This window comes from Oncorhynchus clarkii, chromosome 4 (assembly GCF_045791955.1).
Source record: "Oncorhynchus clarkii lewisi isolate Uvic-CL-2024 chromosome 4, UVic_Ocla_1.0, whole genome shotgun sequence".
Taxonomy (NCBI): domain Eukaryota; kingdom Metazoa; phylum Chordata; class Actinopteri; order Salmoniformes; family Salmonidae; genus Oncorhynchus; species Oncorhynchus clarkii.
This window is the reverse complement of record NC_092150.1, coordinates 30089814-30666529: the sequence shown is the minus strand read 5'-3', so window position 1 is coordinate 30666529 and position 576716 is coordinate 30089814. Positions and strand designations below refer to the sequence as shown.

General features: G+C 41.8%; 9 protein-coding genes and 1 long non-coding RNA gene across 17 annotated transcripts; 8 read left to right on the top strand and 2 right to left on the bottom strand.

Annotated features, from left to right (window-relative positions):
- The first annotated feature begins 15099 nt into the window (after positions 1 to 15099).
- LOC139407665 (regulator of G-protein signaling 8-like) lies at positions 15100 to 34634 on the top strand. Of its 3 annotated transcripts, none has more exons than XM_071151509.1 (5): positions 15100 to 15204; positions 28466 to 28570; positions 30417 to 30478; positions 32949 to 33115; positions 33954 to 34634. In XM_071151509.1, exons 2-5 carry the CDS (start codon positions 28470 to 28472, stop codon positions 34146 to 34148), a joined length of 525 nt encoding a protein of 174 aa, XP_071007610.1. In that variant the 5' UTR covers positions 15100 to 15204; positions 28466 to 28469; the 3' UTR covers positions 34149 to 34634. The 3 variants fall into 3 exon arrangements, with proteins under 3 accessions (XP_071007610.1, XP_071007608.1, XP_071007607.1); XM_071151507.1 differs by lacking the exon at positions 15100 to 15204 and adding an exon at positions 20963 to 21049; XM_071151506.1 differs by lacking the exon at positions 15100 to 15204 and having other exon boundaries at positions 28458 to 28570.
- Positions 34635 to 76554: 41920 nt separating this feature from the next.
- On the top strand, positions 76555 to 79324 carry LOC139407664 (regulator of G-protein signaling 16-like). Its single transcript, XM_071151505.1, has 4 exons — positions 76555 to 76687; positions 76946 to 77091; positions 77638 to 77804; positions 77980 to 79324. The coding sequence occupies exons 1-4, from the start codon at positions 76647 to 76649 to the stop codon at positions 78178 to 78180; spliced, it is 555 nt and encodes a 184-aa protein (XP_071007606.1). The 5' UTR covers positions 76555 to 76646; the 3' UTR covers positions 78181 to 79324.
- Positions 79325 to 98415: 19091 nt separating this feature from the next.
- LOC139406722 (regulator of G-protein signaling 5-like) lies at positions 98416 to 115526 on the top strand. The gene is made up of 5 exons (XM_071149679.1): positions 98416 to 98564; positions 102759 to 102872; positions 109114 to 109175; positions 111848 to 112014; positions 112168 to 115526. Exons 1-5 carry the CDS (start codon positions 98521 to 98523, stop codon positions 112327 to 112329), a joined length of 549 nt encoding a protein of 182 aa, XP_071005780.1. The 5' UTR covers positions 98416 to 98520; the 3' UTR covers positions 112330 to 115526.
- Positions 115527 to 142225: 26699 nt separating this feature from the next.
- LOC139406720 (regulator of G-protein signaling 4-like) lies at positions 142226 to 148785 on the bottom strand. The gene is made up of 5 exons (XM_071149678.1): positions 148615 to 148785; positions 148248 to 148346; positions 145156 to 145217; positions 144039 to 144202; positions 142226 to 143630 (listed from the first exon to the last, which is right to left on the bottom strand). The coding sequence occupies exons 1-5, from the start codon at positions 148656 to 148658 to the stop codon at positions 143391 to 143393; spliced, it is 609 nt and encodes a 202-aa protein (XP_071005779.1). The 5' UTR covers positions 148659 to 148785; the 3' UTR covers positions 142226 to 143390.
- Positions 148786 to 188617: 39832 nt separating this feature from the next.
- Positions 188618 to 446349, top strand: LOC139407969 (dystrophin-like protein 1). Its single transcript, XM_071151829.1, has 16 exons — positions 188618 to 189085; positions 218983 to 219054; positions 300286 to 300378; positions 303833 to 303891; positions 320737 to 320845; positions 332565 to 332709; positions 347700 to 347884; positions 363618 to 363762; positions 376161 to 376287; positions 377263 to 377455; positions 378750 to 378941; positions 419457 to 419618; positions 430625 to 430790; positions 431338 to 431532; positions 444269 to 444614; positions 445731 to 446349. Exons 1-16 carry the CDS (start codon positions 188981 to 188983, stop codon positions 446347 to 446349), a joined length of 2913 nt encoding a protein of 970 aa, XP_071007930.1. The 5' UTR covers positions 188618 to 188980.
- On the top strand, positions 189181 to 192072 carry LOC139406719 (uncharacterized). Its single transcript, XR_011634017.1, has 5 exons — positions 189181 to 190238; positions 190929 to 190959; positions 191075 to 191160; positions 191251 to 191302; positions 192025 to 192072. It is a non-coding gene; the product is annotated as an uncharacterized lncRNA (long non-coding RNA).
- An 18832-nt stretch (positions 446350 to 465181) lies between the features above and the next one.
- Positions 465182 to 482401, bottom strand: LOC139406718 (serine/threonine-protein kinase Kist-like). The gene is made up of 8 exons (XM_071149677.1): positions 481607 to 482401; positions 474267 to 474601; positions 473648 to 473845; positions 472249 to 472343; positions 471973 to 472049; positions 471667 to 471765; positions 466642 to 466730; positions 465182 to 466495 (listed from the first exon to the last, which is right to left on the bottom strand). Exons 1-8 carry the CDS (start codon positions 481908 to 481910, stop codon positions 466349 to 466351), a joined length of 1344 nt encoding a protein of 447 aa, XP_071005778.1. The 5' UTR covers positions 481911 to 482401; the 3' UTR covers positions 465182 to 466348.
- Positions 482402 to 482714: 313 nt separating this feature from the next.
- Positions 482715 to 504772, top strand: LOC139406717 (UDP-N-acetylhexosamine pyrophosphorylase-like). 2 transcript variants are annotated; one of them, XM_071149675.1, is made up of 11 exons: positions 482715 to 482883; positions 483906 to 484247; positions 487416 to 487620; positions 492803 to 492978; positions 493071 to 493243; positions 499437 to 499630; positions 500125 to 500265; positions 501077 to 501265; positions 501435 to 501476; positions 502701 to 502767; positions 502908 to 503798. In XM_071149675.1, the coding sequence occupies exons 2-11, from the start codon at positions 483965 to 483967 to the stop codon at positions 502998 to 503000; spliced, it is 1563 nt and encodes a 520-aa protein (XP_071005776.1). In that variant the 5' UTR covers positions 482715 to 482883; positions 483906 to 483964; the 3' UTR covers positions 503001 to 503798. The 2 variants fall into 2 exon arrangements, with proteins under 2 accessions (XP_071005776.1, XP_071005777.1); XM_071149676.1 differs by lacking the exon at positions 501435 to 501476 and having other exon boundaries at positions 502908 to 504772.
- Positions 504773 to 505159: 387 nt separating this feature from the next.
- On the top strand, positions 505160 to 553292 carry LOC139406716 (discoidin domain-containing receptor 2-like). 4 transcript variants are annotated; one of them, XM_071149670.1, is made up of 17 exons: positions 505160 to 505300; positions 528148 to 528409; positions 538299 to 538401; positions 539533 to 539764; positions 539978 to 540125; positions 540475 to 540577; positions 541585 to 541768; positions 541997 to 542237; positions 542376 to 542447; positions 543233 to 543369; positions 543574 to 543802; positions 543973 to 544217; positions 544467 to 544594; positions 544813 to 545010; positions 548038 to 548272; positions 548571 to 548720; positions 548828 to 553292. In XM_071149670.1, exons 2-17 carry the CDS (start codon positions 528328 to 528330, stop codon positions 548957 to 548959), a joined length of 2619 nt encoding a protein of 872 aa, XP_071005771.1. In that variant the 5' UTR covers positions 505160 to 505300; positions 528148 to 528327; the 3' UTR covers positions 548960 to 553292. The 4 variants fall into 4 exon arrangements, with proteins under 4 accessions (XP_071005771.1, XP_071005775.1, XP_071005773.1 ...); XM_071149674.1 differs by lacking the exon at positions 505160 to 505300 and having other exon boundaries at positions 528244 to 528409; positions 543257 to 543369; positions 543625 to 543802; positions 548828 to 553047; XM_071149672.1 differs by lacking the exon at positions 505160 to 505300 and having other exon boundaries at positions 528244 to 528409; positions 543257 to 543369; positions 548828 to 553047.
- Positions 553293 to 562770: 9478 nt separating this feature from the next.
- On the top strand, positions 562771 to 571316 carry LOC139406715 (SERPINE1 mRNA-binding protein 1-like). 2 transcript variants are annotated; one of them, XM_071149669.1, is made up of 9 exons: positions 562771 to 563137; positions 564626 to 564821; positions 565968 to 566117; positions 567413 to 567481; positions 567799 to 567873; positions 568047 to 568218; positions 568314 to 568373; positions 568493 to 568738; positions 569793 to 571316. In XM_071149669.1, exons 1-9 carry the CDS (start codon positions 562882 to 562884, stop codon positions 569850 to 569852), a joined length of 1284 nt encoding a protein of 427 aa, XP_071005770.1. In that variant the 5' UTR covers positions 562771 to 562881; the 3' UTR covers positions 569853 to 571316. The 2 variants fall into 2 exon arrangements, with proteins under 2 accessions (XP_071005770.1, XP_071005769.1); XM_071149668.1 differs by having other exon boundaries at positions 562777 to 563137; positions 567410 to 567481.
- The last annotated feature ends 5400 nt before the right edge of the window (positions 571317 to 576716 follow it).

The window sequence follows — 576716 nt, the reverse complement described above, 5'->3', positions numbered from 1 at the left end:
CATGTTCCTGCACAGAGTATCGTAGGAAGTAAAGGACAAGCTTGCAGCCCGGGAATTACCGACACATCTCAACTCACTCATCGCCTTGACTATTCAGATTGATGGGTGACTACGGGAACAAAGGAAGGAGAGTAGGTTCGATTTCACTCGACCGCCCAAGGCTTCCACCTCGTCTCCGAGACATCCCAGAAGTCCCCAATGGTTCCGTTGCCGAGTGAACCCGAGGCTACCCAAGTTCCCCCGAGAGTCTCAGAAGTCTGCCAATTCATCTCTTCCCAAGCCGATGTCACTAGGCAGAGCTAGGCTGTCCCCAGCCGAATGGCTATAAAGGCTTCACATGAAGTGTTGCCTTTATTATGGGACTACTGGTTATTTCCACTAAAATACCAGGCTCACTGGTAGGAGAAAGTACTCTCCCCTTACCCGCACCCCTTTTCATGCCATCTTGCTGTGGGGGAACCAGTCGAAATCTCTCTGGGTACTCATCGACTCTGGTGCTGATTAGAGCTTTAGGGACGCTACCCTGGCATCCGAGCTGGGCATCCCCACTCAGCCCCTCTCCATTCCCATGAACTTTAGGGCACTGGACGGGAGCTCTATAGGCCGGGTCACACACAATATCACCCTATCAACCTACGTGTGTAAGAGAACCACAGTGGGACAATCCAATTCCTGCTTATTAAGTCTCCTCAGGTTCCCGTGGTATTGGGATTCTCTTGGCTCCAGCAACACAATCCCGTTATTGATTGATCTGCTGGAGCCATCATGAGCTGGAGCCCGTTCTGCCACGCTCATTGCCTGAAGTCAGCGCAGCCTGCCCCGGGACATCTTCCTGGGGTCTCGGAAGTTGCCCCGGACTTCTCCGCCATTCCTGCGAGGTACCAGGACCTCCGTGAGGTGTTCAGTAAGACGTGGGCCACTTCGCTTCTGCAGTACCAACCCTATGACTGCGGGATCAACCTTTTCAAATCAAAATCGAATCAAATCACATTTTATTGGTCACATACACATTAGCAGATGTTATCGTGAGTGTAGCGAAATGCTTGTGCTTCTAGTTCTGACAGCTCAGCAATGTCTTACATGTAATCTAACAATTCCACAACAACTACCTAATACACACAAATCTAAAGGGATGGATAAGAATATGTACATTTAAAAATATGGATGAATGATGACCAAGCAGCATAAGCAAGATGCAATAGATGGTATAAGAATAAGTATATACATATGAGATTAGAAATGTAAGATTTGTAAACATTATAAAAAAAAAAACATTATCGAAAACCCTGCACCCATGCATCGACTACCGGGGCCTCAACGACATCACGGTAAAGAACCGCTACCTGCTACCACTCATCTCCTCGGCCTTCAAGACGCTCCAGGGGGCCACCATGTTCTCTAAGATGGACCTACAGAACGCCTACCACCTCAGTGCAGATACGGGAAGGGGACAAGTGGAAGACTGCCTTCAACACGGCAAGTGGTCACTACCAGTATCTGGTCATGCCATTTGGCCTTACCAATGCCCCTGCTGTGTTGCAGGCTCTGGTGAATGTTGTTCTCCGCAACATGTTGAACCGGTTCGTCTTTGTCTACCTCGATGACATCCTTGTTTTCTCCCGCTCTGCCCAAGAGCATATGCTCCACGGCCGACAGGTCCTCCAGCATCTCCTGGAGAACCATCTTTTTGTGAAAGAGGAAAAGTGCGAATTCCATCACTCCACCATCCCCTTCCTGGGTTTCATCATCGCTGCAGGGAGTGTACAGATGGATCCCGGGAAGGTGAGAGTGGTGGTGGATTCGCCCAAGCCTACGTCCAGAGTGCAACTACAAAGTTTTTTGGGGATTCGCTAACTTTTATCGCTGCTTTATCCGGGGTTACGGCATCCTGGCTTCCCCTGTCTGCACACACCTCTCCCAAGGTTCCGTTCACATGGTCACTGCAAGGAACATCCTGGACCCAGACCTCATCGTTGATTTCCAACACAGGCACCCCAGTCAACCAGGTATACGCCCAGGTAGGAGGCCAGTTGGCACCCCTAGGGGGGTGGCTGCTGTCACACCCTGATCCGTTTCATCTGTCTTTATGCTTGTCTCCACCCCCCTCCAGGTGTTGCCCATCTTCCCCATTATCTCCAGTGTATTTATACCTGTGTTCTGTTTGTCTGTTGCCAGTTCGTTTTGTTCGTCAAACCTACCAGCATTTTCCCCCTTGCTCCTGTCTTTTTCTAGTTTTCCCAGTTTTAACCATTCTGCCTGCCCTGACCCTGAGCCTGCCTGCCGTTCTGTACCTTGTCACACCGCCCTGGATTATTGACCTCTGCCTGCCCTGACCCCGAGACTGCCTGCCATTCTGTACTTTATGGACTCTGATCTGGATTACTGACCTCTGCCTGCCTTTGACCTGTTGTTTTGCCTGCACAGTTCTAGTAATAAACTTGTGTTTCTTCGACACTGTCTGCATCTGGGTCCTCTCCTGAAATGTGATAGCATGGAGATTTTTTTAATGACTACCTCATCTCTTTACCCCACACATACAATTATCTCTAAGGTCCCTGAGTCGATCAGTGAATTTCAAACACAGATTCAACCACAAAGCCTGGGGAGGTTTTCCAGTGCCTCGCAAAGAAGGGCATCTATTGGCAGATGGGTAAAAAAACATTGAATAGACCTTTTAGCATGGTGAAGTTATTAATTAGACTTTGGATGGTGTATCAATACACCCAGTCATTACAAAGATACAGGTGTCCTTCCTAGGTTGCCAGAGAGGAAGGCAACCCGCTCAGGGATTTCACCAAGAGGCCAATGATGACTTTAAAATAGTTACAGTTTAATGGCTGTGATAGGAAAAAACTGAGGATGAATCGACAACATTGTAATTTCTCCACAATACTAACCTAATTGACAGAGTGAAACGAAGGAAGCCTGTACATAATATCTAAAAATATCCAAAACATGCATCCTGTTTGCAACAAAGTACTAAAGTAATACTGCAGAAAATGTTGCAAATCATTCAACTTTTTGTCCTGAATACAACGTGCTATATTTGTGGCAAATTCAATACAACACATTACTTAGTACCACTCTCCATATTTTGCAGACTGATGTAAATGGACAAGTGTTGGAGGAACTACTGGATGAGAAAGGGATTGTGAGTCTAAATGACTGCCGGGGAACCAGGATTGACTTAGTAACTGGAAGTGAATCTGCTCTGTATTTTAAACTGATCTTAAGGTCAATGGCAGGCAGATGTAGTTGTGAGGTTTTTGATGAATCTACAGGGGTTGTGATCACTATCCTATCATGTGTACAGTAGGAATGAGGGTGGAAGATTCAGTAGGAAATGGATTGAGGTGGATATTTGGGAAAGTGGGGTCAGTTTCAGGAGTTGAGTGAACCTGAGCTGTCTCAGGTTGATCTCAATTCAGATATAGAAAAGTGAATGATGGAGCAATAGTAGGGGCCGCAAGGCAGGTGATTCCTATGGGTACAGTGGAGATAAAGAGTAAAGCAGTTCCCTGGTGGACTGAAGAGTGTAAGCTGTGAAGAGTAGGAACAGGGCTTTCAGAATGTTGAAAAGGTCCCATAATTACCAGCGCCTGATTCAGCATAAACAAACACAATCAGTAGTAAGGAGGATCATTAGGACAGCTAAGAGGGAGTGTTGGCACTGGTTCTGTGGAAACATAGGCAGGACCACTCCTGTGGGAGAGGTATGGGGGATGGCTAAGAGAATGAGTGGGGTCAGACGAGATTGGGATCTTCCTGTGCTGAAAAGTGGGGAGATTGTTGCAGTAGGCAATTTGGAAAAGGCAGAGATGTTAGCCCAGACATTTGTGAAGGTGCACAGCTCAAATAATCTGACAGAAAAGCGACAGCATGGGGGAGAGAGGGTCTGTGGAGAACATCCGGGGATACTGGATCAGAGAGAGATGGTGGGGGACGAATTGAATGCCCCTTTTACGTTGGCTAAGATGAAGAGAGAATTAGCTAAAGCTGGGGTAGCATTATAATGGAGACACAGTAGGGAAATTTGGGACAGTTTGTACATAACTGCATGTCAATGCAACAGGTCAAAAAGATTAAGATTACAAGAGAATTGTTTACTTTAGAATGTGCTTAGTTCAGCTTTACGGGATACCGTATCATATGATGTGTTTGAAGTATAAGTGGGTCTGAAGTATAATTCTGTATACTCATGGGTTTATTAAGACTTCCTGCCCAAGATGGAGTGAACTCGATTATGTTTATTTTCTTTCTTCCAGGACTGATGGAATGTCCGCTACCAAGTTTTTTTTCATGTTAATCAATGATTCTGTATCTCTCCCTTTGAAAGGCTCCCTGAGGCAGGTGCCTTGGGAGAGCAGTTAAAAGTGCCCGGATCCAGCTGTTTAGGGACCTCCCAAATTAAGCAAGACCTAGCCATTTTGTTTGTGTTTACCCTACGATTTTTGCCACACACACCCCAGCACCCACACACAACCCACCTGTTAATACACTGTTGGATTTAGACGTCGGGTAATTGTATTTGGTATCAGTGGGTTTTTAACAGGTTAGAAAAAATGCTGAAAACAAATGAAAGTTTATATTTGAGAGTTTTGTTTGCACACGTCAATTCTCTACATCTGCATTGCTTGCTGTTTGGGGTTTTTGGCTGGGTTTCTGTATAGCACTTTGTGACATCGACTGATGTAAAAAAGGTCTTTATAAATACATTTTATTGATTAGAAGAAATGTACTTAAAAAAAACAATATCTTTAAATAATGTCTGAGGTACAGGAAAAACAAACACTCACTTAATGGGGCTGACTGACCTCTGACCTCTGTTGTCACGTTCTGACCATAGTTTTTTTGTGTTTTCCTTGTTTTAGTATTGGTCAGGATGTGAGCTGGGTGGTCATTCTATGTTGTGTGTCTAGTTTGTCTATTTCTATGTTTGGCCTGATATGGTTCTCAGTCAGAGGCAGGTGTTCGTCATTGTCTCTGATTGGGAACCATATTTAGGTAGCCTGTTTTGTGTTGGGATTTGTGGGTGGTTGTTTCCTGTCTTAGTGTTTTCTGCACCAGTTAGGACTGTTTTGGGTTTTGCCACGTTTATTGTTTTGTAGTGTGTTCATGTTTGAGTTTCTCTTATTAACAAACCATGGACACTTACCACGCTGCGCATTGGTCCTCAGATCCTTCTCCTCCTCAGACGAAGAGGAGGAAAACCCTTACAACATGTATGTTTTGTTTGATAAAGTTCATATTTATATCCAAAAACATCAGTTTACATTGGTGCGTTATGGTCAGAAATGCATTGTCTCAAACAAACATCCGGTGAAAGAGCAGAGAGTCACATCAAATTACAGAAATACTCATCATAAACATTGATAAACGATACAAGTGTTAAACATACGAATAGAACTTCTCCTTAATGCAACCGCTATGTCAGATTTCAAAATGGCTTTACGGAGAAAGCACACTTTGCGATTATGTTAGGGCTGCACCTAGCCACAGAAACCCATACAGCCATTTTCCAGCCAAGGAGAGTGTCACAAAAATCAGAAATAGCATTACAATTAATCACTTACCTTTGATGATCTTCATCTGGTGGCACTTCCAGGCCTCCGTGTTAGACAAATGTTTGATGAATGGAAAATTCAAACTGGCCACTGATTGAAAGTGTTGTATCTCCCTCATTTTTCAGAGGAAAAGCCTGGAACAATGCCTAAAGACTGGCCACATGTAGAGGAAGCCACAGAGCTCATGTAACTGGGTCCTAAGTCTTTGTATGGTGAATAGGCTTTCAATGGAAAACAGCCTTTCAAAATAATAGTACTTCCTGGTAGGATTTTCCTCGGGTTTTCACCTGCCATATCAGTTCTGTTATACTCACAGACATTGTTTTAACAGTTTTGGAAAATGTAGAGTGTTTTCTATCCAAATCTATGAATTATATGCATATCCTATCTTCTGGGCCTGACTAGCAGGCAGTTTAATTTGGGCTCGCTTTTAATCTAAAATTCCGAATGCTGCCCCCTACCCTAGTGAAGTTAACTAGCTTCTTACATATGATGAGCACTTGTTGGCTGCTTTCCTGAACTCTGCGGTCCAACTCATCTCAAACCATCTCAATTGGGTTGAGGTCGGGTGATTGTGGAGGCCAGGTCATCTTATGCAGAACTTCATCACTCTACTTTTTGGTCAAATAGCCCTTACACTGCCTGGAGGTGTGTTGGGTCATTGTCCTATTGAAAAACAAATTATCGTCATATTAAGCGCAAACAAGATGGAATGGCGTTTTGCTGCAGAATGCTGTTGTCATGCTGGTTAAGTGTGCCTTGAATTCTAAATAAATCACATATATTGTCCCCAGCAAAGCACCCCAAAACCACACCTCCTCCATGCTTCACGATGGGAACTACACATGCGGAGATCATGCATTCACCTACTCTGGGACTCAAAGACACGGCGGTTGGAACCAACAATCTCAAGATTTGGAATCATCAGAACAGAGGACAGATTTCCACCGGTATAATGTCCATTGCTCATGTTTCTTGGCCCAAGCAAATCTCTTCTTCTTATTGGTGTCCTTTAGTAGTGGTTTCTTTGGAGAAATTTGACCATGAGGCCTAATTCACGCAGTTTAATTTGAACAGTTGATGTTGAGATGTCTGTTACTTGAAGTCTGTGAAGCATTTATTTGGGCAGCAATCTGAGGTGCAGTTAATTGCTGATTTCTGAGGCTGGTAACTCTAACAAACTTATCCTCTGCAGCAGTGGTAACTCTAGGTCTTCCTTTCCTGTGGCGGTCCTCATGAGAGCCAGTTTCATCATAGCGTTTGATGGTTTTTGCAACTGCAATGGATGGTTTTTGCGATCGCACCAGCGCTTCATCGGACTCACCTGGACTCTATCGCGTCATTGAATGCCTCCCCTATATATGTCACTTCCTTAGTTTCGTTCCCGTGTCTGCATTGATGCTGTTTTGTTTATCTTTTCCAGACGTTGGTCTTGTTAAGTTTCATGTCCCAGCATCTGTAGTTACGGAACCGTTACACTTGGTATTTTACAAAATAGGGCTATCCTCTGTATACCACCCCTACCTTGTCACAACACAACAAATTAAGAAGGAAAGAAATTCCACAAATTAACTTTTAACAAGGCACACCTGTGAATTGAAATGCATTCCAGGGGACTACCTCATGAAGCTGGTTGAGAGAATGGCAAGAGTGTGCAAAGTTGTCAAGGCAAATGATGGCTTTTTTGAAGAATCTCAAATATAAAATGATTCCACTTGTGTTATTTTATTCTACAATGTAGAAAATAGTTAACATAAAGAAAAACCCTGGAATGAGTAGGTGTGTCCAAACTTATGACTGGTACTCTTTGTTCATTTATGGAATTCCTTTGTTGTTCTCCATTATGATTGACGGTGTATTCTCCCAGGTGAGACCTGCTATTGGGAGGTCACTGTTTGCGGATGACGGGGCACTGTGGAGGAGAGGAAGAAATATTACCCATACAGCCAGGAGAGTTCAAGAAGCAATCAGTAAAGTTGAGCAGTGGTCCCTCAGGAGGGGATTCAAGTTTTCAGTTCAGAAAACACAGACTGTTTTCTTTCTAGAAGAAAGGGTGGGGAGGAAATATACTTGAAGTTGTTGTGGAAGGCATCTAGAGGGTGAGACTGTTTAGGTTCCAATCAATTGAATTTACCACAGGTGGACTCCAATCAAGATGTAGAAACATCTCAAGGTTGATCAATGGATGCACCTGAGCTCAATTTCGAGTCTCATAGCAAAGGGTCTGAATACTTATGTAAATAAGGTATTTCTGTATTTATTTACTTTTTAATTCTCTAATAACATGAGTGGTGCCTACTGGGGATTCGGAAAGTATTCAGACCCGTTGACTTTTTCCACATTTTGTTACGTTACAGCCTTATATTAAATTGATTACATTATTTGTTTCCCCTCATCAATCGACACACAGTACCACACAATGACAAAGCGAAAACATATTTTTAAATATTTTTGCAAATTAAAAAGTAAATAAATACAGAAATACCTTTATTTACATAATTATTCAGACAGTGGAAAGGCACACAACAGTCTATATAATGTCTCACAGTTGACAGTGCATATCAGAGCAAAGAATAAGCCATGAGGTTGAAGGAATTGTCCGTAGAGCTCTGAGACAGGATTGTGTCGAGGCACAGATCTGGGGAAGGGTACCAAAAAGTTTATGCAGCATTGAAGGTCCCCAAAAACACAGTGGCCTCCATCATTTTTAAATGGAAGAAGTCTGGAACCACCGAGCTGACAGCCCCGCCAAACTGAGCAATTGGGGTTGAAGGGCCTTGGTCAGGAAGCTGACTAAGAACCCGATGATCACACTGACAGCTCCAGAGTTCCTTTGTGGACATGGGAAAACCTTCCAGAAGGACAACCACATCTGCAGCACTCCTCCAATCAGATCTTTACGGTAGAGCGGCCAGACGGAAGCCACTAATCAGTAAAAGGCACATGCCAGCCTGCTTGGAGCTTTCCAAAAGACAGCTAAAGACTCTCAGACCATGAGAAACAAGATTCTCTGGTCTGATTAAACCAAGATTGAACTCTTTGACCTGAATACCAAGTGTCACAACTGGAGTAAACCTGGCACCATCCCTACTGTGAAGCACAGTGGTTGCAGCATCATGCTGTGGGTATGTTTTTCAGCGGCAGGTACTGGGAGACTAGTCAGGTTTGAGGGAAAGATAAACGAAGCAAAGTACAGAGAGATTCTTGATGAAAACCTGCTCCAGAGCACTCAGGACCACAGACTGGTGTCATGACGTGACTGTTATTTTATAAAATCAATGAACTATTATTAAGTGATTAAATGAATCATTTAACAATCAACTAATTAGTAACTTGGGGCACCATGGAAAAAGTTTGTTTATTGAGTTACCATTTCCCGAATTAACTCAAGAATTTATCAGAATATATCGTTATCATACCAGTCATCCATTAATCATTATTACCTCATATCAGTCTCATTCTGATGTCATTGACCTCATTAATCTGCACGAACCCTAGTCTAAATGATGATTCAGCGACACACACATTGGCTTATTTATTTACTAACTAACTAAACAATGACACAGAAATACATAAACACACACAGTATAGGTTGAATTGATTACTAACATAATACAATGAAAAGTCCCTAGTGGACTAACCTGATATGACGTCTTGTTACACAATGGAGAGGGGTGGGGACAGATAAAGAGTGGGAAAGACATTGTACATACAGTTGGAAAACTATGCTCATGGGAATGTGAATACTTTGCACATGAATGGCTGTTCAATCTAACAAAATTGCAATGTATATTTTTACACTTGTACAGTGGTTTCTCCTTTAAAAGTTGCGAGCTTACCATGCGGGACTTAGAGGTACCCACCATTGCTCCAGACCACCGCAATGGAGGGTTAGAGCACTCATTATGCATTTGGGTCCCAAGGTTTTTATATGACCAATCATATCGAGTGGTTTCAATGACGAATTTGATGCGAGCCACCCGTCCGTCGCTGGTTACTTTTTTCAGCAAAGATGGCTGACAAAACATTATGGTGGAAGCAAATTTAAGTAATAAAAGTAATTAACGTCATAACGAGTCAAACAAAAAAATGACAATTGAGAGGAATAAGTTAGTTAATGTAGAGACAAACGATTGTGCATATTTTTTGTCATATATACAGAAAAAAACATTACACTATGCTTCCTGTGCATATCTAACTCTCTTCATCTGCATTAATCTGAGGACACAGTATAGGTGTAGTATTTCAATGAGATACTTAATTTCAACCAGTGGAGCGTTGATGCCCTCATCACTGATTTTGTACATGTTTTATTTTACCTTTATTTAACTAGGCAAGTCAGTTAAGAAAAAGTTATCATTTACAATGACGGCCTGGAAAATTCCATGTAAGAAAGATTAATGTATGGTCATGTCTGATCTTTAATGGCTAATTATTGTAACAAACTTGTTAAGATTCTGCGGAAGTTATGGAACTAACATTTTAGATTAAGAGTTTTGTTTAGCAGTTCTAGTGTAGACTGATTCACGTTGTTTGTGATAGGATGAGATAAGGTGGGTGATTGCTATGTCCATATTTAGGAGACTTTACACATAATTCTAACGTCCAATTAGATTTCCATGTTTATTTAGCAGTTAACAGATTAGAATTTTAAGTTTGTTCTTGTTGATGTATGTAAGCAAGGAGTTTACACTGTTGTATGATGATGACATATTGCTGAGTTTAAAGTCTACCACAGGCATTCACAGGGAGGGCTGAGTGACGGTAGGACACTGTTGTTCTCATAAAGCCAGTATAAGCAGGAGCAGAAGCTTTGTCTCTTATCAGCCCCTCAGCTCCAATGGAAACTATGTACACATCCTATTATATTGCATAGTATCTCTATCATCATACTTCCTCTGGCGATAAAACTAAATGACAACCTTAAATTTGCATGTCACAAAGACAGTTCTATGTGTGTCTGACTTCCTTCTCCACTCCCTCCTATCTATTTTGCGCTCTCGGTTTTTGAAAATACCAAATACCTGATAACATTAAAAAAATGTATGTACAGTATAGTTTAGTGTGTTGCCATGTCACATCTATCCCAAACAAGGAATGGCATTTAGGCGTTTAAATATAACATGACATAAAACAGACTAAAACATGTATTATCTGCCCCCCCCATCCCCCGTCAGTACGAATTCAATATTTAGGAAGTAAATCACCCATACTCACTGTCAGTATAATGTAATAATTTAGGAAGTAGACAACCCATATTAGGAAATCCCTGTGTGTGTGACTTCTCGTCTTCGCTATCCCCACTGAACTAACAGTGTGTGGGTGGGCGTTCATTCAGAATGGTATTTTCCACCCACCCACCGGTCGCCGAGCCACAGTGCATCACTCTGACGCATGCAAGGTCTTCACTCGCCTCCCCACATAAATGCGTGGCATTACCTCCAGATGAAGCCACGGCCCGCCACTGACTACCATTGATCTAACCAGAGATGCTACACCCATCAGTGCTAAAATGTCTTTAAATGTCACAGGGCACGTAATTGGGAAGAAAGAGGAAACAGTTTGAAGCAGTCAGAGCCTGTTATCAGTCTAATTACAGCAGGAGGAGAGTCATGATGGTAGGTAAGGAACAAGATCTGAGAGAATTAAACTACGTAAAATTAGCTACAGTGTAGCGACTTCATGTTTCCCGTGCTTTGTTTTACCTATGACAGAACAGATGAAACCTCTTTCGCTCTCTCTCTGTCTCTTTCAATTCAATTCAAAAGGGCTTTACTGGCATGGGAAACTTATTTTTACATTGCAAGTGAAAAAAACTATCACAAATTAATAGTTAACATTAAACTCACAAAATAAAAATATGTTTGAAATATTATATTACTAATTATGTGTAGTGTTGTTACAATGTGCAAATGGTAAAAGTACAAATGGCAAGGGCAAATAAAAAAACAGATAAATATAGTTTAATTTACTTTGGTGTTTGTGCTCCACTGGTTGCCCTTTTCTTATCGCAACAGGTGACACATTTGCTCTGATGATTACACAATGCGGTATTTCACTTAACAGCTAACATATACAGCAACTTATCAATATTTGTTTATTGTTCAAATCATTTGGGGGTCCTTGTAATCCCAGGGAAATATGTCTCTTTCTCTCTCGCTCTCCCTCTCGCCCTCGTTCTCCTTCCTGTTTGTACAGGTGAGATCTGTTTTGTTGTTCCTCTCCTCCACCTGTTGTCAGTTATTATTATGTTGTCTCATAAAATACCTCGATGAGAGACATCTTCCATCTTAGTTGTTGTTCACACAAAGAGGTATGAAGGAGTGTCAATATCGGACAACTGATTGCAATATTTAGAAGTATACAACATCGAGATGACTTTGTCTGAATATAAAAGTGTACAGTGGCTTGCAAAAGAATTCACCCCTTTGGCATTTTTCCTATTTTGTTGCCTTACAACCTGGAATTAAAATATATTTATTTGAGGGGTTTGTATCATTTGATTTACCCAACATGCCTACCAATTTGAATATGCAAAATATTTTTTATTGTGAAAAAAACAAGAAATAAGACAAAAAAACTGAAAACTTGAGCGTGCCAAACTATTCACCCCCCCAAAGTCAATACTTTCTAGAGCCACCTTTTGCAACAATTACAGCCTCAAGTATCTTGGGGTATGTCTCTATAAGCTTGGTACATCTAGCCACTGGGATTCTGTCCATTCTTCAAGGCAAAACTGCTCCAGCTCCTTCAAGTTGGATGGGTTCTGCTGGTGTAGAGCAATCTTTAAAATCATACCACAGATTCTCAATTGAATTGAGGTCTGGGCTTCAACTAGGCCATTCCAATACATCCACCCTTAAACCACTCAAGTGTTGCTTTAGCAGTATGCTTAGGGTCATTGTCCTGCTAGACTGTGAACATCTGTCCCTGTCTCAAATCTCTGGAAGACTGAAACAGGATTCCATCAAGAATTCCCCTGTATTTAGCGCCATCCATCATTCCTTCAATTCTGACCAGTTTCCCAGTCCCTGCCGATGAAAACATCCCCACAGCATGATGTTGCCACCACCATGCTTCACTGTGGGGATATTGTTGTCGGGCTGATGAGAGGTGTTGGGTTTGCGCCAGATATAGCGTTTTCCTTGATGGCCAAAAAGCTAAATTTAGTCTCATCTTACCAGAGTACCTTCTTCCATATGTTTGGAGAGTCTCCCACGTGCCTTTTGGCAAACACCAAACGTGTTTGAATATTTTTTCTTTAAGCCAGTACATGTCCAAGCCCGTCTGAAGTTTGCTAGAGAGCATTTGGATGATCCAGAAGAAGATTGGGAGAATGTCATATGGTCAGATGAAACCAAAATATAACTTTTTGGTAAAAACTTTGTGTTTGGAAGACAAAGAATGCTGAGTTGCATCCAAAGAACATCATACCTACTGTGAAGCATGGGGGTGGAAACATCATGTTTTGGGGCTGTTTTTCTGCAAAGGGACCAGGACGACTGATCCGTGTAAAGGAAAGAATGAATGGGGCCATGTATCGTGAGATTTTGAGTGAAAACCTCCTTCCATCAGCAAGGGCTTTGAAGATGAAACGTGGCTGGGTATTTCAGCATGACAATGATCCCAAACACACCGCCCGGGCAACGAAGGAGTGGCTTCGTAAGAAGCATTTCAATATCCTGGAGTGGCCTAGCCAGTCTCCAGATCTCAACCCCATAGAAAATCTTTGGAGGGAGTTGAAAGTCCGTGTTGCCCAGCAACAGCCCCAAAACATCACTGCTCTAGAGGAGATCTGCATGGAGGAATGGGCCAAAATACCAGCAACAGTGTGTGAAAACCTTGTGAAGACTTACAGAAAACGTTTGACTTCTGTCATTGCAAACAAAGGGTATATAACAAATTATTGAGATAAACTTTTGTAATTGACCAAGTACTTATTTTCCACAAAAATAGAACTGTTCAGCCATAATGACTATTGTTATGTTTTGAGGAAAAAGGGGGAGGCTTGCAAGCCAAAGAACACCATCCCAACCGTGAAGCACGAGGGTGGCAGCATCATGTTGTGGGGGGTGCTTTGCTGCAGGAGGGACTAGTGCACTTCACAAAATAGATTAAATTATGTGGATGTAGTGAAACAACATCTCAAGACATCAGTCAGTTAAAGCTTGGTCGCAAATGGGTCTTCCAAATGCACAATGACCCCAAGCATACTTCCAAAATTGTGGCAAAATGGCTTAAGGACAACAAAGTCAAGGTATTGGAGTGGCCATCACAAAGCCCTGACCTCAATCCCATACAAAATTTCTGGTCAGAACTGAAAAAGCATGTGCGAGCAAGGAGGCCTACAAACCTGACTCAGTTACACCAGCTCTGTCAGGAGGAATGTGTCAACATTAACCCAACTTATGTGTGGGAAGCCTTTTGAACCATTTGAAGGCAATGCTACCAAATACTAATTGAGTGTATGTAAACTTCTGACCCATTGGGAATGTGATGACAGAAATAAAAGCTGAAATAAATGATTCTCTCTACTATTATTCTGATATTTAACATTCTTAAAATAAAGTGGTGATCCTAACTGACCTAAAACAGGGAATTTTTACTAGGATTAAATGTCAGGAATTATGAAAAACTGAGGTTAAATGTATTTGGCTAAGGTGTATGTGAACATCCGACTTCAACTGTATACAGTATGTCACTCCCCTTGGTTCCTTTGCCAGGCGTCATTGTTTCAGTTTCATGTCAGTGCGTTTTTCGAGTTTCTTGTTTTGGATTATGTTGCGTTTTTCATTACAAACGCTCACTTCCTGAACTTGCTTCCCGACTCTCAGCGCACAACCTTACAGCTTAATTCCATCTTCCAGCATCATTATTATCTTCTATCAGCTGAACAATGTTTCTGTCCCACCTTTTATCCCTACAGTGCCTAGAACAGTATATTATTTTTTATAAAGATCCAGTCTAGAACTGTTTTTATATAGCCTCTGTCCAGAAAAGTATATTTCTATTTAGCCACTGTATATTTATAGCCATACATCATCTAAACAACCACTCTGCTAGAGCTTGGCTTGTCTTCAGAGAATTCCCTTACCGCAAAAACACATGCATTTCACTTGATCAGATATGAATTGTTCCAAAAACATGTTTTCACACGTTTTCATGTGAAGTTAATGTGACAACATGTAAATCAATATATGATTACATGAAACTAAACATATGAAAACGTGATTTCAAGTGAAGGGTTCCAAAAATAAGTTTTCACATGATTTCACGTGAATGTTCACGTGAAATCATGTGGATTTTCTGTATGGGTTCTCTGTGCATTAACAATGTTCTCTGCCTTTCCCTCCTTCTCTGTTTCTCCCTCTTCCTAACCCCTTCGCCCCGTTTCCTTTCCCCCCTACCACGTTTTCACACTGATGAGCATGCTGCGTGGCTCCTAGCCTCCTACTTACGGCAATTGTAATAGTAACAGCAGATATAATCGCCACACAAAGAGGAGTGCCATCACAGACAAACACACACTCACGCACACACCGACGTGGATAAATAGCGGCTTGTTCCTCTCAAACGTACGCTGGGGAGGAAAAGAGAGAAAGTGTCCACCTGCGCTGATCAAATACACAAGAGGGCTAAGGTAAAACATCATCCATATTCATCTTACTAGTAGATCGCTACATTACTTAAGTCCACTATGGATAAAGGATGGGAAGCAGACTGTCGTTATGTACATCTGCTGTCAATGTGTCTGATCACCAAAATAGAAAAGATGGAGACGGTTCGTTTACAGGACAGATAACTGTCATCATCTGGAAACACACTGTTAGAGACATGAGAAGATCGTTTATTTACTGCTCCAAATATAGTTTGGTTTTGGTTATTGCTTATTTACATCAGCAGTGCATTGTTCACACATTTAGAAATTGTAGTATGTGTGCGTGTATGTCAGGGGCGGGGGCAGGGTAGCCTAGTGGTTAGAGCGTTGGACTAGTAACTGGAAGGTTGCGAGTTCAAACCCCCGAGCTGACAAGGTACAAATCTGTCGTTCTGCCCCTGAACAGGCAGTTAACCCACTGTTCCCAGGCCGTCATTGAAAATAAGAATTTGTTCTTAACTGACTTGCCTGGTTAAATAAAGGTAAAAAAAAAAAAAAAAATGTCAGACAGTGGAGGAGCTACAGACAGAGGGGATTTGAAGCACCCACAAATCCCACCTACAGGTTTAACAACTCTCTCTCACTCTCTTCTATCTCAATCATTATCTCACCTCTTTATCATTTATCACACAAGGGTAATCCAACAAATATTTATCATCCTTGGGTACAGAAATAATCAATTTCGTTCCTCCCTCCCTCTCATCTCTCCACTCCTCCCTTGTCCCTTACATCTCAGTACTCCTCCCACCCTTTTCAGCATATATTACCCAAAAACCTGCCCCTAATCAAACAGAGATTCTGCCTGGCCACTCTCAACTCAGAAACATTATATGAACATCTACATCCAAAAAGTGTGCATTTGAAAGAGAAAACCGCTATAGCTACCTAAATCTAGATGCAGCTACAGTATTTTTAAGCCAAATGACCCTACAAAGGGTTAGTAACTGTGAAAGCTTTCAACAGAATGAGCTGTCAAGCTTATTCAGTCTGGATAGAGTGGTTTGCAAACCTAATCCCCCAAATACATTGATTACATAAAAACCTAAAGTCAGGATTAAGAGCATAATTTCTGACTCAGCAGAAAATACCATTTAAAAAAATAACAAAAGAAGGGCAAAGTTCAAACTTGTAATCATCTACTTCATAATCATCTGCCCAGTGGTTATTATCCAATAAGATCTCACATATTCACTGCATAATTAGATGTTGATCCACGTTCTTTAAATGTCAAATTTCATAGTTGCTCCAAACATAATATTTCTACGTGTTTTTGTTGCTCCTGTTGCTCTGTATCGTTCCATTTCACCAAACGTCAAATTTCGAAGTTAAGGATTAGGTTTTGGCTGTCATTCTGAATGGTTAAGGTTTGGGATATGGTTCATCCTTAAGAGTCCATCGATGCACAGGTGCATCAATCTCAGTAACACAGTAAAAAAATCCTCATCAAAATCCGTCAGTTTAAGATAGAGAAATCTGCATGGGCTGTGTCTCAATCCACCTCATCCGCCCATGTCGCCCTTCCGCATCTGCAGTCGAAGGTAGCCAAGCTACAGCGGTGTTAGTCAGACCATGAGACATCCCGAAAATTGGTCTTCTCAATTAAAGGTCTGTAGCGTCCGAACGGTTTAGCATACAAACTATTATGATCTATGGAAAGGGGAGACTTGCACGAACGCAATGGTGTCACGAGACTCGTCTGAAGGTAACCCATGCAAACGAATGGAAGTACGGAGGAAGATTTGTGTTAAATATGTGCCAAAAAATATTTCCTTCACTTTCTTACATCTCCTAGACACGTAAAAACCTTATTCCTTATGATTTTATTTTTGATAGTCTTTTTTTGCCATTTAGAACTGTGTTATTCAATGCGTTTGTAGGGGCTATGGTAGTAAAGGCCAAATTAAATATTTTATCAAAAACAAATTCAACCTAATTTTTATACCAAAAGGGGTCCTCGAATTCTTAATCAAATAGCCCAATGATCCATGATATGACCATCTTTAAAAAATTCCATATGTTAGCTTAGTACCCCCCCAACCCCCCCCAACGTCTTAGACTTTCAGAGGTTAAAACCAAAAATTTAAATTAAAAATAAATTAAACAGTGTCCGAGACTGGAATCGAACACACAACCTTCTGATCCAGAGTCCACCACCTCCATCCACCTCAGCCCACAATGCTGTAGTACAACCCACGCTTTGAAGCCATTTTCCATCATCCTTAGGACATGGATAGATGTTTAATTTCAACATCAGTCTTGAACGACCTGGCTGTATTATCACCTTTCCATGATTCCAGAGCAAATGAACAAATAAATGTAGTTTTGTTGTGCTAAGGTTGAATAACGAAGCCCATGTCTGTGCTCGTTGTAAACCGTACAATGATTCTGAAACAGAGATGAAAACGAAAGCCTAAAATGTAATTATAAATTGCATGCTGTGATGCTCCGCACAATGTTATTTTTAGCCAATATTACATCCAAATGTCCCCATTAACATGGTCACTCTGTGCATATATTTAGTTGAAATAGAACTGTTCTCATCACTCAGGGCTGGATGGGTATATGGCCTTACTCAGGGTCCTTACTGCCCTTGTGACATATGCCTCAGTCCCCAACTTCCACCTCCAGGGGGCAGTGAATGTGTGTGTGTGTTTGCGTGGGTGTGCATGCGAGTGTGTCTTAATTTTTCTTATTTGAAATGGTAATGAGTGCATTAGATTCAATTGTAGCCTACTGGGCAGCAGCACACATGAAAATCAACCTCTCTGTAGAACAAAAGTGACATTAATATGATCGTACATCACTGTGCCTGAAGAGAGCTAGGGTAAAAATAGATAGACAGTGTCAGTTTGATGAAATGAGACTGGCTTTACCCCATGCCTGTCGAGGTGCGCCATGCATCGGGGCTGATGTGTTTATCAGGATCAGGTCTACTCTATGAGAGTGTATAGAGATAGCCTACACTCAGTTGTGTACACTGCAAAGCTGGCATAACAAGGCAAGGACATCAGTGAGACAGCAAGCTGCAGCCTGCAGAACAGACAACAGGGCTAATTTTAGAGTTAGATTACCTGAGGGGGTAAGGTCAATGCCTCTGTGTATAAAAGCATGATAGCTGGGGGTCCACATAACAATGTTCATGAAGGGTAACCGTTGGCAGTGGCAACACATACACAAATAGGGATGTGAGAGATATAGGTAGGGATGGAAAGAGGGTAGAGAGAAGAATGGAATCAGTTCAAACAGATTCAAGTTTGCCCCTCGGAGACAAACTGGACATCAGACAGATAGACGGATAGACAGAGCAGGGCAGGGACAGGCAGACAACCCCAGCCTTAAACAAAGACAGCAGAGCAGCATAGGTCTGTAAGGCCAGAAATAGCCCATAAACAGCCTGGTAAGGTTTCAGCACTGGCACTCATCTTTCGGACAGGGACACAGACGGTATCCAAATGTGTGCATGCGCATACCCTTATGCAAAAGTGGACACACATACAGATACACACAATAAATATAAAGGACACCGAATTATTCAGTGTTCCCATGATGTTTAACTCACACAGGAAATAAGTGATTGCAGCAATTGCTTCTCTCCATACCTAATGCAACGTTTAGATAATACTGTACTTTAGCAACAAAGAGAAACTCTGCATGGTGGGAAACTGCTTGCACCAAGTCAACAGGGTGGTTATTCCAACCTGGACTCAGAGCATTTTGTATTATTCTGTACATAAATCAGAAACACTTGATTTAGTATGATATGTGAAACTAGGCATATGTCGCGCGTCAATACTTCACAGGAAAGTCATTTGAACGTAAACTTTTCTTTATCATATGTGTTTTTGGGCAAAAATGTCTTCGGGAATATGTGAACTTTCATGTGCCTTAATATCAAATGTGTATGCCATCTGTAAATACGAATACAATTGTTAAGTTACAGGGCAAATTGGTTTAGCCACAGAAAAAGGAACCAACCTTCCTGCTAGCCATGATTAGCGGCGATAATGAGTGGGCTGGGCATGCCGAGAGATGAGTTTGCATTGGTCTGCCATGTAGCGCACTTCTGTCTATAATATGAGCTGGTCAGTATGTGTAGGTAATCCTTTCTAACGCAGCTTTTTTGAAAGATATCACATAGTACAAGTGCATAAGTGTTGCGCTCCACTTTCTGGAGGACCGAGTTTTGAAATCAGTGGAATTAGAGTTTGATATCTAAGGAGTTGGATAAAATATGCAGACGGAGTCGAAAAGAGATCACACAGAAGGCTGTTGTATAAAACACCTCTCGCAGGATTCAAACTAAGGGCAACCATGGCATCTGTGATAGAGAGGGAGAAGTGTCCATCCATGTATATGGGTAAAGATAGTCTATCTACCGACATTTTCAGATATTGCACGTTTCTAATTTTGTCAGAAATACTTTTTCATTTCAAGTGTACTGTTAGCTAGCTTAAGTTAGCTGGCTGGCTCGCTAGCTAACGTTATGTGTATGATATGTGTATTTACAGTGCCTTGCGAAAGTATTCGGCCCCCTTGAACTTTGCGACCTTTTGCCACATTTCAGGCTTCAAACATAAAGATATAAAACTGTATTTTTTTGTGAAGAATCAACAACAAGTGGGACACAATCATGAAGTGGAACGACAATTATTGGATATTTCAAACGTTTTTAACAAATCAAAAACTGAAGAATTGGGCGTGCAAAATTATTCACCCCCCTTAAGTTAATACTTTGTAGCGCCACCTTTTGCTGCGATTACAGCTGTAAGTCGCTTGGGGTAAGTCTCTATCAGTTTTGCACATCGAGAGACTGACATTTTTTTCCCATTCCTCCTTGCAAAACAGCTCGAGCTCAGTGAGGTTGGATGGAGAGCATTTGTGAACAGCAGTTTTCAGTTCTTTCCACAGATTCTCGATTGGATTCAGGTCTGGACTGACTTGGCCATTCTAATATCCAGAGCGCAGAATAACAGAATAACGATGTAAGACACTTGTATTTTCATTAATGTTTAATACTATAATTTTTTATTTAGAATTTGGCGCGCTCTGAATTCACCGGATGTTGTCGAATTTGATCCCGGGAAGCAGGATTTCCGCACTAAGATTATTAAGGAAAAAATGTAAGTTGGGTGCTTGGTCATGGTGGATGGTTCGGTGTAAAACGCAAACATCTAGTAGCCCAAAAATTCCGGTCAAATCTCAACAACTGCTTGCTACTTTGTAACTACTCCGCATGTAAGCTAAACCTTTCCTTAACATTTACCCTTCCCTTGACCCTGCAACCTAACTCTTAAACTTAACCCCTAGCCTATTGTACATTTGGAAGTTTGTAACATATAACACGTTTAGCAAATTCTTAACCTGTTGTATGTTTTGCAAATTCCTAACATATTGTATGTTTTTCTAATTTGTAACATACTGTACCATTTGAAAATTTGTATGATATACCACTTTTAACAAATTTGTAGCATATTGTACGTTTTGCATATTCATAACATATATTACAAATTAATTCGTAAGATATCAAATGAAATTGGTGATGGACATTCACAAATTAATACATACCATGATATGTAACATATCATATAAGTACAGAATACTATGAAATGCTCTGAGACCAGGTTGGTTATTCATGCAGTGTTTTATACCCTGCAGTGGTATTCCAACAAACAATACACTGATTTGAACCGATACATGTTCATGGCCAAATGTCAAGGCCAATGATGTTTCCTTGACAGATGGACATACCAGGATCTGCTCTCCAACTACATTCTCCACACTAAGAACAAGAAAACCATGGCACAGGAAAAAGTCAAAATACCGTAAGGTACCAAAACAACATCAAAGGGAATTTTTAGACCCAGTACTTTCAGGATCCCTTTTCAGCAACCAGGCATCTTTTTAAAGGAATTGCGAATGTTGTTCTATAAAAAATGAATGAGGAAACTGACATGTTCAAATTTGGAATTCTTTTTATAGCAGCCCCTCCAGAAGTCTGTGCCTGCTGCATGGCTGAATAGAACATTAAGTGGCTTACCCCTGACTACACAGATTTGTCACAGAACTTTATAAATAGCTCTGCAGGCAGGCAGACGGGCACGTGTTCCCACCCAATGTAGGTGAAGAGATTCAGCTCACTACAGAGCAGAGAAAACGTGAAAACACAGTTCTGCTTTCCACTGCAGAGATTGATTGATTTAATACTTTATTGTCCCTCTAGGGGAAAGTCATCTGGCAACATACAGCAGTTCCTGGCAAACATACACAAAATCAAAGCACAGGACATACAACACTCCATTTACAGACAACACATATCACAAGACGTACTTCAAACTTATGGATGAAGACTGAAAGTTTGGAGTTATGTCAGTGCATAACTCCTGACCAATTCTGCTATTTTTTGTGCTTTTTTTCGCTGATCGTAACTTGTCTTTACATAATGTTTCTGCCATCCTATGACCAAAAACAGCTTCTGGACATCAGAACAGCGATCACTAACCTCAATTTGGATGAAGATTTCTGAAAAGTCTGCGCAGGTACAAAAATATTGAGATTTATAAACTAGGCGCACCCTTTACAGTACATAAGCATGTTTCCCATTATAAATCAGATCTGTCGTAAAGCTGATCTGTCGTAAATGAGCATAGAAATTCCACCTGGAAAACGCCTCCATTCACATTTTATTGTGACGATAATGCTGTATGTGCTGTATAATTTGGAGCTATTGGTATTAGGCCACGGCATGCAAAAATACTTATTGTTGTTCAGTATTTTGTTTTTCAACAACTGGGTTTATATGTTCTGTCTCTGTATAAACTCTGAGATGAAATAGGCAATTATGTCGCGCTCCTATCGCACAGCAATACTGTATCATTCCCATACTCCTCCATAGGGAATGAAAAGCGTTGAGCTAGACACAGACAGCTCATTTGGGGGCTCAAATGAACCACAGAGACTGAGTGTGGGATAATAGCGTGGTCGTGTTGAACCTTGCTTGTTTTCTCGACTTCTCTACCAACAACTAATTGCATACAGAGCTCATAACCTGTATAACTAGACACCTCATAGGGACTAGTGAGCTACTAGCAGGAATCAGTAATACATACACACATTAATTACCAAGAGAGTTTTCATCTATACTTTTCATCTATATTTCTCATAGCTGTCTATTTACCACCGCATTCAGAAAGTATTCATACCCCTTGACATTTTCCACATTTTGCCTTATTCTGAAATTGATTCAATTGTTTTTTTTCCTCATCAATTTCAACACCCCATAATGACGAAGCAAAAGCAAGTTTTTAGAGTCTTCTTGGGTATGACGCTGCAAGCTTGGCACACCTATAATTGGGGTGTTCCTCCCATTCTCCTCTGCCCAGTCTGTAATACCTAAATGTTTCAAGCAGACTACCACAGTACCTTTGCCAAATATGCCAAGGTTACCTATCTAAATTCCTATAGCCCCAACGCACTCACATCTGTAGCCATGAAATGCTTTGAAAGGCTGGTCGTGGCTCACATCAACATTATTATCCTAGACACCCTGGACCCACTCCAATTCGCATACCGCCCCAACAGTTCTATTTTTGTTTCATCAGACCAGAGGACATTTGTCCAAAAAGTACGATCTTTGTCCCCATTTGCAGTTCCAAACCGTAGTCTGGCTTTTTTTATGGCGGTTTTGGAGCAGTGGCTTCTTCCTTGCAGAGTGGCCTTTCAGGTTATGTCGAAAATAGGACTTGTTTTACTGTGGATATAGGTACTTTTGTACCTGTTTCCTCCAGCATCTTCACAAGGTCCTTTGGGATTGATTTGCACTTTTCGCACAAAAGTACATTCATCTCTAGGAGACAGAACGTGTGTCCTTCCTGAGCGGTATGACGGCTGCATGGTCCCATGGTGTTTATACTTGCGTACTATTGTTTGTACAAATGAACGTGGTACCTTCAGGCGTTTGGAAATTGCTTCCAAGGATGAACCAGACTTGTGGAAGTCTATAATTTTTCTGAGGTCTTGAAATACATCCACAGGTACACCTCCAATTAACTAAAAGTATGTCAATTAGCCTATCAGAAGCTTCTAAAGCCAGGACATAATTTTCTGGAATTTTCCAAGCTGTTTAATAAAGGCACAGTCAACTTAGTGTACAGTATATAAACTTCTAAACCACTGGAATTGTGATACAGTGACTTATAAGTGAAATAATCAGTCTGTAAACAATTGTTGGAAAAATGACTTGTGTCATGCACACAGTAGATGTCCTAACCGACTTACCAAAACTATAGTTTGTTAACAAGACATTTGTGGAGTGGTTGAAAAAACGTGTTTTAATGACTCCAACCTAGTTGTATGTTAACTTCCAACTTCAACTTGATCTACTGTATCTCAATGACCTCGTACTTCGGCACATCTACTCTGAACTGGTAACCTGTGTATATAGCTAAGTTATCGTTACTCATTGTGTATTTATTCCTTGTGTTATTATTTGGTTTTTATTTTTCTCTCTGCATTGTTGGGAAGGGCCCGTAAGTGAGCATTTCACTGTTAGTCTACACCTATTCTTTACAAACCATGTGACAAATAAAATGTTATTTGTTTTGAAAATGTATGTGTTCAGGAATCTGTTTTTGTTTGGAATAGAGTGGGATTTTGAGTCTTTGGCCGGACTGTAATGTTTGTAATGTACTGGTTGTACAGCAGGTGTGTGATGTCTTTATTGATGTGTCTGGCTTTGTAGATGGTTCTGGTTTTATCATGATATGCTTTGGCACTTGACACAGCAGACTTTGCTTGAGATGTTGACAGTTTTGCGAATTGTGTGGGTGTTTGTTATTGAGAGTGAACTATACCAGTCAAGGAAACAGAAGGTGAGAATGCTTTAGATGAATGCCTTATAGAAGAGATGGAGTATTGTGTTCTAAACATTGAATTTTACTGAGGAAGTGCAGTCTTTGTTGTCCTTTTTTGAATATTGCTTTTGGGTTAGAATTCCAGGTTAGTGTAGAGTCGAGGATTGTTCCCAGGGAGTGGTATGCTTTTACAGTGTCGATATTTTCTGTGTTGATTTTGACCAGTTCCAGATCCTCAGCTTTTGTTTGGAAGTTGGAGATATAAATATATATATTTTTGGACGTCTAGCTGTAGTGAGTGATTGTTGCTCCATTCTGTGAATGTGTGTATTTCTTGTCTGTAGTTGTGTTCTTGAATGCCTAACATTATTCCGACCATGGCTGTGCCATCTGCAAATTTGATGGTGTGGCAGAGCATGGCTTTGCGTAATTTGTAAACAATATGAAGAGAACTGGTGAAATGACACTTCCTTGGGGACAACTGTGTTGCTGGGTATGGAATGGGAAAGGGCAGAGTTCACCCTCATTGTTTGAGGGAGGTTATTCAGGACGCTGTCAACCCATCTGATGATGTAGCTGTTGTCCATACGTTTTTGCAGAAGGAGATGTGGTTGAATGGTGTTGAATGCTGAAGAGAAGACCAGGATCAGAATCAAGGCATATGATTTTGGTGTATCCAAGTGCTGGTGCAGGATGTGCATGAAGAATAACAGAGTGTCCTCTGTAATCCGTGCTGCTTTGTAGGTGAATTGGATGGAGTCCAACAGCTGTTCTGTTATTATCTCTATTGACGTGAGGGCAACAGGTCTATAATCGTTGAGGACTTTCAGTTTAGGGATCTTAGAGAATTATCACAGCTGATACTGATCTGTATATAGTCAAGGGACATTTCGAGAGCTTGGGACTATAAGGTTATATCTGCAATTTTGTCCAAATTGAGTTATTTACACAGTCTTGTTCTGTTCAATGTTCTCTACCTACAATGCCTTCAGAAAGTATTCACACCCCTTGACTTTTTCCACATTCTGTTGTGTTACAGCCTGAATTTAACACACACACAACACACACAAACACACACACACAAAGTGTTCTAATAAACCTGCTCTGCCTAGATGGAATCTATGAGTGGCATCTTAAGAGTGCATGATGAGAAGGCCTATTAAAGTGATTTTTGCATGCAATTTGACCAATTACAGCAGACGCCAAAACAATCCTCCATGACGCCTCCTCCAACACCCACCAATGTTTCTCTGTAGAGGAAGTGTTAGTTTAGATAGATGCTGAAATACAATAGTAATATAATACATTTTAGCAGACAATTTTATCCAAGGTGCCCTAGAATTAACTCATATATTCTGTATGTATGGTAGCACATTCATGAATCAAACCAACAACCTCAGTGTTTCTAGCAGCACCATGTTCCATCCAACTAAACCATCTTAACCAACAATATATATTGTTTTGCAATATAGTGGCCTGTAGGAATCAAGCTTATTGAAAAAGGAAAAGCTTTTGTGATACAAGCAGTTTGTTGATATTGTAGTGGGACTACCGGGGGCATCTGGCTTTAGGGTAATGATCACCAAAGGAAGTAATACTTACACTAACTACCCTGTTGTTCATAAGTATAAAAAGACCAGACAACCCCTCTCTCTTTATTCGCCAGCAGAGAAATACTGCAAACACCAGTTATTTAAAAGAGGAGTCCTTGGATTACAGAAGCTTGACTGACCATTCCAATAACACCAAGAGGCAAAGCAACACTGAGTACTCTAACAATTTACCCACCAATGGGATGGAGATCATGTCACTGATCATGTCACTGATGTAACTAACTACAGATGGGGGAACTCATTCCTCTCATTCCATTTTGGCATATTGAGCACTCAGCAGTGTTTGGTGTGCGTGTTATCAGGGGAAATAGGTGCATGGTAGAGAGGCTTGTGGCTCACTATCCAGATTGGATGTTCTCTGGTAGCTAGCTGATGGGTATTCATGTTGGCTTCTCCATATGGAGCTACACCTGCTTTCTATGTCTATCTGGTGTGTCTCTTTAGAGCAATGACTCTAATCAGATCCATCAATATGTCTGTCTGTCTGATCTGTCTAATCCTACAGCAGCTGGACAATAGGTGATGATATGAAACGTTACTGTTTGATAAGTCAGGTAGGACATTTACTGGCCATTTCATTCATTTGATGATTACATCAACAACCGGTGTCCATGATACACCATAGAAAAAACATTGAACAGATTGATTGTGTGATATGTAGTGTGAGTGAGTAAGTAGAAATATGTCGAAGGCAAATTACTATGTGTCAACAGGTCGGTGCATATTAAACAAATGTGAAGTGATGTGTAAGTAAACTTCATGAGGCACATCCTGAAACTGTGCTCTCCCACTTCCAACATCTGAACACCTGGATGCAAACATTTAATAATGTAGTCATTGGATGGATCAATACACTGATCCACAGGCCATGGCCTTGCTCATGACTGACCCATCAGCATAGTGACTACAGGCAGGAGGTTTAGATCTGAGCACTTTCCTAGAAGACTATGTTTAGAGCTGTAGGTGTACATGTTCCCTGTACTTGCCCTCTTCAAAGGGGGGGACACTCTTGACCCAAACTGCTACAGACCTATATCTATCCTACCCTGCCTTTCTAAGGTCTTCGAAAGCCAAGTCAACAAACAGGTTACCGACTATTTCGAATCTCACCATACCTTCTCTGCTATGCAATCTGGTTTCAGAGCTGGTCATGGGTGCACCTCAGCCACGCTCAAGGTCCTAAACGATATCTTAACCGCCATCGATAAGAAACATTACTGTGCAGCCGTATTCATTGATCTGGCCAAGGCTTTCAACACTGTCAATCACCACATCCTCATCGGCAGACTCGATAGCCTTGGTTTCTCAAATGATTGCCTCGCCTGGTTCACCAAATACTACTCTGATAGAGTTCAGTGTGTCAAATCTGAGTCTCTGATCCACCTCTATGCAGACGACACCATTCTGTATACTTCTGGCCCTTCTTTGGACATTGTGTTAACAACCCTCCAGGCAACCTTCAATGCCATACAACTCTCCTTCGGTGGCCTCCAATTGCTCTTAAATACAAGTAAAACTAAATGCATGCTCTTCAACCGATCGCTGCCTGCACCTGCCCGCCTGTCCAACATCACTACTCTGGACGGCTCTGACTTAGAATACGTGGACAACTACAAATACCTAGGTGTCTGGTTAGACTGTAAACTCTCCTTCCAGACCCACATCAAACATCTCCAATCCAAAGTTAAATCTAGAATTGGCTTCCTATTTCGCAACAAAGCATCCTTCACTCATGCTGCCAAACATCCCCTTGTAAAACTGACCATCCTACCAATCCTCGACTTCGGCGATGTCATTTACAAAATAGCCTCTAATACCCTACTCAACAAATTGGATGCAGTCTATCACAGTGCAATCCGTTTTGTCACCAAAGCCCCATATACTACCCACCATTGCGACCTGTACGCTCTCATTGGCTGGCCCTCGCTTCATACTTGTCGCCAAACCCACTGGCTCCATGTCATCTACAAGACCCTGCTAGGTAAAGTCCCCCCTTATCTCAGCTCGCTGGTCACCATAGCATCACCCACCCGTAGCACGCGCTCCAGCAGGTATATCTCTCTGGTCACCCCCAAAACCAATTCTTTCTTTGGCCGCCTCTCCTTCCAGTTCTCTGTTGCCAATGACTGGAACGAACTACAAAAATCTCTGAAACTGGAAACACTTATCTCCCTCACTAGCTTTAAGCACCAACTGTCAGAGCAGCTCACAGATTACTGCACCTGTACATAGCCCACCTATAATTTAGACCAAACAACTAACTCTTTCCCTACTGTATTTATTTTATTTATTTATTTTGCTCCTTTGCACCCCATTATTTTTATTTCTACTTTGCACATTCTTCCACTGCAAATCTACCAATCCAGTGTTTTACTTGATATATTGTATTTACTTTGCCACCATGGCCTTTTTTTGCCTTTACCTCCCTTCTCACCTCATTTGCTCACATCGTATATAGACTTGTTTATACTGTATTATTGACTGTATGTTTGTTTTACTCCATGTGTAACTCTGTGTCGTTGTATGTGTCGAACTGCTTTGCTTTATCTTGGCCAGGTCGCAATTGTAAATGAGTACTTGTTCTCAACTTGCCTACCTGGTTAAATAAAGGTGAAATAAATAAATAAAATGTTGGTTAGCTAAAAATAACCTGTGAAGATGGATTTCTACATCAGAGGACAGTCCAAATTTGATATCATAGGTTTTCATGTCATGTGAATGGTAATCAGGAGAGGTACTTTCTTGTGTGCTTCTATTCCATTCTCCCATTCATATGAGTAGAACCATGAAGACCAGACTAGGCTGCCTGTCCAATAAGTCTGACTCATACCCCGACTTCACTGAGTTCCTGCCCCCTTCCCAGGACAGGGCCACCAGATGCCGAAAGTAAGTAGATATTTTCATCAGATGACATTGTTCCAGTCCCTCCCATTGATATAGAATGTAGGTATTATTACTCGCAATGCCAGAAAAATGTCATACAGTTGAAGTCGGAAGTTTACATGAACTTATGTTTTTCAACCACTCCACAAATGTCTTGTTAAACAAGTCAGTTAGGACATCTACTTTGTGGATGGCGCAAGTCATTTTTCCAACAATTGTTTACACACAGATTATTTCACTTATAATTCACTGTATCACAATTCCAGTGGGTCAGAAGTTTACATACACTAAGTTGATTGTGTCTTTAAACAGCTTGGAAAATTCCAGAAAACTTTGTCATGGTTTTAGAAGCTTCTGGTAGGCTAATTGACATCATTTGATTCAATTGAAGGTGTACCTGTGGATGTCTTTCAATGCCTACCTTCAAACTCAGTGCATCTTTGCTTGACATCATAGGAAAATCAAAAGAAATCAGCCAAGACCTCAGAAAAAAATGGTAGGTTTCCACAAGTCTGGTTCATCCTTGGGAGCAATTTCCAAACGCCTGACGGTACCACGCTCATCTGTACAAACATTAGTATGCAGTCTAATCATCATGGGACCACGCAGCCGTCACACCGTTCAGGAAGGATACACGTTCTGTCTCCTAGAGATTAATATACTTTGGTGCAAAAAGTGCAAATCAATCCCAGAAAAACAGCACAGGACCTTGTGAAGATGCTGGAGGAAACAGGTACAAAAGTATCTATATCCACAGTAAAATGAGTCCTATAATCGACATAACCTGAAAGGCCGCTCAGCAAGGAAGAAGCCACTGCTCCAAAACCGCCATAAAAAAGTCAGACTATGGTTTGCAACTGCACATGGGGACAAATATTGTACTTTTTGGAGGAATGTCCTCTGGTCTGATGAAACCAAAATAGAACTGTTTGGCCATAATGACCATCGTTATGTTTGGAGGAAAAGGGGGGAGGCTTGCAAGCCAAAGAACACCATCCCAACCGTGAAGCACGGGGGTGGCAGCATCATGTTGTGGGGGTGCTTTGCTGAAGAAGGGACTGGTGCACTTCACAAAATAGATGTCATCATGAGGGTGGAAAATTATGTGGATATATTGAAGCAACATCTCAAGACATTAGTCAGGAAGTTAAAGCTTGGTTGCAAATGGGTCTTCCAAATGGACAATGACCCCAAGCATATTTCCAAAATTGTGGCAAAATCGCTTAAGGACAACAAAGTCAAGATATTGGAGTGGCCATCTCAAAGCCCTGACCTCAATCCCATAGAAAATGTGTGGTCAGAACTGAAATAGTGTGTGTGAGCAAGGAGGCCTACAAACCTGACTCAGTTACGCCAGCTCTGTCAGGAGGAATGGGAAAAAATTCACCCAACTTATTGTGGGAAGTTTGTGGAAGGCTACCCAAAACATTTGATCTAAGTTAAACAATTTGAAGCAATGCTTCCAAATACTAATTGAGTGTATGTAGACTTCTGACCCACTGGGAATTTAATTAAAGAAATAATAGCTGAAATAAATCATTCTCTCTATTATTATTCTGACATCTCACATTCTTAAAATAAAATGGTGATACTAACTGACCTAAAACAGGGAATGTTTACTCAGATTAAATGTCAGGAATTGTGAAAAACTCAGTTTATATGTATTTGGCTAAGGTGTATATAAACTTCGGACTTCAGCTGTATGTAATAAAACTATGCGATAGATGGTGTAGACTCTTTTTGAGCAACCTCTTAAACTATGAATGTGTGTGTGTTGAATTGCCTTTATCTGCATGGTTGCATACACATTTGAAAACATGTCACTGTATCTTTCTGTCTTTTTTTCAAGGCTGTCAAAAGATGAAGTCGTTCTGTGGGCAGATTCCTTCGATGTTCTTCTTTCGAACAAGTGTAAGTTCCTTTTTATTGACAAGTATCAGTCAATCCTTCTCCTTAGAGTTAGATATGAGAAATTGAACCAAAATAAGGAGGAAACAATATTTTATTTTTTTATCAACCAACCCCTCCAAAAAACTGTCCGTGCCATTGTTAGCGAAGCGAACCACGCAACTGTACGGATTACATTTTTTTCCTCAGTCCCATTCTATACCCCTTCTGTTCCCTTTGAAAACATGATTGTCTTTCTGTTTCCTATCTGAGGATCGCTCCCCACATCAGTCCATTTCTTTCCCCCTAAACCCTTCTTATGTAAGATCCGCTGTCTGTCTGGCTATTGATGTGTGACTCATTGTGTTACTCCTCAACACACAATGAGTCACACGCTTGGTTGTGACCTTCTCTGTGGATTACACAATAACACACATGTTCATGTGCAAATACACACATGCAAACACACACACAGACTCACAAGCACACACATAGCGTTCACGTGCAGGCACACACACACACGTGACAGGTTAAGTGTGTTCATAATAACAGGCCATCTGAAGAGACTGTCAGTGTTCTCTCTCTCTCTCTCTCACTAGCACATACACTCTCACTAGATAACCTGACAAAAAGGACAGAAAAGGGAGTGATAGCTGTAGGCTCTCCACAGGGAGCGGAAAACTAGACTGCACAGTAGGAAGACAGACGACCGACCTTGACTTTAGTTCAATTTTATTTTATTTTTCAGTGCGTCAATGAACAACAACTTGCTGTTTTTTAATATTACAATAATATTTTGTCCAAACTAGAGATATACTCATAACTCAAGTCATATGGTAATGTTATCTTAATGGTCATTTGTAATGTAATGTGTGAATGTTTCAAATTAGCATTTGTCTCTTATTGAGTTAATCAAGCAGTACTGTAAACCCTTCTACTAACTCTTTAACAGGTGGTGCTGTTGTATAACATAGACAAATTGGTGTAAACTTCAATAATGGTTTGACGTCACATCCACACGTAACCTCTTATGACCCTAGCTGCATGAAAGTCTAGGCTCTCAGTCTGCTTGTTCCTGGAATTGACAAATATTATCCTCAGACAGAAGGGGACAAAGGGAAACACTTCTGTAACCGGTTTCACCGAACACAATTTGTACAATTATTTCACCTTTATTTAACCAGGTAGGCCAGTTGAGAAGTTCTCATTTACAACTGCGACCTAGCAATGAGTAAAGAGACCTTGATGCTGAACTAAATCTATTTTTTTCAATATTAAATTATAATCTTTATATGTACATTAGCTCTCTCTGTGTAGTGTATTTCTGCATTCTGTAAGGAAAATCGAATGAGAGTGAGAAATGAACACTGACCTACAGTACATTCAGACATTGGAAGGCCTTTGCTTGACTACCAGATAATAGCCTATTCCTAAAGAGGCTAATTAATTAAAACCTATAAAAATACAAGCTAATATATGGAATTGTTTTAAGATGGTCATACCATGGATAATTGAGCTAATTGATTTAGAATTTTAGCACCCCTTTAGGTAAAAAAAAAAAGTGTAAATTAAATATAATTTGATAGAATATTGAATTTGGTCTTTATAACTACAGCCCATACAAACACATTGAATAACACATTCAATGAAAAAGACAGTCATAGGGAATAAGGTTTTGAAGTGTCTGTCCTATATCTAGGAGAAATAAGAAAGCTCAAGATTTTTGTATATTTTTTGGGACACATATTTAAGAATAAAGCAGGGCGAGAGAATCTTCCTCCAAGCTAAGTTCAATGCTTTTTTATTTTGAACACTGTGTGTTGACAAGGCTGCGTGCAGTCACAGTGTCCCTGGTGATTTTCCTATAGCCAGTGTGTAGTGAGAGTGTGTGAGTAATGTTGGTGATAGGGCCTGATGGACTACTCTACTGCTGCTGCTGGGAAAATGTTAAGCAAATAAATGCAAGAGAAAAGAGGGAGGGAGGGAGTGAAGGAGGGATAGAAAGTCTGGAGAAAACATGTTAACATGACATGGCTGATTGCAAAATATGACCTCCTGTGTTTTCATTGATGTCAGACAAATTGATCACTTATCTTTGATTGATGAAGACAAAAAGCTCATTGAAGGTTTGTGGGCCATATGTTTATGTTCTAATAACAGAGCTCTTCCCTGTGCTGAGAACAAGAGCACACTCTGCATCTGAGACAATATCAACACATGATAAACAACCCTGTTAGTATCTACAGCTGCTCTCTGTGAAGAAAAAAAACATCAGTTCCAAAGAAACTGGCCCATGTTCAGAAATAGGTGCTGGGATACAATATCGATCTTTGTAAATAAGTAAATAAGTAAAGACAGACAGACAGACAGACAGACAGACAGACAGACAGACAGACAGACAGACAGACAGACAGACAGACAGACAGACAGACCGACCGACCGACCGACCTTCTATCTATCTATCTGTCTATCTGATGGATGTTTTGTGTCTTAGGTGGCCTGGCTGCCTTCCAGGCTTTTCTCCAGACGGAGTTCAGCGACGAGAACATTGAGTTCTGGATGGCCTGCGAGGAATATAAAAAAATCAAGACTCCCGCTAAACTGATGACCAAAATTAACAAGATCTACAATGAGTTTATCGATGTCAAGGCTCCCAGAGAGGTTTGTGTTTGATCAAATGACTAATGATGCAAAATATTCACTTTGTCTCTTTTAAGGCCAGGCACCACACCCTAATAGGGTATTTTCCCCCTTAATCATATCACAATCTTTTACCAGTTGAAAGTGTACAGAAATCGAATAGTTTTTTGTATTAAATATGAAAATTAGGTGTTCTAATTAAATATGTGTATATTTGCATATCACACAAATACATTTTTTTCTGGACGCTGAATGAAGAAAGACTAAATATTCGTGTTTCATTTTGTTAAGACACTCCATGACTGGACTTAAACATAGATTGTTTTTTAAAGTATTTATTCACACATCTATCTGTAAATACTAAAGAAAGATAGGTAAAATGCCGTTTTGGCACATTTTTCAGAAGAAAATGTCATCTAGAAAAGAAAAAAAATCAAAGTAAATTAACATGTAACATTCTCTATGAAATGGGCTTATAAATGATGTGTGATTAAATTAGCTTTGAAATTATTTGTAAAATACTTTTTGATGAGTAAGAATAAGATAAAATATAGAAAATATTAATGGACCAAAGTACTGTATATGCAAAAATATATTTTCAACCTGTGGTGCCTGGCCTTAAATAACAATGCAAAAGGCTATGATTCATTTTAATTTGGGGTTACTATGTGTCAGATAAACATTTTAATCCACAACCTCCCAATATTACCGCTAGATACACATGAATACTCTTTGCATACTTTGATTATAAGGATTAATAATCATGTTTATGCTGTCCACAAACAAGTGTTTCATAGGAAATTCACACTAAGATGATTTGGATATCTACATTTTCATTTCTCTTCCTTGGTCTCTGTAGGTAAACATAGACTTCCGTACGCGGGAAGTGATGAGGCAGAGCCTTGCGGAGCCCACCCCCTCCAGTCTGAATGAGGTTCAGGCCAGGGTCCACAGCCTCATGGAGAAAGACTCTTACCCACGCTTTCTCCACTCCAAGATCTACCAGGACTTACTCGACATGCAGTACACACACTGCCATCGGAACTCTGTCTGAAGAACACACACACGTGCCGTCGCAGATACACACACACACACACACACACACAGTTGTGTTTTTCTTCAGTAGCTAGAACCCAAGGAACCATTATTCCTCAAGTTCTAACTTGAGATCTCAATGCGTAACTCAATAACTCACGATGACATGTTGAATCATGTGAACGTTTTTGAGTTATCCATACAAATATCAAGTTAGGATTCTCCTCTCACAGAGAGATTCTTAGTATTTAGACATATTGTGATATTGTATCATCCCTCTTAGAACTGTGTCAACATATAGTTTACACTTACAAAATACCACAAGACATTGTACTGTGTATCCTTTTATTACTCCTAATAGAAAATTTGTTGTTGTTGATGATATTTATTTCTCCCATCACTATAGATTTATCGTGGTGTAGAAATATGTCTGGCAATTTTATTAAAGTTTTGCAGCATGTCATCTGATATATACACTATATGTGGGCGGTTGTCCAGAAGTGGTGCAAATTGTGGGTTGGAAAAAAAGTCTAATCAATATCATGTTTTTCCAAAACTTTAAGCACCCATCTTACAACAGATACAATGGGTATTCGCCCCGTCCACTCAACTCAGTTCCATTTGAAGGTGATTGTGTTTGTTTCCGTCTCACAACTTCCGTCAACGCTAGTGAATTACCTCAGCGATGGCTAGCTAATACTAACAAACGAGCATCATTAACACATCATAACATTAAAACCTACCCTAACCAGAAATCGTAATAGATGGTAGCATTCGTGCAAAACTGAAAGCGCTTACCACCGCATTTAAACATAGCAAGGCGACTGGGAATATGCCAGAATACAAACAGGGCAGTCAAGGAAATCAAACAAGCAAAATGTCAGTATAGAGACAAAGTGGAGTCGTAATTCAACGGCTCAGACACGAGACGTATGTGGCGGTGTCTACAGACAATCAAGGACTAGAAAAGGAAAACCAAGCATGTCACGGACACCGACGTCTTGCTTCCAAACAACACCTTCTTGGCCCACTTTGAGGATAATACAGTGCCACCGACCTGGCCCGCTACCAAAGACTGTGGGCTCTCCTTCTCCGTGACCGACTTGTGTAAGACATTTAAACATGTTAACCCTCACAAGGCTGCAAGCCCAGGCGGCATCCCTAGCCAAGTCCTCAGAGCATGCGCAGACCAGCTGGCTGATGTGTTTACGAACATATTCAATCTCTCCCTATCCCAGTCTGCTGTCCCCACATGCTTCAAGATGGCCTCCATTGTTCCTGTACTCAAGAATGCAAAGGTAACTGAACTAAATGACTATCGCCCCTTAGCACTCACTTCTGTCATCATGAAGTACTTTGAGAGACTAGTCAAGGATCATATCATCTCCATTACCTGTCATTCTAGACCCACTTCAATTTGCTTACTGCTCCAAAAGGTCCACAGACGATGCAATCGCCATCACACTGCACACTGCCCTATCCTATGTAGACAAGAGGAATACCTATGTATGAATGCAGTTTATTGACTATAGCTCAGCATTCAACACCATAGTGACCTCCAAGCTCATCATTAAGCTTGAGGCCCTGGGTCTCAACCCCCACCCTGTGCAATTGAGTCCTCAACTTCCTGACGGGCCTGCCCCTGGGTGGTGAAGGTAGGAAACAACATCTCCACTTCGCTAATCCTCAACACTGGGACCCCACAAGGGTGCGTGCTCAGCCGTCTCCTGTACTCCCTGTTCACCCATGACTATGTGGCCATGCACGCCTCCAACTCAATCATCAAGTTTGCAAACGACACAACAGTAGTAGGCTTGATTACCAACAACGACGAGACAGACCACAGGGAGGAGGTGAGGGCTCTCGGAGTGTGGGTCAGGAAAATAACCTCTCACTCAACTTCAACAAAGCAAAGGAGATGATCTTGGACTTCAGGAAACAGCAGAGGGAGCACCCCCCCATCCACATCGACGGGACAGCAGTGGAGGAGGTGGAAAGTTTTAAGTTCCTCGGCGTACATATCACTGACAAACTGAAATGGTCCACCCACATTCTACCCATGCACCTCTTCAACCTCAGGAGGCTGAAGAAATTAGGCTTGGCACCTAAAACCCGTTATAGATTCACAATTGAGAGCATCCTGTCAGGCTGTATCACCGCCTGGTACTGCAACTGCACCGCCCACAATCACAGAGCTCTCCAGAGGGAGGTGCGGTCTGCCAATGCATCACCGGTTCAAACTACCTGCCCTCCAGGACAACAAGAGCACCCAATGTCACAGGAAGGCCAAAAAGATAATCAAGGACAACAACCACCCAAGCCACTGCCTGTTCGCCCTGCTACCATGCAGAAGGCAAGGTCAGTACAGGTGCATCAAAGCTGGTACCGAGAAGCTGTTTTTCAGTCTATCTCAAGACCGTCAGACTGTTAAACAACCATCACTAGCACAGAGAGGCTGTTGTCTACATACAGACTTGAAATCATTGGCCACTTTAATAAATGGAACACCAGTCACTTTAATAATGCCACTCTAATAACGTTTCCATATCTTGCATTACTAATCTCCTATGTATTCTACACTATATTGCATCCTATGCTGCTCTGATATTGCTCATCCATATATTTATATTTATATATTCTTATTCCATTCCTTACTTAGATTTGTATGTATTAGGTATTGTTAGATATTACTTGTTAGATATTGCTGCACTGTCGGAACTAGAAGCGCAATCATTTCGCCAACGTTTTGCTAACATCTGCTAACCATGTGTATGTGACCAATAACCTGTATTTTTTTAAACAAATAAACAAACAAAACAACATGTCTCACATTTGGGAATGGACACAAATGGCTCTTTGGAGGTCAGATGGTATGACATGATAAAATCTCCTGAAATTATGTATGGGGAATTTTTGTATTACTTTGTGCTCTCCTTGGGAGTGGATGGTTCCACTGTGAAAAATGACAAGAGTACAGAGGCCTGTCAGTACCTCCACAATGGAAGGTGGGCCAAGTTCTACTACACCAGGGGGAGGGAAAAGGATTGTTATTTTTGAAGGCCGATGTTCAGTCCAGCCAATCAAGCAGCGTTTACCACTCTGCTTGGGGACTTGTGTATCCAACAACGGATCAGAAGAGACGGCTTTCGAACAAATCATGCATTTATAGTGGACCTGGGATTCCTAGGACTGCATTCTGATGAAGTTCATCAAAGGTAAGGAAACATTTATCATGTATTTTCTGGTTTCTGTTGACTCCAACATGGTGGCTAATTTGGCTACTGTTCTGAGCTCCGTCTCAGATTATTGCATGGGTTGCTTTTTCCGTAAACTTTTTAAAAATCTGACACAGCGGTTGCATTAAGGAGAGGTATATCTATAATTCCATGTGTATAACTTGTATTATTATCTACATTTATGATGAGTATTTCTGTTGAAACGATATGGCTATGCAAAATCACTTAATGTTTTTGGAACTAGTGAATCTAATACGCCAATGTAATCTCTGATTTTTTTATATAAATATGAACGTTATCAAACAAAACATGCATGTATTGTGTAACATGAAGTCCTATGAGTGTCATCTGATTGTAACGTTCGTCGTTGGGAGAAAGAGATGAGGACCAAGGTGCAGCGTGGTAAGTATTCGAATTCTCTTTTAATGAAAACGAATACTTGAACAAAAACCACAAAACACGAGAACGAAACGAAAACAGTCCTGAACGGTGAAATACAAACACAGAACAGAAAATAAACACTCACGATACACAAGTGGGAAAAGGCTACCTAAATATGATTCTCAATCAGAGACAACTAACAACACCTGCCTCTGATTGAGAACCATACCAGGCCAAACGCAAAACACAACATAGAAAATGGAACATAGACAAACCCACCCAACTCACGCCCTGACCATACTAAAACAAAGACCAAGGTCAGAACATGACACTGATGAAGATAGTTCAAGGTTAGTGATTCATTTTATCTCTATTTCGGCTTTTTTTGAATGCTATATTTCGCTGGAAAATGGCTGTGCTTATTGTGGTTTGGTGGAGACCTAACATAATCGTTTGTAGTGTTTTCACTGAAAAGCCTATTTTAAATCGGACACTTTGGTGGGATTAACAACAAGATTAACTTTAAAATTATATAAAACACATGTATGTTTTAGCAATTGTAATTATGAGATTTCTGTGGTTTGAATTTAGCGCCCTCTATTTTCACTGGTAGTTGTCATATCGATCCCTTTACCGGGATTGCAGCCATAACAAGTTAAACTAATCATGCAAACATGAATTAACCAGGGAGTCGGGACACCACGGTACATTTTGAGATTTACAGTTATAATTTTCTGAATATAACTCTTCAGATATTTTAATATCTGATCAATTAGTCTTCTATTAATTCATTATTATTACCTCATCAGTTCTCATTACTGAACGTCGCAAACCATTGGATATCTGCACGAACCCTAGCCTAAATCATGAATCAACGATATACAAATTGGCTTAAATATTTATTTAGTAACTATCTAAATAATCACCCCAAAATACATAACAAACAAACAGTAGATATATGGGTTACTACATGATACAAAGAAAAAGTCCCTAGCGGATGAAGCCGATATGACGGTTTTGGTAGACAAGGGAAAGGGTTGGGACCTGAGATTCTGTGAATGTCTGAACATTGCATCCAAAAATAAACTGCTCACATTCTGGACCACTTTGTAAGGACTGTGTTTGTGCAAAATGTTTCTGAAAAAACAGTGTGGCCAGCTCAAAAGCTGATACTTGCGTCATTCGAAACTGGCCATTCTAAATAAGCACTCAAAATAAGCGTTCTAATCACACCGGTTTGATTGTATGCTACAGGGACCACTGTAGAATGATCACACCCGTGTGTTGGTACATGTGAAAAAGTTAAAAACGGTATTATCTTATGTTTCACCGAGTCGTGGCTAAACGACTACATTAATAACACACAGCTGGCGGGTTATACACTCTATCGGCAAGATAGAAGAGCAGCTTTTTCTAAGAGACATGTATATTTGTAAACAACAGCTGGTGCACGATATCTAAGGAAGTCTATAGGTTATCTCTTGATAAGCTGTAGACCATACTATCTACCTAGAGAGTTTTCATCTGTATTTTTCTTAGCTGTCTACATACCACCACAGACCGATGCTGCCACTAAAACCACACTCAATGAGCTGTATACCGCCATAAGCAAACAGGAAAATGCTCATCCCGCTCCTAGTGGCCGGGGACTTTAATGCAGGGAAACTTAAATCGGTTTTACCTAATTTTTATCAACATGTAAAATGTGCAACCAGAGGGGTAAAAAAACTCTAGACCGCCTTTACTCTACACACAGAGACGCGTACAAAGCTCTCCCTCGCCTTCTGTTTGTCAAATCTGACCATAATTCTATCCTCCTGATTCCTGCTTACAAGCAAAAACTAAAGCAGGAAGCACCAGTGACATGGTCAATAAAAAAGTGGTCAGATGAAGCAGATGCTACAGGACTGTTTTGCCAGCACAGACTGGAATATGTTCCGGGGCTCGATAACATTGAGGAGTACACCACATCAGTCACTGGCTTCATCAATTAGTGCATAGACGATGTCGTCCCCATAGTAACTGTACGTACATGCCCCAACCAGAAGCAACATCCGCACTGAGCTAAAGGGTAGAGGTTCCACTTTCAAGGAGCAGGACTTTAACCCGGAAGCTTATAAGAAATCCCGCTATGCCCTCCAACGAACCATCAAACAGGCAAAGCGTCAATACAGGACTAAGATTGAATCATACTACACCGGCTCCAACGTTCGTCGGATGAAGCAGGGCTAGAAAACTATTACAGACTACAAAGGGAAGCACAGCCGAGAGCTGCCCAGTGACATGTGCCTACCAGGTGAGCTAAATAATTTCAATGCTCGCTTCGAGGCAAGTAACAATGAAACATGCATGAGAGCATCAGCTGTTCCAGACAACTGTGTGAGTAAGATAATTATAAGATAATTAATAAGGTGTTTGGTGTTCATGGTATGTTCAAAATTTATAAATGATTAAAAAGAAACTGATAATGTACTTATAAACCAGTTATAAAGCAGTTATTGTCAACTCATAAGATTATTTTGTTAATGGCTGATTAATGGTTTGACTCAAGATTTATATACATATTTATAAATATATGTATGTCATGAATGGGATACATCTATATGAACACAACTGTCACTTCATTAAAGCTGTTATAGCGCAATGCACTATTACAGTCGACAGTTAAAGTACTCATCACTGCATTCTTTACCAAAACGTAGGTTGGCCCTCTTTGATGTCATGTAGGTTGATACATTGCTATGTTTTCATTTATAGAGCCCTTTTACAAAAGCTCCTAATGTGCCTAACATCATTAATAAACTTGAGACATAAGAATTACAAAACCCGGTCTCAGGGATGGCTAACTCTGGAAATTCCTTTGGTCTCTACTGGTCTCTTTTAGTTTTCTTTCACCTTATTTGTGGAACAATCTTCTAAATGTTCTTGAATTTGATGTTTTGGTGCCTTTAGTGTAATTCAGAAAGATGACTGAGGACCTTATTATTGGTTAATGTGTTTATTTTTTATAACTGTGATTTCTTTCTTTTCGATTGCATTTTTTATTTTGATGTGTGAATTTTCAGTCATTTCTGTAATTTAGGTGTAATGATGACGCTGGGAGTCAGGAAGCAGGTGTAGGTGGAGTTGAATAATAATACTGAACATAGAGCGATACAAAACAAGAGAAGTGTCTGGACATGAATACAGAACCAATACTTCCTGAAGAGCGATGCTAGGGAGTGCTAGATAAAGGGGGAGTATTCAGGGTAGTGATGGAGTCCACGTGTGCCTCATGATGGGGCGCAGGTGTGCGTAATGAGGATTGCCAGGTGTGTGTAATGATGGGTTGCCAGGACCGGTGGTTAGTAAACCGGCAACGTCGAGCGCCAGAGCGGGTAGCGGGAGTAGATGTGACATCAGGACATCTCAGTATGAATCCCTGGTAAAAATAAAGGTTAAATAGAATATATATTAATTGTTAATGAGTGCATCCACATACTAACACCTCAGTTGATGATTAATGTAGATAAACCATTTATGAATTACTAATAAACAATTTTGCAGCCCCTAATCTGAAATGTGTACTATATGGTGGTAAGGGTAGGTTACAACACATCTGCCACGCTGATCTCAACACGGGGGCCCCTCGGGGGTGCGTGCTCAGTCCCCTCCTTTACTCCCTGTTCGCCCAAGCACAACTCCAACACTATCATTAAGTTTTCCGATGACACGACAGTGGTAGGCCTGATCACCGACAATGATGAGACAGCCTATAGGGAGGAGGTCAGAGACCTGGCAGTGTGGTGCCAGGATAGCAACCTCTCCCTCAACGTGATTAAGACATAGAATATGATCGTGGACTACAGGAAAAGGAGGACCGAGCACGCCCCCATTCTCATTGACGGGGCTGTAGTGTAGCAGGTTGAGAGCTTCAAGTTCCTTGGTGTCTACATCACCAATGAATTGTCATGGTCCAAACACACCCAGACAGTGGTGAAAAGGGGACAACAAAGCCTATTCCCCGTCAGGAGACTAAAAAGATTTGGCATGGGTCCTCAGATCCTCAAAAAGTTTCTACAGCTGCACCACCGAGAGCATCCTGACTGGTTGTATCACCGCCTGGTTTGGTAACTGCTCGACCTCTGACCGCAATGCACTACAGTGGGTAGTGCGTACGGCCCACTACACCACTGGGGCTAAGCATCCTGCCATCCAGGACCTCTATACCAGGCAGTGTCAGAGGAAATTCTCCAGCTACCCTAGTCATAGACTGTTCTCCCTGCTACCGTGCAGTAAGCGGTACTGGAGCGACAAGCCTAGGTCCAAAAGGCTTCTTAACAGCTTCTACCTCCATGCCATAAGACTCCTGAACAGCTAATCAAATGGCTACCCGTAATTGTTGCATTGACGCGCCAGCTTTGCACCATTATTGTTTGTTGTTATATTATTTCTTGCAATATTTCTTCAGAACATTACTTGCATTATTACATTTCCTACAGCCTAAAATAACTTTCACCAGCATTTCGACCAGAAATTTGACTTTCCTGAATTGGACCCTTTGTTTGAACTCCCTGGGGCAATTCCATTCATCCCTCCAGCTGCTCCAAGACGCCGTCGCTGGAAAAATGTGATGCTCCTAGTCAGACTCAGGAGGCGTGCATACAATCACCGCTTCCAAGTATATTGCTCTCTAATGTTCTGTCTCTGGACAATAAAGTAGACAAGCTCAAGGCGTGGATCTGCTTGCAGAGTGACAGCAAGGACCGTAACATACTCTGTTTTACAGAATCATTGGATATATGGCATCATTCACACAAAAATGAAAGCGCAAACCACTTCATTTAGCCATGGCAAGACAATTAATGAGGCAAAACGACAGTACAGGCATAAAGTGGAGTCGCAATTCGGTGGATCAGACACAAGACGTATGTGGCAGGGACTCTAAAAAAGAAAAGCACGGATTATTAAGGGAATGCCAGCCATGTCGCAGATACCGAAGCCATGCTCCCGGACAAGCTAAACACCTTCTTTGCCCGCTTCAAGGAAAACACCTAGCCTCCGACGTGGACCACTGTCGCTCACGAAGACTGTAAGCTCTCATTCACCATGGCCAACGTGACTAAGACATTTAAGGGTGTTAGACTGACAGATTTTAAATGTGATTTTTGTAGACCGACACACCAGTGCGTAAATCGACTCTGGAGGGTTAACCCTTGCAAGGCTGCCGGCCCAGACGGCATCCCAAGCCGCGTCCTCAGAGCATGTGCAGACCAGCTAGCTGGAGTGTTTATGGACATATTCAATCTCTCCCTATCCCAGTCAGTTGTCACCACTTGCATCAACATATCCAACATTGTTCCTGTATCCAAGAAAGCAAAGGTACTGCAACTAAACTAAATGACTATCGCCCCTTAGCACTCACTTCTATCATCATGATGTGCTTTGAGAGGCTAGTTAAAGATATCACCTCCTCACCGTAGACCCCTACAATTTGCTTGCTAATCCCACTCCTGTACTCCCTGTTCACCCATGACTGCATGGCCAAGCACGTCTCCAACTCAATCATAAGGTTTGCTGATAACACAACAGTGGTAGGCCTGATTACCAACAACGACAAGACAGCCTTTCGGGAGGAGGTGAGGGCCCTGGCGGAGTGGTACGAGGAAAATACAAAACGAAGTAGCTGATCGTGGACTTCAGAATACAGCAGAGAGAGCACGCCCCATCCACATTAACGGGTCTCTGCTGTAGTCCACAATCAGGTACATCTCCCACCCTCTCCCCTTTAACTATTCCCCAGGTTGTTGTTGTTGTAACTGAAAATGTGTTCTCAGTCAATTTACCTGGTAAAATACATTTGAAATGGTCCATCCACACAGACAGTGTGGTGAAGAGGGCGCAACAGCACCTCTTTAACCACAGGAGGCTGAAGAAATTAATCTTGGCCCCTAAGAACCTTACAAACTTCTACAGATGTATCAAGAGTGCCTGTTTTGTGTGGACCCCAGTAAGAGTAGCGGCTGCTTTGGCAACAGCTAATGTAGATCCTAATAAAATGCCAATACCAATACCATTGAGAGCATCCTATCGGGCTGTATCACTGCTTGGTGCAACAATTGCACTGTCAGCAAACGCATGGCTCTGCGTTGGGTACTGCGGTCATCCCTATGCATCACCAGGGGCAAACTGCCTGCCTTCCAGGACATCACCCTGTGTCACAGGAAGGCCAGGAACATCATCAAGCACCTCAGCCACAAAAATCTCCCTGGTCTTTGTGGTTGAACCTCCCCGGTCTTTGTGGTTGACTGAGGGACCTTTCATATAATAGTATGTGTGGGGTACAGCGATGAGGCAGTTGTACAAAAATCATGTTAAACATTATTATTGCACACAGAGTGAATCCATGCCACTTATTATGTGACTTATTAAGCAAATGTGTACTTTTGAACTTATTTAAGCTTGCCATAACAAAGGGGTTGAATACTTATTGACTCAAGACATTTGAGCTGTTGAAGTTTAATTCATTTTCAAAAATGTTGAAAAACATAATTCCACTTTGACATTATGGGTTATTGTGTGTAGGCCAGTGACCAAAACATCTCAATTAATCTATGCAGGCTGTAACAAAAGAAAATGTTAAAAAGTCAAGCAGTGTGAATACTTTCTGAAGGCACTATATGTATAGCGAACTTCAATGGCATGACAAAAATCATAGAGTAGGAGTTGGCAAGACAGCATAAACAGCACCAGGCTAGCCAAATGTTGATTTTCTACCAGTTGATGTTCACCTGCATGTCCTGTGTCCTGCGTGTGTGTTTTTAAACATTTACTTGATATGAGAATGTGCTCTCTTCCTCTCAACCTTTAGACCATAGAGACACACATCTGCTGGTGGTTGTAATATTGCATTGCAAGCTGGAAAGTAAGTGAAAGTGAAAAGCTTATTCATAAAAACTAAAAACAGGAAAACATATTAAGAAGAACGCAACCATTTGCCGTTAGTGAGAAGAGTGAAAAACGATGCTTTATTTTTTAGAATCTAAAATAATTAGACATAATAATCTTGTAATTAGACATACACTATATATGCAAAGTATGTGGACACCCCTTTAAATTAGTGGATTTGGCTATTTCAGCCACACCAGTTGCTGACAGTTGTATAAAATTGAGCACACAGCCGTGCAATCTCCATAGAAAAACATTGGCAGTAGAATGGCTTTACTGAAGAGCTCAGTGACTTTCAAAGTGGCACCGTCATAGGATGCCACCTTTTCAACAAAGGTCAACTGTAAGTGCTGGTCAACTGTAAGTGCTGTTATTGTGAAGTGGAAACGTCTAAGTGAAACAATGGTTTAGCTGCCAAAGGTGTATCAACAAAGTACTGAGTAAAGGGTCTAAATACTTAAGTAAATGTGATATGAGTTTTTTTATTTTTAATACATTTGCAAAAAAAAATGTACCTGTTATTTTATTTGTCAATATGAGGTAGCTCACAGAACGGGACCACCGAGTGCTGAAGTGGGTAGTGCATACAGATTGTTTGTCCTAGGTTGCAACACTCACTACCTACTTCCAAACTGCCTCTGGAAGCAACGTCAGCACAATAACTGTTTATCGGGAGCTTCATGAAATGGGTGTCCAAGGCCGAGCAGCTGCACACAAGCCTAAGATCACCATGTGCAAAGGCCAAGCGTCAGCTGGAGTGGTGTAAAGCTTGCTGCCATTGGACTCTGGAGCAGTGGATATGAGTTCTCTTGAGTAATGAATCATACTTCATCATCTGGCAGTCCTATGGACGAGGTTTAGATTTGACAGTTGCCAGGAGAACACTACTTACCCCAATTTATAGGGCTGTAAAATGTAAAGTTTGGTGGAGGAGGAATAATGGTCTGGGGCTGTTTTTCATGGTTCGGGCTAGGCCCCTTAGTTCCAGTGAAGGGAAATCTTAACACTAAAGCATGGGTGACATTCTAGATGATTCTGTGCTTCCAACCTCATGGCAACAGTTCAGAGAAGGCCCTTTCCTGTTTCAGCATGACAATGCCCCCATGCACAAAGCGAGGTCCATAAAGAAATGGTTTGTCAAAATCGGTGTTGAACAACATGATAGGCCTGCACAGGGCCCTGACCTCAACCCCAATCGAACACCTTTGGGATGAATTGGAACGCTGACTGCGAGCCAGGCCTAATTGGCCAACATCGGTGCCCGACCTCAGTAATGCTCTTGTGGCTGAATGGAAGCAAGAATGGCAGCAATGTTCCAACATCTACTTTTGGCCATGTCGTGTAAGAAAGATCAGGAAGCTATTATATATATTTTTTAGATGTATTTAACCACTTATTTCAGGCACTAAATTATCTCCATACAGTGCATTTGGAAAGCAAAAAACATGTTTTTAGACATTTTTGCTAAGTTATATATATATATATTTTAAATACCTTATGTACATAAGTATTCAGACCCTTTGAAATGAGACTCGAAATTGAGCTCAGGTGCATCCTGTTTCCATTGATCATCCTTGAGATGTTCCTACAACTTGATTGGAGTCCACCTGTGGTAAATTCAATTGATTGGACATGATTTGGAAAGTTACACACCTGTCAATATAATTTCCCACAGTGGACAGTGCATGTCAGAGCAAAATCCAAGCCATGAGTTCGAAGGAATTGTCTGTAGAGCTCTGAGACAGGATTGTGTCGATGCACAGATCTGGTGAAGGGTACCAAAACATGTCTGCAGCATTGAAGGTCCCCAATAGCATAGTGGCCTCCATCATTCTTAAATTAAGGAAGTTTGGAGCCACCAAGACTTTTCCTAGAGCTGGCCACCCGGCCAAACTGAGCAATTGCGGGAGAAGGACCTTGGTCAGGGAGGTAACCAGGAACCCGATGGTCACTCTGGTAGAGCTCCAAAGTTCCTCTGTGGAGATGGGAGAACCTTCTAGAAGCACAACCATCTCTGCAGCACTCCACCAATCAGGCCTTTATGGTAAAATGGCCAGACAGACGCCACTCCTCAGTAAAAGGCACATGACAGCCCGCTTGGAGTTTGCCAAAAGGCACCTAAAGGGCACTTAGACCATGAGAAACAAGATTCTCTGGTCTGATGAAACCAAGATTGAACACTTAGGCCTGAATGCTAGGCGTCACATCCAAAAGGACAACAACCCTAAGCACACAGTCAAGACAAAGCAGGAGTGGCTTCAGGACAAGTCTCTGAATATCCTTAAGTAGCCCAGCCAGAGCCCAGACTTGAACCTGATCGAACATCTTTGGAGAGACCTGAAAACAGCTGTGAAGCGACGCTCCCCATCCAACCTGAGAGAGCTTGAATCTCCCCAATTACAGGCATGCCAAGCTTATAGCGTCATACCCAAGAAGGCTCAAGGCTGTAATCACTGCCAAAGGTGCTTCAACAAAGTACTAAGTAAAGGGTCTAAATGAGTTTTTTATTTTTAATACATTTGCAAAAAAAAATGTTACCTGTTATTTTATTTGTCAATATGAGGTATTATGTGTAGATCGATGAGGGGGGAAAAATAGTCAAGGGGTCTGAATACTTTCCAAATGTACTGTATATATTTCCAATTTTTTTTGTACTTGTACCCGGCTACCACAAGCATTTCGCTACACTCGCATTAACATCTGCTAACCAAGTGTATGTGACAAATAAAATTTGATTTGATTTTGATTTACCACTTTAGACTAGTCTTTTCAGGCTTGTGGGCATCCTAATGTGACCCTCCTTTCCATAGAGGAGTCACATTAGTTTATAGGCCTAACTGTTAGGATGCTACCGATCAGCTGTAGCAACTTCAGACGAGTTCAATTAGCATAATAAAAAATACCCCTAAAAATCAGTCAGTTTAAGCTAGAAATATACAGGTTGTTTTACGTGGGCTGTGTCTCAATCCACCACATCCGTGTATGTCAGAAGTCTTCACTTGTGGTGGAAGGTGGCTGAACTACAGCAGTGTTTGTTAGACCATTAGACAGCCAGAAAATTGATCTTCTCACGAAAACTAACGGTTTGGCCGACAAACTATTGCACTCTTTGGAAAGAGGAGACTCTCAGTAACACAATGGTGTTTTCCGCTTTGATCAGCGTCCCCCACAAGTTTCACAGGACCCGTCTGAAGGTAACTCATACAAATGAATGGAATTATGGAGGTAGATTTGTGGCAACAAAAATCAGGGGTTAAATATGTTTAAAAAAAACAAAAATATTTCCTGAGCTCTCTTACAGCTCCTAGAAATAGGACAGTCACTTCAAAACCGTATTCCTTCTGATTTATTTTTGGACTATCTTTTTATGAAGACTTATATGAAGAGTTAGACTCTAATTAAAAAAATATATAAATTATTAATTTCCCTCCCTCTTGCTCTTTTGATTTCAACTTATTTGGCATTTTATTGGGATCCCCATTAGCTGTTGCAAAAGTAGCAGCTACTCTTCCTGGGGCCCACACAATACATAAACATGACATAATGCAGTACAGTTGTCACATCTGCTCCTGCAATGCCCTCTACTGCGTCTCTTTGAGCTGCCACCTCCCCCAGTGCTCTTTCCCCCTCTCTGTGTCTGTGTGTGATTGTGTGAGCGGAGACAGGTGTGCTGGAGTCAGAGCAGATCCCCCCCAACTGCAACCCATTCCATAATCAAGACCTCTACATCTCTACTCAGTCAGTGTACGCATCTCACTATTTGTTACTATTGAGATCCTGTTACCCAGCTGTGCCTGTTTCTCTGCCTGATGCTGTTTTCCTCTCCACTACAGTTCTGCCCGCTCTGACTCTGGTCCCTGTCTCCTGTCCCACGTCTCGTCATCCTGCTACTCTGTTCTGGATTTCCCACCCTACAATTCCCTTGGATTCCTCCCCAGACCTACTTACCCTGTCTCAACCCCTCTCGCTCCAGCCTCAGCCTCTGCACCTGGTCTCCAGTAACCCGCCCAAGCTTCCCCTGACCTGCACTCCATCTTCCCCCTGTGTCCCAAAAAATTCCTTGGTTACTTCATCACCATCACCTTGTCTGAGTCTGCTCTTGGGTTCACCTGTTCCGCTCCGCCTAACAGTACGATCTGGCCCGAGAGATGAACCCAGCAGACTCTGCTACTCTACACCGAACCGTCGTCGGCCAAGGCACCCTTCTTGAGCAACATAACCAGGCCCCGAAGACCCTTTGGAGCACATCAAGATGTTTTCACAGAGCCTGTCTGACTTACGGGACCGACGTCTCGCTCAGAGCTCACAACCAGTTCCTAGTCCTTCTCCTCTGCTCCTGGAGCCGTTTGTTCCGACTCCCGAGCATTACGATGCCATCCTCAGAGCTTGCAGAGCCTTTTTGGTACTATGTTCACTAGTATTTGAGCAACAGCACTACTCTTCTGCTTGCGACTGGGCCAATATTTATTTTCTTATTGGTTGCCTCCGTGGAGCAGTGCTTTCCTGGGCCATGGCAGTGTGGGAGAGACAGTCCCCCATCTGCTTCTCCTACTCCAGATTCACAGAGATGAAGAAACTCTTTGACGGTCTGCGGTAAGGATGCCGCTAAATGACTCCCCCTCATTGTGTTGCTGAGATGGCATGTGAGTTTCACACCCTCACAGCTGGAATGATGAGGCTCTTCAGGGAGCATTCCGGAATGCTCTCACTGAGATCCTCAAGTACAAGTTGGTGTCCAGGGATGAGCCTGATGGACTTGATGAAGTCATCTCTCTCGCTATCCGCATCAACAACCGTCTCCGTGAGCATCGGAGGGAGAGGGTAGATAGTCTTGCATGTCCCATAACGTCTCCTTCAGTGCCTTGCCCCCCTTCTCCGACTGCATCCCATCCCCAGACATGTCCAGATCCTGAACCCATGCAGCTCAGCCAGGCCCGTCGCTCTCCAGAGGAGAGGCAACAACGAATCGGTGCTAGGAGCTGCCTATACTATGGCCAGGTTGGTCACGTTGTCTCCACTTGTTCCCAACTTCCAGCAAAAGAGAGGGCTCGGCAGTAGTGGGGGATATACTGTTGAGCCAAACCGCCTGCTCTACCCAGTAGCAGGTTGTTTAACCTCTCGTCCCGAACAAGAGGCTATGGAGAGGTACATCCAGGATTCTCTGGCTACAAGCCATCTTCCTCCCCGGTAGGTGCTGGGTTTTTCTTTGTGAAGAAGGATGGGTCACTGAGGCCGTGCATAGACTTCCTTGGGTTGAATAATATTACTGTTAACAACAAGTACCCCTTGCCACTCATCAGCTCCGCTTTTGCCCCGCTCCACGGTGCCGGAATACCTACCACCTTGTCCGCATAAGAGAGGGAGACGAGTGTAAGACTGCGTTCAGCACACCACTGAGTATTTGGTCATGCCTTTTGGTCTCACTAACGCCCCTGCGGTTTTCCATAACCTAGTAAATGACGAGCTGAGGGATGTGATAGGACGCTCTGTTTTTGTCTAATTAGGTGGCATCCTGTTTTTTTTTTCCAAGGACCCTGAGGCTCATCTTCAACAGCTGTTGGAGAATACGATTTTTGATAAAGCTGAAAAATGTGAGTTCCATGCTGCCAGTGTCTTTCCTGTGTTATATTAGTGCACAGGGACAGTTTCGTATGGACCCTGCCAAGGTCATAGCAGTCAGTGGCCTGTGCCCTCCAACCTGAAGCAGCTACAGTGTTTCCTGGGGTTTGCAAATATTTACAGACGTTTCATCTGCAGCTATAGCCATCTAGCAGCACCTCTCACCTCCGTTCCACTGGACTCCTGAGGCAGAGGCAGCTTTCCTGGAACTGAAGCGTCACTTCATCCCCGGTCCTTACACAGCCCGACCCAGAACTCCAGTTCATCGTGGCACCGGGGTAGGTGCTGTTATGTCTCAACGTTCCCCCTCTGATCAGAAGGTCCATCCATGTGCATTCTTTTCCCGTAAGCTCTCACATGCAGAGGAATTTTGACATCGGAAACCCGGAACTCCTGCCAGTTAAGCTAGCTCTGGAGGAATGGCGTCACTGGCTGGAGGGCTCTGTAACCCCCTTCATCGTGTTGACTGACCATAAAAACCTGTCCTACATCCAGACTGCCAAACATCTGAACTCCCGGCAAGCCAGGTGGGCCTTCTTCGGTAGATAACATTTCAATGACCCAGGTAATGGTCCTAGTAATACTCTGTTTGTTACAGATTGTACTCATTCTGATCTTCAGTCAGGCCATTCTACCCACCTTACCTGTCACCCTGGTATGAACAGGACCCTCGCCTTCCTGCATCAGCACTTTTGGTGGCCCACCATGGCAAGAGATGTCTGGGAGTTTGTCTCAGCCTGTTCGGTTTGTGCCCGGAACAAAACCTCCACAAAACCCACTTCCGGTCTGCTCGTCTCTCTTCCCATACCCAGTCGCCCCTGTTCTCTCAACTATGGACTCCATCACTGGCCTCAGCCCCAGTCTACACCCCGGGGCAAAAGGTATGGCTATCATCGATGGACCTGACATTGAAGGTGGCATCGAAGAAACTTTCCCCCCGATTCATTGGCCCCTTTGAAATTGATCATGTTTTCAACCTCTCGATGGTGCACCCTGGGGGGTACTACTGTCACATCTGCTCCTGCACCGCCATCTAATGCTCATCCTTTCTCTCTTTGACCTGCCACCTCCCCCAGTGCTCTTTCCCTGTGTGTGGGCGGAGACAGGTGTGCTGGAATCAGAGCAGATCCCCACCAGCTGCAACCCATTCCATAATCAAGACCTCTGCAAAATACTCAGTCCTGCCACTTCCACACTGCCAGATCGTAATCTCTGCTAAGTCAGTCTACGCTTCTAGCTATTTGTTACTGTTCAGATTCTGCTGTGCCTGTTTCCCTGCCTGATGTTTTCCTCTCCGCTATAGTTCTACCCGCTCTGACTCTGGTCCCTGTCTCTTGTCCCACGTCTCGTCATTCTGCTACTCTGTCCTGGACTCCCCACTCTACCACTCCCTTGGATTCATCTGTCAGCTCTTGGGTTTACCCATTCCGCTCCGCCTAACAACATTAATAGACAAGAACAGCTCAAGGACAGAACTACATACATTTAAAAAACTACATACATTTAAAAAAAGGCACATGTAGCTTATACACTGCTCAAAAAAATAAAGGGAACACTTAAACAACACATTGTAACTCCAAGTCAATCATACTTCTGTGAAATCAAACTGTCCACTTAGGAAGCAACACTGATTGACAATACATTTCACATGCTGTTGTGCAAATGGAATAGACAACAGGTGGGCATAGGCAATTAGCAAGAAACCCCCAATAAAGGAGTGGTTCTGCAGGTGGTGACCAGACCACTTCTCAGTTCCTATGCTTCCTGACTGATGTTTTGGATGCTTTTGAATGCTGGTAGCATTCTAGTGGTAGCATGAGACGGAGTCTACAACCCACACAAGTGGCTCAGGTAGTGCAGCTCATCCAGGATGGCACATCAATGCGAGCTGTGGCAAGAAGATTTGCTGTGTCTGTCAGCGTAGTGTCCAGAGCATGGAGGCGCTACCAGGAGACAGGCCAGTACATCAGGAGACGTGGAGGAGGCCGTAGGAGGGCAACAACCCTGCAGCAGGACCGCTACCTTTGCCTTTGTGCAAGGAGGAGCAGGAGGAGCACTGCCAGAGCCCTGCAAAATGACCTCCAGCAGGCCACAAATGTGCATGTGTCTGCTCAAACGGTCAGAAACAGACTCCATGAAGGTGGTATGAGGGCCCGACGTCCACAGGTGGGGGTTGTGCTTACAGCCCAACACCGTGCAGGACGTTTGGCATTTGCCAGAGAACACCAAGATTGGCAAATTCGCCACTGGCGCCCTGTGCTCTTCACAGATGAAAGTAGGTTCACACTGAGCACATGTGACAGACGTGACAGTCTGGAGATGCCGTGGAGAACGTTCTGCTGCCTGCAACATCCTCCAGCATGACCGGTTTGGCGGTGGGTCAGTCATGGTGTGGGGTGGCATTTCTTTGTGCTTGCCAGAGGTAGCCTGACTGCCATTAGGTACCGAGATGAGATCCTCAGACCCCTTGTGAGACCATATGCTGGTGCGGTTGGCACTGGGTTCCTACTAATGCAAGACAATGCTAGACCTCATGTGGCTGGAGTGTGTCAGCAGTTCCTGCAAGAGGAAGGTATTGATGCTATGGATGCCGTTCCCCAGACCTGAATCCAATTGAGCACATCTGGGACATCATGTCTCGCTCCATCCACCAACTCCACGTTGCACCACAGACTGTCCAGGAGTTGGCGGATGCTTAGTCCAGGTCTGGGAGGAGATCCCTCAGGAGACCATCCGTCACCTCATCAGGAGCATGCCCAGGCGTTGTAGGGAGGTCATACAGGCACGTGGAGGCCACACACACTACGGAGCCTCATTTTGACTTGTTTTAAGGACATTACATCAAAGTTGGAGTGTGCCTGTAGTGTGGTTTTCCACTTTAATTTTGAGTGTGTCTCCAAATCCAGACCTCCATGGGTTGATAAATTTGATTTCAATTGATAATTTTTGTGTGATTTCTTGTCAGCACATTCAACTATGTAAAGAAAAAAGTATTTATTCAGATCTAGGATGTGTTATTTTAGTGTTCCCTTTATTTTTTTGAGCAGTGTATATCAATGCATACACACAACGTATCTAGGTCAAATAGGGGAGAGGTGTTGTATCTGTTGTTTTGGGGGGGTTGGGGGGGGTTAAACTAGGTTTGCTGTTTATTTGCGCAATACGAGATGGAATGAAGTTCCATGCAATAATGGCTCTATATAATACTGTAAAAAAAAATCTGAATTTGGCAACTATCAGAAGACCCCTGGTGGCATGTCTGGTGGGATAAGTGTGTGTCAGAATTGTGTGTAAGTTGACAATGCAAACAATTTGGGATTTTCAACACATGAATGTTTCTTGAAGTGATGCAGTCAGTCTCTCCTCAACTCTTAGCCAAGAGAGACTAGCATGCATAGTTTTTATATCAGCCCTCTTATTGCAATGAAGAGCAAGATGTGCCGCTCTGCTCTGGCCCAGCTGCAGCTTAACTGAGTCTTTCCTTGCAGCACTGGACCACAACTGGACAATAATCAAGATTAGACAAAACTAGCCTGCAGAACCTGCTTTTTGGAGTGCCGTGTCTCTTTATTACTGACAGACCTCTCCGCATCTTTACAACAATTGAATCTATATGTTTTGACCATGACAGTTTACAATCTAAGGTAAAGGTAATTTAGTCTCCTCAACTTGTTCAACAGCCACACCATTAATTGCCAGATTCAACTGAGGTCTAGAACATTTTGTACCAAATACAAAGATTAGTTTTAGAGATGTTTAGGACCAGTTTTTTACCACCTAGTAATAAACTTGAAATCAGTATGAGTACTTGAGAAAACAGTGTTGCATTTCTTTTTCTGTTTTGGTGTCCTGTATCAAAATTCAACACTTTGAAATGTAGCTGACTACCTTATGCAGGTTGTCCTCTATCCAGTGATGTAAAAAATATTTCCAGTTTCCATGTGTTTTTTTTTGTTTCACCAGCTGGTGTTCCCCCAAGTCAATATGAGTGAATTATTGCCGCTTTCTGGTGTGTGCAGTTAAGGTATTTGTATTAAAAAAATAATAATAATTTTAAGTATTTGATTATTGTTGCACATGTATGTCAAGATAGTACATTTTATTGGTAGGTTTTAAATATTGATTTGGACACTAAAAATGTATTTTGACATTGGGTTTTTTATCATAATGTCTTGTCAACAGAAAGCAGCGACAGCATAATTTTCAACTTAAGATTTAGGACTAAAAATTGAACTTTCAACATTAATTTCCAATGATATTGTAAAAACTACTGACTGAGTCCAAAAATGTGCTCTGATTTCTTTATTTTGACACCAGAAATCAACAAATCATGGCAAATAGAATGAATATAATGAACGACCAGCGTTTGGCTAGCAACTTCAGAATCTGAGAACTAAAAATGGGCTTTCCCCCAGTCTATATTGTCTGGTGGAAGGATGACATAAAACATGTTTACTAAGTAAAATACATTTTTTATCTTTTTTTAATATGTTGGTAACCATTTTATAATAGCACTAAGGCACTCGAACCCGGGAATTAGCGTTTAATTATTGGCTTCGCCTCGGGCCTAACAGCCCTTAGTCGGGAGCCATCACACTGTAACGGCCGGTGGTGGAAGAAGGTGAGGGCCAAAGCGCAGCATGGTACGTGTTCGTCATTTATTAATTAAATAGAACTGAACACTAAATACAAAGTACCAAAAAGAACAACCGAAACAGCTCCGTCAGGTACAAAACAGAAAGCAACTCTCCACAAAACCCATGTGGGCAAGAGCTACAGAGACAACGATAGACAGCTGTCCCTGATTGAGAACCATACCCGGCCAAAAACAAAGAAATACAAAAACATAGAAAAAGGAACATAGAATGCCCACCCTAGTCACACCCTGGCCTAACCAAAATAGAGAATAAAAGCCTCTCTATGGCCAGGGCGTGACACACACAATAATTCCTTGGTTCTCATGCCTTATTGTTTAAACATACAATAAGTATCATGATGTAAGCAGACATTTACAACACTTCTGTAGAATTACCCATATACTGTGAGTTTATTTTCATTTTATGAATATTTGTATTATTATTATTATTATTATGACGAAGATATAATATAGAGTATATTTGAATTATTCATGATATACAAATGTTTTAATATTTGATTTACACTTACGAACCTGCATTAGTAAAATGTGAATTTTGCAACAAGTCATTGCCAATGGTTTGCTCATAGTCGTACATACCTTGAATGCAATGTCCTCTGAGATTTTAACATATAAAAAATGTATTACCTGGTGTCGAGCTGAATTTTCTGAGACACAGACATGATGCACACAGATACACAACATACCACTGAATAGATAACCCCTCTGGAGAGAGGGCAAGAGAGAGAGAGAGAGAGAGAGAGAGAGGGGCAAGATAGGGTGAGAGAGGGTAAGAGAGAGATGGAGAATGAATGGGAGAAATAGAGAGAAAGAGAGAAGAAGAAGAGGGGGACGTTAAGTAAAATACAAAAACAAGTGCAGGCGTAAAAAATGTATGTTTGTGGTGCCAATTACAAGGGATCTGCACCCGTTGAATATGTAGACCAGGTGCCCAGTGGTCTCGCCCACTGCACCACTTAGTTTCGCCTGCTGTGTATCTGTGAGTTGTTGAGTCACTGTTGGGAAGAGGAACAGGGGAAATGTAGGCAAATTTTATCATCTGTCACGTAGAGTAGGCCAGAAGGCTATACTGGAAAACCTAACCTCTATCAAAATAAAAAGATGGCGGAGCCGCAAAAGTTATTCTGTGCAAGGGTGTTTATTTACAAAGTGATTCCGGAACAAAAACAGTAATGCCATCAAACTTATACCTTATGGGACAGCTAAAAACAATGCTGCCCCATTGACAGCTCAATCCAAAATGCTTCTCCATGAACTGAAAGAGAGGCTCCTTTTGTAGGAATAGCCCCTCCCCTCAGAACAATTAATTAAGCAATTACCTCGTCAAACCTACATTTCCCATTAACTAAACATACTAAAGTATACACATTGCAACATGTTTATGAAACAATATCACAACATAACATTTACAAAATTACATCACTACTGAGTGTCTTTCAATATGCACATTTACATTAATGAGCCATTCGGGACAGGCACTACAAAGTCAGCCCAATTCCCTTAGATCGGGTCCTTATCCAGCATACTCGGAAGCTACAGAGATAGAGAGGAACAGAACAAGCAAACACCGCGCTCAACATCGATAAGTAAAAAACATATTGCTTGTATTAAATAGGAACATTGACATAAGTGTGAAATGTATGTACTAAGACAGAGAAGTTAACTTGTGACATTGTGACATTGACCCACATTGTTAACTTATCATGCGTTAAAGAATCAAATGCTACTCGCGGCCAGTGACGGACTTCTACGTCACATCATCCATAGACACACGGCAGCATACGGGCAGCACTTGGGCTGATGTAGGTCAATAGACAATCAACACACCCACCATGCTACCTTGGATATTATTGATGGTGATGATGGTTATGTAATTATGATGATGATAGATAATGTTATGATGACCTAAATGATTATAATAATCTGAATGGTGATGATTACATAGCAGTAGTGGTACTCCTTTCTTACATAAAATAATCTTCAACATAATGTTTTTGGGTGATCCTTTTTTGAATGTTATTCCCACTACTGTCTGTATTTATTTGCAGTAAAGCCAAACAAATGTCAGACTCCAGCTGCACAAATTTCCAAAGCAAACTGTCGGCATGGCAACGTGTTCTAATTCACTAAGGAGAAATCTTACAAATGTGCCAGCCTCTCTCCTCTCTCTCTCTCTCTCTCTCTCTCTCTCTCTCTCTCTCTCTCTCTCTCTCTCTCTCTCTCTCTCTAGCTTCCTAATTAATAACAAACACAATCACCTGCCCAGAGCCTGCTGCTGTTATGATTGCTAGCTTCCCACTCATCACATTTACAGAGCGTCCCAGAGAGTAGAAACACATCACCTTCCATCCCAAAGGTGGTCACTTTACATATGTCATTTTCATGTTATGTTTACAGGTATGTTTACAGGTCAAGTGATCAACATGTTATTTCCCAGGCTTCCCATTGTGTTGTGAAAGATTAACTATTTATGCTAGAGTTAATCAGCTACCAGTCTATGTTGATCATATGGCCAACAGTCGAGACACCACTATGCAGTCGGTAAACCCAGTCAAACACTGGGCAGCATGTGGTCAAAACCTCCGGTGGTAGTGGTCAATAGACTGGAACCTAGTCAAACTCAGTCCCTCCTCTGAGGCTGAGGAGCTGTGAAATAGTTTATCACAGGACAATAAAACAGACAAAACAATCATCACATTACAGGACAATGCAGTCACAGAGATACTGTCTCAGCCCAGTCAGTATGCTATGAAAGGATCCTGCGACACAAATGGAACTTGCATAGCAACATGTCCTGTCGGAGACAAGCATTAGGGACATTGGGGCCACTATCTCTGATTGATTGCGATATTAAAGTCTGTAGTATTCACGTGATGTCAATGGAATATTGACTTTTTCAGAGTGTGTATGATGGGAATGCAGCTTATTGGGCTCCCAAGTGGCGAAGCAGTCTAAGGCACTGCATCTCAGTGCTTGAGGTGTCACTATGACACCCTGGTTCGAATCCAGACTGTGTCACAACTAGACATGATTCGGAGTCCCATAGGGCAGAGCACAATTGACCCAGCGTCCTCTGGGTTTTGCCGGTGTAGGCTGTCATTGTAAATAAGAATTTGTTCTTAACTGACTTGCCTAGTTAAATAAAAATACATACAATAAATGCATTATTGCAGGTCTGGGATGGCTCTCAGGGCCCTATATGGCAATCAAACCTACCGCAGACAAACCTTACTAGTCTATATTCATATGGACATTCATGCCTTGCTCACACAGCTTCTTTTGAATGCTGTAAGCGTACATGGTGTGTCACCCTAGTGATTTCCCAGCACTCCGTAACATTACATCATATATTACATATGCCACTTCCAGTACATAGCAAAGTGTGTTTGATTGAAGTTGTCCTTCAGTTGATGGTGAGACAGAGGTTGTATTGCCTGTCCCGGTGGAGTAGTACAGTGTGTAACGAGGCCTAGGCAGCATCTGTTGGTTCCTCCACCTCTTCCCTTCCGCTCTTCCCCTTTTCCCTGGGAACTGTCAGGCAGATGGTCAACCTGAGGCTCCCAAACTCATCACCTTGAGCCATGTTGCCACTACAGATGGAGGGGAATATTCTGGTACAAAAAGATTAATCATTACAAAAAATGTGTCATTTCACACGATACTCATCGCATGGCATTTTATTGAAAATGAGTTTGGAATTAAAGTGAGTTGTGATTTCACTGTATTAATATAGTTACTTTATTAACACTACAACCGCTGAGACCTGAAGCATAAAGAAGCATACGCATTCCAATGACGCCTTTCATATCTTCACATTTTAAACCTGCAAAGATAATGTTTGTCTACTCATAGATGTTGCAGAAACAGAGGTTTTGAACTGACAATATGGACACCAGAGCCATAGAGCATACCAGGCATCTATAGCAACATGTACAGTAGCTGAACACACTCCAATAACTCTGGATTCATAGGGGTGCAATTTCCCATGTGTCCCAAGGATTCCTTCAGCTGGCTGTGTATATCAATTAGTTTGAGAATTGCAATTAAAGCTATCCAGGGAAACATTTTCCTATTATCATTCTGCATCAACGATGTTAACCAACCCATCCCTTACTTTGCTGTTGACTCACCACGCGAAGGCCTTGAAAAACTGACAAACAAGTACTGCCGGGAATCATTGCGGGCCTTTCCGGTGGCATTGAACTCAAGCAAACCGTTTTCCAGGACACTCACACAAACATACACATGAACAAACACACGCACGCAAACACACTGCTAATTTACCGGATTTCACAGGCATTATGGTCCATGCTGCTGCTCAACATTCACCACACCACTGGGCTTTTCACACAAGTTGCTAGGGCAACCGTGTCCTCTCAGGATACATAGATAGAGACCGACTTATATTAAATTATGCCTGTGGATTTGATTACATCCGTGTTAATTAAGACGGAAACAATAAACTGTTTCTGTTGACAGGTCAGGTGAATAACAGTTATGAAAAAAACAGTGCGATGACAGAAAGTACACTCAATAGAAAGTAACCAGAAAGTACACTTTCTGATCAATGCTGATTGGTTTACATCAATAATAATTTGTTTACATTAATGCAATTATTGATGTTTGTGTAGTAGAAGTACAGGATATTGCACCTTTGGAAGTACAAACTGCAGAATATTTGTTCCAAGGGAGAGAGAGTTATACTCTTCTCTTTTGCTAGCCACTTTGAACACTTTCTGTTGAATAAAGGTTGACTTTAACAAAAACAAGTGCATTAGAACTCATGAAAGCACTCTTCATTTTTGTAAAAAAAAATATATACAAAAATTGAAGCCTTCATCATTTTTTCTTGACCCAACACATGATTGATGATCCAGCCTCATCTTTACCTGTGACCCAGAATGAACTAGCAGTGACCCAACAATTGGTCATGGCCACCCATTTAGAAAACATTGTCCAAGACGGATCTCCTGTTTCCTGAGAGCAGTGGAAAGCAGAGCATCTTCAAAGAATCAGCTGAATCCATCATCGCTGAGTATCTAATACCCAATACATAATGCATTCCTCCCAGTATGATCCAAATGGAGCTGCAATCCATAGCATAGTGAGAGATCTGGGGAAGGATAAAATTAGATACAAGGAGTAGGGGCAAGTAGACCGATAATACCTTGGGGCTAGGTAAAGTATAATTATGATATGTGGTGGCTAAGTAAGGTAGAGTGAGACCTCATTTCTACCATCATGTCACATGTGCAACCAGAGGAAAGAAAACTCTAGACCACCTTTACTCCACACACAGAGACATGTGCAAATCTCTCCCTCGCCCTCCATTTGGCATATCTGACCATAATTCTATCCTCCTGATTCCTGCTTAAAGGAAAAGAAAAGGAAAGTACCAGTGACTCGCTCAATACAGAACTGGTCAGATGAAGTGGATGCTAAGCTAAGGACTGTTTTGTTAGCACAGACTGGAACATGTCCCGGGATTCATTCGATGGCATTGAGGAGTATGCAACATCAGTCACCGGCTTCATCAATAAATGCATCAATGAAGTCGTCCCCACAGTGACTGTACGTACATATCCTAACCAGAAGCCATGGATTAGAGGCAACATCCGCACTGAGCTAAAGGCTACAGCTGCTGCTTTCACAAACCTTTAAACAGTCAAACCGTCAATACAGGACTAAGATTGAATCCTACTACACTGGCCCTGATGCTCGATGGATGTGGCAGGGATTGCAAACTATTATTACAAAGGGAAACCCAGCCTTGAGCTGCCCAGTGATGCAAGCCTACCAGACAAGCTAAATGCTTCAATGCTCGCTTTAAGCAATGAACCACTTAACCATGCATGAGAGTACCAGCTGTTCCTGACAACTGTGTGATCACGGTCTCCATAGCGGATGTGAATTAGACATTACCTAAGTTTGCTAAAATAATTAACGAAAAGTTAAATGAACTAAAGTAAAAAACAAAACAAAACAAAATAAAATAGCAATAACGAGGCAATATATAAGTGGTACCGGTACCGAGTCAATGTGTGGGGGTACAGGCTAGTCGAGGTAATTTAGTAAATATGTACAGTACATGGAGGTAGATGTAAAGTGACTATGCATAGATAATAAACAGCAGCATAAAAGTAGCACCAGCGTAAAAAACGGCGTCAATGCAAATAGTCCGGGTAGCCATTTCATTAACTGTTCAGCAGTCTTATGGCTTGGGGGTAGAAGTTGTTAAACTTCTTATGACTGCAGGGGCAGTATTGAGTAGCTTGGATGAAAGGTGCCCAGAGGTGCCCAGAGTAAACGGCCTGCCCCTCAGTCTCAGTTGCTAATATACGCATATTATTAGTAGTATTGGATAGAAAACACTCAGAAGTTTCTAAAACTGTTTGAATGACGTCTGTGAGTATAACAGAACTCATATGGCAGGCAAAAACCTGAGAAGAAATCCAAACAGGAATTGAGAAATCTGAGATTGGTCGATTTTCAACCGAGGCCCTATTGAATTCAAATTGGGATATGAATGGAGTTGCACTTCCTAGGGTTTCCACTAGATGTCAACCGTCTTTAGAAACTTGAATGAGGCTTCTACTGTGTTGTGGAACAAGAGCTGAATGAGTCAGGTTACTGGCAGAGAGACATTTCCTGGTCATGCGCATTCCACATGATATCAACTTGCGTTCCGTTGCTCCTCTAAACACAAAGGAATTTTCCGGTTGGAACTTTGTTGAGGATTTATAATAAAAACTTCCTAATGATTGATTCTATACTTAGTTTGAAATGTTTCTTCGACCTGTAATATAACTTTTTGAAGTTTTTGTCCGAAGTAATGCTCAACCTGAACGAGCGTTTGGATTTGTATACCTAACGCGCTAACAAAAGTAGCTACTTGGACATAAATAACGAACAAATCAAGCATTTATTGTGGAACTAGGATTCCTGGGAGTGCATTCTGATGAAGATCATCAAAGGTAAGGGAATATTTATCATGTAATTTGTGATTTCTGTTGACTCCAACATTGCGGCTAATTTGATTATTTTTCTGAGCGCCGTCTCAGATTATTGCATGGTTTGCTTTTTCCGTAAAGTTTTTTTGAAATCTGACACAGAGGTTGCATGTGTATTATCATCTACATTTATGATGAGTATTTCTGTTGAATCGATGTGGCTATGCAAAATCACTGGATGTTTTTGGAACTAGTGAACGTAACGTGCCACTGTAAACTCCGATTTTTTTATATAAATATGAACTTTATCAAACAAAACATACATGTATTGTGTAACATGAACTCCTATGAGTGTCATCTGATGAAGATCATCAAAGGTTAGTGATTAATCTAATCTCTATTTGTGCTTTTTGTGACTCCTATCTTTGTCTAGAAAAATGGCTGTGTTTATTCTGTGATTTTGTGGAGACCTAACATAATAGTTTGTGGTGCTTTCGCTGTAAAGCATATTTGAAATCGGACACTGTGGTGGGATTAACAACAAGATTAACTTTAAAACGGTATAAAATACATGTATGTTTGAGGAATTTTAATTATGAGATTTCTGTTGTTTTGAATTTGGCGCCCTGCACTTTCACTGGCTGTTGTCATATCATCCCGTTAACAGGATTGCAGCCATAAGAAGTTTTAAACAGGTCAACATTCACAAAGCCGCAGGACCAGACAGATTACCAAGACTTCTACTCAGAGCATGTGCGGACACTGGCAAGTGTCTTCACTGACATTTTCAACCTCACCCTGACTGAGTCTGTAATACCTTTATGTATCAAGCAGACCACCATAGCCCACGTGCCCAAGAACACATCTCCGTAGACTGTAACCATGAAGTGCTTTGAAAGGCTGGTCATGGCTCATATCAACACCATCATCCCAGAAACCTTAGACCCACTCTAAATCGCATACCGCCTCAACAGATCCACAGATGACGCAATCTCTATTGCTCTCCACACTGCCCTTTCCCACCTGGACAAAAGGATCACCTACGTGAGAATGCTGTTCATTGACTACAGCTCAGTGTTCAACACCATAGTGCCCTCAAAGCTCATCACTAAAAAAAGACCCTGGGACTGAACACCTCCCGCTGCAACTGGATTTTGGACTTCCTGACGGGCTGCCGCCAGGTGGTAAGGCTATGCAACAACACATCTGCCACACTGATCCTCAACATATGGGCCTCTCAGGGGCAAATGCTTAGTCTCCTCCTGTACTACCTCTTCACCCATGACTGAGTGGCCATGCATGACTACAACACCATCATTAAGATGGTAAGAGTCTAAAAGTATTTGATTTTAAATATACTTAAGTATCAAAGTAAAAATACAATGTACTGAAGGCCAGGGGCAAACTGCAAAACAGACATAATTTACAAAGGAGTCTGACAGGGCAGTGGGGATGACCAGGCATGTTCTCTTGATAAGTGTAGGAATTGGACCATCTTCCTGCCCTGCTAAGCATTCAAAATGTAATTAGTACTTTTGGGTGTCAGGGAAAATGTATGGAGTAAAAAAGTACATTAGTTTCATTAGCAATGTAGTGAAGTAAAAGTTGTTCAAATATAAATAGTAATGTAGAGTACAGATACTTAAGTAGTACTTTACACAACTGCTGACTGGTTGCATCACAGGGGGGATGGCAACTGCTCGGCATTCGACTGCAAGGCACTACAAAGGATAACGCGTACGGCCCAGTACATAACTGGGGCCAAGCTTCCTTCCATCCAGGACAACTAGACTAGGCAGTGTCAGAGGAAGGCCCTAAAAATTGTCAAAAACTCCAGCCACTCAAGTCATAGACTGTTCTCTCCATTACTGCATGGCAAGCGGTACCAGAGTGCTAAGGCTAGGTCCCAAAGGCTCCTTAACCAACAATGCATTTTTTTTATGGCTTGTAAGTAAGCATTTCACGGTAATTTCTACACCTGTTGTATTCAGCACATGTGACAAGTAAATTGGATTTCAACAGATAGTTAGATAATTAGATAAACAGATGGCTATTCGGTGCAGAATAACACCCTTAGTGCTGCTACACAGCACCACTACAAAGCGCCAGCAAACCGGTTCAGAGAGTCTATGTCGGGAGACAATCAAGCACATTCCATGAATGACCAGAACGGAATTAATAAAATAATAGAGATGCTTCTAATTAATATTTCCATGTGAAATTATGTGTGAATGGATATATCTTTGGTTGATACTGTATCTTATCTGCTTGTGTGCAGGGTATACCAAGAATAGGTCCGTGTCAGGGGATCTTATCTGTATGATTGTGTTATATAAAGCATCTAACAGTGACAGAGAATCAACTGTTTTGTGAAATTTTCAGAATCCCAAATGAAGACCAAAAGGCTACTGGGAACTGCTACTAGACCTGGGCAAAACATCCCTTATATGATTTGCCTTTCTATAGCTGAATTTCACGGCCATATAGAATCCATAATTTTAACATAAATCATTACTTATTTTTGTATACAAAATATTCAGAACACCTGCTCTTTCCTTGACATATCAGATGGCTTATTCATCACAAAACCATTTCATGTTGCCAATTATTTTAAGGATTATTTAATTGGCAAAATGGCCAAATTTAGGCAGGAAATGCCCACGACAAACAGTGATGAATTATATTCACGCAAAAAATAATAATAATAATGAAAGAAAAGCAGTGCTTTTGTAAAGTTAGTGTGGGAGAGGTGGAAAAATTATTGTTAACGATCAATAATGATAAACCTCCTGGCATTGACAACTTCTATGGAAAGCTATTGAGGATGGTATCATATTTTTAATCTGAGCCTAGAGGCCTGGAGGGAAGTCAAAGTAATTCCACTACCCAAGAGTGGTGAAGCGGCCTTTACTGGTTCTAACAGCAGACCTATAAGCTTGCTGCCAGGTCTTAGCAAACTGTTGAAAATAATTGGGTTTGACCAAATTCAATGCTATTTCTCTGTAAACAAATTACTAACAGACTTTCAGCATGCTTTTAGAGAAGGGCACTAAACTTGTTCTGCACTGACACAAATGACTGATGATTGGTTGAAAGAAATTGATAATAATAAGATTGTGGGAGCTGTCCAGTTAGATTTCAGTGCAGCCTTTGATATTATTGACCATAACTTGGCTTTTCAACCTCTGCCATATCATGGATTCAGAGCTATTTATCTAATAGAACTCAAAGGGTTTTCTTTCATTGAAGCTTCTCTAATGTCAAACATGTGAAGTGTGGTGTACCGCAGGGCAGCTCTCTAGGCCCTCTACTCTTTTCTATTTTTACCAATGACCAGCCACTGACATTAAACAAAGCATGTGTGTCCATGTATGCTGATGATTCAACCATATACGCATCGGCAACCACAGCTATTGAAGTCACTGAAACCCTTAACAAAGAGTTGCAGTCTGTTTTGGAATGGGTGGCCAGTAATAAACTTGTCCTGAACATTTCTAAAACTAAGAGCGTTGTATTTGGTACAAATCATTCCTTAAGTGCTAGACCTCTTAAGTGCTAGACCGCTGAATCTGCTAATGAATTTTGTGGCTGTTGAACAAGTTGAGGGGACAAAAATATTTGCCGTTACCTTAGATTGTAAACTGTCATGGTCAAAACATATAGATTCAATGGTTGCAAAGATAGGGAGAGGTCTAGCCGTAAAAAAGAGATGCTCTGCTTTTTTGACACCACACTCCAAAAAGCAAGTTCTGCAGGCGCTACTTTTGTCTAATCTTGATTATTGTCCTGTTTTGTGGTCCAGTGCTGCAAGGAAAGATCTAGTTAAGCTGCAGCTGGCCCAGAACAGAGCGGCATGTTTTGCTCTTAATTGATATGAACACTATGCATGCCAGTCTCTCTTGGCTAAGAGTTGAAGAGAGACTGACTGCACCACTTCTTCTTTTTGTAAGAATCATTCATGTGTTGAAAATCCCAAATTGTTTGCATAGTCAATTTACACTCAGCTCTGACACACACTTATCCCACCAGACATGCCACCAGTGGTCTTTTCATAGTCCCCAAATCCAGAACCAATTCAAGAAAATATACAGTATTATTCCATCTCATATTGCTCAAATAAACACCAAGCCTGGGCTCAAAAAACAGATAAAGCAACACCTCACGGCACAACGCCGCTCCCCTTTTTGACCTAGATAGTTTGTGTGTATGCATTTGTATGTTGGCTACGTGTGCCTTTTAAAAATATATGTAGTTCTGTCCTTGAGCTGTTCTTGTCTAATGATGTTCTGTATTATGTCATTCTGTTTTATGTTTCATGTTTTGTGTAGACCCCAGGAAGAGTAGCTGCTGCTTTTGCAACAGCTAATGGGGATCCTAGTAAAATACCAAATAGACTGACCAGGTGAATCCAAGTGAATGCTACGACTCTTCGATATCACTTGTTAAATCCACTTCAATTAGTGTAGATGAAGGGGAGGAGACAGTTTAAAACCTCTTAAGGATTGTACCCTTTTTTTCCAGTTTTCGCCTAAAATTAGTCAACTCAGCTGGGGGGGGCTCGAAAAGACTCAACGAGAGACAGAGAGAGACAGATTCTTCACAGCTTCTGGAGAACTTGTTTTGTGCTTCATCTTACACAACAAACACATTATTTTCTTCCTTGTACAGACTCTTCCTCCCTCTCTTCCTAACAGATTGATCGAGGAACAAACAGACCTTAGTGTGTGATGACAGTAGTGTGATGACTATGTGTCTGTATGTGTGGGTGGGTTCCCCCAGGCCTTTCTAGGGACCAGAGAGACCTTTTATACGCTCGTATTAAATCCTAATCGAATGTTCTTTTGCATCGTGGTTAAGACACTGTGTTTTGGAGCCAGAGGCATCATGTCCATAGGGGGCACAAAAACCAATGCCCTCAGATAAAAAAAAAAAACGTAATTTCTAAACTCATATTTTATCATAATTATTCATGAAAAGATCTGTCAGTGGTATTTTGTGGAGGGGGCACACTGTCCAGCCCCCCTTCCCCCTATTCTCCCTAGTAAGTGGTTCCTTCCCAGGTGCACGGAGCAAAGATATGCTAGGAAAGATGCTAGATAATAGTGTGTGCAGTATCATCAGTGGAAGAGGAGAGAGAGTGCAGACTGACACATACAGTGTTTGATTTGATTTTAGCTGACGGTGATAGGGAGGACTCACAAGTAGGTATGCTTGTAAATTAATTTGATCAAGCTATATAGCCTATTGATTCCTTCTTGATGAATAATAAAATGAAAATGTTTAGTTGTTTCTTTGTAATACTAGCCACCTAGAAATTGTATGAAATTGGCTTTAGCTAGACAGCTAGATAGGATCCCAATCTCCCAACCTCATAAATAGCTACCAAGCCATTTCAGACCATCAGTCAAATTAAAGTAACTTGTCTTAGCTGGCATGCCTGCTTGCAAGGTTGTTAAACTTTAGAAAAACATGCAATAACTAGTATTTTATTAGCATCCACATTAGCTGATGCTAAAGCAAGAGCTACTGTTCCTTGGGTCCACACAAAACATAAAACATTACATAATACATAACATTAACATAAATAGACAGAATGACATCAATCTTTGTTAAAGTCTACACATTTTCATACATTTATGTCTTCATAATCATGTGATACATGCAGTTGTTCCTCCTTTAAAAGTTGTGAGCTTACACCGCGGACTTAGAGGTACCCAGTGTCACGGCTTCATTGCTCCAGACCACCTCCAAGGGGAGTTAGAGCACTCATTTTTAGCATTTGGGTCCCAAGGTTTTTATATGACCAATCATATCGAGTGGTTCCAATTCCGAATTTGACGCGAGCCACCCGTCCCTGGTGACTTTCTTTAGCAAAGATGGCTGAAAAAACATTATGTTGGAAGCAAATTTAAGTAATTATAACGTCATAACGAGTCAAGCAAAACAATTACAATTGAGAGGAATATGTTAGTTAATGTAGAGACAAACGATAGTGCATATTCTTTTGTCAAAAAGTACATTTACGAAAATCGCTATTTTGCAAGTTTTTCTTCAGTCATATCCAATACCAGGTGTATCAAACTCCCTTCTTTGAATTATGTGGTACAATTATACACTTCAACAGTGTTTACCACTCCTGTTCCTGGGACATCAATGATTACACATTGTAACTATGCAATAGACTAGAAACATGATTTAAGTAAAGGCTGATTTGTAATTCATATATACATAATAAAAAACAGTACATCCTGCCAGCACACCCACAAGTGAGCCACTCAGGTGGAGAATGACTGCGAGGAACGAGATGGGAATAACAATCCAGCCTGTTTGCTCTGAGACAGGCATAATAATGCAATGAAACATGCAGGGAGCAGGTTTTGAACCCTCAACATTATAGCCCAAAGTCCAGCGCACTATTGACTGTGCCCAAATTTATTAATTGGGGTTGGGGCTGATTGTGGCTAAAAACACTTTATCAATTGGAATCTTTAACGTGGAAAGGGGAAAAGTATTATTATTAGTTTTTCACAAGCATAGAAGGTTGGGCTATTAGCCGAACAATTCAACCTTTACTATAGAATTGTCTAATAGCTGAGCTAGGTGTGAAACTAACTTTGTAATTTGTATCTATCTTTCCACATCTACCTACACACATATCTCCAACACGCGGTTAATGTTCTGAAAAAAAAGAAAGAAAAAAAAAGAAAAAAAATATATATAATATATATATATATATATATATATATATATATATATATATATATATATATATATAAAATATATATATATATATAAAATATATATATATATATATATAAAATATATATATTTTATATATATATATATATATATATATATATATATATATATACACATATATAAAATATATATATATACATATATATTTTATATATATATATATATAATATATATATATATATATTTTATATATATATATATATATATATATATATATATATATATATATATAATATATATATATATATATATATATATATATATATATATATATATATATATATATATATATATATATATATTATATATATATAATATTATATATATATATAAAATATATATATATATATATATATATATAATATATATATATATATATATATATATATATATATATATAATATATATATATATATATATATATATATATATATATATATATATAATATATATATATATATATATATATTTTATATAAAATATATATATATATATATATATTTTATATAAAATATATATATATATATATATAAATATATATATATATATATATATATATATATATATATATATATATATACATACACATATATATATATATATATTCGCCATGGCTCCCAAGTGGCACAGCAGTCTTAGGCACTGCATCTCGGTTCATGAGGCTTTACTACAGTCCCTGGTTTGAATTCAGGCTGTATCACATCCGACCAAGATTGGGAGTGCCATAGGGCGGCGCACAATTGGCCCAGCGTCATCCGGGTTTGGCCGGGGTAGGCCATCATTGTAAATAAGAATTTGTTCTTACCTGACTTGCCTAGTTAAATAAGGGTTCACGTTTTTTTTTTTTTTTAACAACTGGCGGCAACCACAGCGCAATCAATAGTAGGTGAACAGTGGCTGGTGCTTAAAATATAGCTAACTTTTTATGCAAATGTTGCACACCAACAGATGGAGAAAACTTACACCAGTCGAGCAATTCATTTCAACAATGATCTTCATTTTAATTTGACTTCACAAACAACAAAAGGGCTTAATTGAAGTCTATATCTTGGACCCCAGACCTATATAAAATAACTTAACTGGCTGAGGTAGGCTATGAGGCTTAACAGCCTAATAGAAGTAGGATTTTTTTATTAGGCTTACTTACAATTGCAACTGGTCAAAAATGTAGCATCCTACATGAAACAGTAATTTAAAGAAACAAGTCTGCACGTTCAAACAAACAATGTAACTAATAATGAAAGCACACATTTGTAAATCTCAAACTCTAAAAGTAAATAGAAAGGTAGATACAAATGATGTGTGAAATTGTTGTTACAATAAAGAATGTAGCATCATGCAATTGTTTCCTATTAGCTGGTCAACAGCCCAGCTACTGTTGTGAAAACCCCTCATCTTGGAATGTATTCGATACTTAACTACTCTGAAGTGATACATTTCTAACTCAAAACAGCATTTCTTCATCAACATCTTTAAGCGTTCGTTAATCTTCTTTATCTTCTTCCTTTTTTTCTGTAGCAATTTTGATCAAATTGTTCAAGGACCACGGTTGATTCGTCTGTGAAGATGATGTTATTGAATGTCTCACCGGCTTTGATCCATGCCTGGGCCTGCAGGACGCAAAGTTCTTTGTTTGTCAGACGGATCATTGGGTTGAAACTACAGAACAGTACAAAACATGGTTAATGTTATGATAATTAAAATATATATATATATATATAAAAAAAAAATTCTAACCAAGCCTTTCCATAAGTCCACACAAGTTTCTTCAACTGTCTTCTGACTGTGTTTAGAGCGATGTTGATGTTGTGCCGTGATGCCCGCAGATTACAGATTGCCTTTGCCGATCGCTCATCATCTTCATTCATCAGTGAGTCAATGGCTTTAATATTCATTGACTCACTCACGCGTTGAAAAGGGCAAGGAACGAGATGGAGTCACAATCCATGCCAGGCACACCTGTGAGCTCTGGAACTCCACCTCCGACAGGCAGAGTTAACATACGTGACAGGTTCGTCAGGTCTTTGGTTCACCCTGACATTTCCATTCCTCTTCTGACAACAGAACTTGACCAACTGCTCACCAGGCACAGCAGGGGCCACCCGGACCATTATGCTGTTCTGCTATTCCATGGATGTGTACCCGAATAGAGATACCACGAGTGGGCACAGAATACATAGCCTTCCCGCTGTGGACGTCGATTTCAGCATTGTTTCGCGCTGCTCTGGACAGGCATGGAGAAACAAAAATGTTTAAATATTCCATGATATTCTTAAGATATGTGTTGACTGAATAAGTGATGTCTGCTAAATAATCAGGTTAGGTTTCTTCAGAAATAAATACATCTAAATAACAAACTGGCTTTATTTACAAATGAGTGAGAATGTCTCACCCCATGTTCAAGAATTGCCTTTTTCTTGCATACTCTAGGCTAAAGGTAAACGAAATCTCCAAAATGTTGTTAATTTTTAAACAAAGCGATTATTATTTTTAATTAATTTAGAATTATATAAAAGCCCCTTAGATATTCTCACCGATCCTAATGGACAATGCCCCGTAGATATTAATATAGAGTATACATGTAATTATTGGAGGAGAGTCACATCATTGAAAAAATATATTTTTCGATATACTGTAGGCCTACCATAGGTGAATGAGTCTCACTAGTATTGAGTAATGTGCTGTTAAAAATGGTGTAGGTCTTATTTATTTAAAGAGCATATTGAAGTTAGAAGCAAAAGCCTACAACTATTTTAGCACCGTTTTGCGCTGCTCTGAGGCAAGCATGGGGACTGGTCTTAATAAATCAATAAGATTTTTATTTTCACTTAATCTCCGTTTGGGTATTGGTTAGACTAGAATTAGAAAATTAGGGTGCAGAAATGTTATGCTCTTAAGTGTAACCTTTATTTAACTAGGCAAGTCAATTAAGAACAAATTATTATTTACAAGAACAGCCTACTCCTTCCTCCCATGGTACAGCGTAATATTTTCCATTCCCATCCTTATGGAAACCCTGATGTTTTGTTTTTTTCTCTGAATAGAAACACCATAATATTAACAAAATTAATTAAGACAAATTTCTTCATATCAATCCCATATACTTTCTTATTACAAAAAGGTTTTATATTCTCTGGTAATGCCAATATGGAAGACTATCAAATGCTTCTCAAAGATCACCTCTGGTGGTCAAACTAGCAATAACTTGCATTAACAGAAAAATGGCTGACAAATAGATAACGTGCCACAAAATGCTGCAGCAGCCCGCAAGGTGTGCCGCAGTATGACGTAACTTTTGAAGGAGGAACCACTGTTAATGCCACTGAATGCAAGTGCATCACGCAAATAAAAAAAAGAGAACTGCAATAACAAGGAGGTCCACTGCAAATAGGCTGAAACTTTTCGCTAAATTCCCTTTACGTGAACATAGCAACTTTGTTTGGTTAAATTCCTCCAACGTGAATAAAGCTACCTTGTTGGTATATTTTCCACCCGTAATGGGTATCCTGGGGTAAAGTATAAACTTTTTACAGTTACCTCCTGCCATGGGTTTCCTGGGGTACTAAATGTAATAAATAAAACACATTCCTTTCCATCTTTTACCCAGATTTGAGCAGACATGTAGAGAAAAAAAATATATATATATTTTTTAAGAACCACCAATCAGGAGGATATAGACAGCTCGAGGGATGCTTAGATATGCAGAAAATAATGATGATGCCATGTGCCTGTATTGATTGTGTGTTATGGTCCCATGTACTCCATTGTAATTTGGATGTCCTGTAATATCCTAGGCATGTTAGTGTAGTACATTAAGATGTGTAATTTACAGCATTCAGAGTGACACCCTCAATGGCTTTTGACCAAGTAAAGAGGTATGAATAGTTATTCAACGGGTGGTTCTAATCCTAAATGCTGATTTGTTAAAAACGCATTCCAGCCGGTGTCTATTTCACAAGTTACCACCGGCTAAATCTATGACGTTGAAATGCCTATTTACTCTGTTCCATTTCACTGCGCAATCCACAGTCTCATAAACTTGCCAGTAAATGTATAAACTTGATCTCCACTAAAAAAGCATCTAGACATTATCTCACATTTCTTTTAGAATTGCATTCATTTTCAACAGCAGAGATTTGTATAAACCTTGCTGTCTGTCTCTCCAACCTTTTCAATATTGAATTGGGATCTCCACCGTCCCATATAAAGTGAATGTGTCCGAACGACACTGACAGCAAATTGAGCTGGTTGTCATAGCAACATACAGAACTTTTTTCAGTTGACTGGCTAAATCGATACTTCTGCGAAAACTAAAATGGATGAGTGGAACATTTCTTTTGATCTTTTTGGCAGCATGACTATGGATGAATGGGAAAAAGAGATGGCAATAATACCCAGGCATGTATATTTGGAGGATACTGCATTGAATGACGTAGAGAAAAGCCGCAACAAAAATAACACAGTCAAGAACAATATTAGAATACAAACTGAGCTGTGTGTTGCTTCGGGGGCTGGCTAGAAAGAGAAGAAAAAAGTTGTTGACTTCAAAACTGTCACTAAGGATGAGTTTAACATCCTTCTCCGACATTTTTATGGAAATATACGAAATGGGAAGGGGGAGCAGTACCGCATGTGTACTGGCACTCTGGAGTGGGCTCAACCAGTTTCTAAATGACCCACCCATCGGTCGCAGCTGGTGCCTTATGAAGGATACTGAATTTACCACTTTGTGTCATGTATTTCTGGCCGATTTCAAACAGCTAAGAAGGCAAGGAAAAGATATCACAAACAGCCACCCTCCCATCACCAATAAAGATGTGGCCCAGCTCCAAAACTCCCAGGCTCTGAGTCCCGGTACACCAAGAGTTCTGGTCCAGAAAGTGTGGTTCGACCGCCAGTTACATCTGGGTCGAAAAGGAAAAGAGGGGAACAGACCATTAGAGTTCAACTCATTCCTTGTAAAAACATACGAGAATGGTCTAAGGTATGTTGTTCATAGCCTGTTTGTGTTATTTCTAAATTGCATTCATAATTAGGCTACTCGAAAACAATATTATAACAATGTATTCTTTCTCTCAGATACACCACTCTCGCATATAACAAGGCCACAAAGAATCAGCTGGACCCAAGGGAGACACCCGTGTCAATATATCCAACAAACTGTCACGCCCTGACCATAGAGAGCCTTTTATTCTCTATGTTGGTTAGGTCGGGGTGTGACTAGGGTGGGTAATCTAGGTTGTTTTATTTCTATGTTGGCCTGGTATGGTTCCCAATCAGAGGCAGCTGTTTATCGTTGTCTCTGATTGGGAATCATATTTAGGCAGCCATTTCCCCACTGTGTTTTGTGGGATCTTGTTTATGTGTAGTTGCCTGTGAGCACTCCATAGCTTCACGTATTGTTCATGCTTTATTGTTTTTTTGTGCGGTTCACTTATAATAAAAAATGTTGAACCGATTTCACGCTGCGCTTTGGACCGAATGTTCTTACGACGATCGTGACACAAACACTGGCTTCTCGGGCATTATCACTGAAGTCAGCTGTCATGGATAACAAAGGGAATGTATGGTTTCATTTGTTAAAATCAGCTCAAATGAACATCATGGATTGTGTTTCTTTTGTCTGAACAGTGTCCTGACAAGAGAGCACATGTTTTCTGCCAGGCAAAGTCACGCATCATAAGCGCATTGCTATGTATGTACCCAAATACATCTTACCTAGAAATCTGATTAAACAAATGCAGTTACTTTGTTATTCTGGCTTTTGAGGTGACAGTAAATTAGCCATAGTTGGCTAGCTAGCAGGCAAGGGATTAGAACGTTGCCAGTCAGTATGGCAATGGAACATTTAGAACGAACGACTGGGTCGCGCCCATAGATACAGAACAAAAATAACGATCGACTAGGTCTCGTCTCTAGCAACCCTAGATTTGTGTCGGGATTATATATTGTGGAAGGATGAATTAGTACAAATAAATTAATTTTAAAAAATGTTTTATGAAAATATGTCGATCATTATTTGGTGATCATTATCCGTTTTTTCATGGATATATTGGCACAATTTGCCAGCACTCGACTTCGTCTCGGGCCTAACAACACCTGTGCCAATATAGCCAACAAACACCGGCTTCTCGGTCATTATCACTTATATAACCTATGCAGAAAAATGCACATATTGTTTACATCGAATTAGCCAAAATGATTATGGTTCTAGATTGCAGGAAAAAGCTGTTTCAAGTGTTTGAAAAATGCTAAATTCTCCAACTTTCCCCTTCTACATCCTGCGTAATTCGTGCCCCCTCTAAAATAATTGGTCTATGATGCCCCTGTGTGGAGCGTTAGGTAACCCAAATGGTCCCTAGGGTCTATTCTATGAATCATACACTGATGATGCAGGTTGATTCATCCTCATCATCGCCAACTACGCTTTATTCATGCTCTGAGTCATTATGTTTGTGTACTGCACAGTCATATGTTTTTTTTCTCTAGGGTCATGTAAGAAGGATGGGCAATAAAAATGATGCATCTGTCTCTGATGACATTATGATGATATACTGTACATGCAACTATGAAGGCAGAGCTGTTGTGTAGAGAGAGTTTATTGAAAAAGGGCTCAAAACAATGGGTGTGGTGATGGGAGTTTCTGTTTCATTGTAGTGTGTGTTTGTGTTATTACATCTGTTTTTATTGTACTTCCCAAATTAATATTTGTCCTGTTTTTTCTCCTGAATGTGAGGTGCAGGTACAATATTATTTATCTTAAGTGGTTCCTGGTTCCAGTAAACTTTAAAATATACAGTATATGTGGCGCCACTGGAATGGGGTGTTTATCTGAGTCATTGTAGATCCTTGATATTCCTAAAAAAAGGAAAGGTGATAGCATCTCCAGTCATTTACCGGAGATGCTATCAACCTTTCCATTTCTGGAATATCAAGGAGGTGTGTATATCCAATCAAATGTTATAATGATCATTGAACATGACTAAATAATCAAACCACATTTCCTTCCCTGAAACAAGCTTCATTTATCAATATTGCGTAGTTATTCTGAAATACTACTTACAAATTCAATTTAAAACGCATAGAAAAAGTGTGATTTATAAAACTTTTACACGTGCCTCTAATTGAACAAATTACTGTACTTAATATCGATTATTACTGTAAGAAATGTGTGCCTGTGCATGATTGATAAATGAGGCCCCTGGACTTCTTGTATCTACAGTATGAGATCATCTTTGTTAAGGGGTTATTACTGTATTCTCATTTTATCTCCCCTGTTGTCTCCTGTGTGTGTGTGTGTGTGTGTGTGTGGTTGTCCAAGCAGTGATCATTAACAACAGGCAAAGGAAGAACATCCTTGCATGTGGTGGATATAACATTGAACATGTTGACACCGCTTCCTTATGGTTAGTAAACACTGCCACACATACACGCACAAACATATGCATACAAACACATCCATGCATGCACACACACACCGACATGGACACACACACACACACAAACACCCGCTGGCCCATGTAAGTGGGAGATTCATTTTGTCCAATCAGACAATAACATCTTTTCAGAGAGCAGAAACAAACAAACAACACAAAAGACTTGTTTGATATCAGGGATGTTGAAAAGTAATTTCCCAGCTTCGCCCTCCATCTCTCACTCTCCTATATTTCCCTCTCTCTTTCTCTCTCTCACACCCTCCCTCCCTTCCTATTTTTCGTGCTCCTTCCCCATCTCTCTCTCTGTATCACCCTCTCTCACACACATGCGTGCGCATACACACACACACACACACACACACACACACACACACACAGTCTCGAGGCCATGTCATTGGCTGAGTAGGCTGATGACAAGCCTCAGGCTGGAGGATAAAAGCTCTCTGCTCCCTCACTGCAGACACACTCTGTTGATATCAGTCCAACTACACGCCTCAACTCAAAGGATTTACTTACCTACACTACGTACCGCTCTCTGCATCCACATCAACTATGTGCAAAGGACTAGCTCTGTCTTCCACCTGCCTAGAAAGGTACATACAACTCTTCACTGTCGCTGTCTCTGGCATTTGGATTAAAGGATTAAAGGGGATTATTATTTGGCTTTCCAGCTTCTGTGATGATGAAAGTGAAGGCGGTTTTAGTGGATTCTAAATTTAGACCTTGCAGCGATGAGACATGTCTCGATTTGTTAATGACTAGTTAGTATCAAAATATTGTACTGAACAAGGACTCAATTCAAGGACTTGTGCATTATTTATCTTACCTATGATATTATTCTCTCTTCTTAGGGCTAAGGAACTGAAATCAAGAATGGTCAACTTTCTGCAAAAATCTAACTGGAGTCTATCAAGCTGCAAAATAGGCAAAACTAGACCTACTCTGGAAGAATGCATGAGATGGAAAGAGTCTTTCGAAAAGCTGCTGTCCAATAAACGTAAGTAAACCTTACTCTTCACTGCACACACACATATACACACACACACAATTAGTTCTGCAGAGATGCGACGAAAATAAACCTTTAATTCTGCACTTAGGTTAGAGTAGGATATTTTGTCCCATTTAAAAATGTTATATATATATATATATATATATATATATATAAATATATATATATATATATATATATAAATATATATGTTGTTCCATTTTAGCCCCAGGTGCTTATAGAGTATTACTGGGAGCTTGCTAATTACGAAGATAAGAGATTTGATCCTCACAACATAGCACAGCCGCTGCTGTAGAATACACATGCTGGCACAGTGCTGGGGGTTATTCCACAAGATACAGACAAATGCATACACTTGTACACACATGTAGAGACACACACACACACATGTACACACACACTAATGTACACACACATACCCACACAGTAGGTAATGCAAGGACACAGATGCTAGGATGGCCTACTACATAGCATCATTGTTATTGAACTGTACCAATATTAATCTCTCTCTCACTTTCTCTCTCTCTTCATCAGATGGACTGATAGCCTTCACAGATTTCCTGGTGTCAGAGTTCAGTGAGGAAAACATTGCGTTCTACTTTGCCTGTGAGGACTTCAGGAGCACTAAGTCTGCTGCCAAGCTGGCCGCCAAAGCTCAGAGAATCTATGATGAGTTCATCTGCACCGACGCCCCCCGAGAGGTATGCATCCCTCAAAAGCCTGCTTTAATCTCCCTCACCAATGACATTTTTATGGCATCCCAATTTCAATCATCTTTATTACAACTATAATTTACAACTATAAATAAAAAATAACACATCTTCATTCAGACTGCAACAGCTGACTAAACTCTCTCTCTCCATTCTCTATCTCCAGGTGAACATTGACCACGAGACTCGTGACATCACCAGGGCCAACCTGAAAGATCCATCTACGTCCTGTTTCGACATGGCCCAGCACAGGATCTATCTTCTCATGGCAAAGGACTGCTACCCTCGCTTCCTCCGTTCCCCAGCTTACAAAGACCATATCAGCCAGCTCTGTGCCAAGTGCACATCCACCTCCAAGAAGGCGTGAACTAGTAGCAGCGGACCTAGTGTGGTCATCTAAAGTTTGAACAGGAAAGGAACTTATCGCCGTTGAACGTTGACCAGTCGTGAAGCCTTAAGATGGGAATGTCTACAGATGGAGATGGACAGATGTCTCGTCATGAACGGACAAGAGATGGGGAAATTCTGATGCCAGCTATTTTGAAAGATGAAGACTGTCAATCACCATAGAGCTCTGGAGGAGAGAAAGAGAAAAGACAGACGGGGTGATACCCCATATGGACAGAAGTTGGGACAAGAACTGAGATGGCAATATCCCCACATGATGTGGACTATCATTAGTGAATGTACGGAGATACAGAGTGGGCTGAAGGAAGTGTGCAAAATTATGCATTGACAATGAGTTGGAATTTAACAATTAAAGGTACACTGATATAGTGTCTCATTCTATTGCATCAATGTCTAACTGTGTTCGTAACTAGACATGTTTTCAAGGCTGGGTATGTTACTTTGTAAATGTAATCCATTACAGTTACTTGTCCAAAATTATAATCACTAAAGTAACTTTTGGAATACATTTAGATGACTTTCCCCTTAAGAGGCTTTAGAAGAAGATAAAAAGGATCCATCAAACGCATTTGGTGTGTCATCATAGTGGTCTCTGACTTGTGGTCAGACTCACTAAGGTGGAACAATTAAACTTGAGCCTTTTTTCAATGCTGAATTGATTGTCATTGAGAAAACAGAAAGGTGTAAATGTATTTTTCCTCAAACATCCTTGCTGAATTGAAAAGTAATCTGTGAAGTAATCATCGAGTTCTTACAAAGTACCTGTAATCTGATTCGAATATTTTAGCTGGTATCGTACTGTAACTGATTACAGTTGTAGTTTGTTTTTTGTAATCAGATTACATGTAATTGATTGCATGTAATCAGTTACTCCCGAACTCTGAATGTTTTCTACATGCAAATGAGTATTTATACTATTTATTAATTTCTACTCGGTTCTGTTGTCTCTTGTTAAATTATGTATTAAATTATGTTTAACAAGACAAAGAGAGGAAGAAAAAACTGCAATATATTTATACTGTTGTCTGATACTGTTGTTGTTTTTACATGACAGAAAGAATATGCTAAGTTATTTGAATAAAAAACAAATATTTGAATATTGACACTGTGTCTGTGTCTTACTTTTGATTATACCACTTCCATATGCAAATGGGTGATATGAGTCAGTGACGGTCAGAGTTTGAGAAGATTTGCAGACACCCAATATTGATAAGGTAAATGAATAGCAAAGTCGAGATACATGATTTTGACAGTGTAGTACAACACTGTTTAAAAAAAATACTAACATTCTCACTGCATGATTAATATGAAGCATACACAGAATTATCCATTGATTTTAAACTTTTTATCCTCGGATACTAAACAGAGCCTATCCTTAAGAAGCTAGGCAGCATCCATCTCAATGCGATAGGATATCCGACTTCATTTAATAACACTGCTTCCTCTCTCCGGATGATGATAGAACATGTTTACTCATACTCTATCATTACTATGATTACTATGAGCCTGTGATTATTTTTATTAAGCCCACTCTACAGTGAGATGAACTAGCAGGTGTCACGCCATACACTGATTGGGTCACCAAGGCAACTGTTCGGCCTGTATTACAAAGCATCAGGAACACTAAATGTTCTTGTCAGCTAACGGACAATGCTTTTGTCTCATTGTGCGTTGTATGTGCATTGTGTTGACTATGTGAGCTTTCGTTTCACTTGGTGTGAAATGGAAGTTAGTTCTTGGAAACAGGAAATAAAAGGGAGATAGTGTGAGAGCATCTACGTAATAGAGAGTCATAAAGCCTTGTTAGTCATAATTGTTTGGACAAGTCATCGATCTTTGACAATAAAGGACATAAATCAAGCTAGCGTTGTGACAGGGCTGCTACAACCACACCAGCCATCTAACATATCCACATTGGTTTAATACTCCTGCTGAGATTATGTAAAACCGTTTTTATAACTTAGTTAATGTTGAGGCCACAGTATTATCGCTATTACATGTCAGCATAGCCAAAAATAATTTGGGTACTTGTTTAGATTGTTATAGCAATCCTCACATAAAAACGTAATTGGAAGGAACAACGTTTAACATGCTTTTTACATGGATCACAAAAGAAAATCATGATGAAAGTGGCCAATTTAGGCCCTTTTTAGAGCTAATCATGCCTCCTGTAAGACCCTATCACCGGTGAACCATACATGGTACAGACAACATCTTGGTGTCAATATAGTCCTTATAGTGTGCTCTAAAATATGGAGTATTGCTACATTATGGATAAACATTCAACATTAAAAAATAAAATTATTAATATCTCAAAAGTATTTAGTTATTTAGTTATTTATTTATTTTAGTTATTTTAGTTATTAGTTATTTAGTTATTTTTAGACATATTGTTTGGAACAATATACTCTTAAAGCACATCAAACTGCCAGAGTGAGCTCCCTGCACTTCTCAATCAATTATCGATTTTTTACATAGAAATGTACATTATAGGTTCTTAGCCAATCACAGCCCTCCAATATAATTTAATATTCAGCAAATTACCAGCAGAGGGAGTTCCCTTTGAATCAATTTTCCCATTGACTGTGTTGGTGGTGCTCATAAAATGTACCATCATTTTAAAAGTAGCAGAGAGCTCACTCTGGAAATTGTAAGTACTTATGTATGTATAAAAATTAACAACATGAAAAAGGGTACTTTTGAGATATTCATAGTTTTAATGTTGAATGAATTAATGTGTCAAATTATATTTCATAATGTAGTGATACGCCTATTAGGAGTATAATGACATCAGGGTGTTGTCTGGTTCATAGGGGGAGGCATGTATAAGTCTAAAACATTGACTAAAATGGCTACTATCATCATGATTTTCTCAAAAATGATTTGTGTTGCAAATGTAAAAAGCATTTCAAACATACTTCATCACAATTAAATTTCTAAGTGAGAACTGCCACACGATCTGAGATACAAAAACATATTTTCGGTATTTGCTGGCATGGAATCGCTCAATTACTCGGTACAAGTAAGTGCAATGTAATGACTATGTTGGTAGCCTACACAGTATTGCAAAGTACCTACTGCTAATGTGATAAGGATAGTTATCGGATTTTGACAATGGAAATTTTAAGTTTTCTTTTATTCAGCCAATATCTTAATGACAAGTGTCCTAGTCACTGATACAATTTTTGTTATTTAAATGTTATCCGTGAGGAGTGGATCTAGTGCAGGTGGAACTCAGAGCTGCTGAATTTTATCTCAGTTACATCTGATCTTCTTGGGAAAAAAATTTCCATTCATCTCAGCCGATGAGTGTCGATAAAGCTGGTTTTGTAAGCATATGCTGTTTGCCGAGAACTGTTCAGTGCAGTTGGGACTCTGAAGAGGGGTACTCAGGACTATTTTGATGAAGCCACTTCAGCATCAACTCATTGTTGAAAATTCCCTTTAGTGGAGCAATGTTCTGACTGGGAAAGCAAGCTTGCAAACCAGAGATAACGGTTGTTTGACCTTGAAGGCAAATGCAACAAATAAAAAAATGAAGCTTGAAACCTGGGTTGAGAAGAGACCTAAATAGCATTTTTGCACCTGTGCAAAGTTTCCAAAAATGTCAATCTGTAGTGAGATAGCTTACTTTGTATCTGGCCCTTATGTGTGTAGATGAGTTAGAGCATACTAGTTTGTAGTGCTAACAGGTGGTGAGGGATGAATGTGGAGTGTCCCCAGTTAATTAGGTACTCAAAACTTGTTGGAAATAGTATACTGGAGTAGCACATTCCAGGTGAGATAGTTTGCCCTGGTTTTGGATAGCTGAATCACCAAGCAACTGTGGTTCACTTTTAGCTCAGCAAAAGAGAGGCATAACATATACACTTGCTAAATGTGTTGACTCTGATACTGAAATGAATATGTCAATGGACATTTCCAATCATATTACACCATTTAAATACCTTGTAATGCTATTATGTGTTTGGAGAGAATACAACATAATTATGATATTTTTCTCTAACAACCCTGAAACACCGCTTTTCTTTTCTTTCTCTTCCCTATTACCTTATCCTGTCCACCATCTCATACAGTAAGCTGTGGAGGAGGAGGTGGACTGTTACGCAAAGCACACTTCATCTGTCTGCATGGTATTTATCTGCATGATAGTGGAGAGAGAGAGTGGTGCAGACCTCTGCGTCATCAACTTCCTGACACGACTGCCTGAAGTTCTCTCAGTAATTTCATGAAAGAAAAATGCTAAAATACTCTGGAATTCATCACCTGCTGTCTTTATAAAAATCGAAATTGTAGAAACAAGAACAGAAAGGTACAATTCATCAAGTTTATAGATATTTACAGTGTGGGGTTTAAATACATTTTACCTTGCACCATTGTAATTCTCTATAGCTTCATCGTGTAACAACAAATGTACTGAGAAAAATATACTTTAAGTTGATATACATAATAGGCTACCTTCTGTACATCAGTGGAGGCTGGTGTGATGAGCAATAGGAGGACGGGCTCATTGTCATGGCTGGAAAGGAATAAATCGAACGGTATCAAACACATCAAACATAGGGAAACCACATGTTTGACTCCATTCCATTTATTCCATTCTAGCCCCTACAATGAGCCTGTTCTATAGCTTCTCCCACCAGCCTCCACTTTTGTACATGTGATTTCTCAATGCCAAACATCATATTGCTAACACGTCAGCAGCTAAGCTATAAAACCTCCTAGAAACTGCATAAGTCTGACCACTGGGAGAACATTTATAGGAGAGTACTGCCACCATTTGGGGATTAACTGATACAGCATGTCCTTTCACCGACTCAAGGGCTGGAGTCGCCAACCTTCCTCCTAGACATGTACAGTGTCTTGCAAAAGAATTCATCCCCCTTGGCATTTTTTCTATTTTTTTGCATTACAACCTGTAATTTAAAATTATTTTATTTGGATTTCATGTAAAGGACATACACAAAATAGTCCAAATTGGTGTGAAATGAGCACAAAAAAATACAAATTACAACGGAAAACTAGTGTGTGCATATGTATTCACCCCCGTTGCTATGAAGCCCTTAAATAAGGTCTGGTGCAACCAATTACCTTCAGAAGTCACATAATTAGTAAAATAAAGTCCACCAGTGTGCAATCTAAGTGTCACATTATCTGTCACATGATCTCAGTATACATACACTTGTTCTGAAAGCCCCCTGAGTCTGCAACACCACTAAGCAAGGGGCACCACCAAGCAAGCGGCACCATGAAGACCATGAAGGAGCTCTCCAAACAGGTCAGGGACAAAGTTGTGGAGAAGAACAGATCAGGATTGGGTTCTAAAAAAATATCAGAAACTTTGAACATTCCACGGAGCACCATTAAATCTATTATTAAAAAATGGAAAGAATATGGCACCACAACAAACCTGCCAAGAGAGGTCGGCTGACCAAAACTCACAGACCAGGTAAGGAGGGCATTAATCAGAGAGGCAACAAAGAGACCAGAGATAACCCTGAAGTAGCTGCAAAACTGCACAGCGGAGATGGGAGTAGCTGTCCATAGGACCACTTTACACCGTACACTCCACAAAGCTGGGCTTTACGGAAGAGTGGCCAGAAAAAATCCATTGCTTAAGGAAAACAATAAGCAAACATGTTTGGTGTTCGCCAAATGGCATGTGGGAGACTCCCCAGACACATGGAAGAAGGTGCTCTGGTCAGATGGGACTAAAATTGTGCTTTTTGGCCATCAAGGGAAATGCTATGTCTGGCGCAAACGCAAAACCTCCCATTACCCTGAGAACACCATCCCCACAGTGAAGCATGGTGGTGGCAACATCATGCTGTGGGGATGTTTTTCATTGGCAGGGACTGGGAAACTTGTTAGAATTGAAGGAATGATGGATGGCGCTAAATACAGGGAAATTCTTGATGGAAACCTGTTTCAGTCTTCCAGAGATTTGAGACTGGGACGGAGGTTCACCTTCAAGCAGGACAAAGACCCTAATCATACTGCTAAAGCAACACTTGAGTGGTTTAACCTCTCTGCGCCCCAAACCCGTTAGCGGGATGAAATTTCGACAACATACGGCGATCGCTACATAAAAAGTAATATCAAACATTCATGAAAATACAAGTGTCTCACATGTTTCGAAAGCCTAGAATCTTGCTAATCCAACTGCGTTGTCAGATTTAAAAAATTATTTATTGCGAAAGAATATGATGCGATTATGAGGATAGAGCCCCCCCCCCAAAAAACACTATTTCAACCAGCACAGGCGTAACAAAATCACAAATTGCAATAAAATAAATAGTTTAGCTTTGACGATCTTCCTCTGTTTGCAATCCCAATGCTCATTGTTACACAATGAATGGTCTTTTGTTTGATAAAATCCATTTTTATAGCCTAACACGAAACATTTTGTGAACCGCTTGTGTCGTGAATTCCGTCTCATTCTATTTTCGACTACACATTCGATGTAAATACACACACTAAACATGTCTTTTCCAGTCATGTTTGGTTTCATTGCAATCAACTGGTTTGTTTGTAACACAGCCAAACTTAATGGGTCATTTCGTGGGACGTATTGACTGAAAGAAACCGATTTGAAGGCAACAAGTAATGACATCATTGTGCACCAATGATATGACCGCTGTGTATTTTAACCCAATGACCACTGATCGTCTTGAAATCTAGATGGGTAGATAGCCAATGAGCTGAGGTAAACGACAATATGTAATGTTTATGTGTTGGAAGACCAATCCATGTAGTAAACTCCGGCGTAAAGAGGGTCATTCGCCATTGAAGTTTCATACCGGAAGGAGCAACGCATGTTACGCACAGCGTTGTTTTGGTAAAGCGCATCTTCAGCTGTTTATATATCAATCAGTATGGCGACTAAGTCAGGGAAAGCTAAATCTAAGTCTAGATATACAGATGTATACACAATTTTAGAAGAAATTGATCGGGAAAGTGAGACAGAGATTGTTGGAGGACGATTAATTTAGCGATTCCCAAATGGAGGAATATTTTTTGAACGGAGAGGACATCATTTTGGACTGGTAAGTTCTTCTCATGCTAATGCCGTTGTTTGAAATTAATAATATAAAATATTATTTGTGATTTTTTTTTATTTTAGTAGCAATATAAAAAATGTAATGTAATGAAATGTGAGATGCGTGTCTGCCGCCCCACCCCACCCCCACATTAAATAGCCTATTTGAGGCTGTTGAGGGGAGGGAAGGCCCACAACAATGGCCAAAGTGAAATGGAGACAGTAGATACAGCTGGTCTGTTGTAATATAATAAAGACAGTAGATCTAGCTGGTCTGTCATAATATAAATGAGACAGTAGATCTAGCAGGTCTATAATAATATATTCAACCTTATGTTCCCTGTACTCTATATAGATATATATATATATATATATATATATATATATATATATATAATCTGTTTATTATACCTGTTGAGACAGGGCTCATATGTGAAACTATTCTAACTGAACATTTTCTTTCACAGTGACACTCCGAATGGGAGCCCCCAGTGCCAAGGTGTCCATCCCCCGCTGAAGCTGGTTAATCCAGCTCCTGCCACAAGTGGTGTTAATCTGCCCAAATGTATTTCTGCAGGCATGGATGTGCCTCAGGCCCAAAAGGGCACAGCATGGAGGCATCGCTGTGTTCTTTGCAAAATGAAATCCCCCATCACCTGCACCACATGCTTGGTGACCCTCTGCTTTACAGCAGAAAGAGACTGCTATGGCACCTGGCATCAGCAGCACAATATTGTGCACAAGTACTGTTGCCCTCTTATGTTTTTCACTGAAATTGTCCCCATCATCCTATCTGAATGTTTGTTTTGTCTTGTTCATTTTAAAGATGATGATACAACAATGAAAATGAAAATGTTTTATGTTTTTTCATTGTATTATCTAAACCAGATCCATTGTGTTATATTCTCCTACATTCAATTCACATTTACACAAACTTGAGAGTGTTTTCTTTCAAATGAAATCAAGAATACGCATATCCTTGGTTCTGAGCCTGAGCTACAGGCAGTTAGATTTGGGTATGTCTTCAGGCAGAAATTGCAAAAAGTAGGGGGGTAGCTGTAAGAGGTTTAACGGAAAACATTTAAATGTATTGGAATAGCCTAGTCAAAGCCCAGATCTCAATCCAATTGAGAATGTCTGGTATGACTTAAAGATTGCTGTACACCAGCGGAACCCATCCAACTTGAAGGAGCTGGAGCTGTCAATCCCAGTGGCTAGATGTACCAAGTTAATAGAGACGTACCCAAAGAGACTTGCAGCTGTAATTTCTGCAAAAGGTGGCTCTACAAAGTATTGACTTTGGGGATGAATAGTTATGCACTCTCAAGTTTTCTGTTTTTTTTGTCTTATTTTTTGTTTGTTTCACAATAAAAGATATTTGGATCTTCAACGTGGTAGGCATTTTGTGTAAATGAAATTATTCAAACCCCCCGAAAATACATTTTCATTCCAGGTTGTAAGGCAACAAAATAGGAAAAATGCCAAGGGGGTGAATACTTTCGCAAGCTACTGTACTGGGTGTGCAGACTTAAGGGGTAGTTATGTGAGGGAACCACCAGTGGGCATGCTAGGCTTTTAAATAAAACAGAAGCCTTCTTAAACCCAATTATTTGTCTCCCCTTCTCCTCGAAGTGTCCATTGTCCATTTCACACCAAAGTAGAGGGAAGATTCAACACTTGGAGGACAATGGAATTAAATCAACATATTTCACTACAGACAAAATTTGTATGTGTTTATTTAATTCCATTGTCCTGAATGAACCATACGTGTAAATTACATTATTACTTACAATTATATGTGGTTCGTTGAGAATTACAGTACCAGGTAGAAAGAAAAAACAGGACTACTTCAGCTTGAGAACCAGTAAATGAATAAGCCTTGTTTTCAGACAAAACTAAGGTTGTCCTCATCCTCTGTAGCCTTGGTTGAACTGAGTGCGTATAGGATAGATGCTCACTCTCAGTACAGTCTGTCTGTTAGAGAAAGGCCAATTAAAACTACTGAGGTTTAATGTAGATTCAATTTGGTTACAAAATCTAACCTCAACTAGGAAGGGAGAAAAAGAGAGAGGCAACTGCATGTTACACTCAAAGCGTGGGAAATGTCTTGTTGCGTGTCCCTAGCGAAAAGGGAAAACTGTGCTATCCCCTGACCTTGGTCTCCATGGGGTTTAGATGCTTTATCCTCTGTGGATCACAGAGATACCCAGAGAGACCAACTCATACGTTATATCTCTGTTAGGTCATTCAACTCATCATCAGGCACAAAAATACAAAAATATCCTCAAATATGTTTTTATGACGTCTTACCCCATGCTTGTTTGTCACAGATACAGTATGTTCCATACACGCCTACTCATACAATCTGAGACGCAAGAACCTTCTACAACAGTCAAATCAAGAACCTTTGTATTTATTATACAAAAATATTTTTACAAATTTATACAAATTCCTATATTAACTTGAACCTGTTAGATAACCCTATCTCAATCCCCTGGCTCAGTGTTAGATTAAGAGCAGCAGGAGCCTGGACTGCTGTGACCTCAGCAAAGCTTTGACTTGGCAACTCCTCTCTAAGATCAACTAACACTCTGATTGAGCCTCCACTTTCATGTTCTCTGCTATTCATCTATTCATCCCCTCCTCTCAACTCTGTACCAGCTTGTGAAATCAATTATGCGCTCCCCTCAGTGCATTCTGTTCCTTCTCTGAAACGAGGACACACTCTTGATGAGGAACACAGTGATGAATATTAAGTCAGAAACATACAGATGCTATATGGGAGATTGCACAAAACCAGCGGCAGGTTATGTGTTGTTGTTCACCTATTCAACATCAATCTCAAAGTTTTTACCATGTCGCTCCATGTTTGAACTTAACTCATTTAGAACTTAGAAATAGAACTGTCTGGACTAATCAGTACCAAAAACATATTGATCCAGGGAATGAGGTCTTGGTAAAAAAAAGGCCATATGTATGTGGAGAGGAAAATAAGGCTTTCTGTCTTCGCTAGCTACAGTACTGTACATCTCTATAATAGGGCTGATAACGAGAGACTACAGTACCTGAAGTGTTTTCAGGTCTCGCAGCCCAAAGTGTGAAAATAGTATTTTGCAATATGGTCTAGTAATGTGCCAAATTCTGGCACACAGTTTATTTAGTTAAATATCTGTTAGATGTGTTCCTCTGTGTGAACTCCCTCCTTCTCCCAGTCAGGCAGCCAAACACTATAGATTACAATGAGGTCCATAATCTACAGGGAATTTATAATTTTCACTGAGTGGCTGTTACACAAGCATCACTCAGCCTTCCATTCACCTTTCCATCTCCAAGACCACAAAAGTGGTCACCTCAGACTGAGCTATTTTCCATAATTGACTCAGGGTCATGTTTGGTTTGCTTATTTTTTAGGGTCTTAGGGTACACAGTGTTGTGACTTTACTTTCATTAACCTGATGACTGTTATTTATCGAATCAACTAACCATGTTTAATTGTTACCCGATTAAATTAATCATGTAACAATTAACTCATTAGGAATTTGGGGCACCACGAGAGCGGTTGTTTAAAGAGTTACCATTTCCCGAATGAAACTCTAGAAGGTCCTTACCTATCGCATCCTTAAAACAGTCAATTTATTAAATCATAACCGCTTATCATATCATAACTCTGAACAGTCGTAATCTAACGCATCTGCAAAAAAACAGCGGGGTGGGGGAACGAGAGAGAGAGTCTTCTCTGAACGGTTGATTTTGAGATGTGTCTGTTACTTGAACTCTGTGAAGCATTTATTTGGGCTGAAATTTCTGAGGCTGGTAACTCCAATGAACTTATCCTCTGCAGCAGAGGTAACTGAACTTCCTTTCATGTGGCGATCTTCATGAGAGCCAGTTTCGTGATGGCGCTTGATGGTTTTTGCAACTGCACTTTAAGAAACTTTCATCGTTTTTGAAATTTTTCCCCATTGACTGACCTTCATGTCTTAAAGTAATGATGGACTGTCATTTCTCTTTGCTTATTTGAGCTGTTCTTGCCATAATATGGACTTGGTCTTTTACCAAATAGGGCTATCTTCTGTATACCACCCCTACCTTGTCACAACCCAACTGATTGGCTCAAAGCAGCATACCACCCTGTATACCACTGCTGGCTTGCTTCTGAAGCTAAGCAGGGTTGGTCCTGGTTAGTCCCTGGATGGGAGACCAGATCCTGCTGGAAGTGATGTTGGAGGGCCATTAGGATGCACTCTTTCCTCTGGCCTAAAAAAATATACCAATGCCCCAGGGCAGTGATTGGGGACACTGCCCTGTGTAGGGTACTGTCTTTCGGATGGGACGTTAAAAGTCTCTCTGAGGTCATTAAAGATCCCATGGCACTTATTGTAAGAGTAGGGGTGTTAACCCCAATGTTCTGGCTAAATTCCCAATCTGGCCCTAAAACCATCACAGTCACCTAATAATCCCTAGTTTACAATTGGCTCATTCATCCCCCTCCTCTCCCCTGTAACTGTTCCCCAGGTCGTTGCTGTAAATGAGAATGTGTTCTCAGTCAACGTACCTGGTAACATAACGGGGGAAAAAATTAATTTAAAAAAGGCATTAAGAGGGAAAGAAATTCCACAAATTCACTTTTAAGAAGGCACACCTGTTAATTGAAGTGCATTCCAGGTGACTACCTCATGAAGCTGGTTAAGAGTGTGCAAAGCTGTCATCAAGGCAAAGGGTGGCTAATTTGAAGAATCAAATATAAAATATATTTAGATTTGTTTAACACTTTTTTGGTTACTACATTATTCCATATGTGCTATTTCATAGTTTTGCTCTCTTCACTATTATTGTAGAAAATAGTAAAAATTAAGAAAATCCTTGAATGAGTATGTGTGTCCAAACTTTTGACTGGTACTGAACACACATTATATCTATGGAACAATGTCGATATAAATCTTACTGACAAATTGATCAAAGGTACAAATCAATCAGTGCCTAATGGCATCTATAAAATACTATAATAGAAAGGCTTTTATAATAGACCCACTTATAATTCTTTAGACTGGTGATGTCATTTCATGTGTGGTGGAAACTAATTTCTCTCAATGAGGATTCATTTATTTCTCTAAGGAGAGGAATGATAACTAATATATATATTTATACCCTGGCTTGTATATAGCTCCGGCTATAGTTGCATAATGGAAAAGAGAAATAGGCATTGTAATTCAAAAGCAAATCATTTCTGCAATTATTTTCTTCCACTTAAAGCAGGCAAGTTCTCCAGAAAAGCCTTTGCAAATAAACCTCCTTTATGTAAGCAATTAGTGGTGCTGTGGGAAAATACATTTAATTTCCACTCTCTTCTGGCCTGTGATAGTGTTCTGGAGAAACAGGACAACTTCATAAGAATCCATCGAGGCCTGTTCTGTCTATCCCGTGTCCTGGGTCAAGTCCAGTCCAGTTTGGAACAGTTTAGAAGTGTGGATATGGCATTGGAGATAACAGTCTTGGCAATCCATTGGGTTTCATTACTATAGTCTCCATGATGACGCTTGTTCTGGGGCAACTTCATCTTGCTCTGCTTTATCAGCCTCTCCTATAGTTGACCTTTGCTCAGTAGGAAGTGAAACGTTAGAGGGCCAGTCTAAGAGCCACACCAAGTAAACCAATGAGTCATAACAAAGCACTGAGATTACATAAGAATTGGTGTTCTGTGTTATTTTTGGAGAAATGTCAACGTGAGATTAAACTCGCCTTCCTGTTTGGCCAAACACTCTGGTACAGAAGTCCTGTTGTTTTACATTTTGGGGAAACCCGTAAGACCTAATAAAGTTGATATATTGTTAAAGGCCAGGCACAACAGGCTAAAATTACATTTTTGCATCTTATATATTTTGAGATTTATTGGTATTTTGGTCCATCTACAACTTGATGAATATGTATATTTAATGTATCATACTACTGTCATCAAAATGGCATGAATTATAACCACTTTTAAATGGACATATATCCATAATTTCAAAGCTCATTTCATAGAGATTGTTACAAACTGGACTACATGTAGTAAATTACTTTGACGAGATGGTGATTGGGGGGTCAAAATAGGCATTTGGCGATTGGTAAGCTAAATTCAGTGTAACTGTCTTTAACTGCCATTTCCCTAAAGTCAGACTCTTTCCAAACGGCACCTCATGGGATATGCAAAAAAAAGGGAAAAGGGTCTCGCTTTAGAGCAATTATAGCTGGGCAACTTGTTCATTCTTCAGAGCTCTGGGAAGTGAGGTGATTTTCTAAATAGTTATATAGTTCTATAAATATACACGCAGATGTTCTGCCTGCTCTTTGTTGTGTGATTGCGATTGGACCAAGATTTAAGTCACATTTCAACCAAACTACAATCAGTAAAGCTGTAATAAAACATATGATGACCTCATTCACATGATGTAACCAATGTTTAGATCCACTGCCGATACTAAAGTTATTGAATCTTCACCTTCATTTAAACTAAAGTAAAAATTTAATAAAAAGTAACACAATAAAATAACAACAATGAGGCTATTTACAGGTGGTGGGGATACAGGTTAGTTGAGATAATTTGTACATGCAGGTAGGGGTGAAGTGACAATGCATAGATAATAAATAACAAGTACCAGCAGTGTACTAAACAAATGGGGGGGGTCAATGTAATAGTCCGATGGCAATTTTGATTAATTGTTCAACAGTTATATGGCTTGGGGGTAGAAGCTGTTATTAAGGAGCCTTTTGGTCCTAGACTTGGTGCTCCGGTACCGCTTGCCGTGCGGTAGCAAAGAAAACAGTCTATGACTTGGGTGACTGGAGCAGTTGCCATACCAGACGCTGATGCAACTGGTCAGGATACTCTCGATGGTGCAGCTGTAGAACATTTTGAGGATCTGGGGACCCATGCCAAATCTTTTCAGACTCCTGAAGGGGAAAAGGCATTGTTGTGCCCTTTTCATGACTTTCTAGGTGTGTTTGGACCATGATAGTTTGTTGGTGATGAGGAAACCAAGGAACTTGAATCTCTCGACCTGCTCCATTGATGTTAATGAGGGCCTGTTCGGCCCGCCTTTTCCTGTAGTCCAGGATCCAGTTGCAGAGGGAGGTGTTTAGTCCCAGGGTCCTTAGCTTAGTGATAAGCTTTGTGGGCACAATGGTGTTGAACGATGAGCTGTAGTCAATGAATAGCATTATCACATAGGTGTTTCTTTTGTCCAGGTGGGAAAGGGCAATGTGGAGTGTGATTGAGATTGCATCATCTGTGGATTTGTTGGGGCCGTATGCGAATTGGAGTGGATCTAGGGTTTCCTTTCAATGCACTTCATGGCTACCGACGTGAGTGCTACGGGGCGGTAGTCATTTAAGCAGGTTACCTTCGCTTTCTTGGGCACAGGGATTTAGCTTTTCTGGTAGGCTCGCGTCACTGGGCAGGCCTTGTGCAAGCCCTGCCACACCCGATGAACGTCAGAGCCGGTGTATTAGATTTCAATAATCCTGTATTGACGCTTTGCCTGTTTGATGGTTCATCTGAGGTCATAGCGGGATTTCTTATAAGTCACCAGATTAGTGTCCCGCTCCTTGAAAGCGGCAGCTCTGGCCTTTAGCTTGATGCGGATGTTGCCTCTAATCCATTGCTTCTGGTTGGGATATGCACGTACTTTCACTGTGGGGACAATGTCGTCAATGCACTTATTGATGAAGCTGGTGACTGAGGTGGTATTCTCCTCAATGCCATTGGATGAATCCCGGAACATATTCCAGTCTGTTCTAGCAAAACAGTCCTATAGTGTAGCATACACGTCATCTGACTACTTCTGTATTGAGCGAGTCACTGGTACTTCCTGCTATAGTTTTTTGTTGGTAATCACAAATCAGGAGGATAGATTTATGGTCAGATTTGCCAAATGGAAGGCGAGGGAGAGCTTTGTATACATTTTGTGCGTGTGTAGTAAAAGTGGTCTAGAGTTATTTTTCCTCTGGTTGCACATGTGACATGCTGGTAAAGATTAGGTCAAACGGATTTAAGTTTGCCTGCATTAAAGTTCTGATCTTGGTTTGTCTGGGACAGGAACGGGCACCTTCTTCCTCCTATCCAGTGTACAGGCCTCTGTTTTCTGTGTGCTTTTATTTTTATTTCACCTTTATTTAACCAGGTAGGCAAGTTGAGAACAAGTTCTCATTTACAATTGCGACCTGTGCTTTCCAAATATCCATCCCTGTCAAGCAGCCTAGTCTGTATAGTATCGCTGTAAATCACGTTCCATCACCCAGAGAATGAGATTGTTCTACACAAAAAAAGGTTCCAAAAGGGTTCTTCGGCTGTCTCCATAAGAGAACACTTTTTGGTTCCTGGTAAAAAAAAAATTGGTTCCAGGTAAAAATCATTTGGGGTTCCATGTAGAAAAGGTTCTACATGGAACCCAAATTGGTTCTATTTCGAACCAACAAGGATTCTTCAAAGGGTTCTCCTATGGGGTCAGCACCTTTTTTTTCTAAGAGTGTAGTTCCAGGCTTGGATTCTATTCAGAGATGCTCTTTAGTTTCCGGCAAACAGACAAATGAAGTGTATTCAAATATATATATATCTTCTTCACACAGTAGAAGGATCAGACTGAACGTAATGGAACATTTTCATGAGTGTCATGTGTGTAATTGCAGTTTTCCATGCTTGTTCACCATTTTGTTCCGGAACTTTCTTTACGAAACGTAATGTTCTTCTGAGAGGACTCCTCACATTAGGAGATTTGAGAGGATTGTTCCTTTTTGGTGTACTTTACACATACAGATCATAAATGTCATGGTTCGTAAATGGTACTGATTTACTGAATTATTTAAAAAATGTCAATGCAACTAGAAGTTAAGATACAGTACCAGTCAAAAGTGTTGACACACCTACTCATTCAAGGTTTTTCTTTGTGTTTTACTATTTTCTATGTTGTTGAGAGAATGCCAATAGTGTGCAAAGCTGTCATCAAGGCAAAGGGTGGCTACTTTGAAGAATCTCAAATACATTTCATTTGTTCAAAAAAAATTGGTTACTACATGATTCCATATATTGACTACAACTACAGTATACTGAATATTGGCAACTAAACCTGTCAAATGCCAGCACCATTCTGTCTCCTAGAGATGAACGTACTTTGGTGCGAAAAGTGCAAATCAATCCCAGAAAAACAGCAAAGGACCTTGTGAAGATGCTGGAGGAAACATTTACAAAAGTATCTATATCCACAGTAAAACAAGTCCTATTTCGACATGACCTGAAAGGCCGCTAAGCAAAGGAAGAAGTCACTGTTCCAAAACTGCTATAAAAAAAGCAAGACTACAGTTTGCAACTGCACATGGGGAAAAAGATTACACTTTTTGGAGAAATGTCCTCTGGTCTGATGAAACAAAAATAGAACTGTTTGACCATAATGACCATCGTTATTTTGGGACGAAAAAGGGGGAGGCTTGCAAGCCAAAGGACTGGTGCACTTCACAAAATAGATGGCATCATGAGGATAGAAAACGATGTGGATATATTGAAGCAATGTCACGGTCGTCATAAAGAGGAGACCAAGGCGCAGCGTGGTAAGCGAACATAACTCTTTAGTTCGGTTCAGTGTTCTCTCTTTAATTAAACAAAACTAACCGTGAAGCAATATGGCTAGTGCAGAACAGGCAACTAAACATAGTTTGTGGGTTGTTATTCTATCCAAGGAATATGGCTACCTAAATATGGTCCCCAAGCAGAGACAATGATAAACAGCTGCCTCTGATTGGTCTCAATCTAGGCAACCATAGACATATAAACACCTAGACTACATCAAATCCATAAACATACAAAACCCCCTAGACAATACAAAAACTACACAAACCACCATTGTCACACCCTGACCTAACCAAATAATAAAGAAAACAAAGATAACTAAGGTCAGGGTGTGACAAGCAACATCTCAAGACATCAGTCAAGAAGTTAAAGCTTGGTCGCAAATGGGTCTTCCAAATGGACAATGACCCCAAGCATACTTCCAAAGTTGTGGCAAAATGGCTTAAGAACAACAAAGTCAAGGTATTGGAGTGGCCATCACAAAGCCCTGACCTCAGTCCTATAGAACATTTGTGAACAATGAGGCATACACACCTGACTCAGTTACACCAGCTCTGTCAGGAGGAATGGGATAAAATTCTCACAATTTATTGTGGGAAGCTTCTGGAAGGCTACCAGAAATGTTTGACCCAAGTTAACCTTTCTAGCGCAGGGGTTCCGCTAGCAGAACACCTCGACAACATTCCGCTGAAAAGGCAGTACGCAAAATTCAATTTTTTTTTTTAGAAATATGTAACTTTCACAAATTAACAAGTCCAATACAGCAAATGAAAGATAAACATCTTGTTAATCTACCCACCATGTCCGATTTCAAAAATGCTTTACAGCTAAAGCACAACATAAGATTATGTTAGATCACCGGCAACTCGAAAAAACATGCAGCCATTTTTCCAGCCACAGATAGGAGTCACAAAAAGCAGAAATATAGATCAAATGAATCACTAACCTTTGATGATCTTCATCAGATGACACTCATAGGACATCATGTTACACAATACATGTATGTTTTGTTCGATAATGTGATTTATATGCAAAAATCTTCCAAAACATCCGGTGATTTTGCAGAAATACTTATAATAAATATTGAGAAAAGATACTAGTGTTATTCACCGAATTAAAGATAGACTTCTCCTTAATGCAACCGCTGTGTCAGATTTTCTTTTTAAATTACGGAAAAGGCATAATCTGAGAACGGCGCTAAGAACCCAAAACACCCAGAGGAATAGCCGCCATTTTGGAATCAACAAAGTTAGAAACAACACCATAAATATTCACATACCTTTGATGATCTTCATCAGAAGGCACTCCCAGGAATCCCAGTTCGGCAATAAATGACTGATTTGTTCAATACAGTTCCATCATTTATGTCCAAATAGCCACTTGTTGTTAGCGTGTTCAGCCCAGTAATCCATCTTCATGAGGCGCGAACATTTCATCCAGACAAAAACTCAAAGTTCCGTTAGTCCTTTAGAAACATGTCAAATGATGTATGGAATCAATCGTTAGGATGTTTTTAACATAAAACATCAATAATGTTCCAACCGGAGAATTCCTTTGTCTTCAGAAAGGCACTGGAACGAGAGGTAACTCTGTTGGGAGCGCGCGTCATGAGACCAAGGCTCTCTGCCAGACCACTGACTCAAACAGGTCTCATGAGCCCCTCCTTTAGAGTAGAATCCTCATTCAAGTTTCAAAATACGGTTGACATCTAGTGGAAGCCCTAGGAAGTACAGCCTCATCCATATCTCAATGTGTACTCGGTAGGCCAAGCTTTGAAAAACTACAAACCTCAGATGTCCCACTTCCTGGTTGGAATTTTCTCAGGTTTCGCCTGCCATATGAGTTCTGTTCATTCAAACAGTTTTAGAAACTTCAGAGTGTTTTCTATCCAATACTAATAATGATATGCATATATTAGCATCTGGGACAGAGTAGGAGGCATTTCACTCTGGGCACGCTATTCATCCAAAAGTGAAAATGATGCTACCTATCCCAAAAAGGTTTTAAACTATTTTAATGCAATGCTACCAAATACCAATTGAGTGTATGTAAACTTCTGACCCACTGGGAATGTGATGAAAGAAATAAAAGCTGAAATAACTAATTCTCTCTACTATTATTCTGACATTTCACATTCTTAAAATAAAGTGGTGATCCTAACTGACATAAAACAGGGAATTATTTCTAAGGAATAAATGTCAGGAATTATGAAAAACTGAATTTAAATGAATTTGGCTAAGGTGTATGTAAACTTCTGACTTCAACTGTAATTGTGTGAGATGTTGTCACAAGTTACATTGCATTAGCTTCATCAGTCCAGTGTTTTTAGATGAATGATTACATCACTGAGAATATACACCGTTTATTAAATGCAGGCTTGTTTCACAATCTATCCAAGATAAATGGGAAATACCTCAACTCTCAGACAAGCACGTTTTTGAGAAGTCCCACTGTTATCATTGTTATGATTTTGCTTTATAATGATTGATATACAGCAAGTATTACACTGTACCACCATTAGCGAGTAGACCTTATTTAGTGTTGTTGGTGTAGCTCCATTCTTTACCAGTGTGGTGAACTTTCACATGACAATCAGCTTGAGTTGGCATGGGTATGTGAGCCAGTCTTTTTCGTGTTACTGTACATTAGTAACCAATGTTATCAGCTATATAGGAATGGTAACTTCACATCCCATTGTTCAGGGTTCAAGTCCAAACCTCAGTCTACTGAGACTTGCTAGTGCCAAAGAAAGTTGGAGAGCGTGGGTGTGCACTCTATGTCTATGCATACCATTACTCGTCAATGGGGAAATGCAATCATTGTTCACCATTCTTGATTACAGCATGGTCAGATACATTTGTCACTCTGACTAATCAACACAATGTGGAAAACAATTCAACATGAAACTACTTTAATAGCAACTTTTAACATGAGGTCCGGATCTCTCTTGTAAGGAGATAAGTGTTGGTCTTTTTGGATAAACATGAATGGCTCCAACTACCATATAAATGACCAGGTTTGGTCTTTCATTTTTTTCCCTCAACAGCTGTAGACAGGATATCTGTGACTGAACCTTTCCTATTTATAGCTAATGATGTTTGCTTTGTGTGATGGTTGAAAAAGCCATGCATGCATTGCTCACATAGATAATGTTTATCGGAAACATGTTTTTCCAGCTCCGCTGGAGTTCATGCCAGTACTAGGACCCCCTACTTGCAGTCTATACCTCAAGTTGAATTCACTTCCATGTTTTGCTAATTGAGAAAGATAATCGAAAGTAATCTTGATTTGAGTGTTAATAGGCTGTTAAAAGCCTGCTTAATTACTTGACACATTGCTCTTCACCACCTGATCAATGGTTCAGTTCAGTGCAACTTTTTTTTACCTTTGTAAATTTAAGCATCTGGTCCCAGATTTGTGGTTAGGGACTAACCTCTACTTCCAGCCATCCCAGTTCTACCAGACCACTTCTCATCCAGCTGACCCTGACTTTTCTTCCTGCAGTTGCAGGCCTCCATTTCATTGGCTTATGCTCTTGGCACTGAGCCAATAGGCACTATGTATATAAACTCCTCAAGAGTGCTGGAAGACAAAGTCAAAAAGAAAAAGGGAATCTTACGGTGGTGGACTCACTCAACAACACATCAAAAGAAAAACAGAAAATGTGTCGAGGATTAGCTGCATTACCCCAATCATGTCTGGAAAGGTGAGATACCAAAAGCAATATGCGCTTCTGCTCTCTGAAAGGGTAATCGCTCCTACTGTAGCTTGCCTGAAATAACCCCAGAGATATCACATCACAAGTTTCTGAGGCTGATTTCTTAGTCGGAAAATGTTTGGTCTGTAATTAAAATCAGATTTCTTTATTCATAGTTAATTTTTCATGCTGAAGTCATTGACATATGCTGTATGGTAATGAAGTTAATTGTGAATATAGTTCTTCATTAAATCATTTTTCTACTTTTTGCAAAACATGTACGATAAATGGAAACTTGATTAAATACTCTTCCAAAATCTTTCAACTGTCTAAAAAGTTGAAAGGTTCCAGTTGCAGAGATAGGTATTGAGATAGGTATTGTTCCATGATCTGATAAGATCTTAATGGCTTAATGTTAGCATCTTGCTGACTGTATTCCACTACTGCAGTCCAGACTCAGCTATTTCTTCCACCTGCAAGACAGGAAGATTTTGCCAAACTTAAAAGCAAAAAAGAGGTACAGTTTGTGCTCTTTGTCATCCTCTGGTGATTAACTTATTAAGAAGCAGATTAGACCAAAAAAGCTAAGAGAAATCAGTATGATATACTGCACTGCCCTGTTTCTGGCAAAAGGGAGGATTGATACATACCAGTATCATGCATACATGATTTATAACTTATATATTGAGTTATGCATATTAATTTATTAAATCAAACTATTACTCGGAGCAGTATTTTTTGATAAAGGATGTTCATAAATAATTGGCAAATATAGCAATAGAACTCATTGGCTGTTTTTCCAATATGCATTCGCTGAAAACTGCTCATCACTCAAAGCAATTAGACAACAGCTACCAGTTGATCAAAAATCCTGGATTTAAGATACATGACCAAAATGGCTTTTGTCAACTTGAGGTAGGTAGCTAGCAAACATTTGCCAGCTATCTAGCTAGGCTAGCTAAGGAAACATGCAGTAATTCAACATTGGCTAGCAATTTTATTTTATTTAAACTTTATTTAACCAGGAAGGACTCATTGAGATTTAAAATCTCTTTTTCAAGAGCGTCCTGCCCAAGATAGGCAGCACCAAGTCATTACAAATATTACAGACAAACAACATGAAAAACTACAAGTAATCTAGTAAAAACCATAGAATTCACAAGAATATAACAATATCAAAACAGCCAATTATGGAAGCTGTGTCATTCAGAAAAAAACATTGTTTTTAAACGCTGCGTCATTTTTTTAAATTAAAAAAGTCGACGATAAACTTTAACAAAACACTTCGAAATACTTTTGTAATCCAACTTTAGGTATTAGTAAACGTTTATAATCTATCAAAATGATTACAGGGCGATGTATATTCAATAGCTCCTCGTCTGCAAATCAATGGCTGCCAATGTCCACATTGAAAACATCCTGGTGGAGACCGGAAGAAACGGAATCCAGATAGTTGGATTTTCCAACAAAAAATTCCATTGAAAATGACGACAATGGCGACATCGTGTGGAATTTGTATGAATTGCATGCAGGTCGATATTACATTTTGTCCCCTTTTAACAACCCATGAAAGTGACTTATGGAAATTATTTTTAGCTTTCAGAGAGCAGTTTTTCTTGCGTTTTTCAATGAAACACACGATCTGTTATAGTCACAGCCGTGATTTAACCAGTTTTAGAAACTTCAGAGTGTTTTCTATCCACACATACTAATCATATGCATATACTATATTCCTGACATGAGTAGCAGGACGCTGAAAAGTTGCGCGATTTTTAACAGAATGTTCGAAAAAGGAGGGGGTAGAAGTAAGAGGTTTTAATGCCCTTATTTGTTTATAAATCTGCTTATAGACAAGGCAAGGTACCTACCCAGCAGCATCTGAAAATATTATTCCACTTCACAGCTGCTTCAAGATTATATTTATTAAAAACCCTGAGCTTCATGTCTCACCCATCAGCATGAAGATGGCACCTGAAATGAATCATTTGAATCTACAGTAGGCATAAGCTATTACTGTAAAAAAAAAAAAAAAAAAGTACAATATATTAGAGTACTTTTTACAGGAGGCTCCCTAATTACAGTTAATAACAGTATTATTCAGCATTTTACCCATAATGCAGTGCAATCTATGCTGTAGAACACATTTACGGTATACTGTGCATCTTACAGTGTTTTACTGTTGAAATGACAGAAAAGTCTTACAGTGTACTGTAGGTCTTCTGCTCTGTTGCTGATTGCTTTTCAACTTCACGAACTTCACTGATTGGTTATAGCTATCTGTGCTCACTTGGTTTTCCTGACTACAATCTGCATTAGCCAAAGCCATTACTATGGTCGTTATACTGTTCTAACTCAAATCAAATCAAATCAAATGTATTTATATAGCCCTTTGTACATCAGCTGATATCTCAAAGTGCTGTACAGAAACCCAGCCTAAAACCCCAAACAGCAAGCAATGCAGGTGTAGAAGCACGGTGGCTAGGAAAAACTCCCTAGAAAGGCCAAAACCTAGGAAGAAACCTAGAGAGGAACCAGGCTATGTGGGGTGGCCAGTCCTCTTCTGGCTGTGCCGGGTGGAGATTATAACAGAACATGGCCAAGATGTTCAAATGTTCATAAATGACCAGCATGGTCGAATAATAGTAAGGCAGAACAGTTGAAACTGGAGCAGCAGCACGGTCAGGTGGACTGGGGACAGCAAGGAGTCATCATGTCAGGTAGTCCTGGGGCATGGTCCTAGGGCTCAGGTCCTCTGAGAGAGAGAAAGAAAGAGAGAAGGAGAGAATTAGAGAACGCACACTTAGATTCACACAGGACACCGAATAGGACAGGATAAGTACTCCAGATATAACAAACTGACCCTAGCCCCCCCCGACACATAAACTACTGCAGCATAAACACTGGAGGCTGAGACAGGAGGGGTCAGGAGACACTGTGGCCCCATCCGAGGACACCCCCGGACAGGGCCAAACAGGAAGGATATAACCCCACCCACTTTGCCAAAGCACAGCCCCCACACCACTAGAGGGATATCTTCAACCACCAACTTACCATCCTGAGACAAGGCTGAGTATAGCCCACAAAGACCTCCGCCACGGCACAACCCAAGGGGGGGCGCCAACCCAGACAGGATGACCACATCAGTGAATCAACCCACTCAGGTGACGCACCCCCTCCAGGGACGGCATGAGAGAGCCCCAGTAAGCCAGTGACTAAGCCCCTGTAATAGGGTTAGAGGCAGAGAATCCCAGTGGAAAGAGGGGAACCGGCCAGGCAGAGACAGCAAGGGCGGTTCGTTGCTCCAGAGCCTTTCCGTTCACCTTCCCACTCCTGGGCCAGACTACACTCAATCATATGACCCACTGAAGAGATGAGTCTTCAGTAAAGACTTAAAGGTTGAGACCGAGTTTGCGTCTCTGACATAGGCAGACCGTTCCATAAAAATTGAGCTCTATAGGAGAAAGCCCTGCCTCCAGCTGTTTGCTTAGAAATTCTAGGGACAATTAGGAGGCCTGCGTCTTGTGACCGTAGCGTACGTGTAGGTATGTACGGCAGGACGAAATCAGAGAGATAGGTAGGAGCAAGCCCATGTAATGCTTTGTAGGTTAGCAGTAAAACCTTGAAATCAGCCCTTGCTTTGACAGGAAGCCAGTCTAGAGAGGCTAGCACTGGAGTAATATGATCAATTTTTTTGATTCTAGTCAGGATTCTAGCAGCCGTATTTAGCACTAACTGAAGTTTATTTAGTGCTTTATCCGGGTAGCCGGAAAGTAGAGCATTGCAGTAGTCTAACCTAGAAGTTACAAAAGCATAGATTCATTTTTCTGCATCATTTTTGGACAGAAAGTTTCTGATTTTTGCAATGTTACGTAGATGGAAAAAAGCTGTCCTTGAAATGGTCTTGATATGTTCTTCAAAAGAGAGATCAGGGTCCAGAGTAACGCCGAGGTCCTTCACAGTTTTATTTGAGACGACTCTACAACCATTAAGATTAATTGTCAGATTCAACAGAAGATCTCTTTGTTTCTTGGGACCTAGAACAAGCATCTCTGTTTTGTCCGAGTTTAAAAGTAGAAAGTTTGCAGCCATCCACTTCCTTATGTCTGAAACACATGCTTCTAGCAAGGGCAATTTCCTGAATGTGTGTCATTAAAAAAATTACAGCATCATCCTTAATGCCCTTCCTTATGTTTTCTTTCTCAGGGCTAAAGAGATCAAGTCTAAGTTGGGGGTTCTCCTCCTGAAGCCTGAGAATGGCATTGACCTGATTATCCCCTACCCCGAGAAACCAGAGAAGAAGCCAGAGAAGCTTCAGAAGTGAGTAGTGTAACTTTCTCCTTCCCTCAGACAGCCCTCACATACACAAACATTAACACATACTCTCTCTCTCGCACACACTCCCACACACACTCCCGCAAACACCTTAGAACAGCATGGCTACAGAGTGCATCAGTTACATCTCTGTGCTCCTCAAAGGAAGGAAACATATAGAAACTTCTCTACTGCCAACCTTGTCAATTGACATTGGTAAATGTGACTTCTGAAGGTAATTGTGGGTGAATACCTATGCACGCACAACTTTTCTGTTTTCTAATTCTTATTTATTTTTTGAAACAAGTTATTTGTTTCATTTCACCAATTTGGACTATTTTGTGTGTGTCCATCATATGAAATCCAAATAAAAATCTATTTAATTTACAGTTTGTAATGCAACAAAATAGAAAAATACAAAGGGGATGAATACTTTTTCAAGGCACTGTATGTAAATATCATTATTAAAGTGCCATTAATAAAGTGACTAGTGATCCATTCATTAGAGTGGCCAATGATTTGAAGTCTGTATGTAAGCAGCAGCCTCTCTGTGTTAGTGATGGCTGTTTAACGGTCTGATGGCCTTGAGATGGAAGCTATTTTTCAGTCTCTCGTTCCCAGCTTTAATCCACCTGTACTGACCTCGCCTTCTGGATGGTAGCAGGGTGAACAGGCAGTGCCTCGGGTGGTTGTTGTCGTTGATGATCTTTTTGGCCTTCCTGTGACATCGGGCATTGCAGGTGTCCTAGAGGGCAGGTAATTTGCCTCCGGTGGGGCGTTGTGCAGACCGCACAACCCTTTGGAGAACCGTGCAGTTGCGGACAGTGCAATTGCAATACCAGGCGGTGGTACAGCCTGACAAGATGCTGTCAATTGTGCATCTGTAAAATTTTGTGAGGGTTTTAGGTGCCAAGCCAAATTTCTTCAGCCTCCTTCACTACACTGTCTGTGTGGGTTGACCATTTCAGTTTGTCAGTGATGTGTACGCCGAGGAACTTAAAACTTTCCACCTTATCCACTGCTGTCCTTCGATAGGAGGGTACTCCCCCTGCTGTTTCCTGAAGTCCACGATCATCTCCTTTGTTTTGTTGATGTTGAGTGAGAGTTTGCTATTCTGACACCACACTCTGAGTGACCTCACCTCCTCCCTATAGGCTGTCTCATCGTTGTTGGTGATCAAGCCTACTACTGTTGTGTCATCTGCAAACTTGATGATCGAGTTGGAGGTGTGCATGGCCATGCAGTCATGGGTAAACAAGAAGTACAGGGGGGGGGGCTGAGCACGCACCGTTGTGGAGTGTTGAGGATCAGCAAAGTGGAGATGTTGTATCCTACCTTCACCACCGGGGGCGGCGCGTCAAATAAAATACAATTTTATTTGTCACATACACATGGTTAGCAGATGTTAATGCGAGAGTAGCGAAATGCTTGTGGTTCTAGTTCCGACAATGCAGTAATAACCAACGACTAATCTAACCTAACAATTTCACAACAACTACCTTATACACACAAGTGTAAAGGAATGAAGAATATGTACATAAAAATATATGAATGAGTGATGGTACAGAACGGCGTAGGCAAGATGCAGTAGATGGTATCGGGTACAGTATATACATATGAGATGAGTAATGTAAGGTATGTAAACATTATATGAAGTGGCATTGTTTAAAGTGGCTAGTGATACATTTTTCATCAACTTTTACAATATTAAAGTGGCTGGAGTTGAGTCAGTATGTTGGCAGCAGCCGCTCAATGTTAGTGGTGGCTGTTTAACAGTCTGATGGCCTTGAGATAGAAGCTGTTTTTCAGTCTCTCGGTCCCTGCTTTGATGCGCCTGTACTGACCTCGCCTTCTGGATGATAACGGGGTGAACAGGCAGTCGCTCGGGTGGTTGTTGTCCTTGATGATCTTTATGGCCTTCCTGTGACATTGGGTGGTGTAGGTGTCCTGGAGGGCAGGTAGTTTGCCCCCGGTGATGCGTTGTGCAGACCTTACTACCCTCTGGAGAGTCGTACGGTTTTGGGCGGAGCAGTTGCCGTACCAGGCGGTGATACAGCCCGACAGGATGCTCTCGATTGCGCATCTGTAAAAGTTTGTGAGTGCTTTTGGTGACAAGCCAAATTTCTTCATCCTCCTGAGGTTGAAGAGGCGCTGCTGCGCCTTCTTCACCACGCTGTCTGTGTCGGTGGACCAATTCAGTTTGTCCGTGATGTGTACGCTGAGGAACTTAAAACATACTACCCTCTCCACTACTGTCCCGTCGATGTGGATAGGGGGGTGCTCCCTCTGCTGTTTCCTGAAATCCACGATCATCTCCTTTGTTTTGTTGACGTTGAGTGTGAAGTTATTATCCTGACACCACACTCCGAGGGCCCTCATCTCCTCCATTTAGGCCGTCTTGTCCTTGTTGGGAATCAAGCATACCACTGTAGTGTCGTCTGCAAACTTGATGATTGAGTTGGAAGCGTGCATGGCCATGCAGTCGTGGGTGAACAGGGAGTACAGGAGAGGGCTCAGAACGCACCCTTGTGGGGCCCCAGTGTTGAGGATCAGCGGGGTGGAGATGTTGTTACCTACCGTCACCACCTGGGGGCGGCCAGTCAGGAAGTACCCAGTTGCACAGGGCGGGGTCGAGACCCAGGATCTTGAGCTTGATGACAAGTTTGGAGGGTACAATGGTGTTAAATGCTGAGCTGTAGTCTGTCTGGGAGCAAGACATCCTGGTCCGCGACGGGGCTGGTTTTCTTTTAGTTATCCGTGATTGACTGTAGACCCTGCCACATACCTCTTGTGTCTGAGCCGTTGAATTGCGACTCTACTTTGTCTCTATACTGACGCTTAGGTTGTTTGATTGCCTTGTGGAAGGAATAGCTACACTGTTTGTATTCAGTCATGTTTCCGGTCACCTTGCTATGATTAAAAGCAGTGGTTTGTGCTTTCAGTTTCGCACGAATGCTGCTGGTTTGGAAATGTTTTAATAGTTGCTGTGGGTACGACATCGCCGATGCACTTGCTAATAAACTTGCTCACCGAATCAGTGTATTCGTCATGTTGTTGTTTGACGCAATACGGAACATATCCAAGTCCACGTGATCGAAGCAATCTTGAAGTGTGGAATCAGATTGGTCGGACCAGCGTTGAACAGACCTGAGCGTGGGAGATTCCTGTTTTAGTTTCTGTCTATAGGCTGGAAGCAACAAAATGGAGTCGTGATCAGCTTTTCCGAAAGAAGGGCGGGGTAGAGCCTTATATGCATCGCGGAAGTTAGAATAACAATGATCCAGGGTTTTACAAGCCCTGGTTGCACAATCGATATGCTGATAGAAATTAGGGAGTCTTGTTTTCAGATTAGCCTTGTTAAAATACCCAGCTACAATGAATGCAGCCTCGGGATATGTGTTTCCAATTTACATAGTCAAATGAAGTTCGTTCAGGGCCATCGATGTGTCTGCTTGGGGGGGAATATATGTGGTTGTGATTATAATCGAAGAGAATTATCTTGGTAGATAATGCGGTCAACATTTGATTGTGAGGAATACCAAGTCAGGTGGACAGAAGAACTTGAGTTCCTGTATGATGTTATGATCACACCACGTCTCGTTAATCATAAGGCATACCCCCCTCCCCGTCCTTCTTCTTATCAGAAAGATGCTTATTTCTGTCGGTGCGATGCGTGAAGAAAGCAGCTGGCTGTACCGACTCCGATAGCGTGTCTCGAGTGAGCCATGTTTCTGTGAAGCAAATAACGTTACAGTCTCTTATGTCTCTCTGGAATGCTACCCGTGCTCAGATTTCATCTACCTTGTTGTCAAGAGACTGGACATTGGCGAGTAGTATGCTCGGAAGCGGTGCGTGATATGCCCGTCTCCGGAGCCTGACCAGAAGATCGCTTCGTCTGCCCCTTTTACGGCGTCTTTGTTTTGGTTTGCCGGCTGGGATCCAATCCATTGTCCTGGGTGGTGGGCAAAACAGAGGATCCGCTTCGGGAAAGTCGTATTCCTGATCGTAATGATGGTGAGTTGACGTTGCTCTTATATCCAATAGTTCCTCCTAAGTCCAGGTCCCAATTGCATGGGGTTGGGTTGAGACCCAGGGCCTCAAGCTTAAGATGAGCTTGGAGAGTACTATGGTTTTGACTGCTGAGCTGTAGTCAATGAACAGCTTTCTTCCATAGGTATTCCTCTTGTCCAGATGGAATAGGGCAGTGTGCAGTGTTATGGCGATTGCATCGTCTGTGGACTTATTGTGGCGGTATGCAAATTGCAGTGGGTCTAGGGTGACAGGTAAGGTGCAGGTGATATGATCCTTGTTTAGTCTCTCAATGCACTTCATGATGATAGAAGTGAGTGCTACAGGGCGATAGTCATTTAGTTCAGTTAACTTTGCCTTCTTGGGTACAAGAACAATGGTGGCCATCCTGAAGCATGTGGGGACAGCAGACTGAGATAGGGAGAGATTGAATATGTTCGTAAACACACCAGCCAACTGGTCTGCGCGTGCTCTGAGGACGCGGCAAGGGTTAACACGTTTAAATGTCTTACTCACGTCAGCCACGGAGAAGGAGAGCCCACAGTCCTTGGTAGCGGACCACTTTGGTGGCACTGTATTATCCTCAAAGCAGGCAAACAAGGTGTTTAGACGTCGGTGTCTGTAACATGGCTGGTTTTCATTTTTTAGTACATGATTGTTTGTAGACCCTGCCACATACGTCTTGTGTGCGAGCCGTTGAATTGCGACTCCACATTGTCTCTATATTGACGTTTCGCTTGTTTGATTGCCTGGCGGAGGGAATGACTACACTGTTTGTATTCGGCCATATACCAGTAACTGAAACGTCAGCTCAGGGATTCAAACCAGCTACAAGGTGAAAAATCTTTTGATGTTCCCTTGAGCAAGGCACTTAACCCTAATTGCACCTGTAATTCACTCTGGATAAAATATAATGAGAACGAGAGAGATCATCCACTTACTTGTGGAACCTCTTACATAATTACTATTTTCCCTACTAGCTCAGTAGTACAGCCATCAATTATGGTTAGATGCTGCAAGGCTCTCTCTCGCACTAGTTGATGCAATGGCAGGTATCATGCTGATGGGAAACTATTATCACCATGCTGAGCTACCATCAATAGCTTAACATCTCTGGCTGTGTGTTTGCTTGTACTATACGTGTTAGTAGTTATTGTAGGATGGCTTCTGTGAAACTTTAATCCTCATCTCGTTGATTTATGGGGGGGGGGCTTCCGCCTATGATTTAAAAATCACACCCAGGTGTGACTTCACACCAGGATGTTAATATCACACCCACGTGTTGTATGTAAATATCAACCCCATTGTTCTGGGTGGCCAGGGCTTCACAAAGTGGAGATGAATATGACACCCTTGTGTTTTTTTGTTTTTTTACCACGTGTTGTATGTAAACATCACACCCCACTGTTCTGATTACAGTATTGCGGATGTTAGAAGGGGTCCTAGTGTCTGTGTGCAGATATGTTGTGAAAGGTGTTGGTGGGGTGAAAGAGACTATTGTGTTGGTAAAGGGGGTATTGTATTGGGGACTATGGTGACACGTGGGGGTTGGTATGATGGGTTAGTTAGGATGGGGGTTCCATGTCTGGGTAATACACATTGTCCAATGTTTGAAGTTGTGATGGGTTAGTCAGGAGGGAGGTTTGTGTGATTGTGTGTATTGGTGGGGAGGGGCTGGTGATGTGGGTCTGGACAGTTTGGCAATGCTTAGTTTCCAAAATGCTTAGCGGCAAAATCTTGTGATTTATGAGGGGGCGGGACTTCACAACCTGGGTATAAATATCACACCCATATGACTTCACGTGACTTCAAATGATGTAGGGTTTGTTCTGTCAAACTGTATTTCACAGCTTATGGTTATTGAGAGGGGTTTGGCAGGAGCAAATAAAATATGGTTATTAAATTAGATAACGACGTGGTCACCACGTTTTGTATGTACACAACTTTGATCTGATTACTTTGTTATGAATGGCTTTGATGTAGGTTTTGCTGCAGGGTGTGTGTGTGTGTGTGTGTGTGTGTGTGTGTGTGTGTGTGTGTGTGTGTGTGTGTGTATGTGTGTGTGTGTGTGTGTGTATTAGGGGGAGAACAATCGAGGACCTCTAAACCTCAATGACCTTACAGGGTGCTGTATTAATAGGCTGTGGGTCACAAACTGTTTAATCAAGGGTAAGGTGTGTGTTGTTTAACTGTTATATTGTGTTTGTGTGTTGAACAGGCCCGTTCCTGAAGAGGCTGCTCAGTGGCGTGAGTCCCTGGACCATGTGCTGACCAACAGCTGTAAGTACGCCCAGAAATACACACACACACACACACCAAATAAGTCCTTGTGAAAAGCCATGAGGTCTTCTAGAAAACCATATGTTTCTTAACTCAATCATATGATACTTTACACGAAATACTGAGCAGACCGACTAGAATTAACATTAAGTCTGATGGTATTCATTATCGTTATGCAGAGAGATCTCCTGGGAGAACTAACATTTTATAATCCATCTGTGAACCTAAAGTCTGTATTAAGTAAGTAAGCCTTGAAAACACATTTGCTGTTTCATATTAAATCCAAATTTTAGATGCTACCACCCTCCTCCAAATCAAAACCAAACATGAATTTCATATTGTGTTCTCATTTTCTGCGCTCGCCTGTGTTTCACACCTGTTTGTCCTAGCTAATCAGCGTCGCAATACAGGCACCATGCTGCCAGACAGGAAGTAAAACGGAGCATGTGCGAGCAAACATTGACATCTACAGTATGTTTTGATTTGGAGGTGGGTGTGGTAGCATCTAACAATTGCATTAAATGTTTTCCTGGGAACTGCTCCATGCTGCAAAAAAAAAACACTTTTCAATCAGAACCGTCTATTGAATACAGATACACTACTTGACCAAAAGTATATGGACACCTGCTCGTTGAACATCACATTCCAAAATCATGGGAAGTAATGGGGAGTTGGTCCCCCCTTTCCTGCTATAATAATGTCCTTTCTTCTGGGAAGGCTTGCCACTAGATGTTGGAACATTGCTGCGGAGACTTGCTTCCATTCAGCCACAAGAGCATTAGTGAGGACGGGCACTGAGGTTGGGCGATTAGGCCTGGCTTTCAGTCTGTGTTCCAAATCATCCCAAATGTGTTTGATGGGGTTGAGGTCAGAGCTCTGTGCTGGCCAGTCAAGTTCTTCCACACGATCTCAACAAAACATTTCTGTATAGACCTCGCTTTGTGCACAGGGGCATTGTCATGCCGAAACAGGAAAGGGCCTTCCCCAAAATGTTGCTACAAAGTTGAAAGCACAGAATCGTCTAGAATGTCATTGTATGCTGTAGCGTTAAGATTCTCTTCACTGGAACTAAGGGGCCTAGCCCAAACCATGAAAAACAGCCCCAGACCATTATTCCTCATCCACCAAACTTTACAGTTTGCACTATGCATTCAAGTAGGTAGCGTTCACCTGCCTTCCGCCAAACCCAGATTCATCCGTCGGACTGCCAGATGGTGAATCGTGATTCATCACTCCTCAGAACACATTTCCACTGCTCCAGAGTCCAATGGCAGCTTGCTTTACACCACACCAGCTGGCGCTTGGCATTGCGCATGGTGATCTTAGGCTTGTATGAGGCTGCTTCGCCATTTCATGAAGCTCCCAATGAACAGTTATTGTGCTGACATTGCTTCCAGAGGCATTTTGGAACTCGGTAGTGAGTGTTGCAACCGAGGACAGATGATTTTTACACTCTATGCGCTTCAGCTCTCTGCAATCCCACTATAGTAGAGTCCCTGGATAGATGAAAGCAAAGAGATTTTTCCAAAAAGAGGTCAGGTGTTTTTTCTTATTTCTGAGTCAAGGGAAGTTGCTGGATCAGGGTTCTGGTCATTTATTTATACTAAACAAAAATATAAAAGCAACATGCAACAATTTCAACAAATGTACTGAGTCACAGTTCATATAAGGAAATCAGTTAATTGAAAACAATGTATTAGGCCCTAATTTATGAATTTCACATGACTGGGCAAGGGCGCAGCCATAGGTGGGCCTGGGAGGGCATAGGCCAAGGAGGTTTTCCCTACAAAAAGAGCTTTATAATGGACAGAAGTACTCCTCACTTTCATCAGCCGTCCAGGTGGCTGGTCTCAGACAACCCCGCAGGTGAAGAAGCCGGATGTGGAGGTCCTGGGCTGGCGTGGTTACATGGTAGAGAAATGAACATTAAATTCTCTGGCAACAGCTCTGGTGGACATTCCTGCAGTCAGCATGCCAAATGCACGCTCCCTCAAAACTTGAAACATCTGTGGCATTGTGTTGTGTGACAAACTGCACATCTTAAAGTGTCCTTTAATTGTCCCCAGCACAAGGTACACATATGTATGATCATGTGGTTTAATCAGCTTCTTGATATGCCACACCTGTCAGGAGAAATGGCAAAGGTGAAATGCTCACTAACAGGGATTTATTCACATTTGTAAACAACATTTGAGAGAAATAAGCTTTCTGTGCTTATGGAACATTTCTGGGATCTTTTATTATACCTTATGAAACATGAGACCAACACTTTACATGTTGTCTTATATGTTTGATCAGTATACTGTATATACAGTCAGGCCCATTGTGTTTTCACTTCAGCAACACATATTGAGGATTAGCGGGCCATGTAAGAATCCAACCCCCAACTCTGATATTGTAAACACTCAGCCATTGGAGCTTATCATCATCCTATCATAACAGAGGCACAGTGGCAGCATGTCTCTGGAATTCAGGACTCAGGGGAGATGTTGGAGGATTGGCCAAATGCCCTCTGTGTTAAAATATGGGAACAACTCACTGTCTCTCTATTTCACTCTGTCTCTACTTTCTCTCTCTTTGCTCTTTGCTCTCTGCTCTTTTTCCCTCTTCCCCCACTCACTCTCTCTCTGATCATTTAATATTCCCATCTCCTCTATCTCTCCGTCTCCCAGATGGCCTGGCCATGTTCCGTGGCTTCCTGCGCTCTGAGTTCAGTGAGGAGAACATTGAGTTCTGGGTGGCCTGTGAGAACTTCAAAAAGACCAAGTCTCCCATGAAGATGACTGTGAAAGCCAGAAAGATCTATGAGGACTTCATCCAGACCGAGGGACCCAGAGAGGTGACAGAAAACGTGGCAAGCAAATGTGTACTATTGTTGTATTTGTTGTGGAAGCCCAGACTTACCTTATCCTTCCTGTCTCCGTCTCTCTCTCTCTCTCTGACTGTCTGACTCTCTCCTCCCTCCCATACTTCTCACTTTTCCTCCCTTAAGGTGAACATTGATCATTACACCAAGGATGTGACCCTGAGGAACCTGGTTGACCTTTCCTCCACAACCTTTGACCTGGCCCAGAAGAGAATTTATGCTCTGATGGAGAAGGACTCCTTCGGCCGCTTCCTGAGATCCGAGAAGTACCAGGAGCTGGTTAATTAAGAAGATGATTGCAAAGTAAGGGTAAATTCCAAACCAATTGGTTATCATTTGAAGTGGAATTAGGCCTTTAAAATTATTTGATGGAACTGACTTAAGCAAGACTGCAGGTTTGATAACTAAGGACAAACATAAAGATAGACCTCATTCTAAACCACATTGACTCCATATTTCAAATCACTAATTACTACTATATTTGTCTTATATAGCTGTAGCCAATCAACATTTTACAAGTCAATTAAAAAAGTAATGAGTGTGGAAACACAATATGACAATATGACATTATTTGTTAAATGTTTACTCCAACTGAGAGACAAACAAACCACCAATCAATTAAACAGTGATTTAAACAAATACATTTGAACATCACCATTTCTTAGAAAGATAAACCAAAGGTCATAATTATTGCAGACAAAGTAATCTTTAATGATTTTGTCCCGTAGTCTAAATAAAAAGTGTAAATAAATAGTCTAAATAAAAAGATCATAGACAGACAGACAGATAGACAGACCATATCTGTACAACAACTTTCTCTGGAATAAAAGACCATTGGCTTTCAGAGTTTCTGGGGAGGAGAATATGACCTCTGCCTTGAGACTCTTAGTGACACATCCAGTACCCATCCAGTGTTCTAAATGGGGGAGAAAGGGTGAGGGACTTCTTGGAACCGGACACTCTAGTGTTCCCACAGCCAAGTAGTAAACAGTCTAAGAAGAAAAGACATACAGTAGAAACCAGGTGCCTTGAGAAGCTGTGAGAATGTGTCCCCAACCATGCTCTCATGCAATCCTTGGGACAAGTGGTAGGCAGTTTGTTCAGTGGTTTACAGACCACTGTATTGTACGTTGATAAGATGGGAATACCGAGTAAGAGTGGATCTCATAAAATAATAGAACTCAGTATTTTTTTTCTCCAAATATTTTTTTTTTGGGGGGGGGGGGGGGGGTGAACTAATTGAAAATCAGTCATTTCACCTAAAGATAGCAATGAAGCATAGGAGATGAGTAAAGGACACATACCCAATACATCAACATCATAAAGTTTTGTGACTTTTCTAGCATAACAAAATATAAATATATGCACTCCATTATGAATGAACTAATCTTATCAAGTATTTCTATACAGCTTTGAGCATTTCTGTTTATCACTCACCATTCACTATCATAACTAGTCTTCACACCTTTCATGGTCTGAAAAGTAGAGGTGTATCGGTATGAAAAGGCTCTTGTAGTACGCTATCTCAGTCTAGTGTAGCAATGATATAAATACCTTACATTATGTTTCTATTCTGCACTTGCATGTTTTTATATATTTTAAGGGTGCAGCTGTCATAGCCACAACATTGGAGTGTTATTACACAGCAACTCAGTACCTATACAAGTCCATATTGTTGCCCAATACACACAATTCAACTTACTGCAACACTGCAGGTCAGGAGTTGACAATATGGTCATTGTAATTCATTGATTGTCCAATAGAAAATGTCACTTGAAGCTAAAATGTTCGATCACATACTTTGCAATCACTTGGCACGGTACACTAATAGAGTTTATTAACGATAAGGCAATTCCACTTTGACAGAATGATGCTGAGACTTTTCACTTTAAAACGCATGCCAAACAAAAACAATGACTGCAAAGTTCAACCATACAACTCTATGTTCAAGGACTACTTTAAACCATTTCCACTGACTCATTTACTTGAAGAACAGCAGATGCAAAGTTTGGTAACAGAATAACGGTTTGTCCTGTTTGTGCCATCCTTCTTTTACTAAACTTTGCATCTGCAGTGTTCTTCAAGCAAATGTGTTTTTGAAACGTTTCAGTGTTTTTGAAATGTTTTCAGTGGAAATTGTTAAACATCGTCCTAATACAACGATAGTTGCATCGTTGTATTCTCTTACTGTGGAATGTCCCAATACTAACACAAAACAATATGTTTCTGATGTGGCATTGATAAGTGTATCTGGTTGCATAGATTGGCCAATCTACTGCTATTGCTCAAGATGTTGTGCCTTCAGTGAAAACACTTATGGACCTATGACTTATGGAGCTAATATCTGACACATGTATTATTTGTAGTCAACCACATGAAAGACATCAATACATTCAATTCCTGAAGATGTAGTTATTTTTCTATGTAAATATCTACCAGTATTTAGTAGTATTTGTGTTGATTAAGTTGACTACCCCACTGGACTGAATGGGAGTTGTGGCCAAGAGAGGACTGATTGAAGAGTATCCAGGAGAGAACCATGCATTTTAACTCTCATAAAAGAGAAAACATCTGACTATCTGTTTTATTATGCAATACCCATGTATTTTTTACTCTTTTTGTGATCACAAGTTTATCGTTTACTAAAGAAATCTCTCAACATAAGGGATCAATATTACACAGATACATAAGGGAGAGTGGGGTAAGTTGAGCCAAAGGGGTAAGTTGAGCCATCCTTGTTTCTAGGAAACCATAAAGTCCTCCCATAAATAACAATTTTGTGAACTAACACTCGCACTTGACTTTTTCCCCCCTTTACTAGCTCTGACTTCACTTACAGCTACTTTATTTAAAACATTGACTTACTGTGACTGTGATATGTGGTTGTCCCACCTACAGTAGCTATGAATGCACAAACTGTAAGTCACACTGGATAAGAGCTTGTGCTAAATTAATAAAATGAAAATGTAAAAATGTTGACCATATATTTAAAAAGAGTTCATCATTTTATGGAGTTTGTGAAGGAAGAAACCACATGGGAAAAGTGGTAAGCAAGTTTGGTCCAAAAAACGGATTTTCACCAAGTCATATTAATTTACTGTGTTAGAGGTATCATGATGCTTGTATCTAAACCAAAGTAGATAATTTTCAGATTGTTCTATAAATCAGTTGGGGGTCTTTATAAGCTTGAATATGAGGTCCTAAACCTAGCATGAAAGTGCATCCTTGTAGCTGTTTGGGCTATAGACAAAATATTTGCCTTGGGTTAAGTTGAGCCAATAGTCATGGGGTACATTGAGCCAATGGTTGAGCCAATGGCAAATTGAAGTGTTTTTTTCCAAGGCATAATGCAAGGGATTATCACTGGGATACAAGGTCAAAAACAGGGCCTGGCCTATATTAAAAGTGTTTAAAAAAAAATACAGTGTTTGTTAGGTGTTAAGGCTGTGTTAATGCTTAAAATAATAAAAATACAAAAAAATCAATTGTGATTGTGTTGAATTGTGCTTGAAAAATGATGATAAAAGTAGTGGTAATTTTTCAATCAGCACAGAAATGCGTGTCGGTTTAACATATGCAGTCCTGCGGCTCAATTTACATGAATTCTGATTATTTCCAGGGATACACAACATCTTGAAATATATGTAAATATCTTTGTTAGAAAAAAATACTATATTTCCCTTGCGGGAGTAATGCTGAATGGAAAAAATGCCTCAACTCACAACTCTCCCCTACATACAGTACACAAAATGAATAACCAATTTAAGACAGAGGGGAGATGATGATAAATCCCATCTAAAATACACACCCGCTATGATATTGTATATTAATAAACACACAGCTTCCTGAGGCAGAGTTAGCTAACCTCCAGACTCACGACTACTCACATGAAGAGAGAAGTTGTTTTTCTTCGAATTAACATAGTGCGTACATTGTACCCAGGAGGAGAGCATAATTTTCCCGCGAGTGAATGAAAACGTCAGAGTAGCGAGTGGAAAACAAAGAGGAAGCTGATGCACAAACAGTGTCACAGCCTAAAATGTAGGCTTCGCACTCCTTATTTCTGTCATGTGTTCTTAGAATCACATGGAGGGTTGTGATGTCCCCTTGTGGTCATCTGTGAACCTGACAAAACGTCTCGTTGGTTTTCTATCTTCCCTTTTGCATGCGTTCACTTCACACACTTGCAGGTTCTGTCATATGTGTTGAGATTTACACAACCCAAATGGGCAAAAACTGGTTGAACCAATGTTGTTTCCACTTCATTTCAATCCCCAAAAATCTGTGATGACGTTGAATCAACGTGGAAAACAAATTGGATTTGCAAAAAGTCATCAACATAAGGTTATTTCCAATTGTTTTCACACAACTTTTAACCTAAATTCAATAACATGGTGACATTTGTTGTTGATTTCACATTGAATTCAGTTTAGTTGACAACTCAACCAAATTAAAATCGAAACATGATGTTAAACTGACATCTGTGTCCAGTGGGAGGGCTGTGTCATTGGAACTGGATAACGATTATCAGTCATCCTGGTAAATCTTTATAATATACATTTTATGAACAAATACTGTTAAAAGCCAGACCAGACAGACAACATGACTTCATAATGTTAAAAAATATCCTACATCTCTTTTTACTCTCTGGCCAATCAACACCATTACCACTCCATGAACCATATCGTCCCCAACCATGTGTCCAATAATATACCATGAGAGTACACACAACACTGGGCTGGAGATAAAACCCCACACACTGTGGAGATGGTCAGATAACACCTCAATTCTTCTGTCATCATGAAGAGATGGAGGATTACGATGAAAGCTAGGATTACAGAAACATCAAGGTTGCTTTTATAAAAAAGGGCTTCACCTTCTCTCCTCATATGAACTTTTCACTTCAACTGCTCCTCGTCTCTTAGTCCGTAGAAGCACAAGCTGTCTCATCCTACAGCATACAGTGAGGAAGCTTCTCAGGTGAATTTGCTCATCTGTCATGGAATATCGCCATCAAGACTTGGGGAAAGAAAACAAAATAGTACTCCCTAAGGTCTCTAAGTTTAGATCCCATTGATGGATAGTGGCCATAAACCTCCATGTAATTAATGTTTACAGTAGCTTCATAAAAGGCAGAGGGCTTACGGACTGAAGAGTCTTTCTGAAACCATTGTGAGCTGGGCATTTCCATGAGCACCAACGTGAAATTTAAAGGAGCATGTCAAAATGGGTGTCAAATGAAAGCTAAGAGTCTATATTTTTAGACATTAAGGGAAATATACATTTTTACAATTTTCCATCCCACAAATTTGGAATAAGCAAAGGCTTTGACTTTTGGTCAAACAGATGGAAAATGGATCTTAGACAACATCTACCAGAAACAAATCTTAAAAGGTATAAGAAATACATCAAAACACAAAAATGCTGAAGTAAAGTAACAAGTTAAGGTAGCTCTACCAATTAGTTTGTGTTTTTATTGATATCAAGTTTGTTTATGAAATACGGGCAGGCAGGTAGCCTAACAGATAAGAGCATTGTGTCCTTAACCGAAAGATTGCTGGTTCAAAGCCTGAGTCCCCTAGGTGAAAAGGCGCTCTGGATCGACCATCTGCTTAATATGAAAAATAGTAAAGTAAATCAGTAAAGGAATTACTAAAAAATCCTGGAACAGATTTATTCTAATTCAATTGGCTACATAGTTGTCACCTGCTACTGTCCTCCCTTCTGCTGGCATACGGTTATGTTCAGCTGATATCTATTTTATTTCTCTTGTTGTACTGAACACTGTGCTCCTGATGGAGTACAGTGCTCCTGGTGGAGTAGTTTATTTACGTTAGTTTATAAGCCCATTCATTGTGTAACAATTCTAAATGCAATCCCCTCTGTTTTGGTGCATGATTAAAAATAGCTACTATTTCTATTTTTCAACTTATAATTGAAGCATGCCTCCCATTCACCATTCAAGTTCAGTCAACAGGCTATCTGCGCATTACCCACCACTTAACAATGTGAGCTGGTGGCAGTGTGCATTTTGAAAACATGCTTAATAGTTTGAAACATATTATTATGAGGCATGTCTTACCTTGCTTCAAAGTAGCCTATAGGCAAAATCCAACCATGGAAAAATGGAGGCAATTTATTTATAAAAACTTCATAGATGGCGCGTGAGTTTCAAGTTTGGGGAAGCTTACAATTATCCTACCATTTCTACCATTCTGCGTGCCAGTTATGGTTTTCATATGCTCATTTTCATGGAACAGTTTTATTTCTATGATAATGTTTTCATTTCTCAAAATCATTGTCATGTGATTAATCCTAAAATCTGAATTAAAATAACAAAAAACTGAAAGTTAAAAGTAAACTAATGCGAGATCACCAGTGTCTGACATATGGACACGTTGATACACCGTGATCCATTGGTGGCTACAGAAATGAGTACATGGAACATCTAGCTTATAGGCCAATGCAGCAGTAGGCCTATAACTTCCAGTGCTCTTTCACACTGTTGCGGTGGAGAACAGGGTTTTTTATGTACCAGATTCCAGGCCAAGAGTTTACCTTTCTGTATTTGACAACCCCCTTTCAAGCCTATCACAAGACAAATCAACTGCTCCCTTTACGACTCTAAATGGACTGAGGGGGACAAGAGACAAAGAACAGGACGTCTTTTACGACTCACATGTGATAAGACTGTTGGGTTATTAGAGATCTTAGGGCGCCAGAGCCAAATTTCTCCTCCCACTCTATGTAAGGAAGATAAAATGGAGCTAAGAGGGCTAAAATTATATTTAAAAACGTTTTCTTCACTGTATTGGAACTGTTGGACTCAAGATGTTGATATACAGTGCCTTCGGAAAGGATTCAAACTCCTTGACTTTATTCACACGTGATCCGATTCAGGAAACTAGGCTAATGTCACAAGTCACGAATTCACAGGAGAGCTGTTTTTTAGCAAAATGTGTTTTTTTGGCAGAAATGCCTTCTCGGACATGTGAACTTCGTGTACCTTAATATCAAACTTGTATGCCATCTGTAAATACAAATAAAATAGTTAAATTACGAGCCCATTTGGTTTAGCCACTGAAAAAGAGGGCAACCTTCCCGCTAGCCATGATTGCCTGAGATTATGAGTGGGCTGGACAAGCCGAGAGATGAGTTTGGATTTGTCTGCCATATAGCAGGCGTCTGTCTATTGGAGCTTGGCTAACTTGGCTTTTTTTAAATGTATTGTGTAGTAAAACTGCATAAACCTAATGTCAAGGTAAAGTGTACGGTTAGCTATCTAACGTTGGCTGGCTGGCTCGCTAGCTAACGTTATGTGTATGCTCTCCATTTTCTGGAGCACCAAGTTTTGAAATCAGTGGAATTCGAGTGTGATAGCTAAAGAGCTGGAGAAAACACGTCTGGATTACATCGTGCATCAGACAAGAGACGCATCCAACCATGATGTATACTGGTAAAATAGTCTTGCTAGCTACATTTTCAGATATTACACATTTCTAATTTTGACAGAAAGTGGTTTAATTTCAAGTGTACTGTTAGCTAACGTTAGCTGGCTGGCTCGCTAACTAATGTTATGTCATGCATTGTGGATTCATTGTTTACCTAGCTAGCTATCTAGCTACATTTCTTAACAAAATATTATCGTCTTAGTGTGCCAGAGCGCAGAATAACTGATGCAATTTTGAACGCTCAACACCCATACCTCCGGTGTCAGTAAACGTCGGCAACAAAGATTAATTCAAATGTTGCCAGCAGCAGTGTTACAGTCACCGATGCTGGGGTCTGAACACGAAACGCTCTGCATTTACGAAAGGACAATCTGACAGCACAGTTGCAGTCACCAACGCTCTGGATAACATACTGTAACAGCCTAACTAGCTCTGCTAGGATGAGTAATGTTCAGTGAGCTGTTCTCTCTCTCTCTTAGATGTCGGCAGCTCTGTCAGTGTGACCATCGGGTTCTTGGTCACCTCTCTGACCAAGAACCCGATGGTCACACTGACAGAGCTCCAAAGTTCCTCTGTGGAGATGGGAGAACCTTCAAGAAGGACAACCATCTCTGCAGCACTCCACCAATCAGGCCTTAATGGTAGAGTGGCATCATGCTGTGGCTGTGTTTGAGACTGGGAGACTAGTCAGGATCATGGCAAAGATGAACAGAGAAAAGTACAGAGAGATCCTTGATGAAAACCTGCTCCAGAGCGCTAAGGACCTCAGACTGGGGGCGAAGGTTCACCTTCAAAAAGAACAACGGCCCGAAGCACACAGCCAAGACAATGCAAGAGTGGCTTCAGGACAAGTCTCTGAATGTCCTTGAGTGGCCCAGCCAGAGCCCGGACTTGAACCCGATTGCTCAGTTTGGCCGGGCGGCCAGCTCTAGGATAAGTCTTGGCGGTTCCAAACTTCTTCCATTTAACAATGATGGAGGTCACTGTGTTCTTGGGGGACCTTCAATGCTGCAAACAGTTTTGGGTACCCTTCCCCAGATCTGAAACCTCAACACAATCCTGTCTCGGAGCTCTACGGATAATTCCTTCGACCTCATGGCTTGGTTTTTGATCTGACATGCACTGTCAACTGTGGGACCTGATATACACAGGTGTGTGCCTTTCCAAATCATGTCCAATCAATTGAATTTACCACAGGTGAACTCTAAATCAAGTTGTTGAAACATCTCAAGGATGATCACTGGAAACAGGATTTACCTGAGCACAATTTCGAGTCTCATAGCAAAGGGTCTGAATACTTATGTAAATAAGGTATTTCATTTTTTTTTATTTTAATACATTTGCAAAACATTCTAAACCTGTTTTTTCTTGGTCATTATTGGGTGTTGTGTGTAGATTACTGAGGATGTTTTGTTATTTAATCAACTTTAGAATAAGGCTGTAGCGTAACAAAATGTGGAAAAAGTCAAGGGGTCTTAATACTTTCTAAAGGCACCGTAACGTGAGTATGCATTGTGTTACTTTTCTTCTCTTTTTCTATGTTATTAAAAGAGTAATAGGTCTTTCACTGTAACATAAAATGTATGGATGTTATCATAGTCATATTTGCACTCTACAGACTACATATTTCCTTTTTCAAAACACATTTTAACATTCTACGAACACTTGTGAGACAATTTCAGGTTTTGTCCCAATATTGGCATGCCCAATATTGAGACTCGTGAGACTCGTACTCCAAACAATGAGATCAGGTACAGCGGGCGAGGCCAGGCCAATGGCCAGAGTGATCTATCTCCTTGGAAACCAAAATGTCTCTGTGAGAAACCTACACAATGTTGACTTGCACCATCCTACTCAAACAGAAGAATCACTTGAGAATCTCTGCTCAGTCACAACGAACTGCTGAGTTTTATCACTCCCAAAAGGGGACCCGAACCAGCATTATATTGCACCCTGTGCCTTAATTAACAGGCTTTATCTCTTTGGACTGAACAAATTGAGAACTGAACCGAGAAAGAACGACGACCCTATGTGTGAGCCCCGACAAGGGAGTTGATTCCTTCAACCATAAGCTCCAACGCCTGGGCCTGGAACCCTAGACCTTTCTCTGTCTACCACTCCGTCCGTCACGCCCTGACCTTAGAGATCCCTGTTTATTTTCTATATTTTGGTTAGGTCAGGGTGTGATTAGGGTGGGTACTCTAGTTTTTGTATGTCTATGTTTTCTTTTTCTTTGTTGGCCTAGTATGGTTCCCAATCAGAGGCAGCTGTCTATCGTTGTCTCTGATTGGGGATCATACTTAGGCAGCCCTTTTTCCCACCTTCTGTTGTGGGATCTTGTCTTTATTTGGTTGCATGTATTTTGCATGACAAAGCTTTTTTGTTCGTTGTTTATTGTTTTGTTTGCTGGTTCAGATTTAAATAAAGTATGATGAACCAACATCACGCTGCGCCTAGTCTACCCGTAATGACCAACTTTACACCGTCATCACGAAAACTCAACTGAACCAGACAACACTTAGATTCACGTAAATACCTTGTTGCATTGAATTTCCCATTTCTGTGATACTGTTTCTGTGTAATAATGGTGGCAGTAACTTATTATTGTACGGATGTTTGTCCTTGTTACATATCATGTTTAATACTGTCATTGCATTGTCTACATTCTGATGTGAATGGATAGCCTAGCCACTGGATGAGCCTAGAGTTTCACGGCTGTAAAAACGTACTGATGTAGCCTTTGCTTCACTCCTCCTGTTTCCACAAATAAGAATTTCGAACTCTTCAAAGTCCTGTTGTCATATCTGCCGATGAAACCTTTGTTGCATTGAAGTTCTTAATTGAGCGATTGGATTCTTGAAGTCTGAGACCTCGACAACCTTTCAGAATGAGAATAGAGGAAATTGACTATTGATTGAGACTACTGATGATATACAGTATGTATTAATGGTATAGGGACCAAATTAACGGCACATTTACTACTGGTGACATATGAAATGGGGAATTGATTAAAAAAAAAATCAAAGGGCAAACAATTCACACAATAATACGATGAATGCACAAGAATTGGCAGGATACAGCTGAGCCATTCTGGAGAGAGACTCACCTATATCTTTGCCACATACCCCTCCCCTTCTTCTTGTCTCAACATTTTAAATTATACACAAAACACATTATTTTCACACATATAGATAGATGCTCTCCACTGACAGCCACAGCTCAATTGTCACGTCTACTCCCGCTCCTCCTCTCTGGCGCTCGTTGTCGCCAGTTGACTCATTATTACATCTGTCACCATCGTAATGTGCACCTACACCTCATGAGACTCACCTGGACTCCATCACCTTCCTGATGACCTCCCCTATATCTGTCACTCCCTTTGGTTCTTTCCTCAGGCGTTATTGTTTCTGTTTATATGTTTCATGTCTGTATGCTACTCGTGTTTCTTGTTTTGTCTATGTTGGTTTATTTATTAAATTCACTCCCTGTAATTGCTTCCCGATTATTAATGTACACGTTACATCAATAAACCACTAGACCTATTGGCACACACGCTGCCCAAATTGCGGGCTGCCCAAATAGGCATAGACCTACGAGCTTGTGATTTGAAACAATCCACAGCAAAACATTTTAAAGAAGCTAATGATCCTGGATTCTTCAGTGGCTAAGTCATGCTTTCTGGTGAAGAATTTTGAATTATTTTATTTTGCTATAGATGGAAGTAATTATATAATTTTGGCAAATTGATTTCCATTTACTTCCTTATTGGACCTACCACTATGACATTTCTCTCCTGTTCCATTGGTTTTTATAACAACTTTCTTTCATTTTCCAGAAGCCAAAGGCACAAGCCTAGTCAAATTACAGTAGCAACCCATTCTAGTTGTTGCATCTTTAGAATCCCCCTCTTTCCATCTCTGTCACATATGAGACCGCTATCAGGTCAGCTGTTAAGAATGGTGTTTTCCCACAAATGGCATTTTGGCAATAGTTTTAAAATTACGTTTTATTGGCTGCTTCATTACATGAGTTGCATGTCCGGTTAAGATGCATTACCATAGCTTTCTGACATTCTGAGCAACTTGGGTGAACACCCTTGTAATGGTCTGGGTGTAGCTGGTGCAGAGAAGTCAGGCGCAGGACAGCAGAGATGAGTAACACAAGTAACTTTACACAAATATTCCAATAACATGTCGGAAATACCGAGCCCACAATAACGGGACGAACATACATAAAACAATCACGCACAAAAACCATGGGGAAAACAGAGGGTTAAATAATGAACATGTGATTGGGGAATTGAAACCAGGTGTGTAAGACAAAACAAATGGAAAAGAAAAGTGGACCGGCGATGGCTAGAAGGCCGGTGACGTCGACCGCCGAAAGCCACCCGAACAAGGAGAGGGACCGACTTCGGCGGAAGTCATGATAACCCTAATGGTTATGCACCCAATGCATATGAGTCTGGTAAAATTCTCAAATGGCCGGTAAGTTTAAGTCTTCCCAGTCACAATGTAAGGAGCCACATTTTCCTAATGGAAATCCTGGTCCGGACCAACCAAATATTGTCTTGTTTGGGAGCGGAGCTCATTTAGTAAAAGTCCATTTGTATGTGATGTATGGATATTGTATGGATATTATTCTACATCACAATTAAGAGAATAATATTAATATCAATAATTATGCATTTCTGTATAGTACATATCAGAGACCCATGATATAATTCTGTTACCATAATTCTGTTACCGGATGTAAATCCACTACACTTACTGTAGTTCAATAACCAAAATATATTTGTTTAAAGTCAAGGTGTCATGTCATAGGTAGAATTCTGTTACCAAACTTTGCATCCGCACAGTTCTTCCAGTAAATGTGTTTCTGTTAATTGTTCTCAGTGGAAATAAAAAATAATTTTGCATAGAGTATGGCTTGTTAAACTTCTGAGTCTCTGTTACTGTGGAATTACCCAGATTTTTACTCCCTTGGCTCCTGGAATATTCTGTCCCTGTCACAGACATAGGCTGTAACACACACACACACAAACATGCACATGAAGGTTAATTAATTAATACCAGATAACGCTGTGACTCTAGAACTTTCTCATGAATGCTCAGAAAAAAAGTTTTAGTTTAAACACTGACAGTAAAAATAAATAATTTGTGACAGATGAAATGACAGAACAAACAGTACATTTGAACTTCATACCGGTTTGTTCAGATCCATATTGGCAAGAACTACACTTCCGCCTGTCCACACAAAACACAACAAAAAACAATCATATACATATGAAGCACAAATGCTTCCCAATCAAATTGTGTAAACTTTATTATAATAGTCATCTGAAACACAATCAGTATGAGATGTTTCAATGGAACTGCAGTTCCTCTCCTCCCAGAGCAGGGATCCAGAGCTGCAGGCCTCCAGAGCTCCAGAGATGCAGGGCTACAGCCTAGGGGACTGAGTGTGATGACATTAGTAACATTACTCCTTAATGACCAGGCCTGCATGGCTCCTGTCCTGCCTGCAGCTGCAAAGACACAGAGAGGAGAGGAATCAGGGGGATAGAGAGAAAGTGAACAGAGGAGCAGAAGGAGAGAGAGGATACATAAGGGATAAAAACAGGTTATAGAGATTATCCATGCATCCAAAGCCCCACAAAGCACTCTGCTACTCTGTCACATCCTCATTATTGATGCATCCACTAACAAATATCACAAACACATATAAACACCCCATCCATCCACTAAAAACAAACATCGCCAGCAATGGTGAAATGATCCTAATGATTTAAGACAAATATATTCTCCAGCATTGAAATGGTCTGTTTTTGTTCTCTTCCAATGAGAGGAAGAGTTCGGTACCAGAGATGTCATCCCCATGTTTTTATTTTTTCAGATGTTAAATTATTTACTAAACTTAGTTTTTAAGCCCACGTTTTATCATAATTATTTATAAAAAGTATTTTGCGGAAAGGGCACACTGACTGGACCAGGCAAAGAGTAGTCCCCCACCCCATTATCCCTAGTAAGTGATTCCTTCCAAGGTGCACCACGGAGCAAAGATATGCTAGGCATGATGCTAGATACTCTAGTAGTGCGTACAGATAGTATCGTCAATGGTGGAGGAGAGAGAGTGTAGAGTGACAGTGTATGATTTGATTACAGCTGTCGGTGATGGGCAGGACTCACAAGAGGTATGTTTGTAAATTAATTTGACCCAGCTATGTAGCCTATTGATTACTTATTGATTAATACATAAAACAAAAGTGTTTTGTTGTTTCCCTGTAATACTAGCCACCTAGTAATTTTATGAAATTGACTTTAGCTAGCCAGCTGTAGGTCCCTCTCTCAACCTCATAACTACTGTAGCTACCAAGCCATTTCAGGCTATCAATCCATTTACAGTAGCTTGTCTAACTATCTTAGCTAGCATGTCTGCTGGCAAGGTCGCTAGACTTTAGAAAAACAAGCAATTACTAAATGTACTGAATAAGACTCACATTCCTTTCAAACTTTTACACAGATTTATTTTGTTAAGAACCATCAGTCAGGAAGATACAGACAGCTCAAGAGGTATGCTTAGATATGCAGAAAAGTAGTTGGTTTAAATGTAATCTGGCACCTTATAATTATGCCATGATATGTGCAAATTATGATTTTTTTTGTGGGTTAGAGAGTCTGTGTGGGCTTGGTGATGCGTCAGAGACTTGTTATAGTGTGTTAGTGTGCTAATGTTGAGGTTACAGTATCTGGATCAATGAATGCAGACCTGATAGGCAGGTAGGCACACAGCTAGAATGGTTAACAGGGTTGACAGGACAAGGGTTGAATCTTTTCTGTTCAGATCTGGTGACCAATGAATGTGTGTGTGGATCATAATCATAATCTCCTGTGGAAACCAGACCTCTCCAATCAACTGCTTTTCTCCCTAATCAGATTCAGTCCATCCAGACCATGAGTCACCCGAGTGGTTTCTAAATGGAGTCTGCCTCTTTGACATCAGAAACACAGATACTGTCAGAGCACCAACTAACCCGTTTTCACTATGATCGTGTTCCAGAGACATGATCAGGAATGTAACAGGAGGCGCTTTGTATTTTATGTATACATAGCAATTACACATTACCATATCTATCCTTTTCACTGTCTGACAAACTAAACGGGTACAACTAGCAGGCCAATAAATGTCTACAGCCTGGAATACATTTTGTGGTCTCATGGTAAGGGAACTAGCCGGCTACCACCCCGTTACTCAACCCTGCTGCCCTATGTAATAGACATGGAATCACTGGTCACATTAATAATGCAACATTAGTCACTTTAATACATGTTTACATACTGCTTTACTCATGTCATATACTGTATTCTATTTTAGTCAATGCCACGCAGACATTGCTCATCCTAATATTTGTATTTCTTAATTCCATTATTTTACCTTTAGATGTGTGTATTGTTAGATACTACTGTACTGTTGGAGCTAGGAACACAAGCATTTCTGTAATGATGGGGCGGTGAGTCGGAAGCAGGTGTAAAACCAAGAACATGACACTAATATAAGGCAGTACGCCGATACACAAGAACAATACCAAATGGTGAGTGAACATGGGAGAGTGACATTAAGGGGAGGAAATATGAAGGTAATGGAGTCCACGTGTGAATCATGATTCACAGTTGTGCATAATGATGAATCCCAGGACCGGTGGTTAGTACTCTGGCGACGTTATACGCGAGGAGCAGGAGCAGCCATGACAGTGCGGCTTCAGCCATAGGACAACGCTGACCAGGGGGACAACCCCGAGGAGCGGGTCAGTCCGGGCAAAGGTGGAAATCACAAATGATGTTGGGGTCCAGATTGTCCTCCACCGGAACCCAACACCAGTCCTCTGGGCCATACCCCGCCGAGTCCCCCACATACTGGAGCCGACCCCTACGACGTCTGGAGTCCAGTAGGGATCTGACAGCTTACACTGGGCTCCCCTCGACGTCCGAGGGGAGGAGGGGGGGGGGGGGGGGGGCGTCATGGGGGACAGCATCAGCTAGGGGACCAGGAACCACCGGCCTGAGCTGAGAAGGGAGTGAGATACGGTAGTGACTGGGTAATTGTAACCTGCATGTCATGTCATCAAACCCTTGGTTTGAGCATACACGGAACACGAGTTGACATACCGCATAACATCCTGCACCAAGGCGGGCCACCAGTATTTTTCAGTGATGGAATTGATGGTGCGAGAATTACCTGGATGTCCAGTGACAACAGCTGTGTGTGCCCAGGTCAGTAGCCCATCCCTTATCCCTGTGGGAATGTAGATGCGTGCGGGAGGACAATTCCGGGGTGTGGACTACCTCTCCAGAGCCTGGCAGATGTCCACATCTACGTCCCAAACCACTGGACCCATGACTCGGGATTATGGTTGCCTTCTGGATAGGAGCCTCTCCAGAATCATAGATACGGGACAGGGCATAGGCCATGTTCTTAGAACCTGGCCGATAGATCAGTGTGAAGTCGAACCTGGTGAAGAGGGCCCACCTGGCTTGGCGCGGATTTAATCTCCTCACTGGCCGTAGGTACTCAAGGTTCCGATGGTCGGTGAGGGTGACGAATGGTTCCTTGGCACCGTCCAGCCAGTGTCTCCACTCATTCCAACTTCACCGCCAAGAGCTCCTGATCGCAGACGTAATTCCTATCTGCAGGGGACCGTTTCTTGGAGAAGAAAGCACAAGGATACAATTTTAGTGGGTCCCCATCTTTGTGACAACCGCTCCCACACCCACCACCAATGCGTCTACCTCAACCACAAAAGGTAGCGTGGGATCTGGGTGTTTTAGCAAGAGGTCGGAGGTGAAACGCCCCTTGAGGAGCCCTCGTCGGCTACTGGAGACCAAACCAACCTACGAGGCCCACCCTTCAGGGGGGAAGTGAGAGGGGCGGCGACGGCGCGGAAGTTCCTGATGAAGCGGTGGTAAAAGTTGGCAAACCCCCAAAAACGTTGTAACCCCTTGATGATGGTTGGAACTGGCCATGACCTTACCGCATTTACCTTCTTGTCCTCCATTCTCACTCCATGCGGGCTGATTTGGAAATCCCAAGAAGGAGACAGCCCTCTGGTGGAATTGGCACTTCTCCACCTTGACGAATAGATGGTTAGCCAAGAGGCATTCCAGGACTTCTCGAACGTGAGTGATGTCATCTTCCAGGTTGGTCGAGAATATCCGGGTTTCATCGATGCACACAATCACCTGACATCCGAGCATGTCCCTGAACACTTTGTTGACGAATGCCTGGAACACTGATGGAGCATTGGCTATGCCAAAGGGAATAACCAAGTATTCGTAGTGATTAGACATGATGCTGAACGTCATCTTGCACTCATCCGCCTCCCGGATGTAAATGAGATTGTAGGCACTCAGTTTGGTGAGGAACCGTGCCCCTCAGAGCTGCTCGATGGCTGATGGCACAAGCGGGAGAGGGTACCGATACTTTGTGGTGATGTCATTGAGTCCCTGGTAATCGACACAAGGGCGTAATCCTCCCTCCTTATTGGCCACGAAGAAGAAACCAGCCGACGCAGGGAATGTGGACCTGCAGACAAAACCCTGTTGGGGCGTCTCTTGAATGTACTCCTCCATGGCCTGGGTCTCAGCCACCGACAGATGGTAGAGGCGTCTGCACGGAGGTGTAGCACCGGAAAACAGGTCAATGGCACAGTCCCAGGGGTGATGAGGGAGACGGGTAGCGCCTCCCTTAGATCATGATATTCCTCCGGGACGTTGGGCTGGAGGGCAACCACAGGACTCTCAACCGACATGGAACCACAGGGGACAGGAAAGCAGGTCTTCCGGCATTCAGGTGACCAGTTGGTGATTCTCATCCTCGACCATAAGATGGTAGGGTTGTGGCACTGAAGCCACGGTAGGCCGAGGATGATCTTGTGAACTGGTGCACTGATGAAGGGGATGTTGTCCTCCACGATGACGGTGAGTGGTTGGGTGATGTGTGTGATGGTTCCGGATCCTAGAGGATGACAGTCGAGACCTTGAACCAGAAAAGGAGAGGAGAGCAGGTAGGTAGTAATATTGAGAGAGTAGGCAAGGATCTGATCCAGAAAGTTCCCCGCGGTGCCGGAATCCACTAAAGCTGTAGACACAGGGCATGAGGGACAGTCAGCCAGAGTGATGATACTAAAAAGAGTCTAACAGGCAGAGCAGTAGATGGAATACTCACTCCTAGTCCAGGGGATGTAACATCACATGACCACCCCTCTGCTCTAGGAGATCCCAGATTCTGAAGTAACGGACACCGCTGGCGCTTGTGCCCTCCCGTCTGATTCTCCTGCTGGAGCTGAAGCAGACACTCACCTCCCTCTCTGCCCTCCACGGGATGATCGAAAATACATTTAAAACAAAGCCATGAACCCCTCATAAGACTCGAGCACCTCTTCTCTCGCCGATGGCAATAGCCCATTCCAATGCTCGCCCAGTCAGCAGAAATAACCATGGCAACATTAGTCCTCTCGGTGGTGATAGTTCCCAGCTGATGTGTGAAATAGAGGGAGCACTGAAGGAGAAAGCCAAGGCATTTGGCTGGTGTCCCATCATATTTCTCCGGGAGGGATAGACGGGCATCGCAGACCTGAGCGGGTTGCTGAATGGACTGGTGTGCTGACTCATTGGGTACACTGGCTCTAGAATATCCTCCGCTGTTGAGACATTGTAGACTGAGGAGAACATCTTCCATGGCCGTCCCCAGTTGAGCCAGCAGATCACAGTGTTGACGAAGATTGCCACCTTGTTCATTGATTGTCTGGGAGAAGTCTGGTTGTCCTTTCTGCTTTCATATTTTGAGTTGGTATTCTGTAATGATGGGGTGGTGAGTCGGAAGCAGGTGAAACATTTTAATAAGACAAGAAAATGATACTAACATAAGGCAATACGCCAATACACAAGAACAATACCAACTTGTGAGTGAACATGGGAGAGTGACAAATAAAGGTGAGGAAATTATGAAGGTAATGGAGTCCAGTTGTGAATCATAATGATTCACAGGTGTGTGTAATGATGAATCCCAGGACCGGTGCTTAGTACTCTGGCGACCTCATATGCTGGAGGAAAGGAGTAGGAGCAGACGTGACACTTTCGCTACACCTGCAATAACATATGCTAAATATGTGTATGTGACCAATAAAATTTTATATGATTTGACTAAATGTCAGAATTAGGTTTTTAAAACTGAGAAATGGGGTTCTGATCCTCCATATAGGGACAAGGATCCTTTAATCAAGGATTGTAGGTACTTTTTCAAAACTGGATTTAGAAAGGTGAAAAGCACTATAACCAAGAAATTGTTAATAAGGTGAGGAGGTTTAACCTCTCTGGGATATGTGGGACGGTAGCGTCCCACCTCGCCAACAGCCAGTGACAGTGCAGGGCGCCAAATTCAAAACAACAAGAATCTCATAATTAAAATTCCTCAAGCATACAAGGATTTTACACCATTTTAAAGACAAAGTTCTCGTTAATCCAGCCACAGTGTCTGATTTCGAAAATGCTTTACAGCGAAAGCACCACAAACGATTATGTTAGATCACCACCACCTCACAGAAAAACAGAGCCATTTTTCCAGCCAAAGAGAGGAGTCACAAAAAGCACAAATAGAGATCAAATTAATCACAAGCCTTTGATGATCGTCATCAGATGACACTCATAGGACTTCATGATACACAATACATGTATGTTTTGTTCGCTAAAGTGCATACTTATATCAAAAAATCTAATTTTACATTGGCGCGTTACTTTCAGTAGTTCTAAAACATACGGTGATTGTGGAGAGAGCCGCATCAATTTACAGAAATAGTCATTATAAATGTTGATGAAAATACAAGTATTATACATGGAATTAGAGATATACAGTGGGGCAAAAAAGTATTTAGTCAGCCACCAATTGTGCAAGTTCTCCCACTTAAAAAGATGAGAGGCCTGTAATTTTCATCATATGTACACTTCAACTATGACAGACAAAATTAGAGAAAAAAAATCCAGAAATCACATTCTAGGATTTTTTATGAATTTATTTGCAAATTATGGTGCCTTTGATGATCTTCATCAGAATGCACTCCCAGGAATCCCAGTTCCACAATAAATGTTTGATTTGTTCGATAATGTCCATCATTTATATCCAAATAGCTTCTTTTGTTAGAAGGTTTGGTAATCAAATCCAAACGCGCGTTCAGGTCCAGCCGAACTTCGGACGAAAAGTTCAAAACGTTATATTACAGCCCGTAGGAACTTGTCAAACTAAGTGTAGAATCAATCTTTTAGGATGTTTTTATTATAAATGTTCAATAATGTTCCAACCGGAGAATTCCTGTAGAAAAGCAATGGAATGAGAGCTAACTCTCTCGTGACCGCACCTCAGATCCTGTGGCACTCTGCCAGACACCTGGCTCAATCAGCTCTCATTCGCCCCCACTTCACAGTAGAAGCCTGAAACAACATTCTAAAGACTGTTGACATCTAGTGGAAGCCTTAGGAAGTGCAATATGACTCCATGTACACTGTATATTGGAATGGCAAAGAGTTGAGAGACTACAAACCTCTGATTTCCCACTTCCTGGTTGGATTTTTCTCAGGTTTTCACCTGCCATATGAGTTCTGTTATACTCACGGACATCAATCAAACAGTTTTAGAAACATCAGAGTGTTTTCTATCCAAGACTACTAATAATATGCATATATTAGCATCTGGGACCGAGTAACAGGTAGTTTACTGTGGACACCTTATTCATCCAAGCTACTCTTGTCACCAAGAAGTTAATTAAGAAAACGTTCTTTCAGATGAAGTGGGAAGTTTACATACACTTCGGTTTTAGTCATTAAAACTTGCTTTTCAACAACTCCACAAATGTCTTGTTACAAACTATAGTTTTGGCAAGTCGGTTAGGACATCTACTTTGTGCATGACACAAAATATTTTTTTCCAACAATTGTTTACAGACATATTATTTTACTTAACTCACTGTATCACAATTCCAGTGGGTCAAAAGTTTACATACACTAAGTTGACTGTGCCTTTAAACAGCTTGGAAAATTCCAGAAAATTATGTCATGGCTTCAGAAGCTTCTGATAGGCTAATTGACATCATTTGAGTCAATTGGAGGTGTACCTGTAGATGTATTTCAAGGCCTGCCTTCAAACTCAGTGCCTCTTTGCTTGACATCATGGGAAAATCAAAAGAAATCAGCCAAGACCTCAGAAAAAAATTGTAGACCTGATTTCTGGTTCATCCTTGGGAGCAATTGAGCCTCAAGTCAGCCTCAAGTCTTCTTGGGCATGATGCTACAAGCCTGGCACACCTATATTTGGGGAATTTCTCCCATTCTTCTCTGCAGATCCTCTCAAACTCTGTCCGATTGGATGGGGAGCGTAGCTGCACAGCTATTTTCAGGTATCTCCAGAGATGTTCGATCAGGTTCAAGTCCGGGCTCTGGTTAGGCTACTCAAGGATGTTCAGAGACTGGTCACCGAAGCCACTTCTGCATTGTCTTGGCTGTGTGCTTCGGGTCGTTGTCTTGTTGAAAGGTGAGCCTTTGCATCAGTCTGGGATCCTGAGTGCTCTGAAGCAGGCTTTCACCAAGCATCTCTCTGTACTTTGCTCCGTTCATCTTTTCCTCGATCCTGACTAGTGCCCCAGTCCCTGCCGCTGATACACATCCCCAAAGTATGATGCTGCCAGCACAATGCTTCAACGTAGGGATGGTACCAGGTTACCTCCAGACGTGACTCTTGGCATTCAGGCCAAAGAACTCAAACCTGGTTTCATCAGACCAGAGAATCTTGTTTCTCATGGTCTGAGATTCCTTTAGGTGCCCTTTGGCAAACTCCAAGCGGGCTGTCATGTGCCTTTTACTGAGGAGTGGTTTTAGTCTGGCCACTTTACCTTAAAAATACCTGATTGTTGGAGTGCTGCAGAGATTGTTGTAATTCTGTAAGGTTATCCCATCCCCACAGAGGAACTCTGGAGCTCTGTCAGCCTCCCTGGCCAAGCCCCTTCTCCTCCGATTGCTCAGTTTGACCGGGCGGACAGCTCTAGGAATCAATTTCATTTCAAGCCCCCTCTTGAGGTTTGGGTAAAGGCATTGGAATCTGTATCAGAGGCACAGTTTATTCTAGTTCAGAGAATTATGAAGAGCCGTGCATATTGCCGCTATAAAGTGCAGTTTGCCAGGACTACAGAGACTAACTGTGGTAGCACCAGTTTCAAGCAGGGCTGATTTTTAGGCATTAGGCTACTTGCAGGTGAAACTTTGTGAAATCAAGGGGCTGAGCATTTGGAAATTGAGAGCAAAGCTATTGTTTTCTTAAATTGTATAGGTAAAAAACTTTCGATTGTTCATTATTTATGCTTATTTTATAATGTGTATCATACTTTGTTTGTTTTATTATCTGTTTTTATATTGAACTTTGCATTGTACTGTGAAACTGCTTTAGGTGTTAAAATCCCATTTGTCAACCAGCCTTTTTAGCTTGGCCTTTAATCAGTGACGCCTTTGTCTTTGATGTTCTTTGATGTCTTTTATTGCCAAATCTTTTATTTTAGGGGCTCCCGAGTGGCACAGGGTCTAAGTGGCACAGCATCTCAGTGCAAGAGGCGTCACTACAGTCCCTGGTTTGAATCCATGCTGTATCACATCTGGCCATGATTGTGAGTCACATAGGGCGGTGCACAATTGGCCCAGCATGATCTAGGTTTGGTGGGGGAAGACTGTCATTGTAAATAAGAATTTGTTCTTAACTGACGTACCTAGTTAAAAAAATTGCCTTGCTGTTTTTCATGTTATTGTTTTAAGCGTGTTGCTATTTTAAAAGCACTTAAAATACAGTTTTATTTGTTATTGTTGTAATGAACACGGGGGGAGACAGACAGCTGGTTTCAAGCGCAGGGCACAGCAGGTGTTTATTATAAAGGACCACAGGAGGAGGCAGGTAACTGTGTCCAGGGGCAGGTAGAAGGTCATACACAGGGGTTCCAAAATGGCAACAGTATAGGCAGGGAAAAGGCTAGCAACATAGTCCGGAAGATCAGGCAATCGGTAGTTAACAGGACATTCGATAGGCTAAAGTACAGGCAAGGAATAGGCAAAAGGCGTCGTTGGTGAGGCAGGCAAAAACAATCATACACGGGAGGAGTAAATCACGGGAAAATCACAAAACAAACAATATCTCACAGTGATTGTGTGCAAAAAGTGAACTAAATAGTGTGTAATAGTGACATACAGGTGTGTGAACAGGTGATTAGAATTTAGGTGATTGGGATCTGGAGAGTGAGCTGCGTTAAGGGGATCTAAGTGTTTAAGAGTGAGAGCTGGAAAGTGGGCTGGAAAGTGAGCTGCTTTCAGGGGATCTACGTGTTTGAGTTGGAAGGTGACATTACAGAACACTCCTTCTCTGAGATGTTTTATGAATCCGGGCACAGGGGATTTTACAGGAGGTCGACCTGACTGAAATGAATCATGGAAATGTTAATAGTGTTAAATGCTTTTCATGATTTGTCCCATAACGAGCTTGCTCCGAGTTCGCAATCCTAGATGAAGTAGATTCGAACAGCCAAAGTTCTCTGATAAATAACCATATATTTACTGCGGCTCTGAACTAACAAGCTTTTATGATCCAAAACATTTGCATGACTGTTATTGGCACCCATGAGAGTTGTGCAAAAGGGAACCTTCAACATACTTGTCCACTCACTGTGCTTTCAGTGACACACAAACAACCTTTTAATCGAGGTAATCTGCATCAGGCAGGCCACTGATGTAAAACCATATCTTCCTAATGATGGCTTGTGATAACACGGGTTAGTGACCACAGATATGAGAAGCTAACAGCGAGCAAACATGTTATTTTTCTCTACACTTGCTTCTTCTATTTTTGTATTACTCATATGCCAAGCTGTACGTATGCAAATACTGTCTTTCCACATTAAAGCTACAGTCTGTGGTAATAAACTAGTAAAAATATTGTGTACTCTTCTGTCACTAGCACTGTGACCTCTACAGTGGGAGGTAAGGGCAATATTTATACTGAGATCAATCCATAGTTAGAAGCCTAAATAAGTTCAGGAGTAAAAATGTGCTTAACAAGTCACATAATAAATTGCATGTACTCACTCTGTGTGCAATAATAGTTTTTCAACATGATTTTTAAATGTCTACCTCATCTCTGTAACCCACGCATAAAGATAATCCCTCAGTCCCTCATTCGACCAGTGTATTTTAAACACTGATTCAACCACAAATACCGGGGGGAGAAGAAGGGCACCTATTGGTAGATGGGTGAAGTTATTAATTACACTTTGCATAAAGCCGGTCACTACAAAGGATTTCACCATGAGTCCAATGGTGGCCTTAAAACAGTTAGAGATGAATGGCTGTGAAAGGAGAGAACCTAATTTACAGAGTAAAAAGAGTAAGCCTGTACAGAATAAAAATATTCCAAAACATGCACACTGTTTGCAACAAGGTATTAAAGTAAAACGGCATAAAATGTGGCAAAAAAAATGAACATTATGTCCTGAATACAAAGTGTGACATTTGCAGTAAATGCAACACATCACTATGAGTACCACTCTTCATATTTTCAAGCATGGTGGTGGCTTCATCATGTTTGGGGTAAATTTATTTGACTAGGCAAGTCAGTTAAGAACAAAGTCTTATTTACAATGACAGTCTACCCCAGACAACACTGGCCCAATTGTGTGTTGCCCTATGGGACCATTTCTTGCACTGAGATGCAGTGCCTTAGACCACTGCACCACTGAGGAGCTCGGTATGCTTGTTATCGGCAAGGACTAGGGAGTTTTTTAGGTTAAAAAGAAACGTAATAGAGCTAAGCACAGCCAAAATCCTGGAGGAAGATCTGGTTCAGTCTGCTTTCCAACAGAAACTGAGATATGAATTCACCTTTCAGCAGGACAATAACCTAAAACACAAGTCCGAAAATACACCGGAGTTAATAACCAAGATTACATAGAATGTTGCTGAGGGGCAAACTTACAGTTTTGACTTAAATCGTCTTGAAAATGTATGGCAAGACTTGAAAATGGCTGTCTAGCAACGATCAACAACCAACTTGACAGAGCTTGAAGAATTTCAAAAGAATAATGTTCAAATATTGTACAATCCAGGTGTTCAAAGCTCTTATAGACTTACCCAGAAAGACTCACAGCTTTAATCGCTGCCAAAGGTGTTTCTAACATGTATTGATTCCGGGGTGTGAATGCTTAAATACACTGCTCAAAAAAATAATGCAATACAACCCACACAAGTGGCTCAGGTAGTGCAGCTCATCCAGGATGGCACATCAATGCGAGCTGTGGCAAGACGGTTTGCTGTGTCTGTCAGCGTAGTGTCCAGTGCATGGAGGCGCTACCAGGAGACAGGCCAGTACATCAGGAGACGTGGAGGAGGCCGTAGGAGGGCAACAACTCAGCAGCAGGACCGCTACCTCCGCCTTTGTGCAAGGAGGAGCAGGAGGAGCACTGCCAGAGCCCTGCAAAATGACCTCCAGCAGGCCACAAATGTGCATGTGTCTGCTCAAACGGTCAGCAACAGACTCCATGAGGGTGGTATGAGGGCTCGACATCCACAGGTGGGGGTTGTGCTTACAGCCCAACACCGTGCAGGCCGTTTGGCATTTGCAAGAGAACATCAAGATTGGAAAATTTGCCACTGGCGCCCTGTGCTCTTCATAGATGAACGCAGGTTCACACTGAGCACATGTGACAGACGTGACAGTCTGGCGACGCCGTGGAGAACGCTCTGCTGCCTGCAACATCCTCCAGCATGACCGGTTTGGCGGTGGGTCAGTCATGGTGTGGGGTGGCATTTCTTTGGGGGGCCGCACAGCCCTCCATGTGCTCGCCAGAGGTAGCCTGACTGCCATTAGGTACCGAGATGAGATCCTCAGACCCCTTGTGAGACCATATGCTGTTGCGGTTGGCCCTGGGTTCCTCCTAATGCAAGACAATGCTAGACCTCATGTGGCTGGAGTGTGTCAGCAGTTCCTGCAAGAGGAAAGCATTGATGCTATGGACTGGCCCGCCCGTTCCCCAGACCTGAATCCAATTGAGCACATCTGGGACATCATGTCTCGCTCCATCCACCAACGCCATGTACACCACAGACTGTCCTTGAGTTGGCAGATGCTTTAGTCCAGGTCTGGGAGGAGATCCCTCAGGAGACCATCCGCCACCTCATCAGGAGCATGCCCAGGCATTCTAGGGAGGTCATACAGGCACGTGGAGGCCACACACACTACTGAGCCTCTTTTTGACTTGTTTTAAGGACATTACATCAAAGTTGGATCAGCCTGTAGTGTGGTTTTTCACTTTAATTTAGAGTGTGACTCCAAATCCAGACCTCCATGGGTTGATAAATTAGATTTCCATTGATCATTTTTGAGTGATTTTGTTGTCAGCAAATTCAACTATGTAAAGAAAAAAGTATTTAATAAGAATATTTCATTCATTCAGATCTAGGATGTGTTATTTTAGTGTTCCCTTTATTTTTTTGAGCAGTGTATATACGTATTCCTGTATTTCATTTTCAATAAATCTGAAAATAAATCTGAAAACATGTTTTCACTTTGTCATTATAGGGTATTGTAGATGGGTGGATTTAATCCATTTTGAAATTGAGGCTGTAACACAACAAAATGGCAGTGCATTCGGAAGGTATCCAGACCCCTTCACTTTTTCCAAATTTTGTTACGTTACAGCCTTACTCTAAAAATGTTTTAAATTAAAATGTTCCCCAACAATATACACACAATACCCCATAATGACAAAGAAAATACAGGTTTTTAGAAATGCTTGCAAAATTACTAAAGATAAAAAACAGATACCTTATTTACATAAGTATTCAGAACTTTTGCTATGAGACTCGAAATTGAGCACAGATGCATTCTGTTTCCATTGATCATCCTTGAGATGACTTGTAGAGTCACTTGATTGGATTCCACCTGTGGTAAATTATATTGATTGGACATGATTTGGAAAGGCACACACCTGTCAGTAAAAGGTACATGACAGCCCACTTGGAGTTTAACAAAAGGCACCTAAAGGACTCTCTTTGGCCTAAATGCCAAGTGTCACATCTGGAGGAAGCATCATGCTGTGGGGGTGTTTTTCAGTGGCAGGGACTGGGAGACTAATCAGGAATGAGGGAAAGATGAACGGAGCAAAGTACAGAGAGATCCTTGATGAAAACCTGCTCCAGAGTGCTCAGACCCTCAAACTGGGGCAAAGATTCACCTTCCAACAGGACAACGACCCTAAGCACACAGCCAAGACAACGCATGAGTGGCTTCAGGACAAGTCTCTGAATGTTCTTGAGTGGCACAGCCAGAGCCCAGACTTGAACCTGATCAAACATCTCTGGAGAGACCTGAAAATAGCTGTGCAGCGAGGCTCCCCATCCAACCTGACAGAGTTTGAGAGGATCTGTAGAGAAGAATGGGAGAAACTCCCCAAATACAGGTGTGCCACGCTAGTAGCATCTTACCCATGAAGATTCAAGGCTGTAAACGCTGCCAAAGGCCCTTCAACACAGTACTGAATAAAGGTTCTGAATAATTATATAAATATGATATTTCAGTTTTGTTAAATATATTTGCAAAATAAATTGAAAAGCTGTTATTGCTTTGTCATTATGGGGTATTGTGTGTAGATTGATGAGGGGGAAATCATATTTAATCAATTTTAGAAGATGCTATAATGTAATAAAATGGTGAAAAAGTATAGGGGTCTGAATACTTTCCAAATGTACTGTAAGTCAAGGGGTATGAATACTTTCAGAAGTCATGGTATGTTTTTAGAATCTGGTAAGTATTACAATAGCAGCCTTTCGTTCATTTTTGGAAGTTTGAAAGTAAGTGACTAAACAGAAAAAACAACTCGGTGAAATAGTTTTGTATTTACAAATACATTATAAATAATTGTGTCAAGAATAGAAGCATAAAATAAATATAGAAATTATTATTACAATGAATATCTAGCTATTTATCATAATTGGAGTGGAGTAGGAGTAATGTGTAATCAAAACTCACAGAACCATATACTTTATTTATTTAACCTTTATTTTAACTAGGCAAGTCATTTAAGAACAAATTATTATTTTCAATGACAGCCTAGGAAGAATGGGTTAACTGCCTGTTCAGGGGTAGAACAACAGATTTGTACCTTGTCAGCTTGGGGGTTTGAACTGACCAAGAACCCAATGGTATCCAGACCCCTTGTTACTAGTCCAACGCTCTAACCACTAGGCTACCCTGCCGCCAATTGATATAATGATATACTGTCATTATGTCAATTGTATTAGCAATAGTATCAATATCAATGATATATGAGAGCCTAATAAGACACGTTCATCTGCCCTACTTGTCCATCGCCAATAACTTTACAACATAAATCATTCACAATAAGTAATACAGATAGATGTTATCAAAATACAATACCAACAAAGCTATAATTGGAACAGTTTTCATAGAATGAACACAAAGCTTACAGCCATGGATATTTAAGCTAAATGTTAATGGTTGAATAAGAAGAGTGACATAAAGTAGACCAATACATTGAAGTAGACCATTCAAATGTATTAAAAGCTATGGAAGAAGTTGCTCAGCACTGCAAGTTATGTTGTGATTATATCATTCTGTATGGGAGTTGCTACCTTCATGCAGTGGAACAAAGCTGAGGGACAACATCGAAATTGTTCTGATGATGTCCATACAGAGGCCTGGCTGTCTGTGGGTTAACTTTATTTATTTGTTTATTTGGATCCCCATTAGCTTTTGTAAAAGCAGCAGCTTCTCTTCCTGGGGTCCACAAAAAACACAAAACATGACAAGTAACAAAACACTGATACATTGATAGACAAGAAAAGTCATGCAAATTAAAAATATTATAATATACAAACAATGCAAATTAAAAATAATACAAACAATACAACAAAGACATACAACAACAAAAATGTGTGTGTGTTCCTCATAGTTGTGTTGTTTGCTTGAGTAATTGGAGATGGAAGGGAGTTCCATGCGATCATGGCTCTGTATAAAACTGACTACTGCCATGAACTCATGTGGACTTGGGGACTGTAAATAAATCACTGGTGGCATGTCTTGTGTGATATGTATGGGTGTCTGAGCTGAATCTTATTTTATTATGCAGGTAATCTGGAATTTTCATCACAGTAATATCTATCATAAAAACTACAAGAGAAGCAGTTCTTCTCTCGTCAATCCTCAACCAAGAAAAACTAGCATGCGTGTTGTTGATGTTAGTTCTGTATGTGCAGTTAAGGGCAAGGAACCAGGTCTTCTTCTAGGATTTTTTCCTGTGCTTAGCTCCAGCCCTTTACAATTACAAGCATACCCATAACATGATGCAGCCACCACAATGCTTGAAAATATGGAGACTGGTACTCAGTAATGTGTTATATTGGATTTTCCCCAAACATCACACTTTGTATCCAGGACACTTTGTATCAAGGACAAAAATGTTATTGGTTTGCCATATTTTTGCAGTTCTACTGTAGTGCCTTGTTGAAAACAAGATGCATGTTTTGGAATATGTTTTATTCTGTACAGGCTTCCTTATTTTCCCTCTGTCAATTAAGTTAATATTGTGTAGTAACTACATGTTATTGATCCATCCTCAGTTTCTTCTATCACTGCCATTAAACTCTGTAACTGTTTTAAAGTCACCATTGGCCTCATGGTGAAATCCCTGAGCAGTTTCCTTCCTCTCCGGCAACTGAGTTAGGAAGGACGTCTGTATCTTTGTAGTGACTGGGTGTATTGATACACCATCCAAAGTGTAATTCATAACTTCACCCTGCTCAAACGGATATTTAATGACTGTTTTTTGGCCAATAGGAGCCTTTCTTTGCGAGGCATTGGACAAACTTCCTGGTCTTTGTGGTTGAATCTGTGTTTAAAATTCACTGCTCGACTGAGGGACCTTACAGATAATTGTGTGGGGTACAGAGATGAGGTAGTCTTAACAAAATCATGTTAAACACTATTATTGCACACAGAGTGAGTCCATGCAACTTATTACATGACTTGTTAAGCACATTTTTACTCCTGAACTTATTTAGGCTTGCCATAACAAAGGGGTTGAATACTTACTGACTCAAGACATTTCAGCTTTTCATTTTTAATTAGATTTCTTTGTTGAAAAACATAATTCCACTTTGACATTATGGAGTATTGTGTGTAGGTCAATGACAAAAAATCTAAATGTTATCCACTTTAAATTCAGGCTATAACACAACAAAATGTGGAAAATGTCAAAGGGTGTGAATATTTTCTGAAGGCACTGTAGCAAATAGCAGTGGCAATACAGTCTGCTACCATTCTCAATAGTTTCCCATCAAGGTTGTCTATCCCCAGTGTTTTTTTGATTACAGATTGATAACCATAGTTTTTCCACCTCTCCCACACTAAATTGACCATTAAAAACAGCAATCCTTCTCTTTCATTATTAGATATTTTATACAAAAATATGATGTTTCTCTGTTAATTGTTGTCATTTCACTTCAGAGTTTTTCCACTTAACTAGTGAAATAGTCATTGAAATGACTGGCAATATCGAAAGGTTTTCTGCCCACGACATCAATTAAGGTACTTCAAAGTATTTTTCCATTGTGTTTTATGTCATTTATCTTTTTTTGGTAATATAATTTCTTCTTTTTGTTAAGTTTACAGTATGTCAACCAATCAGCTGAGCAGCCTGACTTGTTTGCCACCTCTTTTGCATTATTTATTTGAACATCATCAATCCATTGGGCTCTAACAGTTCTCACAGTTCGTTTCTTAACTGGTGCATGCTTGTCAACAATTGGAATTAACAATTAATAAATGACTTTAGGCCCAACCTTTGGCTTTCCTTGTCATTGCCTCAATGTTATGGTCACTACAGCCAAAGGAAACTGATATTGCCTTAGAGCAAAGCTCTGCAGCATTAGTGAAGATATGACCAATACAAATGGATGTTACAGATCCAACACTATTAGTATGCACTCTAGTTGGTTTAGTGACAACCTGAGTCATATTACAGGCACAGTCACAAGCTTCCTCTTGAGAAGACAGCTAGTTGCTAACCAGTCAATGTTCAGGTCACCCAGAAAGTGGGATAGGGATGGATAGAGAGGTAGTTCCTCATTGTTTTTCCCTGTGTTTTGAATCAAAACATCACCTGGTCATGACTTCATCGGCAGGTTAACAGAGGGCAAGTGAGCTACACCTCAGCAGTGCACAAACTAGCCTAAGGTAAAGCAATGATAGAAAAACATAAACACCATTCATGTGAAAGGAGCTTTTAACACCAATCCAGACATAGTTATCTCCATTCATAAACTATAATCTAATTTAACACTCAGTTTGAGGAAAAGCATTTTCAAGCCGGAAAGCATTATTGGCGTACATGCATGACTTAGCTTTGAGCCCTTGATGAAAGCCAGACAGGGGGGAAACAGGGAGCTGACCAGAGTGAAATGCCTAAATGCCTGTTTGAATCATTTGACTCTTGTTAGAGCTCAGGAATATATTACATGGAAAGAAAGTAGACCTTCACAAAACAATGGAAAATCAGGAGAAAGAGGATGATATTTCGTCCTGAAAATCACATCTCTGATCATTTTCTTCTCTCCCTCTCCAAGCATACCCTAGTCTGAAAGACAAGCAATTTGTGATACTTGTTGAAATAGTTCTCTTGAACAACGGACAGAAAAAAATCTAAATCCACCCACTCATAACAATGTTTTCTCTTCAAGACAACCTACTCTTTCCCTCACAGATTATGACAGAGTGCTTTAATTGTCAATGTTTCTCTCTTTCCATCTCTGTCTATGCACCACCGCTCTCAGAACAGCCTCTCATCCCTCCCCTTTTCTCCAGAGCACTGAGTTGGGTGGTGGTGGTGGGCAACGGGGACAGATCCTGGATCAGTTTGGAATAGAGGAACCTTCTGTATGAGTCTTTCTCCATCAAAGTGAAGATTTTCTGCTGGGCGTTGTCGAAACAGAATGGGCCGGCATTAGACAGGTTCTGTCTGGTCTCCTCTCGCGTTGCTGAGTCCAAGTTCACCTGAGAAGGGGAGGGAAAAGGAGATATATAAGTAATGAAATACAACATGGATACTGTATCAATAAAAGGTGTCATAAAAAGCCCTATAAAAATCCAAACGGCAATCATAAAGGAACAACCACAGGTGCTTTTAGAAAGGGAGGAATCGTTAGAGGAAAAAGAGGATACATCAACAGGATGTATGAAGTGTTTTCAGAATCCATGTCAAAGGCACTCATGCAGGATATATTAAAAGCTTTTATATTAATGGAGAAAACTGATGTATAGAAAGAGCCAGGTCATTACTCATAAGTGTACTATGACTCCAACAGGTCTAAGTAACACAGAATACTGCCTTTGAATGAAACCATGTTTGGATAGCAGAGATTACCAAGAGAAAGTTTAAGCCAATTTTTATTTCCATTTTACCTCGTTAAGAGCGTCTGCCGCGATGTACTGGTCATAGATCTGTTTGGCTTTACCTGCCATATTTTTGGGGGCTGACATTTTGTATTTCTCACAAGCTTTCCAGAACTCCATGTTCTCCTGGCTGAACTCTGCCTTCAGGAAGGTAGTGAACACCGTACGGCCAGCTGATAGACAGACAAAGAGAGAGAGAGAAAGAGGATACATTAGTCAGGTGCTGGGTTTTACGATTTATATGAAGCTACACACTATTATGCTCCTAATGAAATGCTCCTAAAGAGAGAAACAGAGAGCATCCCTCTGAAGGGAGTCATGGAGGAAGCTATGGAATGTTGGAGGTCAAGGCCAGGATGGTTCTCAGGAGGCCGTTGCTCCTACTCCGTGTCCCCACAGAAAGCCTGACACCACAGGGACCATCAGCTAGCTAGCTAGCTAACACTCACACTAGAGCAGCAAGCCCTCAGGGGCCACCCAGCATTGCCTCCAGACACGTAGCACATGACCAGAGCATGAGAACACAGCTGAAGAGCCATGTAAAGTCCCCAACAACCCACAGCCAGCCAAGTACCCTACAGCCCACACAGGCGTCATGGTAGTCTCTTAAACAGAGAGACAGGGGGTCAGAGAGACAAGGGAGAGAGAGATATGAATGTCACTCAAGTTAGAGTGTTTGAAAACATGTAGTCCTGTATTGTGGTGTAACACTAGTGTTGTGGGTTGGTAATAGGTAGTGGCAGAGTTTTGACAAATATTTAGGAGTTCTATACAAGGGGCAGCAGAGAGCTTAATTCAAATGTTTTTTTTACAAATTCTTAATTAATAAAACCACCATCCCATTATCGAAGGTGTTTTCACATTTGAGCGCATTTGAGCAAGATAGACTCCCCGATTCTGTATTAGTAGGGCAGCAGGTAGTTTAGTGGTTAAGAACATTGGGCCAGTACCCAAAAGGTCGCTGGTTCGAATTCCGGAAATGACTAGGTGAAAAATCTGTCAATGTACCCTTGAGCACTTAACCTTAATTCCTCCTGTACGTCGCTCTGGATAAAGGTGTCTTCGACATTACTCAAATGTTAATGTATGTCCATAAGATGTCTCCTTTGATTTGTGACAAACTCACCTTCACTATTCATCAGGTTGTTGAAGGACAGTTTCCATTTCTCCACATCAGCAGGTGAAACTCTAAAACCAGAGAAAGGGCATAATGAGTATATTGGGATTAACAATAATATTTTAAAAATTTCGGGCCTCCCGAGTGGTGCAATAATCTAAGGCACTGCATCACAGTGCTAGCTGCGTCACTACAGATCCTGGTTCAATCCCAGGCTGTGTCGCAGCCGGCCGTGACCAGGAGACCCATGAGGCGTCGCACAATTGGCCCAGCGTCATCTGGGAGGGTTTTGCCAGCCGGGTTGTCCCATCGTGCTCTAGCAACTCCTGTGGCGGACGCTGACACGGTGACCAGGTATACTGTGTTTCCTCCGACACATTGGTGCTGCTGGCTTCCCGGGTTAAGTGAGCATTGTGTCAAGAAGCAGTGCGGCTTGGCGGGGTCGTGTTTCGGAGGATGCACGACTCTCGACCTTCGCCTCACCTGAGTCCGTACGGGAGTTGATGGGACAAGACTAACTACCAATTGGATATCACGAAATGAATGGGTTTTGTTGTAAAACGCTATATATTGATTGTTTAGCTGGAATGAAATGTTTATATTCTGTATTTGACGGTGATATGTGGATGTCTCACCTAGCTATCTTAAGATGAATGCACTAACTGTAAGTCACTCTGGAAAAGAGCATCTGCTAAAATACTAAAATCTCAAATGTAAATATTTTCAGATAGATCTCATAAAATGGAATTGATTCATTTAAAAAAAAGTTGTAATAATGATGTCACAAATGTATCATTTGTACAGTTCTTTATAAAAAATAAAGTTCTTCATTACATTTGACTGTGTAAAACCTAGCAGTACTACTTATTCCTCCTGAGAGTGAGGCGGATATATAGAATTTTGCAACAAAACATTATTATTTGTCTCTCTGAAATGAAACTATCAAGTGATAGATTTCAAACAAATACATGTCTGTCATTGAACAACGAATCTCATAATTAAATGGTGAAATAACACACCAATCTCTTTTATAAGTTCTTTAAAGAATAAAAGCTAATTTACCAACATTTCTGAAAATGTAATGAAACTCTTTAATTACTTTCACATACATTTCGAAGTAAGTATTCAGATATGATCTATCTTTAAAGACAATTAGTTGAATACTGGAATGTATTTGGAAATACACTTGGAAATTACTGTCATGTATTTTAAAATACTAAAATACAAACTGCCATACTTTTGAACCAGGTATTTGAAAATAGTATTTGGAATAAGAATTTGAAAGTAGGCTACTTAGAGGAAATTAATGGAAAATACTTTCAAATACTTCCAATATAATTAGTTGATTCTGGCCACATTATTGAAAATAAGCAAATACACAGAAAATTATTATTTAAAAACACATAATGAAATACACATGTATTTGAACCCAGGTCGGATTTCAATACATCCATTGTGTGTTGATATCCCACAGTTGTTGACCTGCAAATTGCTAACGGACTATATTTTAATGATACAAGCAGATGTCATATCTATCATCTTACATAATGCTCTTTACAACAGAACATAAGCCACTGTGTTTTCCATGAGCATCAACCATACCGTATACACCTCTTTGAGTTAATGAGTAACCAAGCACACTAAAACATGTCAATTAAGTATTAAAAGTACAATTTACAGTTTTTGTCCTTAAGTACATTATTTCACACTAGCTGCAATCAGATTATCAAAGTTTATTAACATTACTGCAGTGGTGGAAAAAGTACCCAATTGTCATACTTGAGTAAAAGTATAGATACCTTAAAGTATAGATACCTTAATAGAAAGTTACCCAAGTAAAAGTGAAAGTCACCCATTAAAATATTATTTCAGGAAAAGTCTAAAAGTATTTGGTTCTAAATATACTTAAGTATCAAAAGTACATTTAATTGCTCAAATAAACTTAAGTATCAAAAATAAAAGTAAAACTATAAATCATTTCAAATTCCTTATATTAAGCAAAGCAGACGGCAACATTTTCTTAAATAAATTTACGAACGATGCATTTGTATTTAGTGAGTCTGCCAGATCAGAGGCAGTAGGGATGACCACGTGTTATCTTCATAAGTGCATGAATTGGAGAATTGTCCTGTCCTGCTAAGCATTCATCATGTAACGAGTACTTTTGGGTGTAAATGTATGGAATAAAACATTTATGGAATAAAAAGTACATTATTTTATTTAGGAATGTAGTGAAGTAAAAGTAAGTTCAAAAAAAAATGGTAAAGTACAGAAACCCCCCCAAAACACCTTAAGTAATACTAAATAATAAACTATTTTTACTTAGTACTTTACACCACTGCATTACTGTAAATTGTGAAGATAGTTAAGGGGTTGCATTTATTTGTTTTCACTCCAAGCACACAAATTAGGTTAGTCCTAATGAAAGGAAAGGTCAGGCTGGATATATATATAACTAGTTTAGGAACAGCAGATGTTCCCTAGGGGGAGGACTCCAACACAGCAAATCAACCTGCATTAAAGTTCTTTACCTACGTGCACACTGGTTATTGCCTTGAGAGTATCATTCCCCATGGTGTGATACATTCATTTAATAGAACCTGAATGCTTTTTTTATCTATGATATCTGGTATGTTGTTCAATATTATGTATGATGATTAGAATTAAGTGTTTGTTTGCTGCTCTCATACAACAGGTCTCCCTTGTCTCAATGTCCTTTATAAATAAATGATATATCAATCAACACATTCAAGGTTAAAAGGTTTCAGTATTCACAGTATCCACTGTGATTATTATTATTATCTGACCCTGCTGGTCATCTATGAACGTTTGAACATCTTGGCCATGTTCTGTTATAATCTCCACCCGGCACAGCCAGAAGAGGACTGGCCACCCCTCTGAGTCTGGTTCCTCTCTAGGTTTCTTCCTAGGTTCTGGCCTTTCTAGGTAGTTTTTTTCCTAGCCACCGTGCTCCTACATCTGCATTGCTTGCTGTTTGTGGTTTTAGGCTGGGTTTCTGTATAGCACTTTCTGACATCGGCTGATGTAAAAAGGGCATTATAAATACATTTGATTGATTGATTATTCTCCTGTACACTCACCTCTTGGCAATGTTGGTCTTCTCTTTTATCTGTTCCTTGTCTGGTGGAACCTCAGGCTTATGGAGCAGAAATCCAATCTTGTGCTTGATGTCTTTGGCACTAAGGGAGGAGAAGTAGAGTGGGTAGTGTTAGGCTACAGAATGTATAAATATCAAATTAAGACAACAAAGTGTGTCCTATTATTATAGCAGAACCAAGATGCCTGACATGCAAGACTTGTATTCAACATACACTACTGTCTGAAAATGTCCCATTACAGTACAGATACATCATTTATTTGTTAGGATTTCACATGTATTACATGTCTGTTACTAGTGATCTAAAACAACATAATAACAACCTCAATCAACTAAAATACCCATCTTACCTTTTCATACAGGTTGCAGGCAGTGTTGCTAATCCCTTACACATGTTGCCTCTTTGCTAAATCCAAATCAAGGAGAATGATTTGCAGTGGTTTTGAGCGCAGAGGAAAAGGTTGTAATATTATGACTGGTAGTCCTCTCAGTAAGTCAGTAGTACGCTCTGTCTTAGTGAAGCCTCCTCCCACAGTTGGGGTTTTATACAGCTACAGTGCTTAAACGCTGACGAAGAGCCAATCACAGCCCTCACTGGGCTAAGTATGCTCTCTTAATTTTCTCAGAGGAGAAAAGATATTAGCAGGTAGAAGAGCACAGAAGTGGGTAACAAAACTCAGCTTCCTTTGATATACATGCAGGTTAATCAGAAACACACAGGTACTTCTGTGTAAATGTTTAGCCGGCATATGTAGACATTTAACCTCTGCAAGACTGCCCAGAACAGAGCAGCCTGTGCAGGAAATGTAATGCAGTACAAATAGTATGTGGCTGATTGTTGTACATTTTTGTCTGATGGCATCAGTCAGAATTGAGAGAACTGTTTGCTTGTGTTGGTTAAAGTTACTCCTCAGGTTGAAATACTCAGACCTGTGCAATCAAATTGTGAGTGTGTGTAAAAGTGTGTGTGTGTGGTATTTCAAAATCACCCCATGGCAATGTACAACAATGTATAACAATCAGTCACATACCATTTTCATTGAATTTAAATTTCCTGCGCAGACTGCTCTACTCTGGGCAGCCATCCAGAGGTTAAATGCCTACATATGCCGGCTAAACATGTACTCAGAAGTATGTGTGTGTTTCTGCTAACCTGCATGTAGATCAAAGGAAGCTGAGTTTGGGAGCTTGATGACAGGAGAGGGTGAGGGAACATTCTGGGAATATGGAGTTTGAGATGGGAGGAGTTGACGATGATGTCAATGCCATTTTAAAAGACCACTAAGTAACAGAGGTGGTTTGATGAACCACGCTCGTATGAGGATTAACCTTGCCTGAGACCTGAAGAGATGCACTATCTCCCCGAAGTACATGACAGACAAGAGCTTTGAGGAAGCGTTCAAACTGATTTTCACACCTACAGACCGAGGACACTGATAATAACATAATCTCTCATACACACACATAGAAACACACAGAAACTCCTTTTGATTATATTTTGGTTAGAGGTCTAAGGAGTGCTGTTGACAAAGCACAACGTTATCCCAAGCTGCATTCATTCTGTTTACTCTCTCTGTCTTTGTTATGAACAAAACAAAAGTGAGTAATATCCTAAAGAGAGAAAGAGAGAGAGATAAATGGTGGTTGGTGTGTGTGCGGACAATATTATGGTGCTATGCTACTAAACCTTATTTTGTACTCCAGGAGTGACTCTGCAAATTGTTTATGTTAGATGAGAGAAATAAAGGTTGTGTCTGTGGATGATTAGTGATTTAGAGAAGCAGAGACAGCGATCGTAAAACATCTACGCTACCCTGTTCTGCATCCTACATACAGGTGCGATTCCGTGGGAAAGTCAACCTGAGCATGCAGAAAGAAAGTTTGTCATTTCCAACTAAAGCCATGTTCATAATTATCCTTAAAGTCTATAATATAAAATTCATGCAATGTCCTACAGTACTTGAGTGATTCCTCAGGCAATACCACGACTTTGGGGATAACAAAAATTTGACATTTGTATCTAAAAGCATAATTGTGTAACGGCTTTCTTCCTGGGAAGGAAAGGACCAAAGCGCAGCGTGGTAAGTGTCCATGGTTATTTAATGACAGAAACTCAACATGAACACACTACAAAACAATAACCGTGGCAAAACCCGAAACAGTCCTATCTGGTGCCGCGAACACAAAGACAGGAAACAACCACCCACAAACCCCAACACAAAACAGGCTACCTAAATATGGTTCCCAATAAGAGACAATGACCAACACCTGCCTCTGATTAAAAACTATATCAGGCCAAACATAGAAATAGACAAACTAGACACACAACATAGAATGCCCACCCAGCTCACGTCCTGACCAACACTAAAACAAGAAAAACACACAAGAACTATGGTCAGAACGTGACAAATTGAGAAATAATAATTCAAAGTTGTGACATTTTGACCTTATACAGGCCTCCTTTAAGCCTCCCTGATGTTTCATTGGGATGTGCTAAAAAGCTCAACTTGGTGTCATATGAAGCTTTACTGCTTGCTGTGTAATATGAGTAGTAAATATAAATATATACACTTTTTTTTTTATTACATACATTTCTGAATATTGGAAAATGTAAAATTGCCATTTTAGATTTTGCAAATATTTCTAGATATTCTTAAACATAATATACTCTATGGGCATATCAAAGTTAGAGTCCATTTCATACAGATAATCAGCATTGTATGCAATGTAACCAAACACAGCAATCATTTTACTTGTATCATTGCATATCCTGCAAATCACCAGCTGAGGGCAAAAATGTATTATAAATGTTCACATTCACTCTGTTGGCAATGCTTACCAATTGGATCATAACTCTAAAAGTAGCAGAAATCACTCTCTGGAACTGTGAAATACCCATAGAGTATATTATGTTCAACAATATATTGAAAAATTAGAGAAATCAAACATCTATATTTACAAAGTTATTGAAATCAAAACACTACTCTCGTTACAGACAAGCGATAAAACTTCAGATGACAACAATGTTTGCTTTGTAGCACCTACAGATGAAATAATATGGAGTCTTAACTAAAGGAGGCCTGGTTAAAGCCAAAATGTCATAAATATGCCAACTTTAATAAATCATTTCTCAACTATGCTTTTAGATACAAATTTCAAATATATGTCAACAATCCTTCCTTCAAAGGACTATTCTATGGATTACGTTTCGTGAAAATCCCCCAAATCATGGTCTTTCTATGTCTGAGTTTTGTGAGGAATCACTCGCTTTAACTTTTCAAATAAAGCCTGAGCTCCAACATATATCAACATCTATTGTATATGTTCAACCCAGTACCAGTTCATGAGCATCAGTCTATGATTATTTTCCAAAAATATAGACATCACAAGACATGATGCCTATGATATTCATCATGTACAGTATACTGACGCTTAAGTCAATGCTTCAACACATGATATACAAAGAGCTTTGAGGAAATTGACCTTGTGTTACTTTCCAACAGACTGTCTGACGATAACAGATTTCTCTCTCTCTCACACACACACACACTCATTTTCCAGAGGTTTGAGGCTCTTTTGTCCTTATAAAGCCAGGTGGTGATGACACATCCCTCTAGTCCTGAACACACACCTGTTCCTCATGTAGACACAGGCAGACTGGTCCACCTGGCTATCAGCAGCCTCTTTCAATCAGGGCTATGCATAACAAACTCCAATTGTATTCTGTCTGCATGAGACTGATGGAGGAATAGGTACAATGCTGTGAATGGCTCTTCTCACAGTCTGAAATCTATTTGGGGTTGTTTTGTCTAATTTGTTAGTGAAACAAAACCCCACATTCTGGAAGTGCAAAGATAATATCTTGTTCTCCGCTGAAACCTGTCAATCAAATTTGATTGAACATATCCTTCTGTTCCCTGATAAACAGTGTTCAGAACTCACAGACCAGAACAAGAGGACAATCCTGACCTGAATTCACATGATACACAAGGATTATTCCATTAATTTACATGGAATCATGTTATTCTATGTTGGTCAGAGATCTAAGGGGTGCTGTTGACAAAGCACAACGTCATCACTACTGCATACGGTTCTGTGTGTCTTAGTTATTGCCAAAACAATAGTGAGTAATATCCTGAGCAGAATTTCTAGTTGATGCAATGGCAGGTATCATGCTGATGGGAAACTATTATCACCATGCTGAGCTCCCATCAATAGCTTAACATCTCTGACTGTGTGTTTGCTTGTACTATACGTGTTAGTAGTTATTGTAGGATGGCTTCTGTGAAACTTTAATCCTCATCTCGTTGATTTATGGGGGGGGACTTCCGCCTAGGATTTAAAAATCACACCCAGGTGTGACTTCACACCAGGATGTTAATATCACACCCACGTGTTGTATGTAAATATCAACCCCATTGTTCTGACTGGGCAGGGCTTCACAAAGTGGAGATGAATATGACACCCTTGTGTTTTTTTTTTACCACGTGTTGTATGTAAACATCACACCCCACTGTTCTGATTATAGTATTGTGGATGTTAGAAGGGGTCCTAGTGTCTGTGTGCAGATATGTTGTGAAAGGTGTTGGTGGGGTGAAAGAGACTATTGTGTTGGTAAAGGGGGTATTGTATTGGGGACTATGGTGACACGTGGGGGTTGGTATGATGGGTTAGTTAGGATGGGGGTTCCATGTCTGGGTAAGACACATTGTCCAATTTTCTTAACCAGTGAACAGGTTTGAAGTGGTGATGGGTTAGTCAGGAGGGAGGTTTGTGTGATTGTGTGTATAGGTAAGGAGGGGCTGGTGATGTGGGTCTGGACAGTTTGGCAATGCTTAGTTTCCAAAATGCTTAGCGGCAAAATCTTGTGATTTATAAGGGGGCGGGACTTCACAACCTGGGTATAAATATCACACCCATATGACTTCACGTGACTTCAAATGATGTAGGGTTTGTTCTGTCAAACTGTATTTCACAGCTTATGATTATTGAGAGGGGTTTGGCAGGAGCCAATAAAATATGGTTATTAAATTAGATAACGACGTGGTCACCACGTTTTGTATGTACACAACTTTGATCTGATTACTTTGTTATGGATGGCTTTGATGTAGGTTTTGCTGCAGGGTGTGTGTGTGTGTGTGTGTGTGTGTGTGTGTGTGTGTGTGTGTGTGTGTGTGTGTGTGTGTGTGTGTGCAAAAGACGGTGCTTTTGGTCAATTTTGGGGAAAAGATGTGTTATGCCCTTGATCAGTGGTAGTGTATTAGGCTATAGCCAAAGGTCTATTGGGACTTTTGATCAAGTTTGTGGGTGGAGAGGAGGAGGGTTTGGTTAAGCATGTTGAAACAGTTTTGGTGTTGAGGGTAGGGTTTTGGGGTGTGTTTTGGGGGTCTGGGTTGAAATCCAAACATTGTAATCAAACTGGTTGGGGGTAGGCTTAAGGCTGCTGCATGCTTCCCAACCGAAACAGTTTGGAACAGTTTGTGCATATACTGTATGATGATGACATTTTGTGACATTTTTGTTTGTTTTAATGTTCGGGCACATACATTTTTTTTCTCAAGGCCAGCCAATGTTCAGGAGACAAAGTCTACACCCCTTCGTCCGTGATTGGTCAACTGTAGGGGTGACGTAAGTTTCTTCCTGTTGACTCAGCCCGAAACGGAGTGTGGATTCAATATGGCGAACGACAACTTTGAGCATCGATTGCAAGAGGAGGTACAGAAGTACCATCACCACTACAATTCTAGCCATACTTTATAGAAAGACCAACATGTAAAGGCAAATTCATAGAGGGAGATTGCGGAGATGCTGAGGTCCGACCCAACCACTTCTTGGAAAAAGTGGGGTAAGGTTCGCAACAAGTTTGTCAAGGCAAAGAAAAGAAACAAGGGTCACGGTGGAGATGCCAGTGGAAAGGCAACTCCAGACATTTTGCTTGCTTGTTCAGAACGTGAAGCATGGGAAGACTGAAAGCAATATGCCATCTTCACCAAAGGATGAGGTATAAGGTTATATTTTCTATTGTAATTGACAAAAGAGTAGCCATATTTTGCTAACAATAGACAGCCAGCTAGCTAACTACTTGGCTGACTAGTGGCTAGATAGCCTTGCAGCATATTCATGCAGAGAAAGCAAGCTAACCAACTAAATTAAAGATCTTTTCAACTTTTGATCAAACATAATTTTGTCAAAGAAAGAAAATCATAAGCCTCCCGCATTGGTAACATCAAAGTCAACGTTTGGTAGAAAGGTCCAGCTTGTTAAAGTGTTGCAAACGTTTGAGCAGAGTTGAGTAGCTAGGCCAGAACTACTCAACTCTGCTGTCACGTGTGCTCCCTCTCCGGCCTCTAGGTCACCAGGTTGCTCGTTATGGAGCACACCTGTCACCGGTGTTATGCGCACCTACACGTCATCAGACTCACCTGGACTCCATCACTACCCTGATTACCTTCGCTATATACAGTTGAAGTCTGAAGTTTGCATACACTTAGGTTGGAATCATTAAAACTTGTTTTTCAACCACTCCTCAAATGTCTTGTTAACAAACTATAGTTTTGGCAAGTCAGTTAGGACATCTTTGTGCATGAAAAGTAATTTTTCCAACAACTGTTTACAGACAGATTATTTCAATTACAAGTGGGTCAGAAGTTTACATACAATAAGTTGACTGTGCCTTTAAACAGCTTGGAAAATTCCAGAAAACGATGTCATGGCTTTAGAAGCTTCTGATCATCATATGAGTCAATCGTGGATGTATTTCAAGGCCTACCTTCAAACGCCTCACCTAAGGGAAGCGTCAGGGAGTGTTTTTGTTTTTGTATATTTTTTGGGGGGGTGGGAATGACGTCTGGTCTTGGAGCTGCTACAAGCTCTCATGTCTCAGACAGATCGCCAGGTTCCCGTGCTCCGCATAACAGCAGGGGTGAGCGGTCCGCTCCTGATCCCCGGGATCGTCCCTTTTGTTAGCGTCCTGCAGCTGGAGCTGAACTCACCGGGGACAGGGTACCGTCATGTATGCTTTCTCAGGCGCTCTAGGTCACCATGCTCCCGCACCTCAGCCAGACTGACAGGTGTCCCACCTCCGCTCCTGATCCCCGGGATCGTCTTTTTGATCGGCGTCCTGTGGCTGGAGCCGTGCGTACGGTCACGTGTTCTCCCTCTCCGGCCTCTAGATTACCTTCCCTATATATGTCACTCCTTTTGACGCCTGGGGAAGGAACCATTGTTTCTGTTTCAGTTTCATGTCTGTTTGTTGTTCGAGTTTCTTGTTTTATATTATGTTCCGTTGTTTTTATTAAAACACTCACTCCCTGAACTTGCTTCACGACTCTCAGCACACATCGTTACAACTGCTCAAACTTCTGTAACATTATATAGTCTACTGCAGGTATTCCCAAACTGGGTTACGCGTACCGCCAGGGTTACACGCAATACCGTCGGGGGGTACGCCAAATCAAAATGTGATTCAATCTTTTTTTATTACATTTGAAAAAACATAACATTATTATTTTTCTTCACATTTTCAAACAGTCCATTTGTATTTTCCAACGTGGCTATACATTTGTGGAAGCAAAACAGCTTCTGTCGACAGGTGCAGGTGTAGTACCGCTACTACCAGCAGTACTGCACCTGCACCTGTCGACACAAGTTGTTCTGCTTCCACGAGCACATCCAACGCTAGCATCAGTAATTCTATATTTGTTGTTAGCCCAGCTAGCATGGACACTGACAGTTGTGAATCTGATACAGCCGAAGAGCTTCTGTCCCTTTACCTGGGAAAGCACCATCGAAGAGGCACAAATATGATGAGAACTACATTGATTTGGGGTTCACTTATATTGGGAGTAGTGCCTTTCCTCAGCCACACTGTGTTATATGTGCAAAAGTACTCTCTCTCTCTCTCGATGAAACCTTCACTCTTGCGCAGACATTTTAGAAACAAAACATGACAATTTGGAAAATAAGCCACAGTAGTTTTTTAGCGAGAATTAGGATGACTTTCGAGTAGTAAGAAAGGTATAAAAGCAACAGATACCAAGAAGGGGCTAGAAGTATCTTATATGGTGAGCTACCGAGTGGCTAGGAGAGGAAAGCCCCATACTATTGTTAAGGACTTAATTATTCCTGCTGCCTTGGATATGGCTGAGACAATGCTGGGGGAAAAGGACAAAAAAACTATACAGACAATGTCTTCATCAAACAACACTGTTTCACGACGCATCAGTGACATGGCAGGAGATGTTTTGAAACAATTACTGCTTCACATACAAGTCAGTAAATTCTATGCTTTACAGCTGGATGAGTCAACAGACGCACAGGGCACAGCTCCTCATACACAGTGCCTTGCGAAAGTAATCGGCCCCCTTGAACTTTGCGACCTTTTGCCACATTTCAGGCTTCAAACATAAAGATATAAAACTGTATTTTGTTGTGAAGAATCAACAACAAGTGGGGCACAATCATGAAGTGGAACGACATTTATTGGATATTTCAAACTTTTTTAACAAATCAAAAACTGAAAAATTGGGCGTGCAAAATTATTCAGCCCCTTTACTTTCAGTGCAGCAAACTCTCTCCAGAAGTTCAGTGAGGATCTCTGAATGATCCAATGTTGACCTAAATGACTAATGATGATAAATACAATCCACCTGTGTGTAATCAAGTCTCCGTATAAATGCACCTGCACTGTGATAGTCTCAGAGGTCCGTTAAAAGCGCAGAGAGCATCATGAAGAACAAGGAACACACCAGGCAGGTCCAAGATACTGTTGTGAAGAAGTTTAAAGCCGGATTTGGATACAAAAAGATTTCCCAAGCTTTAAACATCCCAAGGAGCACTGTGCAAGCGATAATATTGAAATGGAAGGAGTATCAGACCACTGCAAATCTACCAAGACCTGGCCGTCCCTCTAAACTTTCAGCTCATACAAGGAGAAGACTGATCAGAGATGCAGCCAAGAGGCCCATGATCACTCTGGATGAACTGCAGAGATCTACAGCTGAGGTGGGAGACTCTGTCCATAGGAAAACAATCAGTCGTATATTGCACAAATCTGGCCTTTATGGAAGAGTTGCAAGAAGAAAGCCATTTCTTAAAGATATCCATAAAAAGTGTAATTTAAAGTTTGCCACAAGCCACCTGGGAGACACACCAAACATGTGGAAGAAGGTGCTCTGGTCAGATGAAACCAAAATTGAACTTTTTGGCAACAATGCAAAATATAATGTTTGGCGCAAAAGCAACACAGCTGAACACACCATCCCCACTGTCAAACATGGTGGTGGCAGCAGCATTATGGTTTGGGCCTGCTTTTCTTCAGCAGGGACAGGGAAGATGGTTAAAATTGATGGGAAGATGGATGGAGCCAAATACAGTACCATTCTGGAAGAAAACCTGATGGAGTCTGCAAAAGACCTGAGACTGGGACGGAGATTTGTCTTCCAACAAGACAATGATCCAAAACATAAAGCAAAATCTACAATGGAATGGTTAAAAAATAAACATATCCAGGTGTTAGAATGGCCAAGTCAAAGTCCAGACCTGAATCCAATCGAGAATCTGTGGAAAGAACTGAAAACTGCTGTTCACAAATGCTCTCCATCCAACCTCACTGAGCTCGAGCTGTTTTGCAAGGAGGAATGGGAAAAAATGTCAGTCTCTTGATGTGAAAAACTGATAGAGACATACCCCAAGCGACTTACAGCTGTAATCACAGCAAAAGGTGGCGCTACAAAGTATTAACTTAAGGGGGCTGAATAATTTTGCACGGCCAATTTTTCAGTTTTTGATTTGTTAAAAAAGTTTGAAATATCCAATAAATGTCGTTCCACTTCATGATTGTGTCCCACTTGTTGTTGATTCTTCACAAAAAAATACAGTTTTATATCTTTATGTTTGAAGCCTGAAATGTGGCAAAAGTTCGCAAAGTTCAAGGGGGCCGAATACTTTCGCAAGGCACTGTATGTCCATTACGTTTATGGAGGGTCAATTAAGGAAGACATCCTCTTCTGCAAACCACTGGAAACCAGGACAACAGGAGAGGATATTTTGAAAGTACTGGACAGCTTTGTGACATCAAATGTACTTTGGTGGTCAAGATTTGTTGGTATCTGTACTGATAGCGCAAAAGCCATGACACGCCACTTAGGTACACTGCAGCATCCACTTGGCTCTTGCTGCCAAGGGAATGCCTGACAGCTTGAAATACGTTTTGGACACTACAGTGAAAATTGTTAACTTTGTTAAAATTAAAGCAAGGCCCCTGAACTCTTGTGTATTTTCTGCACCATGCAATGCTTTTACAACTAATGCTTTTACAACATACAGAATTGCTGGTTTTCAAGGGGCAAAGTATTGACACGTTTTTTTTAAATGAGAGACGAGCTTAAAGTTTTCTTTACTGACCATAATTTTCACTTGTCTGAACACTTGCATGATGATGAGTTTCTCATACTGTAATGCTCCGGGTGTCGTGGGTGTGGAGTCAAATGCAGGAGACAGAGAGTTCAATGCTGCGCGTCTTTTAATCGCACCAATGCACCACAGGGTGCTCACAAAAACGTTACGTTCCCAAAACACAGGGAATCAAAATGTACAAATGGGAAACAACGTGCCTATACCACAGAGCCGAAGGTTTACATAGAAATAATCCCGCACAACAACCAGGCGGGCCGGCTGTCTAATAAAGACAAACTAATTAAACATTCACAGGTGCTACCACTCAACATACAAGGAGGGGAAGGAAAAACAATCAGTGGCAGCTAATAGGCCGGTGACGACGACCGCCGAGCGCCACCTGCCCGGGAAAGGGAAACACCCTCGGTCGGACTCGTGACACATACGACTGGCCTATCTGGGTGATGTTTTTTTCTCTCGCCTGAACGATCTGAATCTAGGATTACAGGGACTCTCCGCAACTATATTCAATGTGTGGGACAAAATTGAGGCTATGATTAAGAAGTTTGAGTTCTTCTCTGTCTGCATAAACAAGGACAACACACAGGTCTTTTCATCATTGTATGAATTGTTGTGTGCAAAATCGCGCTGTTAAGACACTGATGCCCTTTGCAACCACGTACCTATGTGAGAGTGGATTCTCGGCCCTCGCTAGCATGAAAACTAAATATAGGCACAGACTGTGTGGAAAATTATTTAAGACAGACTCTCTCCAATACAACCCAACATTGCAGAGTTATGTGCATCCTTTCAAGCACACCCATCTCATTAACCTGTGGTGAGTTATTCACAATTTGCGATTAACAAATAAGGTTTTATATGTAAGCTGGTTAAATAAAGAGCAAAATTATTGATTATTGTTATATTATTATTTGTGCCTTGGTCCTATAAGAGCTCTTTGTCACTTCCCACGATTCGAGTTGTGACAAAAACTCACACTCATTCTTATGTTTAATAAATGTATCGTATTTTCTGTGTATGTCAGGCTTGCAATGATGGCAAAAAACAACATTTGAAAGTACGCTGACCCTGATGCTAGAGGGGGTACGCAACTAGAGGTTGAATGTCTGAAGGGATACGGGACTATAAAAAGTTTGGGAACCACTGTTCTATTGTAATCTTGGTTAATTATATTTAATTACTCTGACTCTCCGACAACGAGAGTGGCGGTAGTTCCAGGTACGGCCAAGTTTGAGACGGACACCTGTGAATAAGAGGTAACAAGAGAATGTCAGATACAGTGACTTGTGAAAGTATTCGGCCCCCTTGAACTTTGCGACCTTTTGCCACATTTCAGGCTTCAAACATAAGGATATAAAACTGTATTTTTTTGTGAAGAATCAACAACAAGTGGGACACAATCATGAAGTGGAACAACATTTATTGGATATTTCAAACTTTCTTAACAAATCAAAAACTGAAAAATTGGGAGTGCAAAATTATTCAGCCCCCTTAAGTTAATACTTTGTAGCGCCACCTTTTGCTGCGATTACAGCTGTAAGTCGCTTGGGGTATGTCTCTATCAGTTTTGCACATCGAGAGACTGAATTTTTTTCCCATTCCTCCTTGCAAAACAGCTCGAGCTCAGTGAGGTTGGATGGAGAGCATTTGTGAACAGCAGTTTTCAGTTTTTTCCACAGATTCTCGATTGGATTCAGGTCTGGACTTTGACTTGGCCATTCTAACACCTGGATATGATTATTTTTTGAACCATTCCATTGTAGATTTTGCTTTATGTTTTGGATCATTGTCTTGTTGGAAGACAAATCTCTGTCCCAGTCTCAGGTCTTTTGCAGACTCCATCAGGTATTCTTCCAGAATGGTCCTGTATTTGGCTCCATCCATCTTCCCATCAATTTTAACCATCTTCCCTGTCCCTGCTGAAGAAAAGCAGGCCCAAACCATGATGCTGCCACCACCATGTTTGACAGTGGCGATGGTGTGTTCAGCTGTGTTGCTTTTACGCCAAACATAACGTTTTGCATTGTTGCCAAAAAGTTCAATTTTGGTTTCATCTGACCAGAGCACCTTCTTCCACATGTTTGGTGTGTCTCCCAGGTGGCTTGTGGCAAACTTTAAACGACACTTTTTATGGATATCTTTAAGAAATGGCTTTCTTCTTGCCACTCTTCCATAAAGGACAGATTTGTGCAATATACGACTGATTGTTGTCAGCTGTAGATCTCTGCAGTTCATCCAGAGTGATCATGGGCCTCTTGGCTGCATCTCTGATCAGTCTTCTCCTTGTATGAGCTGAAAGTTTAGAGGGACGACCAGGTCTTGGTAGATTTGCAGTGGTCTGATACTCCTTCCATTTCAATATTATCGCTTGCACAGTGCTCCTTGGGATGTTTAAAGCTTGGGAAATCTTTTTGTATCCAAATCCGGCTTTAAACTTCTTCACAACAGTATCTCGGACCTGCCTGGTGTGTTCCTTGTTCTTCATGATGCTCTCTGCGCTTTTAACGGACCTCTGAGACTATCACAGTGCAGGTGCATTTATACAGAGACTTGATTACACACAGGTGGATTGTATTTATCATCATTAGTCATTTAGGTCAACATTGGATCATTCAGAGATCCTCACTGAACTTCTGGAGAGAGTTTGCTGCACTGAAAGTAAAGGGGCTGAATAATTTTGCACGCTCAATTTTTCAGTTTTTGATTTGTTAAACAAGTTTGAAATATCCAATAAATGTCATTCCACTTCATGATTGTGTCCCACTTGTTGTTGATTCTTCACAAAAAAATACAGTTTTATATCTTTATGTTTGAAGCCTGAAATGTGGCAAAAGGTCGCAAAGTTCAAGGGGGCCGAATACTTTCGCAAGGCACTGTATATTTCAAGATTAAAATATTTTTAAAAGTTCAAAAGTTATGCCTACAAGTAGTAAAAAAGTAAAACACACAAAGGATTAGCCTATTTCTGTCCTGCCCTCACGGCCTTTTCTTTGTAAAAGTCCTGATCAAAAATATGTTTGCTTGGTGGTGTCCAGTCCAGATGATGCTTGCACAGTTCTGTGAGGAAGGATGTTACCATTGCAAAGCAGCTGAAATCTGATTATATCTGACTGAAAAGTCCTTAGCCACTACAACACCAGACACCAGACAATTGAACCGGTAAAAGAGGAAAGCAGACAACAATAGACAATACATCGAAACCTTGCAATTACATTCACTGACCCCCAAGTTCAAGCAATAAGCTCATAAAGTACAAAGACCAAATACCTGAATTCATCTCCTTGTACTGGTGGAGGAGAGCAGGTTCTTCTTATGCTGAAAAACAAATTCCATAAAATAGGTTAGAGTCAAAACATGAATTAATTTATGTCCTATAGCTAATTATTGCCTGTTGACTGCTACAGCTCTACTATAATTATTGTGTGGTTTTAATTCTTACTTTTATTTTATATATATTTTTATCCCATTGTTGAGAAAGAGCTCCCAAGGTAAGAATTTTGCTGTCCTGTTTAAACTTGACACTAAAAAACAAGCCCTGTATTCAACCTGTTTTCAGCCAAACAATGGCAATGCTAACACAACTTGATTTGGCAAACATTTAACTTCATAATTACCAGCTAGCTAGATGTAAATTATGTTCCTCTAGGCAGCCAATTAGTTAAAAATCAAAATCTATTATCCAATCTAGATACCTATTTAGCCATAATTTCATCATGGTAATCTAGCTAGCCAATCTAGTGTGTGTCGCCTAGCTAACATGGGTTATTATTTGAACCACAGTGGATATTTTTGGTGGTGAAACATGACAAACTGACAAACATGACAAAGATTATCATCATGTCATGCATGGCTTAGCACATTAGCAATAAATATTAACCAATCTAAAGTTAGCGCACCAGCGAGAGCTCTGTCCAGCTAACCTTAACTAGCTGGCTAGCTACTGTAGCAGGCAAGCTAGCAGGCTACCTGTATGCAACTGTTTAGCCCAGTAATCGTCAAAAGGACCCTAACGTTACTCCTTATAGTTGAATGCATTCAGTTATACAACTGACTAGGTATCCCCCTTTTCCCTTTCCAAGGGCCTTACATGTTTTGTTTAGAGTTAAATTGGCTCTGGCAGCTAAAACAGACAAATATTCCATTTAAACATGAATTGATACTCAATTGCGGTACGGTTCGAGAAACATAAAGCTCTCTACGTTCATATCAAAACAATTTCACAAATGCAAAATATACACTTACTGTAATGTTTTAACCGGTTTTACCCCGTTTTCGGGGACAACATATTTGTGGCGTCCATTTTCCATTTACATACAGTTGTTCGGAGATGCAGCTAGCTAATTAGCATAGGTATGACTCTGTCTGTTTTCCGTAAACAAGCACTATAACATGAAAATATGGCCGGATGGGAACCCTTACCCTAACCCTAACCATATCAAGGTGTGTAATAATTTTACCTTGTGTTTTTTGAAAAAAATATTTAGCTGATATCAAAAGATCCTTATGTTCCTTATGGTTCCAAAACCGTACCACAAGCGATATGTTTTAATGTTCAGAACAAGCGTCAGGACTCTCAATTAACAAAACTCCTCTGACCAGAAGATACTATCGTCAATAGGCACCAAGGGTAATTAGCATCTATGAATGGGTTGGCAACTGTTTAGCTACACAGCCATAGATAGCAATGAAAACGGCTTTATGATACTGTGTTGAATGCAGTTGAATGCATTCAGTTGTACAACTGACAAGATTTTTTCCCTATTTTTCTTTCCCTATTTATACTGAACAAAAATATACAGTGCATTCGGAAAGTATTCAGACCCCTTGACTTTTTCCACACGTTGTTACGTTACAGCCTTATTTTAAAATTGATTAAACATTTTTCCCCCAGCAATCTACACACAATACCACATAATGACGAAGCCAAAACACATTTTTAGATTATTTTGCTAATTTATTAAACATAAAAAACATAAATACCTTATTTACTAAGTATTCAGACCTTTTGCTATGAGACTCTAAATTGAGCTAAGGTGCATCCTGTTTCCATTGATCATCCTTGAGATGTTTCTACAAGTTGATTGGAGTCCACCTGTGGTAAATTCAATTGATTGGACATGATTTGGAAAGTTACACACTGGTCTATATCAGGTCCCACAGTTGACAATGCATGTCAGATCAAAAACCAAGCCATGAGGTCAAAGAAATTGTCCGTAGAGCTCTGAGACAGGGTTGTCTCGAGGCACGGATCTTGGGAAGGGTACCAAAAAGCTTCTGCAGCATTGAAGGTCCCCAAGAACATATTGGCCTCCATCATTCTTAAATGGAAGAAGTTTGGAACCACCAAGACTTTTCCTGGAGCTGGCTGCCCGGCCAAACTGAGCAATCAGGGGAGAAGGGCCTTGGTCAGGGAGGTGAACAAGACCCCGATGGTCACTCTGACAGCGCTCCAGAGTTCCTCCGTGGAGATGGGAGAACCTTCCAGAAGGACAACCATCTCTGCAGCACTCCACCAATCAGGCCTTAATGGTAGAGTGGCTAGACGGAAGTCACTTCTCAGTAAAAGGCACATTATAGCCCGCTTGGAGTTTGCCAAGATTGAACTATTTGGCCTGAATACCAAGCGACACATCTGGAGGAAATCTGCCACCATCCCTACAGTGAGGCATGGTGGTGGCAGCAACATGCTTTGGGAATGTTTTTCAGTGGCAGCTACTGGGAGACTAGTCAGGATCGAGGGAAAGATGAATGGAGCATAGTACAGAGAGATCCTTGATGAAAACCTGCTCCAGAGCTCTCAAGACATCAGACTGGGGCGAAGGTTCACCTTCCAACAGGACAACGCATGAGTGGCTTTGTGACAAGTCTCTGAATTTCCTTGAGTGGCTCAGCCAGAGCCCGGACTTGAACACGATTGAACATCTCTGGAGAAACCTGAAAATAGCTGTACAGCAATGCTCTCCATCCAACCTGACAGAACTTGAGAGGATCTGCAGAGAAGAATGGGAGAAGCTCTCCAAATACAGGTGTGCCAAGCTTGTAGAATCGTACCCAAGAAGACTCAAGGCTGTAATCACTACCAAAAGTACTTCAACAAAGTACTGAGTAGTGTCTAAATACTTTAGTAAATGTGATATTTCAGTTTAGTTTTTTTTTCATTATACGGTATTGTGTGTGGATTTATGAGGGGGGGGAAACGATTTATTCAATATTAGAATAAGGTTGTATTTTAACAAAATATAGAAAAATCAAGGGGTCTGAATAGTTTCAAAATGCACTGTAAACACAATATGCAACAATTTCAAAGATTTTACTGAGTTACAGCTCATATAAGGAAATCAGTCAGTTGAAATTCATTCATCTATGGATTTTAAATGACTGGGAATACAGATATGCATCTGTTGGTCACAGATACCTTAAAAAAATAGGGGTTTGGATCAGAAAACCAGTCAGTATTTGGTGTGACCACCATTTGCCTCCTTCGCATAGAGTTGATCATGCTGGTGATTGTGGCCTGTGGAATGTTGCCAGGTGAGTATGCAGGCCATGGAAGAACTGGGAAATGTTCAGCTTCCAGGAATTGTGTAGATCCTTGCGACATGGGGCCGTGCAACATCATGCTGAAACCTGTTACATGAATGACAGAAAATGCCCACATCAATGTAAATACAAAATGAAAGCAGAAAGAACAACATGGTCATAAAAAACAAACACTTTCATCACTATTAAGGTCCTCAATCAGCCTTGACTTGCCCTAAAGGCACAAAAAACATCACATTTAAGAGCATTTTAAAGATTGTTCCACAAATAAGGTGCAAGAAAAGCTCAATTACTTAACTCAGTAGAAACCAAAGTAATTATCAGAGTTAACCATCCCTGAGACCGTGTGTGGTAACTCGTATGTCTAAAGTTAATCCAGAGATTTTACCTTTGCCTGGACTCAGCAGTCTCGTTTAATCATCATGGCCCTGGTGAGTTACGTGACGCTTGCAGCAGGCATGTGTAGTTCTGTATGATAGTCACATTAGCGGCTAATAGCATTAATCACAAATTTCAATAAAGGGTGAATATATTGATAAACGTCACCTTCTCCAGGAGAGATTCACAACCTTTTTCAATGTGGTTCCGTCCCATGTAGCTCAGTTGGTAGAGCATGGCACTTGCAATTCCAGGGTTGTGGGCTCGATTCCCACGGGGGACCTATATGAAAATAGTATGAAAGTGGATGCACTCACTACAGTGAGTTGCTCTGGATAAGACTGTCTGCTACATGACTAAAATGTCAAACATAAAATCTGCTTTGGTGAAAAAAACAATTGGAACCATTTTTGTGTTTGACTGCTAGGTTTCATGGGAATTATGACTCACACAGTGGTACTCTGTATGTCTGGGTTTGAAGACTACTGTACATCGAAAGCAAGGGAATGTAAGATACGTTTCAGGAGTTTAGCTAATCACTAATTATTCAATAAACAATATAATCATTATGATGGATTATAACAATATTGTTTGTCTGGGCTTACTATGAATGAATCCTTGACATCCTCAACACACTCACGTTTTATGTGGGCCTAGGCCTACTCTGTTTATTTTTGTTTCTGAACTCGTCGTTCTGAATTTTGATATGAATTTCAGTTATCCTTGGGATGTTTTAAGATTGTAGTGAAATCAAATGTATTATATTAATTTTAACATAGTTATACAGAATAGAGACGATTAATGCTGTTAATAAAAGTGTTATTTTGACTAAATCATTCAACTGAATGGTGAGGTCAGAAGTATAGTGGTTCTTAAGTGTCACGTTCCTCTGCTTGTCTCCTTTCTTTCACCTGCACTGATGTGAGAGAACTGGACAGGCAAAAGCTAAATTGAAGAAAATATTATGAAGAACTCTAGTGACACCGTGTGGCTAGCCGAAAACACACAGAATCGGGTGCTTTTATTACTTTCAAGTACCTTCTACCCACTAAGGATGCACTGCACCATGCAGTATCATGACAAAGTTATTAAGTCATATTCTCTCCATGACTCACCACATGAAAACAACCACTCCACGATGTTAATGAATCACTTTGTTGCTTAACACCCTGACGACTCAGAACTTTCAGTCTGCAAACATATTTTCAGACATCTAGCTATGCCTTCAGACGAAGGTCTACCAGTTTATAACGCACTATAGCACCTAACATTCACAAAGGCTCAACTAAACACATTGTGCACTCTTTTTATTTATCTGTTATTTTACCAGGTAAGTTGACTTAGAACACATTCTCATTTGCAGCAACGACCTGGGGAATAGTTACAGGGGAGAGGAGGGGATGAATGAGCCAATTGTAAACTGGGGATTATTAGGTGACTGTGATTTTTTTAGGGCCAGATTGGGAATTTAGCCAGGACACTGGGGTTAACACCCCTACTTACAATAAGTGCCATGGGATCTTTAATGCCCGCAGAGAGTCAGGACACCCATTTAACGTCCCATCCGAAAGACGGCATCCCCAATCACTGCCCTGGGGAATTGGGATATTTTTTAGACCAGAGGAAAGAGTGCCTCCTACTGGCACTCCAACACCACTTCCAGCAGCATCTGGTGTCCCATCCAGGGACTGACCAGGACCAACCCTGCTTAGCTTCAGAAGCAAGCCAGTTGTGGTATGCAGGGTGGTATGCTGCTGGCAAATTGCAAAACGTTGTCTTCATGAACAATCCAATTTAAAGTGAAACACTTTCCATTTTTAACTTAAAGACATTCTAAGTTGAAGGTCTGTTAGTCTAGTGGGGCGGCAGATAGCCTAGTGGTTAGAGTGTTGGACTTGAAACAGAAAGGTTGCAAGATCAAATCCTCAAGCTGACATGTTAAAAATCTGATGTTCTGCCCCTGAACAAGGCAGTTTTCCCACTGTTCCTAGACTCTCTGAAAATAAGAATTTGTTCTTAACTGACTTGCCTAGTTAAATAAAGTTCAGTTCAACTCCCTTTTAAAATGTAATGATTAACCTTGACTCTATGTATGTGCAGAAGCAGGTCCCTTTAATGCCTCTGAGTCAGATGAATACTGATGCACTGCCTGATGTAAGGTAAAGATAGCTTGCAGACAAAGCTTTGAGAGTGGTTAGAGAATAGATTAAAGGCAATTAAAAACTGTAGTCAGGGAAAGCAAGAGACCCATTAGTCGTTAGTGCTTTGAGTAGATGGTTGTCTATTGTGCGAGCTAAAGTATGCAAATTATCGTCAATCAGAGCATCCCTTTCTTTCACCTGTCCCTCTCTATTCTTCAATTTGCTTACCGCCCCAACAGATCCATCTGGACCAGATTTGTAAGATTTGTAAGAATGCTGTTCATTGACTATAGCTCAGCATTCAACACCATAGTACCCTCCAGGCTCATCATTAAGCTTGAAGCTCTGGGTCTGAACCCCGCCCTGTGCAACTGGGTCCTGGACTTTGACGGGCCACCCCCAGGTGGTGAAGGTAGGAAACAACACCTCCACTTCGCTGATCCTCAACACTGGGGCCCCACAAGGATGCATGTTCAGCCCCCTCCTGTACTCCCTGTTCAACCATGACTGCGTGGCAATACACGCCTACAACTCAATCATCAAGTTTGCAGATGACACAACAGCAGTAGGCCTGATTACCAACAATGACGAGACAGCCTACAGGGAGGAGGTGAGGGCCCTGGGAGTGTGGTGCCAGGAAAATAACCTCTCACCCAACTTCAACAAAACAAAGGAGCTGATTGTGGACTTCAGGAAACAGCAGACGGAGCACCCCCCATCCACATCGACGGGACCGCAGTAGAGAAGGTGAAAAGCCTCAAGTTCCTCGGCGTACACATCACTGACAAACTGAAATGGTCCACCCACACAGACAGTGTGGTGAAGAAGGCGCTACAGCGCCTCTTCAACCTCAGGAGGTTTGGCACCTAAAACCCTCAACATTTTTACAGATGCACAATCACCATCTGGTGTGGCAACTGCACCGCCCACAACTGCAGGGCTGTCCAGAGGGTGGTGCGGTCTGCCCAACACATCATTGGGGGCAAACTACCTGCCCTCCAGGACACCTACAGCACCCAATGTCACAGGATGGCCATCATAAGTTTTCCAACAAATGTTTACAGACAGATTATTTCACTTATAATTCACTGTATCACAATTCCAGTGGGTCAGAGGTTTACATACACCAAAGTTGACTGTGCCTTTAAACAGCTTGGAAAATGCCTGAATATTATGTCATAGCTTTAGAAGCTTCTGATAGGCTAATTGACATTTTAAGTCAATTGGAGGTGTACCTGTGGATGTATTTCAAGGCCTACCTTCAAACTCATTGCCTCTTTGCTTGACAACATGGGAAAATCAAAAGAAATCAGCCAAGACCTCAGACACAAAAAATGTAGACCTCCACAAGTCTGGTTCATCCTTGGGAGCAATTTCTGAAGGCAAATGCCTGAAGGTACCACGTTCATCTGTACAAACAATAGAACGCAAGTACAGACACCATGGGACCACATAGCCGTCATACTGCTCAGGAAGGAGACGTGTTCTATCTCCTAAAGACAAACCTACTTTGGTGCAAAAAGTGCAAATCAGTCCAAGAACAACAGCAAAGGACCTTGTGAAGATGCTGGAGGAAACAGGTACAAAAGTATCTATATCCACAGTAAAAAGAGTCCTATATTGACATAACCTGAAAGGCCGCTCAGCAAGAAAGAAGCCACTGCTCAAAAACCGCCATAAAAAAGCCAGACTAGGGTTTGCAACTGCACACGGCGACAAAGATCGTACTTTTTGGAGAAATGTCCTCTGGTCTGATGAATCAAAAATAGAACTACTTGGCCGTAATGACCATCGTTATATTTGGAGGAAAAGGGGGAGGCTTGCAAGCCGAAGACACCATCCCAACAGTGAATCACGGGGGTGGCAGCATTATGTTGTGGGGTGCTTTGCTGCAGGAGAGACTGGTGCACTTCACAAAATAGTTGGCATCATGAGGATGGAAAATGATGGAGATATATTGAAGCAACATCTCAAGACCTCAGTTAAAGCTTGGTTGCAAATGGGTCTTCCAAATGGACAATGACCCCAAGCACACTTCCAAAGTTGTGGCAAAATGGCTTAAGGACAACAAAGTCAAGGTATTGGAGTGGCCATCACAAAGCCCTGACCTCAATCCTATTGAAAATGTGTGGGCGGAACTGAAAAAGTCTGTGCGAGCAAGGAGGCCTACAAACTTGTGGGAAGCTTGTGGAAGGCTACCCGAAATGTTTGACCCAAGTTAAACAAATTAAAGGCAATGTTACCTTATACTAATTAAGTGTATGAAAACTTCTGACCCACTGGGAATGTGATGAAAGAAATAAAAGCTGAAATAAGTAGTTGTCTGTACTATTATTCTGACATTTCACATTCTTAAATAAAGTGGTCATCCTAACTGACCTACGACAGTAATTTTTTACTAGGATTATATGTTAGGAATTGTGAAAAACTGAGTTTAAATGTATTTGGCTAAGGTGTACGTATGTCACCAAGATGGCAAAGCAGTCAGACGTCTTTTGTCCTCGTCTTGTCATGTCCCGTATATATATATATATATATATATATATATATATATATATTTACAACTTTCTTCGCATACCTTTTTATATATTTTTTTTCTTTTCCATAAACTCATCTTCAAAACACTCTCCTGCAACCCGCCTCACCAATTTATATTTTAAAAAGTAAGTATTATTTACCTCTGTAATCCTCCATAGAAGCTAACCAGAAGCTAGACAGAAGCTAACCAGAAGCTAGCCAGAAGCTAGCCAGAAGCTAGACAGAAGCTAGCCAGAAGCTAACCAGAAGCTAACCAGAAGCTAGCCTGAAGCTAACCAGAAGCTAATCAGAAGCTAGCCAGAAGCTAGTTAGCTTCTTTACTGGCTAATCGTTAGTATTCAGCTAACCACGGTTTGTGGTCATCAGCTATCCTTTAGCTCGAAAATCTATCGCCAGTTTTGTACGGTGCAGCTCGGACCGGAACATACCGGCCCTTTTTTTCTCTCCATGTCCCCGAATTTCAACCGCAAGCTCTGGACATTTATACCTGGATCTCGCAGCTAGCTAGCTGCTATCCGTGTGACTATCGGCTTAAGTCGATTCCGGGGGAAACATCAATTATTCCGGAGCTAGCCAGCTGAAGAGTTCCATCAGTAACTCCTGGGCTACAATTACCTATCCGGACCCGTTTTACTGCCAACGCGGAGCCCCACCGGGCCGTCACAACTGGACTACCGATGTTACCTGCCCGAGGGAGTTATCCAGCTGGCTCCTCCATCGCGACGTTACCTGAACGCCCATCTGCGGTCAGCTAATCGTTAGCTGTCTTATCGGCTGCTATCTGAATAGACCCATCAGACAATTTTTTTCTTTTTTCTTGGGCCTCTATAACTATATCTATTTTTTTTTTGCGAATTGGATTGATCCCCTCTACCACACGAAACCCCACTAATCCTACAGACGGAAACGCACGAGGTGGCTAAAAACAGACCTCCATCCTATGCTAGCTTGCTACCAATGGCCAGGCTAGCTGTCTGAATCGCCGTGACCCCGACCAACCTCACTACTCACTGGACCCTTTTGATCACTTGACTAAGCATGCCTCTCCTTAATGTCAATATGCCTTGTCCATTGCTGTTCTGGTTAGTGTTTATTGGCTTATTTCACTGTAGAGCCTCTAGTCCTGCTCACTATACCTTATCCAACCTATTAGTTCCACCACCCACACATGCGATGACATCTCCTGGTTTCAATGATGTTTCTAGAGACAATATCTCTCTCATCATCACTCAATACCTAGGTTTACCTCAACTGTATTCACATCCTACCATACCTTATACCATACCTTTGTCTGTACATTATACCTTGAAGCTATTTTATCGCCCCCAGAAACCTCCTTTTACTCTCTGTTCCAGACGTTCTAGACGACAAATTCTCATTGCTTTTAGCTGTACCCTTATCCTACTCCTCCTCTTTTCCTCTAGTGATGTAGAGGTGAAGCCAGGCCCTGCAGTGCCTAACTCCACTCCTATTCCCCAGGCGCTCTCTTTTGATGACTTCTGTAACTGTAATAGCCTTGGTTTCATGCATGTTAACATTAGAAGCCTCCTCCCTAAGTTTGGTTTATTCACTGCTTTAGCACACTCTGCCAACCTGGATGTTCTAGCTGTGTCTGAATCCTGGATTAGGAAGACCACCAAAAATTCGGAAATTTTAATCACATACTACAACATTTTCAGACAAGATAGAACTGCCAAAGGGAGCAGTGTTGCAATCTACTGCAAAGATAGCCTGCAGAGTTCTGTCCTACTATCCAGGTCTGTACCCAAACAATTTGAACTTCTACTTTTAAAAGTCCACCTCTCTAAAAACAAGTCTCTCACCGTTGCCGCCTGCTATAGACCACCCTCTGCCCCCAAGCTGTGCTCTGGACACCATATGTGAACTGATTGCCCCCCATCTATCTTCAGAGCTCGTGCTGCTAGGCGACCTAAACTGGGACATGCTTAACACCCCAGCCATCCTACAATCTAAGCTTGATGCCCTCAATCTCACACAAATTATCAATGAACCTAACAGGTACCTCCCCAAAGCCGTAAACAGGGGCACCCTCATAGATATCATCCTAACCAACTTGCCCTCTAAATACACCTCTGCTGTCTTCAACCAAGATCTCAGCGATCACTGCCTCATTGCCTGCATCCGTAATGGGTCAAACGACCTCCACTCATCACTGTCAACCGCTCCCTGAAATACTTCAGCGAGCAGGCCTTTCTAATCGACCTGGCCGGGGTATCCTGGAAGGATATTGATCTCATCCCGTCAGTAGAGGATGCCTGGTTATGTTTTTTAAATGCCTTCCTAACCATCTTAAATAAGCATGCCCCATTCAAGAAATTTAGAACCAGGAACAGATATTGCCCTTGGTTCTCCTCAGACCTGACTGCCCTTAACCAACAAAAAAACATCCTATGGCATTCTGCATTAGCATTGAACAGCACCCGTGATATGCAGCTTTTCAGGGAAGCTAGAAACCATTATACACAGGCAGTTAGAAAAGCCAAGGCTAACTTTTTCAAGCAGAAATTTGCTTCCTGCAACACTAACTCAAAAAAGTTCTGGGACACTGTAAAGTCACCTCCTCCCAGCTGCCCACTGCACTGAAGATAGGAAACACTGTCACAACTGATAAATCCACTATAATTGAGAATTTCAATAAGAATTTTTCTACGGCTGGCCAGGCTTTCCACCTGGCTACCCCTACCCCGGTCAACAGCACTGCACCCCCCACAGCAACTCGCCCAAGCCTTCCCCATTTCTCAGCCGATGTTCTGAAAGAGCTGCAAAATCTGGACCCCTACAAATCAGCCGGGCTAGACAATCTGGACCCTTTCTTTCTAAAATTATCTGCCGAAATTGTTGCCACCCCTATTACTAGCCTGTTCAACCTCTCTTTCGTGTCGTCTGAGATTCCCAAAGATTGGAAAGCAGCTGCGGTCATCCCCCTCTTCAAAGGGGGGGACACTCTTGACCCAAACTGCTACAGACCTATATCTATCCTACCCTGCCGTTCTAAGGTCTTCGAAAGCCAAGTCAACAAACAGATTACCGACCATTTTGAATCTCACCATACCCTCTCTGCTATGCAATCTGGTTTCAGAGCTGGTCATGGGTGCACCTCAGCCACGCTCAAGGTCCTAAACGATATCTTAACCGCCATCGATAAGAAACATTACTGTGCAGCCGTATTCATTGATCTGGCCAAGGCTTTCGACTCTGTCAATCACCACATCCTCATCGGCAGACTCGACAGCCTTGGTTTCTCAAATGATTACCTTGCCTAGTTCACCAACTACTTCTCTGATAGAGTTCAGTGCGTCAAATCGGAGGGTCTGCTGTCCGGACCTCTGGCAGTCTCTATGGGGGTGCCACAGGGTTAAATTATTGGACCGACTCTCTTCTCTGTATACATCAATGATGTCGCTCTTGCTGCTGGTGAGTCTCTGATCCACCTCTACGCAGACGACACCATCCTGTATACTTCTGGCCCTTCTTTGGACACTGTGTTAACAACCCTCCGGGAAAGCTTCAATGCCATACAACTCTCCTTCCGTGGCCTCCAATTGCTCTTAAATACAAGTAAAACTAAATGCATGCTCTTCAACCGACCGCTGACTGAACCTGCCCGCCTGTCCAACATCACTACTCTGGACGGCTCTGACTTAGAATACGTGGACAACTACAAATACCTAGGTGTCTGGTTAGACTGTAAACTCTCCTTCCAGACCCACATCAAAAGTTAAATCTAGAATTGGATTCCTATTTCGCAACAAAGCATCCTTCACTCATGCTGCCAAACATACCCTTGTAAAACTGACCATCCTACCAATCTTCGACTTCGGCGATGTCATTTACAAAATAGCCTCCAATACCCTACTCAACAAATTGGATGCAGTCTATCACAGTGCCATCCGTTTTGTCACCAAAGCCCCATATACTACCCACCATTGTGATCTGTACGCTCTCGTTGGCTGACCCTCGCTTCATACTCATCGCCAAACCCACTGGCTCCATGTCATCTACAAGACCCTGCTAGGTAAAGTCCCCCCTTATCTCAGCTCGCTGGTCACCGTAGCATCACCCACCTGTAGCACTCGCTCCAGCAGGTATATCTCTCTGGTCACCCCCAAAACCAAGTCTTTCTTTGGCCGCCTCTCCTTCCAGTTCTCTGCTGCCAATGACTGAAACGGACTACAAAAATCTCTGAAACTGCAAACACTTATCTCCCTCCCTAGCTTTAAGCACCAGCTGTCAGAGCAGCTCACAGATTACTGCATCTGTACATAGCCCATCTATAATTTTGCCCAAACAACTACCTCTTTCCCTACTGTATTTATTTTATTTATTTATTTATTTTGCTCCTTTGCACCCCATTCTTTTTATTTCTACTTTGCACATTCTTCCACTGCAAATCTGCCATTCCAGTGTTTTACTTGCTACATTGTATTTACTTTGCCACCATGGCCTTTTTTGCCTTTACCTCCCTTATCTCACCTCATTTGCTCACATCGTATATGGACTTGTTTCTACTGTATTATTGATTGTATGTTTGTTTTACTCCATGTGTAACTCTGTGGTTAAATAAAGGTACAATACAATAAAAAAATACAATAAAAAAATACAATAAAAAAATGTAAACTTCCGATTTCAAATCCGGACTTGAAATCACTGGCTACTTTAATAATTGGAACACTAGTCACTTTAATAATGTTTACATATTTTGCATTTCTCATCTCATATGTATATACTGTATTCTTTCCTATTCTACTGTATTGTAGTCTATGCCACTGACATTGCTCGTCCAAATATTTATATATTTTTAATTCCATTCCTATAGTTTAGATTGTGTGTATTGTTAGATATTACTTGAATATTACTGCAATCTTGGAGCTAGAAACACAAGCATTTCGCTACACCCACAATAACATCTGCTAAACACGTGTATGTGACAAATACCATTTGATTTGATTTGAACCTTAAACAACTAAACACAACTCTACAACCAAAAAATACTTCTGGGTCAATTTCTTTACTTATATCGCTCAAAATCACTTTTTTTTAATTTCTCGGCAAAACATGGTCAAATTGGGCTGTTTTTCAGGGAGGTCATTCTCCACATTAGTAATATGCTGACTTCACTACATCCTTCTAGCTTCTGTGTTATCTGAGAAAATGGGTGTTACTTTTGCCCCGTGTTACTTTCACCCCGTGTTACTTTGGTCCCAGGGGAAAAAAGTAAAGTGCGAGTGTTAGTTCACGAAAGGCATGAGGATGGGGTGGGGAGGGGGGTGCTGTGGGATTATTTAAGATACTTTGAAAAGGTAGGGTTTCAGATGTTTTCAGAAAATGGGCAGGGACTCTGCTGTCCTAGCTTCAGGGGGAAGATGGATCCACCATTGGGGCTCCAGGACAGAGAATAGCTTGGACTAGGCTGAGCGTAAGCTGCCCTGCCTTAGGGGTGGGAGGGCTAAGAGACCAGAGGTGGCAGAATGGAGTGTTCAAATTGGGGTGTAGGGTTTGAGCATAATCTGAAGGTAGGGGGCAGTATCTCTTGCTGCTCTGTAGGCAAGTACAATGGTCTTGTAGTGGATGTGAGCTTTGACTGGAAGCCAGTGGAGTGAGCGGAGGAGTGGGTTGACATGGGAGAACTTAGGAAGGTTTAACACCAGGCAGGCAGGCTACAGTGTTCTGGATAAGTTGCAGGGGTTTGATGGCACAAGCGGTTCATGTAATTATGTAAAATCTCCCTCTGGTTTTTAATGCAACAACGTTTTCTAAAAACTTAAATATATGCTCCGAATTAAGATTCAAAGATGTCTGCAGAAAGAATGGGGTGTCAGCTATGACATGCCACCTTGAGTTAGTTATTGAACTACATTAAGTGAAGTAGATTTACACTGGGTAACGGAATTACATCATCATAATTTGTAATACGCAGAAATCCATAATTATGGATATGAATGTCATTCCTATGTTTTACAAGTTTGGACATCACAGTGCAGCAGAGCACAGTAAAGTACAGTGCAGTACAAAAATGCACCTTTATAATTAAGCATTCCATGGATCATCGCAGTTGCAGATTTATGTAAGAGAGCCTACTATTCGTAATGTGATGATATCGATTGGATAGTCATCATTTAGGCTAATAATAGGCCTAACTATAGACTATATCAGATCCGTTTCTTCTTTGTATGGGAAAAATTTCATGCAATTGTACTACACTTTATGTGATTGGAGACATTACCAGAATACATTTTAATACAATCAATTACATGGTAGACTACTCTGCTGACACTGGAAGTCGGGCTGGACACAGACAAAAAAAAGGAAAAAAAGGATTGTCCATATAATAGGCCTATGAGAAGGAGCCTCAAATACACGTCAATCTAAACTGGAGGAGGAAATTATTGTCCAAAAATATACTTTTAAGTGGCACTAACCTAACAATGAAAAATAGTGAATATGAGCATTGTGCACTCACCAGGGATATGGTGAATGCGCTCCACTGGTGCCCGTAAGATTCGCCTACTGTTGTTCGTTAAACTAAAATATAGATTATTATTTTCATTGTCTTCCCTTTACAGCAATGGCCATTGACTTTCGAAATATTGCGATATGCCTGGCTGGTCCTCTCTACTTTTCACTGACAGTCGCAACTCAATAATGATCTATTTGATATTTGCAGTGCATGCTGTCCAAATTGACTTTCCTTCTGACTGTAGGCAATGCGATTTAAAACAATCAACAATGTATTTATTTTTTAAGGCTAGGGGAAGCTAATGATCCTCTGTGGCCAAATCATTCTTTAGTAGCCTATTTTGAATTACTTTATTTACTTCTGTATAGACAGGAGTAGGCTAATTAGGCTAATTAATTTTGGCAATTTAATTATATTTGCTAGCCCCTAGCCTAATGGACATGTTGCCTATGTCCGTCTACAATCCCCCATAGTAGAAAGGTTTACCTAATCGGTCAGCTTGTCAAGAAACAAAGAGATGTAATGGGTTCACACTCATTATTTCATGTTTTTAACTTTTTTACTGCCTCAGGGATATTTACACAGACGTTTCGGCTTTACAGCCTTCTTCAGTGTGTAGGTAAAATGTTATTTAATTCAAAACAGCGTTTGTAAAGAACATCAGATGAGCAGCAGGTGCTTCTAATCAGGGATGTGGCTTTTCTGGTCTACCTGTACACAAATTAGTGACAAAGAGATTCGGAATTATAGGGTATGGATGCGGGCCCAACGGGCAACTCCCAAATCTATTGCCACAGGTGTCCACTCGCCTAAATACATCACATCAATTCATGAGATAGCCCACCAAACTCTGGGACAATAAATCCCAAATGCATACAACTAGTAGCCCTAGGCTACATAAAACATTTGTTTTAAAGGCAAAGAATATCATGCAACAGACCAGAACGTTTAGCTTAAAATGTTGATTAACTATTATTTCTTAACATTAGCTCAGCAATGCGCACAAGGCAGTAGGCTACACGCGAATGTGCATTTGGCTTCCTGACAGTGAAAGACAGTTGAAAACCAGTAGAACATGAGAGAAATAGGCTACTGGTTTCAATGGCATATGGTAGTCTGTATAAAATAGTTGCCTCCACAATATGGTAGGCTTCTTTGAAGCAAGGTAAAATATGCCTCATAATATGTAGTAAAACGTTCAGGATTCAAACCATATAAGTAGTTATGTTTTCAAATTGCATACTTCCTCCATCTCATTGCAAAGTGGTGTGTGACGTGCTGATTAAGCCTCAATTCCAGAAATTGCCTATGCATTTCTATGGCAAGTGGGAAGCATGCTTCAATTACCAGTTGAGAAATACAAATATGAACTGTACTGAACAAAAATATAAACGCAACAATTTCAATGATTTTACTGAGTTACAGTCCATAAAGAAATCAGTCAAGTTAAATAAATTCATTAGGCCCTCATCTATGGATTTCACATGACAGGGCAGGGGCACAGTCTTGGGTGGGGAGCCAGGCCCAGCCAATCAGAATGAGTTTTTCTCCACGAAAGGCTTTATTACAGACAGAAATACTCCTCGGTTTCATCAGCTGTCGGGGTTGGCTGGTCTCAGACGATGTCGGATGTGGATGTCCTGGGCTGGCCTGTTTACTCATGGTCTGCAGTTGTGAGACCAGTTGGACGTATTTCCAAATTATCTAAAACAACGTTGGTAGAGAAATTAACATTAAATTCGCAACAACTCTGGTTGACATTCTTACAGCAAGCATTCCAATTGCACCCTCCCTCAAAACTTGAGGCATTGTGTTTGTGTGACAAAACTGCACATTTTAGAGTGGGCTTATAAAAGTGCAAACTGACATATTTTCCACTAAAAGGGTCTCTATCTGTATGCAATAAATAAGGAATATACACACATGCCAATTTAATTCCACAAAATTATGTTAATTAACCCATCGATCGATAAGCATTACTGGTCAAATGTATTTCCATCAACTGGTATTCCCATAAATAAATAGGATAGAGAGCATTATTGCACAATGGGATTTTTTTTATTTTCCCAGGACAATTGGCCGGTGCCACTTCCATTTTTTCAGATAAAAAAAAAACATGCAATGGCCAAAAGCTGACTATTACGGCTAATGGAAACTCTGCTCTAATCACTGTACTGTACTCTACAGTTCTCTATCACTGTACAGTAATGTACTGTGCTCTACTCCCTGTACTGGACTCTACTGTGCTCTACTTACTGTACTGCACTGTACTATCCAAACTTGTGAAACAAACGTCTATGGTAGGTTCAGATTTGGTCCAGTCCGGTCCGTCTGTGGACATTAACATCAAGGCCAGAGTGGACTGACAAAATGTAAATGTCCATGGACGTCCGGTGTCGGTAGGTGAGGATGCTGATTACAGTAAATGGAAAGAGAGGAGGCTCATGGGTAGGTGTTAGTGAGACCTGGGAAAGGTGACATTAACTGGAGAGTGAGAGGGAGAGTGAGAGTGAGAGTGAGAGTGAGAGTGAGAGTGAGAGTGAGAGGGAGAGGGGGGGGGGTTGTCCAGACTGTTTAACACTCTTGGTTTGACAAACAGAAAGACAAAGAAAACCATTATGAGCTGAACATAACACTATGCCAGTGGAAGGGAGGACAGTAGAAGGAGACCCAACTGTGGTTTGTGACTATTATGATTTCCCATTGTTGCCAATTCAGTTACAGTAATATTCCATTACGTATTTTTTGGTAATTCCTTGACCAATTCGATAACGGAATTACGAGTTTTAATCACTTAATAATTGAAAAAATAATTAACAAAATTGATATGTGTAAAATCACTAACTAATTGGTAGGTTTATCATTAATTGTTACTTCTGTGAACTTTCTTCACCCCCCCTCCTCATGAGGGAGAGAAATTAGAAAATATCTTAAAGATATGTGGGTTTTTGGTAACAGAATTATAGAAGGTAAAGAATTTATCCAAAACTAAATATACTGTGTTTATTAGTTGGCAGCAGGGGTCTTTATGTCATCATTATTTTGTTTTGATGTTTCTGATACCTTTTAAAACTTCTTCAGGATCGGTGTCCCTTCCATGGCACGGTTGAGCTAACGTAGGCTAATGCGATTAGCATGAGGTTGTAAGTAACAAGAAAATTTCCCAGGACATAGATATATCTGATATTGGCAGAAAGCTTAAAATATTCTTAATCTGACTGCACTGTCCAATTTACAGTAGCTATTACTGTGAAAGAATACCATGCTATTGTTTGAGGAGAGTGCACAATTTTGAACATGAAAAGTTATTAATAAACAAATTAGGCACATTTGGGAAGTCTTGATACAATGCAATGGCTCATTGGATCAGTCAAAAACGTTGCACATACACTGATGTCATCTGGTGGCCAAAATCTAAATTGCACATGGGCTGGAATAATACATTATGGCCTTTCTTTTGCATTTAAAATACAAAATAACTGTTTTTTTGTCTTTGTATCATCTTTTACCAGATCTATTGTGTTATATTCTACTACATTCTTTTCACATTTCCACAAACTTAAAAGTGTTTCCTTTCAAATGTTACCAAGAACATGCATATCCTTGCTTCAGGGCCTGAACTACAGGCAGTTAGATTTGGGTATGTCATTTTTGTTGATTTTAAAAAAAAAAAGGTGCTATCCACATAATTATTAATTAATACTTTTTCTGGTAGATGTTTTATCCAGATGTTTATCCAGAAATAAAAACCTTTACTTACACCTAATATTTGAGATGGAAAATTGTCTTAATTTCCCAAAAATACAGAATCTTAGCTTTCATTTCATACCCAATTTGATATGCTGCTATGAACTACACATGTTGGTGCTCATGGGTCCTTTCTGATGAAAATGCCCAGCATGAAAGGCCCCTGACCTTTAATGTTTATCAGAGGATAGCAGAGCCATGGAGTGCTTTTCATGTTGAAACAAATGTGAGCATTGCTTTGTGCTCTCAGCTAGGAATAAACCCTATGTAGACCTCCTGAGGAGCCACGCATGCATACTGAGAACACCTATTCATACCCCAATGACCCCTCTTTCTCTGTGTAGCTCCAAGTGCAACAGAGGAGAAAAGGATAAGTGGTTTTCTGATTTTTCTACTGCACATGTTTTTGAATCCTCCTGCTACTCAGACAGAGTACCTGTATTGGTGTGGTAGACATGCAGAGAGAGAGAGACGGAGTTGTTTATGTTCTCTTGAGGCATAAATGATGTGCTTTTAGTCTTAGTAATATATTTCTTCTTGTCCAATTGGTGCAGCGTCTAAGGCACTGCATCTCAGTGCTAGTGGCGTCACTACAGACCCTGGTTCGATTCCAGGCTGTATCACAACCGGCCGAGATTGGGAGTCCCATAGGGCGGCGCACAATTGCCCCAGCGTCATTCGGGTTAGGGTTTGGCCAGGCTAGGCCGTCATTGTAAATAAGAATTTGTTCTTAACTGACTTGGCTAGTTAAATAAAGGCTACATATTTTTTTTACAAAATCAGTCTCTCTCTAGGACTGATTGTTGTCTAGTACTAATCTGTGCAGTTCTGGCTCCCCCTATGGGAGCACTGCAAGTATTATTACACCTACAATGTGGAGTTTGAACAGGAGCCTCTCAAAATCACTCCAGGTTAATCATCTGCAGGAGCAGAGTCATGCAGTGTAGATGATGCAAATAGTCTGGCTTGGGGTAAAAGCTGTTTAGAACCCTCTTGGACCTAGACTTGGCGCTCCAGTACCACTTGCCGTAGTAGAGAGAACAGTCTATGACAAGGGTGGCTGGAGTCTTTGATAATTTTTAGATCCTTCCTCTGACACTGCCTGGTATAGAGGTCCTGGATGGCAGGACGTTTGGCCCCAGTGATGTACTGGGCCGTACGCACTACCCTCTGTAGTGCCTTGCGGTCGGAGGCCGAGCAGTTGCCTTGCCAGGCAGTGATGCAACCAGTCAGGTAGTTCTCGATGGTGAAGCTGTAAAACCTTTTGAGGATCTCAGGACCATGCCAAATCTTTTCAGTTGCCTGAGGGGTAATAGGTTTTGTTGTGCCCTCTTCACGACTGTCTTGGTGTGCTTGGACCAGTTTGTTGGTGATGTGGAGACAAATGAAGTTGAAGCTCTCGACCTGTTCCACTACAGGCCCGTCGATGAGAATGTGGGCATGCTCAGTCCTCCTTTTCCTGTAGTCCACAATCATCTCCTTTGTCTTGATCACGTTGAGGGAGAGGTTGCTGTCCTGGCACCACACGGCCAGGTCTCTGACCGCCTCCCTATAGGCTGTCTCATCGTTGTTGATGATCAGACCTACCACTGTTTTGTCATCGGCAAACTTAATGATAGTGTTGGTTCAAGAAGGGACTGAGCACACACCCCTGGGGAGCTCCAGTGTTGAGGATCAGCGTGGCAGATGTGTTGCTACCTAGCCTCGCCACCTGGGGCCGGCCTGTCAGGAAGTCCAGGATCCAGTTGCAGAGAGAGGTGTTTAGTCCCAGAATCCTTAGCTTGGTGTTGAGCTTTGAGGGTACTATGGTGTTGAACGCTGAGCTGTAGTCAATGAACAGCATTCTCACATAGGTGTTCCTTTTGTCCAGGTGGGAAAGGGCAGTGTGGAGTGCAATAGAGATTTCATCATCTGTGGATCTGTTTGGGCGGTATGCAAATTGAAGTGGGTCTAGGGTTTCTGGGATAATGGTGTTGATGTGAGCCATTACCAGCCTTTCAAAGCATTTCATGGCTACGGACGTGAGTGCTACGGGTCTGTAGTCATTTAGGCAGGTTGCCTTTGTGTTCTTCGGCACAGGGACTATGGTGGTCTGCTTGAAGCATGTTGGCATTACGGACTCAATCAGGGACATGTTGAAAATGTCAGTGAAGACACCTGCCAGTGGTGTTTCCTGCTTTAATTTTTGTTTGTAAACCGGAATCAGGAGGATGGAATTATGGTCAGAATTGCCAAATGGAGGGCAAGGGAGAGCTTTGTACGCATCTCTGTGTGTGGAGTAAAGGTGGTCTAGAGTTTCTTCCTCTCTGGTTGCACATTTAACATGTTGGTAGAAATTAGATCAAACGGATTTGAGTTTTCCTGCATTAAAGTCCCCGGCATCTAAGAGCGCCGCCTCTGGGTGAGTGTTTTCCTGTTTACTTATGGCCCTATACAGCTCATTGAGTGTGGTCTTAGTGCCAGCATCGGTTTGTGGTGGTATGTAGACAGCTCCGAAAAATACAGATAAAACTCTCTTGGGAATTAGTGTGGTCTTCAGCTTAACATGACATACTCAACCTCAGGCGAGCCAAACCTTGAGACTTCCTTAGATTTCATGTACCAGCTGCTGTTTACAAATATACATAGACTGCCACCCCTTGTCCTACCAGAGGCCGCTGATCTATCCTGCCGAAAAAGCTTAAAACGCGCCAGCTATACGTTATTCATGTCGTCGTTCAGCCACGACTCTGTGAAACATAAGATATTACAGTTTTTAATGTCCCGTTCGTAGAATATACGTGATCGTAGTAAAGGTAGATTACCCTCTCAGCGACGGATACTAAAAAGACACCCGGATCTTAGTTCACGATACCTGTGTCTCTTTCTTCTGCGAATTACGGGGATTAGGGTCTTGTTGGGCGTCTGAAGTAAATCCTTCCCGCCCGACTCGTGTCCTTGGGTTCTGGAAAGCAGCAAATTAAATGTATCGTGTAAATTGTCCATGGGAAATGGCCTCGGCCTAAGCAGGGAACCTGGCAACAGAACAGCATGAGTCTCCTCTGCTGTGACTGACTGACCCTTATCTGACTCTACAGCAGCACAAGTAACGACATCCCCAGCCTGCTCAGCTAAACACTTATTAACACACAACGGTTATCACAGCATATTAATATTAAATGCTGTACATTTTTACAGGATTATTACTTCATAATTGTATTTGATAGCGCTAGAAGATGAGTTAATACTAACTGCTGTATAATCAGTAGCAGTGGTAAGTAGTAGTAGTAGTAGTAGTAGTAGTATTTTATAAAGTAAGAGCTATATTAGAAATGGTCAGAGATGGCAGAATCAGAGAACCCTCTTCTAAAGAACCAGGCTGCATAACGACTGATCCCAAAAATCAACTTACTGCTGAAAGCATATGTAGGTAGCCCAGTGGTTAGAGAGGCGAGCCGGCCACTGGAGGGTTGTAAATTTGAATCCGGGATCTGATGGGAAAAATCTGTTGGGATTATAATTGTTTTTCCTTCAAGCAAGGCACTTACAGTAACCCCCCAAAAACAGCTACCCGGGCACCCAGTATGGAAGCCCCACGCACCTCTCCAAAACCTGTGTGTGTGTGTATTTTAGAGAGGTTGGGTTAAAAGCGGAAGTCCAATTTCAGTTGGACCTTGTGTGCAATTGACCAATGAAGTAATCTTAATCTTAAAGCCAGCACAGTATTGAGTACACAGAAAGAAATGGAGAGAGAGCTAGAGAGAGTGAGACTTGGGCAGTGTCCCAATAGTCTAAAGATGCTCATCCACACTAATCTGAAAGCACGGGATAGGTGGTATCAGATGCCCAAAGGCAGCCCTACATTATCCATATGAGTTTCACCCATATGGATAAGGCAGCTAGGAGAGGAAGTGACATAATACTGTTGGGATCAACCCTTCAACTGCAATCATTCATATCACTGCCTGGATAAACATAATGATGGTTAATGAGAAGAGAGATGAGGAGAGGAAGGAAAGTACAACTATTGAGATGCACCCTTAGGCTAGTTAGTCAGTCAATGCAGCTACATCCTTTAGCCTCTGCCAGTGTTGTAAATTGGTGCTGCTCCAATTGCCCACACATCTGAGACACCTTGGCGAGCAGAGCGCTGCTTCTTACCATAAGTTACAGACAGGTGACACAGATGGACTGCATTATACAACACCAAGCTACATTCATCATGCACATCTTGTACAGAACATTGCCTGCATGGCATACTGAGTACCTTACTACAGTCATTAGCCTAGGTGACCACTAGTAGGTAGTCTTGCTCTTTCGAAGTTTCAAGCCACTGTCTATCCATTGATATCTCCCTATATTTTATAAACAAATCAAATCAAATTTTATTTGTCGCATACACATGGTTAGCAGATGTTAATGTGAGTGTAGCGAAATGCTTGTGCTTCTAGTTCTGACAATGCAGTAATAACCAACGAGTAATCTAACCTAACAATTCCACAACTACTACCTTATACACACAAGTGTAAAGGGATAAAGAATATGTACATAAAGATATATGAATGAGTGATGGTACAGAATGGCATAGGCAGGATGCAGTAGATGGTATGGAGTACAGTATATACATATGAGATGAGTAATGTAGGGTATATAAACATAAAGTGGCATAGGTTAAAGTGGCTAGTAATACATGTATTACATAAAGATGGCAAGATGCAGTAGATGATATAGAGTACAGTATATACATATACAAATGAGATGAGTAATGTAGGGTATGTAAACATTATATTAAGTGGCATTGTTTAAAGTGGCTAGTGATACATTTTTACATCAATTTCCATCAATTTCCATTATTAAAGTGGCTGGAGTTGAGTCAGTATGCTGGCAGCAGCAACTCAACATCACAATTCTACATAATCATAATAATTTAAAGAGATTATCCGGTACTTTTGTTTACTTTTTATCCAGTAGTTCTGAAAGTAGCCTTACGAGCCAAAGTGGTTTATGAAAATTGCGTACTACTACTATATGTGCAGATACAGTGAGGGGGAAAAGTATTTAATCCCCTGCTGATTTCGTACGTTTGCCCACTGACAAAGAAATTATCAGTCTATAATTTAAATGGTAGGTTTATTTGAACAGTGAGAGACAGAATAACAACAAAAAAATCCAGAAAAACGCATTTCAAAAATGTTATAAATTGATTTGCAATTTAAATGAGGGAAATAAGTATTTGACCCCTCTCAATCAGAAAGATTTCTGCCTACCAGGTGTCTTTTATACAGGTAACGAGCTGAGATTAGGAGCACACTCTTAAAGGGAGTGCTCCTAATCTCAGTTTGTTACCTGTTATACAAGACACCTGTCCACAGAAGCAATCAATCAATCAGATTCCAAACTCTCCACCATGGCCAAGACCAAAGAGCTCTCCAATGATGTCAGAGACAAGATTGTAGACCTACACAAGGCTGGAATGGGCTACAAGACCATCACCAAGCAGCTTGGTGAGAAGGTGACAACAGTTGGTGTGATTATTCGCAAATGGAATAAACACAAAATAACTGTCAATCTCCCTCGGCCTGGGCTCCATGCAAGATCTCACCTTGCAATGATCATGAGAACGGTGCGGAATCAGCCCAGAACTACACGGGAGGATCTTGTCAATGATCTCAAGGCAGCTGGGACCATAGTCACCAAGAAAACAATTGGTAACACATTACACCGTGAAGGACTGAAATCCTGCAGCGCCCGCAAGGTCCCCCTGCTCAAGAAAGCACATATACATGCCAGTCTGAAGTTTGCCAGTGAACATCTGAATGATTCAGAGGACAACTAGGTGAAAGTGTTGTGGTCAGATGACCCCAAAATTGAGCTTTTTGGCATCAACTCAACTCGCCGTGTTTGGAGGAGGAAGAATGCTGCCTATGACCCCAAGAACACCATCCCCACCGTCAAACATGGAGGGGGAAACATTATGCTTTGGGGGTGTTTTTCTGCTAAGGGGACAGGACAACTTCACCGCATCAAAGGGACGATGGACGGGGCCATGTACCGTCAAATCTTGGGTGAGAACCTCCTTCCATCAGGCAGGGCATTGAAAATGGGTTGTGGATGGGTATTGCAGCATGACAATGACCCAAAACACATGGCCAAGGCAACAAATGAGTGGCTCAAGAAGAAGCACATTAAGGTCCTGGAGTGGCCTAGCCAGTCTCCAGACCTTAATCCCATAGAAAATCTGTGGAGGGAGCTGAAGGCTCGAGTTGCCAAACGTCAGCCTCAAACCCTTAATGACTTGGAGAAGATCTGCAAAGAGGAGTGGGACAAAATCCCTCCTGAGATATGTGCAAACCAAAACAAATTCTTATTTACAATGATTGGCTACCCTGGCGACGCTGGGCCAATTGTGCACCACTCTATCATGGCTAGATGTGATACAACCTGGATTTGAACCAGGAACTGTAGTGACACCTCTTGCACTGAGATACAGTGCCTTAGACCGCTACGCCACTCAGGAGCCCATCTTCTAATGAAGATAACTGATCCAAAAGGTGCATTTACACACACTTAGTTTGAGTTGGTATAGGAATCCAAAACATAAACATAAGTGTCTCATAAGAAATGTAAATGGCAAGGCAGCAGTTGAAACAATAACAACGTGTAATCGTGTTACTGTTTCGGTAAAAGGCTGAGGGATGGGGCCTGAGAAATCGAATCACTCTCAAATTCATAGACAGAGCTATGGATGCAAGGACTGATGCGCCAAAATTATAGTTTTAACCATGTTTTTAGGCTATACAGTGCTCATTTACATGTACTTTGTTTACAAACATTGGCGTAAAACAAGCTTATATTTTGGGGTTCTGATGGGGTATGACAGTAAAACTAAGCTCATGAGGAATTTATAAGCGATATTCTTCATCAATCAATGGGTACATATCATTTATCATTTATAAGTAAAAAAATTGATGGAGCAACTGCTGATTGCCCCTTCAAGTGTTACTTGTAATTGATTTAACTAGGCAAGTCAGTTAAGAACACATTCTTGTTTACAATGATGGCCTACCAAAAGGCAAAATACCTCCTGTGGGGACGGGATTAAATAATAATAACAACATTTAAGACAAAACACACATAACGACAAGAGAGACCTAAGACAACAACATAGCAAGGCAGCAACACATGACAACAACATGGTAGCAGCACAACAAACATTAGTGGGCACAGACAACAGCACAAAGGGCAAGAAGGTAGAGACATCACGCAAATCAGCCACAACTGTCAGTAAGTGTGTCCATGATTGAGTCTTTGAATGAAGAGCTGCTAGCTGCAGCGAACTGAAAAGATGAGCACAGAGATGTGTGTGCTTTGGGGACCATTAACAGAATGTGACTGGCAGAACTGGTGTTGTATTTGGAGGATGAGGGCTGCAATAGATATCTCAGATAGACGGGAGTGAGGCCTAAGAGGGTTTTTATAAATAAGCATCAACCTGTGGGTCTTGCGACGGGTATACAGATATGACCAGTATTACAGAGGAGTATAGAGTGCAGTGATGTGTCCTATAATGAGCATTGGTGGCAAATCTGATGGCCGAATGGTAAAGAACATATAGCCGCTCAAGAGCACCCTTACCTGCTGATCTATAAATTATGTCTCCATAATCTATCATGGGTAGGATGGTCATCTGAATCAGGGTTGGTTTGGTAGCTGGGGTGATAGAGGAAACCAAGTCTAGATTTAACTTTAACACAGTGATAAGTAGGCATACTGTACACCTGCACTGCAATAAGGTATACACTGTATGTAAACACTAGCCTACCATCATGTCACTACATAGTCTTTACGTTGAACAGAAATACTTTCTTTTTTTTCCCTGTGCTGCTAGGGTGACACTGGGAAACGTCGTTTTGCATGGCCCCGTACCCCGCGTAGGCGGAGTTGTTAAATTGTAGACTGTTCCATTGGTCTTTAAGAGAACTCACACTCAGGGCACCGGGCCGTGCAAAACAAACTCGCCCTCCTATTATACCATGAATTACTATGTTCCAATGAAAACAGGAGGAATTCCCAGATTCCTCCAATCCCGATCTGCCTGGCGAATCCATGCATGGGGAGAGTGAGGGGCGGCTGGTCATGGCATTTTACTAGTTGAAAAACGTCAGGACCAGGAAAACAACATTTTTGACTGTTGGGGTAGTTTTGGTGATTTTACGTCACTGAAAGTAACCTTGGGCTACTTATTTAGGAAGCGAATTGATTTTCTGGAGAGACACGATTGTTATTGTATCAGAACTGAAAGCTAGCCTACTTGCTTGAGCAATAGATACAAAGTTACATCTCCCAGTCCACTGGATAATTGTGTGACACGCGGATCTGGGACGACTACTCGCTGTAATGGACCACTGGATTTAAGGAATTTGGGACGCGTTTTTGGTTCTGGATTAACAATTAGTTTCGTCCCCTTCCGTCTGGTGTCAAAACGGATAGTCGGCAGTCATGCCAGCGAAAACAAAGTACAATCTTGTTGATGATGGCCATGATTTGAGAATTCCAATGCATAACGAGGAAGCATTCCAACATGGGATCAACTTCGAAGCAAAAGTGAGTTATTTTTATATGCTACTGTATTGAGATTATTTGCAAAACTATCTCCCAATCACTATTTTTCCTCATTAATGGAGTTAATGTAAGTTTTGCCAAAATGTGTTTAGCCTATTGTATATTACGGTGGTATATTGCTGCCACTCGGAAAAATATTTTTTTATCATTATGATATAACATCACATTATTACGAAATAAATCAATAACGAAAATAACACATGTTGTCGTTATTATAATACAGATAACGTTATAATGAGACAGATCTTGTTATTACGAGAAATATAATGTTGTAATGAGAAATATGTAGTTATTATGAAATAGCCCGGTTGCACGCTATTATGAAAAATAGTCTATGCCTTAGGCTACTTGGCATATTTGGCTTCCTCTCATGCACAGGTTGACATTCTGGCTGGTTTGCTTGAGTTGGTCAATTACATTTTTTCTTCGGTTTGAGGCATTGATAGATATTAGAGAAATGTCATTGAGGAATAAAGGTGGTGTTGTCATTAGTTTACGGACATTGTGGAGTTCTCTAAAGGCTCTATAAACGAAAAAAAAAACGATCGGACTTCCTTGAAATAGCTTTATTCTTTCTTGATCAACTGGGCCGTTATGGGAAGTTACGTGGATACCAACTAATGCATCTAAACGGAATATGTGGTAATCCAAAACACAGTCAGGCATTTACTTCATGCTCTAGACCCCCATGAAGTGCACATTTTGGGCAGAAGTCTCTGAGAACGAGTTTAACTGGCTTGCTACTTTACCTTCACAACCAAGAGGATAGTCATCGAGGAACAGTTTAGGTAACTCAGCTAGCACAGAACGTTCCGCAAAGGGTCTCCTTTGGAAAAATAACTTTCACAGAACGTTCTGGGAACATTGTGGGAAAGTAATTTTTCTAAGAACCAAAGGATACCCTTTCGGGAGCGTTGCTATTTTGGTAAGGTAGAAACACATTGTTTGAAAACATTAAAATAACCTCATAAAATAATGTTCTTTTTTGGTGAATTACAACTTTTACATAACATTCCCCTGTGGTTCCCGTTTGGTTGTTGGGAGAAAAATAGTTCTGGGAACGTTCTGGAAACATTGCATATCTAAGGCCGTATTGGATCAAACTGCTGAAAGAGAAGATAAAGTGTGTGTGGAGGTGAGTGCACATAATTTTGTAAATAGCTAACTATTTTTTTTATTCCCCCCAAAAAAACATGTTTTGAACTCTCCTTTACAATTTATTTACAAGACAAAGGGTCATGTGGCACCATCGTCACCATAGCAACGGTTGACAGTTAAAGACATGGCTGCCAGCCAGTTTAGCTTGTTTCAAGTACTGCTAATATTACTATTTTTACTGGTAGAGTCAGAGAAACATACTAAAACTACAACCCGTGTTTATATGAACATGTTATGGGGTAGCATAGTTATTTTTCTACCGTTTTGTGTTTGCAGAATAAAATGTTTTGAGTAAATTAGCTAGTTTAGCTAGCATGTTCTCCAGCTGCATTGGCTACTAGCTAGGTCTGACCATAAAAACATATTTTTTGGGAGAGTGACAGATGAGGTCTGATAAACCTTTTGCTATGTGATACTTTTTTTACTATTTTGAAAAGGATGGCGATAGATTTGATTTGTTGAATGACTAGACTACTTGGCTAGTACCTGACAATGGTATCCAGGTCACATGACCTGTCATGTAAATAAAGAACTGATTGAAATTTAAAAAATTCAATAGGATATCCACTGAAATACATTAGTAATTCATTAAATGGGTCACAACTGAATAAAATACTTAATTAATAGAAATTGATTATTTTAACATAACTTTCTGTTTTACTTTTAGCTTGCTTGGACAGTTTCCCCACCTGCACCATGTGAGTTATCTTCTACAGTAGTTTAGCAGAAGGCCACCACAGAGTTGATAAGTGAATGAGAAACAATACATTTGCTAAGTGATTTAATCGGTGTCTGATTCTTTCTCATTTGCAGCTCCATTTTGTCCAGAAGTCTACTCGTAAAAGGTGACTTTAGGTTACTTTATTACTACAATGAACACTCACCGGACGGTTTATTAGGTACAGGACCGCGTTCATGAAAATCCATTGTTTCTACAGCTATTAGTCTGCTTATCTAGTCTCTTATCTACCATTTCTCCTTTTTTACAGATGGTGCAATTGTGGGACACCACCACTTGTGAACACCTACTCAACCTCTAAGGTAACTTGATAGCATTGAAGCATTCACATTGAAACAATGGACCTTATTTTGTTGCTAATCCCAAATGGACCCCTATACTCTATGCACATGTGTTGATCTGAGATGATTTGATGGTTTTAAACAATATGATTAAACTTCCACCTAGCCTATCAGAGGGCTAATTGGAATAATGACAAATTTGCTCACATAAGTCAAATCCTCTCAGATCTCCTCAAGTGCATAAGGAGTAGGGTCTAAGGCAGGGTTATTCAACTCCTACCCTACGAGGGTTGGAGCCTGCTGGTTTTCTGCTCTACCTGATAATTAATTGTACACACCTTGTTTCCCAGGTCTAAATCAGTCAGTCCCTGATTAGAGGAAAACATATATTTTTTAATTTAGTGGAACTTGCTTCAAGGTTCAGAGTTGAGTTTGAGGGGTCTAGGGGTTGATTTAGGATTGGGCCATACTTTTGTAATCAGAACTTTCAATTGATGTGTGACATACATTAGATGTATGTTATGGTTAACATGTGATTCAGTTTGTCTCACAGAAGTTTCTCTAAGCTCAACTGGAAGTGTCACAGAGTAGAGGTACAGTAATTGGCTTGATACTATTTAAAAACATTGAAGCATTCACATCGAAACAGTGGACCTTATTTTGTATTGTCACATTTTAGAGCCTGAACTTTCAAATGAACTCAGATGTCTGTTAATGTTAACATGTGATTCATTTTGTCTCAGACATCACTCTACCCAACTGTAAACAATGGACCTCAGAAGACAGCAGATGTATGGCTTACAGTAACTTAATATATTTAAAAACATTGAATCATTCACATCAACACAATATACCTTATTTTGTGGCGTCAACAATGAAGTGTGACATACAGTACATTAGGCTTCTGTTAACAGACATCTCTCCACCCAACCGTACTGCAACAGTCCCAGTCTCTCCACTCGTCCCGCAGTCTCCCCAACCAGAAGAGGGGGACCTGCCCTCTGTGAGAGTAAGTAAACACTGAAACATACAAATTTAGTAAAAAAATATAATGTTCCTTGTTAAAGCTAGAATCCTTAATAGAAACAATAAAAAAGCGGTCTCCCTGCCTCCATTTGGCAAAAAGCTGAGGGATGGGCCTTTTCTGTGACATTTCTCTAATTTGTTGCTACTATCCTGTCTCTATAACTCCCCTTATGTATGCTGTTACTATAGAAGTGAGCTAACTTAACTTAAAACAGTGAATACACTAGCTGTGCCACTAGAGATTCTGGGTTCGAGAGACAAGTCACGTTGCCGGGTGGTCAGGGCTCCACATTGCAAACATTTCACTCTCATTTGTGAATAAAAAGTCAAGTATGATCACATTAATAGCAAAATAAATACTGCAGTAGCTGTTTTCAATGTATTTCTGCCTTGAGCTGCAACACTGCATGGCTGCATTTCTCTAATTTGTTGCTACTATCCTGTCTCTATAACTCCCCTTATGTATGCTGTTACTATAGAAGTGAGCTAACTTAACTTAAATACACTAGCTGTGCCACTAGAGATTCTGGGTTCGAGAGACATCTAATTTGGAGACAGATCATCTCCAAAAAAATAAAACCCTCACTTTCGAGACTGAAAGTCATGGTAATTACTGGTAATCTTTATAACTAGCAGTTAACATTACAGTACCCTAGTAGGCCACGTTTAATTTGCGTGTTGCCATTGCATTGATTGTATGGAACGTACAGTCACGACCAAAAGTTTTGAGAATGACACAAATATTAATTTTCACAAAGTTTGCTGCTTCAGTGTCTTTAGATATTTTTGTCATATGTTACTATGGAATACTGAAGTATAATTACAAGCATTTCATATGTGTCAAAGGCTTTCATTGACAATTACATGAAGTTGATGCAAAGAGTCAATATTTGCACTGAGAGTCAATAGATGCTTTTTTTTCAAGACCCCTGCAATCCGCCCTGGCATGCTGTCAATTCACTTCTGGGCCACATCCTGACTGATGGCAGCCCATTCTTGCATAATCAATGCTTGGAGTTTGTCAGAATTTGTGGGTTTTTGTTTGTCCACCCGCCTCTTGAGGATTGACCACAAGTTCTCAATGGGATTAAGGTCTGAGGAGTTTCCTGGCCATGGACCCAAAATATCAATATTCTTTCCCCGAGCCACTTAGTTATCACTTTTGCCTTATGGCAAGGTGCTCCATCATGCTGGAAAAGGCATTGTTCGTCACCAAACTGTTCCTGGATGGTTGGGAGAAGTTGCTCTCGGATGATTTGTTGGTACCATTCTTTATTCATGGCTGTGTTCTTAGGCAAAATTGTGAGTGAGCCCACTCCATTGGCTGAGAAGCAACCCCACACATTAATAGTCTCAGGATGCTTTACTGTTGGCATGACACAGGACTGATGTTAGCATTTTTTGGGGATTCAGTTAATTTGCAATGCAAAGAGGGACTTTGCAATTAATTGCAATTCATCTGATCACTCTTCATAACATTCTGGAGTATATGCAAATTGCCATCATACAAACTGAGGCAGCAGACTTTGTGAAAATTAATATTTGTGTCATTCTTAAAACGTATGGCCATGACTGTACAGGTGCTTCGGTCAAAATGGCGAAGAGGCAGAGCAGAAAAAGGAGAGTTAAAGTAGTTAAAGTAATCACAGTTGTAGTTTCTTGATCTACAGTATACTGAATCACACCTGTTTTGTTCAATTGTTGTGTGGTCATTGAAAAAACTATACATATTTAATTATCACTTTTATTTAAATGTATAATACATATTTATTAAACAGATTTTTTTAACATTCAGTTCGCAAAATGACGATGTCTGCTGCACCAGAGGTACACAATAGTGATGCTAAATTAGGAACTTTCAAAAGAAACTTGAAAATACATTTCAATACCTCTAACTAATAACTTGTGTTATTTTGTTTTACAGCTGTCTCTCCGCTGTCCAATTATGGTAAAAAGCTCAACTTACAACTATTTCAAAACACATATTTGATTTTCACTTTTATTTAGATATATGTTGTACCCAGGGCCTAAAATGAACACCCACCAAATACGGGTAGATTTTGGCATTGGCGGGTATGATTTCTATTTCATCAGTCACGTTGCCGGGTGGTCAGGGCTCCACATTGCAAACATTTCACTCTCATTTGTGAATAAAAAGTCAAGTATGATCACATTAATAGCAAAATAAATACTGCAGTAGCTGTTTTCAGTGTATTTCTGCCTTGAGCTGCAACACTGCATGGCTGGGGGCTGTGTGCACTTGAAGAGCTGAGTGACAGATACATTTCTAGAAGCGCTGCACACAGGCATAAAAATGGGTCTAATTTACTTCAAATGAAGTGAGACTTTGTCCTTGTGTTTCTTGGCTATTGACATACTTTTGTTCACAAGCTAGGATGTTTTTCAATGTTTGAGTTTAAGCTGCTAGGGTAGAGAAGCAACGGGATACTAGTCAGACTCAATCTCACAAGCACAAACATGACTCCAGTCGTGTTACCAGGGTAACCTCCCCGACCTTAAAAGGGCAGATGAACATTTGTGTTTCATCTGGGATATTTTGGTTAACATGAAATCAAATAATATACCACATCACTTCTTACTAGTAATACATTTGTTTTTAGAAACATTACAAAGCATGGTCATCTGTTTTTTTGTGTTTTGTTGGTGTAATTTTAGTGGGAAAAAAATATTTTGGCTGCTAGAATTTTAAATATACCTGCCACAGTGGCTGGTAGACCAAAAAGTAAATTTTAGGCCCTGGTTGTACCCATCTTTTTGTGGTGCTAATTTAGGAAGTTCAAATTAAATGTAGCATACATTAGACGTCTGTTATTGTTAACGTGATTAATTTTGTCTCAGAAGTTTCTCCACCAAGCTCACCTGGAAGACTGTCCCCCAACAGATGATGTTATGGTGATATTATTGTTCTCTAAGCACTGAAAAATATTTAAATTAATTTAAATATTAACTGTACCCTTGTACTTGACTTAACTATTGCAGGATTCCAAATAATCGTGCTGATGAATCTGGAAACAATTATTGAAAACCAGTTGGAATTCCTAGCAATTCAGCGACAGCTGCTAGCCGCTGGAGCACAAGATCTGCCAGACGAAGTCCTGCCTAGACCTTGTACAACCAAGGAGGATTTGGGGGACCTCTGCAAGAGTCTGGAGGAGGCCACCACATAACGGAAAGAGATGGTAAGCATCTTAATCTTTGAAAATGTTCCGAAAACTTCCAACAACAATCTGTTGTAAATCACAGTATTCAAGATGATTACTTCTGTTCCCTAGGGGGAAGGGACCTCAACACCATGGTGCGCAAGGTCCTCTGCACAATTGCTACCAATTATGTTTTCAAACACTACAGTTTGAGAGGGAAGACCTGGGCCTAGATTCACATAACCTTCTTAAGAATAATTGTATTCTTATTTGCCATTTTTTGCTTAACTATAGACTTAAGAAAGTTAAGCAAAGTTGCTATTCCTCGAAGGTTCTTGGAAATGTTTTCTCCTTAAGCAAAACGTTAAGAAGAAATTGATTCTTGAAAATAAATATTTGTTCTTAATTCCAAGATAGCTAAACCCTTGTCCTAAACTCTGGGCATTTAGAGAATAAGCTCATGAAAGCATTTGAACATGTTTCATTCACTCAAACTTCATCTGAAAGTTTCAGTATTAATTATTTTAAACCCAAGAACATGTTTTAGAACAGTAATCTCAGTACGAAATGTGCTAACATGATATATAGATAGCTAGCTAAATTGGTTATCTAGCAACAAACATCTTAAGAAGATTAACAAGACGATGTTTAAAATAATAATAATAATAATAAAATCAGAAGATCTTAAGATTTAGTTGAGGAATTGCACTTACCAACTATCTTATAATTAATTAACAATTTTTTACGTTTTTAAATGTTTGCGTAATAAGTGTTTTTTTGTGAATCTGGGCCCAGGTGATTTGCAGGTTAATAGCCAGGAGGTTCAATACTAACCTACACTGAGTGTACAAAACTTTAAGAACACCTAATATTGAGTTGCACCCCCTCTATTTGTCCTCGACAAGGACTCTACAAGGTGTCAAAAGCGTTTCACACAGATGCTGGCCCATGTTGACTCCAATGCTTCCCACTGTTGTGTCAAGTTGGCTGGATATCCTTTGGGTGGTGGACTATTTTTGATACACACGAGAAATTGTTGAGCATAAAAACCCCAGCAGTGTTTCAGTTCTTGACACAAACCGGTGCACGTGGCACCTACTACCATACCCTGTTCAAAGACACTAAAATATTTTGTTTTGCCCATTCACCCTATGAATGGCACACATACACAATTCATGTCTCAAGGCTCCTCCCCTTCATCTAGACTGATTTGAAGTGGATTTAACAAGTGATATCAATAAGAGACCATAGCTTTCTCCTGGATTCACCTGGTCAGTCTATGTCATGGAAAGAGCAGGTGTTCATCATTTTTTTATACACTCAGTGTAAAGTTGAAGTCGGAAGTTTACATACACTTAGGTTGGAGTCATTAAAACTCGTTTTTCAACCACTTCACAAATGTCTTGTTAACACTATAGTTTTGCCAAGTCTGTTAGGACATTTACTTTGTGCATGGCACAAGTTATTTTTCCAACAATTGTTTACAGACAGATTATTTCACTTATAATTCACTGTATCATAATTCCAATGGGTCAGGAGTTTACATACACTAAGTTGACTGTGCCTTTAAACATCTTGGAAAATTCCAGGAAATGATGTCATGGCTTTAGAAGCTTCTGATAGTCTAATTGACATCATATGAGTCAATTGGAGGTGTACCTGTGGATGTATTTCAAGGCCTACCTTCAAACTCAGTGCCTCTTTGCTTCAGCCAAGACCTCAGGAAAAAAAAATCAGCCAAGACCTCAGAAAAGTCTGGTTCATCCTTGGAAGCAATTTCCAAACGCCTGATGGTACCACGTTCACCTGTACAAACAATAGTAAGCAAGTATAAACACCATGGGACCACGCAGCCGTCATTCCGCTCAGGAAGGAGACGCGTTCTGCAAATTAATCCCAGAACAACAGCAAAGGACCTTTTGAAGATGCTGGAGGAAATAGGTACACAAGTATCTATATTCACTGTAAAACGAGTCCTATTTTGACATAACCTGAATAGCCACTCAGCAAGGAAGAAGCCACAGCTCTAAAATCGCCATAAAAAAGCCAGACTATGGTTTGCAACTGCACATGAGGACAAAGAACGTACTTTTTGGAGAAATGTCCTCTGGTCTGATGAAACAAAAATAGAACTGTTTGACCATAATGACCATTGTTATGTTTGGAAGGAAATGGGGGAGGCTTGCAAGCCAAAGAACACCATCCCAACTGTGAAGCACGGGGGTGGCAGCATCATGTTGTGGGGGTGCTTTGCTGCAGGAGCGACTGGTACACTTCACAAAATAGATGGCTTCATGAGGATGGAAAATTATGTGGATATATTGAAGCAACATCTCAAGACATCAGTCAGGAAGTTAAAGCTTGGTCACAAATGGGTCTTCCAAATGGACAATGACCCCAAGCATACTTCCAAATTTGTAACAAAATGGCTTAAGGAAAACAAAGTCAAGGTATTGGAGTGGCCATCACAAAGCCCTGACCTCAATCCTATAGAACATTTTTGGAAGGAACTGAAAAAGTGTGTGCGAGCAAGGAGGCCTACAAACCTGACTCAGTTACACCAGCTCTGTCAGGAGGAATGGGCCAAAATTCACCAACTTATTGTGGGAAGCTTGTGGAAGGCTACCTGAAACGTTTGACCCAAGTTAAACAATTTAAAGGCAATGCTACCAAATACTAATTGAGTGTATGTCAACTTCTGATCCACTTGGAATATGATGAAAGAAAGAAAAGCTGAAATCTGTTCTCTCTCTACTATTATTCAGGCATTTCACATTCTAAAATAAAGTGGTGATCCTAACTGACCTAAGACAGGGAATTTTTACTCTGATTAAATGTTAGGAATTTTGAAAAACTGAGTTTAAATGTATTTGGCTAAGGTGCATGTAAACCTTCGACTTCAACTGTATATATATAAAAATATATATATTTTATAAACTCATATTTAACCCCTTTTTTACTTTCATAATTCCATTAGTTATTTTTCAACCGTTACTGGTTACCTTCAGACGAGTCCTGTTACACTTGTGGGGGTTGTAGAGCAAAACAGAGAACACCATCATGTTCGTGAGAATCTCCCCTTTCGACAATTCGCTTGTTAGATTTTTTTTGTTATGTAACTTAGATTGACGCAAATCAACTCTAGGTGGTTATTCTGCTGTTCTAGCAAATGGTTTAACTTGTTCAGATAAAAATGAAAGGACCAGCACTCACTTGATATGATTTGCAGTGAAAGTTTTGTTTATTTTCTTAATTTTACAGTAGCAACATTTCTTAATTACACTACATGGACATATTTCAGCTTGCGCCTTCCTCAGTACATGTGTCCAGTTCTTACAATTGCTTCCTGGCCCCATATGACCAGATGTTTGATGGTTAGCAAGTGCTATTGGTTTGGTTGAGTAGCAGGCAGCAGGGTTCCTATGAGCAGCCCTCTTCCTGTAGAAAGGTGATCTTCTCCTTGTGCATTTCCATTATTTTCTACAAAGCTACACTGAGTGACCATCTTCATAGATCAAACTAGATACATGGGGTGTATTTTCAGTTAGCATTAGGCAAGTTTGACTTATGGGGTCTAACATGCTGACTGGACAGGCACGCACACGCGTGTGTCCCGCCATTGTGCGCATGTTGATTTTGTCCATCCACACCAGGCACGATCAGGACACGTACGTTGAAATATCAAAATTAACTCTTAACCAACTGTATTCATTTGTGGACAGGTTGTAGCATTCATGGACTTTTAGCTAGCTAGCTTGATGTTGCTAGCAAATTTCTCCTTGGATATAAACATTGGGTTGTTATTTTACCTGAAATGCACAAGGTCCTTTTTTCTGGATCTTTGTAGAATGTTCTCTACTCTGTCAATTAATCCACAGATAAAAGGAGAAATCTAGTTAGTTTCTAGTAATCTCTTGTCGTGACGTTGTATTAGTTAATGTGACGACTGTTGCTCATCTAATTATTAAAGGTTTCTAATTGCGTGATTAACTGAATCAAACAATTATTAACTTATTAACCTGGGGCACCATGGGAAAATTAGTTTTATTGAGTTTCTATTTCCCAAATGAACTCAAAGAATATCAGGTTATCGATTTTACAACAGCCGCTAATTAACCAGTTGCCTCTACCAATCTCGTTCTGAACATCGTATAGCCCGTGAATCTGCATGGACCAGGGTCCCAACAATGAATTTGTATCACACCAATCTTAGTTGAATATTTATTTACTAAAAAGCTAAAATTATGATAAAAGATACACATAGACAAAACACATTATAGGCTATTGATTAGAACTTAGTATAACGGGCCAACACACTATGGCGCGTGTTACCCACGATGGGGATTTCAATAGAGAGAGAAAACAAAGTATGCAAGAGAAATATACATTTGGGTGAATTTGTCAGCTATGCTATTCTAACCCTAGCCTTGCCCCAAACTGCCGCTCTTATGGGTCAGAATATAATGATGTAATTACGTGGGGATGATCTCCGAGGATTCTCTGCGTAGGCCTTCAGCTGTTCGATGACGCGCTACTCCGGTGCACCTCTCTGAGAGTCCTCCCAATGTCAGTCCTTTTTGGCTTAGGAGTCTGTTCCCTCACCCTTTGCTCTGGAAGGGGTCTTCTGAGGCCAGACAGCTCTGTAGCTCAGAGCTCACAGCATAGGAATGAAACCCTTTAGATACCATGATTCGATGGGAGATGGAGGCTAGGTGGTTCGACTTGAATTCACCCGCTTAGACACAGCTAATCATCCGTAGCTTGGGTAGAAAAGGATTTCTTTGTCCTCAAACTTGCGTTGCATTCTGGGTTCGTTGACTTTTTAGACCTTGCTGCAGCTGGGGTCACATAGTCCTCCTGTAAATTCTATACTCAGGTTTTATACTCTTGGGTCAGAAGTAGGCGTAACCGCCTTTAGGGCAATTATCTGGGCGTACCAAGTTAATGAGGCAAGGTCTAGATTTTATTCAAATCCAATTTTAGACAACTAACTTAACATTTCATCTTCCCCCCCAAAATTGTCTTTGATTTGGATATTTTCCATACGACGTACAATGTATTAACATCAAACATACACTAGGAACACTCTTCACATTACAATGTTTTCGTAATAACTTCATCTATTAACCTTTAATAACAAAACAAAAATGACATACATATCGTCATGACCCCCATTGTGGCTGACGGAAACAATCGTTCCAAAGTCCCTTTATTTTATGTTTAATGTTCTGAGGCTGGTTCTCCATAGTAACAGGACAAAGGAATTTGTCTGTGGCCTGAGATTTACCAGAGGCGTGAGGGGTCATAAAACCCCCCACATCTTCAGACCACTAGAGCCCTCCTCCTCTGTTGTGGTTGAGAGATAATCTGTAGGGTTGTGGTCTCCTGTAACCTGACCTGATCAGGACAGTCATGACACTCTCCTCCTTCAGTCTTCTTCTTCTGTGGACGCTCCTAAAAACCAATGAGGAGATGGGAGAGGCAGGACTTGCAGCGCATCAAGTGTAAAAAATATAACCAAGTTCTATTTTAGAGCCTGGCTACGCGGACGATCGTGAGCAGTTTGGATGAAATTATTGGATAACATAATGTGTAATTTTTTTTTGCAACATCCCTGTCTTAGTCATTGTGAGTGCAGAGACTTTTGATGATGCAGAATAAAGGCTCCCCTCCTTGATCCTTTCATTGCAGAATTTGATACACTGCCATTACAACCACTTTCACTGCTACACAGAAAGTAATCATCCTCAGTGCGCTTTCTGCGCTGTGCAGTTTTTTAAAAATTCTGAACACAAACTGGCAAAATGGCTCTTACGAAGTACAATAGGGCTATCCCCGACAAAATTAATTATTGGTCGACAAAAAGTCATCTGTTTGATTGGTCGAAACTTTAAAACATGTATTTTTACATATACAGTATAGACACACCCAGTGTGTTTTTAATAAAATCAACTATATGCATTGAGCTTGTCTGATGCTTACGGTTTGATGAAATAAGACAAATGCCTCGAGAGGGCGCCAGAAAACTTAACCTGACCCAACTATTCTCCTCCTGCTGTTCAGTCAGACCCAAGTTAATAGTTGATACAATGTTTCATTGCAGACAGGCCATGTGTAACCAATGTGATTTTATAGGATGTTTGTTTTTATCAGGATATGTTCTACCTGCAAGCTGCAATGTTTTTATTTGTTGGCTTTGTGTAGGCAATTTTTTACATAGTTGGCAATGGCAAGTTACTTTTCAGGACTAACCACATGACAATGACTGAAATATGAAGATACATTTCAAATGAAACAGTTTCATGAAAATGTGCATATGAAAACCATAACTGGCACGCAGATCGGTAGAAATGGTAAGATAAATTGGCATTCCACATGCGAAAGGTTGCCGACTCCTCGTGTAACCTATTACTGGCAACTTCAGGAGGGTAATGGCAGAATCCTGAAGCTTGCACTAGCAAACTTGCAACACTGTATAAAATATTCTGAGCCCTCAGTTTCCCACGCCAGTTATCTCGGGACAGACACAGCTGTAGGGATAAGAAGCAGTGCTTGACTTGGGCAGGAGCTCACTGGAGCTGAGTACCTGCACCTCAAATTTTCTACTGCTTGAACTCCTATTACTCTTATTGAATATTAGCTCAAAAGTATTGTGGAGCTCCTGCACCTACATTTAAACAGTATCAGCAAATCAAATCAAATTAATTTATATAGCCCTTCGTACATCAGCTGATATCTCAAAGTGCTGTACAGAAACCCAGCCTAAAACCCCAAACAGCAAACAATGCAGGTGTAGAAGCACGGTGGCTAGGAAAAACTCCCTAGAAAGGCCAAATCCTAGGAAGAAACCTAGAGAGGAACCAGGCTATGTGGGGTGGCCAGTCCTCTTCTGGCTGTGCCGGGTGGAGATTATAACAGAACATGGCCAAGATGTTCAAATGTTCATAAATGACCAGCATGGTCGAGTAATAGTAAGGCAGAACAGTTGAAACTGGAGCAGCAGCACGGTCAGGTGGACTGGGGACAGCAAGGAGTCATCATGTCAGGTAGTCCTGGGGCATGGTCCTAGGGCTCAGGTCCTCCGAGAGAGAGAAAGAAAGAGAGAAGGAGAGAATTAGAGAACGCACACTTAGATTCACACAGGACACCGAATCGGACAGGAGAAGTACTCCAGATATAACAAACTGACCCTAGCCCCCCCGACACATAAACTACTGCAGCATAAATACTGGAGGCTGAGACAGGAGGGGTCAGGAGACACTGTGGCCCCATCCGAGGACACCCCCGGACAGGGCCAAACAGGAAGGATATAACCCCACCCGCTTTGCCAAAGCACAGCCCCCACACCACTAGAGGGATATCTTCACCCACCAATCAGCACCCACAATGAGTACTGGAACATATTTCAGTCCAAGTCAAGCACTGATAAGGTATGCCTATTTTATGACGTTTCCATTGAATGACATTTTTCCCTTTCACGCTGAGTGGTTATCGAAAGGGAGAGAGATATTTCAAATACATTGAGGAACTATTGTAATTCTCAATGGATGTAAAAACAGACTTCGGGTTAGGTGTAGAACATTACTTTGTGTAGCTCCACGGATCATTAGTGGTGGTGCATCAGATCCCCAAATGGGCACATTTATATGCCTACATTTGCGCGCAGGCCAGGTAGCCTATAGGCCTACTTCTATGCTTGCGCATCCCTACTCAAAATTGACAGGAGCGCTCCAAACAAAAGACAATGACTAAATTGTTAACTCGTTTCTCACAAGTGTAGCATACGTTGTGCACTCTGCAAACAATGTGTCCACTCCGATAATGAGAATGTGAAGACTGGAATAATAATATTGAATGCGTTAAAATAAATTACCATAATCAAAGTAACAAACATTGTAGATTAGAATTTATAGGAATTAACAGTAAATATACTACTGGTGATATGTGGAATTGATATACACTAACAATCAAATGCAAAAAAAATTCACACAATGAAGTTATAAAACAATGAATGTGCACAAATTGGCGGGAGAGAGCGCATTCTAGAGAGAGAAGTGCATCTGGGCGCATGGTCAATCCGTCTTCTGCATTGGCCATGTAGCATTTATGGTGATATGGCCTCAGCAGAAGTCAGGGCATTCATACTTATTGTACTTCGCAGAGCAGTGCAGAGCCTAGTGGTTAGAGCATTGGGTCAGTAACCAAAAGGTTGCTGGATCGCATCCCTGAGCTGACAAGGTAAAAATCTGTCGTTCTGCCCCCGAGCAAGGCTGATGTGGATGTCGATTATGGCAGCCCCCCGCACCCCTCTGATTCAGAGGTTAAATGTGGAAAATGCATTCAGTTGTACTATTGACTAGGTATCCCCCTTTCCCTGTTATCAAGGAAGAGAGTTTGTGTTAATACAGGATGTACCAACCGTCAACAAATCATGTCAATGCGGAGCTATACAGAGCCCTCCCCATTGTTAAAACATTTTGGTGGAGCATGGCAATAAGCTCGATTTGGCCTCTGCATGCCTCTGGAGGCACTGCAATTGCATCACACCCTCCAGTCTAAGGCCTCCGCAATGGATTCGTTCACTGAGATGGGCGCAAATATATAATATTTGTTACTGCTCAACTAAAACAATCTCGGTCGACTAACAGCCTAACGACCAAACAATCGACCAGTCGACTAATTGAGGTCAGCCCTAAAGTACACCAACAGTCAGTGACTCCCGGTAAGAGTTCTGCTGAGGTCCTGCTCCCAGTCTGCTTGCTTTCTGGCCAATACATCATTATTTCTCTCATCACCTTTGTGTGTGTATGTGACATGATTTGTGTTATGTCCCGATTCTCTACCTCGGGCTCAGCTCGAGGCCCAAATTAGGAATGAACTGTCCTCCAACAACCAAAATTAGGAATAAATAGTATTATATGTGATTAGAAATGTATTAACTTGTGACCCACCTCTGACATAACCAGGTCACACTTTGGGTCCTGAAACCCTGCTCTACCTCCCTAAGTGTGCACCCCCCCCCCCCCCCCATTAAAGCATTGGATTGAGTCATGTTTTATTTTTCCATTCTGGTTTGGATTTAAAACTCAGCTAATGCATATGATTTCAGACTTTTTCTGGTCAAAGCACAGATAAAAAAAAAACATGTTTTATACTTAAGTTAAAATACCTATGAACTACAAAAGCACAATGCTGAACTTTTAGGAAGGACACAATATCCTTAAGAACCCCAATAATAGTATTTAACTATTTAAGAACTCTTTGTTTTACAGATTGCAGAGAGGGTTGAAGAGGAGGTTGTGGAGGAGTGAGCCCTTGACTCCCCTGTACCATAGACGGTGGTCAGACAAGACAATTGTGTAATCCGTGTGTGTGTGTGCCAATCAGATTACAGATGTCTGAATTGTTAGCAAAAATTATAAATGTGTTAACTGTTAATATATTTTATTTTGTAAGATTTTATTACTTTTTTCAAACAATACAAAACATGCATATACCAACAACAGCATACAGACGCACACAAACATCAATGACATAACACCTGGCCAGACCCACCTGCTCACACCCCATCTCTCCTGCATCACTCTCCGCAACATGGCCTCAAACTGTACCATTTTGTTTTACTCTGTCACCAACGCATAGTATTGGACTTTTCCATTGTGTTAGTGATGGAGGATTAGTTGATTTCCAGTTAAGTGTGCATTTTTTTTCAAGATGATTGATGAAAAGCATCATTCAACCCATCGGGTATCTCACTGCTCACTTAAATGCCATGTCTTGAAATATGCAGACAGATGGATTAAAATGAATTTACATTGTGATACTTCTGACAGACAACTTTCTATCTCTGCCCCTAACATTTGGACTTCATAGCATCCGCAGAAGGCATGGATTATTGTTAGTTTTACGCTTAAGACATGACTCTGCCGTTGTGCTGACGTATGTGATTTTTCTCTTTGTATAATACATTCTATACATTAGTTTATACTGGATTAAGTGTACATTTTTGTTATTGGTGTACCTATACTGGGAGGTTGAGATAATGTATGATAATGTAATTAGCATGACATTGTAAGAAAACAGCAAACTTTCCAGGACATAGACATGTCTTATATGGGCAGAAAGCATAAATTCTTGTTAATCAAACTGCGCTGTCCAATTTACAGTAACTATTACAGTGAAAAAATAGCATGCTATTGTTTGAGGAGAGTGCAACAACAACAAAACTTTTATCACGGAACTGGTTTGATGCATTCCCCTCTGAAGGTAAATAATGTACTTATATTCAGTAGTCTTGCTCTGATTTGTCATCCTGAGGGTCACAGAGATAAAATGTAGCATAGTTTTGTTTGATAAAATCTATTTTTATATTCAAATGTTGGAACTGGGTTCTACAGTTTGAACCCCTGCTGTCTCTGGCTCCACACCCACCCCACCTGGCCAACTAGATGTGTGAAAGTTAGTGCATAGGCTAATGATCCATCATGTATGAAATTCCTGGGAGTGTATAAACTTTAGATTTTGCATTATCATATCATTTTTGTATGTTCTCTATAGTTATGTATTTGAAAATGTATCAATTTACCAATTCGGCACATTTGGGCATACTTGCAATGCTTCACTGGATCAATCTGAAACTTTGCAAACACACTACTGTGTGTATAGAAAATGCATGTTTTTTTTGTTTGTATTATCTTACCAGATCTAATGTGTTATTCTCCTACATTTAATTTCACATTTCCACAAACTTCAAAGTGTTTTCTTTCAAATGGTATTAAGAATATGCAGTCCCCAAGAACAAATTCAAGAAAGCGTACAGTATTATATAGAGCCCTTATTGCATGGAACTTCCTTCCATCTCATATTGCTCAAATAAAGAGCAAACCTGGATTCAAAAAGCAGAGAAAGCAACACCTCATGGCACAACGCCTCTAGTTGACCTAAATAGTTTGTGTGTGTGCATTGATATGTAGGCTACGTGTGCCTTTAACATTTCTTTATGTAGTTCAGTCCTTGTGCTGTTCTTGTCTATTGATGTTCTGTATTATGTCATTCTGTATTATGTTTTGTGTGGACCCCAGGAAGAGTAGCTGCTGCTTTTGCAACAGCAAATGGGGATCCTAATAAAATACCAAAAAATGCCAAATATCCTTGCTTCAGGTCCTGAGCTACAGGCAGTTAGATTTGGGTATGTCATTTTAGGCGAAAATTGAAAAAATGTCCGATCCTTCGTTATTGATGTTCCAACATTCCCTCCATCATGTGCCAATATCACTTATTTTTAAGTCTTGGAGAGCTTAAAATGTTCCATTTGATTCTGAGTTGTATTTGCCCATATGAAGTCAGTTAGTTATGACTGAGTATACTGTACTTAAAAAAATGTCTTCAGTGGGGTAATTGGTTTTACTGAGAATAAATATAAGAACTAATTGTTCATATTTAATTGTGCCAGCCAGTGTGTGTGCTAATCTGATTGCAGATTTCTCCGACCCCATTTTATAAAAGAAATTGATAACATAAATCATAATTGTGTTATCCTGTGTGTGTTTCCAACTTTGTTACCTTCAGAGAATGTTCCCAACTTTGTAACCTTCAGAGATCGTTCCCCGCTACCTTTATACAACCAAAAGAGAATGTTCAAAGAGCATGAAGAAAACCGCCCATTTCAACCTTTGGGAAACATTGGTGCAACATTATTGGAACGCACAACCTTCAGGGAACATTCCCAGAACCAACATTTGTTATCTGGGAAGTGTCCTTTTTGTCTTGTAATTTCACATTTGGAAGGTGCATTGAAACAATTAGCTAGCATCTGATTTTATAATTTCTAGAACAGCCAGCTAGCTAACAAGCTAAATAAATAATGCACTGAAATTAGCTTCTCTCGAGGGGATCACTATGGTAGCTAGCTATGGCTATTCTCAAGAACAAGCAAGCCACTATCTGAGAAGCATGTCTGACTGATCGAGCATTTTACTCAATGCATTGTTAATGAGCGATGATTTAATCAAAAGTGCATTACAGTGGCTGGAAATACAAGTACATTGCAAAAGGAGGTAAACACTTAGTAGGAAAAGCTTTTATCATAATTTTTGTCACCAGATTGATGTTAGATGTAGTATAATGTTAGCTAGCTATCTAGCTAAGATTGAGGGGAGACCACCGGACTTTAGATCGCTAATGTTAGCATTGCTACATCGTTTTGACAAACTTTGCTAACTAATGACAACATTGCCATCCGTTTGACGACAAGAAAATGACGGCAAAGTTGTTTCCTACTAAACATTTGTTTACTTTAACAATGTCCTCATATTTCCAGGCCACTATAATGTTATTTAGATGAAACAGTCGTTAGCCTTCATCTAGCCTCTCCCGAGTCTCCAAAAACCTGATGATCAGGGTTTCAGGGGAAATGGAAAGACAGCCTGTGACTCGACATCTGGTTTTGAATGTTAGCAAGGCGACACTTCATCTTAACTTCTCCACATTTGCTGGATTGGTTGAACACTGCAGAAAGAGAACCACCCCCGACCAGTTTATTTTCCTTCTCGTCAAGACCAATATGTACAGGGTATCTACAGTACATACGAATTGACCGTACTAATCATATTTCATTCATGTACAGGGTCTACTTTGACACAAGAAAACAATCCAGACTAAGAATTTGCTGAAGGTAACCTCATAATGAATACTAAACTCAGCAAAAAAAAAAAAAGTCCTCTCACTGTCAACTGTGTGTATTTTCAGCAAACTTATTGTGTAAATATATGTATGAGCATAACAAGATTCAACAACTGAGACATACACTGAACAAGTTCCACAGACATGTGACTAACAGAAATTTAATAATGTGTCCCTGAACAAAGGGGGTCAAAATCAAAAGTAACAGTGTGGTCATCTGGTGTGGCCACCAGCTGCATTAAGTACTGCAGTGCATCCCATCCTCATTGACTGCACCAGATTTGCCAGTTCGTGCTGTGAGATGTTACCCTACTCTTCCACCAGGGCACCTGCAAGTTCCCTGACATTTCTGGGGGGAATGGCCCTAGCCCTCACTCTCCGATCCAACAGGTCCCAGACGTGATCAATGGGATTAAGATCCGGGCTCTTTGCTGGCCATGGCAGAACACTTACATTCCTGTCTTGCAGAAAATCTTGCACAGAATGAGCAGTATGGCTGGTGGCATTGAAATGCTGGAGGGTCATGTCAGGACGAGCGTGCAGGAAGGGTACCACATGAGGGAGGAGGATGTCTTACCTGTAACGCACAGCTTTGAGATTGCCTGCAATGACGACAAGCTCAGTCCGATGATGCTGTGACACACCGCCCCAGACCATGAAGGAACCTCCACCTCCAAATCGATCCCGCTCCAGAGTACAGGCCTTGGTGTAACGCTCATTCCCTCGACGACAAACACGAATCCGACCATCACCCCTGGTGAGACAAAACCGCGACTCGTCAGTGAAGAGCACTTTTTGCCAGTCCTGTCTGGTCCAACAACGGTGGGTTTGTGCCCATAGGCGACGTTGTTGCCGGTGATGTCTGGTGACGACCTGCCTTACTACAACAGGTCTACAAGCCCTCAGTCCAGCCTCTCTCAGCCTATTGTGGACAGTCTAAGAACTGATGGCGGGATTGTGCGTTCCTGGTGTAACTCAGGTAGTTGTTGTTGCCATCCTGTGCCTGTCCCACAGGTGTGATGTTCGGATCGACCAATCCTGTGCATGTGTTTTTACACATGGTCTGCCACTTCGAGGACGATCAGCTGTCCGTCCTGTCTCCCTGTAGCGCTGTCTTAGGAGTCTCACAGTACGGACATTGCAATTTATTGCCCTGGCCACATCTGCAGTCCTCATGCCTCCTTGCAGCATGCCTAAGGCACGTTCACGCAGATGAGCAGAGACCATGGGCATCTTTCTTTTGGTGTTTTTCAGAGTCAGTAGAAAGGCCTCTTTTAGGGTCCTAAGTTTTCACGACTGTGACCTTAATTGCCTACCGTCTGTAAGCTGTTCGTGTCTTAACGACCGTTCCACAGTTGCATTTTCATTAATTGTTTATGGTTCATTGAACAAGCATGGGAAACAGTGTTTAATAGACTGCTAAATGTGTTTTTGTTTTCTCTTGCTTTGTTTGTTATTTTCCATATTATGTCTGAGAAGCTTCCCAGGAAAGAGCTAAACATAGCCCATGTTAATATATGAATCCTTAGAAACAAGAATCATGAAATCAGTAACTTGCTAACGTCAGATAACATTAATATATTAGCATTTCTGAGATTCACTTAGCTAGTTCCTTTGATACAATAGTAGCAATACAAGGATATACCATATATAGAAGAGACAGGAATGCTTATGGGGGAGGTGTTGCTGTATATATTAATAGTCAAATCCCAGTAATGCTTAGAGAAGTGTTATTGAAGAAATATGGCTGCAGATTCACCTGCCTCATCTAAAGCCTATTATTTTGGGGTGTTGCTATAAGCCACCAAGCGCTAACAGTCAGTATCTAAAATAATGTGTGTGAAATGCTTGATAGTGTACAGTCGAAGTCGGTTTTTAACATACATCTTAGCCAAATACATTTAAACTCAGTTTTTCACAATTCCTGACATTTAATCCCTGTTTTAGGTCAGTTAGGATCACCACTTTTATTTTTAGAATGTGAAATGCCTTAATGATAGTAGAGAGAAAGATTTATTTCAGCATTTTATTTATTTCATCACATTCCAAGTGGGTCAGAAGTTTACATACACTCAATTAGTATTTGGTAGCATTGCCTTTAAATTGTTTAACTTGGGTCAAACATTTCGGGGAGCCTTCCACAAGCTTCCCACAAAAAAGTTGGGTGAATTTTGTCCCATTTCTCCTGACAGAGCTGGTGTAACTGAGTCAGGTTTATAGGCCTCCTTGCACGCACACGCTTTTTCAGTTCTGCCCACAAATTTTCTATGGGATTGAGGTCAGGGCTTTGTGATGGCCACTCCAATACCTTGACTTTGTTGTCCTTAAGCCATTTTGCCACATCTTTGGACGTATGCTTGGGGTCATTGTCCATTTGGAAGACCCATTTGTGACCAAGCTTTAGCTTCCTGACTGATGTCTTGAGATGTTGCTTCAATATATCCACATCATTTTCCATCCACATGATGCCATCTATTTTGTGAAGTGCACTAGTCGCTCCTGCAGCAGAGCACCCCCACAGCATGATGCTGCTACCCCCGTGCTTCACGGTTGGGATGGTGTTCTTCGGCTTGCCAGCCTCCCCTTTATTCCTCCAAACATAACGATGGTCATTATGGCAAATAGTTATATTTTTGTTTCATCAGTCCAGAGGACATTTCTCCAAAAAGCACGATCTTTGTCCCCATGTGCAGTTGCAAACCATAGTCTGGCTTTTTTATGGCGGTTTTTGAGCAGTGGGTACTTCCTTGCTCAGCGGCCTTTCAGGTTATGTCGATATAGGACTCGTTTTACTGTGGATATCGATATTTTTGTACCTGTTTCCTCTAGCATCTTCACAAGGTCCTTTGCTGTTGTTCTGGGATTGATTTGCACTTTTTGGTGTTTATACTTGCGTACTATTGTTTGTACAGATGAACGTGGTACCTTCAGGCGTTTGAAATTGCTTCCAAGGATGAACCAAACTTGTGGATATCTACAATTTTTTTTTCTGTGGTCTTGGCTGATTTCTTTTGATTTTCCCATGATGTCAAGCAAAGAGGCACTGAGTTTGAAGGTAGGCCTTGAAATACACCCACAGGTACACCTCCAATTGACTCAAATTAAGTCAATTAGCCTATCAGAAGCTTCTAATGTCATGACATCATTTTCTGGACTTTTCCATGCTGTTTAAAGGCACAGTCAACTTAGTGTATGTAAACTCCTGACCCACTGGAATTGTGATACAGTGAATTATAAATTAGATAATCTGTCTGTAAACAATTGTTGGAAAAATTACTTGTGTCATGCACAAAATATATGTCCTAACCAACTTACCAGTGCCTGTTTTCTGGTTCAGGTTATTAACTAACTTACCAGGGCGGTTACAAATACTACAGGAATAAGATCATCCACATGTATTAATCACATTTTTACTAATACTGTAGAACTCTGTTCTAAAGCTGTATCCGTACCCATTGGACGCAGTGATCACAATATAGTGGCTATATCTAGGAGAATCAAGGTTCCCGAAAGGTCAAACCCGGGTATATAGTGACGCTTCTAGCACCGATGCACCAGTCGGGAGGCCCTAATGTTACCAATTGTTTTAATGATTACTTAATTGGCAAAGTGGGCAAACTTAAGCAGGAAATGCTAACAACAAACTGAGCCATCGTATTCATGCATTAAAAAAAATGGTAATGAAGGAAATGCATTGGAAATTTGAATTTGGTCAAATTTGTGTTATCGATCAATAATGACAAACCTCCTGGCATTGACAACTTAGATGGAAGGCTACTGAGGATGGAAGCTGACTCTTTGGCCACTTCTATCTGTCATATCTTTAATCTGAGTCTAGAGGAAGGAGTTTGTCCTCAGGCTTGGAGGGAAGCCAAAGTCACTCCACTACCCAAGAGTGGAAAAGCAGCCTTTTCTGGTTCTAACAGCAGACCAATCAGCTTGCTGCCAGCTCTTAGCAAACTGAAAACAACAGACTTTCAGCATGCTCATAGAGAAGGGCACTCAATATGTACTGCACTGACACAAATGACTGATAATTGGTTAAAATAAATTGATAATTAGAAGATTGTGTGATCTGTACTGGTAGATTTCAGTCCAGCCTTTGATATTATTGACCATAGCCAAAAACGTACAGTAACAGTCAAAAGTTTGGACACAAACCTATTCTAGGGTTTTTCTTTATTTTTATTACTTTCTACATTGTAGAATAATAGTGAAGACATCAAAACTATGAAATAACACACATGCAACCACCCTTTGCCTTGATGACAGCTTTGCACACTCTTGGCCTTCTCTCAACCAGCTTTCATGAGGTAGTCACCTGGAATGCATTTCAATTAACAGGTGAGCCTTGTTTGAAAGTTAATTTGTTGAATTTATTTCCTTCTTAATGTGTTTGAGCCAATCAGTTGTGTTGTAACGAGGTGGTATACAGAAGATAGCCCTATTTCTTAAATGATCAGGTCTATGTTATGTCAAGAACAGCTCAAATAAGCAAAGAGAAATGACAGTCCATCATTACTTTAAGACATGAAGGTCAGTCAATCTGAAACATTCAAAACCATCAAGAGCTATGATGAAACTGGCTCACATGAGGACCGCCACAGGAAAGGAAAACCCAAAATTACCTCTGCTGCAGAGGACAAGTGCATTAGAGTTGCAGCCCAAATAAATGCTTCACAGACTTCAAGTAACAGACACTTCTCAACATCAACTGTTCAGAGGAGACTGCGTGAAATCAAGCCTTCATGGTCGAAATGCTGCAAAGAAACCACTGCTAAAGGATACCAAGGCTACTTGCTTGGGCCAAGTAACATGAGCAATGGACATTAGATCGGTGGAAATCTGTCCTTTGGTCTGAGGAGTCCAAATTTGAGGTTTTTGGTTCCAACCACCGTGTCTTTGTGAGACAGAGTAGGTGAACGGATGCTCTCCGTATGTGTGGTTCCCACCGTGAAGGATGGAGGAGGTGTGGGGGTGTTTTGCTGGTGAAACTGTCTGTGAGGCTGTGTAAGGGCAATTTGACCAAGAAGGAGAGTGATTGAGTGCTACATCAGATGACCTGGCCACCACAATCACCCGACCTCAACCCAATTGAGATGGTTTGGGATGAGTTGGACCGCAGAGTGAAGGAAAAGCAGCCACCAAGTACTCAGCATGTGTGGGAATAAGCATTCCAGGTGAAGCTGGTTGAGAGAATGCCAAGAGTGTGCAAAGCTGTCATCAAGGCAAAGGGTGGCTGCTTCAAAGAAGCTCAAATATAAAATATATTTTAATTTGTTTAACACTTTTGGCTACACATGATTCCATGTGTTATTTCATAGTGTTGATGTCTTCACTATTATTCTACAATGTATAAAATAGTAAAAATAACAAAAAACCCTTGAACGGGTAGGTGTGTCAAACTTTTGACTGGTACTGTATGTTTTATGGCTTTTCAATCTCAGCCATATTGTGGATTAGAGCTATTGTCGCTTGCGAAAGTATTCACCCCCTTGGCATTTTTCCTATTTTGTTGCCTTACAACCTGGAATTAAAATGTATTTTTGGGGGGTTTGTATAATTTGATTTACACAACATGCCTACCACTTTGAGGATGCAAAATATGTTTTATTGTGTAACAAAAGGCAAAAAACAGAAAACTTGAGCATGCATAACAATTATCCCCCCCCCCCCCCCCCTTTGCTACTTTAATATATTTCAGATTCTCGATGACAGGAAAACATGCTGTGCCTTAAACAGTCTTGTCTGTAGTTGTCAGTTTAATGCACTAAGATCTTCAGGAGTAAATTTAAACTTTTCAGAAAACGAGGCACGACTCAGGCAACTTTCAGCCATTTTGTTGCCACAACAGCTCATCCTTTCCATGGGAGAGCATCCTCACCTGGCTGATAGTGGACCGTTTCAGCAGGATCTAAAAGACAGTAGGTCTGCTGAAGCACCTAGAGGAGCTGCTGCTCACCACACACAGCAATGGTTTTTGGTCAGGTGGCCCATTACCCTTCTCATGGTTTCCTGAGGGTTGGAAAACAAAATAGAATAGTTGAAAGGCACACTGTCAGGTTGGGATTTGATGAACCCTAAACTAATATAGAAAATAATGTATTAAAAAATAACTTCTGTAAACTTCTAATCAGGCAAGAGCCCCCCTCTCTGGTACTGTCCCTTGAGCTGATATAATCGTTCACTATTGTAAGTAATCTGACCATAATAACATTTAATTTAGAAAGTAATATCAGCACCTGAAGAAGAATGTGAAGTGGGTGGAAGCAAAGGGGATTGTAACTGCATGGCAATGAACTTGGCTCCTACTTTGGCTGGCAGACATCTTCCTGGCCTCAGTAATGGTCAGCAGACTGCACCGAGTGGTGAAGGACAACAGGCCAATGGAGGCTGCTAAGAGGAGGACAGCTCATAGTAATGGCTGGAACGGAGAAAACACAGGGAAACTATGTGTTTGATGTATTTGATACCATTCCACCAATTCTGCTCCAGCCATTACCATAAGCCCTGGGTGTGTCTTTGTCTGTCTGTCTGTCTATCTGCCTGCCAGCCAGTCTGTCTGTCTTGGAGTCCCAGAGCCCGTCCTCACCAATTAAGGTGCCACCAACCTCCTGTGATGGGGGCCAATTACTTTTTTGTTGCCTGGAAATACACTGCTCAAAAACATTAAGGGAACACTAAAATAACACATCCTAGATCTGAATGAATGAAATATTCTTATTAAATACTTTTTGCTTTACATAGTTGAATGTGCTGACAACAAAATCACACAAAAATTATCAATGGAAATCAAATTTATCAACCCATGGAGGTCTGGATTTGGAGTCACACTCAAAATTAAAGTGGAAAACCACACTGCAGGCTGATCCAACTTTGATGTAATGTCCTTAAAACATGTCAAAATGAGGCTCAGTAGTTTGTGTGGCCTCCACGTGCCTGTATGACCTCCCTACAATGCCTGGGCATGCTCCTGATGAGGTGGCGGATGGTCTCCTGAGGGATCTCCTCCCAGACCTGGACTAAAGCATCTGCCAACTCCTGGACAGTCTATGGTGCAACGTGGTGTTGGTGGATGGAGCAAGACATGATGTCCCAAATGTGCTCAATTGGATTCAGGTCTGGGGAATGTGTGGGCCAGTCCATAGCATCAATGCCTTCCTCTTGCAGGAACTGCTGACACACTCCAGCCACATGAGGTCTAGCATTGTCTTGCATTAGGAGGAACCCAGGGCCAACCGCACCAGCATATGGTCTCACAAGGGGTCTGAGGATCTCATCTCGGTACCTAATGGCAGTCAGGCTACCTCTGGCGAGCACATGGAGGGCTGTGCGGCCCCCCAAAGAAATGCCACCCCACACCATGACTGACCCACCGCCAAACCAGTCATGCTGGAGGATGTTGCAGGCAGCAGAACGTTCTCCACAGCGTCTCCAGACTCTGTCACGTCTGTCACATGTGCTCAGTGTGAACCTGCTTTCATCTGTGAAGAGCACAGGGCGCCAGTGGCGAATTTGCCAATCTTGGTGTTCTCTGGCAAATGCCAAACGTCCTGCACGGTGTTGGGCTGTGAGCACAACCCCCACCTGTTGACGTCAGGCCCTCATACCACCCTCATGGAGTCTGTTTCTGACCGTTTGAGCAGACACATGCACATTTGTGGCCTGCTGGAGGTAATTTTGCAGGACTCTGGCAGTGCTCCACCTACTCCTCCTTGCACAAAGGCGGAGGTAGCGGTCCTGCTGCTGGGTTGTTGCCCTCCTACGGCCTCCTCCATGTCTCCTGATGTACTGGCCTGTCTCCTGGTAGCGCCTCCATGCTCTGGACACTACGCTGACAGACACAGCAAACCTTCTTGCCACAGCTCGCATTGATGTGCCATCCTGGATGAGCTGCACTACCTGAGCCACTTGTGTGGGTTGTAGACTCCGTCTCATGCTACTACTAGAGTGAAAGCACCGCCAGCATTCAAAAGTGACCAAAACATCAGCCAGGAAGCATAGGAACTGAGAAGTGGTCTGGTCACCACCTGCAGAACCACTCCTTTATTGGGGGTGTCTTGCTAATTGCCTATAATTTCCACCTGTTGTCTATTCCATTTGCACAACAGCATGTGAAATTTATTGTCAATCAGTGTTACTTCCTAAGTGGACAGTTTGATTTCACAGAAGTGTGATTGACTTGGAGTTACATTGTGTTGTTTAACTTCTTGCGTCGAGCCATCCCGGATCCGGGATCGTGACTACAGACTCAAGCCCATTACCATAACGCAACGTTAACTATTCATGAAAATCGCAAATGAAATTAAATCAATATGCTAGCTCTCAAGCTTAGCCTTTTGTTAAGAACACTGTCATCTCAGATTTTCAAAATATGCTTCTCAACCATAGCAAAACAAGCATTTGTGTAACAGTATTGATAGCTAGCGTAGCATTTAGCGTTAGCATTCAGCAGGCAACATTTTCACAAAAACCAGAAAAGCATTCAAATAAAATCATTTACCTTTGAAGAACTTCGGATGTTTTCAATGAGGAGACTCTCAGTTAGATAGCAAATGTTCAGTTTTTCCTGAAAGATTATTTGTTCAGGACAAATCGCTCCGTTTTCTGCGTCACGTTTAGCTACTAAAAAAACCTGTATCCAGGATTGTGTAAATCTATCTGCAAGCTCATTAGCATAACGCAACGTTAACTATTCATGAAAATCGCAAATGAAATGAAATAAATCTATTTGCTCTCAAGCTTAGCCTTTTGTTAACAACACTGTCATCTCAGATTTTCAAAATATGCTTTTGAACCATAGCTAAACAAGCATTTGTGTAACAGTATTGATAGTCTAGCATAGGATTATCCCTGGCATTCAGCATGCAACATTTTCACAAAAACCAGAAAAGCATTCAAATAAAATAATTTACCTTTGAAGAACTTCAGATGTTTTCAATGAGGAGACTCTCAGTTAGATAGCAAATGTTCAGTTTTTGTGTTGACAAATCGCTCCGTTTTCTTCATCACGTTTGGGTAGAATTTTTTTTTAGAAAAAATCATTAAAACGCGAACTTTTTTCCAAATTAACTCCATAATATCGACAGAAACATGGCAAACAATGTTTAGAATCAATCCTCAAGGTGTTTTTCACATATCTATCGATGATAAATCCTTCGTGGCAGTTGACTTTCTCTTCTGAAGAAATGGAATGCGCATGGACATAGAGATTATGCAATAATTTCGACACAGGACACCGGGCGGACACCTGGTAAATGTAGTCTCTTATGGTCAATCTTCCAATGATATGCCTACAAATACGTCACAATGCTGCAGACACCTTGGAGAAAGGACAGAAAGGGCAGGCTCATTCCTGGCGTATTCACAGCCATATAAGGAGACACAGCGCCTTCAGAATCTGGGGCATTTCCTGTATGAAACTTCATCTTGGTTTCGCCTGTAGCATTAGTTCTGGGGCACTCACAGATAATATCTTTGCAGTTTTGGAAACGTCAGAGCTTTTTCTTTCCAAAGCTGTCAATTACATGCATAGTCGAGCATCTTTTCGTGACAAAATATCTTGTTTAAAACAGGAACGTTTTTTATCAAAAAATTAAAAGAGCGCCCCCTATCTCGAAGAAGTTAAGTGTTCCCTTTATTTTTTTGAGCAGTGTATGATGGCATTGCAAAAGTAGGCAAAAGTTTAATAGGAAACAACTATGCCATCATTATCATGTCGTCAAATGGATGGTGATGTTGTCATTAGCTAGCAAATTTAGTCAAAAATAGCTAGCAATGGTAATGTTAGCTAGCGAAATTCCGGTGGTCTCCACTCAATCTTAGCTAACGTTTTACTGAATCTAAAGTCAATCTGGCAGAATCAAAATTATGACAAAAGCTTTTCCTACAAATGATTTGCCTCCTTTTGCAATCTTTGTATATCCAAGCCACTGTAATGCACTTTTGATTAAATCAGCGCTCATTGAGAATGCGTTGAGTAGAACGCTCAATCAGTTGGACATGCTTCTCAGATACAAGCTTGCTTGTTCTTGAGAGTAGCCATAGCTAGCTACCATAGTAATCCCTCGAGAGTAGCTAATTTCAATGCATCATTCATTTAGCTTGCTAGCTAGCTAGTTGACTGTGCTAGAGGTAATATAATGCTAGCTAATTGTTTCAATGCACCTCCCAATGTAAAATTACAAGACAAAAAGGACACTTACCTAAGCTGTTCCTCTATGTCCCCTTGGTTGTGAAGGTTAGGCAGCATGCTAGCTAATCTCGTTCCCAGATACTTCCACCAAAAGGCGCACTCCATCGGGTCTAGAATATGAAGTAAATGCTTGACTGTGTTTTAGGTCACCACATATCGTTCTTGGATGCATTTAACATGTATTTGTTTGTGTTCATGAAGCTTCCCATGTCGGCCCAGTTGATCAAGAAGAAATAAAGCTATATCAAGGAGGTTCAGTAGTTTTTTCCATTAGTAGAGTCTTAGAGAACTCAGTATTCTTCGCAATGGATGTAAACTAATGACAACACCATCTATATTGCTCATTACACTAACACTGTATCTCCCAATGCCTCAAACCGAGGTGAAAATAAAAGTCGATTAACTCAAGCAAACCGGACATAATGTCAACCTGTGCATGAGAGGAAGCCAAGCTTAACGTTTAAGCATAATAAAGGCTGATTATTTCATTATAGTTTCTTTAATTATTTTGTAATAGTGTGATATTATCTTGTAATAATTATATACCCCCAAAAATTATGCCACAGTATAATATATCACAATGGTCAAATAAATATGGTAACATTTCTGTCGTTGCTTTCTGTTTTGTTCCTAACCAGTACATCGGCAGTCTGGACGTGGCTCGGCCGAACAGCAGAGTGGAGATTGTGGCTGCTATGAGGAGAATACGGGTTAGTTGTCCCCTTCATCTAAACAAACTAGTCACCTACCTCACCTCAGCTACTGTTGTCCCGTTGTCGAACCTGCCACATAATGCCCCATTGGCATGTAGGCCATGGGGTAAATCTAGCTAGATATGTGTTGGGGCTAGAACATAAAGGGCGACAGGCGAAAGGACGACCGAAAGGTTGCAAGATCAAATCCCCGAGCTGACAAGGTAAATAAATCTGTAATTCTGCCCCTGAACAAGGCAGTTAACCCACTGTTCCTAGGCCGTCATTGAAAATAAGAATGTGTTCTTAACTGACTTGCCTAGTTAAATAAAGGTAAAAACATTTTTTTTTTAAATTGGCAAACTCGGCGCCCAAAAATATTGATTTCCAATTGTTATGAAAACTTGAAATCGGCCCTAATTAATCGGCCATTCCGATTAATCGGTCGACCTCTACTTTGAACAAGAATGGTCCACCACCCAAAGGACATCCAGCCAACTGGTAGGTGGGGGGGATAGGCTAACGAGTAGCCTTCAGAATGTATCCTATTGGAATATAATCAAATAACAAGAGGCCTATTGCAACCAAAACAACAAGCAGGACCCACAGGGAAACCCACCCATTGGTCATTCCCCACCCAGAACCATTATGGAAGGTCAAGATTCGTTTTGCCTGGTGGATGAAGCCGCATCTCAGGTTTAGCTTGCGTGGCTGGGATCTCACCTTGTTGTAGGTCGCCCTCTGTTTCAGCAGTTCGGCACTCAGATCTGGGTAGATGCTGATCCTATTCTCCGCATAGGTCAGATCCCCCGATTCCGCTGCGAGGCAAACAATTTACGCTGTGACTTCAAAACTGTGGATTCGTATAATCATACACCCTGAGATCCGTTCAAATTAAATCACATTTTATTTGTCACATACACATGGTTAGCAGATGTTAATGCGAGTGTAGCTTCTAGTTGTGCTTCTAGTTGCACCTTTCCTACAACAGCCAAAGATGTAACATGCTTTTCCCAAAACGCCACGCAGAGAGAACTGTCGCTAAGTGCGTCTTTGGAGCGTCGCTAAGTGCGTCTTTTGGATACTGATGGAACGAAAAAAAGGGGAGCGCTGCTATCAGATCAGCTTTCTCCATTCAAATCTTTCCTTAAAATGTTCATTATTTCACTATACTGACGACGGATCAGCTCCTAGGGAGATATCATCACCTACGGCTGCAAATATTGAGGTGGATTATTCTAATGCTTACTCAATAAAATGTATTCAATCACTGATTTGGCACATCATTGCGCACATGTTCGGCTACACATCATAAAAGATATTGGGACAAATTACAGATAGTACCCTACAAGTATCAAAATAGAACTCAATTGATTGAACATGAAAGGCATTTCAATATGATTGAAATAGTCCTATAGCCTACTGTTTATATTTTATTGCAGTCATCTCGGTTTTTTTTTGAAGCATCTTTTTATACATCGCTTGTTGTGTCAATTGCAAAGACAAGTTATCGGCAGTCACAGATATATGGATAAGCCATGTGATTCTATGTTTAGCGGAGATCTTCTGTGTATAAAGTGATGCGGGAGGGCAAAGAACAACGCACTTAGCTGTTCGACGAGTGGTCTGAGGCAGGCATTATATTACAAGCTTATTTAAGTGCAACGTTAATGAGGGTTTTGGGAAACAGCTCTGAGATTTAAAGATGCTCCTACAAAGGTTCGATGAACTAACGATTAACTTAGCCTCAACATGCTTTTGGGAAACCGGGCCCTGTACAGTGAGCGTCCCACACCTTAATGTCAGTTATTTGGAAATAAGCCTGTTTCTTCAAATATATTTTGCAAAAGAAAGCCACAAGAAAGCCACACATTTCAATGCATGCCACTGGAACTGGAGTCATTTTTGAACAGACTAAGGCCATTTTTACAAGCATTCCGTACAATAGAAATAAAGTATTTCATTGTTTACCATGGCAAATCCACTGTGGCAATTTATCAGACAATTTGAATGAATGGAAACTAATTTTGGTTGAGCTATTGTTTTATTATCCCCCACATGGAGAGAAAGAGAACTGCTCTTTTTCAGGGACTCACGGGGCTCATTTGAATTTCCTGATGCACCAGGAAAATTCTCCGCAACAAAAGAGTGATATGGTTCAGATCCGACATCTGTAGGCCTACTTCCAAAGTTTTTCATTTTTCTTCTTAGCTCAGCCTCTGAATGTCATAGAGATTAACCAAAGACCATTAACCCCCATATGCATCAGAGGCGTGTCTTTCTTGTGCCTTGTTTTTAGCCCAAGGCATCGTCGTTATAGATCACTTTCTATATTCAGAATCCATTTTAGTTTCTTCATAATCTTAAACTAGCAAAAATTAGGCTATGGCATACACTCACGTAGGCCTACCCCCTCAATTCAAACACTGGTATTAGCTTAACACACCAAGCCCTTCACAGCACAGAGGTATTTAAGTAGTGGTGACACTACTGGAGGAACTGGCTGACAAATCTATGGATGGCCTATAATGTAGTATGTCAAACACGTAGGCCTACCTCTTGTTTCTTAAATAGGAAGAAATAGGCTCCAACACAAAGCCCTCTTGTTAGTTAATTCAAATGAAAATGAATACTTAGCCTAATTTCAGCACCACGTGCTGGCCACCTCCCGATTGATTTCTCCGCGGCTGCCGCTTCTCCGCGGCTGCCGCTTTTCAGCACCACAAGACTGTCATGGAAGTTACTTGAGTCTAGCTTATTGTGAGATCAATAACTCTGATAAAAAAGACAAATCATGGGCAACAAAACATGTTGTTTCGTGGCCTTTGGAGAGGCAAATATCAGAGGAGTGCGACAAATAGGAACCCAGAGCCAACGGCGGCAACCCATGTCAGTACTGTGCATAGCTAACTTATAGGGAAAGTACCAAAATCCCTTGATGTAAACCGTGGATAAAACGCACTACCCTCCCCTGGGTGGCCCTTCTACCGCCTCCAGTACAATTTGACCTCACCACCAGAAAGTGTGACAAATCAACAAATGATTCGCCTTGCAGGACTAAATCGGCATAGATAAGCAACACTGGAACAGACAGAATTTATTACTCAGGTTTTTAGGCTTTTGTAAAGTCTATGGTGCCGCTTTTTCATGTTCTCGTGTGAGAGTGTAGTAGGGCTGTAGTGCAGATGGTCGGACGGTGATCAGGGATGGTGATCTTTGAAGTGAGGCAGTGGGGTGGACATACTTAATAATAGAAACTGCTTTTGGAAGTTTCTCTCTTTTTCTTTGTCCGTCTTAAAATGTAGCCTCTGAACTCAATATTCACCACCATCCTGTGTTTCTTGTCTTATGACCATTTACTTTTTCTATGTCCTGTTGATTCCTACACTGCATGATAATGTTGGCTGTTTGGTAAAAGTAGGCTATGTCATCACTGTTTTAACAGTACATACAAAGGTTATAAGGTTATCGTTCGCTCCTGGTCCTAGCTTACAAAGTCCTGTAAGTGCATGTGAAGTTAGATTTCTATCTCAAAAGAGATTCCTGTGGAACATCACGTCTCCTCAGGAGAAAGTTTTCATCTTTAGTTTTTTTCAAATATGTTCAATTCTCCCATACACCCACCACACCACATGGCTTGCTATCAGTCATTGTTTGTTATTTTTAGACGTTGTTACTTAAGAGGTTCCCGTAAAGGTGCAAACTGCTTGAGAGCCGAGGATCGCTGCCCAGAGCGCGTAACGCTGCTGGGGGATAACAGCAGCTGCTGTTGTTGGCAGGAGAACAGGTTATATGTGAAAATTGTTAAATCAGGCCTTGTTACATTTTTACATTACAGTGTCCTTATTACTGTGTAATTATTCCAGTAAGTACAATATAGTCCTAATAAATATTGTAATTTGTTCATGTTGAACATTGTGGTATTAGCTTGTTTGTACTCATACTGAATGACTGAACTGATAGAATCATAGGGGTCAACTACTGGTTGTATAGCGCCTGCAAATGTAAATATGCCCTTTGCCTAGCTCCCTCTTTACTGTATGTGCCGGCATACAGGGTATAGGTCTGGGTATAGGGCATTGGTATGGGTTTGAGTGTGGGTATGGATATGGTGCACATGGATATGTATGGGTATGGGTGTGAGTATAGGCATGGTGGTGACTGCTCCTCCAGCCCTTGTGTCTCCCACGCCACATCATCTACAGTTCTCCATTAAATCCTTTTGTCTCAAATTAACTACAGAGGTTTCATTTAAACAGCATTACAGCCTTGTTAGAGAGCGATAGAAAAGAGAGGGAGAGAGGGGTACAGACAAATACAGAAAGAGAGAGAGTGCTAGACAGAAAGACGGGTAGAGAGAACAGAGAGAAAGACAGACAGAGAGACAGAGAAGAGAAAGACAAGCAGAGGCATTGTGTTTCAGTGATTCACTCTCAGCATCTAATTTATTTGGCTCTTCAATTATCCTGCTGCCTGGTGTTTACCTGTGTCTATGTGATTGACAGTAATGAGATGGGATCCAGGCGCCTGTCAAATTAAACAACCTCTACTCCATTAATGTCCTGTCCTGTTCTCTGAAGTGGGAGGGATGCTGCTGGGTGTTAAAGTCTTAATGTGATGCTACTGCTGCTCTCTGAGGATATAGCAAGCCTACATCAGGGATCATCATCTACATATAACACTGGTCATGGAAAACTGCACGGTGTGCAGGCTTTTGTATGACATTTTAGAATGTTTTTCCAGAGCGACTTACAGTAGTGAGTGCATACATCTTTTCCATACCAGTCCCCTGTGGAAATCAAACCCACAATTCTGGTGTTGCAAGCGCCATGCTCTACCAAATGAGTCCAGCACTAACAGACAACTAACACACCACTGCTTACCCATATCCTTCTTATGTGTAATGTCTGGCTTCCCCACAGGGAGACTGGGTTGGCAGATAGTAGGTCTGTGTAAATAGCTCAGTGGCTTTAATATAAGCTTTCAGCAGTGTGGCTGTACTGTAGGGCCTTAGGGAGTAGTGCTGTGGGAAGGAGTGATAGCTAGCTAGCCTAGTGTTGTACCAGATGCTTGACTCACACAGAGGTCTAGATCAGTGATGGGCAACTCAAGTCCTCGGGAGCTGGAGTGGTGTCACACTTTTCCCCCATCCCTAGCAAACATAGCTGATTAAACTAATTGCCTTCTTAAACTTAAAATCATGATTAGTTGATTGGAGTCAGAATATGTTGGCTGGGGCTGGGGAAAAAGTGGTCGTGTCTACACTTGACGTACACAGTGGGCAACATCATCAGCACTCCTCCCACAGGTCTACAGAAAAGTTGTGTTTTGGGACCGAGAGGCACCTTTTCATTATAACGTTGAGGGATGTTTTGTTTGGCTAGAGTTATGCTAACTCATTTGCAATCTCTTTAGCGCTGCTTGCTAGCTTGCTGGCTAGCTACAGAGGCTAGCTGGCTACCTAGCTAAAGTAGTTAGCTACAGCCATCAGTTGTTGTTGTGTTATTATAATATTTTGGCTATTCCACAGTTTGTAGCATACGGCATTTGAATATAGCGTGGGAACAGACACAATGTGGACATGGTGGACACATTTAAATGTAAATGTAGACACATGACGTGTTCGGAATTCCATGATCAGAACTCCATTATCAGAATACAAAAGCTTCATTAAGTTAAGTTTAGACACGGTCAGTGTGACACCAAACAGGCCCTAGAGGACTGGAGTTACCCATCCCTGGTCTAGATTATCTGTGGGGCTATATAGTCATTTGTGTGGAGCAGTAAGATATGCAGAAGGCTCAGCATAGATGAGGATTCCTCTCCCATCTATCCTCTCTGGCTGTCAGTGGGACTCATTCTGGAGTTCCTGCCCTCTCTATCCTCCCTGAAGAGCAGCTCACACACTCAAAGACCCAGTGTGTACGTGTGTGTGTGTGTGTGTGTGTGTGTGTGTGTGTGTGTGTGTGTGTGTGTGTGTGTGTGTGTGTGTGTGTGTGTGTGTGTGTGTGTGTGTGTGTGTGTGTGTGTGTGTGTGTGTGTGTGTGTGTGTGTACACCCTCTCTCGACAGCAGCAATGTGCCGTCAACAGCACTGACCCAGAGTGTGGAAACAGAGCCAAGACATAGTCGGACGCCTTCCTTCGTTTCCCAGAGAGACTGACCACTCTAAATCAAACCTTACCCTCCTCTCCTTTTTTCCCTTCCTCCCTTTCTCTCTCTCCCACTCCCTCCTTTTCTCCCTTCGTCTCTCTCTCTCTCTACTTTGCTCCCTGACTCTCACTCTCTCACCTTTCCTTCTTCCCTCCTCGATGTCCTTTGCTAAGCAATACATTAAGTGAGTCATTTCATTCTCCCTTCATTAAATGGAGGCTTGAAACTTTGGCTGATTCACCGGTTCTCTTCTGAGAAGCAGCACAGACTTTTGTCAGGCCCTGCTGTAACTAATGGAGATGCTGCTCTAATTTCAGACCCCTTTTTAATTAAGTTCCACAGCTCAAGACCAAAAATGTAAAAGTAGGCTACAAAAAAGTTTACTAAAATTATTCCAATCCTGATTAAAATGCAATGGCTGTTTAGCATATTGGTAGGCTGGCTTTAGGACCATGCAGAGCATCTCTCACGAGAGAAGCTGCCAGCCTGCACAGCCTTTCTCTCAGCATACAGTGCTAGACAGTTTGCTTTTATTTTCAGCCGTTTAGGTAGTGCGCCGATTTTTTTGAATTTGATGTTGGCATTTGAAGTTGACCTTGTAAGCTTCGTGGCCAGCTGTTTTATGCACCGGTTACACATTGATGTTGGCATAGGCGGCACGTCCATTAGGCTAGGGGAAGATAAGCTTCCCCTAAAGTAAATTAAATTACAGAAATAAATAAAATCATTCAAAATACTACACCAGAGGGCATGATTTGGCCACAAATTATCATTACATTTTTTGAGCTAATGAGCTGTGAATTGTTTTAAGCATGTCATTTGGGCAGCGCATTTGGCAAATAGCCTACCAAAAAGTTGATTGTTGACTTGCAGTGGTCAGTGAAAAGCAGTGTAAGAATAGATAGCATAAACTTAACCATATGTAACATATGGATTTGCATTATAATACGCATCAAAAGTCCCAATGCAAAGTTATACCTCACTTTTCTATTTTTCTAGATATTGCATAAAACTTCTGAAGAATGCCAAAGTCATTCCAGAAAAAATATTTGCGGGGTGTGACTTAGTATGGAGGTCCCGGCAAGCCAGCCTATTCCCTATGTTGTAAACTCCAACATAAATAAATTAAAATGTATAACTTAATATTAAACCAAATAGTTTGCACTCATGACTACTGATTTCAATTAAATGTTCAGCTAACTTACTTTATGAATATATAGTTACAAATCAGCTTGCAAAGATGCTAGTCAACTAGCCTGTTAACAGTAGTCCTACTAGCTAGCTAACGGTAGTCCTACTAGCTAGCTAACATTAGCCCTACCAGCCTGCTAACATTACGTTAGCATTTGATGAGTCAGCCAGTTGCTATCAACAACTAGTTTACAGCTACATTAAAGTAAACCAAAGTTTTTGAAATACATAACCACATCTAACCAGTTATCAAAGAATGTTATATGCAATTAACGTTATCTTAGCCAGCTACCTAGCCAGCCAGTTAACGTTAGATATTTTAGCCAGCTAGCTGGCCTAGCCAGCTAACGTTACAACAAGGGAAGATCAGCAAGCACAGGCAGTAACCCATAAAACATAACTAAAACGAAACCCTCCGGCAGATAAAAAAAAGCTAAGAGAGAGCAGAGACTTACATATTGACATCTGGGGCCCATCATGGTAAGGACTGTAGGCTGAGTTAACTATCAAACAAAGCAAGAGCTAGTGAGAGCAGCACTTCCGATGTAAGAATCCTAGCTAGCTATTTTAGCCAGCTAACTAGACTTGCCAGCTAGCATTTGACTGCAGAGGAAACTTCCTCCAGAAATAAATGGTTAAAATGGGATCACTTTCCCGTTTCTGAGAGTGCACTGGTGCTTAACTTGTAATGTAGGATGTGGCTCCACATGTTGGCAATGTTGATTGTTAATATTGCTAGCTACTTTGCTTCTGAGAATACACCCTATAATGTCACCTCCTTCATAACTACGGCTGAACCACATAAAAATAGCGTGTTGTAGGTGCTCGTGCAGCAAGGATATTCCCATGCCGATAACCATCGGGCCTGCGCTGTCAGGAAAACTTTCAGACAATGTCCACGATGACAGAGAAAGGAGTGGGCTGTATGACGCAACATTCTGGCTTCTCCACGGTCTGCCTGGATGTCAATATAGAAATAGAATCCCCACTAATCTAATTCAATAATGAACTCAAATAATGTTCCACCACTCCCCCTACCACTAGTAGTGCACTTTTTAGAAAGTTCAGAACCGTTGCCTACAGGCAGTTTATCACCTGGAATTGGGGCTATCTGGGGCAGTGCCAATTCCAGCGTGTGCAATGGAACAAGAAATAGAGTCTCAAATGAGGAGAACATGCTCTACACAGGCTTCAAGTTCAAGAATAATTCAAACACGTTGTTACCTTTTTATTAATATATGTTATGCCAATACTGGTACAACACTTTCATCATGGGTCTTTTTTTTAATCTGTCAACATTCCACTTTGTGGACACAGTCCCTATAATAATGAAAGTTATTATAGGGACAAAATACATAACTAGTTCAATACAAAATACATAGCTAGTTCAATTTACCCGGCTTATCTCGATCACTGCTGACACTCGAGAGGTAAAGTTACCGGTAGGAAACAGAGGTTGCAGGCTTCACCTTCACACTCGGCAAAGCTCCTGGTTTCAGTCGCATTCCGAATCATGCCTTCCGCTGGTTATAGCCATCGAAATCCTCTGGGGTTAAATGAGCACCGCATACAGTAGTGCCTGCGGTTCCCTTACTCCAATCCAATCGCTTCATCCTGACAAACTAGCTTCTCGTTTTTAGGCCACAAATGAGTCGTAATGAATGTTGGGTCTGAAATTAAAACTAACACTGGCTGCTTGCTACAACTAAATGACTAAGTCTTTGACCACATTGTGTTGTTGCTTCGGTGAGTAAAAACGAATGATTCCTACCTATTAAATAAGCCTAGGCCCATCACAATACTTCAAAAAAGCAAATGGTTATTGCTAAAAAGAGATGACAAAGAAAATAATCTAATCTGTTTCTAGTTATCAAAATTATCATCTCCCAATTGAGTGAACAGTAACCTATGTTATTGGCACCAGCAGAGAGCATCATATACCCGGTAAGTGTGCGCATATTCACTGTCTTTATCATTGGATCAGATGATAGCGCCGACAGAGATGGTCGCCTCGCTTCAGGTCCCAAAAGCATTTCACTACACTCACATTAATATCTGCTAACCATATGTATGTGACCAATAAAATTTGATTTGAAAATCACTGGAAAGTTGTTTTGGGGGGGACAACAATTCCCTCCTCCAGGCAAGATGGACGTCATATTGTAAAATTTGTGTCTCCCATTTTCGTAGGCCTAGATTAGATGGTTGCATTCAAGAGAAGAGTGTTTTTACTGATCTGTTTGTCAGTGTCAGCAGAGTAGGCTACTAATTTGTTGTATTAAAAAATATGTTGCTTATGTCTTCAGTCATATAAGGAGAATTGAATGAAATGTTTTTATAAGGGCCTCCCTAGTGGCGCAGCGGTCTAAGGCACTGCATCACTGTGCTAGAGGCATCATTAGAGACCCGGGTTCGATCCCGTGCTGTATCAAAAACATCCGTGATCAGGATTCCCATAGGGCGGTGCACAATTGGCCCAGCGTCATCTGGGTTAGGTGAGGGTTTGGCCAGGTGGGTTTTACTTGGCTCATCGTGCTGTAGCGACTCCTTTTGGCGGGCCGGGCGCCCCCTGCGTCACAATGAGATTCTATAAACGAATATAGTCCGTTGCTATATCAACGGTGTGATGATGATTAAAATTAATGATATAATGATTAAATGATTAAAATTTGAGATCATTACACCCTAAAGTATGTTCTTTTCATCATCGCTATGCAAACAAGGCTGATTTCCGCAACAATTTCACAGTTTAAATAAGTTTTGTTTAGCTAATCAAATGGAAACATTTCTTCAAACTACTTTTAGGTACCTTGCTAACATTACAACATGAAATCCATGTCTTAACTTCTTGGTGACGGGGGTAGTATTGAGTAGCTTGGATGAATAAGGTGCCATATTATTATTAGTATTGGATACAAATCCAACCAGGAAGTGGGAAATCTGAGGTTTGTAGATTCATCTAAGTGATTGCCTATCCAGTATGCTGTGTCTATGGGGCCAGATTGCACATCCTAAGGCTTCCACTAGATGTCACAAGTCTTTAGAACCTTGTTTGATGATTCTACTGTGAAGGAGGGGGGAATGGGAGCTGAATGAGTCAGAGGTCTGCCAGAGTGTCATGAGCTGACCACGCGCGTTTATGTGAGAGTTAGCTTGCGTTCCATTGCATTTCTACAGACAAAGGAATTCTCCGGTTGAAACATTATTGAAGATTTATGATAAAAACATCCTAAAGATGGATTCTATACATCGTTTGACATGTTTCTATGGACTGTAACGGAACTTTTTGACTTTTCGTCTGCTCGTACCTCATGAATTTGGATTACTGGGCTAAACGCGCAAACAAATAGGAGGTATTTGGACATAAAGGATTTTATCGAACAAATCAAACATTTATTGTGGAACTGGGATTCCTGGGAGTGCATTCTGATGAAGATCACCAAAGGTAAGTGAATATTTATAATGCTATTTCTGACTTTTTTGACTCCACAACACTGTGGGTATCTATATGGCTTGTTTTGGTCTCTGAGCGCTGTACTCAGATTATTGCATGGTGTGCTTTTTCGGTAAAGCTTTTTTTTAAATCTGACACAGCGGTTGCATTAAGGAGAAGTGGATCTAAAATTCCATGCATAACACTTGTATCTTTTAGCAATGTTTATTATGAGTATTTCTGTAAATTGATGTGGATCTCATGTGGCTCTCTGTTTATAACTCTATGGTTGCCTCGATTGGTTCTCAAACAGAGGCAGCTGTTTATCGTTGTCTGATTGGGGACCATATTTAGGAAGCCATATTCCTTGGATAGTTTGTGGGTTGGTATGTCTATGTGCATGTCAGCACTCATGTTATATAGCTTCACGTTTGTTATGTTATTTTGTTTAGTGCTCTTCGTTTAATAAAGAATAATGTATTCTTATCATGCTGCGCCTTGGTCTCCTCGTTATGACGAACGTGACAGAACAACCCACCAAAATAGGACCAAGCAGCGTGCTAAAAAGGAGTGGACATCTTGGACCAGGGAGAAAGAGGAGTGGAGGACATCCTGGACCTGGGAGGAGGTAATGGCAGGGGACAAGACCCTGCCATGGAAGCAGGTGGAGATAGCACAAGAGGAACGGCGTCGATATGAGGGTACATGGCTGGCAGGAAGCCCGAGAGGCAGCCCCAAGATTTTTTTGTGGGGGGACACACGAGGAGATTGCATGAGTCAGGTCGGAAACCTGAGCCAACTCCTCATGCTTACTGTGGGGAGCGTGTTACTGGTCAGGCACCGTGTTATGCGGTGGAGCGCACGGTGTCTCCAGTGAGCTATTCTAGCCCGGTGCGCTCTATTCCAGCTCCTCGCATTGGCCGGGCTAGAATGGGCATCCAGCCAGGAAGGAGGGTGCCGGCTCAGCGCTCCTGGTCTCCAGTGTACCTCCTTGGACCAGGATATCCTGCGCCGGCTTTGCGTACTGTGTCTCCGGTGAGTCTACACAGCCCAGTACGTCCTGTGCCAGCGCCGTGCGAAAATTAACATCCAGCCAGGACGGGTTCTGTCAGCTCTACACTCCAGACCTCCAGTACGCCTCCACAGTCCAGTATGTCCTGTTCCTCCTCCCCACACTCGCCCTGAGGTGTGTGTCACCAGCCCAGTACCACCAGTGCCGACACCATGCACCATGCACCAGGCTTCCAGTGCGGCTCCAGACTCCAGTACGTCCTGTTCCTCCTCCCCGCACTTGCCCTAAGGTGCGTGTCCTCAGCCCGGTACCACCAGTTCCGGCACCACGCACCAGGCCTCCAGTGCACCTCCAGGGTCCAGTACGCCCTGTTCCTGCTCCTCGCACTTGCCCTGAGGTGCGTGTCCCCAGCCCGGTACCACCAGTTCCGGCACCACGCACCAGGCCTACAGTGTGCCTCGCCAGTACAGAGCGTCCGGCGACAGTACCCAGTCCAGAGCGTCCGGCGACAGTACCCAGTCCAGAGTTTCTGGTGACAGTTCACAGACCGGAACCTCCAATGACGGGCCACAGTCCGGAACCTCCAACGACGGGCCACAGTCTGGAACCTCCAATAACGGACCCCAGCCCGGGGTCTCCAGCGACGGTCCCCAGCCCGGGGTCTCCAGCGATGGTCCCCAGCACGGGGTCTCCAGCGCCGGTCTCCAGCGACGGTCCCCAGTCCAGAACATCCGGCAATGATCCACGCAGCAAGGGTCCCCAGCACGGGGCCTACGGCGAGGATCCGCAGTCCAGAGCCTCCGGCAACGATCCACGACTCAGTACTAGAAGAGCGGACTCAGTGTAAAGAAGGGGGGCCGTGTCCAGAACCAAAGCCGCCACCAAGGTTAGATGCCCACCCAGACCCTCCCATATAGGTTTAGGTTTGCGTCTGGGAGTCCACACATTTGCCCTGACCTTTGTTTTCTTTATTATTTGGTTAGGTCAGGGTGTGACAAGGGTGGTTTGTGTATTTGTGTAGTTTTTGTATTGTCTAGGTTTTTTTGTATGTTTATGGGTTTTTTTCTAGTCTAGGCGTTTATGTTTATATATAGATTGGTTCTCAATCAGAGGCAGCTGTTTATCGTTTTTTCTGATTGGGGACAATATTTAGGTAGCCATATTCCTTGGATAGTTTGTGGGTTGGTATGTATGTGTAGTTGCATGTCAGCACTCGTGTTATATAGCTTCACGTTTGTTTTGTTAGTTTGTTTAGTGTTCTTCATTTAATAAAGAAGAATGTATTCTTATCACGCTGCGCCTTGATCTCTTCTTTATGACAAACGTGACAATCAAAGGGTAACTTACAATAATGAACACACCTTGTGAAACATCTGTGATAACCGACCTGGCAATATTCAAGATTTTAGTTTCACATTTTTTTTGTACACTCACATGGCAAAGCCTCCAATACCCTACTCAATAAATTGGATGCAGTCTATCACAGTGCCATCCGTTTTGTCACCAAAACCCCATATACTACCCACCAATGCGACCTGTATGCTCTCGTTGGCTGGCCCTCACTTCATACTCGTCGCCAAACCCACTGGCTCCAGTTCATCTACAAGATCCTGCTAGGTAAAGTCCCCCCTTATCTCAGCTCACTGGTCACCATAGCAGCACCCACCTGTAGCACGCGCTCCAGCAGGTATATCTCTCGGGTCACCGCCAAAAAAAAGCATGCTGAAATGGCAAAGTCGACATCCACGTTTATAAACACAGGGTCGCTACAGTTAGTTATTTTTGGTCATAAACATTATTTTCAGTTAATTCTATGAGGGGGGTGGTGTTCAGTTCATTTTACAGTACAAGGGGAGGGTCATGTGAAAATATGTTTAATGCTGGGGAGGAGGGTAAATTTTTTAAGTTAAGTTGGACCAGCCCCTGCCCCCCAGTACATTTCGATCTGTCCCTTACCACTTTTAAATCTCATACTTGTGTTTTTAATTGCTATATTGTATTTACTTCATCACCGTGGCCCTTTTATTGCCTTTACCTCCCTTATCTCACCTCATTTGCTCACATCGTATATAGACTTGTTTATACTGTATTATTGATTGTATGTTTGTTTTACTCCATGTGTAACTCTGTGTCGAATGTGTCGAACTGCTTTGCTTTATCTTGGCCAGGTCGCAGTTGTAAATGAGAACTTGTTCTCAACTTGCCTACCTGGTTAAACAAAGGTAAAATAAAAAATATAAACATTTTCATAATTGGATTTCCCTTACGAAAAATGTATCAACCCCGATAGAAATGCCCATTAATATGTTAAGGATATGTTTTACTGCTTGTTGGCAGATCTCTCAGGGGAATTACTCATTCAGGAGGCACGGTCTTAGCTTAGTGCACTGTACATTAATAAAGATATCAGCAGAGATTCCCCTGGTGCCTCTTTAGAAGATGACAAACTCATCTAGCAGCCTTAGTGTGTTGTCAGCAGACTGAGGTGTGTTTCCTTCCCTCCACACACACACAGCCCTCGGAGCCCAACAACACTCTTCATCTTGTCACAGGGTAATGTAGCCCAGAGACTGCAGCTGCTGCTGCTACTTCATTTAGACATGAAGCTCCCTGGTATTAGAGGCCAGGTAGAAAAGGTGGCTTCTGTATTGGAGAGGTAATGGCTTTTCCTTAGCAAAATGTCAAATGAGAAATCCCCCTAGCTCTACTGTTCAGCCTGGCTGCTAGTGCTAGGCTCTGAGAATTAATGTAGGCATATTAAATTGGCTACCCTACACACATACGCACTCACACACACATATGCATTCACACACCCACGCACACAGCAACACCATGGAAATCTTGAGGGTAGTCCTAATCTGGAGAGCTGTGATCCACTATGGAAATTGTTTGCTGGTGAATCACTGTCATGTTCATAAACCAATGGCCTCCTCCACAAAGAGATAGAGACAGCTGTGATCTATGCATTTCACTGTAACTGATGCAAATCAGTGTTAGTGATAGTGTTATTCTTCAACTGATAGTGTACTCTTATAATCTCCACATGGCACAGCCAGAAGAGGACTGGCCACCCCTCCGAGCCTGGTTCCTCTCTAGTTCTCTTCCTAGTTTCCAGCCTTCCTAGGGAGTTTTTCCTATCCACCATGCTTCTACATCTGCATTGCTTGCTCTCTGGGGTTTTAGGCTCGGTTTCTGTATAAGCACTTTGTGACAACTGCTGATGTAAAAAGGGCTTTATAGATACATATGATTGAAATTGAATTACTGCTACCTTGAGAACATAATGGATTCTGCTTGAGCGCTTCGAAATCAAAGTGCGGTTTCCACGCCAGAGGGAGATATTTTTGGTATCTCAAATTATGGCAATTCTCAAAATTTAACTTAATTAGGAGGAAGGATGTTTAACATGCTTTTTACCTTTATATCACAAACCATTTTTGAGAAATTCATGATGAATTTTAGGCCCACATTTTAGAGCACACCATAACGAGTATTTTTTATTTACCTTTTTTTAACTAGGCAAGTCAGTTAAGAACAAATTATTATGTTCAATGACAGCTTAGGAACAGTGCCTTGTTCAGGGGCAGAATGACATTTTTAACTTGTCTTGCAACCTTTACGGTTACTAGTCCAACGCTCTAACCACCAGGTTACCTGCCGCCCCAAAGTATAATGACACCAATATGTTGTCTGTATCATTTACAGTTCACAGGTCATAGGGTCTTACAGGAGGCATGTATAGGTCTAAAAAGGGCCTAGAATGGCCACTTTCATCATGATTTTTTTTTACTCCCGCTGGCATGGAATCGACCCATACTTTTCTCTGTCTTTCTTCAAATGCTCAACCTTTCTTCAGGTAAAGTGTATTTTAAGAGAAACCTCTGCCTCCAGCAATGTCATGACAGTATTACAACCACAGACCAGACCACACACTATCACCCACTCCATGCCAAACCAGCACAATGGGGAACACCTCAAGACACATCTTTAAGACACGTGTCAGCATTTTCTTTGAGCTGTTAATGGAGGTGTCAAAAAAAATCTATTCAATAGTTTGTAGTCTATTTACCACTATGGGGAAGTTATTGGAGAGAGTCACAGAGATATGAGGCTAACCAATGGCCTACTATCAACTGAAGGATCATCAGCAGAGATTGGCTGGCTCATTGGACCGTGTCCTGCATAGTTAGCATACTTAGCATACCTCTGCAATCAGTAAATGCTAATAGTCCACAGAGAGCTGTTTGTTTACAGTGTGTCAACATTAACATTAGCAGGAAGTTCCTCTAAGCTCCTGGGTACTTAGTGTCACATTACCTCATCCTCTATGTTTGGTCAGTGTTTACGCCAGAATGAATGGCTTACATCAGTGGTCACCAATCTCCAAGCCATTCCTAGTTGATCACCAAACATTTCTGTAAAAAAACAATGATAAAGCCTTGTGTTCCTATTTGTTTCATTCATTCATTTTGCGCTGTTGGCAGTAGGTGCACATGATTCAGCAGCCCTAGTGCCGGGAAAGCAAAGTATTCCCATTTTGAGCCATTCATGTGTCTGATGCACAGGAGGTTGGTGGCACCTTAATTGGGGAGGACGGGCTCATGGTAATGGCTGCAGAGGAATTAGTGGAATGCTATCAAATACATCAAACACATGATTTTCATGTGTTCGATGTCGTTCCACTTGCTCAATTTCAGCCATTAGTATGAGCTGTTGTCCCCTCAGCACCCTCCACTGGTCTGAAGGTAGAACTCCGCCTTCCCAGCAGGCCCAGAGAGCGAATCAAGTGCACCTATAGGCCTACCCCTGGCCAATCAGATAGCTCAGATCAACGTGTCTGCACAGTTTCCTCAAGCCATAGACTGTAAAATCAAGCCTCGAACACACAGCAAAGTTGATAATGTGAGACTTTTAAACCTTTAAAACCATGACAAGGGAGAGACTCAACGAATACAGCTAAGAACTGCTGTTTATATGAGTAAATTCATATTTAATTTGTTATGCCTTGATCTGTTTCACCTGTCCTTCTGCTTGTCTCCACCCCCTCCAGGTGTCGCCCATCTTCCCCATTATCCTCTGTGTATTTATTGCCAGTTCATCTTGTTTGTCAAGTCAACCAGCGTTTTGTTTCTCAGCGCCTTCTTTTCCCCAGTCTCTCTTTTCTTGCCTTCCTGGTTTTGATCATTGCCTGTCCTGACTCTGAGCCCACCTGCCTGACCACTCTGTCTGCCCCTGAGCCTGCCTGCCGTCCGGTGCCGTTGCCCCTACTCTGGATTACCAACCCCTGCCTGCCTTGACCTGTCATTTGCCTGCCCCTGTTGTTGTAATAAACATTGTTACTTCAACACAGTCTGCACTTGGGTCTTACCTGAAACGTGATATATTCAGCACTGTCAACATTTTGTTCAACAGTTTTATAAGCCATAAAATGTGCATTCTCCCTACTTCCACTCACACTACAAACAGCACTGCAGCTGCAATGAATGAATATAGCAAAGTGTTTCACTTTCTCTGGTCATAGGAGGAGAGGCGGCCTCACCCCTGCTCCATCTCTCCCCTCAGACTGACCATCAGATGCAGGTCATCAGTCCAGTAAAAAAAAGCAAATTATTATGCTCACTCAGGTGTGCTTCACAAGTAATACAACAAATGATCTATTACCAATGTGATCATATACCTACATTTTTAAATATATTTTCACAATGGTCTGTTTTGTTTTTCCAAGTTTCTGTTTCTCCCAGTTTTTTTCAGGTTTCGTTCTCAAAATCCCCAAAATGTTCAATTAATCAGTAGACCACTTTTGAGGTCTGGTAAAAAGCTAAGAAATGTATATTTTTGGGTGTAGTTACCCTTTAATTAAAGTGCACACCAGCATAATCCCATTGTTTGGTTAGGATGTTTTTGTAGCGCTCATGTGATTGCAGAGTTTGGAAAACAAATGGAAACTGGATTGATTCAAATAATCATGAAATCATTCTGCCAGGTAGGCAGAGGCTACTTTGTAGTTTTTGGGAAAGCCTTTCCATCTCTACCAGAAGAAGGTTTATCATTAGCATCATCGCTAATGGCTACATAAAGTGTAGTAGACATACACGTGCACTTCGCACACACACAGACACAGACTGCGGCATTCCTATGCTGTTTCAGAAAGTTGCAGGAAATACGAATCATTGATGCATTTTGTTCATGTCTTATGATTTAACTTGGGCAAATGAATGAACTTTCTAATAAGTTCAACACATTCAGTTGATTTCTACTCATTTCAGTAAAAGTTTGAATATTGTTGAATTCTGTTTTAATGTCTGGATTCCGTGATTCCATCCGCGTTCTCAGCAAAGCAGATTTTGCCTGACTCGAATAGAGCCGATCAATCATCTGGGGTAATACCTCACTTCTCTCTCTCGCTTGCTCTTTCTCTCACTCGCTCGCTTGCTCTAACACCCACACACACCTCTCTCACCTCAACACCTCCTTCTCTTTCTCACACACACACACACACACACACACACACACACACACACACACACACACACACACACACACACACACACACACACACACACACACACACACACACACACACACCTCCCCTCTTACTCCCCTCTTACTCACTCCTCTCTTTCCTCTCACTCCTCACCTCTCCCCCATTTGCAGGTGTTTTTACATGGTGATGTTCAGTCTGGAGTCAGGCCGGCCTGGCAGAGAGTGAGGCAGTGAGGGGCCTTCTGTCAGCTTAATGATTTACTGCCAGTTCTGCATTATAAAAACATTGTGACCTCTTAGAGCGTATGTCCACTTCCAGCTGATTTATAGACTGGCCTTTTCAAGTCCGCATCCTCTGTGTTGTCAACATAGCTGTGTGGAGCCAACACTGCAGCTGGGATGATGAAAGTGCATTTTGATCCATAACTATCCGTACCCACCACACTCTTTGGGTTTTGCTTATATGCAAATGTCCTGAAGAGAAGTCAGTGGAGCTGTGGAATTATGGGAGATGTGAAACAGATCTGAGCAGCCAGCCATAAAGGCCAGTCCAGACACACAGACTGCACAGCATTTTAATTCCAGGAAATCATTTCATTAGCATGCCTCTTATTGGACACACAAATGGCTGAATATCATATGGTGATTCGACATATCCAATTAACTGGTCCCATTCTGTTTTCTACAGCCGCTATTTACCTCTCTCTGTTGGACACCAGCGTTGTGTTTATTAGCCCACATTAATGGTCTGAAACATACATGGTGAGGCTCTTTTCTTAACATAATGAAATTAAGCCATAATAGCAGGCTTAGGCAGGAAAGCACAGCAGTGATTGTATTCCCCGATGAAGCATTTGCAGTTTTATAGGCTACTGTACAACAGTATAAAACGTAACAATGTTCAATGATAGATTGAATCACCTCAATAAAAAGTCCTGAAAGTATTTACCCGAAAAGGTTATCCCAAAATGCAAGAGGCAACTACACTGAGTTTACAAAACATTAAGAACACCGACATAGACTGACCAGGTATTATTCCTTATTGATGTCACTTGTTACATCCATATAGATGCCACTTGTTAAATCCGTGTAGATGAAGGGGAGGAGACAGATTAAAGGAGCATTTTTAAGCCTTGAGACAATTGAGATATGGATTGTGTGTGTGTGCCATTCAGAGGGTGAATGGGCAAGACAAAAGATTATGCCTTTGAACTGGGTATGGTAGTAGGTGCCATGCGCACCAGTTTGAGTGTGTCAAAAACTGCAACGCTGCTGGGTTTTTCACGGTAAACAGTTTCCCTTGTGTGTCAAGAATGGTCCATCACCCAAAGCACATCCAGCCAACTTGACACAACTGTGGGAAGCATTGGCGTTAACATGGGCCAGCATCCCTGTGGAACACTTGTAGAGTCCATCCCTTGATGAATTAAGGCTTCTCTGAAAGCAAAACTGGGTGCAAATCAATGTTAGGAAGTTGTTCCTAATGTTTTGTACACTCAGTGTACGTCTCCCTGTTGAAATGTTCTTCCAAATAGGTTTCATTTTGACTGAGTTATTGGGATTAATAACATGTTTTTCTTCACCAGGTGCTGTCTCTCTACTTTCACACACAGGTTTAGAATGTAGTGGGCATGTATGAACCTTGCGAGGCCATACTGCGAACATTAGAAAAAGTACAAATCTAACCTGGACGTCTGTCTCAAAATGCACATCGGCCAATTAAAATTGTTAATTTACTTGCACGTGGTAGAACGTTACATTGTAGCTGGTCCCATACGATAACCTGGCACATGTTAGCCATTTGCTAACCTCACCAGGTGGCAGTGATTCTTTTCTGTAACAAATTTGGTGTCACCCTATCTGCACAAACCAATAGCATTTCTTAAGTGGAGTGGCTACGGTTTTGTATTTTCATATGAAGCATAGTACATGTAAGTGTAGGCCTACACGTCTGTGTAATATACCCTATAGTGGCGACGATTATTTATGTAGCAGTGCGAGTAGCATATGTGTCGGTCTGTAAGAGGGATTCCAATAAGAAGCTCAGCATTAAATTCATTTGTCATCTTAATTGACAAGGTTTTGGCTGCACTTCTCTTGACAACATGTTAACAGAATAAATGGAATCATACATTTGAAAGGAAAAAACAACATCTCAACTGTAATTCGAATTTTCCGCAAATGACGAAAATCATCAGGAGCCAGGCTCGCAAAACACTGTGAGCTAATCGTCCAGTTAAAAAACGGTGCGTGTTTTCGGAACTTTGATTAGCAGATGGTGCTGTTGGGAACAGCTAGCATGTAGGCTTTGATCATGTGCAACTATGTCAACAATTGTAATTGGCTGATATGCTTAAAATTGAACTAAAATGCAAACAACTTTTTCTAATGTTTGCAATTACAGCCCCAGCACGTTTGCAAGCTGTCCGACTTGGCTCACAGAAAGAGTCATTCATTCGTAACTTAACATTTTAAGGCAATGGCAACTTTTTAAATTGATACAACTAAAATAACTAAAAGTTGAAACAACTAAAACATTTGACAGTGTGCAGGTTGGCATGCGTAGCCTACATGCTGTATCATTAGAGGCCAGTGATCGTGTGGGACTGCCTGCTGGCTAGCAGCATCAAACAACATGCCTAACATTATAACTATAACTACTACTACGTTATAACATCGACTAACACATGATCAATCACTTAGGGCTGTGTAACAGTGTGTGTGTGTGCGTGTGCGCGCACGTGTGTGTCTGTGTGTGTGTACGTCTTCCTCTGATCTGCTGTGGCTTTGTTTAGGCTAGTTTTGATTGGCTAGTTGTCTGAGGGCGAGAAAGAGGAAGAAACCTCAAACACAAACAACAAAATAACACCACTGTGTTTTAGACTCAGTTCCTTAAGCCTCACAAGGACGTTGTGTGGCAGGACAGGAGATGTCTGTGGTTGTCTGGGCTCAGGGTAGAAAAGTATCAAAGCACAGCTCTAGAATCAGCTTATTATTGTGTAATGACCATTTTACCACATAATTTGTCCAGCTGTCTTTGAGAATATACATGTCGTTAATACTGTGTGTGCCTTGGTAGACGATGAGAAAACACAACTCTGCACTGGTCTGAGAATATGTGAATGTAAATACCAGCATGCACAGATAGAGATCAGTGTGTGCCCTGGCCTTTAGTATAGCCACTGTGTTGATATGTTCATAACAAGTTCCCTAAGGGAGAGCCTCACACACACACCATGGGCTGAGAAGGGTGTGTGTGGGATGGGGTAGACCTTGGAGGCTGGGGATGTGAAATGTCAACAGACCCTCTCCACCATCACCCCCTTCTGTCGCTCCATGTCTGCGGCATTCTGGAGCCTATGTTATTGTGTGCATGTGCGTGTGCGCGTGTGTGTGTGTGTGAGAGAGAGAGAGAGCCAAGCTCAGGAAGGTGTTTCATGTATGGGGAAATTGGAGAACATGTTCTGTATCCAGTTTTACAGAGGGTATGGGCATTTCTGCTTTATCACAACTCGGTTAATGAGTCAGTCATTCACACACACTCAAAGACACACACTCAGGGAAAGTAACACATTTAATGAATCATACAGACCAGGGCCAAAGGAAGGTGAGGGATGAAGGACTGTATGACTTTGTCCTCCAAAGAAACCCCTACAAGATTGCTTGTTATGCAAACGTATAACTTTACTGTTGCATGCATTGAATGGAGACATTTTCTTGAAAAAAGTTCAGGTATGTTCCGGAACTTTCCCCTTAGAGCTCCCTCATGCTACAGATTGCCCCTCCCTGTCCATTGAAGTCTGCTTAATCTGCCATCTTAGTAGTAATTAGTCTCAATGAGGATCACCTTCCAGCCACTAGACATTAATGTCATACAGACAAGCTGCTTGGCTATGACAAGGCAATGGGAAGTAAATATCTCGCTCTGTCTCTCTCTCTGTTTTCCTCTCTGTCTCTCCTTCTCACCGAGTCTTTCATCTCTCCCTCCCTCCCTCCCTCTCTCACTCCCTCCCTCCCTCCCTCCCTCGCTCAAAAAGTTTAGTTATTGTAACTTGGCGATGAACCAACACATTACGGCTGAACCGGGTACAGAACATTAGAAAGAAATGCCCTCAGAAATACCCTCAAATTAAACCTGAAGGTCTGCTGACAGTCTGCAACTTAAAGCTGATGGTCTACACTTGAGCTTTCAAATCCGAAGTGTTGGAGTACAGAGCCAAGACAACAAAAAATGTGCCACTGTCCCAGTACTTTTGGTGCTCACTGTATATCAATAGTGTGTGGGCAGCACTTTCTCCTCAAGTTAAGTTTGAGAGCACATCCAGATTTTGACAATTAGCTACTAAGGGCCAACAAAGCTTGCATGTTGTTATGCCTCATCTCTCACTGTTTGTCCACTTAATGTCCCTCCCCCCACCAAACATCCTCCACTTTTCCAATGCTTTTGTATGAGAGACCAGGATCAGTAAGCCCTGAATCTACCACATATTGTTTTGTTTTACTGTTTTCCTCTCTTATTGTAGCTGAAGAGCAGTACTCTTTTCGGACACTTTCCTACTCCTATACCCTATTCAAAGAGAACCTTGTCAACTATGTTACCTCCAAGTCTCCAAACCCTACTACACCTCCACCAGTACCTCATAACCATATCCAGCGCCGACAGAGATGGCCAGTTTCTCAGGAAACTATGCAGTATTTTTTTTTATGTATTATTTCTTACATTGATACCCCAGGAAATCTTAAGTTTTATCACATACGACCAGGAATACGACTTTCCCGAAGAGGATCCTCTGTTTGGACCACCACCCAGGACAATGGATCGGATCCCAGCCGGCGAGCCAAAACAACGACGCCGCAGGAGGGGCAGAAGAAGCGGTCTTCTGGTCAGACTCCATAGACGGGCACATCGCGCACCACTCCTGTGTTTACTACTCGCCAACATTCAGTCTCTTGACAACAAGGTAGATGAAATCTGAGCAAGGGTTGCCTTCCAGAGAGACATCAGAGATCGTAACGTTCTTTGTTTTGTGGCTCACTCGAGATACACTATCGGAGTCGGTACAGCCACCTGGTTTCTTCACGCAAACAAACATCTCTCTGGTAAGAAGAAGGACGGGGGGGTATGCCTTATGATTAACAAGACTTGTTGTGATCATAACAACATACAGGAAGTCCTTTTGCTCACCTGACCTAGAATTCCTTGCAATCAAATGTTGACCGCATTATCTACCAAGAGAATTCTCTTCGATTATAATCATAACCGTATATATCCCCCCCCAAGCAGACACATCGATGGCCCTCAATTAACTTAATTGGATTGTAAACTGGAAACCACATATCCTGAGGCTGCATTCATTGTAGCTGGGGATTTTAACAAGGCTAATCTGAAAACAAGACTCCCTAAATTTTATCAGCATATCGAATGTGCTACCTGGATGGAGAAAATCCTGCACCATTGTTACTCTAACTTCCGCGACGCATACAAAGTCCTGCCCTGCCCTGCCCTGCTTTCCGAAAATCTTACCACAACTCCATTTTGTTGCTCCCAGGCTATAGACAGAGACTAAAACAGGAAACGAGCATGCTCAGGTCTGTTTAATGCTGGTCCGACCAATCTGATTCCACGCATCAAGATTGCTTTGATCACGTCGACTGGGATATGTTCCGCATAGTGTCAAACAACAACATTGATGAATACGCTGATTCGGGAAGCGAGTTTATTAGCAAGTGCATTGGTGATGTTGTACCCACAGCAACTATTAAAACTTTCCCCAAAACAAGCTAGGCGTCAGTATAGAGACGAAGTAGAGTCGCATTTCAACGGCTCAGATACGAGAGGTATGTGGCAGGGTCTACAGTCAATCACGGACTACAAAAAGAAAACCAGCCCCATCGCGGACCATGATGTCCTGCTCCCAGACAAACTAAATAACTTCTTTGCTCGCTTTGAGGTCAATACAGTGCCAACAACACGTCCCGCTACTAAAACCTGCAGGCTCTCCTTCACCTCAGCCAACGTGAGCAAAGCATTTAAACGTGTTAACCCTCGCAAGGCTGCCGGCCCAGACGGCATCCCTAGCCATGTCCTCAGAGTGTGCGTAGACCAGCTGGCTGGTGTGTTTACGGACATATTCAATCAATCCTTATCCCAGTCTGCTGTTCCCACATGCTTCAAGAGGGCCACCATTGTTCCAGTTCCCAAGAAAGCTAAGGTAACTGAGCTAAATGACTATCGCCCCGTAGCACTCACCTCCGTCTTCATGACGTTCTTTGAGAGACTAGTCAAGGATCATATCACCTCCACCCTACCTGACACCCTAGACCCACTCCAATTTGCTTACCACCCCAATAGGTCCACAGACGACGCAATCACAATCACACTGCCCTAACCCACCTGGACAAGAGCAATACCTATGTAAGAATGCTGTTCATTGACTACAGCTCAGCATTTAACACCATTGTACCCTCCAAACTCGTCATTAAGATCCTGGGTCTCCACCCCGCCCTGTGCAACTGGTTTCTGGACTTCCTGACGGGCCGCCCCCAGGTGGTAAGGGTAGGAAACAACATCTCCACCCGGCTGATCCTTAACACTGGGGCCCCACGAGGGGTTCGTTCTCAGCCCTCTCCTGTACTCCCTGTTCACCCATGACTGCGTGGCAATGCATGCCTCCAACTCAATCATCAAGTTTGCAGACGACACTACAGTGGTAGGCTTGATTACCAACAACGATGAGACGGCCTAAAGGGGGGAGGTGAGGGCCCTCGGAGTGTGGTGTCAGGAAAATAACCTCACACTCAACATCAACAAAACATAGGAGATGATCGTGGACTTTAGGAAACAGCAGAGTGTGCACCCTCCTATCCACATCGACGGGACAGTAGTGGAGAAGGTGGAAAGTTCCTCTCCGTACACATCACGGATAAACTGAAATGGTCCACCAACACAGACAGCGTGGTGAAGAAGGCGCAGCAGCACCTCTTCAACCTCAGGAGGCTGAAGAAATTTGGCTTGTCACCAAAAACACTCAAACTTTTACAGATGCACAATCGAGAGCATCCTGTCGGGCTGTATCACCACCTGGTATGGCAACTGCTCGACCCACAACCGTAAGGTTCTCCAGAGGGTAGTGAGGTCTGCACAACTCATCACCGGGGGCAAACTTTTATTTTTTTTATTTTTATTTCACCTTTATTTAACCAGGTAGGCTAGTTGAGAACAAGTTCTCATTTGCAACTGCGACCTGGCCAAGATAAGGCATAGCAGTGTGAACAGACAACACAGAGTTACACATGGAGTAAACAATTAACAAGTCAATAACACAGTAGAAAAAAGGGGAGTCTATATATACATTGTGTGCAAAAGGCATGAGAAGGTAGGCAAATAATTACAATTATGCAGATTAACACTGGAGTGATAAATGATCAGATGGTTATGTAAAGGTAGAGATATTGGTGTGCAAAAGAGCAGAAAAATAAATAAATAAAAACAGTATGGGGATGAGGTAGGTGAAAATGGGTGGGCTATTTACCAATAGACTATGTACAGCTGCAGCGATCGGTTAGCTGCTCAGATAGCAGATGTTTGAAGTTGGTGAGGGAGATAAAAGTCTCCAACTTCAGTGATTTTTGCAATTCGTTCCAATCACAGGCAGCAGAGAACTGGAACGAAAGGCGGCCAAATGAGGTGTTGGCTTTAGGGATGATCAGTGAGATACACCTGCTGGAGCGCGTGCTACGGATGGGTGTTGCCATCGTAACCAGTGAACTGAGATAAGGCGGAGCTTTACCTAGCATGGACTTGTAGATGAGCTGGAGCCAGTGGGTCTGGCGACGAATATGTAGCGAGGGCCAGCCGATTAGAGCATACAAGTCGCAGTGGTGGGTGGTATAAGGTGCTTTAGTGACAAAACGGATGGCACTGTGATAAACTGCATCCAGTTTGCTGAGTAGAGTGTTGGAAGCAATTTTGTAGATGACATCGCCGAAGTCGAGGATCGGTAGGATAGTCAGTTTTACTAGGGTAAGTTTGGCGGCGTGAGTGAAGGAGGCTTTGTTGCGGAATAGAAAGCCGACTCTTGATTTGATTTTCGATTGGAGATGTTTGATATGGGTCTGGAAGGAGAGTTTAGAGTCTAGCCAGACACCTAGGTACTTATAGATGTCCACATATTCAAGGTCGGAACCATCCAGGGTGGTGATGCTGGTCAGGCGTGCGGGTGCAGGCAGCGAACGGTTGAAAAGCATGCATTTGGTTTTACTAGCGTTTAAGAGCAGTTGGAGGCCACGGAAGGAGTGCTGTATGGCATTGAAGCTCGTTTGGAGGTTAGATAGCACAGTGTCCAAGGACGGGCCGGAAGTATATAGAATGGTGTCGTCTGCGTAGAGGTGGATCAGGGAATCGCCCGCAGCATGAGAAACATCATTGATATATACAGAGAAAAGAGTCGGCCCGAGAATTGAACCCTGTGGCACCCCCACAGAGACTGCCAGAGGACCGGACAGCATGCCCTCCGATTTGACACACTGAACTCTGTCTGCAAAGTAATTGGTGAACCAGGCAAGGCAGTCATCCGAAAAACCGAGGCTACTGAGTCTGCCAATAAGAATACGGTGATTGACAGAGTCGAAAGCCTTGGCAAGGTCTATGAAGACGGCTGCACAGTACTGTCTTTTATCGATGGCGGTTATGATATCGTTTAGCACCTTGAGCGTGGCTGAGGTACACCCGTGACCAGCTCGGAAACCAGATTGCACAGCGGAGAAGGTACGGTGGGATTCAAGATGGTCAGTGATCTGTTTGTTGACTTGGCTTTCGAAGACCTTAGATAGGCAGGGCAGGATGGATATTGGTCTGTAACAGTTTGGGTCCAGGGTGTCGCCCCCTTTGAAGAGGGGGATGACTGCGGCAGCTTTCCAATCCTTGGGGATCTCAGACGATATGAAAGAGAGGTTGAACAGGCTGGTAATAGGGGTTGCGACAATGGCGGCGGATAGTTTCAGGAATAGAGGGTCCAGATTGTCAAGCCCAGCTGATTTGTACGGGTCCAGGTTTTGCAGCTCTTTCAGAACATCTGCTATCTGGATTTGGGTAAAGGAGAACCTGGAGAGGCTTGGGCGAGTAGCTGCGGGGGGGGGGGGGAGCTGTTGGACGAGGTTGGAGTAGCCAGGCGGAAGGCATGGCCAGCCGTTGAGAAATGCTTGTTGAAGTTTTCGATAATCATGGATTTATCGGTGGTGACCGTGTTACCTAGCCTCAGTGCAGTGGGCAGCTGGGAGGAGGTGCTCTTGTTCTCCATGGACTTCACAGTGTCCCAGAACTTTTTGGAGTTGGAGCTACAGGATGCAAACTTCTGCCTGAAGAAGTTGGCTTTAGCTTTCCTGACTGACTGTGTGTATTGGTTCCTGACTTCCCTGAACAGTTGCATATCGCGGGGACTGTTCGATGTTAGTGCAGTCCGCCACAGGATGTTTTTGTGCTGGTCGAGGGCAGTCAGGTCTGGAGTGAACCAGGGGCTATATCTGTTCTTAGTTCTGCATTTTTTGAACGGAGCATGCTTATCTAAAATGGTGAGGAAGTTACTTTTAAAGAAAGACCAGGCATCCTCAACTGACGGGATGAGGTCAATGTCCTTCCAGGATACCCGGGCCAGGTCGATTAGAAAGGCTACCTGCTCTCCAGGACACTTACACCACCCGATGTCACAGGAAGGCCAAAAAGATCATCAAGGACAACAACCACCCGAGCTACTGCCTGTTCACCTCGCTATCATCCTGAAGGTGAGGTCAGTACAGGTGCATCAAAGCTGGGACTGAGAGACTGAAAAACAGCTTTTATCTCATCACACTTTAAACAGCCATCACTAATATTGAGTGGCTGCTGCCAACATACAAACTCAATCTTTAGCCACTTTAATAATTCAAAATTGGATGTAATAAATGTATCACTAGTCACTTTAAACTATTCCACTTTATATAATGTTTACATACCCTACACTACTCATCTGAAATGTTTATACTGTACTCTATACCCTCTTCTGCATCTTGCCAATGCCGTTCGGCCATCGCTCGTCCATATATATTTTTATGTACATATTCTTACTCATTCCTTTACATTGTGTGTATAAGTTGGTTGTGAAATTACTTGTTAGATATTACTGCATGGTCGGAACTAGAAGCACAAGCATTTCGCTACACTCGCATTAACATGTGTATGTGACAAATACAATTTGATTTGATTTGAGTATGCCGTCCAGGACCATTAGTCACCTCATATAGGAAGGGTTTAACGAGGCAGCTCACACAATGGTGTGAAACTGGCACCGATTGTCACGACTTCCGCCGAAGTTGGCTCCCCTGCCTGTTCGGGCGGTGCTCGGAGGTCGTCGTCACCGGCCTACTAGCCGCCACCGATCCCTTTTCCTTTTTCTGTTTGTTTTGTCTTATTATTTGCACCTGTGTCTAATTGTGTTTTCCTGATGTGCTTCCTTATTTAAGGCTAGTAAACCCGCCCTTGTTTTGTGCGGGATTGATTTTGTGTTACGTGTTGTTGTCGTTGGGGGTGTTCGTGCTCCAGACCATGTACCCTGTGTTTTGGGTTGGTCAGTATTTTTCGCGCCCTGTGTTTTGGGCATTGTATTTTGGTGCCATATTAAAGTGCACTTTTCCCTTTGGAACTCTCTGCTCTCTGCGCCTGATTCTTACCTCACACACCCAGTCCCTCGTGACACCGATACTGAAACACATGAACAGTTTTAGTAAACTGTCAAAGTCCAACAGCCCCTTATTCCTTCCGGAGTCGCTGCAGATCCGACTTTTCTGGACCTCTCTTCCTAATGGCCAAAGGTCCCAATGCTTCTGCGCATGTGCGGAATTCTCTACGCACAGTCTCTGTTCTACTCGTAGAGAACAGGCTACTCTGGTGAATGTTGCTTGTTTAATGAAGTCAGATCAAAGCTGAATCAATGTCTGCAAGATGACATGATGATAGTATTGTACATAACAGAACCGAATAGAATAGCATAGTATAACATTACTGTAAGACAAAAAACACGACCTCATTTTTGTGCAAATGGGCGCATTTTCCTCTCATGCAGCCACAACTCAACAGCGTGTCTCTAGGCAAAACATGTGCTTTGATTTAAACAAAACACAGGTAGGTTATAGTTTTGTTCACACCATCTGTTCTAAATCCGTTCACTATAGCCAACATAATAAAAAAACAACACTGTACAGAAGATCTAAATGTATATTCCCATGAAACTGATTGTGATCAAGTGGTTGGCATGCAGATGCTACATGGACGTTTCACTGGTAAAACGTAAAGAATTATCCACGATTGACAGTGAGCAATGTAAAGGGAGGATGACCACAAAAACGTGTGCAAAACATGATACAGATCTTTCCCAGGGGGGCAGGACGGGGGCGGAACGGGATAGTTACCAACTGATCTGCAGCCTCTGCCTGTTCCTTTATTTCCTTTCCCTTCTCCACTCCCAATCCCCATTGTTCATGCAGTAATGGATCATGGATTGGCAGTAGCAGTAGAGTCGACAACAGTAGTCAAGCACAGAAAGAGGAGGGAGTACGTGTGTATGTGTGTGTATTCGATCATTGTGGGTGGAGGGAAGCTTAGGCCTATTGTATTGCTCCACCAGTAACATGGTATTCCCATTAAACTGTGACTGTTATCCACCACAATGAAATTGGGGAAGGGAATGTGGATTAGTCTCTGTCCATCCATCTGTTCGTTTGTATTTTAGTCATATTTTAGAAAGCACTGGCCTGATTTTGACTAAACTTGAGTGAATGATGTGTCGTGCCATAGCGAACCTGCATTTATGGTTGAAGTCTGAAGCTTACATACACCTTAGCCAAATACATTTAAACTCAGTTTTTCACAATTCCTGACATTTAATCCTTGTAAAAATTCCCTGTCTGATCTGGCATACTCACTAACCACAAATGCTTCGTTTGTAAATTATGTCTGACTGTTGAAGTGGGCCCCTGGCTATCCGTAAATGAAAAAACAAGAAAATTGTGCCGTCTGGGCTGCTTAATATAAGGAATCTGAAATTATTTATACTTTTACTTTTGAGTTACACCCAGTAAGTACAGTATATTTAAAACAAAATCATGTTTGACTTTTACTTACTGTTAAAGTCGGAAGTTTACAAACACCTTAGCCAAATACATTTAAACTCAGTTTTTCACAATTCATGACATTTAATCCTAGCCAGAATTCCCTGTTTTTAGGTCAATTAGGATCACCACTTTATTTTAAGAATGTGAAATGTCAGAATATTAGTAGAGAGAAAGATTTATTTCATGTTTAATTTCTTTCATCACATTCCCAGGGGGTCATAAGTTTACATACACTCAATTAGTATTTGGTAGCATTGCCTTTAAATTGTTTAACTTTGGTCAAACGTTTCAGGTAGCCTTCCACAAGCTTCCCACAATAAGTTGGGTGAATTTTGGCCCATTCCTCCTGACAGAGCTGGTGTAACTGAGTCAGGTTTGTAGGCTTCCTTGCTCGCACACACTTGTTCAGTTCTGCCCACAAATGTTCTATAGGATTGAGGTCAGGGCTTTGTGATTGCCACTCCAATACCTTGACTTTGGTGTCCTTAAGCCATTTTGCCACAACTTTGGAAGTATGCTTGGGGTCATTGTTCATTTGGAAGACCTATTTAAGACCAAGCTTTCACTTCCTGACTGATGTCTTGAGATGTTGCTTCAATATATCCACATAATTTCCTACCTCATGATGCTATCTATTTTGTGAAGTGCACCAGTCCCTCCTGCAACAAAGCACCCCAAAACATGATGCTGCCACCCCCTTGCTTCACGGTTGGGATGGTGTTCTTCGGCTTGCAAGCCTCCCCCCTTTTCCTCCAAACATAACGATGGTCATTATGGCCAAACAGTTCTATTTTGGTTTCATCAGACCAGAGGACATTTCTCCAAAAAGTATGATCTATGTCCCCATGTGCAGTTGCAAACCGTAGTCTGGCTTTTTTATGGCGTTTTTTTTGAGCATTGGCTTCTTCCTTGCTGAGAGGCCTTTCAGGTTATGTCAATATAGGACCCGTTTTACTTTGGATATAGATACTTTTGTACTTGTTTCCTCCAGCATCTTCACACGGTCCTTTGCTGTTGTTCTGGGATTGAGTTGCACTTTTCACACCAAACTACATTAATCTCTAGGAGACAGAACGCGTTTTCTTCCTTCGCGGTATGACGGCTGCGTGGTCCCACACTTGCGGCTGCGTGGTCCCGTACTTGTGGCTGCGTGGTGTTTATACTTGCGTACTATTATTTGTACAGATGAACGTGGTACCTTCAGGCATTTGGAAATTGCTCCCAAGGATGAACCAGACTTGTGGAGGCCAACAATTTTTCTTCTGAGGTCTTGGCTGATTTCTTTTGATTTTCCATGATGTCAAGCAAAGAGTCACTGAGTTTGTAGGTAGGCCTTGAAGTACATCCACTTTTACACCTCCAATTGACTCAAATTATGTCAATTAGCCTATCAGAAGCTTCTAAAGCCATGACATCGTTTTCTGGAATTTTCCAAGCTATTTAAAGGCACAGTCAACTAAGTGTATGTAAATGTCTACCCACTGGAATTATGATACAGTGAATTATCTGTCTGTAAACAATTGTTTGAAAAATGACTTGTGTCATGCACAAAGTAGATGTCCTAACCGACTTGCCAAAACTATAGTTTGTTAAGAAATTTGTGGAGTGGTTGGAAAATGAGTTTTATTGGACTCCAACATAAGTGTACGTAAACTTCCAACTTAAACTGTACAAGATTACACAAAGGCGGGAGCTATAGTAATGAACTGAAATTTGTGAGTCACACCAGAGAGGAAGAGGTGAAGCGAGAGGGATAACTGGGACCAAATCTGCCTTCTCCAGCAGGTGGCTTTTTTATTTGAATGTTTTTGCTCAGCCAGCCAGGAGTTTTTGTATGAGAGTGTGGAATTTGGATAAAAAAATGTAAAGGCTTATTTGCTACGTGTGGCTTTTTTGATTGAATATACATTTCGTAGTGCTTAGGTTGTTACGAGTGTACTGATAAGTAAGACACGTGACATCCCGTTATTCTTGCCCTCTCATTGGCTAGAATGGTCCCACCTGAATGGTCCCACCTAGAATGGTCTCCTCCCGACTGCCTTCTAGTATGAGTACTAGTCTCTTTAGCTAACATTCCATTCCTTGCCACCCCGGATTTACAGCTGGGGTTTTCTTAGGTTGTTGGAAATAACATTCATAGTATTCAAATTTATAACAAAGTCAAAAACAAACATTTCGCTATTAGCTAGGAAAGTTGTATTTTGAGGCTTAAAATCAAAACTAAGATTGCAGTATTTGCTTAGCAATGTTGATATTTGAAGATGGCAGAAAGGCCAGTCTCTTTGGCACATGACATGGAGTACAGGAAGTAGATTAGCTAAAGAGACTGGTACCCAGGTGTCGTGACGTTGTATTGATCAATGTTACCACTGCTGTTCATCGAATGATTAACTGTTTATAATTACGTTATTATTGACTCAGTAACCTGGGGCACCATGGGAAAGTTTGGTTTTATTGAGTCTCTATTTCCCAAATGAACTCAAAGAATATCGATTTTACAGCAGTCGCTAATTCATTATTTTCTTCTACAGTCTCATCCTCTATGGGGCGGCAGGTTGCCTAGTGGGTAGAGCATTTGTAACCGAGAGGTTACAAGATCGAATCCCCGAGCTGACATGGTAAAAATCTGTCCTTCTGCCCCCTGAATACTGTTCCTAGGCCGTCATTGAAAATAAGAATTTGTTCTTAACTGACTTGCCTAGTTAAATAAAGGTAACAAAAATATATAAATAAATCCTGAATGTCGCATAATCTGGGAATCTGCATAAACCCAAGTCCCACTAAATAAGTCCGTACCACACCAATTGAGTTGATTACTCAATTGTGCTTAGTTTAGCCCTAACCTTGCCCCGAACTGCCGCTCTTATGGGTCAGAATATAATGACGTAATTACATGTCGAAGGTCTCCGACGGGGTATCTCCTCGTGGACCGAGTTCCTCCTTTTCCTCTGATAGCAGCACCTTTGTTGTTACTGGGTGTAACTCTCTGATTGTCCACATGATGTGAGTGTCCTTTCTCTTAGTGGTCTGTTTCCTCGCCCTTGTTCTGAAAGGGGATCTTCTGAGTATGGTCAGCCGTGTAGCCCAGGGCTCCAGCATAGGAATGAAAGCAGTGTAGACACACGATTCCTTGGAGAGTGGTAACCAGGTGGTCCTGCTTGAGTTCACCTTCTTAGACACAGCTACTCATCCAAAGCATAGATTGTTAAAAGGTTCCTTTGTCTTCTTCGACCTCGGACCTTGGCTGCAGCTCGTGGTCACCTAGTCTGATATGTTAATTCTTAACTCACATGTTTTATACCCTCGGGTCAGAAACGGGCGTTTCCGTCCAAGTTCTCTGGGCATCGCTAGTTATGAGGCAAGGTCTTGATTTTACTCAGATCCAATTTTAGACAACTAACTTCACATTTCATCTTTACAAAAACATTCTCTTTGATCAGGACATTTTCCACACAACGTACAGTATGCAAATATCAGGTACATATTGTGAAAACTCTTCAAGTTACAATGTTTTCGTTATAACGCCGCCTATAAACCTTTTATAACATAACAAAAACGACATTCCTTTTCATGTTCCATCTATCTACCACCATTTTGGCTGACGAAACATATTGTCCCAAAGTCCATTTATTGAATGTTACTGTTCTGAAGTAGGTTCTCCATAGGCCCATCATACATTCCATTCCTCAGTGAGAGGACAAAGGGATTTTTCTGCTGCCTTGAGATTTACAATGGGCGTGAGGTGTCATAAAACCCCTCACCTCCATACCTCTCGATCTCTCCCCCTCTGGTGGGTGTGAGAGAGGACTCTGTATGAGTGTGGTCCCCGGTAACCTGACCCGAACAGGTCAGTCATGACACAGGCTAACTTCCTTCCATTTTTTAAGATTTAGTTTGAATTTTGTTAGTCACACATGATATCCCAACTGGCCCAAGGGGGAGTGCTGCATAATTTGTGGGGGATGGCATGTATACTGTTGCCTTGTTCTCGAATAGAAGGGGATGGACCTGTGACCGGTGATTCCGTGGAACCCCCGCTAACCAGAGTGAGAACATTCTCTCTGATTGGATATGACCAAGGAATTAGAATCAAGGGGGAAGTGGGCTGGCGGCCATGTTGGGTGTACCATTTGGAAAGTTGAATGAACTTGTTCTCTTCTCTCCCGAGAGTGAAGCATTGCTAATGTCCTTCATAGAAACTAGAGTTGTCGTTTTCAGCCCGAATCTGACAGTTCTCAGGCTAAACTTTTTTTAAAATACTTTTCGGGATGGAAAAATGTTTTCAGTGTGAACTTAAATGACTAAAACCAGATTGAAAAAATATAGAAAACATAATGGACATATATTTTTAAATAAGATTTGAGAACCAACAATCACCAAAATAAAATCTAGACAGTCATGGAATTCCAAAAATTATGCATTCAGGAGTATCCCCACAGATTTTCTTATCATGTTTGATCATATGAACACAGATTTAGCCATGGCAAAATGTGTAGAATTGTAGGAAATTAGCATTAAAACAGCTAAATGTGCTCTCCCCTGCCAGGATGGGTGCATCTAAAATATTATTGTCCAGGGCCCGGGCTGAATTCAGCCGCTCCCATTGCCACACCCCTGATCCATCAACCACCTAAGCCACTTTTTAATGCAGAAAAAACTCTGGATTGATTGAGATATATTGAAGTAAATTATGTTAAGACAGCTCAATGGTGGATAGATTATATAAATCTACTATAGCCTATACAAGAGTCAAGAGCAAAACAATGCTAAATATGCATGCTAAATATTTCTGATCAGTGATAAATGAGCTACCACCTCCACTTATCAGTCCAGCCAAAGATCAATTAACCAAATATACAGACAGAGATTCAGTGAAACAAAACCACATTGATTGATTTTCAGACAAGTCACAGGCTTTTGGTTGGGAGTAGGTTACTACGCAATTGAATAGAAAAATCTACTTGTTAAGCTACATAACATGCTACGTAAATGTTCTGATCAGTGCTAATATATGATCAAACTAGAATAAAGATGATAAAAAAGGAAAATACAGTACCAGTCAAAAGTTTGGACATCTACTCATTCAAGGGGTTTTCTTTTCTACATTGTAGAATAATAGTGAAGACATCAAAACTTTGAAATAACATATGGAATCATGTAGTAACCAAAAAAGTGTTAAACAAATCAAAATATATTTTATATTTGAGATTCTTCAAAGTAGCCACCCTTTGCCTTGATGACAGCTTTGCACACTCTTGGAATTCTCTCTCCCAGCTTCACCTGGAATACTTTTCCAACAGTCTTGAAGGAGTTCCCACATATGCTGAGCACTTGTTCGCTGCTTTTCCTTCACTCTGCGGTCCAACTCATCCCAAACCATCTCAATTGGGTTGAGGTCAGGTGATTGTGGAGGCCAGGTCATCTTATGCAGCACTTCATCACTCTCCTTCTTGGTAAAATAGCCCTTACACAGCCTGGAGGTGTGTTGGGTCATTGTCCTGTTGAAAAATAAACGATAGTCCTACTAAGCGCAAATCGGAGGGGATGGTGTATCGCTGCAGAATGCTGTGGAAGCCATGCTGGTTGAGTGTGCCTTGAATTCTAAATAAATCACAATAAATCACAAACAGTGGCACCAGCAAAGCACCCCCACATCATCCTACCTCCTCCATGCTTCACGGTGGGAACCACACATTCAGAGATAATGCGTTCACCTCCTCTGCGTCTCACAAAGACACGGCGTTTGGAAACAAAAATCTCACATCACACCAAAGGACAGATTTCCACTGGTCACATGTCCATTGCTTGTGTTTCTTGGCCCAAGCAAGTCTCTTCTTATTATTGGTGTCCTTTAATAGTGGTTTCTTTGCAGCAATTCGACCATGAAGGGATGATTCACATAGTCTCATCTGAACAGTTGATGTTGAGATGTGTCTGTTACTTAAACTCTGTGAAGCATTTATTTGGGCTGCAATTAAGAAGGAAAGAAATTTGACAAATTAACTTTTAACAAGGCACACCTGTTAATTGAAATGCATTCCAGGTGACTACCTCATGAAGCTGGTTGAGAGAATGACAAAGCTGTCATCAAGGCAAAGGGTGGCTACTTTGAAGAAATATATTTTGATTTGTTTAACACTTTTTTGGTTACTACATAATTCCATATGTGTTATTTCATAGTTTTGATGTCTTCACTATTATTCTACAATGTAGAAAATAGTAAAAATAAAGAATAACCCTTGCATGATTAGGTGTTCTAAAACTTTTGACCGGTAGTGTATGTAAATTAGATATTTCTGTATTTCAAAAAAATGTAAAAACATGTTTTCACTTTGTCATTATGGGGTATTGTGTGTAGATGTGTGAGACAAAATATATATAATCAATTTTGAATTCAGGCTGTAACACAACAACATGTGGAATAAGTCAAAGGGTATGAATACTTTTTGAAGGCAATGTACATTTGCCTGTCTTTACAGCCAACTCTGTTGAAAGTTTGATGTTGCCCCTAGATGCTGATCTAAGGTACATTTTGAGGTTATGCTCCTTATACCACAGAATTATTGAATACTCATTTTTGGTTGGCTTAAATGGCATTCATCCCCTACTTACCTGTTTTGGGTAAGCTGATCCTAGATCTCTGCAAATGACCAACGTCTACCCAGTGCTAAATCAGCCAGCTGATAATCAGGTTGGCGCCATGCATCTTGGGACTCTGTACTATAGATCAGAGGTGCACAATTGGGGGACCTCTGTCCGGGTCCGGACCGATTGAAGGTTCTATCTGGACCTCGGCACATTTCTCATAAATAATTGTTAAATTAAATACTGATGAAACAACCCTTTTTTTCGATGTACACATACTGGGAAGGTCCCAGACAGCGCCCCATACTACTGTGTGTTGTCCAATCACGTGTGTTATTTAAATCACTTCACGAAACTCAAAGCGAATGTTTACAATGCATGTTAGGCTCTAATAAAAAGTGCCAATGTGAAGCACCACTACAAGACAAAGCAAACATATCCACAGCAGTCTGAGGTGAGGACACGCAAAATGAACAAACTCAAAGCCCAGTACGATCGGTCCACCAGAGTCTTCTCCAATGCGTTCACTGTCCAACAACATGCAAACGAATGTTCACTAAAATTAGCTTGGATTTTTGGTCAACACCAAAAGCCATTTACTGACAGGGAAGTGGTGATGTAGTGCATGAATGCTGTTGCTGAAACTTTACTTGACGGTAAACAAAAAGACGAGCTGTGTGAAAAGATCAAGCAAATCCCAATGTCACGTACAACAACAGCAAGAAAGAGTGACATACTAACAGAGGATGTTTTAACACAGCTTGATGAAGCTATTCGGAGTGCACCATGCAGAGCATTAGCTGTTGATGAACCTACTGATGTGAGTGATACTGCCCAGCTTCTAGTTTATGTTAAATTTTACCACACAGAGAAGAAGGAATTCTGTGAAGACCTGTTAGGTGTAACACCACTTGAGACACATACAAGAAGAAAGGACATACACATGGCCATAAAGGAGATGCTGAGAAGAGAGAATAGATCTAAAAACAAGTGGTCTCTATCACCTCAGACAGCCATGATAGGAAGAGAGAGAGAGGAGCTGTGGCACGGCTAAAAGAGGACAACCCTGATCTCACAGTTTACCACTGCATCATTCATCAGTCTGTCCTGTGCGCCAATCTGTCAGAGTATGCTGAAGTGATGAATACAATGATGAGACTCATCAACTTCCTCAGGGCATCCTCATCTCATCAACATCGCCTGCTGAGAGAATTCCTGAATGAAGTTGAGGCAAATGCAAATGACCTACTGCTGCACAACAACGTAAGATGGCTCAGTAAAGGCAAGGCGTTGGAACGCTTTGGGTCCATTCGAAAGGAAATAACAGCTTTCCTAGTACAGCTCAAGAGTCAGAAGGCAAGACGAGAGCATATTTATTTTACCTCATGTTTAATGTGTCTGCATTGAAAATGTGCAATAAATATTGTTGAAATGTTTTTGAAATGTAGTACTTTATTAGGTGTACATATACAAGAACTACATATGCCCCCAAATCATAGCGCGCATTAGACATTTTAATGGTTTGGACCTTTGGGGGGAGAACATGTTAGTCACTGGACCTCTTTGAATTCTAATTGTGCACCCCTGCTATAGATCTATTAATCCAGTCGCTTTGATCTGGCTTCCTCTTCTCCTGCCTGCCAGTTCTTTGAAACTCTCCTTTCAGAGGATTACAACTGGATAATTATTTCACAGCAAAGCCAGTCAGTGGAGTGAAGTTACTAGCTCAGATAAAAGTGTAATCTATTGTGTCTCTTCAGAATTAGGGCCTCAGTAGAGTGCCTGCTTTCATCCTATTTTACAGAATCCGAATCAGTGCTTTCAGAATCCCCAGGCTATAGATATGGATAGAACTGCATGAAAAGATACCAAGTTCATCCAAGGATCTCCAATATTGCAGTTGTACAGTCATGACTATGAAATGGATGCACAATTGTTCAACATGGTTTTGAATTAAGGGCTGGCTGACACTTAGTGAGAAGAGACTATTATAAACGCAAGGTATAGTCATCTTCATCATCAATGTCCCTTTGTCCAGCATTTCCCTCAGTTATGAACTGTATAATGATGTATTGTGGCCAGTGTTGTTGTTGCATAATACAGTCAGTACATTTGATACTGTGTCCCGTTGTGGTCCACCAGCTGGGTAATGACATGGCTGGGCTATAACATGTCTAGTCAGGCACTCCAAACAATTCACCATCAACCCATTTAGCTACACACAACATGATGGAATCTCACAATTATTGTACAGTGCTATAATTGGATGATGACAACAGCGTTTAATCATGCTCTGTGCCCAGCGAAATACTGGCTGTTTTAACCTAGCTCCGTGGTCAGAGCACATAATGGCTGCAGTTAAAGAAGCATATCTGACGGACTGAGAGCTCTAGTATTTGAAGGTGTTGATTGAAGGTGATGGTACGTCAGAGTGGATCAAAAGTGAGGAATGTACAGACATAAGCTACAAAAGAGCTCTCTCTCTCTCTCTCTCTCACACACACACACACACACACACACACACACACACACACACACACACACACACACACACACACACACACACACACACACACCATCTATCTCTATCTCTCTGGCTTGCTCTCTCCATTGTAGAAGGGCTGTGAAACAAGGGTGCATCACTCACAGAGACGTGTTTAGAACTGTGTTGAACTACACTCACGTATAGATAAAGATGAACAGAACTGTTAGTAGAACTACAGAGCAGAACATGAACATCTCTCGCCCACAAGAGGTAGATAAGAGGAATAAAGCAGAGCTGGTGTCTGAGAAGACCAAGTTAGACCTGGGTGCTTCTCTTTTACCACGGCCAGGGGTAAAAGAGAGGTGTATTGTATGAGTGGAGTTTATTGAAGTAACAACACTAAAAGGGTTGTGGTGTCCAGTAATTAGTCAGTGTGTGCTGCATATAAAGCGCTCAGACATCATATCAGTTTGGTGGTTATTCATGTATCCTTTGTGTAGAGTGTGTTAAGTAGACTAGGCCCTATGTTATTGTCGAGATGTCAGCCACTGAAATGTGTGCCACTGAAATGGTTTCCCCTCATGTTTTTGTATTCAGTTGTTGTGTTGGCCTGAATACCGCCCATCTGGCCTGTGTGCCTTGTTACATGGATTGCTAAATGCATTTCTCCTCTCACTGTAATGGCTGGAAGAGGCTGTCCTCTGAGACAATCAGCCTGCAGTTACCTCTACATGGGCCTAAATGAAATCCAATAAGAGGAATGGTGATATGAAGAGACCATGCAGCATGGGATCTATCCTCTCAGGAATTGGTGTGTGTGTGTGTGTGTGCTTGTGTGTGTGTGTGTGTGTGTGTGTGTGTGTGTGTGTGTGTGTGTGTGTGTGTGTGTGTGTGTGTGTGTGTGTGTGTGTGTGTGTGTGTGTGTGTGTGTGTGTGTGTGTGTGTGTGCAAGTCCCGTTCTTACAGGGTCAGAAAACCAATTTACAGGGTAAGAAAACAAATTTGTCAGTTTGTAAATTGGGTCAACTATCCTTTTAACATGGGGCTGGGACTCTTTATAAAAATAATCACCTAATAGATGGGTTAGCTGACAACGTCACAAAAATTATGCGCACGCTTCAATTGGTCCGTGAGTTGTTGTGATTCTGGATGGCCAGATAGCTACCAACATATGCAAGCAACTGCCATGTAGGGAATCTTAAGTGACTTGTTTCAGCATGTTTTATCTTGATACCATGTCTTGTTTTGAGGTGTTTTGGCTAATTTCATGTCAATGCTAATATGGCAAAATTTCACTAGCTAACCAACAACTGTAACAATGTATTTGAGAGACAACAAGTGCTCATTGTGCAAATGTATTCATGTTTTCAATAAACATTCGAGACAAAATATAGTTTACATGTTGTCAACAATCTAAGCCAACACTGGTTGTTTTGCCCCAGAGTTGTGCACGTGTTGGTTTTGTTGCTAAACAACCAACCCATTTATAGCAGGAACCACACCATCTAGAGGCCAGATGGATGGACTTGAAGCCCATTGAAAACCTGTGGTTTGAATTGAAGAGGGTAGTCCATAAGCGCAGACAAAGGATATCAAGGATCTGGGGAAGGATTCTGTATGGAGGAATGGTGTAAGATCCCTCATAAAGTGTATTCAAATTCATAACACATTTTAGAAAAAGGCTCAGTGCTGTTACCCTCGCAGGTTATTAAAAACAGGTGTCAATTATTTTGACCCATACCTTACTTGTTAAGCAAGATATTACTTGTTAATCAAAATATTTTTCTCAGAGCAATTGTATTAGTATAAAGTAGAATTTCCCAGTTTGAGAACACAATATAACTCAGAATTTTAATTATTTATTTTATACAGTCATTTTTCCTCAGCTAAATTAAGGGTGTCAATAATTACGGATCCCACTGTAGCTCTTTCCACTACTAATGTGTAGCTAGCAGACAGATTGAAATGTGTCAGTCTCCTCTCCTTTAGAAAACAATATACTGTACGTAAGTGGCCTTAACTGAAATATCTGTTTTTTCCATCCTAGCCAATATTTATTCAGTTAAATTGTGTTGTATTGAGATGTGACTAAGCATGTAGGATTTGGGACTGGACAGGACACCACTGGTAACTGTAATCTTCTTTATCTGTCACGCCGGCAGAGCAGAGGTTTCTCTCTTCTGTCCTATCTGTCAGACAGAAAGACAACATGTTCCACATTGTTCTCTACAAAACACACATTTGCTTGTCTCTCTTCTCTCCCTTAGTGGAAGTTATACAGAGTGTTTGTTGCCAACAACAGGCTCCAATAGACATTAATCTGTGCTGGAAGAAACTCACAGAGGACAAAATAGCCATATTTATGAGTGCTGGCCATCTGTAGTTGATATAGTTGGATCACTCCAGGCTTACAGAACCCAAAGACGCACATCTACCCTACGCGTTCCTGTTTAAACTTTCCACATTTTTCCAATCACAGCTGCCAGATTTTTCAATCACATTCGGGAACATCCCCCTCGCCTGTCACCCTTGCGATTCCCTGCTATTTTTCATATTATGCAAATTGAGATCAGAGTTTCCGAGAGGTTCATGCGAAGATGACAATGGAAACAGCAGGTTTGTTACCGGTGTGGCAAATAAGTGTAGGGTAACAGCCTGGAGATACAGGAAGAGTATGGAGAGAGAGAGTGGCCTTGTCCAAAATCGGTCTTGCCTACTTTTAAGGACCCTTTTAGGTATAATATACAGTGCCTTCGGAAAGAGTTCAGACCCTTGACGTTTTCCATATTTTGTTACGTAACAACCTTATTCTAAAATGGATTAAATAACTAAAGATGCTCAGCAATCGACACACAATACCCCATAATGATGAAGCGAAAACTGTTTTTTTGATTTTTTTTGCAAATATAGTAAAAATGTTAAAAACGTATTTACATATGTATTCAAAGCCTTTGCTAAGAGTCTCAAAATTGAGCCCAGGTGCATCCTGTTTCCATTGATCATGATTGAGATGTTTCTACATCTTGATTGGAGTCCACCTGTGGTAAAGTCAATTGATTGGACATGATTTGGAAAGGCAGACACCTGTCTATATAAGGTCCCACAGTTGACAGTCCATGTCAGAGCAAAAACCAAGTCATGAGGTCGAAGGAATTGTCCGTAGAGCTGCAGCATTGAAGGTCCCCAAAAAATTCTGCAGCATTGAAGGTCCCCAAAAACACATTGGCGTCCATCATTCTTAAATGGAAGAAGAATGGAACCACTAAGACTCTTCCAAAGCTGGCCGTCCGGCCAAACTGAGCAATTGGGGGAGAAGGGCTTTAGTCAGGGAGGTGACCAAAAACCTGATGGTCACTCTGACAGAGCTCTGGAGTTCCTCTGTGGAGATGGGAGAAACTTCCAGACGGACGACCATCTCTGCAGCCCTCCACCAATCAGGCCTTTATGGTAGAGTGGCCAGACGGAAGCCACTCTTCTGTAAAAGGCACATGAGAGCCCACCTGGAGTTTGCCAAAAGGCACCTAAAGACTCTCAGACCATGAGAAACAAGATTCTCTGTTCTGATGAAACTAAGATTGAACTCTTTGGCCTGAATGCCAAGCGTCAAGTCTGGAGGTAACCTGGCACCATCCCTACGGTGAAGCATAGTGGTGGCAGCATCATGCTATTGGGATGTTTTTCAGCGGCAGGGACTAGTCAGGATCGAGGCAAAGATGAACGGCACAAAGTACAGAGTGATCCTTGATGAAAACCTGCTCCGGAGCGTTCAGGGCCTCAGACTGAGGCAAAGGTTCACCTTCCAACATGACAACGACCCTAACCACACAGCCAAGACAATGCAGGAGTGGCTTCGGGACAAATCTATGAATGTCCTTGAGTTGCCCAGCCAGAGCACGGGAACCCGATCGAACATCTGTGTAAAGACATGAAAATAGCTGTGCAGCAACGCTCCCATTCCAACCTGACAGAGCTTGAGAGGATCTGCTGAGAAGAATGGGTTAAACTCCCCAAATACAGCTGTGCCAAGCTTGTAGTGTCATACCCAAGAAGACTTAATGCTGTAGTTGCTGTCAGAAGTGCTTCAACAAAGTATTGAATAAAGGGTCTGAATACTTATGCAAATGTGATATTTCCGTTTTTATTTGTAATAAATGTGCAAACATTTCTAAACACCTGTTTTTGATTTGTAATTATGGGGTAGTGTGTGTAGTTTGCAGGAAGAACAACAACAATGTAACACATGTTAGAATAAGGCTGTAATGTAACAACAAATGTGGAGGGCACCAGGGGTCTGAATACTTCTGAATACTTTCCAAAGGCACTGTATATATTTTTTATTATTGGCATACAATATTGAATTTGCCCTTTACCACTAAAGCCCATAGAAATGCTTTGAACAACACATTCATAAGTGAAAGAAAAGACAGTCAAAAAATACATCAAAAGGAATAAGGTTTTGAAGTGTTTGGCCTATATCTAGGAGAGAAGAAAGCTCAGGAAATATATATACACTACCGTTCAAAAGTTTGGGGTCACTTACAAATGTCCTTGTTTTTTTTAAAGAAAAGCACATTTTTTGTCCATTAAAATAACATCAAATTGATCCGAAATACAGTGGAGATTTTGTTAATGTTGTAAAGGACTATTGTAGCTGGAAACTGCTGATTTTGAATGGAATATCTACATAGGCATACAGAGGCCCATTATCAGCAACCATCACTCCTGTGTTCCAATGGCATGTTGTGTTAGCTAATCCAAGTTTATCATTTTAAAAGGCTAATTGATTATTAGAAAACCCTTTTGTAATTATGTTAGCACAGCTGAAAACCGTTATGCTTATTAAAGAAGCAATACAAATGTCCTTCTTTAGACTAGTTGACTATCTGGAGCATCAGCATTTGTGGGTTTGATTACAGGCTCAAAATGGCCAGACACAAAGAACTTTCTTCAGAAACTCGTCAGTCTAGTCTTGTTCTGAGAAATGAAGGCTATTCCATGCGAGAAATTGCCAAGAAACTGAAGATCTCGTACAATGCTGTGTACTACTTCCTTCACAGAACAGCGCAAACTGGCCCTAACCATAATAGAAAGAGAAGTGGGAGGCCCCGGTGCACAACTGAGCAAGAGGAAAAGTACATTAGAGTGTCTAGTTTGAGAAACAGACGCCTCAACTGGCAGCTTCATGAAATAGAACCCGCAAAACACCAGTCTCAACGTCATCAGTGAAGAGGCGACTCCGGGATTCTGGCTTTCTAGGCAGAGTTCCTCTATCCAGTGTCTGTGTTCTTTTGCCCATCTTCATCTTTTATTTTTATTGGCCAGTCTGAGATATGGCTTTTTCTTTGCAACTCCACCTAGAAGGCCAGCATCCCGAAGTTGGGACGGCAGGATAGCCTAGTGGTTAGAGTGTTGGACTAGTAACCGGAAGGTTGCAAGTTCAAACCCCCGAGCTGACAAGGTCTTTCTGTCATTCTGTCTCTGAACAGGCAGTTAACCCACTGTTCCTAGGCCGTCATTGAATATAAGAATTTGTTCTTAAACTGTTGACGTTGAGACAGTGTTTTGTGGGTACTATTTCATGAAGCTGCCAGAGGATGAGTCTAAGTCATATTTCGCTGTTGGTTTTACACAAATAATTGTGCATTTTCAGTTATAAAACCTGCGATTATTTGTTTTTAATGAAAAAATATTGATGATAGGTGTACTGTTGCTTCACGAGCTGTGACTGTTTCACAGATATTGGCTACTGGTTGCTACTTCCCACGCTGTTGCCAGACAGTAGTACTTGTCAAGCAGGAGCGATGTGCTCTGTGTCCCGGTGTTGTTTCCTTTCATGCCCTCCCCACTGATTAGTAGACTGTATGTATGTATCAAGGTGACATCAATATGAGTTATATATTTTTTTATTTCTACTTAATATAAACATTAGCTACTGCCAGTGACATAACCGTGATGCCCAGTTGGAAGCACTTTAAATCGGCCGATAGAACACCGGTGCATTGGTCGCATGCTTATCTTGTTGTGCAGCCCATTCAGTCACACCAAACGGTCTTGAGTGACAACAAATCTGCCCAATTAGCTGATTCGCTTTCCATACAACCACTCCTTTCAACACACCCACTCGCCCATTCTCCGGTCGCCATATTGGGCTGCAGCTACCGATACTTGAGTCCAGTGGCTACACGACTCAGGCTAGTTCCCAGAGCAGCTAGCTCTCTACAATATCGTCACCAGACTCCATCTTCATCAACCATCTCCCTGACCACCTTCCTCTGATCAAGCCATGAACTGTCCTTCTCCATCTTCGGAGGATTCAAAGACTTGGCCTCTTTTGGTTGACCTGGCCAACTATATTTAGGCTACTCGGGACAATGTATTGCTTGTTGTTTTGCTTTTGATGCACTTTAAGATTGTTATAAATAGCGCTATAGAAATTAAATCTATTATTATTATACCAAAGATGGTTTATTTAGTTTAGTAGAGCTGAAAATCTTTGATGAAGGCCAAGCGGCCGACAAGTAATCTTCATTAAAAATAGTATTCTAGCAAGAGCAATGTGCTGGTTTCTTTTTTCTTTCAACTTATCTAATTGTAACCATACACCTACAACAAGATAGCTCAGATGTGCGAGTGCACTTTTTTTATGTTGAAATGTTGAAAGTAAAATATACCAACAGTAAATGTACCAATATCAAATATTACAAACAAGAAACACTTTTCAATGAGAACAGAAATCCACTTTGGGTTTAAAAAAAGGAAGACACCAAAAACAGTACAAAATGAATAAATATTAGCTATAAATAAAATACATACAAAATACATAAAACAACTTCTTAATCATGGCCTCTAAAATGGCATGCCTCCCTGGCCTCTAAATAGGTGTGCCTCCCTGGCAGTCACCTCCTTCTCCCACTCTTTATCCAGCATCCACATCTGGACCCTTCTGGAGGGGAGAGGAGCCCACGGCTGCACCTAGGGAGGATGAGAAGATGATGACCGGTCCATCATCTCCTCACCCATCACCGCATATCATTTCCAGGATGCGGCTGTGGCCTCCACTCCCTCCATGCTAACTCCGGTGGGGGGAGCTTTCAACTTCTGAAAATATGGAAAAGGATCGCTCTCAGCATCAAACATACTGCATGTAAAGCAATGTAAAAGGTATTATGCCAACTGCAGTACATTTCTCTGGAATACTTGCACCTTTCTAACATGTATATCTTCACACTTACGTGAATGTTCTGGTGAAGAATAGGAAATAGATGGAAAAGTGTTATTGCTCTCAGAGAAAAGTGGTACTTTATAAGCCAAGTACAGCACAGCTATAAATGTCAAGATGACATGCAGTAGCGTACCGTTAATTTTTCGCTCATGGTTCTCCCACTTCTTTTTCACCCATGCAGGTGACAGCTGCCTCTCCAGCTCACACTCCTTTACATAGATCCTGAAAAGACGTAACATGAAGCACAACATTAACCAAAACATGAGCAACATGAGCAAATTACTATCACCATAAGAGGTTATGTGCATTGGAACTAGATTAACTAGTGGTATTCAAACTTTTTCAGCGGGGACCCCATTTTTTCCGCCAGAATTTCTGTGGACCAACAATTTCTGGCTATCCCACCCCACCCCATATCTAATGACACAACCTTAAAATCTGTACATTTAGATTTTTACATCAACAAATAACCTTCAATTCGTTGCCTTTTCAATCTCTTATCAAAATGAAAAGAAACCAATAAATACATTTACTCAATAAAATTGTATCTTTCAAGTTATCTTTCTCAAAAGCAGTTGTATATATATTGTCCAATTGTCCAATACAATACTCTGTACTCTTCATTTTGGGTTCCCCCCCCAAAAAATTATACCACTGCGTTTGACCCATTCAGGCTGTAACCGTTCAGGTAGAAACATGCGAAGCATGAATATTACAATCAGCTCAACACAGATGAACCAACGTGACAAATTAGGACCTCGTGCCTCCACCTACCGTCAAGCAATCATAGCTATACGGTGCCCTCCACATTTTTACAAAATGTGGGAATGGCGATGTGGTACGAAGCTCAATTTGACCTTTCTATGCCTACGGAGGTTTCAAAATTGCGTCATACCTTCCATAAATTGGCTCTTACGATGAAATTTTAACTCCACTGCAGAAGCTTTGCTATTCGCCATCTTCAAAGTTGTTTTGTTGTTTACTTGAAGAGATCTAGCTATCAAAACTCGCAGCCTGCCTCTTCCAATGCGTGGCTGTGAGATTCACGAAAAGTCTGCAGCGAATTCTACAACAAAAGCTGAAAATATTAGAACATCCTGGCATTTATTAAAACATACTAGAGTTTTGAAAATTCACATACCATAAAACGTTATATTTTTGTACTGAGAATACGCAATTGCGTTGTTAACCGCTATTTGTTGATTTCGGTAGCACACACCCATATCTAATCAGCTGTTGTCAAAGCTGAAATTACTATGACATCCGGGCATTTAACATATACTCAATTTATTACATACTATAAAATGTTATATTTTCACATACTCAAATGGCCTTCTATTTAGGACTCAAGTATGTGTATTCTGACCTGGCCAGTTAGAGAGATTTGTCCTGGGCTGCACAGAGAGCTAGACAGTGCCTGTTACTAAAGCCCCCCCACAGGAAAGGAAAACAGACCTTGTACTGTGAGGAATTGGGTCCCAATGATAAAACTTTGGTGGGAACACGTCACATACAAACTTCAGTGTCTCTCAGCCGTGGGAGTCAGAGAGAGCGCGAGAATGTTGTCTATCCCATGGCCTTGCATACTGGGAGGAATCCAGTGAATGCTGTCAGCTTTGATCAATTTCTCATAGAGAGACTGAGCTTTGAAGGTTATCCAATTACAGGGATTTTTACTTCACAAAAGGCTGTGGCACACTGTCAGCCTGCCTGCCCTGTAACTGTTGGGACAGGGCAGGCAGGCAGGCTTTTTTAAGTGTAGATGTACAGCAGTGGCGGTCAGTGCCTTGTAAGATAAGGGAGGATAATTTTGGGGGGGATGACCGTCATTCATATTTCATTCACCCAGTTCAATGTAACAGTGATAGGTTTAGGCTACTACGTCATACTTGAATTATCCCTATCATTAGTCCAACATTTGCAAACAAGAGTTTCTATTGGACAAATTCAGGTATGTTTATCCCTGTTTTGTTCTGTTTGCTTCCGTTTAAGAAATGTTTTTCAACAGAATCGGCAGAATGAATACACCACTGATCACGCGTAAACACAGTTCACATTCATAGCAGCCACGTTGTATTCCTTCTCGCATTTGTGCGCTCTCCTCTCACCTTGTCCCTTCGCTTGTGGACTTCAATGCACTTTCCAAGCCAAACCGCTACACACAGCCTACATAGTTGTCACTATAATAGCTAAAGTAACGTCATAGTCAGCATAGCTAATAGAACTAACGTGTTAGTAAACTCACTACAATCATGCTGTAATGTTACAGTGTGCAGTTAGTCAGCAGTTATACCAGTGGGTGAGTAGGGTGTTTCAGTAGGCTAAACTAGCTAGATGCATTTGCTAGCTACTAAGTAAGTGAAAATGAAAGTGATTTTGTTTTTTGCAATTTCGCTCTATATCTATTTCTCTCTTGCTTCTCCTTCATTTTGAAATAAATAAATGTGTTCACAACTACTGTCTTTCTCTCTCTTTGAGTCAACTACTCACCACAGTTTATGCACTGCAGTGCTAGCTAGCTGTAGCTTATGCTTTAAGTACTAGATTTATTCTCTGATCCTTTGATTGGGTGGGCAACAGTTCATGCTGCAAGAGCTCTGGTGGAGAACGTCATCCGGACATTGTCATAATTACTCTGTAAGTCTATGGAAGGGGGTGAGAAACATGAGCTTCCTAGGTTTTTGTATTGAAGTCAATGTACCCAGAGGAGGATGGAAGCTAGCTGTCCTCTGGCTACACCATGGTGCTACCCTACAGAGTGCTGTTGAGGCTGCTGTAGACCTTCTTTGCAAAATAGTGTGTTTTCATCAATTATTTGGTGATGTGATTATATTTAGTGTAGTTTTCTAAAAAAAAAAGTATAATTTTTCAAGTGTTTTACAATTTACATTTTTATGAAATTCAATGAGGCAGATGGTCCTCCCCTTCCTCCACTGAGGAGCCCCCACTGATGTACAGTATTTTTTAGTTAATAATAGTTGAAAAGGAGTGTCCAGCAGTTCTGAGTACTCCCTTTAGCTGCCCAGTGGGACTGGTCTGGGAGACAGGCTGACAGGTTTAGGGGAAAACAGCACAAACAAAGAGATACACACTTCTCAACCACATAACTGCTTTGGGCGAGCTAGCAAAGTCTTTAGCTACAAAACACCCACAGCAGAGGGCTGTTTGAAGTTGCCATCTTGTTTTGGTTTTCCTCTCTTTGTTTAGGTATCATTTCTCAGAAAAAGTAATCTCTTAAAGTTGAGCTTTTAAGTTGAGACAGTTGAAAACTGTTCATATTGTGATTTACTTTGTCAGTGTCAGAGAATGTGTTAAAAAGCCTTTTCTTCAACGTTAAATCCACTGGTGTTGACACAACTGGTCAGCGGCCCTGCAGTTGAATTCTGAGGACTCGGTCAGTGTTTCAGTTCTCGAATGCTGCTTTCTGCTAGCTAGCCTCCTCGCGGCATGCTAGATCCTTAGAAGGAGCTTTCTTAACTCTTTATGTTCTCTCAGACTTTCACAACCATGATCAAAGCTATGTGTCAGTCAGACTCAGGCTCTCTCTAACTATTTGCTGAGTTAACACGGCACAAGTTAGCTCCACATTCCAGCTTCCACGTCTCCCACTCCTGGCTGCGCCTGCAACTGCTGAGCGCTCGGCTTCATGGGGAGAGCAGAGACAGAATTGACGAGGAGCGTATCAGCCTGGATGACTGTTCGTCATCAGTTGTGAGATAATTAATTCATACTTTGTGTTGTATGAGACAGGGAGGGTTCTTAAACCCTGAAAGCTACAGAAGAATGACTGGAATGTAGATTTGTTTATCTGAGGATACTTTCAATAATAGTCTGTCACTTTAAAGAGAAAATCAGCAGTTGACACAATAACAAAGTGTCTTCCCCACCCCTGTTTTTGTAAAAATGCTTAGGGATGGGGTTGGAGAAATGTTACCACTCTGAAATTCATAGACAGAGCTATGGATGAAAGGACTGACCATCGATAACATAAGAATTAGAGTTTTAACCATGTTTTGAATCTATATTGTGTTTGTTTACAAACATTGAGGCATTTATAATATATATTATTCAAGAATCCATGGGCACATGTCAGTAATTTACAAGTCAAAACATTTATATAGCAACTGCAGATTGCCACTTTAAATATTTAGATTCTGGACTCTGACATTGCTTGTTCTGATATTTATTAATTTCTTTGTTTTTTTATTATGTGGGTATTGTTTTGTATTGCAATGCACTGTTGAATCTTGAAACCCAAGCATTTTGCTGCACTTGCAATAACATCTGCAAATCTTTGTACGTAGAGTGAGTCTCTTTGTGTAAGTCTCTAAAAGCTTTGCACACCTGAAATGTACAATATTTTCTCATATTCTTTTACAAATTATTCAAGCTCTGTCAAGTTGATTGTTGATCATTGATAGACAGCCATTTTCTAGTCTTGCCATAGATTTTCAAGACGATTTATGTCAAAACTGTAACTAGGCGACTCAGGATCATTCAATGTTGTCTTGGTAAGCAACTCCAACGTAGATTGGCCTTGTGTTTTGGGTTATTGTCCTGCTGAAAGGTAAATTAATCTCCCAGTGTCTGTTGGAAAGCAGACCGAACCAGGTTTTCCACTAGGATTTTGCCTGTGCTTATAGCTGTATTCCGTTTCTTTTTATCCTAAAAAACTCTCTAGTCCTAGCCAATGACAAGCATACCCATAACATGATGCAGCCACCACCATGCTTGAAAATACAAATAGTGGTACTCAGTGATGTGTTGTGTTGGATTTCCCCCAACATAATGCTTTGTATTCAGGACAAAAAGTGAATTTCTTTGACCATTTGTTTGCAATATTAAAGCCTCAGTTTATGCAATATTAAAGCCTAAGTTTATGATCAAGCCTCAGTTTTTTCTTACCACAATAAACTGTTTTAAAATCACCACTGGCCTCATGGTGATCCCTGAGCAGTTTCCTTCACTTTTTGGCAACTGGGTTAAGAAGGATGCCTGTATCTTTGTAGTGAATGCTTGTATTGATACACCATCCAAAGCCTAATTAATAACTTCACCATGCTCAAAGGGATATTCAGTGTCTGTTCTGTTTTATTTTTACACATCTACCAATCAGTGCCCTTCTTTGCGAGGCATTGGAAAACCTCCTTTGTCTTTGTGGTTGAATCTCTGCTTGGAATTCATTGCTCAATTGAGGGACCTTACAGATAATTGTATGTGTGGGGTACAAAGATAGGGTATTCATGAAAAAGCCATGTTAACCACTATTATTGAACACGGAATGTGTCCATGCAACTTATTATACAATTTGTTAAGCACATTTTTACTCCTGAATTTATTTATGCTTGCCATAACAAAGACATTTCAACTTTAACATTTTCTACAAGCAAAATTCCACCTTGACATTATGGGTTATTATGTGTAGATAGATCAGACACACCGTCTAAATTCAATCCATTTTAAATTCAGTCTGTAACACATCAAAATGTGGAAAATGTAAAGGGGTGGGAATACTTTCTGATGGCGCTGTATGATCACAGATGTCAAATCTGTGATTAGGGGCACATTTCTATACCACGATAGGTGTACTTACAAGCACTACCTATGTATTGTAATATGTGATACTGTATATTGTTCAACAAAACTGAACAGTCAAAATCATGTTTTTCATGAAATTGGAACTGACAACACCCTAACTCTCATTTTAAAACACCAATGGCAACATAATATTCTCTTACCTAATTTAAATATGTACTGCTTTCTAACCAACTCAGAGAATGTGTGTTTGCAGAGGAGTGTGGTTTATATAGCTAGATAGCTACTCTACTGGTGCCCAAATTTTACTGTAGGGTATTAGCAAATATTATTAAAAGTTTACCCTATTCATCTATGGCAAATATACTTACTGTATATATTTCCCCTTTCATATGTGTCTGTTGTTAGCTAGTTACTGACTAGCCAGGTCTTCAACCTGCGTGGAATTGGAGAACGGTCATTTAAAATTCTGACGCAGTTGTCAAGTCAACACATCTGTCAGTGCTGCTGTGAACTGCATCACAAGAGACAGGTCAAATGTGAGATGTATAAAAAAAATGCATATTTGATCACCGAATTTGCTTGAGATGATTTTACTGCAACACTGCATTCAAGTTGCTTGACATACAGTAGTTCTTCCTGTAAAGGTTGCGTCATACTGCAGCACACCTTGCGGGCTGCCGCAGAATTCTATGGCACATTATTTTATTTGTCAGCCATTGTTCAATTAATGTTAGTTAGTGCTAGTTTGACCACCAGAGGGCATCTTTGAGAAGCATTTGACAGTCTTCAATATTGGCTGTACTAGAGAATTTAAAACCTTTTTTGTAAGAACAGTATATGGGATTGATTTTAAGAAATGTTGCATAATTAATTTGATTAATATTATGGTGTTTCTATTCCAAGAAAAATGAAAACCTCAGAGTTTATTTAACTAGGCAGGTCCGTTAAGAACAAATTCTTATTTACAATGACCGCCTACACCGGCCAAACCTGGACGACGCTGGGCCAATTGAGTGCTGCCCTATGGGACTCCCAATCACGGCCGGTTGTGATACAGCCAACCTAACTAAGAAAAACATTTGACAATACAATTCTTCCCCTAACCTCCTCCTTGGCAAGAGACTATTGTCCTGTTAAAAGCCCATAATGGCGATGTACAACGTGACCGTTCGGGAGTAGGCTACAGTACTACAGTAAGAGCAAAATAATCCAAACTTTTCCACACCCTAATTGTAGTCTAACCAATACCCAAATGGCAATTCAGGGAAAATAAAAATCTCATTGATTTATCAAGACCAGTCCCCATGCTTGTCTCAGAGCAGCGCTGTCTTGACCTCTGAATGCTGTCTTTTCCAGTAAGCATAATCAGTGCTCTAACTCCCCCCTTGTGCTGGTCTGGAGCAGTGATGCAGTGACACAGGGTACCGTACTAAACCACAAATTACCTCTAAATCCCGCAGCATAATCTCAAAACTTTTAGTTGAGCAACCACTGTAGGTGTTTCAAAGAGCTGTCAGTCAAGGCGAGCTTATGAATTTAAACTCCCCGCCCACTGAGCCTGTTTTTCAAACTTCCTGGTAGTTAGCCATTTTTTTAGCATTTCTATACCCCAAAAATATTATGGCTGATATTTTAGTCACTCAATGGCTATTTTACATGTGAATCAGAATGATTGTTCAGGACCTTTAACATGAAACCTCCCTTTCTCCTCATTTACATCTACCACCCAGACTCACGGCCAGGCTACAGCTCCAAATCCAGTCACACAACCACCATTTACAAAGGGGAGAGTTGGGCCGTCTTGTCTTAGGGTAATAGCAAATCAACAATGTTTGTGCAGATTTTACCCTTGAAAAGGCTTCTGGGGATGATCTACTGTATCCCGTGAGTGAAAAGGCCATTAAAAAATTTGGTATGCCTCCCCTGTACCACTTCCTCGCCAACTTTCTCCTTCCTCAATTGGGATAAGTAGTCTATTCACTTGGTGGTTAACAGTGAGCCCTGCAGAATTAAGACCTGACAATTGATCACTGGCAGGACTGAGTTCCTAACATAAACTTCACTGACCACAATGTGAAATATTTTACATGTGATGATGTATGTCTTTGCACATCAGACATTTTCTAGAAAGCTGACGTCTCAAGCATCAGTGGACAGAATTATGTTCGTATGTGCAAGAGATCTTCAATGATCTTGCAAATTTAGTCTCATTCTATTTTACATGTTACATATGATCATGTGTAAAATATATTCTATGATGTTAAACACTTTAAAGTACACTTATCATTTTATAGAAATGTGTTACAACCTTATTCTAAAATTGATTAAATAGTACCCCCCCCCCCTCATCAATCTACACACAATACTTATGTAAATAAGGTATTTCTGTTTTAGATATTTTACAAATTATCAAACATTTCTAAAAACTTGTTTTCACTTTGTCATTACAGGGCATTGTGTGTAGATTGATGAGGAAAATGTTTTATTTAATCCATTTAGGAATAAGTCTGTAATGTAACAACATTTGGAAAAGGGAATGCTACCACCCACCAGCATTGCATTGTTTATTAATCAGAAACAGCTGAAAAGTTATTCTGCTTTGTTAATGAGCTTATAATACAAATAAACTCAAATAAATAAATTGAAAGCAGTTCTAAAATAGTTTTTTGCACTTTTTTACCAGAAAATTATCATAATCCATTGGATTACAGTGAAGAGGCATTTCTAGGCTGTTGGTCTTCTAGGCGGAGTTGCAAAGAAAAAGCCATCTCAGACTGGCCAATAAAAATAAAAGATTAAGATGGGCAAAAGAACAGACACTGGACAGAGGAACTATGCCTAGAAGGCCAGCATCACGGAGTCGCCTCTTTACTGTTGACGTTGAGATCTGTTTTTTTTGCATTGTACACAGCATTGTACGAGATCTTCAGTTTCTTGGCAATTTCTCGCATGGAATAGCCTTCATTTCTCAGAACAAGAATAGACTGATGAGTTTCAGAAGAAAGTTATTTGTTTCTGGCAATTTTGAGCCTGTAATCAAACCCACAAATGCTGATGCTCCAGATAGTCAACTAGTCTAAATGCCAGTTTTATTGCTTATTTAATCAGAACAACAGTTTTCACCTGTGGTAACATAATTGCAAAAGGGTTTTCTAATAATCAATTAGCTTTTTAGAAAGATAAACTTGGATTAGCTAACACAACGTGCCATTGGAACACAGGAGTGGTGATTGCTGATAATAAGCCTCTTTATGCATATGTAGATATTCCTTTTCTTTCAAAATGTCTAAGTGACCCCAAACTTTTGAACATTCACTTCGAAATTTTGAAAGAAAAGCAAATTTTTTTGTCCATTAATATAACATTAAATTGATCAGAAATACAGTGTAGACATTGTTAACATTGTAAATGACTATTGTAGCTGGAATTGGCTGATTTTGAATGGAACATCTACATATGCGTAAAGAGGCCCATTATCAGCAATCACCACTCCTGTGTTCCAATGGCACGTTGTGTTAGCTAATCCAAGTTTATCATTCTAAAAAGCTATGATTATTATTACAAAAATGAGGTTTGGGGTTACAAAATGCAATCATATAATTCTTTGAATTATAAAACGGTAAAATTCTTTGAATTATAAAACGGTAAAATGGTAATAAATGTATTACCATTTTATTAGTGGTATAATTCAAAGAATGATATGATTGCATATATATATATATATATTTATTACCATTTTATAAGTAGTATAATTCAAAGAATGATATGATTGCATTTTATAACCCCGCTTCCCCCTTCGGCCCAAGATGAATGGTTTTGACCACTCAATTTTTGCATCGCTACAAGCTTTACTGCTTTGATTAGTGCATCTAAAAACCACAAGTCTGTCCTATAATAAAAAAGGCAAAATAAAAAAAAAAATGCTGTTCCATTCTTCTTGTAGTGTTCCGTGTCCAATGTGTTCAGGATGTTATTCCATGTCATTCGCGGCGTGCATCATGAGAAACGTGAATGTAACCTATCTGTCACGCCCTGATCATAGTAAGCTGTTTATTCTCTATGTTGGTTGGGGTGTAATAGTGACTAGGGTGGGTCATCTAGGTTTTTTGTATGTCTATGTTGGCCTGATATGGTTCCCAATCAGAGATAGCTGTTTATCATTGTCTCTGATTAGGGATCATATTTAGGTAGCCATTTCCACATTTGTGTTTGTGGGATCTTGTCTATATTTAGTTGCCCGAGTGCACACCAGTAGCGGTTCGTTTAGTTTGTGCTGTATTGTTTTGTTTTGGTGAGTTTCAGTTTATAATATATGTGGAACTCTACTCACGCTGCGCCTTGGTCTACTCATTATGACGATCGTGACACTTTCATCAAAATCAAATAACATTTTATTTGTCACATACACATGGTTAGCAGATGTTATTGAGAGTGTAGCAAAATGCTTGTGCTTCTAGTTCCGACAGTGCAGCAATATCTAATATCTCATCTAAACATTCCACAAGAACTACCTAATACACACACATCTAAGTAAATCAATGGAATAAGAATATATACATATAAATATATGGATGAGCAATGACAGAGCGGCATTGGTATAACATACACTATATACATATGAGATGAGTAATGCAAGATATGAAAACATTATTAAAGTGGCATTATTAAAGTGACTAGTGATCCATTTATTAAAGTGGCCAATGACTTCAAGTCTGTACGTAGGCAGCAGCTTCTCTGTGTTAGTGATGGCTGTTTAATTAACAGTCTCTATCATTTCACCTCCCCTGTGAGAACCATGAGCACGGTCTGATTTGGCTTTGCTGTACTGCAGCCGAAGCCTGCCAGCAGCCTACCTTCCAAAGTTTGGACTATGTCTATTACAATGGAGAGGAATGCATTTCTCTTAACATTTCAATAGTTATCCATATTATCAGAGCTTCCTCTTATTACTATTTCCATTGCAAATTTGCGCCCTCAATTTATGGAAAATTACTAAACTTTGAAAATAGTAATAGATTCCGAAGTCGAACATACTGGTTTCCATCTGTGGCAAAGTTTACCCTACATGCTTATGACAAATCCAGCTCCTAAACCAGTCATAGCCTAGCCAGTTGGCTAATATTTTGAATACAATGCAGAAAAAGAACACAGCACCAACAGATAACATTAGCTAGCTAGATAAGGTTAGCATGCTAGCTAGCTACACTGACACTGTCTGTACCCTATTTGTTGTTAAGTGACTGGCTGTGTTATACAGATAGGGGACATGACACACTGCTGTATTGCTAACACTACTGTGAGATCTCCTTCATTTAGAATAGAAGGCCTGCTGTGCCAAACATTATTTTCCAGTAAACATCCCCTCTAGTAAAAAAAACGGAGGCAACAGAGCTACAGAAAAGGCAGGTGTTGAAATATTGTGATGAAATATCACTTGCAAAAAAGTTGTCGCAAAAGCCATTTAAAAAGGAGTGAACAATTTACATTCACCAACTGTTAACATCATGCAATCTCCAGGGAGGGACTCCTCAGTGATTCATATCATCCTGTGCAATATTTCATTAGTTGAGCACATGTAATTTGCTTCTCTTCTTTTTTTCTCTCTCTCGTGTCCCTTGATGAAAATCATGGCAGAAACATAGAACAGCCCCTCTGTGAAAATGAGAAATTCCTTTAAAGTAACCCACCAGAGGTAATTTCTTATTCTAGATAAGAAGGTTCCTCCTCCAAATAATTGCATATATATTAAAGTATATTAATGAATTGGGGGTAGGAAGGAACATTGAGGTGATTTCCATGTGTAGTGGAGAAATATCAACAACTAGGAGTTGGCAAATGGACAGACATTTTCCTTCTCTTGCGCTCTCTCTCCCTCTCTGCCTCTCCCCCTCTCTTTCATTCTCTCTTTCTCTCCCCCAATCATTTGCTATTTTATCAGTTGAAGTGATCTTTACTTTACAGACACTGATGTTTGAAGAGCATCTCTCTCTTTCCCTGTCTCTCTTAGTCTGCCAATTACTGCCATTCTCTTGGAGCATTTGCATGGGGGTGTGACGTATGATGGCTGTCTTGTCTGATGTGGCCAGTAGACCATCTGTTAGAATGGCTAGCTCACTGGTGTTGGGTATTGAATTGACCCAGTGAACCGTTAACGATCTGGCCAATGATGCAGTTTAGTAAGAGAAATAATAAAACATTTTAATTCACCAAGTTAATTTGTTTTGCCTCATGGCAGACAAACTGCTCACTGAATCGTAATATTAAAATGTATTATGCATTTGGATATTTTCTTAAAAGCTTTTTTATTTCTGTCAAGTCAGAAGGGTGCTCAGTCAGTCAGACAGTTAGAAGTTGGTTTGAGAAAAGTGTCAGTGCTGTTAGCACAGTCAACACTCACAGACTGATTTTGACAGTGGGGTTATCTGCTGGTGTTTAACTGAAATGGAAAGTATTGAAGATTGACAGAACAGTTACCCAAGGCACTCAATCTGTCTGCCCAGAAACTCTTCAGGATCCATCGGACCGGGTGGAGAGTCGTGGACCCACCCATGCATTGTGAAAAGGTTTGAAAGTTTTCACCTCAACTTCACTCAAGGACAGTGGTCCAGAGGACAAGAGGCAGAGCGAAATAACTAACTTCTCGGTCAAGTAACTATTCTCTAAAGAAACTGTGGGACAGAGTACCGATACATAAAGAAATGGGTGATTGAAACTCTTCACAATGTGTGACATTTTGGATAAGTCTGAACTCTCTCCAACTTTCAGTCTGCTAGATTGATTGGGGGGGAGGGGTCTTTCCTGCAAGATTCCCCACAAATATTCCTGATAGCCGGAGTAAATTAAGTCAACCATACCATAACAGCAGACAAAGCCACATCTCAGTCCACTCCAATCCACAGATGCTTTTGGCAGCTGGAATAGCCTTCTCTCTCTCCCATTCCACTTTTCTCCCCCTCTCTCGGCAGGATGTTAAGATAGCAACCTAGAGCGGCTTAGCCACGGTGTGTGTGTGTCCTTAAAACAACAATCACTCCGCTGTGAAAACAGGCGACACTGCAGCATTTGTGTGTTATAGCACAGCAGATAAGATAGCAAGAGAGAGCAGGCCACTGGTGTCTCTTTAACAACAAGGACAGAGCCACTACACACTGAAAACACAAGGATATACCTTGTGTTTTACAGTGATGGTAGGGCCAGAGTGTAGATTCATTGTAGTACTCTCAGAGCTGTTCTTCTTTGTTGTTGGGTTGATTCAGGCAGTGGTGGGACTTCACAGAGAGATCTCCCTCAAGGTGGGTAAACTACGACCGGGGTAAACCTATCCCATCCTGTCGCTTTGAGCGCACTGTAGGTTTTCCACGAGTGCGTGTGGGTGTGTGTGTGTTTGTAATGGGGATAAAGTGTGCTGGAGGTTTGCCAAGCTAATAGAAAGGCAATTTCCATGATTCCAGAGGGAATGGTAATGCTGTGGTCATCATTCTGATTTCTACATTCTGTCTCAAATGTCTTTACTGCTGGCTTTATTAGAGAACAGAAATATGAACCACACTCAGGTCTCCAATTGGCTTTACAACAGATGGGGACAGACAGACATACTGTATTAGAATAGATAAACAGAGAGAGAGAGAGAGACTCTACACACACTCACACACACAAACACACACACACACAGGGATATGGTCTAGCCTAGATGAGGAGTCCTGTGGTGTTGTATGGATACAGTGGGCGTTCTGAAGCCGTAGAGGGGGGAAGAGGGGGGATAGATACAGTTGGTGTAGAAGTGAACAGTGCTGACCTTGTCCTCTCTGCTGTTCCTGAGCTGTGAGAATGGAGGCTGAAACAATGTTATATCCTCTTTCTGTCTTATTGACGCTCCTGACCAGACTACCTGCTCCTGGCTGCTGACTGCTACACGCTAATGACAGAGCGTTCTTGCTTGGTCTTTCTCTCTACCTCCTCCCCCTCTCTTTCAAAACTCCTCTTTCACCCTCTCTCAACATCCCTCTCTCTACCCCCACCCATCTCTCTATCCCTCTCCCTCCCTCCCTGGGCAGATTAAATGTTATTTGGGAAATGGAGCAGGCGAGGTCTCTGTGTCATACTTGTTGATTAAAAGAGATGTGCTTTTCCAAGCAAATGGAACTGCTCCCCATGCCTTTTCCACTTTTATATTGCAGAACCAGTCCCTGGTAACTGTCTCCCGGTAACTGTATCCACTGTATAGGCCTGGCACAATTACCGTATAAGCATGTAACCATCTGTTATAGATGAAGACATCATGAAAATAATATAACCTCTATCATAATCGCTCATTTTTCACCCCAGCTGCCAAACTAACCCTGATTCAGATGACCATCCTAACCATGCTAGATTATGGAGACGTAATTTATAGATTGGCAGGTACGGGTGCTCTCGAGCGGCTAGATGTTCTTTACCATTCGGCCATCAGATTTGCCACCAATGCTCCTTGTCTTCTTTGGGATCAGTGTCCCTTCCATGTAAGTAATAAGAACATTTCCCAGGACATAGACATGTCTGATATTGGCAGAAAGCTTCAATTCTTGTTCATCTAACTGCACTGTCCAATTTACAGTAGCTATTACAGTGAAATAATACCATTCTATTGTTTGATGAGAGTGCACAATTTTGAACATGAAAAGTTATTAATAAACAAATTAGGCACATTTGGGCACATACACTGCTGCCATCTATTGGCCAAAATCTAAATTGCACCTGCAGACCAGGACAAGGAGAGTAAGGTGAGGTGAGTATTTATTTACAAGTGAATGGGTAGATATATCGAGGTGGCGTAGCGGGTAGCGGTGGTGAGTTGATGGGAGTAAATAGGTGGATCCAATGGGGAAGCGGAATCCTCCGACGACCAGGCGGGAATGGGGTAAATGATCTGGGTGAGTAACTGAAGACAGAACAAAGTTTAAGGCAAGCAATACGTAAAAAATAACAAAACAAATTCTATCCAACTTGAGGCTGATACTATGGCACAACATACTGTTCATGGCTAATGATCCGGCAGGGAATGGATGTCAGGTCCGGGCTTATGAAGAGGAGAGATGATGATCAGGACCAGGTGTGCAGATAGCTGATGGGATACAGGTGCGGGTAATCAGAAACCCCAACTGGCTACATTGCCCAACCAGACAGGGTGCGTTCCAGGACGCCGGAAAAAACACTCCAGGACTGAACATAGGCAAAAAACAGACTCAGGAAACGGGATTCGTGACAGCTTCAGGGCCTGAGCTACAGGCAGTTAGATTTGGGTATGTCATTTTAGGCAAAAATTGAAAAAAAGGGGCGGATCCTTATTAAAGGACACATCACTGCACTCTATACTCCTCTGTAAACTGGACACTGGTCTGTATACCCGTCGCAAGACCCACTAGTTGATGCTTATTTATAAATCCTCTTAAGCCTCACTCCCCCCAATCTGAGATACCAACTGCAGTCCTCATCCTCCACATACAACACCCGTTCTGCCAGTCACATTCTGTTAAAGGTCCCCAAAGCACACACGCCCCTGGGCCGCTCCTCTTTTCAGTTTGCTGCAGCTAGCGACTGGGATGAGCTGCAAAAACCACTCAAACTGGACAGTCTCTTCATTCAAAGAGAGATGATGTATTGTTGTCTCTACATTCTTGCCCTTTGTTCTGTTGTCTCTGCCCAATAATGTTTGTACCTGTCACGGACCCCCGGTACTGCTGCTCATTCTGTTCACCAGCTCCGGGGGTCTATTTCACCGGCCTTTTAGGCGTCACTGAACTGGATCATCACCACCAACTGTCTTGTCTCATTACGCACACCTGGTTCCTATTCCCCCTGATTAGTATGTGTATAATTGTGCCCTCTTTTCCCCATTGTCCTTGTCGATTATTCTTCCATGTCCGTTGGTCTTGTGAGTACCTGTGCTCTGCGGTATCAGCTTTCATGCTACGTTTACTGTACATTGTATTACGGTTTACATACTGTGTGCACTTGTTATTACGGGTCTCGTCCCGTGTATTTATTACAGGTTTACACTCTGCTCTTTTATTTGGGTTACATCCCTGATTCGTCACCGTTATTTTCAGGACATACTCTATTTTGGTTAGGGAAATAAATAAAACATATTTTTGTATTCCTGCGTCTGTTCCCGTCATTATACAAAGTGATAGTACCATGTTTTGTGCTGCCACCATGTTGTGCTGCTGCAATGTTGTGTGGCTGTCATGTTGTTGTCATGTGTTTCTACCATGTTGTATTATCATGTGTTGCTGCCATGCTATGTTGTTGTCTTAGGTCTGTCTTTATGTAGTGTTGTATCTCTTGTCATGATGTGCGTTTTGTCCTACATTTTTAACATTTTTAATCCGAGCCCAAGTCCCCGCAGGAGGCCTTTTGGTAGGCCGTCATTGTAAATAAGAATGTGTTCTTAACTTACTTGCCTAGTTAAATAAAGGTTCATTACAATTTTAAAAATGACCGTAGTAACAAAAAGACGGGAAGGCCGGGCATTCGTGCGGTTGAGTCCATTTCGGCCTTAACATGGACTCTTAACAATGTAATGAAACTTTGTTGCTCCTTGCAGAAACAAGCAAACAATTCTTCGGTTTCCCAGGCAACGCCCTTCACAATCACAATGCCGCAGTAGAAAGTGTAGAAATATATTGAGTAGAACGGGCTTGGAACCTCTAACCCTGGTCATTTGACTGGTAGATTCATAGGTACACTATATTTTACTTCCTGCTTTGCTCCTATGTGTACACCCGACTTGGGGATTCCCTTTGTATTCATTCTATTTCTATGGCAGCACATACCAGAGGTGGGACCAAGTCACTGTTTTACAAGTCACAAGTAAGTCTCAAGTCTTAGCATTCATGTCCCAAGTGAAGTCCCAAGTCAAGACAGGCAAGTCCGAGTCAAGACCAACAAGTCTCAAGTCCTAAACTTTGAGTTCGAGTCCTAAACAAGTCATAATGTGCTCTTCACCAAATGTAATACCAATTCATATTTTTAACAAGAGTAATAGTTAGTATATTACATTTACGCAAATCATGAATGCTTTTAAAAATATATCTATTACTTTCCAAATAAACTTTTATATCAAGGACATTCAGAGACTTGTCCCGAAGCCACTCAGATCCCACCAGAAATGTTCGATCAGGTTCAGGAGAAGAGGAAGAGTCTTGGTGGTTCAAAACTTCAACCATTTACGAATGATGGAGGCCACCGTGCCATCATGTCCAATCAATTGAATTTACCACAGGTAGACTCTAATCAAGTTGTAGAAACATGAAGGACAATCAATGGAAACAGGATGCACCTGAGCTCAATTTTGAGCCTCATAGCAAAGATTCTGAATCCTTATGTAAATAAGGTATTTCTGTTTTTATTTTTAATAAATGTGCATTTTTTAAATGAAAAACCTGTTTTCGATTTGGCATTATGAAGTATTGTGTGTAGAATGATAATAAAAATATTGAATACATTTTTGAATAAGGCTGTAACGTAACAAAATGTGGAAAAAGTCAAGGGTCTGAATACTTTCCGAATGCACTGTACGCACGGCATTCATGCATTTGAGTTTATGTCCACAATAAAATGCCTTAAAATCCTTGCTTATTCTCTCTTCGGACGACGATGAGGGTGCAGTGTCCAGATGTGTGCATTTCCAAGTACTCTGATTGGTTGGGAATGGCAGGGCTATTTATTTATATATTGTTTCACCTTTATTTAACCAGGTAGGCTAGTTGAGAACAAGTTCTCATTTGCAACTGCGACCTGGCCAAGATAAAGCATAGCACCCCCCTATCCACATCGATGGAACAGCAGGGGAGAGGGTAGTAAGTTTTAAGTTCCTCTGCGTCCACGTCACAGACAAACTGAATTGGTCCACCCACACAGACAGCATCGTGAAGAAGGCGCAGCAGCGCCTCTTCAACCTCAGGAGGCTGAAGAAATGTGGCTTGTCACCAAAAGCACTCACAAACTTCTACAGATGCACAATCGAGAGCATCCTGTCGGGCTGTATCACCGCCTGATACGGCAACTGCTCCGCCCACAACCATAAGGCTCTCCAGAGGGTAGTGAGGTCCGCACAACGCATCACCGGGGGCAAACTACCTGCCCTCCAGGACACCTACACCACCCGATGTCACAGGAAGGCCATAAAGATCATCAAGGACAACAACCACCCGAGCCACTGCCTGTTCACCCCACTATCATTCAGAAGGCGAGGTCAGTACAGGTGCATCAAAGCTGGGACCGAGAGACTGAAAAACAGCTTCTATCTCAAGGCCATCAGACTGTTAAACAGCCACCACTAACATTGAGTGGCTGCTGCCAACACACTGACTCAACTCCAGCCACTTTAATAATGGGAATTGATGTCAAATATATCACTAGCCACTTTAAACAATGCTACTTAATATAATGTTTACATACCCTACATTATTCATCTCATATGTCTACGTATATACTGTACTCTATATCATCTTCTGCATCTTTATGTAATACATGTATCACTAGCCACTTTAAACTATGCCACTTTGTTTACATACTCATCTCATATGTATATACTGTACTCGATACCATCTACTGCATCTTGCCTATGCCGTTCTGTACCATCACTCATTCACATATCTTTATGTACATATTCTTTATCCCTTTACACTTGTGTGTATAAAGTAGTAGTTTTGGAATTGTTAGTTAGATTACTCGTTGGTTATTACTGCATTGTCGGAACTAGAAGCACAAGCATTTCGCTACACTCGCATTAACATCTGCTAACCATGTGTATGTGACAAATTTGATTTGATTTGATTTGATTTAGCAGTGTGAACAGACAACACAGAGTTACACATGGAGTAAACAATTAACAAGTCAATAACACAGTAGAAAAAAAGAGAGTCTATATACATTGTGTGCAAAAGGCATGAGGAGGTAGGCGAATAATTACAATTTTGCAGATTAACACTGGAGTGATAAATGATCAGATGGTCATGTACAGGTAGAGATATTGGTGTGCAAAAGAGCAGAAAAGTAAATAAATATAAACAGTATGGGGATGAGGTAGGTAAAATTGGGTGGGCTATTTACCGATAGACTATGTACAGCTGCTGCGATCGGTTAGCTGCTCAGATAGCAGATGTTTGAAGTTGGTGAGGGAGATAAAAGTCTCCAACTTCAGCGATTTTTGCTATTCGTTCCAGTCACAGGCAGCAAATAACTGGAACGAAAGGCGGCCAAATGAGGTGTTGGCTTTAGGAATGATCAGTGAGATACACCTGCTGGAGCGCGTGCTACGGGTGGGTGTTGCCATCGTGACCAGTGAACTGAGATAAGGCGGAGCTTTACCTAGCATGAACTTGTAGATGACCTGGAGCCAGTGCGTTTGGCGACGAATATGTAGCGAGGGCCAGCCGACTAGAGCATACAGGTCGCAGTGGTGGGTGGTATAAGGTGCTTTAGTAACAAAACGGATGGCACTGTGATAAACTGCATCCAGTTTGCTGAGTAGAGTATTTTGTAGATGACATCGCCGAAGTTGAGGATCGGTAGGATAGTCAGTTTTACTAGGGTAAGTTTGGCGGCGTGAGTGAAGGAGGCTTTGTTGCGGAATAGAAAACCGACTCTAGATTTGATTTTAGATTGGAGATGTTTGATATGAGTCTGGAAGGAGAGTTTACAGTCTAGCCAGACACCTAGGTACTTATAGATGTCCACATATTCTAGGTCGGAACCATCCAGGGTGGTGATGCTAGTCGGGCGTGCGGGTGCAGGCAGCATGCATTTGGTTTTACTAGCGTTTAAGAGCAGTTGGAGGCCACGGAAGGAGTGTTGTATGGCATTGAAGCTCGTTTGGAGGTTAGATAGCAGAGTGTCCAAGGACTATGATGGGTAAGTGAAGACTAAGTTAGACTGGGCAGCCAAACTAACATAACTTAAGGGAGACTAAGAGGACTGTGAGGGGAAGTTAGGTAGAGATGAGGAGAGCAGGAAGGCATTATTTTTTATATATTTTTTTACAGCTGCCACAATATTTCTTATGGAAATATTAACATCCACGAAATGGCCTCTAACCTAAATGGCACAGTCTCTAATGGGGGCCAAGAAAGGGCCAAAGTCTCTGAAAGGCCACTGGCCTCAAGGGGGAGTTTAGTCCTAGCATGCCTAATCTTATCCCGCAGGACAGCCGGGGCAGAGGAGCAGAGCAGTGAAGGGACCAGACCGGGTTAAGTCCAGTCCTTGTGTGCGTCTGGTCAAACTTGAGGCCTAGGAGGGGAGGAGGCTCTAAGCCTGGCGGTCTAGGGAACTATGCGCTGACTGTGTCTGGAGACAGCAAGCCTAGTGCAGTGAATTTAGGGCCTGGCAAGGCAGGATGATCTAAACCTGGTGTGATAGGCTAGTACCTACTAACGAAGGCAGGGGGCTGCAATCCAAGCAAGGCAGAAGACTGCAGACCTGCAAACATGCCAGCTAACTTAGGGCCTAGCATGGCAAGGGGCTCTAAGCCTGACGGGCTAGGATGGTGCGTACCAAATAAGGGAGGGGTCTGCGGTTCGCGCAGGGCAGGATACTGCAGACCTGATGACAAAGCGAACGTTTGTCCTAGCTGGGTTGGATACCTAGGGCCTGGCAGAGCAACAAACATAGTGGCTACTAGTACAGGAAACTGTGGACCTAAAACAACAGATGACTGGAAGTCTAGCAGTATGGCAGGAGTCCGGAACCTAAGTCAGAGCAGTGTGAACCTGCAACTAGGGCCAAAGACTGAAGGTCGGGAGAGGCAGGTAGATACTTCGTGGTTAAAGGTTCAAGGGTAGCAGACAGTCGAACCTCGGTTACCCAAGAGGCTGCTTCAACTAGCAGGGGATCCCCACTGGGAGGAGAGGACTACTCCGCAACGGCAACCAGAATGAGCCCCATGGCTACAGCTGGCTGTGGCTCTACGATTGGAGGGGGAGTCTCCTTAACTATGGCTAGTCGAGGCTCTGGCTGAGGGGGATACAGATCTTGGTGTAGTGGACTGTTCCCTCTGGAGTTGTTATCATCTGCTGGGGTGCTAGACCACTCTGGGGAGCAGAAGTGGACTCGACGCTCCCGTGACTCTGGCCGGGAGGGCCTAGAGGGACGTCAGTCGGCAGAGCAACTGGACCACCTCGGGTGGAGGTGGTGCTCCCACACTCTCGTAGATACAAAGTAAGCTCCAGCCGGAGAGGCTTGGAGCGACATCGATCTGGTGAATAGCTGGGTCACCTCAAAACATATTGGGGGATCCAGTGGTCCCGTGGAGATGGCGAACACTCAGACCGAGAGGGCTTGGAGTAGTGTCTCTCAGGGGAGTAGCCGGTCCGACTCTGGGAGTACCAGCAGTGGTGCTATCGTGGTGGAGATGATGGCTCTAGCCGGGGATGCCAAGAGCGGTGGCGGTCAGGACAGCAGTGGCGGTAGCTGTACTCCCGGGGCGGTGACTCAGGCCGGGTGGACCTAGAGTACGGACTCCTGATCTCTTCCCTCTCACAGAGCAGATCCTCGTAGTCCCTGTGCAGCTCCCAACTGGAGTGGGTGTGGTCACGTCTTAACCACAGACAAGACCTGGAGCAGGGCTGGTCGATGGTACAATGAGAAAGGTGTGTAGGGCCTCGCAGCTGATCTTCATTGGGGAAGCGGCTGCTTTGTGTGTGTGTGGTGTAGGTGGTGACAGCAGCCGCATACGGCTTAGGGATGCAGGGTAAATCGTCTGCATCCTGGGGTCCGGAAACGGGTCATCTTCGGCTAATGAAGCCATCCTACCTGAAGCTGGTCAGAAATCCGACAAAATGAAGGACCATGAAAAAGCGGCTAGCTGAAGCTCGTCTGAGTGGTTGGCTTCTAAGCCCTCACCCGCTTTGTACTTAATGCTGATTATGACTTGGGTTCTGACCCTCTACAGGATGTCCAGTAAGAACAAAGCGGATGCTTCTCCTTTCAGGGTTTTTATTCCTTTTCTTCGTCACCACCACCACTTCGGTTCTTTAAAATGGATGTTGATTGGAATGACTTACTTGTTGTGTTAATCCGAATGACTTGTGGTTCTATAAGGCAAGAATATGCACACATGTAAACTGTATTAGTTTAAGGGTTATAACTATGTAATATACAGTACATATGTACATTAATAAATGGCATATGGCATTACACTTATAACAAGTCTATAAAGGGCTATAAACACAGCAGCAATGACATGAACCTAAACATTAGCCTCTTGCTGGAGAGAGAGAAAATAATTACTGAGATTGACAAGGGGACAAGATTTATGGCACCCTCTCTCTCTGGCCTTGTGAAGCTGTCATCTGAATCTGCAGGCTGAAGAGATTATCTGATCTGCCCTGCGCCAAAGGTTCATAAATTACTCTGCGCATGTACAAGCTCCAATAATTCTAGAAGCTTGCCCATGGCAGTGCAATACACTAGCAAAGGCCACTATGAAAAGTGTTGTGGTAGCGTGTGCATACAACCAACTGTTTACCAATACAAGCAAATAACTTTTTCATCAGCAATTGTGCAACCAATGAAATAATGGCACTTAATAAGCAATAGTTGCAAAGCAGTATCGCCACGCTAACATTAGCTACAGAACAGCAAAACCTGTACAGTAGAAAGGCAACTGTGAGGGGAAGTTAGAACAAAGCGGAGGAGCAGGGCAGCCTTTTTTTTACAGAGACAGGATAAGAGAGAGAGACAGGGAAAGAGAGAGAGACAGGGCCAGAGAGAGAGACAGGGCCATAGAGAGAGAGAGACATAGTGAGAGAGTAAGAGAGAGCGAGAGAGAGATAGAATATTGATTATTATTAATAACTATGTTAATATTGTAAATCTCCAAAGTAAGCTTTGGCAATATGTACATTGTTACGTCATGCCAATAAAGCAAATTGAATTGAATTGAATTGATAGAGAGATACCTAGTGGGAGAGAACGTTTATTTCTCTTTTGCTTATCAATGTCACTTGCTTTGGCGATGTGAACATGTTTCCCATACCAATACAGCCCTTTGAATTGAATTGAGAGAAAGAGAGTCTTTAAACTTAACCTCAGAACGCCATCATTCAGCTGAGGTCAAACCACTGTCAGTATTCCTCATAGATTGGCCTTGAAAATGAAAATGCCTTGGAAGTAATCTATCGCAAAATGTCTTCCAAATTGAGTTTGCCTGTGTTCTAGCACAGAACCCTATTCTGTTCCAACCAGACTAGATACAGTAACTGTATTCAATCACATTCTTTCCACTGTCAATAGAAAAAGGAAAAAGGGAGAGGGGGAGGCTCACACCACCTCAGTAATGGAATAGCCCACAAAGTGAGGCACACACACCCCTCTCTCTTTCCCTTTCTCTCTTCATTGTACTTTCTCTCTATCCCTCTCATCTATTCATACTGTCTGATAAAATATATGAAATTCAGGAAAGAGAGCGAGAGAGATAAATAAAAAGCTGTACACTGTATTCCCTGTAGTGCGTTTATTCAGCTCTACTGATCAGTGTGTTCCTTTGGTCCCTGTAATGTAGAGATGGAGTGTGTTCTCACTCTCAATGCTGGAAAATATTGACAGCTATCTCTGGTATGATTAATACCATGTGCTAGCTCTCTAATGCTTCTAATAGGCTGAGGGGAATGAGACATCTCCTTTCTACTGGCTGCTGCAGTAGTATCGCAACCACTCCCCAGAATGAAACATGAAACTTTGGAGACAAACAGGTCAAGTGTTGAATGAAGTGAGCCCCACAGCTTCCTTATAAGGAGCCACTTGCCCACTGATCATTCTCAATCCCACACCCAACAACCAGTATATAGTATCAGTTCTCTGTGTCTGACAAGTAGTATAGAGCTGTGGCTTGGAGTATTGCTTCTTCATCCTACGTAATGTATTCCCTGTGAATCTGGTGAGGCTTTTCCTGCTACACCCTTTTATCCATTTTGCTGATCTCTTGTGTTTATTAAATGGATTACATGTGAACATTTTAGTCATTTAGCAGACACTCTTTTCCAAAGAGATTTAGCATTTTCATACTTTTTCCAACTGGTCTCCCATGGGAATCAGACCCATTAACCTTGGCGTTGTAAGTGCCATGCTCTACCAACTGAGCCACACGGGATCACAACATGTTCATTGCAACTTTGGGTAGAAACCAAATAGCCTTTGCTCATGATGAAAATAAATTGTGCGGTCCTCCTTATAATTCAAGCCTCCATGAAAGAAATTCAGTTTGTCCTTCTCTTAGGCTTAATCTGTGTCCAGTAAACGGCCCCTGTCTGTGGGGATTTATTCCCTTCCAAATAGGTCTGGATTAGTTAGGCCATTCTTGGTGAACGAGCAAACCATTTGTCTACAGCAGTTCTGATGGTTTCAATGTTATGGTCGCAAATGGTCTTCAATGGTAAAAATCCCAAACACACACTGTATATTTGCCATATCTTCAATTTAAGCCGACTAGAAAGTGTGCACCCTCAGGAGGGAAGCAAAAGTCATTCCGCTACCTAAGAATAGTAAAGCCCCCATTACTGGCTCAAATATCCAACCAATCAGCCTGTTTCAAACCCTTGATGGCGAAAAGATTGTGGGGGCTGTTTTGTTAGACATTATCGACCATAGTCTGCTGATAGAAAAACTTGTGTTATGGCTTTACACCCCCTGCTATATTGTGGATAAAAAGTTACCTGTATAACAGAACACAGAGGGTATTCTTTAATGGAAGGCTCTCCAACATAATCCAGGTAGAATCAGGAATTCCCCATGGCAGGTGTCTAGGCCCCTTACTTTTTTCATTCTTTACTAACGACATGCCACTGGCTTTTAGTGTCTATATATGCAGATGACTCAACACTATACATGTCAGCTACTACAGCAACTGAAATTACTTCAACGCTTAACAAGGAGCTGCAGTTCATTTCAGAAAGGGTGGCAAGGAATAAGTTAGTCCTAAATATTTTTTTTAAATACTTAAAGCACTGTATTTGGGACAAATTATTCGCTGAACCCTAAACCTCAACTATATCTTGTAATGAATAATGTGGAAATTGAGCAAGTTGAGGTGACTAAACTACTTGGAGTAATCCTGGATTGTACACTGTTATGGTCAAAACATGTTGATACAACAGTAGCTAAATTGGGGAGAAGTCTGTCCATAATAAAGCACTGCTCTGCCTTCTTAACAACACTATATCAAGGCAGATCCTACAGACCCTATTTTTGTCACACCTTGACTACTGATCTGTCATGTGGTCAAGGGGGCCACAAAGAGGGACTTAGGACAATTACAATTGTCTCAGAACAGGGCAGCCTGGTTGGGCCTTAAATGTACACAGGGATCTAACATTTATGATATACATGTCGCATGGCTCAGTGGAGGAGAGATTGACTACTTTTTAAAAATGTGTTGACAAGCTGAATGCACCGAGCTGTCTGTTTAAACTACTAGCACACAGCTTGGACACCCATGCATACCCCACAAGACATGCCACCAGAGGTCTCTTCACAAGTCCAGAACAGACTATGGGAGGCATACAGTACTGCATAGAGCCATGACGACATGGAACTCTATTCCACATCAGGTAACTGATACAAGCAGTAGAATCAGATTTAAAAAACAGATAAAAATACACCTCATGGAACAGCGGGGACTGTGAAGAGACACACACACAGGTACAGACACACGCATACACACACAACACTAGCACTCTACACACAAGCAGATTGAAATAATATTGTATGGTGGTATTATTCATTTTGTATTGTAGATATGTAGTGGTGTAATAATGTTATATGATATACTGTTTTATCTTTTGTTTTATGTGTAATGTAAGAGCCTTAATGTGTTTGGACTCCAGGAAGAGTAGCTGCTGCCCTGGCAGCAGCTAAAAGGGGATCCCTAATATATACAAAGTGTTTTGCAATAGTAATGGTATTAGGTTTGGCTGGATTGAATGGTAAATGTCACGAATCACACTACATATAGCGGTGTTTTATAATATTGGTATTTAAAGAAAATCTACCTTAATGCAATGTTTTATAATTGTATTATTTTGTTAACAGTTGTCACAACATTTTAGTCACTAGAACATTTTTGTAAGAAAAGTCTTCGTATTAGAATTGCACTATAGGGATAGCCCCCTCAGAGAGCTGCCGTTTGTTGGACAATTCAAAGAGTGTTTGGTTGAGGCATTACGTTGCCAATAGAAGGACACATTGAATTGCTTTCATGGACTGGCTGGACAATTTACTTTCATCATGAGCAAAAGCAATTGGTGTTCTACCCAAGTTGCAAAGAAAATGTTGCAATACATTTAATAAACACGAGACCAACAAAATGGATCACAAGATTCACAGGAAATACATTACATAGAATGAAGAAGCAATATCCCAAGCCACAGCTCTATACTACTTGTCAGACATAGAGAACTGATACTGTATACTGGTTGTTGAGGTGGGATTGGTGTGAGGTGTGGAGGATCCGTGGGTGGCTTTTTACCATTTTATTCCTCATGTTTTACTCAATGGTAGGAAGAATTATGGTCCAAATTGGATGTTGGGTACTATATTTATTGAATTTTATGTGTATCCTATAAATTAAAAGGGCCAATTTGGGGTCAATTAATTATCTTAATTTCACAGAGATAAAATATAAATTCAACAAAATAATGGTGTAGGAATGCTCTCTGTTTCTAAGTACAGAAACAATTTCTGAATGATCTGAGATGGTGGGTGTCATGACTTACTGAAATTACATGGGACGACTCTATCGCTCTCTTTCTCCCTCTATTTCTCCAAGTCATACGTCCTTAGTGAGATATGAGAGACGAACAGAGAGACAAATTGAGAGAGAGACAAAAGGGAAGAGATTAAGAAAATTAGAGAAAAACAGAAAGAGAGAAAATAATGATGACATGGTAATTACTTTTTCTAGATGAATACTTCTGGAGGACATTGTGATATTCTAACGACTCGCTATGGAAACCACTCTCGCTCTTGTAACTCCGGTAGCCATGGACACATAGCATCTCTGTGTGGGAATTGAAGGCCAAAGGCCTCTCTCTTCAAACAACATAACACAAAGGGCAATTGCACAATAACGGAATTACACTTTGACTCAGATTTTTCACTTTAAAATGTATGCCAAACAAAAATCATTGATTTCAAAGTTTAACAAACTGTACAACTCGATGCACAAGGACTACTTTGAACAATTTACTCACATTTTTACGAAAACACTTGGTAACAGGATTACAGTAAAAGCTCCCTCAGATCACATTTTCCCAAAACTCTGTTAAATATCTGCTCCGAATTAACATTTAAAGATATCTGCAGAAAGAATGGGGTGTCAGCTATGACATGGCGCATTGAGTAAAAAATAAAAAAAAACGTTGATTATTGAACTACAGTAGGTGAAGTGGATTTACAACATGTAACAGAATAACGGTATTGGAATTATATTATGGATCCCTGATCTGTACTATACAGAAATGCATAATTATGGATATGAATATCATTATCGTCATGGTGACGAATCCTGTATAGGTACACAAATATCATTATTTTGCTTATTTGGGTGTTATTGTACACACTGGCTATATTGTAATGAGTTCTACCCCCAAACAAGACCACATTTGGTTGGTCCAGACTAGACCAAATCTGAAACAATCATAGATGTCTATGTTTCACAAGTTTGGACATCACAGTATAAGCACAGTAGAGTAGAGTACAGTATAGTACATTATACTGTACTCTACTCTAGTGTGCTCTGCTGTACTGAACTCTACTGTATAGTACTGTACCATACTATACTTTTCTTTACTTTACTGTACTGTACCGTTCTCCACTGTGCTCTGCTGTACTGTACTATGCTGTCCAAACTTGTGAAATATAGACGCCTAGGATTGCTTCAGATTTGATCGGGCCAGGATGGACCGACCAAATGTCCAGGGTCGGTTGGCTGAAGATGCTCGTCACACTAAATGGAAAGAGGGTAGGTGGTAGTTCTCATGGTAGGTGGCATTAACTGGAGAGAGAGAGAGAGAAGAGAGAGTGAGAGCGACAGAGAGAGAGAGAGAGAAATGGAGAATGAGAGGGAAGTGTAGTCCAGACTGTTTTCAGTCTTGCTTTGAACACCAGACGACAGAAAGAGAGAAAAAAAGAGTTATGAGCTGAACATACCTTGACTAACCTGTACCTCCACACATTGGCTCGGTACTGGTACCCCCTGTATATAGCCTCGTTATTGTTATTTATTGTGTTACTTTTCATTTTATTTTTTACTTTTGTTTATTTAATAATTATTAACTCTATTTCTTGAACTGTATTGTTGGTTAAGTAAGCATTTCACGGTAAGGACACCTGTTGTATTCAGTGCATGTGACAAATAAAATTAGATTTTAACATAACAGTATGCCAGTGGAAGGGAAGACAGTAGCAGGTGACTACTATGATTTCCCATTGTAGCCAATTCAATTGCAGTAATTTCATAACAGATTTTTTGGTGATTTTATAAACAAACTTGATATCAGTAAAACACTATAACTAATTGGTAGGTCTACCTTTACTTGTTACTTCTAATGCATGAACTTTCATTGTCCCCATGAGGGAGACAAATTAGAAAATATCTTAAAGATATGTGATGTGAGTTTTTGGTAACGGAATTACAAGGCACAAGACCATGTTTCTTAAACTTACAGAAGGCAAGTAATTTGTCCAAAACTAAATATACAGTACGTGTTGATATTAGTAGGCAGTGGTCTTTACATCAACATTATTATTTTTTTTTATTTATGTCTAATACCTTTTAAGACTTCTTCTGGTAGATCTTGCCCTTTTCCATCTGTTTGGCCCAAAATCTAATATTTTGCTTCTTCCAAATTGTTTGGATTGAAAATGGTTGAATAATGTGTATGTGTTAATTTCTCATATATATAGACACTTAGCTTTCATTTGACACCCAATTTGACATCCTCCTATGAACTTCACATGTTGGTGCTCATGGGTCCTTTTACATGAAAATGACCATATGCCTTAATTAATGTCTCAAAAATATAGATTCTTAGCTATCATTTGAAATCCAATTTGATATGCTCCTATGAACTTCACATGGTGGCACTCATGGATCCTTTTAGATGGAAATGCCCCAAACTTGATCATAGTAATATGAGTTTAAGTGGTTTAGGTTTTAATGACTTGTTTTAAAACACAGTCGCCCAATCGCAAATCGATTCCTAGCCACTTGTGGAGATCTGAAATTATTGGATAGTTCTAGGAAAATTGCACAAATTTCATCTTGACTAGAGGGCCAGATGGAGCTATTACCCACTGGGTACCGACATCAATTCAGCGTCTATTGCATGTTGGTTCAACGTAATTTCATTGAAATTACGTGCAAACAACGTTGATTCCACCAGTGCATGCCCAGTGGGTAACTTTTAACTTATCTAATCTTATTAGATGTCCACTAGTGCATAGGGTCTAGAACGTCCTGGTGTAGTTTGGGCACTAGGTTGTGTTTAACAGCCAATCTGTTATTTAAAAGGGCAGATGGCAGAAGGCAGGTGTCTGGCTCCTCACTCTGTCTCAGTAAAATTATCAGGGTTTTAGATATTGGAAATTGGAGATTTCACTCTTACCTTTTCTCCCAGACAGTCAACTCAGTCAAAATATTACATTCCTCAAACCATTACCAGTTTCTCTTTCTTTCTTGACCTCATTCTTTCACACAGACCCACACTCAAACTCTCTCCCTCTCCCTTATTCCCCCCTCTTCGTCTCTCCGGTATTCCCACTCTCTCTCAGGAGGAGAGGTGTCAGGGAGATTGATTGATCTACCTGATGGTTCCTGCTCGATAATCCAAACGAATTCTACTTGTTAGGATTGAATTAGAGCCCTCATGGATCACTTTGGCCCCTGGGTAGTAACACGCACTGCTGCTCAGGGACTGCGTGTGTGTGTCCGTGCGTGTGCGTTTGCGTGTGTGTGTGTGTAGGCAGGTGGGTAACATTATTGGCCTGGCTTTGTATGCTCTAGCTCTCCCCCTAACAGATGGAAGGAAAGTTGGACAGCATGCACACACACACACCACAATTTCTCTCAAGGACTACTTCATAAAGTCTTTAAATGGGCAATCCGCAGTTACTACTGTACATGCATTTTTTTGTACTTATAAATTACTGATATACAGTATACCCATTAATATACTGTAACTTATAAATGCCTCATGAGCTTAGTTCAACTGTTGTATCCATCAGAACCCAATATATAAACTTGTTTTAATCCAATGTTTGTAATGGAAATGTAAACAAACACTGTATTGCTTCAAAACTATACTCATTCCGTTGAACCATATTTCTGTCTATGAACTATTTGTGAGTAGTTATATTTCTCCAGCCCGATCCCTCAGCTTTTTACTAAAACAGCGGCAGGGATACCACTTTGTCATTAATTCAAGTGCAGATTTGCCCTTTAAAGATTAAAAGCGTGTGCTCTTTCATAAGGCAACTATTTCTTTAAGACCGGACCCTTCCATGCATATGCTGGCTCACTGAACTCGTGCACTAGCTGGCAGACTTCTGAAAGACACCTTTTGCAGAGTTTTACTGTCTGAGGGTGTGTGTGTGCGTGTGTGTGCAGGTAGAATACCGCATCCAACCTCTGTGAAAATGTTTATTATTTTGGCAGTCATTGATGAATGGCTCTGTCATTGATGGATGATATGAATGGTATTTGTATGTGTCTGAAAATAGCATTTGATACTGAAGATGGCATTACGTTTGTCTGATCGTGTTGTTATTGCTTAAATGGATTACAGAGCAAACGGCTGGAGCCGACCTTTAGGAAATAATGACCTGCTTTTCTGGCAATATGACGGCTAAATGTTAAATGAATCAAATTCTGAGACACACACCGTATAGTATTTACACAAAAAGTATTTCTAAGGGAAGGATTCGTCTTCTAAGCCCTGTTTATTTCACAAGATCTAATTTTCAAAATGGCAGCACAAACATTTATGGTCTCTGGCTTTTTTTTTGCAGGGAGCCATTGCAGCGTTAACTGTCGTAATTAGGTCAGTTTATTTGGTCATTTCATGTGTTGTTGAATATCCCATCATCAGTAGTAAATATAGATTGGAAATTGAAAGTGAATGTGCTGTGGCGCCTCTTTACTAGCCTGCCTGACCAGACTAATTGATGTGATTGACTGATGATTGACTGATTATGCTGCATAGATGCATATACTGTATGTGCCAGCTGCCCAGTGAGAGCCATTAGATAGATATTTGTGTATGGCCTGTGTGGTCCAGCAGTTAAAGACGCTGACCACAACAGACATGTATGCCGGAGTCGGCATGGGTTCAAATCCGGCCCACTGCCCTTTGGCTCATCCTACTCCTGTCATTCCAAAACTTTACTATCTCTTCAATAAACCTATAAAATTACAAAAGGAGTGGGACAGCCCTGCTCCTTAAAAAATACCATTAAAAAAAGAGGCCATTTAGATGCCAAACAGCCAAACAAATATGCACATGCAGTTCCCACACACATGCTCAAACACATGTTCTGTCTCTACCCCTCTGTCTGTCTGCCTTCCTGGCTGTCTGTCTTCCTGTCTTTGCCAGTCAATTGATCCCAGTTGTCTGTTAGCCGCTGGCCTGGTAAAAGGTAGTGATCAGCAGATTATTCCTCTTCCTCAGGGTTAAGCAGAGGATGAGTTTCCTGGCAGGCCCCAGCCTCAGACTCAGAGCAGGCAGCCAGTGTTGATTGAGCACACAGTCATGCAATCTCCATAGACAAACATTGGCAGTAGAGTGGCCTTACTGAAGAGCTAAGTGACTTTCAATGTTGCACCGTCATAGGATGCCACCTTTCCAACAAGTTAGTTAGTCAAGTTGCTGCCCTGCTAGAGATGCCCCAGTCAACTGTAAGTGCTGTTATTGTGAAGTGGAAACATCTAGGAGCAACAATGGCTCAGCCACAAAGTGTTAGGCCACACAAGATCACATAACGGGACCGCTGAGTGCTGAAGCGCCTAACGTGTAAAAATCATCTGTCTTCGGTTGCAACACTCACTACCGAGTTCCAAACTGCCCCTGGAAGCAATGTCACCACAATAATTGTTTGTTGGGAGCTTCATGAAATGGATTTCCATGGCCAAGCAGCCGCAGACAAGCCTAAGATCACCATGCACAATGCCAAGCGTCGGCTGGAGTGGTGTAAAGTTTGCCGATATTGGAGTCTGGAGCTGTGGAAACGCCTTCTCTGGAGTGATGAATCACACTTCACCATCTGGCAATCCGACGGACAAATCTGGGTTTGGCGGATGCCAGGAGAATGCTACTGGCCTCAATGAATAGTGTCAATAGAGTAAAGTTTGATGGAGGAGGAATAATGGTCTGGGGCTATTTTTCATGGTTCAGGCTAGATCCCTTTGTTCCAGTGCTGCTAACATTGTGGCAGCAGTTTGGGGAAGGCCCTTTCCTGTTACAGCACGACAATGCCCCCGTGCACAAATTGGGGTCCATACAGAAATGGTTTGTCGAGATTGGTGTGGAACAACTTGATAGCCTGCAAAGAGCTCTGACCTCAACCCCATCGAACACCTTTGGGATGAATTGGAATGCCAACTGCTAGCCAGGCCTAATCGCCCAAAATCAGTGCCCAACCTCACTAATGCTCTTGTGGCTGAATGGAAACAAGTCCCCACAGCAATGTTCCAACATCTAGTAGAAAGCCTTCCCAGAAGAGTGGAGGCTGTAATAGCAGCAAAGGGAGGGACCAAATCCCCATTAATGCCCATGATTTTGGAATGAGATGTTTGACAAGCAGGCGTCCACGTACTTTTGGTAATTTGTGGTAATTTGGTCAATTTATTCAAGCCTGTTTCAAAATACAACATTTCTCATTTAAGACAAAAAAATATGATTTCTAGAAATGCACACCATTTTGATGTCTTGTAGGAAGCAATCACTCCCCCATTGCTGACTACAAATGATCTATGACTGGGCTAACAACTCACTATCTAGCAAAGGATATGAGCAAATGTACAAATGTGCACTTCGCTATATGTAACTCTTGCTTTGATCTCAAAACAAGCACATCTACTCACAACTGCTTATGCTATAAAAACAGTCTAGTTCAAAGTGAATGGCACAGATACAGTTGAAGTCAGAAGTTTACATACACTTAGGTTGGAGTCATTAAAACTTGTTTTCAACCACTCCACAAATGTCTTGTTAACAAACTATAGTTTTGGCAAGTCGGTGGCAATCTACTTTGTGCATGACACAAGTAATTTTTCCAACAATTGTTTACAGACCGATTATTTCACTTATAATTCACTGTATTACAATTCCAGTGGGTCAGAAATGTACATACACTAAGTTGACTGTGACTTTAAACAGCTTGAAAAAATAAAGAAAAAATATGTCATGGCTTTAGAAGCTAATTGACATAATTTGAGTCAATTGGAGGTGTACCTGTGGATGTATTTCAAGGCCTACCTTCAAACTCAGTACTTCTGCTTGACATCATGAGAAAATCAAAAGAAATCAGCCAAGACCTCAGGCAAAAAATTGTAGACCTCCACAAGTCTGGTTCATCCTTGGGAGCAATTTACAAACGCCTGAAGGTACTACGTTCATCTGTTCAAACAATAGTATGCAAGTATAAACATCATGGGACCACGCAGCCGTCATGCCGCTCAGGAAGGAGACGCGTTCTGTCTCCTAGATATGAACGTACTTTGGTGCGAAAAGTGCAAATCAATCCCAGAACAACAGCAAAGGACCTTGTGAAGATGCAGGAGGATACAGGTACAAAAGTATCTATATCCACAGTAAATTGAGTCCTATATCGACATTACCTGAAAGGCTACTCAGCAAGAAAGAAGCCACTGCTCCAAAACCGCCATAAAAAAGCCAGACTACAGTTTGCAACTGCACATGGGGACAAAGATCGTACTTTTTGGAGAAATATCCTCTGGTCTGATGAAACAGAAATAGGACTGTTTGGTCATAATGACCATCGTTATGTTTGGAGGAAAAAGGGGGAGGCTTGCAAGCCGAAGAACACCATCCCAACTCTGAAGCACGGGGGTGGCAGCATTATATTTTGGGGGTGCTTTACTGCAGGAGGGAGTGGTGCACTTCACAAACTAGATTGCATCATGAGGATGGAAAATGACGTGGATATATTGAAGCAACATCTCAAGACATCAGTCAGAAAGTTAAAGCTTGGTCGCAAATGGGTCTTCCAAATAGACAATGACCCCACGCATACTTCCAAAGTTGTGGCAAAATGGCTTAAGGACAACAAAGTCAAGGTATTGGAGTGGCCATCACAAAGCCCTGACTTCAATCCCATAGAACATTTTTGGGCAGAACTGAAAAAGTATGTGCAAGCAAGGAGGCCTACAAATCTGACTCAGTTACACCAGCTCTGTCAGGTGTAATTGGGCAAAATTCACCCAACTTTTTGTGGGAAGCTTGTGGAAGGCTAGACAAAACATTTGAGCCAAGTTAAACTATTTAAAGGCAATGCTACCAAATACTAATTGAGTGTATGTAAACTTCTGACCCTCTTGGAATGTGATGAAAATACAAGCTGAAATAAATCTTTCCTTCTACTATTATTCTGACATTTCACATTCTTAAAATAAATTGGTGATCCTAACTGACCTAATACAGGGAATTTTCACCAGGATTAAATGTCAGAAATTGTGAAAAACTGAGTTTAAATGTATTTGGCTAAGGTGTATGTAAACTTCCGACTTCAACTGTAGACTGTTTAGTCATGCCTGTCAATTTAATAGAATCCTACCAGAGCTAGCTAGCTAACAAGCTTGTGTGTGCAGAGCGGCACCAGAATTACAAAATGTGATAGCTATAGTATCCCTAACTACCATTGAAAAGTTCATCCATTCTTCTCTAATTAAAAGTGAATCCATTTATCTCTCATTTTTATATCGTTACTAATGTTAATCAATCTTTCTTTCCACAGTATGAATTCAAAGTGAAAAACATAAAGAAGAAGAAGGTCAACATCATAGTCTCAGTGGATGGAGTGAAGGTGGCACTAAGAAAAAATAAAAAAGTGAGTCTGTTTATAGTGAGTCTTTTATTTATTTTTCTGCAACCTGTTAATATCTTTACATTTGTGACTGTCTGGAACTTAGGGGCAGGGAGTAGAGTGGATGGGTGTTGTGTTGTTTCTAACCTCCGCTGTCAAACTGTGCCCACTCAGCCATTACTGAGGTGTGTCATATCCTGGGATTCTGTTAAGGAGTGAGTGGAATTCAAATCCTGTCACCAGCAGCGAGAGGGAATGATTAGCGAATCTGTGCCCTGCTAAATAAAGCTCCAGACATGGTGTGAATGGAGTGAAGGAAAGGAGTGAATATGTGCCTGGCTAAACTAATGTTTCCGACAGGGTAGAGTGGCAGAGTAGCAAATCTGTGCCCTGCTAAATAACGTTCCAGATAGGGTAGAATGGAAGAGAGGAGTGAATCTGTGCCCTGATAAACAATGCATGAGACAAGGTAGAGTGCAGGACAGGAGCAAATCCGTCCTTTTCTAAAAATGCGTCCCCTATTCCACTCACCCGTCTTTCTCTCTCCGTCTAATTTCTATAAAAGTTTTCTTTATAGCAGTTCTACACTGAGCTAGGTTTACTATAATTCTTGCCAGTAGTTAGACTGAGATTACCTTGGGTGACCTCTCTCCTGTCTCTCAGTTTTACTACAGTTCACTATTAAAGCCAAGCTAGAAGTACAGTCATAATCCCTGGTATGCAAACAAGCATAAAGAAGCCACTGGTATTCAGCAGATGTCTCCTACTCTCCTAACGTCCTCGACCTTCGATTGTTTAGAGTCCTTTATGGAGATGTTCCGTTCTTTCCTCTCCCTCCTTCTTCTCTCTCTCCTCTCTCTCTCTCCTTTCTTTCCTCTCTCCAGCCAGTGTTTTCTAAAGAGAGGACTGTACAAATCAGTTATATACGGCTCAAGGCAGCGACTGAGGGCTATGAATTAAATCCAATTGTATTGGTCACATACACATGTTTAGAAGATGTTATTGTGGGTGTAGCGAAATGCTTGTGCTTCTAGCTTCGACAGTGCAGTAATATCTAACAAGTAATATCTAACAATTTCACAACATATACCCAATACACACAAATCTAAGTAGGAATGAATTAAGAATACATATATGGACGAGCGATGTCAGAACGGCATGGACTAAGATACCGTAGAATAGTATAGAATGCAGTATATACATATGAGATGGGTAATGCAAGATGTGTAAACATTATTAATGTGACTAAGATACAGTAAAATAGTATAGAATACAGTATATACATATGAGATGAGTAATGCAAGATATGTAAACATTATCAAAGTGACTAGTGTTCCATTTCTTAAAGTGGCCAGTGATTTCTAGTCTATGTCTATAGGCAGCAGCCTCTGATAGCCTTGAGATAGAAGCTCTTTTTCAGTATCTCAGTCCCAGCTTTGATGCACCTGTACTGACCTCACCTTCTGGATGATAGCGGGGTGAACAGACAGTGGCTGGGTGGTTGATGTCCTTGATGATCTTTTTGGCCTTCCTGTGACATCGGGTGCTGTAAGTGTTCTGGAGGGAGGGTAGTTTGCCCCCGGTAATGCGTTAGGCAGACCGTTAGGTGCAGTTGCCGTACCAAGCGGTGATACAGCTCGACAGGATCTCTCAATTGTGCATCTGTAAAAGTTTGTGAGGGTTTTAGTTGCCAAGCCCACTTACCTCTATAGAAACATGTAATGCATTTAGCCTCTGTAGAACATTTTAACAAGCCTTAACAACCTTTAACAATGGTGAGGAGTAGAGGATGGGTGGAAGGTGGAGGATGGCTACAAAGAGGAGGTATGTGGCCTGGGTATAAATATCCCCTAGTTGCATTAGCTTCCCCCTCCCTCCCTCACACTGATTACAGGCAGGCCTTCATTGTTCTTAGTGGTCCTCCAGGGCACACCTCTAAGTTAAACCACACAAAGGACAAGTCATGCGTGTGTGTGTGTGCTGTGCATTTCTCCACTCTATCCCACTCTAAATGCCAATGGATGCTTCCATGACCGCGAGGGTGCGCCGGCCTATCTCCTCCTCGGGGTCCAATGGCCTATATCTCACCTCCCTACACATCCCAGCCCAAAAAAACTCTGTGGATGTGGCATTAATTATGCAGTCAGTGGAGTGGGAGAATGAGATCCAATACTTGAACACAAACTGCCAGCAAGTCTTCTATATCAAAGTCATTCTAGTGCAGAATGGATTACCCTTTAGAGTCCACACAGACCAAGGCCCTTACCTTTATATGGGAACCATATAACTTATGGAGGAAAATGAGAACAGAGAGAGGAGGAAGATGGGAATGAAAAAAGGAGGAAAGAATATAGAAGGAAGAGAAAGGGAATAGAGAGAGGAGGAAGGGCGGAATAGAGGAAGTGACCACTAGACCGTGAAGGATAATTGCCCTCGATAACCCCTGTGGAATAAAAGAGCGAAGCGCCTCAGACTCTGGTGAGGCCCTCTAAGCAGACAGTAAGTGCCTCTGCCAGACCCAGATGCTCTGGTTGTATTATTCTAAACAGCTGGAGTGAACTGGTGTTTTTATTGTTATTATGAGCTGTACAGTGAATGAAAGGTATTGTGGTTTGAATGGGGCTCTAATGGGTTGTGTCTGCTTTGTCTCTCAGCCTGCTCTCTGGCCAGGGATGAAATTTCAACTCGTCCAGAGACTGCCTCATTTACATCTCACCGAATGGAGGAATGAAAATATAAATGTTTGAGCGGAAATAGTGTGTTGGTGGGGAAATGAAAATCAAATGGAGAAATACTTCCAATCGCTCTCCTTTTGACATATATATTATCTCAGTAAACTGGGATGAAGCCCAGTATAGAGAAAAATATAGAAAATGAGAAAGAGAGAGCGAGAATGACAGAAAGACAGAGAGAGATAATGAAAGAGACCGAGAGCGAGAGAAAGCTAGGGAAAGTGAGAGAAAGAGTGCAAGTGAGAGAAAGAGAGAGACTGAAAGAATGAGAGAAAGAGATAGAGAGAGAACGGAAAAAAAAGCGGCCAAAGAGAACGACTGGTGAGTAAGAAAGATAGGAGAGAGGGAGCGAAGAAGATGAGAGAGACCGAAAGAGACAGAGAGAGCAGAATATCTAAATGGAACATCACAGCTAGATAACTGCTGTATTCACCTTGTGGATTGTGGATCGATTGGCTCAGTATAATCAATATTTCCAGTCCTTGAGCCCAACATCCAGCCCAGCAAGGTCAAAGTTAATTACCATGGCAATCTGAGACACCGTGTTAAATTACAGTAGTGGTAGTTAGTGGCGACAGCCTAATTTTAAAGTGTCTGATGTAGGTGTAAAGGTACCTCACAGAGGACCTGACCTCCTCTCACTCCGCCTTAGCCTCTCTCACACACTTCCCTAACAGACACAAACCCCTGGCTGACTCTCTTCAACACACTCCTCACTAAACCAGTGTCATTCTGTCTTTCCACAGAAGAAGGAATGGACATGGGATGAGAGTAAGATGATGGTAATGCAGGATCCCATTTACAGGTAAGACTTCACTCTTCAACACCATCTTACAGCAGTAAGTTTGTCCCAACAGAGGGCATGTCAGGTCAAGGCGGGGCCAAGGTGATTGCTATGGTGACAGCTAGTGTCGTAACTAGGGCTGTTGCGGTGACCGTATTACCACCTCACCGGCGGTCACGAGTCATGAATGCAGTCAAATTCCACATGACCTTTAGTCACGGAAATTGTGCTTCTCCAAGCTCTGATGCTGCTGCTGGTCATTGGCATGCTAACAAACTTGCTAACTGCCTGGTACTCAGCACTCTATTGTCCCTCTAATCACTCTGACATCAATGCAAATATTTTTTAAAATTGAATCAAACACTTCATGAGAGCCCATGAGCTCATGTTGAGCAACATTTCTACAAGCTGTGCAATTGCGGGAGAAAACAGAGTTAAAGCCACTAATAAAAAGAGGACGATCCCATCAGCTTGCCAAAGGCTAGGCCTACTATATTTATTTCTCAACTTTCCTAATAGTAAGCACATTGCTTATATTTACAGCAGGAGTATAGCCTACCTGACTGGCATGAAAATAAACCACGGGAGAAAACGTCCTCCATTCTCTATTTAAGAGCATAGATTTGGTATTTGGTATTTTATTAGGATCCCCATTAGCTGTTGCAAAAGCAGCAGCTACTCTTCCTGGGGTCCACAGAAAACATGAAACATAATACAGAACATCAATAGACAAGAACAGCACAAAGACAGAACTACATAAAAAAAATAAAAGGCACACGTAGCCTACATATCAATGCATAAACACAAACTATCTTGGTCAAATAGGGGAGAGGCGTTGTGCCGAGAGGTGTTGCTTTATCTGTTTTTTGAAACCAGGTTTGCTGTTTATTTCAGCAATATGAGATGGAAGGAAGTTCCATGCAATTAGGGCTATATATAATACTGTACGCTTTCTTGAATATGTTCTGAATTGGGGGACTGTGAAAAGACCCATGGTGGCATGTCTGGTGTGATAAATGTGTGTGTCAGAGCTGTGTGTAAGTTGACTATGCAAACAATTTGGGATTTTTATCACATGAATGTTTCTTATAAAAAGAAGAAGTGATGCAATCAGTCTCTCCTCAACTCTTAGCCAAGAGAGACTGGCCTGTATAGTATTTATATCAGCCCTCTGATTACTATTAAGAGCAAAACATGCCGCTCTGTTCTGGGCTAGATGCAGCTTAACTAGGTCTTTCCTTGCAGCACTGGACCATACGACTGGACACCAATCAAGATTAGGCAAAACTAGAGCTGGCAGAACTTGCTTTTTTGGAGTGTGGTGTCAAAAAATGACATGTATTTTTTCCCCTGCCCCTGTTTCGATACAGGTGCATGATAATGGTCCATTCTGAATCAAAAGAAATGTCACACATACAGTTCCAGTCAAAAGTTTTCGAACACCAACTAATTCCAGGGTTTTTCTTTATTTGTACTATTTTCTGCATTGTAGAATAATAGCGAACACATCAAAACTATGAAATAACACATATGGAATCATGTAGTAAGCAAAAAAGTGTTAAACTAATCCAAATATATTTGAGATTTGAGATTCTTCAAAGTAGCCACCCTTTGCCTTGATGACAGCTTTGCACACTCTTCAATCTACACACAATACCCCACAATTACAAAGTAAAAACAGAAATACCGCATTTGCATAAGTATTCAGACTCGAAATTGAGCTCATCCTATTTCCATTGATCGTCCTTGAGATGTTTCTACAACTTGATTGGTGTCCACCTGTGGTAAATTCAATTGATTGGACATGATTTGGAAAGGCACACACCTGTCTATATAAGGTCCCACTGTTGACAGTGCATGTCAAAGCAAAACCTAAGTCATGAGGTTGAAGAAATTGTCTGTAGAGCTCCGAGACAGGATTGTGTCGAGGCACAGTTCTGGGAAAAGACACCAAAAAATGTCTGCAGCATTGAAGGTCCCCAAGAACACAGTGGCCTCCATCATTATTAAATTGAAGTTTGGAACCACCAATATTCTTCCTAGAGCTGCCTACCCTGCCAAACTGAGAAATCGGGGGAGAACCCGATGGTCACTCTGACAGAGCTCCAGAGTTCCTCTTTGAAGATGGGAGAAAGGCCTTTATGGTAGAGTGGCCTGACAGAAGCCACTCCTCAGTAAAAGGAAAATGACAGCCCACTTGGAGTTTGCCAAAAGACATATAAAATTACTCTCAGACCATGAGAAACAAGATTATCTGATCTGATGTAACCAAGATTGAACTCTTTGGTCTGAATGCCAAGCGTGAAGTCTGGAGGAAACCTTGCACCACCCCTAAGGTGAAGCATGGTGGTGGCAGCATCATGCTGTGGGGATGTTTTTCCGTGGCAGGGACTGGGAGGCTAGTCAAGATCGAGGGAAAGATGAACAGAGCAAAGTACAGAGAGATCCTTGATGAATAACTGCTCCAGAGTGCTCAGGACCTCAGACTGGGGCGAAGGTTCACCTTCCAACAGGACAACGACCCTAAACACAGAGCCAAGACAACACTGGCTTCAGGACAAGTCTCTGAATGTCCTTGAGTTGCCAAGCCAAAGCCCGGACTAGAACCCAATCAAACATATCTGGTGGGACCTGAAAATAGCTGTGCAGTGACGCTCCCCATCCAACCTGACAGAGCTGGAGAAGATCTGCAGAGAAGAATAGGATAAACTCCCCAAATACAGGTGTGCCAAGCTTGTAGCGTCATGCCCAAGAAGATTTTAGGCTGTAATCGCTGGCAAAGGTGTGTCACGTTCTGACCTTAGTTCCCTTGTTTTTGTCTGTGTTTTAGTATGGTCAGGGTTTGTTTTTCTATGTTGGTTTTTGAGTTCGGCCTAGTATGGTTCTCAATCAGAGGCAGCTGTCAATTGTTGTCCCTGATTGAGAATTATACTTAGGTAGCCTGGGTTTCGGGCAGCAGCGATCTCAGGACTCCTGAACATGGGAGGACATTTTGGAAGACAAGTTGCTACAAATGGGTGGAGATCCTGGATGGAAGGGATCGCCTCCCATGGGAACAGGTGGAGGCAGCCAGGAGAGCGGAGGCAGCAGGTAATGGGAGCCAGCGCTTCGAGCGAACACGGCTGGCAAGGAAGCCCGAGAGGCAGCCCCAAAAATGTCTTGGGGGGGCACACGGGGAGTGTGGCGAAGTCAGGTAGGAGACCTGCACCAACTCCCTGTGCTTACCATGGAGAGAGAGGGCGTCGTAATGGTCAGGCACCGTGTTATGCGGTGGAGCACACGGTATCCCCAGTACGTGTGCTTAGCCCGGTGCGCTACATCCCAGCTCCCCGTAACGGCCTGGCTAGAGTGGGCATCGAGCCAGGTGCCATGAAGCCGGCTCTGCGCATCTGGTCTCCAGTGCGTCTCCTCGGGCCGGCATACATGGCACCAGCCTTACGCATGGTGTCCCCGGTTCGCCAGCACATTCCAGTGCGGGCTATTCCACCTCGCCGCACTGGCCTGGCTACGGGGAGGATCCAACCAGGTAAGGTTGGGCAGGCTCGGTGCTCAAGAGCTCCAGTGCGCCTTCACGTTCCGGTCTATCCGGTGCAACCTCCACGCACCAGCCCTCCGGTGGCAGCCCCCCCGCACCAGGCGGTCTCTCCGTCTTCTCCCTACAGGTGCTCCCACCTGTCCAGAGCTGCCAGAGCCGCCCGTCTGTCCTGAGCCGCCAGAGTCTCCCGTCTGTCCTGAGCCGCCAGAGTCTCCCGTCTGTCATACACTGTATTTGAAACAGACACACGAAATGAAAGGAGCCATCCACACCTACAATAAAATCACATTGTCCTTTGTCTAATGCAGTGGTGTAAAGTACTTAAGTAAAAAATACTTAAAGTACTACTATAGTAGTGTTTTGGGGTATCTGTACTTTACTTTACTATTTATATTTTTGACAACTTTTACTTTTGCTCCATTACATTCTTAAAGAAAATAATGTAATTTTTAGTCCTTACATTTTCCCTGACAGCCAAAAGTACTCGTTACGTTTTGAATGCTTAGCAGGATAGGAAAATTGTCTAATTCATGCACTTATCAAGAGAACATCCCTGGTCATCCCTATTGCCTCTGATCTGGCAGACTCACTAAACACAAATGCTTCGTTTGTAAATGATGTCTGACTGTTGAAGTGGGCCCCTGGCTATCCGTAAATGGAAAAAAAGAAAATAATTTGTGCTGTCTGGGTTGCTTAATATAAGGAATCTGAAATGATTTGTACTTTTACTTTTACTTTTGATACTTAAGTATATTTAAAACAAAAAACTTTTAGACTTTTTCTTAAGTAGTATTTTACTGGGTGACTTTCACTAAGTTATCTTTACTTTTACTGAAGTATGACATTTGGGTACTTTTTCCACCACTGGTCTAATGTCAAAGGGATAAATATTTACAGTGTAGTAATCTCTGATTTAGTACAGATCAGGGGTAGAACAAAAGCCTCCACACCCAAACTAACTAGGAGAGGTTTTGCTACCCCTGTGACTCAAAGACTTTGTGAAGGAGACTGTTGTAAGAAGTTCTAGTGACCTTGTTGGAAGTTCCTCTGTGTGTTGTGGAAGCCAGCAATCCTCTTGGCAGCGGGGTGTGGGTGTGTGTGTCTTTCAACACTGGGATAATGAGAGGCTGTGGTATTAGTCCATATCACAGGATTACCTCTGAGGAAATGGACCAGTCCGTACCTACTGTGTGTGTGTGTGTGTGTGTGTGTGTGTGTGTGTGTGTGTGTGTGTGTGTGTGTGTGTGTGTGTGTGTGTGTGTGTGTGTGTGTGTGTGTGTGTGTGTGTGTGTGTGTGTGTGTGTGTGTGTGTGTGTGTGTGTGTGTGTGTCTGTCAGTCAGTCAGTCATAACTGCAGAGTGTGGGCTCAAGATCTGCTGAGGTCAAGGTTGCCAGGCAGCAGTTTCAGGCCCCTGAACAAATACACACGCACACACACACACAGCGTGCAGGGATTTGGAGGCTCAGACAGATCTGATGAGAAATTTGAGAAATACAGTGCAGTGTCTGAAGTATACACACACACAGTCTGTAAAACCAATTGAAGGTGCATGCCAAAGCCAGCTAAATCAAATCAAATCAAATTTTATTTATATAGCCCTTCGTACATCAGCTGATATCTCAAAGTGCTGTACAGAAACCCAGCCTAAAACCCCAAACTAGCTAGGAACAGTTGTAGGAACAGTTGTATTCCAGTAAATCAGTGATTAGAATACCACTGGTGGCACTGTCGTGACACTGGGCTATGACAGGAGAGGACTACAGACAAACTATCTAGTTATAACCCCCTGATTTATCTATGAAAATAGAGCTCTTTGACTATGCACACCAGTGGTGGGTTTCCGCTCGAAAGAAATATGCGTATTGTGAAAGAAAAACAAACAGAGCTACTGTGGTGGTGGATCTTTGATTTTAAGGGGCTATTTTGCTTCCACTGATTAAGGGAAAGGGGACACCTAGTCAGTTGTACAACTGAAATGTGTCTTCTGCATTTAACCCAACCCCTCTGAATCAGAGAGGTGAAGGGGGCTGCCTTAATCGACATCCACAGCGCCCAGGGGAACAGTGGGTTAACCGCCTTGTTCAGGGGCAGAACGACAGATTTTTACCTTGTCAGGATTTAACCCAACAACCTTTCGGTTACTGGCCCACTGCTCTAACCACTAGGCTACCTGCCGCCCCAACTGTTCTTTGTTAAGGTCAACGGCCAGTGCCAGGACATTTAAGCCAAAAACCTGGTTGCCCATGCCAGGAAGCTGAAACTTGACTGCAAGTGGATATTCCAGCAGGAAAATAACCCCACGTACACATCACAATCCACAAAGAAATGGTTAATTGACCACAAAAATCGACATTTTGCAATGGCCATCTCAGTCGGGTTTTCGGAGCCAACACCCTCCCCATGCCGGTGTCATCAATTCCGAGCCCCACCCGATACCGATATCAGGACAGATTTATATCCGTAACCCAATCCACTCGCATAGAATTGTTCAGTGGGCCGAACAAATAACATCAATTTATTGAAATGTTTTTATGGTCCCAGAGTAGGCCTAGTAGGTTATTATTCCCCTCCCAGCATCAATTCATTTGTCTGCATGTCTATTCAATATTTGGATAAAATTAAACCATGCAATACATTTTGAACGATACTTTCATAATGAGATGCGAAATATCAACAACACAAATCGTTCTGAAAAAAAAGGCCTTCTAATTAGCCTTCTCACAGTAACTAATGAAAGCCTATGCAACACAACAAGCACCTGGGTTTGTAAAAAAAATATACAATTATTTTGATTTAAAAGATTTTTGACCCACAATATAAGTGTTCTGAACCGTAAGTCGACCCACGGGTTGAAATAATGTTTTCATTCAAAACTAAAGCAGATTGTTTTGCAGGCCAACTGCAGGGAACCACCGATATCTGGCCCAATGCAGGACTCTACATCGGATATGTATTTGCTAGCAGCTAGCACAGCCTGCCTCAGGGCTACAGAGGAGAGCAGAGTGGGGGGTACTTCACGCTTGAATTTGTTATTCTGTCAGGAAGATTGAAGCTGCAAGCTGTTTTAGAATGTATAAATTGTTTGTTCTCCTGTTGTTAAGTAGTAGGTGTGTGTGTGTGTGTGTGTGTGTGTGTGTGTGTGTGTGTGTGTGTGTGTGTGTGTGTGTGTGTGTGTGTGTGTGCGTGCGTGCGTGCGTGCGTGCTTTCGTGCGTGCGTGTGTGTGTGTGCGTCAGAAGCACAGAGTGGGGGGCTCAAGTTCTGGCGCGTGTGTGCGAGCATGCCTCATGTACCTCTCCGCATGGAGATATCTGCCAATTCCTCCTCAGCAATTACACTGACAAAAGGTCGGTCACACAGCAAGCATACAAAGTAAAAATGATGATTAGTGATATAGCAACCTCAGCTCTGCTGACCAGCTACTCTGCTATTTGGCATCTTTAGGCATCTATGATATGGCTGGACATGGGCCAGAGGTACTGACCACTACCCTATAGAATGCTACACACACACTTTCTCTCTGAGAGGCTGCCCTTGGAAGTGTGGAGGCTCAGGCATGCACTTACAAACACTCTATAGCAGAAGGAAAGTGAAAGAGTGTTTGTGATTGGTTGGTAGTGTTCCCTGCATCAGGGAAAAACAGCAACAGCAGGGTGTTCTGCTTATGCAGCCGATGTCTGTGAGCAGTCTGGTGAATCAACACACTGATGAAGACTAGAGGAACTCTGCAGACTGACTGACTGTTTGTTTTACATCACATGCAGGGAAGGCACTTCTGTATACACACACTCACCCGCAAACATCACACACACACATTCACAAACAACTCTCTCTCTCTCACACACACACACACACACACACACACACACACACACACACACACACACACACACACACACACACACACACACACACACACACACACACACACACACACACACACACACACACACACACACACACACACACACACACACTCATGGGCATGGACAACTGCATGTACTCAGAGAGAAACATGCACAATTTGTACACATCGTCAACAGGGGCAGGATATGGAGTATATTTCTAGAACTCACTATGCCTTCCAGGAAATAGGCATCATCATCTGTCAGTCCTCTGACACACAGGTTTATATTTGATCCTGGGCTCCTGGACTTCATTCTCTTCTCTTCAAAACATTTAAAAGCATTTGTCAAATATGTCAGCTGGTATCATTATTTTTATTTTATGGCTCTCTTTGTCTTCATAGATTCACTCTCTTCCTTTCTCTCTTTCTTTGTCTCTCTCTCTCTCTCTCTCTCTCTCTCTCTCTCTCTCTCTGTAGATGTGTGTGTGTGTGTGTGTGTGTGTGTGTGTGTGTGTGTGTGTGTGTGTGTGTGTGTGTGTGTGTGTGTTTCTTTTTATATTTTCCTAATATAGTAATTACTTTCAGATTAGCAGAGAGGAAGTGAAGGAGCTGGAACAGATTAATTCACAGAGTGCATTGCCAGAAGCCTGCTAACATGGCTTTCCACTGAGCTACAGAAACACACACCACACACACACACACACACACACACACACACACACACACACACACACACACACACACACACACGCGTGGTTTTGTTATTGTATTTGTGGGGTTACCACACCCTGATAACAGAATTAAAGGGGTGGGTAGGGCAGTGTAGATAAATACCTTTGATCAAGCTTTGATTATTGTTCCACACTTTCTCACTAACCCTAGTCTATTGCAGTGACATACCGGAACCAGCGTGTGACGAGTAATCAGATGCAGTAAGTTGTTTACAACAAAAGTATATATTTCAGCGCTACGCATGTTTCAAAAGAAGGGAACATTCCACGAACAGTGGGTATCATAAGTATTCACCCCGCTTGGATTTTTTTCACATTTTGATGCGTTACAAAGTGAGATTGAAATTCATTTAATTGTGATCTTTTTGTCAGTGATCTACACAAAATACTTCATAATGTCAAAGTGACAATCAAATTTGACAAATGTTTACAAATGAATACAAATGAAATGAACTAAACTAAAATATAAGTATTCACCTCCTTTGTTTAGACAAACCTAAATTTGATCAGGACTAAAATTTGGCTTAACAAATCACACAATAATTTACATGGACTCACTCTGTGCACAATAATGTTTTTATGGGCCTAAGACATGGGCCTAAGACATTTAATTTAACGGTAAAATGTTTTTTATTGCCTTTCAATTTGGCATGAACACAACCAGTCATGGATGTTTTCATCTTATTGTCAAACAAATCACTTCAAAAAGTAGGTTACCTGAGCATGTAAAAGGGGGGGGGGGGACTCATGTCTCATTCAGGGGTTCTGAGACCCCCGTAGTCCCCCATAATTCACAATTTGTCTGTCCCCAATACATACAACATCTGTCCCCCATACATACAACATCTGTCCCCCATACATACAACATCTGTCCCCCATACATACAACATCTGTCCCTCTTTCAAGTATTGCATTTCAATCACAGATTCAACTACAAAGTCCAGGGAGCTCATAAAAGAAGGGCAGTGATTGGTAGATGGCTAACAATAACAAATCAGACATTGAATATCTCTTTAAGCCTGGTCAAGTTAATAACTATGCTGTGGATTATGTATTGAACCACACAGACACAACAAATATACAGTTGTCCTTCTGAACTGAGCTGCAGGACAGGAAGGAAACTGCTCAGAGATGTCACCATGAGGCCATTGGGGACTTTAAGGAATACACTTTTTGGCCTAAATGCAAAGCCTTATGTTTGGGGCAAATCTAACACAACACATCAATTAGTAACTGCCTCCTTATTTTCAAGAATGCTTGGTGACTATCTCAGTTGCTGACCAAGAAGACAATTAATGTTCCTGAGTGGCCAAGTTACAGTTTGGACTTAAATTTGCTTGGCTAGCCATGACCCCCAACACCTTGAGAGGTTGAATATTTTTTTTAAAGAATAATGGGCAAATATTGCACAATCCAGATGTGCAAGGCTCTTAGAGAATAACCCAAGAAGTCTCACTGCTGTAATCACTACCATGTTTTTATTTATTGAATGTATTACTTGTATTGACTCAAAGGGGGGTGAATTTTTTTTTTCATTTTCCGTTTTTCATACATTTGTAAGAAATGTCTAAATGTTTTCCACTGTGACATTACAGAGTATTTTGTGTAGATGGTTTGCCAAAGATTACAATGAAATGCTTTGTAACTCAATAAAATGCAAAGAAATCCAAGGGGGTTGAATACGTACGATACCAACTGTGTTCGCGTTTATACATTATAAGCGTCCAGAGATGAAAGGTAAACATACTGGCACTTTTCACAGAGGCGTTTCCTGAAATGAGATGGATGTGTGTATGTGTGTGTGTACAGGATGCTCCACTGATCTTAATGCCACCATGATTATTTAATCAAGATAATCTCACCGTGTAATCTTGCTTGGACAAACAAACTGTCTGCTTCATTTATATACACTCTCTCTCTTATCACAGCTCAGAGCCCTACAGTATAGTACTGTATCTTCACTGACAGGGTAAAGCACCCAGACTCTCACCTCCCAGGGACCACAGATGGTGTAAGCCAATAATGGAGGGTGTTAACAGTGTACTCTAGTAACACCGTCAGTCAGTGGTAGCTATTGGCAGACATATATTCTAGTATCATAATAGATTATTGTATGGGACAATATACAAAGTTTTTTGAGAAAATCTTGTGATCTTGTGTCATTTGGAGCACATACAGAGAGCTGTGAAATATGGCTGTGGTTATATCTGAAAATCCATGAAACTGATAAACTCTAAAAAAATCCCTCGAGTCCATGAACCTTAACAGCCCAGTTTTACTTACCTAACATAATTTATGGTATCTCTGTTACACAGAATGGAATAGCCACAGAACATATATCAGCTTTGTCAGTGCCTCTGTACCAGCAAGTTGTTAAGTACCGTGTTTTCTCTCTCTCTCTCTCTCTCTCTCTCTCTCTCTCTCTCTCTCTCTCTCTCTCTCTCTCTCTCTCTCGCTCTCTCTCTCTCTCTCTCTCTCTCTCTCTCTCTCTCTCTCTTCAATTCAATTCAAGGGGCTTTATTGGCGTGGGAAACATGTGTTAACATTGCCAAAGCAAGTGAGGTAGATAATATACAAAAGTGAAATAAACAATAAAAATTAACAGTAAACATTACACATACAGAAGTTTCAAAACAATAAAGACATTACAAATGTCATATAATATATATATATATATATATATATATATACAGTGTTGTAACCATGTACAAATGGTTAAAGTACCCAGCAGATATGGGAGTTTATCAAAATTGGATTTGTTTTTAAAATTCTTTGTTGATCTGTGTAATCTGAGGGAAATATGTGTCTCTAATATGGTCAAACATTGGGCAGGAGGTTAGGAAGTGCAGCTCAGTTTCCACCTCATTTTGTGGGCAGTGAGCACATAGCCTGTCTTCTCTTGAGAGCCATGTCTGCCTACGGCGGCCTTTCTCAATAGCAAGGCTATGCTCACTGAGTCTGTACATAGTCAAAGCTTTCCTTAAGTTTGGGTCAGTCACAGTGGTCAGGTATTCTGCCACTGCGTACTCTCTGTTTAAGGCCAAATAGCATTCTTGTTTGCTCTGTTGTTAATTCTTTCCAATGTGTCAAGTAATTATCTTTTTGTTTTCTCATGATTTGGTTGGGTCTAATTGTGCTGTTGTCCTGGGGCTCTGTGGGGTGTGTTTGTGTTTGTGAACAGAGCCCCAGGACCAGCTTGCTTAGGGGACTCTTCTCCAGGTTCATCTCTCTGTAGGTGATGGCTTTGTTATGGAAGGTTTGGGAATCGCTTCCTTTTAGGTGGTTGTAGAATTTAACGGCTCTTTTCTGGATTTTGATAATTAGTGGGTATCGGCCTAATTCTGCTCTGCATGCATTATTTGATGTTCTACGTTGTACACGGAGGATATTTTTGCAGAATTCTGCATGCAGAGTCTCAATGTGGTGTTTGTCCCATTTTGTGAATTCTTGGTTGGTGAGCGGACCCCAGACCTCACAACCAATGGGCTCTATGACTGATTCAAGTATTTTTAGCCAGATCCTAATTGGTATGTTGAAATTTATGTTCCTTTTGATGGCATAGAATGCCCTTCTTGCCTTGTCTCTCAGATCGTTCACAGCTTTGTGGAAGTTACCTGTGGCGCTGATGTTTAGGCCGAGGTATGTATAGTTTTTTGTGTGCTCTAGGGCAACAGTGTCTAGATGGAATTTATAGTTGTGGTCCTGGCGACTGGACCTTTTTTGGAACACCATTATTTTGGTCTTACTGAGATTTACTGTCAGGGCCCAGGTCTAACAGAATCTGTGCAGAAGATCTAGGTGCTGCTGTAGGCCCTCCTTGGTTGGTGACAGAAGCACCAGATCATCAGCAAACAGTAGACATTTGACTTCGGATTCTAGTAGGGTGAGGCCGCGTGCTGCAGACTTTTCTAGTGCCATGCCAATTCTCTCTCTCTCTCTCTCTCTCTCTCTCTCTCTCTCTCTCTCTCTCTCTCTCTCTCTCTCTCTCTCTCTCTCTCTCTCATATAAGCAGAGCTCCATGGATGACCTTGGAGTCACTCTCAAAGCTCTGATCACATTCTACAGCGAGCAAGCCAGTCTCATCTACAGAAGCTGGTTTGGGACTAGAGGCTTGGGGATCTAATGTGTGCCACACAAGGCCTTTCCTCTTTATCTGATCTTCTTACTTCTTTATCTGGCTTTTTTTAGACAGACAGACAGACAGACAGACAGACAGACAGACAGACAGACAGACAGACAGACAGACAGACAGAAATCATGTGGTTGAGTTGCAGGAGAAAAATGGAGCTCCACACATTTTTTATTTATACAAAAATAAAAAATATTGAACCTTTATTTAACTAGGCAAGCTCCACACAAACACCAACACACACAGAAAACACACACACAATTTACCGTAAGTTGTTGCGCTTTATGCGATCTCCATAGCCCATGTAACCTTCATCTGATATCAGTCAATGTGAGGAGAGATTTGAGACATCTGAGAATAGCTATGTAATAGAATATGATAAGGACTATGGGGAGAAGGGGCTTTGATTTGCTGGACCAAAAGCCTAAAACTGACCAACCCTGGGCTATGCAGTGTTATGTCTCCTACAAGCAGTCCTCTCTATGACATGACATTACTCTACTAACATCTCCATATTGTGTGAGCATGTGTTTGCCTCCCAGAGGATGAATTAGTGCAGTGGGAGGTTTGTCTTTGTTGTTGCTTAATGGAATAGGATGCATTTCTCTGTTGAGCGCCATCATTGAGCTGTTATTCTGCTCAATATAACCTTCTACACACACACCCACATTGTAATTGTGATCCCCATGAAGTGTATTGAGTCACTATCAGCTCATTCCAGCTCTGACAGGATACAGTATAAACCTCAACACAAGCTGCTAGTCAATTAGGCATGGGGGGCTGTATTGTACACACACACACACACACACACCACCGCTGGCTCCGCCTCTTCAGAGTGAAGGACAGCAAACAGAGGAGGATGATAGATGATGATAGAGATGTGTTCTTGCAGGGTATGTTTATCTCTGGTTGTGTTTGTGTTTGACACGGAGATGGAGTAGTGTGAGAGCAGTACTGTACTACACACTCGCTCTCTCCCTCATTCCTGTCGTGTCCATCTGTCTACAGGGGTCACTTAGCAGGCTTTACTTTTCTAAGCCTCTATAATATTCCATGACTGTGCACGGGATGGAGGGAGGTGTGTGTGTGTGTGTGTGTGTGTGTGTGTGTGTGTGTGTGTGTGTGTGTGTGTGTGTGTGTGTGTGTGTGTGTGTGTGTGTGTGTGTGTGTGTGTGTGTGTGTGTGTGTGTGTGTGTGTGTGTGTGTGTGTGTGTGTGTGTGTGTGTGTGTGTGTGTGTGTATAAACAAAATATATTCTGTACAGGTCAGAGTGATCAAAACAAAGCAGGCCTTAAGAGCAGATATTCATAGCACAAATCATGCGCAGACAAACAAAAACAAGCAGAAATTCATAGCCATTCTGCACTAAGAGCATAAGTTTAAAAACAGATATTCTTAGGTGTTTTAAAGTAAGAGCACTACAGTAGTTTATGCTCCACTGCCAGCGTATGGAGTCAGACTGTGGGCTGACTCGGACCCCATCACCAGATGTGAAACGTATTTACATTCACATGTTATCTTGACAGGGGACTAAAAGAGACCAAAACAACCATTTTTAACTTTAGTTCACATCCATCTTTCATGATGTTCTTCTATACTTTAGATATTGTAACCAACTATGTAGTAAAAGTTCACCTGAATCTTTTATGATATGATTTTATGCTTTTCCAGAGGATAAGAACAGGTTAAAACAAGTTGTAATATCCTGTCTGTAAGATATTGTGATGGCCTCACAGTGTTGTCTGTCTGTGGTTATAGTCATATCCTGTAATGAATGCTAAGAGATCATGATGCTGATATGCTCTATGTTGGTTGCCATCTTTCCTCTGCTGTCTGCGCTAATTACAGTCGAATCTGTCTGGACACACACAAACACACATACAGCTCTATCAGGCAGGATAGAGGGGAAAATATTGATACAATTTGGTTACTATAAGTTACTGTATCTCTCAGAGCGTGTGTGTGTGTGTGTGTGTGTGTGTGTGTGTGTGTGTGTGTGTGTGTGTGTGATGAGAGAGTACTGTGGCCTTCAGAGCCTCTTAGCAGCTGGTTTATCTGCAGTATATTTCATAGCAGATATAAACAAAGGGTAAACAAAGGCACATCACTAAATTACTATGACATTATATCACCATATCAACCTGCTCCGCTATTAAAAGTGGTGTGTGTGTGTGTGTGTGTGTGTGTGTGTGTGTGTGTGTGTGTGTGTGTGTGTGTGTGTGTGTGTGTGTGTGTGTGTGTGTGTGTGTGTGTGTGTGTGTGTGTGTGTGTGCGTGCATTCAGATTGTCATACCATATCGGCCCTGTGCCATCCCAGTATATTCAGTGATACCGGCACTGAGCACAAGGGGTGCTATTTGTTTTGCAGAACAGACATCCCAGCTTATAAAGTTATACAAGTAACAAAAAAATACTACTCATAGTTTGCTGCACACACAATATATAAATTGGACAGAAAGGCTCTTGATCCAGGAGGGGATTCTCTGCTGTTACCAAGAGAAGCTTGATTTTGCAAGAAGCTAACCCGCCAGAAATCTATTAAGTTACCAAGCAAACCAAATGCAAAACTGCAGAGCATTTAGCACATTTTAGACAGTTAACTTAATAGTTATAAGATATCTAGCTAACAAAAATGTAGTTGTGAATTCCATACTGGAACCACAGTAAATCACCTAGGGTGTGCTGCACAACACTGAGTGACTCGCAAGGTTCCGTTCTTTCTTCGTTGTGTGCTTGTAATCACCATGTGATTGGGGACTACCGGTAAGCTTCATGATGAAAGATAATGGAACAGGTGAAAGGAAGAACGAGATCTGCTCTATCTCCTAACATATTGCACAAGTTGATTGCAGGTATTTACTTATGAAGTAGCGACAATGATTCACATTTACATATACATAGTTTCAACGGTATTGACAATATTAAAAAAACATCCCATGGCTTTTTCCAAATACCTCGGTATACGGTATACCGCACAAGCCTGTGTGTGTGTGTGTGTGTGTGTTTGTTTGTGTGAGTCATCCCGGATAGCTTTGGCTGTCCTGGTCTTTGTTGCACTCTCTGTTCTAATCACCACACCAGGACCTACATCACTGTCTGCATGGTGAGGCATAGTGAAGTGCAGGCAGGGAAATAACAAACTGGAGCCACCAAGAAGTTAGGGGATATCAGCAAGGCCCCTGTCATGACATACACAGTTATGAAAGGTTGTGTTTAGTTTCTCTCACAGCGGGAGCTGTCCTCTGATTTGTCTAGAAGGGGTGTTCGTGTGTTCGTGTATGTGATAATGTGTGTGATGTTTTCTACCTCGGACTCATTGACGTTTATCATTTAAAGAGCGATTAGGGAAAAAGGCTGACTGGGCTGTCGTTGTTGAATCAGACAGATACAGTATATGACTACAAACGTATGTGGACATCTTCTCGTTGAATATCTCATTCCCAAATCATAGGCATTAATATGGAGTTGGTCCTCCCATTGCTGCTATAACAACCTCCACTCTTCTGGAAAAGCTTTCCACTAGATGTTGGAACTTGCTTCAATTCAGCCACAATATCATTAGTGAGGTCAGGCACTGATGTTGGGCGATAAGCCTGGCTCGCAGTCGGCTTTCCAATTCATCCCAAAGGTGTTCGATGAGGTTGAGATCAGGGCTCTGTGCAGGTCAGTGAAGTTTTTCCAGACTGATCTCAACAAAACATGTCTGTATGCTTTGTGCACAAGGGCATTGTCATGCTGAAACAGGAAAGGGCCTTCCCCAAACTGTTGCCACAATGTTGGACGCACAGAATCGTCTAGAATGTCATTGTATGCTGTAGCGTTAAGATTTCCCTTCACTGGAACTAAGGGGCCTAGACCAAACCATGAATACATCCTCAAACCATTATTCCTTATCCACCAAACTTTACAGTTCGCACAATGCATTGCGGCACGTAGCGTACACCTGGCATCCGCCAACCCCAGATTTGTCCGTCGAACTGCCAGATGGTGAAGAGTGATTCACCACTTCAGAGGTAGTGAGTGTTGCCACCGAAGACAGACCATTTTTATGCGCTTCAGCGGTCCTGTTCTGTGAGCTTGTGTGGCCTACCACTTTGCGGCTGAGCCATTGTTGCTCCTAGACATTTCCACCTCACAATAACAGCACTTACAGTTGACCGGTACAGCTCTAGCAGGGCAGAAATTTGATTAACTGACTTGTTGGAAAGGTGGCATCCAATGACAATGCCACATTGAAAATCACTGAGCTCTTCAGTAAGGCCATTCTACTGCCAATATTTTTTTCTATGGAGATTGCATGGCTGTGTGCTCAGCAACAGGTGTGGATGAAATATCAAGGTTCCACTAATTGGAAAGGGTGTCCACATACTTTTGTATATATAGTGTAAATGTCATGATGTAAGTAGCCTCTGGTCTCAATTCAACACAATTATATTACACTTGTTTGGTACTCTAGTTATTCTGTAAAAACTGTGATAGCTAGTTTGTGATTACTCACTGTCTTTCATTGATGTAAATGGGAGATTTTTGTGAGAGGTTGAGTAACACAAACATATTTTAAGTTAGGGTTCAGCACAAGGGTAACTTTTGGTTGTTTATCTATTTCCTCTGTTTCTGTCCTGTAGGATCTTCTATGTATCTCATGACTCCCAGGACCTGAAGATCTTCAGCTACATCGCCAGAGATGGACAGAATAACGTCTTCCGCTGTAATGTCTTCAAGTCCAAGAAGAAGGTGAGATAGACACACACTGTATCTCTCTTTCCTCTCTTGCATGATAATGTTTTACACAGTACCATTTACATGACTGAGCCATGTCCAGTCATGATTGCTAAATGTAGCAAAGAAATTCACACTCCCTCTTTCTCTCCAGCTCTTTATTTTAATTTGTTTTAATTATTGGTTGGAATTGTGAACAATAGCCAAATCAAATATGAAGTCAAATCCATTCGCCCTATCATATGGTTTACTGCAGCTCAGCGGTCAGGGGGAAGTGGTAAGTGGGTTTGTGTTTCAGGATGGTGGTGTGGTCAGGAGGTGTCTATGCACTCGGCATTTGATGGCCTGAAGACCACTGTGATGTCACCGATAAAGTGCTCTGGAAGTTTATTCCATTAACGGACAGCCGATTTAGGACGTTTGTGTCCAGGGAGCGTGTTCTAGTGACTATGTGGGTGAGAGCATGGTCTGGCATGGCTGTGCATAGGCGGGTAGTGCGGCGTCTGTTATACGGTGGGTGGAGCATAGCTTGCAGGTCTATGGGACAGTGGTGTGAGTACATTTTGTACGGGGCTATAGCAGCAGCCCTGTACAACCCTCTCACACGCTCCCTCCCCCTATCAACTATGCCGCACACACACACACACACACAAACACACACACACACACACACACACACACACACACAGTCTTAGTCCTGGGAGATCGGGGAGTGAAATACACTGACATTCACTTGGGCAGCTCTGGCCCGAGGCCATTGAGATGGAAAGCACTTTTCCTGAGCGCGTGTGTAGGTGTGTGTGTTTGTGTATGTGTGTGTGTGTGTGTGTTTGTGTGTGTGTATGTGTGCGCACATGCGTGCCTGCCTGCCTGCGTGCTTGTGTAAGAGAGAGGGAGAGAGCGAAAGTGTGTGTTCTAATCCACAGTCACTCTAGCATGGAGAGACACAAAGCAATGTGCATTGGAGGGTGTCTGTAATAAAGTGCTGTAGGCCGATGGCTGTACTGTACCAAAACACCACCTGCACGTATTAAACAGTATCCTGACATATTAAAACCTCCCAGTACACGCACACTACATACCTCTACCCAGCCACACTAACAGCTTCTATCTCAAGGCCATCAGATTGTTAAACAGCCACCACTAACATTGAGTGGCTGCTGCCAACACACTGACTCAACTCCAGCCACTTTAATAATGGGAATTGATGTAAAATATATCACTAGCCACTTAAACAATGCTACTTAATATAATGTTTACATACCCTACATTATTCATCTCATATGTCTACGTATATACTGTACTCTATATCATCTACTGCATCTTATGTAATACATGTATCACTAGCCACTTTGAACTATGCCACTTTGTTTACATACTCATCTCATGTGTATATACTGTACTCGATACCATCTACTGCATCTTGCCTATGCCGCTCTGTACCATCACTCATTCATATATCTTTATGTACATATTCTTTATCCCTTTACACTTGTGTGTATAAGGTAGTAGTTTTAGAATTGTTAGTTAGATTACTCGTTGGTTATTACTGCATTGTCGGAACTAGAAGCACAAGCATTTCGCTACACTCGCATTAACATCTGCTAACCATGTGTATGTGACAAATACAATTTGATTTGATTTGATTTGATTAGCTATGCTGTAACGAGTCATAGAACCATTATGTGTGTAAGAGAGAGGCAGAGCGAATAGGGAGTACTTTTGGTTTCAAGCTGAAGTTAAAGTTATTTGTCTCTTAAAGGAATTCACAGATGTACAGTGAACAAAGCCACACACCACAAGTCAAACTTAATGATGGTGTTGGAGTTGTACTTGGCCATGCAATCATGAGTGAACCGGGAGTACAGGAGGGGACTGAGTACGCACCCCTGAGGGGCCCCCAATCAGGGACAACGAATGACAGTTGCCTCTGATTGAGAACCATACTTAGGAAGCCTGGTTTCACTTTTGAGTTGTGGGTGATTGTTTCCTGTTGTAATGTTTGTTTCACATTTCATTACTGTTTCGGTTTTCGTTTGTTCATTCACTTTGTTATTTTTTATTCTTTAGTGTTCAGTTTAATAAACTAAAATTGACACTTACCAAGCTGCACATTGGTCCGACCTCTCTTACTTCTCGTCAGAAGAAGAGGAGAATCGTTACACTACGTAGATAGTGTGGAGTACAGCTTATCATGAGATACTCTACATCAGGCATGCAAAATGTTGAGACTTCCTTAGATATCGTGCACCAGCTATTGTTTACAAATATGCATAGGCCCCCATCCCATGTCTTACCAGAGGCTGATGTTCTGTCTTGCTGGTAGATTGTATAACCCGCCAGCTGTATGTTCTTAACGTCATTCAGCCACGACTCTGTGAAACATAAGATATTACCATTTTTAATGTCCCGTTGGTAAGATATTCGTGCTTTCAGTTCGTCCCATTTATTTTCCAGCGATTGAACATTAGCTAGCAGAATAGAAGACAAAATTAGATTAGCCACTCATCTCCTGATCCTCATAAGGCATCCTGATCTCTTTCCGCGAAATCTATGTTTCATTTTCCAGCGAATCACAGGGATTTGGGCCTGGTCAGGTGTCTGTAGTATATCCCTTTGAAGAAGAACTCCTCATCCAATTTGAGGTGAGTAATCCCAGTTCTGATGTACAGATGTTCTTTTCAGTCAAAAGAGACGGTAGCAGCAACATATTTTACAAAGCAAGTTACAAACAACGCGAAACAACAAACAAAATAGCGTGGTTGGTTAAGAGCCGATAAGACGACAGCCCTCACCTCTGACGCCATTATCATGTGGTGGTAAATAGACAGCTACGAGAAATATAGAAGAAAACTCTCTTGGTAAATAGTTTGGTCTACAGCTTATCATGAGATACTCTACCTCAGGCAAGCAAAACCTCAAGACTTCCTTAAAATTAGATATAGTGCACCAGTTGTTATTTACAAATAGACACAGACCGCCATACCTTGTCTTACCGGAGGCAGCTGTTCTATTCTGCCAATGGACCGAAAACCCAGCCAGCTATATGTTATTCATGTCGTCATTCAGCCATGACTCGGTGAAACATAAGATATTACAGTTTTTAATGTCCCTTTGGTAGAATAGTCTTGATCGGAGCTCATACATTTTGTTGTCCAATGATTGCACGTTGGCTAATAGGACTGATGGTAGAGGGGGATTACTCACTTGCCTTCGGATCCTTACAAGGCACCCAGACCTACGTCCCCGATATCTCTGTCTCTAATTCATGTGAATGACGGGGATTTGGGCCTTGTCGCGTTTCTGAAGTAAATCCTTCGAATCTGACTCGTTAAATCATTTTTTTTGTCCAGTACGAGGTGAGTAATTGCTGTCCTGATATCCAGAAGCTCTTTTCGGTCATAAGAGATTGTGGCAGAAACATTATGTACAAAATAAGTTACAAATAATGCAAAAAAACACACACAATAGCACAATTGGTTGGGAACCCGTAAAACAGCAGCCTTCTCTTCCGGCGCCATCCTGGTTTCATAATGGTTGTGTCTTCATCACACTGTTATTAACGAGGCTGTCTCCATCACAGACAGTTAATTGAAGGGGAGACCTGCAGGGAATACCCATTAGAGACCAGAGGCCTGGATCAAGGGGAGACTGCCGTGTGTGTGTGTGTGTGTGTGTGTGTGTGTGTGTGTGTGTGTGTGTGTGTGTGTGTGTGTGTGTGTGTGTGTGTGTGTGTGTGTGTGTGTGTGTGTGTGTGTGTGTGTGTGTGTGTGTGTGTGTGTGTGTGTGTGTGTGTGTGTGTGAGAGAGATATCCCTCCCATCAATTGCTTGTTGCCACTCTCTCTGCCAAGAGGTATAACTTTGGGCATCCATCACCCAAGAGACTGCGTGATGGATGCACTTGCACATCTATCACTCCAGTATTAATGCTAAATTGTAATTATTTCGCCTCTATGGCCTATTTATTGCCTACCTCCCTACTCTTCTACATTTGCACACACTGTACATAGATTTTTCTATTTTTCTTTTCTATTGTGTTATTGACTACGTTTGTTTATGTGTAACTCTGTGTTGTTGTTTTTGTCGCACTGCTTTGCTTTATTTTGGCCAGGTCGCAGTTGTAAATGAGAACTTGTTCTCAACTGGCCTACCTGGTTAAATTAAGGTGAAATAAAAAAATAAAAAGACTGAGCCAGTGGTTGGCTAACACAGATTCTATTTGACCCCATGCAAATAACTCATCAATCTGTTTAAGTTCCAAATAAATTATGTGAGCCGACCTGACTTATTAGTTCATCCTCAAAGACTCATAGAACACAAGAAGAGGATGAGGGCTGTGTCGTGACGTTGTATTAGTTAATGTGACTGTTGTTCGTCGAATGATTAAAGTTTCTAATTGTGTGATTAACTGAATAAGCAATTATTAACTCATTAACCTGGGGAACCATGGGAAAACAAGTTTTTATTGTTTCTATTTCCCAAATTAACTCAAAGAATATCAGAATATCGATTTTACAACAGCCGCTAATTAACCAGTTGCCTCTAACAATCTCGTTCAGAACGTCGTATAGCCCGTAAATCTGCACGGACCCGGGTCTCACCAATGAGTTCGTACCACACCAATCTTAGTTGAATATTTATTTACTAAAAAGCTAAAATGATGGTAAAAGATACATATAGACAAAACACATTATAAGCTATTGATTAGAACTTGGCGCGTGTTACCTACAATGGGAATTTCAAAAGACGGAGAGAAAAAGTACACAAGAGAAATATACATTTGGGTGAATTTGTCAGCTATGCTATTCTAACCCTAGCCTTGCCCCAAACTGCCGCTCTTATGGGTCAGAATATAATGATGTAATTACGTGGGATGATCTCCGAGGATTCTCTGTGTGGACCGTTCCGCTGTTCGATGATGCACTTCTCCTGCGCACCTCCCTGCTTGTCCTCCCGGTGTCAGTGTCCCTTTTGTCTTAGGAGTCTGTTCCCTCACCCTTTTCTCTGGAAGGGGTCTTCTGAGGCCAGACAGCTCTGTAGCTCAGAGCTCACAGCATAGTAATTAAACCCTTTAGATACCACGATTCGATGGGAGATGGAGGCTAGGTGGTTCGACTTGAATTCACCCGATTAGACACAGCTACTCATCCGTAGCTTGGGTAGAAAATGATTATTTTGTCCTCAAACTTGCGTTGCGTTCTGGGTTCGTTAACTTTTTTTTAGACCTTGCTGCAGCTGGGGTCACATAGTCCTGCTGTAAATTCTATACTCAGAGGTTTTATACCCTTGGGTCAGAAGTGGGCGTAGCTGCCTTTAGGGCAATTCTCTGGGCGTACCAAGTTAATGAGGCAAGGTCCAGATTTTACTCAAATCCAATTTTAGACAACTAACTTAACATTTAATCTTTCCCAAAACATTCTCTTTGATTTGGATATTTTCCATACAACGTACAATGTATAAACATCAAACATATACTAGGAAAACCCTTCACATTACAATGTTTTATTATTTATCTATTAATCTTTAATAACAGAACAAAAATGACATACATTTTCATATTCCATCTATCGTCATGACCACCATTGTGGCTGATGAAAACCATTGTTCCAAAGTCCCTTTAGTTCATGTTTAATATTCTGAGGCTGGTTCTCCATAGTAACAGGACAAAGTAATTTGTCTGTGGCCTGAGATTTACCAGGGGCGTGAGGGGTCATAAAACCCTCCACATCTTCAGACCACTATACCTCTCTTCCTCTGTTGTGGTTGAGAGATAAGAGATATAATCTGTAGATAATCTGTAGGGTTATCTCCTGTAACCTGACCTGATCAAGACAGTCATGACAGTCCCCCTCTGGTAGGTTCAACTTGGAATGATTCTGGATGTTGCAACCCACCATAAGAATGACCATCAGATGTCCTGGTTTGTGGATCATCATAGCAGTCCCCCCCCCCCTCCCCCTTGGTGGTTCAACCTGGTAGGATTTCCGCAAGCCGCGGACCACCACCAGAATGGACCTGGGAGTTCCGGCAGCGGCTCTGTGTTCCGGCCCGTCGTCCGGTTATCCCGACTAGTGGACCTAGGCAGTAACTTGGCAGACGTTAATAACGCACAACACTCAGGCAATACATCATTACATTTCCTCCCCAAACGAGCGGCATTGGGCTCTACTGCTTCCTAAGTGTCAAAGGAAATGAAACGAAAAATAATGGAATAAAAACATAAAAGTATACAAAATGTGCCTACCACACCTTAATCATCTAATTTGGACTATGCTCTATATATGTCCAAGGTCTTGGCTAAATAACTCTCTCATGGCATTGTCTCTAATGTCATGTCTAGGGTAATCCTACTTGCAGGTGGGTAGTTAAGGCACTTGCAAAAACTTGGCCCCTGAAGACCAAAGCTTACATTGGGCAGATTACTGGGCTGACCTAATGAGTTCAGGAGAGGAGGCTGGGACTGGGCCCCCTAAGGGGGTTTCAGGATCTATTGTCAACTTTCTAAAAATCACAATCGCTTCTGTCCCACGGGTGATCCTAGTATAAGACCTCATTAGGTCTTCCATTGCACGTGTGCGCCTGTGTACGTTGTAGGTGCACACGCCAAGGGAAATAAGACCAAGGATCATGGTAACAGTCAGGATACTGTCCGGCGTCGTCCAAGAGCGGGCGACAGACCAATCTTTCGGTCTGTAGTCAGCTAAAAGTGCCTCATCCCGTACACTAAGATCAACAGTCATGGGTCCCTCGTACTGGATTTGGTTGTGAATGGCTTGTGGTAACTCAAGGGAACATTTAGTGAAAGCGTCCGGCATTTCAATCTCTGTGTCTATCCTGTCATCGGGAAGTTGGTATAGAGAGCGAAGTTGTCTATGTGAATAATCGCCCCCTCTGGTACCTTAACAAAAACAGTCTGGTTGGGGAGGTTCAATTGGGTGATGGAGTCATGGCGTTCGTAAGTCATAGTGGCGGACGCGAACGGGGTGTTGACCAACCATCGGTTCCCTGGCAGGCCGAAACGACTGAAAACGTGGTTTAGCAAAAGAACGGCCGTGGTTTCCGCTGTGTCATTGGTCGCCGGCAGGCACTCCACCCACTTTTTGAATGCGCAAGTCACTGTGGGGAGATACTTGTTGCCTCTGGCTGACCTGGCAACTGGGCCGACCCAGTCGATCTGGATCAAGCTCCAGGGGTGAGACACGCCCTTGCGTTGCAGGGGTGCTCTGTCAATTAAATCGATCCCAATCAGCATCTGTTCAATTTCGATGCTAGTCACATACACAGGGTGGATCAGTGATACGCTTTCGAAGTTTGGATAGGAGCTAGGTAGCTTGAGTGAAACATCGAAGATTCGTAACGCATTGTTCCGTTTTCAACCAATGTTTTGCATTGTCCACTGCCCTTTTTAGTTCATCCAGCAAGGTTTCGGATATGAGGGAAATTGTCGAACCCAAATCTATCAGAGCGTGACAGGTCAAACAGTCCTACAGGTATGGCCTGTTCGAGTTGGTTTTTCTCATCATATCCCAACAAAATGGAGTGGGTTGGGAGAACGGAGCGGTTTGTAATCTGTGTCGATTTCCAAGACAGACAAGTCACCTACGAGACCAGGTGGGTCCTCTATCGGAATGGGAGAGGAATCATCTGTTGCAAAGCTGCTTATCTTGTGCATCTCCACATCCGTATCCAAGTCTGTAGACAAAACCTGCGGGCTTGTGTCTAGAATGAGTGGTTCCTGGACAGGGATTTGAGTGGGGGCAGGGGTAATGGAAATGTTTGCATCCTCTGGAATTGCATGAGTTTCGGCGGACTTGGTTTCCAACGATTTTACGCCTAGTCATGATGACTTATCCTTGTCATCCTTCTCAGATTTCTTACGATGCAGTACATCTCTATTCAGAGCTTCTAGATAATTTCGGTTAGCGTTTAGATCATTGTTGAGCACTTTGTTGCCCTTGCCACCCCCTTTGATCGTCATATTTTACCCCACATGTCCCCGATGCAGCACCTTCCAATTCGAGTGATGGTTCCCGCCTAAGCTCGAAAGTCGAGGTGTTCCCGGCTTGCTTTTGATGCCTCAAAAGCGGTTCTTGCAAGTTCACGGAGCGTCGAGATTGGCCAGCCAACGTGGGCAGTAGGGCAGTTAATGAAGTTGGGAGACATGTTTGATATGAGCAGTTGTTTAAATGGTAATAGATCTTCCATTCCGGTTTCAGTGAGCATACCAAAGTAAGCTGAACGAAGCCGGTGATAGTAGGCTTGTGGATGTTCATTTCGAGCTTGTCTGATATTGTTAGCCAACGAGCTATCGTGTTTGCGAGTCGCAGAACCACTGAATTCTATTTTCAAAACCGTGGCAAGTTTAGCATAGTCGTTTTGCACGTGTTGCTCTTGTAGACGGATGAACCTTGTCACGTGTCTGTTGGACGTTAAGGATCTTTTGGTCCTAGACTTGGCACTCCGGTACTGCTTGCAAGTGCGGTACCAGAGAGAACAGTCCATGACTTGGGTGCCTAGAGTCTTTGACAGTTTTTTGGGCTTTCCTCTGACACCGCCTAGTATATAAGTCCTGGATGGCAGGAAGCTTGGCCCCAGTAATGTACTGGGCTGTACAAACTACTCTCTGTAGCGTCTTACGGTCAGATGCCGAGCAGTTCTCAATGGTGCAGCTGTAGAACTTTCTGAGGATCCCATTTCAAATCTTTTCAGTCTCCTGAGGGGGAAAAGGTGTTGTCGTGCCCTCTTCGCGGCTGTCTTGGTGTGTTTGGACCATGATAGTTTGTTGGTGATGTGGACACCAAGGAACTTGAAAATCTCAACCCGCTCCACTACAGCCCTGCCAATGTTAATAGGGGCCCGTTCGGACGCCTTTTCCTGTAGTCCACGATCATATCCTTTGTCTTGCTCGCATTGAGGGACAGGTTGTTTTCCTGGCACCATAGTGCCAGGTTTCTGACCTCTTCCACATAGGCTGTCTCGTCGTTGTCGGTAATCAGGCCTACCACTGTTGTGTCGTTAGCAAACTTAATGTTGCAGTCATGTTTGGCCATGCAGTCGCGGGTGAACAGGGAGTACAGGAGGGGACTAAGCACGCACCACTGAGAGGTCCCAATGTTGAGGATCAGCATGGCAGACATGTTGTTGCCTACCCTTACCACCTGGGGGGGCCCGTCAGGAAGTCCAGGATCCAGTTGCAGAGGGAGATGTTTAGTCCCAGAGTCCTTAGCTTTGTGATGCTTTGTGGGCACTTTGGTGTTGAACGCTGAGCTGTAGCCAATGAACAGAATTCTCACATAGGTGAGTATGGGAATGGGAATTTTCCAGAATGGGAATGAGAATTGTCCAGATGGGAAAGTTCAGTGTGAAGTGCGATTGAGATTGCGTCATCTGTGGATCTATTGGGGCGGTACTCGAATTGGAGTGGGTCTAGGGTATCCAGAATGATGCCGTTGATGTGTGCAATGACAAGCCTTTCAAAGCACTTCAAGGCTACCAAAGTGAATGCTACACAGTGGTAATCATATAGGAAGGTTACCTTCGCTTCCTTGGGCACAGGGAATATGGTGGTCTGCTTGAAACATGTAGGTATTGCAGACTCTGTCAGAGAGGTTGAAAATGTCAGTGAAGACACTTGCAAGTTGCTCTGCGCACGATTTGAGTACAAGTCCTGGTACTCCGTCTGGCCCGCGGCATTGTGAATGTTGACGTGTTTATACAGTTGGAAGTTTACATACACTTAGATTGGAGTCATTAAAACTAGTTTCTGGTTAATAAACTATAGTTTTGGCAAGTCGGTTAGTCATTTTTCCAACAATTGTTTACAGAGAGATTATTTCACTTATAATTCACTGTATCACAATTCCAGTGGGTCAGAAGTTTACATACACGAAGTTGACTGTGCCTTTAAACAGCTTGGAACATTCCAGAAAATTATGTCATGGCTTTAGAGTTTCTGATAGGCTAATTGACATCATTTGAGTCAATTGGAGGTGTACCTGTGGATGTATTTCAAGGCCTACCTTCAAACTCAGTGCCTCTTTGCTTGACATCATGGGTAAATCCAAAGAAATTAGTCAAGACCTCAGAAAAAAATGTTTAGACCTCCACAAGTCTGATTCATCCTTGGAAGCAATTTCCAAACGCTTGAAGGTACCACATTCATCTGTACAAATAATAGTACGCAAGTATAAACACCATGGGACCACACAGCAGTCATACCGCTCAGGAAGGAGATGCACTCTATCTCCTAGAGATGAACATGCTTTGGTGCGAAAAGTGCAAATCAATCACAGAACAACAGCAAAGGACCTTGTGAAGATGCTGGCGGATTTAGGTACAAAAGTATCTATGACCTGTCACGCCCTGACCTTAGTTATCTTTGTTTTCTTTATTATTTTGGTTAGGTCAGGGTGTGACGAGGGTGGTATGTGTGTTTTTGTCTTGTCTAGGGTTTTTTGTATATCTATGGGGTTTTGGTATTGTCTATGGTTAGTTGCATGTCAGCACTCGTTATATATAGCTTCATGTTCATTTTGTTGCTTTGTATAGTTTGTTCAGTGTTCTCTTTCATTAAAGAGGAATGTATTCATATCATGCTGCGCCTTGGTCTCTTCGTTATAACGAACGTGACATGACCACAGTAAAACGAGTCCTATATCGACATAAACTGAAAGGCTGCTCAGCTAATTTTTTGGGGCAGTGTGCACATAGCCTGTCTTCTCTTGAGAGCCAGGTCTGCCTACGGCGGTCCGACTCCATGGCAAGGCTATGCTCACGGAGTCTGTAAATAGTCAAAGCTTTCCTTAATTTTGGGTCAGTCACAATGGTCAGGTTTTCTTCCACTGTGTACTGTCTGTTTAGGTCAAAATATCGTTCCAGTTTGCTCTGTTTTTTTGGGTAAATTCTTTCCAATCTGTCAAGTAATTATCTTTTTGTTTTCTCATGATTTGGTTGGGTCTAATTGTGTTGCTGTTGCTGTCCTGGGTCTCTGTGGGTCTGTTTGTGTTTGTGAACAGAGCCCCAGGGCCAGCTAGCTTAAGTGAATCTTCTCTAGGTTAATCTCGCTGTAGGTAATGGCTTTGTTATGGAAAGTTTGGGAATCGCTTCCTTTTAGACGGTAGTAGAATATAACGTCTCTTTTCTGGATTTTGATAATTAGCTGGTATCTGCCTAATTCTGCTCTGCGTGCATTATTTCTTGTTTTACATTTTACATTCACAGCATTGTGAAAGTTATCTGTGGTGCTGATGTTTAGGCCTAGGTTTCGTTTTTTGTGTGCTCAAGGGCAACGGTGTCTAGATGGAATTTGTATTTGTGGTCCTGGCAACTGGACCTTTTTTGGAACACTATTATTTTTGTCTTACTGAGATTTACTGTCAGGGCCCAGGTCTGGCAGAATCTAAGCAGAAGATCTAGGTGCTGCTTGTAGGCCCTCCTTGGTTGGGGACAACAGCACCAGATCATCAGCAAACAGTAGATATTTGACTTCAGATTCTGGCAGTGTGAGGCCGGGTGCTGCAGACTGTTCTAGTGCCCTAGCCCTAATTTGTTGATGTATATGTTCAAGAGAGTGGGGATCGAGCTGCATCCCTGTCTCACCCCACTGACCCGTGGAAATGCATTTCAATGTTTTTTGCCAATTTTAACTGCGCACTTGTTGTTTGTGTACATGGATTTTATATTGTCATGTTCTCTCTCTTGGTCTTTCTCTCTCCCAACTCCTCCTCTCTCCAGTCCCAGGCCATGCGTATTGTGCGGACGGTGGGCCAGGCGTTCGAGGTGTGTCACAAACTCAGCTTGCAACACACACACCAGAACGCAGATGGACAGGAGGACGCAGACAGTGACAAGACTTGCAACGAGGAGTCCACATTCTCAGGTGCATCCACTCAAACACACACACACACACACACACACACACACATTCCTGATTGAGTGTAAGATGCTATTTGAGGGGATAGTGTCACAGATGAGTCAGTCTAATAGAGAGACTGTGGCTGTGGAACAGAACAGAATAGTGGTGGGATGACTCTGGCTCCAGTAACTACAGGGCCCTTTCATATGCAGATTTTTTTTCTTATCTTTATTTATACAGGTTCTCATTGAGATAATATCCCTTTTCCAAGAGAGACCTGGTCCCATAGCAGCAGGGGGAACAACGTTTCAGACAAAACAACTTACAGTGCCTTGCGAAAGTATTCGGCCCCCTTGAACTTTGCGACCTTTTGCCACATTTCAGGCTTCAAACATAAAGATATAAAACTGTATTTTTTTGTGAAGAATCAACAACAAGTGGGACACAATCATGAAGTGGAACAACATTTATTGGATATTTCAAACTTTTTTAACAAATCAAAAACGGAAAAATTGGGCGTGCAAAATTATTCAGCCACCTTAAGTTAATACTTTGTAGCGCCACCTTTTGCTGCGATTAATACTGTAAGTCGCTTGGTTATGTCTCTATCAGTTTTGCACATCGAGAGACTGGAAGTTTTTCCCATTCCTCCTTGCAAAACAGCTCGAGCTCAGTGAGGTTGGATGGAGAGCATTTGTGAACAGCAGTTTTCAGTTCTTTCCACAGATTCTCGATTGGATTCAGGTCTGGACTTTGACTTGGCCATTCTAACACCTGGATATGTTTATTTTTGAACCATTCCATTGTAGATTTTGCTTTATGTTTTGGATCATTGTCTTGTTGGAAGACAAATCTCCATCCCAGTCTCAGGTCTTTTGCAGACTCCATCAGATTTTCTTCCAGAATGGTCCTGTATTTGGCTCCATCCATCTTCCCATCAATTTTAACCATCTTCCCTGTCCCTGCTGAAGAAAAGCAGGCCCAAACCATGATGCTGCCACCACCATGTTTGACAGTGGGGATGGTGTGTTCAGCTGTGTTGCTTTTACGCCAAACATAACGTTTTGCATTGTTGCCAAAAAGTTCAATTTTGGTTTCATCTGACCAGAGCACCTTCTTCCACATGTTTGGTGTGTCTCCCAGGTGGCTTGTGGCGAACTTTAAACGACACTTTTTAAGCATATCTTTAAGAAATGGCTTTCTTCTTGCCACTCTTCCATAAAGGCCAGATTTGTGCAATAGACGACTGATTGTTGTCCTATGGACAGAGTCTCCCACCTCAGCTGTAGATCTCTGCAGTTCATCCAGAGTGATCATGGGCCTCTTGGCTGCATCTCTGATCAGTCTTCTCCTTGTTTGAGCTGAAAGTTTAGAGGGACGGCCAGGTCTTGGTAGATTTGCAGTGGTCTGATACTCCTTCAATTTCAATATTATCGCTTGCACAGTGCTCCTTGGGATGTTTAAAGCTTGGGAAATATTTTTGTATCCAAATCCGGCTTTAAACTTCTTCACAACAGTATCTCGGACCTGCCTGGTGTGTTCCTTGTTCTTCATGATGCTCTCTGCGCTATTAACGGACCTCTGAGACTATCACAGTGCAGGTGCATTTATACGGAGACTTGATTACACAAAGGTGGATTGTATTTATCATCATTAGTCATTTAGGTCAACATTGGATCATTCAGAGATCCTCACTGAACTTCTGGAGAGAGTTTGCTGCACTGAAAGTAAAGGGGCTGAATAATTTTGCACTCCCAATTTTTCAGTTTTTGATTTGTTAAAAAAGTGTGAAATATCCAATAAATGTCGTTCCACTTCATGATTGTGTTCCACTTGTTGTTGATCCTTCACAAAAAATACAGTTTTATATCTTTATGTTTGAAGCCTGAAATGTGGCAAAAGGTCGCAAAGTTCAAGGGGGCCGAATACTTTCGCAAGGCACTGTACATACACTAACACAACATTAAACAAAACTATAAACACACATACTGTACAACAATTACATATTACATTAAAAACACAAACCTCTTGACTAAAAACAGCTGGCCGAAAAAACAATTACACTCTATGATATATACATCAATCAAGTGTTTAAACTCCACCAATGAAACTAGATCATTACATTTTAAAATGTTCAGGAGAGAATTCCAGGACCATGGTGCTAAGTAACTAAAACTATTTCTACCATGACCTGTTCTAATTTTTGGTACTGTTAGAAGCAAATCAGAATGGGACCGTAATTTATATTTATTTACTGGCCTGACTAAAAAAGAACAGAGATAAAATGGCATATTACCCAAAATGGCCTTATAAATCAGTGTATACCAGTGTTTAAGCCTACGCAAGGTCAATGACGACCAGCCAACAGCGCTGTAGAGATCACAATGATGTGTTAGACGTTTCTGATTTGTAATGAACCTGAGGGCTGCATGATACACTGAATCAAGTGCTCTCAGGGTAGGCCTGCATATATATATAACATCACTAAAATCTAAAACCAACAGTAATGTACATCGTACCAGCTCCTTCCTGGCCTCAAAACAAAAACAAGCCTTATGCCTGTAATAAAATCCTATTTTCAGCTTGAGCTTCCTTATCAAGTTCTCTACATGCACAGTGAAGCTCAGCTTATCATCAACCCACACACCCAAATATTTGTACACTTTAACTTGCTCTATAGTATGTCCAGCCAATGGAGCAATTACATGATTTGTAATATGCCTGGCATTTGAAAATACCATGCATTTTGTTTTACCCGAATTTAGAATCAACTTTAAATCATACAGATTCTGTTGTATGATGTTACAAAGCCCACAGCATCCCCATGTGCCACCCTCCTATACCCTCCTACCAGTGTTAATTTTGACTATTTTTTTGATTGTCTAGTCTTAGTAAATTTGATTAAAATGTAATTAAGTATTAGTCACATTTTTGTCAATTGAATAATGATTTAGTCTAGTTATTACCAAAATGACAAACAGTGGGCATTTGAGTCAAATAAATGCCCTTTCATTTTAGTCAAATAAATGCCCTTTCATTTTTGTCACATTTTAGTCACATCACATTTATATTGCCTCATTAACATATAGTAAACATTAATCACTGACTTCCATGTGCACAAACATACTTACCTTGTCCTGCCAACATATTTTTCTGCATAATTAACATTACATACAAAGCAAACATACACTCAGAAGCAGAGCGAGACACACACACACAGACGGAGCCAGAGAGAAAGAGAGAGGTAGAGATCAAATACAAATCTTATAATCAGCTATTAAAGACTACCCACTGGATTCTCCAATCACATTGAATGAACTACAGGACAAAATATAAACCCTCCAACCCAAAAAGGCCTGTGGTGTTAATGGTATCCTAAATGAAAGGATAAAATATACAGACCCCAAATTCCAAACTGGCTATACTTAAACTCTTTAACATCATCCATCCTTAGCACTGGCATCTTCCCAAATATTTGGAACCAAGGACAGATCACCCCAATCCATAAAAGTGGAGATAAATTTGACCCCAATAACCACCGTGGGATATGCGTCAACAGCAACCTTGGGAAAATTCTCTGCGTTAACATTAACAGCAGACTCGTACATTTCCTCAGTGAAAACAATGTACTGAGCAAATGTCAAATTGGCTTTTAACCAAATTCACCCTGCACACCCTAATTGATAAACTAACAAACCAAAACAAAGGTAAAGTCTTCTCATGCTTTGTTGATTTCAAAAAAGCTTTCAACTCAATTTGTCATGAGGGTCTGCTATTCAAATTAATGGAAAGTGGTGTTGGGGGAGAAACATAAGACATTATAAATTCCATGTACACAAACAAAACAAAAATGTTTGTGTACCCACTCCCTTCAACATATATATCAATGAATTGGCGAGCGCACTAGAACAGTCTGCAGCATCCGGCCTCACCCTACCAGAATCTGAAATGCCTACTGTTTGCTGATGATCTGGTGCTTCTGTCTACAACCAGGGAGGGCCTACAGCAGCACCTAGATCTTCTGCACAGATTCTGTCAGACCTGGCCCGATTCCAGTAAATCTCAGTAAGACAAAAATAATGGTGTTCCAAGAGTAAATAAAAAATTATACCTACCTTGGCCTAAACATCAGCACCACAGGTAACTCCCACAAAGCTGTGAACAATCTGAGAGACAAGGCAAGAAGGAAGAAGAAGGGCCTGCTAACAATACTTGAATCAGTTATAGAACCCATTGCCCTTTATGGTTGTGAGGTCTGGGGTCCGCTCACCAACCAAGAATTCACAAAATGGGACAAACACCACATTGAGACTCTGCATGCAGAATTATGCAAAAATATCCCATGTGTACAACATAAAACACCAAATAATGCATGCAGAGCAGATTTAGGCCAATACCCGCTATTTAACAAAATCCAGAAAAGAGACGTTAAATTCTACAACCACCTAAAAGAAGTGATTCCCAAACCTTCCATAACAAAGCCATCACCTACAGAGAACCTGGAGTAGAGCCCCCTAAACAAGCTCGTCCTGGGGCTCTGTTCACAAACAGACCACACAGAGCTCCAGGGCAGCAACACAATTAGGCCCAACCAAATCATGAGAAAACAAAAAGACAATTAATTGACAAATTGGAAAATAATTTACAAAAAAAGTGGTCCTGGTCCAAGTGCTCAAGTCTGAATCACTGAATCACTAGAATAGATAAAGTTATTTACACAGTCATATACAGTGGGGCAAAAAAGTATTTAGTCAGCCACCAATTGTGCAAGTTCTCCCACTTAAAAAGATGAGAGGCCTGTAATTTTCATCATAGGTACACTTCAAATATGACAGACAAAATGAGAAAAAAAATCCAGAAAATCACATTGTAGGATTTTTAATGAGTTTATTTGCAAATTATGGTGGAAAATAAGTATTTGGTCACCTACAAACAAGCAAGATTTCTGGCTCTCACAGACCTGTAACTTCTTCTTTAAGAGGCTCCTCTGTCCTCCACTCGTTACCTGTATTAATGGCACCTGTTTGAACTTGTTATCAGTATAAAAGACACCTGTCCACAACCTCAAACAGTCACACTCCAAACTCCACTATGGCCAAGACCAAAGAGCTGGATAGGGGGGTACTCCCTCCTGCTGTTTTCTGAAGTCCACGATCATCTCCTTTGTTTTGTTGACGTTGAGTGTGAGGTTATTTTCCTGACACCACACTCTGAGGGCCCTCACCTCCTCCCTGTAGGCCGTCTCGTCATTTTTGGTGATCAAGCCTACCACTGTAGTGTTGTCTGCAAACTCATGCTGTTTGGGTGGCCACATTTAAAATACCCAAATGCGGGACAACAGGATGATTTTGCGGGACAGTGAAGCCTAAATTATTACCTTTTTTTTCGTTAATCACCACCTTAGAAAAAGTGCCATCCATTTCGTTGTGCTAGGCTTTGAAACAAAGACCATATTTTTAACTCACTTTCAACCTCTTCTTTCTTCAAATTGATCAATCATAGTGAGGTGGGTTTTAAAAGCACATACTCTTTTGATTGATTTTATATATTAGACCATTTCTTTTAAATACATACAGCGCCTTGCAAAAGTATTTATCCCCTTTTTTCCCTATTTTGTTGCATTACAACCTGTAATTTAAATGTATTTTTATTTGTATTTCATGTAATGGACATAGACAAAATAGTCCAAATTGGTGAAGTGAAATGAAAAAAATAACTTGTTTCAAAAAATGAAAAAAATAATAATAAATGTAAAAGTGGTGAGTGCATATGTATTCACCCCCTTTGCTATGAAACCATTAAATAAGATCTGGTGCAACCAATTACCTTCAGAAGTCACATAATTAGTTAAATAAAGTCCACCTGTGTGCAATATACAGTTGAAGTCGGAAGTTTACATACACTTGTTTTTCAACCACTACACACGTTTCTTGTTAACAAACTATAGTTTTGGAAAGTTGGTTAGGACATCTACTTTGTGCATGACAAAAGTCATTTTTCCAACAATTGTTTACAGACAGATTATTTCACTTATAATTCACTGTATCACAATTCCAGTGGGTCAGAAGTTTACATACACTAAGTTGACTGTCTTTAAACAGCTTGGAAAATTCCAGAAAATGATGTCAGGACATTAGAAGCTTCTGATAGGCTAATTGACATCATTTGAGTCAATTGGAGGTGGACCTGAAGATGTATTTCAAGGCCTACCTTCAAACTCAGTGCCTCTTTGCTTGACATCATGGGGAAATTGTAGTCCTCCACAAGTCTGGTTCATCCTTGAGAGCAACTTCCGAACGCCTGAAGGTACCACGTTCATCTGTACAAACAATAGTACCCAAGTATAAACACCATGGGACCACGCAGCAGTCATACCGCTCAGTAAGGAGACGCGTTCTGTCTCCTAGAGATGAACATGCTTTGGTGCGAAAAGTGCACATCAATCCCAGAACAACAACAAAGGACCTTGTGAAGATGCTGGAGGAAACAGGAACAAAAGTATCTATATTCACAGTAAAACTAGTCCTATATCGACATAACCTGAAAGGCCACTCAGCAAGGAAGAAGCCACTGCTCAAAACGGCCATTAAAAAAACAGACTACGGTTTGCCAAAATGTCCATTCCAAAATGGACATTCATTCCAAAATGGAAAGAATATGGCACCACAACAAACCTGCGAACAGAGGGCCGCACACCAAAACTCACAGACCAGGCAAGGAGGGCATTAATCTGAGAGGCAACAAAGAGACCAAAGATAACCCTGATGGAGCTGCAAAGCTCCAGAGCGGAGATTGGAGTATCTGTCCATAGGACCACTTTAAGCTGTGCACTCCACAGAGCTGGTCTTTACAGAGGAGTGGACAGAAAAAAAGCCATTGCTTAAAGAAAAGTATATGGGAGACTCCCCAAACATATGGAAACAGGTACTCTGGTCAGATCAGACTAAAATTGAGCTTTTTGTCCATCAAGAAAAACGTTATGTCTGGCGTAAATCCAGCACCTCTCATCACCCTGAGAACACCATCTCCACAGTGAAGTATGGTGGTGGCAGCATCATCCTTTGGGGTTGTTTTTCATCGGCAGGGACTGAGAAAATGGGTTCTTGCTGTGAGATGTTACCCCTCTCTTCCATCAAGGCACCAGCAAGTTCCCAGACATTTCTGGGGGGAATGGCCCTAGTCCTCACCATCCAATCCAGCAGGGATTGAGATCCGGGCTCTTCGCTGGCCATGTCAAAACACTGACATTCCTGTCTTGCAGGAAATCACGCAGAGAACGAGCAGTTTGGCTGGTGGCATTGTCACACTGGAGGCTCATGTCAGGATGAGCCTGCAGGAAGGGTACCACATGAGGGAGGAGGATGTCTTCTCAGTAACGCACAGCATTGAGATTGCCTGCAATGACAACAAGCTCAGACCGATGATGCTGTGACACACCGCCCCAGACCATGAAGGACCCTCCACATCCAAATCGATCCCGCTCCAGAGTACAGGACTCTGTGTAACGCTCATTCCTTCGACGATAAACGTGAATCCGGCCATCACCCCTGGTGAGACAAAAACGCAACTCGTCAGTGAAGAGCACTTTTTTCCAGTCCTGTCTGGTCTAGCGACGGTGGGTTTGTGCCATAGGTGACGTTGTTGCCGGTGACATCTGGTGAGGACCTGCCTTACAACAGGCCTACAAGCCCTCAGTCCAGCCTCTCTCAACCTATTGTGGACAGTCTGAGCACTGATGGAGGGATTGTGCATTCCTGGTGTAACTCGGGCAGTTGTTGTTGCCATCCTGTACCTGTCCCGCAGGTGTGATGTTCGGATGTACCGATCCTGGGCAGGTGTTGTTACACGTGGTCTGTCACTACGAGGACAATCAGCTGTCCGTCCTGTAGGGTTGTCTTAGGCATCTCACAGTATGGACATTGCAATTTATTGCCCTGGCCACATCTGCAGTCCTCATGACTCCTTGCATCATGCCTAAGGCACGTTCACACAGATAAGCAGGGACCCTGGGCATCTTTCTTTTGGTGTTTTTCAGAGTCAGTAGAAAGGCCTCTTTAGTGTCCTACATTTTCCTGACTGTGACCTTAATTTCCTACCGTCTGTAAGCTGTTCGTGTCTTAGCGACCGTTCCACAGGTGCATGTTCATTAATTGTTTATGGTTCATTGAACAAGCATGGGAAACAGTGTTTAAACCCTTTACAATGAAGGTCTGTGATGTTATTTGAATTATCTTTGAAAGACAGGGTCCTGAAAAAGGGACGTTTCTTTTTTTGCTGAGTTTATAAGACATGTCTATGTCCTGGAAAGTTGGATATTACGTAGAATGTAATTCTAGTCACATTAGCGCATCTTTGCAACAACCGTCCCAGTATAGGGACACCGATCCCTCAGTTTCACTTTGGAACCGATCAAGACGGACTCTGTTTTTCAAGGTGAAGAGACAACTTATTGTCATATGGCCATTTACTCACATTCAGAAGTTCAGCACAGAGGCCTTCCTCAACTACATTTTTGTCTTTGTGGGAAACCAACAGTGCATAATAATCTGCATAGAGGAAAAGTTCACATGTACAGGCAGATTTCAGATAATGTATATACAATAGAAAGAAAAGTGGAACCAGCACAGTCCCTTGGGGTACCCCGCAGTTCAATATTTTGGGTTTAGATAGGGTCCCATCCACATTTACGATCTGTGGTCTTCCTTGCAATTAACTGCTAACCCATTTTACTGCTACGTTGTTAAAGCCCATGGCTCTTAGTTTGTTTAACAGAATCTCATGATCCACGCCTTTTGGAGATCTAACAAAATTTCCCTACGTCTACTTCCTTCCTTATTTGGTCAGTTAGATATTGTAGGCAAGTGTCGGTGGAATGGGATTTCCTAAAGACAGATTGGCGCTCATGTTAGGAAATATAACTGTCAATCTGTTCGGACATGATCTTTTCCGTGACCGTCGATAAAACACACAGGATTGAGACAGGCCGATAGTTTCCATGATCTAACTTATTAAAATGTTTATATAAAGGAATGACCCTTGAAAGTTTTAGTTCACTGGGAAAACACCCCAGTGCAATAGACATGTTTATAATGTGAGTTACACAGGGGGTGATAAATTGCGCAGAATCCCTTATAAATCTGTCGGGAATGTTGTTAAGGCCAATTGCAAGTTCTTTCAGCTTATTTAGCACAGTTGACTCAGACACCTTTTCAAACGAAAAAGCATCTACTTGAATCCCCTGCTGTGAGTAAAACTGCTGGACATGACTCTCCCCATAGCAACGTGACTGACAAGGTAACTTGCTAACTAATGTATTAGCTATAGTTGTCAAAAAAAGCTATTCAGATTGTCTACAACTATGATCTTGTCTGATGTAATCTTGTCTAATCTAAGACTTCGAGCTCTGGTCTTTAATCTGTTACTGTATCCTAACAGCTTCAGACAGTTCCATAATTTACTCGGATTGTTCCTATTTTCAACTATTTGTCATTAAAATAATCTTTCTTGGCCTTCTGTATCATCATGTTGACCTCATTTCTTAATTTCTTATAGTCTATAAATATACAACCTGCCTTGGATTTCCTAAACTCCAGAAAGTGTTCATTTCTACACTTAATTACCTTTATAATGTTATAGTTTTTCCATGGATCTGTTCTTTGCTTAATTCAACAACAACAACAAATCTGGAACCTGCTTATCTAAAGCATCTAAAAACAATGATTTAAAATTGCCCCAGGCATTTTCCACCTCATTGCATTTCAATACAGCAGACCAGTCCAATTTGATCAAACAATTAACAAAAATATCTGCTCTATTATTCTTTATAGACCTAAATTATGTAATGATCACTGAGCCCATAGTGTAAACCCCAGAAATCAGCTGGTATGAGGAAAAACAGATTACAAAAATTCTGAAGAGCTTTAAAAGTAGCATGGCCCTGTTAGAGAATATTTGTATTAAAATCACCAGTAACAACAACCTCTGATTTACCTAAATCTGTACAGTTGAAGCAAGTCTTCTCCAACAATTCATAAAACTTGTATTGGTCTGTAACAGCTTCCGTCTATAATGGGTCTGCATTTTGGTGATAAAATGTCCAACCACACAGCTTCAAACTCATCATGGTTTAAATCCGATCTAAAGTTGAACCCAATATCTGATCTTACATAAATACAAACTCCCCCGCCTTTGCGATTGCAGTCTCTTCACAATTTTCAACTTCAATCTCAGCGTTATTTATCGAACCATCTAACCTTGTTTCGGTAAAGCAAAGCACTCCCATCTTACAGTTACTGGAGAATAGGCGAATTTCCTCAATCTTGGGAAGAAGACTTCTAACGTTGAGATGAGGGATGTGTAGTCCTCTCGTCCTCTCCTCATCTGTTGGAAGTGTCAGCTGAAATTGTTCACTTGAGATGAGTGTTGACTCCATGCAGTCCAATCCCAGCCGTGAAGCTCCACCCAGGGTTCGTGCCGGCATCAAACTAGCGTTTTGCCTTTCCAATCCCCTGCCCCTATCCCCGGGCCTTTCCATGTTCATTTGGCACAACAGACTGTCTCGACTGGGGCCTCCTTCGCGATCCTCTCCTGGTCTCCCCACTGCACTCGGACAGAAGATGGAAGCAGGAGGATTAGGTTGGTTGTCATGATCAAGGTCTGAAAGATCTCTATTCGTTATGCATACCTGAAAGAGGGTCATTGCTCCTTCCCTTCTAACCCTGTCTATTATATCATGCTGCTGCTCCAATGGATTTATCGCTAGAACACGGGCTGGGGCACTGATAAACATCTCTGGACAGTAACGGGCATAGAGTAATTATGAGATTTCCACCATCTATTTGGCATTTACCCCTGACCTTAACCCCCTTTTGGAGGGACTGTGCCAGTTGAAATATACAAAGTTATTTAGTGCCAATCTGGTCTTCTAGCCTGATCTTCTGATTAAAACGTATACTTTCTCAAAAGGACATCGACTCGATGTACAAAAAGTGCCAGTATCTATAAACGTTAATATAAAACAGTAAATTAAAAACTAAGTGTTTGATGTGATTTTAGATTGCATTTGCATTGATGTCAGAGTGGTTAGAGGTACAATAGAGCCCAGAGTACCAGACCATTGGTGACAGGTACTACCAATGCAAGACCAGAGTGCGTAAGAGGAGATTACCGTGGCTCAACGGTCACATGGAATTTTACTGCAGTCAGAGCTCATGACTTCTGGTGTGGCAGTGGTCTTCGCAACAGCCCTAGTACAGGCAAGAGGAATTGAGTCAATAAATTGTTTGGTATCCCTTTTCCTTTCTTTCTGTGTCCCCAAATGTTTGCATATAGGCTACTGGTAATGTTACCAGGGCCACGATCAATTGCAAAACGTTCTCGAACGTTGCAGATATAATTCCTCGTATTATCATCATTTGTTCTATTATTTTTCTCTCTGCATTGTTGGGAAGGGCCCGTAAGTAAGCATTTACACTGTTAGTCTACACCTGTTGTTTACGAAGCATGTGACAAATAACATTTGATTTGATAGAAATTCCATGAATAGAACTGACATTATTCCTTATTCAACATGTCATAGAGGCATGTTTGTTCTATATAGCATATGTCTATCTGAATGTTCCAGCACTACCAGCATTATGACCAGGAATACGACTTTCCCGAATCAAATCCTTTGTTCGCACCCCCCAGGGCAATTGAACTGATTCCAGAGGCTGGCCCAAAACACCGCCGGTGGAGGAGAGGTACTCGGAGGGGTCTTCTAGTCTGACTTAGGAGGCGCGCACACCACCCACCGCTTCCGAGTATATTACTTGCTGATGTTCAGTCTCTGGATAATAAAGTTGACTAGCTTAGGGCGAGGATTTCTTTCCAGAGAGACATTAGGGATTGTAACATACTCTGTTTCACAGAAACATGGCTCCCTTGGAATATACTGTCTGAGTCCGTCCAGCCAGTTGGGTTCTCAGTTCATGATGCAGACAGGAATAAATATCTCTCCGGGAAGAAGAAGGGTGGGGTGTATGTTTCATGATTAACGACTCATGGTGTGATTGTGAAAACATGCAAGAACTCAAGTCGTTTTGTTCACCCGACCTAGAATACCTCACAATAAAATGCTGACCTTATATCTTCCATGAGAATTCTCTTCAGTTATTGTCACAGAGGTGTATATCCACCTCAAGCTGATACCACTGGAAACCAGATATCCTGAGGCCGGGTTCATTGTAGCTAGGGATTTTAACAAAACAAATTTGATGAAAAGGCTGCCGAAGTTCTATCAACACATTGACTGTAGTACTCATGCTGCTAAAACACTCAACCACTACTACTCCAACTTCTGGGATGCCTAGAAGGCCCTCCCCTGCCCTCGTCTCAGCAAATCTGAACACAACTCCATTTTGCTCCTCCCTTCCTATAGGTTTCGCCCACTTTGAAGATAACACAGCACCACCGACATGGGCCGCTACCAAGGACTGTGGGCTCTCCTTCTCCGTGGCCACCATAAGAAAGACATTTAAGCGATTTAACCCTCGCAAAGGCTGCCGGCCAAGATGACATCCCTAGATGCATGCACAGATCAGCTGGCCTATGTGTGTTACGGACATATTCAATCTCTCCCTATCCCAGTCTGCTGTCCCCACATGCTTTAAGATGGCCATTGTTCCTGTTCCCAATAAAGCAAAGGTAACTGAACTAAATGACTATCGCCCCATAGCACTCACTTCTGTCATCATGAAGTTCTTTGAGAGAATAGTCAAGGATCATATCACCTCTACCTTACCTGTCACCCTAGACCCACTTCAATCTGCTTACCACCCCAATAGATCCACAGACGATGCAATCGCCATCTCCCTGCACACTGCCCTATCCCATCTGGACAAGAGGAATACCTATGTAAGAATGCTGTTCATTGAATATAGCTCAGCATTCAGCAACATAGTACCCTCCAAGCTCATCATTAAGCTCGAGGCCCTGGGTCTGAACCCCGCCCTGTGCAACTGGATCCTGGACTTCCTGACGGGCCACTCCCAGGTAGTGAGGGTAGGAAACTACATCTCCACTTCGATGATCCTCAACACTGGGGCCCCACAAGGGTGCATGCTCATCCCCCTCCTCTACTCCCTGTTCACCCATGACTGTGTGGCCACGCACGCCTCCAACTCATCAAGTTTGCAGACGACACAACAGTAGTAGGGTTGATTACCAATAATGACAAGACAGCCTACAGGGAGGAGGTGAGGGCTCTGGGAATGTGGTGCCAGGAAAATAACCACTCACTCAATGTCAACAAAACAAAGGAGATGATTGTGGACTTCAGGAAACAGCAGATGGAGCAACCCCCTATCCACATCGGCGGGACCGCAGTGGAGATGGTGGAAAGCTTCAAGTTCCTCGGCGTACACATCATTGACAAACTGAAATGGTCCACCCACACAGACAGTGTAGTGAAGATGGCGCAAGAGCCTCAGGAGACTTAAGAAATTTAGCTTGGCACCTAAAACCCTCACAAACTTTTACAGATGCACAATTGAGAGCCTCCTGTCGGCCTGTATCACCGCCTGGTACGGCAACTGCACCACCCACAACCACAGGGCTCTCCAGAGGTCGGTGCGGTTTGCCCAACGCATCCCCGGGGGGAAACTTATCTGCCCTCCAGGACACCTACAGCACCCAATGTCTGTTCACCCCACTATCATCCAGAAGGCGAGGCCAGTACTGGTGCATCAAAGCTGGTACCAGGAGACTAAAAAACAGCTCCTCTAGCACACTAGGACATTAGAGGCTGCTGCCTATGTACATAGATTTGAAATTACTGGCCACTTTAATAAATGGAACACTAGTCACTTTAATAATGTTTACATATTTTGCATTACTCATCTCCATATGTATATACTGTATTCTATTATATTCTATTATACTGTATCTTAGTCTATGCCGCTCTGACATTGCTTGTCCATATATCTGTACATTCCTTTACTTAGATTTGTGTATTGGTTTTATGTTGTGAAATTGTTAGATAATTTATGACTTGTTAGATATTACTGCACTGTCGGAGCTAGAAACGCAAGCATTTTGCTACACCTGCAATAACATCTGCTAAGCACGTGTATGTGACCAATACAATTTGATTTGAATATAAAATATGGCATTCCAATGCACAGTAGAACATGGCGCTGGTATTATGGGTCATATCTTTTGAATGGTAAGGGCTAGAATCAAGCTGTTTTCTCTGAGGAAAATTGGAAGACTTGGCTACCTTGGCTACAGAACTTGGCTATGAAATGCAGTGAGGAAAGTGGGAGGGTTGAGCGAGATTACAATTTCAAATGACAGCCTACTTTTCTATACTCAAGGGAGAGAAAAACATAAATAGACTGTTGTTTTACTATTAAACTCAATTCTGCTCATTTTGTAAAGCTGCGCGTCTGTCCTGCTAATGTTAAGTGTGCTCATCACTAAAAAGCTTTCAATCTCTCCCAAAAACTCTTGTCCAGTCCACTTGGTAGTCAGGATTTAGTCACAGAGATAGTTGTCTCATCTCATTTTAGTCAACTGAAATAAAAAATATTTTTTGTTTAGTTATAGTTTTGTCTGGGTCTATTTATTCCGTTATAGTCTCGTCAATTACCACTGAAAAATAAGTGTTAAAATGTTTCTCACAATTTTTGTTGACGGAATTAACACTGACACACACAAACACACATGTGAGCTGATCCCCTGTTCTCTGTCTGTTCCACTGGTATAAACCACACCAGTCTCTGAGCTCTGCCAGTGGGATTATCTGGAGAGTTAATTGTGAGCTGGAAGAACAGGAGAGCCACAGGAGAACACCATAATGAAGAACATCTCATCCTGCTACTCTTCTTTTGTCCTCCCTCATCTTTTGGTGTAGAAACTTTCTTTCCAACAACAAAGTCTATTATTCCATTGACCCTCCTTCTATGGCAACTATTTAACATGGCGTGGTGATGAGGCATTTCTTTAATAATGTGTTGATGTGTTTGTTCTTACAGCCCGTGAGTTAACAGGAGCGGAGAAGTCGGTGGTTGCTGTGGAAACAGACATTGATGCTGAGGAGGCTCCCTTACCATTACCGGACAGTACGGTCGAGGAGTTTAACCGCGGGGTCACTGACCTGGACGGAGTGTACGCTACTGCCAAGACTGACCACACACACCTCAACAACCTCGACAAGAAGGTATGATGGCTGTATGTATGTGTTTTGGGGGTGTGGTTCGGGTATGTTTGGTGGGAAGAAAGGGGACAGGGTTGCAGCCCAAGAAGGCTAAAAGTATATTTGCATGCATATACTTACTAAGTCCTGGAATGAGAGAACACAGTAATGGATGGTCATTATTGCTTGTACCACTGAAATACAATACCATTCATCTATCTACTGTATAGATTGCTTAGTCCAGGTAACACAATACCATTGGTCCATCTATAGATTGCTTCGACCAGGGAAATGCAATATCTCGTGGCCTGTGTAATAATGGCTTGAGGTAGCGGAAAACAATAATGTGTGGCCTATGTATAGGTTGTTATGTAGGGTGATACATACTGCTTTTGTGAGACAGGGAGAAAACACACACACACACACACACACACACACACACACTGCATTGAGTTATATCGGGTGATATTGCTATTCTTGGATCGAAGACAATAAAATATTGTTACCAAGACTGCTTGGACAGTGTGAAGGCATGCTTGTGTGTTCTATCTAGAGACCACTATATGGGGTGGCATGACTCGTTTGTGGCTCTATCTATAGCTTTATCCCTCTGACTGGACTGGAGAGTGATATATTGTGCGCTGTCTTTTTCTGTCTGTTTTTACCAGAATATTTAGTATGAATTTAGCATGAAGTTAAAATGTTTTTACCCCTTAGGTAACACTTAGTTAGTTAACCTAATTAGCCACGCTAATTTCTGCCTTATCAGAAGTTTAGGTAGCGCTTCATAATAACTCCTCATAATGAAGCATTTATAATGGATTAGTAAGTCATTTTTTCATAATTTATTCATTGTTACGCCCACATTTGTAAATATTAGTAACCTAGTTATTCACACATTTATAAACAACTTTTAAAGTATTTAATAATGATTCATGAGATGTTTAATATAGGTCCGTATAATCCATTGGGTATTTTTTTTGTAATTTTTGTGTGGCCTCATCTAAAGTGTTGGCTATTTACTTTTTTTACTGTTTTGAGTGACCAGTGTAATTTCTCACAAAAAGATGGACATGCCATTGGTAAACATTCCAGCAGTACCTGATCCTCCTTAAGGTCTCGAAATAGCCCCTAGAATATAACTGTTAGGGTGACAATATTACCACCACACCGGCGGTCACGAGTCATGGCCGCAGTCAAATTCCATGTGACCATTTAGTCATGGTAACTAGGCTTCTCCAAAACTACGCACTGATGCTGCTGATGGTCAATAGTAGCCTACCAAACTTGCTAACTGCCAATCACTAATGGCCTGGTACTTATCAAATCACATTTTATTAGTCACATACACATATTTATGTGACACATTTTTGGCCTGGTAATTAGCAATTGTCCCTCTAATCGCTCTGACATCAACGCAAATCCATTAGAAAATCAATGAGCTCATGTTGTGCAAAATGTTGTGCAAAATGTCTATAAGCTATGCAATTACGTGAGAAAACAGAGTTTTCATGGCCTCTATTAAAAAGATGATGATCCCATCAGCTTTCTATAGGCTAGGCCTACTATATTTATTTCTCAACTTTCCTAATATTAATCACATTGCTCCACTTTACAACAGGAGTATAGCCTACCTGGCTGTTATGAAAATGAACCACAGGAAAAACGTCCTATTTTAGTGCTATACTGTTGTTTAGAATTAGAATTTAGAATTTGTATAACTAAAAGACAGATTAGTCTTTTCATTGTCCTCTCTTTACAGCACTAACAATTTGCTTTACCAACAGTTTGCATGTTTTGGTTTTTGCCCTAGTACTACACAGCTGATCCAACTAATCATCAAGCTTTGATCATTTGAATCAGCTGTGTAGTGTTAGGGTAAAATCTAAAATGAGCACCCCTTGGGGTCCCGAGGACCGAGTTTGGAAAACGCTGATTTAAAACAATCCACAACTTTTTTTTTTAAACAGCTAATGATCCTCTGTGGCCAAATCATGCTTTAGTAGCCTATGCTTGAATTATTGTATTTATTTCTGTATAGACTAATTAGGCTAATAGGCTATATCATTTTAACAATTTAATTACATTTCCTTTATGAAAAGCTTCCCGTAGCCTTATGGACAGACTGCCTATGCTTGCATATTAAAAACGTAACCATGTAACCTCCATTTGCTATTCGAGTGCAGGCTACGGATTACGTTTTTTTTGTGGGCTATTCTAAATCAAAACTAATTCCACCCATAGGCTATATGTAAAGACCAGATTAAATTACGAATAGTGTGATGAGTGAGAAAATGATCAAGTGCTTGTCAAATTGTGAATGAGGAATGAGAAACTGATGACGTGTGTGCAGCCTGCGCAAAAAACAGAGCAGAGCCCATGCCTTTCATGCAACTTTTTTCAAATCATCATTACTGTCGCATAATGTAGCCTTAGAATGTATTAAAAATCAAAACATATAGCCTAACGTTTGTATCACAAATAAAGTTACGCATATAGGAGGACCTGTTTCTTTGATAACACAGAATAGCTGCATGTGTGCACTCCCTCGGAAATCGTTTGAAGGAAATATCCTTTTTATTTTATTCAGCTAGGTTCAATTGTATTCTTCATATTATAAACTAATAGAAAATAATGCCACAGAATTCTAAGCAAATCTGCTAAATTAATTAGTGTAGCCCACAGCCATATGGCATAGCCAGATCATCTGGGAATATGCCATATGGACATTCTTCTGAAATAGGCTACATTTTCTTCATTTCATGTTTTTTAGACTTGCATAAAAAAATTGTGGATCTATTGTGATGGTGTAGGCTATATTAAATTGATTTATTAGAATGTAGATGTTCTGCATCAGCATTGTGTAGGCTGTGTGTGAAATCCACGAGATGCTAAACGTGTTTATGTTAATTAATGGTCAATTACCATGAGACAAGCAGTTATTTGCAAGACAATCACTGGCTGACAAAATGTAATGACAGGCCCTACCCTAGAACATATCAATGGTTGGGCCTCCCGAGTGGCGCAGTGGTCTAAGGCCAATTACCGTGTGCCACTAGATTCTGGGTTAGAGTCCAGGCTCTGTCGCAGCCGGCCGCAACAGGGAGACCCATGGGGTGGTGCACAATTTGCCCAGCGTTGTCTGGGATAGGGGAGGGTTTGGCCAGCAGGGATGTCCTTGTCTCATCGCGCACTAGCGACTCCTGTGGTGGGCCAGGCACACGCAGTGCATGCTGCCACGGTCGCCAGGTGCATGGTGTTTCCTCTGACACATTGGTGCGGCTGGCTTCCAGGTTAAGTGGGCATTGTGTCAAGAAGTAGTGCGACTTGGTTGGGTTGTGTTCCGCCTGTCCCGAATCCGTACGGGAGTTGCAGCGATGAGACAAGACTGTAGCTACCAGTTGGATACCACGAAATTAGGGAGAAAACGGGGTAATAAAATAATAATAAATATATATAGATTATTATTATTATTCATTTTTATTTATATATATTATTTAATACTAATCTATGGTTAAATAATAAGCAAACAAAAGGATGCTTTAGAAAACATATTGAACATTTTATTCCTGTTGTAATAGTCTGATGTAGAAAATAATGTTTTTAGTCCGAAAATGCTAACATAAGCATTTCTTGACTTTTCTACCAAAACCCAAAGTGTGGAAATAAGTAACACAATAAAATAATAATACCGAGGCTATATACATGGGGTACCGGTACTGAGTTAATGTGCGGGAGTACAGGTTAGTCGAGGTAATTGAGGTAATATGTACATGTAGGTAGGGTGTACATAAAGTAGATATGCATAGCTAATAAAAAGTGAGTAGCAGCAGCGTAAAAAAAGGGGGGATCAATGCAAATTGTCCGGGTAGCCATTTGATTAACTGTTGCCGAGTAGTTACCATACTAGGCGGGAATACAACCAATAAGGATACGCTCAATGGTACAGCAGTATAACTTTTTGAGGAACGGAGGACCCACGCCACATATTTTTAGTCTCCTGAGGCATTGTCGTGCCCTCTTCACGAGTGTCTTGATGTGTTTGGGCCATGATAGTTTGTTGGTGATGGGGTCAACAAGGAACTTGAAGCTCTCAACCTGCTCCACTACAGCCCCGTCGATGAGAATGGGGGCCTGCTCGGTCCTCCTTTTCCTGTAGTCCACAATCATCTCCTTTGAGTTGATCAGGTGGAGGGAGAGGTTATTATCCTGGCACCACACTGCCAGGTCTCTGACCTTCTCACTATAGGCTGTCTCATCGTTGTCTGTTGGAAAGATTTCCGTCATTTCCGGTCACGACTTGCAGACTTATTTTTGAGTTGCTCTGCGTTTTGTTGCCAACCTGTTTTGCTACCTGACAAATTTACATTTTTACTTTTTAATTACGGTTTATATTTTTGTTTTTTCCTCCTCAACTTTTTCATTCCGGACGCTTTATCTGGACGTGGTTCGTCAGGACCTCCAACAGCCGAAGCTAAGTAGTAACATTAACATGATGCCTTCTAATTGCAGTCGCTGTACTCGCCTTACGGCGAGGATAGCTGTGCTACAAGCCCAGCTTCAGACGCAATCGCTAGGCAAGGGTAATTTCAGTGTAGGAAAGGATGAAACAGCGTCTGTGCCACCAGTAAGTACAGATAGTAGTATAAATCCCCTGGCACAGTCCCCGCAGCCGGACAACTTTCTCACGGTTTCTGGAAGGAAATGCTGTAGGAACGCTCAACCGGTGTCGCTCATTCAGCCGACAGAAACTTTCAACCGGTTTTCCCCATTAAGGGTCGGAGTCAGAGGCCGAGTCTTCTCTGGTCTCTACTCCTCCCGTTACGGGGTCTGAGACGCCGAAGCTTCCCACCATTAGCTCTGACAAATTGAAAACTCTAGTCATTGGCGACTCCATTACCCGCAGTATTAGATTTAAAACGAATCATCCAGCGATCATACACTGTTTACCGGGGGGCAGGGCTACCGACGTTAAGGCTAATCTGAAGATGGTGCTGGCTAAAGCTAAAACTGCCGAGTGTAGAGAGTATAGAGATATTGTTATCCACGTCGGCACCAACGATGTTAGGATGAAACAGTCAGAGATCACCAAGCGCAACATAGCTTCTGCGTGTAAATCAGCTAGAAAGATGTGTCGGCATCGAGTAATTGTCTCTGGCCCCCTCCCAGTTAGGGGGAGTGATGAGCTCTACAGCAGAGTCTCACAACTCAATCGCTGGTTGAAAACTGTTTTCTGCCCCTCCCAAAAGATAGAATTTGTAGATAATTGGCCCTCTTTCTGGGACTCACCCACAAACAGGACCAAGCCTGACCTGCTGAGGAGTGACGGACTCCATCCTAGCTGGAGGGGTGCTCTCATTTTATCTACCAACATAGACAGGGCTCTAACTCCTCTAGCTCCACAATGAAATAGGGTGCAGGCCAGGCAGCAGGCTGTTAGCCAGCCTGCCAGCATAGTGGAGTCTGCCACTAGCACAGTCAGTGTAGTCAGCTCAGCTATCACCATCGAGACCGTGTCTGTGCCTCGACCTAGGTTGGGCAAAACTAAACATGGCGGTGTTCGCCTTAGCAATCTCACTAGGATAAAGACCACCTCCATTCCTGTCATTATTGAAAGAGATCATGATACCTCACATCTCAAAATAGGGCTACTTAATGTTAGATCCCTTACTTCAAAGGCAATTATAGTCAATGAACTAATCACTGATCATAATCTTGATGTGATTGGCCTGACTGAAACATGGCTTAAGCCTGATGAATTTACTGTGTTAAATGAGGCCTCACCTCCTGGCTACACTAGTGACCATATCCCCCGTGCATCCCGCAAAGGCGGAGGTGTTGCTAACATTTATGATAGCAAATTTCAATTTACAAAAAAAAAATGACGTTTTCGTCTTTTGAGCTTCTAGTCATGAAATCTATGCAGCCTACTCAATCACTTTTTATAGCTACTGTTTACAGGCCTCCTGGGCCATATACAGCGTTCCTCACTGAGTTCCCTGAATTCCTATTGTAGTCATAGCGGATAATATTCTAATCTTTGGTGATTTTAATATTCACATGGAAAAGTCCACAGACCCACTCCAAAAGGCTTTCGGAGCCATCATCGACTCAGTGGGTTTTGTCCAACATGTCTCTGGACCCACTCACTGTCACAGTCATACGCTGGACCTAGTTTTGTCCCATGGAATAAATGTTGTGGATCTTAATGTTTTTCCTCATAATCCTGGACTATCGGACCACCATTTTATTACGTTTGCAATTGCAACAAATAATATGCTCAGACCCCAACCAAGGATCATCAAAAGTCGTGCTATAAATTCACAGACAACACAAAGATTCCTTGATGTCCTTCCAGATTCCCTCTGTCTACCCAAGGACGCCAGAGGACAAAAATCAGTTAACCACCTAACTGAGGAACTCAATTTAACCTTGCGCAATACCCTAGATGCAGTTGCACCCCTAAAAACAAAAAACATTTCTCATAAGAAACTAGCTCCCTGGTACACAGAAAATACCCGAGCTCTGAAGCAAGCTTCCAGAAAATTGGAACGGAAATGGCGCCACACCAAACTGGAAGTCTTCCGACTAGCTTGGAAAGACAGTACTGTGCAGTACCGAAGAGCCCTTACTGCTGCTCGATCATCCTATTTTTCTAACTTAATTGAGGAAAATAAGAACAATCCGAAATTCCTTTTTGATACTGTCGCAAAGCTAACTAAAAAGCAGCATTCCCCAAGAGAGGATGACTTTCACTTTAGCAGTGATAAATTCATGAACTTCTTTGAGGAAAATATTATGATTATTAGAAAGCAAATTTCGGACTCCTCCTTAAATCTGCGTATTCCTTCAAAGCTCAGTTGTCCTGAGTCTGCACAACTCTGCCAGGACCTAGGATCAAGAGAGACGCTCAAGTGTTTTAGTACTATATCTCTTGACACAATGATGAAAATATTCATGGCCTCTAAACCTTCAAGCTGCATACTGGACCCTATTCCAACTAAACTACTGAAAGAGCTGCTTCCTGTGCTTGGCCCTCCTATGTTGAACATAATAAACGGCTCTCTATCCACCGGATGTGTACCAAACTCACTAAAAGTGGCAGTAATAAAGCCTCTCTTGAAAAAGCCAAACCTTAACCCAGAAAATATAAAAAACTATCGGCCTATATCGAATCTTCCATTCCTCTCAAACATTTTAGAAAAGGCTGTTGCGCAACAACTCACTGCCTTCCTGAAGACAAACAATGTATACGAAATGCTTCAGTCTGGTTTTAGACCCCATCATAGCACTGAGACGGCACTTGTGAAGGTGGTAAATGACATTTTAATGGCATTGGACCGAGGCTCTGCATCTGTCCTCGTGCTCCTAGACCTTAGTGCTGCTTTTGATACCATCGATCACCACATTCTTTTGGAGAGATTGGAAACCCAAATTGGTCTACATGGACAAGTTCTGGCCTGGTTTAGATCTTATCTGTCGGAAAGATATCAGTTTGTCTCTGTGAATGGTTTGTCCTCTGACAAATCAACTGTAAATTTCGGTGTTCCTCAAGGTTCCGTTTTAGGACCACTATTGTTTTCACTATATATTTTACCTCTTGGGGATGTTATTCGAAAACATAATGTTAACTTTCACTGCTATGCGGATGACACACAGCTGTACATTTCAATGAAACTTGGTGAAGCCCCAAAATTGCCCTTGCTAGAAGAATGTGTTTCAGACATAAGGAAGTGGATGGCTGCAAACTTTCTACTTTTAAACTCGGACAAAACAGAGATGCTTGTTCTAGGTCCCAAGAAACAAAGAGATCTTCTGTTGAATCTGACAATTAATCTTAATGGTTGTACAGTCGTCTCAAATAAAACTGAAGGACCTCGGCGTTACTCTGGACCCTGATCTCTCTTTTGAAGAACATATCAAGACCATTTCAAGGACAGCTTTTTTCCATCTACGTAACATTGCAAAAATCAGAAACTTTCTGTCCAAAAATGATGCAGAAAAATTAATCCATGCTTTTGTCACTTCTAGGTTAGACTACTGCAATGCTCTACTTTCCGGCTACCCGGATAAAGCACTAAATAAACTTCAGTTAGTGCTAAATACGGCTGCTAGAATCCTGACTAGAACCAAAAAATTTGATCATATTACTCCAGTGCTAGCCTCTCTACACTGGCTTCCTGTCAAAGCAAGGGCTGATTTCAAGGTTTTACTGCTAACCTACAAAGCATTACATGGGCTTGCTCCTACCTATCTCTCTGATTTGGTCCTGCCGGACATACCTACACGTACGCTACGGTCACAAGACGCAGGCCTCCTAATTGTCCCTAGAATTTCTAAGCAAACAGCTGGAGGCAGGGCTTTCTCCTATAGAGCTCCATTTTTATGGAACTGTCTGCCTACCCATGTCAGAGACGCAAACTCGGTCTCAACCTTTAAGTCTCTACTGAAGACTCATCTCTTCAGTGGGTCATATGATTGAGTGTAGTCTGGCCCAGGAGTGGGAGGGTGAACGGAAAGGCTCTGGAGCAACGAACCGCCCTTGCTGTCTCTGCCTGGCCGGTTCCCCTCTTTCCACTGGGATTCTCTGCCTCTAACCCTATTACAGGGGCTGAGTCACTGGCTTACTGGGGCTCTCTCATGCCGTCCCTGGAGGGGGTGCGTCACCTGAGTGGGTTGAGTCACTGATGTGGTCATCCTGTCTGGGTTGTGCCGTGGCGGAGGTCTTTGTGGGCTATACTCAGCCTTGTCTCAGGATGGTAAGTTGGTGGTTGAAGATATCCCTCTAGTGGTGTGGGGGCTGTGGGTGGGGTTATATCCTTCCTGTTTGGCCCTGTCCGGGGGTGTCCTCGGATGGGGACACAGTGTCTCCTGACCCCTCCTGTCTCAGCCTCCAGTATTTATGCTGCAGTAGTTTATGTGTCGGGGGGGGGCTAGGGTCAGTTTGTTATATCTGGAGTACTTCTCCTGTCCTATTCGGTGTCCTGTGTGAATTTAAGTGTGCGTTCTCTAATTCTCTCTTTCTCTCTCTCGGAGGACCTGAGCCCTAGGACCATGCCCCAGGACTACCTGACATGATGACTCCTTGCTGTCACCAGTCCACCTGGCCGTGCTGCTGCTCCAGTTTCTTTCAACTGTTCTGCCTTATTATTATTCGACCATGCTGGTCATTTATGAACATTTGAACATCTTGGCCATGTTCTGTTATAATCTCCACCCGGCACAGCCAGAAGAGGACTGGCCATCCCACATATGCTCTCTCTAATTCTCTCTTTCTTTCTCTCTCTCGGAGAACCTGAGCCCTAGGACCATGCCCCAGGAATACCTGACATGATGACTCCTTGCTGTCCCCAGTCCACCTGACTGTGCTGCTGCTCCAGTTTCAACTGTTCTGCCTTATTATTATTCGACCATGCTGGTCATTTATGAACATTTGAACATCTTGACCATGTTCTGTTATAATCTCCACCCGGCACAGCCAGAAGAGGACTGGCCACCCCACATAGCCTGGTTCCTCTCTAGGTTTCTTCCTAGGTTTTGGCCTTTCTAGGGAGTTTTTCCTAGCCACCGTGCTTCTACACCTGCATTGCTTGCTGTTTGGGGTTTTAGGCTGGGTTTCTGTACAGCACTTTGAGATATCAGCTGATGTACGAAGGGCTATATAAATAAATTTGATTTGATTTGTGATCAGGCCTGCCACTGTTGTGTTGTCGCCAAACTTAGTGATGGTGTTGGAATCGTGCTTGGCCACGCAGTCGTGGTTGAACAGGGAGTACAGGAGGAGACTAAGCATGCACCCCTTATGACCATGTTGAGGATCAGTGTGGCAGATGTGTTGTTGCCTACCCTTTCCTTCTGGAGGCGGTCAATCAGGATGTCAAGGATCCAGTTGCAGAGGGAGGTGTTTAGTCCCGGGGTACTTGCTTGGTGATGGGCTTTGAGGGCACTATGGTGTTGAACTCTGAGCTGTAGTCAAAGACCAACATTCTCACGTAGATGTTATTTTTGTCCAGGTGAAAATCGCAGTGTGGAGTGCAATAGAGATTGAGTCATCTGTGGATCTGTTGGGGCGGTATGCAAATTGGACTTGGTCTAGGGTTTCTGGGATGAAGGTGTTGATGTGTGTCATGGCCAGCCTTTCAAAGCACTCCATGGCTACAGACGTAAGTGTTACGGATTGGTAGTCATTTAGGCAGGGTGCCTTGGTGTTCTTGGTGGTCTGCTTGAAACATGTAGGTATTACAGACTCTCTCAGGAACAGGTTGAAAATGTCAGTGAAGACACTTGCCAGTTGGTCAGCGCATGCTCTGTGTACATGTCCTGGTAATCCATCTGGCCCTGCAGCCTTGTGAATGATGACCTGTTTAAAGGTCTTACTCACATCGGCAACGAAGAGCGTGATCACACAGTCATCCAGAACAGTTGGTGCTCTCATGCATGCTTCAGTGTTGCTTGCCTCGAAGCGCACATAGAAGTAATTTAGCTCATGTGGTAGGCTCATATCACTGGGCAGCTCACGGACGGGCTTCCCTTTGTAGTTCATAATAGTTTGCAAGCCCTGCCACATCCGACGTGCGTCAGAGCCGGTGTAGTAGGATTCAATCTTAGTCCTGTATTGGCGCTTTGCCCTCTTTGTTGGTTCATTGGAGTGCATAGCTGGATTTCTTATAAGTGTCCGGGTCAGAATGCCGTTCCGATGCACTGAAGCAGGTGACTGATGTGGTGTACTCCTCTATGCCATCGGATGAATCCCAGAACAAATTCCAGTCTGTGCTAGAAAAACAGTCCTGCAGCTTAGCATTTGCATCATCAAATCAAATTCAATTGTATTTGTCACATGCTCTAAATACAACAAATACACCTTACCGTGAAATGCTTACTAACAAGCCCTGTGTTGTGTTGTTGTATGTGTCGAACTGCTTTGCTTTATCTTGGCCAGGTTGCAATTGTAAATGAGAACTTGTTCTCAACTTGCCTACCTGGTGAAATAAAGGTGAAATAAATAAATAACTTTCTGCTTTAGTTTTTGCTTGTAAACAGGACTCAGGAGGATAGAATTATGGTCAGATTTGCCAAATGGGGGGCGAGGGAGAGCTTTGTATGCATCTCTGTGTGTGGAGTAAAGGTGGTCTAGAGTTTTTTCCCCTCTGGTTGCATGCTACATGCTGGTAGAAATGAGGTAAAACAGATTAAAGTTTTACTGCTTTAAAGTCCCCGGCCACTAGGAGTGCTGCCTCTTGATAAGCATTTTCTTGTTTGCTTATGGCCTTATACAGCTCGTTGAGTGCGGTCTTAGTGCCAGCATCAGTTTGTTGTGGTAAATAGACAGCTACAAAAAAATATAGATTATAACTATCTTGGTAAATAGTATGGTCTACAGCTTATCATGAGGTACTCTACCTCAGGCGAGCAAAACCTTGACACTTAGATTTAGCACACCAGCTGTTATTGACAAATAGACACAGACCACGACCCATCGTCTTACCGGAGGTAGCTGTTCTGTCTTGCCGATACACGGAAAACCCATCCAACTGTATATTATACATGTCTTTGTTCAGCCACGACTTGGTGAAACATAAGATATTACAGTTTTTAATGTCCCGTTCGTAGGATAGTCTCGAACGGAGCTCAAACGGATCTTATTCAGTTTATTCTCCAATGATTGCACGTTGGCCAATAGGAAGGATGGTAGAGAGGGGTAACACACTCGCAGACAAATTCTCACAAGGCACCCGGATCTGCGTCCCCTATATTGGCGTCTTCTCAGGAAGATGACGCAGACAGATAGGCCCTAAGCAAGTTTGCAGTATTTCGTTTTTTTCTGGAATTCCTGATGGCCCGCCTCCAGGTGGTGAAGGTAGGAAACAACACCTCCACTTCGCTGATCCTCAGCACAGGGTCCCCACAAGGGTGTGTGCTCAGCCACCTCCTGTACTCCCTGTTCACCCATGACTGTGTGGCCACGCACGCCTTCAACTCAATCATCAAGTTTGCAGATGACACAACAGTAGTAGGCCTGATTACCAACAATGACGAGACAGCTTACATAAAGGAGGTGAGGGCCCTGGGACTGTGGTGCCAGGAAAATAACCTCTCACTCAATGTTGATAAAACAATGGAGCTGAGCGTGGGCTTCAGGAAACAGCAGATGGAGCACCCCCTATCCACATCGATGGGACCGCATTGGAGATGGTGGAAAGCTTCAAGTTCCTTGGCGTACACATCACTGATGATCTGAAATGGTCCATTGTAGTGAAGAAGGCTTGCCACCTAGAACCCTCAAACTTTTACAGATGCACAGTTGAAAGCACCCTGTCGGGCTGTATCACGCCTGCTACAGCAACTACACCGCCCACAACCGCAGGGCTCTCCAGAGGGTGGTGCGGTCTGCCCAACACATCACCGGGGGCAAACTACCTGCTCTCCAGGACCCCGACGTCACAGGAAGGCCCAAAAGATCATCAAGGACAACAACCATCTGAGCCACTGCCTGTTCACCTGCTATCATCCAGAAGGCGAGGTCAGTACAGGTGCATCAAAACTGGGACCAAGAGACTGAAAAACAGCTTCTATATCAAGGCCATCAGACTGTTAAATAGCTAACACTAGGCGACTTCCACCCGTTTACATAACCCTGCACATTAGAGACTGCTGCCCGATATACAGTGCCTTGCGAAAGTATTCGGCCCCCTTGAACTTTGCGACCTTTTGCCACATTTCAGGCTTCAAACATAAAGATATAAAACTGTCTTTTTTTGTGAAGAATCAACAACAAGTGGGACACAATCATGAAGTGGAACGACATTTATTGGATATTTCAAACTTTTTTAACAAATCAAAAACTGAAAAATTGGGCGTGCAAAATTATTCAGCCCCCTTAAGTTAATACTTTGTAGCGCCACCTTTTGCTGCGATTACAGCTGTAAGTCGCTTGGGGTAAGTCTCTATCAGTTTTGCACATCGAGAGACTGCATTTTTTTCCCATTCCTCCTTGCAAAACAGCTCGAGCTCAGTGAGGTTGGATGGAGAGCATTTGTGAACAGCAGTTTTCAGTTCTTTCCACAGATTCTCGATTGGATTCAGGTCTGGACTTTGACTTGGCCATTCTAACACCTGGATATGTTTATTTTTGAACTATTCCATTGTAGATTTTGCTTTATCTTTTGGATCATTGTCTTGTTGGAAGACAAATCTCCGTCCTCTCCGGCCAGCCAACGTGGGCAGTAGGGCAGTTAATGAAGTTGGGAGACATGTTTGATATGAGCAGTTGTTTAAATGGTAATAGATCTTCCATTCCGGTTTCAGTGAGCATACCAAAGTAAGCTGAACGAAGCCGGTGATAGTAGGCTTGTGGATGTTCATTTCGAGCTTGTCTGATATTGTTAGCCAACGAGCTATCGTGTTTGCGAGTCGCAGAACCACTGAATTCTATTTTCAAAACCGTGGCAAGTTTAGCATAGTCGTTTTGCACGTGTTGCTCTTGTAGACGGATGAACCTTGTCACGTGTCTGTTGGACGTTAAGGATCTTTTGGTCCTAGACTTGGCACTCCGGTACTGCTTGCAAGTGCGGTACCAGAGAGAACAGTCCATGACTTGGGTGCCTAGAGTCTTTGACAGTTTTTTGGGCTTTCCTCTGACACCGCCTAGTATATAAGTCCTGGATGGCAGGAAGCTTGGCCCCAGTAATGTACTGGGCTGTACAAACTACTCTCTGTAGCGTCTTACGGTCAGATGCCGAGCAGTTCTCAATGGTGCAGCTGTAGAACTTTCTGAGGATCCCATTTCAAATCTTTTCAGTCTCCTGAGGGGGAAAAGGTGTTGTCGTGCCCTCTTCGCGGCTGTCTTGGTGTGTTTGGACCATGATAGTTTGTTGGTGATGTGGACACCAAGGAACTTGAAAATCTCAACCCGCTCCACTACAGCCCTGCCAATGTTAATAGGGGCCCGTTCGGACGCCTTTTCCTGTAGTCCACGATCATATCCTTTGTCTTGCTCGCATTGAGGGACAGGTTGTTTTCCTGGCACCATAGTGCCAGGTTTCTGACCTCTTCCACATAGGCTGTCTCGTCGTTGTCGGTAATCAGGCCTACCACTGTTGTGTCGTTAGCAAACTTAATGTTGCAGTCATGTTTGGCCATGCAGTCGCGGGTGAACAGGGAGTACAGGAGGGGACTAAGCACGCACCACTGAGAGGTCCCAATGTTGAGGATCAGCATGGCAGACATGTTGTTGCCTACCCTTACCACCTGGGGGGGCCCGTCAGGAAGTCCAGGATCCAGTTGCAGAGGGAGATGTTTAGTCCCAGAGTCCTTAGCTTTGTGATGCTTTGTGGGCACTTTGGTGTTGAACGCTGAGCTGTAGCCAATGAACAGAATTCTCACATAGGTGAGTATGGGAATGGGAATTTTCCAGAATGGGAATGAGAATTGTCCAGATGGGAAAGTTCAGTGTGAAGTGCGATTGAGATTGCGTCATCTGTGGATCTATTGGGGCGGTACTCGAATTGGAGTGGGTCTAGGGTATCCAGAATGATGCCGTTGATGTGTGCAATGACAAGCCTTTCAAAGCACTTCAAGGCTACCAAAGTGAATGCTACACAGTGGTAATCATATAGGAAGGTTACCTTCGCTTCCTTGGGCACAGGGAATATGGTGGTCTGCTTGAAACATGTAGGTATTGCAGACTCTGTCAGAGAGGTTGAAAATGTCAGTGAAGACACTTGCAAGTTGCTCTGCGCACGATTTGAGTACAAGTCCTGGTACTCCGTCTGGCCCGCGGCATTGTGAATGTTGACGTGTTTATACAGTTGGAAGTTTACATACACTTAGATTGGAGTCATTAAAACTAGTTTCTGGTTAATAAACTATAGTTTTGGCAAGTCGGTTAGTCATTTTTCCAACAATTGTTTACAGAGAGATTATTTCACTTATAATTCACTGTATCACAATTCCAGTGGGTCAGAAGTTTACATACACGGGTCTAATTGTGTTGCTGTTGCTGTCCTGGGTCTCTGTGGGTCTGTTTGTGTTTGTGAACAGAGCCCCAGGGCCAGCTAGCTTAAGTGAATCTTCTCTAGGTTAATCTCGCTGTAGGTAATGGCTTTGTTATGGAAAGTTTGGGAATCGCTTCCTTTTAGACGGTAGTAGAATATAACGTCTCTTTTCTGGATTTTGATAATTAGCTGGTATCTGCCTAATTCTGCTCTGCGTGCATTATTTCTTGTTTTACATTTTACATTCACAGCATTGTGAAAGTTATCTGTGGTGCTGATGTTTAGGCCTAGGTTTCGTTTTTTGTGTGCTCAAGGGCAACGGTGTCTAGATGGAATTTGTATTTGTGGTCCTGGCAACTGGACCTTTTTTGGAACACTATTATTTTTGTCTTACTGAGATTTACTGTCAGGGCCCAGGTCTGGCAGAATCTAAGCAGAAGATCTAGGTGCTGCTTGTAGGCCCTCCTTGGTTGGGGACAACAGCACCAGATCATCAGCAAACAGTAGATATTTGACTTCAGATTCTGGCAGTGTGAGGCCGGGTGCTGCAGACTGTTCTAGTGCCCTAGCCCTAATTTGTTGATGTATATGTTCAAGAGAGTGGGGATCGAGCTGCATCCCTGTCTCACCCCACTGACCCGTGGAAATGCATTTCAATGTTTTTTGCCAATTTTAACTGCGCACTTGTTGTTTGTGTACATGGATTTTATATTGTCATGTTCTCTCTCTTGGTCTTTCTCTCTCCCAACTCCTCCTCTCTCCAGTCCCAGGCCATGCGTATTGTGCGGACGGTGGGCCAGGCGTTCGAGGTGTGTCACAAACTCAGCTTGCAACACACACACCAGAACGCAGATGGACAGGAGGACGCAGACAGTGACAAGACTTGCAACGAGGAGTCCACATTCTCAGGTGCATCCACACAAACACACACACACACACACACACACACACAAACACATTCCTGATTGAGTGTAAGATGCTATTTGAGGGGATAGTGTCACAGATGAGTCAGTCTAATAGAGAGACTGTGGCTGTGGAACAGAACAGAATAGTGGTGGGATGACTCTGGCTCCAGTAACTACAGGGCCCTTTCATATGCAGATTTTTTTTCTTATCTTTATTTATACAGGTTCTCATTGAGATAATATCCCTTTTCCAAGAGAGACCTGGTCCCATAGCAGCAGGGGGAACAACGTTTCAGACAAAACAACTTACAGTGCCTTGCGAAAGTATTCGGCCCCCTTGAACTTTGCGACCTTTTGCCACATTTCAGGCTTCAAACATAAAGATATAAAACTGTATTTTTTTGTGAAGAATCAACAACAAGTGGGACACAATCATGAAGTGGAACAACATTTATTGGATATTTCAAACTTTTTTAACAAATCAAAAACGGAAAAATTGGGCGTGCAAAATTATTCAGCCACCTTAAGTTAATACTTTGTAGCGCCACCTTTTGCTGCGATTAATACTGTAAGTCGCTTGGTTATGTCTCTATCAGTTTTGCACATCGAGAGACTGGAAGTTTTTCCCATTCCTCCTTGCAAAACAGCTCGAGCTCAGTGAGGTTGGATGGAGAGCATTTGTGAACAGCAGTTTTCAGTTCTTTCCACAGATTCTCGATTGGATTCAGGTCTGGACTTTGACTTGGCCATTCTAACACCTGGATATGTTTATTTTTGAACCATTCCATTGTAGATTTTGCTTTATGTTTTGGATCATTGTCTTGTTGGAAGACAAATCTCCATCCCAGTCTCAGGTCTTTTGCAGACTCCATCAGATTTTCTTCCAGAATGGTCCTGTATTTGGCTCCATCCATCTTCCCATCAATTTTAACCATCTTCCCTGTCCCTGCTGAAGAAAAGCAGGCCCAAACCATGATGCTGCCACCACCATGTTTGACAGTGGGGATGGTGTGTTCAGCTGTGTTGCTTTTACGCCAAACATAACGTTTTGCATTGTTGCCAAAAAGTTCAATTTTGGTTTCATCTGACCAGAGCACCTTCTTCCACATGTTTGGTGTGTCTCCCAGGTGGCTTGTGGCGAACTTTAAACGACACTTTTTAAGCATATCTTTAAGAAATGGCTTTCTTCTTGCCACTCTTCCATAAAGGCCAGATTTGTGCAATAGACGACTGATTGTTGTCCTATGGACAGAGTCTCCCACCTCAGCTGTAGATCTCTGCAGTTCATCCAGAGTGATCATGGGCCTCTTGGCTGCATCTCTGATCAGTCTTCTCCTTGTTTGAGCTGAAAGTTTAGAGGGACGGCCAGGTCTTGGTAGATTTGCAGTGGTCTGATACTCCTTCAATTTCAATATTATCGCTTGCACAGTGCTCCTTGGGATGTTTAAAGCTTGGGAAATATTTTTGTATCCAAATCCGGCTTTAAACTTCTTCACAACAGTATCTCGGACCTGCCTGGTGTGTTCCTTGTTCTTCATGATGCTCTCTGCGCTATTAACGGACCTCTGAGACTATCACAGTGCAGGTGCATTTATACGGAGACTTGATTACACAAAGGTGGATTGTATTTATCATCATTAGTCATTTAGGTCAACATTGGATCATTCAGAGATCCTCACTGAACTTCTGGAGAGAGTTTGCTGCACTGAAAGTAAAGGGGCTGAATAATTTTGCACTCCCAATTTTTCAGTTTTTGATTTGTTAAAAAAGTGTGAAATATCCAATAAATGTCGTTCCACTTCATGATTGTGTTCCACTTGTTGTTGATCCTTCACAAAAAATACAGTTTTATATCTTTATGTTTGAAGCCTGAAATGTGGCAAAAGGTCGCAAAGTTCAAGGGGGCCGAATACTTTCGCAAGGCACTGTACATACACTAACACAACATTAAACAAAACTATAAACACACATACTGTACAACAATTACATATTACATTAAAAACACAAACCTCTTGACTAAAAACAGCTGGCCGAAAAAACAATTACACTCTATGATATATACATCAATCAAGTGTTTAAACTCCACCAATGAAACTAGATCATTACATTTTAAAATGTTCAGGAGAGAATTCCAGGACCATGGTGCTAAGTAACTAAAACTATTTCTACCATGACCTGTTCTAATTTTTGGTACTGTTAGAAGCAAATCAGAATGGGACCGTAATTTATATTTATTTACTGGCCTGACTAAAAAAGAACAGAGATAAAATGGCATATTACCCAAAATGGCCTTATAAATCAGTGTATACCAGTGTTTAAGCCTACGCAAGGTCAATGACGACCAGCCAACAGCGCTGTAGAGATCACAATGATGTGTTAGACGTTTCTGATTTGTAATGAACCTGAGGGCTGCATGATACACTGAATCAAGTGCTCTCAGGGTAGGCCTGCATATATATATAACATCACTAAAATCTAAAACCAACAGTAATGTACATCGTACCAGCTCCTTCCTGGCCTCAAAACAAAAACAAGCCTTATGCCTGTAATAAAATCCTATTTTCAGCTTGAGCTTCCTTATCAAGTTCTCTACATGCACAGTGAAGCTCAGCTTATCATCAACCCACACACCCAAATATTTGTACACTTTAACTTGCTCTATAGTATGTCCAGCCAATGGAGCAATTACATGATTTGTAATATGCCTGGCATTTGAAAATACCATGCATTTTGTTTTACCCGAATTTAGAATCAACTTTAAATCATACAGATTCTGTTGTATGATGTTACAAAGCCCACAGCATCCCCATGTGCCACCCTCCTATACCCTCCTACCAGTGTTAATTTTGACTATTTTTTTGATTGTCTAGTCTTAGTAAATTTGATTAAAATGTAATTAAGTATTAGTCACATTTTTGTCAATTGAATAATGATTTAGTCTAGTTATTACCAAAATGACAAACAGTGGGCATTTGAGTCAAATAAATGCCCTTTCATTTTAGTCAAATAAATGCCCTTTCATTTTTGTCACATTTTAGTCACATCACATTTATATTGCCTCATTAACATATAGTAAACATTAATCACTGACTTCCATGTGCACAAACATACTTACCTTGTCCTGCCAACATATTTTTCTGCATAATTAACATTACATACAAAGCAAACATACACTCAGAAGCAGAGCGAGACACACACACACAGACGGAGCCAGAGAGAAAGAGAGAGGTAGAGATCAAATACAAATCTTATAATCAGCTATTAAAGACTACCCACTGGATTCTCCAATCACATTGAATGAACTACAGGACAAAATATAAACCCTCCAACCCAAAAAGGCCTGTGGTGTTAATGGTATCCTAAATGAAAGGATAAAATATACAGACCCCAAATTCCAAACTGGCTATACTTAAACTCTTTAACATCATCCATCCTTAGCACTGGCATCTTCCCAAATATTTGGAACCAAGGACAGATCACCCCAATCCATAAAAGTGGAGATAAATTTGACCCCAATAACCACCGTGGGATATGCGTCAACAGCAACCTTGGGAAAATTCTCTGCGTTAACATTAACAGCAGACTCGTACATTTCCTCAGTGAAAACAATGTACTGAGCAAATGTCAAATTGGCTTTTAACCAAATTCACCCTGCACACCCTAATTGATAAACTAACAAACCAAAACAAAGGTAAAGTCTTCTCATGCTTTGTTGATTTCAAAAAAGCTTTCAACTCAATTTGTCATGAGGGTCTGCTATTCAAATTAATGGAAAGTGGTGTTGGGGGAGAAACATAAGACATTATAAATTCCATGTACACAAACAAAACAAAAATGTTTGTGTACCCACTCCCTTCAACATATATATCAATGAATTGGCGAGCGCACTAGAACAGTCTGCAGCATCCGGCCTCACCCTACCAGAATCTGAAATGCCTACTGTTTGCTGATGATCTGGTGCTTCTGTCTACAACCAGGGAGGGCCTACAGCAGCACCTAGATCTTCTGCACAGATTCTGTCAGACCTGGCCCGATTCCAGTAAATCTCAGTAAGACAAAAATAATGGTGTTCCAAGAGTAAATAAAAAATTATACCTACCTTGGCCTAAACATCAGCACCACAGGTAACTCCCACAAAGCTGTGAACAATCTGAGAGACAAGGCAAGAAGGAAGAAGAAGGGCCTGCTAACAATACTTGAATCAGTTATAGAACCCATTGCCCTTTATGGTTGTGAGGTCTGGGGTCCGCTCACCAACCAAGAATTCACAAAATGGGACAAACACCACATTGAGACTCTGCATGCAGAATTATGCAAAAATATCCCATGTGTACAACATAAAACACCAAATAATGCATGCAGAGCAGATTTAGGCCAATACCCGCTATTTAACAAAATCCAGAAAAGAGACGTTAAATTCTACAACCACCTAAAAGAAGTGATTCCCAAACCTTCCATAACAAAGCCATCACCTACAGAGAACCTGGAGTAGAGCCCCCTAAACAAGCTCGTCCTGGGGCTCTGTTCACAAACAGACCACACAGAGCTCCAGGGCAGCAACACAATTAGGCCCAACCAAATCATGAGAAAACAAAAAGACAATTAATTGACAAATTGGAAAATAATTTACAAAAAAAGTGGTCCTGGTCCAAGTGCTCAAGTCTGAATCACTGAATCACTAGAATAGATAAAGTTATTTACACAGTCATATACAGTGGGGCAAAAAAGTATTTAGTCAGCCACCAATTGTGCAAGTTCTCCCACTTAAAAAGATGAGAGGCCTGTAATTTTCATCATAGGTACACTTCAAATATGACAGACAAAATGAGAAAAAAAATCCAGAAAATCACATTGTAGGATTTTTAATGAGTTTATTTGCAAATTATGGTGGAAAATAAGTATTTGGTCACCTACAAACAAGCAAGATTTCTGGCTCTCACAGACCTGTAACTTCTTCTTTAAGAGGCTCCTCTGTCCTCCACTCGTTACCTGTATTAATGGCACCTGTTTGAACTTGTTATCAGTATAAAAGACACCTGTCCACAACCTCAAACAGTCACACTCCAAACTCCACTATGGCCAAGACCAAAGAGCTGGATAGGGGGGTACTCCCTCCTGCTGTTTTCTGAAGTCCACGATCATCTCCTTTGTTTTGTTGACGTTGAGTGTGAGGTTATTTTCCTGACACCACACTCTGAGGGCCCTCACCTCCTCCCTGTAGGCCGTCTCGTCATTTTTGGTGATCAAGCCTACCACTGTAGTGTTGTCTGCAAACTCATGCTGTTTGGGTGGCCACATTTAAAATACCCAAATGCGGGACAACAGGATGATTTTGCGGGACAGTGAAGCCTAAATTATTACCTTTTTTTTCGTTAATCACCACCTTAGAAAAAGTGCCATCCATTTCGTTGTGCTAGGCTTTGAAACAAAGACCATATTTTTAACTCACTTTCAACCTCTTCTTTCTTCAAATTGATCAATCATAGTGAGGTGGGTTTTAAAAGCACATACTCTTTTGATTGATTTTATATATTAGACCATTTCTTTTAAATACATACAGCGCCTTGCAAAAGTATTTATCCCCTTTTTTCCCTATTTTGTTGCATTACAACCTGTAATTTAAATGTATTTTTATTTGTATTTCATGTAATGGACATAGACAAAATAGTCCAAATTGGTGAAGTGAAATGAAAAAAATAACTTGTTTCAAAAAATGAAAAAAATAATAATAAATGTAAAAGTGGTGAGTGCATATGTATTCACCCCCTTTGCTATGAAACCATTAAATAAGATCTGGTGCAACCAATTACCTTCAGAAGTCACATAATTAGTTAAATAAAGTCCACCTGTGTGCAATATACAGTTGAAGTCGGAAGTTTACATACACTTGTTTTTCAACCACTACACACGTTTCTTGTTAACAAACTATAGTTTTGGAAAGTTGGTTAGGACATCTACTTTGTGCATGACAAAAGTCATTTTTCCAACAATTGTTTACAGACAGATTATTTCACTTATAATTCACTGTATCACAATTCCAGTGGGTCAGAAGTTTACATACACTAAGTTGACTGTCTTTAAACAGCTTGGAAAATTCCAGAAAATGATGTCAGGACATTAGAAGCTTCTGATAGGCTAATTGACATCATTTGAGTCAATTGGAGGTGGACCTGAAGATGTATTTCAAGGCCTACCTTCAAACTCAGTGCCTCTTTGCTTGACATCATGGGGAAATTGTAGTCCTCCACAAGTCTGGTTCATCCTTGAGAGCAACTTCCGAACGCCTGAAGGTACCACGTTCATCTGTACAAACAATAGTACCCAAGTATAAACACCATGGGACCACGCAGCAGTCATACCGCTCAGTAAGGAGACGCGTTCTGTCTCCTAGAGATGAACATGCTTTGGTGCGAAAAGTGCACATCAATCCCAGAACAACAACAAAGGACCTTGTGAAGATGCTGGAGGAAACAGGAACAAAAGTATCTATATTCACAGTAAAACTAGTCCTATATCGACATAACCTGAAAGGCCACTCAGCAAGGAAGAAGCCACTGCTCAAAACGGCCATTAAAAAAACAGACTACGGTTTGCCAAAATGTCCATTCCAAAATGGACATTCATTCCAAAATGGAAAGAATATGGCACCACAACAAACCTGCGAACAGAGGGCCGCACACCAAAACTCACAGACCAGGCAAGGAGGGCATTAATCTGAGAGGCAACAAAGAGACCAAAGATAACCCTGATGGAGCTGCAAAGCTCCAGAGCGGAGATTGGAGTATCTGTCCATAGGACCACTTTAAGCTGTGCACTCCACAGAGCTGGTCTTTACAGAGGAGTGGACAGAAAAAAAGCCATTGCTTAAAGAAAAGTATATGGGAGACTCCCCAAACATATGGAAACAGGTACTCTGGTCAGATCAGACTAAAATTGAGCTTTTTGTCCATCAAGAAAAACGTTATGTCTGGCGTAAATCCAGCACCTCTCATCACCCTGAGAACACCATCTCCACAGTGAAGTATGGTGGTGGCAGCATCATCCTTTGGGGTTGTTTTTCATCGGCAGGGACTGAGAAAATGGGTTCTTGCTGTGAGATGTTACCCCTCTCTTCCATCAAGGCACCAGCAAGTTCCCAGACATTTCTGGGGGGAATGGCCCTAGTCCTCACCATCCAATCCAGCAGGGATTGAGATCCGGGCTCTTCGCTGGCCATGTCAAAACACTGACATTCCTGTCTTGCAGGAAATCACGCAGAGAACGAGCAGTTTGGCTGGTGGCATTGTCACACTGGAGGCTCATGTCAGGATGAGCCTGCAGGAAGGGTACCACATGAGGGAGGAGGATGTCTTCTCAGTAACGCACAGCATTGAGATTGCCTGCAATGACAACAAGCTCAGACCGATGATGCTGTGACACACCGCCCCAGACCATGAAGGACCCTCCACATCCAAATCGATCCCGCTCCAGAGTACAGGACTCTGTGTAACGCTCATTCCTTCGACGATAAACGTGAATCCGGCCATCACCCCTGGTGAGACAAAAACGCAACTCGTCAGTGAAGAGCACTTTTTTCCAGTCCTGTCTGGTCTAGCGACGGTGGGTTTGTGCCATAGGTGACGTTGTTGCCGGTGACATCTGGTGAGGACCTGCCTTACAACAGGCCTACAAGCCCTCAGTCCAGCCTCTCTCAACCTATTGTGGACAGTCTGAGCACTGATGGAGGGATTGTGCATTCCTGGTGTAACTCGGGCAGTTGTTGTTGCCATCCTGTACCTGTCCCGCAGGTGTGATGTTCGGATGTACCGATCCTGGGCAGGTGTTGTTACACGTGGTCTGTCACTACGAGGACAATCAGCTGTCCGTCCTGTAGGGTTGTCTTAGGCATCTCACAGTATGGACATTGCAATTTATTGCCCTGGCCACATCTGCAGTCCTCATGACTCCTTGCATCATGCCTAAGGCACGTTCACACAGATAAGCAGGGACCCTGGGCATCTTTCTTTTGGTGTTTTTCAGAGTCAGTAGAAAGGCCTCTTTAGTGTCCTACATTTTCCTGACTGTGACCTTAATTTCCTACCGTCTGTAAGCTGTTCGTGTCTTAGCGACCGTTCCACAGGTGCATGTTCATTAATTGTTTATGGTTCATTGAACAAGCATGGGAAACAGTGTTTAAACCCTTTACAATGAAGGTCTGTGATGTTATTTGAATTATCTTTGAAAGACAGGGTCCTGAAAAAGGGACGTTTCTTTTTTTGCTGAGTTTATAAGACATGTCTATGTCCTGGAAAGTTGGATATTACGTAGAATGTAATTCTAGTCACATTAGCGCATCTTTGCAACAACCGTCCCAGTATAGGGACACCGATCCCTCAGTTTCACTTTGGAACCGATCAAGACGGACTCTGTTTTTCAAGGTGAAGAGACAACTTATTGTCATATGGCCATTTACTCACATTCAGAAGTTCAGCACAGAGGCCTTCCTCAACTACATTTTTGTCTTTGTGGGAAACCAACAGTGCATAATAATCTGCATAGAGGAAAAGTTCACATGTACAGGCAGATTTCAGATAATGTATATACAATAGAAAGAAAAGTGGAACCAGCACAGTCCCTTGGGGTACCCCGCAGTTCAATATTTTGGGTTTAGATAGGGTCCCATCCACATTTACGATCTGTGGTCTTCCTTGCAATTAACTGCTAACCCATTTTACTGCTACGTTGTTAAAGCCCATGGCTCTTAGTTTGTTTAACAGAATCTCATGATCCACGCCTTTTGGAGATCTAACAAAATTTCCCTACGTCTACTTCCTTCCTTATTTGGTCAGTTAGATATTGTAGGCAAGTGTCGGTGGAATGGGATTTCCTAAAGACAGATTGGCGCTCATGTTAGGAAATATAACTGTCAATCTGTTCGGACATGATCTTTTCCGTGACCGTCGATAAAACACACAGGATTGAGACAGGCCGATAGTTTCCATGATCTAACTTATTAAAATGTTTATATAAAGGAATGACCCTTGAAAGTTTTAGTTCACTGGGAAAACACCCCAGTGCAATAGACATGTTTATAATGTGAGTTACACAGGGGGTGATAAATTGCGCAGAATCCCTTATAAATCTGTCGGGAATGTTGTTAAGGCCAATTGCAAGTTCTTTCAGCTTATTTAGCACAGTTGACTCAGACACCTTTTCAAACGAAAAAGCATCTACTTGAATCCCCTGCTGTGAGTAAAACTGCTGGACATGACTCTCCCCATAGCAACGTGACTGACAAGGTAACTTGCTAACTAATGTATTAGCTATAGTTGTCAAAAAAAGCTATTCAGATTGTCTACAACTATGATCTTGTCTGATGTAATCTTGTCTAATCTAAGACTTCGAGCTCTGGTCTTTAATCTGTTACTGTATCCTAACAGCTTCAGACAGTTCCATAATTTACTCGGATTGTTCCTATTTTCAACTATTTGTCATTAAAATAATCTTTCTTGGCCTTCTGTATCATCATGTTGACCTCATTTCTTAATTTCTTATAGTCTATAAATATACAACCTGCCTTGGATTTCCTAAACTCCAGAAAGTGTTCATTTCTACACTTAATTACCTTTATAATGTTATAGTTTTTCCATGGATCTGTTCTTTGCTTAATTCAACAACAACAACAAATCTGGAACCTGCTTATCTAAAGCATCTAAAAACAATGATTTAAAATTGCCCCAGGCATTTTCCACCTCATTGCATTTCAATACAGCAGACCAGTCCAATTTGATCAAACAATTAACAAAAATATCTGCTCTATTATTCTTTATAGACCTAAATTATGTAATGATCACTGAGCCCATAGTGTAAACCCCAGAAATCAGCTGGTATGAGGAAAAACAGATTACAAAAATTCTGAAGAGCTTTAAAAGTAGCATGGCCCTGTTAGAGAATATTTGTATTAAAATCACCAGTAACAACAACCTCTGATTTACCTAAATCTGTACAGTTGAAGCAAGTCTTCTCCAACAATTCATAAAACTTGTATTGGTCTGTAACAGCTTCCGTCTATAATGGGTCTGCATTTTGGTGATAAAATGTCCAACCACACAGCTTCAAACTCATCATGGTTTAAATCCGATCTAAAGTTGAACCCAATATCTGATCTTACATAAATACAAACTCCCCCGCCTTTGCGATTGCAGTCTCTTCACAATTTTCAACTTCAATCTCAGCGTTATTTATCGAACCATCTAACCTTGTTTCGGTAAAGCAAAGCACTCCCATCTTACAGTTACTGGAGAATAGGCGAATTTCCTCAATCTTGGGAAGAAGACTTCTAACGTTGAGATGAGGGATGTGTAGTCCTCTCGTCCTCTCCTCATCTGTTGGAAGTGTCAGCTGAAATTGTTCACTTGAGATGAGTGTTGACTCCATGCAGTCCAATCCCAGCCGTGAAGCTCCACCCAGGGTTCGTGCCGGCATCAAACTAGCGTTTTGCCTTTCCAATCCCCTGCCCCTATCCCCGGGCCTTTCCATGTTCATTTGGCACAACAGACTGTCTCGACTGGGGCCTCCTTCGCGATCCTCTCCTGGTCTCCCCACTGCACTCGGACAGAAGATGGAAGCAGGAGGATTAGGTTGGTTGTCATGATCAAGGTCTGAAAGATCTCTATTCGTTATGCATACCTGAAAGAGGGTCATTGCTCCTTCCCTTCTAACCCTGTCTATTATATCATGCTGCTGCTCCAATGGATTTATCGCTAGAACACGGGCTGGGGCACTGATAAACATCTCTGGACAGTAACGGGCATAGAGTAATTATGAGATTTCCACCATCTATTTGGCATTTACCCCTGACCTTAACCCCCTTTTGGAGGGACTGTGCCAGTTGAAATATACAAAGTTATTTAGTGCCAATCTGGTCTTCTAGCCTGATCTTCTGATTAAAACGTATACTTTCTCAAAAGGACATCGACTCGATGTACAAAAAGTGCCAGTATCTATAAACGTTAATATAAAACAGTAAATTAAAAACTAAGTGTTTGATGTGATTTTAGATTGCATTTGCATTGATGTCAGAGTGGTTAGAGGTACAATAGAGCCCAGAGTACCAGACCATTGGTGACAGGTACTACCAATGCAAGACCAGAGTGCGTAAGAGGAGATTACCGTGGCTCAACGGTCACATGGAATTTTACTGCAGTCAGAGCTCATGACTTCTGGTGTGGCAGTGGTCTTCGCAACAGCCCTAGTACAGGCAAGAGGAATTGAGTCAATAAATTGTTTGGTATCCCTTTTCCTTTCTTTCTGTGTCCCCAAATGTTTGCATATAGGCTACTGGTAATGTTACCAGGGCCACGATCAATTGCAAAACGTTCTCGAACGTTGCAGATATAATTCCTCGTATTATCATCATTTGTTCTATTATTTTTCTCTCTGCATTGTTGGGAAGGGCCCGTAAGTAAGCATTTACACTGTTAGTCTACACCTGTTGTTTACGAAGCATGTGACAAATAACATTTGATTTGATAGAAATTCCATGAATAGAACTGACATTATTCCTTATTCAACATGTCATAGAGGCATGTTTGTTCTATATAGCATATGTCTATCTGAATGTTCCAGCACTACCAGCATTATGACCAGGAATACGACTTTCCCGAATCAAATCCTTTGTTCGCACCCCCCAGGGCAATTGAACTGATTCCAGAGGCTGGCCCAAAACACCGCCGGTGGAGGAGAGGTACTCGGAGGGGTCTTCTAGTCTGACTTAGGAGGCGCGCACACCACCCACCGCTTCCGAGTATATTACTTGCTGATGTTCAGTCTCTGGATAATAAAGTTGACTAGCTTAGGGCGAGGATTTCTTTCCAGAGAGACATTAGGGATTGTAACATACTCTGTTTCACAGAAACATGGCTCCCTTGGAATATACTGTCTGAGTCCGTCCAGCCAGTTGGGTTCTCAGTTCATGATGCAGACAGGAATAAATATCTCTCCGGGAAGAAGAAGGGTGGGGTGTATGTTTCATGATTAACGACTCATGGTGTGATTGTGAAAACATGCAAGAACTCAAGTCGTTTTGTTCACCCGACCTAGAATACCTCACAATAAAATGCTGACCTTATATCTTCCATGAGAATTCTCTTCAGTTATTGTCACAGAGGTGTATATCCACCTCAAGCTGATACCACTGGAAACCAGATATCCTGAGGCCGGGTTCATTGTAGCTAGGGATTTTAACAAAACAAATTTGATGAAAAGGCTGCCGAAGTTCTATCAACACATTGACTGTAGTACTCATGCTGCTAAAACACTCAACCACTACTACTCCAACTTCTGGGATGCCTAGAAGGCCCTCCCCTGCCCTCGTCTCAGCAAATCTGAACACAACTCCATTTTGCTCCTCCCTTCCTATAGGTTTCGCCCACTTTGAAGATAACACAGCACCACCGACATGGGCCGCTACCAAGGACTGTGGGCTCTCCTTCTCCGTGGCCACCATAAGAAAGACATTTAAGCGATTTAACCCTCGCAAAGGCTGCCGGCCAAGATGACATCCCTAGATGCATGCACAGATCAGCTGGCCTATGTGTGTTACGGACATATTCAATCTCTCCCTATCCCAGTCTGCTGTCCCCACATGCTTTAAGATGGCCATTGTTCCTGTTCCCAATAAAGCAAAGGTAACTGAACTAAATGACTATCGCCCCATAGCACTCACTTCTGTCATCATGAAGTTCTTTGAGAGAATAGTCAAGGATCATATCACCTCTACCTTACCTGTCACCCTAGACCCACTTCAATCTGCTTACCACCCCAATAGATCCACAGACGATGCAATCGCCATCTCCCTGCACACTGCCCTATCCCATCTGGACAAGAGGAATACCTATGTAAGAATGCTGTTCATTGAATATAGCTCAGCATTCAGCAACATAGTACCCTCCAAGCTCATCATTAAGCTCGAGGCCCTGGGTCTGAACCCCGCCCTGTGCAACTGGATCCTGGACTTCCTGACGGGCCACTCCCAGGTAGTGAGGGTAGGAAACTACATCTCCACTTCGATGATCCTCAACACTGGGGCCCCACAAGGGTGCATGCTCATCCCCCTCCTCTACTCCCTGTTCACCCATGACTGTGTGGCCACGCACGCCTCCAACTCATCAAGTTTGCAGACGACACAACAGTAGTAGGGTTGATTACCAATAATGACAAGACAGCCTACAGGGAGGAGGTGAGGGCTCTGGGAATGTGGTGCCAGGAAAATAACCACTCACTCAATGTCAACAAAACAAAGGAGATGATTGTGGACTTCAGGAAACAGCAGATGGAGCAACCCCCTATCCACATCGGCGGGACCGCAGTGGAGATGGTGGAAAGCTTCAAGTTCCTCGGCGTACACATCATTGACAAACTGAAATGGTCCACCCACACAGACAGTGTAGTGAAGATGGCGCAAGAGCCTCAGGAGACTTAAGAAATTTAGCTTGGCACCTAAAACCCTCACAAACTTTTACAGATGCACAATTGAGAGCCTCCTGTCGGCCTGTATCACCGCCTGGTACGGCAACTGCACCACCCACAACCACAGGGCTCTCCAGAGGTCGGTGCGGTTTGCCCAACGCATCCCCGGGGGGAAACTTATCTGCCCTCCAGGACACCTACAGCACCCAATGTCTGTTCACCCCACTATCATCCAGAAGGCGAGGCCAGTACTGGTGCATCAAAGCTGGTACCAGGAGACTAAAAAACAGCTCCTCTAGCACACTAGGACATTAGAGGCTGCTGCCTATGTACATAGATTTGAAATTACTGGCCACTTTAATAAATGGAACACTAGTCACTTTAATAATGTTTACATATTTTGCATTACTCATCTCCATATGTATATACTGTATTCTATTATATTCTATTATACTGTATCTTAGTCTATGCCGCTCTGACATTGCTTGTCCATATATCTGTACATTCCTTTACTTAGATTTGTGTATTGGTTTTATGTTGTGAAATTGTTAGATAATTTATGACTTGTTAGATATTACTGCACTGTCGGAGCTAGAAACGCAAGCATTTTGCTACACCTGCAATAACATCTGCTAAGCACGTGTATGTGACCAATACAATTTGATTTGAATATAAAATATGGCATTCCAATGCACAGTAGAACATGGCGCTGGTATTATGGGTCATATCTTTTGAATGGTAAGGGCTAGAATCAAGCTGTTTTCTCTGAGGAAAATTGGAAGACTTGGCTACCTTGGCTACAGAACTTGGCTATGAAATGCAGTGAGGAAAGTGGGAGGGTTGAGCGAGATTACAATTTCAAATGACAGCCTACTTTTCTATACTCAAGGGAGAGAAAAACATAAATAGACTGTTGTTTTACTATTAAACTCAATTCTGCTCATTTTGTAAAGCTGCGCGTCTGTCCTGCTAATGTTAAGTGTGCTCATCACTAAAAAGCTTTCAATCTCTCCCAAAAACTCTTGTCCAGTCCACTTGGTAGTCAGGATTTAGTCACAGAGATAGTTGTCTCATCTCATTTTAGTCAACTGAAATAAAAAATATTTTTTGTTTAGTTATAGTTTTGTCTGGGTCTATTTATTCCGTTATAGTCTCGTCAATTACCACTGAAAAATAAGTGTTAAAATGTTTCTCACAATTTTTGTTGACGGAATTAACACTGACACACACAAACACACATGTGAGCTGATCCCCTGTTCTCTGTCTGTTCCACTGGTATAAACCACACCAGTCTCTGAGCTCTGCCAGTGGGATTATCTGGAGAGTTAATTGTGAGCTGGAAGAACAGGAGAGCCACAGGAGAACACCATAATGAAGAACATCTCATCCTGCTACTCTTCTTTTGTCCTCCCTCATCTTTTGGTGTAGAAACTTTCTTTCCAACAACAAAGTCTATTATTCCATTGACCCTCCTTCTATGGCAACTATTTAACATGGCGTGGTGATGAGGCATTTCTTTAATAATGTGTTGATGTGTTTGTTCTTACAGCCCGTGAGTTAACAGGAGCGGAGAAGTCGGTGGTTGCTGTGGAAACAGACATTGATGCTGAGGAGGCTCCCTTACCATTACCGGACAGTACGGTCGAGGAGTTTAACCGCGGGGTCACTGACCTGGACGGAGTGTACGCTACTGCCAAGACTGACCACACACACCTCAACAACCTCGACAAGAAGGTATGATGGCTGTATGTATGTGTTTTGGGGGTGTGGTTCGGGTATGTTTGGTGGGAAGAAAGGGGACAGGGTTGCAGCCCAAGAAGGCTAAAAGTATATTTGCATGCATATACTTACTAAGTCCTGGAATGAGAGAACACAGTAATGGATGGTCATTATTGCTTGTACCACTGAAATACAATACCATTCATCTATCTACTGTATAGATTGCTTAGTCCAGGTAACACAATACCATTGGTCCATCTATAGATTGCTTCGACCAGGGAAATGCAATATCTCGTGGCCTGTGTAATAATGGCTTGAGGTAGCGGAAAACAATAATGTGTGGCCTATGTATAGGTTGTTATGTAGGGTGATACATACTGCTTTTGTGAGACAGGGAGAAAACACACACACACACACACACACACACACACACACTGCATTGAGTTATATCGGGTGATATTGCTATTCTTGGATCGAAGACAATAAAATATTGTTACCAAGACTGCTTGGACAGTGTGAAGGCATGCTTGTGTGTTCTATCTAGAGACCACTATATGGGGTGGCATGACTCGTTTGTGGCTCTATCTATAGCTTTATCCCTCTGACTGGACTGGAGAGTGATATATTGTGCGCTGTCTTTTTCTGTCTGTTTTTACCAGAATATTTAGTATGAATTTAGCATGAAGTTAAAATGTTTTTACCCCTTAGGTAACACTTAGTTAGTTAACCTAATTAGCCACGCTAATTTCTGCCTTATCAGAAGTTTAGGTAGCGCTTCATAATAACTCCTCATAATGAAGCATTTATAATGGATTAGTAAGTCATTTTTTCATAATTTATTCATTGTTACGCCCACATTTGTAAATATTAGTAACCTAGTTATTCACACATTTATAAACAACTTTTAAAGTATTTAATAATGATTCATGAGATGTTTAATATAGGTCCGTATAATCCATTGGGTATTTTTTTTGTAATTTTTGTGTGGCCTCATCTAAAGTGTTGGCTATTTACTTTTTTTACTGTTTTGAGTGACCAGTGTAATTTCTCACAAAAAGATGGACATGCCATTGGTAAACATTCCAGCAGTACCTGATCCTCCTTAAGGTCTCGAAATAGCCCCTAGAATATAACTGTTAGGGTGACAATATTACCACCACACCGGCGGTCACGAGTCATGGCCGCAGTCAAATTCCATGTGACCATTTAGTCATGGTAACTAGGCTTCTCCAAAACTACGCACTGATGCTGCTGATGGTCAATAGTAGCCTACCAAACTTGCTAACTGCCAATCACTAATGGCCTGGTACTTATCAAATCACATTTTATTAGTCACATACACATATTTATGTGACACATTTTTGGCCTGGTAATTAGCAATTGTCCCTCTAATCGCTCTGACATCAACGCAAATCCATTAGAAAATCAATGAGCTCATGTTGTGCAAAATGTTGTGCAAAATGTCTATAAGCTATGCAATTACGTGAGAAAACAGAGTTTTCATGGCCTCTATTAAAAAGATGATGATCCCATCAGCTTTCTATAGGCTAGGCCTACTATATTTATTTCTCAACTTTCCTAATATTAATCACATTGCTCCACTTTACAACAGGAGTATAGCCTACCTGGCTGTTATGAAAATGAACCACAGGAAAAACGTCCTATTTTAGTGCTATACTGTTGTTTAGAATTAGAATTTAGAATTTGTATAACTAAAAGACAGATTAGTCTTTTCATTGTCCTCTCTTTACAGCACTAACAATTTGCTTTACCAACAGTTTGCATGTTTTGGTTTTTGCCCTAGTACTACACAGCTGATCCAACTAATCATCAAGCTTTGATCATTTGAATCAGCTGTGTAGTGTTAGGGTAAAATCTAAAATGAGCACCCCTTGGGGTCCCGAGGACCGAGTTTGGAAAACGCTGATTTAAAACAATCCACAACTTTTTTTTTTAAACAGCTAATGATCCTCTGTGGCCAAATCATGCTTTAGTAGCCTATGCTTGAATTATTGTATTTATTTCTGTATAGACTAATTAGGCTAATAGGCTATATCATTTTAACAATTTAATTACATTTCCTTTATGAAAAGCTTCCCGTAGCCTTATGGACAGACTGCCTATGCTTGCATATTAAAAACGTAACCATGTAACCTCCATTTGCTATTCGAGTGCAGGCTACGGATTACGTTTTTTTTGTGGGCTATTCTAAATCAAAACTAATTCCACCCATAGGCTATATGTAAAGACCAGATTAAATTACGAATAGTGTGATGAGTGAGAAAATGATCAAGTGCTTGTCAAATTGTGAATGAGGAATGAGAAACTGATGACGTGTGTGCAGCCTGCGCAAAAAACAGAGCAGAGCCCATGCCTTTCATGCAACTTTTTTCAAATCATCATTACTGTCGCATAATGTAGCCTTAGAATGTATTAAAAATCAAAACATATAGCCTAACGTTTGTATCACAAATAAAGTTACGCATATAGGAGGACCTGTTTCTTTGATAACACAGAATAGCTGCATGTGTGCACTCCCTCGGAAATCGTTTGAAGGAAATATCCTTTTTATTTTATTCAGCTAGGTTCAATTGTATTCTTCATATTATAAACTAATAGAAAATAATGCCACAGAATTCTAAGCAAATCTGCTAAATTAATTAGTGTAGCCCACAGCCATATGGCATAGCCAGATCATCTGGGAATATGCCATATGGACATTCTTCTGAAATAGGCTACATTTTCTTCATTTCATGTTTTTTAGACTTGCATAAAAAAATTGTGGATCTATTGTGATGGTGTAGGCTATATTAAATTGATTTATTAGAATGTAGATGTTCTGCATCAGCATTGTGTAGGCTGTGTGTGAAATCCACGAGATGCTAAACGTGTTTATGTTAATTAATGGTCAATTACCATGAGACAAGCAGTTATTTGCAAGACAATCACTGGCTGACAAAATGTAATGACAGGCCCTACCCTAGAACATATCAATGGTTGGGCCTCCCGAGTGGCGCAGTGGTCTAAGGCCAATTACCGTGTGCCACTAGATTCTGGGTTAGAGTCCAGGCTCTGTCGCAGCCGGCCGCAACAGGGAGACCCATGGGGTGGTGCACAATTTGCCCAGCGTTGTCTGGGATAGGGGAGGGTTTGGCCAGCAGGGATGTCCTTGTCTCATCGCGCACTAGCGACTCCTGTGGTGGGCCAGGCACACGCAGTGCATGCTGCCACGGTCGCCAGGTGCATGGTGTTTCCTCTGACACATTGGTGCGGCTGGCTTCCAGGTTAAGTGGGCATTGTGTCAAGAAGTAGTGCGACTTGGTTGGGTTGTGTTCCGCCTGTCCCGAATCCGTACGGGAGTTGCAGCGATGAGACAAGACTGTAGCTACCAGTTGGATACCACGAAATTAGGGAGAAAACGGGGTAATAAAATAATAATAAATATATATAGATTATTATTATTATTCATTTTTATTTATATATATTATTTAATACTAATCTATGGTTAAATAATAAGCAAACAAAAGGATGCTTTAGAAAACATATTGAACATTTTATTCCTGTTGTAATAGTCTGATGTAGAAAATAATGTTTTTAGTCCGAAAATGCTAACATAAGCATTTCTTGACTTTTCTACCAAAACCCAAAGTGTGGAAATAAGTAACACAATAAAATAATAATACCGAGGCTATATACATGGGGTACCGGTACTGAGTTAATGTGCGGGAGTACAGGTTAGTCGAGGTAATTGAGGTAATATGTACATGTAGGTAGGGTGTACATAAAGTAGATATGCATAGCTAATAAAAAGTGAGTAGCAGCAGCGTAAAAAAAGGGGGGATCAATGCAAATTGTCCGGGTAGCCATTTGATTAACTGTTGCCGAGTAGTTACCATACTAGGCGGGAATACAACCAATAAGGATACGCTCAATGGTACAGCAGTATAACTTTTTGAGGAACGGAGGACCCACGCCACATATTTTTAGTCTCCTGAGGCATTGTCGTGCCCTCTTCACGAGTGTCTTGATGTGTTTGGGCCATGATAGTTTGTTGGTGATGGGGTCAACAAGGAACTTGAAGCTCTCAACCTGCTCCACTACAGCCCCGTCGATGAGAATGGGGGCCTGCTCGGTCCTCCTTTTCCTGTAGTCCACAATCATCTCCTTTGAGTTGATCAGGTGGAGGGAGAGGTTATTATCCTGGCACCACACTGCCAGGTCTCTGACCTTCTCACTATAGGCTGTCTCATCGTTGTCTGTTGGAAAGATTTCCGTCATTTCCGGTCACGACTTGCAGACTTATTTTTGAGTTGCTCTGCGTTTTGTTGCCAACCTGTTTTGCTACCTGACAAATTTACATTTTTACTTTTTAATTACGGTTTATATTTTTGTTTTTTCCTCCTCAACTTTTTCATTCCGGACGCTTTATCTGGACGTGGTTCGTCAGGACCTCCAACAGCCGAAGCTAAGTAGTAACATTAACATGATGCCTTCTAATTGCAGTCGCTGTACTCGCCTTACGGCGAGGATAGCTGTGCTACAAGCCCAGCTTCAGACGCAATCGCTAGGCAAGGGTAATTTCAGTGTAGGAAAGGATGAAACAGCGTCTGTGCCACCAGTAAGTACAGATAGTAGTATAAATCCCCTGGCACAGTCCCCGCAGCCGGACAACTTTCTCACGGTTTCTGGAAGGAAATGCTGTAGGAACGCTCAACCGGTGTCGCTCATTCAGCCGACAGAAACTTTCAACCGGTTTTCCCCATTAAGGGTCGGAGTCAGAGGCCGAGTCTTCTCTGGTCTCTACTCCTCCCGTTACGGGGTCTGAGACGCCGAAGCTTCCCACCATTAGCTCTGACAAATTGAAAACTCTAGTCATTGGCGACTCCATTACCCGCAGTATTAGATTTAAAACGAATCATCCAGCGATCATACACTGTTTACCGGGGGGCAGGGCTACCGACGTTAAGGCTAATCTGAAGATGGTGCTGGCTAAAGCTAAAACTGGCGAGTGTAGAGAGTATAGAGATATTGTTATCCACGTCGGCACCAACGATGTTAGGATGAAACAGTCAGAGATCACCAAGCGCAACATAGCTTCTGCGTGTAAATCAGCTAGAAAGATGTGTCGGCATCGAGTAATTGTCTCTGGCCCCCTCCCAGTTAGGGGGAGTGATGAGCTCTACAGCAGAGTCTCACAACTCAATCGCTGGTTGAAAACTGTTTTCTGCCCCTCCCAAAAGATAGAATTTGTAGATAATTGGCCCTCTTTCTGGGACTCACCCACAAACAGGACCAAGCCTGACCTGCTGAGGAGTGACGGACTCCATCCTAGCTGGAGGGGTGCTCTCATTTTATCTACCAACATAGACAGGGCTCTAACTCCTCTAGCTCCACAATGAAATAGGGTGCAGGCCAGGCAGCAGGCTGTTAGCCAGCCTGCCAGCATAGTGGAGTCTGCCACTAGCACAGTCAGTGTAGTCAGCTCAGCTATCACCATCGAGACCGTGTCTGTGCCTCGACCTAGGTTGGGCAAAACTAAACATGGCGGTGTTCGCCTTAGCAATCTCACTAGGATAAAGACCACCTCCATTCCTGTCATTATTGAAAGAGATCATGATACCTCACATCTCAAAATAGGGCTACTTAATGTTAGATCCCTTACTTCAAAGGCAATTATAGTCAATGAACTAATCACTGATCATAATCTTGATGTGATTGGCCTGACTGAAACATGGCTTAAGCCTGATGAATTTACTGTGTTAAATGAGGCCTCACCTCCTGGCTACACTAGTGACCATATCCCCCGTGCATCCCGCAAAGGCGGAGGTGTTGCTAACATTTATGATAGCAAATTTCAATTTACAAAAAAAAAATGACGTTTTCGTCTTTTGAGCTTCTAGTCATGAAATCTATGCAGCCTACTCAATCACTTTTTATAGCTACTGTTTACAGGCCTCCTGGGCCATATACAGCGTTCCTCACTGAGTTCCCTGAATTCCTATTGTAGTCATAGCGGATAATATTCTAATCTTTGGTGATTTTAATATTCACATGGAAAAGTCCACAGACCCACTCCAAAAGGCTTTCGGAGCCATCATCGACTCAGTGGGTTTTGTCCAACATGTCTCTGGACCCACTCACTGTCACAGTCATACGCTGGACCTAGTTTTGTCCCATGGAATAAATGTTGTGGATCTTAATGTTTTTCCTCATAATCCTGGACTATCGGACCACCATTTTATTACGTTTGCAATTGCAACAAATAATATGCTCAGACCCCAACCAAGGATCATCAAAAGTCGTGCTATAAATTCACAGACAACACAAAGATTCCTTGATGTCCTTCCAGATTCCCTCTGTCTACCCAAGGACGCCAGAGGACAAAAATCAGTTAACCACCTAACTGAGGAACTCAATTTAACCTTGCGCAATACCCTAGATGCAGTTGCACCCCTAAAAACAAAAAACATTTCTCATAAGAAACTAGCTCCCTGGTACACAGAAAATACCCGAGCTCTGAAGCAAGCTTCCAGAAAATTGGAACGGAAATGGCGCCACACCAAACTGGAAGTCTTCCGACTAGCTTGGAAAGACAGTACTGTGCAGTACCGAAGAGCCCTTACTGCTGCTCGATCATCCTATTTTTCTAACTTAATTGAGGAAAATAAGAACAATCCGAAATTCCTTTTTGATACTGTCGCAAAGCTAACTAAAAAGCAGCATTCCCCAAGAGAGGATGACTTTCACTTTAGCAGTGATAAATTCATGAACTTCTTTGAGGAAAATATTATGATTATTAGAAAGCAAATTTCGGACTCCTCCTTAAATCTGCGTATTCCTTCAAAGCTCAGTTGTCCTGAGTCTGCACAACTCTGCCAGGACCTAGGATCAAGAGAGACGCTCAAGTGTTTTAGTACTATATCTCTTGACACAATGATGAAAATATTCATGGCCTCTAAACCTTCAAGCTGCATACTGGACCCTATTCCAACTAAACTACTGAAAGAGCTGCTTCCTGTGCTTGGCCCTCCTATGTTGAACATAATAAACGGCTCTCTATCCACCGGATGTGTACCAAACTCACTAAAAGTGGCAGTAATAAAGCCTCTCTTGAAAAAGCCAAACCTTAACCCAGAAAATATAAAAAACTATCGGCCTATATCGAATCTTCCATTCCTCTCAAACATTTTAGAAAAGGCTGTTGCGCAACAACTCACTGCCTTCCTGAAGACAAACAATGTATACGAAATGCTTCAGTCTGGTTTTAGACCCCATCATAGCACTGAGACGGCACTTGTGAAGGTGGTAAATGACATTTTAATGGCATCGGACCGAGGCTCTGCATCTGTCCTCGTGCTCCTAGACCTTAGTGCTGCTTTTGATACCATCGATCACCACATTCTTTTGGAGAGATTGGAAACCCAAATTGGTCTACATGGACAAGTTCTGGCCTGGTTTAGATCTTATCTGTCGGAAAGATATCAGTTTGTCTCTGTGAATGGTTTGTCCTCTGACAAATCAACTGTAAATTTCGGTGTTCCTCAAGGTTCCGTTTTAGGACCACTATTGTTTTCACTATATATTTTACCTCTTGGGGATGTTATTCGAAAACATAATGTTAACTTTCACTGCTATGCGGATGACACACAGCTGTACATTTCAATGAAACTTGGTGAAGCCCCAAAATTGCCCTTGCTAGAAGAATGTGTTTCAGACATAAGGAAGTGGATGGCTGCAAACTTTCTACTTTTAAACTCGGACAAAACAGAGATGCTTGTTCTAGGTCCCAAGAAACAAAGAGATCTTCTGTTGAATCTGACAATTAATCTTAATGGTTGTACAGTCGTCTCAAATAAAACTGAAGGACCTCGGCGTTACTCTGGACCCTGATCTCTCTTTTGAAGAACATATCAAGACCATTTCAAGGACAGCTTTTTTCCATCTACGTAACATTGCAAAAATCAGAAACTTTCTGTCCAAAAATGATGCAGAAAAATTAATCCATGCTTTTGTCACTTCTAGGTTAGACTACTGCAATGCTCTACTTTCCGGCTACCCGGATAAAGCACTAAATAAACTTCAGTTAGTGCTAAATACGGCTGCTAGAATCCTGACTAGAACCAAAAAATTTGATCATATTACTCCAGTGCTAGCCTCTCTACACTGGCTTCCTGTCAAAGCAAGGGCTGATTTCAAGGTTTTACTGCTAACCTACAAAGCATTACATGGGCTTGCTCCTACCTATCTCTCTGATTTGGTCCTGCCGGACATACCTACACGTACGCTACGGTCACAAGACGCAGGCCTCCTAATTGTCCCTAGAATTTCTAAGCAAACAGCTGGAGGCAGGGCTTTCTCCTATAGAGCTCCATTTTTATGGAACTGTCTGCCTACCCATGTCAGAGACGCAAACTCGGTCTCAACCTTTAAGTCTCTACTGAAGACTCATCTCTTCAGTGGGTCATATGATTGAGTGTAGTCTGGCCCAGGAGTGGGAGGGTGAACGGAAAGGCTCTGGAGCAACGAACCGCCCTTGCTGTCTCTGCCTGGCCGGTTCCCCTCTTTCCACTGGGATTCTCTGCCTCTAACCCTATTACAGGGGCTGAGTCACTGGCTTACTGGGGCTCTCTCATGCCGTCCCTGGAGGGGGTGCGTCACCTGAGTGGGTTGAGTCACTGATGTGGTCATCCTGTCTGGGTTGTGCCGTGGCGGAGGTCTTTGTGGGCTATACTCAGCCTTGTCTCAGGATGGTAAGTTGGTGGTTGAAGATATCCCTCTAGTGGTGTGGGGGCTGTGGGTGGGGTTATATCCTTCCTGTTTGGCCCTGTCCGGGGGTGTCCTCGGATGGGGACACAGTGTCTCCTGACCCCTCCTGTCTCAGCCTCCAGTATTTATGCTGCAGTAGTTTATGTGTCGGGGGGGGGGCTAGGGTCAGTTTGTTATATCTGGAGTACTTCTCCTGTCCTATTCGGTGTCCTGTGTGAATTTAAGTGTGCGTTCTCTAATTCTCTCTTTCTCTCCCTCGGAGGACCTGAGCCCTAGGACCATGCCCCAGGACTACCTGACATGATGACTCCTTGCTGTCACCAGTCCACCTGGCCGTGCTGCTGCTCCAGTTTCTTTCAACTGTTCTGCCTTATTATTATTCGACCATGCTGGTCATTTATGAACATTTGAACATCTTGGCCATGTTCTGTTATAATCTCCACCCGGCACAGCCAGAAGAGGACTGGCCATCCCACATATGCTCTCTCTAATTCTCTCTTTCTTTCTCTCTCTCGGAGAACCTGAGCCCTAGGACCATGCCCCAGGAATACCTGACATGATGACTCCTTGCTGTCCCCAGTCCACCTGACTGTGCTGCTGCTCCAGTTTCAACTGTTCTGCCTTATTATTATTCGACCATGCTGGTCATTTATGAACATTTGAACATCTTGACCATGTTCTGTTATAATCTCCACCCGGCACAGCCAGAAGAGGACTGGCCACCCCACATAGCCTGGTTCCTCTCTAGGTTTCTTCCTAGGTTTTGGCCTTTCTAGGGAGTTTTTCCTAGCCACCGTGCTTCTACACCTGCATTGCTTGCTGTTTGGGGTTTTAGGCTGGGTTTCTGTACAGCACTTTGAGATATCAGCTGATGTACGAAGGGCTATATAAATAAATTTGATTTGATTTGTGATCAGGCCTGCCACTGTTGTGTTGTCGCCAAACTTAGTGATGGTGTTGGAATCGTGCTTGGCCACGCAGTCGTGGTTGAACAGGGAGTACAGGAGGAGACTAAGCATGCACCCCTTATGACCATGTTGAGGATCAGTGTGGCAGATGTGTTGTTGCCTACCCTTTCCTTCTGGAGGCGGTCAATCAGGATGTCAAGGATCCAGTTGCAGAGGGAGGTGTTTAGTCCCGGGGTACTTGCTTGGTGATGGGCTTTGAGGGCACTATGGTGTTGAACTCTGAGCTGTAGTCAAAGACCAACATTCTCACGTAGATGTTATTTTTGTCCAGGTGAAAATCGCAGTGTGGAGTGCAATAGAGATTGAGTCATCTGTGGATCTGTTGGGGCGGTATGCAAATTGGACTTGGTCTAGGGTTTCTGGGATGAAGGTGTTGATGTGTGTCATGGCCAGCCTTTCAAAGCACTCCATGGCTACAGACGTGAGTGTTACGGATTGGTAGTCATTTAGGCAGGGTGCCTTGGTGTTCTTGGTGGTCTGCTTGAAACATGTAGGTATTACAGACTCTCTCAGGAACAGGTTGAAAATGTCAGTGAAGACACTTGCCAGTTGGTCAGCGCATGCTCTGTGTACATGTCCTGGTAATCCATCTGGCCCTGCAGCCTTGTGAATGATGACCTGTTTAAAGGTCTTACTCACATCGGCAACGAAGAGCGTGATCACACAGTCATCCAGAACAGTTGGTGCTCTCATGCATGCTTCAGTGTTGCTTGCCTCGAAGCGCACATAGAAGTAATTTAGCTCATGTGGTAGGCTCATATCACTGGGCAGCTCACGGACGGGCTTCCCTTTGTAGTTCATAATAGTTTGCAAGCCCTGCCACATCCGACGTGCGTCAGAGCCGGTGTAGTAGGATTCAATCTTAGTCCTGTATTGGCGCTTTGCCCTCTTTGTTGGTTCATTGGAGTGCATAGCTGGATTTCTTATAAGTGTCCGGGTCAGAATGCCGTTCCGATGCACTGAAGCAGGTGACTGATGTGGTGTACTCCTCTATGCCATCGGATGAATCCCAGAACAAATTCCAGTCTGTGCTAGAAAAACAGTCCTGCAGCTTAGCATTTGCATCATCAAATCAAATTCAATTGTATTTGTCACATGCTCCAAATACAACAAATACACCTTACCGTGAAATGCTTACTAACAAGCCCTGTGTTGTGTTGTTGTATGTGTCGAACTGCTTTGCTTTATCTTGGCCAGGTTGCAATTGTAAATGAGAACTTGTTCTCAACTTGCCTACCTGGTGAAATAAAGGTGAAATAAATAAATAACTTTCTGCTTTAGTTTTTGCTTGTAAACAGGACTCAGGAGGATAGAATTATGGTCAGATTTGCCAAATGGGGGGCGAGGGAGAGCTTTGTATGCATCTCTGTGTGTGGAGTAAAGGTGGTCTAGAGTTTTTTCCCCTCTGGTTGCATGCTACATGCTGGTAGAAATGAGGTAAAACAGATTAAAGTTTTACTGCTTTAAAGTCCCCGGCCACTAGGAGTGCTGCCTCTTGATAAGCATTTTCTTGTTTGCTTATGGCCTTATACAGCTCGTTGAGTGCGGTCTTAGTGCCAGCATCAGTTTGTTGTGGTAAATAGACAGCTACAAAAAATATAGATTATAACTATCTTGGTAAATAGTATGGTCTACAGCTTATCATGAGGTACTCTACCTCAGGCGAGCAAAACCTTGACACTTAGATTTAGCACACCAGCTGTTATTGACAAATAGACACAGACCACGACCCATCGTCTTACCGGAGGTAGCTGTTCTGTCTTGCCGATACACGGAAAACCCATCCAACTGTATATTATACATGTCTTTGTTCAGCCACGACTTGGTGAAACATAAGATATTACAGTTTTTAATGTCCCGTTCGTAGGATAGTCTCGAACGGAGCTCAAACGGATCTTATTCAGTTTATTCTCCAATGATTGCACGTTGGCCAATAGGAAGGATGGTAGAGAGGGGTAACACACTCGCAGACAAATTCTCACAAGGCACCCGGATCTGCGTCCCCTATATTGGCGTCTTCTCAGGAAGATGACGCAGACAGATAGGCCCTAAGCAAGTTTGCAGTATTTCGTTTTTTTCTGGAATTCCTGATGGCCCGCCTCCAGGTGGTGAAGGTAGGAAACAACACCTCCACTTCGCTGATCCTCAGCACAGGGTCCCCACAAGGGTGTGTGCTCAGCCACCTCCTGTACTCCCTGTTCACCCATGACTGTGTGGCCACGCACGCCTTCAACTCAATCATCAAGTTTGCAGATGACACAACAGTAGTAGGCCTGATTACCAACAATGACGAGACAGCTTACATAAAGGAGGTGAGGGCCCTGGGACTGTGGTGCCAGGAAAATAACCTCTCACTCAATGTTGATAAAACAATGGAGCTGAGCGTGGGCTTCAGGAAACAGCAGATGGAGCACCCCCTATCCACATCGATGGGACCGCATTGGAGATGGTGGAAAGCTTCAAGTTCCTTGGCGTACACATCACTGATGATCTGAAATGGTCCATTGTAGTGAAGAAGGCTTGCCACCTAGAACCCTCAAACTTTTACAGATGCACAGTTGAAAGCACCCTGTCGGGCTGTATCACGCCTGCTACAGCAACTACACCGCCCACAACCGCAGGGCTCTCCAGAGGGTGGTGCGGTCTGCCCAACACATCACCGGGGGCAAACTACCTGCTCTCCAGGACCCCGACGTCACAGGAAGGCCCAAAAGATCATCAAGGACAACAACCATCTGAGCCACTGCCTGTTCACCTGCTATCATCCAGAAGGCGAGGTCAGTACAGGTGCATCAAAACTGGGACCAAGAGACTGAAAAACAGCTTCTATATCAAGGCCATCAGACTGTTAAATAGCTAACACTAGGCGACTTCCACCCGTTTACATAACCCTGCACATTAGAGACTGCTGCCCGATATACAGTGCCTTGCGAAAGTATTCGGCCCCCTTGAACTTTGCGACCTTTTGCCACATTTCAGGCTTCAAACATAAAGATATAAAACTGTCTTTTTTTGTGAAGAATCAACAACAAGTGGGACACAATCATGAAGTGGAACGACATTTATTGGATATTTCAAACTTTTTTAACAAATCAAAAACTGAAAAATTGGGCGTGCAAAATTATTCAGCCCCCTTAAGTTAATACTTTGTAGCGCCACCTTTTGCTGCGATTACAGCTGTAAGTCGCTTGGGGTAAGTCTCTATCAGTTTTGCACATCGAGAGACTGCATTTTTTTCCCATTCCTCCTTGCAAAACAGCTCGAGCTCAGTGAGGTTGGATGGAGAGCATTTGTGAACAGCAGTTTTCAGTTCTTTCCACAGATTCTCGATTGGATTCAGGTCTGGACTTTGACTTGGCCATTCTAACACCTGGATATGTTTATTTTTGAACTATTCCATTGTAGATTTTGCTTTATCTTTTGGATCATTGTCTTGTTGGAAGACAAATCTCCGTCCCAGTCTCAGGTCTTTTGCAGACTCCATCAGGTTTTCTTCCAGAATGGTCCTGTATTTGGCTCCATCCATCTTCCCATCAATTTTAACCATCTTCCCTGTCCCTGCTGAAGAAAAGCAGGCCCAAACCATGATGCTGCTACCACCATGTTTGACAGTGGGGATGGTGTGTTCAGCTGTGTTGCTTTTACGCCAAACATAACGTTTTGCATTGTTGCCAAAAAGTTCAATTTTGGTTTCATCTGACCAGAGCACCTTCTTCCACATTGGTGTGTCTCCCAGGTGGCTTGTGGCAAACTTTAAATGACACTTTTTATGGATATCTTTAAGAAATGGCTTTCTTCTTGCCACTCTTCCATAAAGGACAGATTTGTGCAATATACGACTGATTGTTGTCCTATGGACAGAGTCTCCCACCTCAGCTGTAGATCTCTGCAGTTCATCCAGAGTGATCATGGGCCTCTTGGCTGCATCTCTGATCAGTCTTCTCCTTGTATGAGCTGAAAGTTTGGAGGGACAGCCAGGTCTTGGTAGATTTGCAGTGGTCTGATACTCCTTCCATTTCAATATTATCGCTTGCACAGTGCTCCTTGGGATGTTTAAAGTTTGGGAAATCTTTTTGTATCCAAATCCAGCTTTAAACTTCTTCACAACAGTATCTCGGACCTGCCTGGTGTGTTCCTTGTTCTTCATGATGCTCTCTGCGCTTTTAACGGACCTCTGAGACTATCACAGTGCAGGTGCATTTATACGGAGACTTGATTACACACAGGTGGATTGTATTTATCATCATTAGTCATTTAGGTCAACATTGGATCATTCAGAGATCCTAACTGAACTTCTGGAGAGAGTTTGTTGCACTGAAAGTAAAGGGGCTGAATAATTTTGCACGCCCAAGTTTTCAGTTTTTGATTTGTTAAAAAAGTTTGAAATATCCAATAAATGTCGTTCCACTTCATGATTGTGTCCCACTTGTTGTTGATTCTTCACAAAAAAATACAGTTTTATATCTTTATGTTTGAAGCCTGAAATGTGGCAAAAGTTCGCAAAGTTCAAGGGGGCCGAATACTTTCGCAAGGCACTGTACATAGACTTGAAATCACTGGCCACTTTAACAATGGAACACTAGTCACTTTAATAATGTTTTTATGTTTTTGCTTTACTCATCTCATATGTATATATTGTAGTCTATTCTATGCCACTCAGTCATTGCTCATCCTAATATTTACATAATCCTTAATTCCATTCTTTTACTTTTAGGTTGTGTGTATTGTGTGTATTGTTGTGCATTGTTAAATATTACTGCACTGTTGGAGCTAGAAACACAAGCCTTTTGCTACACCCGTAATAACATCTGCTAAACATGTGTATTTCATTTTATTTGAATGACAGGGATTTGGGCCTGGTCCGGTAGCAGCAGTAAATCCTTTGCATCTGATCATTAAAGAAAAAAATCTTTGTCCAGTTCGATGTGAGTAATCGCTGTTCTGATATCCAGAGAATCTTTTTGGTCATAAGAGACAGTGGCAGAAATATTATGTACAAAATAAGTTACAAACAATGCAAAAAAACACAAAATAATATATTCTTCAGAGATGCCCAATACTTTATTTCGCTCCCTTTTCATTTTAAAAGGTTACCATGTTTTGAGGCTCAGTAATGGTGCCACCAAACAAAGCCATGTGTGAAAATAATCTGCTCTTATTAAAAGACTGAAACACTGGAAGCATTTAAAGATTATACATGGAACATTTCTACCTGCAAATCAAACATTTAACATTTCTACCTCAATCAAATATTAGTAGTAATGAAGGAACAAAAATTCACTAGATCCGGCCAGCTGTTGTGTGCAGGCAACATTTCCCTGTTTTATGATTAGTTTGCATTCGTGACATCGACAACATTACCAAAACATTCACATTAACTCTTCGTCAAATCCTTGCAACAGCTGTTTCACAACATGTAACATAAACATTCCATTGAAATGTCATAATGTAAATGACAATAGTTTTCACTTAGTTAACACAAACAACCATAAAAATAGGCCTAAAATGTGCTTATGCAGCATTCTTGCTTCAAGCTGCAGGTAGAAATTTCTACTGAACCTCTTAGTTGCAGAAGCATGTATTATTATAGAGGGGGTAAATGGAGGTCTGTGAGGTGAAGTGTATCCTTAAATCCTATTAAAGACAGAGAGTTATGGCGACGGAGTGTTCTATATGGATCTGATTGGAACCAACATGGCGTGAAATCACTACAACAACAGAGGGTTAAGAAAGGCCTCGATCACCCCCTTGAGTCAGTGTGTTTGTGTGTGCGTTTGTGCGTGTACGTATGTGTGGGGGTGTATAACTTATCCACTGTGGGTTTTCTGAAAGCTCATGAAAGGAAAGGAGCCAAAGACCTTAAGGTCTATTTTCTCCTGTCAGGTCTCATTCATTTGACAATGCCTTTTACTTCCAACCACTTCTTCGTCACAGCCACAAATCAATCCAATGACATCATGTGAACAACTTGCAAGACACCAAGACTAGTGTTGTGGATTAAAGACACAGTCCTTAGATTCTCTGTCCCCTGGGGTAAGAAGATGAAATGGAAACTTAATTCACCTGAATTAAGAGGTGAGAAAATTAAAAGGGGGAAAAGTAATTTTTACACCAATCAATGTGGCTGTTCATCTTCTTCTTTAGTTTTCTAGTGACACTTATTTACCAGATATTGAGTTTACAGACAAGACTGTGCTTTGCACTCTTTTTGTATTGGAGTGGGTTTTGTTGGGTTGTTACCTGTAGATGCTACTAGTGCTGCCCCTGAACTTTGAACTCTGCTGTGATCTAGATGTGGGTTGTAGAACAAACAGTTTCGAGATGTGCAGTCTGTTTCTACTCAACTCATTGCCTCTTGTTTCTTGTTCAGATGCCTGCAGGTGTGTTTTAATGGAGCGTACTGTCCAACAAATGGGCTCCAAAATGTTCTACTGCCGGAAACTGGGGGTGCTGCTGCTCACTCAGATACTGGGGGGTCTCTCTCTCTCTCTCTCTCTGTCTGTCTCTTTCTATCTGTCTCTCTCAATTTTCCGAAGCCTATTATTGTTTTCACCTCATAGCTGAGGAATCAGGAAGATGGGGTGTTCAGTGTGAAACAACCACTCAGCCTGACATCCATTAACAACACTGAAACTGTAAGGGTCTGTGAGTAGCTGGTGCAGAGGAGTCAGGCGCAGAACAGCAGAGATGAGTAAATAAAAGTAACTTTACTCAAAGTCATCAAAATACAAGAGAATTACCAAGCCCACAATACGGACCACAATACAACAAACAATTACTCACAAACATACATGGGGAAACAGAGGGTTAAATAATGAACATGTAATTGGGGAATTGAAAACAGGTGTGTAAAGACAAAGAAAAAAAATTGAAATTGAAAAGTGGATCGGCAATGGCTAGAAGGCCGGTGACGTCGACCGCCGAACGCCTCCAGAACAAGGAGAGGGACTGACTTCGGTGGAAGTCGTGACAGAAACATTAGAGATATAGAAATAGTTTGAAGGTGCTGCTGTGCTAGCATGCTGTTGTGGCCTTTCCTTCCGTTTGTGTAACCCTGTCGTAAAAATCTGTCATGAATGATGTCTTCACTGATTGGATCGGCTCTTCCTCGACATCTCAAATCTAAGGAAGATGATTGGCCCACACATATTAGAAAAAGACCCCTCAACTTAGTTTGGCCAAGATAATTAAAGCAGAATGATCAGTCCAACACTAAATGTGACAGTTCTGTCTCCTAGGACAGGGTTCCCAAACTTTTTCATTCGGGGCCCCCCTTCCAGTATTGGGGAACATCCCACGCACACGTATATTCATGTGATATTTGAGTGACAAAAAAATGACAACAATATATATGGGCTTAAGAAACATCATAAAAAAACCTTAGCTGATATGGGCTAGTTGATCTGGATAATGCCAAGATAATCCTTCCACTGGACAGATTTGGCATATCAAGAAGCAGCATGATCATTACAGAGGTGCACATTGTGCTGGGGACAATAAAAGGCAACTCTAAAATGTGCAGTTTTGTCACATAACACAAAGCCACAGATGTCTCAAGTTTTGAGAGCGCATGCAATTGGCATGCTGACTGCAGGAATGTCCACCAGAGCTTTTGCCAGAGAATTTAATGTTCATTTATCTACCATAAGCCTCGTTTTAGAATATTTGGCAGTATGTCCAACCGGCCTCAAAACCACAGACCACGTGTAACCATGTTCGCCCAGGACCTCCACATCCAGCTTCTTCACCTGCGGGATGGTCTGAGGAGCCACCCTAACAGCTGATGAATCTGTGGGTTTGCACAGCTGAAGAATTTCTGCATAAACTGTCAGAAACCGTCTCAGAGAAGCTCATCTGCATGCTCGTCATCCTCACCAGGGTCTTGACCTGACTGCAGTTCGGCATCATAACTGACTTCAGTAGGCACAAGCTCACCTTCGATGGCCACTGGCACGCTGGAGAAGTGCTCTCTTCAAGGATGAATCCTGGTTTCAACTGTACCGGGTAGATGGCGTTGTGTGGGCAATGTTGTGAACAGAGTGCACCATTGGGGCGGTGGGGTTATGGCATAGGCAGGCATAAGATACGGACATCAAAGACAATTGCATTTTATTGATGGCAATTTAAATGCACAGAGATATGGTGATGAGATCCTGAGGCCCATTGTCATGCCATTCATTACCTCATGTTTCAGCATAATGATAAACAGCCCCATTTCACAAGGATCTGTACACAATTCCTGGAAGCTGAAAATGTCCCAGTTCTTCCATGGCCTGCATATTCACCAGACATGTCACCCATTGCGCATGTTTTGGATGCTCTGGATCGACGTGTACAACAGCTTGTTCCAGTTCCCGCCAATATCCAGCAACATCGCACAGCCATTGAAGAGGAGTGTGACAACAATCCACATGCCACAATCAATAGCCTGGTCAACTCTAAGCGAAGGAGATGTGTGACTCTACATTAGACAAATGGTGGTCACACCAGATACTGACTGGTTTTCAGATCCACACCCCTACCTTGTTTAAGGTATCCGTGACCAACAGATGCAAATCTATATTCCCAGTCATGTGAAATCCATAGATTAGGGCCTAATTAATAGAGTTTAATTGACTGATTTCCTTATATGAACTGTAACTCAGTAAAATCATGGAAATTATTGCATGTTGCGTTTATATTTTTGTTCAGTGTTCTGCTCATTTCAACAACACTGTGTCCTTCTCACTGTGTCAGATACCATATTTTAACATGGCCACAGGCACAAACAACTCTAAGGGAATGGACCCCTTTGCATTAATAATACATGAGTTGTGCTGTGTTGAGCAGGCCAGTAATATCAGACAGTCATCAATATTAATGTCACAGACAGACACACAGTGCTTTCTTTATTCATGAGGACAGAATAGCCAAAGAATACAGATTTAAAAAATATATTTTACAGTACTTTACAGATACGACAGCACGACTGGCTGTATGTCACTCCACACACCACATAATCATTAAAGATACTTCAGGATTGTGTGGTGCCAGGACAACAACCTCTGCCTTAATGTCAGCAAGACAAAGGAGCTGATCGTGGACGACAAGAATTGGAGGGCAAAACAAACCCTCATTCACATCGACGGGGTTGTAGTAGAGCGGGTCGAGAGCTTCAAGTGCCTCGGTGCACACATCTCTAAAGAATTAACATGGTCCACACACACAAACAGTTATGAAAAGGCATGACAACGCCTCTTCACCCTCAGGAGGCTGAAAGGATTTGGCATGGGCCCTCCGATCCCCAAAACGTTCTAAATCTGCACAATTGAGAGCTTGTTGACTTGCTGCAGCACCACTTTGTATGTCAACTGCTTGGCAACCGACCGCAAGGCGCTACAAAGGGTAGTGCTTACGGCCCAGTACATCACTGGGGCCGAAATCCTGCCATCCAGGACCTCTATACCAAGCGGTGTCAGAAGAAGGCCTTAAAAATGGACACCGAGGCACCAAGGTACTCTAGCCATCAAAGTCATAGAGTGTTTTCTCTACTACTGCAGGGCACTGCACCAAGTCTAAAACCAGCTGGACACTGAACAGCGTCTTCCCCCAAGCCATAAGACTGCTAAATACTTAACCAAATAGCTAACCGTCTATCTGCATTGACCCTTTTTGCACTAACTCTTCTGACTCATCACATATGCTGCCACTACTGTTTATTATCTATCCTGTTAACTAGTCACTTTATCCCTTACTTTAGTAGCCTAGGCCTACTCCCGACCGGTCACGTTGCACAGCGCCACATTTCCTAATGGAAACCCTGAGGCCTACATAGGCTACTGTAAAACACATTCTCGTTTTTCTTGGTATAGAAACACCATAATATTAAAGCTGTTTGGGCACATGAACCGCTAGCGGGACACCTACGAGAACATCCGGTGAAATTGCAGAGCCCGAAATTCAAAATACAAAATAGTAATATTAAACATTCATTACAATACAGGTGTCATACATCATTTAAAAGCTTAACTTCTTGTTTATCCAACCGCGTTGTCAGATTTCAAAGAGGCTTTACGGCGATAGCATACCATGCGATTATCTGAGGACAGTGCCCCACATAAATACTTTTTCAACCAGCAGAAGCGTCACAAAATCACAAATAGCGATTACATCACTTACCTTTGAAGATTTTCCTCTGTTTGCAATCCCAAGGGTCCCAGCTACACAATGAATGGTCGTTTTGTTCGATAAAGTCCTTTATATCCAAAAAAGTCAGTTTAGTTGGCGCCAATGATCTCAGTAATCCACTCGTTCAACATGCATACAAACAAATCCAAAAAGTTACCGGTAAAGTTTGTCCAAACAAGTCAAACAATGTTTCTAATTAATTCTCAGGTACTCTAATATCTAAATAAACAATCATAGTTAAGACAGAGAATAGTATGTTCAATAGGGAAGATAAATAATGAAGAGCGCACACCTCATTCACGCGCCAACAAGATTACTTTTTAATGAGAGACACCTTGGAAATTCTGTTATACTCACAGACATTATTTCTACAGTTTTAGAAACTTCAGAGTGTTTTCTATTCAATGCTAACAATTATATGCATATCCTAGCTTCTCGGCCTGAGTAACTGGCAGTTTACTTTGGGCACGTGAGTCATCCTAAATTCCGAACAATAACCAGTATGCCAAAGAAGTTTTAATCAATTTAATTCAGCTAAATTTCAAACAGTATAAACAGCACAACAAATACAATAATAATTTACCAAAAAATTATAATCAATCCCATATAGTCTGTTCTAACAAAAAAAGGTTATAAACTCTTTAGTAAAGCCAAGATTAAAAACAATCACATGCATTCGTGAATTGAATTGCTTTAGTCGACATGTTGCGGTTTATTCATTGTTTAATTATTCAAGGCTCCCTTTGTTATTTTGTTAAATTGAATGATTGATTGATATACTGTATATTGAGATAGGCCTTTAGGCCAATAAGTAAGTTATGTTAAGACAGCTACAGTAAACAGGACTCTTAGGCCTACTGCTCCATGTCATTTAAATAACTTAATTTCATAAAAATCCTTGAACCCACCTTTCCCTGAATTTTCCTAAAAAGGTGTATTTTACTCTCTAGCAGTAGGCCTACTGTACATTGAGATAAATATCATAAAATACTAAATCTTTCTGAGCATTTCATCCTCAAAGCACAATTAAGGTCTGCTGCACCATATGCATATTAACAGTTGAATTGGTGGAACTTAACGAGAATCCTATCAATAGACACCAGTCTAATAAATCAATTTAAGATGCACAATCACAAAGAAATCCATTCATATTTTGTTGAAGGAGGTCATACAAAACATGGCACAATTTATATATAGCATGTTATAGCATGTTTTAAGATGTATTTATCTGTTCTATATGCCTAGTTGTTGAGGCTATGGCTGCCCCATGTCAATAAAGTTAACATGTTCATTTAGCAAATATCACACGATTATATTCCCCAGCCCCTCACAATATGAATATGATGGAATATAACAGAATAAAATAGAAAGGAGACTTTCCCCAAATGGGTAATTGCTGATTGTCATCGGTGGGCATGGAGTTGTGGTTGTTCTAGGGAATATGTTGAAAGACCATCTGTAAAAAAAAAAAAAAACAGTTTGGCAAAACTAGCTTCATTAAAAACCTATGACGTAATGCATTCCACAACATACCATACCGCAGCATCCCACAAGCTGTGCTGCTGTATGATGCAACTTTTAAATGAGGACCCACTGTATCTACTTCAATTACACTGGTTGCTCAACTAAACGTTTTGCGATTATGTTGCGGGACTTAGAGGTAATTTGTGGGTTAGTACCGTACCCTGTGTCACTACTTCATTGCTACAGAACAGCACAACGGGTAGTTAGAGCACTGATTATGCTTTTGGGTCCCAAGGATCTACTGTGTCTCGATAACTAAAAATGAATGGGCGAAAAATACACGTATATTTTTGTTACAACTCGTCAGTATTACTTACTAAAACTGTTGTTACAATAAGGTTTTTACTCTAAGAGAAACTTACACTACAATTAGGGTGTGGAAAAGTTTATTTAAAGGATTATTTTGCTTTTACCGTAGTACTGTAGCCTACTCCCGACCGGTCATGTTATGCAGCGCCTGAGTGGCGCAGCGGTCTAAGACACTGCATTGTGTTACTACAGATGCTGGTTCAAAACCTGTGCTGGTTGCGACCGGGAAGATCATGGGGTGACGGTAAGCTTTTGGTTTCTCTCCCGCTAAAGACATAAATCAATCATTCTAAATAACAAACTGCCATTAAATACAATTCACCTTGTTTTTATCACTCACTTTAGGTTATTTGAAAACTAAATCCTCTCCAAAATATTATTATTTAAACAAGCCCTAGAAAGTTGGTTGCAATTTCAGTTTAATCCACCAGAAAAGACAGAACAAATAATACAACAAATATTGTGGTTAAACCCAAAGATACGAATTGATCAAAAAACTTTAGCATTTGGAACCTTTAACAAGTGGAAAGGGTGAACAAGTATTATTATTATTATTATTAACCCTGTTTTTCACAAGCGTGTTATTATTATTATTTATTAATTTAGAATTATATAAAAGCCCCTTAGATATTCTTACAGACCAGATTTGCCCTAACGAAAAATTACCCCTAGATATTAATTTAGAATCCTCCAATCCTCTAAATATAATTATTGGCGGAGAGTCACATCATTGAAAAAAAAAAATTTCAATATACTGTAGGCCTACTTTAGGCAACATGAGTCTCACCAGTGTTGAGTAATGTGCTGTTAAAAGCGGTGTAGGTCTATTTATTTAAAAGGCATATTGAAGTTAGAAGCAATAGGATTTGAAGCAACAGCCTTCCTGCTGTGGTCAACTGTTTCGCACTGCTCTGAGACAAGCATGGGGACTGGTCTTGATAAATCAATGAGATTTTTTATTTTCACTGAATCGTCATTTGGGTATTGGTTAGACTACAATTAGGATGTGGAAATGTTATGCTCTTAGTACTGTAGCCTACTCCTGACCGTCACGTTGTACAGTGCCATGTTTTCCGTTCCATCCTAACAGAAATCCTGAGGGTTTCGTTTTTAGTTTTTCTTGGAATAAAACACCATAATATTAATCAAATGAATTAAGCTAAATTTCTTAAAATCAATCCCATATGCTATGTTCTTACAAAAAAGGTTTTCAATCCTCTAATACAGCCAATAATGAAGGCTATCAAAGGCCCTCTGGTGATTCCCTCTGGCGGTCAAACTAGCACTAACTAGCATTAATGGTAACAATGTCTGACAATTAAATAACGTGCCATAGAATTCTGCGGCAGCCCGGAAGGTGTGCTGCAGTATGATGCAACTTTTAAAGAACCACTGCACCTCATACTCCTGCCCATCGACTCGGTACTGGTACCCCATGTTTTTATTCCTTGTGTTATTATTTTGTTGGGAAGTAAGGCCTGTAAGTAAGAATTTCACTGTTAGTCTACACCTGTTGTTTACGAAACATTTGACCAATACAATATGATTTTAATTTTGCTACATTAACTTCTTGATGCAACCTTCCCGTTAGCGGGATCATTTTCGTCAACATCCACTGAATTGCTGAGCGCCAAATTCAAAGTAAATTACAAAAAATATTTAATTTTCATGAAATCACAAGTGCAATATAGCAAAACACAGTTTAGCTTGTTGTTAATCCACCTGGCGTATCAGATTTAAAAAATATTTTCAGTGAAAGCATACCAAGTGTTTATGTAAGGACATCTCTCTCAGCAGACAAAACATTACAAGCAGCTAGCAGCAAAGTAGATTGTTCATGAAAGTCAGAAAAGCAATAAAATGAATCGCTTACCTTTGATGATCTTCGGATGTTTGCACTCACGAGACTCCCAGTTACACAATAAATGTTCCTTTTGTTCCATAAAGATTATTTTTATATCCAGGTTGTTTTTACAACATATAATCGATAATATTTCAACCGGACCTTAGCTTTTTCAATAGGAGTGAGAGAGAAAATGTCTGCTCCACTCTGTTGGCGTATGCAAAACGCTGCTGGCACCCAGCCATCCACTGACGCAATGTGATCTTTCTCGCTCATTTTTCAGAATAAAAGCCTGAAACTATGTCTAAAGACTGTTCCGACCATGTCTGGTTGATATCCCTTTAAATGGAGGGAAGGCATGCAATGGAACAGGGAGCTTTCAAAATAAGAGGCACTTCCTAGTTGGATTTTCCTCAGGTTTTCGCCTGCAATATCAGTTCTGTTATACTCACAGACAATATTTAGACAGTTTTGGAAACTTTAGAGTGTTTTGTATGCTGTTCTGACAATTATAGGCACATTGTAGCTTCTGGGCCTGAGAAATAGGCAGTTTAATTTGGGCACGTTTTTCATCCAAACATCAAAATACTGCTCCTTACACTCAACAGGCTAAGGATTTTAGGAGAGTTCTCTAATGACAGTGAATGTTTAGGTGTGTGTGTGTTCTGTGTGATCCAGGTGTATCCGCTTTCCTACAGATTCACTTGTGAGAGACCATCTCTCCTGTCACAGTATAAAGGCAGTATTGATGCTATAAGGTCACACTCATTAGTTTTGTTTAGCCAGGGACGAACAGGATTGAAACTGAAATGATTTTCAGCTGGGATACAGGTGTGTGTCTGGGTAGGGTTGTTTTGATGGAGTGCACACACACACACACACACACACACACAACTGTAACACAGTGTACAACATCCTAAATTGTCAGAAAATCCCCAAATTGTGTTTCAAATGCCCGCCTTTAAAGCTAGTTGAGGATGATGTGGAGAATGGAGGATGCTTTATGGACGAACCGGTCCATGGGGGACAGGAGTGTATTACCGGTTGGACACGTCAATCCTAGACAATAGTGCAGATCTACTATCGGCTGCATAGGTTATCATCATCACAAATTGTAAGCAAGCTACTACAGTGCCTCTTAAAGACACGATTGACATCGGGAAAAGAGGATGGGCTATCAGCTGATGTAAATCTGCTAGTTAGCTAGCTTGATTTATTTTACTGATTGTGATTTACCTCTGTCTTTCTGCCTCTCTCTGCTGTGTATCAGCCAACCAGACCGAATATTGATGTTAATATTTATACCAGGTAGCTAGCTACACACACTCGACTGGTGACCACATCTCTCAAGCCATTCATGTTTAGAAACCGGGCTAGCGTACGGGGCAGATCAACAGGTGCAACCAACAGACGTGGTGTGTGGTAGCGACGTTGGCAATGACTTGCGGGCAGTGGGTTCCAAACAACAATTACATTTTTTGTTTTTTAATTAAACCAACAAAAAAATGGGGTGAGGGATTATACCACCACCACAAAGGGCACTTTGGAGGCTGGAAGGGAAAAGTGGGATGTCCCTTTCACAGGTAAAGCCCTATCTGTGCACGTGCCTGCCCATTCCTTTATCCAGTGGTCTTTTCCTGTCCTGGACAGTTGCCGGAATATGGGAGGGAGGGAGTGACACTTCAGAGGTGCTTTGTTGTTGACTTCCTAGCCCTTTCCTCCCTGCTTCAAAGTAGCTTGTAGTCCTAGTTCTCTGTATGCAGCTGACTTTGATCCACTATCACACACCACTGGCATCCCTCACCCAACCCCTAATCCACTCCTACCTAGTCCCACTCCACTACCCCCTAGCTCCTGCCACTCACACTCTGTTTCCCACACACACTCAAACACAGCTCTGAGTGTGCTATTGGTGCTGTGGGTGGATCCAGGTTGTCAGAATAGCATAAATAGCAGAGAGCAGCTAGTAATCACTGTTAAAGGATGAGAGAGCCAGCCTTCCTTCTCTATCTCAGGGGTCCATTACTTCCTCTCTCTTTCTTCTCCTTCCTCCCTCCGTTGGGCTGTGGTGCTGGGTGGATGTGGTGGCAGAGAGAAGGATGTGCAGATTACTGCTGCTGCCAAGGACATTTGAGGGGACTGGGGGGAGTAAACACATGCACATACTGCCTTATATACACTGCCATCTGTTGCTACAACACTAGCCCCAGAACCCTGATTTTCTTGCTCTCGCTGTCTCTCAGCCTAGACTGAAAGGCAGAGGGCCACAGCACTTAAGGGCCCTCAGGGCACCCATAGCCAGGGAGGGAGACTTGAATTGGAACATGCCGTGTGCACTCTGTAGAGAAGGAGATGAGAGTACTTCAGTGTTTTCTGAAAGGAAGGAGTGGAAACTTGGAAGGGAACCTCAATTTGTACTGTGATGTCCATGACTGTCTCACATCAAATCATCTGATCTCCCCTTTGAAGGGCAGAAGTAGCCTACAGATGCTGCAGAGAGGGTGGTAGGGAGCAGGGAGGGAGCGTGTAACATTGGCCATGTTAAAAAATAATTAGGGGTATTTGGGAAGTGTTTTGATTTTCTTCTTCTTGACCATATAAGGAGTTGTAGTTGTAAGTCTCCTCAGAACACAAACTCAGACCCCATGTTATTCTCCTCATTTGTTTACCTTAAAATAATAAAAGCAAATTCAAATTATGTTTCCACTCAAATTGGGGCTAGATTGCTGTAAACACATTTAGCATTCTCTGCAAAAGGACGGATGTTTTTTCTTTCTATTGAGTTAAACACACTTGGGAGGTGGTGGATCAGACAAAGTTTGGGAATCTATTCAGTAGGCCTGTTAGCGTGTTGTTGTTAGCTCGTAATAACTGCTTGGAATCTGTGTGAGCATGTACGTGCACATCTGTCTGTCTCCTGATGCCCGTGGGATATTGCACAGCCTCAGGCAAAATTATACTGGGTTTTATTCAGCAAATTGGTCTCTTTGCTGTTCTCAGTGTGTGTGGTCCAGAGTGCTTTGACTGAATGTGTTGGTATTTCGCTAACCAACAGAGGCTGGAGGGCCCTTGTTCAAAAACCACAGGTTTAATGTATTTCTCCCCAAGACATAGACTAAGTCAAACCACCCTGAAACCACAAGTGTTTATGTCTATCTCTGAGAATCTACCCAGGAAAGAGATGGAAATATTTATATATGTAGTCTTAAATCAAATCAAACTTTATTTGTCACATGTGCCGAATACAACAAGTGGAGATCTTATTGTGAAATGCTTACTTACAAGCCCTTAAACAACAGTGCAGTTCAAGAACAGCAAATAAAATATTTACCAAATAAACTAAAGTAAAAAATAATAAAAAGTAACACAATAAAATAACAATAACGAGGCTATATACAGGGGGTACCGGTACCTTGTCAATGTGCGGAGGTACAGGTTAATCGAGGTAATTTGTACATGTAGGTAGGGGTGAAATTACTATGCATAGAAAATAAACTGCGAGTAGCAGCGGTGTACAAAACAAATGGACGGGGAGGGGGTGTCAATGTAAATAGTCCGGAGGCCATTTGATTAATTGTTCCGCAGTCTTATGGCTTGGGGGTAGACGCTGTTAAGGAGCCTTTTGGTCCTAGACTTGGCGTTCCGGTACCACTTGCCGTGCGGTAGCAGAGAAAACAGTCTGACTTGGGTGACTGGAGTCTCTGACCATTTTTGACCCCGCCTATTATATACAGTAGGTCCTGGATGGCAGGAAGCTTGGCCCCAGTGATGACTACCCTCTGTAGCTCCTTACGGTCAGATGCCGAGCAGTTGCCATACCATGCAGTGATGTAACCGGTCAGGATGCTCTCGATGGTGCAGCTGTAGAACTTTTTGAGGATCTGGGGACTCATGCCAAATCTTTTCAGTCTCCTGAGGAATAAAAGGTGTTGTCGTGCTCTCTTCACGACTGTCTTGGTGTGTTTGGTGTGTTTGGACCATAATAGTTCATTGGTGATGTGGACACCAAGGTACTTGAAACTCTTGGCCCGCTTCACTACAGCCCTGTCAATGTTCATGGGGGCCTGTTCGGCCCTCCTTTTCCTGTAGTCCACGATCATCTCCTTTGTCTTGCTCACATTGAGGGAGAGGTTGTTGTCCTGGCACCACACTGCCAGGTCTCTGACCTCCTCCCTATAGGCTGTCTCATCATTGTTGGTGATTAGGCCTACCACTGTTGTGTCATCAGCAAACTTAATGATGGTGTTTGAGTCGTGCCTGGCCACGCAGTCCTGGGTGAACAGGGTGTACAGGAGGGGACTAAGTACACACCCCTGAGGGGCCCCAGTGTTGAGAACCAGCATGGCAGAGGTGTTGTTGCCTAACCTTACCACCTTGGGGCTGCCCGTCAGGAAGTCCAGGATACAGTTGCAGAGGGAGGTGTTTAGTCCCAGTGTCCTTAGCTAAGTGATGAGCTTCGTGGGCACTATGGTGTTGAACGCTGAGCTGTAGTCAATGAACAGCATTCTCAAATAGGTGTCCATTTTGTCCAGGTGGGAAAGGTAGGCGTGGAGTGCGACTGTTGGGGTGGTATGCGAATTTGAGTGGGTCTAGAGTATCAGGGAATGAAAGATTAGTGGAATCTGTGTGGGTAGCTGGACAGGTAGGATGACTGACAGTGAAGGTGAACAGGTGGTCACGTGTCAGGTGACAGAGGAATGGATGAGACTGAGGCAGGAATTACTTTAACCATGAAGTGGTATATTTACTGGGTAGTCTGTGCTGCATCACAAAGGAAACAGAATAACATGTGTCCAATCAAATTCATAATCACAAAGATCAAATCATAACAATCATTAATTATTAACATAATTAGGTAATTCAGCAATTCAGTTCAATAACAAGTCAATAGGAATCATGCTTGAGTTATTTAGGCTCGTCACTATTCGTCATAATCATGAGAAGAATAATACCCATAATTAAATCAGTGATCGGTTATTCAATCTCTAATCCCCATCAGTTTGATATCAGAACTGATCATTTCAGCAAAAAATTAAGTTTCATATTTCACCCTTTCAAGTTTGTCTTCATATGTTCATGTAATTTCATTACATATTAACCATATATTGATGGCATAAATGGCCTGTGATGATCTGTAGGGCCGTGATAATTGACCATTTAGATTACACAGTAGGTTTGAAGCGTGCGCTCCGCGGTAATAACTATAAACAATAACTGATGGCCCCCTCTCCAGATTGCAACAGATAGTTCAGATGAAAGGTTACAGATTCCGTGGACTTACGTGAATTCATGGACGCACAGAACTTATGGATTAGACGGAGTTATTAAGGAAGAGAAAGCGTGATCGGGCGATGGCGATTTCCTCCTTTTAATGTGTCGGACATTTCCACCTGACCTAATTAAAGCGCCCCTGGCCCAGCTTAGCAAGTGGCCATGAATTTAAGGATTCTTCCACCAACTCCATGGGCCTTTTCTACAGGGAGGATGTTGTTGATGTGAGCCATGACCAGCCTTTCAAAGCACTTCATGTCTACCGACGTGAGTGCTACGGGGCGGTAATCATTTAGGCAGGTTACCTTCGCTTCCTTAGGCACAGGGACTGTGGTGGTCTGCTTGAAATATGTAAGTATTACAGGCTCGGTCAGGGAGAGGTTGAAAATGTCAGTGAAGACACTTGCCAGTTGGTCCGCGCATGCCTGGTAATCCATCTGGCCCAGCGGCTTTGTGAATGTTGACCTGTTTAATGGTCTTGCTCACATCGGCTACCGCGAGCGTTATCACACAGTCATCCAGAAAAGATGGTGCTCTTGTGCATGCTTCAATGTTGCTTGCCTCGAAGTGAGCATAAAAGGAATTTAGCTCATCTGGTAGGCTCTCGTCACTGGGCAGCTCGCGTCTGGGTTTCCCTTTGTAGTCCATAATAGTTTTCGAGCCCTGCCACATCTGATGAGCGTCAGAGCTGGTGTAGTAGGATTTCAATCTTAATCCTGTATTGACGCTTTGTTTGTTTGATGGTTCGTCTGAGGGCATAGCGGGATTTCTTATAAGCGTCCGGACTATTGTCACACTCCAGCTGTAGCCTTTAGCTCGATGCGGCTGTTGCCTGTAATGCCAAGAGTGTGCAAAGCTGTCATCAAGGTAAAGGGTGGCTATTATTTGAAGAATACTACATGATTCCATATGTGTTGTTTCATAATTTTGATGTCTTCACTCTGCAATATAGAAAATAGCAAAAAATAAAGAAAAACTCTTGAATGAGTAGGTGTCCAAACATTTGACTCCAAACTACTGCATGTAAAGACAACATTAAATTCAGAATAGTCTGATGGGTGACAATATTATCTTATGTATTATCACTTGTGAATGATGCCCAGTTCATGCATTAAGGCAAGAAACAGTGCATACCTTTTTTTTGTGACGTTATCAAATCATACAGTGCCTTGCGAAAGTATTCGGCCCCCTTGAACTTTGCGACCTTTTGCCACATTTCAGGCTTCAAACATAAAGATATAAAACTGTATTTTTTGTGAAGAATCAACAACAAGAGGCACACAATCATGAAGTAGAACGACATTTATTGGATATTTCAAACTTTTTTAACAAATCAAAAACTGAAAAATTGGGCGTGCAAAATTATTCAGCCCCTTTACTTTCAGTGCAGCAAACTCTCTCCAGAAGTTCAGTGAGGATCTCTGAATGATCCAATGTTGACCTAAATGACTAATGATGATAAATACAATCCACCTGTGTGTAATCAAGTCTCCGTATAAATGCACCTGCACTGTGATAGTCTCAGAGGTCCGTTAAAAGCGCAGAGAGCATCATGAAGAACAAGGAACACACCAGGCAGGTCCGAGATACTGTTGTGAAGAAGTTTAAAGCCGGATTTGGATACAAAAAGATTTCCCAAGCTTTAAACATCCCAAGGAGCACTGTGCAAGCGATAATATTGAAATGGAAGGAGTATCAGACCACTGCAAATCTACCAAGACCTGGCCGTCCCTCTAAACTTTCAGCTCATACAAGGAGAAGACTGATCAGAGATGCAGCCAAGAGGCCCATGATCACTCTGGATGAACTGCAGAGATCTACAGCTGAGGTGGGAGACTCTGTCCATAGGACAACAATCAGTCGTATATTGCACAAATCTGGCCTTTATGGAAGAGTGGCAAGAAGAAAGCCATTTCTTAAAGATATCCATAAAAAGTGTCGTTTAAAGTTTGCCACAAGCCACCTGGGAGACACACCAAACATGTGGAAGAAGGTGCTCTGGTCAGATGAAACCAAAATTGAACTTTTTGGCAACAATGCAAAACGTTATGTTTGGCGTAAAAGCAACACAGCTCATCACCCTGAACACACCACTGTCAAACATGGTGGTGGCAGCATCGTGGTTTGGGCCTGCTTTTCTTCTGCAGGGACAGGGAAGATGGTTAAAATTGATGGGAAGATGGATGGAGCCAAATACAGGACCATTCTGGAAGAAAACCTGATGGAGTCTGCAAAAGACCTGAGACTGGGACGGAGATTTGTCTTCCAACAAGGCAATGATCCAAAAGATAAAGCAAAATCTACAATGGAATGGTTCAAAAATAAACATATCCAGGTGTTAGAATGGCCAAGTCAAAGTCCAGACCTGAATCCAATCGAGAATCTGTGGAAAGAACTGAAAACTGCTGTTCACAAATGCTCTCCATCCAACCTCACTGAGCTCGAGCTGTTTTGCAAGGAGGAATGGGAAAAAATTTCAGTCTCTCGATGTGCAAAACTGATAGAGACATACCCCAAGCGACTTACAGCTGTAATCGCAGCAAAAGGTGGCGCTACAAAGTATTAATTAACTTAAGGAGGCTGAATAATTTTGCACGCCCAATTTTTCAGTTTTTGATTTGTTAAAAAAGTTTGAAATATCCAATAAATGTCGTTCCACTTCATGATTGTGTCCCACTTGTTGTTGATTCTTCACAAAAAAAATACAGTTTTATATCTCTATGTTTGAAGCCTGAAATGTGGCAAAAGGTCGCAAAGTTCAAGGGGGCTGAATACTTTCGCAAGGCACTGTATTCACACACCTAATGTATCCTAGCCTATAGGTTTATATGTTTTGATAAGGTTTGTATCACAACTAAAGTGGCCAAATAACTTCTGAAAATTAAGCACATTCATCTGCTTTATAGCCAGTGTACAGCCCAACTAGCATAGGCTATGCGTGAGTTTCAAGTTTGGGGAAGATAATTTTCACCATAAAAATGCACCTTTATGATAAAGCATTACATGTATAATCGCATTGGCTGTCACTTTTCGAGAACAGTGTTTTTCCACTAATTGATTGCATTTTGGAACATTCACTCTTATTGATGCGCTTATTATATGAAAATAATAGCCTAATAGTTTAGCAACATTTTGAGCTAAACAATCAGCCTCATTGCTTTTAAAAGGTTTTTTAATACAAGTGGTTGTATTCATTTGGGATCGGGCACAGTGCACGGTGTTTCCTTTGACACATTGGTGCGGCCGGCTTCCGGGTTGGATGCGTGCTGTGTTAAGAAGCAGTGCGGCTTGGTTGGGTTGTGTTTTGGAGGACACATGGCTCTCGACCTTCATCTCTCCCAATCCCGTACGGGAGTTGTAGCGATGAGACAAGATAGTAACTACTAACAATTGGATAAAATGAAAATTGAGGAGAAAAGTGGGTAAAAAAAATAATAATTGTGAATGAGACTGATGAAGTGTGTGCAGCTTGTGACTTTGTTCAAATCATCATTAGAGTCCCATCATGCAGCCTTAGAATGTATTAACAATCAAAACATATAGCCCAACGTTTGTATCACCATGTCACACCCTGACCATAGTTTGCTTTGTATGTTTCTATGTTTTGGTTGGTCAGGGTGTGAGCTGGGTGGGCATTCTATGTTACATGTCTAGTTTGTCTAGTTCTATGTTTGGCCTGATATGGTTCTCAATCAGAGGCAGGTGTTCGTCATTGTCTCTGATTGGGAACCATATTTAGGTAGCCTGTTTGGTGTTGGGTTTTGTGGGTGATTGTCCTTAGTGTCTTGATGTCCTTGGTCTGTGTTAGTTTACACAAGTATAGGCTGTTTCGGTTTTCGTTACGTTTATTGTTTTGGTTGTGTTTAGTGTGTTTTTTCATTAAACATGAATCGTAATCTACACGCCGCATTTTGGTCCGACTCTCCTTCACATACAGAAAACCGTGACACACCACTAAAGTTGCATAAATAACTAAAGTTGCATAAATAATGTAATTATATAGGACCAGTTTCTTTGTTCAACACAGAATAGCCGCATGTGCGCTCTTCCTATGAAATCATTTTGGACAAAATTTTCTTTTTTTTATATATATGTTCAATTGTATTCTTTAAACTATAAAATAATTGTATGTTTTTTTGTCATGGAATTCTAAGCAAATCTTGTCTGCTAAATGAACTAGTGTAGCCCACAGCAATATGGCATAGGCATATCAGGGCCTAACAACTCAGAGTATGCTGTTCTGTTCTTCTGAAATAGACTACATTTTTTTAATATCATATTTCTTTAGACCTGTTTGAAATAAAGAATGTATTTATTATGATGGTGTAGGCTATATTAAATTGGTTTATTAGACTTGTTTAAATGTAGATGTTCCAAAAGTCTGCATCAGTGGCTGTGGAAGCCAGGAGATCCTAAACATAATTAACGGTAAATTACCGTGAGACAGGCAGTTATTTGATAATCACCGGCTGACAAAATGTCATATCCTTCGATTGTAAACTTTCATGGTCAAAACATATACAGTTGAAGTCAGAAGTTTACATACACACATAGACCTTAGTTTTTAACAATTCCTGATATTTAATCCTAGTAAAGAATTCCCTGTCATAGGTGAGTTAGGATCACCACTTTATTTTAAGAATGTGAAGTGTCAGAATAATAGTGGAGAGAATAGATTTGTTTCAGCTTTTATTTCTTTCATCACATTCCGAGCTGGTCAGAAGTTTACATACACTCAATTAGTATTTGGTAGCAAACAGTCTTTAAATTGTTTTACGTGGGTCAAACGTTTCGGGTAGCCTTCCACAAGCTTCCCACAATAACTTGGGTGAATTTTGGCCCATTCCTCCTGACAGAGCTGGTGTAACGGAGTCAGGTTTGTCGGCCTCCTTGCTCGCACACGCTTTTTCAGTTCTGCCAACAAATTGTCTATGGGATTAAGGTCAGGGCTTTGTGATGGCCACTCCAATACCTTGACATTGTTGTCCTTAAGCCATTTTTCCACAACTTTGGAAGTATGCTTGGAGTCATTGTCCATTTGGTAGACCCATTTGCGACCAAGCTTTAACTTCCTGACTGATGTCTTGAGATATTGCTTCAGTATATTCACATCATTTTCCATCCTCATGAGGCCATCTATTTTGTGAAGTGCACCAGTCCCTCCTGCAGCAAAGCACCCCCACAACATGATGCTGCCACCCCCGTGCTTCAGGTTGGGATGGTGTTCTTCGGCTTGCAAGCCTCCCCCTTTTTCCTCTAAACATAACGATGGTCATTATGGCCAAACAATTCTATTTTTGTTTCATCAGGCCGAAGGACATTTCTCCAAAAAGTAAGATTTTTGCCCCCGTGTGCAGTTGCAAACCGTAGTCTGGCTTTTTTATGGCAGTTTTGGAGCAGTGGCTTCTTCCTTGCTGAGCAGCCTTTCAGGTTATGTCGATATAGGACTAGTTTTACTGTGGATATAGATACATTTTTACCTGTTTCCTCCAGCATCTTCACAAGGTCCCTTGCTGTTGTTCTGGGATTGATGTGCACTTTTCGCACCAAAGTACATTAATCTCTGGGAGACAAGAACGCATCTCCTTCCTGAGAGGTATGGCGGCTGCAATGTGTTTATACTTGCGTACTATTGTTTATGCAGATGAACGTGGTACCTTCAGGCATTTGGAATTTGCTCCTTAGGATGAACCAGACTTGTGGAGGTCTGCAATTTTTTTTCTGAGGTCTTGGCTGATTTCTTTTGATTTTTCCCATGATGTCAAGCAAAGAGGCACTGAGTTTGAATGTAGGCCTTGAAATACATCCACATTGTGTTGAAAATTCAAAATTGTTTGTATGGATATGTAGGCTATGTGTGCCATTTTTAAATGTATGTAGTTCTGTTCTTATCTATTAATGTTATTTATTATGTCATGTTTAATGTTTTGTGTGGACCCCAGGAAGAGTAGCTGCTGCTTTCACAACAGCTAATGGGGATCCTAAAAAAAAATCCAAATATCATGATGAGTAACAATGATTCTGCTTTCTCAAATATACAGGAAAACTCCACTGATTGTTTCTGAATAAAGGAACGGTGTAAAGGTGCTATGTCTGACAAGAAAGGTATTGAATAACCTCTACTGTGTTCTTGTTAGTGCAGCTTGTCAACTACCCATCGTACTGTATCTGTCCTTCAGACTCAGAGGAGCATGACTCGTCGCAAACTTCTGCTTGACTGAGAGGGATAGATGTTCACCTTTATGGAAACTGACAGGTTTCTCTCTCTCGCTCTCTTTCCTCCCCAGCGCCCCTAACCGTTGCCCATGTATTATATTCACTCCCTCTTCAATTCTACTACCATTATACCAGTGACAGTTCTCTATGCAAGCGTACTTGGTACATAAAAACAGTCAGTCTTTCAGCTGAGGTATTATTTTCATCTTCAAACTATTACAATTCTTCTGACAAATTATGTGTAAAGCAAACAATTATTTAACCAGAGTTACCAAAGTAAACAGTACAAAGATGCTTACTGTAGTGATGCGCGGGTTGATTCATAACCCGCAATCCCTGTAGCTATTTCCGTGGAGCAGGCAGGTTTAGGGTCATGAAATATTGGGTGGATGAAAGGTGGGTGGCGGGCGGGTTGAATTTAAATCCCAAAATCCAGCGGGTTGAATTAAAAGAAAACAATGCATTACAAATCCATAAATGTATTATTCGTGTGCAATTCATATCTATAGGCTACATTGAGGTTTCTCTTTCATTATTTTTTGCCTGCCGTTACTGTGTAAGCCTAAACTTCAGGGCCTGTCTGTATGCGTGCCAAATACACACCAATCACCAAGTGCTTTTGGAAACTTGGGCAGAAAAAGTTAACGTCGATCCACTGAGGCAAAAAGTACAATGTCGGATTTGAATTCAATAAGATAAAAGCTGCAAAATTGAGAGTTTAAAGAGAGGGGAGGGCCAGAACAGTAATGTTTGGGAAAGATTTTGTTAAGTGGCAAAAGAAGATGATAGCAGTGCCAGCTAAATTATGTGTGATAATTGTGAGGCGCTATACATATTAGAGAGTCACAAGACGGGGACATCAAATATGGCACGTCAAGGAAACTGTAGCCTACTGTTCAGATGGGTTAAATGTAATGGTAACATAACTGAAATCGGGACACTGACTGTGTTACTATTTCCATTTTTAATTTTTCAAATGTTTTATAATTGTTCTTACTTTTTTACTCTGCATTGTTGGGAAAGGACTCGTAAGTAAGCATTTCACTGTAAAGTCTACACCTGTTGTATTCGGCGCATGTGAGAAATAAAATTGGATATATCTAATTTTAGACAAGCTGACTAACAAATAGCCAACCAAAATGTTGGAAATTCTAAACTGAAACATATCTAAATTAGGCTTTAACAAATTAGTCTTGCTCTCCCTGTCAAAAATTAGTTCTGTCATCTGACTGTACAGCGCATTTTCAATCGGCCTATTCGTGGATTAGGGTCGGGGTAGGTCCTCAATTTTTCACTTTATCACATATAGTCAGCCAGTTGCTGATGGGTTATTAGCAATTGCGTAGGTTCGGGTAAACAAACAACTGACCAGCACATTACTAGTGTACTACACTTGATGAAATCACTACACACACACACACAGACAGAGAGAGACAGAGAGAGACAGAGACAGAGACAAAGAGAGAGAGAGAGAGAGATCCACTGTTCATCAAGAGTTGAGAGTAAACAGCTTGTCTGGTAATGTCCTGATTGACCTGTAGATCAGACAGCGACACACCATCACTCATCAACTCCATTAGAGACCAGAGGCCTGGATCAAGGGGAGACTGCCGTATGTGTGTGAGACCATTGTTGATGCCGCAGTATCTATACCTAAGACAGATGGCAGAACATACATTTGGGGTGTAATTTGCTGACTTCTAAACAAACATAGTGGATTGAGTGAATTGTTTGTTCAGAGAGTGAATCTGTGCAGTGTAATAGAAAGGAAAGGGGGATACCTAGTCAGTTGTACATCTGACTGCATTCAATAGAAATGTGTCTTCTGCATTTAACCCAACCACTCTGAATAATGGTGACTATCCATACGTTATGTATTGTGAAATTGTCTAGCTTGGACCTGTAACTCATTCTTTGTGTTGTCTGTAGCTAGGTTTCCATACAATTGGCAACACATTTTCATGTTAATACAGTATTCAAAAATCTGCATGAGGACAATGTGTGCATTTTCCCACCAGTGGTGTGTTTTCACCAAACGGACTTGCTGTGGATAAAAATCAGTGTGTGATGACGTAGTGCACACAAAATGCTAAGTTCCCGAATAAAATCTAAAGTTGAATTTGTTTTCATCGCATTTTCAACTGTATTCAACTCTTCCAATAGTTTTGTCACAAAATCTGTTGTGTTAAATAGGAAATGTGCTTATAGGTCTTGGCACGTGGCTCTAGCCAACAGCTCACAGACTTACCCCACCAGACATGCCACCAGGGGTCTTTTCACAGTCCCCAAATCCTGAACAAATTCAAGATAAACGTACAGTATTATATAGAGCCATTATTGCATGGAACTCCCTTCCATCTCATATTGCTCAAATGAACAGCACACCTGGTTTTAAAAAAGCAATAAAGCAACTCCTCACGGCACAACACCTCTCCCCTATTTGACCTAGATATTTTGTGTGTGTATATGTATGGATATGTAGGCTATGTGTGCCATTTTTAAATGTATGTAGTTCTGTTCTCATCTATTAATGTTCTGTATCATGTTTCATGTTTTGTGTGGACCCCAGGAAGAGTAGCTGCTGCTTTCGCAACAGCTAATGGGGATCCTAAAAAAAATACCAAATATCATGATGAGTAACAATGATTCTGCTTTCTCAAATATACAGGAAAACCACTGATTGTTTCTGAATAAAGGAACGGTGTAAAGGTGCTATGTCTGACAAGAAAGGTCTTGAATAACCTCTACTGTGTTCTTGTTAGTGCAGCTTGTCAACTACCCATCGTACTGTATCTGTCCTGCAGACTCAGAGGAGCATGACTCGTCGCAAACTTCTGCTTGACTGAGAGGGATAGATGTACACCTTTATGGAACTCCCTCTTATCCACTTGCTGTGGATAAAAATCACTTGCTGTGGATATCTGTGAGCCAACAGATACAGTGTGGGTAGGCTAGTCTACATCGATCATGTCACCAGAATAAGACCCTTGATATTTATTGGTAAGGAGCATCAAGCTCATCACTGTACACATTCACCACCCTGTGAAGTTAATCATAAATCATTTTATCTGTAGCCTAATAAACCGCATGCTTTCCCAAGTCATAGTGGGAGGACCACACACCATATCATTTTGGGACTCCAAGTTTACTTCGATACGATGGTTATTATATCAATATTTGAGCATAAAGGCATTTCCACCACCATTTCACGCATGAGTAATTTTACCGACACAAAAATATCCCACCATGTCGAATGAACAAATTCTTTGTCAGCATTTAGAAAAATTTTCCGAAACTTCCTGTTTCCATCACAGCTGTCATGATTTTTTTTTATACGGTATGACTTGACTCGCATAAAAACTATGGATGGAAATGTGGGTTGTGTCATGAAACAGTACTTTGGAAACATCCAACAACATATGATTTTATTTCTGAAGCAGTTCTCTCTCCAACTGGCCTGAGCAAGGATGTGCTAATAGGTCCATCAAAATGTAATCTCTCTCTCTCTGTATTCTTCAGTAAATGCATATTCTATGCAATTATCTCTGTCTGACACACACACATACACAAATGCAACTCTTTCTCTCTCTCCGACACAGATTGATTTTGCTATTCAAGGAAAAAATATAGTCCTCCAGGCCTTTGACAGATACAAGCTGCTATTGTTCTTCTTTTTCAATGAATTATCGTGTGAATACTATTCCAGTAGTGACATATTTGGTTGTCTGTCTGACATGTAGATGCATGAGCGAGCATGGCTTTTTCTTTTTCTCTTAGGGCCTGTTCAGCAATGCCTCTGTTTTACCTTAAGCTCTGCTTATCACCAGGGGAAATGTTAGTCTGGCTAACACTGGTTGGCTCTCCTCTGTGTCTTTCTTACTCAATCACCCACACGCACAGCCACACTCAGCTCCCGAGCACCGGCCCTTTCCTTCACAACAGTTGGATTTTCAAATTTAGAAAACCAATCGAACCCATTGCACAATTTCTAAGCAAATATTGCATTAACAAACAGCCTCCTTTCCAGACCAGTGTGGTCACAGCTCTCCTTGCGCTGTGAGTCACATGGGTCGCTTCAGCCAGTCTAGGTAAATGTACACTCACACTGCCAAAGAACACATTGAATATGAACATATATAAATATGTCTCTCTGACTTTCTTTCTATTTGTTGACAGTGCCTTCAGAAAGTATTCATACCACTTGCCTTATTCCACATTTTGTATTGTTACAGCCTGAATTCGAATTGGATTCAATATTTTTTTCTCTCACCCATCTACACACAATACCACATAATGACAAAGTGAACACATGTTTTTTTAAATGTGAGCAAATTTATTGACAATAAAATGCAGAAATATGTCATTTACATACAGTATTCACAGCCCTGAGTACATGTTAAAATCACCTTTGGCAGTGATTACAGCTGTGAGTCTTACTGGGAAAGTCTAAGTGCTTTGCACATCTGGACAATATTTGCCCGTTATTCTTTTCAAAATTCTTTAAGCTCTTTCAAATTGTTTGTTGATCATTACTAGACAGCCATTTTCATGTATTGTCATAGATTTTCAAGCAGATTTAAGTCAAAGCTGTAACTCGGCCACTCAGGAACATTCACTGTATTCTTGGTAAGCAACTGCAGTGTGTTTGGGGTTATTTTCCTGCTGAAAGGGGAATTCATATCCCAGTGTCTGGTAGAAAGCAGACTGAACCAAGTTTTCTTTTGCCTGGATATTATGGACTAATTACAATGCTGTTGATCCATCCTTAGTTTTCTCCTATCACACTTATTAAACTCTGTAAAGTCACCATTGGCCTCATGGTGAAATCCCTGAGTGGTTTCCTTTCTCTCCGGCAACTGAGTTAGGAAGGACGTCTGTATCTCTGTAGTGACTGGGTGTATTGATACACCATCCAAAGTGTAATTAATAACTTCCCCATGCTCAAAGGGATATTCAATGTCTGCTACCAATAGGTGCCCATATTAGCGAGGCATTGGAAAACCTCACTGTTCTTTGTGGTTGAATCTTTGATTGAAATTCACTGCTCGATTGAGGGACCTTACAGATAATTGTATGTGTGGGGTGCAGAGATGAGGTAGTCACAAAAAAAATAATGTGACTTATGTGACTTGTTAAGCAAATGTTTACTCCTGAACTTATTTAGGCTTGCCATAACAAAGGGGTTGAATACCTATTGACTCAAGATTAAAGCTTTTCGTCTGTAATTAAGTTGACAAACATAATACCACTTTGACATTATAGGGTATTGTGTGTAGGCCAGTGACAAAAAGTCAAACATTTAAAATTCAGCCTGTAACACAACAAAATGTGGAAAAAGTGTGGAAATACTTTCTGAAGGCACTATCTCCATCTCCTCCTTACCTCTTCCATCCTCTCTCTCCTTGTATTGATGGCTCCCTCTCTCAATCCATCAATTCATCATTAACCTTCTCTCCTCCATGGCAGGTTCCAGAGGAGGCCTCTCTGTTGCTGGCGTCCCCCAGGATGCTGCTGCCGTCGTCGGGTACTCTGCTCAACAGTGCTCCCCTGTCAGTTCACCACCAGATTCAGCTGCTACAGCAACAACTACAGCAACAACAGCAACAGACACATGTAGCTGTGGCACAGGTAGGACTGAGACACATGTTTGTGTAGGTTAACAGATGGTGGTGTTTGAACTACAGTGAGCTGGTCGTTGTTCCCTTCCTAGCTACTATCTTGTTTGTCTGAAAGCTCTTCACTTTGCTAATATTAACCTTTATAAATCATATGTGTGACTTATCTGACTTTAACACCAGCTCTCCCACACACACTCTGTAACGATTCTCCTCTTCGTCTGAGGAAGTATAGTCAAGATCAGACCAAAATGCAGCGTGGTACATGTCCATGTTACATTTATTACAACTGAACACAAAATAACAAACGTGAAACAACGAAAATCGAAACAGTCCTGCAAGGTGACACAACATAAAACAGTAAACAACTACCCACAAACCATAGTGGGAAAACAGGCTGCCTAAGTATGGTTCTCAATCTGAGACAACGATGACAGCTGCCTCTGATTGGGAACCATACCAGGCCAAACACCTAGAAATATAACACACAGAGCCAAAACATAGAATGCCCACCCCAACTCACGCCCTGACCAAACTAAAACAGAGACACTAAAAAGGAACTAAGGTCAGGACGTGACACACACATACAAAATAATACACAAAATACCAATTACTCACCAGTAACCCAGCTCAGCATGATGATTATTTACATAATTATTGACAAAACATGATTAATACACCATGTGGTAAAACATTTTAGAAAGTCCATTTGTAGATTCTCTACAGACTATCAGTGACATTTCAACTATCTACTAAACCTAACCTTAACCCTTACCCTAAAATGAACCCTTACCCTAAACCTAGTCACAACCCTAACATAATTAACCCTTAGTCTAAACTTGACCCTAGCAAACAGTTGCTTATCAACAGATACAGTAGTATGAACAGCTCTACAGCATCTACAGATGGACTATCCAGATAAAGTCTGACCCACCGTGCCTATTGAATTACTGTCATCTTTAGAGTGCTGCACTGTTTAAACAAGAGAGTAGAATGGTTTCAGTTGTGTTATTATCAGAATTTGTGGACAAATTTGATGACCTGAGACTCGACTTGATAGCCAATAAAAATAACTTGAGGCTTGAGTTGGACTTGAGACTGATGACTTGAAATTATCTGGCCAGGTTTGTAATGTTTTGCCACTCATTTTGTGGAACAGTCTACGTGGATTACTCCACACGCAGCCAGAGACAGTAGCCGGAGCATTGCCCTTGTAACATAAAAAAACTGCAACAAATTGGCTAGTGAAATCGGCACTCTGATTGAACCAGCAAACTGTCTATCAACACAGGTCTGGTGAACTAGCGAACATATTGCTGATTTGCTGTATACTTATAGGATTGAGTGCAGTGCAAACGTCAAATTGTAGAGAGAGAGGATTGCTGTAATAAATAAATATGCAGCTCCAAAAATTGTTTGGTGATCAAGAATATTCATTGTTTACTTCGCTCTCAAAACTTACGCCAGTGAAGAGTGCTTTTTTTCTCTTGTTGAAATGATTTCTGCTGCTTTTACATGTTTAAAAGCATAGGCCCTATGTGGTAAATCTATATTAAATGTTGTATTTTATTTTAGCCTTTATTTAGCTATGTAAGTCAGTTAAGAACAAATTCTTATTTACAATGACGGCCTACACCGGCCAAACCCGGACAACGCTAGGCCAATTGTGCGCCGCCCTATGGGACTCCCAATCACGTCTGGATGTGATACAGCCTGGATTTGAAGCAGGTACTATAGTGACGCCTCTTGAACTGAGATGCAGTGCCCTAGACCGCTGCACTAGACCGCTGGGAGCCCCAACATATAATAATACAATAATTTCTAGCATTTCATCATTCCACCCCCCTAACGTTTTTTTGCAACACATAGACATTTTTACATTATAGGACCAGTTTATTGGTTGTAATTGCCAATAGGGTAATTGTATGGTCCTGGGGAACAAGTGCTTATATTATGTACAATAGGTGTACCTGTTTGAGATCCTGCTAGACAGATTCAATGTGGTTTCTCAAGGGGACGCTGTACAGCCTTGCCCTCTCCCTGTGTCCGTTCAGATAGGACAGGTTAAGCCAGTTACGGAGGCTAATTCTTTCGGAATATTGCCCGTGTGTATTTGGTAAACCTACTTGTATATTTTGTATGATATGGCGCTTTCACCATTGGATCACCAAGACCTGTAAATAAATCTACACTCTCAGCACGTCAACCTGCCTTATCTTCTGCTGATTTCATGCCCTTATGACTGCTGTGCAACCCCTAGTAGCCTCAATAAATATACAAAGGTTTTTAGTTCAATAAGTCGTTGAATGTATAGATTTTTTTTTAAACTTGACTTGAGACTTGACTTGAAAACTTGTGACTCAACTTGCTCTTAGAATGCACGACTTTGACTTGACTCGAGTCTTGACCCGTTCTACTCGGGACTCTGCTTGAGACTCAGACCTTGTGACGTGAGACTTGGTTGTGGCTCGAATAATAGTGACTTGATCACACCTCTGGTTACTATTGTTTAACGTCAGATTGGTTTTCATTTACCTAGTTGGGACATATAGGTCATACGCTCCTCACACTAGCTGTGCGGAATCAACAAACACACACAAGCACACGAAGCGCCTGGAGACCAGTGGCAACAATTTCACAACTGTGCTCAACCTACTGTATTTACACACACACACACACACACACACACACACACACACACACACACACACACACACACACACACACACACACACACACACACAGAGAGAGAGTGTGAGCAACAAGCCTGACAGTCTCACACACGGACCTCGTAGAACACACACACAGTCAAAGCGTTAGCAACAAGCCTGACAGTCTCACACACGGACCTCGTAGAAGGTAGTAGAAAATCACTTTTGACACTTTGTCTCCCATACACAGTCTTATGTAACAGTCTACTTCATTTTAGGCCTTTGATGTTATGCGATGAGGGCTAATGGTGTAGTTTATTCATTTATCCAGCAGTATGGTGGGAGATGGTTCCCTGGGGAAAGCCCTGCCTCTTCTGATACAACCACAGACAGTATTTTTGGCATTGAAAGAGAACTTTCCTTCTACAAATCCCAGGCATGGACATGGGAATTAGATACAGCAGGGGTTCAAACTGTAGAACCCAGTTCCTACATTTTAATATAAAAATGGATTTTATCAAACAAAACTATGCTACATTTTATCTCTGGCACCCTCAGGATGACAAATCAGAGCAAGATTACTGAATGTAAGTACATTATTTACCTTCAGAGGTGAATTTATCAAACTAGTTGCCGTGATAAGTTTTTTGTTGTTGTGCACTCTCCTCAAACAATAGCATGATGTTTTTTCACTGTAATAGCTACTGTAAATTGGACATGCTCATGTCCTGGAAAGTTTGCTGTTACTTACAACGTCATTCTTGTCACATTAGCACACGTTAGCAACAACCGTCCCAGTAGAGGGACACTGATCCTACGGGATCCTTAAGAGGTTATTAAAGTCTAAGGTGGGGCCGTGGAACATCAGAGCCAGCCAGCGGGAGCTTACAGAGTCTTTGTCCTTATCTGTCTGTCCAAACCCCAGCACAGGCATGGCTACAGGCACTAAACCCATTAGTTCTGCTGCCTGCCGTGCTGTGTGGCATTAAGACTTAGCCCACGGGTAGTTTCAACTGACCCTTAATGAGAATGGAGAATTAATAACCCACTTAGAGGTTAAAAAAACAATAATAAACATATTATAAAACTAAACATTTTGAAATTATGAATAAGTGAAGCAGAGGAGGATGTGACTGCCTTATAAAGTCTAGTTCTGAAGGCCAGAGTGTGTGTGTGGGTGTGAGACTGGGTAACCGGGTAGCTGGTCCTGACACCTCTATCCCCTATCTGCCAGTGCAGTCAGTCAATGGCCTTGAGACAGTGATGTTACTAACTTTGTGCGACAGGAAGGAAGAGACAGATTCTTTATTCTAAGCCAATCAGGTGTCAAGGTGGGTCAAGTACATCACTTCCCTTCACGCCTCAGAGGGATGGCCTGGAGGGGAGCGAATAGCAATCGGCCCAGTTAGGTTGCTACAGCGCCAAATCTCTGAGACTGAATGGATTTCTAAACAAAGTGCTGACAGTAGCTGAGATTTTAGGGTAGTTAGCTGGTCTGTGAAAGCTCACACTCATCACAATCATCTATGGTAGGAAAGAGAGAATAGGGTGGAAGGATGGGGGAGAGGAGGAGAGAAGGATCACTAACATTTTCAGAGAAGTGTGAATATTTGTTTCTTTATTCTCTCTGCCTGACAACATGAGGATAATCCTGAACTGGGTGGTAATAGAGTTGTACATCCTCTGGTTATTCTAGGGTTGTAAACCTTGACACTAAATCGTTGATCGAAACCCTTTTCAACAGATGCACTTGGCTGTTGGCTGATCCAGACTTACAGGTGTCACTGGAAGTTCATTACAGTTTTAACTTGTTACAGTTAATTAGAAACACATTATTGAGCCATCAATTAGACCAGGCTAGAGTAGATGTAGTGTAATCGAGACTGAAGACTAAGTTGTGGGTGGATGCTAACCACCAAGTCGGCTCCAGTTAGAGTGAGGTGGACAAGAATCCCCAATGAATACTTGACTATTTATCATCAGCACCAATGAGCACTACATCTACTCTAGCCTGGTCTAATTGATGGCTCAATAATTGGTTTCTAATTAACTGTAACAAGTTAAAACTGTATTGAACTTCCAGTTACACCTGCAAGTCTGGAGCACCAATGAATGCTAATGAGTCCAACAATTATGTGAGGGTTGGAGTGTGCCCCTGTAAATAAAACAATTTTATAGAAGAAAATTGTGCCGTCTGGTTTGCTTAATATAGGCTATTTGAAATAATTTATACTTTTCATGCTTAAATATACTTTTGCAATTACATTTACTTTTGATACTTAAGTATATTTTAAACCAAATACTTTTAGACTTTTACTTAATTAAGTAGTATTTTACTGGGTGACTTTCACTTTTACTTTCTATTAAGGCATCTTTACTTTCAATCAAATATGACATTTGGATACTTTTTCCACCACAACTATAAGAATAACAGTGACTATAAGGTATCAAAGTTACAGACAACACTCTTTGGTCAATAACGCATACTGGTGGAGAGTCCTCTGATGGCTGTCAAAACAAAGAATGTTTGGTGTGCTCTGCAGCCATCTTTGTAGGGTCAGGTGACAGGTCACTTGATTGGTCACCTGAGCAGGACGCCATCTTTGTTTAGGAATATAATTTGATAGTGTAACATGGGTCTTTCGAGCGAGATGCAATACACCTACTGTGACACGGCAGAGGAGCAAAGAAACACAGCAACAGTCTCACCGTTAGAAGATCCCATCCCGAACCTTATCTCAGAAAACAATGTACACTGATTCCTCTACAACATCGACAACAACCCGTGGCAGCACATGCCCAACGTCTATTACCTTTCCAACTAGAATCCACAGTTTATCTGACTCCTTGGGGGAAGGAGTGCAGGTGCAGAGTGCCAGCACCAGGGAGCTACATCCCAGTGGAGGACAGCAGGCCAAAACTGCGACCCCCGTCGACCAGCTATCCCGTGTTCGGATCCTCTGCCCCAACACTGTGAGGGCAAGAAGTGGTCACTACACTAAACTACACCCAACTCATGACTAGCCCACATGACACTGCTGCCCACGTTTCAGTCACACTACCACTAACATATTCCTCGGCAGGAATGGAAGAGCTGGCGAGATTGACCCTGTAGAAAGCCACCATCGCTACAGAGGCCACCATCCCCACACAGACCTACACTGTCACAAAATCACTGCCACAAACACAAATTTCAAGTAGGCAGTCGGCCAAAAGTCCCTACCAGCAGTATGGAAATGTGACAATACACTCTATCTTGATGTTGTTAATCCCACCAAACCAGTCATGGACTGGTGGGGATGCCCTGAGCTACCAGTCTTCCAAACACCAGCTGTTCCACCCACCAGCTCAGGCTTAGTCTGCATGACACAAGCTCAGACTCCCTCAGCTGCTCTATTCTATTCAACTGACGAACCGTGGGCTGCACCTGCCCAGCCAGTTTATCCTCCATGGACCACTCCTGTCCTACCAGCTTACCAGTAGCTGCCTGCTGCCCCTCACCAGCCAGCTCACTTGCCTGGACCTGCTGCATCGCTCCATCTAGCTCACCTGCCTGGAACTGCTGCACCGCTCCACCTAACTTATCCGCCTGGACCTGTTGCACCGCTCAAGCCGGCTCACCTGCCTGGACCTCTTCCACAGTGTTGAACACTATATATCTTAGTGCACAGAGATAGTGAAGCAGCCTTCAGAACATATCAAAAGTGGATCAAGGACGGTGAGCGTTGTCGGAAGTGGGCTCCCGAGTGGCAGTCTAAGGCACTGCATCTCAATGCTAGAGGCGTCACTACAGACACCCTTGATCAAATTCAGGCTGTATCACAACTGGCCATGATTGGGAGTCCCATAGGGCGGCGTACAATTGGCCCAGCGTCATCCGGGTTTGGCCGGTGTAGGAAGAATAAGAATTAGTTCTTAACTGACTTGCCTAGTTAAATAAAGGTTAAAGGTTAAATAAAGGTTAAATAAAGGTTAAATAAAGGTTAAAGGTAAAAGGTTAAATAAAGGTTAAATAAAGGTTAAATAAAGGTTAAATAAAGGTTAAATAAAGGTTAAATAAAGGTTAAATAAAGGTTAAATAAAGGTTAAAGGTTAAATAAAGGTTAAATAAAGGTTAAATAAAGGTTAAAGGTTAAATAAAGGTTAAATTAAAAAATACAAATGTAAAGTGTGGCTGCACTAACCATGGCCCCGATGCATGCACCCAGAGAAAACCATGCAGAGAATGCAATGAAGCACATCTCTAAGTGCTTCATAGTGTTGCCAAGCCGAGCTCCAGTGTCCTGCTTGTCACCCCTCTAGACAAAGTGGCCAGGCCAGCAGAGAGGTACCCCATAAAGGGAGCTTTCACAGCCACCCGACTGGCCCTTGATGAGCAGTCCTATCCCGTGCCAGCCCGTGCCAGCCATGTAGAAGTGCTATCACATCATGCCTTTGACAAGGCACACCCACTGATACTCATCGGAGCGGACTACACCAACCTGATAGAGATGATCAGGCTAGGGCCAGCTGGTAGACCAGCAGTTTGGTTGAATATGCAGTTTGGTTGGACACTCCAGAGCCCTGATGGTCACATGCCTCAGCAGATACAAACCCAGCAATGCCTGTTCACATCCGCTCTCTACTTTTCGCAGCATGAAGTTGGTCACGGCAAGACCAGGAAGCTGTGTACATCCTAGAAGCCTGAACTAAGAGGTTGCTAAAGGACCCCGGAAAAGCAAAAGTATACAATGCCGAGATCCAAAAGCCCATCGAGGCAGGGTGCTTCACCAAGCTAACTGGAGAGGCAGGCCACCAAGACCACCAAGATGACCCAGCCTAGCTGAAGAGGTCCATCTTCTGTGGTCTCACGACAGTAAGCCCCAGTCTACAAGTGCCTGGCCACTTTGGTGGCTCTCAGGGAAGATGCTTCCTTTGCACAGAGAATGGGGGTAGGATAGTGTCACCTACATTAAGACGTTTTGTTCCAGCCTCTGGGATGTTCACAGCTTTCTGGACTTGGTGTAATTGTGTCACCAACTTCTTGCTGCGGAAGGGGAGAACGTCAGCTGCAAGATTCGCTCCACATGTTGGTAGATGTCATCTACCGTCGGGCAGATGGATGTGAACAGGGTCCTCAGTGCCTCCAGTCTCAGAATTGATAACCTGTGGAATCCTCTCATCAAACCAAACGTTGCTTCGCAGCTTTTAATTATTTTTTATTTGATTAAATATGCCGAAAATGCTGTAAGGTGTTGATAAGAACATGTCTGTCTGGCTCAACTTGAACTTTCTTTTCCTCCCTCACTCTCTCTTTCTCTCACTCATTCTCTCGCTCCCCCTCTGCTGTTATCTTTCTCTCAATCTTCACAGACACATTTAGTATGTCCATTCTCCGTGTTATTATTCAGGCTGCGTTCACCATCACCACAAAGCAGCATTTTCGGAGCATGTCTCACAGTCACATCTCAGATCAATCCAGGACAAATATGACACCTTCCTTCTCCAAGGCATTTCGGACAAAACTCAGTTTACCTTTCACACTTTGATCAGTACAGTGTATCTTCTCCTCATAGTCACATACATTTTGGCCTTCACATCTCATGTTCAGTCCTGGCGGTACTTGATGTGTCGTATGGTGGTATATTACCCTGACAGTGCCGTTAGACTGTCGGGATTTACAGATGAGCTCTGACGCTGATGGCCCGCTTTAATGGAGGCTAGATCACCGCTATTTGTCGCTAAGTGGAGTGATGATGGAATCTGTTCTGTCTTTTACCCTCACTCCTTCCTGGCGTTTACTGTCATGGGGTGAATGGAGGATGAGAATATGGGGAAAGAGGAGGGTGAGGGGTGTGTTGAAGGGGAGTACATTACAGTAAGCCTTGAGATGGAGTGGCTCCATCTAGTGTCTGCACAGTTCAGAGGTTTCTCATTAGAAACAAAGTCATTCAGCTGTTTTTCTCATTTCATCACCATCAACTGTTTCTCTTTACAGTAATTGCATCAATACTGATGACAGAAAGCTGAACATCCACGTTACCTTGGTTAGAGTTTTGTAGCTGTGGTATGATGAAAGCAGAATTGTATCTTCTGACTCTAGCAACAGTCTCATGACTCCATTCATGCTCCATTCTCCTTGAAGTGAGAGCAATGCAGTGCTATAGAGACATGGGCTCTATAACAGCCAAGAATATGCTCCTTGATGTAAGAAAACCACAGTAGAAAAGTTCCTATAGAAACCATCATAAAGTTGGAAGAAGTGCTCAATGTCAAGTTAGAAGTAGCAGAGTAGCACTCATTGTCAACTATTCACAATGAGATGGGCCTCGTTCTTTGCTATATCCCGATCGCTTCTCTTGTCAGGATATATGCAACAAATCCAATGGCACTGTGCCTCACCGTGGAATGACCTTCCAGCTTTTTTAAAAGAGGTTGCCCCTACAGTTGAAGTCAGACGTTTACATACACTTAGATTGGAGTCATTAAAACTCGTTTTTCAACCACTCCACAAATGTCTTGTTAACAGACTATATTTTTGGCAAGTCTGTTAGGACATCTACTTTGTGCATGACACAAGTAATTTTTCCAACAATTGTAGACCACAGGTCTGGTTCATCCTTGGGAACAATTTCCAAACGCCTGAAGGTACCACGTTCATCTGTAGAAACAATAGTACGCAAGTATAAACACCATGGGACCACGCAGCCGTCATACCGCTCAGGAAGGAGATGCGTTCTGTCTCCTAGAGATGAACGTACTTTGGTGCGAAAAGTGCAAATCAATCCCAGAAAAACAGCAAAGGACCTTGTGAAGATGCTGGAGGAATCGGGTACAAAAGTATCTAAATCCACAGTAAAATTAGTCCTATATTGACATAACCTGAAAGGCCACTCAGCAAGACAGAAGCCACTGCTCCAAAACCGCCATAAAAAAGCCAGACTACGGTTTGCAACTGCACATGGGGACAAAGATCGTACTTTTTGGAGAAATGTCCTCTGGTCTGATGAAACAAAAATACAACTGTTTGACCATCATGACCATTGTTATGTTTGGAGGAAAAAGGGGGAGGCTTACAAGCCGAAGAACACCATCCCAACCGTGAAACACGGGGGTGGTCGCATCATGTTGTGGGGGTGCTTGGCTGCAAGAGGGAATGGTGCACTTCATAAAATTGATGACATCATGAGGGAGGAAAGATCTCAAGACATCAGTCAGGAAGTTAAAGCTTGGTCGCAAGTGGGTCTTCCAAAGTTGTGGCAAAATGGCTTAAGGACAACAAAGTCAAGGTATTGGAGTGGCCATCACAAAGCCCTGACCTCAATCCCATAGAAAATTTGTGGGCAGAACTGAAAAAGCATGTGCGAGCAAGGTGGCCGACAAACCTTACTCATTTACACCAGCTCTGTCAGGAGGAATGGGACAAAATTAACCCAACTTATTGTGGGAAGCTTGTGGAAGGCTACCCGAAATGTTTGATCCAAGTTAAACAATTTAAAGGCAATGCTACCAAATGCTAATTGAGTGTATGTAAACTTCTGACCCACTGGGAATGTGATGAAAGATATAATAGCTGAAATAAATGATTCTCTCTACTATTATTCTGACATTTCACATTCTTAAAATAAAGTAGTGATCCTAACTGACCATAAACAGGGATTTTTTCCTGGGATTAAATGTCAGGAATTGTGAAAAACTGAGTTTAAATGTATTTGGCTAAAGTGTATGTAAACTTCTGACTTCAACTGTAAGTTCTGGCTAATATTACCCATGTAGACTAATGCACATGCACATCCCTTGATATTGTAGAACTCCGGCCATCATCAGTCTCTCTCCATGTGTACTGTTTCTGAGAAAACATGGCTAGGAATCCAAACAGCGCTGTTTGCTCCTATGATAATCCCAAGGGTTGTCTGTCCCCTGAGCCTGGTGTTGAAGCCTGGGCTAGAGAAGAAACAGTTTGTTTTCTTCTTAGTCTCTGGTTTCTATGATTAGTGACTACTGCCACTGCAGGCGGCAGCCTTAAATGGGAACTGTAATTCTTCTTCTCTTGGTTTAATCCTGCGACAGACCACTCATGGCATTACATTTTCAGAAGCTTAAACTTGAAGTGTGACAGCCCTCGTCTTGCTCCACGAGTTATGGGTTTTGTGACACATACAGAAATACACAAATATACTTACAGTGACACTCAATAGTCTGAAGTCACTATTAAGTGTTTGTTGGTGTACAGGCATATCTCAGGAGTGTCTGTTCTCTCTCTCTCTCTCTCATGTGTGTGAACATGCTGTACAGCAGTGTCTCGCACGTGTGCATGCATGTGTGTTCTCTCTCTTCCAAGTATGTCCTTATCTCAGGTGTGTGTGTTGTGTGTGTTGTCTCCCCCCAGGTGCACCTGTTGAAGGACCAACTGAGTGCGGAGGCTACAGCCAGACTGGAGGCCCAGGCCAGAGTGCACCAGCTGCTGCTCCAGAACAAGGACCTGCTGCAGCACATCTCTCTACTGGTCAAACAGATCCAGGAACTGGAGGTCAAAATGTCTGGGCCCAGGTCCAGTGAGTACACACAGGATGCATGACCACACACACACACACAAACATACGCATGACACACATGCACACACAGACTCCCTTCATCTCATTATCCACTCAAAGACCCTGTTTGTCTTCTCCTCCCCTACTGCACATGTATTCTCTCCCTCCCCCATCTCTCTCTCATCACACACCAGCGTGGACTCCAACGGACCAACCAGCATGTTATCGTGTAACATGTTACATTACTTCACACATTTTTCAGCTGCATCATTATACAACATGTTACACCTCAGCGGACCAACCAGCTCTACACCTCAGCCACCTCAGCCCCCTCCTCTCCTCCTGATATCACACCCCACACACACCTCACTTCCTCCTAATGTAGTGTTTGACACCGTTTCACACTCCCTACCAGGGGTGGATGGGAATTAGCCTCATGTTAGCAGTTAAACAGGTGAATGATAGCTCAGTTAGCTCAATGTGTGGAAGGATCTTTATCTTTAATGAAACTAACCTCCTTCCTTACTCTCTCCCCCTTTTCTCCCCTCCCACTCTTCACCTCCTCCAGTGGGTTCCCAGGACAGTCTATTGGAGATCACTTTCCGTTCCACTTTCCCCCCAGTGTTGTGTGACCCAATGACCACTCGACCCCAGGACCACGCCAGCCTCACCCTGCCAGCGCTGGGCATCAACATGGGCGTGGGCCAGGACAATACGGTCAACCCACTCTTCTCTTCCTCCCTACCCCTGGGCAGCCCCCTAGGTAGGGAACCGTGTCTCCTCAAGCTTGAATGTTTCCGCTTCCTGCCCGGACCCCCAACACCTGACCCTCGCCCTGCTACTCCTCCACAGCGGAGGGGTCAGAATGGAGTGAAAGGTCAGGAGGGGTCGGGGGTGGTGATGTCATCAACCCGCGACGAGGTACTGGGCAGTCTAGAGCTGCTGAGGTTCCGGGAGTCTGGCATTGCGTCCGAGTACGCGTCCACTGATGATAGTGATGAGACAGAGGAGAGAGAAGAGAGGGAGGAGATGGAGGAGAGAGAGGAGATGGAGGAGAGGGATATTATATACGGCTGGGGGTCTGACGAGGAGACTCTCCGCCTACTAAATGTGCTCAACAGACAGGGACCACCAGACTGCCTGGGGGATGAGATAGCAGTGTAGCTCGACAACACACATTCACAATACACAAAAGCACATGCTCGTACATGCAACATGCTCTCACACATGCACACACTCCTAAACACACACAGTCACACACACACACACCTTACTGATCGACTCAGACCTAAACACACATATCCCCACCAGGTAAAAACACTAGTGAAGAGCCATAACCTGACCCCTACTTCTCCCCCCTCGCTGCTCTCAGAATAATCAGAAACAGATTTCTTTACTGCACCTCTGTGTGTGTACCCCAGCCTACAGGTTATGGCTGAAACTGCTCCCCTTAAACTGTGGTCACTGTCTACATACAGTGTAATGGTGTGAGGAGCCGGTGAGGTATCAGTGTTGTACAGTACAGGCCCTAAAGTGTACAGGACTGTTGACTGGTATACATACTCTGTTGGTGTTTGTTAGAGAGGAAACCGTATCCACACTTCGTAAGCAAATACTATTTTTAGTAAGAATATGATATCTGTATGTATAGATGGAAAACAACATTTTCTACATGGTCATGTGATGCTGTGTTTTATGTGTTATGTTGGTTGATACCGTATTATTCCAGTGCTTTTTGTTTCTGAATAATCTGTGTTTTGGAAGCATGTGTGCACTGGTTTTCACAGAACCACCCCTCCCCTGCTCTAACTGGTGTCTAACCTATGTAAATCTGGGATTATTCAGACCTCCGGGTATGCTGTTGCTTTTTCATTCATTTACAAGACTTTGTTCCGTAACAGTGACTAGAGCGCCTACCAGAAACGGTTCCCCTTTAAGGCCTTGTGCACTAACACCGACGTAGAGCACCTGCCAAATACTGCTCTTATTAAGCCCTAGGCACCTATGACAACACTCTGTGTGGGTAGTAAAGAAGTTATGGTGATAACTATATAAAGTAGTATATAAAAGGCCCATAGCAAGTCAAGTCACTTCCTCTCAGTCAGTTATACTCAGCTCATCTCTTGCATCAGGTTCAATAGAGAGCAGAGAATTGAAGGTGACAATCAAAAGAACTTAAAAGCAAACTGTTTGATCTCTGAAGTTTCGATTCTCATGTTTGTGTAACCCACCTGACCCAGAGTGCTGTGTGTGTGTGTGTGTGTGTGTGTGTGTGTGTGTGTGTGTGTGTGTGTGTGTGTGTGTGTGTGTGTGTGTGTGTGTGTGTGTGTGTGTGTGTGTGTGTGTGTGTGTGTGTGTGTGTGTGTGTGAGAACAGTTATCATACTGCCTCCAATCAACCCTTTCTGTGATCTCCTTGAGAGGGTGAGTGAGGTCTAAGCTGTACTCATCCACTAGTTAGCATGGTGGTCGTGTCAGTTCTCCTCTCTGCCTTACTATGCTCATCCAGGTCACCATGTAGTTGAACCTGTTTTTCACTCTGGGCCATCTCACTGTGGTAGGAGAGAGGGTGAGTTAAGGTCCGTGAGGGAGAGAGAAATACAGAGAGAGAGTTAATTAGAAAAAAGGAGGGGGCAGAACATACTGTGTACACATTTTCACACATCTCTCTCTCTCTATCTCTCTCTCTCTCTCTCTCTCTCTCTCTCTCTCTCTCTCTCTCTCTCTCTCTCTCTCTCTCTCTGTCTCTCTCTGTCTCTGTCTTTGTCTCTGTATGTGTGTGGTTAAGATCCAGCTGTTCCACTTCCTCAGTCACCCACACAACAGCATTTGGCCTCCTCCTCTCTAGATCCCCACACACAACCCTCTGGGATAAACACTCCCTATGTAGACTATTTTCATCCTCCTCCTTTACTCTCTTCCTCCCCTCTTATCCACTCCTCTCCGTTTCTTCCCTGCTGAAGGACATATTGATGATTTATAAGAGCGATTGGCTCCGGACCGGAATTAATTATCTCCATTCTGAAACCTAGTCACGTTTCTACGCTTAATCTACCAATAAGGACTCATCACTCACCCTGACTAAAACACACACAGCACGCACACACACACCTCACTGATTCTTTGTTTAATATTTAGACAGATGCTCTAATGAAGTTTTATATGCACTGTGAAAACTGCCATACACACTCAGACACCCTATCAACACACACACACACACACCCTATCAACACACACACCCTATCAAACACACACTCAGCCCTGCCACTGTGAAATATAAAGAAAAGTCAGTCGGTTAGAAAAGTTTGTGTGACTCTTCATAGATTGAAGGTTCTTCTGACTCCCTATCCCTCTGACAGTATGATGGTTTCCCCCGGTGACAGAAGAGGATTCTGGGAGACATCACGTGGGGCTGCAGGGATGGGGACAGGTCCCAGAGGTCACAGTGACACTGAAAGGAGTTTGAAATGTTAAGATCAAGGCCTGGTGTCCTTGTCTTTCTGTCCCTGCGCTCCCAGCCACCACAACAGCACCACAGTCATCAACGTCACTGTCACACACAGTGGCCTCGTGGCAATGTTAAATAAAGCCAAACTCCTAGCTCTGTGGTTAACGGAGCGTGGGTCACCCAAGGAGACTGAGCAGGCTGCTGTGGAATTGACAAGACAGACACACACTCTCGCATGCACACACAGCTGTGGATGTTATTGGCAGACGGATGGGGTGGCCATTCCATTTGTGCTTCTAACTGTGTGTGCGTAGGATTTTAGTGACACTGACTTGGTATTTCTGGAATGATGAAAGAGAAGATGCTCTCCCTACCCCTGTCCCTCTCTCTTTCACACAAACCCTACCTGGCAGCATTGAAGCCCTTCTAGAGAAGCGTAGCAGAGGTAACAGGCTGTCACTGCAGCCTCAGAGGAAACAAGAACCCACACTGTCAGGGATGGGGAGAGAGGGAACGAGAGAGAGCCAGGCAGAGAGGAGGAAGAGGGATTGTTTCCACGTAATTTCAATGAAATGACTTTGAACCAACATGGAATAGATGTTGGGAAAAGTGTTGGAGAGAGGCAGGAAGAGAAATGGAGTGAAGGATGAGACTAACAGGATTTTGGTTTTCAGTTCTGACATTTAGCTGCTGTTGGTGTTTACTGTTTACAGAGATGTTTACCATATTGTTTACCATGTTGTTCTGAGCTCCCTGCATCTTCTCACATCATCATTTAAATCTAGTCAAAATGCCTTAGCCCAACCGTGTCTGCAGATAAAGAGGTTTTCTGGTGGGTCTGTGTGTGTGCGTGGGTGTTTGTTTGTGCTTGCTTATGCACATGCGTGTGTCAGCCTACGCATGAAAACAAAGAGGTAGTCATCTCTATTCGTGCTGATATATGCTACGAAGCCCCTCCTCCCTCATTAACTTAAAGTCGAGGGTCTGAAAGCAGTGCTCACTTTCAGCAGAGTTCCTTTGTTGGAAGTGCATGTGCTATGTCAGGTTCGAGGAGAGTTTCATTGTTGGAAGTGCATGTGCTGTATCAGGATTCAAAACGTTCATTCATCTGGAGGTTAGAGGACTCACTATTGTGCTCCTGAGGTTTTTATTTTCTGTTTGGGTGCTGACACAGTCATTAATCTCACAGCTGACGTGTGTGTGTGTGTGTGTGTGTGTGTGTGTGTGTGTGTGTGTGTGTGTGTGTGTGTGTGTGTGTGTGTGTGTGTGTGTGTGTGTGTGTGTGTGTGTGTGTGTGTGTGTGTGTGTGTGTGTGTCTGTCGTGATCTGGGAACCCTGGTTCTACAGCTCCTGTCATCTCAACACATTCTAGTTGACCTGTGTGTGTGTGTGTTTGTGCATGTCACTTACGGGAAAACCACATGAATTTCACATGTGATCTTATGTGAAGTTATTGTGATAGCATGTGACCACATGTAAAAGCAACATGTGATAACATGAAATGACACGTGAAAACATTTGAGCACATATGAAAGCGTGATCTCGTGAAATAATTGTGAACACATGGTGATGGACATTTTCAACATGTAATACCATGAAACTACACGTGACAACATTTGAAATTATTCCACATGTAAAAAATTTGCAAATGTAAAAGTACAAATTTAAGTTTCACATGTGAAAATGAAATTCCACATGTGAAAATGCAATTCCACATGTGAGAGTTCCACATGGGGATCTACAATTCACATGTGAGGTGAAAACATCTTATTCTCCTCCCTTGTGAAAGGTGATGTTAACATGTGAACTAGATATTGAATACATGTTCACACGTGAGCCGTATGCTCACAATTGTTTCTCTTTTTTTTCACATGAGAATTTCAGCTCAACATGTGAAAACTGCAAATGTCATGTTTCTCTTGTAAGGGAAGTAATGACATGGAATGGGGGTTTTAAGGTAAAATAGTGTAAAAATCGTTCATCACTGACAATCTTTACATTCAACATGATCAGTTAGCACTGACTTTTCAATATGACCCCATCTGGGATTTTAGCTCACAACCTCTGGATTGGGGTACGCTGATGTTTCTGCTGCGCCACAAAGTCTGTAGCATTCTAAGAGTCCACTGCACATTCATTACCTATAATACATATAATGCCGTTAATCTCACTATTCTCTCATCATTGATTTAATTTACTTATATAAGTATTTTTGAGGGTTTTCTGTATAGTTGTCAAATGTTGGCGAGGCATATTTTTCTTCTTTAATGTTACTCCTGAGTCACTATGAGAATTATAATCGTTTTCATGAGTGTATTATACAAAGCTGAATCTATTATAGACCTTTTTGGGTTAGTAATAATTTGTAGAGTGGCTCTATTTTCCATCAGCATGTATTTTCTCACCATTCTGAATGTCTAAAGAATCCATATGAAGTTCTGAAACATGACCACAGATATACTGGGCATATTTAACACGTTTACAACCATGGTCTTGAATTGGACCCACATTTTTCTGGTCTTGGTCTTGACTTGGTCTCGGACCCCTCGACCCTCTCCCAGTTTCAGTTTTGACTCTCTCCCCCCCGGTTTTTGTCTAAACTTGGACTCGATTTGCTCCGGTCTTGGTCTTGAATCGATCTCACTGCTCACACAACATGCATCTACTGCTGACTCAGGGATATATCTCACACACACACACACACACACACACACACACACACACACACACACACACACACACACACACACACACACACACACACACACACACACACACACACACACACACACACACACAGAGCAGAGCAGGGTCTTGGAGGGCCAGACAGACAGACAGTGGTGTGGCAAATTGCTAGATTAAATATTGATTGGAGCTCTTTGATATGGATGGGAATGAAGGCTTACAAAATCGTCTGCGACAACCTCTCCTCTCTTCCTCTCCTCATTTCCTAATTTCTCTCCTCCGCACTCCTCCCAACCTGAATACAACCTGTCCTGTCATCCTCCCTGCTCTACCCATCCTCTCCCCCTGTACTCTTTTCTCTTGCTCTTTTGTGCTCTTTCCATTCAGGCCACTCACACACACGTAAACACACTGTCCCTTTACAGTCCCGTCATTTAAAAACACTTTACTAGGGGCCCAAGGACAGAGCTGGGTTGCGGGTTGCTGGGTGAGGAAGATGAGGGAGTTGTTGGAGTGGAGAATGATGTGAGGGGCATTGGGTATGGTTAGGGGGGTGTTGGCTAATAGGCTGTTAAAGCCTTGTTCTGAGGTCATAGATCAGAGCTGTAGTCTGTCGGGACAGGAGGAGAACACTTAATCCCATCAACCCCTGCAGTTCTTGGTCTAACCTTTGCGCTCTGACCTCCCGGTACAAGCCACAGGAGACAGGAAGCAGGGCGGCGTATGACTCAGTGGGGGGTTAGAGAATTAACACTATTGCTCTCAGACTCCCTCCAGCTACCGTAGTGTACAGGATTTAAATGATTCATTCCCCACCCACTGTCAAAACCCCATTATTTTAATGATTCATATTTAAAAAACAAGGGTGTGTGAATTATAGATGTTTGGCCTACAATAGCTATGCTCTGGGTGTGTACAATACAGTATGTGGCTGGACTACTGTTCTCTGAGTCAGGAGAACAGGAGATCTCACTTTCTGGGACATGTCTGTCTCCAAAGTTAGACTTGTAACTGATCTTAAAGGGATACCATGATTTTGTCAATGAGGCCCTTTATCTACTTTCCCAGAGTCAGAAGAACTGGTGGATACAATGTCTCTGAGTGCAGTTTGATTATTTTATTTAAGTACCTAATTTTCCGTTAATCTCCGGTTAGTGCACACACTGCTTTACTTTTGAAGTGAATGAAATTAATCACCACTCATGAGCTCGTTAAATGTAATTTCCCACCCAGCATTCACTCTCGTTAAGTGACCCAGAGTTGGATGAACTCATATATAATTTGTCAAGGATGCCAAGGGAAGCCAGGCTTCCCCCAAAAACATACACCAAGAAAAAAACAGAAATAATTTATCTTTCGTCTCTGTGTTTTCATAATTTTTCTTCAATCCACAAGAAGCTGAGCGAGCGAAATAGTGCCCTCTGTCTCTGCATGTGTAGGCCATTTATCTGATGCGGCATGACATTGTTGCCGCCCCGTAGCATTGAATCCAAGGGAAGCCAGCGAGCATTTGGCCTCTCTTGATTAAAAAAATAGTATAAAATAATAGCCAATCAGCATTGAGCTAAACTGAGAGAGCTCAACTGTGAATAGTCCTGGTGCACCCCAATACATTTAGAAGGGAAGCCAGTTTGGATTTGGATTCACTCCTATCACATCGCATCAAGAGAAATACGTAATTGACAGAAACAACTTGAATTGTTGCATCTTGTTGTGTCGTGGTCCTCCGGACTAGCTAGCTAGCTAGCTAGCTAAAATTGGCCCTTTCCTATTAGCAATGGATGGAGATAGGGATTTGGACTTGTGGTTATGCTTGATTCTCCGTACTAGCCAATGATTAAAACGGCAATTCAGATCCAACCATAAATGCATACATTTCTCCCTGGACTGAGAGTATGGAAGTTCAATATGTAGCTAGATGTAGAAGGCTAATGTTAACTAGCTAGCGTTGCCCATGAAAGGAAGTTAGGTTAGCGAGCAAGCATTTTAGCCAGTTAGCCTTGGACAACAAAAAAATGTAAAAGTGTACTGTGTACCGTTTCGTCAACATAAAAGAGAGGACGATGGCATTGGCATTTCTCTACAAGTAGGGTGAGTCAACATGTTTTTTCCACTTGCACGCACACACATACAGACAGACACAAACACACACACACACACACACACACAAATTAGAACCATGGACAGCCACATCATATTTAGCTTACATTGATTGGACTAAATTGTTTTTGGTATCTGCTAGTTGTCACCGTATTAGTCTAGGCATAGGTGATTTGATGATATTGAAAAGTTGAAGTTGAAATGGTGCTGGAATTAGTGGAGGCAGCTTCTGGTTTCTTTGCAACTTGCTGTACATCTCTGTGGTTATAAATAAATAGTAGTTTAGTAGTCCGAAAAAGTCAGAAACATTAACTTGCTTGACCATGCTATAGGTCATGTAACTATTACATGCAATATGCTTTGTAGTTGTAATGTGTTTTTGTTCCTGTCTTTCCGTGCAGTTTGAAGGAAGTTGAAGGTAGTTTCTGGGGCCATTGCTTAATAGCGACGGTGCAATGACTGGAAGTCTACAGGATTAGCTGCTAGCTAGCTGCTCCTGTAGACAAAAATGTCCTTCAACTTCCGTCAAACTGCACATAGACATAAAAATGGTATCCATTAGTTCGCCTGTCTTTGGATAAGTAGAAAAAATGGCTTAGTTGAAAAAATGGTGAATTATCCCTTTAAGTGTAGTTTCATATCATAGCTCCTAATAGAACATGCTTTCATCCTGTCATCACACACACAAACACACTGTGAGGCTTTTTGGCCCTACTTAGACAAGCCTCACTCATGTAGATTAAAGGCTAATCTGTCATCACAGGGAGGCTCTACTAACATGCTAAATAACCACACGGCCACTTAAGACTGATTGGTCTTCTCTCACCACACACACACACATCAAATGGTCTTGTCGTTGTACGCTAGGCCAGGCGCTAAACGTTAAATGTTGAGCGCTAGACTCATTTGCGTATCAGTAGTAATGGACTCTGCTAGGCTAGGTTCTCTGCTCTCCGTTTGTCAGAACGATGATCTACTCTGCCCTGTGGTACGTTGTCTCGTACTCTCCTCCACTCTGCCCTGTGGTACGTTATCTCGTACTCTCCTCCACTCTGCCCTGTGGTACGTTATCTCGTACTCTCCTCCACTCTGCCCTGTAGTACGTTATCTCGTACTCTCCTCCACTCAGCCCTGTGGTACGTTATCTCGTACTCTCCTCCACTCTGCCCTGTGGTACGTTATCTCGTACTCTCCTCCACTCAGTCCTGTGGTACGTTATCTCGTACTCTCCTCCACTCTGCCCTGTAGTACGTTATCTCGTACTCTCCTCCACTCTGCCCTGTGGTACGTTATCTCGTACTCTCCTCCACTCTGCCCTGTAGTACGTTATCTCGTACTCTCCTCCACTCAGCCCTGTGGTACGTTATCTCGTACTCTCCTCCACTCAGCCCTGTAGTACGTTATCTCGTACTCTCCTCCACTCTGCCCTGTGGTACGTTATCTCGTACTCTCCTCCACTCTGCCCTGTAGTACGTTATCTCGTACTCTCCTCCACTCTGCCCTGTGGTACGTTATCTCGTACTCTCCTCCACTCTGCCCTGTAGTACGTTATCTCGTACTCTCCTCCACTCTGCCCTGTGGTACGTTATCTCGTACTCTCCTCCACTCTGCCCTGTGGTACGTTATCTCGTACTCTCCTCCACTCTGCCCTGTAGTACGTTATCTCGTACTCTCCTCCACTCTGCCCTGTGGTACGTTATCTCGTACTCTCCTCCACTCTGCCCTGTGGTACGTTATCTCGTACTCTCCTCCACTCTGCCCTGTGGTACGTTATCTCGTACTCTCCTCCACTCTGCCCTGTGGTACGTTATCTCGTACTCTCCTCCACTCTGCCCTGTGGTACGTTGTCTCGTACTCTCCTCCACTCTGCCCTGTGGTATGTTGTCTCTTACTCTCCTCCACTCTGCCCCGTGGTACGTTATCTCGTACTCTCCTCCACTCAGCCCTGTGGTACGTTATCTCGTACTCTCCTCCACTCTGCCCTGTGGTACGTTATCTCGTACTCTCCTCCACTCTGCCCTGTAGTACGTTATCTCGTACTCTCCTCCACTCTGCCCTGTGGTACGTTATCTCGTACTCTCCTCCACTCTGCCCTGTGGTACGTTATCTCGTACTCTCCTCCACTCTGCCCTGTGGTACGTTATCTCGTACTCTCCTCCACTCAGCCCTGTGGTACGTTATCTCGTACTCTCCTCCACTCTGCCCTGTAGTACGTTATCTCGTACTCTCCTCCACTCTGCCCTGTGGTACGTTATCTCGTACTCTCCTCCACTCTGCCCTGTGGTACGTTATCTCGTACTATCCTCCACTCAGCCCTGTGGTACGTTATCTCGTACTCTCCTCCACTCTGCCCTGTGGTACGTTATCTCGTACTCTCCTCCACTCTGCCCTGTGGTACGTTGTCTCGTACTCTCCTCCACTCTGCCCTGTGGTATGTTGTCTCTTACTCTCCCCCACTCTGCCCCGTGGTACGTTATCTCGTACTCTCCTCCACTCTGCCCTGTGATACGTTGTCTCGTACTCTCCTCCACTCTGCCCTGTGATACGTTATCTCGTACTCTCCTCCACTCTGCCCTGTGATACGTTATCTCGTACTCTCCTCCACTCTGCCCTGTGGTACATTATCTCGTACTCTCCTCCACTCTGCCCTGTGTTAACGTTATCTCGTACTCTCCTCCACTCTGCCCTGTGATTTTCTGCTACTCACCTCCTGTCTGACAGTTACAACAACATTTCTGTAAGGAAGGCTGCTGTTGTCTGACTAACAGCCCATGTCTCACCCACTGCAGATGTCTGTGTGTGTGTGTGTGTGTGTGTGTGTGTGTGTGTGTGTGTGTGTGTGTGTGTGTGTGTGTGTGTGTGTGTGTGTGTGTGTGTGTGTGTGTGTGTGTGTGTGTGTTCCAGTCACTCTGACAGAAGTGGGTTACTCACAGCTGAGAACAAGGTCTAAAGTTTTTAAATAGATGCAGGGGAAAGTTGAGTCTATCTAGATAGACTAACTGACTAACAATGTAGAAGTTGTGTTATTGTCATGGACATTCTCTTTAAGGGTATATGTTAATAATACAGCCAATTATGTGACACTGGAGGTACAACTTTTAACTAGACTTTAAATAGAAGTTTAAATGAAAGATTGAATGACAAAGTATAAACCAACTGGACTGTTACACTGAAGTCCAGTATCTCCAAACTAGCCTGTTGTCAGATATAGGATCCTATGATTCTAAGTTCCAAACTTGTGACCTAACTTTGTTTCCTAGTCCTGTGACTACGGTTTCATTAGGCTGTAGGTGCATCTCAATAGTGTGACTTCTCTTTGTTCTGTTAACTCGGGTCTTTTGTTCTGATACAAAACCTATTTAATTTCATAATGTCCTTCCCTGAACTGTTGTAAAGAGAAAACCGGTACACTGTACTGTATATGTGTGGGAGTGAACGTGCACTTACTCTGAATCTCAGTCTGTCGCTGACCTTGCTTTTGCTCAATAAACGTCTCCTTTCTAACCTTCTCTCTCTTTCTTTCTTTCCGTACTCCTCCTCTACCTGGTTTCTGTGCTGTGCCACTGCACTATCTTAACAGCTGATAGTCTTTCTATAATTCAGTCACTTTCACTTAATTATCTTTCTTTCATTTAATTATCTTTCTTTTGTGTTTTCTGTATTTCGTTCCTGTATGTTTAGCCTCCTCTCCACTTGCAGAAAAAAAACGCTTCTGTTTTAATTAACAATCGTAATTAACATGGCAACAATCCCTAAGGCTGGGCTGTAATTGAGCGAGGGAGACCGGTAGGTATTATAGTACAGGGCCAGTCTCAGCCTCAGGCGTAGACAAACAAACTCCAGGGCCTAACATGGGGAGGGAATGTGTAATGGAGGATTTAGGCTGAAGTCTGACTGTGTTTATGCTATTCATTATCATGACCACCAATACTCAAAACACTACCATTATGAAGCCTTCTGACAGGGAGTCTAGCTAAGAGAAGTGTGGGAACTGCGTTTCTAGCCTAAACTGTGGCTATCTGAGAGCTGTCACACACACACACACACACATCCAAACACACACTGAACACAGAGTGATTTTCTGTTCAATCTGATCTTCCTAATAGCCCTCCTCTTTGGTCAGACTACAGAGAATCCTTCCCCCTGGCAGGCCTCTAACAATGAAAGGATATCTGTGTTTGTGTGAATAAGCACCTAGATGTCTGCTCTCCCTCTCTCTCCCTCCTTCAAACACCCTCCCATCACTCCAGAATGATATTAGCTGTCTCTCCAAAGACTCACACTAATGGATTTGAACATCTCTGTGGCTGCCCATGTCTTTGAAATAGTCTGAATTGCCGAAGCAACAAAGTCAAGTCAAGAGCACCTGTGCTGTGCTGTCTCACTGCTCTTTTTCTAGAGTTATTAATGAAGATGTTCCTTTCCATATGTCTGTCCAGAGATGTTAGCTTTTAGAGTTACAGCCAAACCCGGCATTTAGCCGTAAAGTCTATTTGTCCCCCTGAAGTGTCATATTAAAGATGGTCATACTATCAACAAACTATTTGTTGATAAGAAACTGCTTGCTAAGGTTAGGAATAAGGGTTGGGGTAAGGGTTATCTTAAAGTTAGGGTTAGGAGATTGAAAAGTTACTGATAGCCCATCTGTAAATCCTCTACAGACTATCTGAATAAAGTGTTCCCGAAATCTATTAACTTGTTGTGTCTTACTAATGCCTTCCGAGAAACTATTTTCTCCACGAGGTAAGACAATCTATTATTGTACTATGTGGACTGACAACAACCCGCTCCTTTGTGCATTTACCCATCCTGCAATGCACTGTGGTCTATTTTCAGCTTCATTGTGATTGGTGGATGTGGTTATGTGCATGTGTCATGTCCCTTGCTTCCATCATGACTTGTTGATGATTGTGTAACGTGTTGCATCCATATTGAGCAGTTGTAACACTGTGCGTTGTGGGACTCCATATGCTCTTTCTTTCTACACGGACTACCTATAAACCATACTTTGACATGTTTTTGATGTTGCAACATTCTGCAATGTTGTACAGTGTTGCACAAACATGCAGTTTGAAATGAAACGTCAGGAGTTGTCTTTTGCTCCAGGTCACGTGAAATGTCTATACATTCCATTTATATCTGGAACATTCCATGGTGCCTGTAATGCATCCTTGCGTAAAACAAAAAATACCTTGATTGAATGTGCCCTCACAATACCCTCACTTATATCTTACATGCTCTCCCTCCCCCTCCCTTCCTCTCTCCAGTAGACCACAGTATGTTTGAGAATTCCAACACCTCCAGAGCTCCAGGCCAGGGGCTCCAGGCCTCCAGGTTGACCCAGGCCTCGGCCCGTCACTCCCTGGTCACAGCTAACCCTGCCCTGGGTAGCAGCCCTGCCGAGGCCCCCTCCACCACCACTACCAATGGAGGTCAGCAGAGGCTGAAGAACGCCCTGAACCTGGGCAAGGCTGTGGGGGCAAAGGTCAATGACCTGCTGCGAAGGAAAGAGCCCAGTCATATAGGAGACATCGGCGTCACAGAGATCAACAAGAATGTAGGAGCAGTCTGGAGCAATATGGAGGAGATGACCCAGCGAACTACTGCCTATAGGTAAGGAGGGATACACAATTACAGTACACACACACACACATGACTACTGCCTAAAGATGAGGAGGTGTACACTAAAATACACACACACACACACACACACACACAGGAGGGATACAGTAAAACCCACACACAACCACAAACACACAAACATTTTCAGATCACCCATACTCACAAACAGTTATACAATATTCACGTCCGCCACATGTCTGGGCCCAATAGTTATAACCCAGCTTTCAGACACTGTGCCTTGGAGATTCAATCCAATATTGGTTTTATCCAAAGAGTAAAACTGAGAGACAGCTAGTTATTTCTAAAAACCAATATTGTATTATTTTCTCTAAAGTGGAACGATTTAAGCTGGGAAATAGTAGTCATCCTCTCACCCCATATAAAAGACCATAACCGTTGAGTCAAAGATGTTTAAATGATTCATCTGAATTTTTCCAAACTGGGGCAGTGAATAAGTGATGAAGAGTAAGAGGAGGGTTAGTTAGACAGAAGCTGAGATTAAACACACACAGAGACTGAATGAGACATATTTGAGAGTTGAATTGCCTCATTTCTAATGTTAATCATACACAGTGCATGCACACACACACGCACACTCACCCTTGGATCTCCCTTAGTTTAAAGAGACAGAACGAGCTGTCCGTCTACGCTTTAGCTGGTCATTGATCTGTCTGTCTCTTGACTGACACTCAGTCACCTACCTGACACACGGAGCCAGGACAGACATTTCACAGCTGCGTAACTCATAGAATTGGTAAATACGTGATGTGTGTTTACACACTGATGTGTTGAGAAATGTGAATTGTCAGGTCACGTATAGACAGAGTAGTCATAAATGAATGGTATGTTTTGCGGTGACTCACTCCTTATCACTATGGCAATGATACGGTTGTCACCATGACAATATGCTCATTTATGGGGGAAAGGTAGAGAAATATTCCACTGATAAAATTAACACACAGTCCCACAGCATAGAGAAGGGGGAGGAGAACGAGGGGAAGTTAGACAGAGAGCAAGTGATGGGGAGAGATTGAACAAATGTAAAAATGTGTTATTGTTAAAGTTACTGTAGTAATGGATGTTTCTTCCTCTTCTCTCTCCTTCCAGTCATGCCTCTCAGGACTCCTTCCCTCGTCTGGACCCCCCTCCTCCCGGTAAAAAAAAGCGTCTTCCTCGCACCCTGAAGACTACCCAGGACATGATGATCTCGTCTGACCCCGTCGTCACCACACCCCCCGAGACCCTCGATCACTCCCTCCTCTCCTCCCCTAACAAGACCTCCCTCATCAGCAATGAGCAGACCCCACCCAAGGGAGAGCAGGACGGAGAGAATGACAGAGGGAGAGACACACTCACCGGACTGACTGACCCGCTGGACAGCGAGAGGAAAGAGGAAGAGGTGAAGATGGAGACAAATGGGAGCAGTAAGATGGATGGAGTGGAAGGGAATGAGACAGAGGAGAGGAGAGAGGGAGAGCAGACCCAGATTCAGCTCCAGCTCTCTGTCCCAGACCTTATCCATAAGGACCACATGGTCCCCCCCAGGTCGAGGACGTCTGTGCCCAGGCAGAAGGCCCCGGGAGCAGACACCAGGCTAGCCTCCACCCCCCTAAAAGCTCCGTACAGGATCAGTGTGAGTGAGGATGGGCTGATGGAGAACAGCTCCCTCTGTAGGAAAGGATCAGCAGACACAGAGGAGCCTGAACAACACCCCGACCTGCTTTGAGAAGAGACACACACACACACACACACACACACACACACACACACACACACACACACACACACACACACACACACACACACACACACAAAGCCTCTGGAGAGAGGGAGAGCTAATGGGAACAGTGATGTGGAGAGGAGCTGGCAGAAGGAGAGCAGAAGACAGAGATTGTTTGTGTGAGAATAAGAAAAGGAGGGAGGATGTTTTTGACTAGACCCTAGACTAGGGGTCTTCACTAGTTACTACAGCCACAAAGTCATAAACCCCACCTATTTCTACAATTTCTCTTCTTAAAATGTGATTTTCAACCTTAACCACACTGCTAACCTTATGGCTAAGCTTAACCCTAAATGATGACCAAAAAGCACTTTTTTTAATGATATAGACCATTTTGACTTTGTATCTGTGGTAACTAGTGGAAACCTAGGGTTAGGGGAGAGAGATATAGATCGAGATGTAGTGTGTTTGTTTGAGTAAGAGTTGGATATAGTGGGAGAGGAACGGTATGTGTGAGAGAGGTAAGAGAGAGAACAAGACAGAGATGGGGAAAGAGTATCTATTTTAACATACCATTAAGGGACATACCAAATCTTTTCAAGAGAACCACAACATCTTGGTCTGCCAAACATTGTTTTATAACACTGTTTTATGTCATGTTTTATATTGTTAATCTTGCAACGTAATGTAGAAGGAAGATGTATACCCAGACATTCTCGATTTCTAAAATGATCTATTTCAAATGTCATAGTGCCCTTTCATGCTGAGAGAGAGAATGTCTTTTTTTATGATCTTTTATAACTGTTGCCCTTCAGGAAATATATCAAGCGTTCAGCAGGGAATATGAAAACCAAAGTGAACACGACATTAACACGGACTGTAAGTTCATGCTGTTGTGTCGGTGATGTCATCCTCACAACACATATTGAGATAAGTATTGTGGCAGACATGCAATTGGGTTTGTGCAGCCTGTACAGTATGTGGGTTTGATTTACATGTGTTGATTGACAGTCATGGTTTTAGTAGTGCCAATCACAGTCCTGTTGCTTTATTTCCTTACAATAAGGGTCAACAGTTTTAGAATACCTACTCATTCAAGGGTTTTCTTTTCTTTTTTTACTATTTTCTACATTGTATAATAAAAGTGAAGACAACAAAACTATGAAATAACACATGGAATCATGTAGTAACCAAAAAAGTGTTAAACAAATCCAAATAGCCACTCTTGGCACACTCTTGGCATTCTCTCAACCAGCTTCATGATGTAGACACCTGCGATGCATTTCAATTAACAGGTGTGCCTTGTTAAAAGTGAATTTGTGGAATTTCTTTCCTTAATGCATTAATTAGTTGTGTTGTGACAAGGTAGGGGTGGTATACAGAAGATAGCCCTATTTGGTAAAAGACCAAGTCCATATTATGGCAAGAACAGCTCAAATAAGAAAAGAGAAATGAAGGTCCATCATTACTTTAAGTCATGAAGGTCAGTCAATATGGAAGATTTCAAGAACTTTGTAAGTTTCTTCAAGCGCTATGATGAAACTGGCTCTCATGAGGACCGCCACAGGAATGGAAGACCCAGAGTTACCTCTGCTGCAGACAATAAGTTCATTAGAGTGACCAGCCTCAGAAATTGCAGCTAAATGCTTCACAGGTAGTGTATGTTGTCATTTGTTTTAAGCTTCTGAATCCTTCTGATGGCACCAGAGACGACCACACACACACACACACACAGAGAAAGGAGTCTTTGTCTGTGGCTGCAATTCTCACTCACAGCCTCCTCACCCCTCTATTTATCCCATCCTCCTATTTCCACCTCCTCCACTCCTCCCTGAGATGAACAACCAGATCCACTCTCTTTTTGCCCGTAGCACATTTTAATAAGACTTTACATCAGTGCCTTGCAAAACTAACCTTAGATCAGTGTGTCGGGGGAATTACTACTCAAACAGAACAAGGCTTAGGTATTCTGTGTAGGGTGGTATTGGGGTGTGTGTGGATCTGTGCTTCCATCAGTCAGACTAGAATCTCTGGAATAGAGAGAGAGAGAGATGACACATGAAGGTTGATATAATTGGGAATTTATTTTCATCAAGATTGTTAGCATGTTGTATCAACCCAGTGTTTTCCAAATGGTGGGCCATGGCTGAAAACTAGACTGTGACTAGAAACATTGTTTTGCGTGGCTGGAGGTTTGCAAGACTTGATGTATTTCATAATGGTAAACTAAATGCTTGGCATCCACTGTATTTTCAACTATTTGTTTCAGATGGTGTTTTTTGATTAACTGTTTGATAAGGTAACCTAATCATAATCATTATGTAAACTAAAGCAATAATTCATATATATATATTAAATAATTCATATATTTATCCATGTGGAGTCTAGACTGTTGTTGTCTTATATCGTTATTTTTTACAAGAGAAACCTAAGGACAGGTGGTTGTAAAGCTGTTTTACAGCATCAACACCTAGCTTACCTGTATCAGTACTATCCTGACCACGTATGTTATATCAGATCTTGAAATGTGAAGGACTATACTGTACATTTATGGACATCTTCATAATGATTTATTTTGAAATCATATTTAGTCATAAGTCTAGCAAAATATAACATTTTTCAACTAGTTGTAAAGACATTTGATTGACACGGAATGATATGACATACATTTGATTTATTATGATTGATTTATGCATTATTGTAATTGTTGTTTTAAGTTTTGTATTCTACAAGATGGTCGATATAATTTCACTACTCCAAGGTTGAATGAAGGAAAGGCATAATGAGCAAGGATGGTGTGTGTGTGTGTGTGTGTGTGTGAGAGAGAGCGAGACAAACAGCCTGTTATGTATTATGACACATATGGACAGTTCTGATGAAGCCCTTTCACTGCAAGTTTCACTATTCATTATTTGTAATACATTCGCCTTCAATTTTAAGAAAAAATAATGTGTAACAACAAATCTGTGACATATATGCATTCTGCAATGATTCAGCCCCCTGACTTTCCCACATTACAGCCTTATTCTAATATGTATTCAATAAAAAAAGTTCCTCAATCTACACACAATACCCCATGATGACAAATCAAAAACAGGTTTGGAGAAAAAAAACAGAAATACCTTATTTACATAAGTATTCAGACCCTTTGCTATGAGACTCAAAATTGAGCTCAGGTACATCCTGTTTCCATTGATCCTCCGTGAGATGTTTCCACCTGTGGTAAATTCAAATGATTGGACCTGAATGCCAAGCGTCAGGTCTGGAGAAAGCTTGGCACCATCCCTACGGTGAAGCATGGTGGTGGCAGTATCATGCTGTGGGGATGTTTTTCAGCGGCAGGGACTGGGAGACTAGTCAGGATCGAGGGAAAGATGAACGGTGCTAAGTATAGAGAGATCCTTGATGAAAACCTGCTCCAGAGCGTTCAGGACCTCAGACTGGGGTGAAGGTTCACCTTCCAACAGGACAACGACCCTAAGCACACAGCCAAGACAATGCAGGAGTGGCTTCAGGGCAAGTCTCTGAATGTCCTTGAGTGGCCCAGCCAGAGCTGTAACTTAATATGAAATGTGGAAAAAGTCAAGGGGTCTGAATACTTTCCAAATGCACTGTATATATATTTTTTGGGGGGAGATTATTTAGATTTTCCAGTTATATTTTTCTTGTTTGTTTGTTGTTGTTTGGATAACACTAACTCTTGCTACTGGAAAATATAAAGAAGAAAATGAAATATAAAACTCTTTTACCTGTAACTTATGGACCAAACGGAAAAGACTTTGCTCTCTTCTGTCTTTTCAGACGCTTTCCTGTCTATTTTGGGCCATTTCCTGTTGTGCTTCTTTCCCCTGACACAACAATGGCAAATTGTGTCACATTCAACACTGCCACTGTCACATCTTATGCTGAATTTAGGATCCTGGAAAGGGGAGTGGAGAAGACAATCAAATATAATTGGATTTTCCATATTTATGTATCCCTCCATACTTGCAGAATGACAATTAAGAGCAGAGGCAGAAATAAAATGGCAAAACAGCACATTTCACTGACTGCACCTATCCAGTGTGTGGCAATAAAACATTTTAAAACACTTTCATGTTCAAATGTTGGATTGTTTTGAAGGGGGTAGTCATTTTACTCTGTATTTTTGCATTTTGCTAGAGGATATTTATAGGGCTACTAAAATACATTCCATTCACCATGGTTACCACATATTGCAAACTGTGGCGACTTTTCTTGTATACCTTTTGTATGCTGTACTGTTTAGCACGTTTTTAGTATGCTGGGGAACTGATTACAAGATCTAGCCAGGACCCTGGGTTGAACCTAATATCTCCTGTCACTGTTCGCAGAAAGCTCTTCTATGGACAAGCAAAATAAAGGGGCTACACTGTAGAACTCATTTCTATTGTCTGACCTCATTTGATGGCCTTGACTTTGCATACATCCTCTCTTACAGAATGGCACGCGTGTCATTTTTCTATTGCCTTCAAATGCTGCATTGCCTAGACTGCACGTAAACACTGATGAATATGTAAATGAGATTAAGTGATTTATTTGGTGTAACCATCTCAACGCCATGTCTCAGCTGTCTGTGTTCTCCTCTTCTTTATTGTATTTCATGTCAAATCCTTCCCTCGTCCTTCAAAGGGAATAATGAAGTGAATTAGAGGATTAACCTGTTTACTTAGCCATCATCTAGACTCAGAAGAGGAACAGAACAAATGTGTTTTTATATAACTTCCTGTGAGAAGGATGAAAGTGAATTCATGTATTAGCTGCTTCTTGATTGTAACACATCCTCTGTCAGAGGTCATTCCACCGACTGGAGGAAATCCTCTGCTTTAATGTATATTTAATCTATTCTTTAATTTGAGCCAGCAGCAGGCAGGCAGCCACTTGATTCCTTCCTCGTCCTAAATATCACAGTGTTCCTATCTTCAATAAACACGTGGAGGATTATTAAAGTCCTTCGCAGCCGAGCGACGCTGAAAGACAGAATGTCACACTGATAAGGAATAGCAATAGGATTACACAGTTAAACGATGTTATAATCTGAGTTGAACTTTGAACTATTAACATTTTCCAAACAGCGATACTGGCTGAGCATCATCCTCTATGTCCTGGTGTGTGTGTGTTGGTTCTTTTTTTACATTTTATTTCACCTTTATTTCACCAGGTAAGCTAGTTGAGAACAAGTTCTCATTTACAAATGCGAAGACAAAGCAAAGCAGTGCGACAGAAACAACACATACTTACACATGGGATAAACAAGCGTACAGTCAATAACACAATAGAAAAAAAAAGAAAGTCTATATACAGTGTGTGCAAATGGCATGAGGTGGTAAAGTAATAAATAGGCCTTAGTAGCAAAGTAATTACAATTTAGCAGATTAACACTGGAGTGATAGATGAGCAGATGATGATGAGCAGATGGTGTGTAAGTAGTGATACTGGTGTGCAAAAGAGCCGCAAAGTAAATAAAAACAATATGGGGATGAGGTAGGTAGATTGGGTGGGCTATTTACAGATGGACTATATACAGCTGCAGTGATCGGTTAGCTGCTCAGATAGCTGCTGTTTAAAGATAGAGGTAAATGTAAGTCTCCAGCTTCAGCTAAAGTCCCCACAAGGATAGCGAAACAAGGAAAATTCTCCCTCGTGGGAACATTTCCCACATCCCCATGAGGATAAAGGCTTTTTTAAGATAAGGGGCTAGGGTTAGAATTAGGAGTTAGGAGTTACAGGTTAAGGAAAATAGGATTTTGAATATAAATACAGTTTAGGTCCCCACGAGGATAGAAGAACATCAACGTGTGTGTGTGTGTGTGTGTGTGTGTGTGTGTGTGCGCGCAATTGGGTCTGGAACAGGACTACACACAGCTGGCTGTTTAATCGCACTCCCAAGAGAGACTGGCAGACTCTCTCTGGCTAAAACACAGAGTAAACACACACACACTTAATAGAGCCAGTGAGACAGTGGGGAGTTAATCAGTACAACTCATTAATCGGAGTGAGTGAATGCACCTCATTTGATTAGAATGGCAATTTCACTAGTCAACGGTTTAAAAAGGAGCTTCCTTTCCTGGTCTAATACACAAACTAGACAGAAACAGGCCCAGACTGGCAGGTGGACTACACAGGTTCAAGGTGAAGGAAGGTGGTGTACACTTTTTTTAAGGCATGCTACACAGTTAGAAAGGTGACAAGCTCACCTGAGATAACACCAGTGTGTAGAGTCCTCCTGTCTAGCGAGTTTCCTTTTTCTTCCTCTCACTCTCACTCAGATAATCTGACCTCCAACACACACACAATGTATTAGGCAGGGTCAGCAAGCTGAATTGGATTTTATCAGCCTTATCGATCAGATTGTCTGTGTGTGTGTCCGTTCGTATTCCCCTTCTATCCACTCGTGATGAGGCCGCTGTGCTGATCCTCACTGGGCTAGGTCCCTGCAGGTATCTCAATCCCCTGCTCTCAGCCTATTTCTATATCTCCCTTGCTCTCTCACTCTCCAGTGAACATGCCTGAATAAGAAAATCGAAAGAATACAAAATTAAAAAATTTAAGTAAGCTTTATGCAACATCTTTTTGAGTGCGGACCGATCACACCTTCGTATTTATCTGAATTCAAGGTTTTTACGCACCAACCAAAATTCCGTGACGGTCACGTTTTGATTAACATGCCTGCGACAGACAGCCATACAGTGCCTTCAGAAAGTATTCACACCCTTTTACATTTTCTACATTTTGTTGTGTTGCAGCCTGAATTTAAAATGTTTTAAACTGAGATTGTGTCATAGATAGACACAATACCCCATAATGTCAAAGTGGAATTTTGTTTGTAGATTTTATTTATTTATGAAACATTTAAAGCTGAAATGTCTTGAGTCAATATGTTTTCAACACCATTGTTATGGTAAGCCTAATAAATAAGTTCAGGAGTAAAAATGTGCTTAATAAATTGCATAATAAGTTGCATGGGACTAATTCCTTGTTCAATAAAAGTGGTTAATTTTTTTTTAATGAATACCTCATCTCTGTACCCCACACATACATAAAATTGTAAGGTCCATCAATCAAGCAGTGAATTTCTAGCACAGATTCAATCACAAAGACCAGGGAGGTTTTCCAATATCTCTCAAAGAAGGTCACATATTGGTAGATGTGTAAAAATAAAAAAGGCAGATACTGAATATCCCTTTGTTAATTAGGCTTTGGATGGTGTATCAATTCACCCAGTCACTACAAAGATATGGGCGTCCTTCCTAACTCAGTTCCCGGAGAGGAAGGAAACTACTGAAGAATTTCACCATGAGGCCAAAGGTGATTTTAAAACATAGTTTAACGGAAAAACTGAGGATGGATAAACAACATTGTAGTTACTACACCTATACTAACCTAAATGACAGAGTGAAAAAAAGGAAGCCTGTACAAGATTAAAAAATATTCCAAAACATGCATCTGTTTGCAACAATGTACTTAAGTAAAACTGCAAAGAATGTGACAAAGAAATGTACTTTTGTCCTGAAAACTAAGTGTAATGTTTGGGGCAAATCCAACACCACATCACTGAGTACCAATCTTCATATTTTCAAGCATGGTGGTGGCTGAATCATGTTATGGGTATGCTTGTCATTAGCAAAAATTAAAGTTTTTTTAGGATTAAAAAAATCCTAGAGGAAAACCTGGTTCAGTCTGCTTTCCAACAGACATTGGGAGATGAACTCACCTTTAAACAGGACAATAACCTAAAACACAAGGCCAAATCTACACTGGAGTTTCTTACCAAGACGACTTTAAATGTTCCTGAGTGGCCTAGTTATAGTTGCCTTATAATAGTCTTGAAAATGTATGGCAATACTTTAAAATATCTTGTCTAGTAAATAATCAACCATCAACTTGACAGAGCTTGAAGAATTTTAAAAATAATAGTCAAATATTGCACAATTCAGGTGTGCAAAACTCACAGCTGTAACTGCCGCCAAAAGGTGCTTTCATCTTCCAAAAAATGTGCTACATTTCTAAAAACATGTTTTCACCTTGTCATTATGGGGTATTCTGTGAAGATGGGAGAAAAAACATTATGCTCTTTCCATGACATAGACTGACCAGGTGAAAGCTACTGTATGATCCCTTAAATCTACTTCAAATCAATGTAGATGAAGGGGAAGAGACAGGTTAAAGAATGATTTTTAAGCCTTGAGACGTGTATGTGTGCCATTCAGAGGGTGAATGGGCAAGACGACAGATTTAACTGCCTTTGAAAGGGGTATGGTAGTAGGCGCCTAGGCACACCGGTTTGAGTGTGTCAAGAACTGCAACGCTGCTGGGTTTTTCACACTCAGCACACAGTTTCCCATGTGTATCAAGAAAGGTCCACCACTCAAAGGACATCCAGCCAACTTGACACAACTGTGGGAAGCATTGGAGTCAACATGGGCCAACATCCTGTGGAACGCTTGACACCTCGTAGTCCATCCCCCGACGAATCGAGGCTGTTCTGAGGGCAAAAGTGTCTGCAATGTTTTGTACACTCAGTGTATGTCCCTGTCAGAAGATCAAGGGAAGTGTGTGTGTGTGTGTGTGTTGGACAGGCCCTCTCGGCCCGACTATTCCTTGTTCTAGTTCTACAGCTATTCATCAGAAGATCAATGACTAACTTCAGGCTGTGAGAACATTGAATCACTGCAGACAAAGCGGATTTTGTTTGACTCAAAGTTGACCATTCCAATATTCTCTTTCTCACGTACAAGTTGGAAAGTCTCTTCCTTCCGCTAACCATCCATTGGTCTGTCCTCTAGGTGCCCAGTGTGGTTGTGCCCAGACAAGGCCTTCGTTATGGGGCAGGCTGTAAACTATTCCCAGTGACAGGAAGCAGCAGGACAATGTGTTAGGAGGCTGTGGGGTGGCTGTGGAATGCAGAGGGCTACAGGGGGTCGGCTCTAATAGTCTTATTACTCACTTGTTTGATATAATATAGGCATACTATGTATTTTTAATACCTACAATGGGAAATTAACTTGGTCTTGATCAGGGGTTCAAAGCAAAATAATTTTTCAATAATTTAGATCTGAACAGAACCATATTTTTTTCACGTTCCGTTCTGCTATTCCGACCTGCAAAATAAAATTCTGAATCGGTTCGAACCCCAAAAAGGTACCGGGTTTATATTGTTTCCTTTCTGTTCCTCTAAAATCGAAATGTTTTCACATAAGCTCAACATTAAATTACTTCAATCAGTGCAGATAGAGCAGCTTGCTATGAAGCAGGCAAGCTAAAGTTGTTTGATCCTAGGCAGCCGGTTGTTTACATGCGTGATGGACAGACAACGTGACTGAAATTTTGCGGGTGGCGAGAGAGGGTGGAGGCGGCTTGAAGCTTTGGGCATCTTGTTATGACATGCATCATCTGAATTAGGCCCACAGAATTATATACCTACGAAGGAGCGGCTTCTATGGAGGAACATTGAAAGTCTTTGGACTTACAAGAGCTGGCTTAATGTTGGACCAGAGATAGCTAGCTAGCTAACAAGCTTGTGTGTGCAGAGGGGCACCAGAATTAAAAACACGCCTTACCTTTTTGTAGTTAAATTCAATGTGAAACGTGATAGCTATAGTATCCGTAACTAGCATTGAAAATGTTAATTCATTCTTTGCTAATTAAAAATCTCCCCCTAATTGCTGAATCAAGCTTGTAACGTCAGTAGGCTACAGTAACCTAAGCTTTAGAAAGAGGAGAGGAAGGTTGCCTACACGCGCACTGGCAAAGATTTTTAGCTGGCAGGCAGACACAAGAATACGTTTCTAAGTGAAATAGTGAGTGCTTTGCATAGGCACCTTGTTGCAATTTTATATGGGACTGAAATCAATTTCCAGAAGTAAAACAAATGTTATTAACCGGTTCCCATGCTTTTAAAATAACGGTTCTGCTCCGGAACAGTATAGATCACTTTCGTTCCCGGTTCGGATTCTGTTCCTCGAACCGGTTCCAACCCCTGGACTTGATACAGCACTAACTCATGCTTGGGTTCATATGTTTAAGGCATCGTAATGTTTACCACTCGAGTCTAATTGGCTCGGTGTTCAACTATGACGTGTTAGCCCGATATCCAGGCTATCCCACCATGGGATAGTCCTTTTATAATTAATTATCGGTCAGCCTGTATCCTTCCACCCCAGAAAGTTGTGGAAAGCAAATATTTGTTGGCTTGCTGAAAACATCAGGGGAAGGTAATCGATCAGAGTATGACAGGGATCAATAGACCTTGTTAGATTATGCATTTATCGTGTGTGGTTGTGAGGTCTGCTCAACTCAGCGGCTAGACTGTGGGGATCAAAAAAAAGAGAAAGCAACAGCAGTAAATAAATCTAATAGTAATAGCAGTATGTTGTGATTTGTGGCTGTGCTGGCCTCTAGTGGCAAACCTACGTTAATACATCATGTAAGGTTTTTACATCTGTATTGATATAGCTGATCCAGACTGTAAAAACAAGCATAAATGGGCTAACATATTGCAAACACGAATTAAAAGATAGTCAAGTCAAGCATTCTTTATTGTGAGATAAGGCAAACGACAATAAGAACATGTATAATCAATCTCAGAACAACAGAGTTCTGTGAGGCAATACATGGTCTCACACACACACGCACACACACACTTGTTTCATACTCATAATATGTGCCTTTAATAATGCAGATTTGACAGATCAGTTAGTGTGAGTGGAGGGATTCTCAGAGCGAGATATTCACATTACATTTGTCAGATTAAGTTGTGTTGGAGACACGGTTGTTCTTTGTAACAGGGGGGCTGCCAGCCGCTCAATGGAGTAGGCTTTCACAAAACCCAAAGGAGACAAAAGGATGCTAAAAAATAAAATAAAATTACAAATAAAAAAAAAGGCAACAGTGATAATCATCATGATTGTCTTTCAGTGGGGAAGGGACATGATTGATAACACATTGGTATCAGTGCTGTAGTCTTTGGAGACTACGTCCTAAATTATATTGCTCATACTGAGATTTCGCTTTCATTTAATCAGTGCTGTAAATCATGGTTGGGCTCAATTCAGTGGAGTTCAGAGTTCCTGTATAAGCTTAAGTGCACTTCTCGCTAATAAACCTGAATGAAACATAATGCTAATCAACAACCAGCTGGGAGGATGCAGGAAGCCTCCCCTCATTCAAACCACTAGAAATGAATATAAAGAACACACTCTACTCTCTAACCTTTATACCTACCTGTGTGTTACTGCAGTAAGGGTCAACAATAACTTCTAATGAGAGTCAGAACAAGAGATGGAGTGTTGTGTCAGCTTGGAGGCTATCGCCTCCCCCCACTGATACAGATTAACCCAGTGACCTCCCTCCCCCTCATTTGCCTAATAACCCCTCATCATCAAAGCCAAGTGTGTGTGTGTGTATATATATATATATATATATATAGATAAGGCTGCCTGTGTGTATATGGATGAGGACCAGGCCATTTTATCCATTAGGCAGAATCTGAGAATCCCAAGGAGGGGGGCTTTATGCATATTAACAAGGCTCTGGTCCTCTGCTGGACTGGCCTATTAGATCAGGGGGTTAGAGGTCAGAGCTGGAGCGGGATCGAACAGTGATAGATAGGGCTGACAGACGAGCACGGATTGCCCCGGGTGTCTGCAAACAGTCACTCCTTCCATCCATTACTGAATAGATTTGGGTCGGGTGGATGCTCAGTGACAATTCTAAAACTTCTCAGAGTAACACAAAAAACTTTCCAAAAGAAAGTTACACAATAATTCTGCCTTCTATCATATTGAGTAAACTGGGATATTTTATTCAAGAGCGTACAGTACTACTTAGCTAGGAAGCTTTTTAGTCTTACCGACACAGCCCCAGGATATGAAACATCTAACTAGAGATGAGAATAGTCTGTGGCCTAAAGAAAGTCTCGAGCTCAAAGCAGCATGGTACAGTTGAAGTCGGAAGTTTACATAAACTTAGGTTGGAGTCATTCGTTTTTTACGATTGCTTACACAGTAAATTGAACTTTTCCCACAATTAGCAAAACCTTACACTCAAGGAGCAAAACACAAGGTTAGATTTGCATAACTGTAAGCACATTGTCAGCTTCACACTATTTGCAAAACACTAAACACCCTTGTATACATCAGACACAGAAGTATATCATGATGTCACTCCCTTGCAATTCCAAAGCACTGACTGTCAAATTACCACACCTATGAGCCAATCTGTTAAACACAGCCATCAGGTGCAAACGCATGATTGCTGAATTGTAGACGCACCAATCAGGTTTAAACACTATAAAAATGCAGCAGGTAGGTTGCTGTCTTCAACCAAAATGGAAGGAGTCAGAAGAAGAGTGAGGGTGAGAGGAGGAGTACACAGAGGAGGAGAAGGAAGTAGAGGAAGAGGCAGAGGCCGAGCCAGAGGTCGAGGAAGACCTGAAGCAGGAGGAGAACGTGCACGAAGAAGAAGAGGATGAAACTTATCAAATGACATTCGTGCAACACTAGTGGACCATGTTCTGAACCACGGATTGACGCTGAGAGGGGCTGGACTGAAGGTTCAGCCAAATCTTAGCAGATATAGGGTGGCATCTGTCATAAGGACTTTGACAGGAAAACAGGTAAAAGATCTGTCTACAGTTACAGTAATCAGCTGCTTATTGTCTGCACCATATCAGCACTTGTGATACCCCTTCCTGTGACATTGTACAGTAAGTTACATGTATTATTCTCTCCATAGGATTGAGGGTCGGGAACGACAAGGAGGAAGGGGGCCCATATTCACGCAAGAACAAGAGAGATAATAAACATGGTTTTGGCCAATAATGCTATCAGGTTCAGAGAACTACAAGCCAACATTATCGGTGACCATGCCATTTTCAATAATGTCCATCAGGTCTCTCACGCATCCTGAAAAGCATCCTGAAAAGACATCAGGTTCAAATGAAACAACTTTATCAAGTGCCTTTTTAGCAGAATTCAGAGCGGGTCAAACGGCTGCGGCATGAGTATGTGGAGGTTTGTATTGTTCACTTTACCACTGTGATGTTGCATACTGCACACATTACTGTTTTACATGGACTGTATACTAGACCTATCCTGAACTACACAATCTTGTCTTTCACTGTATTTCAGGGAGTTTTGCAGATGGACGCAGAGGAAATCCTGCATGAATTCATATATATTGATGAGGCAGGGTTCAACCTCACAAAAGCAAGGAGAGGCAGAAATATCATTGGCCACAGGGCTATAATCAATGTCCCAGGGCAACGTGGGGGTAACATCACCCTTTGCGCTGCCATTTCACAGCATGGGGTTGTCCTCCGTCATGCCAAAACGGTCCCTTACAACACACCTCACATTCTCGCATTTTTGGACCGATTGCACCACATCGGCACAGCAGGTAATGAAATGCACCAGATGCAATACACGGTCATCTGGGACAATGTGTCATTCCACCGCTCTGCTTTGGTCCAGAACTGGTTTCAACACCATCCACATTTGACAGTACTATACCTTCCACCATACTCTTCGTTTCTAAACCCTATTGAAGAGTTTCTCTGCATGGCGGTGGAAGGTTTACGATCCCAGGCTCAGGTACCCCTCATTCAGGCCATAGAGGACGCCTGTGACCAAGTCGACGCCGCAGCTGTGCAAGGATGGATTCGACATTCAAGACGGTTCTTCCCGCGTTGTCTTGCTAATGACGATATTGCTTGTGATGTTGATGAAATTCTCTGGCCAGATCCAGCTAGGCGAAGAGATAATGTATAGTATGTTTACTGTAGTATTTTCTGTACAATATTGTCAGTTTTTAGATGATTTTTTATGTTGGTTGTTATTTACTGTAATTGTAACCTGTACTGGATACAGTATTTTACATTTGTCTGTTGTTTGCTGAGCTAAGAGTGTTATGCACACTACTGTAGTAACATGAAAACTGGGACATGTTTTGTTGTGATTCTCCATGTTGACTGATTTGGGTATATGGAGAGAAATTATATGTTCCTCAGTCTGTAGTGTTTGTATAGTTACACTTTCTCTGTGTACTTCATTTACAGTACTCTAATCACTGGAAATTAGACTTGCTAAAAGTGTTTTAGGTTGGCAACAGCAGTGTAACTGGTTCAAAAAGACTGAAGTCATATGAAATGTGTGTTTTGTATGGTAACAAAATATTATTTTTATGAAGTCGTGTATAGTTTTGACAAAAGTGTTCCATTTTGCAAATGATCTGAAGTGTTACTTTGGGGTAGGTTTGTTTTCAAAATTGTGCTTAAACAATTGAAAAGAAAACTCATTTTTCAACCACTCCACAAATGTCTTGTTAACAAACTATATTTTTGGCAAGACTGTTAGGACATCTACTTTGTGCATGACGCAAGTAATTTTTCCAACAATTGTTAACAGACCGATTATTTCATTTATAATTCACTGCATCACAATTCCAGTAGATTAGAAGTTTACATACACTAAGTTGACTGTGCCTTTAAACAGCTTGGAAAATTCCAGAAAATTATGTCATGGCTTTAAAAGCTTCTGATAGGCTAATTGACATCATTCGAGTCAATTGGAGGTGTACCTGTGGATATATTTCAAGGCCTACCTTCAAACTCAGTGCTTATTTGCATGGGAAAATCTAAATAAAAATCAGCCAAGACCTCGGAAAAAGAGTTGTAGACCTCCACAAATCTGGATCCTCTTTGGGAGAAATTTCCAAACGCTTGAAGGTACCACGTTCATCTGTACAAAACAATAGTACACAAGTATAAACACCATGGGACCACGCAGCCGTCATACTGCTCAGGAAGGACACGCGTTCTGTCTCCTAGAGATGAACATACTTTTGTGTGAAAAGTGCAAATCAATACCAGAATAACAGCAAAGGACCCTGTGAAGATGCTGGAGAAAACAGGTACAAAGTATCTATACCCACAGTAAAACGAGTCCTATATCGACATAACCTAAAAGGCCGCAGAGCAAGGAAGAAGCCACTGCTCCAAAACCACCATACAAAAGCCAGACTACGGTTTGCAACTGCACATGGGGACAAAGATCGTGCTTTTTGGAGAAATGTCCTCTGGTCTGAAGAAAAAAAAAATACAACTGTTTGGCCATGATGACCATCGTTATTTTTGAAGGAAAAAGGGGGAGGCTTGCAAGCCAAAGAACACCATCCCAACCGTGAAGCACTGGGGTGGCAGCATCATGTTGTAGGGGTGCTTTGCTGCAAGAGGGAATGGTGCATGTCACAAAATAGATGGCTTCATGAGGGAGGAAAATTATGTTGATATATTGAAGCAACATCTCAAGACATCAGTCAGGAAGTTAAAGCTTGGTCGCAAATGGGTCTTCCAAATGGACAATGACCCCCAAGCATACTTCCAAAGTTGCGGCAAAATGGCTTAAGGACAACAAAGTCAAGGTATTGGAGTGGCCATCACAAAGCCCTGACCTCAATCCTATAGAAAATGTGTGGGAAGAACTGAAAAAGCATGTGCGAGCAAGGAGCCCTACAAACCTGACTCCGTTACACCAGCTCTGTCAGGAGGAATGGGACAAAATGTACCCCACTTATTGTGAGAAGCTTGTAGAAGGCTACCTGAAAAGTTTGACCCAAGTTAAACAATGTAAAGGCAGTGCTACCAAATACTAATTGAGTGCATGTAAACTTCTGACCCACTTGGAATGTGATGAAAGAAATAACATCTGAAATATGTAATTCTCTCAACTATTATTCTGACATTTCACATTCTTAAAATCAAGTGGTGATCCTAACTGACTTAAGACAGGGATTTTTTTACTAGGATTGACATTTAATCCTGTTGAAAAACAGAGTTTAAATGTATTTGGCTAAGGTGTATGTAAACTTCCGACTTCAACTGTATGTACTCGGACTTACAGCACAGCTCCCTCTCTCTCTGTTACTGTCGCTCTCCTTCTCATGTAGTGTCTGTACCTATGTAGTTGTACTGGTTTTCCCTGATCATTATTGACTGCATAGTCACTGTCCAGAGGAATCCTGCTCTGCCACCTGCATGCTAAAACTCTTATTACACTCGCTGTTATTACAACAAATATCATATAGAAGTTTGTCAATCTTGCTAGCTATGGGCTAACACCAGATACCGCCTTGCCCACAAATCCATTACAGCAATCTAAAAGCTTTATCAGATACATAGAATGTTTTCATATTAGTATATCAGAAGACATAGAAGTAAAGAAACAAACACTGTATTAGGATAACTGACCCAAAGTGTAAACGAAAAACAAAGAAGCTCCCTGAAAATGTTTGCATAAAGAAATGTCATCATCATGCGCCATGGTTGTGGAGATCAGGAAGGAAACTATGAAGGCTTTCATTGGGATCTACTTTGAATAACACACTGAAGGGACAGTGTGCTGAAACTAAATGGGAACATTACAGTGTTAGACTAGATAACACAGAGAAGGCAGCTAAGGCAGTGGACTACATTTGGTATGGGATAACCTCACATATCGATGTTATGACCGGTCACCCATTAGTCCTAGTCAGTGCTTTCACATTTAGGCAGGATGTCATCAACAATGTCTCAATCAGCCTCGACAGTTGTCACATGGCGCCAGTTGACTGGAAGTGTTAGTTACAAATGGAGTAAATTGCAGAATATCCAGAATGTTGTTTCTGCTCATGTTAATACAGTGCCTTGCGAAAGTATTCGGCCCCCTTGAACTTTGCGACCTTTTGCCACATTTCAGGCTTCAAACAAAGATATAAAACTGTATTTTTTTGTGAAGAATCAACAACAAGTGGGACACAATCATGAAGTGGAACAACATTTATTGGATATTTCAAACTTTCTTAACAAATCAAAAACTGAAAAATTGGGAGTGCAAAATTATTCAGCCCCCTTAAGTTAATACTTTGTAGCGCCACCTTTTGCTGCGATTACAGCTGTAAGTCGCTTGGGGTATGTCTCTATCAGTTTTGCACATCGAGAGACTGAAATGTTTTCCCATTCCTCCTTGCAAAACAGCTCGAGCTCAGTGAGGTTGGATGGAGAGCATTTGTGAACAGCAGTTTTCAGTTCTTTCCACAGATTCTCGATTGGATTCAGGTCTGGACTTTGACTTGGCCATTCTAACACCTGGATATGTTTATTATTGAACCATTCCATTGTAGATTTTGCTTTATGTTTTGGATCATTGTCTTGTTGGAAGACAAATCTCCGTCCCAGTCTCAGGTCTTTTGCAGACTCCATCAGGTTTTCTTCCAGAATGGTCCTATATTTGGCTCCATCCATCTTCCCATCAATTTTAACCATCTTCCCTGTCCCTGCTGAAGAAAAGCAGGCCCAAACCATGATGCTGCCACCACCATGTTTGACAGTGGGGATGGTGTGTTCAGGGTGATGAGCTGTGTTGCTTTTACGCCAAACATAACGTCTTGCATTGTTGCCAAAAAGTTCAATTTTGGTTTCATCTGACCAGAGCACCTTCTTCCACATGTTTGGTGTGTCTCCCAGGTGGCTTGTGGCAAACTTTAAACGACACTTTTTAATGGATATCTTTAAGAAATGGCTTTCTTCCATAAAGGCCAGATTTGTGCAATATACGACTGATTGTTGTCCTATGGACAGAGTCTCCCACCTCAGCTGTAAATCTCTGCAGTTCATCCAGAGTGATCATGGGCCTCTTGGCTGCATCTCTGATCAGTCTTCTCCTTGTATGAGCTGAAAGTTTAGAGGGACGGCCAGGTCTTGGTAGATTTGCAGTAGTCTGATACTCCTTCCATTTCAATATTATCGCTTGCACAGTGCTCCTTGGGATGTTTAAAGCTTGGGAAATCTTTTTGTATCCAAATCCGGCTTTAAACCTCTTCACAACAGTATCTCGGACCTGCCTGGTGTGTTCCTTGTTCTTCATGATGCTCTCTGCGCTTTTAACGGACCTCTGAGACTATCACAGTGCAGGTGCATTTATACGGAGACTTGATTACACACAGGTGGATTGTATTTATCATCATTAGTCATTTAGGTCAACATTGGATCATTCAGAGATCCTCACTGAACTTCTGGAGAGAGTTTGCTGCACTGAAAGTAAAGGGGCTGAATAATTTTGCACGCCCAATTTTTCAGTTTTTGATTTGTTAAAAAAGTTTGAAATATCCAATAAATGTCGTTCCACTTCATGATTGTGTCCCACTTGTTGTTGATTCTTCACAAAAAAATACAGTTTTATATCTTTATGTTTGAAGCCTGAAATGTGGCAAAAGGTCGCAAAGTTCAAGGGGGCCGAATACTTTCACAAGGCACTGTATATGGTCTCTTTCTCAAACATCTGGAGAGGCTGGGCAGGCAGGACGGAGCTTTAGCCTGTTCAATGCCAGCCAACTCATTCAGAAGCATCTGTGCCCAACCTGAAGCGTCCATCATAGTCCAAAATGTGTACGTGTATGCACAGCAGTGTTCTAGAATATTGGACCCTTGGCTTTCATACTTTTAGAATTCTCAGGGCAGCACAAGCATTTTCTCCAACTGTGAACACATTCAAATGAATAGCCGTGTTGGCTGGGAATTGTGGGGTGGTGAGCGCTCGGGCTGTGCGTCCCCACAGACGGTGTTTCAGAGCTGTGGGATGGGACGCCGGACTATCGAGTCTCGGCGTCTGTGGACTATGATTTACGCTTAAGATTCACAATGTTATTGGACTGAATATGAGCAGCAGACAAGGGGAAGACTGTCTGAATAAATACTGCCCCTAACATAACAATGTTGCATGCAACGAACTGATAAGTTAATTTCAACATCTCCCACACACAACATAGGATACAAAACTCTGCAGTATTGGATTAATCTATAATCTCACCATAATCAACAAATACCTACACTAGCACAGCTCTCACACATTGGTTTGTCATGTACTCTAACTCACAGACGTCAGGTAGAACTGACAGTCGGCTACTGTTTTACGAAACGGTCAGCTCGAATGCTCTTCAACTGAAATATTCAACTGTGAAAACCCTATCCATCGGTTCTGAACGTAAAGTAAGCTTGTTGCTTTGTATCGTACAGTGCTAAGGAAATAACACATCCCTTTCATAACATATCGGAGAAAAACTGTTAACTTCCACTCACATCAGCGCAGCCATTCTGGAGTATAAGTAGTATATGGGCCAACTTGGACAAAATGTAATAATAGTATATAAGGTAGAAACCAGATAAAACATGTCAGAAATAACAAAGAAATTTATATTTTTCATGTACCACAGAAAAGTGCTGACGTTGAGTGTTTGGAGTTTAGGCTCAGAACGTTCTAGAACTCAGCGTGATTCTACTGATGATCTGGAGTGGTACCTTTGGAATTCAAGTCTCAAAACAAACATCTTATAGAAAAATAAGTCATGGGAAGGTAACTTTGGACAAGATGAAATTGTGGCTCAGCTTTTAACAAGAGAGACCCAAGATCAATCTATCAGGAACGATTTCAATTACACTAATAAATATAGGATATTCAAGTCGTTGCGTACAGACAAAACTAGGGCCCTATTCAATCCAAACTGCTTGCTGGGTTTACGAAACCCATAGGGTACTTGGTACTGTACTTGTGCTCTTCAAGATCGGTGGACATCAAGTAATTATCTTGTTCAGGGTTTGACATGAGCACCGTGTGCAAAGTGGGACAGTGTGCAGTTTTGGCCAGTGAGGATCCATTTATCAAAAGTCTAGCCAGCTATGATAAACATATGACCCATCTGAATATGTCAACTGTAGCATCCAGCAGTATACATCCCCATAGCAGGACATGGAAGATTGGATTATACAAATCTTTCCTTTCGCAGACTGTTGCAACATACAGTAAAGCTACAGGACACACTAGGTTAACTCTGGCTCTAGAGGCTGCAGAAAGCAGAGTGGTGATCTGATATGACTATACACATCATGACAGTGACTGACTGAGGCCTAGGCCTGTGCTCTTCAGCAGACGGTGTGTATGTGTGTGTGTGTGTGTGTTCACTGCACGGTCTGGTACAGATAGCCTCTCTTGTAAGCACTCCGGGGGTAGAACGTGGCAACGACAAACTTCCCGTCAAAGGTCCGTCCCGTCAGCAGTCTCTGGGCCTCTTTGGAGTCGCCTGCGTTAGCGTATTCTACAAACACCTGGGGGAAACATGCGTGCACACAGATTAAGCCAAGAACAGATGTTAAAAATGCAGGTCTACAATATCAACAAATGTATAAACTACAAAAACTGTATGGAAGTATTAGAAAGACAAACTGCTAATGGGGCTAGTTGTGTGTGTTACCTGTCCTTTGCCTGGGTTCTCCTTGGGGATGAGCAAAGAGACCACAGAGCCATACTTCTGACACTCCTCCGTCATGTCCTCCAAGATGTCTGACAACACAACATCATCATGCTAGTTAGTCACAATATCAATGTGATCAGTGTAGGAAATGCAAAATCAAAAAGAGAAATTTTGCCACTTGACATTTTTCGGGGCATTTATTTATTTATTTTTTTTAAATATGGGGTGTTTTCATGTATTTTTTTTAATTCACAATGTAACATCTTCCCATTTGTTTTAAAAGGTATAGTCAATGACGCATGAAGTGGACAGCAGAATCACGCAGACTTCCGTAACAACTAAGAGCGCGAAGGGCATGGCTCAACTTCTCCTGTGTGAGGGCATTATCTTGCATTGCGCCCATCTGCAATATATGCAGTTAATCTTGCTGCTCGTGAGTCTATATATAGTCTAATCATATTGTTTATTTCACTGATGACTCGTGGCACTGCCACGCACCTTGCAATAGGGCTGCATGATTAATCGAAATTGCGATATTGACATGAGCAATATCCAAATCGCAAGAGGCTACGAGTTTCTTTCTTTTGCACTCCGTTAATACAACAAAAACTAGACTATGGTACGTCGTCCAATGAGATGCGCACTAGACAAAATTAAATCACTCTCTACAGTTGAAGTCGGAAGTTTACAAACACTTAGGTTGGAGTCAATAAAACTCATTTTTTCAACCACTCCACAAATTTCTTGTTAACAAACCATTGTTTTGGCAAGTCGGTTAGGACACTTTGTGCATGACAAGTAATTTTTCCAAAAATTGTTAACAGACAGATTATTTCACGTTTAATTCACTGCATCACAATTCCAGTGGGTCAGAAGTTTGCATACACTAAGTTGACTGTCTTTAAACAGCTTGGAAAATTCCAGAAAATTATGTCATGGCTTTAGAAGCTTCTGATAGGCTAATTGACATCATTTGAATCAATTGGAGGTGGATGTATTTCCAAAGTTGTGGCAAAATGGCTTAAGGACAACAAAGTCAAGGTTTTGGAGTGGCCATCACAAAGACCTGACCTCAACCCCATAGAAAATGTGTGGGCAGAACTGACAAAGCGTTGGTGAGCAAGGAGGCCTACAAACCTGACTCGATTACACCAGCTCTGTCAGGAGGAATGGGACAAAATTCACCCATCTTATTGTGGGAAGCTTGTGGAAGGCTACCTGAAAAGTTTGACCCAAATCAAACAATTTAAAGGCAATGCTACCAAATACTAATTGAGTGCATGTCAACTTCTGACCCACTGGGAATGTGATGAAAGAAATACAAATCTGTAATAATTATCTTCTATTATTCTGACATTTCACATTCTTAAAATAAAGTAGTGATCCTAACTGACCTAAGACAGGGAATTTTTACTAGGATTAAATGTCAGTAATTGTGAAAAACTGAGTTTAAATGTACTTGGTTAAGGTGTATGTAAACTTCCGACTTCACCTGTACATGCACAGAGGATGCTGACCAATAACAAGCGGGCTCTCCTTCTCTCTGCATGGCATGCACATGCTGGCCAATCACAAGCATAGAGCTTGTAGTTAGATGCTGGTGAGGAGCGAAAGGCTTTAATTACCAGAGACAGTATGAGGTTTAGGAACCTCTGTGTGTATCAGAAATATGAGTGCTGCTAGTGCTAATGAGAAAGTTGATTTGGTGCAAAAGAAGGGTGCCTCTACAGTGGTATAGCAGTATTCAGGCTACAGACAAACGGATGTCAACCAAATGCAAATATTGTGCAAAAAGTGCCTCAGAGTTGTGGCGCCAACAAGAGCAACGACACATTTATTCAATCATTTGAATAATAACCATCTTTACTAGAGGTCGACCGATTATGATTTTTCAACACCAATACCGATAATTGGAGGACCAAAAAAGCCGATACCAATTAAATCGGCCAATTTTTTTACATTTATTTGTAATAACGACAATTACAACAATACTGAATCAACACTTATTTTAACTTAATAGAATACATCAATAAAATCAATTTAGCCCCAAGTAAATAATGAAACATGTTCAATTTAGTTTAAATAATGCAAAAACAAAGTGTTGGACCAAAGTAAGTGCAATATGTGCTATGTAGGAAAGCAAATGTTTCAGTTCCTTGCTCAGAACATATGAAAGTTGGTGGTTCCTTTTAACATGAGTCTTCAATATTCCCAGGTAAGAAGTTTTAAGTTGTAGTTATAGGAATTATAGGACTATTTCCCTCTATATCATTTGTATTTCATTAACCTTTGACTATTGGATGTTCTTATAGGCACTTTAGTATTGCCAGTGTAACAGTATAGCTTCCGTCCCTCTCCTCGCTCCTCCCTGGGCTCGAACCAACAACACAATGACAACAGCCACCATAGAAGCAGCAGTACCCATGCAGAGCAAGGGAAACAACCACAGGCTCAGAGCAAGTGACTTTTGAAACACTATTTGCGCGAGCTAACTAACTAGCCATTTCACTTCAGTTACACCAGCCTCATCTCTGGAGTTGATAGGCTTGAAGTCATAAACAGCGCAATGCTTGACGCACAACGAAGACCTGCTGGCAAAATACACGAAAGTGCTGTTTGAATGAATGTTTACGCGCCTGCTTCTGCCTACCACCGCTCAGTCAGATACTTTGATACTTGTACGCTCAGTCAGATTATATGCAACGCAGGACACGCTAGATAATATCTAGCAATATCATCAACCATGTGTAGTTACCTAGTGATTATGATTGATTCTTTTTTTATAAGATAAGTTTAATGCTAGCTAGCAACTTACCTTGGCTTACTGCATTTGCGTAACAGGCAGTCTCCTTGTGGAGTGCAGCGAGAGAGAGGCAGGTCGTTATTGCGTTGGACTAGTTAACTGTAAGGTTTCAAGGTTGAATCCCCCGAGTTGACAAGGTGAAAATCTGTTGTTCTGCCCTGAATGAGGCAGTTAACCCAACGTTCCTAGGCCATCATTGAAAATAAGAATGTGTTAACTGACTTGCCTAGTTAAATAAAAAAGGTATACAATTTTAATGTTTTTTTTTTAATTACAAAAAAATATTTATTTAAAAAATAGGCGCCAAAAAATACCCGATTTCCGATTGTTATGAAAACTTGAAAATCGTCCCTATTTAAAATCGGCCATTCCGATTAATCGGTCGAACTCTAATCTCTACTTTATGACGATTACATTTTTTTTTTAAGTGCCCGACAGCAGCAAAGCCCCTCAGCCACCTACGTTAAACATGCATTGATTGCTGATGAGTTTTCTGGTGTAACGCTCTAGGGAAAAAAATCCCGCACAGACACAGAAATCACTGAGGCTGTCAATTAGCCAAAGCCATGGTTCCTGTCACTGGGCAGCTAGTGGCTGCACTTCCCTTTGTAGTCTGTAATCGTTTGCAAGCCCTGCCACATCCAACAACGAGTGTCAGAGCCGGTGTATTAGGATTCAATCCTAGTCCTGTGTTGACGCTTTGTCTGTTTGATGTTTTGTTGGAGGGCATAGCGGGATTTCCTATAAGAGTCCGGGTTGGAGTCCCACTCCTTGAAAGCGGCAGCTCTACTCTTTAGTTCAGTGCAGATGTTGCCTGTAATCCATGGCTTCTGGTTGGGGTATGTACGTAAGGTCACTATGGGAACAACGCCATCAATGCACTTACTGATGAAGCCGGTGAATGATGTGGTATACTCCTCAATGCAATCGGAAGAATCCCGGAACATGTTCCAGTCTGTGCTAGCAAAACAGTCCTGCAGCTTAGCATCTGCGTCATCTGACCACTTCCGTATTGAGTGAGTCACTGGTACTTCCTCCTTTAGTTTTTGCTTGCAAGCAGGAATCAGGAGGATTTAACTATGGTCAGATGTGTCAAATAGAGGGCGAGGGAAAGCTTTCTACACATCTCTGTGTATGGAGTAAAGGTGTCCAACAGTTTTTTTCCCCCCTCTGGTTGCACATGTGACATGTTGGTAGAAATTTGTGAAAACAGATTTATGTTTTCCTGCATTAAAGGCCCCGGACCCTGGGAGCACCATCGCTGGATGAGCATTTTCTTGTCAATGGCCTTATACAGCTCGTTGAGTGCGGTCTTAGTGCCAGCGTCAGTTTGTGGTGGTAAATAGACAGCTACGAAAAATATAGATAAACTCTTGGTAAATACTGTGGTTTACAGCTTATCATGAGGTACTCTAGCTGTTTCGTCTTGCCGATACACGAAAACCCAGCCAACTGTATATTATCCATGTCGTTGTTCAGCCACGACTCTGTGAAATATAAGATATTACTGTTTTTAAAGGTCCCGTTGGTAGGATAGTCTTGAATGGAGCTCATCCAGTTTATTCTCCAATGATTGCATGTTGGCCACTAGGACAGATGGTATTGGTGGGTTACCCACTCACCGCCAAATTCTGACAAGGCACCCGGATCTGCATCGGCGTCTGCTCTTCATGCGAATGACAGGGATTTGAGCCTGGTCCGGGGGCCGACTTGTTAAAGAAAGAAAATAAACCACACCCCCTTGAGCCTTATCGCTTGATTATAATAATGATTGAGCCAACTTACACAATCATACGCTATATTTTTATGATCATGTTTGTTAATATGTAGGTGTAATAATCCTATCTATTATCATTGTAGCCTATTACAATGTTGGATAAAATCTTTGAATTTGATCATTTCCTTTGGTTTTGTATTCAGTTAGCACAGTATGTATTCATTCATATGATCTCATTTTAGAATTAATGTTCTCTACCCTGACACTTGTTTTAACCATGTCTGATGGAATTACCAAGTTTTCACCCAAGTGTTTGAAAATCACAATTCATAAATCGCAATATCTGACCCCCCCATTCCAAAAAGCTTTGGCCGTTATTTTGGAAATCTAGGGACAATATTCCCTAAAGCTCTAGTGTACTTCTGACGTTGATAGTGATAATGAGCAACTGTAGGAGCAATTTAGTGTCAGAGGAGAAAGTCGGTTAAAAAACGCTGTACCCTACCTTCATACTCCTCCTCATTGTGCAGGTGGCCGTCATCAATCAGGTTGAGCAGGCGCAGAACCGGAGAGGGAAGCAGAACCAAGTCTTCTATGTGAGGAGCTGTCACACACACACAATATTCTCTCAGTCAATAGGTTTAAGAAGCCTTTTCCAGGGTTTATACAGCTCCATCAACCCCATTCTAAACACATGATTATAATCTTGGGTGAGGGGGGGGGGGGGAGTGGAGAGCTGGTAAAATTATGCTGTATTACAAGCTACCAAGCTGGCTGAGAGGAAGGTATGTGCCCATATCGACTGAATTACCAAAAGGAATGCTGAAGAAGGGGCTAAGCAGGGCCTTCTCGGCTGTGCCTCTGTGCTTGGGGTTGTTGTGAAGCATACTGCAGGAGCATACAAATGTCAACGTTAGGTACCTCTCTCGCAGGATAATCATCATATTAATTTCAATAACTTTCCGATGTTGAAAATAGCTAATTATATTTAAAGGGAGTGCAGAGTCAATTTGGTACAATGGAGCAAATATCTGCATTTACCTAAAAACAAAACAAAATGAATGTGGTCCTGAATGAATGTTGTTACCTTTTGATAAGGTCTCTGAGGTGATAGACAGGGATGGCAGGAACCACCACACTGTTACTGGCAAAGATCTGGTCGACTATTGCTGCACTGTTGTCCTGCAGGAGCAAAGAACAATAGGCTGCAGAACAGCAGTTTGGACAACACACCCATATCAAAATACTTAAACTTACATGCAAAATACCTGCTGTTAACTTTTAAATGATTGGAATGAATTATCCAAAGAGAGTATAAAGATTTTCATACATGTGCATTATCTATCGATCTATCTTTCTGAAGAACATATCAATCTATTAGCTACAGGTGGAACAGAGTCCACCTCATTCCTAGGAAAACAAGTACCCATGTCTCTATTACAGTCCACTGTATGTCTGGTTATGCAATCACAGTGGGTGGCGGTATAAGACCTTGAAACAGGTTAACATTCACAAGGCCGTGGGACCAAATGGATTACCAAGACGCAACACCCTAGAGCCCTCTAAGATCATGCATGCTTAGTCCCCTCCTGTACTCCCTATTAACCCACACCCCATCCACACCGACGGGGCTGTAGTGGAGCGGGTCGAAAGCTTCAAGTTCCTCAGTGTGCACATCACTAAATAGTTAACATGGTCCACACACACCAACACAATCGTGAAGAAGGTACGACAACGCCTCTTCCCCCTCAGGAGGCTGATAAGATTTGACATGGGCCCTCAGAACCTCAATAGGTTCTACTGCTGCACCATTGAGAGCATCTTGACTGGCTGCATCACCACTTGGTATGGCAACTGCTTAGCATCTGACCGCAAGGTGTACAGAGGGTAGTGCGTACATCACTGGGGTCGAGCTCCCTGCCATCCAGGACCTCTATACCAGGCGGTGTCAGAGGAAGGCCCTAAAGTGTCCAAGATTCCAGCCACCATAGACTGTTCTCTCTGCTACCGCATGGCAAGTGGTACCGATGCACCAAGTCTGGAACCAACAGGACTTTGAACAGCTTCTACCCCCAAGCCATAAGACTACTAAATAGTTAACCAAATAGCTATCTGCATTGACACTTTTTGCACTAACTCTTTTGACTCATCACATACACTGCTGCTACTGTTAATCATCCATCCTGTTGCCTAGTCACTTTACCCCTAAATATATGTACATATCTACCTCAATTACCACATCGACTCAGTACTGGTACCCCGTGTAAATAGCCAAGTTACCATTACTCATTGTGTATTTATTCCTCATGTCCTTCTTATTTTTTTTCCATTGTTGGGAAGAACCTGTTGACAATAATGTTGACAATAATGTGGTAAAAAAACAGTCATTTAATCAGGTGTGTTAGTACTGTGGTGGAACAAAAGCCTGCACACTCAGTATAGTAGCAATCCAGGCCCAGAGTTGGAGGGCCATTCTGTGGACATACCTTCCACTCGGGTGTCCTGACGGTGTCTTTGAGTTTGATGCCCGAGTACATCTCCAACAGGACGATTGCCAAGCTCCAGAGGTCCACAGCGGCCGAGCAGCCAGAGTCACCATCCACCTCCATCCCCGCCTGGGCCAGGGAGTATTGACGCTCAGCCTCCGGGGCACGGTACCCATCTGTCTGGATGTATTTCACATCCTGAACACAGAAAATGGAGGCAAAATGTTTCACACAGAGAATATTGTATATTTTGTCCATTCTAGCACGACTACCATCTAGTCAGGGACTACAGCTTACTCCAACATCTGTCCTCCACCAGTTTATTTATTTTAACCTTTTTTTTGTCATTTAGCAGGCGCTCTTATCCAGAGCGACTTACAGGTGCAATTAGAGTTACGTGCCTTGCTCAAGGGCACAACAGATTTTACACCTAGTCGGCTCAGGGATTTAACCCAGCAACCTTTTGGCTACTGGCCCAATGTTCTTAAACTCTAAGCTACCTGCCCCCATACCAGAGGTGTACTCATTAGTCCAAAACGTTCCCAGTGTATTCACCCCTGGTTCCCCTCACCAGAGGCCTACAGTCAGAGCCAAACCCCTATTCTTCAGTTCAAATCACCTGGTTGCCCTCTTTGAAGCTGAGGCCAAAGTCGATGAGTTTGAAGCACTCATCGTCTGCGCTCCAGAGCACATTGCGGGGCTTGAGGTCGGCATGGACATAGCCCTCTCTATGGAGGAAGGCAAGGGCCTCCAGGACGTCCCTGGCACAGTGCTGCACCAGCCACATGGAGTGGCCCTGCTTCTGGGAACCACCACACTGGGGGCTGCAGGCTCGGCCTTGGGTACTGGCCCTCACAAGCAGCTCAGACACACTGACGTCCAGCAGCTCAAGCAGCAGGCAGTGCGTGGCCACACCCACCTGGCTGCGGTTGGTGAACACCCCGTACAGCGTTACTGTGGAGACAGACAGGAGGGGTTAGGGTTACAGTCAGCACAGGTTTGATTGGGGAGTGAAGGAGGTTACTAGGGGCTCTGTTTGAATACTCAGAATGCATCCTTCCGTCATCCCTTCCTATTGTAATCACTGATGGGATCCGTAAAGCAAAGTTATCAAAAGGTTAGAAAAAAAGCGTGTTATGAAAACATGGTGTATTATATGAATGTTCACGTATTATGAATGCAAAATAAGTCTATATGGTGATAGAGGAGGTAGAATTGAGGTCATAATCAAAACCCTATCCATTTATAGCCCAGTCCTTCAAAAATGTGGTGATTATCAATAAACATAGACAACAGAATTGTTTTATATAGGGGGCAAAGTACTCTCCAATATCTTATCTTCCTTTGAATTGTTTTATAGCAAATAAAGAGCATGGACCTTACACAAATGAGACGGACAAGGTTGGGTTATTAGCAATGTTCCCTAAAAAATTTTCCCGCACTGAGCAAATTTCAGGTCTGCGGAGCGCAAACTTGAATGTTATGAAAATTCTGAGCAACTCCCAGCACAAGCTTACTGTGAATGTAGGCCTACCAGAGTGGTCTACCATTAAAAACAATGGAGAAAATGCATCCCATAACATTTTAACAAATCAAATCAAATTTTATTTGTCACATACACATGGTTAGCAGATGTTAATGCGAGTGTAGCGAAATGCTTGTGCTTCTAGTTCCGACAATGCAGTAATAACAAGTAATCTAACTAACAATTCCAAAACTACTGTCTTGTACACAGTGTAAGGGGATAAAGAATATGTACATAAGGATATATGAATGAGTGATGATACAGAGCAGCATAGGCAAGATACAGTAGATGGTATCGGGTACAGTATGTACAAATGAGATGAGTATGTAAACCAAGTGGCATAGTATAGTATAAAGTGGCTAGTGATACATGTATTACATAAGGATACCGTCGATGATATAGAGTACAGTATATACGTATGCGTATGAGATGAATAATGTAGGGTAAGTAACATTTATATAAGGTAGCATTGTTTAAAGTGGCTAGTGATATATTTACATCATTTCCCATCAATTCCCATTATTAAAGTGGCTGGAGTTGAGTCAGTGTCAGTGTGTTGGCAGCAGCCACTCAGTGTTAGTGGTGGCTGTTTAACAGTCTGATGGCCTTGAGATAGAAGCTGTTTTTCAGTCTCTCGGTCCCAGCTTTGATGCACCTGTACTGACCTCGCCTTCTGGATGATAGCGGGGTGAACAGGCAGTGGCTCGGGTGGTTGATGTCCTTGATGATCTTTATGGCCTTCCTGTGACATCGGGTGGTGTAGGTGTCCTGGAGGGCAGGTAGTTTGCCCCCGGTGATGCGTTGTGCAGACCTCACTACCCTCTGGAGAGCCTTACGGTTGAGGGCGGTGCAGTTGCCATACCAGGCGGTGATACAGCCCGCCAGGATGCTCTCGATTGTGCATCTGTAGAAGTTTGTGAGTGCTTTTGGTGACAAGCCGAATTTCTTCAGCCTCCTGAGGTTGAAGAGGCGCTGCTGCGCCTTCTTCACGATGCTGTCTGTGTGAGTGGACCAATTCAGTTTGTCTGTGATGTGTATGCCGAGGAACTTAAAACTTGCTACCCTCTCCACTACTGTTCCATCGATGTGGATAGGGGGGTGTTCCCTCTGCTGTTTCCTGAAGTCCACAATCATCTCCTTAGTTTTGTTGACGTTGAGTGTGAGGTTGTTTTCCTGACACCACACTCCGAGGGCCCTCACCTCCTCCCTGTAGGCCGTCTCATCGTTGTTGGTAATCAAGCCTACCACTGTTGTGTCGTCCGCAAACTTGATGATTGAGTTGGAGGCGTGCGTGGCCACGCAGTCGTGGGTGAACAGGGAGTACAGGAGAGGGCTCAGAACGCAACCTTGTGGGGCCCCAGTGTTGAGGATCAGCGGGGAGGAGATGTTGTTGCCTACCCTCACCACCTGGGGGCGGCCCGTCAGGAAGTCCAGTACCCAGTTGCACAGGGCGGGGTCGAGACCCAGGGTCTCGAGCTTGATGACGAGCTTGGAGGGTACTATGGTGTTGAATGCCGAGCTGTAGTCGATGAACAGCATTCTCACATAGGTATTCCTCTTGTCCAGATGGGTTAGGGCAGTGTGCAGTGTGGTTGAGATTGCATCGTCTGTGGACCTATTAGGGCGGTAAGCAAATTGGAGTGGGTCTAGGGTGTCAGGTAGGGTGGAGGTGATATGGTCCTTGACTAGTCTCTCAAAGCACTTCATGATGACGGATGTGAGTGCTACGGGGCGGTAGTCATTTAGCTCAGTTACCTTAGCTTTCTTGGGAACAGGAACAATGGTGGCCCTCTTGAAGCATGTGGGAACAGCAGACTGGTATAGGGATTGATTGAATATGTCCGTAAACACACCGGCCAGCTGGTCTGCGCATGCTCTGAGGGCGCGGCTGGGGATGCCATCTGGGCCTGCAGCCTTGCGAGGGTTAACACGTTTAAATGTCTTACTCACCTCGGCTGCAGTGAAGGAGAGACCGCATGTTTTCGTTGCAGGCCGTGTCAGTGGCACTGTATTGTCCTCAAAGCGGGCAAAAAAGTTATTTAGTCTGCCTGGGAGCAAGACATCCTGGTCCGTGACTGGGCTGGGTTTCTTCCTGTAGTCCGTGATTGACTGTAGACCCTGCCACATGCCTCTTGTGTCTGAGCCGTTGAATTGAGATTCTACTTTGTCTCTGTACTGGCGCTTAGCTTGTTTGATAGCCTTGCGGAGGGAATAGCTGCACTGTTTGTATTCGGTCATGTTACCAGACACCTTGCCCAATAGCTCTATCATTTAGCTTACAGTAGCAGCTAATGTGTGGGGTCCAATGTAGGCCTACGTTTCATGAGACCTTTGGGGGGGATGCAGCGCTTGACATTAACCTGTTTTTCCACTGGTCCTTCAGACAAGGGGACTAAAAATGTTGTTTTATGCAAGAAACTACTTTACAAAATAAATTGCATTATTATTCCCATACCATTATTACAGAAAATCAGACAAATTATGCTACCCTCTTCCTATTGGCTACTTAGCTTATTCAAGAACGTGTCAAAATACAACACTGCCCCTTTAAGAAAAAGCTCTTTACCTGACTGCTTTTCAAAGATGTCTAGAAATGCACACATTTTGTGCTCTTGTAGGAAGCAATCCCTCCCCTATTGCTGACTACAAAGTATCTATAACTGAGCTAATAACTCATTAACTAGCAAAGGATATGAACAAAATGTAAACGCATGGCTACATGCAGCTCTCGCTTTGATCTCAAAACCAGCTCATCGACTCACGACACAGCTGCAAACACAGTCCAGTTCAAAGTAAATGGCACAGACCCATAGATAAAAATGGTCTATATGCAAATAGGCCTATTGCAGTTCTGATTGGTTATACTGCACCGGTTTCGTAGTGTACGGATGAGTCCTGCACAACAAAATAATCCTACATAGTTTGTTTTGGTATGTTGCATTGAAAGTAGCTAATATTGCATTGTTTCGAACCCAATTCCACAGTAAAGGGAAACGTTGATAGTGTTAACTAGCAGGGAAAATTCTAGAAAGTTGAATGAAGTTCAATCTCGTGCTTCTCTCGGTGGGCTGATATTACTTATGCACCGTGCACAGCAGTCCAGGGAAGAGGCGTGAGCGCACGCAGCTTAGAGGGAACATTGGTTATTAGGATGCTTGAGTACAAATCAGGCTTATCATGAGTTTGTTTGACGTGACTGAGATGGGTTTTATGATATGCCAATCAAGACTTTAAAAACCAGTATTGCCAGGAAGAAGTATGGTTACATGCACACAATAATACGATTGAGGTGAATCGTCAGATTAATATAATAGAATGTTTAAAACCTTTATCTGCTTTGCAAGAAGAACGATTTCTTTAGCCCAAGATTTACTCTTAAAAGAGCCTACGATTACTGTTTTAGGTCCAAGGAACTTATTTGTTAATTTTCAGAGGTAGACAGGCTTTGGCACCCAACAACTCCATCCCAAACTTGAATCGACTCTCAATTGCGATACGGTTCTAGAAACATAAAAGCCTTCACTTTCATATCCCCAGAACATAAAATATGCATATTATTAGTAGATTTGGATAGAAAACTCTGAAGTTTCTAAAAAAGAACTTATTTAGGAGGTAAAACCCAGAGGACAAACCATTCAGATTTTTTTTGGGGGGGTCACTCTCTTTTCAATTCGTTTTCATTGGGAATCCAGATTTCTAAGGGACTTTCTTGCAGTTCCTACCGCTTCCACTGGATGTCAACAGTCTTTAGAAATTGGTTGAGGTTATTCCTTTGTGTAATGAAGAGGTACGGCTATCTTGAACGAGGGTCACTTGAAGTGTACTGTTAGATAGTGGAGCGTGACCAGAAAGCTATGCTACAGTTTGTTTTCCTCCTGTATTGAACACAGATCATCCCGTCTTCAGTTTTATTGATTATTTACATTAAAAAAATACCTACGATTGTATTACAAAAGTAGTTTGAAATATTTTGGCAAAGTTAACAGGTAACTTTTGAGATATTTTGAAGTCACTTTGCACAAGTTGGAACTGGTGTTTTTCTGGATCAAACGCGCCAAACAAATGGACATTTCGGATATATATAGACGGAGTTAATCGAACAAAAGGACCATTTGTGATGTTTATGGGACATATTGGAGTGCCAACAAAAGATGCTCGTCAAAGGTAAGGCATGAATTATGTTTTTATTTCTGCATTTTGTGTCGTGCCTGCAGGGTTGAAATATGCTTCTCTCTCTTTGTTTACGGAGGTGCTATCCTCAGATAATAGCATCGTTTGCTTTCGCCGAAAAGCCTTTTTGAAATCTGACATGTTGGCTGGATTCACAACAAGTGTAGCTTGCATGTGTGATTTAATGAAAGTTTGATTTTTATAGTAATTGATTTGAATTTGGCGCTCTGCATTTTCCCTGGCGTTTGGTCAGGTGGGACGCTAGCGTCCCACATATCCCAGAGAGGTTATTAACAAACTACAGTTTTGGCATGACAATTCATTTTTCCAACAATTTCACTTATAATTCACTGCATCACAATTCCAGTGGGTCAGAAGTTTGCATACACTAAGTTGACTGTGCCTTTAAACAGCTTGGAAAATTCCAGAAAATTATGTCATGGCTTTAGAAGCTTCCGATGGGCTAATAGACATAATTTGAGTCAATTGGAGGTGTACCTGTGGATGTATTTCAAGGCCTACCTTCAAACTCAGTGGCTACCTTCAAACTCAGTGGCTACCTTCAAACTCAGTGGCTACCTTCAAACTCAGTGGCTACCTTCAAACTCAGTGGCTACCTTCAAACTCAGTGGCTACCTTCAAACTCAGTGGCTACCTTCAAACTCAGTGGCTACCTTCAAACTCAGTGGCTACCTTCAAACTCAGTGGCTACCTTCAAACTCAGTGGCTACCTTCAAACTCAGTGTCTCTTTGCTTGACATCCTGGGAAAAATCAAAAGAAACCAGCCAAGGCCTCAGAAAAGAAATTGCAGACCTCCACAAGTCCGGTTCATCCTTGAGAGCAATTTCCAAATGCCTGAAGGTACCACGTTCATATGTACAAACAATAGTACACAAGTATAAACACCATGGGACCACACAGCCGTTATACCGCTCAGGAAGTAGGCATTCTGTCTCCTAGAGATGAACGTACTTTGGTGTAAAAAGTGCAAATCAATCTCAGAACAACAGCAAAGGACCTTGTGAAGATGCTGGAGGAAACCGGTACAAAATGATCTATATCCACAGTAAAACTAGTCCTAACTTATGGATGCCACCCCTTAGATAAAATACGGAACGGTTCCGTATTTCACTGAAAGAATAAACGTCTTGTTTTCGAGATGATAGTTTCCAGATTCGACCATATTAATGACCTAAGGCTCGTATTTCTGTGTGTTATTATATTATAATTAAGTATATGATTTGATAGAGCAGTCTGACTGAGCAATGGTAGGCAGCAGCAGGCCCGTAAGCATTCATTCAAACAGTATTTTTGTGCGTTTTGCCAGCAGCTCTTCGCAAGCATAGCGCTGTTTATGACTTCAAGCCTATCAGCCTAATGGCTGGTGTAACCGATGTGAAATGGCTAGCTAGTTAGCGGGGTGCGTGCTAATAGCTTTTCAAACGTCACTCGCTCTGAGACTTGGAGTAGTTATTCCCCTTGCTCTGCAAGAGCCGCGTGTGTGGCTGTTGTCGATGTGTTCCTGGTTCGAGCCCAGGTAGGGGCAAGGAGAGGGACGGAAGCTATACTGTTACACTGGCAATACTAAAGTGCCTATAAGAACATCCAATAGTCAAAGGTATTTGAAATACAAATGGTATAGAGAGAAATAGTCCTATAAAATACTATATTAACTACAACTTAAAACCGCTTACCTTGGAATATTGAAGTCTCATGTTAAAAGGAACCACCAACTTTCATATGTTCTCATGCTCTGAGCAAGGAACTCAAACGTTAGCTTTTTTACATTGCACATATTGCACGTTTACTTTTCCAACACTGTGTTTTTGCATTATTTAAACCAAATTGAACAGGTTTCATTATTTATTTGAGGCTAAATTGATTTTTATTGATGTATTATATTAAGTTAAAATAAGTTAATTCAGTAATTGTTGTAATTTTCATTATTACAAATACATTTTAAAATACAATTTTAAAAATAAAACAGCTGATTACTCGGTATCGGCTTTTCTTGCTCCTCCAATAATCGGTATCCGAGTTGAAAAATCATAATCGGTCGACCCTAGTTGTAATGACAGATTTGCAATCAGCTGGACAAGAACACAGACCCAAAGTATCCAAGGTTAAATGAGGCTACACCCTTAGCAATAAGACTCATCATTTGATTCTCACATAGCCTAGTCATGGGAGGCACACTAGAAAACGAGCACTAATTCCAGAGATGTGCACAGTACAACCATATTGCAACTCAAACATTTCTTACCGATGTTTTTGTGTCCTTGTATGTCTTCCAGCACGGACCTCTCCTTTTGGTACCCGTAATCTCCACTCTGAGTGTCAGCCTGGAACTCCTTAACCGCGGCCGTACTCGCCCTCCCTGAGCTCACACGGTATACTGAGGCCGAGACGCCTTGCCCTAGCCGGGTCTGGACGTTCCAAAACTCTCCAAATATTTCAAACAACACCGGCTTCATAGCCTGATCAACGCTTCCAGGAGATCCTGCCATCAACACTAAGCTATCTGGACGGGGTACCTTCCCACTTGGATCTGAACTACAGTGAGCCATTGAAATTAATGTCAATCAAACTAGCTAGACAGCTGTACGCAGCTGCGAAAACATAGCAATCAACCAGCGAGACACCCCGATAAAAATAACAAACGCATCTACGTTACACAAGCCAGCACTGCAACGTGTCGATCGTGGAACTTAATAAATCAGTTGCGGGCTTCAAGTGTAGCAGCCAATAGCAATACTTATGTTCCTAGCTATGTTGACATGTAAGCCACTTCGCATTTGCTAGCTAACGTTAGGCTAATTCTGCTGAATGTGAAAAGTTGGCTACCTTCGCTGGCAAGATAGCCAAGTTAGTCCGACTCAAACATCACCTTAAACAACATGCATGCAGATGTAAAACAAATAAATGACCTAATTGCACGCACTGAATCCAAACACTTTTGTTAAGCCAAGCAGTTTGCATTTCGAAAAGTTTCTTCTTGATTTTGAGGAGAGAGACTTTTGTCATTGTTTAGCCGGCCATGTTCCCGGAAGCAGCAGTCGTAAATTCCATTTTTTTTATTCCACTCAAACGTCACGTTTCTCAATTTCTACTTCCTCTAGTACCTGATTGGATAGGTAGTTGTAATTTCCCCTTACAGATCTAAGAACAGTCTACAGTTCAATAACGACATAGAGAGATATAAGAAGGGTAAACAAATACACTGACGGTAAATCAGTTCTTATTGGATGGTCTCATAAGTATTTTACTATCATAGTTGTCTGAGATGGTTAACGCGATTTTATGATTCACTTGATCTTACAAATTATTTATTCAATACTGTAAGGGTAAATGTAAAATGCACAAAAATATTTAATAAGGCAAAAATGTGTCTTTAAACTGCAGGGCGTTCCCATTCGATAGTGCCACGTCAAAGTGACGGATGTAGCTAGGTGTACTCGAGGGGGCGGGGGTACCGTGGTCAATACCAGAATCACCGGATAGACGCTGTCCGACCAAATTGATTCATAGACTCCGTTGTTGGTAAGCTTTTATTAACTTAATATGCTACTAACGTCGTTACATTTTCATCCAATAGTCTAGTTAGCGCATTTTGTTTTTCAAACAGGGTTATAAAAATAGCTATGAGGTTTCAATTATTGTCGCGCCCCCCCATTGGTAGCGTGCTGTTGTGTAGGACCACAAATTGAATGATGATTGTCAATATGTGTAGGTAGTTAATATCTGATTTGGTTAGCTAACTTAACCGCAGCTTTATGGATCGACATGATGGTGTAAAATGTCTAGTATTACGTTAGCTAGCTAACGTAGTAATAGCCTGTTTGTAAATAGTTTTGGTGCATCAATGAGGCATTTCTTTATCCATTGTATGTTAGAACACTTCCCATGTCGTGGATTGTCTGAAAGCCGTGGCAATGTTCTGTGAAGTTTAGTGTCAATGATATAACTTAATATTGGTGTCCCGAGGATCTGATTTTGCCCTGCTTATTGCAGTAGACGTGGCTTCAAGCTAAAGAAAAGTTATGCCACTATTGAGGTGCCAAGTTGACAGCTCCGCTCATCTGCTGATGTAAATCAAAGGGGAAATTGTCAAATGGGCGTGTGGTCTAGTACAACAAGTCCCCTACTGGAATGTCGTCATAGATGTTTACTGAAGTCACCAAGCTTTGCTTGAAGAAACATGGCAGGCACACCCATGTAATTATGGTCCCACAAAGATCATGGATGTACGTGTTGCTGTTCACCATATTTATGACACAAATCCAGATTGTGAAACGTCTTCTCTTTTTAGTCATTAAGCTAGTGTTGAACCAGAGAGGACCCAGCATCTGTTTCTATTTAGGGCAAGTGTATTCCAATGATGCTGCGCCAGTGCTTCCTAATACCTATCTGATGTGACGACAATCATTTTCTATTGTATTGGGTGTGGTAGTTTTCAGAGGAGATTTGAGCCCAGTAATGTGATCCTCATGACTGTGTGGGCAAGTTAAATATCCCTGACACTTACAACACGTTCCTGTTCGCTTCTTTTCTGGGTGTGGTAGGTAGTTTCCCGAGAGGAGATTCTTCTACAGTAGCATAACCAAGCAGTGTGATCATCGTCATGGAGAGCACCAGAAGCAGACTGACCCAGAGGTTGGCAGAAGCTGGCCAGTCTCACCTCCTGCAGTTCTGGGATGAGCTGACCCCTGAGCAGCAGGCTGAGATGACCTCTGACCTGGAAGCTATGGACTTCCAGGAGATCAACAGGTTCTTCCGCAGTGCCATGGAGGTGTCGGGCAGCAGCAAGCAGGAGAAAATGGACGCCCGTATGGAGCCAGTGCCCAGGGAGGTGTTGGGTAGCGTGACCAGGGACAGAGACTGCCTCAAGGACTGGGAGGAGGAGGGTGAGTCGTCTGGTACAGGTGTTCCCAAATGGTGGATTGCTTGGGACCAGACCAGAGTCAAATCCATATGTCAAATACTTGAAAAGTATTTTACTTGTGGTTGGTTTAGCTTGGAATTGACTGTTTTGTAAAGTCGGTCACAATGATGTATGCATTTCAGTCAAAATAGTGCATCTATGCCACAATCTTAAGCTGTTTCTATTGATTTCTTTAAAATTGGGGCTAATTTCATTCAAGGGATTGAATTCCACTGGTTTTCAACATCCTAGATTATTTTACATGCTACTAGGAAGTGAAACAGGCAGGTAGGGAAATCTCATCAGGTTTTATGGTGTGCAGTATAATGTTATAAAGTAGGTGTCTTCTGCCTAGTGTTACATTCTAGACTAGTCGTGAAGTGCGTGCAGCGCGTGTGTTTGTGTGTGTCGGTTGTCTCAGTTTATGCCCTCGCGCAACTAAGGTCAAACATTATGGCCTCTCTGATGGATTTGCTCAACTCCTGCTTCCTCGCTCTGTCATCTTCTCTCGCCTCCTTTTGAAAAAGGTAATGGGTAGTCGAGGAGAGACTGTGGACGAAAATGCTGTTGTATAAAATGAGACTCCTTCTCCACTCGCGCATCATCACGCAAATTATGTTTACAGGGGTACATCCCAAAATAAATGTAATTTCTAAATAACATATTAAGTTAATTGTGCAAGACATTTGATAGGTAAAACAATAAATAACATTTTTAAAAGTTTGCATGCTTTTTCTCTTCCAACAAAACAAGAGGTTTCAAAGGGCATGTGGAATATTTCAAAACTCTTCTGTGAAGGTGTCTGGTAGGATACACATGACTATGCTTGATGAAACATGGATATTGAAGAGGGGACTCTTCAGTTAGCCTTCTAATGAAGTGATATCTCGTTGACCACTTATCGGTTTCCGGGTCACGGAGGAGAGAGGGTGGAGGACAGACTTTTGCCCAAATGAGTAAAGGCCTATGCAATACAATTTCCTCCAACTAAGCAGGGCTACTGAAACTAACCTTTCCAACATGTCCCTGGTAACCCCCTTCAAACAGCACAGTGACAGGCAGCAGAAGGGATCATTTGCTGTGATCAGGTAATTGCAACTCTGAGGGGGTTAAGCAAGACCTGGTAACCCTTACATGACTTGGCAACCTTAAGGGTTAGAGGGTAAACCGTGATGTTGAAGTGGGGGTCCAGCTCAATGTTTAGCAGGCCTTAGCTGCAGCTGAGGAGGTCCAGCCTGGGTGATGGAGGGGAGAAGAAAAGGAGCATCTGGTTCTGGTTTGGGCCTGATGTAAATGGGGTACTACGCCCTCATTCGTGAGGTCATCCAGCACTGCGTCAGTTCTTAATCATGGTGGTGTGTCAGGGCAGCCAACATCTACAGCAGCAAGCTAAGGATACATACACCCCAGGGTGTGTATGTGTGTCAGGAAAGCCTACAATGGTACTTCCCGCTCTCAGTACACTCTCAAAGGCTCAGAAATGTGAGTGCCCCAACTCTTATAGCAACAGTTTATGTAAGGTAAAGTAGAGCTGTATAATAAGGGTGTTGTTGACCAAGTGCACCATATATACAAAAGTATGTGGACACCCCATCAAATTAGTGGATTCTGGTATTTCAGCCACACCCGTTGCTGACAAGTTTATAAAATCAAGCACACAGCCATGCAATCTCCATAAACAAGCATTGGCAGTAGAATGGCCTTACTGAAAAGCTCAATGAATTTCAACGTGGCACTGTTAAAGGATGCCACCTTTCCAACAAGTCAGCCCTGCTAGAGCTGCCCGGTCAACTGTACGTGTTGTTATTGTGAAGTGGATACGTCTAGGAGCAACAACGGCTCAGCCACGAAGTGGTAGGCCACAAAAGCTCATAGACCGGGACTGCTGAGTGCTGTAGCATGTAAAAATTGTCTGTCCTCTGTTGCAACACTGACTACCGAGTTCCGTACTGCCCCTAAAAGCAATGTCAGCACATGAGCTCTTCGTCAGAAGCTTCATGAAATGGGTTTCCATGGCCAAGCAGCCTCACACAAGCCTAAGATCACCATGCACAATGTCAAGCGTCGGCTGGAGAGGTGTAAAGCTCACCGCCGTTGGGACTCTGGAGCAGAGGAAACGCGTTCAGATGGAAAAATCTCAGTTTGGCTGTTGCCAGGAGAATGCTACCTGCCACAATGCATAGAGCCAACTGTAAAGTTTGGTGGAGGCAGAGTAATGGTCTGGGGCTGTTTTTCATGGCTCGGGCTAGGACCCTTAGTTTAAGTGAAGGGAATGACATTATAGAATATGCTGCGCTTCCAACTTTGTGGCAACAATTTGGGGAAGGCCCTTTCCTGTCTCTGCTTGACAATGCCCCCGTGCACAAAGCGAGGTCTATACAGAAATGGTTTGTCTTGATCGGTGTGGAAGAACTGGACTGGCCTCCACAAAGCCCTGACCTCAACTCCATCGAACACCTTTGCGATGAGCTGCAAGCCAGGCCTAATCGCCCAACATCAGTGCCTGACCTCACCAATGCTCTTGTGACTGAATGAAAGCAAGTCCCTGCAGCAGTGTTGAAAAGCCTTACCATATATATAGCTGCAAAGAGGAGGACCAACTCCATATTAATACCCATGATTTTGGAATAAGATGTTTGACGAGCAGGTGTCCACATTTTTATTTTATGTAACCTTTATTTAACTAGGCAAGTCGGTTAAGAACATTCTAATTTAAAACGACGGCCTAGGAACTGCCTTGTTCAGAGGCAGAACGACAGATTTTTACCCTGTCAGCTCGGGGATTCAATCTAGTAACCTTTCGGTTACTGGCCCAACACTCTAACCACTAGGCTACCTGCCGCCCCGTGACTCTTGGTCATGTAGTGTATGTTTTAGATTAGGAAGTTGAATGCAATTGAACTATGGTTATTGGGTTATCCTGCTGTTTCAACCTGCAATGATTATATCAGGTCCCCTTGCCAAGGTAGATTATACTTCAGTCGTTATAGCCATAAAAAGTTGATAGTGTTCTTGAGTTTTGTCAAACATCACAAATATGTTTTGGTTTCAGTTATATTGCTTGAATAAGCTCTATTGTTTGTACCATATTTACATTTTGTTAAATGATGGTCTCATACATTAACTGTTATTCTCTCAACCCCTTTCCTAGGTCTGCGGTGTATCTCCCAGAGCAGGGTGGCTGTTCTTCTGCTAGCGGGGGGCCAAGGGACCCGGCTTGGGGTGTCCTACCCAAAAGGCATGTACGATGTGGGCCTGCCTTCCCACAAGACCCTGTTCCAGATCCAGGCAGAGAGGATACTGAGGCTTCAACAGCTGGCAGAACAGAGACATGGAGCCAAGTGCTTCATCCCCTGGTGAGACTGGGACTGGCAGCATAATAATACACCCTATGGGTTACACAGCACATAACATGCAGCTAGTGCTGAGTGACTAGTGCTTTTTGAGGTTGGTTCTATTTTAATTTTTTTATTATCACGGGTTATGATTTCAGTTTCTATAAAAAAATAAATGGACATTAAATGCATTAGACATTTTGTGGGTTGAATGCTCTAACACAGATTAAACAATTAAAAAGCAAACATATGGAATTATTTTAAGATGGTCATACCATGGATAATTTAGCAATTTTCATTTTGAATTTTAGGACCCCTTTCAAGTGTCAAATTAAATATAGAATTTGGCCTTTACTACTTCAGCCCACAAACGCATTTAATAACACATTCATACATGGCAAAAAGAAGACAGTAAAAAAAATTATCATAAGAAATAAGATTTTGTAGTGTCTGTCGTATAACTAGGAGACATAAGAAAGCTCAGTGTGTGTGTATATGTACAGTGGGGCAAAAAAGTATTTAGTCAGCCACCAATTGTGCAAGTTCTCCCACTTAAAAAGATGAGAGAGGTCTGTAATTTTCATCATAGGTACACTTCAACTATGACAGACAAAATTAGAAAAAAAAATAATTAGAACATTTTTATTTTCTAATGATCAATTAGCCTTTTTTTAAATGATAAACTTTGATTAGCTAACACAACGTGCCATTGGAACACAGGAGTGATGGTTGCTGACAATGGGCCTCTGTACGCCTATGTAGATATTCCATTTTAAAAATCAGCCGTTTCCAACTACAGTAGTCATTTACAACATTAACATTATCTACACTGTATTTCTAATCAATTTGATGTTATTTTAATGGACAAAAAATGTGCCTTTCAAAAACGAGGACATTTCTAAGTGACCCCAAACTTTTGAACGTGTGTGTAGTCACTTTGTTACTACCAGTCAAAAGTTTTAGAACACCTATTCATTCAAGGGTTTTTATTTATTTTTTACTATTTTCTACATTGTAGAATAATAGTGACGACATCACAATTATGAAATAACACATGGTTGAGGTATTGTGGAGGCCAGGTCATCTGATGCAGCGCTCCATCACTCTCCTTGGTAAAATAGCCCTTACACAGCCTGGCGGTGTGTTGGGTCATTGTTCTGTTGCAAGACAAATGATAGTCCCACTAAGCCCAAACCAGATGGGATGGCGTATCCCTGTAGAATGCTGTGGTAGCCATGCTGGTTAAGAGTGCCTTGAATTTGAAGTAAATCAGTGTCACCAGCAACTCCTCTCCATCTACAGTGAGAAATACACATGCGTAGATCATCCGTTCACCCACACCGTGTCTCACAAAGACACTGTTGGAACCAAATATCTCCAATTTAGACTCCAGACCGAAGGACACATTTCTACCGGTCTAATGTCCATTGCCCGTGTTTCTTGGCCCAAGCAAGTCTCTTATTCTTATTGGAGTCATTTAGTAGTGGATTCTTTGCAACAATTTGACCATGAAGGCCTGAATCATGCAGTCTCCTCTGAACAGTTGATGTTGAGATGTCTGTTACTTGAAATCTTTTTTAGAATTTATTTGGGCTGCTATTTCTGAGGCTGATAACTCTAATGAATTTGTCCTCTGCGGCAGAGGCTACTCTGGGTCTTCCATTCCGGTGGCGGTCCTCATGAGAGCCAGTTTCATTATAATTCTTGATGGTTTTTGCGACTGCACTTGAAGACACTTTCAAAGTGATTGAAATGTTCCGTATTAACTGACCTTCATGTCTTTAAGTAATGATGGACTGTCGTTTCTCTTTGCTTATTTGAGCTGTTCTTGCCATAATATGGACTTGGTCTTTTACCAAATAGGGCTATCTTCTGTATACCCCCCTACCTTCTCACTACACAACTGATTGGCTCAAACGCATTAAGAAGGAAAGAAATTCCACAAATTAACTTTTAACAAGGCACACCTGTTATTTGAAATGCATTCCAGGTGACTACCTCATGAAGCTGGTTGAGTGAATGCCAAGAGTGTGCAAAGCTGTCATCAAGGCAAAGGGTGGCTATTTGAAGAAACTCAAATATAAAATATATTTTGATTTGTTTAACACTTTCTTTGGTTACTACATTATTCCATATGTGTTATTTCATATTCTACAACGTAGAAAATAGTTATTTTTATTAAAAACCTTGAATGAGTAGGTGTTCTAAAACCTTTGACCTGTAGTGTGTATATATACAGTGGCAAGAAAGTATGTGAACCCTTTCGAATTACCTTAATTTCTGCATAAATTGGTCATAAAATTTGATCTTCATCTAAGTCACAGCAATAGACAAACACAGTCTGCTTAAACTAATAACACACTAACAATTATACATTTTCATGTCTTTATTGAACACACTGTGTAAACATTCACAGTGCAGGGTGGAAAAAGTATGTGAACCCTTGGATTTAATAACTGGTTGCCTCTCCTTTGGCAGCGATAACCTCAACCAAGCGTTTTCTGTAGTTGCAGATCAGGCCTGCACACCGGTCAGGAGGAATTTTGGACCATTCCTCTTTACAAAACTGTTTCAGTTCAGCAATATTCTTGGGATGTCTGGTATGAACCGCTCTCGAGGTCATGCCACAACATCTCAATCGGGTTGAGGTCAGGACTCTGACTGGGTCTCTCCAGAAGGTGTATTTTCTTCTGTTGAAGCCATTCTGTTGTTGATTTACTTCTGTGTTTTGGGTCATTGTCCTGTTGCATCACCCAACTTCTGTTGAGCTTCAATTGGCTGACAGATAGCCTTACAATGTCTTGATCAACTTGGGAATTCATTTTTCCTTTCGAAGATGTCCAGGCCCTGAGCCAGCAAAGCAGCCCCAATCCATGATGCTCCCTCCACCATGTCTTACAATTGGGATGAGGTTTTGATGTTGGTGTCCTGGGCCTTTTTGTTTCTCCAGACACATTGTTATGTGTCCCTTCCAAACAACTCCGCTGTAGTGTCATCTGGTTTTAAGAGTCAATAGATTCTCTTAATGATAAAAAAATGAGAAATAACCTACATTTCAGTTAATCGCTCAGCACTACATGCAGCATTACATCAAGCTGACCACCGACCACTGTTTCTCAATCCATTCTTGAGGGAACTGTTTTTTGTTTTAGCCCAGTTTGTGAAATCACAAACAAACCATACAATAGCAGGGTTGGGTCAAAGATATGTTTTTGTGTTCCCCCTCTCAGTTCTTCAGTTTCATCTGTCTGATTTATTAACTACACCTAGATATTGCTAACACTCCCCTGCATCATTCAAGGAAGCGGTTTGATCCCAGAAAGGAGCAGTATTATACAGTGCCTATAAAAAGCTAGTGGACCAAAACCGCTGTTTGAAGCTGGTGAACCAAAACCGAAAGTTACTTTAGTTTTGGTCCACCAGCTTCAAACAATATTTTTTTTCTCATTGAAAATATATTTCACAGTGACGGTACAATGATTCCCTACACTATTCAGTGCTTGCTTTCTCACATAAATGGAAATTAAGTGAAAGGTGTAGAATTATAGCAACCAGGATGAGACTGAGATTTCCACTAGATAATACAGCCACAAAGCCATAATGTCTTTCCCAGTTTGGGAACAGATGCCGCTCAGGCAGGAGAAATCAATAGGCGAATATAAAAGCAAGTCACAACACTGGCAGTTAAGTGAAACGTTGAAACACTGTCATGCTACTATTCACTACAGATATTATGGACATTTTCTGAAATTACAATGCTATTTTTTTTATTTAAAAAAAATCCCCCTTTAAGTCAGCTGTAATTTGGCCCCTCGGGAGCATTGACTGTATTCTTGGTAAGCAACTCCAGTGTAGATTTGGCTTTTTGTTTTAGGTTGTTGTCCTACTGAAAGGTGATTTCCTCTCCCAGTATCTGGTGTAAAGCAGACTGAGGCAACTTCATCATGCTTAAATATATATTCAATGTCTGAGTTGTTATTGTTATCCATTTATCAATCCCTGCCCTTTTTTTATGAGGCTTTTGAAAAGCTCCCTGGTCTTTGTAGTTGAATCTGTGATTGAAATGCAATACTTGACTGAGGGACCTTACAGATTTACTGTATGGGGGACAGAGGAAGGGGTAGTCATTAAAAAATGCCAACCCGTATTATTTCACACGAGTCCATATAATTTGTGAAGCCCCTTTTTTTTCCCCCTTGACTAAACAGAGGGGTGAATACTTAGTCTTTGCATATCTTAGTTATTTCATTTGAATTCATTTGTAAAATTGGGTAGAATTTTCTTTTTCACATTGAGATTATGGATTATTTTGCGTAGCTCAATGAAATAGTTCAATCCCAATTTGTAATGCAACAAACTGTCAAAGTTCTAGGGGGTGTGGACTTTCTATAGGCAATGTAAATCCCTATGGAGTAGATGAAGGGAATCAGTTAGACTATTCAGGAGTGGGTTGACGGGAAGGAGACGTGTCTAGCTGGCGTCCCGTCTTTGGGGCTGGGCCCTCTGTAATTAAGATCAGGCGTCAGGACTAAGCGCTCACCATGAGATGCCAGATGCCATCCAGTCATAAGGAAGTACTTCTGGTTTTGTGTCTTGTGATGGGTTTATGCTACAATGTATTTTTAACCTTAGTTAGATCTCAGCATTCAGCTTTTAAAATTCATCTGGATTCAATTGTTTGCCAGATAATGTGCATTATGAATAACCTTTCTGGAATCTTTGTAAAATGAGAGGCAAGGTTTCCAATCTTATGAAACGTGTAAGTAATTATGCAGTGATTCACAGTGAAAAGTCAAACATTGACAACAACAAAATAATAAAAAATGAATCATTGTCTTGAGAGTTCCAGAGCATGGGACTATGCGGTTCTATCTGCAGTTTTGTCAAAATGTTGTTATTGACTTAGCTTTGTTCTGTAACTTCTCTACCTACAGTATATAGTACTCTAATTACCCCAATTCATGTTAAGTTCAAAAGAATACTAGATTTTAAAAAATGCGGACATCATTCAAACCAATGAGGGTTTAACTTTTTAAAGCCAATCATCTCCGAATCATCTTTTTGCGGAAATAACCTTAAAGAACCAAGCTCTCTCTTTGTATTATCCTTGAATCAAACCAAATGTATCATCACATTGCCCCTGCACATAATGACCAGTGAATGAATGAATCACAAAATAAATCATACCTGAATTTCTGCCTAGGTACATCATGACAAGCGGCCGGACCATGGAGTCGACTAAAGAGTTCTTTTTGCGCCACAGCTACTTTGGGCTGGGCAAAGACAACGTGATCTTCTTCCAGCAGGGCATGTTGCCTGCCATAGACTACAACGGCAAGATCATCCTGGAGAGCAAAGCCAAGCTGGCAATGGCCCCAGGTACACAACTTAATCTGTTTGAGAGTGTGTGCGTACATCTGTGTATTTTAGATGTTAATGGGTCGGTACTGATGTGTGTGTCTGTATTTCAGATGGTAATGGGGGTCTGTACAGAGCTCTGGGTACCCAGGGGATTGTGGAGGACATGGAGCAGAGGGGGATCGGGTTCATCCATGTGTACTGTGTGGACAACATACTGGTTAAAGTAGCAGACCCTGCCTTTGTCGGCTTCTGTGTCCAGAAAGGAGGAGACTGTGGGGCTAAGGTTAGTAGCGCTCTGTCTCTTTCTCACTGGAAGTTTCTCTCTATTGCTCTCTCTTTGCCCTCTTCTGTCTCTCACAACGGGGCCAAATGTGACTCATGAGGTCACCCAATATGTTCCAATACTCTTAAATGACTTCCTTCCTTCTCTAGTCAGATCCTACCTCAGTAGCTTAAAGTGGTTTCCTCTCCTGGTCCTCTCTCCCTCTAAAAAAATGTTCACAAAGGCTTTGAACTGAAAGCAGTATGGTTGGTCACGCTGTGATGAGAAGGAAGATATTGAGATATACCAGACCAGGAAGTTAGTAATGAAACTGTTCAGTAAAGGTGTGTTTGGATAAGAGGGTGTGACACAGGGGATTCAATTACACTGGCCTGGGTGGCAGTTTGCACCTGGTGAAAAGTGATTGCATTTGTTTTGGAATGCAACAGATACATATGTGTTCCCAGTCATGTGAAATCCTAATTTATTTATTTCAATTGACTGATTTCCTTATACTGTATGAACTGTAACTCAGTAAAGTCTTTGAAATTGTTGCATTTATGTAGAAGGGAATGTATTTCATACCGAACACCTGGCTGCCTCCCTGACATGAAGCTAAAAACAAAAGTTATGTAGGTTAATTAAGCATGTGGAGTAATGAGTAGGATTCTGTTTTCACATGCAATGTGTTAGCTTTTGATTAAAACGCTTTGCCTGCCTCCCCACTGAAAACTAGTTTGAAAATGTATGATGTATGTTTTCTGAACAATGCCTCATGCTGCCTTGTTGACAATATGGTAGAGCAGCGCATATTCTATTACTGTTCAATTTTAGCTGGGTGTGCCTCCTTCACCGGACACGTGAAAGGCCATAGCTCGAGTTTCTAAACCCAGAAGCTCAACATAGCGATGCGCCATAACATCGCCTACAAGTGTGAGCAGGGATTTCTATTGGAAAACCTGTTTTAGCCTATCTTCATACTGTACTGTCTTTTGAGACATTGAAAACTGCCTTGACACGACTTCTCCTCTTTAAAGAACTGCACTTCTAATTCACCACAAGGTGGGGTTGTAGACTATCACCCTGAAGGAGTGAAGTAGCAGGCGTTTCTTCACACATACATGGTTCAAACCAAGACGTTTTTCGGACAACTTTAACATCCCGCCAACTGTTATTTTATATTTTAAAGGCATGGCCCGGCGCCAAAGCCTCAACTTCCGCCAACCAACCTAGTCATGATTACGTTAAAGTTCTGTCTACGGCTTAAAGCCAGTTCATGCTTGCTCTGTAAATGTGATTCTGAGGCTCCATATGGAGTGTGACTCAATTGTGTATCCTCCAGAGGCCAAATTGAGCAACATACCAAATCGCTGTGCGTCTCCCAAATGTTGTAATCATGTGGAGTACTCTGTATAGCTCCACATTGACATGATTGGTTGGCGTTAGGGGCGCGAGGTCCAAAAAAAAAAAACTCCCTTCCTTGACTACTTCCTTCACAGCTGTTCTGCTCTGCTAAACGCAAGAAGTATGTATACATGCCCTACTATGTCCTACTATCCCATTACTACTATCCTCCTGCCTGTTCTAAACTTTGCGAGGCATGTCACTTCAACCATGCACTGTTTTCTTAACCACAAATGGATGGAACCATAAACAATTACTGTTGGAATAAAGAAGGGCTAATGCAATTGAAGGCATCAAAAAATTGTTGCTTACTGAAACTCCCAAAGTCAAGTTATAATACAAAGCAATACCAACTATTTCAGCACCGTTTAGATCTGCTTTGAGACAAGCGTTGGGAATCAACGTCAGATTTTCTTTTTCACTAAATCTCTGTTCAGATATTGGTTAGCCAGGCTACAATTAGGCTCATTATTAACTTGGCTCATTTATTAGGGCTGATCAGATGTTTTTTTTATTCAAAGCCTGGTTTAGTTATAGTGAAACAAGTCTTACAAGTACATTTATTTTTACCCCTATCAGTTCATTCCTCTGTCATCTCAAGGGAGGTGTTCGATATGAAATGCATTCCCTTCTACACTGAACAAAAATCTAAATGCAACGTGCAACAAATTCTAAGACTTTACTGAGTTACAGTTCATACCGTATAAGGAAATCAGTCAATTGAAATAAATCAATTAGGATTTCACATGACTGGTAATCCAGATATGTATCTGTTGGCCACAGATGTCTTAAAAAAGGTAGGGGGGGGATCAGAAAACCAGTCAGTATCTGGTGAGACCACCATACTGCAGTGCACGAGAGACCGTTCCTGCAAGATATATTTATGGTCGTCATAAAACTGGCCAACTCGCCCAGGAGAGGGGGGTCTTGAAACCTTTGGTTAGCCGGAACCTTTGATGTCTATCCAGGAGGGCAAGTCCTGACCACACCAACCAACAAAATGGGGGGGAACTGAATATGTTTGAGTGCATGTTTGGCACTATTTACATGTGTGCATTTGAATGAAAGTGTGTGTGTATATGCATGTGTAGAAACACCGGCACAGCATGCATGATGCCTCCTTGATTCAACTACTGTAGCAATCTTGCTTGAGTGGCAGTGTCAGTATCCTTGCTTATAATGCTGCCATCTCGGGGGTACTCCTTAATTGTCCAAAATATTTTAAAGCTATAGAAATAAATGTATTAACATCTACATTTTGTTTCTTGACATGTATTCTATTACAGACACTTTAATGTCTCCATCTGTATATTTAGTTAATTCTCTGTCTGGGCAAATAAGTGGTGGTATAGTTCATCTATTCATTTTCTCATCTACAGTGTATTCCGAAAGTATTCAGACCCCTTTTCTTTTTCCAAATTGTTATGTTACAGCCTTATTCTAAAATGGATGAAGTCGTTTTTTCCCTCAATCTACACACAATAATCCCATAATGACAATAAATTTGCTATCACATTTACAGTTGAAGTCAGAAGTTTACACACACCTTAGCCAAAAACATTTAAACTCAGTTTTTCACAATTCCTGACATTTAATCCTAGCAAAAATTCCCAGTCTTAGGTCAGGTAGGATCACCACTTTATTCTTAAGAATGTGAAATGTCAGAATAATAGTAGAGAGAATGATTTATTTCCTTCATCAATTCCCAGTGGGTCAGAACTTCACATACACTCAATTAATTAGTATTTGGTAGCATTAGTTTTAAATTGTTTAACTTGGGTCAAATGTTTCGGGTAGACTCCACAATAAGTTGGGTGAATGTTGGCCCATTCCTCCTGACAGCGCTGGTGTAACTGAGTCAGGTTTGTAGGCCTCCTGAGCGATATGGCGTAGGTCTTTTATCAAGGCTCTCTCTGTACTTTTCTCCTTTCATCTTTCCCTCGATCCTGACTTGTCTCTGCTTCTGAAAAACATGCTTCACCTTAGGGATGGTATTGGCAAGGTGATGAGCGGTGCCTGGTTTCCTCCAGACGTGATGGAAAACTCTATAGAAACCGGATGCACCTGAGCTCAATTTCTCATAGCAAAGGGTCTGAATACCTAAGTAAATAATGTATTTCAGTTTTTTTCTTCATAAATTTGCAAACATTTCTTAACCTGTTTTCGCTTGGGGTATTGTGTGTAGATTGAGGACTTTTTTTTTTTTCAATCCAGTTTAGAATAAGGCTGTAATGTAACAAAATGTGGAAAAGGTCAGGTGGTCTGAATACCTTCCAAATGCAATGTAAAGGCCGCGGAGGTTGTGAAATATGAACACGAAACTCGCATCCTTGTGAAAATATTGATTGCAATTATTTTCGATCATAATGAAGATCCATTGAGAGTATGACACTATGCCTGCTCCCTAACAAAGCAGAGTGAGGGTAGAAACGAGATGAAACATGGATTTAAAAAAACATGGGTTTGCCTCGGGCTCTTTCAAAATAGTACTTTCTTTTTATGTTCCACACGTTGCCGTGGTGCAAGTTTTGTGAGAAAAGTATTTTTGTATTTTATTATATTCTTAGTCTACTATAAAATATATTAATTGAGATCAGGGTAGCCTAATTGTGTCTTGTCTGTTTTTAATGAACAAAACAACTACTGATTTCATGTGCATGACATGGCCGTTTAGCATATAGGCTGCACATACTGTGCCAGTAACATAATTACACTCAAAATATACAACTATTCTTATGAAAATACAATTGATTAGTCTTATGTTTCTTAGGACCAGCCTAAATGAAATTAATAGATTTCTTTGTGATGGGGAATATTCAATGGATTTATAAAAAATGGATTTTAAAAAACAATGCCCACATGTACTCCCACTCCTAAATTGCCCGTATGTGCACGGGAGATATACAAGGCTTATTACGGAAAAATGTGGTAAAAATAGGAATGTATATATTGTGCTCTACAAAAAAGATAATTATTACTATATGAGATATAGATATTTTGTTTTATAAAATGTTATTTATTATACCGTAAAGGGTACCTAGAGCAGAGGTGTTTTTTTTTAAGCTCGACCAATGTCAGAAACTGCCTTTAAATGACAGGCTATTCCTATTAAAAACACATCCAGGGAGTCTCGTGCATTGCTCCTTCAAGTAATCTCACTGTACATTGATGGGTTTGATGACCGAGATAATAAGACACGTCGACTAAAACAAACACTAAAGAATACACAAATAACTGCTGCAACTATGTGAAGTGCTACTGGCCTTGTTTTACTGCCTCGTTATGAACAATGAGGGAACCACACAGGCCTCTGACACAGACGGCTTAGACCACTCAACCTATAGTATCACAAGCCTGATGTATGAATCTTTTTTTTTTTTTTTTACTACACTTTGAGTTTGGACACTGTGTACTATTTTTGAGAGGAAAGAAAACTATACAGGGAGCAGTGGTTAAATAGGAAACTTAACTGGTTTCTTCACAGGAAAGCAACACATTTTACGACCAAGGTACTTATTTAACTATTAAAAATATCACTGAGTATAGAAAACATTAACACCAGCTCTTTCCATGACAAAGATTGACCAGGGGAAAGCGGTGATCCCTTACTGATGTTACCTGTTAATATATGCACTTTAGTCAGTGAAGATTAACCCGGGCTCCTCCCCTTTAAGGTTTTTAGCCTTTTTTGGTTGTATTTGTGCCTTTTTCAGGGGGTGAATGGGCAAAAGAAATCAAAGTGCCTTTGAATGGGGTATGGTAGTAGCATTGACGCATTGGAGTCCACATGGGCCAGCATCCCTGTGGAATGCTTTCGACACCTTGAAGAGTCCACATTTGAGGCTGTTCTGAGGGCAAAGGAGGGGGGGGGGGGTTGCAACTTAAAACTAGGAAGGTTTTTATGTTTGGTGTACTCGGTGTGAGGCTGTCAGTCTTCTCTAAATTCCTCTTTTTTCATGTATCTCAAAGACTAGAGATGCACCGGTAAGGGGAGTTTTTGAAACCTCCACTTCAAAATGTGGAAAGAACTCCAAAGACTCTTGAAATTAGCCTCCAAAGCATTTATCATTTTTTGTGACGTCCAACCAAGGACTACTTATTACACCAACAGTCGTGCTTGGTACATTAACCTGACTGCAGCCTAGCCTGCACATTTACCAGGTCTGTGCAACTTGTCAAACCATCACCACAAAACTTTTTACACTTGAAATATGCCTCTGAAGTACAACTCTACAATGAAGTACAGATGTAATTAAGTTAAACATTTAACGCCAAGTTGAGAGCTGCAGTAAACCCATTCCTGCTGCGTGTCAATCTGAGCTGTGGTGTGGAGGCTCTGCTAGGATCAGAGGAATGCAGGGACCCACCCTCCTGTCGTTAACTGACAGAGACTGCAGTTGTGGCTTCTTCCACCAAGCCTCTCCCCCCAGAGCTAAACCCTTCATCAGCCTGCTGAGCCTAGTCCTCCCCCCACCCCAGCCCTACCCCCTCATCGAGGTCCAGACTCTCTCCCACCACTAAACCCCTCATTAAGACCAGCTCTTTCATTTGGACTGACAACCAGATGGGCAGAGGGCTGGATCTCTGATTTTGGACCAGACTCCAGTCACTAAAATGTACAGTCAAATCCTCTTTAACAATCCCATCCATGTCTTCCTTTCTATCTGCAGTCTTCTATCCAAACCTCCTCTGTAAACGGAAATCCAAATGCTTTTAGTGAGAATGAACTAGTGCACACTTTGGAGAGGAGGGCAGAATCAGGTGGCAGTCCCAGGTGAGGTAAAATCCTTTCCTGTGACGTCACTTCCAGGTGGTGGAGAAGACCAATCCAACGGAGGCGGTGGGCGTGGTCTGTAAGGTGGACGGCTATTACCAGGTGGTGGAATACAGCGAAATCTCCTTGGCTACGGCTGAGGAGCGCAGCGCGGACGGGCGGCTCATGTTCAACGCTGGAAACGTAGCCAATCACTTCTTCACACTACCCTTCCTCAGGGACATCGTCCAGTGAGTCTCTCTCACACACACATACACACACATTTAACATAGCTAAACACAGTTAAAGATGCGCACACAGCCACACACACAGCCCCACATACCTACATACAGTAAGTAAGTAATTACATGGTGAATTGTTAACCCCCATTAAGCAGGTATTTGAGGTCATTACCTGGCGAGTGAGACCCTCATAACATGAGAGAGAAGTAGTGGCATTTATCAGCTGGAAACATCGCAGTGACTTTTAATGAGTACCCAGAATCTAAGGTGAAGGAAATGAAAGGAGGAAAAAGCTACAGTTTAGTTTTCTATGTCTGGACGTTGGAATTTTAAATACATGATGTCTTTGCCAGTGTTTTTATTTCTCTTCATTGTTTAACAGTTATAACCAAGGGCATGTTTCAGATTTCCTGATCTCCCTTGTCTGTCTCTGTCTTTAACTCTCTCTCACCCCCTTTCTCTCTCCCTTTCCACCTCTCTCTCCCTCTTTCTCTCTCACTCAGGACATTCGAGCCTCAGCTGCAGCATCACGTGGCCCAGAAGAAAATCCCATACGTGGACATACAGGGAAGGCTAATCAAACCTGACAAACCCAACGGGATTAAAATGGAAAAATTTGTCTTTGACATCTTCCAATTTTCCAAGTGAGTGCTGTGATTTTCCAACCGGCTTTAGCATGTGTGGAGCTGGCAGGCTGTTTCCCCTTTTAAAGGTTTTACAGGAAGTTAACTAAAATTACAATTCAGTAGTTGAAAAATGTGCATTTATTTTCATTGACTTCTTAATCAGCTAAAAAGTAGAAGCTATTTATTTCAAAAGTTTATACATTTCTGAATTTGAAATCCAAATCACTTCCTGAATTGACTGCCTTCAACTCAACTGCCCGACCCTGGAGGTGAGGGAGAAGAGAAAGGACAGCAGGATGCAGGAATCGGGGTTCTCCCTCCCCACAGCCAGGCTTCTGTTTGTAAGACCCAGGTCCTGACACCCAGATCTCTGGAGCCCCAACCTCAGCATCCTGCCCCAGGGCAGGTTCCAACAATCCCAGACCCCTAGCCGGAACCCCAGCTCCATAGCCACGGTCCCAGAGCCAGGAAGCACGGCCCGGCCCTCCTCATCCTCTTCCTCCTACTGCTGGGGCTTGAAGAGGCAGGTTTTACAAGCTGCTCCAGCCTCCTCTCTCTCCCTGTGTCTCTCCCTCCCTCCAGCGGTTTAATCATCATGACATCATCTCTGAGTCATGCTGCTGCTTTTAGAACTTTACATGGAGTCAAAGGATTATTCTCATTGCAATGAGGACGCTATTCTATGTGGCACTATTTGACAACCCTTCACTTTCAGGCTGTTTAAAACTGGAATGGGACGATGATAAATGTGTTTTGTTGTGGGTTACCTTAAACGCTATCACTAAATATGTATTTTCCCATTGTGTGTGTGTGTGTGTGTGTGTCTCAGGACCTTTGTGGTGTACGAGGTTCTTCGTGAAGACGAGTTCTCTCCCCTGAAGAACGCAGACAGCCAGGACGGTAAAGACACACCCACCACGACGAAACACGCCCTCATGTCCCTTCATCACCGCTGGGTCCTCAACGCTGGAGGACACTTCATAGACGAGAACGGAATGCGTGTGCCCGCAATACCCAGGTGAGACACACACACACACACACACACACACACACACACACACAGTGAGTATACGTTCTATTTGACATGTTCATCACCATATAGTCTCCCAGTCACACGTTTTCTCACAGCACTCCCTCACGGTTCCCCTTAACCCTATGTGTCCTGTGTAATGTTTTAATGTTTCCAGAGACGGATCTGCAGGAAGTGGCACAGCTGATGTCAACCAGAAGTAACTATTCTCTGTGCTACTGACTGAGTTACTGCATGGTGACGGGGCTTTGGCTTTCTCACACATTTGCACAGTCGCTCACTGTAACCAACTGTCACACACACAAACACCCAGGCTGCCTCAATTCTCTACAGTTGCTGCCTCTCCTTGTCACCTGTCCTTTGCTTTCACCTGGTCAGTTTATTCCCATCAGTGTGGGTGAAGCGAAGGAGACGAGGAGAGAAAAGGACTCGAGTGCTGAAATGCAGCCTGGGGTTTACCTGTGCTAGGGCCCAGGTCACTGGGCAATGTCACAGGGTCACCTGTCCTGTGCAGGTGGGGGCAGAAGTACCTGGCCTGCCCACTGACTTGGTCCCTGGTCCTATAGTCTTCATATGCATCCTGTCTTCCCCTCTTTCTTTAGTCAACTACTGGTCTGCATGTGATTAGATAATTGTAAGCCAGTTTACCACCCTGTTGCTTTCACCTATCAAACCTTGCTAGATCAGTGATTACCTGAAGGAAGGAAGGAAGCATAAGATATTGGAGCAGGGCGTAGAGCTAACTGGGATAGTAGCAACTAACCCACGGAATGTGGAGCATGCTGGGTAATGGGCACTGGGCACGCTTTGCAATCGATGTTACTGATGATGTCACTGATGATGTCACTGTTAATATGTCTGTCTGATGGTGAAGGGGAGATGGGTAGAAGATGAGTGGCTATTTCAGATCTGATGTTGGTCAGTTACCTGTGATTGACGACAACACAAACTGTATTTAAATCCTCTTTATTGTTCAAGGATGATTCGACACCATTTTTAATATTTATAACATTCATAAATGCGACTTAGTGGTGTAATTTAGATTGTAATAAGGTGTAGTGGCTCTTTTTGTGTGATGTATGCGCTCTCCCAATCAATAGAGAGACTTCCATTTCTGACATTTCAGTGCTGACTTAGTCTTCCTGGACCTAGATTAATCCTACTCCTGGACTAAATGGAATCTCAGTTGAAAGTGCTTTTTAGTCCAGGAATAGGCTTAATTTTAGTCCCGGAAACAGGTCTATGAGTCTGTGGAACTGCTGCTGTTGACGCTTTAATGCTTTGCTCCAAACGTTTACTCTAAGAACACCTGGAGCAGAGGATCACACATCCAGCTGCTTTTTCTCTTTTTTTTCCTCCTTCACAAGAGAGAACCAACTAAGCCTCTCCTCCCTTCTTATGCCTCCTTCTCTTTTCGCCACAGCCTGAAAGATGGAACAGACCTGCCAATCAAATGTGAGATCTCCCCACTGGTGTCCTATGGCGGGGAGGTAAGGGGGAGGGACTTAACTGTAGGGCCCTGTTCAAATTGAAAGAAATATAAAAACAAGTGTTTCCCATTATAGTTATTAAGTTCAGCTTTACTAGCATTGATGATATCCTATCCTGATGTCACTTCCTGTTGTTGCAGGGGCTGGAGGGGCTGGTGAGGGGGCAAGAGTTCCGCCCCACCCTGGTCATCGACAAGAGTGGAGCCCACGAACTGGTGAAGAATGGAGTGTGAGGGACAGCAGGATGGCGGGAGAGAGAAGGAAAGGGTGTTAGTGAGGGAGAGATGAGCCAAAGACCTATTCCACTCCTCCCCCGTTTCAGTGCAATAATGCTGTGTTCATGCGCTCTTTGAAATAATCTGTAACACAGGTTTCCGACATCCAAATACTGTTAATGTGAGCTTCCAAATCTGAATTATAAGTGGGAAACATGTGCTATAATTCAGTACCATGAGCTCCAACCCCCAGTTGGAATGGGTTTTTTCCTCCAGATTTTCCAAGGAGCACATAACCGCAGCATAAGATGAAGGACAGAAGCCTTGTGAGGCTGCGTGGCTGGATGAAGCAGTCTGAAGATCCAAGTTATTTATTTTGCTTATAAGATGTATTTTTATATGGATGGATGTCTTGTAGAGGGAAATTACCCCCTACGCGTTTTACCAAGTGATTTGTACATACAGATACAAAGAGAGGAGTGCAACGATTGTAATCAGATGATCCTAATATGATTGATTATTACATGTAATGTCGGTACATGGGGGAGGGTTTTACTTCTAATAACTGGGTAGTATAGCACACTACTGCTAGTCTTTTGCCCGATTTGGCTTCAAGCCTAGTAGTAGTGTTACATTTACAAGTAGTAGTTGGATAATTCTATTGAAGTAGCAGTAGTTGGATTTTAAGTGGTAGTATCGATATTAACAGATTTAGTTCAGTCGTATAGAGTTGAGACGGAAGGAGAGCGACAATGAACCTGTTGAGCTAAATGACCTGTTCAATTTTCTTTATTAAAGAAAATGTCCAATTTGCAAGAAGCGTAAGCCTTCTTTGATTTAAACTCCAGGTTTGCGTGGTGTGTGTGTGTCGGTTTGCGGTGTGGATTTGTCTGCGAGTGCACTCTGTGGTTATCACTGTGTTGATTTGTCTGTCTCTGTGTGTGTGTGTGTGTTTTGCATTAGAAGTCCTGGTGTGTTGAATCAGAGTTTCCAGCAGCAGCATATGGTTTGTGTTTTAAGATGGGCCAGAGAGAGCATGATACACACTGCTGGAGCCACTCAGGAAATATAGTCTGTGGCTCCGAAGCGTCTCTGTCTCGCACACACCTACTCTTACTTTTTCCTTCCTCTCTCATGTCCTCTTCTCTCTTACTAGCTCTCACACCCGCTACAGTATGTCTGACAGAAGGTATTGATTGCAGTGATAGAGGGAAATGCGTAGGTAACACTTTTTGAATGTAAATGTTGAATTTGACTGCGGTAATTAACGATGTCTATTCTAGACGGCTATATTCCTTCAGGCAGATATGAAACATGACCATGTGCATAGATAGAGGTTTAGCAGGCTGGACTACTGTAGTGTGTGTGTGTGCTTTCTTCATTAAGCCACCATGCTTTTCCACAATGAAGGAAATGAAACCTTTTAAAGGGGAATTCCACCCTGTGATAATTATGATCCTCACTATGCCTTTTATTTCCTGAGTCTGGCCAAACGTTTTAGTCTACATCAGAAATGGAACACTGTCCGTGATGATGTCATCAGGAGGTGACTGTCTCCTAACTCTTCACTAAGGTGGATCTCTTTCTATCGACTGAGTATAATGTATCTATGGGCTAAAAGTGAATTATTATTATAAGTTATTATCATAGTAATAGTACTGTTGTCTGGCTTGCAATTCTAAATAATGTAAATTAAACTAATTCCAGTACAACAGTTGTAAGTGTACTAACAGTGTATTGTCAATGTCATTACTATGGTGAAAATAAATGGGTTTTTTTGTATTGTAAAATGGAACCCTATCAAATGTTTTTTCCAGTGTTGAATTGAAGTTATTCAATGTTTTATTTTGTTGACATTATTTGTCAACAGAATCAAATGTTATTTCTTAGGCAACATTGAATTAAAATGTCCTGTGCTTCATGAATTTAGCTACCATGAGTTAGTGGTTTGATTACTCCATCAGGCTGTCAAAAAGAGTTCTCCTCAAGGAGAAAAAAGCATTCTGATTGGGTACTGGGGTTTGACTTAATTGAAACCATATGTATAGCATGAGGAATTCTGGGATTTTGGCATGCCCCCAAGAATCCTCAGAATGTGATGTTTTTTTTCTCTCTCTCTCTCCCTCCTCCGAGCTCCCTTTTTTCCAGGGGTGTCTTGCATCAGTCCATTGTATGTGAGAGGGACCTGAGCTGAGCGAGAGTGAACAGAGAATAGGCAGGCTTGGATTCTAACAGACTGAACTGGGGACACGGACACTCACAGGAATACTCCACCGCCTCCTCGGAACAAATGTTTTGAAAGGATAAACTCTTTAAAAGTATGTTTCAATTGTCCTTTTTCTCTCTAAAAAAAATTATCAAATATGACTTTCTTCGTGTGTTTCGATGGTAAATGGATTGGGTTTCACTTGAAGCTAGATATATGCTTCTATTTTCTGTAGAATTGTGTCAGTACCTCACATTAGTCTAGGTGTCTGTGTTTTTAGTGTAGTTTTGAACCCATGTCCCATTTGCAAGAGAGAAAGAGAGAGCGTTGCTGTTTGCATGGCAGACTAGAATAGATGATAGCAGAGAGACATGATGCAGCCTTTCGCATATCCACGCTTCACTGTGAAAGCACTGCTGCAATCCAGCTGCTACGCAAATGCCATTACACACATACTGCATAATACTGTTGCTCTTGTTTGAATTTGAAAATGATTGTGCATTTGCTTGGGTTTTAATGTAGACTATTTGCACTTATCACAATATGATGGCATTAAAAAAATTACTCAATGTTGACTTAAATACAAAACCTAGGAGGCTCATGGTTCGCACCCCTTTTCATAGACTTACACCGTAATAATGACAGCTTCCGGAGGACGTCCTTCAACTTATCAGAGCAATTGCAGCATGAACTGATATGTTGTCCACCCAATCAAAGGATCAGAGAATGACTATTGTACTGGAAGCATAAGCTACAGCTAGCTAGCACCGCAGTGCATAAAATGTGGTGAGTAGTTGACTCAGAGAGAAAATAGTTGAACAGTTTTTAACAAATAAGTGTTTTTTTTAAATCCTTTTTTTTTTCTTCACTTCGCTAGAAAATGCAGCTAGCTAGTTTAGCCTAGTGTATTAGCTATGTTGACTATGATGTTACTTTAGCTAATATGGTGACAATGATGTACGCTGTGTGTAGCGGTTATGATATTAAGGTTTGTCTTGGAGAGGTTTTTTCGCCTGGTCACAGACAGCTGATGGATAGTGCATTGAAGTCCACAAGCGAAGGGAAAAGGTGAGAGGAGGAGAGCGCGTAGATGCGAGAAGGAATACAACAAGCAGTTTTTGGGGAGTTTTTTTTTACAATGAGCTGTTTGTAATTGGCTACGAAAGGGAACTGTTTGCGTGGGATCAGGAATGTATTCATTCCCGTGATTCTGTTGGGAAAACATTTCTTAAACGGAACGAATACAAATACCTAAATTTGTCCAATAGAAACTCTCGTTTGGAATTGTTGGACTAATGACTACGCCCTAGATTAGCTAGATGCAGGCAAGAGTTTGCAAGGCAGTATTGAATGTGTCACTCTCTGTCAAATTCTTCTCTCGACCTGTGCACCTACGTTGTAGTCTTTCATTCATAGGCTAGGTTGTAGCAACCTCATGATGAGTATAGGGAAAATGTCAGTATCATATTGTAGCCTTAACCTATTGAATTGAACTGGGTGAATGGAATATGAATGACAGTCATCCAGTATGCTGTAGTACAAATAAGACCATACTCATAAAACATAATTGTCCTCCCTCATCTTAAATGGCACCGACTGCCACTTATCAGTTATGCCATACATTACAGGAAGTTAAACATTTGCTTGGTGGTTACGTCAGTTTTTTACTACGTATTAGTCAATGGAGAATATAGCCTCACATATCCTAGATATATCTGTGACATTGAAAATTCTTAGAAAATTTGTTCCGCAAAATAATGTTGTGCTTCCCAGCTGATAGGATATTGAAGGTCTTTGTTTTGGCTGGTGGAGCAGCAGTGAAACTAATGTAGAAATTGCTTGAGGCTTTTTCACTTTCATGCTGCCACTTCAAAGCCCAGAGAATTTGTTCTGCTTTGTTTTGGTGGGTGGTCATTCACTATGTTTAGGAAAAGTTTAGCAACTTTTCACCACTTGAGTCCTGTCCCTGACATGTTATTTTGGCTTGGTATTATCATACTACGATATATTATGTATTGTCATTTAGACTAAGGCATGTACAGCATAATGCTATGGTCTCAAAGATTTCCTCATGGACAAACTTTGACCTCCTAGCCTGTAAAGAGCACACCAATCATATTTGTGTGTCAGTCTTTGTCCTCTTGTCATGCAGGCGGTATGTAGGTGTTCGTGGGTGTTATGGAGGTAGTATGTAGACGGTATGCAGGTGCCCTGTGTTATGTGGGTGACATCCACACAGAGGCTAAATTCTACCATTTTTATATGGGGTTTGTAATAATAATACAGTCACTTAGCAGGAGACATTTTTATCCCAAGCAGTTATATATACACACAGACTCATACAGGCTCTAACTGGCTGAGCCATCTGAGCCACAGGTTGGTGGAAACGCCCCCAGAGTCATAAAGGACAGTTGTTCTAGAGAGGTCAAGGTGGGGGAGCATGTGGTGTGACCCACTTAGCCATTCCAGGCAGTGTGTGTGTGTGGGTATGGAAGAGTGTGTGTTGAGCCGGGTTCATGACTTCACTGCTGGAAATAGCCAGCCTGACCTCTCTTTTCCAGCTCTCAACATGTGCTTTAACTTATCAGAGTAATGCACCGCAGGTATTTCAACGGCCCAGTGAACACACACAGCAGGTACTTCTGTGGCCTAGTGAACACACACACAGCAGGTACTTCTGTGGCCCCTTGAACCGCCTCAGTATGGCTTACATAGCAGTTTCTGTGTTAACATTGTGAGAATGAATATCAAGACCGAAGGTCCAACAGTCAGACATATAGTAAACCGAAATTCAGGGAATCTCTAATGGAAAAGTGATCATGTTATAGAAAAATAGGAAAACCATGGGGTGAAATCTAGACAGAGACGCCGAGACGCAGAGACGGGCGCCCAGACAGACGCAGAGACAGGCGCCCAGACAGACGCAGAGACGGGCGCCCATACAGACGCCGAGACGCAGAGATGCAGACAGAGAGACAGACGCAGACAGAGAGACAGACGCAGAGACGCAGACGGACAGGCAGAGACGCGGACGGACAGGCAGAGACGTGGACGGACAGGCATAGAGACAGGCAGAGAGAGAGAGACAGGCAGACAGAGAGAGACACAGAGAGTCAGAGACACAGAGAGAGACAGAGAGACACACACAGACAGAGAGAGACACAGACAGACACACACAGGCACAGAGACACAGGCACAGAGACGCACAGACAGACACACACAGATATACACAGACAGACAGACAGAGGTCGCGCCACAGACACACTGGGACCGACAGACAGAGACACACAGGGACCGACAGAGAGACACGGGGACCGAGAGACAGACCGAGGCACAGAGACACAGACCGAGAGACAGACACAGAGACGGACACAGACACACAGACAAACCGAGAGAGACATACTCAGACCCAGAGACACAGACCCAGAGACCCAGAGACTCAGAGACACCAGATTTACTTATCATTTGCTTGAATTCAAACCCTGCCCTAACCGACAGCCCTTCCTTCCACACGGCATAGAGATAAGGTTCCCAGTAATACCAGTTGACAGAAATGTTAAGTTAGAGAAATGGTGTTAGTGAACTATTTTAATGTATAGTAGTTAGGGATGCAAAGTCTATTTTGTTGCTGACTAACCAACCCTCATTAACCATTCAACAAACAGTTCATTTTTTTCCAAACAGTAAAATGACTTGACCAAAGAAAATACTATGCATGCAGACAACAAACTGACATTTTTAATTAAGAGCTTAAGGTAAATGTCTTACAGTCAAAAGGTGATTATTGAAAATGCAACTGCTGTAAAAGCAGGTAATAAAACGGCATCATCTAACATTTGCCAAAATGCAGTTTGAGGGAAAACACTTCTGAACAGCCCACCTAATGTGAGCGGTTCCGTATGCGACAGAGATTAAAATCTCAGTTAGAAACTTAGAAAGAGGGGGAATCTAATAGCAACAATGATGATGGGTTGCTAATATGACTAGGACTGTGTGTGCATTTGGCTTCTGGACAGCAAAAGAAAGTTCACGAAAACCAATAGAACAGGAGAGAAATGCTGGTTAATGGCATGAGGAAGTCTTTATAAAATATATGCTATGGTTGGATTTTGGCTAGGCTATTTCCAAGTAAGGTTAGACCGTCCTCATTATTTGAAGTAAAGTAAAACATTTGGGTTTCAAACAATTATACTGCAAGCTCACATTGTAAAGTGGTGGGTGACTCGCTGATCGCCCGCCAACCGTTGACTAGGCTATAGCGTATGCAGTCGAATGGCGAATGGGAGGCGCGCTTTAATTAGGAGTTGAGATTGAGAAATAAAAATAGTAGCTCTTTTTAATCATGGCCGTCAAAGTTTTTAACACATGATTGCATTTAGAATTGTTATTTGTTGTGCAATGACTGGGCTTAAAAAAGCATGTTTTACTTCAGTACCAGCTTTTTTGAGGAGCTTCTCTTGTGCTGTCTGACAGGTGATAGGCCATTCCACTCCTTAAACTAGGCTCTTTATGCTGTGAGTGTTCGAATCTCATCACGGACAACTTCTGCATTTTAGCTAATTAGCAACTACTTACTACTTTTTAGCTACTTTGCAACTACTTTGGAGGTTAGGTAACCTTAACCCTTAAACCTTATGCTTAACCCTAACCCTAGCCTAGCCAACATTAGCCTCCTAGCTAACATTAGCCTCCTAGCCAACGTTAGCCTCCTAGCTAACGTTAGCCACAACACATTTGAATTTTTTAGATATCATATGTTTTGCAAATTCATAACATATTGTACGGATTGCAATTTGTAACATATTGCAATTCATAATATATTGTATGAATTGTAATTCAGAACATATCTTATATGAAATGGATGATGGACATCCACAAATTAATACTGTACTAAACGAAACCTAACAAAACGTATATTTTCGGCGGCTAACTAGTACTTCATTTTGATGTACTATTGTGATTCTTATAGGACAACTGAACTGATGGTTAGTATGCACAGTCACAGTCAGTCTCGTCCTACTCTAAGTACCAGTGTAAAGAAATATTACAACCACCTAAACATATTTTCTGATTCGTGATCAATTCTGAGAAAACTGGGCTGAAGTGGTCTCTTCTTGGTTCAGATGAGAACAGAGTGAATAAAGACATGAATAAAGATAACTACTTTGCTTTAAGTGGGAATATGCAGTGATTAAATGGGGAGAAGAAAGAGAAAGAGGGAAGAAAGGGAGCTGGTCTCTTAACGCCTCACACAGATGGATGGATTGGCAAGAACCTGAAAACAACAAGAACATTTTATTTCTCTCTCAGCTGTCTCTCTCCCTCTCTTTTTCTCCTTCTCGTGCCTAGTACTTAATAATAACATGTTGTGTATCCGAATAAGTAGTATGATTTTGTATGATATTCAGGGTCCAAGAAAACAGAATCATTCAAACTGTCTAAGTGTTCTGTGTTCAGGAATGTCTTTGGATAGATGTATTTATTGAAAGCTTGAAACTACTCTGTAATAGTAATAGTACAGTAATTGTGATGGTAGTAGAAATGGCAATATTTGCAAGCAGCAGTAATAGTAGTTAGGGTTGGGAGGTACACAGATTTTCATACCATTTCTGTTCCATACCAGGTATTACCGGAAGTGCACCCGCGGCACTATTTATTCTCTTTTTTTGGGACGCACAAAACATTTAAGTCTACAGGGATCTATGTCTATGTTGTGACCAAGAAGCTTGATTATTGACATTTAGCTAGCAAGTTAGCGAAGCAAATGCATAGCTGGAGCCCTGAGCTGGATATAATTTATTTGATACATCTTAGATGTATTAGTTTTACTTAACTTATAAGCAGTGGCGTATGGATTTTGGTATGGTTTGGATTTTGGTATGGTTTGGATTTTGGTATGGTTTGGATTTTGGTATGGTTTGGATTTTATTTACAGTATTGCAAATCCTCTGTTTTAGAAATACCCCAGTATACGGTATACATTTTAGCGCCCAAGCCTAGTAGTCGTGTTACATTTACAAGTAGTAATTGTGTAATTTATTGAAGTAGCAGTAGTTGGATTTTAATTGGTAGTATCGATATTAACGTGTTTAGTTTAGTAGTATAGAGTTGAGATGGAAGGGGAAAGACAGTGAGAATGGAGCGGGTCTTGGGCTCTGACATGATTTAAACACCATGGGAGGAAATGGAAAAGGACTTCTTGGATCTGATAATTGAGTTTCCACATTTAACATCCAAAACTGAGGGTTAGGGCCTTAGAATCAGTTAAAAGATGTATTTATCTCGCCCCTTTCTCTCTTACTTTGTCTTTCTCACTCTACTCTCCCTCTATCTCTGTCTCCCCCAGGTCTCATTTAACCCAGCTGGGTATCATTAACAGTGAATAGAGTCCAGATATTCTTACTAGTCAGAGAGAGGGTCACTAGTATATGGGGCTGGGAGGGACACCAACCGGGAGTGTGTGCACAAGTGTGTATTTGAGTGTCTCTCACAGAACCCTACAATTGTGTTGTTGGTTTAGATTGCATCATGATGCGCAAGAAGTATGTGAGAAAATAGCTAATATCGGTCCCATGACTTGAAGTGGATTTCTTAGAACGTTAACATGTGGAAACAGTGCAAGGGAAACTAAACCAAGGCATGGATTGCTTTCATACTTTGTCCATAGACTGCTTACAGGGTAAGGAAACCAATGTGTCATTTAGTCATTTGGGTGAACTACCCCTTTAACATTATCACCCTAAGTAGCACCTGTGGCCCGCCCATGAATGTTTATAGTCTTCCCTTCACCTCGCTTCCAGATGTCACACATTAACAGTACACATAATTCCTCTAATGACCAGGGAGAGAAGGGCTGTGGGTGTGTTTGTGCTCGCCTATTGTTTACATCTGGCTTTGGGTAGAAAGACTACCTGGGGCGGCTGGTAGCCTAGTGGTTCGAAAACTAGAGAGGCGGTAGTCAGCAGCACCTGTGGCTGGTCATAGAAGCTAGGCTAGCATTGGGTTACACACACACACACACACACAGTCCCAGCTAATGTCTGCAGAACCAATAAAATGCCCTCTGCATTGCTTTGCAGTGTTAATATGCCTGTCTATCAGCGGGCAAGTCTTTCGTTGTACAGGAATGTAAGCAGCCATAGCGTGTTTTGTTTTTTTGGGGGGGGGGGGGGGGGTTGGAATAGATCAACTATGAAATTAGCAGATAGAATTGAAGTCTATCAAATAACATTATTTAATCCCCTTTTTTATATATTTATTAATTATGCCTCTACCCCCCTCTTCTCTGGTTGTAAGCCTTGGTGGAAGTATAACATTTCTTTCCTAATCATACCCTTGAATTAATAAAAGTTTGAATTTAATAGCCCACTAATCACTACCAGATTGTCACGGTCTTGGCCCACACTGACTGAAGTTGGGAGTTAATTATAGCTTTCAGATAAACTCTCTTCTTTCTCTCTTCTCTGTCTAATAGTCTGTTTCAGTGGCACATGTGACACATACAGATGAACGTGGTACCTTCCGTCATTTGGAAATTGTTCCCAAGGATGAACCAGACGTGTGGAGGTCTACAATTATTTTTCTGAGGTCTTGGCTGATTTCTTTTGATTTTCCAATGATGTCAAGCAAATAAGCACTGAGTTTGAAGGTAGGCCTTGAAATACATCCACAGGTAGCCCTCCAATTGACTCACATGATGTCAATTAGCCTATCAGAAGCTTCTAAAGCCATGACATCGTTTTCAGGAATTTTCCAAGCTGTTTAAAGGCACAGTCAACTAAGTGTATGTAACCTTCTGACCCACTGGAATTGTGATAAAATGAATTATAAGTGAAATAATCTGTCTGTAAACAATTGTTGGAAAAATTACTTGTGTCATGCACAAAGTAGATATCCTAACAGACTTGCCAAAACTATAGTTTAACAAGACATTTGTGGAGTGGTTAAAAAACTAGTTTTAATGACTCCAACCTAAGTGTATTTAAACTTCCGACTTCAACTGTACATCACAGTATAGGTTAGGTAGTTCATGCTACATTTAGTTACTGTATATAAATATTTGGTCCGCGCACATCCTGAATACAAGAAGAAGAGAGGGGTGCCGAAGGGGAAACGATTGTGTCACAGTTTATATCATTCTTTGTTTATTAATGCAGCCTTCTCCTGGATCATGTATAACTAAAAAAGAAACAGCACCTCCCATCCTAGGGGTTGACTGTTTCAGAGTGGGATGTGTGTTTCAGAGCAGGTTATGTGTAGTGGCAGGTTGTGTGTTTCAGAGCAGGATGTGTGTAGTGGCAGGTTGTGTGTTTCAGAGCAGGTTCTTTGTTTCAGATCAGGTTGTGTGTTTTAGAGCCGGTTGTGTGTATGTGTGTAAGTGGCAGGTTGTGTGTTTCAGAGCAGGTTGTGGGTAAGGGGTATGGATGCCCCTTTAATCAAGGCTGACAGGTGATTTAAGGCTGCTATCATTGGCCTGCACATCTTTACTTCACTGTAATGGCCACTATTAAAGCTAACTAGCCTGCCTGGCTCACTAAACAGTCAGGGGCTGAGGGAAGGCTGATCCTACACACACATACTGTATATACACACACACATACACACGCAGAGAGAGATGCACACATTTCAGACTCTCTCCAGTCCTCCTCTCTCCAGTCCTCCTCTCTCCAGTCCTCTCGCTCATGGCATACAGTAGCATGCAAGTGATGTTGACAGTAGAACCAGCCAGGGCAGGGGACCAGGGGTGGGGATGGGCTCTGTGTTGACTCTACCGGCTCTCCCAGGGTGCAAGGACCATCACCCCTCTGTGTGACCATGAGAGGAAAGAGAGTAAGTCTTTCCAATAAAAGCTGATTGTTTCTGCACATCCCCCAAAATCCCTATTCAACAGCACAACACCCCTATCCGGTTTGCTTTTGCAATGTGAGAATGTAGGATAACCTGGTTAGGGGCTACAACGTGTTTTTGTTACAAATTTCTCTAGGATTTTCCTCCCCTGGAGAGAGGTATGTGGTTAAACACACACGCACTCACGCACGCCCGCTGAAGCTGAATAAAGAGATCACAATTCCAGCCTCAGAAAGTCTGGTTTTCTGATGGGAGTTTCTGCCCTTGGCCACTTCCTGTTCTGAGCCTGGGGGGACCCAATAGTTTTGGAGAACAGACATTTTCCCAGCACCTGAAGCAATGGTCTAGTTTTATGATTCAGGAACAGCAGACTATAAATTAATACAATAAACTTGGATGAGCTCGGTATCAAACACGCACACATACACACAAACTTCTGATCTATGAACAGTAGACTAAGCTACTACAATAATTTGGACTATGTGGCTATCAAAATAGTACCTCTACGTTAATGCAATACTGTCAGAAATTAAATGAAAAGCAGACTAACAAGAAAGACACTTTATTTCTACTTATCCAGGCTCCTTTTCAGCCGACTACTTTTTCCACTTAATATTAACTGGGCAATTTTTCATTTAAAAGTTTCAATTAGCCAGTCTGTCAAGCCCTTGTCCGTTAGAATGAACGATATGCATCTTCTAGCGATCTATTGATAGGGCAGGTGCCTGTCAGTCACAAAACAAGCCCTGACAGGTAAACGCAGCAGAGAGGAAGAGGCGAAGCGAGAGGTTTTAATCTTGCCAAAATCTGTCCATAATAAATCCAATGCGTTTCTATGGGATTATTTTGGATCGAAACTTGTCACCTGCCTTCCCGCTTTTGGAAAAACGATTCACGGCCAGCATTATGGGCGAGCCTTAGGGGGCCTGGCCCGCCCTACCGTACCTCCTTGCCCGTCCAAGTAAAATATTTATAATTTATTTGATCGAGATGCGTCAATCTCAGTTAAACCATCCGAGCGAGCAAAACAGCGCCCCCCTGTCTCAGTATGTGTAGATCATGTATATGATACTGTCTGGACCCTGTCATACTATTTCTGTCCAGACAGCATCAGATACATGGGCTACAAACAGAGGGGCGCTGTTTCGCTCGCATGCTTTCTCGGTGATATATACTGAACAAAAATATAAATGCCACATGCAACAATTTCAATGATTTTGCTGACTTACAGTTCATATAAGGAAATCAGTCAATAGAAATAAATGTATTAGGCCCTAATCTATGGATTTCACATGACTGGGCAGGGGCACTGCCATGGATGGGACTGGGAGGGCAAAGGCCCACCAACTTAGGAGCGAGGCCCAGCCAATCAAAATGTGTTTTTCCAAACAAAAGGGTTTTATTACAGACAGAAATACTCCGCAGCACCCCTCCCCTCCTCTGACGACCCCACGGGGGAAGTAACCAGATGTGGAGGTCCTGGACTGGCTTGGTTACACGTGGTCTGTGGTTGTGAGGCCGGTTGGATGTACTGTCAAATTCTCTAAAAAAACATTGAAGGTGGCTTATGATAGACAAATTAAAATTCCTGCAGTCTGGTGGACATTCCTGCAGTCAGCATGTCAATTGCATGCTCCCTCAACTTGAGACACCTGTGGCAATTAGTTGTGTGTCAAAACTACACATTTTAGAGTGGCCTTTAAGTGTCCCCAGCACAAGGTACACCTGTGCAATGATCGTGCTGTTTAATCAGCTCATTTTTATGCCACACCTGTCAGGTGGATGGATTATCTTGACAAAGGATAAAATGCTCACTAACAGGGATGTAAACAAATTGGACACAACATTTGAGCGAGATAAGCTTTTTGTGCTTTTTGAGTCTTTTATTTCAGCTCATGAAACATGGGATCAGCACTTTACAAGTTGCATTTATATTTTTGTTCAGTGTAGTTTCAACAGAGAGGAAGAGACAAAGCGAAATGGCTCACTCTCGCCAAAATCTGTCCAGTAAAAGCCCAATGTGTTTCTATGGGAATAATATCCAGACCTAAACTTGTCGCCTGCCTTTCTGCCTTTGGGACAAAGACTACCACTGTTAGGGTTGAGACATGAGCATCTCGTCATTATATACAGATCTCTGGGTTCAGCCTTTTGCTAATTGGAAAGGAAAGTTGGTGGGTGTAGTGCACTGTTAGGATGCTGGATTGAGTAAGTGAGTAAGACCTTTAGAAAGGTCAACATTCACAAGGCCGCAGGGCCAGACAGATTACCAGGACGTGTACTGCGAGCATGCGCTGACCAACTAGCAAGTGTCTTCACTGACATTTTCAACCTCTCCCTGTCCGAGTCTGTAATACCAACATGTTTTAAGCAGACCACCATAGTGCCTGTGCCAAGAACACTAAGGTTACCTGCCTAAATGACTACCGACCCGTAGCACTCACATCTGTAGCCATGAAGTTCTTTGAAAGGCTGGTCATGGCTCACATTAACACCATCATCCCAGAAACCCTAGACTCACTCCAATTTGCATACTGCCCTAACAGATCCACAGATGATGCAGTCTCTATTGCACTCCACACTGCCCTTTCCCACCTGGTCAAAAGGAACACCTATGTGAGAATGCTGTTCATTGACTACAGCTCAGCGTTCAACACCATAGTGCCCTCAAAGCTCATCAATAAGCTAAGGACCCTGGGACTAAACACCTCTCTCTGCAACTGGATCCTGGACTTCCTGACAGGCCGCCCCCAGGTGGTAAGGGTAGGTAACAACACATCTGCCACGCTGATCCTCAACACAGCGGCCCCTCAGGGGTGCGGTCTCACCCCCCTCCTGTACTCCCTGTTCACTCCTGACTGCACGGCCAGGCATGACTCCAACACCATCATTAAATTTGCCGATGAGACAGCCTATAGGTTGGAGGTCAGAGACCTGGCCGTGTGGTGCCAGGACAACAACCTCTCCCTCATTGTGATCAAGATGAAGGAGATGATTGTGGACTACAGGAAAAAGAGGACCGAGCACGCCCCCATTCTCATCGACGGGGCTGCAGTGGAGCAGGTTGAGAGCTTCAAGCTCCTTGGTGTCCACATCACCAACAAACTAACATGGTCCAAGAACACCATGACAGTTGTGAAGCTGGCACGGAAAAACCTATTCCCCCTCAGGATACTGAAAGGTTTTGACGTGGGTCCCCAGATCCTCAAAATGTTCTACAGCTGCATCATTGAGAGCATCCTGACTGGTAAATTCACTGCCTGGTATGGCAACTGCTCGGCCTCCGACCGCAAGGCACTACAGAGGATAGTGCGAATGGCCCAGTACATCACTGGGGCCATGTTTCCTGCCATCCAGAATCTCTGTACCAGGCGATGTCAGAGGAAGGCCCTAAAAATTGTCAAAGACTCCAGCCACCCTAGTCATAGACTGTTCTTTCTGCTACCACACGGCAAGCAGTACCGGAGCGCCAAGTCTAGGTCCAAGAGGCTTCTAAACAGCTTCTACCCAGAAGCCATAAGAGTCCTGAACATATAGTCTACAAGCTATCCAGACTATCGCATTGCCCCCCTCCCCTCTCCACACCACTGCAACTCTCTGTTGTCATCTATCCATAGTCACTTTAATTAACTCTACCTACATGTACATACTACCTCAACTAACTGGTGCCCCCGCACATTGACTCTGTACCGGCACCCCCCTCTATATATTGTTATTTTTTACTGCTGCTCTTTAATTACTTGTTACTTTTATCTCTTATTCTTATCCGTATTTTTTTAAACTGCTCTGTCGGTTAGGGGCTCGTAAATAAGCATTTCACTGTAAGGTCCTGTTGTATTCGACGCATGTGACTAATAACATTTGATTTGATTTGATTGCCCTAAAGTAAATTGATGTTTAGCCAAAATTATATAATTACTCCTGTCTAAATAAGATCATTAAAAAAACTTTCCAGGGAGAATAACTTCTGGACTGCTTTGAGTTCAGCGACAGACACACCTCAGAGAACTTGGCAGAGGAACTGTTGAGAGAGGCCAGAGAATGGCAAGTATATGGAAAAGTGGTCTGTTGTGTTAGTGACAATGCAGCTAACATAACCAAAGCCATGAAAATGTTTAAATGGACCCATCATCCATGTCTTGCCCACACAATCAACCTGGTTGTAAGAGACGCTCTGAAGGTGATGAAGCCCACTGTGGACAAAGTGAAAGCAGCTGTGGAATACTTCCACAGGAGCACAGTAGGTGCTGAAAAACTAAAGTCTACACAACGCCAGATGGGGATGCTTGAGCTGAGGCCTAAACAAGACTGAACTACAAGGTGGAATTCAACATGTTATATGCTGAAGCGGTTTCTTGAGTCAAAGGATGCCATCATCTCTACCCTGGCCATTGTCAATGCACCTGTTGATGCTCTGACCCAAGAGGAATGGGAGGTGGTGGAGGAGGAGTGTAGAGTCCTGGAACCCTTCGAGCAGGTCACTGTGGAGATCAGTGGAGAGAGGTACAGTAAGCAGTTATTAATACATCATTATTTAATCCAGTATTATATATGTACAGTGCCTTGCGAAAGTATTCGGCCCCCTTGAACTTTGCGACCTTTTGCCACATTTCAGGCTTCAAACATAAAGATATAAAACTGTATTTTTTTGTGAAGAATCAACAACAAGTGGGACACAATCATGAAGTGGAACGACATTTATTGGATATTTCAAACTTTTTTAACAAATCTAAAACTGAAAAATTGGGCGTGCAAAATTATTCAGCCCCTTTACTTTCAGTGCAGCAAACTCTCTCCAGAAGTTCAGTGAGGATCTCTGAATGATCCAATGTTGACCTAAATGACTAATGATGATTAATACAATCCACCTGTGTGTAATCAAGTCTCCGTATAAATGCACCTGCACTGTGATAGTCTCAGAGGTCCGTTAAAAGCGCAGAGAGCATCATGAAGAACAAGGAACACACCAGGCAGGTCCGAGATACTGTTGTGAAGAAGTTTAAAGCCGGATTTGGACACAAAAAGATTTCCCAAGCTTTAAACATCCCAAGGAGCACTGTGCAAGCAATAATATTGAAATGGAAGGAGTATCAGACCACTGCAAATCTACCAAGACCTGGCCGTCCCTCTAAACTTTCAGCTCATACAAGGAGAAGACTGATCAGAGATGCAGCCAAGAGGCCCATGATCACTCTGGATGAACTGCAGAGATCTACAGCTGAGGTGGGAGACTCTGTCCATAGGACAACAATCAGTCGTATATTGCACAAATCTGGCCTTTATGGAAGAGTGGCAAGAAGAAAGCCATTTCTTAAAGATATCCATAAAAAGTGTCGTTTAAAGTTTGCCACAAGCCACCTGGGAGACACACCAAACATGTGGAAGAAGGTGCTCTGGTCAGATGAAACCAAAATTGAACTTTTTGGCAACAATGCAAAACGTTATGTTTGGCGTAAAAGCAACACAGCTCATCACACTGAACACACCATCCCCACTGTCAAACATGGTGGTGGCAGCATCCTGGTTTGGGCCTGCTTTTCTTCAGCAGGGACAGGGAAGATGGTTAAAATTGATGGGAAGATGGATGGAGCCAAATACAGGACCATTCTGGAAGAAAACCTGGAGTCTGCAGAAGACCTGAGACTGGGACGGAGATTTGTCTTCCAACAAGACAATGATCCAAAACATAAAGCAAAATCTACAATGGAATGGTTAAAAAATAAACATATCCAGGTGTTAGAATGGCCAAGACAAAGTCCAGACCTGAATCCAATCGAGAATCTGTGGAAAGAACTGAAAACTGCTGTTCACAAATGCTCTCCATCCAACCTCACTGAGCTCGAGCTGTTTTGCAAGGAGGAATGGGAAAAAATTTCAGTCTCTCGATGTGAAAAACTGATAGAGACATACCCCAAGCGACTTACAGCTGTAATCGCAGCAAAAGGTGGCGCTACAAAGTATTAACTTAAGGGGGCTGAATAATTTTGCACGCCCAATTTTTCAGTTTTTGATTTGTTAAAAAAGTTTGAAATATCCAATAAATGTCGTTCCACTTCATGATTGTGTCCCACTTGTTGTTGATTCTTCACAAAAAAATACAGTTTTATATCTTTATGTTTGAAGCCTGAAATGTGGCAAAAGGTCGCAAAGTTCAAGGGGGCCGAATACTTTCGCAAGGCACTGTACGTTTCTTAGATTTTTCCCAGACCTCTAAAGTGGTCGCCTGATGTGGTTTAAGCATTGTTGTGGAATTAGAACATCAAATTTAGTTAGTTTGAGAGTGAAAACCTGAAAGAACTGGGAAAAACAGAAACCTGGAAAAACAAAACTTTTAATTTATTTGTCAAGATAATGATGAAATACATAATTTAAAGAACAAACAACATTGTGGCAATTCATATATTGCAGTAGAACTGCAAATCATACTTTAATCTCAAGAGAATGTTAAATGTTAAAAAATGTTTAATGTTATTTTACATAGAAAATAGTCTTTATCATATAGGCCTAGACCTAGAAAATATCAAAAACAACTAACGGTCCACTGAATTCCTACATTTTCAGTAATTTCAATTGTCAAGTAATGTCTTTCTACACAATACAACACATTTTTCAAATCTGGGAGGTAAATTCGAAAAAGTATTCAATCATTTCGCTATGTATTTCAGATGGTATCAAGGCATTAGAATGTACCAGAGGCTACCAAAATAGAGCTTCTTCTACACTTTGTTCCAACAGATTGAATACATTTACTTTTTTTAAACACCTTTCAAGTACACTAATAAAGAGCTTTTATTAGTGAAGACAGCAGCACAAAATAGTCTGAAACAACTTGTAGAGAAGAGAGATTAGGTGTGTGTGTGTGTGTGTGTGTGTGTGTGTGTGTGTGTGTGTGTGTGTGTGTGTGTGTGTGTGTGTGTGTGTGTGTGTGTGTGTGTGTGTGTGTGTGTGTGTGTGTGTGTGGGTGGGTGGGTGGGTGGGTGGGTGGGTGGGTGGGTGGTAGGTATGAGCCAGCCACAGGGAGGTATGAACACACTCCCACGTCTCACCTCCCTTTAATTATCCAGATGTGTCACTTCAACAAAGAGTCCATTGATGGGGAATACGTCCATATTTTAAAGGGGACACTAGACTCTTCTGTGGTAGAAATAAATATGAGGAAAACACTTTCCTTTTGACAGTTACAGGATGTATTTGGTCTGGGAACACAAGACAGGGCACTGTGTGCAGATAGAACTTGTTAACAGCTCAATAAATATTGTATCACCTTACTCTCTTCAACGGTTATACCGATTATCACAGAAATTGTGATATCTGTACTTATCCTTTTGGATCCAGTTTGGACAGTATTTTAATCTCTCTTTCTCACTCACTCACTCACTCACTCACTCACTCACTCACTCACTCACACACACACACACACACACACACACACTCACAAGTGATTTGTCCTCCAAACTACAGGGTCTCGATGCATTAGACACAGTCCCTGTGAGAACTTTGTTTGACTTCTCTTACACGGGGTCAAGCCTGATGATGTTCCTTGTTAGCCATTGTGAAAGCATTGAGAAGTGCTCTGCCGTCTGACGTACGTTGTTTATTCTAAAGGTGACATTGACCCGAGCTGACGTCGATATAAGGTTTTCTGTTGACTGTGTTTGACTTTAGATAGATCAGACAGATGTGCTCCAAGACGCCCAGATTAATCTGATTTGAATGTGTATGGCAGGGTGGAACAGAAGGTTGAATTCCCCTTCAGGCTTTTAGTACAGTAATAAAATCAAACGTTTACTTTGATCCTCTCTCGTTGACTTTAACGTGTTTGACAGCAGTAATGAGGGACCATTCAGTTGTCTAGTTCAATATCAATCCCTATCCCCTAGCCCTGACCCCTATTCCCTGCATTCTCCAGTTTAGTGCGCACACTCAAGCCCAAGCCACTGCATATATCACAAGTCAACTGTATAATTTAGATTGCTTATTTGCACACTAGGCACAGTATAGTACATTCAACTCCAACCAGAGCCCAGTGGATATTATAGGCTTTGAAAGCTGGCCCTACTTTGTAAATCTATAGGTTGATTACTATTACTGTAGCAGATATAGGAGTGTATGAAACCCACTCCTGGGTAAAATTAGCCCTATAATAGGCCCCAGCAACTGTGTACACACACACACACACACACACACTAGAGTAGACTCCTAGCGCAGGCTGTACACACACACACACACCACACACTAGAATAGACTCCTAGCGCAGGCTGTGTACACACACACACACACACACCACACAGTAGAGTAGACTCCTAGCGCAGGCTGTGTACACACACACACACACACCACACACTAGAGTAGACTCCTAGCGCAGGCTGTGAGAGGGGGAATGTAAGGGACAGTGTATGGCAGGACACAGGCCTTGTCTGTCAACTCTGCCTCCACTACAGCCCCTCACCTTTTAGGCCTAGGAGGGCCCTGTGCCTCCTCTTGTACCTCACGCTGTTTTGCTACATCTGCCTCTCTTCCTGACTCCCCCTATGTCGCCCTACTGTCTCCCTCTATTTCCCTGACACCCCCTGCAACTCCACCAAACTCTTCTCTCACTCCTCTGTTCTCCCTGGCTCCTCTCTGCTCTCCCCCTGTTTGTGTTGGATGGCCTCCTGCGGACTGTTGGCTTTGGGGCACTTGGTTTTAGAGGCTGATGATAAACCGTTAGGCCTACTTTCTGCCCTTCTAAGAAAGACAAATAAACACAGTTTACCTCGGAGTCGCGTTTATACAGCAGTAGAAAGCTGAATTTACCTCAGACCAGAAGATTCAACAAGTATCTCCTATAAAAATGCTGCATTTTGGGCCTCTACTGGTAAAGCTGCAGAATGTTGGAGTTATTATTAGTGGCTAGAAGAATTTTAGTTGGTCCCTGAAGGGCCGGCAGGTGAATAATGTTGTCTGACCTCCACCAGGAGTAGAAGTTTTCCATAGTGGTAAATGTGAGACAGTCCATAACCCTGTGTCCTGTGTGTGTCAAGACATCAGCCCTACGCTACACTCCGATGTCTACCTGGATTGAGAATACAGCTGTTACTGAGAGTGAGAGAGGAGGGGGTAGAAAGGTGTGCATGCGTTGAACCTCTGTTACACAATCACATACAGGTCAGTGTGTGCCTCAAGGAAGCAAAGAGAGGACAGATTTTAAGAGTATCTCCACAGAACAGAGCCTTGGAAAATCCTTTTTTTTTTTTTTTTCATTCTAACTCTTCGGCCAGGCTTTTACATAGGAGAGCTCCTCTCCCTGGCCACATGGTAAACACATCTCTGATTCTCCCTCCCTAACACAGGACACGAGCCACCAGCTGTCTGTTTCATTTACTGTTTAAGATCAGCATTAGCTCCTGTATAGCCCATAGACATTAACCCATATAAGTAGGCCAGTGTCTCAGTGTGATATGGCTGTAATCTGATACTACAGGAACTGGAGCACTTCAGAAGGAGAAACCAACTAGATGATGATGATGATAAGTGCACAATGAGGCCATTCAGAGGTTGATGGGTGTTTGTAAAGGGGAGCTGTTGAGAGAGTTTGTACAGTTTTACAGCTGTTGTGTTTTGTGATTAGCTGATTACTGTAACGCTGTTACAGTGACGTTATTGTATTTGTGAGAGAATAGATGGTTTAGAAATCATACTCCGAAAGTTAACTGACCGGCATGAAAGCGATATTTCTTATATTCTGGAAATCCAGATATCATAAATGTCTATTGGTTTCTAGAAATTGTGTAGAGGTGACGAAGTCGTTCTGTGATATCCGGTGTCATTAGAGGTCTGTCTTGGCAGAGAGCCAGAGAGTTCTCGGGCATCAGATCAAAATCAACACATCCAAACACACTACATGACCAAAAGTATGTGGACACCTGCTCATCGAACATCTTATTCCAAATCATGGGCATTAATATGGAGTTGGCTGCTATAACAGCCTCCACTCTTCTAGGAAGGCTTTCCACTAGATGTTGGAACATTGCTGCGGGGACTTGGTTCCATTCAGCCACAAGACCATTAGTGAGGTCGGGCACTGATGTTGGGCGATTAGGCCTGGCTCGCAGTCGGCATTCCAATTAATTCCAAAGATGTTCGATGGGGTTGAGGTCAGGGCTCTGTGCAGCAATGTTCCCTCTAATTTTTCTCGGGACTGAGTAAATTTCAGGTCTGCTGAGCGCAAACTTGAACGTTGTGAAAATTCTGTGCAACTTCCAGTGCACGTTTACTGTGAACACTGAGGCTGTATCCGCTTTAAGTTAAGTTTTAATAGTGGCTAGGTAGGCTACTGTGGCTATTTGATCATAATGTAGGCCTACCAGAGTGGTATACCATCAAAACAATGGAGAAAATGCATCCCATAACATTTTAACATGGAAAGAGCTGTTCTTTCCTTTTCTCGCTCTTCTTTATTGCCATTTTATAACCAGCAGCACACAGCAATGCTGACCATATTTTGCTTTTATGAGAGATTTGCATTTAGAAATGCAAGCTGCCTCACTTTCGAGGGGCTGATGCAGTTTCCTCTCTCAGTAATTATTTGTCACGTTTTTGAGAAAACCCTCTCTGAGGGAACGGATGTGGCCACTATGCAGAGTCTCCCTGTCATGACGTTAGTAAGCCGTGGGTAGACAGAGGCCTTGTTCTTCCACCAGCTCAGAGGATCTGCAGATCTTTGGAGGAGGGGCTCCTCCAAATAGGATCGGACCTCCGTTATGGCATCTGCTGAGGGATTCCTTCGTGCTGCATCCCCAGTTGCTCTCTCGTCAAACAGCATCCAAACAGCAGACTTTTGTGGCACTACTGCTGGTGCTTCTGCTCCATCTGATCCCTCTTCTTCCTGTTGCCCTGGTGCCTGAGCCAGCTGACTGCTGGGGCTGTCCCTCCCTTCTGCTGAGGTTATTCTTCGAAGAGCCTCATCAATCGCTCTGGCATCACTGAAGGCTAACTTCTTAAACCTGGGGTCAAGTGCAGCGGTTTCTGATAGCACGTGATTATATTCCATTCTGTGGAACTTTCTGTTCATTGATGTATATAGGGTGTCGATCAATTCTGTCACATGTCCTGTGGTTACATTTGCTTCTCTCTGGCGGCTGGCTGTGATTCGCTGCAGACCCTTACGCAGGAGTATCATTTTTGAGGCTGTTACATAGCTGAAAAGAGAGAACAGTAACTTATTAGTTCAGGTTCATGTTTTGTCTACTGATACTACATTCTCATCTACTGCTCATATACATACATAATACTGTATTAAAATAATGATGTAGTAATAACTGCTTACTGTACCTCTCTCCACTGAACCAGTCTGTGTAGACTAGAGTTTGGGCTGAGTCATGCTTGTCAATACAATATAATCCTACTCCGATGTGTTCTGCCTACAACAAAATCTTTTGCATAGTTTGTTTGGTTTCGGTGTGTTGAATTGAAAGTGGCCAATATTGCATTGTTTCTAACCCAATTCCACAGTAAAGGGAAACGTTGATAGTGTTAACTAACTAACAGGGAAGTTCAATCTCGTGCTTCTCTCAGTGGGCTGATACAGTATTTATTCTGCTGATAGGCAGTCCCAGGGAGCTGCTTGGCTACTGCGTGTGCATAGTTTAGAGGGAACATTTCTGTGCAGGCCAGTCAAACTCTTCCACACAGATCTCGACAAAGCATTTCTGTATGGACCTGGCTTTGTGCACGGGGGCATTGCCATAAAGTTGGAAGCACAGAATTGTCTAGATTGTCATTGTGTGCTATAGCGTTACTAGCTATAGCGTTACCGTTCACTAGAACTAACGGTTCAAGCCCGCAACACGAAAAACAGCCCCAAACTTTACAGGTGGCGCTATGCATTGGGGCAGGTAGCGTTCTCCTGGCATCCGCCAAAACTAGATCTGTCTGTTCGACTTCCAGATGGTGAAGCCTGATTCATCACTCCAGAGAATTAATTTCCACTGCTCCAGAGTCCAATGGCAGGCAAGCTTTTACACCGCTCCAGCCGAAACTTGGCATTGCGCATGGTGATCTTAGGCTTGTGTTCTGCTGCTCGGCCATGGAAACCCATTTTATGAAGCTCCCAGTGAACCATTATTGTGCTGACTTTGCTTCCAGTGGCAGTTTGGAACTTGGTAGTGAGTGTTGCAACCAAGGACAGATGATTTTTAAGCGCTATGCGCTTCAGCACCCTGTGGTCCCGTTATGTGAGCTTATGTGGCCTACCACTTCGCAGCTGAGCCATTGTTGCTCCTAGTAGTTTTCACTTCACAATACCACCACTTAGAGTTGACCAGGGCAGAAATGTGACAAACTGACTTGCTGGAAAGATGGCACCCTATGACCGTGCCACATTAAAAGTCACTGAGATCTTCAGTAAGGCCATTCTATATCCAATGTTTGTTTATGGAGATTGCATGGCTGTGTACTCGATTTTATGCACCTGTCAACGACGGGTGTGGCTGAAATAGCCGAATCCACTAATTTGAAGGGGTGTCCACATACTTTTGTATGTATAGTGTATGTTTCCCACAACCAGAATAAAGCCCTGTACATAGCCAACTGTATGAAGCTCCAGCTTTTACACTGATGTCTGACAGTGGCACTCAATGGCCTGCTTATTGTGAGCATGTGTCAGTGTTTGCTGCAGAGGGCAAGGAGACATTTAGTAGGTGTGTGTGTGTGTGTTCTGCTGCTGGATCCTGACATGTTGCCCTATCAGCCACTCCTATGCAGCAGCGCACGGCCAGGAGAATGTTGTGTTTAGTATGGAATGAACATTTGAAAACTTTGCGTGCGCACACACTCACTCGTACCTCTTTGGCATAGGATAAAGACCAGGGAACCTCCCCTTTGGCTTTCTGATCTCTCCACCTTAAACATGGAATCTGTATTAGGGGAAACAGTTCCACTGTCCGTCCACAGCACCTTTGTTACTGTTTTTATTTTGTGAACGAAACGGAGGTGAGGTGTGTTGAGCAGTGTGGGCAAATTAAATTGAATTGCATATTCTGTTGTTCAATCGCTTGTGCAGTGGGAAGAGGGAAAAAACAGTGTTCGTTGTCTGCAGTAACTTCGTTGTTGTAATATCCCAAATGGACGTTTCACCATTAAGGATTCCAGCTTTAACTCTGTACAGTCCATATTGCACTATTTTATATAAGCAAAGATATAACAACCACTAATGGTCCAGTCGTTCCAGTAATAAATGAACATTACCACATGACCATTTTGTTCCCCATGCTTTAAATGCAGCATGGTGTTTCTTCCATAACAAGCTATTGACACAGTGAGCAAGCCACATACTAAGACTGATTGTGATTATGTAACAATGAGTTAGAATGACGGTAAAGAGTTTACATGTGCCCCCCCCCCCACACACACACACACACACACTTTTACTAGATCATTATGCAAGTGGGAGGCCAGACAACCACACAAGACTAGAGTCAATTACCAAAAGCTTTGTTCAAGATCACTGTGAGTAGACATCAACTTTTCCTTTGAGGTTTGACCATTGGCTGTTTGGGTCTGTCGAAGAGAGGAGTCCTGCTGGACTTGTCTCTGTCTCGCTGTATAATCAGTCCCACTGTGGTAATGTCTGTGGTGGCCCACTCTGCTTCTCTCTCTCTCTCTCTCACTTTGAATTTATTCCTACCTCCTTTTGTCTGAAGTTCTCTAACACACCCACACACATTTACTATTAGATGTTTAGCTGTATAGGTACAGTTTTATGTAAATTTTTATTCCTTAGAGCTGGCTACTGTAATGTTGAATTATCCCTGCCAGTTTGACTTTAATATCCCTTTGCTATTCGCTTGTGTTAAGGTAATGATGAATGGAAATTCCACTTTTAGACAGCAATTATTGTCTTTATTGAGCAAATGAAAACCATTCCTCCAGTAAAAGCTGTAGCTTTCCCATAGAACCTCTCAGATGGTCTGGTTCCCTGGAGGAAAGACATAAAAACCGCATCAACTGTCTGAATATACCACATGGATCCAAACACGGACCCTTGAACTTCTGTTTCATTTCATCACAGTCCAAATATTCCAACTTGTATGACATATTTTTGACTGTCTGTTGTTTTCCCATTGATTTCAGGTTTGAAGACCCTCTCTGTGTGTGTGTGTGTGTGTGTGTGTGTGTGTGTGTGTGTGTGTGTGTGTGTGTGTGTGTGTGTGTGTGTGTGTGTGTGTGTGTGTGTGTGTGTGTGTGTGTGTGTGTGTGTGTGTGTGTGTGTGTGTGTGTGTGTGTGTGTGTGTGTGTGTGTGTGTGTGTGGGATGAAGCACCTGTGGGACAAACACTTTCCGTTGCTCATCCTTCTCTATCTGGTAGGAGACGTCACCTCACAGGTTAACCCAGGTAAGTGTTGCCATGGGAACGGTATGGGGAGCTGTGTGTGCACGTGCTTGTGTGTGTTTGTCCATGTGGTGGCCTTAATTGCTGCTGTTGTCTCTTTGATATGAGTAGGACTGTTCGTTCTGGTGTCCATGGTTTTCTCCACTTTTACCACTCTATGTGTGCTTCACTGAGGGAAAGTGTGATGTCAATGAGATGACCAATTATATTTTACAAGGAAACCCAGAGGCAACGCTTGTTGAGCAGAGACGGATCACTGACAACCAGTAGGCAACAGAGAGAAAATCTGAGTCAACTCCTGATAAATACAATGACTTGGGACAATAGTACGTATGACAACATTATAGAGCTGTTGTCATTAAATAGAGGTTTATAATTGGATAAAGAGCAGGGCACAAGGCCAAACTCTGTGTGTGGTGTGTGGTGTGTGGTGTGTGGTGTGCGTGTGTGTGTGTGTGGGGGGGAGTAGTAAAATAACACAAATATGACCAACTGGAGACATTTTGTTGGTCTCTACAAGGTCAAATGTTATTTCTAGGGGGTTTTGGGTTAAGGGTTAGGCGCAAAGGTTAGTTATAGGGTTAGGGTGAGGAGCTAGGGTTAAGGTTAGGTTTTTGGGTTAAGGTTAGGGTAAGAGTACGGGTTAGGGTTAAGTTAGGGGTTCGGGAAAATAGGATTTTGAATGGGACTGAATTGCGTGTCCCCACAAGGTTAGCTGTACAAGACTGTGTGTGTGTGGTGCGTGGTCTTTTACAGCTGTGGCAGTCTGCTCTGAGAGAGGGGGAGATAATTGTAGAGTCAGTTCTTCACATTAACATTGCTTTTTAATTAAAGCCTGCTCCAGGCAAACTACAAACACACCAGAACATTTCTCACAAAATTGTCTGGGGTGCCTCGAAGCGAACAAAGCCTATGTTACATATGCTGTAAACTTTTATTTTTCTGTGGCTTGGTGCAGGGAAACAACAATTTATTTTCATGGACTTTCATGAACATACATCAAAACTTCAACGTCTTTAACAGTGGAGTGACAAAACACACACTAGACACACCAGTGGCAGCCAGCGCCGTTTAAAAGGAGTACAAGCTTGGCACACTTGTATTTGGGGAGTTTCTCCCATTCTTCTCTGCAGATTCTCGCAAACCCTGTCAGGTTGGATGGGGAGCGCTGCTGCACAGCTATTTTCAGGTCTCTCCAGAGATGTTTGATCGGGTTCAAGTTCAGGCTCTGGCTAGCCCACTCAATGACATTCAGAGACTTGTCCCGAAACCACTCTTGCATTGTCTTGGCTGTGTGGTTAGGGTCGTTGTCCTGTTAGAAGGTGGAAGTTTCACCATTAAGGATTCCAGCTTTAACTCTTTACAGTCCATATTGCACTCTTCACCCTTCTGCCTGGTAGTGTGGTTGCACACCACCACTTCACTTAAGGTTCCAAAACCATATGCATTTGCCTTTATATGCATTTACATAGGTGCAGTGTATTGACACTGCATTAACACATTGCTAAATGGTTTGTAGAAATGTCCAAAAACAGTTTTCGCTTTGACATTAATGGGGTACTGTGTGTTGATTAATGAGGATATTTTTTTATTTAATACATTTTAGAATAAGGCTGTAACGTAACAAAATGTGGAACAAGTCAAGGGGTCTGAATACTTTCCAAATGCACTGTAGTAAAACCAAAAGCTTACAATGACTTGGAAGAGTTCCAGTGTTGCGTTGGATAGTCAAAGCCAGCTAGCTAACATAGCATCCCTCTGTTTGAACAGGGTGTTTGAGTAGGCTTAACTGGCTAGTTGCATTTGCTAGCTAAGTAGGCCTAAGTGAAACTGGAAATAAAATGACTCTCTCTTGCTTCTCTTTCATTTTGGAAGAAATTAAATAGTTTAAAACTGTTCAACTATTGTCTTTCTCTCTCTTTGAGTCAACTACTCACCACATTTTATGATTTCAGTACTATATAAATTCTCTCATCCTTTGATTGGGTGGACAACATATCAGTTCATGCTGCAAGAGCTCTGATAGGTTGGAGGACGTCTTCCTGAAGTTGTCATAATTACTGTGTAAGTCTATGGAAGGGGGTGAGAACCATCCGTCTACACCTGGTGCTGCCCTGAGTGCTGTCGAGGCTACTATAGACCTTTATTGCAAAATAGTGTGTTTTAATCAATTATTTGGTTACATGTGATCATATTTAGTGTAGTTTTATCTCAAAATGATACCTTTTTAAAATGTTTTACCATTTTTATTTTTTAGAAATTCACTGAGGAGGATGGTCCTCCCCTTCCTCCTCTGAAGAGCCTTCACTGAGACACCCCCTTCTCTCCATTCATGCGTGTATTTTACAGCCTACAGTGTGGCTGATCTTTAAGACTAGCATGTTGCTATATTGGCAGACAGAGAGAGAGAGAAGGTTTATACAAAATGGGTGTTCTCTCCAATGGGACTGAGCAGTGAAGTGGTGGGTGCTGTGGTTGTTTTCAGGCCTGTCTACAACTCGTCATCTCTGTTGCTAGAAGTCTCTGACCGGGTTTATGAGATGTGCTCCGGACATACAGCAAGTGGTCAGCTTGACAGTATACAGTCTATCCATATTACTTGATCTACAGTCCAGTCTTATCCCAACCTGAATCCACCTCTATTTCTCCATCTATCTCTACTCCAGGCTTATTCCAGTCTCTATGGCTCCTACTCTACAGTGAAAGCATGTCGCCCACTCAGAATGGAAATGGGAAAGACAGAGATGGTATAACTACACTGCTCAGGAATTTTAAACAGGGGAAAGTTGGCATCACCATGCATCTCAGTGCTACTAAATTCAGCAATGCATATTTCCTGCCTTCTGTTTTTTTCCTCTCCATCCTTGCAGCAGAATTATAGTTAGACACAGTAAGACCTGTGATTGAGTCAACGAGACCCCAAGCAAAACTGTAGAGTGACAAGGGACGGACAGACGCACAATTCCATCATCCATTCTCGGGTGTTTCAAAGAATCTTTGCCCAGTTTAGAGGATTTGAAATCTGGAGATAATTAAGACTTCTCTCTCACTTGCCGTCAGCAAAATGATTCTCCACAATGGGGGATAATTGGGATTTAGAACATTTTGTTGCATGAATTTAAATGAACTTTGGCCATGTTTGGGTGCATTAGTACTCTGCACTCCACCACTTCTGAGTAATCAACAATCCCAGCAAATACACATGGGAAGCCCATTTCAATATACTTTCCTGCTGTCAGTATGTCTGGAATGCATTAACCACAGACTCTGCATGCACAACACACACACAAAAATAAACTCCCACCAAGGCTGGGTACAGCCATTGCGCTGGAGATATTGTTCTCATCATATTACAATAGAAAGGCTATGAGACAGTTTACACAAGATGGCCAAGGACAACATTGAGTATAATATCAGAGTACTGTGTGTGTGTGTGTGTTTGGAGCCTGTGGTTAGACATCAAGCACTATGAAACAAGCCTGCTTTTCACTGGCCAGAGCACGAGCACAGAGAAGAAAAAGTGGTGAGAGAGGGAAAGAAGCCACTTGGAGCTGGAGCTGGATCTGTGTGTGTGTGTGTGTGTGTGTGTGTGTGTGTGTGTGTGTGTGTGCGTGTGCGTGTGCGTGTGCGTGTGCGTGTGTGCGTGCGTGCGTGCGTGCGTGTGTGACCTGTAAGAGTATGTGCCATTATGGATGTGAGAGTGTTCGTCCAGCAGGTAGCCTAGTGGTTAGAGCGTTGGGCCAGTAACCAAAAGGTCGCTGATTTGAATACCCATACTGACAAGGTGAAAAACTCTCATTTGCTCCAGGTGCGTTGTACTGGTATGGCTGACTCCGTAAAACAACACATTTCACTGCACCTAACTGAAAAAACATGTTTTCTTCTCTTTCTCGCTCCACACAGGGCTGGTATTTTTCCACCTTTTCAGAGGTGATCTTTTATTTTTAGACGGTGTGTATGTATACACATTTTACTACACTTGTGAGTACAAGGAAGGCCTCAAGAATAGTAAACCAACCAAAATTCAGAAATGAGAGGACATTTAGCTGGTCCTCATTTTAGGCTGAGGGGTTAGGTTAAGGGTTAGAATTAGGGTTTAAGTTAAGGGTTAGGGTTTAGGGAAAATAGGATTTTGAATGGGAATCAATTGTTGTTGTTTTTTTATTTTACTAGGCAAGTCAGCTAAGAACAAATTCTTATTTTCAATGATGGCCTAGGAACAGTGGGTTAACTGCCTGTTCAGTGGCAGAAGGACAGATTTGTACCTTGTCAGCTTGGGAATTTGAACTTGCAGCCTTTCGGTTACTAGTCCAACGCTCTAACCACTAGGCTACCCTGGTCCTCACAAGTGTATAGTAAGTCCTCAGAAGTGCCCCATGGGTCACCCCTGAGGGAAAGCTAGATAAACACCCCACAAACCAACATTTAGGAGAGACGTTCATCCGGCGCACTGAAAAACGCCTCTCTCTCTCGCTCTCTCTCCTCCTTTATTACGTGCTTTAGTTTAGGGTGTGGTCTGAGCCACTGATAATGACTTATTTTCACCAATTACATCCAAGGCAATTACAAATTATTTTTCTGCTTTCTCCTCTATTGTCTCTGGGCTGAGCCAATGGATCTGTCTGGCTGTAGTTAATGGGAAATGACCTTATTATGGAACAGTTTTCTTTTTGTACCAAGTGAATCCCACATAATGTGGTTTTCAGAGTTTCATTCTGTTGTATTTGTGTCCTGCTATGACACTAATATTGGCACGCTTCATTCATTAAATATCAGGTAAATAATGTTGTGATATTTCAGTTACTCTAGTCTGAAAACAACAATCAATTGCTCTGTGAATGCATGCAAAGTCAGGCCTAGTCTCCCCATATATTAAAGGTTGACTTTCGGCATGAAAAATGGTCCAACTCTGCCTCTTTCTCAATTTTCAAACAGAAATGTGCTCTGCCTTCGGTGCTTCATCGATTTGTCATTCTGGTCATGTGCTCCGCAATCGACGTAGCTAGTTCGTTAGCTATGTTAGCCAATGTAGCTGGCCCCTAACAGCTCCAGTATGTGTTGACGTCATTTCACAGGATTTGTTTTTGGATGGAAGCTGTAGAGATAGGTAAGAAATGGCACTTCTGTAGCCAAATATCTTATTCATCTTTTTTTTTATATCTTAAATCTTTTATATCTTAAATCTTTGTTTAAAGCTGTTATTTTGGGGTTTTTTTGCCCAAAGTCGACCTTTAAGCACAGCATTTTCATCACGCAAAAGTGCACAGATCTGTGCAAATGAGTACTGTGCACACTGTATTATAATCTACAGTGTGAATCCATTTGATTTCATTTAATTAATTAACCAGAGTTTAGTCAACTGTTGTAAAACATTGTATAGATGTTTTGCTCACTGCTCGCTTGTGGAGTCTTAGAGCTGCCTGGAGAGCCAATGAAATGTTCCCGAATACAACACATGAATCAAAACTGACATTATTATTGGAGGAATTGCAGATGTTATCACATTTGATCGCAATTATGTTACCAAGGGTACCACTAATAGACTGAAAATATGAAAAGTGTGTGGTGATTATGGCTGACATGTCTGTCTAAGCATGAAGGAGGCAGGAGATGGGGGAGGGAGGACAGGAGAAGATAAAGAGAGGAGAATGGGAGGGAGGAAAGGAGGAGGTGCGGAGGAGAAGGTAGCCTCACATCTGGAATAGTTTTTTGTTTTGGGACGGATCTGTTTCTGGAGTGAGTCTCACCGCCACTGCCAGGACGAACCCTGAGAGGTTTCCCCATATTGATGTTTAAGCAAACATTTGGAAGAGGGAAGGAAGACAAAAAGAAAGGATAAAAAAGTGAGCTGAGGGGCCATGCTGAAGGGAAAGTCTCCCTGGCCTGCACTTCCTCCTCCACTCCCTGGAACCAGCCTGACCCCAAGATATCACACACTCTGTACATTTCAGTATACACACACATAAACACACAAGTATTTCTCGCTCTCTCGCTTTCTCTCTCGCTCTCTCTCTGTGTCCCTTTGTACTTCCTCTGCCACTCATACTGACCAGCGTGACCCTGTGCTATCGCACACACATTCAGATAGTTTGGGGAAATGTTTAGCCGGAAAGCAGAGAAGACATTGGTTCAGTTGTCTCCAAGTTACAGTTTTTCTCAATTGCTTAAACACTATTTCTGAAACCTTGCTCCATTTCCTGAAAACATTCAACACAAAACCTCATCTTCAAGCAGTATTTACATAACCTCCGACTCCTCTCGCAAAATGAAACATTTGCCTCAAAACAGTTTTACCTGTGTTCAAAATCAAACACGGCTCTCAAATCATAAACAAAGTGATCAAATGATATACACTCTCAAGCAGTCAGTAAACAATACACCGAAAAATAGAAAACACATTGCTCAAAACATACAATTCTCAGGGAGAAGTACATTTTTAATCTAAAAAAATATTCATATTTTTACTTCATTGTTTTTTGATGAACGAAAACATGTTCTATCATAGTAGCTCAAAATTGATCAGAAATTACAACTCTGCTTTGCTCTTTGCAATTTTGTTTTTGTTCTTCCTCCTCCCTGTACCCCTATTTTTACAGTACTGTACCCTGCATCTCACAAACTTGTCCTTTGTCTCTGTGATACTGTAATTCTTGTTCTTTGTTGATATGAATCTGCAACCAGTCAATCTATTGAGCAGTGAGTACTGTTAATAAATGGAAAGCACAATGTTCAGGGCCATACAATTTGTCCATTGTACAGTATACAGCCTACCATGCACTGTACTACAGTATACAATACTAAAAGAGACACAAATCAAAGGAGTAAACATGTGATCATTGTGTTTCTTCTTGTCTTTGGGCTGAGTCAGGTCAGAGCACTTCGTTGACATCACAAGCAATATTTTCCCTCCTGAGGCAACGGGGGAAGAAGCCTCTTGTGCGCCGTATCCAGCCCTGACATGATTCCTCACCTATATCACCACAGGCTAAATCCATGGCTTGCAGAATATTTACTCTGGTGTAGGGTTGTCTATCATACACTTTCCATCTCCAAGAGGAGAAAAACTCCTCAATCGGATTCAGGAAAGGCGAGTATGGAGGGAGGTACAAGTTCATAAACTGCCCATTGATGTTAAACCATTCCCTTACCTGAGCAGCTCGGTGGAAACTGACATTGTCCCACACTATCACATAGGTGGGAATGGGATTCTCATTTAGCTCTTGATCCTGATGCTCTTGAACCTGCTGCTCAAATAAAATATCTCTTAGATTGGCAGTAAATCTTAGAAGGTGCTGGGTGTTATATGGCCCGAGTGTAGCATGGTGAGGTAGAACACCATGGTTGCTGATAGCAGCACAGATTGTGACATTGCCACCTCGTTGACCAGGGACTTCAACAATGGCCCGCTGTCCAATCATGTTTCGGCCTCTCCTTCTCCTCTTTGTTAGATTGAAGCCTGCTTCATAGACAAAGATGAACACATGGGGTCTGTCCAAGGATTCCAAGTCAAATATTGTCTGTGTAGAAATACAATATATTGTATGTAGGATTTTGTAAGTCGTACAGAGACAGTGCTATACTGTAGAGTACAATTAGGCTTCTGATTCACATACATTGTATGTACTGAAGAGTTCATTCACATAGTATGTGTTAGTACTGTAGACAATCTGGATTACAGTAAATGTTTCTGAATGTACACTTACTTGCACATACTGAGCTCTCAGTTCTTTCACTCTTGGTGAGTTGCGCTCAAAAGGTACATTCGCATCCTGTTACGTTGGAGGACACTGTCAATTGTGGAAATGCTCACACTGTCGATTCTCTGGAAGTGTGTTTTGTCTTGTATCACTCGTTCCTGGATTTCTCTGAGTCGTATTGCATTATCTTGAAGGACCATGCCAACTATAACGGCCTCTTGCTCCCAAGTGAATATAGCTGTCCTTCCACCTGCATGTGGCAGCCTTGCAATTCTACAAAAAGTAGTTGTACAGTTACAAAACATATTCATGCAGTACAATACATACAGTGATTCACTTTACAAATGTCTATTGAAACAGCTGCATATAGTGCAGTACAGTAAATTTGCAATTACAAAAATACAGTAGTAAACTGTACCTGTTCTCTTCTCTGAATGTCCTTACTATGGTGGACACAGAAAATCGTCTCAAATTGGGTTGCACTCTAAGTCCTGCTTCCCTCATTGTCAGTCCATGGACAACAACATGGTCTACAACTGTTGCTGGAATTTCATCAGATATTTCCACTCTTTGTCTTCCTCTTCCTCTTCGTCCTCCTCTTCCTCTTTCTTGTCCTCCTCTTCCTCTTTCTTGCCCTCCTCCTCCTCTTCCTCCTCATCGCCCACCTCGCATACGCACTCGTCCTCTCACATTGTTTCTTCTATCCATTCTCAGACTTTCTCCTTCCCTCCTTCCCACCTTCAACAACCTGTTTGCTCTCTGAACTGGCGTATATTGGTTGTGTCGCAGCATTTGAAGCGGGTTAAATCAATTTTGAGTGGTTGTGTTCAAACAATGACATGTGTTCTCTATTTGTATTTGATTGTTGCCACTTGTGTTTACCAGTATGGATGACATGTGCATTAGAGTACAGAATGTGTTTTGGAGAATTAGAATGTGTTCAGAGTTTTGCTGAAAAGTCGAAGTGAGATCTGCAAATGGTGTTTTACCATGTGAAATGGTTTAAGGTATTGACAACAGACGGCATAATTAGCTAAATGAGTTCAGGCAACTGAGGACTTTGTTCAGCCAATGGGTTTTAGTGTTTTAGCAACTGACAACTTTGTTCAGCCAATGGGTTTTAGTGTTTTAGCAACTGAGAACTTTGTTCAGCCAATGGGTTTTAGTGTTTTAGCAACTGAGAAAACCTGTAATGGTTAGCATCGTTTTCTACTGAGTAGAGAAGACCGTTGAAGCAATTCTATGGCCAGTGATTATTATTAACCTCAATAAATAATCCATAAACTCCCAGCCCTATCTCCTAACCCTAATATTGATGGAAAATCACCTTCTATTTTTACTTCCAGAAACAGCAACAAAGTAAAGAAATTCTATTTCAGGCTTGTAAAAGTTAAAAGATACCATCTCTTCCATTTCACAAGTAGTTACCCGCTTGCCCAGCGGATCACAGTGAAACAGGATGAAATGTTCAAACGCCCACAGTTAACTTTGATCGGCTCCACTCTGCTACAGGGGAAAGACCACACAGGAGCAAGAGGGTATTCTCTAAAACACACACACTCACTACCCATTACGTTTGCACTGGCAGAGAGGTTGAATGGATCCCTGCTCTTTATTTCAATAAAGTAACCACACTCTTAGTGCTGGGGAGAGGGGATGTGTTTTTGTGCCCACCCTGACCCTGACTAAACGCCCACCGCTCTCTCAATTTCAGATTGTGATGACTCGAGATTTGATTTTAGAGGAAGGGAGTAGGAGGATGTATGTCTGTGGTTTATAATAATTCATAATAATGATTCATGTCTGAAGGTCTATGGTTTATAGACAACACCACTGTGGTTGGTCTGGCTGGGCTGGGGGAGTTATGATTAAAACCCAGTATATAGTGTTTAAAACCATGGCACCAGGTGGAGGAGATTAGACACATAATCCAGGTCAATACAGACTGTGTGTTTATGTCTGAGACCTCAGTAAGAGTTACCACCACACAACTTGGTGTGGTGCAGGTGGTCCCGTGAACCGTGCTCGCGTGACGAGTAACTTTGCCTGTGGTAGCTCCTTGAGCTAATGTCTATGCTTTACATTGTTTCAATAACGGGCTGTTCATACTTGAGCGCATGTTTGGGTGTGTGCATGGGTGTGTGCGTGACTCTGTGTTTGCATGTGTGTGTACTAAAAGCTGTATTGTGTTGTAGGTGTGTGTCGGTACCCTCTGGGGATGTCAGGAGGGCAGATTCAGGATGAAGACATCTCAGCCTCCAGTCAGTGGTCTGAGTCGACTGCTGCTAGATACGGCAGGTACTGTATACACACACACACACACACACACACACTGAGTGTACAAAACATAATATTGAGTTGCACCCCCTTTTGCCCTCAGAACAGCCTCAATTCGTCAGGGCATGGACTTACAAGGTGTCAAGTGTTCCACAGGGATGCTGACTTCAATGCTTCCCACAGTTGTGTCAAGTTGGCTGGATGTCCTATGGGTGGTGAACCATTCTTGATACACATGGGAAACTGTTGAGCGTGAAAAACTCTCGTTGCAGTTCTTGACACAAACCGGTGTGCCTGGCACCTACTACCATACCTTGTTCAAAGGCTCTTCAATCTTTTGTCTTGTCCATTCACCCACTGAATGACACATACAAACAATCTGTGTCTCATTTGTCTCAAGGCTTAAAAATAGTTATTTAACCAGTCTCCTCCCCTTCATCTACACTGATTGAAGTGGATTTAGTAAGTGACATCAATAAGGGATCATAGCTTTCACCTGGATTCACCTGATCAGTCTATGTCATGGAAAGAGCATGTGTTCCTAATGGTTTGTACACTCAGTGTATACATACATACATCTCAACTTCAATTTAGTAGACTGGACACATACATGCGCACCCAGAACTACACACATGAACTCTCATGTACACTCGTATTCACTCACACACAAAAGTTTTCAATAGCGTGTGTCCGTGTGTGTGTTTTCAATAAACTGCACATCAATTCCCGCTCTCAGCTTATTGTGGATAAGCCTAGAAAGAGCAAGAGAGAAAGAAACCGAGAGAGAGGGAGTGAATGTGTGTGTGCATATGTGTGCGTGTTGGAGAGTGTGGGTGGCCTGCACTCAGTGTAAGGAACGTAATCTATGTTATTTTTATTCTGACCTAGCTTCCCCTCTCCCTTGCCAGCTCAGCCCTAAATGAACACTTTCACATTAATTTACGACAAAGGTGTTTGTTTAATAGGCTGTATGAACTGACATCCAGCCACCACACTCACTTTCCACTCAGCTCTCCTTTCCCTCCACCCTTTCCCTCTCTTTCTGTGTTCTCCTGCCTCCCTTTCGCTCATTTTCACACTAATTTTTTCTATGTGTTATCTTCCTCTCTCCTCTCTCCCTCTACTTCCCCACTCCTCTCCTCCCTCTCTCAGGTTGGACTTTGAGGAGGGTGATGGCGCGTGGTGTCCAGAGAGAACGGTGGAACCAGACAGCCTGAAGGAGTTCCTCCAGGTAGACCTGCGCTCCCTCCACTTCATCACCCTGGTGGGCACCCAGGGCCGCCACGCAGGGGGCATCGGCAACGAGTTTGCCCCGATGTACAAGATCAAATACAGCCGTGACGGCAGCCGCTGGATCTCCTGGAGGAACAGGCAAGGCAACCAGGTAATCAATCAGTTTTATTATTGCTGAAGTTGATTATTGGTTGACAGGGACAGGAATATAAAAATGTTGATCATAAATATTGATTGATAATGGTACTACTGGTGATTTGTGAGGACGATCTAGGTGGCTAAGGTAACTGGAAAGGGTGAGTTGTTGCTTATTATTTAGGCTAATTGATTGATTGATTATTATCTGTGGGTGACATGGCTATAGGTCATTGAGGGGAACAGGAATGCATATGACATCATGCTGAAGGACCTGGAGCCTCCGATCATCGCCCGCTTCGTGAGGTTCATGCCCGTCTCAGACCACTCTATGAACGTCTGCATGAGGGTGGAGCTCTACGGCTGTGAATGGCTCGGTAAGACAGGGGGAGGAGAAAGGGAGATGTGGAGGAGCTCCCTATTGTGAACCATAGGTAGACATATGTAGCACATGGAGATGTGTGAAACTTACTCCTCAGCCTGAAATGTCGCCACTTGCGCCGCCGAATTGCTAGCCTTTTACATGGCACTGACTGGTAAGACGCTTTAGGAGGTTGGTCACGTGTGCTAGCAAGGCAGAGGTCCTGGGATCGAGCTTCAGTGTGAGTGGAATCAGGAGGAAGTTGTACACGCTAAGAAACAGCGTGACATCCTTTACACAGAGTTCGGCAAACAGTGTTTAGGATTCAGCTCAGTAGGCTAATACAGAGTCCCTCTCTCTGCCAGACGGTTTGGTGTCCTACAACGCTCCAGCAGGAGAGCAGATGAGTCTAGAGGGCCAGCCTGTCCACTTCAACGACTCGGTGTACGACGGAGCCGTCATCTACAGGTGGGTGTGCATCGCTCCTACTTTCATCCTCCCTCATCATCTTGCTCTTCCTCCTTTCTCTTTTTCTTCATCTCCTTGTCCTTATTCTTTCTCCTTTTCATTCTGCCTGTCTTAAAGTATCCCTCCTCTCTCTCGGTTTATCCAACCTCATCCTCAGTTCTTCCTCTCCTCCTTTTGTCCTTCCTTCACCAATCTCGGAGTTGTGGTTCCACGCTGGCCCTGTTATTGTCTGGTTGCTGTAGTTACGGCAGGATGTAGACAGCGCAAAGGCATGGGTCACTGTGGTTTTGTCACGCATACACACACACACACACACATACATACACACACAAGAATGCTTCTCTGCACAGTAATGCACTGGACTGTTACGAACACACACGGAGACAATTACACCCACACATGACTTCTGGTGCATAAACGCGTGCGAGAGTTTGAGTCAGTGTCTTTGGACTAAAACTTGACTTTTTGAGAACATAAATGACTATATGGGTATCCTTGCTGCCTTTCTGTGTTGGTGTTTGAGTCAATGTGTGCTGAATAATTTCCTCCATGATGCTGCCCTCAGTTTCTCTGCTATAGACAGACTTCTATCTCTATTTCTCTCTCTGCTTCTCTTTCTCTCCCTCACTCTCTGAGTTTGAGTCTGTGAATGTTGTCTGAGAAGAGAAAATGGCTCAGGTTTTGATACCACTGCCAAGATGAGATGTTGAATGTGGAAAAGATGATGCTACCACCTAGTGGTCGGTGGAGGGAAGTTGAACAAACAGATAGCGGAATAGTTTCTCTCAAGCTTCCCTTTCACAAAATGAATATTGTGCATTGTAAAATAAATACTTGGTAATTAAACATGAAAATAGCAATTATTATGTGTCAAGCAAGGTTGTCAACACAGAGACTCTCTGGTTCACCCCAAAAAACATTTTTAGTTTGTATTTTGACTACCTCAAAATCCGCCAACTCTGAGCTATATCTTTATCTGTTCTTCTCTCTATCTTCTCCATCTCCAGTATGACGGAGGGCCTGGGCCAGCTGACTGATGGGATGTGTGGATTAGATGACTTCACCCACAGCCACGTCTACAATGTGTGGCCTGGCTACGACTACGTAGGTTGGACCAACGAGAGCTTCCCCAACGGATACGTGGAGATCATGTTCGAGTTCGACCGCACACGCAACTTCACCACCATGAAGGTGTGGGTGGGTGGGTGGGTGGGTGCTGGTGTCAGGGGCTGTTATCGCCCAGCTGTTTACAGTGTGTGTAAGGGGAGTTGGTATTTTTTTAATTCCCAAATTACAGACATTACAGTTCTAAATCTTTCAGCTTCTTGACCCTTTTTCCAATCAACAGACCACATTTTCACAGATGTCAGTCTCCACAACGTATTCCCCTCTTGCTCACCCATCTCTCTCTGTCTCTAGGTGCACTGTAACAACATGTTCATGCAGCATATCAAGGCATTCCGCCAGGTGGTGTGTTACTTCCGTTCCGAGGCTGACTGGGAGGCCACGCCCCTTTCCTTCAGCCCTGTGGTGGACGACGTCAATCCCAGCGCCCGATTCATCACTGTCTCTCTGGCCAATCACATGGCCAGTGCTATGAAGTGCCATTTCTACTTCGCTGACGCCTGGATGATGTTTAGCGAAATCACCTTCCAGTCAGGTAAATGTTTACACACACACAAGAGATCACCTCCAAATCATGTGCTGTAGAGAAAACACACCTTGTTTGGTTTGAATATTCCTCTGTAAAGTATTATCAGTGCTTTGTTGTGATTTACGTCTGTCTGTTCTCTTCCAGACACAGCCATGTACAATACTACCCTGGCTCCACCCAAGACTGGCAGTGGCCCACCCACCAGCACTCAACCAGGTCAGTTCCCACTACACATGCATTGCACACACGCTTTATCAGTTTTTACCTCTTTTACCACACACCCCCACCCGTGAGCAATGGCTGTGGCCAAAACCCACTTCCTGCTTTAAGATCGGACCCTTTTTTTTCAATTTTCGTCTAAAATGACATACCCAAATCTAACTGCCTATAGCTCACTACCTGAAACAAGGATATGCATATTCTTGATACCATTTAAAAGGAAATACTTTGAATTTAGTGGAAATATCAAATGAATGTAGGAGACTATAACACATTAGTTCTGGTAAAAGATACTACAAAGAAAAAACCATGCATATTTTTTTTGTACTGTCTTGGAAATGCATGAGAAAGGCCATAATGTATTATTCCAGCCCGGGTGCAATTTAGATTTTGGCAGCCGTGTACGTGCAACGTTTTAGACTGATCCAATGAATCATTGCATTTCTGTTCAAAATGTTGTATGAAGACTGCCCAAATGTGCCTAATTTGGTTTATTAATAACTTTAAGTTCATAGCTGTGCACTCTCCTCAAACAATAGCATGGTATTCTTTCACTTGTAATAGCTGCTGTAAATTGGACAGTGCAATTAGGATTAAGAAGAATTTAAGATTTCTGCCAATATCAGATATGTCTATGTCCTGGGAAATGTTCTTGTTACTCACAACCTCATGCTAATCACATTCACCTACATTAGCTCAACCGTCCCGAGGGGACCCACCAATCCTGTAGAGGTTAATTCTATCATCCAATCGAATGGTGTCTTCCCCCATCCCCTCCCCAGGGGATGACCCCACCCACAAAATAGACGACAGCAACACCAGAATTCTGATTGGCTGCCTGGTGGCCATCATCTTTATCCTCGTTGCCATCATCGTCATCATCCTCTGGAGGCAGGTCTGGCAAAAGATGCTGGAGAAGGTGAGAGATCCTGCCTGTTCACACACGTTTTATCTGATTCACAAAGCGTTTTGAATCACCATGTCTCTGAATGAGAAAGTTAGTTTGTAACTGTTCGTTACTATCAGGAAATGCAAAATATTATACAAATCTTACTATTTACCATGTGTTGATCAATCAGGACTGGTCAGATGTGTCTCTTCACCCCAGCATCCTTTATTCTAGGCCTCGCGGCGGATGCTGGACGATGAACTAACTGCTAGTCTGTCACTACAGAGCGAGACATTCGCCTACAGCCACAACAACCCTTCATCATCATCATCATCATCAGCACCCAGCGAACAGGAGTCTAGCTCCACCTACGAGCGTATCTTCCCCCTGGGCCCTGACTACCAGGAGCCATCACGACTGATACGCAAGCTGCCTGAGTTCTCCCACAGCTCGGAGGAGGCCGGTAAGTAGACATAAAGGCAGGGTTTAAATGACCAGAAAAGACATAAGCTGGAGTTGGGTTACGGAGGTTGGAAAAATGGGATGTCTGCATTCTGTAAGCATGAAGTCGCCCTATTGTGTATTATCATGTCATATTGCTGATTTATCTTCAACTCTTTTCTCCGGTTCCAGCATTGACCAGCACAGTGGTGGCAGTGACAGCCTCCAAGGCTCCCACGGCAACATTTGCCCAGGACGGAGTCCCTCACTATGCCGAGGCAGACATCGTCAACCTGCAGGGCGTAACTGGGGGCAACACGTACGCGGTCCCTGCTCTAACCATGGACCTGCTGTCAGGGAAGGACGTGGCGGTGGAAGAGTTCCCCAGGAAACTGCTCACCTTTAAAGAAAAGCTGGGCGAGGGACAGTTTGGAGAGGTTTGTGCTCTCTGGACATCACATAGTAAACAGAAATCAATTCTGTGAACGATTTACATTACATCAATGAAACAAATTTCTTATGCCCTTCTGAGATAAAGAACATTGATCAGGGTCATCGAATAGATTCATCTGGTGATTTAAGCTTGAGAAAAAGCTTTCACAACCTTTGTGGCTCTTTAGAACCATCGTTAGTGACCATTAGATGTAGTGTGTTGAACAGAGGCTCCATGTTTCGTCCCCCTACAGGTCCACCTGTGTGAGGCAGAGGGCATGCAGGAGTTTATGGATGAGGATTTCTCCTTTGACATCAGTGACAACCAGCCAGTACTGGTGGCTGTTAAGATGCTAAGGGCAGACGCTAACAAAAACGCCAGGTGAGGGGGGCCACGTTCCTGATAGGAGAATACAGTGAATGTCTGCACATACTGCTCTCAGATGTATTGTCTACATAGACATGTTTTTTTGAGTGATTCTTCCAGCACCATGAATGTGTGTGTTGTGCGATATATTCCCATATATTAATCAAAGCTCTCACAGTCTCCCCTCTGACTTCTAACCTCTGCCCTTGTCTGTGTTCCTATGTTATCATCAGGAACGACTTCCTGAAGGAGATTAAGATCATGTCTCGTCTGAAGGACCCTAACATCATCCGTCTGCTGGCTGTGTGTATCTGCAGTGACCCCCTCTGCATGATCACAGAGTACATGGAGAATGGAGACCTCAACCAGTTCCTGTCCCGCCATGAACCTGAGGGACAGCTAGCGCTCATCAGCAACGCACCCACTGTCAGGTAAGGGTGAGGGGAGGGAGGTGTGTGTGTGTGTGTGTGTGTGTGTGTGTGTGTGTGTGTGTGTGTGTGTGTGTGTGTGTGTGTGTGTGTGTGTGTGTGTGTGTGTGTGTGTGTGTGTGTGTGTGTGTGTGTGTGTGTGTCGGGTGAGATGGATGTGATTTTGATTCCTCGGTTGACTTATGTGAAAGCTGGTTCCTGTTGTGAGTCTATATTGCGTTCAAAGAGGAAAATGAGGACTCACAGGTGTAAGTCGATCCAACCATTGTTAGCAAAATTTCTTTATTGTGCTGTATTCCTCTGAGCATGCCACCCAAAACGCACTCAAGAACTGGGCACCCCTAAGCGCATCCCTGATTTGGCTCGAAGTCTGGAATTCAATCAGCTCAGTTTGAATTGCGGCCTCATCCAGCGAGGGTATTGTTTTCTTGGCAAGGGAGGAGAATTATCCACCTAGGCGGACTGTGAGAGGATCAAGTACAAACGTAATGATATCCTTGGGCAAGCTGTAGTCTTCAAATCTGGTGGAGAAGTTGTCACTCAGCTGCTTGATGTAATCTTCCATCACCTCTGTGACAATGCAGTGGCCTGGTCTCTCTGTCCAAATCGAACAACTCAAGCTCCCTAGTAAAAGCCTCAACTTTTTCCACCTTGTCTACGACTGTTTTCACTCTTACTTGTAACTGCAGATTTAACCCGTTTAAGTGACAGAATATGTCAGCCAAAAAAGCCATGTGTGGGTAGCTTGCAGTTAACATTTCAAGCTACTTTGAAAGTTCCATGCTTAGATTCATAATGACATCTGAGATGGAATTATTTGCAGCAACATTTTCATTGCTATTAAGACACACTGGCTTGGCATTGGGAAAATATGGTAAAATGAACACATATCTCTCTGTACATTCTATCCTGAAACTTCCCATTTGAGTATCCACCTTTTTTTGAATACTTCTTTGAGAGCAACATTTTCCCTTCCTTTCAAGCTATTTGTTCTGAACCAATGTTGATGTTAAAGTGTAGCCTACAGTAGGCTACGTAGACCTGCTTTTCCCCACCAATCAATGCACAGAGAAATAGACAAAAATAATCATTGAATAGAGACATGGTGATTTTATGAGCGTAATCAGATCCAAATGATTGTTATTGTCACTGAATTAATGATGTACTAATCAGATGTGTTAAAAATGTTCAATTTGTAGTGTTGGCCAATTATAATTGCTAATATTACATACTAATTATGTCCTGGCCCGCCGACTATTAGCTCAGAAGAAATTTGGCCTGAAGCCAAACCTAGTTGACAAACCCTGATTTAGAGACTATTTCAGATGCATTCACACTGAGAAGTGAAATTAGTGCTATCTTGCATGCAGCCATATTGTGGTTCTCACTGGTTAAACAGATTTTGGGGAACTGTCTATATAGAAGTTCCTGTAAAATAAAAACTTTTAAAAAACACACACAAACACTTTCAAAAAGAATTGTGTCCTGTATGAATGAGATTGTTGTTTGTGGGGGAAAAACAATATTTCTGTAACTGGAAGCATTTGGGAATGCATTGTAGAAGTTTCACCGTGTTGTCTGTAATGAGCAAGGTTTAAAGGGCGAATCTGGGATTCAAACAACAACAACAAAGCAGCACTTTAGTCAACAGCTATGGGCTGCAGATGGAAAGATGTAACAACTCTCAAATTCATAGACGGAGCTATGAAGGCAATGATTGACCATCCATGAGATCAAAATTATCAAATATTTTGTACCAAACCCAGATTGACCCTTTAATTCCAGAGGGCAGGCTTTGAAAGCTATCGATGTAATCAAGCGGCTCTTAAGGCATACATACTAAATATTTATTTGGCATGTGCATGTTCTAGGGTGAAATGATTTCTGACCTTTCTACAGATTTATACCGCACATAGATTTTATCAAATAGGGTTTAGTTCACCTCATGTGACTACAAATCTGAAATGATTGAGACTTTCATAGTTTATTTCCAAATATATATTTTAATGCAGATTACCCTACACTATTGACTAACACATGTCATCTTGCAGCGTGGAGTGCATTTTTCCATTTGGTTGTAGCCACAAGCACAGAGGAGATCGGAGAACTGAGGGTTTCGGCCTGTTTCCACCCCTGAACCTAGCTAGCTAGAAAGGTATTTAGCAAACCAGCTAGAATACATGAGTTAATATGCAAGCTGAGTAAGCCTATAAACTGAGTAAACTAGCTAAAATAGCTAGTGAATATGCTTTATCACAATAATCTAGTAAACTAAAGACTAGTAATTGTATCCACAGGAACCTGTATAATGGTATAGCTAATAAGCCCAGCTATCAGAATGGATAATGTGAACTCTAAATTCACCTAAATTGCCTCTCGGTAAGTCTGTCACTGCAAGTTATCTTGTCCCCTGTTCAGTTTACCTGGCTATGCAAATGAAATGACATTGTCAGTCTAGGTAGGTGTGTGACTTGAAAACAGACATAATTGAGACAGTTGCTTTTAACTCTACTTTAAAAGGTTGTCACGAGGCAGTTTTAATCTTTAGTAACAGGTATTTAAATAATACACCATTTGAATGGGTTTTTAGTGGTTGTATCATATGACATTTAAAATGAAACCAAAAATACATTTTAAGGTTGGTTGCAACATATGATATTAGTGTTATTCAAATGTGTGCCAAAGTTAAATATTACAATTTTTGTTATGAATTACACCCAATTCACAATACTTTTGTTGTTTAAATTCAACCTCGGACTGTTACACCATATGGCATTTTCACCCTTTGACATGCCAAAACTGTAAAAATGTATCGTGCTTTATGATACAGTACATTGATGCGGTGCCAAACGGAGGAGAACATGTAGAAATGTGATGTAAGAAGATGTTTTGTATTACAGTTTGTATTTACACCTTCACAAGGTTATGTGATGATATTATACAACGGGTGGGTCTAATCCTGAATGCTGATTGGCTAAAACCGCATTCCAGCCGGTGTCAACTCTCCTCTCTTTCTCTTCTCTGCTCCAGCTACAGTAACCTGTGCTACATGGCCACTCAGATTGCCTCAGGGATGAGGTACCTCTCCTCGCTCAACTTTGTCCACAGAGACCTGGCCACGAGGAACTGTCTGGTGGGGAAGAACTACACCATCAAGATTGCTGACTTTGGCATGAGCAGGAACCTGTACAGTGGAGACTACTACCGCATCCAGGGCCGGGCCGTGTTGCCCATACGATGGATGTCCTGGGAGAGCATACTGCTGGTGAGGAGGGAGGGAGGGATGGAAACTGGTGAGACGTGGTGCCCCGCTGATGGTCATACATAGTGTAGATACCTCAGTTTACTTCACGGAATGAGGCCACTGGCTATCAGACCATTCACAATATGAACCTGACTACATTGCACTCTAGTTATAACAATCCCTGATAAAACGTTAAATTGTCTATGTTTCCTGTAATGGTCCAGTGAATGAAGATTCTGGTTATCAGTTGAACTAGCCCCTTTTTAAGCCATAGAAATCAAATCACCTAATGTCTGTTGTTCTGCCTCTTCACTCCCAGGGTAAGTTCACCACAGCCAGTGACGTGTGGGCGTTTGGGGTGACTCTGTGGGAGACCCTAACCTTCTGTAACGAGCAGCCTTACTCCCAGCTGACTGACGAACAGGTCATAGAGAACACTGGCGAGTTCTTCAGGGACCAGAAACGACAGGTGAGAGAAACACGCACACACACACTCAACCGTGACTCACTCTCTTGTGCTGTACATCTACCTGCCCATGTTCTACTGTGTTGTACCTGATTGTCTATGTGTTGTAGGTCTACCTTCCCCAGCCAGTGCTGTGTCCTGACTCTGTGTATAAGATCATGCTGAATTGTTGGAGGAGGAACACCAAGGAGAGGCCTTCCTTCCAGGACATCCACCGAGCACTACTGGAGAGCCAAGCTTAGGGCCAGTACCCCTGGGCCAGCACACACACACACACACACACACACACACAGACAGACAGACAGACAGACAGACAGACGGATGAAACGCATCAACAACACATTACGCATCCATCAAAAGTTCAACTCAATTCAACTAATGATTCACGGAAAAAGAAAGGCAAAAATTACAAATGGCTGTCAGATTGTCTCAGATAGAGAAGCCAAAGTGAATTGTAGCAATGAAAGTTCGGTACTTTTAAAAATGTATAATTTATTCAAAATTAAACTATAAATGAGTGTTCCCACCTTGTTTAATGTAGTTTATGGTGTTGGCACGTCTATGAATTAAATTGTGTTTTCTTTAAGAAGACTGCTTGAATGTAAAAAAGAATGCGAGTTTCATTGATGTCTTAACAAAACATAAGTGCTCAGTTTGGAGATTTTTGGTGAATTTTTATATTTGAAAAGGTTATTCATCTCAGTCAGTCTGACAGTCTGACAGTTTATTCAAAGCCAACAGGGATAATTATGTTTTCATAAAAATAATCCATTATAATTATAAGACTTAATATTATAACATTATACCTATTGGCTTTTGATTAAGGAGTTACAAGTGATAAACAAATTCATAACATGGACATTAACCAAAACTTAAACATGTCTCAACTGTAGTACTCTGGCTTACACTCTGCTACAGTGTCTGCTAGTGATATTTGACCAAGAGTGCTCAGAGACATCAATATGTATGTACTCAAATATTCATATTTTGTATTTATATGTATTGTTTATTTGTGTGTTCTGTTTGCTTCTTGTTTACAGTACCAGTCAAAAGTTTGGACACACCTACTTGTTCTAGGGTTTATCTTTATTTTTAATATTTTCTACTTTGTTGAATAATAGTGAAGACATCAAAACTATGAAAGAACACATATGGAATCATGTAGTAACCAAAAAAGTGTTAAACAAATCAAAATATATTTTATATTTGAGATTTTTCAAATATCCACCCATTGCCTTGAAGACAGATGACACTCTTGGCAATCTCTCAACCAGCTTCACCTGGAATGCTTTTCCAACAGTCTTGAAGTCGTCCCCAAATATGCTGAGCACTTGTTGGCTGCTTTTCCTTCACTCTGCAGTCCAACTCATCCCAAACCATCTCAACTGGGTTGAGGTTGGGTGATTGTGGAGGCCAGGTCATCTTATGCAGCACTCCGTCACTCTCCTTCTTGATCAAATAGCCCTTACGCAGCCTGGAGGTGTGTTGGGTCATTGTCCTGTTGATAGTCCCACTTAGCGCAAACCAGATGGGATGGTGTATCGCTGCAGAATGCTATGGTAGCCATGCTGGTTAAGCGGGCCTTAAATTCTAAATAAATCACAGACAGTGTCACCAGCAAAGCACCATCACACCTCCTCCTCTATGCTTCGCGGTGGGAACCACACATGCCGAGATCATTCGTTCACCTACTCGGCGTCTCACAAACACATGGCGGTTGGAACCAAAAATTTCAAATTTGGACTCATCAGACCAAAGGACAGATTTCCACTGGTCTAATGTCCATTGCTCATGTTACTTGGCCCAATCAAGTCTCTTTTTTCTTATTGGTGTCCTTTAGTAGTGGTTTCTGTGAACTCTGTGAAGCATTTATTTGGGCTGCAATTTCTGAGGCTGGTAACTCTAATGAACTTATGCTCTGCAGCAGAGGTAACTCTGGGTCTTCCTTTCATGTGGTGGTCCTCATGAGAGCCAGTTTCATCATAGCGCTTGATGGTTTTTGCAACTGCACTTGAAGAATCTTTGAAAGTTGTTGACATTTTCCGTAATGACTGACCTTCATGTCTTAAAGTAATGATGGACTGTCATTTCTCTTTGCTTATTTGAGCTGTTCTTGCCATAGGATAGACTTGGTCTTTCACCAAATAGGGCTATCTTCTGTATACCACCCCTACCTTGTTACAACACATCTGATTGGCTCAAAGGCATTAATAGGGAAATAAATTCTACAAGTTAACTTTTAAGAAGGCACACCTGTTAATTGAAATGCATTCCAGGTGACTACCTCATGAAGCTGGTTGAGAGAATGCCAAGAGTGTGCAAAGCTGTCATCAAGGCAAAAGGTGGCTATTTGAAGAATCTCAAATATAAAAAAAAGTCTTCATTTGTTTAACACTTTTTTGGTTATTATGTATTTCCATATGTTTTATTTAATAGTTTTGATATTTACATTATTATTCTACAATTGAGAAAATAGTAAAAATAAAGAAAAACCCTTGAATGAGTAGGTGTGCCCAAACTTTTGACTGGTACTATATATTTGGGTACTGATCAGCTTTTATTTTTGCATGGGAAAAGTTGTACATTCAGTTTTGTATTTTGTTCAATGTCTTTTGAGAGTGTCATGGAAATTCTAAAGTAAGACTGTAGATTATTTCAAACAACTTTATTATAAGATTTGTAAAAATGGAGCAGTCAACAATCCACTCAACATAGTCCAGAGTTGATAGCTCAAACAAACGGAATTGGCTCTCAGCTTTTATAGAAAAGTCCAACCTCTTTGTCTATGTGGCAGTCCGCAGATGTGTGCAAACAGGTGTGAGGAACATAGTGTATAAAAGGTGTTTAGCTTGCCTGTGCAGATTAAGACTGCTGACGTTGCCACCGTTGTCTGTTCCTTCATGCAAGTTTCCACACAGAAGAGTTCCTGCAGATAGTACAAACGGTATGTCAGATACTTAGGTCGCACCCGACTCTTATCTGTACGCTCAGACGTATGACTAAGCCTGCATCAGCTAAAAAAAACACTAGCGTATAACAATGGACAATTCTCTAAGTAAAAACAGCATAGTATGTCTAATTTTGAAATTTTCCACGAGAAGAGTTGTATGAGAAAATGGCAGTTAACTTTGTGGGAGGTGGGGTGGAGGATATGCCTTCAATAACATTACAAATGTTTGTTCTAGAGACGCCTAATCTATTCTCATTCATATATGTGACCAAATCACTGTTCAAATCAGATCTGAGATAAGCTGCATTAGTGCGGGTCCATGTTCGCGCTATACTGATCAGACTATGGTGCTAATCAGGATCCAGACTGGAGGAGAGATTATGGGCCAACTGTATGTGCAGAGTAGTCTTTGAAAAGTGAAACGTAGGAAAATATGCTTCAAGAGGGAATGTTTTTTAATGGTTCGTGTGTTTGCTACCTTTTATACAACGAATGTTGTTCTAAGCTATTTTTGTGTTGTATTGAAAGTGTTAAATTTGACAGTTTTTCTGAACAAGAAAGCAACTGTTTATGAAGTATCTCTGTTGAAAGAGAGCGAGAGCTGAACGGCCGTTTAAAGGGTTTCTGAATAGAGGGTGATAATCAGTCAGAAGGATTTCCGACAATGTCAACTGCACACGAGGACAGTTGTTGTAACACAAGACAGTTACTATAGTAGCGCTCACAATTATAATGTTTTTACACCAATACCTTTAAGGCTTCAGGTTTGAACCCTACGGCTTCCATATGTTATTAACCTGTCTCCAGGCTTCCCTACAGGCCTAGATTTGACGTCATACTTCCTACAATCACACACACACAGATTCAACGTTACTCAGAGGCTTCCTCCTTATCAGCAACCTTTGCCCCTGGACCTTATTATTCACATAGTGGTGTCACTTAATTGCAAACTATCAGTCATAATGCACTATATCTAGTTTATTTTCTATTATGGGCTGAGACCCAAATCAAACTCTATTCTCTGATGATCTGTGTCCTGTTTTATTTCTGTATTTAATTTTCTCATTTTGTTTTGTGATTCTCTCCTGACCATGAACTATGTGTATATTGCCCTGTGGGAAGTATATTTTGTACATTTATTGTAGGCCAAAGATAAACATGCTAAATGGTCTGGCTGTCATTTTGTCCCCCGTTGGTTTGTTTCAGTAGTGATGATGAGGCATGCATTGATGTTCTTCAGACCGAAAAGGGACCCGTTCACAGCATCCCTGTGCTTCATTGTGTTTGAATGCTTTGTTATTTTATTATTACAGATAAGCCAGCTATAAAGAGAATGAGGGTATACTTACAGTATGTATAGTAATAAAGCTGTATAGAGGTTATTACTGTGTTATTGCACAAGGAAATTCAATAATGGTTTAGTTTTATTAGATATTTGTATTCTAATGTTTTTTTGCTTATGAAAAAACAAATATTTCAGAGAAAACATCAAATTTGTCTGGGTGATAATTTGTTACAGACAAAAATACAAATCAAATCACCAAAATAATGATTTGTCTATTGTATAGCTTTACAATAAAGACTACATTCACAATATGAATAAGAATAAATACATTTGTGACACAGCCAAATTATATCTTGGTTCTTGACTGACTGTGGTCTATCGCTGGGGCGACATCCAATCACATCATAGCAGTGGGTTCTACCTGATGATCCATGGCACGAAGCCTCCAGTGATGATCCATGGCAAGAAGCCTCCAGTGATGATCCATGGCAAGAAGCCTCCAGTGAGTAGTAAGTAGTTCAGAAAATGTGTTTCTGTATTTTATACCTTTATTTAACTAGGCAAGTCAGTTAAGAACAAATTCTTATTTTCAATGACAGTCTTGGAACATTGGGTTAATGACAGATTTTTTTACTTTGTCAGCTCAGGGATTCGATCTTGCAACCTTTCGGTTACTAGTCCAACGCTCTAACCACCAGGCTACCTGCCGCCCCTAACAGTTGTCCATTATTATATTAATTTGAATGAGCAAGAATGACTAAAGTCGTGTAATTTACTGGAGCAAACAGATAAAGAAACGTTGTTGCTTTTTTACTCTCTGTCGCGGTTTATGGTCGAGGAAAATCTATTGCAACTTGCTCTTTCCTTAACTTACTATAGTGGCAGTGAGGTTACTGTAATATTAGAAACTACAGTAATGTAAAAATGCGTTGACAGTAGCCGAGGACACGTTTTATACGTTACTGTTCCAGTTAAAGGAAAGATTTACCCATTTTGAATGTTATATTATTTTTGTGCACCTCATTTCATGTTTTCATGTGTATCTGCAGTTGCGGGGGCGCTCGAGTGGATCACTTTTGTCGAGTTGGTGACCATTGTTGTTCACTGCCTTCAAAGTTGTATAATATGGGGATAAAAATTGTCCGACTTCCTCCTACATTTCAACTGCATGAACTTAGCAGAAGTCGTGATTAAAGGGCATTAAAGCTGAAATATATTTTTGGGAGCCATGACAAATTTCACATAGAAATGTGAGTTATTGACCTGGCATTGTTATTGAAAGCAAGTCTGAGGAACAGTAGATCTGTTCTATGTGTGATATGTCTAAGATACCTGTTTTCAAGTTACATTTTTGCATATTTTACTTTCAGTTTCTGTTGTATACCAGCATCAAACAGCTGAAAAATCAGTAGCAGGGTTTGAGTAAAGTCACCAGGGAAGCCAAGACAAGCCATATTACAACCTATGCGTTGGGATAATTGCTTGTTTGCTTTATAACATGTTAGTTCCTATGCCTTGACACCCTGATATATAGGCCTAAGGTAGAGACAAAAATAAGAAAAAGTGGCAGAATAAATTCAACCACACATTTGTTTCATTAAAAAAACCTGAGAGCAACATTGTCCGGTGAAGTCCTCAAAATGTATTGCATGTAACAAACATTTACATGACCTACAGCATGGTCAAGTAAGGTAATGTTTCCGACATTTTCGGACTATTATTGATTTTACAACTATCGATTTAGAACCACAGAGTGTTATTGCAGTTTGTGAAGAAAACAGGAGCTTCCTCCACTATTCCAGCATCATTTCAACTTTAACATCATCTAATCACCTATGCTTAGTCTAATACATTGACAACTAAAAGATACCAAAAATGATGTAGTTCAATCAACGTATGCTAAATATGATGTAGCTGTGCATGGTACTGATTTCTGTGTGTGTGTGTTGTGTATGCATGCAAGTAGAAAAAAACATGTTGACTAACCGAACTTGTAGAGAAGCGCCAATACCATCATCTTTCATGTCGCCTAAACAGTCTATGACTCTGTCATACACTTTTAGTTTTTGTTGTCCTAGGCTACCTGGCTAAAATGCTTGCTCGCCAGCCTAACTCATGGGCAACGAAACTCTAGGCCAGATAGTTAACATTAGCGTACATGTTGAACTTCCATCCTCTCAGGCCAGGGGCATAATGTCTGAATTTATGGTTGGATCAGAATCGCAGTTATAATCATTTGTTTAACACTTTTTTTGGTTACTATGTGTTTCCATATGTTTTATTTAAAGTTTTGATGTTTTCAGTTTTATTCTACATTGTAGAAAATAGTTTTAAAAAAAGAAAAAAGGTGTTGTAAAACTTTTGACCGGTAATGTACTGTATATAGTATGTACAAGTATATATCATAAAGATATCTGTTCAAACCATGTTATAGGCTTTTTATCCATCTCCTGAGATCATTACTTTGTAGACATTGAGGACCACCTGCTTAAGTTAACTTTCCCTCTACAGCAGAGGACCCTGGATCCATCTCATAGCAACGCTCTTCATAAAAAATTAACACCACTGTTTCTATGACAATAGGTTCTGTCCTCTCCTTCCCTAGAGAGTGTTTTTGCTGACTGCTAATTCCAGGGTCACCTGTACTATTCTGCTTACCTCAGGGCTCTGTACACTCATGTTTATTGTAGAGGCCAGCTGGAAAGACTGCAAAATAGTTGCACTTCGTTTTGTTTCACCTTTCTTCAATTGACATTTCTTTGTATATATCCATAAAAATGACTGGCTGAGAAACGCTGCCTGCCTCTCTCTCTCATCCCTACCCCCGACCCCTATTGAAACAATGTTGCAAATGTCAGAGAGACAGACTCGGAGAGACAGACAGCGAGGTTTATACAGATCTCCACTGTTGAAAACTAAAGGTTAGTATAAAAGAAATGTGACATAATGTCTAGATTATTTTTAAAGTGGAGATCAAGTTTATAATTTCCCTGTCTGGGTTGATGAGACAATGGATTGCGCAGTCAGGTGGAACAGAGTAAATAGGCATTTTAACGTCATAGATTTAGCCAGCGGTAACTTGTAGAATAGACACCGGCTGGAATGCACTTTTAACCAATCAGAATTCAGGATTAGACCCACCCGTTGTATAAACTTTATTCATTTGTGTTTCCTCCAGGGCCTGTACTCGTCAGTGATCTGTCCAGGCTTTGCGACGACCAACCTGACCTATGGTATCCTGCCTTCCTTCCCCACACTCCTCTGGAACCTGCTCATGCCCATCCTCTGGCTGGTGTGTGTGTTGTCTGTGTGAGCGATAATAGTATTTGTTAAAGGAACATTTTATCATTAGTCCCACAAAATTGTGCATGTCAACATCCAATATTTTAAGATATATTGCTTTTAGTCTCCTGATTCCCAAAGTCAAGCAATATCACATTTTCATGATGATGCGTCTTATCCCTCGTGCTCATTTCAACAGATCAGAATCTTTACAAACACATTCACCCTGCAATGGACACACACACACACACACACACACACACACACACACACACACACAATAGAGCAGAGGCTCTGGAATTTTCCACAGATAACATGACATCACTGGTATGTACTAGCACCAAAAAATAATTTGACCTCTCACAGTGAACCATTGAAACATATTACTTTTCTGTATTTTATTTATTTATTTATTTTTATTTCACCTTTATTTAACCAGGTAGGCAAGTTGAGAACAAGTTCTCATTTACAATTGCGACCTGGCCAAGATAAAGCAAAGCAGTTCGACACATACAACGACACAGAGTTACACATGGAGTAAAACAAACATACAGTCAATAATACAGTAGAAAAATAAGTCTATATACGATGTGAGCAAATGAGGTGAGAAGGGAGGTAAAGGCAAAAAAAGGCCATGGTGGTAAAGTAAATACAATATAGCAAGTAAAACACGTGAATGGTAGATTTGCAGTGGAAGAATGTGCAAAGTAGAAATAAAAATAATGGGGTGCAAAGGAGCAGAATAAATAAATAAAATAAAATGAATACAGTAGGGAAAGAGGTAGTTGTTTGGGCTAAATTATAGGTGGGCTATGTACAGGTGCAGTAATCTGTGAGCTGCTCTGACAGCTGGTGCTTAAAGCTAGTCAGGGAGATAAGTGTTTCCAGTTTCAGAGATTTTGTAGTTCGTTCCAGTCATTGGCAGCAGAGAACTGGAAGGAGAGGCGGCCAAAGAAATAATTGGTTTTGGGGGTGACCAGAGAGATATACCTGCTGGAGCGCGTGCTACAGGTGGGTGATGCTATGGTGACCAGCTAGCTGAGATAAGGGGGGACTGACTTTACCTAGCAGGGTCTTGTAGATGACATGGAGCCAGCGACGAGTATGAAGCGAGGGCCAGCCAACGAGAGCGTACAGGTCGCAATGGTGGGTAGTATATGGGGCTTTGGTGACAAAACGGATGGCACTGTGATAGACTGCATCCAATTTGTTGAGTAGGATATTGGAGGCTATTTTGTAAATGACATCGAGGATTGGTAGGATGGTCAGTTTTACAAGGGTATGTTTGGCAGCATGAGTGAAGGATGCTTTGTTGCGAAATAGGAAGCCAATTCTATATTTAACTTTGGATTGGAGATGTTTGATGTGGGTCTGGAAAGAGAGTTTACAGTCTAACCAGATACCTAGGTATTTGTAGTTGTCCACGTATTCTATGTCAGAGCCATCCAGAGTAGTGATGTTGGACAGGCGGGCAGGTGCAGGCAGTGATCGGTTGAAGAGCATGCATTTAGTTTTACTTGTATTTAAGAGCAATTGGAGGCCACGGAAGGAGAGTTGTATGGCATTGAATCTTGCCTGAAGGGTTGTTAACACAGTTTCCAAAGAAGGGCCAGAAGTATACAGAATGGTGTCATCTGCGTAGAGGTGGATCAGAGACTCACCAGCAGCAAGAGCGACATCATTGATGTATACAGAGAAGAGTCAGTCCAAGAATTGAACCCTGTGGCACCCCCATAGAGACTGCCAGAGGTCAGGTATTGATAGTACACACAGTATTATCACTAGGTTATTGGTTGTTAGATGCTCTGCATTTGTTGTGACTCAATCAAATCTATTTTTAAGAGTTTGATTCATCTGTGCCTCTTTTCATTGTGCAGTTCTGGCTGTTTATGCAAAAACCTGAGTTGCTGGATCCTTGGACTAAATACCACAGTCTAACCTCAAGCCTGGGAAACAATTACACACAACCTCGCAAGGTATACAAACCACAGATCCGGGAAATCCAGACTGATTCTAAAACGGGAGTGATACTGTACACGTAAAACATTGGAAGCCATCTGCACAGTTATTTGAATCTGTGACATCACATGTTCATCACATATTTGTATTGTTGGGTGTTTTTAACACATTACCCTTCTGTATTTTTTTTGTACCAATCTACCAACCAAGCAAGATATCAATTTCAATCATATCAGCGTGGTTAAGTATTTATATTAATTTGGGTGATTATATTTAAGCAATAAGGCCAGAGGGGGTGTGGTATATGGCCAATATACGACGGCTAAGGGCTATTCTTATGTACGACGCATCGTGGAGTACCTGGATACAGCCCTTAGCTGTGGGATATTGGCCATATACCACAAACTCCCGAGTTGCCTTATCGCTATTATAAACTGGTTACCAACGTAATTAGAGCAGTAAAAATACATGTTTTGTCATAACCGTGGTATACAGTCTGATATACGACGGCTGTCAGCCAATCGGCATTCAGGGCTCGAACCACCCAATTTTGTAATACTCTAGATAATTTTGAAGTGGTGGAATGTTGCTATAGATGAATATTGGATCCATCCAAATGATGAAATATTAAGTAGTTATTCTATCTGACAGATGACAGGACTTCTGTTTCTATTCTTGTCAAATCCACTCTGACATGCCATCAGTCCCCTGCTGTGTCTGATTGCCTCTCTGTTCCCTTCACAGATGGATATTGATGGGGACATGTCCGAGGCCCTGTATGATAAACTACTGGAACTGGAAGACAAAGTATGCAGGAAACTGAAGGAGGAAAAGAAGGGTATTTGAGCTACTCCACAGTAGCCTGATTGAAGGAACAGTGGATGGGACATAACTCCCATCTAATGGACTGAGACTCCTGTCCTGCAGACGACTGAGACGCGAGAAAGAATCTCATCTGATTGTCACTATTTCATTGATGGAAGTGATGAATTCTGTTTGCCTTATTTGCCTACATTGGGAGGCCTCACAGACAATGAGTGCTGCTGGTATTAGGTTCTGATTTGATTGCCACCGTGTCACTCATTGATGCTGCTACTAATGTATTGTGTCTGTATTGCATGTGTTGTCAGACCTCACAAGGAATTCCACAAACACATTTGAAAGTATGTGTATTATTTGATGTGTCAAATAATGTAATAGCATTCCAATAAACCATATGGCTTTAATTAACATGTATGCACCACTGATAGCCCTGAATGACTGTGGCTTCAAAGTGGTAGACCTACACTGTAATGTCATCAATTAAGTGTAGTGATTTTGTTAATTTTAATCAGCATATAGGGGGAGCTACTGTAAATGTATGATCCACTTCACATAATTGTTTCCCTGGCTTGCTTGTTTTTTTTGTGCTGTGATAACAAGCAATCAAAAGGTTTCACCAGACATTGAAATAAAACCAAAACTGCATATAGCCTACTCTCAACATAGCCTAGACAAAACATAGAAATATTCACAAGATATACCATCACTGGCTGAATAATGCCTAGTGCCAATCAATCCAAATTGTGCCACGATTGATTGCTGGCTTCACATAAGTCTGGTGCGGTCCCATCGTTAGGAGGCTGTCAGCAGTACTCTCTGCCCAAATGTTAACATAGGTGGTCTGTGTGATCCTGGCCTCTGTGGTGTCCCCGCGGTGCATGTGGTAGTATATCTGCTCCGGGGGAGGGTGGGCACACACCCTGCAGCTGTTGTCCTCTGCCGGTGTCTGTAAGCATAGCTTCCTCGCTGAGTTTCAGGTTGCAGAATGCCCAAACCATCAGTTGTGTAAAGTACTTAAGTAAAAATATTTTAAAGTACTACTTAGGTAGCTTTGGGGGTTATCTGTACTTTACTATTTATATTTCTGACAACTTTTACTCACTACATTCCTAAAGAAAATAATGCACTTTTTACTCCATACATTTTCCCTGACACCCAAAAGTACTACATTTTGACAGGAAAATGGTCCAATTCATGCACTAGTCAAGAGAACATATTTGGTCATCCCTACTGCCTCTGATCTGGCAGACTCACTAAACACAAATGCTTTGTTTGTAAATTATTGTCAGTGTTGTAGTGAGCTATCCATAAATTAAAATAACAAGGAATTGTTCTGTCTGGTTTGCATAATATAAGGAATTAATAATATAAAAGTATTCATATTTGTATTTTTACTTTTGATACTTAAGTACATTTTAGCAATTCCATTTACTTTTGATACTTAAGTATATTTAAAACCAAATACTTTTAGACTTTTACTCAAGTAGTATTTTACTGGGTGACTTTCAATTTTACTTGAGTCATTTTCTATTAAGGCATCTTTACTTTTACTCAAGTATGACTTTTGAGTATACTTTTCCCACCGCTGCAAACCATGCCGCAGAGAAACACGCAAAACGAACCCATGACGAAAACCTTCATAAATGCAGATGTCCTTGTTCATGTGAATCCTGAGCAGCTATATGCTTTCACGAAAGTTGTGGTGTAGGATTAAGATTTAGGTCATTGATGTGCATACACTTTCCATCCCCCATACACTTCTGTCTCTCAACAACAACAATAGGCTATAGGAAGCAAGAAGATATAATGCTGTGCAGTGCTCCAGAAATCCAGACAATTAGATAGATATCCCGCCTGAGATTAATTAGAAAAGTTGTAAATTGCTTTGATCCTGCCTCATAGGATAATCCCCTCTGCACCGTTAGATGTGATGTCCTGACAGCTCAATCACTGTCACACTGTCCCATCTGCAGCATGGTGGGGATGATTAGCAATTGGCTTTTGCGGGCTCAAAATCATGAATCATCATATTCACATGGGGGATAATTCTGCAGACTGTAAGAGCTTGTTGAATAAAGGTTCTTCTCCCCAACAATCGAGGCTCTCAATCTTGTTCGAATTTGCCATTTTATCTGTTCAGTAGCCTAGACTATTAACCAGAATAATGGCCTAATATTGTTCCCTTCACATTTTATTTTATTAACTTAATTTAAAGGTCTATCACTTTTCACATATTTATTTCAGGAGACAGCATTCTGTGATGGGCTAAAGTAAACCTTTAACAGAACCAGTCATGGCCAGAATGGGCTGAGCACTGGGCAGCCAGGAAAAGTGGATGTAAAATGGAGCTTCTCTCCTGTATAACAAAGATACTGATAATGAACCATCTTTCTTCTGTTGTGTAACACTTAGTTGTCCTCATTTCTCAGTCTGGTTGATTCTCCCACTATAGATGTGGCTGTGACTATTAACTTGTCATCCCTCAATTTACACTCATGTTGACAGACATCAGTTGGGGCTCAGGTGTCTTACTGCACTCCTAGCAGGAAAATACACCTATCTAGGTCTGGGTCCGTTTTAATCAAATGTCTCGGAGTAGGAGTGCTTATTTAGGATCAATTTAGCCTTTCTATAATGAAACTGATTATTATGGACAGGACCTGCTCCTATATCAGCACTGTGAGGTGCTTGATAAATTCAGGCCCAGATCTCAGTGCTCCAGAGGCTACTTCACACAAATATAATTCTTATACACTCCATAGGCTACAAACAGTAATTCAAACCCTGATTAGGCCTCTGTAATAAGATAGAGATCAGCGGTCCTGGCTCTTCTCTGACTGACAAGTAGCCTATGGCTGCCATCTGCTGCCCTCAAATGACCTTTCCTGACCTTTCTTCTGCCTAATGATGATTACTGGTTCTCTTTTAGCTAGCAGCATCCATCTAAAGTGGGTCGCACACTAGTCGGCCCCCACACTTTCTGTGTCACTGTAAGTTGCTGATCAGCCTTCCTGCACATAGGCAATGAAATCATCAATAGCCCCTAGGTCCTATACACAGCAAAGCTACAACATTGACTGATACCTAAAAAAGGTCACAAACTATTGACTGCTCTGAAATATGCACAGATGTCTCAGTTGACTACCAGAACAGTGTTTTAGATTTGAAAGACAGACTTGGTTATGTAGGCCAAATTGCTATGGGCTCCCAAGTGGCGCAGCGGTCTAAGGCACCTTAGTGCAAGAGGCATCACTACAGTCCCTGGTTTGAATCCAGGCAATATCACATCAGGTCCTGTCCATTGGGAGTCCCATAGGGTGGCGCACAATGGCCATCATTGTAAATAAGAGTGTGTTCTTAACTGACTTGCCAAGTTAAATAAAGGTTAAATTAATATATGGCAAAGAACTATGGAGTCTTTCTTTGGAGAAACAATGTAGCAAAGGGTTTGAAGGTGAGCATGGCTAGTGGGTGTGTGTATAGCATAGAGTTGGTTTAGATGATTATAGAAAGGCTGGGAAAGCTCTCCCATACAAACAAAATATATAAATGAACGCAAATAGCAAACTACAACAGATATAGATATAACATTCATGCTTGTCAAATGGAGAAGCGCAAAAGCATTCACCCAGTCCATCGTTGTGGGTACTGTATTTTATTGAGTGATCCGCCCCTTATGTTTTCGCGAAACTCTCCCCCATCAAAGAACTACACGCCCCACCTGGCGCCAAAGTTGAGGCCCCGGATGTCTATCACGCCGGAAGAGAAGGCGGTCCTTTTCCCAGCCATCTTGTGGCATCATTTAGCGAAGTGTTCGCACCAAGCCTCGTAGAATCGGAGGAAAATCCTGCTGAAGGGGCGCCATCATGCCCGGACATATGCAAGAAGGTTTCGGCTGCGCCATAGCCAACCGATTCGACCAACTATTTGACGACGAGTCGGACCCGTTCGAGCTGTTGAAGGAGGCGGAGAACAAGAAGAAGGAGGCTCCTGTCCCTGGTGCCGCCAAGACCGCAGCCCAAGCCGCCAAACTCCAGAAAAAGGAGTCCCAGAAAGATAGAAAGATGGTCCCTGCTGATAAGAAAGATGAGCCTCTGGCACCCGTGCCTCTGAAGAAAGATGGTAAGACTGTTTCCTGCAGTAAATGTCGGATTGGTCTGCAAAATCGCAGTTATCGCTGGATAGTTCAGCATTTAATGTTAGCTAGCTAGCAATGGTTTCAAACCCTCCATGAGGTCGACATGATTCCTTTAGTGTGTCAGTTCAGATCGCAACTAAAGTTGATCAGCTTATCGCATTCGTTGCAAAAAAGTGTCACAACAGTGTGTGGTAGTTTGTGTCCCCTGATAACGAACCTGCTGGCGAACTTGTTTTGCTGCCAATAAAACGCCTCTTAGGGGCCTTGTTTAGCCAGGATAATTAACTAGTTAATTAGCTAGCTGACGTTAGCTTACCAACGTCAGTTTGTTTGCTAAATGCCGGTTGATCAGTGTTGGATGGGTAGCTACGTACTTGCTAAATGCACGATTGGCGAATTGTCAGTTTCGTGCAACTGAAATTATTCACCTAACGTTAGCTAGCGAACCGTGTATTTACACATTGGTGTAAGCCAACTTCCACAAGCGAAGCGATCGTACTAAAAAAAATGGGTTTAACTAGGCAAGTCAGTTAATTAATACATTCTTATTTACAATGACGGCCTACCAAAATGCCTCCTCCTTGTTACATTTGAGGGTCGTTTATCTGACTAATTAACGTATCTTGCTAGTCTTTCGCTACCCGCATTATTAACCCGCGTCGTGACCAACCTCGTGGCTTGGGGTGTACAACAGCACCAACACGTTCTTGACTAGGCAGGGAATTGCGTCATCTTGCGTGGCGTATCGCGGTTGTGAATGAGAATATGGGCGTTTGGTGTTTTTGTCAGATAACACAGCTTCACGAGCATGCTACTCAGTGAACACACAGGACACGACTATATCAATTGGACAAACAACTTGTTACATGTACGTTCTCGTATTAGTGAGCACTCGTACGTTACTGGCTAACTTTAGACGGGTCTACACAATCAAAGTAAAATAGGAAGCCCCTGTATTGTGTTAGGACGTTCCATCCTACTTACACCAGTCAGTAACAAAGTCGAACATGTAAACCCGAGAGAAGAGGAGACAGGTGCTTCAACGTGCATTCAGCTGCTGGGATGTAGGGGTGGGAGTCTATTTTGGTCAACAGTGGGAGGGACTTGTCAGACCATACTTGGGGGATGTTTCCATCGGCTAGTACTGGCATGGTGCATAATACCAAGTTCAATGTTAGTTCATAGGTTTATAAAGAAGTTGACATTTTAATTGTATTCCTCTGCATGTTAAATGAATAAGCCCGTACATTCTAGTTCAGAACGTCAGTCCTGCTCACTTTTTTGGAGACTGGTCTTGAGAAAAGCTCTCGCTTTAATGACAGTAGTCACCAATTCACACCCCTGTTTTAGTTATTTTCGCTAGCAAAGCTCTTGAGAAAATTACCCTTGTACTCCTTTTGTTTTTCAAAGAACCAAAACCCCACATTTTCTCATAAGGGGATTAATAATTCCTATGCTCTGTCCTGCTCCAGGACCTGGTCCCAGGAGGATGGGTCGCAGGCCTGAGGGTCAGGGCCCAGCCAGTGGACCGCCCCGTGAGTTCCAGGGCGAGGGCCGCCCCCCTACAGACAGACCCCCCCGGACTGACAGACGGCCACCACGCCGTTTCGAGAGGCCCCCCGGCGGAGAGGAGAAGCCTGGCGAGGGAGGAGAATTCTCTGTGGAGAAGTGAGTACTGGGTAGAGCAGGGGTATATTCAGTTTGCACCAAACAGGATAATACTTTTTTTTAAAACCGGTACTACCCCAAACAATAACACGACTAAGATCTGTCTGTGTGCAGGCCTTTGTTCCATCCGAACAGTAACCCATCTGATTTTTTACAAATACACGTGTATTAGTCCTCATTTAAGACTTTGATACCCACACCGGCACTCTAATGTAGGACAGTACAGGTCTTTCCTTTTAAAATGAACACTAACCAGGCCTTTAATTGTGTTAACAAAAACAACCCCCTTCTCCATTTGACAGGACTATTTCCCCTCAGGCTGTCAGAGGTAACCCAACCACATCTTAATTATGGGGTCCACTTCACTACTTTTCAGCAGCAGAGAAAGTCACACCACCTTCACTGATAATTCCTCAGCTTTGTCTTGTCACTTAGCTTAACCTGTTACAGCACAGTAGGGTGTGTAGGAAAAGGGTGGTGTGACATATATATAAACCCTGTTTGAATGCGTTTAAAATGCGTCCCTCCTTCCTTTGTGGAAAGAGTTGCTGGTCTATCATGAATAGCCAGGGGATTTGGGGGGGGCTCGTAATCCAACAATGACTACGCCAAAGAAGCGCAAGTGTTTTTAAAGTATTCAAACAGTGCCTAAGGCAGGGCTCTACAGTGCAACCATTTTACTCACATATGTGCCTAAATATTTTGCTATGTGCCCTGGAATTTTATTTTAGGCAGTGTGTCTAGAAAATTAAAGATTCAAGCTTTATTCCCTCAAATGTTTTTATTGTGCTCTGGAATTTATTTGTCTGTCTATATTTTTCAACTTATGCTCCCTCCCTAAAAAAAATAATAATTGTCAGCGTAGAGTCCTGCCTAAGGAGAGATAAGTTATGTTTGCTATAATACTGTTTCAGTGTAGTTCACAGTATTGGTCATATATAATCCATTGTGTTTTGGGTCATGCACTGGGGTCTGTTCGTTGGGATATAACAGTACAGATCGGTCAGAAAACTCTATTCATCGGCTCTATTCATTACTTTTCTATCTGCACCTTTCTGAATGTTTTAACCTCAATGAATACACATCAACTGTTCCCTCCTTTGGGGCAGGCTGCTGATTGGTTTGGTTCCTTGTCTGTCTTCCCAGGCCCATTGGGGAAAGGCCGATGAGAGGACGTGGTGGTGGCGGCGGCAGGGGCAGGGGATTGGGCAGCAGGGGCCGAGGCATGGGCAGGAGCGACGGCTTCGATGCCAGAGGAAAGCGTGAATTTGACAGACACAGCGGCAACGATCGATCGTAAGTCTTCTGTGTCATGCTGTGAATTATGTAGCTAGCTTAACTCAAGGATGGATAAGACGTATCTCATTATTAGGCCTTTTTCCTGCTCGAATGGAGAATCTCGGTTCTAAAGTTTTTAGTCCAGGGCTGGGAAACACGGGGTATATTGCTGCCACAGGTGGCCACTAGATTATCACCAGCTGATCTCTTAAACCATCAATATGAGCTAAAGACACATAGACACAATGGCAATCATCATCCGCCACCGATTTACCTCTACATAACGCAGATATCATGGTTATTTTAGTCATGATTGCAACCAACATTTTCCAACACTTTCCCCCCCTGGAGGGTATTCTCATTGGAAAATGTATAATATTGCTAGTTAACCAAACTACGGGTGATTTTTATCTGTTTTACAATCATTCTGTACAACTGAAATATAATATTTCCTTGTTTACCATGGCAAATCTACTGTGCCAATTTACCCGACACGCTGTATGAATGGAAAACTAATGTTGATGGTGTAGCCTACTCTTATTTGATTCATTTCCAATTTATGTAATCTATTAAATACAACTGTTTTTAAAATAACATTTTCTCATATGGCCATTTCTTATCAAGATCCAGGGGGGGTATCCCTGGACTGTCCAAGATTTGAAATGTGTAACTAGATCAAGTAAATCTTGATTGAGTTATCTATTTCTTTATCAAATGAAAATGTAGTCTATAAAGTCTTGAATGGCATATTAATTTGCCATTTTAAGGTGAAGTATTTGAATAAAATATAGGCCTCACTGTATTTTTTTAAATTTTATACGTTCATCAGCCTTGGTTTCCAATGCTCCTGATAGGTCAGTTTCATTGGGGGCGGGGAGTAGAGAATCTAGACCAGCTGTGTGGTATCATAATCGCTTGACATGGTAACAACGAGTGATCAACTGATCTGCTGTTTTATCCTTGTGTTTGTTTTTTATGTTATTGCAATCCAGCTTAGTTTAGCCCGCAGGTGCATGTAACCTCCCGCTAGTAGCGGTTCCGCCTGTTGGTTGCGAACGAGCCACAGTTTCGCGAACTCAGATTAACACTAATCCTGGACTAAAAATACATTTCAATGGAGATCCTCCATTGAGCTTGCTTTGTAGTCCAGGACTACGCTTAATCTGTATCTGGAGAACTGGCCCTAGAAGTATAAGAACTACTTATTTAACGTTTTCCCATCCAGGTTTGTCTCATTGAAATAAACTGATTTTTTTGCTGGAGAGACTATTGAAGTGAAGGTGTGAGCTAAAGCCCAGACGTTGTTTCAGCAGCCAGAAAGGTGAGGAGAAGCGTGGAGGAAGTGGATCTCACAACTGGGGCACCGTCAAGGATGAGATGGGGTGAGTTGCACTGCCGACCTAGCACAACACACCCTCTCTAAAAGACAGAGTATGTATACAAACCTCAAGGAAGAGTTTTGATTTAACTTGTGTGGTTGTGTGTAAACTAAAGTCAACATGTTGAGTCAAGACACCCAGTCTCTATATTGTCCTGGTAGCATCGCCTTTCAGCATATTGAATGTATGAGAATGAGTGATGTGGATGGGAATGCCGTGCAGCCACACAGGGCTGTTCATTTGGCGTTAATGTACAGGTGGAGCTAAGCTGATGTGGACACTCAGGTGAAGCTAAACTCCTTTTTTTCCCCTCTCCACAGCGAGCTTGACCAATCAAACGTGACCGAGGAGACCCCTGAGGGAGAGGAGCATCTGCCCGCCGACTCTGAGAATAAGTGAGTTGATATGGCTGAGCCTTCTATCACATCTCCCTCTTCTCCCCAAAGTGTGCACTTCTTCTCTCCTTCGCAGGGATTTAACAGTGTGGGCTGGATGGCTTTTCCTCCATATTTTTTCTCTACCCAGTTGTGTGTTCTGACAGTTATTTTTTCTAATCTGTCTGTTGTAGGGAGAATGAGGTTGGTGAACCTAAGGAAGTGGAACCCAAGGAGATGACTCTGGATGAATGGAAGGCCCAGCAGGACAAAGAGAAAACCAAGGTGGAGTTCAACATCCGCAAGGCCAATGAGGGAGCCGACAGCCAGTGGAAGAAAGGATACGTGCTGCACAAGTCCAAGGACGTGAGTGGACTGTCTAAACCACAAAACTGACTTGGCCTTCGTTTTGTTTTCCATAACCTCCTAACTCAATTTTCTTCCCGCTCTCTCCAATAAAGGAGAAGAAAGATGATACTCTGATTGAAGCTGCAGTGGAGGCTGAGGGAGTCGTCCCTAAGGTGAGGTCTCTCCTCGCACCCACAAACATGTACGTCAAGATGACTGAATGTGATTGACTTGTGTGCAGGAAACAAATGTTCAGTCATTGACGATGCTCTCCTTCCCCCCCGTCTTTCAGATAGAGGATGATCACCACTTCCGGAAGCCGGCCAATGACATCACAGCCCAGTTGGAGATAAACTTTGGGGACCTGGGCCGCCCCAGCCGTGGTCGTGGTGGACCCCGTGGTGGCAGGGGGGGCCGTGGGCGTGGGGAGGGCAGAGGAGAGTTCCGGGGAGAGTTCCGCGAGCGTGAGCCCAGAGAGCCCCGCGAGCGTGATGGTGGAGCACCCACCAGGCCGGCCCGCGGAGGCCGGACTGACAAGGTATACAAGGACTAATGCTACAATGAACGTAACATGCAACAATTTCAAATATATTACTGGGTTACAGTTCATATAAGGAAATGAGTCAGTTGAAATAAATTCATTGGGCCCTAATCTATGTATTTCACATAATTGGGAATACAGATATTCATCTGTTGGTCACAGATACATAAAAAATTTAATAAAAAGTACACGCCATCTGCCTGGTAGAGTTGACTAGAATTCATCCCAGAAGAGAACACCCTTCACACATTTTGTGCACAAATTTGTTTATCCGTGTTAGTGAGCATTTCTCCTTTGACAAGATAATCCATCCACCTGACAGATGTGGCATTCAAGAAGCCGATTAAATGGCATTATCATTACACAGGTGCACCTTGTGCTGGGAACAATAAAAGGCCACTCTTAAATGTGCAGTTTTGTCACACAACACAATGCCACAGATGTCTCATGTTTTGAGGGTGCGTGCAATTGGCATACTGACTGCAGGAATGTCCACCAGAACTGTTGCCAGAGAATTTAATGTTAATTTCTCTACTATAAGCCACCTGCAATGTTGTTTTAGAGAATTTGGCATTATGTCCAACCGGCCGCACAACCGCAGACTGTGTATGGTTTCTTGTGGACGAGCGATTTACTGATGTGAACAGTGGGGTTATGGTATGGGCAGGCATAAGCTATGGACAACAAACACAATTGCATTTGATCAATTGTCAATTTGAATACACAAAAATACCGCAACGAGATCCAGAGGCCCATTATTCTTATGCATCTTGTTTACAGATACGTTATCTATTTCCAGTTATGGGAAGTGCATTATTTATTTAAATTGACTGATTTCCTTATGAATTGTAACTCAGTAAAATCTTTAATTCATGTTGCGTTCATCTTTTTGTTTAGTATTATTATTATTATTGGTCTGATATGGCAAGAATTTATACGATTTAGAAGTTGAGAGAATTTGGATTGTTTAAGTACATCATATATGGTTATAATTTCACTGTATATGTCTGCTCATTCTCGTTCCTTCTTGTTTTCCTAACCCTCCTTCCAGCCGAGCGGGGTGATCGTGCCCAACGTGGATGACCCCGAGGCCTTCCCGGCCCTGGCCTAAGATGGAGCGGCTGCCCCATAGAGCCCCAGGCAGACCCCTAGGCCCCTCTACGAGGCTTGCATGTTTCTGGATCCTTCAGCAAAAATTATATGATGGAGAAGACTGTCATGGCCCATGACACTTGCTTCTGAGGACTGAATTTTACCCGTTTTATTAAAAAGAAAATAAGGAAAAAAAACAGATGGGAGAAGAAAAAATAGAAATCAAAAAGAAAAGGACTTCTTGCTACTTCCGGAGCAAATTATTGGTAGAGGTTTTGTACTTAGAAACAAGGTAGCAGGGACGTTTTCATACAGTATTTTTTTCAGAGATTATGCGTTCTTCATTAATACTTTTTTTGTATTGCTGCTTGAAAATACGCATTTCCAAATATAAGGTATGAGAAAGTTGTAATTTGAGCTTGTGGTGTCCCATAGCTTGCTTTGCTATATGATCACTCCAAACCAGGCTGTGCAGGGATGGAACCCAAGCCAACTAGCTCTTACCATACTGGGTATTTCTGAAGAGGTTACTGTATCATCGCTCAGTGACATTTCAAGGACTTTGCTTTAGTTTGCAGTTTTGTGTGTTTTTTTTTTTTTTAACTAAGGCCTAGACCTCTATGATATAGGCCTGGAAAAGAAAAATACATTTATGGTAAGAGATCTTGAGGTGAGATATTATTTCTGATGGTGCGGATAGGGACATGCCTTGGATTGTTGATCTCCATTTTAACTATTTAAGTGTAGATACACTTAACACTTTTAAAGTGGAGCCTAAATCAGTTGTTTATTAAAATGTATTTTGTATCGAAAAGAGTTTCCAAAGGACTCGATAGCAGGGGGAAGGAATACTTCAATGGTTTAAAATGTATCCCTCTGACATATTTAGCTCGTTGCGCTATAGGTGAACCGTTCCCCCTGTACGATTTCATTTAACCCCTCTTGAGCTGCGTCTCAATGACAGTGGCTTCCTCTCCTTGTTTCTTCCATCTGCACTGATGTGAAAACAGATTTGCCACATCAGTTCAGCTCTGAGGTAAGGAAAAAAACAGAGGAAGCCACAGACTTGTGATGTACCTCAGATCCTTTGGAAGCCCTCAGACCTTCTCACACTGTTTACACACCATTCCAGGGCTGCATTCAGCAGTGCACCACATTGTGCAACGTTCAGATCGAAATGCATTGTATAGAACAGACAGTGAGGAGTCATGTCATCTCTACTCATGGCATTTATCTGCAACGCTCTGTACACCGCACCCTGCTGAACGGAGCCCAGTATACTGATAACAATGTGAACCTGCTCCTGCAGTATTTCCTGTGGTGGTTGAAGATCCTCCATTTTGATTTCCCCTCTGGCTCCCTACTGCATAATTGCTCTGAAAGAAATACAATTGTGTGTGGGTCAGCCTAGTGTTCTACAGATGTGTGAATCCTAACCCTGCCATTATAGACCTCCGTCGGTAAATAAAGATGGTCGATTCATTTTTGCATTGTGATGACTTCAATTCCGCCACGTACATAAATACAGAATCACATACACACGAAAAGCTGTGTTCTTTCATGATTAAATAAATTCACAGATAAAGGTGCAATTGTGTGGCAAAGGTAAAATAAGAGTCAGGACTTTCTTTCTGAATTATTTTTTTTGCATAGTCTGGATATTGATATATCCAAATGCTGTTTAATGGTGCACTGGTTTCTGAGTATAGTAGAATTCAAGAAATGTTACTTTTAAGGGCCGATTGCATTAATTCTGAGGACAGACTGTTTAGCTCCCCAACCATGTAATTTAGCTTTTAAATTCTGTTGTCGACTACAAACTGGAACAAAAACCTGCATCCACTCTGGCCTTCACAAGACAATATTCCCAAAAGGTGGTGCGTTTAAAGCCTTATAAAATAATAGTGCCCTCCAGTGGACATTTGGAGTATTACTTCTAGATAGGGCTTAACTACCATTTGAACATGGATGACCCTGCATAGAAGCACTGGCAGACTTACTGTTAGGCTGAAGAGGTAATTAATTTCCTTAGGCCTCACATCAACGGTTCACTTGAGCTGAGCTTGAGAACATTTTTATTTAAATGCTCTTCTGGCATAATAGAAAAATCCCCATCAGTCTTCTGATAAAAGCTATAGATGTTTGGGCTGCATCGCAATACGACGATTTCGGCCTTCCACATCTGAGGTGTTTGTCAGACCTTGAAAAGCGGTCAACTCACGAAAACGTCTAGTGTGCGAACGGTTTGGCATACAATGTATGGCAGTGAATTTCCACGTCAAAGGTATTTTCACAGTAAAAAAAAGAAGTATTTTTTTATTTTAACAACATCACGGATATAGGACAGACACTTAAAAACATTCTTCCTTTTGATAACATTTTTTGACTGGTTTTCCCATGTATTAATCTTATTAAATGGGCTAATAGCAGTTAGGCCAAATTCAATGTTTCATCCCAAAAAATTTTTTTATACCAACAGTCAAAAAATGACTGCCTTGCCTGGTTCATCAACTATTTCTCTGATAGAGTTCAGTGTGTCAAATCGGAGGGCCTGTTGTCCCGGCCTCTGGCAGTCTCTGGGGGTGCCACAGGGTTCAATTCTTGTATTCATCAATGATGTCGCTCTTGCTGCTGGTGAGTCTCTGATCCACCTCTACGCAGACGACACCATTCTGTATACTTCTGGCCCTTCTTTGGACACTGTTAACAACCCTCCAGATGAGCTTCAATGCCATACAACTCTCCTTCCGTGGCCTCCAATTGCTCTTAAATACAAGTAAAACTAAATGCATGCTCTTCAACCGATCACTGCCTGCACCTGCCCACCTGTCCAGCATCACTACTCTGGACGGTTCTGACTTAGAATACGTGGACAACTACAAATACCTAGGTGTCTGGTTAGACTGTAAACTCTCCTTCCAGACTCACATCAAACATCTCCAATCCAAAGTGAAATCTAGAATTGGCTTCCTATTTCGCAACAAAGCATTCTTCACTCATGCTGCCAAACATACCCTCGTAAAACTGACCATCCTACCGACTTCGGCGATGTCATTTACAAAATAGCCTCCAATACCCTACTCAATAAATTTGTTGCAGTCTATCACAGTGCCATCCGTTTTGTCACCAAAGCCCCATATACTACCCACCACTGCGACCTGTACGCTCTCGTTGGCCGGCTTCATACTCGTTGCCAAACCCACTGGCTCCAGGTCATCTACAAGACCCTGCTAGGTAAAGTCCCCCCTTAAGCTCGCTGGTCACCATAGCACCACCCACCTGTAGCACGCGCCCCAGCAGGTCACCCCCAAAACCAATTCTTCCTTTGGCCGCTTCTCCTTCCAGTTCTCTGCTGCCAATGACTGGAACGAACTACAAAAATCTCTGAAACTGGAAACACTTATCTCCCTGACTAGCTTTAAGCACCAGCTGTCAGAGCAGCTCACAGGTTACTGCACCTGTACATAGCCCATCTATAATTTAGCCCAAGCAACTACCTCTTATTTATTTTGCTCCTTTGCACCCCATTATTTCTATCTCTACTTTGCACATTCTTCCACTGCAAATCTACCATTCCCATGTTTTACTTGCTATATTGTATTTACTTCGCCACCATGGCCTTTTTTTAGCCTTTACCTCCCTTACCTCACCTCATTTGCTCACATCGTATATATACTTATTTTTCTACTGTATTATTGATTGTATGTTTGTTTTACTCCATGTGTAACTTTGTGTTGTTTTGTGTGTCGAACTGCTTTGCTTTATCTTGGCCAGGTCGCAATTGTAAATGAGAACTTCTTCTCAACTTGCCTACCTGGTTAAATAAAGGTGAAATAAAATTGAAAAAATTGCAGTGGAGAGTAAAGTTTCCTAATGACAAGTCTTTCACATGGAGTAATAAGGCATGCCCCAGACAATCATGCATAGATTTTTGGCTGGTGTCTAAATGTTTTGATGAACAGGGTATTTCTGTTAACATACTTGCTACTCCCTTTACTGATCATAGAGCTATTTATATTGACATTAAACTTTTGATCTCTGATAATGGCCTTGGCAGAGCATCCTACTGGAAGCTTAATAGCTCTATATTAAAACATGAGTTGGTCAAGATGGAGATAAACAATTGAAATACACACTTTTGGAACAAAGCTATAAATGACAATTCATACAGTAATAACTGGGAGCTTTTTAAATATGAGGTTGGAAAACATTTAAGAAGATATGTGAGTATTCTTGCCAAGACAAGGAGAGCTGAAGAAGAAAGTGTAATTACAAAGATCTCTTGTTCAAAGTCTCTCAGAGGAGGACAAATCTGTTCTGTTTGAGCTACAAAGCAAGTTGGATGATATGTATAAACTGAAAGAAGAGGGAGCCTTTGTCAGATCTAGGAAGAAGTGGCTAGAGGAGGGTGAACAAAATTCATGTTATTTTTTCAGGTTAAAAAAAATACCACTCTAAAAATAATACAATTCAACAATTAAATATTAATGGTCTCATCACAGATGATCCCAAATTAATCTCTAACTTTAGTTGCAACTTGTACAGGAATTTATATGGTTCTAAGTATTGTGGGGTTTCCTCAACTCTTTTCTTTGACTCTCTTGGGGGGGGTGAAATCAATTGGGGAGGCTGAGAGGGAACAGTGTGATGACCCTATTATACTTGAAGAGACATTTATTTTATTGAACACCTTAAAAATAATAAGTCTCCTGGGACTGATGGCATATCTGCAGAGTTTTACAAAACTTTTTCTCAACAGTCGGCCCCATTTGTTAGAGGTCTTTTCTGAAAGCATTGTAAACAATGCTCTCCCTCCCAGTTTGACTCAAGGTCTGATTACATTAATACCTAAGCCCAAGAAAGACTTGCTTCTACTCGATAATTGGCGTCCAATCAGTCTGCTCAATAATGACTACAAAATATTTGCCTCTATATTTGCAAAAAGAATGAAGGCAGTATTGGACTCAATTATAGAAGAGACCCAATCTGGCTTCACGAGGAATAGACATACAGTGGGGAGAACAAGTATTTGATACATTGCCGATTTTGCAGGTTTTCCTACTTACAAAGCATGTAGAGGTCTGTCATTTTTATCATAGGTACACTTCAACTGTGAGCGACGGAATCTAAAACAAAAATCCAGAAAATCACATTGTATGATTTTTAAGTAATTCATTTGCATTTTATTGCATGACATAAGTGTTTGATCACCTACCAACCAGTAAGAATTCCGGCTTTCACAGACCTGTTAGTTTTTCTTTAAGAAGCCCTCCTGTTCTCCACTCATTACCTATATTAACTGCACCTGTTTGAACTCATTACCTGTATAAAAGACACCTGTCCACACACTCAATCAAACAGACGCCAACCTCTCCACAATGGCCAAGACCAGAGAGCTGTGCAAGGACATCAGCTTCTCCTTGCTCCCTCAGAACAACAGAAAGAACTTTATTTCAAAGGGATATTGTATCCATTCCTTATGTCACAAGTTACTGGAATACATTGGTCACTAATGTCTGTTGGAAAAAAGTCTGGTTATTACCACACAAATACTTGCTTAACAAAGTCAAAGAGGTCTCTTTCAGAATGATCCATAAGTATTACCCTGCGAATCATTACCCGAAGAAACTAAAAAAAGACATTAACATTGATTGTACTTTTTGTGTTGAGCATCCAGAAACCGTTTCACATTTATTTTGGCATTGTCTACATTTAAAAGAATTATGGAAAGATATTCACAGTTTTATAATTGTTAATATTCTTGATGACTTTTGTTTTTTTTTAATGGGAGAATGTATTTCTCGATTTCCTTAACCTTAATAAAGATAAAGAAAAACAATTTTACCTCAAATCTAAATGTGCTAATGGCAAAATGTCAAATTCTTATTTTACAATGATGGCCTACACCTTTGGCCGACGCTGGGCCAATTGTGCACAGCCCTATGGGTCTCCCAATCACGGCCAGTTGTGAAACAGCTTGGATTTGAACCAGGGTGTCTGTAGTGACGCCTCTAGCACTGAGATACAGTGCTAGACCCCTGCGCCACTCGGGAGCCAAAGATGCACCAGAGAGAAGGCATTTCCCTCGAAAATATATTTCACTGTGACCTGCTCCTGACTGTCAGGCAGTGAGACAGACTGTTGCTGAGTGAGTGTAAATGTAATATTTACTGTTCACGTTTTATTGTTTATTTCACTTTTGTTTATCCATTTCATTGCTTTGGCAATGTAAATATATGTTTCCCATGACAATAAAGCCCCTTGAATTTAACTGAGTGGTGGGGAGGGCCGGATGCTAGCACAGACTGGAATATGTTCCGGGATTCTTCCGATGGCATTGAGGAGTACACCACATTAGTCACTGGCTTCATCAATAAGTACATTGATGACGTTGTCCCCACAGTGACCATATGTACATACCCAAACCAGAAGCCATGGATAACTGGCAACATCCACACTGAGCTAAAGGGTAGAGCTGCTGCTTTCAAGGAGCGGAACTCTAACCCGGACGCTTATAAGAAATCCCGCTATGCCCTCCGATGAACCATCAAACAGGCAAAGCGTCAATACAGGACTAAGATTAAATCGTACTACACCGGTTTCAACGCTCGTCAGATTATCCTGCCAACCACTATATAAAGAAGTTTAAGGAAACCATCAACTCAAATTGCTCCTTTTGTAATGACCACCCAGAAACAGTGTTGCATCTTTTTTGGCATTGTATGCATGTAAGAAAACTGTGGCAAGACATCAGTAGGTTTATAATTGAACACATTTATGAAGATTTTACACTATTGTGGAGAGATGTACTGTTTGGATTATTTACATACAATAGAAATAAGCTGAAACATTATGTAATTAATTTCATTATTCTTTTGGCCAA

What these genes read in the sequence shown, in the direction of transcription:
- LOC139407665 (XM_071151506.1), top strand. Translation starts at nt 28,458, where the DNA reads ATGAGTAGAACCATGAAGACCAGACTAGGCTGCCTGTCCAATAAGTCT. An exon ending in AGGGCCACCAGATGCCGAAA is followed by an intron (nt 28,571 to 30,416) that starts GTAAGTAGATAT and finishes CTTTTTTTCAAG; the next exon opens with GCTGTCAAAAGATGAAGTCG. An exon ending in ATGTCAAGGCTCCCAGAGAG is followed by an intron (nt 33,116 to 33,953) that starts GTTTGTGTTTGA and finishes TGGTCTCTGTAG; the next exon opens with GTAAACATAGACTTCCGTAC.
- LOC139407664 (XM_071151505.1), top strand. Translation starts at nt 76,647, where the DNA reads ATGTGCAAAGGACTAGCTCTGTCTTCCACCTGCCTAGAAAG. An exon ending in AAAGCTGCTGTCCAATAAAC is followed by an intron (nt 77,092 to 77,637) that starts GTAAGTAAACCT and finishes TCTCTTCATCAG; the next exon opens with ATGGACTGATAGCCTTCACA. An exon ending in GCACCGACGCCCCCCGAGAG is followed by an intron (nt 77,805 to 77,979) that starts GTATGCATCCCT and finishes CTCTATCTCCAG; the next exon opens with GTGAACATTGACCACGAGAC.
- LOC139406722 (XM_071149679.1), top strand. Translation starts at nt 98,521, where the DNA reads ATGTGTCGAGGATTAGCTGCATTACCCCAATCATGTCTGGAAAG. An exon ending in AAGCCAGAGAAGCTTCAGAA is followed by an intron (nt 102,873 to 109,113) that starts GTGAGTAGTGTA and finishes TGTGTTGAACAG; the next exon opens with GCCCGTTCCTGAAGAGGCTG. An exon ending in AGACCGAGGGACCCAGAGAG is followed by an intron (nt 112,015 to 112,167) that starts GTGACAGAAAAC and finishes TCCTCCCTTAAG; the next exon opens with GTGAACATTGATCATTACAC.
- LOC139406720 (XM_071149678.1), bottom strand. Translation starts at nt 148,658, where the DNA reads ATGTGTAAGGGATTAGCAACACTGCCTGCAACCTGTATGAAAAG. An exon ending in CCTGCAACCTGTATGAAAAG is followed by an intron (nt 148,347 to 148,614) that starts GTAAGATGGGTA and finishes CTCCTCCCTTAG; the next exon opens with TGCCAAAGACATCAAGCACA. An exon ending in CAACCTGATGAATAGTGAAG is followed by an intron (nt 144,203 to 145,155) that starts GTGAGTTTGTCA and finishes TCTGTCTATCAG; the next exon opens with CTGGCCGTACGGTGTTCACT.
- LOC139407969 (XM_071151829.1), top strand. Translation starts at nt 188,981, where the DNA reads ATGCCAGCGAAAACAAAGTACAATCTTGTTGATGATGGCCATGATTTG. An exon ending in TCATCCAGAAGGCGAGGCCA is followed by an intron (nt 377,456 to 378,749) that starts GTACTGGTGCAT and finishes GATGTGTTTGTT; the next exon opens with CTTACAGCCCGTGAGTTAAC. An exon ending in CAGCGAACTACTGCCTATAG is followed by an intron (nt 444,615 to 445,730) that starts GTAAGGAGGGAT and finishes CTCTCCTTCCAG; the next exon opens with TCATGCCTCTCAGGACTCCT.
- LOC139406718 (XM_071149677.1), bottom strand. Translation starts at nt 481,910, where the DNA reads ATGGCTCACTGTAGTTCAGATCCAAGTGGGAAGGTACCCCGTCCAGAT. An exon ending in ACAAGGACACAAAAACATCG is followed by an intron (nt 474,602 to 481,606) that starts GTAAGAAATGTT and finishes CTGTCTCCACAG; the next exon opens with TAACGCTGTACGGGGTGTTC. An exon ending in GCTTCAAAGAGGGCAACCAG is followed by an intron (nt 473,846 to 474,266) that starts GTGATTTGAACT and finishes TTCTGTGTTCAG; the next exon opens with GATGTGAAATACATCCAGAC.
- LOC139406717 (XM_071149675.1), top strand. Translation starts at nt 483,965, where the DNA reads ATGGAGAGCACCAGAAGCAGACTGACCCAGAGGTTGGCAGAAGCTGGC. An exon ending in CAAGGACTGGGAGGAGGAGG is followed by an intron (nt 484,248 to 487,415) that starts GTGAGTCGTCTG and finishes CCCCTTTCCTAG; the next exon opens with GTCTGCGGTGTATCTCCCAG. An exon ending in GACATCTTCCAATTTTCCAA is followed by an intron (nt 500,266 to 501,076) that starts GTGAGTGCTGTG and finishes TGTGTGTCTCAG; the next exon opens with GACCTTTGTGGTGTACGAGG.
- LOC139406716 (XM_071149670.1), top strand. Translation starts at nt 528,328, where the DNA reads ATGAAGCACCTGTGGGACAAACACTTTCCGTTGCTCATCCTTCTCTAT. An exon ending in ACTGCTGCTAGATACGGCAG is followed by an intron (nt 538,402 to 539,532) that starts GTACTGTATACA and finishes TCCCTCTCTCAG; the next exon opens with GTTGGACTTTGAGGAGGGTG. An exon ending in AGCAACGCACCCACTGTCAG is followed by an intron (nt 545,011 to 548,037) that starts GTAAGGGTGAGG and finishes TCTCTGCTCCAG; the next exon opens with CTACAGTAACCTGTGCTACA.
- LOC139406715 (XM_071149668.1), top strand. Translation starts at nt 562,882, where the DNA reads ATGCCCGGACATATGCAAGAAGGTTTCGGCTGCGCCATAGCCAACCGA. An exon ending in CCCGCCGACTCTGAGAATAA is followed by an intron (nt 567,874 to 568,046) that starts GTGAGTTGATAT and finishes TGTCTGTTGTAG; the next exon opens with GGAGAATGAGGTTGGTGAAC. An exon ending in CTGAGGGAGTCGTCCCTAAG is followed by an intron (nt 568,374 to 568,492) that starts GTGAGGTCTCTC and finishes CCCGTCTTTCAG; the next exon opens with ATAGAGGATGATCACCACTT.